The sequence below is a fragment of the Chrysemys picta genome, chromosome 2 (assembly GCF_011386835.1).
Source record: "Chrysemys picta bellii isolate R12L10 chromosome 2, ASM1138683v2, whole genome shotgun sequence".
In the NCBI taxonomy this organism is placed as follows: Eukaryota; Metazoa; Chordata; order Testudines; family Emydidae; genus Chrysemys; species Chrysemys picta.
The window spans coordinates 253703514-254280229 of NC_088792.1; the positions used below are offsets into that span (position 1 = coordinate 253703514).

At 44.2% G+C, this 576716-nt stretch overlaps 4 protein-coding genes and 1 long non-coding RNA gene across 14 annotated transcripts; 2 read left to right on the plus strand and 3 right to left on the minus strand.

Moving 5' to 3' along the window:
• Positions 1-8703: 8703 nt before the first annotated feature.
• On the minus strand, positions 8704-15433 carry LOC101934278 (uncharacterized). The gene is made up of 3 exons (XR_256747.4): positions 15295-15433; positions 11208-11304; positions 8704-9249 (listed from the first exon to the last, which is right to left on the minus strand). It is a non-coding gene; the product is annotated as an uncharacterized LOC101934278 (long non-coding RNA).
• Positions 15434-15542: 109 nt separating this feature from the next.
• On the plus strand, positions 15543-138479 carry GRHL2 (grainyhead like transcription factor 2). 6 transcript variants are annotated; one of them, XM_024109428.3, is made up of 16 exons: positions 15543-15727; positions 41663-41852; positions 44118-44185; positions 46113-46503; positions 50220-50275; positions 53753-53909; positions 56662-56773; positions 71579-71673; positions 86399-86557; positions 110155-110242; positions 110330-110469; positions 119515-119546; positions 121418-121512; positions 126344-126429; positions 136380-136444; positions 137928-138181. In XM_024109428.3, exons 1-16 carry the CDS (start codon positions 15708-15710, stop codon positions 138040-138042), a joined length of 1869 nt encoding a protein of 622 aa, XP_023965196.1. In that variant the 5' UTR covers positions 15543-15707; the 3' UTR covers positions 138043-138181. The 6 variants fall into 6 exon arrangements, with proteins under 6 accessions (XP_023965196.1, XP_023965198.1, XP_065442040.1 ...); XM_024109430.3 differs by having other exon boundaries at positions 15566-15727; positions 53756-53909; positions 137928-138479; XM_065585967.1 differs by lacking the exon at positions 15543-15727 and adding an exon at positions 18291-18411 and having other exon boundaries at positions 110333-110469.
• Positions 138480-147188: 8709 nt separating this feature from the next.
• NCALD (neurocalcin delta) lies at positions 147189-373996 on the minus strand. 2 transcript variants are annotated; one of them, XM_024109431.3, is made up of 6 exons: positions 373892-373996; positions 306717-306795; positions 262381-262441; positions 175739-176137; positions 164841-164946; positions 147189-158409 (listed from the first exon to the last, which is right to left on the minus strand). In XM_024109431.3, exons 4-6 carry the CDS (start codon positions 176114-176116, stop codon positions 158312-158314), a joined length of 582 nt encoding a protein of 193 aa, XP_023965199.1. In that variant the 5' UTR covers positions 176117-176137; positions 262381-262441; positions 306717-306795; positions 373892-373996; the 3' UTR covers positions 147189-158311. The 2 variants fall into 2 exon arrangements, with proteins under 2 accessions (XP_023965199.1, XP_005306677.1); XM_005306620.5 differs by lacking the exons at positions 262381-262441; positions 306717-306795; positions 373892-373996 and adding an exon at positions 234672-235105.
• LOC101933747 (uncharacterized) lies at positions 263185-422695 on the minus strand. Of its 4 annotated transcripts, XR_010598033.1 has the most exons (4): positions 422358-422695; positions 405753-405928; positions 399569-399788; positions 386906-393180 (listed from the first exon to the last, which is right to left on the minus strand). XR_010598033.1 is itself a non-coding variant. In XM_065582219.1 (2 exons), exon 2 carries the CDS (start codon positions 265259-265261, stop codon positions 263501-263503), a length of 1761 nt encoding a protein of 586 aa, XP_065438291.1. In that variant the 5' UTR covers positions 265262-265607; positions 422358-422685; the 3' UTR covers positions 263185-263500. The 4 variants fall into 4 exon arrangements, 1 of the variants encoding a protein (XP_065438291.1); XR_010598032.1 differs by lacking the exon at positions 399569-399788 and having other exon boundaries at positions 386907-393180; positions 422358-422678; XM_065582219.1 differs by lacking the exons at positions 386906-393180; positions 399569-399788; positions 405753-405928 and adding an exon at positions 263185-265607 and having other exon boundaries at positions 422358-422685.
• Positions 406250-408791, plus strand: LOC135981778 (uncharacterized). Its single transcript, XM_065585969.1, has 2 exons — positions 406250-407227; positions 408222-408791. Exons 1-2 carry the CDS (start codon positions 406651-406653, stop codon positions 408695-408697), a joined length of 1053 nt encoding a protein of 350 aa, XP_065442041.1. The 5' UTR covers positions 406250-406650; the 3' UTR covers positions 408698-408791.
• Positions 422696-576716: the final 154021 nt, after the last annotated feature.

Here is a 576716-nt window from a genome sequence, read left to right on the forward strand (position 1 = left end):
TGTTGAATCTGAGGCCAGTAGTAATATTTTAGGTCAATATTTCTATTTAGCATAAAATCCAAGACATTTCCAAAAGAAGTTTAATGCAGAACATGCAAAGGGTGCCAATTTCCAACAACCATTCTATGAAAATTGGCACGTTCATTATTAATACATGCCTCATTTACTGCATAATGGTCATTTTAAAAAATATTCTTAACAGTAGCTTTAAACATCTTTCTTGGTCAACCTAATACTGAAAAGTGGAGGAATAAAAGACTATATTATATCAGACCTCACAAAAGCAATCTAATGGTAGAGAATGAAAGATCCTTGTTGAATCAAATACTGTGAGACAATGTCTCTTCCATAACACTATTTTTCATCTTATTTAGGGTCCTGGCTACTGCCAGATTATCCAGTGTTTTTTTTTGTTTGGTTGCACATACCGAGTACTCCTTGCGTTTTTTTGTTTTGTTTTTAAGCACGAGTACTCTAACATTTTAGTCCTGCTATGCTGATGTAGCACATTTTTACCAATAGAGATTTAGTCACATAAATCCTGCACAGGGCTAGAGACCTGTAAGTATGGTTTATTTTTTCATACTAGTAAACTTTGGTATGCTATCTTGATGTGCAAAGATATGAGAACACAGGTTCTGTGCATCGAAATGTGAATATACTATACACATACCGTGTGGTGTCGTGTATATGTATGTGAGAGTTTCTCCGGTGGTGAGCACCCTCAATTCCTGACCCAGGATCAGGTTGCTGTTCCTTGCACAGTGATTAAAGAGGAGTTTTATGTGGGCAGTTGGGAGCACACACCCATTGCTTTCCCAAATTTATGTTCCCAGCACAATGGTTCCTAAGGATGATCAAAAACTCTTGACTCAACAAATCTAGCTAATGGTAGATGTTTTCATTACACAAATGAACTGAACCCTGTTTCTTAAAAATTTACAGGTGCTATGAGAATTAAATTACTGATGCAATTTCTCAAATAAGAGAAACTCTTAAAACCAAACAAACCTTTAGTTCTTAATTGCTACTGGATAAAAGAAGAATAAATACACTAGTACAGCCACATCCCTGCATTAAAAGGGCATTACTCATGTTTATGAAAGTAATGTGTTTTAACTTGAACTTCGGAAAATAACCTAAATCAACTAGGTGATGACTTGGACAAATGAAACCTAGTCAAAATTTTATCTGACGGGATGTTGCTTAATAGTTGTGTGTTGTAATAATGGTGAAACCACTTAAGCACAGAGGCAGATATGGGCTTAAAAGGGAGTTCAGCACTTCTAATAAAACATTGAAAGGTTTTGAACCAAATTCAGTCGCGTAAGGAGGCATAACTATTGACTTCAGCAGAGTTGTAGCAAGACTATATCTTCTCTCTCTCCATGTATTTATGTATATATCTTTCAATCAATGATTAATACTAAAAAAGTGCTTGTGGCAGTGGGTTACCATCTCTCCATGTGAATACTCAGTCTCCTTTATCAGTATGTTAATATAGCCCTCTAGTTGAGCCCAGTAGGAGTAAGTTTTTCATTTAACAGTTCTGAAACAACCTGGAAGTTTCTAGGCCAGCCCATGTTTTAGATGTGGTATGGCAAATATGGAAAAATTCTCCAAGTGCCAACTCTTGACTTTTCAAAACCAGACTTTTTCCAATTCTGTCTCTCTCTAAGTTACTGTAAGTTGCATGTATGTAGTCTTTGTTGTCAGGGCGCCATACTAGATATTTCAGGCAGCTTGGTTTACGATATTGGTTTTAACCTAGGAAATCCCATGCACAAGATTAATGGAGACTCTTGAGCTGGAGCCCCATTATCTTAACTTGGGGAGGGCTGATGTTCTCCAGGAAGGAGCTTTGACTTTGTATCTAGTTTTGCTTTTTGTCTGTAAGCTTGGATTTGTTTGGTGGGCCTTTTGGAAAGCCCACCATTTCCCTCAGGCATCTAGGGAGGATTTGGGTTGATGGGCAAGAGTTATGGGGGGAAGTGGGTGGACCTAATGGTTGCATTATTTTGATCATTGAGAAGGCTGACTATTACTGCAGAATTCACAGGCCTCTCTTGCTGATTGTGAATTTTGCACTGAATATTGTGTTTACTTGTTTGACGTGCCTAGAGCGTTAGGGCTTGTCTACTCTGCACAGCAAAGCACTCCAAAGTGGTGTGATTTGTAGAGCACTAATGCATAGCATCCTAACTGCCCTGCATAGACACTGCTAGTGTGCGCTAAAAGGTACCTAGTTCACATTAAATGTTCAGGACTACATTAACATGAACTAGGAATCTTTTAGAGCGCACCAGCAGGGTCTAATTAATTCTGTGTCCTCCGACATCAATTCTGCCCTGCTGTCCCCTTAACCCCTGCATCTGCTCCACCTGCAGCTCCTGGAGTCTTCACCCACACCCAGGCGTGGGTGAGCAGCTGCAGTGGGGTCCTCGTATCCACTTTCCCATCTAAGTTCTTTCTGCTCCCTTCTCTGAAAACAGTGGGAGCTGTTCCCTCTCCCCTCCCCTCCCCTCCCCAAAAAGTTCTCTCTGCTCCTGTCAGTGATTGAGTCATAGGTGGCCTGACCTAATGGTTGGAGAAAGAGTCCTGCCTCCCACTTAAAGCTGGATTCAGGTGGGGCAGATCCAGGAGCGAAGCCAAGGATCAATGCTGTGTCAGAAACCAATGCCTAAACCGAAGGTTAACCAGAGTTGCAGTCAGAACGTGTAACTAGCAGAGGGTCGAAGCTGGGAGTCGAAGCAGGAAGAAGCTGGGGGGTGGAGCAAGTATGGGCTGGAGCAAGGCTAGAGATAGCAGAGGCAGGGACAGGGTCAAGTGCAACTGTGGTCTAAAATCCATTGAACAGCCACTGGACTGCTGCTGCTACTGAGCTTAAGTATCAGTCGGATGACTCCGTCAACCAATCAGGTGGCACCGCCAATCAGAGGGCTGTTATTAGGGTTCATTAGGTTGCCAGGAGACTGGCTGTGCTGCAGGCTGGCCCCTGGCAGCTCCTCAGTGGGGGAAAGAGAACTCTGTCTGCCTGCTGCAGAAATCCTGATTGGCTGCTCTTTCCCAGGATGCAGGCAAATAAGGAAGGCAGCCAATGAGAGGGGGCATTCCCCCCCATTCCCCAGGCAGGGTTGAAATTTGCAAGAGGGTTGGAGCTTCTTGGATTGTGGTAAGACTCACTCCAGTCCAAGCCAACACTGTGTTATTCACAAAAAACTCGCAAGAGTTGACAACACTGAGAAATTGATGTTTCACTTCCAAATATTTAGGATGCAGGTGATTTCCTCCCTGTGAATTAAAAACTTCCAAAATGAGTCAAATTAGGTGATTAAAATTCTTGATGGTTTCATTTTAATGTAGTGTTTTAACATTTTTTTTTTGGTCTTTAAATCTGAATAATTGTATATTTCTCCCCATCCCTTTGCCTTTTAAAGAACAATCCTCATGCACTGAAATAATAAAGCAAAAGGATTTTGCAAATGTTATTAAGAGTAGTTCAGAAAAATAGCTTAGTGCCGAATGATACAAGCACTTATTACCGCAAGAAGTGACATTGGGGACAATGAGACTAAAGCATAGCCAACTCCTGCAATGTTATCACAAGTTTCACAATAATTGGTGCTTTTCTTAAAGCCCCAGCTACTGGATTCATGTGACTTTTGAGAATCTCAGCCTTTTTTTTTCCTCCCCCCCCCCCATTTTTGAAGTGTGACGGGCCATACAAAACCCACACTGGCAAGGAGGGGGTTAATGAGGGCCTGTGCAGTGCACCCAATTGGCCCTGCCCCATTACACCTGTAGTAGATGTCAGATGTGGAGAGAGGAGTTAAAAGGAGGAGACCAAGCTCAGTCTGGGGCTGACCAGGAAGAACAGAGCTCTTCAGCCAAGAGTCTAAGACAGCTGGCTGCGTGGATGAACTTGTGGATGGGATGACTCAGCACAGGAAAGCTGGCTAAACGAACAGGCTGCATGAAGGCAAGCCCGGAGTAGAAGGGTGTGGTCCTGCCGAAAGATGATTCTGGTTTTGAATTCACAGTATCTCTTTATCTTCGGACTTTGATACCTTGGAAGGGATCAATCTCAAGCATGCCCTAGCTGGAGGGTTATAGCAGAGACTATACTGGTCCCATGACAAACAGCGCAGCAGCCACTGTTGGAGACCTCATGTTCCTTCCTGGGCTGAGTGTCTTGTTGGGCCACAAGGGAGCACCATGGAGGACTGCCCTGTCACAGTAAATTTCTAGCCCTCATGATTTTCTAGGGAAGCTTTAAAATGACACCAGAAGCCAAATAACCTCCCAATAATTTTTTTCAAATCTCATGATTTGGGGGTGGGGTGGGAGTTGCCTGTTCATAATTTAACATTTGGGTCTGGCGACATTTGGGCTGCTCAGAGTAGTATGCCCCATGTTCAGTAACTGCAGGACGGGCTGTCATGCTCGTGTCACTTGGGTAGTGCTCAGTGTTTACTGTACTCTGCACTCTTGAATCTAGCATATGTTTTGAGGTGCCGCCTGTCCATATTTTGCATGTGCTATGAATTTGGTGTGGAAAAAATGGAAACAGGAATAACCAGACTCGTGCATTTGCAGAAAGACAGCTTGAACTCGCTATTGTGAATTAGGACTCAACAAGCTGTTCATACTGGAGGGCCTTTAACGTGGTGTCTAATTATACTGCTCATTGTTCTGGGAGTTTGGTTCTGTAACACTGTTTAAATAGTCACATACCCACTCTCACTGTCTGTTGCCAAATATCATTATTTAATTGCTCGAAGCAATGGTAACAGTTGATCACATGGGACTGCTCTGATTATTTTCAGTTTGCCATAGGTGGGGATGGGGAGGCGTGCACTTCAACTGTCAGTCACCAATTAGCCACTAATCCCATACAGTGAAATTCCCACACATGGCAAAGGCATCATTCGGTGACTCTCCCAATTAGCATTATAATACTCTAAGCTTTTGAATAGTTTGTGTATATTTATCTTTCTCTTTAAATCGCATAGGCTGCCATAGATTAAACCAATTTAATACTATAGACAAGCCTATTGTCTGGCAGCTGTTAGCCTAAATCATCCTCTCCCTCCTCCTAGCTAATGGTTAGAAGCAAACTTATGTTAAAGTGGGTATAATTTGAATTTGCTTGTAATCTACCGGTATTGCTATAAAACTGGAATTAAATTTACCATCTAAAGGGACAGCTTTTGCCCTTCCTCTCTAGGCATTTAGGAGCTAATAAGCAGTGGAGTCAGTGTAGTTCTGCTGTGAGGATGAGCGTGCAACACGAGGAAGGGAGGAAAGGACAACCTGTGAGGAGCCCAGTCTCCATAGGAGCTGAATACATGGCAGCGGGGGTTGAGGCGGGGTGAGAACATGACCACTGGATAAGAGCCTACATGAATCCATGGGGCTGAAAGGGTGTCAGTGGCTGGGAAGCCTTCTGCAGCCCTGAACATTCAGTTACCTTCCAGTGAGGCCAGAACTCACCTGCAGACTGACCTATGCACAGGGCCAAGTGTTTGACTCTATGGGTCTTGATACATAGTCCACAGAAGTGAATGGAAAAATTCTCATTGACTACCACAGGCTTTGGATCAGGCCCTAAGAGCAAGTGGTTTAAAGAGAAGAAATTGCAAGCTCTTCAGAGGGCTGGGATAGTCTCTTTGTGTTTGTACAGCACCTGGCACAACAGAATGCTGACCCTGATTGGGGCCCAACCCCAGTACAAATGTTCAGTCTTCATGTTTCTAATTCCTGGGAAGTCTGCGGGTATTGGTTATGTCACTGTATCCAGTCTTTAGACTGTGAAAAGCATTTACTTATGTGTTCAGCAATGTGTAGGAGAGAGCAAAGGGAAATAGTTTGAAAGTGCCTCAAAGAATTCCCCCTGGTCTTACTAGTTGTGAGGCGGAACAAAGTAATGCATTGAATAAAAGAAGGCTACACCACATTCATACATGGAAATTCCAAGAACTAGCCCCAACTGTGGTCTAAATCATGAACAGCTAGGTACAATGATGTCATTTATTTCATACGTTCTCCCCTGAGCTAAAGGAGGTTGCAGATCCATCATGAGATATAGCTAATGAAGTAGAGGCCAACGTTCCAGAGATGTCCAGGTCCTTACCTATCAATTCCCAGATTCACAAAGCAACCTTCCACTATCCATCTCTTGCTGCTACCAGCATTAGCAATGCCGCCAGGCCAGAACCCATGCTACCATTGGCTAATGACCCATGACTGATGGCATTTAACTGCTGTACCATCTATCCCTGTCTAAATTCATTTCCAATCTACACAACTCCTAGAGAGCTTTGCCATTTTTGTTGCCAGCAAACTATAGTCAACAGAGGCCAACAGCTGCTAACTTCTGAACTCTGTTAATCCTGTTAAACTGGTTCTTTGCTGCAATTTTGAGCAAAGGCTGCTCAAGCACTTTAAAGTATTGTCTTAAAGATCAGTTATCTCCATCATGCTTTAATTGCTTGTTTACAATTAAGTATTCTAAATGTGTGACATCCCAGCAGAGCAGTCTCTTCAGTTGGTCTTGTATGCAATGAGAATTTTCAGAAATGCTCCTACCTTTGGTGTAGCACCCATGCTTGCTAAAGTTGGGACGCTTTAGAACCTGAAGAGAATAGCGTAGAGCAAAGGTAAGCATTTCTACCGTCATATCACCTAGCGAGCAGGGTTAGCTGTTACCGTGGAATAACACCTGCATCCCCCTGACATGCTTTCATCAATGCTAGACCTTTAGGTGCTACCACAGTATAAAAATAACCAACTGTAGGATAACTTCTAACTTCATCAGTGAAGATGCAATCCTAGAGTGACCTAAAATGCCATGCTCCTCGATTGTACTGTATATAATCTTCTAGCCATTGTGCTTTCTGCATGTATGTTCCTTACAGGTCAATAAGAGTGGCCATACTTAACCGCTGCTTAATTAATATTGAATTTTAGTCCCACAGTCTTGCCCTTGGATATATATCCACAGATCCTGCTGACTTCAGCAGGTCCATCTGCACTAGAGAATTGCACTGAGCATGTGCACTTAGAACAGTGTTGGCAACACCTGTGCCATTACAACAACTTGTGTGAGTGGAACATGAAATGTCCAATAAGCAGGGGCTTCCAAAGGCTCTGGCAATGCTGAATTTCTCTTAAATAGATTGACTTGAAGTGAGCCACATGTCTCCCAAGTGAAGAATTTGGCCCTATAAATCCTGTAATTAATTTGCTTTATTGTACAACTCAGAAGACTTTTTTTCTGAACAAAAGACATCTTAGTTGTACTGTCAGATCTAGTTAGTGCTTGATGTTTGCCCTAGTTCAAGTCATCATGTTAAAGTTACAGGCACAGCACAGCTGCATTATACAGACCCTTAACAAAACTGGTTTAAAGTATGCACTGCAAATATCTGAAGGGACTTTATTTTGGTTTCAGCTTAAAATGCTGAGTTTCAAATATACTCACATGTAATGGAACCACACTCATATTGCAAGAATTCTTTGTTCTTCCGCAGCCACTTCCACCATCATGGGCAACATACTTGCTATTAGTCTAAGCATCAAGGCGAAGCACTGATTGAGAATGGTGCCTGAACTACTCTTCCACCCCTAGAGCTGGTCTCTCCAGGGCAGGGTTGAGGGCTGATGCTGATCATACTGCATTTGTATGCAATATCCAGCAAAACGTTTAAGAATGTGCACATGGGTAGAGTTGGTTACTCCAGTGGGACTACCTAAACGCTCTGCTGAAGTGGGGCAAGAGTGCTCAGCACCTTGCAGCATCAAGCACTATAAGAGGAAGATCTTGTCTATTCGGTCCATAAGCTTTTCATGGCAGCAACAGTCTGTTACTATGAGTGTGTACAGGGCCTGTAGGCCCTTGAGTGGCCCTATAATAATAGAAAATGTTTCTGGGTTGTGGTTAGAAGACCTCAGTCTGTCAACCTAGCATCCTTCATGAGCAGAGTTCATTAAAAGAAATGATGTATCCATGTACACTAGTTCACACGGGAACGGCACTGACAAAGCACTTGTTTTCACTGTCCCATCCAAACTGACTTTAGCTCAGATCTGCTTCCTTCCCCAGGCCTGAAGAAGAGCTCTATGTAGCTTGAAATCTTGTACTTTCCACCTACAGAAGTTGTTCCAATAAAATGTATTACCTCATCCATCTTGTGTCTCTCAGATCTGGAATCAACGCGGCTACAACAACATTGCAACACTGAAAACAACTTAACTATGTTTTCAGTTTACAGGGAGGTGATTTGTCCCCAGAATGACAGCAGTGCTAGGTTTGCATCCCCCTACGGAGTGTTAGTACGCCAAGTTACTTTGTGGTAAAATAGAAACACACTAATTCGGTGCACTTTCAAGGCTATTGCTGATGTGTGGGAGCAAGAGAAAGAAGTGGCAAAGAAATTGAAATGTAAATCTTACTGCTTTACACCTCACAACCATATGCATTAGATAAACAAACAGCCATCTCCACCTACTTTGTTTTTCTAGCCAAACAAAGACAGGCAAATCCTTAGAATGTCTGTATATCTTGGCGCCACATGAAACTAACTTCTTCAGTAAAATATACTTTCAACTCACTTGGTGAAAAGAAAATGCTTCCATGGAGGTGGAAAAGAGAAAAACAAACCAAGAAAAAGTAGAATGAAGCAGAAAGAAAAAATACAGGAATTGTAAATAAACCTGTTTATCCTGCGATGTTTACTTTCCATACTGGAATAAAGGAAGCAAAATCTCCAATACAACCCTCATTTGTTTACAAAGTGTCTCAAGGCATTATACAGTATGAAGAGTTTGCAGAGCTCAAACTGCCTGAAAGGCTTGAAAAAACATAGATACTTCATTTATCTCTTAAACACTGGAACCAAGGAAATAGATGTAATGTCATTACACAGTATATTCCATAGCTTTGAAGCAGGTAACAAAGGCTCTGGTACCCACTATTTACAAACTTTATTAAAGAACAGTTAATAAACTTGTGCCAGTTCATGCAGTATAGGAACATAGGGTTTCAGCTAGATAAGCATCTGGTCTTGCAAAAGGATAAATAAGGCACAAAGCTACGCCATGCTGCCTGTCCTGGTAGCAGTCTGCTTTCAACACAACGGATCTGATTCTTCAATCTGGACATGCTGCGATCATTGCAGGACATAGGCGCTGGAGGAAGGCGGCAAAGTGGCTGTTAGGGAACCATTTGGGAATCTAGTAGTTTCTTCACTGCAAGCCAAGAGATAACTAAAATTATTTCCAGTGGGGGGTCTAAATATGAGAAATAAAATCTCCTTGTGTGTGCTCTGTGTATGTATCTTATAAACACACACTATTACCTAGATTGTGAGCCAGTTGGGACAGGCAACTGAGTCTGTCGCTGCAGGGGATCCTGAGCTGGGGTCTTTCTGAATCAGTGGGACTGAGTGCTCTTAAAGCTAATGAGCATTAAAAAACAAAACAACAGACAATAACCTGGAACTGATAAGCAGTCCTGAGGAAGACTGAAGGTTATCTCAGCAGGCTCTGATGGTCCAGTGTACTCAGTCTGGCTTGTTGAGCAGATTTATTTCCCTTTTAACCCAGGAAAAATTGTATATATGCTCTCTCCTTAGAAACTTGGTCTGAATAAATACAATGGAAATTGATAATATTATGCACGTCAAACTGACATAAAAACAAAACTGACATAGAAACTCAGAGGTGGGCTATTGACCTTGCTATAGGACTAGGAGCCAAGGCCTCCAGAGTTCTCCTCTGGCTCTAACTCCTTTTAACATTCAACAAGTCACTTAACTCTCCTGCCTCGGTCTCCCTGTAAGTAAAATAACAGTTACCTACTTCACACAGCTGTTGTGAGGACTTACCGAGTAACATTATAAAGTCCTCTGAAGATGATAAATGCACAGTTGGTCTTATCTTGACATTCCTTGAAAGTTGCTATTCTATTTATAAAAATACCATTTCCTAATATTTTTTCTGTATTAACCCTGAAGTGCTCCCCGCCATCTAATTGATTAAAATATTATTGATAATTTTCAAGCATCATTTTCTATAATTTTCATAGTATTGATTTACGTTGATAGTTGGAGCCAATTCCAGTGCAATTAAAGCTTTATTTGCTGATTTCAACTGTACTGAATGAAAAGCTTTTTTTCCTGAGACTCTTTGGACTGAGTTTACTATGGTTCCTTAAGTGTGGAGAAGGTAAACAGGCTTTGTTTAGAATCCATCCTTCCTGTTAATCTACTGAATGGAAAGATTGCAGAGTGCTGGGAAGTATTCGGAATAAAACAGTTTGAGCAGGTATATCTATTACTTTTAGGACAATAAAGTAGAGCAAAGAGAGATCCTGAGAAAACACACTGAATAGTTTTTGAGTCATTTATCATTTCAAATGGTTATTTTACATCTGTATTTTCTAAAACTCACAGCAGCTTTACAATTCTTGCAAACTGGTTGGAAATTCAGTCAGAGGCCCAATCCTGTACTGAGCGGTGTGCAAGCTCTGTGAAAGTCCAGGGATCCACCTGCACAGAGCTCACTGCAGAATTGGGGCATTAGAGTGCACTGTGACCTGGATTATGTTGAGTGTAGAACCAGGAAAAAACACTGTTTTCATTTGTACAACTGAAGGAATTCTTTGGTATAAAACAATAATTTTAATTTGGAAAAGGAGACTGAAATTAAACTGATGATGGCAAATTTAAAAAAAAATTATGAATGTTTCCTGCCATTAACAAAAAACTGAGGTCCAAATTTTAGTGTCACTGCCTTCTGAGGTTCAACAAAGGCTTGTCACACACTAGACCAAATAATAGCATTTTATGTGTCTCCCCAAGACAGCAAAAACTAAGATCTCAGATGAAGTTACTCCATGAATTTGAAGATTCTCCCCATGATGATTTAGAAAGATTCCCACGGATATATATGGAAGCTGGATCAAGCCCTAAAACTGATGCCTTGATAGCGTTTTCTCATTCACCTCCCACTCTTGCCCATTTATTCTTCAGATTGCACTCCCAACTGCCATATTTACTATAAATTCCTGGAAACTAGAGACTAAATTCTTGGGAATTGACTTCCAACATTAAAAAAAAAAAAAAAAAAAAAACAAGAAGTAAATGATGTGTTGGGGAGGAAAGGGGGAAAAGAAAGTGCTATGTGTCTTGTTAAAAGAAAATCACCTGAGCTTGCTGGAACTCTCAGGGGGCAAACTGTGGGCCAGATCTTCAGCTTGTATAAACTGGCAGAGCTCCACTGAAGTCTGTTGGAGATCAGGTCCTACATATATTTAGAATAAAATAAAGAAATTGAACAAAACAATCAAATAAGGTTTCAGCAGGGATAAGTTTGATACAGAAGATGACTACCAAGGAGAGCCTATAGAAGGGCTTAACATTAAGGGCTATATGCTACAAAATTAGTAGGTAGGCAACTTATTGTGAGTGCACGCAGTCTGGATCAACAACTGACAATGACATAGCAGTAGAAAAGTGAAAATAGAGGGTAATCCTTTCAAACTAAGAGAAGGGGTTGTCAAACATCTGCTGTCTCACTGAACTTCTTTATAGCATTGTTTTTATATAAATATAAACTTTTAACAACCTTTATCTCACAGACTTCTTTTAGTAGTTTTCAGAAAACCATTTTAGGTACTTACCCCAATTAAACCCTAGTTAAACCTTATTTGCATTTCCTATTTTCTCTGCCCAGTACTGGCAAGTCCAAACAATGCTAATTAGCTGTAACGGAGAAAATAATGCAAACATGAGGTAAGTTCTTAGTTGAATTCTACGCTGGTTCTTTATAGGAGTAATGCCATAGTAAAACTAGTGGCTGCTATGCAAACAAGCAAGCCAAAGCAAAGTATGAAAAACAGTGGTTGACTGGAACAGTAAATAAAACTGTTGTTTTAATTGTTCTTGTAAGCTCCAAAGATAAGCCATAGATTTTAAAATATATGCCACATGGCCATTGCGTTTTAGCTCACTCACTGTTTAGACTACAAGAGAGGATGATTGCTCTGGTCAGAAGATATTGTTAGCTGATTTTGCAACTGACTCAATGACACACAAACAAATATGGAGATTTTGTAGATCATGACGAATGAGCAGCAGGTTGGACCAGACAGGACTTGTTTGACTTGCTCAACTAGAGCTTGACTCCTACACTTTAAGAGGTATTTCAGTCTGCTAGATGTAGCAGAAAAACTCCATCCAACCAAAGAAATCCCCACTAAATATAGTAGGATGATTTCCAGGATCTATTTTCCTTCTCCCACACCTCCAGGCTGGGGAATAAGGATATCACTAGACATCTCCAGTATCCACAAAACAGAAAGGGATACTACCCTATAATTTTCTACTCTTGTCCCTAGTTTTGACCTTGGACCACTTTCTTTGCGGTTGAAAGCTTATTCAGTCTCCAGGTTAGTTCGTTCTAAGGCAGGGGTGGCCAACCTGTGGCTCCGGAGATGCATGAGCTCTTCATAAGTTACCATAATATGTGGCTCCTTGCATAGGCACTGCCTCCCCGGCTGGAGCTATAGATGCTAACTTTCCAATGTGCCGGGGACTTCTCAGTGCTCAACCCCCTGCTCTGCCTCAGGCCCTGCACCCACTCCACTGCATCCCCCAAGCCTGCCATGCCCTCACTCTCCCCTCCTCCCCACTAGAGCCTGCTGCGCACCGGGCAGCAGGCACTGATTGGTGAGGCTGCCGGCGGGCAGGAGTTACTGGAGGTTGGAGTGAGGAGAGCTGATGGGGGGCTGCTGATGTATTACTGTGGCTCTTTGGCAATGTACATTGGTAAATTCTGGCTCCTTCTCAGGCTCAGGTTGGCCGCCCCTGCTCTAAGGGAATCTCCTGAGATCAGACTGCCAAAAACAGTTTTGTATTGTGATCTGTGTACTAGGACAACAAACTTCAGTTCAGATTACAAATTGGGTTTGATCCAGAATTGTGGATGTGATGAGAATGTTTTTCTTATAAAGTCACCCAACCTTCCATGTCAACACTCCTACCTCATTACAGGTGGGATTTTCAAAAGTACTCATCAATGGCCTTACTCTGATTTTATAGACTTCATTAGGAAAATGAAAAATCACATCCTAAATGTTATCGTACTGTTAAAAATAAAGGGAAAGAAAGGATTAGACCCGATATGGGAACCATCTATTTGCCTTACTCATACAAACAGTCCTTTTTGGCCCAATAGTTTCTTTCAAGCTAACTAAAACATAAGGATTTGGGATGAAATCCTTACCCTATTGAACTTAATGGGAGTGTTCACACTGACTTCAATAGAGCCAGCATTTCACCATTTATTTTTCAAAAAAAAGCTACTGAAGGATTGTACCCTTAGATCCTAAGTGGTTTTAAGGTGGCACCATAATTCCTTATTAGAAATGAGCAAATAATTTCTAGTGAGTAATTTACTGAATGAACTGCCTTTTTTCTGTTCAAATTTTGACTTTCTCAAATTTGTTACACACAACTACTCATAGAATCATTTTTATGAATAATTCTTGGTCTATAGATTGTTTGAGCAGTTTATTGCTAGCATTTGTTATTCAAAATTCAAGCTGTTACTTAGTTTTGACTGGCCATGCAGGTTGCAAGGTATTGTTTTTGTCCCCTAATAATTAGGCCCAGTCTATATTCAAAGCTCTACTGGTGTAGCTAAAATAATTTTAAAATCAATTTAGCTAAACCAATGCAAACTTTTAGCGGACACTCTTAAATCAATTTAAATCTGGTTTATATTGATTTGAGCTTAATTGGCTAGTAACTTTGAATATGGACTCAGGTTTATTCAAATATTTATGCGCCTGATTCTGATCTCATGCTGATTTTTACATGATTGAAATCCCATTTAATTAAAGAGAGCTAAGCCTTATTTAAACTGGGGTGACAGGAGAATAAAACTCCACAAGTTCAAAATTTTATATATTTGAACATTATAATATTTACTAAAAAATTTACTGTTTCAGTGAATGTTCCTACCAGTGAACACCTTTATGAACTAAAAAGGCATGTGAGCAGAGCTGAAATTGAAATACCAACCTCTTAGGTGCCTTATGAATAGCTGTTCATCGAGGCAACTACCTTTTACTAGATTAATTCATTAATCCTGCTGTGAAACAGGACAACTAAGTAAATATTATCCTTGTGAAAAAGTATATCATATAATGGCTTTATACACTATTTAGGATATAAAATATTATTTATAAAGCACAGCAAGCTTTTGTCTCTAAGCTTTTCTAGCTCTTACTTTTCCTAGGACTTCTGTGCTTACAGACTATATCTTGCCATATGTTCCACACCATTTGCTAACAGTTGCTCTTAAATTCTGATGGTTGGTGTCATTTTCCGGCATCATGTATCTGTCTTCACTATGAAATGTTTTCTTCACTGACAAATCCACCAATTTAAAATTAAGTTCATTACAGCCTCATGAAGTATCTATTTTAAGCCTGAAGAATTGAGTGTCTGTCTAATTCCTATTTCTGTGGCGTTACAGGGCAAATGTTGATGCTTCTCTGGAGAACTTCAAATGACAACAACAAAATGAAACACAGAAACGGCCAATAGATGTTAGTGTGATACTGACAGGGCTCAGGAATTGCAAGAATGGGTGGGTAGGGGGTGCAGGTTACTAGTTGACAGGTTTTGGTTGGGTAAAATCCTAAGGCATATACATTAATTTTCCCTACCATGTACTTAATGCCAGAACCAAAGCTGAACGATGCTGTTTAACTGAGCAGAACTCTCACAAGTGCCCTTTTATAGTTCTGATCAGGACTGTAAATCTTGTATGGGTAAAACTGGTACAATGCAATTATGTAATAGATACATTTGTCTCTAAGGTAGCTGTAGACTAGTTACATATTACTGCCAACCATCCCTCTTTACGAGACAATAAATGTTCTTGTTTGTTGTTCTCAGCCATACCCCATTGGCCATCCAGGACTCTTGATATCCCTGAATTCAATAGCGTTGGCCTTTTCCCCTACTCGGCTGCCATTTCAGCTGTCTGCGGGTGGGGGTGGGGCCGATTGTTAAACAGCCCTAAGGAAAAAGTTGCGTGGAGGGCAGAGAGCTCTGATGGGGCCTCGCTCGGGCCTGCGGGCTCCTGGACCATCAGGTCTCCCCCCAGCTCAGCTCAGCTGCCTGCAGCCAGCCCCGGGCAGCTCTTTTCTCAGCTCTCCCCAGCTAGCTCCGTGCTGCCTTGCTCCGCAGCGAGTTGCCTGCAGTTAAGCAGGGGCCTTACCTGAGCGCGCCTCTTCCAATGGCAGCTCACCTGAGAGCCACCTCCATCCAATCAGCTCGCAGTTCGTCCCTCTGCCTTGTATCCTTGAGTGAAAGAATCCAGCTCCTCTCGAGAAAGTTACCTGTGGGCGCCTAGGTCTGCTGCTTTCCGCTCTGTGCCTCCCACTGCCCCAGCACCACGGGAGAGAGCCCAGCACCCAGCCTCTGCCCACATGTGAGGGGGGAGGGGGCTCTACCTGTCCTACCTCTGGGGCTGGCGGAGGGGGGGAGAGGGAGGAAAGCAGAATTACTAGTAGCTCTGGTTCTCCCGTCCCGGGCGCTCACACACACCTTCACCTGCACAGACTTGAAAGTCCAGTTTCACCAGAGAGACTGAGGCAGCAGGAAAAGGGGAGAGAGTTCATTGGATCAAACATGTCACAAGAGACGGACAAGTAAGTGATCACAGACATCCTGCTGCTCCTGCCGCTTTGGGCTGATCAGACCAACTGGTTTGTTGTGTTTTGTTGGTGGTGGCTCTGGACCTGCCGGGATTACGATTCTGCCTCGATAAAAGGCACTAGACTGAGGAGGTCGAATAAATCCCAGGGCTGCTGAGCACAAAGCTGCAGCTTAACGTTTCTCCTCTCGCTCTTTTTTATTCGTGTTCCCTTTTCGCTGAGCTTTCTTCCGTGTGGGGGGCTCTTTCTTTTCGCCCTGGAGCAGAGCAGCTCCTTCCACTGGCCTCAGGCCCGGGCCGAAAAGTGGCTCTTGGCTTTTGTGTGAATGCAACAAAGAGCTTTTATATTGGATCACAAACGGCCATCTTCTTCCCCCTTCTCCTTGCACTGGTGCGTGTGGCAGAGAGCAGGAGGGGGAGCTCTGAAATCTCTCCGGGGGAGTGTCTGGGGAGAGACCCCACTCCAACTCCTGGCTCGGGACGTTGTGAGGCAGGGGGGTGTTTGAAAAGTGGCTTTTGTGGGATTTTGTTTCCTCCCAACGGGAGTCAGGGGGCCCAAGCACAGTCTTGTCGGCACAGTCTTGTCTGACCGTTGTTCTCTGGGCTGCTTGTCACTTTTAATTACTACCTGCATAGATCTATTTTTCAGTCTCTAGAATCTGAAATTGTTTTTAACCAGGACGTCTTTGCAGCGCCTAGGCCTCTTGCACCAGCCTGCGTGCGATCCCAGGGGTAACAAAATAACTTTTACAGCCAATTGCCCCAAGAAGCGCCACAATTATTATTTTTAAACAGTGCGGAATTAAAACAAACCTGCCCACATATATTTAACGCAAGGACACTTAGACCCCCCGGTGACAGACACTTTAGCATGCCCTGGTTCTTGTTAAACGTGAAAACAAATCCCAAAGGACGAACTTTGAAAAAGTTTCATCGAACTTGTTACGCGTGCGTTTCGAAGGCCACGAGACGGCAGCGTGTGTGCTGGGGGGCTGGTGTGTACACGGGTGTAGAGTACCTGCCTGGGCTGCAGCCTCCGCTCGCCCGAGCCCTGCCTCCCCCCAGTGTGCGGGGCAGGGGGGTGCATCTCTCGGGGAGATGGTTTTTCCCTCGGGATTATATTACTCCTTTCAGCGGCGTGAAAGCCCGCTGGCTCCTTGTAGCTTTGTCCGGTGACTTCAGCTCAGGCAGCAGCCGAGAGCCCGCCGACGCAGGGAAAGGGGCGAGGCGACTACAGGAGGCTGGGGCTGGGGAACCGATTCTGCTCTGGCCAGAATGTACCTTCTCCTTCCGGGCATGTGCAGGCGCAATGTGCGTCGCGCTGGGAAAGTCACGTCTCGCTGAAGTGGCGGCCTTTCCCCTGCCCAGCCAGCGCGGCTGGGGCAGGCTCGGGGGCGGGTTGGGAGCTGAATGGAGGAACCTGGAGGAGAGATGTTTGGGGATGGGGAGGGACACGGGGGGCCGGGGACCCAAAGGAGGGAGGGCGCAGGAATGGAGGAACCTAGGCCATGAGGAGGAGAGCAGCTGGAAAGGGGCACCAGGGGAAGGGTGGGTGGGTGAGCAGGGGTAGGACTAGTGATAAGGGGGGGTGGCACCCACGTTGTGCGGATGACGGGAGAGAATGAGCCAGGAGGAGGGTGTGTGGCTGGAGCGATGCCAGGCCAGTGGGAGGTGTGTGTGGGGGGGTGTCCGATATCGGGCCCCTGGGGGGCGGGGGTGGAATTTACAATGTGAGGACACCACGGGCAAGGCTTGTCAGTGTGGACAGAGGGAGGGACAGATTTGAGAGGCGTTGAACTGGAAAAACCCACAGGACTCGGCGACAGGCTGCCTGACTGTGTGGTGTGGAAGAGGAGACTAGCAGGGCTGGTGGCTTAGACAGAGCGGGGGAAGAAGGGACGGTTTAGAGGGGAGAGGTGACAAATTTAGTCTTGGCCACTTCGATCATCACCTGGCAGGAGGATCCTGGAACGGTAGATGGTGAGGCGCCATTAGAGAAGGAGAGGGATTGTAGTGGAGATCGAGATTTGGGAGTCACCAGAGCACAGATGGGAACTGAAGCCAAGGGAGCAGATGAGGTCAGTCGTGTAAGTTAAGGGATAAGTATAGAGAGAGGCAAGGACAGAGCCCTGAGCGATGCTGGTGTTGAGGAGGAGCAGTTGAAAGAGAAAAGATAGAGTTGGGTGGGGGACCAGATGACTACAGTGTTCCGAAAGCTCAGGAACAAGAGGGCGTGAACGACTCTGTTAAAAACAATGGGTATGTTAAGGAAGATGAGAAGGGAGAAGAGGCTGTTATGCTTGACAAAGAGAATGATCTTAGTGATAGTGATTTCATTGGAGTAGAGGGGCAGAGCCAGGTTTCAGTGGATCCAGGAGAAAATTGGAGTGGGGAAGCCAGGTGAGGTGAGGGACAAGTCTGCCTGCTCCAGAAGCTCCGAGGCAAAGGAAAGGAAGATAGTGGAGTAGGTGCAGAAGTGTGCACTTGTCATTACTGTTGCCTGCTAACCACACTGTGGGGGACACCGGAGGGATAGAGAAGTTGCAGGGGCCATGTACCTCTCAGACATCAACATCTGCCCTCTGCAAGTGTGCCTGTGAAAGATCCTGGGGCAAGGGAAGGGAGGATTTGAAGAGGAAATAAAATGTGGGAAAACGTCACTGGTCTTTGTAGACATAGGTGTGTGAAGCAAGAAGGAAAAGTAAAGTTATTTATCGAGGATAATGGCAGGGTAGAATAAAGAATTGTGTGTGTGTGTGTATGTGTGTGTGTGTGTGTGTGTGTGTGTGAAGGAAGTCTGTTAATTTTGTTTTAATATGTTCAGTATATAATTGTATCTAATTAAAACCTAACCTGCAGCATTATCTCCAGGTGGCATCTCCCTTTACTTTATACATCTATATCTTATATCTATATCTATCTATATCTCTCTATATGTCTCCCAGGGGCAAAACAAGATAGAGATGTTCATTATTATGATGTCAATTAATTCCTGTCAGTTTAATTGGATATTTTTTTGGTTGTGTGATATTAATATGTTGGGATAAGCTACCTATGAAAAGATGCACTATTTCTTCTTCTGTGTAGCAGGGGTGAGGAAGGTTGGTGGAAGTTAAATCCTAGTGAGGAAAATAGAAAGGAGCATAAACTCTGGCAAATGAAGAATAAAAATATAATTAGGAAGGCCAAAAAAGAATTTGAAGAACAGCTAGCCAAAGACTCAAAAAGTAATAGTAACATTTTTTTTAAGTACATCAGAAGCAGGAAGCCTGCTAAACAACCAATGGGGCCCCTGGACGATGGAGATGCTAAAGGAGCACTTAAGGACGATAAGGCCATTGCAGAGAAACTAAATGAATTCTTTGCATCGGTCTTCACAGTTGAGGATGTGAGGGAGATTCCCAAACCTGAGCCATTCTTTTTAGGTGACAAATTTGAGGCCTGGTCTACACTGGGGGGGCGGGATCGATCTAAGTTATGCAATGTACTTAGAACTACTTACCGCGGTTTCTTCACTGCGGTAGGTTGACTGCTGATGCTCCCCTGTCGACTCCGCCTACGCTTCTCGCTCCAGTGGAGTACCGGAGTTGATGGGAGAGTGCTCAGCCGTTGATTTATCGCATCTTCACTAGACACGATAAATCGACCCGCGCTGGATCAGTCGCTCCAGAGGTAAGCGTAGACATGCCCTGAGGAACTGTCCCAGATTGAGGTATCATTAGAGAAGGTTTTGGAACAAATTGATAAACTAAACAGCAATAAGTCACCAGGACTAGATGGTATTCACCCAAGAGTTCTGAAGGAACTCAAATGTAAAATTGCAGGACTACTAACTGTAGTCTGTAACCTATCATTTAAATCAGCTTCTGTACCAAATGACTGGAGGATAGCTAACGTGACTCCAATTTTTGAAAAGGGCTCCAGAGGTGACTCCAGCAATTACAGGCCAGTAAGCCTGACTTCAGTACCGGACAAACTGGTTGCAATTATAGTCAAGAACAAAATTGTCCAACATATAGATGAACATAATTTGTTGTGGAATAGTCAACATGGTTTTTGTAAAGGGAAATAATGCCTCACCAATCTACTAGAATTCTTTGAGGGGGTCAACAAGCACGTGGACAAGGGGGAACTAGTGGATATAGTGTATTTAGATTTTCAGAAAGCCTTTGACAAGGACCCTCATCAAAGGCAATTAAGCAAAGTAAGCAGTCATGGGATAAGAGGGAAGATCCTCTCATGGTAACTGGTTAAAAGATAGGAAACAAAAGGTAGCAATAAATGGTTAGTTTTCAGAATGGAGAGAGGTAAATAGTGGTGTCCCACATGGGTCTGTACTGGGCCCAGTCCTATTCAACATATTCATAAATGATCTGGAAAAAGGGGTAAACAGTGAGGTGGCAAAATTTGCAGATGATACAAAACTATTCAAGATAGTTAAGTTCCAGGCAGATTGTGAAGAGCTACAAAAGGATTTCTCAAAACTGGGTGACTAGGCAACAAAATGGCAGATGAAATTCAGTGTTGATAAATGCAAAGTAATGTACATTGGAAAACATAATCCCAACTATACGTATAAATGATGGGGTCCAAATTAGCTGTTAACATTCAAGAAAGAGATCTTGGAGTTATAGTTCTCTGAAAACATCCACTCAATGTGCAGTGGCAGTCAAAAAAGCAAACAGAATGTTGGGAATTATTAAGAAAGGGATAGATAATAAGATAGAAAATATCATATTGCCTGTATATAAATCGATGGTACGCCCACATTCTGAATACTGTGTGCAGATGTGGTTGCCCCATCTCAAAAAAGATATATTGGAATTGGAAAAGGTTTAGAAAAGGGCAATAAAAATTATTAGAGGTATGGAGCAATTGCCATATGAGGAGAGATTAATAAGAATGGGACTTTTCAGCTTGGAAAAAAGACGACTAAGGGGGGATCTGATAGAGTTCTATAAAATCATGACTGGTGTGGCGAAAGTAAATAAGGAGGTGTTATTTACTCCTGCTCATAACACAAGAACTAGGTGTCACCAAATGAAATTAATAGGCAGCAGGTTTAAAACAAACAAAAGTCAGTATTTTTTCACACAATGTAGTCAACCTGTGGAACTCCTTGCCAGAGGATGTTGTGACAGCCAAGACTATAACAGGGTTCAAAAAATAACTAGATAAGTTCATGGAGGATAGGTCCATGAATGGCTATTAGCCAGGATGGGCAGGGATGGTGTCCCTAGCCTCTGTTTGCCAGACACTGGGAATGGGCGACAGAGGATGGATCACTTGATGATTACCTGTTCTGTTCATTCCCTCTTGGGCACCTGGCATTGGCCGCTGTCAGAAGACAGGATACTGGGCTAGATGGATGTGACGTTGTGCAGTCTATATGGTTTTATAAAAATATAATAAGTGAATATAATGTAACTGGAATAGTTTTATAAAAATATGATAAGTGAATATAATGTAACTGGAATATGCTTCATGCAAAAGGTCTCTTGTAAGGTATCATTACAAAGCTTATAATCTACTGAGTGTGATCATCCCATTTGTATAAATGTACCACTCTTGTATCTAAAACTAGAAATATGAAATATAACTCTGAGGACCTATTGTAATTATGTAAAGTGTGGGCCATTAATGATGGTTTGGAATCTTGATGACTCCCATTAACAAGGACCATTGTCTGCAGATGACTGTGTTTACCTGTTAGTCTTCCTGTATATGTGTGTGCTGGCAAGTGGGCAATGAAGTCTTGCAGTGACATGTGATCATGTCACCTGAACTGGAATCCATCTTTAACCTGGTGCTTTTCCAAAGGGGGGGAGGGGGGGTAACCCAGAGGGACAAAGGGTTCCCGCCTTATGCAAAAGATATATAAAGGGGTGGAAGAGAACAGAGGGGGGAGAGGAGCCATCATGAAGAATCCCCTAGCTATCACCTGAGCTGCAACAAGAGCTGTACCAGGGGAAAGAATTGTGCCCAGGCCTGGAAGGTGTCCAGTCTGAGAAAAAACTTACTGAAGCATCTCTGAGGGTGAGATTATCTGTATTCAGTTTGATTAGGCATAGATTTGCGCATTTTATTTTATTTTGCTTGGTGACTTACTTTGTTCTGTCTGTTACTACTTGGAACCACTTAAATCCTACTGTCTGTATTTAATAAAATCACTTTTTATTTAGTAATTTACTCAGAGTATGTATTAATACCTGGGGGAGCAAACAACTGTGCATATCTCTCTATCAGTGTTATAGAGGGCGAACAATTTATGAGTTTACTCTGCATAAGCTTTATGCAGGGTAAAACGGATTTATCTGGGTTTAGACCCCATTGGGAGTTGGGCAACTGAGTGCTAAAGACAAGCACACTTCTGTGAGCTGTTTTCAGGTAAACTTGTAGGTTTGGGGTAAGTGATTCAGACCCTGGATCTGTGTTGGAGCAGACGGGAGTGTCTGGCTCAGCAAGACAGGGTGCTGAAGTCCTGAGCTGGCAGGGAAAACAGGAGCAGAGGTAGTCTTTGCACATCAGGTGGCAGCTCCCAAGGGGGTTTCTGTGATCCAACCCATCACAATGGACATTTGGTCTGACCCAGGATGGCTGTTTTATGTTCTTATGTGCAGGATTTGCATGGCCCATGTAGAGGGTCTACAGAATCGCTGCAGCACAGCTCCCTGGGCACCCCTGAGTTTAGTGGGAGAACCGGATCCAGTGGATTCACAACTATTCTATGTGGCTCCAGTGGCTATTCTCTCTTAAGAGAAGGTTTATATCAGCAGTCAGGTGACAACAGTAAATAATCAGTCATTTGATTCTAACACTGAACATGAAACTTTTTTACAAGAAGAAAAAAACCCAGTATTATTCCTGAAGATATTTTCTCTCTCTCTCTGGTTCATTGTACCCTTCGGCCTAGATCCTGTCCTTCCTGGCTTCCTTCTACAGCAGATGTGGGCAGACTATGGCCTGCGGGCCACATCTGGCGCGCGGGACCGTTCTTCCTGGCCCCTGAGCTCCTGGCTGGGGAACCTAGTCCCTGACCCCTCCCGCACTATCCCCCCTCCCCTGCAGCCAGGCCACGCTCTGGCCTGTTGCTCCCGCTGGGCAGCGTGGGGAGCGCAACTGGCTCTGGCTGGCTGTTGTGGCTGCGAGCTCCTGCTGCTGGTAAGGGGGCGGGGAGCGGGAGGGTTGGGTAAGGGAGTGGAGGGTCCTGGGGGACAGTCAAGGAGAAGGGGGAGGTTGGATGGGGCGGCGGTTCTCGGGCGGCGGTCAGGGGATGGGGAACAGGGAGGGTTGGGAGTGAGAGTCCCGGGGGGCCTGTCAGGGGGCAGAGATGTGGATAGGGGTCAGGAGGGCAGTCAGGGGACAGGAAGCAGGGGGCTGGGATCCCAGGGGACAGTTAGGGGCAGGGGGTCCCAGGAGGGGGTGGCCAGGGGACGAGGAGCAGAGGGCGGTTGGATAGGGGGTGGGAGTCCTAGGGGGAGGCTGTCAGGGGGTGTGGATAGGGGTCGGGGCAGTCAGGGGACAGGGATCAGGGGGGTTGGATGGGGTGGGGGTCCCGGGAGGGGGCAGTTAGGGGACAAGGAGCACAGGGGGTTGGATGGGTGGGGGATTCTGAGGGGGGGGCAGTTAGGGGGCTGGAAGTGGGAGGGGGCGGATAGGGGGCGGAGGCCAGGCTGTTTGGGGAGGCACAGCCTTCGCTAGCCGGCCCTCCATACAGTTGTGCAACCCCGATGTGGCCCTCGGGCCAAAAAGTTTGCGCACCCCTGTTCTACAGATTTAAAGAAATAGTACGCATACTTGTACCAGCCAGAAGGGCCAACAGCAGTGGTTGCTGTGTGGCCTGGGTGGGGGGAATTTCTGTTCCCCTAGCTGCCATGGAGCACCCTTTTGCACAGTGTCTTTATTTGCACTGTGCACAGATTACAGGATTTTCCTCCACATTAATAAATTAAAACCTTTTAGTATTAATATTTTCTTGCTGCAGTATATATAATTTAATATATAATTCCTAGCTCTTCAGACCAGTAATATTAAGTGCACTAGTGATACTGAATAATGCTGGCCTCAGTTTTCATGAGATTTAACTGGTTCATAGGGGCAGATTCATTGTTGCCTTAGCCATAGCCAGTGCAGGGGGGCCGTAGGCCAAATATAAGGCAGGCATGATGAATACAATTAGTGCAGTGTCCCCTTTGACCAGGCACACAGCCCCTACTAGAAAGGGCCTGGGGCAGGTGGAGGCAGAGCAAGGTCCCCCATGTGCCCTAGTTATTGCCCTCTGCCCAAAGCCCACAAGAACTGTGGCACTAGACTGGGATCTGATACCGCCCCAGCAGCCCTTGAACTGGGGAGACAAGCTGCTTCCCCTCTGTGCCAGCCCTAGTGCTGTGGCAGACTGATGGTCTATAGTTTAGTATTTCATGGTTTGGATGTCTGAAGCCTTCCTTGCACTCTTTACAGCTTAGCAGAAAGACCTTCTCATGTTCCTTCCTGAGTGACTGTATCTAAAGGTATTTTGCTCTATTTGTTCCCTTTGTCATAGTTAAGTTAGGAAGTTTAACAGTATGATTATCTGAGCCTTTATTTCTGATCTGCTGAATCTCTCTCCTGGCGAGTTGTAATCCTTTCCATATAAGGCCCAAGTCTTAAATTGGTCTTGTGCTGTTACAGTAAAACCTTAGAGTTATGAACACCTTGGGAATGGAGGTTTTGTTCGCAACTCTGAAATGTTCGTAACTCTGAACAAAACATTACGGTTGTTCTTTCAGAAGTTTACTACTGAACATTGGCTTAATACTCCTTTGAAACTTTACTATGCAGAAGAAAAATGCTGCCTTTAATCATATGAATTTAAATGAAACAAGTGCAGAAACAGTTCCCTTACCTTGTCAAATTATTTTTTTTAACTTTCCCTTTTTTTTTTAGTAGTTTACTTTTAACACAATGCTGTACTGTATTTGCTTTTGTTTTGGTCTCTGCTGCTACCTGATTGCGTAGTTCTGATTCCAAATGAGGTCTGTGGTTGACCAGTCAGTTTATAACTCTGATGTTTGTAACTCTGAGGTTCTACTGTATAAGATTACCCGTTACTCAGCTATTAAATATTTATTTAGGCCATATTTTCAAAGGTATCCACTAGTTTTGAATGCCTCAAATGCCCCTGCGTAAAGCATTGTTGGGCCTAATTTTCAAGTGGTGAGCATCCAGCAACTCCAAGAGAAGCCAATCGGAAGTGCAAGCGTTCAGTACCTGCATTTTTCAAAATGTTGCTCTTATCTATTTCAGTGTCCCTTGAAAAGTGTCTGACTTTATGTCAGGGAAGCAAGCGGATGAGTGGTTGCTATTCTGAGGAATGTACAGGATTTTCAAACATAGATTTGCTTGCTAAGAATAAAGTTAGCTAATAGACACATGATGATGAAGGTTGCGTGTCTGTCACGGAGGTCACGGAAGTTATGGATTCCTGCCCTCTCTGCACTGGGGAAGGGTTGTGGAGGCAGGCCGGTGGGGATGTGCTCTTAGCCTGGCCACATTAAAAAGCTCATCACCATTGCTATGGATGGGTCATCCGAATGTGAAATCACCTGAAACCAGTTGTCACTAGATGTCTTTTGAAAAATATCAATTCAGTGCACTATTGGAGAGTCCTTTGCTTGTTTTTTATTTATTTATTTATATTCTCCAGTAGTCATTGGAGAAGATGGTCTGGGCTGTCTTATTGCTCAAAATAAAACTTCGAAATATTCACCAAGATTCTGGGATTCACCACTGTATGAATCTGTTAGCTTAGTAATGCCCCTCTGAAAAAGCAGTGACTAAATACGATTTGGGGGTAATGGTAGATAATCAGCTGAACACGAGCTCCCAGAGTGACACCCCAAAAGGGGTAATACAATCCTTGTATGCATAAACAAGCGAATCTAGAATAGGAGTAAAGACGTTATTTTACCTTTGTATTTGGTCCTGGTATGACCACTGCTGGAATACTGTGTCCAGTTCTGGTGTCCACAATTCAAGAAGGATGCTGATAAACGGAAGGGGTTCAGAGAAGAGCCATAACAATGATAAAGGATTAGAAGTGTTGTAGTTGTGTTGGTCCCAGGATATTAGAGAGACAAGGTAGGCGAGGTCATATCTTTTATTGGACCAACTTCTGTTGGTGAGAGAGACACAGAGCTCTGTGTAAGCTCAAAAGCTTGTCTCCCTCACCAACAGAAGTTGGTTCAATAAAAGATATGACCTCATCCACCTTGTCTCTCTAAAAGAATAGAAAACATGCCTGAAAGCGATAGACTCAAAGAGCTCAATTTATTTAGCTTAGCATAGAGAAGGTTAAGCTGTGACTTGATTACAGTCTATAAGTACCTACATAGGAAACAACTCTTTTGTAATGGGCTCTTCAATATAACAGAAAAAGGTCTAACAATCCAATGGCTGGAAATGGAAGTGAGACAAATTCAGATTGGAAATAAGGCATACATTTTTAACAGTGAGGGTAATTAAGCACTGGAACATCTACCAAAGGTTATTCTGGAATCTCCATCACTGGCAATTTAAAAATAAACATTAGATGTTTTTCTAAAAGATATTCTATAGGAATTATTGTGGGGATGTGCTATGGTCTGTGCTACACAGGAGGTCGGACTCAATAATCACAGTGGTCCCTTATGGCTTTGGAATCTAAATCATATGCTTCTAATCAATGACTGGAAGAATAACAGCTAATCAGCAGAGAACAGCTAACAGCAATAAGTAACTAGCTCTGACCTCCCAACAGATTCGGTACACTATTCTTCTTTTCTCTAATGATATCAAATATGTAAAGAGGAAGATAAATCTTCCTTCTGAAAGAATGACTAATTAAACCATATTAAGAGTGTTTGAACTGTGGAGAAATCAAATATTGCAACATCCTTGTAATTTGTGAATATATGCCTAATAACTATTGCCTCAAATGAGAGAGACACTCACAGACTTGCTATTTTCCCTAGTAGTAGTAGAATGCAATTCTGTCCCTATTATTGAAGAATTTATCTATTTTATGTTTGAAATAAACTAAGATTTTATGATAATATGCTTTTTCCATTGTGAGAAGTCATGGCTCAAAAGAGGTTAGGACTATTGCATTTGTGCTTTCCATATGATTGTTGCATCTTCAGAATAGAAAGTCTCTTTAGAGAGCTGCATTGCTGAGGCTATAATTATTGCATTCCTATTAACTTCAGTGAGAGTTTTGAGTGAACCAGGGCTGCAGGCACAAGCCCTACAATGCAACAAGTCCAAGAAGCTTTGTCATTGCTACTTGGAGATTAAAGAAGTGCTGTGGGGCCACCTGCACAGAGAGATCTGTTAAACAATCTCGTATATTTCCTGTCAAAAGAATCAAAATACAGAGGGACCTGGATATAGGTCCTGATACAAAGCCCATTTAAATAAATTCCTGTTGACTTCATTAGGCCTTGAATCAAGCCCATGGTGCAAATCCAGAAAGTCCTCCGTTCTTTGAAGATATGCCACATAATATTGTCCTACTAAATAGAGTGAAACCTTCCTTCTGTAACTACCCAAAGGTCAACAAAAATTGGTTGCGTAATAGAAATTGTTTTTAACTAAGTCAAACAAAACTGTATTTGAAACCACAGAGATACTTTAAAGTCTTTACTTAAGACAGGAAACTGATTATTAGAGGTGGACCTTAGTTCAGGTTTTACTGTATATTTTTTAGAGCATAAGCTTTCGTGGACTACAGCCCGACTATGCATCCGAAGAAGTGGGCTGTAGTCCACGAAAGCTTATGCTCTAATAAATTTGTTAGTCTCTAAGGTGCCACAAGTACTCCTGTTCTTTTTGCGGATACAGACTAACACGGCTGCTACTCTGAAACCTGTATATTTTTTATCTTTCTTTCTGTGTCAAATACTTTTCTGTAGCTGCCTTTGACACATTTAATAACATATCCATGTACCCAATATACTTTACTTTCCCTCAGAGATTAGTGTAGGCAATAATTGCTTTTAGTCATTCAGCATGTTTGATCTTGTTGAGATTTGTCATTATATTGAAAAAGAAAAATTTACCTAGAATTACAAAAGAGTCCCAAACTAGCACTCCTTAGTAGGCAAACTCCCATTGCCTTCAATGGGAGTGTTGTTTGATTGAGGAAGAACTGCCGATTGGGCCAGAGGTCTGGTATCTTCTTACCTGTAATTTCCAAGTAGTCTAAACACTTGTATTTTACTCTACTTTGAAGTTATTTGTGTACAGTACATGTTTGCAGGGTTGGGGTGAAGTCTATTATAAGGACTTTATGTCTTCCTCTGAAGCTTTAGTATTGTCCATTACTAGAAACAAACCATCTGACTAGATAGACCATTTTCTTATTTGAGTATGGAAATTCTTATGCTTCTTTATAACTTTGGACACTGTCATCTAATTGAGGCCCAGATTTTACTGGCTATTAAACTGTAATTTCTGGGACAAGTTCTCTGGATTCCAACATATCTATTAAATAAATTAAAAAGTCATAGTGAGACAATGGTATATTTTATTCTTCACCTCCTGCCCACAAAAATATATTGTGAGTAGAGTTTGGGCTGACCTAGAATTCTCAATTCAAATCTCTTCAAGTTCTAGGAAAGTCAAGACAATGATCAGAACTTTTTGGCTTATGCTTATTTCTGTAATGGGCACAAGTAGAACTTCAGTTTCAAACACTATCAAACTTGGAGAAAATTTAGATCTAGATCTTAAAGTTGTGAACTGGACCTATCACAAAAGAGAATTTTTGTTGTCATTTACCCACACTTTCAAATTTGTTCAGGATGTGTCTTCCCTTTAGCTATGTGTCCCTCAAGCAGGGCTTTCCCGTGCAACTTGTGTGTGGACCCTGGGTTTAAATCTAGATTATATCAGCTTCACACGTCTGTAAAATTTACAAGCACAAGCTAAACTGATCTAATCAGTTTTAAAAATTGCACTGGTTTAACTAAACCAAATTAAATTAAACTGGCACAATGTCTGTGTTGAGACAAGCCCTCGTTTAGTATCTTTTCACACTTCTATATAGTGGCATGTTGCCTGCAGCCTAGAAGTTTGGTGACTTATTTAACAGCTGCTACAAGCTGCCACATAGATCATATCCAATTCTGAGCTTGTGTCTCAGCCTACTTGCATCATATTGTATCATTTGAATCAAATATTTATTTGAAATGCAGTTGTAAATGTGACAGGTTTGTTGATCTACACATTTACTCATTCATCTAGAAAGCAACTACACAACAGCACATAACAAGAATCAGCATATCAGAGAGAAACTCAATAAGGGCACGTCTGTACTTGAAACTTGTTGCAACTTTTATGTATCCGCATTAAGTGATTTGCATTAAGTGATCCACAATAACTGTTGTGCAAGCAGTTTGTATACACCACACTGTTATCCTGCATTGTTTTGTTTCTAAATAAATGCTCAGCATTCTGGTCAGCCATCCCATGATGCATTGCTCTGTAGCTATGCTGTATTCATTCTGGGATTTTTTGCACTGTGCATTGTGGGGTATCTATTGGCAGGCAATGGAATTGTGGGGCTGAGGGACAAACTAATAATTACCATGATTCCTCTTATTTCATCCCATCATCCATCTGGCTTTTGCGAGCTAGCCAGCACCATTTTCAAAGCACTGTCAGGCGTCATAGAAGATACATATGAGAGCACTATATTCATCATCATCTAAATTCATCCAGTATTCTTTAGAGCCAGGGCAATAGAGGTCCTGCTAAGGAGGATGACATTGAACACACATTTCTCCTAGATCTCTTCCTGGGGTGGCTTCGCTTGACAGAGAGCTGCTTTTGGGCGCAGACAAATAGCACTTACTGGTGAGACAGGATAAGATGCAGACCTGGGATGACTAACAGCAGCGGCAGACCTTCAAGATATCAAAAGTCACTTTCCTAGAAATTTGTATAGAACTAAAGCTGCAGTAGCAGAACACCGACACGAGAGCTCTTGTCAGTGTGGAGACGCGCACGGCCACTGCTGTCTGGAAGCTCACAACCATTGGTTGCTACTGGTCAGTAGTTAAGCAGTTTGGTGTTGTTAAATCAATTGTCTGGGCTATTGTCATGGAGATGTGTATGGTCCTGGGCATCAGTCTGGGCTATGCACAGAGGTTATTAATGGGTTTGCATGGTTTGGGGTTCCCAAATTGTGCTGTGCACATTGATACGACCTGTGTGCATATTCTTTGCCTCCTCACCCTCCAATCTTGGAGTTAATCAACAGAAAGGGATATTCCTTGATGGTGCCGCAAAGCGTAGTTGATCACTGTCAACAATTCACTAATATTGACATTGGGTGGTCTGGAAAGGTCCATGATGCCAGGATCTTTATAATCTCTGGAGTTTTTTCCTGCAATGAGAAATTGAATTTTTGCTCCCATGGTCTCAATGGACATTGATGGTGTTTGTAGATGGTGTTTGTAGCCATATTGGTCCTGGGATATGAGAGAGTCCAGGTAATATCTTTTATTGGACCAACTTCTGTTGGTGCACGGGACAAGATTCCACCAGTCATTCTAGAGACTCAGCTTTACCATATGTTCCCCTGACTTTTGAAGCCTTTTACTCTACACTTGGATAGGAGAAAGGAACTGTTTAACTATACTGTGACAGGGTGCACTCACTGCCAGTGGCGCCTCTTCCTGGCCATCCCAGGGATTAGCTCTGCCAGGTGCTGTGCCCCCCTTCCAGTGGTGTCTTCACCCATCCTGTCTCATCCTGAGGCCCCTCTTGTTCCAGGAACTGCAGCCTCCCATTTGTGTCTTGGCTCTCCAACGAGGTCACTAGGTGATTTCCCTTTCCGGGGTTAGGAAAGTCGCTTCTCACAATAGGCTCAGGCAGTTTTCCCTGTTCACTGCCCTGCCAGTGCCACTTCCCTAATGGCTGGTTGGGGAACCCAGGCCAAACCTCTACTCTGGCTTCCGGCTCAGGGACCCTCTAGTCAGCAGTCAAGGCCTGTTCCACCCATATCTTGCTGCATTTCCCTGAGCCCTTTCCTAACCTTCTGGTTCTCCCTTCCTTCTCTGGATCTGTCACCTTCACACCACTCCCTCCTCCTAAGAAGCAAGTTCAGGCTACATGCCTCTGCAGCCTCCAAACACTCCTCCCTCCTTCCAGGGAGTGACTGCAGCCTTTCCCATCAGCCCTTTTCTGTTGCCAACTTCCTGGCTTCATAAAGTGAGGACAGCTCCTCCTGCAGCTGGACTTTATCAGCAAATTAGGCCTTAGCACTCCTTGACTCTCTTCCAGGTGTGGCTTATGCATTAATTGGCCTAATTTACCCCATCAGGCCTTGTGTGAGGTGGACACCCCATCACCTATACCTTGAGTGTTGCAGAATGACAGTGGACTGTGCATTTGGGAGATTGATAGATAGATATTGGGGTTTGATGTCTAGGCTAGAGGCTGATGAGAAATAGCTGCTACTTATGACAGCTGCTTGCTGTGTTTTTGCACAGCCTTTGTTAGAACAAGGGAGAGAGCCTTTCAGATGGATGGGAGGAGGAGGTTGGCATACTTGATTAACATTTTCAACAGCCAGAGAAGATGCCTCTGTGAAATGCTGCAGCTTACTGAGGGGCACAGTTCAGATGTGTTATGTTCCTACTATGAGGCTAGGGGTCACTTGTGAACAATGTATATGCTTTTGTATATCATATTGCCTCTATATAAATCCATGGTACGCCCACATCTAGAGTGCTGTGTGCAGATCTGGTTACCCCATCTCAAAAAGGATATATTGGAATTGGAAAAGGTTCAGAAAAGGGCAACAAAAATGATTAGGGGTATGGAACAGCTTCCATATGAGGAGAGATTAATAAGACTGGGACTTTCCGGCTTAGAAAAGAGACAACTAATGGGGGTATTATAGAGATCTATAAAACCATGACTGGATGGAGAAAATAAATAAGGAAGTGTTATTTATTCCTCATAACACAAGAACTAGGAGTCACCAAATGAAATTAATAGGCAGCAGGTTTAAAACAAACAAAAGGAAGTATTTCTTCACACAGCACACAGTCAACGTATGGAACTCTACCCAGAAGATGTTGTGAAGGCCAAGACTATAACAGGGTTCAAAAAGAACTAGATAAGTTCATGGAGGATAGGTTCATGAATGGCTATTAGCCAGGATGGACAAGGATTGTGTCCCTACCCTCTGTTTGCCAGACACTGGGAATGGGTGACAGGGGATGGATCACTTGATGATTACCTGTTCTGTTCATACCCTCTGTAGCAGCTAACATTGGCCACTGTTGGAAGCAAGGATACTGGGCTAGATGGACCCTTGGTCTGACCCAGTATGGCCATTCTTATGTATACAGCTTAAATCAGGATCACTGTGCTTGTATTAATGTGTACGTACAGTGCTGTTAGCTTTTGACATTCTGCATATAGGGATTCTAGTATAGTCTATGTGGGGATTTTTAACATAGCGTATGGATGGATTGTATTATAGTGCATGTGAAGGTAGGCATTCTTATGAATTAGGTTAATGGACATATGCATTTTCATGAATTGTTCTAGATGAAAAACCATGCAAAGACATTTTCAATAATTTTAAAATAAATAACAAATACAGTACACCAATTTGAAAGTTGTGATCAGTAAAAAAGTATTCAACATTCATAAGATTGTGTAAATTGAAAAACACTTTAAAACATTTAAGTTATAAAGTATAGTGTGCAAATAAGTTTATGCTTTCAAAGTCATAAATGTATGTACGTAGGGCACTCAATACTGCTCTCTGCATCTTGGAATATGGGATGATGGTAGAAGGGAATCTCCCTGTGGCTCACGGAACATGATTTTCTTTATCTTGTGCCATAGACTGCCTAGAACGAGAACTCTTTCCTGGCATTGTTGCAGTGAATGGTGTCCCCCAAAATGTGGAGTTTCAGAGGTAGAGGGCTGCACAGGTGCATAGGCTAGGGCATAGGCCTTGACCAAAGAGCCCCTATGCTCTAGTCTACAGGACAGTTGTTTGCCTTTCCATCATCTGCAGCAGCTGTGTATATATGTACCTAGCCATGTCCCTGTCCTTTTCTTTCTCCTTTTCTGTCATGCTGCAGGAACCCTTCCCTCCACTCCTCTGTCATTTATCTCTCTCGGGATGTTCTTTGAACATATCATGCCATGTCATCTCTTGAGCTCCTCTTCCTCCTATGCAGATTGGACAGATGTTCATGCAGTGTTAGCACCCTATCCCTGCTCATTATAAGGTGTCTGCTGCGATAGCCAAAAAAGAGAGAAAGAGAGAGAGAGAGAGAGAGAGAGAGAGAGAGAGAGAGAGAAAGGACAACTAGTTACTGTTCAAATTGAAGTCTCCATGCCAACAGTAACCAAATGTTGCTTTTTCCTTAATTTTGGAATTCTATTCCTGAATCTCTTCCCAGTCTTGGGTGAGCTTGGAGATGGTAGGATGTCTTCACAATCTTCTCTGTTTTAACAGGACATCTTCACCTGTGATTTGAGGGGGGTGATTTGTTTAGCCAACTTGGGGAAAGGGGTAATAAATACATGGTGGGCTGTGGGTGTTGGGGTGGGGGCTATCTAAAGATGGTGCAGAAGAGGCAGGGTAGTAATTACATGTGCATCTCTGCAGGCTGTCCTTACTTTGGAGGATGTTACTCTGAGGCATGTCACCAAAAGGCAGAGAAGGATTCTGTTCAAAAAGACCATTGGCAAAGCAAAAAAATAGGCTGTGCTGCTGTTTATCAGGATGGTGCCCACAGAGCTGGGGTACATAGAATAAGGAACCACAAACTGTGGGCAGTGAGAGAAGAGCTGCATTGCTGTGCAATCTTCTTGCCAAAGCAGAATAATATCTTTGGTTTAGGTTCTGTTTTTAAAACACCCATGAAACAGCACAAAGTGCCCTGTAAAATAAATAGAATGCTGCAGTAGCCCAAAGAGAGCTGAAATCCTTACAGTGCCTAACAATAATTTTATTTTTGGAAATGTTTATGTCCCGTTACTTTTCTGATTTACCTCAGAATACCGCGCATTGGCTAAAAGCTGAGGGCATTAACGAAACTGTGAGCAAGATACATGATTCTGGTGTTTTTCTTTTCTGTGTCGGCCACTACAATAAAAATGCTTTTACTTTACACCATCTGCTTTTTAACCCATGCAATGCCACCATCTTGGCTTGGAAGGGGGGTTATTCATAGATTCTAGGACTGGAAGGGACCTCGAGAGGTCATCGAGTCCAGTCCCCTGCCCTCATGGCAGGACCAAATACTGTCTAGACCATCCCGGATAGACATTTATCTAACCTACTCTTAAATATCTCCAGAGATGGAGATTCCACAACCTTCCTAGGCAGTTTATTTCAGTGTTTAACCACCCTGACAGTTAGGAACTTTTTCCTAATGTCCAACCTAGACCTCCCTTGCTGCAGCTTAAACCCATTGCTTCTGGTTCTATCCTTAGAGGCTAAGGTGAACAAGTTTTCTCCCTTCTTCTTATGACACCCTTTTAGATACCTGAAAACTGCTATCATGTCCCCTCTCAGTCTTCTCTTTTCCAAACTAAACAAACCCAATTCTTTCAGCCTTCCTTCATAGGTCATGTTCTCAAGACCTTTACTCATTCTTGTTGCTCTTCTCTGGACCCTCTCCACATCTTTCTTGAAATGCGGAGCCCAGAACTGGACACAATACTCCAGTTGAGGCCTAACCAGCACAGAGTAGAGCGGAAGAATGACTTGTGTCTTGCTCACAACACACCTTTTAATGCATCCCAGAATCATGTTTGCTTTTTTTGCAACAGCATCACACCGTTGACTCATATTTAGCTTGTGGTTCACTATAACCCCTAGATCCCTTTCTGCCGTACTCCTTCCTAGACAGTCTCTTCCCATTCTGTATGTGTGAAACTGATTGTTCCTTCCTAAGTGGAGCACTTTGCATTTGTCTTTGTTAAACTTCATCCTGTTTACCTCAGACCATTTCTCCAATTTGTCCAGATTATTTTGAATTATGACCCTATTCTCCAAATAAATTGCAATCCCTCCCAGTTTGGTATCATCTGCAAACTTAATAAGCGTACTTTGTATGCCAATAACTAAGTCGTTGATGAAGATATTGAACAGAGCCGGTCCCAAAACAGACCTCTGCGGAACCTCACTTGTTATATCTTTCCAGCAGGATTGGGAACCATTAATAACAACTCTCTGAGTACGGTTATCCAGCCAGTTATGCACCCACCATATAGTAGCCCCATCTAAGTTGTATTTGCCTAGTTTGTCGATAAGAATATCATGCGAGACCGTATCAAATGCCTTACTAAAGTCTAGGTATACCACATCCACTGCTTCTCCCTTATCCACAAGCCTCGTTATCCTATCAAAGAAAGCTATCAGATTGGTTTGACATGATTTGTTCTTTACAAATCCATGCTGACTATTCCCTATCACCTTACCACCTTGCAGATGATTTCCTTAATTACTTGCTCCATTATCTTCCCTGGCACAGATGTTAAAACTAACTGGTCTGTAGTTTCCTGGGTTGTTTTTATTTCCCTTTTTATAGATGGGCACTATATTTGCCCTTTTCCAGTCTTCTGGAATCTCTCTTGTCTCCCATGATTTTCCAAAGATAATAGATAGAGGCTCAGATACCTCCTCTATTAGCTCCTTGAGTATTCTAGGATGTATTTCATCAGGCCCTGGTGACTTGCAGGCATCTAACTTTTATAAGTGATTTTTAACTTGTTCTTTTTTTATTTTATCTTCTAAACCTACCCCCTTCCCATTAGCATTCACTAAGTTAGTCATTCCTTCAGACTTCTCAGTGAAGACCGAAACAAAGAAGTCATTAAGCATCTCTGCCATTTCCAAGTTTCCTGTTACTGTATCTCCCTCCTCACTGAGCAGTGGGCCTACCCTGTCCTTGGTCTTCCTCTTGCTTCTAATGTATTGATAAAAAGTCTTCTTGTTTCCCTTTATTCCTGTAGCCAGTTTAAGCTCATTTTGTGCCTTTGCCTTTCTAATCTTGCCCCTGCATTCCTGTGTTGTTTGCCTATATTCATCCTGATTGGGGTGGAGGAAGAAGGAAGACCAGGCAGGAAAGAGAGCAATACACACTGCAGTGGGGAGGTTGAGGGGGTGGACAGGACACAGAAAGCTTAAGTGCTTGTTGTGTTTTTTGTTTTGTTTTTATTTTTTAATTGATGCAAAGGACACGCCAGTATGGCAGATGAGCAACAGTTCCTTAGGGATGGGGATTCAGCCACACCTACTTTGCTGTGGGTAAATTCATCTCGCATCTCAGTAAATCTGCTTCCAAAATAGGCTTAATAGCACACATTGAAACAGCAGGTGATTCGCAACAACAAAATAATCTTGTTTGTGGATGCAAGGTACTTTAATGCGACATAACTCCAATTAACCTGCTATACATTTCAGATGTAGACAAGCCCTAAGCAAAGTCATTATCTTCATTAGTCATAAAAATCAAGCGTGAGGCTACCAAAACCCATAGCCAGGAAACATAGGCAATGTTAAGAGGCCCAACAACTTGCCAACCAAAACCCCACTGAATAAGTCAAAACTCATTCAGACCACACAATAGCTCCAAGGGGTAAGAAAGTTCAAGATGGAGAATCTCCATACAGTGATGGAGAATCACATGAAGTTGGGCCTCTCTCTCTGGTACAGACAGAATAGGTGGCTGCCTGGAGCAACAAAATGTCCACTAACTATTTGTGTCTGTGTGTGTCTTCAATCTAGAGGAGTTGGACATTTGCTGTTTGCCTAGAGCAGCAGAAACCCGTCGAGCCAACCACACTCAAAGGCCTGGTGGTTAACCATTTGATGTAGCTTCCTGGTGTAAAGGAAGCACATTAATGAAAATGGTGACTTGCTCCAGTACAGCTGACATGGAGAAGACTGCAGGGTCCTGGAGCAAGATGCACCAATGCAAGTCAGTCCCGGTTTACACCTGTTCACTTGGCCTACATTAATAGGAGTAGATAGCAGTGCACCATGTACTGATATAGCTGTATCAGTGGCTAAAACAAGAAAAAAGAAAAGGAACTAAACTCTGTCCAGATGTACAGCCAAAAGTGAAAGCAAAGGAACAGTGCATAGACATAGATAGTGTGCATCACAATACTTTCTTCCTTGTCATTTCAATCAATTATTTAAACCCCCCTGATTACAGCCTTTTCTGCTCTGCCAGTGCAACCAGTGGCCGGAGAACACCTATTGGCAACCTTTTCTTCTTTACCAACACACCCAACCACCTCAGACCAATGTTCTGATACCCCTCAAAGAAGACCAGAAAAGCATATTCACAGCTCTGACAACTGGAAGGAAAATGTACTGCAGACGAGTCATAAACAGCATTGTGTCAAATGGGCTTGAGTAGAGCCAAGTGGTGCCAGGAATTGGGGAAGGAGCCTGCAAAAGTGCCTTGCGTGACCCACGTGCAGAAAGAACTTAGCCTAGAGGGATAGAGGAGATTGTGAAATCCTGTCTATTAGGGAAGGAATGGTTTGTACCTGGGAGGGCCAGATGAACTGTTTAGTTCTTGTAATGTTTCAGAAACCAGATCCCAGGAATGAGGGAACTTTATCTGAAGCATGTTGGATGTGTGCATTCCTTGGAGAGTCAGAGGGCAAAGTGTGGCTTGGACACCCCAATGATGGGACAGGCTAGAATGAACCCTCCACATTTGCTCCAATCTCTTCAACCTGTGCCTAGCTTTTGGTGCTTAACAGGGGAATTATGTTATTGTGACGTGACGTTTCTATGGACATTCTGAATCTCATGGTATTTGTGAACTCCATGTGGGCCCAATGCAGGTGGCCATGCTCTGGGGAGTAGCTTACAGGAAATCAAATATGGGAGCAGGAGAGAGGCAGACACATGAATGAAAAGGGGATGCTATTGCTATTAAAATGCCTTGCGCCACTCCAAATGCCTCATACTAGGATTGCCAATTTTGGTTGGACATGTCCCTGGAGGTTTCATCACATGACATAATCTTTAATTAAATATTAATCTTTAATTCATGGAGACTCCAGGACAATCCTGGAGGGTTGGCAACCATACTTACTATCTCAAAATGAGTTCTTTAGGGGAAGGTGCTAGTTCAGTTTAATTTAAACCTGTTCCAAGTTTACTTAAACTAAACTGACCTTTACAATAAGAGTTTTCAAATAGGGGTTTTCACCAGTTTAAGTATATTGGTTCAAATTCATACCTTTGTTTGTAGTTGTGCAACTTTCCTGTGTAGACAAGGCCTCAGACTAGGCTTATACTATCATGGAGACCAATTTGCTACAATGTGTAAACATTTTGTTGTACTAAACCTGACCCATGAGTAATGTGATAGTGTTGCTGTTCTTCACAAGCTTGTATCCCTTCCTTCCACCTCACTCCCATCCTTCCTCCCCATCAAAAAATTGGTGAGTTCCACGTAGTGCTGACAGGCAATGTTAGCAATGCAGTGTCTACACAGACACTTTGTTGCCCTAACTACATTGACCTAAGCGCTATGCCTCTCGTGGAGGTGGAGTTATTAGGTTGGTGTAGTGGGGGACTTACAAAGGCAGCAGCAACCCTGTAGTGTAGACATTTACAGAGTTAGGTTGATGTAACCTTATGTCAACCTAACTCTATAACAGGGGTCGGCAACCTTTCAGAAATGCTGTGCCGAGTCTTCATTTATTCACTCTAATTTAAGGTTTCGCGTGCCAATAATATATTTAAACATTTTTAGAAGGTCTCTTTCTATAAGTCTATAATATAGAACTAAGCTATTGTTGTATGTAAAGTAAATAAGGTTTTTAAAATGTTTAAGAAGCTTCATTTAAAATTAAATTAAAATGCAGAGCCCCCCAACCAGTGGCCAGGACCCGGGCAGTGTGAGTGCCACTGAAAATCAGCTCGCGTGCCGCCTTTGGCACATGTGTCATAGGTTGCCTACCCCTGCTCTATAGTGTAGACTAGAGCTAATACTGCATTCTGCCCATGACTAGCTCTTCTGATAACAATCAATTGGTTGAAATGATTTCACAATGCTTAACTGGTGATAATTAGATCTCCGCATTAACCCCCCTGTGAGCTGACTGCCGGGCTCAGGGTAGAGAAGTTTTTATTTCTGTTAGTGTTATTGTTTCAGTTTGTTTTCAAGCTCCATAAAATGACAGTGCTTTTGTTTACATGCTGCAGGCCATCTCTATAACCAGAGGAAACAGTCATTTTATTTTTAAATATGAAAACATAGAATCTAGAGAAAATGTGTTTAGTTCAATCTGAAGGAAGACCCTAAAACCTAATCTCCTGATCTCTGCTGCCATGAATTTTTACCTCCCAGGCTATTTAATTATTGACAGGCAATTCAATTACACTCATCGCCTTAGTGTCTGAGTGCCCTCCAAAATGATAGCTGTATAACTTATGGAACTCTCCTTTCTTACCCCTTGAAGATTGATCCTATCAAGGACTGAGTGCTTAGAGGCTGATTCCTTCTGGTTTGGGTGTCTAACATTTCTCCAGACAAGCCCTGTTACAATTTTAAACAGGTGATTCTTGTGATAAGCCTGTAGCACTCACTCTATGAAGTCAGTTATGATTGTCAAATGCAAGAGCTCCAAGGGACAGAAGAGTGAATGTTTGTAGTTTTTGATTATGAGCTAAGATCACTACAGAGGAGACTGTATGTGGTATTGGTGCTGCTCACAATGGGCAGTTGCCCATGTCATAAAACCATCATGTGTTTAGTTAAAGGAGAGCTTTGTTCAGGAAAGAAGAATCCGAAGGGAATAATTACCTCTTAGCTGGAGAGAAGTGGCTCTTCCAGGGCGGGAACAAGGTTTCAATCACCTCTTAAGCACAAAGAAAGAGGTTATTGCAAACCTGAGTTGAGCGTCACTAACAATACAAAGCTGACAAGGAAAGCAGGCCTTGCAGTTTCTTACAACTGTCTTCTATTATAAATAAATGCTTTAGTTTCCCTCACTGTGGCTTTAGGTACCCAATTATAGATATGGAAATGAGAGGGGGAAGCCCTAAAATAGTGCAAAAGGCCAGATGATGGTGGAAAGACACTGCAAAAAGGAAAGGAGTATCTTAAAGTCAAGATATTTAACCAGAAGGAAAAAAATAATCAGAGATCATTATTCTGGTTATTTGTGTAATGAAGTTATGAAATGCTCTCTCCTGCAGCTCATACAATTTTGATCCGTGTACTGGCTGATTATTTTGTTTCTTGTTAAATGAAGTAACATGCAAACAGTGCTGTGTTCTGGAGAAATGATAATCTCTACCCCCAAAAATCCCTTAATTATTCAACAAGAAAATTCACTTTGCAAAGCCCATTCAACCATCAGTAGCGTTCAATGTGAAGTTTGTGCTTATCAGTAAATTTACAGTAGGGTTCACTGTAACTGGAAAATTGTGGGTCAGGGCATATTCCAGGAGAGTAAAGGTAAGGGAAGCACTTATTTGGATTGTGAATTCAGTTTGACCTTTATTGTCTCCTATTTCTCAATTCAAATATAGAACTAGATTGCACAGTGTTTGTTTTAACAGAAGTCCCACTAACTTCAATTAAAGTTTTGCCTGCTTAAGAACTGTAGGATTAGCCCAACAATAATTAGAGGCGAACCAACAAATCTAAAATGAGCAGTTTTTACATAAATGTAAACGATTGTAAGGAATTTAAAAAAAAAAAAAAGTCACAAGAAAGGCTAGTCAAGTAAATAGGCTGGCAAATGAAGAAAGCACATTCAATTCTAAGTCATTTTTACCCAATTTGATTGTTCCTCGGAGAACTGATTCATTTTTTGAAGAGGAAATGTATAAAAAAGATTTCATCAGGTGCATAGTTTGAACAATCAAACTGACTCAGTGCTTCCAATGAACAATGGGATTATCTGCCTTTCAATCCAGATAAAACATTTCCCTCCCAGTGCTGGGTTACTTCTGATTTTTTGTGTAGTAATAATACTTTGCATTTATATAGCTGTTTATCTGTTGGATCACAAAGCACATTATAAAGGTGGTCATTGTTATTTCCATTTCCAGTAAATGAGGCTTTGTCTGCAATGGAGATTTCAGCTATTGGTAGTCAGCCATCAGTGTAGTTGTATCAATACAAACCCATGATGTATGTGTGCAAACCCACTATAATGCCACGATTCACACAGGTTCAGTGTATCCCAGTTTCAAGCAAGGGCAAACTACACTTGTGCAAATCATAGTTTATAGTGGTTTTGCCTGTCTATGCCAAGGGTTTACAGCTATATTGGAGGCAGAAGTCCCCAGCATATACAATGCCTGAGACTCAGAGAGGTTAAATGATTTGCCCACAGTAAGTCAGTGGCAGAGGTGGGAATAGAATCCAGGTCTCCTGACTTCCACCCCATTGGACCACAGATGCCCCAATTATTTAAAGGCAATCTGAAATCACTGTCAAATTACCTTCCAAATAAACAAGAAGGGAGAAAAATAGTTCTGCTATAAAACAGGCATGTTTCTTAACTGGAAAAATAATACCTATTGTTTTACAACAATTTGAAAATTATTTTAACAGATACACCAATATACATAGTACAGTGTGAGGAAAACAATGTACACAAATCACTGGGGTGCAGATGCACACCAGTTTGATCTTCTGGATGCATAGATACATATAGTTAAGGTTTGAGGGTCTCTGTCTAGTATTGATGCATGTTTTAACAGCAAGTTTAGTACCGAAGTCTTTGCTTGACACTGTTAGATCAATTTTACTCCATTTTGTCTTATTTTTTGCTCATCCTCTCTTGAAAAGATTATGCAATAGCAAATTGTAAGGTGGCTTGTGGATCTGAAAGGAAAAATCTCTGGTGAATTACCATTGTGTGCCTTGTGTTTTTACAGTAACAAACGGCTTGTGGCCTTAGTACCAAATGAGACACCATTCAATACCAGACGAGCCTACACAAGTGAAGATGAAGCCTGGAAATCGTACCTGGAAAATCCCCTAACAGCAGCTACCAAGGCTATGATGAGCATAAATGGAGATGAGGACAGTGCTGCTGCTCTCGGCCTATTGTATGATTACTATAAAGTAGGTAACTTGATTGATATATCTTCCAACCCTGATAAATTTAGCAGGGGTCTGATTTTAAGGCATATCAAGAGAGAAAATTATGCTGCAGAACAATTTACAAATAAGTTTCTTCCCACTGGACACTAGCATTAAACTCCCTCTCCATTTCAAGAAGACAACTTAAAGGCCTTTTGATTTAGCTACCACTGGGTATTAAAGCTACAATTACAAATCTTAAAAGAACCCAGGACCCACTATTTTGTTCAGCACACTATTCTTGCTTTTCTTCATTTCTAAAAGCCTCTGATATAATTAATTAAGTTTTCTTTAAGTTTTCTTTAAGTTTCTATAATTAAGTTTTCTTTTGGTTTATAAGCCTGGAGTATTCTTTAAAAAGCAGAGACCATGCTCATCTGGAGGTTTTTCTATGGTATCAGGACTCATTTTGCTTAAATTGAAACTTTTTATTTTTGCCCACTCTTTAACTAGGCTTTCTCTCTTAATGGCAGTTCCATTCGTTATTGTTGTTGTTATTTATTTGTATTAAAGTAGTGCCTAGAGGCCCCTCTAGGCTCAGACCCCATTGTGCTAGGCGCTGTACAGACACAGAATAAGAATCAGTCCCTGCCCCAAGGAGCTTACAATCTAAATAGACTATGAGAGAGACAAAGGGTAGAAGAAAGGAAGTAGTATTACCCTGTTTACAGATAGGGAACTGAGGCTCAGAAAGATTAAGGGATTTAATCAAACTCACATAGGAAGCCTGTGACAAAGTCATGTTTTGAAAACTGAGTCCCAGCCCAGTAGCTTAACCATGACATCATCTTTGTTCTCGTATCTCTGATAATGTCTAAGTATGGCTGCTGCTAAGACTCTGGCCCTGATTACTGGCTACGACTGAAGTCAAAGCAAAACCATTGAATGCTTCTTACCAACTTTGCCATGCAGTACCTGTGTGAGAATTACCATTTTAACCCCTGCAGTGATGGTCCCCTGCTCTAAAGCATGAAACTCAATGCTGATTCCCGTTTGTGTAATCTGAAGTTCTTGTTGTTTCCCTTAAATTGTCTTGGTCCCAATGTCTCTCATGTGTTGGATGACATTTTTTACATTACTTTTACAATGAATGTGCATTTTCACATTCAAGCTGTGTTTCAATGTGGTTTCTTTTTCATATTTGGTTTTTAACAAATCAAACAATATTCACCTCAACAATTTAAAATCTCTTGCAAGTATAAAAAAAGTTATCTAAATTGATCAGAGGGGTAGCTGTGTTAGTCTGTATCCACAAAAACAATGAAGAGCCCAGTGGCACCTTAAAGACTAACAGATTTATTTGGGCATAAGCTTTCGTGCGTAAAAAACACTTCTTCAGATGCATGGAGTGAAAATTACAGATACAGTGGCACATGAAGAGAAGGGAGTTATCTTACAAGTGGAGAACCAGTGTTGACAAGGCCAATTCAGTCAGGGTGGATGTGGTCCACTCCCAATAATTGGTGAGGAGGTGTCAGTACAAAGAGAGGGAAAATTGCTTTTGCAGTGAGCCAGCCACTCCCAGTCCCTATTCAAGCCCAAATTAATGGTGTTAAGTTTGCAAATGAATCGTAGCTCTGCAGTTTCTCTTTGAAGTGTGTTTTTGAAGTTTTTATATTGAATGTCCAGGGAGATTGAAGTGTTCACCTCCTGGCTTGTGTATGTTACCATTCCTGATGTCCAATTTGTGTCCATTTATTCTTTTACTTAGAGACTGTCCGGTTTGGCCAATTACATGGCAGAGGGGCATTGCTGGCACATGATGGCATATATCACATTAGTAGATGTGCAGGTGAATGAGCCTCTGATGGTGTGGCTGATGTGGTTGGGTCCTATGATGGTATCGCTAGAGTAGATATGGGGACAGAGTGGGCAATGGGGTTTGTTATAGGGATTGGTCCTGGGTTAGTGTTTCTGTGGTGTGGTGTGTAGTTGTTGGTGTGTATTTGCTTCAGGTTGGGGGGAGGGGAGGCATCTGTAAGCAAGGACTGGCCTGCCTCCCAAGGTCTGTGAGAGTGAGGGGTCGTTTTCCAGGATAGGTTGTAGATCACTGATGATGTGCTGGAGAGGTTTTAGCTGGAGGTTGTACATGATGGCCAGTGGTGTTCTGTTATTTTCCTTGTTGGGCCTGTTCTGTAGTAGGTGATTTCTGCAAGTAGGAAGAGAATCAGGTCCTGACTATATTAACCTGAAGTTGCAAATACAAAGTGTTATACTTGCCTGACCAATGCCTGATGCTTTTCTCAGGTTCCCAGAGATAAAAGGCTGTTGTCTGTTAACAAAGTGAGTGACAGTCAAGAAGACCAAGATAAAAGGTATAGTATCATTTAAAATAATATATTAATACACTGCAGCTAAAAGAAACTTTGATCAGATGTGAATCAAAAGAATTGTTATGGCTTCTGACTTCCTTCTACAAGATAAAAGAACAAAGTCTAATGTGGGAAGCAATCATTACACAGCTCTACATATTAAAAAAATTAAATGGGATTTTTTAAAAATGTGATTTGCAAAGTAATAAAGAATCCCAGTGAAGTTGTCATGTTATTTGAAAAAGTAAACCAGAAAAAAATATTGCCATTAGAAATACTGCTTTTTTTTTTTTTTTTTTTTGGTAACAAAAGCTAAATAGTTTGGCTTCAGTAAACTGATTTAGATAGTTATAGTATCAGAGGGGTAGCCATGTTAGTCTGAATCTGTAAAAAGCAACAGAGGGTCCTGTGGCACGTTTAAGACTAACAGAAGTATTGGGAGCATAAGCTTTCGTGGGTAAGAACCTCACTTCTTCAGATGCAAGAAGTGAGGTTCTTACCCACGAAAGCTTATGCTCCCAATACTTCTGTTAGTCTTAAACATGCCACAGGACCCTCTGTTGCTTTTTAGATAGTTATACTTAGCCTAATCTCATCTCTGTCAGGGAGCAAATAACTTTACATAACACCTTCTTCATTAAAACTACCTTCTGTAAAACATTTTCTTCCCCTCACACCTGTAAGATCATAGCTTTTGCTGTGTCTGGAGTCAAAGTTGCTAAAGGGTCCTGTGTGGTAGGTTAAGAAAAAAACAACTGACTTTATTGAGACTCATGAGCAGGAGAGAGTGAGGCTATGTCTTCACTGCAAAAAATAGATATGTTTGTACATCGAGTTAGCTATCTCAATGTAAAATCCTAGTGGAGAGAAGGCACAGGTAACTTTTACCTTAGTTAGTCAAGGTCATAGCTATGCCCCAAAGTGGGGTTTGGCTCAGCTAGTTACATTGAGGTAAAAACTAACAGTGCCTTGTCTCCACTATGATTTACATAAAACCAGCTATCTTGATGCACAAAAAGCTACCTTTTTACAATGAAGACATAACCTGAAACTACTCCAGTCAGCATCTGGAGAGAGAGTTCCACTTCCATCTGGCTCCAGAGAAATTCCACAGCAGGATTGGCAAAACATCCATCCAATGGAAAGCCAAGATGGCAGCCATTTTCTCATCAGCGCAAAACATCCATCCAACGGAAAGCCAAGTTGGCAGCCATTTTCTCATCAGCGCAACTCTCATTAGTTATTGAAAATGAGAACAAAACACTTAGCAGCTGTTGAAAGCTGAAAGCTTTATGAATTAACCATTTCATGTGTGTGATGACTGTGCATGACATGGGTTTTCATGGGCACCTTCAGTTAGAGATAGGGTGGTGCTGCTGAAAGCTACAGTGTACCCGCAACAATTACTGTCCTGCTCTGTTATGGCATTCCTGGAAGTACATCTTCAGGAATTATATCAGTAAACATGGTCACCACCCCGTGGCTGTCTGAAAGGGCAGATAGCAAAATATTAATCTCATTATTGACAATTCACTCTCTCCATACCACATGAAAATTGTTTTACTGTCAGTTATATATATTATTTCATGTAAAACCCTTGATGTTTATTTTGGCCAATAGGCTTTTGTATTGATCTATTAACTATGTATCCAAATAGTAGTCTAAGGAGAATGAAATATAGGTCACATAGGATTTGTCATACTAGATCAGACCATTTGATCACTGGGTCCTGCATTCTAATTCCTGCAGTGGCCAATACCTGATGTTTCAGAGGAAGATAACCTCTCCTGGTCCTCAATACATGAAGAAAGTTTTGCACTGAGGGTGTATTTTCTTCCTGACTTCTGTAGCAATCAGTTTACTCCCTAAATGAGGAAATTTGATGCCAGTTTCTATTAGGACAATTCACAGGTTTTTGTTTGTTTCACAGAAATTGTCTTGGTACTAATGAAGCTCAGAGTAATTTGAGTGGAGGAGAGAACAGAGTTCAAGTCCTGAAGACAGTACCAGTTAATCTCTCCTTAAACCAAGAACATCTGGAGTCTTCCAAAAGGGAGTACAGCACAAATGTATCTGGGAGCCCAACGCCAATCTCAGTGACTGGAGTTACTGTGGTAAAGGCAGAAGAGTTCACGCCAGTTTTTATGGCCCCGCAAGTGCATTATGTTAGGGGTGAAAATGAGGAGCATCGGGGGGTTATCTTTGAACAGACTCAGTATGAAGTGCCCAACATTGCCCCCCATACAAACTATCTCAAAGATGACCAGCGTAGTACTCCTGATAGTACTTACAGTGACACTTTCAAAGATGGGGGAACAGAAGTAAGTTTTTCATTTATGAACTAGTATCTTGGAACTCATTAAAAAGAATCATACAGTGTGACTCTGTGTTGTACAGCACCGAGCACAGTGGGGGCTTGGTCCTTGACTGGTGTTCATAGTTACTACTACAATAATAATAAATAATAATAATTAATAAATAACACAAGCAGCATATTTTAGCTCTTTCCACAACAGAGGAGCAGGTGAATGACCATGACCATCTTTAGTAAATTCAGCTGCTCCTCACAGTGTTCTTCTTTGCCTTCTGACAGCATAAGAAAACACCATCGTCCTAGAGGGTAGTTTGGCTTCTTATCTATTGGAAACAATGAGAGGTGATGGGTATTTTAATAAAGGGCATCTTGTGGCTTCAGTCCCAGTGAGAATAAAGGGGGTAGGGATGGCTTATTTTGAAAGAGGGCAAGCAGGCTGTAGCTTCAGTTCTATTCAGAACAATAGGAGATGGCAGCCATTTTGAAAGTGGATAATTGTTCATGAGCATCTCTTAAGGCGTGGCCGGCTCCAGGCACCAGCCGAGCAAGCTGGTGCTTGGGGCGGCAGCTTGTAGGAGGCGGCATTCCACCCAATCCTAGGGTGGCACGGCCGCTTTTTTTTTTTTGTTCCGCTCCAGCCGCCCTGTAGGGGGCAGTGGCGTCCTTCCCTCCCAGCCGACCGGAGCGGCACGGAGCCCTCCCTCCCTGGCCGCCCCCCTTCTCTCTCTCCCCTCCGCTCCTTCCCCCTCTCCCCGCTAGCCGGGGCACATCTGCAGGGCAGGGAGTCCCCCTGCACCGCGCCTCAGGTTGTTGGTTTTTTTTTGCTTGGGGCGGCCAGAAAGCCAGAGCCGGCCCTGTCTTAAGGGGAAGAGTTTATGCATCAATCTCTGTTGAGGGATAAATTTTTTAGTTGTGAAAAGTAATGGCAAAAAATTACCATTAATCCTAAATAGTTCATTTCAAAAGCTATCTATTGCACCAGATCTGCTCATCAAAAAGGGCACGAGGGGGAAATGGGTGGCATTAGGAGGGTGCAAGGGAATGTAGAAGTCAAAAGGTAGGGGGAAGGTGGGTTATGTGGGTCGGTGTTTGTACAGAGGAATGCTGAAGACAGGAGGGAGGGAAGAACTGCTGTGTGCTCTGTCTGCTATGCACTGCTCTGGCAATGCAAAGCAACTGTAAATTCAGTGTAACTGGCCAGTATTCTCTGGTTGCTTTGTGCTGCTCTAGAGTGCCTGACCCTAGAGGTTAAAATTTAAAAAATAATTTAAGGTTGATACTACATATCTTCAAATCACATAGTAACATTCTCTTTTGGTTTCCTGATTCCTGTTAATGTATGAAATTATTAATAATTAAAAAAAAACAAGGAAGCTCCCAGTCAAAAACTACATTAAGATGGAGTTAAGGTTGAGAGTATGTATGACTCATTTAGGAAAAAAAGATTACAGGGATGTAATTATCTCCAAAACAAGTATTCAAACCCAGGAAATGCAGAATTAAACTTAAACTTAAAAGAAATACAAATATGTTAAGGTATGGAAATGCATATTCAGGGCACCTATACAACCTGAATTCTCTCTGTGGTGACATAATGAGGAAATCTATTGTGCCTTTAAAAATCAGTTTAAACTAAACTGGGAGCACAAGCACTATTATGAATTAATTATAATTATATGCCTTCAACCCTTATGCTAGGAGACTGGTAAATACCCTATTGTAGGAGCTGGGGAGTAGTGTGCACATAGGCTTTCCCCAGGGTAGTTCATGGCACTGATCCTATCATGCCAGTACATGCTGTTGGAGATGCAACTGAACTCTCACAGAACAGTGAATCCATCCTATAAAGTGCTGTCAAATGGACAAAATTAACAAACTGGAAAAAAAGAGCAAATACATATATTTGCTAATACCTCAGTGACATCACTAATATTTGATCACATTTTTTTTTTAAATATACTCTGTCATTTACATTACCAATTTAAAATTAGGTATTACGCACTGTCTACTGTAACTTACAAACATGGCTCAAGCCTACCAACATTCCTGCACATAAGCAACTTCACATATGTAAATATTCTTGGTGCAGTCAATAAGATTACTCATATGAGTTATGATTCTTGTTTTTGAAAATGTGTGCAGGATGGGCCCAGTCCAGTTCTCTTATTCATGTAAACAATCTCCTTTAAATCAATGTGAATATTCATGTGATTAAGAGCTATGTGTGTGAATGAGTTTGCAGGGCTTTAGACCGATTGTCTCAAGTGTGAAGTGTAAGTTTGTAAAAAGTAATTTTTCCACCAACAAGATTGCCTCCCCACATTTCATTGCCCTATGCACATACATTTGTTATAAAAGTGCAAGTGCAGATACCTTTTAGAAAAGTCATCTTGATGTATATTCTTTTAATCAGTCAAGGCAGAATGCAAGAGAATTATGTATAACATTCCATGTAAATTACAGTACTATGATCATGATTTTTTCATAATATTATAAAAGTGGTAATTTCTTCTATCTGATTGTTGCCTGATTTTAATATGGATTTAAATAACTGATCAGATTTTAAATTGTGTCTCAGATTAATTTAATAAAATAGTTTAATTACATACTAATTAATATAAACTAGTTGTATTGATCTAACAAAAACAAGGATTAATATTTTAAAATTACTTATCCTCCGGGGACATTCTTGGCATCACTACACCAAGCCATACATGAAAATATCACATAAAATGATATAAAAATAAGACCAGTCAACTGCAAATCTACAACCCACTGCTGTGCCATGGTAAAAACACTCTGTAATAAACTGGCATCTCTTAAACAGGTTTCAAGTCTTTTTATTACAGAGCATTTTTATCATGGCACATCAATATGTAATTAACCTTGAGTGGTGACAAAATAGTAATAGTAATAATTAATAATCCATGAGATATTACCTAATGATCCATTAGAAACAGTGTATTATGGCCACAAAAGGTAAACTAAAAAGAAGAAAAAGCAAGGATTTCACAGAATATAATTTTCCTCTGCTCTATAATGTAGTGTATAGTTCTTTATTCAATCTATGCAGTGGACATCATTTTCATAATTCAGCCTCTTGATGCAATATATTTCACATTTTTCATCTATACCTTTTTATAACTCTGTTTTCATTTTGTCAAATGAATCTATTATTCTAATATGATCCTGTATTACATGCAGAATACTTCCTTAGCCTGTGTCCCCATTCCCATCCAAATGAGATGATACAATAATATGAATTTTTATGAGCCTCAGTGCGTGGGTTGTGGAGAACAATTAGAAATAGATTCACATAAACCCTCTTTAAAAACATAGACACCGTAAAAGCTTTCATTTAATTTGCAGCTTAGGACATGCTTGCAATTGTGAGTGATGCGTGTTATTACAGGTTTCTTTTAAACATGTGATAATGTAAGGGCAAGCAGAACACAAAAATACCTGCCACTTTACTGATATGGTTATAATGAGCTAGTTAGACTGACAAAATCCAAACACTCAGTGCAAATAATTTCTCTGTGTCAACTCTAGAAGTGAAACCACATAGGGACTACTAAGGCTAATAGGTATTTTGAGTCTTAACTATTATTAGGGTTCCCTAATTAGAAAAGTTTTAATATGATCTTGTCAGTAATTTTAATTTTCTTTGTATCCAATAATTCGTCATCTGTTTTTTGTTTGTTTGTTTTTTATAACTTTCAGAAGTATCGCAGTGCGTCAGTAGGGGCTGAGGAATACATTTACGAACAAACAGCAAGGTAGGTTACTGAAAGACAATGGGGAATAAATGGAGCTGATTGGCCTCATATTAAAATATAGTTGGAGAACCCCACTTTGCCACCACGAGGGGTGTACTGTACTCCTCCAGCCTAGGAGCGCAGCTACTGCTGCTTCCCTCCATTGCTCTGCACGTTGGCTTTAAAATCTGACTAGTGTGTGTATGTCTTCACTGACGGCACGTCTACACTTACCGTGAATCAACGCTGCGGCGATCAATCTACCGGGGGTCAATTTAGTGGGTCTAGTGAAGACCCGCAAAATCAACTGCTGATCGCTCTCCCGTTGACTCCGGTATTCCATTGGAACAAGAAGCATAAGATAAGTCGACAGGGGAGTTTTTCCCGTCGACCCAGTGCAGTGTAGACACTGCAATAAGTTGACCTAAGCTACGTCGACTCACGTAGTGGGAGTTGCATAACTTAGGTCGACATAACCCCGTAGTGTAGACCTGCCCTGAGTGTCAGGGCCTGATTCTCTTCCTACTTGCACCAGCTTAAATCAAAAATAACTTCGCTTAAGTCAATGGCACTGTACAAATGTAAAACCGGTGTGAGAGGAGAACCAGGCTTTCGGTACCCCAAGTACAGAGCACAAATTGCCAACCTGCTCCTGGAAAATCTTCACTGCCTTCCAGGACGCACATGTCTGAGGTTGTTAAGTCAGTTTCCCAAATTTTATGAAATTCCCATTTTGTTTTGTTTTGTAACAATTGGTTTTGGTGGAGATCTTTGTCACAATATATTGTGGTATGTTTCTGTGTATTTTGTATTATTTAATCTGTTGGGTGTCTGTCACCACCACCCAGCTAAGTACTGCACAATAAAACTAAAGTTTTGGAGACATAACCGGTCATCGCTGTTAGCTACTAAACACAGCAAAATGCATGCATATAAATGGGCAAGAGCTAGATTAGTCATTGACTCATATTAGCTCTGATCCAGGAAAACACTTAAGCATGTACTTAACTTTAAGCACGTGAGTAGTTCAGTTTATATCAGTGAGACTATTCATGTGCTTAAAGTTAGACATATGCTTAAGATTTTTCCTGGATTGGGGCCTCATGCCTGGGGCTTTTTTCCCCATGGTGTAGCTTTCTTAAGGCCCAATCCCTTTCCTGATAAAGTCAATGGCAAAATCCACATTATCCTCAATGGGATCAGGACTGAGACCTTAGGCAGGAGTATATCTGCAGCATCAATGCAGCAGAGTTTCCATTTCCTGTGTTGGTTATTTTTGAAACCTAATCCGGGAGTGTTTGTATTGTCAGCATTTCTGTGAAGGTGAAAAACTTTAGCATAGGGCAACTTCAGATGATAATTTACAATTCAGAAAGGAAATGCCTCCCCCCTGTGAATTATATAGCATTCTGCTAAGTGTTCCATACCCTGTATGTACAGAAATGAATGCTTCAGATAAATAATATCAACATAATTTAGGGCTTGGTCCAAGACCCACTGAAGTGATTGAAAGATTCCCATTGATTTCAAAGGGCTTTTAGATCAGACAGTTGATGAGATTCAAAACAGGCTTAGAAAGTTTTCTGAATAATAACTGCAGTTACATTTGCTAGGGTAAAAATGACAAGTGGTAGCAATGCTCATGCTTTAGGGCATAAACTGATTGCCAATTGGAATCTGGAAGAAATTTCCACTACGGTATAATACAGGTATTACACAATTGGCCAGGTGCAGTATGTCTGATATTTGGTTTTTTTTTAACACCTTCTGAAACATCCAGAGTAGGAAACTGTCATACACAGGAGAACAAACTAAGGCACATGGACTATTAATCAGTTGTACTGTGGCACTTTCTGGGTCTGATTTTGATTCACACTAAACTCCATTTTAGATTCCTTTATACACTGACTGATGTTAAGGAGCCTTAATGTCAATGAGAATCTGGCCTACTGTGTTTAAAATACCCTTCTAGCATAAACAAAATGTATACAGTACATCCATTAGTCTTTTCAAAACAATGCAAAATTTAGCACAAAAACCCCAAACTTTTTTCTTTTTAACATTAAAACAGAATAGATTTTAGAGTAGAGTAACGTAATTAGGAACACCTTTAAAATTTAGCCTTCATTTCAAATTATAAAAATTACTACTAAACTATATTGAAACTAAACAGTTTCTGAATGCTCTTGCATCAGATGGAGGAAAGATGCAATGGAGGGTTTTTTTTTCCATCTCTTTGGGTGGGATTTGAAAACAAATTCTTGTTATTACTGAATTTTAGTTGTTATTTTTTATTTGGTGGCTAAAAATAAGAAAAATAGTATTTTGGTCTTTGCCTTATTTCCTTTTCATATTGCCATAGGCAATGGTATGACATCAGAGTACATTTGGTTTAGACTAGAAATTCAAGGACACCTTAACCTTTTGATTTAGCATGTTCTTGCTTTTGGCCCTGATTCAGCAGTGCTTAAATGCTTTGTTAATTCAGACCTTTGAGAAGGTATTATTTTCTTCAACTTGTGGTAATATCCTATACGTGACTCTTTCCATTATGGTGTCTGCAAAAGTATTTTGAAGGGAAATGTTTATTCAGCAAGTTTTACTATAGTGTGATGGGGATGAATATACTAAATTATCGTAATGCAGCGTGGTAGGATGCCAATAGACAATGTTCTGTGAAGAGTGTGTTTAGTGAAAGAGTCTATAGGACAGAGATTCTCAAACTTTTTCATAGTGTGCACCACAGATAAAGGTGCAGTTTCTCTTATGGAACATCTTCCCTTCCAAAATCCTAATTCCCCTACGATAACATCACTGATATCTTGTCTTTTGTTTTTTCTAATTGTATTATTCATCAATTGCACTACCTGTGAAATCTAGGTATTCTGCACTGTCGGGTTTATTTCTAAAGAATTAGAAATAAATCCTGTAAAAATTAGATTCTAATTTAAAAAAATTAACCCCACTCTGCCGTTCCCCTTTCCCATTTCCTCGTACAGTAGTCAGGAGGCCTGTTCCTCCCGCACACTGTCTCCGCAGCTTCTGTGTTGCTCTCACTGGACTCTTCTTCCTGTGCCAGCTGCAGATTCAGATGTTCATGGAGGCAGTTTAGCTCCCCTTACTAGCAGTGAACCAAGATCTATTCCCACCTGTCAGTCAGCATCCTTATCATTGGGGTGTATATAGAGTCCCATCGTTATGTACAGAGAAACTATAGAGACAGTCCCTGCCCAAAGAGGCTTACAATCTAGCTAGTCCATTCTTAATGAATTCCAGATTTGATGGATTTAAAGGAAGATAATTTTAGTTATTGAATCACCTGTCTCTATTTTTACGTATTTTGACCTTTCCCCATCATTATTGCTATTTAGTTTCCTATTAGTTTTATGCCAATACTGTCTGTATGCATATGAAATGTATAAATAAATAAGGAAAAAAAGAAAAGGAAAAGTCATAGAGATTGTTTGATCTCTCTTTCTCTCTCTCTCTCACACACAGCAGCACTTTTCAGTATACTCTAGAAGCTACCAAATCTCTGCGTCAAAAGCAAGGAGAAGGACCGATGACCTATTTGAACAAAGGACAGTTTTATGCCATTACTCTGAGTGAGACGGGTGACAACAAGTGTTTCCGACATCCCATCAGCAAAGTCAGGGTATGGCAGCCTTTGCTAGACAGAACAGAACTCTGCCGATATGTTCAGGGGGTTGCTCATGGTTTGTTTTATTTTTCTTGTGGGAACAGCAGAAACACTTGGCTACAACACCAACAGAAATATGGGGAAAAGTTATCAGCTATGGATACTTGCTGTATATTTTTTTTAGTCCTTTTTCAGTCCCATCTCATGAGCTGCCCAGTTGCATATATATCTGTCTAAGGCCATGATTCAGCAAGCCACTTAAGCATGTGTTTAACTTTAAGCATGAGTACTCCCATTAACTTCAGTGGAACCATTCATGGGCCTGATTCAGCAAAGCATTTATTCCTCTACTTAACTTCAAGCACATGCTTAAGTTGCACTGACATCCAGTGTTAAGCACCTGCTTGAGTCCTCATGGCCCAAACCTGTGAGGTGCTGAGTGAGCTCTCCCAGCTCCCACTCAAGCCATGGGAAGTTGAGGGCATTAGCAGCTTGCAGGATTGGGCCATTAATTTACTAATGATCTGTTTTAAAAATCAAAACGAGCGTGGTGTATGCGTGTGAGTTGTTTTATATTCAAGAAGAACACAAACTTTATGGAGATTCCCACTTTGGAAATCAGACTTACGGCTTCATCGCAGTTCTCAGCTTCTGAAGCAGAGCTGTGACAATCAAACTGTGGTGAACACACTGGGCTCATCCGATAGTGTTTCAGATTAACTGGTGATCACCCGTTAGACTTGAAATGAAAAATGAGCCTCAAAGCTGCTGCCCTGAGAATGGCACTGTCCCCTGAAGCTCAAAGTGCAGTGAGTATGTGAAGCAGATGAAATACTACTAGGTTGAGAACGCTGTGGCCATTGTAGTCCAATCTCATTCTCAACATGTTTTTCTTGCTGTGTGTCAGAGACACAGTGGGGGATTAAAGCAAGATGAAATAAATCTGTTTATTGAGGCTCTTAGATGATTAGATTTCTTAAAGGGGTTACCAGATTTATGACATAACCCCTTCTGAGACAGTTTGGGGACAACCCTCAAACCCTGCTAGAAGGGCGAAAATGTGAATATAATCCCAGAACAAATGCCTGATGCAAAGTCAGTTGCAGTTAGTGAGAGGCTATTCAGTGATGTCATTGCACTGGATCAGGTCCAAGGGAACACCATCAATTGTGCTTTTTATCTCACACATAGTTTTGGGAGACTTTACATATAGAGGCAGCAATTTTTTTAAACAGTTTGGTGATTCAAGGTGGGAGGTTATTTATGGGGAATTTGTGTGGAGATTGGGAAAAGCTTCTTCATCTGAGAACAAAAAGAACACATTGAAGGGGCTATTTTTTGTTTTCCATAATTTCAGGTTACCTTGGCATGCAGCATTTGTGACTGCAAAGAGAAATTTTTTAAATGTGCTCAAATAGGCAATTTTTTCCTGAGCTTTTATGACTCCAGTGTTAAGATGTAGAGTGAAGTTACAATTTGGTTTGGTTTGGTTTTTGGTATCACATAATTAGAGCAAAATGAATCCAGAACTTGAAATGAAAACTCAAATGAGGCTCAGTAAAAAACCCATATAGCATTGTGGTAAAAATAAAAATATATGCAAGACTTCTGACCATAAGCTGGGTGCTGGGGACTAAGGCAATGGTCCCCAAACTGTGGGGCATGCCCCACCCTGGGGTGTGTATGGAGGAACGTTCGGGGGCAGAGAGGGAGCGCTACCCAGCTCCACTCCACCCCCAGCTCTACTCCGGCCCCGCCCACAGCCCCAGCCCCTGGCTGCAGCTCCTGCCTCGACCCCAGCCAGACCCACCCCCAGCTGCGCCCCAGCCACACACCCCTTGCCTCAGTCCATGCCCTCACCTCTCTCCCCACCCCCGGGAGCCATGGCTCCGCTCTCAGCCCTGGCTCCTGGCGGGGGGCATGGACAAGGGTAAGAGGGGGTGCTACTCTGAAAAGTTTGGGGACCACTGGACTAAGAGAGATATAAAGTGGTATATCCACAAATGCAGACAAAGAACACTTTTTTTTTTAAATGATTGCTGCTCATCACATATGAAAACACCTGTTTGAAAGTAGCTCAAACATTAAACATCACAGTCTGTAATTTGTCTGAATTGTTGACTGTTGCAGGCACTAAAATACTATGTTTTTCTTAGGGTGTATTTTCAGCTGTGTTAAATCAATTTGTGGCTATATATTTTTTTAAATCAAACAACAAGAACATTCACAATGATATTTCCTACTACACTTCTCATTTTCCTGCAGTGCAGTCCCCAATCCTGCAAGCCCCCCTTAGTTGATTGCAGCATTATAGGAACTTTTTGTTTCTTTTACCCAGAAGAGCTCCTATCATACAGAACATATCATTTCTACTTTTATATAATCTTCTAAAGGCCCAACGAGTCCAAATGACTTATTCCAAGTATCTCAGTCAGAATTAGAATCTGGGATGCTTTTGCTTTTGAGATCACCACTTTTAGCACTATGAAATACAGCCCTCTTAAATGTAAATACTCAATATTCAAATTCCAGAAAAAGCATCATCATTGTCCCTGTTTTATTTTTAAATTACCTTTCTATTGCACTCAAATATTAAATGCATCACACATGTAGGGCAAGAATACAAAACACGGAATGGTATTCCCTTCAAGGATAGATTTTCTAATTGCAGTGGAGGCAGGTGGGAGTTTCTAGTACTTAGGCATCTCAGAATTAATTAAACATGAGGTACTGCCAGTAATATAGTCTCCACTCCCCTTTTCTGTAGAGTGTGGTCATGGTTGTATTCAGTGAAGATAAAAACCGAGAGGAACAGCTGAAGTATTGGAAATACTGGCATTCTCGGCAACACACAGCTAAACAGAGGGTCCTTGACATTGGTAAGTGAGTAGTTCTATGAATTTATATTCTCCTCCATACTCCATATTGAAATGTGGAGACGCACAGTTTGTTATTATGGGAGGGAATAGAACATTCAAAGAGGGAAAAATCAACTCCGTAAAAGGTAGATGCAATTTATATGTGAACAGCATTGCAAATACTGTAGAAAATTACCATAGGTGGTGGAACTTTTTAACACATGGACTACCTAGTGATTACAGGTAAAAGCTTTGTGATACAACTGTTAGCAATTGCAGAGCCCCATTGAGGATTCGTCTGAGGGGAAGAGAACCAGTGAAAGATCTGTGCTGTCATGTGGGACTCAGAGAATATCATGCCCACAACTTCTCCATTGATGGGAAATCTATGCCCCATGCACTCCAACTCCTCTACATGGGGAAAACTCTTTTAGACAGAAAGGATGATAGTTTGGGAACTTTGCAAGCCTAAACTTGTGGAATATCCCGAGCACTTTTTTGATTTGAATGTCTAAGCTGTCCCTCTGTTTCTAGATAGCTCTCTTTTAGGGCTTGTCTATGGGGAAAGTTATACTAGTATAAGATAAGGTTGAATTTAAACCACTCTAGTTATATGGGTATAACCTCCTGCGTGGACAGGCTTATTCCAGTATAAGAATGTCTTTTCCTGATTTAATTTACGTTTCCTTGTAAGCTGTTTAAACTAAGCCACACACACACACACAAAAAAAAGCCACACTTATTCTGGAATAGGAATGCCCCCTTGAGGAGTTCCACCAGTATAACGACTGGTTTCACTATACTAGTATAATTATAATGGTGTCACTGGTGAAATTTTCCCATGTAGACAAATGCCTAAGCTTAAGTATATGCTTAAGTGCTTTGTTGAAAAAGGACGGGGTTACTCATATGCTTAAAGTTAAGCATGTGCTTAAGTCCTGTTGAAGTCACTGGGACTTGAGCACATGCTTAGGTGCTTTGCTGAATCAGAGCATCTGTGTATGCCTGTTTCGTTAATCTTTCATTTTTAATTAGAACACTAGGACTCATAATTAGCCTGTAATGATTGCTTCTTAAAAGCTTTTTCCTATTTATTTCCTGACATTAATTTTGAAAATAAGTAGCTTTATCAATTATTTTTATAATATCTACACTGCAGTCAACAGCTGAATGTTCAATGTTAAATAATAGTGATTGGTGGGCAGGGGTGCTGTTTTAGACAGAAGAAATTCCAGAAATTGTCAGTAATCATCGAATAGTGTCCAAACTCCTGGAGTCATAGACTCATAGACTTTAAGGTCAGAAGGGACCATTATGATCTTCTAGTCTGACCTCCTGCACAACGCAGGCCACAGAATCTCACCCACCCACTCCTGTAACAACCTCCTGACCTATGTCTGAGCTATTGAAGTCCTCAACTTGTGGTTTAAAGACTTCAAGGTGCAGAGAATCCTCCAGCAAGTGACCCATGCCCCAAGCTGCAGAGGAAGGCGAAAACCCCCCAGGGCCAACCTGCCCTAGAGGAAAATTCCTTCCCGACCCCTAATATAGCGATCAGCTAAACCCTGAGCACATGGGCAAGACTCACCAACCAGAAACCCAGGAAAGAATTCTCTGTACTAACTCAGATCCCACCCCATCTAACATCCCATCGCAGGCCATTGGGCATATTTATCGCTAATAGTCAAAGATCAATTAATTGCCAAAATTAGGCTATCCCTTCATACCATCCCTTCCATAAATTTATCAAGCTTAGTCTTGAAGCCAGATATGTCTTTTGTCTCCACTGCTCCCCTTGCAAGGCTGTTCCAGAACTTCACTCCTCTGATGGTTAGAAACCTTCATCTAATTTCAAGTCTAAACTTCCTGATGGCCAGTTTATATCCATTTGTTCTTGTGTCCACATCGGTACTGAGCTTAAATAGTTCCTTTCCCTCCCTGGTATTTATCCCTCTGATATATTTATAGAGAGCAATCATATCTCCCTTCAGCCGCCTTTTGGTTAGGCTAAACAAGCCGAGCTCTTTGAGTCTCCTTTCATAAGACAGGTTTTCCATTCCTCGGATCATCCTAGTAGCCCTTCTCTGTACCTGTTCCAGTTTGAATTCATCCTTCTTAAACATGGGAGGCCAGAACTGCACACAATATTCCAGATGAGGTCTCACCAGTGCCTTGTATAACAGTACTAATACCTCCTTATCTCTACTGGAAATACCTCGCCTGATGCATCCCAAGACCGCATTAGCTTTTTTCATGGCCATATCACATTGGCGGGTCATAGTCATCCTGTGATCAACCAATACTCCGAGGTCCTTCTTCTCCTCTGTTACTTCCAAGTAGGGTGACCAGATTAGTAGTACAAAATATCGGGACGGGGGCGGAGCAAAAAAAGGGGAGGGGCGGAGCAAAAAAAAGGGGGGGGGCAGAGCAAAAAAAAAAAACAGTTTTAAAGGGGCCTGGGGCATTAGCAGGCCCCAGCCCCGCACGCTGCCCTCCCAGTGGAGCCTCCCGCCCCCTGGCCCGCCACGGGCATATGTGGGGCACGGTGGGTCCGGGTGGGGGCAGGGCGGAGTGGGCAGGAGCCGGGTGGGCGGCAGGGGCCGAATCCCTGCTGCTGCCAGGGAGCCCCACGCCTCTCCCTCCCGCTCGTGGCTGCGGCTCCTTCCTGGCGGGACGTGCCTCCCGCTGCCCCGGCCACATTCGGCACACATCCCCCGCGCCTAGTCTCCCTCCTGCCGGGAAGAAGCAGCTGGACGCGTGCCGCATGTGCGCGGGGCAGGCCGGGGGGTGCGTCCCGCCGGGAATGAGCCGCAGTCGCGAGCGGGAGGGAGAGGCACGGGGCTCCCTGGCAGCAGCGGGGATTTGGCCCATGCCCCCGCGCCGCCCACCGGGCCCCTGCCCGCTCTGCGCTGCCCCCGCCCGGACCCACGACGCTGCCCTGCGGGCTGCAGGGCTGGAGCAGCCTCCAGGCTGCGCTCCCGGCCCCGGGTGCAGCAGCCCGGGCAGAAGCCCTCTGGCGCGGCGAGGGGGAGGGTTCACAGCTGAGCCCCCCATCTCCCTCCCTTGCCAGCCCCCCTTTGCCCGCCCAGTGCCTGGGTGCCGGAGCTGACTCACCAGCTCCAGGATCCAGGCACCGCCGCCACTCCCTCCCTCCAGGCTCGCGCCACCACGCTGCAAGCCTGGGAGGGAGGAGGAATGCTGCGTGGTTGGGGAAGAGGCGGGGCCAGGGTGGGGATTTGGGGAGGGAGCCAATGGGGGAAGGAGAGGTCGGAGCTGGGGCGGGGGGGCGCGAGCGCCAGAGCGGAGGGCAAAATTTCTTTTTTGTCCAGTGTCCCGACCAATGTCAGTGTCCCGACGCGGGACAAAGAAGCAAATATCGGGACAGTCCCAATAAAATCGGGACGTCTGGTCACCCTACTTCCAAGTGATGCGTCCCCAGTTTATAACAAAAGTGCTTGTAATCAATCCCTAAATGCATGACCTTGCACTTTTCACTATTAAATTTCATCCTATTATTATTATTCCAGTTTACAAGGTCATCCAGATCTTCCTGTAGGATATCCTAGTCCCTCTCTGTATTGGCAATACCTCCCAGCTTCGTGTCATGTTTGGTCATGGGAAAATAAGGCTTCTAATAATACTACAGCTGAATGCTGTCTTTGAGTCATTCACTGTTTGGTTTCAAGGAAATGAATCAATATTCCAGTTTATTTGCTGGCCTTGTTTTCTTGAGTGGTATTCTTACAAGGTTGGACTTACCCCCAAATTGTGCCTCCTCTCTGTATTTCTCAGATGTTTTCGTTCAGCAGCAGGTTAAGGCAAGCAACCATAGTATGACTAATGTGAAAAAAATTCCATGTTTCTAATAAGCCTCCACTGATACTGTCCAAGGCAAGGTTCTTTATTTTTTTAAAAAAGAAGATTCATTGACCAAGGCACGATCTTTTACCCAACACTGTTATAGGCTCTTTCCAAAGCCTGCTTCTTTAAAGATAGTGAACTGGTGGATTCATACATCCACACAGGGCCCCATCAAAATCAAATAATGAGTCTCTGTGCAGACACAGCAGTCCATTTGCACTCTGTCTGTTGTAGGATTAGGGCCCAAGATGTTACAACGCAGGGCCGGTGTAACCATTGGCGACCTAGGCGATCGCCTAGGGCGCCAGGATCTGGGGGCGCCAGGATCTGGGGGCGCCATTTTCTTCGGCAGCAACCGCAGCGGCCGGATATTTGGCCGCCCCGGTCACCGCCGGCATTTAGGCGGAGGGAGCTGGGGCAGTGGAGCGCGGGGAAGGCTGCCTGCAGCAAGGCGGGGGGGGGGGGGGGGGCGTGCTCGGGGAGGAGGCAGAGCAGGGGTGAGCTGCTTCACTTCTCCCAGCTCCCAGGCTTGCGGCACCAATCAGGTTAGGTGCCGCAAGCCTGGGAGGCAGGAGAAGTGAAGCAGTGACGGTGTGCTCGGGGAGGAGGCGGGGCAGGGGTGAGCTGGGGCGGGGGGAGGTGCCTCAGAGTGGGGGTAGGGAGCTGCCGCAGGGGGGCGCCTCAGGGCAGAGAGGGGGAACTGCTGCGGGGGGGGGCACCTCGGGGTGGAGGGGGGGAGCTGCCACGGGAGGTGGGGGGTGCCTCAGGGCGGGGGCTCGGGAGGGGGAGGGCGCAAGGTGGAAGTTTCGCCTAGGGCGCGAAACATCCTTCCACCAGCCCTGCTACAACGTCATGTCCATTCAGCACTTCATATATGATGCCCTAGAAAATCTGAAAAAGTGAAACATACAGAAACTCCATTCCTAAATCTAAATTGATCTGCTAGGAAGACGTCCATTACTATAAAACATTCCTGCTATTAGAAAGCAGTGCTGCAAAACAATATACATGTGCAAATATCCATTCTTGGTGTCTGCTCAGGAGCTCGGAGTCTGCATGAGTGACGGCCAATGAGCATGCAGCACACCCCATCACCCTTTGTTTTCTGCTTTTTAACTGTTTGTCTGACCAAAAACTGGGAGTAAAGCTGTTTGAACCCTGATGAGTTATCCTGATAAGCACCTTTATTACTTATCCCACCACAGGCATTTACAAGATTCTCTGAGAGCCTGCAACTGCCCTCCCCATGTGCTTGGGAAGATCTCATCACTGGCTGAGCTTCCACCTTCCCCCCATGTGCAGTTCACATACCTGGTAATCTGCAGCAGATTCCAGCCTAAGGAGTTTGCTAGACCAAAGCAGGCAGAGTTTACCTTGTTTTGACTGCCTGAGGGAACCAAACAATTGAGTGCAGGGAGGGAGGGGGAGAAATGAGAAAAGCAGCACTTGGAGATGGTGGAGAAAATAGCACTGTTAAAAACAAAGGAGTAATCAAAGATCACCTGTACTGTACTGGGAGCAGTCCCTAGGCTCTCAGCCCAGACAGAGAACATCAGGTTTGCCTGTCCACTTTCCGACATTGCCAGCCTCTACTGGGGCCAGGTCTACACCACAGAATTAGGTCCACGTAAAGCAGTTTACATTGACCTACTCTGTAAGTGTACACACTACAGTGTTCCTCCCACTGCTGTAACTCTCCCGCTACAGTGACTTAATATATACATCTTGGCAAGAGGTGTAAGACTTAGGTCGATGTAGTTCATAGTTCGTAGTTACTTGCATTGCTGAGAATGTCAATTTCACTGCTGATAGGGGCCCTGTTTTGAAATTGAACCCCCAGGGCAGGGGAGGGGTTCCAGCTGTGAGCCCTGCAATGCTGACAGCTGGAGCCTCGCTGCCTGTGCTGAAAACCCGGGCTGTGGGCAGGGCCGGTGCAAGGAAGTTTCGCGCCATAGGCGAAACTTTCACCTTGCGCCACCCCCACCCAGCTAACCCCCCCTCCCCCATGGCAGTTAACCATGCCCCCCGCCTCCCCACCAGAGGAGCCCCCCCGCGGCATCTAACCCCGCCCAGGGAGGCTAACCCTGCCTAGGGAGCGTCCCCCCTCCCCCCCTGCGGAAGCTAACCCCGCCCGGGGAGCCCACCCCAGCTCACCTCCGCTCCGCCTCCTCCGCTGAGCATGCCAGCATCGCTCTAATTCTTCTCCCCTCCCAGGCTTGAGGCGCCGATTGGAGGAGAATTAGAGCGGGGGCTGTTTGCTCAGCAGAGGAGGCAGAGTGGAGGTGATCCAGGGCGGGGAGCGGTTCCCCTGTGCGCCCCCTCCCCCCCATTACTGCGGGCGGCCCTCCCCGCGCCCCCCTGCCCCAGGTCACCTCCACTTCACCTCCTCGCCTGAGCGGGCTTTTAGGCACCCTCAACCACTAGGCACCCTAGGCGGCCGCCTAGTTCGCCTAGTGGTTGCACCGGGCCTGGCTGTGGGCTCCGCATGCAGTTCAAAGCTGGAGTCTCCCTGCCAAGCTGCCAGCTGCCGGGCACTGAGAGCCCGGGCTCTCAGCTCCCCACACTCCCTTCATAAATGAGTGGAAGGGCTCCTCGTGAGGATGCGCGCCACCAGCAGAAGGAGGATAGTGTGGACATGAAAAAATAGAGTAATTACTGCAGTGTAATTGTTTAGTATAGACAAGGCCTCAGACGAGGATTGTTTAGAAACCCACCTATTTGGTGAGAGCTACTAAGGTGCTGGTACTGAGTTCCTTCCTACCAACCTGGCCCCAGTGACTCAAGTTGAAAACTGTCCATCCGTTGAGGATGATTAATTAAAAATTCCCTTTCAGCTCCCAGGCCAAATAAATCTGTCTGTTTAGTTGTCATAGGAAATACTCTAACAGAGCAAATGTAGAGAGAAGTTGTATCATGTCACAACTATTGTTTAAAGCTGTATATTTTGGTACTAGTATATACATGCTGCAGTACCAATGTTCATATCTTTGCACTTTTGATGACATGGGGTGAAATTCCTACTGACTTCAATGGACCAGGATTTCACAATGGTTTAATTGATACATTTTAGGCCCCTTGCCCAAACAAGTAAATCTACAGTGTGTGTTCAGTATACCGGAGTATAGCAAAATGAATGCTGTGCATAAGCAGTGTGTTATATATGCTAAAATTAATGTATTTTACATTTGTATTAATTTGAAGAGAAATAGGCCGTCACTGACTTCCAGGCACTCCTATCTGTAGTTTTTATTTAGACTGTAAACTTTCACGAAGCCTGGAATAACTAGGTTTAATGATACAATGTTCAATGTCAAACATGAGAACTATTTAACATGGATCTAAACTTTGCCAAAACGTTTCTCAGGAATAAGCTCCAGCGCTCTAGGCACTGCTGTATGGTATTTCAGCTAAGTGCTATTGAAATAAGCTCTTTGGTGGTTACCATTGCCAAATAAAATATTTACAAAACAGATTTTCCTTTAATCAAGAATTAACATTTTGGACATTGGGCTTCCCAAACTGCTGGTGTCACAAGTGATGCTGCCACTTCGGAACAAAATGATTGTCAAGTATAGTTCATACGTGAGCTTTCAAACACTGTGCTCCACAAAACAGCTGCACTTTTCTTTTTCATGGGACATAATAACTCGGTCCTTAGTGTATGCTACATCTATTCCACAGAGAGGCCCAAGTCGTGACAGAGGCAGAAGACGTTATGCAACATTGTGTCTAATTTTCATGAAATTGTATTTGCATGCAGATCTGGGTGTTAACTAATGAACACACTTTGATATTTGTAATGCTTATTATTTATAGTCAGTTTATTATTCCTCATGCTTCTGTTTCTGTTGCATCTAGAGTACAATATCAGGGCCTTCTTAAAGATAATTCAATAGCTACCAGCTTTCTCTTGGAGTGGAAGAATTCTCATTCTCAAGGGTGCTAACATAACAATAAACTGGTTAGTGTTTGTGATCATGTCTCCTGCTAGTGGCTGGTCCAAGAAGCTCCTTTCTGGTCTGTTCTCATACTAACTGGCTGGGTCATTTCTATATTCCAGCTTGTAAGCACTTTGAGGCAGGGCATTGTCCAGCTATCTTTCCTGAGGCACCTACAACATTTTTAGGCGTGGTACAAGTAACGCATATTGTATACACTTCATATTAAAAATACAGGATAGTTTATAAAATATTAAGAAATGATTAATTTATGTTGTAGTAAATTGCCATAGCTTGTTATAACCATCTATAACACCTTGTACTGATGTGCTTATAGCTAATGCTAAGTTTTTGTCATGGATATTTTTAGTAAAAGTCACCAACAGGTCACAGGCAATAATGAAAAATTCATGGAAGCCTGTGACCTGTCCTTGACTTTTACTAAAAATACCCATGACAAAATGGGTAGCCTGGGCAGCTGGGGGAAGAGAGGGTTGGGAACTCCAAGGTCCCCCCGTTGGAGCTGGGAGCTGCCGCGGTCCCCCCTGCCGCCCACAGCAGCCGGGAGCTCCGGGGGTCTGTCTTGCTGCCCGCAGTGCATGGGAGCAGTGGGGGTCCCCCCTGCCACCGGGTCCCCTCTGCCTCCTGGGGTGCAATAAGCAGTGGGAATTCCTTGCCGCTGGGTCCCCCCTGCCACCCGCAGCGGTGGGGAGTGGCGCGGGTCTCCCCTGCCACCTGTGGGGGCAGGGAGCGGCGTGAGTCCCCCCTGCGACCCATGGTGGCCAGGAGCAGTGGGGGAGCTGCAGGGCTCCCCCCTGCCAGCCGTGGTGGTCGGGAGCTGCGGGGGTACCCCACAGCTGGCAGGGGACCCTGCAGCTCCCAGCCAGCGCTGGCTGAAGTCACAGAGGTCTTTGGAAGTCACGGTGATCTCCCTGACTAAATTGCATCTTACTTATAGCCCTCTATGTCACATATTATTCATGCCTGTTACATGCTTATTACCTCTATTAATCATTCACTAATCCTTTATAAACTATTCATTAATATATCCTTAATATAAAGCATGGCTTACAGAACAACAATGGTGCTCAAAGCTAAAGGAGTAATTCCTTTAGCTCAGATAATAGGGGCTGGTGCTGAAGGTTCCAGCTGTGATACCTGCTAGCCACTCTGGTGTCCATGTGTCTGTGCCAATATTCCATCATGTTACTTCTTTTTAGATACTCCTGTCATCAGCTTCTGTGCATTGTTCTGCTTCTTTGAATTAGAGATAGGCTTGAGCTGCAAACTGCAGATGTGGAGCCAACTTTTACCCAAATTCAGGAGAGTCCAGATCTGGGGGGTTGGCTTGGGCCCATCTCAACTGTGAAGTTTGCAGGAAGGCATCATCTACTGATCATGTGAATGAACTAAGGTTCCATGACAGGTTGATGTCTCAGTCTCAGTGTTCAGATTGGCGTCAGTATTGAGAGCATGGAGTGAAGCCAGAGCACAGCTGTTCACAGTTGAACAGCTCGTCACTCCCTTTTTGTCTTCCATTAAAAGAAGATATGTGTGTTAGCAATAAATCAAATGCTGAAATGATGCAAATTTGTATTGACAACCCCTGGAACTTGCAAGAAGTCAATTTTCCCACTCCTCAGTTATGCACCTGAAGGCTGGAGAGACCAAACAGAGGCAGAGGGAGTCTGAAGAAAACACTCCGGACACTTTGCAGAACTGAAGACTCCTTTTCCCCCCTTGCTGCTGAAAAGATGAGCCTTCTGAAGGATAACTATAAGCACTGTCTCACCTTCAGCAGTGCAGTGTGTCATACTTGCTGATTTCCTGTGGGTCTAACTGTTGAACAGCTAGCAGTGGGAGGGATTCTTAGCTTATACTGGGACTAGCAGTGGGAGGGAGAATCAGTTGATATTTGGATGATGTCTATAGTCAGGAGTCCAAATATTTAGATAACATTCAGACACATACCCAGCCCCAAAATACAAATGGCTTCTGATAGACTCAGTATCGTTTCTCTGCCTTCCCCTATGACTTAGGGCTGTCCCTGAAGAACACCTCTCTTTCTGATGTAAGGTTGTCTTCTTGGGGCAAGGGGGAAGCTGGATAGCCTGCTCCAGCTCACTCCAGATACATAGGGATGGTTAAGTTTGTACACTTTGATTTAGTGCTCCAGCTAGGGTGAAGAATGGTCCAGTGGTTAAGGTGTTAGGTGGGGACTTTCGAGACCTTTGTTCAATTTCCTGTTCCACTACAGACTTGTGACCTTGCCCAAATCAATTAACTCTCTGTGCCTTATCTGTAAAATGGGGCTAAGAGCACTTTCCTACTACATAGAGTATTGGGAGGATAAGTATGCTAAAGATTATGAGATATTTCGATTCTACAGCAATAAGAGCTCAGTATATCTACCCTAGAGTTCTATCTCCCCATCCAAAGTCCCTAAGCATATACTTAACTCTAAGTATAAGCTTAAGTCCCAATTACTTTAATGGGGCAAGCACATGCTTAAACTTAAGCAGTTGCTTAAGTACTGTTCTATATAAGAAAGGATTTAAGGGCTTAAGCCCTTAATTAGCAGGGAGCAAAGGAGCTTTGCAAAATCAAGGCTAAATGTAGGTATGGATTTTTGCAGAAAAGGAGGTAGGCACTTCCACCTCACCTCTTTTCTTCCGTAGGAGGACTGGGAAATATTTCTGACCCTTTAACACTTACATGCTCAGACATCCCACAGTGCACTGACTTTCTCTTCAAAAACAATGGAGCATAGAAGCGAATTACATTACACGCTGTAATCATTTGGCCAGGATTGATACCATAGTATGACCAACAGTGGTACAGTTTTACCTACATTTTACTTAATATTGGTATCATTTGGATGATTAAAACAAAAACAGTTACCCATAGCATATTATCCATGCAAGCTTGTACCCAAGTTATGAATTTATAGTGTTTTAATAGACTGCAAATTTCAATATTGGTTTCGTATAGAATTTTCCAAACAAAATGGAAATAATTCTTGCAGAGCCATTTTCTTGCATATCAAAGAACCCCAATTTTCTATTTCTGTTAAAGCAGTAGCAGCTTGAGAGGAGAAAGTATAATGATGGCAACTTTCCAATATCCATGGAAATTATTTCTAAATGACTGTTTTTCGTTAGTTAACATTTATACTGAGGTAGCATCTAGAGGCCTCAACCAGATTGTTGCTTAAAACAGCTACAGTAAGTCATTTTCAAAACCAGGAATGCTGATTTATCTGCTCTGGCTTCTTTAGTTATCTTTGAGCTGGCGGGAATGATGTGCAGCTCTGCTGTTAAATGGCATGTCACACATTTCCTGAGATTTGTGTATGGCAATTAAGGAAATGGAGTGGGGGGTGTTTTGGGGGAAGAGAGATGCTGGTGGGATGGTGGGTACTTATTGTCTTTTACATGAAGAAAACATATGTCTTTACAAGACATCTTGTTCACCCCTTTCCAAGATACACCTACACAGCATGCTCATGTGCAGCAATAGTTTGCAGAAGGCATTTTTGGGTGAATCATAAACCAAAGTGGTGGGTGGGAAGGTGGGTGCATGTGCATATTAAACTACATATATATATCTCCTAATTCTTCTTGCTTACAGGAAAGTCAATGTGTTCATTTAGAAAGATGACCTGTGTTCACAGTGGGGATAAAAAAGCCCAGAGACCGTCTCTATACACATTCACTGTGTCCAATTGCTTGACCTCATTGAAAGTTTCATGCCATGCCTGTGGTCTGAACGTTCTGAATTCTTTGATCCAAACTGTTTCAAGCATTCCAGGCGTGTTGTTTCACTAGTCCAGACAGCATCCCTGTGCTTCAAAGCAGAGAATTTTATATGAATTATAGTTCTCTCCCTTATCACACCCACAACACTGGCACTTTTGCCATGCAAGCGTACTTGAAATTATTGTTGCATCTTAATTATTTTTTGAAAACCTAGATAATGTTCATTTTTCTTAAAGGAATAACAAGGTTGAGAAAAAGAATACCAAATTCATATAGGGCCATCACTTACAGAATGTAAAACGTTCTCTTTATACAACTGAGTACAAAGCTATGAATCAACATACTTTTAAAGTGCAGATGCAGGTAAAAGTTAAGATAAAGGTTATTACATTGAGTAATCTCAGTCCTCTGGTACTGAGTCCAATTATTGCTCTCAAGGGATTCTTGGACAGCATATGTCCCATGGAAGGTTGACACATTTTCTTTTTGAAGAATCTGAAACCTTTTAATCTGTGATTAGATATGGAACAGAAATATTAAAGGAGACTGGTAAAAGAGAAAAATGGGTTATTGTCCCTTTTTGCTTCTGTGATGTATAAAGAAAAGCTGAAATCTCCCATATTCCTGCTTCCTTCTCCCACAATTTTTTTCCTGCTGTTTTCTACCTTAGAAATTCAGGTCTCACTTACATTGGGTTTTCCCCTTTCAATACTCTTTGGATGACTAGAGTATTGATAGGGTTATGACATCATAGGTCCAAAGGAAGCAAAAAAACAATTAATTGAGGGGGGGATATGTTTGGTTACTTTTGTTTTTGTTTATTCTTAAACACTCATGGATTTTTTGTTTGTTTGTTTTTGTTAATGCCAATACAATTTTTGGAAGAAAATATCCCTTTGTTAAAAATCCAATGCCCTGCACCTTCAGTTATCAGAAAGCAGAGAGAGTTTGTAACCACTGCACTGGGGACACCACTGGACACATTCCTGATATATCTAACATAAAAACAAGCAGGATTTTTTGTTTGGCAGTTGGTGGTGAATGATTTGTTTGTTTATTTAAATTGCAAAAGAAACAAAACTTTCTCGTCAAATTGGAAAGAAGCTATTTATAATATCTATATGCCTTTTCTCTGATGATCACCTGAGCTTGCTTGTTTGTTAAAGTGATCATGTCTTTAAATGTATTCAGACACTATGAGAAACTGAATGCCAGGAAAGCTTGCTTGTTAAGAGGAATTCTCATCCTTTGATCAATAATGAATAGTAAAAATGCAATTATCCAGGCTGTGGTGGTCTAATAGTGGAGTCCCAATATAACATACATTCATGCTGTAGGCCTGGATTTAGAAATGGGTTCATCCTTTTTATTCTACAGAAACGTAAAAGCTGGATCTGCTGTAGAGCAGGCCTTGCTTCTTCTTTCAATGAATCTGTCAGAGCTTTTAAAAAAAAATCATGTAAAGTAGCATCTGGCAGAAAGGGCTCAAGGAGACCAGTGGCAAAATCTTGTTGATTTCACTGGAAGCAAAAATGAACCCCAAGGGCTTAATCCAAAGCCCACTGAAGCCAGCAGAAAGACTGCCACTGACTTCAGTGGGCTTTGGATCAGGCCCTCAATGACTAGAAATACACAAAAATCTTTCTCCTTCTTCAAATTCCTCCCTAAACCCCAGTTACTACTTCAGAGATTCTTTCCTGCTCAAGGGAGAGAATCTGAGTGGTCCTGAGAGGTGCTGAGCATCCTTAACTCCCATTGACTCAAAGGGAATTGGATGGGACCATTTGAAGAACTGGGGCCTTGGGAATCGGCACATCATCTTGGCTGGGTAACCTGTAAATGCTCAAACTGACTTCAGCAGGGCTCCATGCTGGTACAGCCATCTGCCTGCATGCTACACAACAATCGGTTTATTGAAGTCTTGTGGTATCTAAACTATTGTAGTGGCTTGATTCTGCTTACATTGAAGTCCCTGACTACGCTCCCTTTTCCTTAGAGGAGTGGAAGATCAGGTCCTAGTTTTTCCTCACATCTGCACTATAAACTTGGGCAGGCCAGTGTTCCTAGTTACAAAAACCAGTAGAAAGGTTTTGTTTGTTTGCATTTTTAAATTTTAATTGTCTTTTTAACCAACAATTCAAAACCATTTTACCTTCCTCCTCTGAGGATTTCTTATCTAGATAAATTATAGCTTTAGAGAGTTTAAGCACAGATGGATCATTAGATCATCCAATCTGACCTCCTGTAAATCACAGGCCATTCAGTTTCACCCAGTTATCACTGTATTGAGCCCAACCACTTGTGTTTGACTAAAGTGAACTTGTGTTTATCTAAAACATATATTCCAAATAGTATGATAATGAAAGAGCATGTGCTTGTTTAACAAATAAGCTTCTTCATTATAGCTTAAATAGTGCATTGTTACTTATTCCAAACAATTGCTGCTAAACTTCCCCATGGTATAGGAAGAAGGGTTTGGCGGAAGAGAAACCACAGAGAGGCTGCATTGCAAACTATAAATGTGAAGAGTCACACTGCTCCCTCCCCCCACCGCCCCCAGTAAAGGCATTCTGCTTTGTATCTTAATTCCCCATTGAGCTCTTCCTTCCCAGATAGAGTATTATACCACTGGAGTTCAGATGTGAGTTCTCTGGAGACATAACTTTTCCTGCACTATGAAAGAAAAGTTCCTTTGCAAAGTCCGCAGTGCAGGAGGGTGGAGAAAGGAGAGAATACTCCTCCCCCTCCCCTCAAAAAAAAAAAAATGCTGGCAGATGGATGCCAGAATAATACTTGCATAGCATGTTGCAAGCCTTCCTCAAACTTCGTTGCAAGGCTCATTGGTCTCCTCGGCTCCATGCGTTTCCATAAAGGATTAAATGTTCCTTTTAATGTTCCCATTACCTTGTTTAACTTCCCAGTTTCAGCCTTTCCTTCCTACTGCCAAGTTAACAAGCACACACACTCATTCTCAATACAGAAACACCGGTTCCACGTTAACAATAAAACCTCCAGTAAAAATACAGCTAGCACAGTGTAATAAAGAGTACGGCTCCAGGAAGATTTATTACTCTGAACAGCTGAAAGCTTACATCTTTGTAAATCAGATTTTTAATAATGAAACATGAGCAGCACCATAGCTTTTCCTGACCCCCTAGACATACCTGCATGAAAAGGCAAAGGACAACCTTGCAGAAGAATCTGTGAACTATGAAGATAAATGATAGAACCCTGTTCTTAAAGTAATTTTTATTGGTTGTGTCTTTCAGCTGACTACAAGGAGAGCTTTAACACCATTGGGAATATTGAAGAAATAGCATACAATGCTGTGTCCTTTACTTGGGACGTCAATGACGAAGCCAAGGTGAGTTGCAGCACAGAGTGAATGTATTGTTATTATGCTATTTATAAATATCACCTTCCATCCCATTCATCATTAACAAGCATACGAAAGACAGAAGTGAGCAAGTTCCACATCCTCAAAGCCAGCACAGTAAAAGCTTGGTCACTCACTGACTTATGGTGTGGTGGTGGAATCTGTACAAGGCCAGGTGATCTGTGAGAGTAGGAGTCCATCAGAAGGAGACTCCTGGAGGAATGTTTCAAATATAGCCAGGTCCCTGTCTACTAAAGTGAGGTTCAGTGCAAAAAAATGACTGTAAAAATGGTATAGTTTGGGTCCATATTTATTGACTTTCAATAATTTCCATATAAAATATGATCAGTTTTACACATAATAAGAGGGTGGTTTTTTTCTAACTGCCAGATCTGCCAACCCAAGCTGGGATCTGAGACTCAAGCTGGGGTCTTCCCTTTTCATGCATCATCACCAGTAAGAAAGATTCTGCAAGCCAAATTATGCCCTCCATGATCTGTATGCCATTGTTTTTAGTGGGGTTGTAGATGGACATGAGTCTAGTATACCTCTTCTGCCTCATAAGTGGTGTCATCATAAGGCTTAATTAATCTTTGTTAAGCTCTTTACATTTCTGTGGAATCCATTATCCAAGGCTGTCAAAGTATTTTCGTTATAATTCAGACACATTTAGGAACTTGGTACAGTACTACAGTTTAAGGGAAAGGATAAATGAGTGTCACAGGGGGTCTTCCCTGTAGTATACTCCTTGTGGTCTCTCTTGGCTCTGCAGGTGCATTGCATTCAAAGCTCACTTGGGTTTGTCAATCAATTACCAAGACTATGATTCAAAACATGTACGCCCTTGGTGGGGTCTGATTGGTTAAGTCTTTCTACAAAGTGTAACTCAGTTCATTAGGTGCCCCAGTTCACCCCCCCACTTTGGATCCACATGAGAGTTCTGATCAGAAGGCCTCCCCAGTCCCCTTCCTGAAGCTTGGGCTGTACTTCAAATAGTCACTGTTTCTTAGGCCAGCAGTCCCCAGCTCTTTTCCCTGGAGCTGGGTTGTAACTTAGGCCAGCTGTAGGGCCTTAGCCAGCTTCTCCTTCAGCTGGCTCCTTTTCCCTAATTAGACCTCAAGTTCAGAGGGTTCAGCAGGCAGCCTTCTCCTGCTGATGTCTGCCCTGCTATGAGGTAGGAGGCAGGCGGCTTTATGCAAGTTCCCTTCTATCAACTCATCCCCAATTGGTTGGGTGAGAGGGGAGCTTTGCCCAGCCCACTCTGTAAGGTTCCTGGGCCCTTACAGAAACAGTAATGGATTTTTCTCCCAAACACTGCTTTTTCCTGGGATTGCTTCTTTCCCACCAGTACCTCTTATTTCCTGTCTTTGCATACATCAAAACCTCCCAAAATCTTAAAGGGTCATGCTATATGATGCGAGAATCTGGACGCCTAGGCCCCACTACCCTGTCATATACTGATACAACATGCAATCATATAGTCATGTAAAACTGAGGAAAATAGCTTTAGAACCAGTGAAGGGGACCCAGCATGAGTGCAGGAATCTGACCATCCATCAGGAGTAACTACGAATGAATGCGAGAAGGGCAAGTGATATTTTTTTCCTGAGTTTCCTGTTTCGAAGGAGGAGGATTTTGCTATTAAGAACAAAAGCTACTGCTACAGCTGGTGAACATTTTTCATTTACAACTTTTCTGTGGGGGGGGGGGGGTGTGGAAGGAGACAGGAAGGGAAACAAAAAATGGGCTTTTTTCTTGAACTGATCAGAAATGAATTTTTCCTAAATTTTGTTGTGTAGAAATATTCTAATTCTTTTTGTTTTTATTCTGTTTCAAAACTGAAAAACATTCAAAATTGTGGATTTTTGTGCAAAATGAAAAATCTGGTTCCTGCACAGTTCTCTTAGATGGGAGCATTCCAGCCTGCAGGAATAGATGTAATTCTGACTAACATAATTTATTCATGGAGATACAGTTAATCAGAGATTGAACTGAGTGCGTATTCATGTAGAGATTGTATGGCTACCTAAATCAGTGTGAGTTTATCTAAACTTTCCCCTATTAATGCTTAGCTGGATTTCAACTGGCAATTTCTGAGCTTTTCCAATTTTGTATTGGCATGCAGGTCATTACTTTAAGCTGGGCGGATGCAATGATGTGTGTGAGAAATGAAAAGCTGTAGGTAATGCTAAAAACAAGCTTGTATTCTCTAAGCTTTTATCAGCAAGCAGAATGTGCAGTGTAAAAAAGCTTTTTAGAGATCTAGAAATAATAATAAATATTGAACACTGTCAGTTTCATTTAAATTAGGGTTACCATATTTCAACAAGCAAAAAAGAGGACGGGAGGAGCCCCGCCCTAGCCCCGCCCCTGCCCCTCCCACTTCCCGCCCCCCCAGAACCCCCAACCCTCCCCCCGTTCCTTGTCCCCTGACTGCCCCTTCCTGGGACCCCTGCCCCTAACTGCCCCCCGGGACTCCACTCCCTATCTAAGCCTCCTTGCCTCTTGTCCCCTGACTGCCCCAACCCTTATCCACACCCCCACCCCCAGACAGACCCCTGGGACTCCCACGCCCCATCCAACCACTCCCCACCCCCTGACAGCCCCCCCCAGAACTCCCAACCCATCTAAACCCCTCTGCTCCCTGTCCCCTGACTGCTCCGATCCCTCTCCACACTCCTGCCCCCTGACAGCCCCCCCAGAACTCCCAACCCATCTAAACCCCTCTGCTCCCTGTCCCCTGACTGCTCCGATCCCTCTCCCCACTCCTGCCCCCTGACAGCTCCCCCCCAGAACTCCCAGCCCCCTACCCCTCGCTCCTTGTCCCCTGACTGCCCCCTCCTGGGACCCCTGCTCCTAACTGCCCTCCAGAACCCCACCCCCTACCTAAGACTCCCTGTTCCTTGTCCCCTAACTGCCCCCTCCTAAGACCCCCCCCCAACTGCCCCCCAGGACCCTACCCCCTACCTGTACCCTGACTGCCCAAAACTTTCTCCACTCCCCTCCAAAAGCCCCCCCCCGTTTCTTGACTGCCCCCTCCAGAACCTCCCTGTCCCTTCTCCTGCCCCCCCTTACCCTGCTGCTCAGAACAGGGTGTTGGGCTCTGTGCCAGCCGGACACATGGCTGAGCTCCCCAGCACAACACAAAACCCGGTCCCTGGCCCTGCACAGGGCTGCCGGAGCGGGCTGCAGGAGGAGGAGCTGCCGGCCGGCTCAGAATGCAGGGAGGGGGGGGTGGGAGGAGGAAGCTGCTCCGGAGTCCAGCCCGGGACTTTCCTGCAGCCCTCCCAGCCGCTCGCTCTGCCGGGGGAGGGGGAAATCCCGGACATTGTGAGTGCTTTACAAATTCCCCCCGGACGCTATTTTTAGCACACAAAAGGAGGACATGTCCGGGTAAATCCGGACGAATGGTAACCCTAATTTAAATACAAACCCCACTGTACTAATGTAGCACAAAGGGGCTGACAAACCCAGAAGGACAGATACACTCACAGCCTAGGTCACCACTGCATCCTACCACAGCAGCATTCTACTCGGAGCCGGCTGCACTCAGAACTGAGCAGCAGCCTTAGCTCCCATTCTCCCAGCTGTTTGTGGACTGAACTGGGAACACTGAGATTATTTTAAGAGAGATTTTTATATTTAATCCATTGTAGAAGAAAAAATACAGTCAACACATCTTTAAAACAAAGATGCTGGAAAAGCTCCCAAGTTCCTTCAGACGCTGGGCCTTGTTAAATGATATATTTGTACTTGGCCTAGTTGCCATGAAAAATTCCTGTAGGACTTCCAACCCAACCTGCCGTCACCTCATGCCCAGGAAAAGCAGGATGTCTAAGAAAATCCAAGGCGGGAAGGTAGGGTTACCATTCGTCCGGATTCCCCCGGACATGTCCGGATTTTTGAACTAAAAATAGCGTCCGGGGGGAATTTGTTAATGTCTGGACTTCCCTCCCCCCGCCCCATGCAGAGCACGTGCGGCTAACAGGGCAGCCGGATGGTGCCACTTACATGGGGCTCCGACAGCGAGAGAGAGTCCCTCCCTCCCCTGCAGCATAGCTCACTCCCTCCCTCCCTGCATTCGCCTCCAGCAGTCTGGAGCTCCTCCCCCACTGCTGCCCAGCGTGCAGGGAGAACGGCTCCGGCCGTTCCTGAGCAAGCTCCCAGAGAGATCTTAGGCGAACCGAAGGCCAACGACAAGGGAGCCAGGGGGTCGGAGAAGGGGCAGGGAGGTTTTGGAGGGGGCAGTCAAGAGATGGGGGGGTTGGGAGTTTGGGGGGGCTTTCTGGGGGGTGTGTGGATAAGGTTTTGGGCAGTCAGGGTACGGGTAGGGGGTAGGATCCTGGGGGGCAGTTAGGAAGGGGCAGTTAGGGGACAAGGAATAGGGAGGCTTTTTTTTTTTTTTTTTTAACTACTGGATGTGGATGCGGACTGGCCGCGTATAGTAACCAGGAAAGGGCAGGTAGTCACGCCTGTACATAAATAGGGGGTGGGGTTGTGGAGGGCAGTTAGGAGCAGGGGTCCCAGGAGGGGGCAGTCAGGGGCAGTCAGGGGACAAGGAGCGGGGGGGAGGGGGTTGGGAGTTCTGGGGGGGGCTGTCAGGGGGCAGGAGTGGGGAGAGGGATCAGAGCAGTCAATGGGACAGGGAGCAGAGGGGTTTAGATGGGTCGGGAGTTCGGGGGGGGGCTGTCAGGGGGTGGGGAGTGGTTGGATGGGGCATGGGAGTCCCAGGGTCTGTCTGGTGGTGGGGGTGTGGATAAGGGTTGGGGCAGTCAGGGCACAGGTAGGGGGTAGGGTCCTAGGTGGCCAGTTAGGATTGGGGGGGAGGGTCTCAGGAGGGGGCAGTCAGGGGACAAGGAGCGGGGGGGGAGGGTTGGGGGTTCTGAGAGGGGTGGGAAGTGGGTGGGGCAGGGGCGGGGCTAGGGCAGGACGGGGGCGGGGCTCCTCCCAGCCTCTTTTTTGCTTGCTGAAATATGGTAACCCTAGGGAAGGGAGAGCTGGAGCTACATGGACCCCTCATAGACAGAGCTCTCTCTTGTTGGCACCCTTGTGTATATGGTAGTAGCATGATAACGGTAAGGACACTGGCCAGGGGAAGTTGGTGTCCAAAGTAAGTGGTGGCGCTGGCAATTAGATACCCCCCTGCCCTGCAAAAATATTTGACACCCATCACAAAATCATTTCTGACCCCCCTCTCCCTGCAAATAAAGATCGACTAATCAACTTGGGGCTCTTCCTACAAGGGAGGCCAGAATCTGCCTCCTTCCCCTCCTGCTCTCTCCATCGTGGAGAGAACGGAAAAAAGAAAGGCAGCTGCTACAAGGTCTCTTTGTTTAATGAAAGAGAGGGGATTAAAGACCCAGGTAGCATAAGCCGTACTTACAGGATGGGAGACTCTATCCTGGGAAGAAGTGGCTCTGAAAAGGGGGTGGTGGTGAATAATCAGCTGAACATGATCTCCCAGTATGATGTGGCCAAAAGGACTAACATGATCCTTTGGTGCATAAACAGGGGGATTGCAAGTAGGAGTAGAGAGGTTGTTTTACCTCTGTATTTGGCACTGGTGTGACTGCTGCTGGAACACTGTGTCCAGACCTGGTGCTCACAATTCAAGAAGGATGTTGATAAATTGGAGAGGGTTCAGAGAAGAGCTACAAGAATGATTAAAGGATAGAAAAGATGCCTTGTCGGAGCTCAATCTACTTAGATTAACAAAGAGGTTGAGGGGTGACTTGATTACTGCCTGTGAGTACCTACGCGGGGAACAAATATTTGATAATGGGCTTTTAAGCTAGCAGACAAAGGTATAATATGAGCCAATGGCTTGAAGTTGAAGCTAGACAAATTCAGACTGGAAATAAAGCATTCATTTTTAATAGTAAGAGTAATTAACAATTGGAACAACTTACCAGGGGTTGTGGCAGACTCTCCATCACTGACAACTTTTCAGTCAAGGGCCTTGGCTACACTCGGGACTTCCCAGCGCTGCCATGAAGCGCAAGTGTAGTGGCGCCGCCAGCGCTGCGAGAGCTCTCTCGCAGCACTGTATGTACTCCACCGCTCCGAGGGGAATAGCTTGCAGCGCTGCAGGCTTTGAATACACTGGCGCTTTACAGCGCTGTACTCGCTGCGGGGTGTGTGTGTGTGTGTTTTCACACCCCTGAGCACAGCAAGTTGCAGCGCTGTACAGCGCCAGTGTAGCCAAGGCCAAGGTATGCTCTAGGAATTATTTTGACGTGTGTTAAACAGTAGGTCAGATAAGATGATCATAATGCATCTGATGAAGTGGGTATTTACCCACGAAAGCTTATGCTCCAATACATCTGTTAGTCTTAAAGGTGCCACAGGACTCTCTGTTGCTTTTCACATGATCATAATGGTGCCCTCTGCCTTTGGAATCTGTGAAATTTATTATTTTATTAAAATTCAGTATTTGAAAGCCAATCTCATGATTTCTGGGTGCCTGGCTCCTGATTTTTAGCTACTTGGCATTGGCAATTCTGTAACCAGCCACAACTGATACTGCCAAACCATCCCCGGCCAGCACACCAGGGGTTTTTAGAGTGGTAAGGGCTCTGCCATTCCATGTGAGATAGGAGCAGAATGGCCGAGGGAGCTTTCTCCCACTATGCCACTCCAGTCACTCCCTCTCCAACGTTAAGAAGGCAACTCTCACTTAAATCATTGGCAATTTAAAATTATAGGAGCTAATGAGTCTTTTTAGGACCAAATGATGCTGCCAAGCTCTATGCATGAAGTCTAGGAAACCTGTTTCCTGCAGGAGTTGCTAGTTGAAATGCATGGTAGCCTGTGCTTATTCATTGACATGATCATCAAATATTTGACTCAAAGTGGACTTGAAATCTATGTGTATTGACAAGAATGAGATGGTTAGTGATAAATGGGGGGGTTGCAGTTAGCAGATTGTATGATAACATGATAGGTACAACTTGCTGCAAGTTACCACCGTACACTAAAACATATTGGCCAGCACACACACACTATGAGCTAGGGGTGTGATTCCCTTGCTTGTATACACATGCTCGCTCTAGCTCTCAGCAAGCTAGCGTGAGTATAAACAGCAGTGCAGCTGCGGTACCGCTGGTAGCAGAAGCGCAGGCACAGCTGAGCCGTGCCAAGTACAAACCAGCCTGAAACCAGTGGGTATGTACTCAGCCAGGCTCAGACATGCCCTATCTCCAGAGTTAGATCTTTCCTTTCTCCATCATTGCCTGCTCCACCTGGTGGGCAGCTGATTTAGGGCCAGATCCTCCCTCCCATATTCCACCTGAGTGGAACAATTTGAGGAGAAAGATACTACTCAGCCTGAGTAAGGGCATCAAGATCTGGGCATCAGCAAGGGAAGGCTGTCCAAAACTTTCACACAGACTATCAGTTCGGTCTGATGTAAAAGGAACAAACACACACACAAAGAATTCAAACAGAGACCTCTTTTATCTCCTCGGTTATAAGAGAATTACAGCTTCAATAAAGCCAGCTCATCTTGCTGTAATCCTTGATTTTCCCACTGTTCCTTAGTGTAGGTTGGAAGAGGGAGAGGAATCATTCTCCATGAACCCGATATATAGCACACTGAATTCAGTGGGCGTCTGTCCACGAACTTTAGTGGGCTTTGGATCCGGCTCCATGTCAGAAGAATCCTTTTCTTTTGCCAATTAAGATCCTTCAGGACTCTATCCTACTGCCACTGAAGTCAACAGCAACTGTCTTACTCGGTTGAGTGAGAGGAGGAGTAGGTCCTCAGTCAGCACACACTTCCTCCTCCTTCTCGATGGGGACTTTTCTTACCTATTTAGGCTAAATCCATGGGATTTATTGGCTAAATCTGGGGCCCAGGGGAGTCAGAAGAAGAGATTTCCAGTCATGTTAAGCCTCATCTCCAGCTTCCTCAGAAAAAAGACACTGTAGGTATTAAGGGAGTGTCACTAGAAAGGGAAAAAAGGATTTTATCTGGCGAGTAACCCATCTCACTTTCATTCCCCCACTTGCCCTTTATGCAGAGAATATCTATATTTAAGAGCAAGGTGATGAGCTGGTTTCTCACCTAGTTTAACATGAAGGCAGCCTTTAATGTTGGTAAAGGAAGATGGAAAACAAAAAACTAAGCATGGAGTGGCTGTGTGACTATAAAAAGCTAACATTTCTGCAGTGTCTGTTCTGCTGTACTATAGACAGGGCCGGCTCCAGGCACCAGCCGAGCAAGCTCATGCTTGGGGCGACAGATTCTAAGGGGCGGCTTCCCTCCAATCCTTTTTTTTTTTTTGCTTCGCCGCTCCGACCGCCCCGCAGGTTTTTTTTCTTTTTGGTTCGCCGCTCTGGCGGCCCTGTAGGGGGCGGCGGCGCGGAGGAGGGGAGCGCCCTGCTGGGAGCGGGCTGCACGCCCCGTCTGCCCCAGCCGGTGCCAGGTCTGCAGCAAGCCCGGCAGGGCAGCCCGCGTCCTTCCCTGCCTGCCGACCGGACCAGCGCAGAGCCCTTCCAGCAGGCGGCGCTGCGGGAGAGGCCGCGTGGCGAGCGCCCCGCTGAAGGAAGCCCTGGCCGCCCCCCTTCTCTCTCTCCCCCTGCTCCCTCCCCCTCTCCCCCGCTAGCCGGGGTGCGCACTCTGCTGTCCGGGGCACGTCTGCAGCGCAGGGAGTCCCCCTGCACCCTGGCTCCGGCCGCCCCGCGCGGTTTTTTTTTTTGCTTGGGGTGGTAAAAAAGCCAGAGCCGGCCCTGATTATAGATGTGCTGAAGTCACAGCTTGGTTGGATAACAAAGATCTAGTGGAACTTTGGTGACAACATAACCCTTTTTTTTCCTGGTAATAGTTACATTTTCAGTTTGACTCATGATAAAATTTGAACTTTTGGGGAAAGTAATTAATAACCAGACCAGAGACCAGACTAGCTTCATTTTTTCGTAAGCTGCACAAACTCTTAAGATGTAGCTGAAAATAAATTGGTGCCATGAGCATGATTAATAGAAAACAAATTTAAACAGTTAGGACTGAGTTACATCTGAGCTTTCTCCATGGTGAAAAAACCGTGCACACAGGCAATTTACTTCCAGTGATTATTTTATATGAAAGTCAAGGCACCAATTCAGTGCATAGTTCATGAAGAAAAATATCACTTTAATGCAGATGCAAAGCAGCATGTAGATTGGGTTGAGGTGGTTGCACTGTGGTGACCTATGTATACTCAATATAGACAATGTCTTTTGTTTATCTTGTGAGCAGTATAGGATTTGTGATGGCCTTACCCATTCATATCCTTGCTAAAGCTACATCAAATTCCATTTCACTGGGGAAGAAATTAATTATTAATGGTTAATTATTATTATTATTTTGTATTACTGTAGCACCTAGGAGCCCCAGGCCTGGACCAGGACCCCATTGTGCTAGGGGCTGCACAAACACAGAACAAAAAGAAGTCCCTTCCCCAAAGATTAGTCTTTTTCAAACTCTTTTTTTAAATTTAAAGCTGGAAGGAATAGACATTTTGTATTTGAGGACTGGTACCAGAACTTCTGTAGTATTAGGCTTGGAGCCAGGTTTAATAAATCATCCCTCTGTATATGTATAAAGAGGATAATAAAACAGCTTGTGGTAGCAAGCCAGGTTGAAATTTCATTGTATACAAATGGTTCAGTAAATATGCAGCTGGGATTAAGGGCAAATGGCATTTTTATGTAGTTGCTGGGGTGTGGTGTGGGTTAAGGAAGCTTCAAAAGAGAAATGTAAACATTCTCTGGAGACATTGGTCTTGAACTAAATCAAAGGCCTTACCTTTGTATAGGATTTAGAAGGTAATGCACAGCAAGAAAAACTATAAAGCTGCACTTATGGTAATATAAAAGGGATGATGGGATTGATTTTTTTTTTCAGTGAACAGACATGTAGTTTAACTCTTTGGTGTCACAGTATGGAATGTGGTGTTTCAAAAGCTGAAGCCTGATCAGTCCTCTAAAGAGCAGCGCTCTGGATATAGACTCCATATATTGGCAGCGATATATGGGGAAATGGTTGCACAGTTTTTAATTTTTTGTTATGAAAAATTCCTATCAGTTCTTTTTAAGGTGATGAAAACAAGAAATGCAAACAGTAATAAAAGGTTTATATGTTACAGATTTAATGACTAAAGACCTTTACAATGTATAAAACAGGAGATTGAGGTAGGAGTCATGTTGGCTGGATTAAATGATAAAGGAGAAATGAATCCCTGAGCCTTGCATTCTCTCCTGGCAGGTAGCTGTGTTTTTTGTCTTGTACAGCACTAATTACCCTGCCATTGTTATCAAATGATAAGTAATCCTTATAATTGTTGCACAAGAGAGGAACTCCTCCCTGAAAAGAGGTAGAGATTTTGGCTATAGGTTCCCCATATGAAACAATCTAGGCTGGCCTCAGTTTCTTATTTGTTTTAGGCCAGTTCTGTCAGCTTCTCATGCATCAAACGTTTCTCCAGTTTAATTTTTCATTGTCAAAGTGTACTTGATCCCCCAGTAGCTCAGGTGAGCAGATGGATGAAATACCATCACATTGCTCAAACGTGTTCCTCACATCCAGCGGAACCCTAGCTAAAGTTCTCTCTATACTAAAGATACAATCAAGGCTCTTTCCTGGTTGCAAAACATAGTTAAGGTCCAGTCTACACTACATATTGGAGTCGGATTTGTAAATGAATTGGGGGACAAGTGCCTGTAATCAGAATCCCAAATACGGTTGTATATGGAATATTAGACAGGACCTTAGGAAAAACAGCAGTACTGCTATTACAGCTTTTTCCAAGTCTATGTTGTCCAACCATATGACTCTACCATGGAGGAGGCCAGGGCAAGAAGGCTCTGGGACCAAAAAGTATCTTTGAATGTGACACTCTTGTTTCTCCTGATTCCTGACTGTCAGTGTGTTAGGAAGAATGGTCCTGGGAGCCTGGTATGAGTTAATCTTTTGCACCGTTTTATGGCTAGTTGTGATGTGTGTTCTGCTACCTCAGAAGAGGCTGTTTGCACTCTCAGCCTCAGACAAGAGTAAGGTTTACATGAGTGTTATACAGGGAAATGTGGACCCCACTTGAAGGGGCAACTGAAATTACTGTTGGTCAGAATAGTCCACATTTCCTCAGTCATTGCCTCAGGGAGTGGGGAGATGAACATTGGGTCAATATTAGGAAGGGAAAGGAGAATCTTCACTAGGTTAGTTGGGTTCCTTTCACTGCAGAGATATGCTACAATAACTATTATGGCCAGTGCTAAATTCTTCTAGAGGGGAAAGGAGAGTAACAATTTAGGATGTCAGAGGAGGCTATAAGGGAGAAAGATGGTACTGTAGAGGATTACAGACTGGGTGATCAAACAGAAGAGGTTCAGCAGATTCTTTTTCCATGTTGTTGCTTTTCCTCTCATACCAAATTCCAAACTTGTCTTCCTCTGTTCTGAGGAACAACATATATGGGATGGTGTGTAATGCACTTTAAGAAGGGATCAAAGCTAGAAGCTGAATTCATAGTTATCAATAGGACAAGTGGAAAGACTGGAGTACGGTTCATCCTTTATGATTTCATAGAACATATGTAACAGAAAAGGCATCTGCTGTAGAATAATTTGTTTGCGAAGAGCAATTCTACTGTCTGGAGCAAAATAGTCCATGTTTCAATTTCTAGTCCTGCTGCATGTGGTAGTTCGATTTCTCGTTGTGCTCTCTGCTGCCTGCCTATCTACTGATCTATTCCTAGAGCATCATTCACCGTGGTATCTAAGTGCCATCCTGTCTAGGGCCGATCACTGGAGTCAAAAACTCTGTGAAAATTTAAAATGCGCTGAGAAATAATGTAAGGTCCCCCCTCAGCATTCAAATAATTAATGACTGGTCAGACAAGTCTTCCAGAGGCAAACTCCAACGGAGCACCTTGTCATCTTCAATGATGCAAAATAAGAAAAGAAAATAAACTCCAAGAAGGTGTATAGTCTTCCCACCCTACCACATTGTAAATTGCTTTTCCAGATCAAAAGCCTGCTTTAAAGGGAAGCTAATAGAAAAGTGTTCTGAGACATAAAACCCTTCTGAAAATCAATGATCTGTGTTAATTCTAATCCACCTATCTATCCACATGGTACAAATGAGAAATTAAGCACAGTATGCCAGTCCTCACCTTCATATGTGTGCCATGAATGTACAACCATTGACCATTGGAGTGATGAAATATCACTATGCAAGATTAGGATATTGAATTTTATTGCGTCTATTATTTTCATTAATTGATATCTGTCTCTGTAGCAGGGACCTTTGTAAAGTTTCAGAAAAAAGAAAGGCTAACAGCTGCAACAGTTTATCTTCTCTGATATCTCTTACTATTTCTCCTACCTCCAGAAATGTAGACCAGAGAGAATACACAGTGCATGGAATTGGATAAGATGGGGGCAGTGCTTTATGTCTTATGTGAGCACATGGTGTGATTCAGAGCGCCTCAGCAACCTGTTGAGCAAACATGAAGTGCAAATGTGGCATGGGTTTCCACTCACATTTTTGATGTTGCGTTTAGTTCTTTCTGGTGCAAAAATATAGACTAAAATATAGCAGGACCAGATTCTGACCTTTTAAGGCCCTTCACCATGCTCTAACAATGTAAAGTTAGGGTTACCATCCGTCCGGGTTTCCCCGGACATGTCCGGCTTTTTTAGCTTTAAATGGCTGTCCGGGGGGGATTTCTAATAAGGTAGAAATGTCCGGGATTTCCCCCTTCCCCTCATGCAGATTGCAGTGTGGCTGATTGGACGGCTGTGCCTGATTGAAAGCCGCTCGCAGCCACTGGGGCCTCTAGCAGCCAGAGTCCCTCCCCCTTCCCCGCTCCCTCCTCCCCCGCAGAGCAGCGCCTTATTTGTTTGGCTGCATGTGGAGCCCGCAGCTCTCCCTCGGCCTGGTGGGGGGGCAGGCAAGGGACAGGGAACGGGGGGTTAGATTGGTCGGGGGTTCTGGGTGGGCTGTCAGGAGAAGGGGGTGTAGAGAGCGGTTGGGGCAGGCAAGGGACAGGGAACGGGGGGGTTAGATTGGTCGGGGGTTTGGGGGGGGCTGTCAGGAGAAGGGGGTGTAGAGAGCGGTTGGGGCAGTCAGGGGACAGGGAGCAGGGAGACTTAGATAGGGGGTGGGGTCCTGGGGGCAGTTAGGGTGGGGGGGACAGGGAGGGGGTAGGGGGATTCTGAGGGGAGCGGGAAGTGGGAGGGGGCGGGGCTAGGGCGGCACCCCATGTCCTCTTTTTTGATTGTTGAAATATGGTAACCCTATGTAAAGTGGTGTTTACGTTCTCTTTAAGGCACTGTCAGAACAGTGTAACAGAGACTTAAGATAAATGAGCGTAAGGCCCCCTGTGTTTCCAAGAAATTTGCACCAATGTCCACCCCTAACCTAGGGAACTAGACAGGCTGGGCTTTAAACTGAAGCAAAATAACACTATCAGTTTCAAAATCAGTTTCAGCTAGGGCCCTTCCCTGATGCCTTCCCCTCATTTCAGTTAAAGTTCAACTACTTGATTTGTAAATGCAGCAGTGTGATACAATCAAGTGCAGAAATGCTGCTGTGCCATTAGCTCAGTCAGGCAAACAAGCTGTGCCAACTCCATCATAAACTACCTTGCGGTAATATTAACTCCTGCAGTTAGAGTAAAGTGCCCCTCCCCCAAAGCGACACCAGCACTGCTCTTTTCTCTGGATGCAAGCTAGCACAGAGATATGAGGGGCTGGACTTTAATGTTCCCTGCTAAACAAAAATCTTTCCTTTTGTGGGTGGGGAGAGGCCTCTGCAATTCCGTGATGTCTCTAATTCTTATACCACCCTGTGGATTTCCACCTCCTACAAGTCTCTGCTCTGCACCCTCAAAGTCCCACAGCAACAGCTTGTGTCCTTGCAGATGAGCAGGACTTTGGGCTCGCTATGGAGATCATCAAAGTTCTTCCTCTAGGAGTCAGTAAATTTTACTCCATAAGGTTTCATTGCCATAACTTAGGCAATTTGTACTGGCAGTTTTCCTTTGTATCCTCTTAGTATAAAGTGCTTAGTTTTCATCTGTGGGAAAGAGATAAATCTAATCAAGTTAAAACGAAATCAGCACAAACGAATATATGATGCACAGGTACTTCAATGGGAAATAACTAAAAGCAACTGGATTTTTAGTATCACATTTTCATCTTTAAAATCCCATGTCGGGTATTCTGGATTGGGAGAAACCAGTATTTCAGAGCAAAACTAATAATTTATTATTTGTATTGTGATAGCACTTAGGAATACCAGTCATAGACCAGGACTGCACTGTGCTAGTTGCTGTCCAAAACAGAACAAAAAAATGGTCCCTCCCCAAAGATCTTACAATCTAAGCATAAGGCAAGAGATAGCAGGTGGATATAGGTAGACAGAACAAGGGAATACAAGGACACAATAAGACAATATTCATCAGCACACCAGCTGCCTAACTGTTCTCAAGTTTTATGTAAACTTCATGGCAAAGAAGAGTGCTAAGAAAGGATCTGAAGAAGGAGAATGAGGCAGCTTCACAGATATTTATGAGGAGTTTGTCCCAAGTGTTTTTTAAATGAGATGACCCTGGCTTTAATCTTTGCCAGACATTTCCATAGGTCCCAAGTGTCCTACATTTAGTAGCAATTTCAGAATAACAGTTTGCACAGCATTTTAAGGTAACTTCTGATCTCCATCTCTCTGCTTCAGATTTTCATCACGGTGAATTGCCTGAGCACGGATTTCTCCTCACAAAAAGGAGTGAAGGGGCTTCCTTTGATGATTCAAATAGACACATACAGCTACAATAATCGCAGCAATAAACCCATCCACCGGGCCTACTGCCAGATCAAGGTCTTCTGTGACAAAGTGAGTGAAGATAACATTGTGAAAGATGGAGGGAGCCCATATCCAAGGTCTCCTTTTTCTCTCTGAGGTGCTTGCTATCACCAATATTTGGAGTGGCTTCTCCCCTCTCCTCATATGGGTTGGGGCCTGGGTTCTTTTATTTTTTCTTGGTGCATGGAGCCTCCACACAAAGTAACTCCTCACTGTGCCCTATATACAGGGGTGCAGTCCCTTGAAAAATCAATGATAACCCTACAATCTGGAAAGGAGTGTAAATCCCAGGACACAGGGGACAATAAGGTAAATAATACCAGCGCAGAAACACCCCTTCAAAAATAACAGTGTAACAAAGGGAGGGGGACTTTACTGGGAACAGGAACATAGGATCTGGGGAAGGAAGGGATTAAGGTTAACTAATAAACATAAATAAGCCAATTTTCCGCCTCCTTATACTCACAAACTCCTCCAACCACACCTCTCTCCCTGGCACCTTAGCAAGTTTAGCCAAGGCTGCATGTGCCAAGATGGAGACTTTTACCTCATCCCTTGTTGGGCAAGGTCCTCTCCTGATTCCAGCCAGGCTCACTGGTTTCCTGGTCTGAAATTCTCCTAGGGTCTTGGTTGGCTGGCAGTAGCTGTCACTCTGTCTGGATGTTTTTCACCGTAGTGCTGCTGCTGCTTGATCCAGGCAGCTAAAGTCTCAGAGCATGCAAATGCCCTTCGAGGGAAGGGAGAATTCAGCAGGAACTCCCTGAGCTGCATTCACTCTCCCAGCTCCAAAACTCAACAAAAACCCCTAAACCACCTTCCTTCATCAGTTTGTCCCTTACCCAGTTCACTTGCTGGAAGCTGTTCAAGCCTGGCTTGTCACTGGTCCAGTGGACTGCTTGTCCAGATTACCCCATGAAGAAGCTTCCCTAACTGGCCATAGCAGATATTTTTAGTTTCTTTTGCCTCCACCCCTAATTCCAGGCATGCTGGAAATAAGGTCAGGGGATTCTGGTAGCCATCTTAGTTGTAGTTCTATTGGTAGTGCCCCTTAGGGTATGTGTCAACGGCAATTAAAAACCCAGAGCTGCCTGTGCCAGCTGACTCGGGCTTGCAGGACTTGGCTAAGGGGTTGTAGACGTTTGGTCTTGGGCTGGAGCCCTGCAAGGTGGGAAGGTTCCAGAGGTCAGGCTTCAGCCTGAGCCTGAATGTCTACATCGCAATTAAATATCTCCGCAGCCCGAGTAGGGTTGCCAGACATCTGGTTTTCGACTGGAACACCCAGTTGAAAAGGGACGCTGGTGGCTCCAGTCAGCACCGCTGACCAGGGTGTTAGAAGTCCAGTTGGTGGCGCAGCGGGGCTAAGGCAGGGGCAATCAGGGAAGCTCCGCATGCTGCCTCCGCCCCCAGTGCAGGCTCCGCAGCTCCCATTGGCCAGGAACCACGGCCAATGGGAACTGCGATGGCGGTGTCTGCAGGCACAGGCAGCACACACTGCGCAGAGCTGCCTGGCCGCATCTCTGCCTAGGGGTCAGATATGCCGGCCGCTTCCGGGAGTAGCGTGGAGCCAGGGCAGGCAGGGAGCCTGCCTTAGCCCCGCTGCACCCCCGACCGGGAGCCACCTGAGGTAAGCACTGCCCGGCCGAAGCCCGCACCTTGAAATCCCTGCCCTAGGTTAGAACCCCCTCCCGCAACCAAACTCCCTTCCAGAGCCTGCAGCCCGCATCCCCTCCCGCACTCCAAACCCCTTGGCCCCAGCATGGAGCCCCCTCCTGCATCCCAAACCCCTCATTCCCCACTCCACCCCAGAGCCTGCACCCCCAGCCAGAGCCCTCACCCCCTCCTACACCCCAACTTCTTGCCCCAGACCAGAGCCCATACCCATAACCCCTCATTTCTGGCCCCACCCCCGAGCCCACACCCCCAGCTGGAGCCCTCATCCCCTCCCGTACCCCAACTCCCTGCCCCAGCCCGGAGCCCCCTCCCGTCCTTGAACCCCTCATTTCTGGCCCCACCCCAGAGCCAGTACCCTCAGATGGAGCCCTCACCCCCTCCTACACCCCAACCCCCGTCTCATCCCAGTGAAAGTGAATGAGGACGGAGGGATGGGGGCTGGAGTGAGTAGGGGGCAGGGCCTCAGAGAAGGGGCAAAACCTCGGGGAAGGGGTGGGGTGGGCAGGGGTGTTCAGTTTTGTGCAGTTAGAAAGTTGGCAACCCTAAGCCGAGCCTTGCAGCATGAGCCACTTGCTGGTATAAACCAGAGTAAATGGTGGATTCTCTGTAACTTGAAGTCTTTAAATCATGATTTGAGGACTTCAGTAACTCAACCAGTGGTTTTAGGTCTATCACAGGAGTGGGTGGGTGAGGTTCTGAGGCCTGGGATGTGCAGGAGCTCAGATTGGATGATGACAATGGGCCCTTCTGGCCTTAAAGTCTATGAGTCCATCCAGAAAGGAACAACTTCAACAGGAGAGACTGAGGGATACCCATATCAGAATTCTCTATAGCTCAGTGGTTAGTGCACTCTCCTGAATGGTGGGAGACCTTTGTTCAAATCCTTTCTCCACCTCTGGCAGAGAGGGGGAATTAAACCTGATCTTTCACATCCCAGGTGAGTGCTCTAACCACTGAGCTAAAAGTTATCAGATGGACACCTTCTCCAGCCAGATTTTGAATGGGCCCTGATCCAGTGGGTGTACTCAGAGGCAGGGGTGTGTGCAGGAATTTAAATTTTACCCCTTTAGGAGGGGCACGTTCTGTGCCCCCACCAAGGCCCAGGGTTGGAGGAGCTGTCAGCTCCCAATGCGGCCCCAGGGTTGGGAGGAGCTCGCTTCACCCCATCCCCTACCAGGGCCAGAAGGAGCTCACTCTCCTCCCTCCACCACAACCCCAGGGCCTGGAAGAGCTTGCTCCTTCCCCACACTGTGGCCCTTTGGCTGGAGGAGTTCTGTGTCCCTGACAATTACCTGCTTGCCCCCACTTCTGCACGCCCCTGCTCAGGGCCGGCCCACAACATTTTGGCACCTGAGGCGGGGAGCTCAAATGATACCCCCATACCTCCTCGCTTGGGCCAAAACTTTGAAAGGTCTCAATTCTGCCTTCTTCCTGTTCTGCTCCTCTCATGGTACTGCTCTGCTAACTACCCCAATAAAGGAGAACTAACAACTTAAAATGCCTTGTTCAAAAATTTTAAGTAATACTTAACTTTCAAACGCCTGAACAGCAAATGTAACTTCTCTTGTCTGCATAGTAAACACTGGCATTTTTATCTGTTTGAATAATCAAAGTGGTGCTTTCCATGCCTTCTTGGTTGCAAAGATTTTAACTGCTTCCTGAAGGTCCACAGTCTGGGTCAGCTCATGCTCTATTGAGATGGTTGCAAGGCCGACCAGCCTCTCCTGTGTCATTGTGGAGCGTAGATGTGTTTTTATTAACTTCAGCTTGGAGAAGCTGCGTTCTCCACCGGCAACTGTTACAGGAAGTGTTAGAAATATGTGCAGAGCAACAAAAGCATTTGGAAAGAGGGTGGTCATCTTATTTGTGCACATGTATTCCAGAACAGCCTTTGGAGTTGATCCTGATGAAATGTATCTTGAAAGGGCTTTCAGTTCATCACCTAAATCACTCGCATCAATATCGCACATGTTATCATGTGTCAACACTGTCTCTAGTGCCCTGCATTACTGGTGTAGGTCTTAGATTCATAGATTCATAGATTCTAGGACTGGAAGGGACCTTGAGAGGTCATCGAGTCCAGTCCCCTGCCCGCATGGCAGGACCAAATACTGTCTAGACCATCCCTGATAGACATTTATCTAACCTACTCTTAAATATCTCCAGAGACGGAGATTCCACAACCTCCCTAGGCAATTTGTTCCAGTGTTTAACCACCCTGACAGTTAGGAACTTTTTCCTAATGTCCAACCTAGACCTCCCTTGCTGCAGTTTAAACCCATTGTTTCTGGTTCTATCCTTAGAGGCTAAGTTGAACAAGTTCTCTCCCTCCTCCTTATGACACCCTTTTAGATACCTGAAAACTGCTATCATGTCCCCTCTCTTTCTTCTCTTTTCCAAACTAAACAAACCCAATTCTTTCAGCCTTCCTTCATAGGTCATGTTCTCAAGACCTTTAATCATTCTTGTTGCTCTTCTTTGGACCCTTTCCAATTTCTCCACATCTTTTTTAAAATGCGGCGCCCAGAACTGGACACAATACTCCAGCTGAGGCCTAACCAGAGCAGAGTAGAGCGGAAGAATGACTTCTCGTGTCTTGCTCACAACACACCTGTTAATACATCCCAGAATCATGTTTGCTTTTTTTGCAACAGCATCACACTGTTGACTCATATTTAGCTTGTGGTCCACTATAACCCCTAGATCCCTTTCTGCCGTACTCCTTCTTAGACAGTCTTTTCCCATTCTGTATGTGTGAAATTGATTTTTCCTTCCTAAGTGGAGCACTTTGCATTTGTCTTCTTCAGGTATTGTGAGGAGTTTTGGAATATCATACAACATCCCAAATATACAGCTGTGTTCCTTGAGCTGCATGAAATGTACTTCAACTGACTGTATTGCACAATCTAGCCCCTGGTTAAAGAATTCAACTTTGAATTGTTGTTTGGGGTCTCTTATGGGATTATCCCATGCCTCGTAATCAAAATGTCTTCTTCTTCGGTGACTCTTGTATTCTTGAATGGGTGGGAAAATAGCTTCAGTGTGAAGTTCCTCTGCCAACTTCTGTGCACTCTTTAGAATGTTTTGAAATCCCTCATCTGACTGGTAAGACTGTAGGTATGACTTCGTTTTGTCCAGTTGTTCCATTGCTCCAGATATATCAAGATCAACACCTTAGAGTCTCTTGCTTACAACATTTATTTCAAACACTATGTCATGCTACAACACTAAGCTACACAGAATTTGAAGTTATGTATGTTTCTGGTGATTCCATTTCCCTCTGCCACTGTTCTCCCACAAACAGTTCCTGTCATAGCATTATTCTTCATAATGGCAAGTATGGCATCATCTATCTTCCCAATTTGGCTTTATCGCCTCCACTCGACTTTCCCATCGTGTGGCACTCAGTGGTTTCAGTGTCAGATAGGATGTTCCCAGATGTTGCTTCAAAATTTGCCATCGATGAGTTGAAGCAGAGAAAAATACATAGAGGGTTTGAATTACATTAAAAAATTCAGCGATCCTCACTAGAAGCTGATGCTGCATCACTGACCACCAAGTTCAATGAATGAGAACTGCATGGGACAAAAAAAGCTCGAGGGTTTAACTCTCAGATCCATGTCTGCACTCCTCTGTTCTTTCCTCTCATGTTGGCACCATTATCGTAGCCCTGACCTCTCATGTCAGTTTTCGCAATTCCCATATCTTCCAGCTTTTTAAGAAGCACATTTGTCATACCAGCTCTTGTAGTATCATCAGTGTCAATAAATTCTAGAAAATGCTCTCTGACAGTCACCATTGCAGGGGCATTTTCACTAGATTCTGTTGTTGTTACAAAACGCACCATTAAAGTCATTTGTTCCGTATGGCTGATGTCAGGTGTGCAGTCCAGAATAACAGAGTAATATCTTGCTGACTTCAGATCTGCCACAATCTTCTTTTTGACTTTTGTTGCCAGTAACTGTATGATCTCATTTTGAATTTTTTTTCCAGGGTAGCGATGTGTGTACATTTCTTGGGTGGTGACTCTTCTTAGATGCTCCTGGAGTACAGCATAAAACTCAGCCATCAGCTCCACAATTTTAAGGAAGTTTCCATTGTTTGGCACATACAGCTGATCTGAAGTACCACACAGTGCTAGGTTTTGGGTAGCAAGCATTCTCACAATAGCAATGAGCCTTTTCAGAACATTTTGCCAGTAAAGAGACTCTGATGCAATCTTCTCTTGATGCTGATCATCTATGGTGGCCTTTAACGGTAGTCTCATCTCAAGCTCTTTCCACCCAATGAATGCTCTCTGGTGATTTGCTGCCTTCTCATGGCGTGCCAGATTTCTAGCCAGATTTTTCCAGCCCTTTGTTCCTGTAGAACCCACTGTGGCTGGAACATTAGACTGGAAGAGTTTGCAACAAAAACAGTATGCAGCGTTCTGGGTTTTTGAGTACATAAGCCATGGCCTCTCCAGTTTGTCACCATTGGGGATTTCAAGCCAGTAATGTGTTGGATGGAAACTATTTTCATTGTGTTTGGGGAACATGAAGTTTTTCACTTGCTGTGGCCCATGCAGTACAAGGAAGTCCCTCAGGCTACTGCTGAAGTGGGTCCACAGTCCTGGATCATCTAGACTTAAGGAACTAAACTCAGCAGCAGCTGTTTCTTGCGCCTCCACCACACTCTTCTCTGATCTACACTTTTCTTCAGGAATGTGCATGGTTACATCTATTTGAGATGGAGATATGGATGCTGCAGTAGCTGCCAGGTCACCTGCACTCTGACTAACTAGAAGATCAGGCATCTCCTCACCACTCACATCCTCACTGGGGCCAAAAGGCTCACCGTGAACATTTGTGTCCATGTATCTCAGGAAAGCTCCTTCCTGCTTAGATAGACAAGCTTCCTTTGTTTTCTTTCTTTTTCTGAATGCTGCCCCAGAGGGGCGTTTTCTTCTTTCACTCATGACTGCTGTTCTGTGCCAGCTATAGTGGCTCTCAACACTCAATTGAAGGGGACAAATAAGCAGGCTGGTAGCAGGGCCTGAATGAGGGAGGATATCAGTGTCTTAAGGGTCTAACTGGCTCCTACTACTTCAGTTGACTGCCTGTTCTCCTCAAGTGGGTTCAGGGAAGCGGCAGGAAACAGGAAGCTCCCTGAGAAGCTGGTGTTAATCAGTCCAGGCTCCTGGGGGTGCTAGAGAGGTACATAAGAGGCTCCTCCTCCTCTCTCTCCCTGCAGCTCCTGCTGCTTTCTGTTATTCCCTCTCACCTTTTCTCCTGCCTGCCTGTTATGTCTCTTGTGCCCTCCTTCCTCCAGCACAGCACTCGACCATCTCTGTGCATCTAGAGCAGAGAGAATACATATGCACCAGCAGCAGACACAATTTTCTACACTCTGGGTCCTAGTGGCGCCATCCCCCACCCCCACCCCACACACACACACAGTCTGGCACCTGAGGCGGCCACCTCAGTTCGCCTCATGGTAAGGCCAGCCCTGCCCCTGTTCAGAGGCTGCCTACTGGATCAGACCCTGCACGCAACTTAGGCAGGTGAACACCTATCTTCCCCTCGTTCATGAATTGCTCTGAGGCTGAGGCAGGAGACTGGCATCTGAACCCTTAGAGGGAGGCAGCAGTGCACATGCAAAGAGACAGAAACTTAGGCTCAGAGGGAACTTTTACCCTGAAAACTTAGGTGCCAAGTGAATTTAGGTGCTTACAGGGTTCAGCTGGAGTTTTGTGGATTATAGTGGAGCCTCAAACTGGAATTTAGGCATCTGAACAAACCTGAGATGTGAGCACCTAAGTCTGGCAGTTGAGTGCCTAAATACCTTTGTGAATCCTGTCCTAAGTGACTTAGGCACCCACGCACCATTGAAAGTCAATGGGTCTCAGGCAACTAAATCATTTAGGTGCTTTTGAAAATGTTACTCAGAATTCTGATTCCCATTTTACAGATGGGGGCAGAAAGGTTAGAGGCATTCCTCAGATCACTATACCACTCCCTCTCCTTTTTTCCACTACCTCCCTCTCACATTTCCCCCTCCTTCTAGCACCCTCTTGGCAACAAAATCTTTGAAGGCTAATCTGGCAATTTTATGAGTGGAGAAAAAATGTTGAAAGTAATGAATGTAAATGTATGCGCTGAAGTCATCTTAAGGCCTAAGTGCTATATTTTTAATTGTAACTTTGAATGTCAAATATTTACAGAGATTTGAAGCTACAGCTGGCTGTTAAAAGCTCAGTAAATATCAAAGGAATGAGTGTTTTTCATCTACCCATTTTTAAAAAGCAATTAGAAAAATCTGAACTATTAAAAGACTTAAAAAAGAAAGAAAGACATCTAGAGCACAACCTCATCAAGGGTGACCTGCAGATTTGAATTATAAATGTTCATTACTTTGACTATCTATCCACCTAATTGATACTTCACATTTCCAGGCTAGGAAGCAGGAAATGAATGCTGAGACATTTAATCAAAACCGTCTTAAAGTAGGAGAAAACATCACAAGGGTAGTTAAAGTGTTACACACACCAAAACTGTGCTAAAGGTGTGGGCTGGAGAGCTCAGGGGGATTGGGAATAGGATATAAACCCCTTTAACTGTAGGTTGTCCTGAAGACTGATAATGACTGAGATTCATCCCTCTCTGAAGGATGTTTAGTGGCCTATGTGAAATGATGTGGTGGAGTCTCAGTCAAGTTCTTAATGTGCAAGAGTTCACGTCCCTAACCTCAACATCACCATTAGTGCTCACTGGCATTTTGTGTAGAGACCGGAGCCTGATTCTCTGCCCCGTTACGCAGGTGTAAATCAAGATTAACTCCACTACAGTCGGTTTGAGTTCCACTGATGTAAAATGCTTGTAAGTGAGAGGAGAATCAGGTCCCAAGTATTGGTTGGGCAAGGAGATCAACTACCCTCTGTGCTCTCTCCTACAGATATATGTGTAGTGCTCATATCCACCTAGTTACCTTCTTCAGCATCAGTCTCCTTACGAGATTTGATGGACAGGCCTGGGTTCTTTTGGTTCCCACCTCTACTCAGCAAGGTGTAACTTCTTTATTTTCTTCCCCTATGAATTTAGTCAGTGGTGCCTACACACTTGCTCCTTTCTGGCAGGTCAGCAGGTCAGCTTGGGAGAAAAATTCTAAGCACTGGGAAATCCCCACTTACTTGCCAGATAGTTGGAGACGCCCAAGAAATAACAAACACACAATACATATATTTAACAGAGTAATACAGGAAGTAAATATAACATAATGGGGTAAAACACTACTCTTAGGATCACTGCTGCCCACACTGATAATACCCAGGAATTTCCCCAGTCCCATGACCTGATAGAGCAAAAGTAAAATTTAGCATCCCATTGGTACATGTACTTTGTAGGGGCCCTTGATGACCTGTGAACAATGATATCTTCTATAGTCCCAAAGCAACTTGGCTGACTGGGTTCAGTACAGCCCACAAAATTCACACATGGGATAAGGTGGTAAGTCCCTCCACAGGTTTAATAGGCAGCAGGAAATAAAATCTCCCAACCCTTATCCCTCAGCTGGAGGACACAGTTCAGGGGATAGGGGGTCCCCCAAACAATTTCCCGGACTAGCTAACTAAAAGATGGTGCACTCACAACTCCATGAATGGACTCTGGACTCCTCAGCAACTGCAGAGGGGCTAATGATCACTGCTGTCAGGAATCCCCGTCCTGCAGGAATGAGACTGATTCTGTTCCCGAGATTTCCCCTCACCACTAAGGGATGCAAGGCGCAAGGTGCAAATTGTAATAACTCAAATTCTAATCTCCTGCCCTAGCACTGAGATACCCTCCCAGCAGCCTGGCACTAGCAGCAAGAGCAGTACTTGCCACGTGGTAGCTGCATGTATTTAGGAGCTGGAGGGCTAACCCAGTCTGGTAGGGTAGGGAGTTTTCCCAGCAGAATTCCATACACTGGGGAGTTACCTTGACGAGGGAAAGGACAAGGCTTACGGCTATTGCTTCCAGGTACCCAGAAGCCAGTTCTCAGGGGAACCCTGCATGCAGGCCTGGGACTCAGGAGCTAACCCCGCAGCCAGTCCTTCCCTTTCAGTGGCTGGCTCCAGACTCCTCCAAAAATGGCTTCTCCCTGCTCACAACACTCCTAGGGGCAAGTATCTCACTTCCTGTTGGTCAGGCTAGCTCAGGGGTTCTCAAACTGGGGGTCGGGACCCCTCAGGGAGTTGTGTGATTATTACATGGGGGATCGCGAGCTGTCAGCCTCCACCCCAAATCCTGCTTTGCCTTTAGCATTTATAATGGTGTTAAATATATTTAAAAGTGTTTTGAATTTATAAGGGGTGTCACAGTCAGAGGCTTGCTATGTGAAAGGGGTCACCAGTGCAAAAGTTTGAGAGCCACTGGGCTAGCTCTTCTTCGAGGGCTTATACTTGTCAATTGTTCGACTCTACCCCCCCTCCCGCTTTCTCTCAGACACTGCTCCTCCTTTGAACAGGTGCGCAGGTGGCCATCCAGGCACCCTTCTACCACCGCTCCCCTCCTCCCCTCGAGCCAACAGGGGCCTCTATTGTTCAAAATAGTCTCTTTCCCTCTTGGTTGCTCAGCAGACTCTGAGTCTGCCCTTGGCCCCCGTTCTGAGCAGGGGCAGCGCCTCCCCTGAGTGACAAGCACACAGACCCAGGAACCAAGTAAGCTCCTTGGGGGTTACATATGGTCATTCTGTGCTTCTTGCAACTGGGCAGCCAGACCTTCCTGAGGATTTAAACTGACTGTTTCAGAGTGAACGCAGACCAAAGTACTCAGTGGGGATTGCAGCAGCAGCAGATGCCCTTTGCATCCTGCTGAGGCAATCAGAGAAATTCAGGGAGCACAAAGGAAGAAGGAGAGCCGGACATGAGCTGATCAGAACAGCAAAATAGACCAAGATCCTGGAAAGGAAGAAAAGGAAATTTCTTTGTGCCTTTTGTTGTTCCTTTCCACAATTAAAAAAAATTACCATGAAAACCGTTTTTAAAAAGATAAACACACAGCCCCTGATGTATTTGCAAAACAATCATTGCAGCATCTGGGGAGCAGATAGACAGAAAATGAAAGTGACTAGAAAGTGATTGGGTTATTTTCATTGTCCAATTAGGGGAAATTGCGAAGTGAAATCCTCCTTCCAGCATAAACCGTGAGACGCAAATACACGTTAATCATCTATGGCAGTGGTGGGCATCCTGCGGCCCACGGCGCATGCAGCCCATCAGGGTAGTCCAATGGTGGGCCGCGAAACTGTGTTTACATTGATCGTCCACAGGCACAGCCGCCCACAGCTCCCAGTGGCCACGGTTCGCCATTCCCGGCCAATGGGAGCTGCGGGAAGCAGCGGGGGCCGTAGGGACGTGCTGGCCACCACTTCCCGCAGGTCTCATTGGCTGGAAATGGTGAACTGCAGCCACTGGGAGCTGCGGGCGGCCATGCTTGTAGACGGTCAATGTAAACACTGTCTCACAGCCCGCCAGCGGATTACCCTGATGAACCGCGTGCGGCCCGCAGGCCGCAGGTTGCCCACTACTGATCTACAGTGTTGTTTGCAAAATAGGGGAGAAAACATTTTAAAATGCTTTGTTTTTTACCTGCCAGTATTGTAAATAGCTGCCGGTGGTTACCATGCCTCTTCAGAGCCCAGAGAAGTCTGATATATTAACTAAGCGTATGTCTACACTACAGCCACTACAACAGCACAGCTGTGGCACTGCAGTTTTGCCGCTGTAGTGTGAACACTTCCTACATCGACAGAAGGGTTTTTTCCATTGATGTAGGTAATTCATCTCTCTGAGAGGCTATAGCTAGATCAACAGAAGGAGTCTTCTGTCAACCTAGCTGCATCTACACCGGAGGTTAGGTCGACCAAATAATGGTCATAGGGGGTGAAATTTTTCACAGCCCTGAGTGATGTAGCTAGCTAGGCTGACCTAAGTTTTTAGGTGTAGACCAGGCTTTAGTCAAATCACAGATAAATGTGACTAATTTTGAAGGCAAACTTCTAATTGAACAAATACACTATAACTGAAACTCAGTATCAAAGTACTATAAGAAGAATCCTCAAAGAAATAAAATAATATCCAAGAGTACATTTTATGTACAGCAATATTATTTACCAAGTATTGCATTTCTTTTGCATATAAATTATGTAGGACCTGATCTAGCTTGTGCTTTACTTGAAGCATAACAGTAAAATAGTAAACATGGCAAAGACGTAACTGGTGATCCCTACATATTCTCCAATGCTCTGTCCCTGGTGTTGTCCACCAATGACAATCCAAGCAACCTTTATGGAGTTCATTTTCCTACATGTTAATCCTGCTACCCTTAATGCTCCTTTACCGTATGCAGAATATTCATGCCTTCTTATCATAAAATTATGTAATTTTTATGCCTTAATAAAATTACATAGGTTGTCAGGGAAACTTGCCACCAAGTCTATTTATATTCATGAATTGCAATGTGCTTTTACCACACAGAATGATAGAATTAGGGCTCCAGAAAGGTTTGATTCTTTATGTTACAGTTCTGTTAAAATAGTTGAAGAAGCATTTGACTCAGGACATTTTGTTCACAGTACAATACTATGTTTTCCATAGGCATCAACTCTGTGGGTGCTCTGGGGCTGGAGCACCCACAGAAAAAAATAGTGGGTGCTCAGCATCCACCAACTACCTGCCGATCAGCTGTTTAGTGGGCCCTGCCGATCAGTTCCTCCTCCTCCCCCTAGCACCTCCCACCCACCACCAATCAGCTGTTCAGAAGGGGCAGGAAGAGGCAGAGAAAGGGCAGGGTACGCTTGGGGAAGGAGCAGAGCAGGGTGGGAAGAGGCAGAGTGAGGGTGGGGCTGTGGGGGAAGGGGTGGAGTGGGGGCAGGGCCTTGGGGTGGAGCGGGGATGGAGTACCCCTGGGGAAAGCTGAAAGTCGATGCCTGTGATGTTTTCTTCCAAAGTCAAGAGGCCTGACACCATATTCCTTACATTGATTGCTGTTCCTATTCTTCCCCCTGCTCTCTACTTTGACACCAGTGCTATGGGTGGAAATGGATTTCCTTTGTACATTATTACAGTACATCAACCTTCAATCCTAAATAGAGGAAATTTTGTTTCTGTGGGCTTGATCCTGTCAGGCACTGGGCATTCTGACCCTGGTCCAGCAAAGCACATTGTGGTGATAACTGTGACCATGCAGGCAGGGATAGCTCAGTAGTTTGAGTGTTGGCCTGCTAACCCTAGGGTTGTGGGTTCAATCCTTGAGGGGGCCATTTAGGGAACTGGGGTAAAAATCTGTCTGGGGATTGGCCCTGCTTTGAGCAGGGAGTTGGACTAGATGACCTCCTGAGGTCCCATCCAATCCTCATATTCTATGGGAGTATTGCCCAGCAGGTTACAATTTTAAGTACTTTGCTGGATCGGGGCCAGAGTGCTCAGTACCTTGCAGGATAGAACCTTTTATGAATTTCAGATTTTGGGGGGCAGACATACATTTCAGATAATCTGAATTTCACATATTGGGATTTGCCAGTATTATTAATAACTAGGTCCATTTTGTTCAATTTCATGGTCAGAGGATTTTAAAAATCATAAATTTCATGATTTCAGCTATTTAAATCTGAAATTTCATAGTGTTGTAATTGTAGGGGTCTTGACCCAAAAAGGAGTTTTGGGGGGAGAGAGGGGTTGCAAGGTTTTAGGGGGCATTGCAGTACTGCTACCCTTACTTCTGCGCTGCTGCTGGCGGCAGTGCTGCCTTCAGAGCTAGGCAGCTGGAGAACAGCAGCTGCTGGCCAGGAGCCCAGCTCTGAAGGCAGAGTCGCCGTCAGCAGCAGCGCAGAAGTAAGGATGGCATGGTATGGTATTGACACCCTTACTTCTGCGCTGCTACTGGTGGGATGCTTCCTTCAGAGCTGGGCACTCGGCAAACAGCTGCTGCTCTCCGGCTGCCCAGCTCTGGATGCAGTACAGAAGTAAGGGTGGCAATACCGCAACCCCCTAAAATAGGGTTACCATATTTCAGCAAGCAAAAAAGAGGACGGGAGGAGCCCCGCCCCAGCCCCTCCCACTTCCCGCCCCCCCAGAACCCCCAACCCTCCCCCCGTTCCTTGTCCCCTGACTGCCCCCTCCTGGGACCCCTGCCCCTAACTGCCCCCCAGGACTCCACTCCCTATCTAAGCCTCCCTGCCTCTTGTCCCCTGACTGCCCCAACCCTTATCCACCCCCCCCACCCCCAGACAGACCCCTGGGACTCCCACGCCCCATCCAACCACTCTCCACCCCCTGACAGCCCTCCCAAGAACTCCCAACCCATCTAAACCCCTCTGCTCCCTGTCCCCTGACTGCTCCGATCCCTCTCCGCACTCCTGCCTCCTGACAGCCCCCCCCAGAACTCCCAACCCATCTAAACCCCTCTGCTCCCTGTCCCCTGACTGCTCCAATCCCTCTCCGCACTCCTGCCCCCTGACAGCCCCCCCCAGAACTCGCAACCCATCTAAACCCCTCTGCTCCCCGTCCCCTGACTGCTCCGATCCCTCTCCGCACTCCTGCCCCCTGACAGCCCCCCCCAGAACTCCCAACCCATCTAAACCCCTCTGCTCCCTGTCCCCTGACTGCTCCGATCCCTCTCCCCACTCCTGCCCCCTGACAGCTCCCCCCCCGAACTCCCAGCCCCCCACCCCCCCGCTCCTTGTCCCCTGACTGCCCCCTCCTGGGACCCCTGCTCCTAACTGCCCTCCAGAACCCCACCCCCTACCTAAGACTCCCTGTTCCTTGTCCCCTAACTGCCCCCTCCTAAGACCCCCCCAACTGCCCCCCAGGACCCTACCCCCTACCTGTACCCTGACTGCCCAAAACTTTCTCCACTCCCCCCAAAAAGCCCCCCCCGTTTCTTGACTGCCCCCTCCAGAACCTTCCTGCCCCCTGGCCCCCTTACCCTGCTGCTCAGAACAGGGTGTTGGGCTCTGTGCGAGCCGAGCCGGACACGTGACTGCGCTCCCCAGCACAACAAAACCCGGTCCCTGGCCCTGCACAGTGCTGCCGGACCGGGCTGCAGGGGAGAGCTGCCGGCTCAGAATGCAGGGCGGATCTGGCTCCTCTACAGCTGCTCCGGAATCCAGCCCGGGACTTTCCTGCAGCCCTCCCAGCTGCTCGCTCTGCTCTGCCGGGGGAGGGGGGAAATCCCGGACATTGTGAGTGCTTTACAAATTCCCCCCGGACGCTATTTTTAGCACAAAAAGGAGGACATGTCCGGGTAAATCCGGACGAATGGTAACCCTACCTAAAATAACCTTGTGATCCCCCTGCAACTCCCTTTTGGGTCAGGGCCTCCAATTTGAGAAACGCTGGTCTCCCACATGAAATCTGTATAGTATAGGGTAAAAGCACACAAAAGACCAGATTTCATGGCAGGAGACCAGATTTCACAGTCCATGACACGTTTTTCAGGCCGCAAATTTGGTAGGGCGCTATTAATAAATAACAGAAGAAGTAATGAGCATGTTGCTGCCCTATAAAACTATGGCACTATGCTTGTCTGGGTGAATCCATTCAGAGAAAAAGGCCAACAGCATTAATATTACTAAGAAATAAAGGTCTATAAGCCAAAAGCTCCGAAGTCACAGATGGATCCTGACTTCCCCCAAATGGAGTTTTGGAACAGACGTTATGCTTCAGGACCAAAGAAGGGAGAGAGCATGGTGGAAATAATCCAGCCTGTGTTGTTGCCTTTTGGAATTATAACAGTTCATCCAGCTAGCAGTAGAGGGAGAAAATATGTCTAGTAAGGGATGCACATTCATTTATTTGATTTGTCTGGTTTTTAGCCCAGCATTTCTGTGCTGAGGACTGTTTCCACTACAGGAAGCTCTGGTTTATCAAATATCAATATTAGAAGATTCAGCCACAGAAGTCCACCATCAGGAACCGTATGCTCTGCTAAAACTCCAGCCTGGCTCATTGTCTCAGCATCTAAAGCAGGGGTCGGCAACCTACGGCACACGTGCCAAACATGGCACGCGAGCCAATTTTGAGAGGCACGCAGCTCCCTGACGCGGTCCCGGCCCCCAGCCCCACTCAGCCCCCCCGCCCACTGCTCTCCCCTGCGGGGGCAGGAGGCAGAAGCTTGGCCTCAGGCCCTATTCAGCCCGCTGCCGGCTTAGCTGAACAGAACCCCAGGCTGGCAGCGAGCTGAGCAGGCTGGTGGCGTAAGATCAGCATTTTAATTTAATTTTAAATGAAGCTTCTTAAACATTTTGAAAGCCTTGTTTACTTTACATACAATAGTTTAGTTATATAATATAGACTTATAGAAAGAGACCTTCTAAAAACGTTAAAATGTATTACCGGCACGCGAAAACTTAAATTAGCGTGAATAAATGAAGACTCGGCACACCACTTCTGAAAGGTTGCCTACTCCTAATCTAAAGCAAAGACAAGCAGAACAGATCTGATTCACCACTGCTTTGCACTCTGTCTCATCAATGCCACTTCTGCTAAATGAGTGCAGAATGCTAATAAATCAGAATAGTAGTTAGTTTTTACATTCATTTTGCATGCATGTAAGTGACAATGCAAGGTGCAAAGCAATTGAGAATTGTACCCAATGATGTGCTGTTAAATAGCTGGTTCATTTCAGTGGTAGGCAAAGTTACTCTTGTTGGCTCAATCCTGCAAGGTGCTAAGTTCCTAGGCCCTATCCAATGCTCACTGAAGTCAATAGGAATCTTTCAATTTCTTTCTGTGAGTGTTGGCTCAAACCTTACTGCAAAGTACTGAGTGCCCTAAACTTCTAATGAAGTCAATGTATTTGTAAAGCACATTTGGTGCCATGTAGCTGAATGGCACCAAATCAATGCAAGCTATACAGAAGAGATGCCTGTTCTGAAACTGTCTCTGTCCTTGAAAGTTTGGATGTCTTATCTTGACACCACTAACATTTGGCTTAAAGGCAAAGTCTTCCCAGGCTCAGACCTTTCAGAAAATATTAAAGGAAAGCACTAAAATGAATGTTGCTCGTAGTGTGAGAAATATCAATCAGGATAATGGAGGGAAAAGCACCTCTAACTTTTAAAAATAATTGGCTTCAAATTTGGCAAGTGGACAAAGCATATTGAGAAAATGTTTTCATGCTGAATTAAAAGAGATAGTGTTGTGTTTTAGCCTGTTGATGTTGTCAGTGCAGAATTTGAAAGTGCACGGCCAGATTCCAATGAAATCAATGGAGTTACTCTGGATTTATATCTGTTCAGAATCTGCTGTGCCGTTTTCAGTTGGATTGTAATGTTACAGTGGAACTGAGCTATACAACTGTTTTAGCCCCCTACTTTATGTCTGGAACATTTTCCCATCTTCGTTATACCATTTGTCCATTCAGTAATAGTAGTGGTGGAACTGTGAAGAAGGAGCCACTTGAGAGCCAGTGAGCACTCTATGGCTCCTCCATAGGTCTTCCACTTGCAGTGAGTGTGGAGAGAAGATCTATTTTAATAGTCAACTGAGTGGAAAACATAGGGGCCATTTTGAATCTATATAGGCGAATTGCTGTGTTCTCTGCTACCACTCATTTTCAGTGTGCTTATATGGCCAATTTTTACAGGAAAGTGCTGCTGTTAAAGAAAGCAGATCAACAGACAGACATGATAAGAGCTATGTAGCTTTTCAGCAGCAATATGGAGACTGTATTTCAGTCATTAATGCACCAGTTGTACTTTTGCAACTTTGTGCTGTTAATGACAGCATAAAAAGTGGTTGTAATATTGAATCAATTACCTTCCACAGCAATTCTCCTCTGCTCTAAGGGTATGTCTACACTACGGGATTAATCCAAATTTATAGAATTCGAATTTTGGAAACAGATTGTATAAAGTCGAATGTATACGGCCACACTAAGCACATTAATTCGGTGGTGTGCATTCATGTACCGGGGCTAGCGTCGATTTCTGGAGCATTGCACTGTGGGTAGCTATCCCATAGCTATCCCATAGTTCCCGCAGTCTCCCCCGCCCATTGGAATTCTGGGTTGAGATCCCAATGCCTGATGGGGCCAAAAACATTGTCGCGGGTGGTTCTGGGTATATCCTCCCCCCTCTCCAGGGAAGCAACGGCAGACAACCGTTTCGCGCCTTTTTCCTGGGTGAACAGTGCAGATGCCATACCACAGCAAGCACGGAGCCCGCTCAGCTCAAGACAGCAGTCATGAACATTGTAAACACCTCGCGCGTTATCGTGCAGTTTATGCTGAACCAGAACTTGCAAAACCAGGCGGCGAGGAGTAGGCTACGGCAGCGCGGCGGCGAGAGTGATGAGGATATGGACATGGAATTCTATCAAACCGCGGGACCCGGTGCTTTGGAGATCATGCTGTTAATGGGGCAGGTTATAGCCATGGAACGCCGATTCTGGGCCCGGGAAACAAGCACAGACTCGTGGGACTGCATAGTGTTGCAGGTGTGGGACAATTCCCAGTGGCTGCGAAACTTTCGCATGCGTAAGGGCACTTTCATGAAACTTTGTGACTTGCTTTCCCCTGCCCTGAAGCACCAGAATACCAAGATGAGAGCAGCCCTCACAGTTGAGAAGCGAGTGGCGATAGCCCTGTGGAAGCTTGCAACGCCAGACAGCTACCGGTCAGTCGGGAATCAATTTGGCGTGGGCAAATCTACTGTGGGGGCTGCTGTGATGCAAGTAGCCAAAGCAATCACTGAGCTGCTGCTACGAAAGGTAGTGACTCTGGGAAATGTGCAGGTCATAGTGGATGGCTTTGCTGCAATGGGATTCCCTAACTGTGGTGGGGCGATAGATGGAACCCATATACCTATCTTGGCACCGGAGCACCAGGGTACCCAGTACATAAACCGCAAGGGGTACTTTCAATGGTGCTGCAAGCACTTGTGGATCACAAGGGACGTTTCACCAACATCAACATGGGCTGGCTGGGAAGGGTTCATGACACTCGCGTTTTCAGGAACACTACTCTGTTTAAACGGCTGCAGCAAGGGACTTACTTCCTGGACCAGAAAATAACCGTTGGGGATGTTGAAATGCCTATAGTTATCCTTGGGGACCCAGCCTACCCCTTAATGCCACGGCTCATGAAGCCATACACAGGCAGCCTTGACAGGAGTCAGGAGCTGTTCAACTACAGGCTGAGCAAGTGCGGAATGGTGGTAGAATGTGCATTTGGCCATTTAAAAGGTCGCTGGCTATCGTTACTGACTCACTCAGACCTCAACCAAACCAATATCCCCATTGTTATTTCTGCTTGCTGTGTGCTCCACAATCTCTGTGAAAGTAAGGGGGATACCTTTATGGCGGGGTGGGAGGCTGAGGCAAATCACCTGGCTGCTGATTACGCGCAGCCAGACACCAGGGCGATTAGAAGAGCACACCAGGAAGCGCTGTGCATCAGAGAAGCTTTGAAAACCAGTTTCATGACTGGCCAGGCTACAGTGTGAAATTTCTGTTTGTTTCTCCTTAATGAAAACCTGCCCCCTTTATTGATTCATTCTCTGTAAGGAACCCACCCTCCCCCTTCCCCCAACTTGCTTTCAAAGGAAATAAAGTCACTATCATTTAAAAATCATGTATTTTTTATTAATTGATTATAAACATAGGGAGAGAACCAACAAGGTAATCTGGGTGAGGTTTGGGAGGAGGATAGGAGGGAAGTAAAAGGCCACTGAAAAAATTCAATATAATGACAGCCTTTTGGTTGGGCTGTCCACTGGGGTGGAGAGGGAGGGTGCATGGAGCCTCCCTCCTCCCCCGCGTTCTTACACGTCTGGGTGAGGAGGATATGGAACATGGTGAGGGGGGAGGGAGGTAATACAGCGGCTGCAGCGGCAGTCTGTTATCCTGCTGCTGTTCCTGAAGCTCCACCTGATGCTGGAGCATGTCTGTTTGATCAGGCAGCAGCCCCAGCATTGCAGCCTGCCACCTCTCATCTCGAGCGTCCCTCATGACCTCATGTTCACTGGCATCTTTCCTAAATTTAGATACCGTGTCCTTCCACTCATTCAAATGAGCTCTTTCATTGCGGGTGCATTCCATTATTTCCGTGAACATCTCGTCTCACGTCCTCTTTCTCCGTCGCCTTATCTGAGATAGCCTTCGGGACGGAGGAGGGAGGCTTGAAAAATTTGCAGCCGCTGGAGGGAGGGTTGAAAAAAAGGAGAGAAGTTTTTAAAATGATACATTTTACAGAACAATGCTTATACTCTTTCATGGTGAACAACACTATTCACATTACATAGCACATGTGATTTCAGTACAAGGTCACATTTTCCATCTTAATATTGAGTGCCTGTGGCTTTGGTGTTAGAGATCACAGGCGCAGGTCAGGGCAACAGAATTCAGCTTGCATGCGGCCATGGTAAGCCATTGTCTTTCGGCTTCTGCGCCCTCCTTTCCCACATACCAAGCAAAGCCCGTTGACTGCTGCGGTTTTCCTGTTAACCTTCAGCAGCAGAAAACAAATTAACCCGCCCCCCCCCCCCCCCTCCAATTCTCTGGGATGATCGCTTTATCCCTCCCCCCACCGCATGGCTGGTATCAGGGAAGATCCCTGCAGAAACCAAACTAACCCCCCGCCCCCTGCCATGAATTATCTGGGATGATCGCTGTACCCCTCCCCCCACCGTGTGGCTGGTAACAGGGAAGATCCCTGCTAGCCAAACGCGAAAAGCTCAGGGCCAATTCCCCCCCCCCCCCCCCCCCGCTCTTGGCTAACTGCAGGGAAGGATTTCTTTTCAGCCACAGGCAAACAGCCCAGTAGGAACGGCCACCTCTGTCCCCTTAATTAAATTCCCGTATTTCAACCAGGTTACCATGAGCGATATCACTCTCCTGAGGATTACACAGCGAGATAAGGATGTTGCTTGAATGCCAGCAAACACTGGGACCATACGCTGCCAGGCTTTGTCATGCAATGATACCAGATTACTTGCTGCAAGCATGGCGTGGTCAAGTGTCCTACCATGGAGGACGGAATAAGGCTGCACTGCCCAGAAACCTTGGGGCAAGGCTTTTGGAGTACCTCCAGGAGAGCTTCATGGAGATGTCCCTGGAGGATTTCCGCTCCATCCCCAGACACGTTAACAGACTTTTCCAGTAGCTGTACTGGCCGCAAATGCATCCCAAGTCGTCAGGGCAAAGTAATCATTAAAAAACACTTGCTTTTAAAACAAGTTTTATATTTTAAAAGGTAAATTCACCTGAGGTCCCTTCCACGGGGTCATGGTCTTGGATAGTGGCTTGGGAGGGTTGGGAGGGTACTTCAGTCAGGCTGAGAAAAAGATCCTGACTGTTGGGGAGAATGGAGTGCTGGGTGCTCTCCACAAGCTCGTCGTCCTCCTCCTCCTCCTCCTCTTCCCCATCCACAGAATCCTCAGGTGTAGCTGATGAGATTATCCCCGCCTCGGAATCCACGGTCAGAGGTGGGATAGTGGCGGCGGCCCCCCCAGAACTGCATGCAGCTCGGCGTAGAAGCGGCATGTCCGCGGCTCTGACCCGGAGCGACCGTTTGCCTCCTTTGTTTTTTGATAGGCTTGTCTGAGCTCCTTGACTTTCACGCGGCACTGATCTGAGTCCCTATTGTGGCCTCTCTCCATCATGCCCTTGGAGATTTTTTCAAAAGTTTTGGCATTTCATCTTTTCGAACAAAGTTCTGCTAGCACTTAATCCTCTCCCCATATAGCGATCAGATCCAGTACCTCCCGTACGATCCATGCTGGTGCTCTTTTTCGATTATCGGCCTGCATGGTTACCTGTGCTGATGAGCTGAGCTATCTGTGGTCACCTGTGCTCTCCACGCTGGGCAAACAGGAAATGAAATTCAAATGTTCGCGGGGCTTTTCCTGCCTACCTAGCCAGTGCATCCGAGTTCAGCTCCCGGAGGCCAATACCATCGAATTGCGGCCACACTAACCCTAATTCGAAATGACAATATCGATTTTGGCGTTACTCTGCTCGTCGGGGTGGAGTACAGAAATCGATTTTAAGAGCCCTTTATTTCGAAATAAATGGCTTCATTGTGTCCAAGTCAAGAGGAGGTTGATGTCAATTGGAGCCGGATCAGGACTTAAATCTGGGTCAGAGGTTCCATGATAAAGGTTAATTTTTAGGGATAATAACTTCATTTTTTTTTCTCCAAATGAACATTTTCCATTTTCACTCTCTGGGTTGGCTCTTGGTCCCATTGCAGTCATCAGAAGTGCCATTCATGGATCATGTCCAGGGTTCCAAGAAGGTTAATGGCATATTGGGCTGCATTAGTAGGAGCATTGCCAGCAGATGGAGGGAAGTGATTATTCCCCTCTATTCTGCACTGGTGCAGCCACATCTGGAGTATTGCGTCCAGTATTGGGCCCCCCTGCTACAAATTGGACAAATTGGAAAGAGTCCAGCGGAGGGTAACGAAAATGATTAGGGGGCTGGGGCACATGGCTTACGAGGAGAGGCAGAGGGAACTGGGCTTATTTAGTCTGCAGAAGAGAAAAGTGAGGGGGGATTTGATAGCAGCCTTCAATTACCTGAAGGAGGTTCCAAAGAGGATGGAGCTCGGCTGTTCTCACTGATGGCAGATGACAGAACAAGAAGCAAGGGTTTCAAGTTGCAGTGGGGAATGTCTTGGCTGGATATAAGGAAACACTATTTCACTAGGAGGGTGGTGAAGCACTGGAATGGGATACCTAGGGAGATGGTGGAATCTCCATCCTTAGAGGTTTTTAAGGCCCAGTTTGACAAAGCCCTGACTTGGATGATTTAGTTGGGGTTGGTCCTGCTTTGAGCAGGGGGTTGGACTAGATGACATCCTGAGGTCTCTTCCAACTCTAATCTTCTATGATTCTCTGATTCTCAGCCTCCAGAATCGTTTCATTCTCTCTTACTTTCTTTTGTACCTTGATTCATTTAGTTCTGAATAAGTACATGTGAATTTTACTGGCTCCAAGTGAACATCTCCCACTTTGCTTAAAATAAAAAAGAGGAACTTCTATTTTTAAGGTGAAAAAACTGGGATATTTCATATTGAATGATGACTGTCTTGGGGCATATGGATTTTTATTTTGCTTAACAATATGTCTGTACTTCTATTTATACAATACATTTGAATAGGTTCAAAGGAGGTTTTGCTGCTTGTTATGTCAATAACAAGGCTTATTTTATAAACTTCTTAGGAATGTATTTACATAACAGCCCAGTGACTACAAAGGAGCTGTTAGGGCCTATTAGGTCAACACTATGCATCTTCAAAGTCTGTATGTACTTCTCCATGTCTTTAAATGTCTATAAATATCTGTTTACATGCTTGAAGGCTGTGGCCTGTACACTCTTATGGAGCTACATTAGCTTTCCCACCATTGCTAATAATAATAGTACCTAACTCTTATATAGCGCTTTTCATCAGTACTTCTCAACAGGGCTGCCCAGGCGGGGACGGGGGGACGGGGGGGGGGGGGGGGGGGGGGGGGGGGCAAGTGGGGCAATTTGCCCCAGGCCCTGGGCCCCACAGTGTCCCCCATGAGAATATAGTATTCTATAGTATTGCAACATTTTTTTTATGGAAGGGGCCCCCAAAATTGCTTTGCCCCAGGCCCCTTGAATCCTCTGGGCAGCCCTGCTTCTCAAAGCGCTTTACAAAGCTAGCACCTGTATAGAGCTGCTGTGCTAATGCAAACCCTAGGAGATCCTAAGGGAAAGCTCAGTGTAGACAGTCCTGCAGTGTTCTCACTTTAGTGCATAATGGAATGAAGCATCTAGGCACTGTGACATGATTCAGAGTTGGCCATTGTATTGAGTTTTCACTTGCCTTGGTTTATTTCACATTAACTTGATTCTCTCTCTCTGTTTAAGCATTTCTAATGCACCCATGACTGTGGTGTCTAGGCATCACATGTAGTAGTTTTATTAGCTGATCCCTGTAGGGTAATATCTGTATTTTTGGTCTCAGGGAGCAGAAAGGAAAATCCGTGATGAAGAGAGGAAGCAGAACAGGAAGAAAGGGAAAGGCCAAGCATCACAAGCCTCATGCAATAACTGTGAGTAAGAAAGGCCAGTCCAGATTGCTCTAAGTCATGCTTATTATGCCTTCTATCATCATAACACTGCTTTGTGATCCTTATTAGCAGGTGAAGGGAAATTGTCTGCTCTCCCTCTGCAAAAAAAGAGTGACATCACCTACTTCAAAACAATGACTGACCTGGATTCTCAACCAGTTCTCTTCATACCAGATATTCACTTTGGAAACCTACAAAGGACTGGACAGGTAGGAATCAACAATGAGAAGCACAGGTGTCTGATAGTATCAGAAGGGTAGCCGTGTTAGTCTGAATCTGTAAAAAGCAACAGAGGGTCCTGTGGCACCTTTGAGACTAACAGAAGTACTGGGAGCATAAGCTTTCGTGGGTCAGAACCTCACTTCTTCAGATGCAAGGTGTCTGATAGTTATCCAGCTACCTATGCTGTAAGACATACTTCATAGACTCAAAGCAGGGGTTTGGTGACAGGATTTTTTGGTTTTGTTTTTATTTTAATTTAATGTTGCTCTTGAGTAGCCCTGTGGTACAGGAAGACCTCAGAAGAGAGGGGAAACATTGTTCATAGTTCTACAGGGGAAGGAAGGAGTTAATTTAATATTTCTAGATTTTTTAAGGTAACTATGAAGGGAACAAATAGGAGCTTCAGAATAGGAAGTTGGCATGTGACTGAGAGAAACAATTGTTTCTTGTCTGTGCTGATTGACTTTAGAGACACTAGGCAGGTGAGGTAATATCTTTTATTGGACCAACTTCTTCTGGTGAAAGAGACAAGCTTTTGAGCTTACACAGAGCTCTTCTTCAGGTCTAGGAAAGGTACTCAAGTGTCCCAGCTAAATCCAAGGTGGAACAGATTGTTTAGCATAAGTAGTTAACACATGTTGTGAGCAGGGTCGACAGGGGGGCGGGGGGAAAAGCTGGTACAAATTACCGGGGCCCGGCTTCCCCGGCCTCTCCCCCTCTCGTCGGCCCTGTTTAGCCAGTCCGCCCTTGCTGGGGGGCCCGAAAATTTTTTTTCACCAGGGCCCGAACCTGCTCTCGGCGGCCCTGATTGTGAGAGACTTTAAGAGATAATGTGCCCCCTTGTGGTAGAAGAGACACCCATTCCCAGGATGATTTAAAACAATGACCAGTATGATCAAATGTTAACTCCATGTCGGCCTGTCAGGTTTTTGCTGTCTTTAAAAGTAGTCACAAGGAACAAGCTCCCCTAACGCCATTACATATGATGCCTGTCACCTTGATATCTGTATTTCCTTAGAAGAGTCTTGCACTCACATAGGTAGTGATAATGAAACTCTGGAGATCAAAGGTAATGCTCACAACCATTACTTCTATTGTTCACAAGCATGATTTACCTTTTTTAAAGACCTGTGAATTAAATACAACAGAGTCTTTGCTGGCTTGGTTAGAGCCACTCCTTTATCTCATTGGGAAAGCTGCAAACCTGAATTCTAGCTCCATCAGTGGCTTTTTTCCTAAACATGGATATATTAACTGTGTACTGCTTAGTGGATGGAGTGTGTCTAGGTATATGCACATCTCACTAGAAATGTAAAAGAAACAAAGACTAAAGTGACATTGAGTATGAGTTTATCATTAATTTTTAAAGCAGCCAGCATTGTAGAAGAGATTATGAAAAGCATATAGACCTTAGCCGTCATGATCACAGCTGCCACTAAAATTATTCACCAGGAATGGAAAGACTCCCACTTATATGTCAGCACTGGGTACCTTCTATTCTTGTGACTTTCAAATGCGAATGTGTATTTGCATCAAAATGTAAGAAGATAGAATTCTTCTTCGAGTGCTTGCTCATATCCATTCCATTAGGTGTGTGCGCGCCGCGTGCACGATCGTCGGAAGATTTTTACCCTAGCAACACCGGCGGGTCGGCTGTGGAGCCCCCTAGAGTGGCGCCTTCATGGCGCTGAATATATACCCCAGCCGACCCGGCGCCCCCTCAGTTCCTTCTTACCGCCCCTGACGGTCGTTGGAACTGTGGAGCGCTGCTTAGCTGTTCTCCACTCTCCCTAGCTTACTTCATTATTCGTAGTTATAGTTATAGTTATAGTCCTAGTGTTGTAGTTTTAAAAGTTGTCTAGTTGTTTTAATAGTTCAGGGGATTAAGGGGGTCGTCTCCCCCTTTCTCCCCCGGCCGCGGGGCCGGGCTCATGCCCAACGCTCCCGGCTTCAAGCTGTGCGCCTCCTGCGCTAAGCCTATGCCCACGAGCGACCCGCACGACTCCTGTCTGAAGTGCCTGGGAGAGTCCCATCAAACAGATAAGTGCAAGATCTGTAAGGCCTTCAGACCAAGGACCAAGAAGGAGCGGGACTTTCGGCTCCGGCAACTCCTGATGGAGGCGGCACTTACTCCGGACGCTCCATCCACAAGTCAAGCCCCGGCACCTTGCGCCTCGGTGCGCAGTGCCCCGGCGGCACCGGCCATGACGACCACGCGAGTGGCGTCAGATGAGCCTTCCCGGCACCGGACCTCGTCGGCACCGCAAGCACGGCAAGTGCCTCGGCGCCGGTCATTATCCCCAGGGCATAAGAAAGCCCATAAGACGGGGACTTCCGTGCCGAAGACGCTGGCTCCCCCAGTGCCGGGGGTAGAGCCGCGTACGCCGGTGGAGCACCGGAAACAGGTGCCTCCAGCACCGTCGACTCCGGCGCCGAGGCCGTTGAGTCCGGTGCAGACGGCGTCTCCACCGAGGCCGGCGGTGATACAGTGCCTCCCGTCGACGCCAGAGACCTTCGCGGCGGCGAGAGACTTAATAGCTCTCACGGAGCCGGCACCGCCTCAACCACCGGCACCGACGGCACCGTTGACTCGCCCGGTCCAGTCGAGGGGGAAACCTGCCTTGATGCGCCCTCCATCACAAGGGCTGGAACCTCGGCACCGATCCAGGTCCCGAAGCAGGTCCCCACGCCGCTCGCAGTCCCGGCACCGAGTATCGTCTCGGCACCGGTCGTACTCGCGGCCAAGATCTTCTTCGCGGCACCGCTCTACGTCTCGGCACCGCTATGATCGTCGGCACCGATCAACGTCGAGACGTAGTTCTCGGCACCGCCACGGTCGACGCTCGACGTCGAGGGGCCGCTCCCGGCACCGGGCATACTCCAGGTCCTCGTCGAGGTCCAGATCCGACTCCCGGCACCGACGAGGTCATCGGCACCGGTCGCGGTCCCGGCACCGATCGCCGGCACCGCGCAGAGATAGGTCATCTCCAGACCGGCACCGTGCGGCACCACAGCCCACGGGGCTCGTTTCATCTCTCTCGGCACCGCCATGGCCGTCAAGATCGGTGTCTCGCTCCTCGGAGGACCTGTCGAGATCGGCATATCCCCCTCAAGGGCAAGCCGAGGAACGAAACTTGGGCCATTGGCAGGAGATGGCAGAGGACCACTCTCATGGACCATCTCACTGGTCGTTTTGGACCCCGTGGGCGTACCATCAGGCGCAAGGGGCTCCAATAGCTTCGACCTCTCGCTCGGGTCACTCCGTTAGAAGGGCCCCGGAGTCCACCATCTCTCGGCCTCCGCCAGGGGGCATGGAGGCTTCAGTGTCCACACCACCCGACACCATGGACCCAAGTGCAGGTGATGCCCCGGCCCAAGAGCAGGGGGATCAGGACCCCCCCTTGGATCCAGTGCCACCGGAGGCATCCTCTTCCTCCTCTCCGGATGAGGCAGTGGCGGGCACTTCCTGTACGGGTCCCCCTCCGATAGATCTTCGGGCTCACCAGGATCTCCTGCGTAGGATGGCCCGTAATATGGACCTACAGGTGGAGGAGATAGTGGAGGTTCACGACCCGATCGTGAATATCCTTGGAGCAGATGCCCCATCGAGGGTGGCGTTACCTCTGATCCGCACGATCCAAACAAATGCGGATACGATATGGCAAACTCCTGCCTCCATTCCACCCACAGCGAGAGGGGTGGAAAGAAAATACTTTGTCCCGTCGAAGGACTGTGGGTACTTGTATACCCACCCCCAACCGTGTTCACTGGTGGTGGAATCAGTGAATGCACGAGAGCGCCACGGCCAGCAGGCTGCAGCGCCTAAATCAAAAGAGGCTAAGCGGCTCGATCTGTTTGGCCGCAAGGTTTACTCAGCCGGAGGGCTACAACTTAGAGCGGCGAACCAACAGGCGCTACTGAGCCGCTACAATTTCAACTCCTGGAACTCTATGGGGAAGTTTAAGGAGTTGATTCCCCAAGAGTCCAGGGAGGAGTTTGGAGCCATGGTAGAGGAGGGCAAGAAGGTGGCTCGGACCTCCTTGCAAGCCTCCTTGGACATTGCAGACTCAGCGGCGAGGACCCTGGCTTCGGGTATCGCTATGCGCAGGATCTCCTGGCTTCAGGTTTCGGGTTTGCCTCCGGAGCTGCAGCAAACCCTACAAGATCTGCCTTTTGAGGGTCATGGATTGTTCTCAGATAAGACGGACTCTCGCCTGCAGAGCCTCAAGGACTCGAGAACAATCATGCGCTCCCTGGGGATGCATGTTGTGGGCCCCCAGCGCAGGCCGTTTAGGCCGCAGCCTCAGCGCTTCTACCCCCCCCCGCCTCGTCAGAGACAGGACTCGGCCCGGAGGCGAGGGCGAGGTGGTAGAAGAAGGTGGACCGGCCCTCAACCTGGCCAGAACCAGGGGCCACCTAGACCACCTTCAGGCCCCAGGCAGAACTTTTGAAGGTGCGGTCGAGGACGGCGCCCCAGTCATCCCCCAGGATCCAGCCCCCTCCTTTCGGGATCGCCTCTCCCACTTCCACCGTGCTTGGTCCCTTATAACTTCGGACCGTTGGGTCCTCCGCACGGTGGAGAGGGGATACGCTATCCAGTTTTCTTCATTTCCCCCCTCCTCCCCCCCTTCCCCGTCCCTCTTCAGGGACCCTTCTCACGAGCAACTTCTTATACAGGAAGTCTCTACGCTCCTCGCCATGGGGGCCATAGAGGAGGTTCCAGTGGATTTAAGGGGCAGGGGATTCTATTCCCGTTACTTCCTCATCCCCAAGTCCAAAGGAGGTCTGCGACCCATCTTGGACTTGCGCGGACTCAACAAATTCGTAGTAAAGTTGAAGTTCCGCATGGTCTCTCTGGGGGCCATTATCCCTTCCCTCGATCCTGGAGACTGGTTTGCCGCCCTCGACATGAAAGACGCATACTTTCACGTTGCTATTTACCCGCCTCACAGACGCTTCCTCCGATTCGTGGTAAACAGGGTGCACTACCAATTTGCAGTCCTTCCCTTCGGCCTATCTTCGGCCCCACGGGTCTTCACGAAATGTATGGCTGTCGTGGCAGCGTACCTTCGTCGGCAAGGGATACAAGTGTTCCCGTACCTAGACGACTGGCTGGTACGCGGTCGCACCAAGGAACAAGTTCGCGATCACGTCCACATAATAGTGCGCACATTCAACAAGTTGGGTATCCTACTCAACAAGGACAAATCCACTCTAGAACCTACCCAGAGAATAGAATTCATCGGTGCGGTTCTAGACTCCAGACGCGCACAAGCCATCCTGCCAGACAATCGCTTTTGCACCATCACGAGCCTCATCCAAGGACTCAAGGCCTTCCCAACTACCACGGTGAGGTCGTGCCTTACCCTGCTGGGTCACATGGCTTCCTGCACGTACGTAACCAGGCATGCCAGACTTCGGCTTCGCCCACTCCAGACCTGGGTGTCATCAATATACCGCCCACATCGGGACAGCCTGAATATGGTGGTCACAATCCCGAACTCGGTCCTGACCTCCCTCACATGGTGGCTAGATCACAATGTGGTTTGCGAAGGGATGCCGTTTCACGCCCCACAACCCTCTCTGCACCTGGTCACAGACGCTTCATCTCTGGGTTGGGGCGCCCATCTCAACGAGCACCATACCCAGGGCCTGTGGGCTGCACCTCAGCTAGCCCTACACATCAATGTTCGGGAACTGATGGCGGTGCGCCTGGCGTGCCAGGCATTTCTCAATCTCCTACGGGGCCGCTGTGTGTTAGTTCTCACCGACAACACCACGGCCATGTTTTACATCAACAAGCAAGGAGGAGCACGTTCGTCAATTCTATGCCAAGAGGCCATTCGCCTGTGGGACTTCTGCATCGCCCACTCAATCCATCTCACGGCATCGTTCCTCCCTGGAGTCCAGAACACTTTAGCGGACCGACTCAGCAGGTCCTTTCAAACGCACGAGTGGTCTATCCGTCCGGACATCATACATTCCGTCTTCCAGAAGTGGGGGTTTCCCCAGATAGACCTGTTTGCATCTCGAGACAACAGGAAGTGCCACGTGTTCTGCTCCCTGCAAGGTCGAGCCCCAGGCTCCCTCTCGGATGCGTTTCTCCTTCCCTGGAAAGACCACCTGTTTTATGCCTTCCCTCCGTTTCCTCTGGTCCACAAGGTACTGCTCAAATTGCGCAGAGACCAGGCACAGGTAATTCTGGTCGCTCCAGCGTGGCCGAGACAACATTGGTACACCACGCTGCTGGAACTCTCGGTTCAGACACCGATCCCGCTTCCGTTGTATCCGGATCTCCTCACGCAGAACCACGGCCGGCTGCGTCACCCCGACCTGCAATCACTCCACCTCACGGCGTGGCTGCTCCATGGTTCACCCAGGCAGAGCAACAGTGTTCACACTCTGTCCAACAGATTCTGCTGAGCAGTAGGAAGCCTTCAACACGGACCACATACTTGGCCAAGTGGAAGCGGTTCTCCTGTTGGTGCGAACAACGAGCCACGTCCCCATTGCACGCACCTATTCCTCTTATTTTGGAATATCTCCTCTCCCTAAAACAGCAAGGGTTGGCGATATCTTCAATTAGAGTTCACCTGGCCGCTATATCGGCCTTCCATCCAGGGGAACTCGCGTCCTCGGTATTCTCTAACCCAATGGTCGTTAGATTCCTCAAGGGCTTGGACCGGATGTACCCACAACAACGTCAGCCCGTTCCGACGTGGGACCTCAACCTGGTTCTCTCCAAGCTCACAGGTCCTCCATTCGAGCCACTGGCCACCTGTTCACTTCTGTACCTGTCCTGGAAGACAGCCTTCCTCGTAGCCATCACCTCAGCAAGGCGCGTTTCTGAACTCAGGGCGCTTACATCCGAGCCCCCTTACACAGTTTTCCACAAGGATAAAGTGCAGCTTCGTCCACATCCTGCCTTTCTCCCTAAAGTGGTTTCTCCATTTCATATCAACCAGGATATATTTCTCCCGGTTTTTCACCCTAAACCACATGCTACTCGCCAGGATCAACGTTTGCATTCCCTGGACGTGCGAAGGGCCCTGGCCTTCTATATTGACCGCACAAAGCACTTTAGAAAGACGACGCAACTCTTCGTTGCAGTGGCCGACCGATTGAAAGGCTCACCGGTCTCCTCACAACGCCTATCCTCCTGGATTACGTCTTGCATCCGGACTTGCTACGACCTGGCAGGTGTCTCAGTACCACACCTCACCGCTCACTCCACGAGGGCCCAAGCTTCCTCGACGGCTTTCCTGGCGCAAGTTCCGATCCAGGACATTTGTAGAGCTGCGGTTTGGTCGTCAGTCCACACGTTTACGGCTCACTATGCACTAGTGCAGCAGTCCAGGGACGATGCTGCCTTCGGATCAGCAGTTTTGCACACAGCAATGTCTCACTCCGACCCCACCGCCTAAGTTGGGCTTGGGAGTCACCTAATGGAATGGATATGAGCAAGCACTCGAAGAAGAAAAGACGGTTACTCACCGTTGTAACTGTTGTTCTTCGAGATGTGTTGCTCATATCCATTCCAAACCCGCCCTCCGTCCCCACTGTCGGAGTAGCCGGCAAGAAGGAACTGAGGGGGCGCCGGGTCGGCTGGGGTATATATTCAGCGCCATGAAGGCGCCACTCTAGGGGGCTCCACAGCCGACCCGCCGGTGTTGCTAGGGTAAAAATCTTCCGACGATCGTGCACGCGGCGCGCACACACCTAATGGAATGGATATGAGCAACACATCTCGAAGAACAACAGTTACAACGGTGAGTAACCGTCTTTTATTCCTTACCACATGGAATGTAAATAATTTTCCAAATTAAAATGGAATATATCATATTCTTTCTGACTGCACGCTTATAGATAATATTTATCCCTATTCTATATCGCTGTATACTAGGGTTTTCTGGGTATCCTAATGTTTTTATCCTTAGCTATTCTTTGTGTTTTGTATTTTACAAAACCTCCTATTTCTTGGTTCCAAAATGTTTTATTAGAACAATACTTTGGAGTTATACAGCACCTTTCATCTGATGAGCTTATACTACTTTACAGATATTAATGGATTTAGCCTCAGCACACTTCTCTGCTCCCCCTGTTCACTCCACCTGGCTACGCCACTGCCCTCATCTCCCACTGAAAGTTTCAGTTGCAGTTGAGTGCAATCAGCACCTTGCACATTCAAACCATAGGAGACGTGTCCAAGGTCAGTCAGGAAATCTGTGGCAGAACTGGGACTAGAACACAGGTTTTTAGTTCTGTGTTTTAGTTCCTAGTTTTCAATGTTAGTAGAACAAGCGAGCATTCTTACCTACCAGTAAGCATTTTTACCTATCTACCTACTCACCTGCCTTGCAGGGGGGTTGTGAGGACTATGGTTGATCTAGTGTCTTATACAGCAACTGAAACATGGAGAATGCTATGAAAATACTGAGCATTATTTGTATCTCTGCTACAGACTGTAGTCCAGGACCCTGGCTGGTTTAAAATGGTGCCACTGTATTCAAGCTATGCTTATTTACAGGAGCTGAGTATCTGGCCCTGTATATAGGTGCATCATGCTAGAAACAGATGTGTACCATACATACTAATACCATTTGCATATCCATTAGTGCCTTTAATTTTTGTATTAGTTTTTATATTTTAATTAGCTTCCTCGACATCTATTTTATATATAAAGCTTGTGACTGCTGTGGTTTAAATCACATTGGGGTTATTTAGGCAAGTAGTAATCTGATTTTCAGGACTGTTATACTTTCCTAGCGATTGGAAGAATGATGTAAACCAGACTGGAGAAGATTCTTGTCAAAATACATTGAGGTACCTCCATTGTGGCATACACAACAGCAGTTGTTCTAATCCACATTTTCTTCAGGTCACAATTAAAACCATAGACAATTGTTTTATACAAGGGGGAAAAAATTAACAGATGCAAAATTCAAACTGTGTCTCTTTTCCTTTTTTGAGCTCTTCCATATAGCGGGTATCTATGCTGCAGCAATAAACTTGTTCCTTTTCCACCCCTACAGGTTTGCTATAACATAGACGACGAGAGAGAAGGGTAAGACATTTATTGCTTTGCGATAAAGTTTTGCAGCCAGTAGTCCAAACCCTTGAAAATCAGGCACGCAACCACAGAGTCAAATAAACAAGAACCATTTTTTCCTTCCTGTTCTGTGTTCATAACTTGTGGAGTTGAGAAGGCAAAGTTTTTTTATTTTGACTACTGTTTTCCGCCACATGGGCTGGCTTCTTTTTATATCTGTTTATTTTTACAGTCCATAATAAAATAGTGGATTAAGCAGGAAGGATCATCACAAGGTCAATACAATGTACTGGATCATAACATAAAATAATAATTTTACATTTATATTAGTACTGTACCTTCCACCTTAAGGAAACCCCAAGCCCCTTTAAAATTTTTCCATGTAGGAATTGCTTAAAGCACCATTGAAAAGCAAGAAGCTCTTGAGTGGAAGATAGAAGCTGTTTAATAGTGCAGAGCAACACGTGACGCAACTGTGTAGGAGAAGAAGTGGATCCATGTCCAATACAAATGCATAAGGATTTTAAGTCGGCTGAATATAATTTTAAGTCGGCTGAATATAGCATGTTGGGGCTGACTCCCCTACTCTTGCAAACAAAATGGAATTTTTAATGGTACCAAGTGGCCCAGTCTCAGTTTTGACTTATCCTGAAGATTGTAGATCCACTATCATAGTGCCCCCTAGCAGCATGCAGAAGCATTAGCTCTCTATGAGCGTAGAGGAAGAATGCCCCCTACTTAAACACCACAATAATTTCCTGCAGCACCTTTGGTTTCTCTGGTGTCTCCCAACCAGGTACTGACTGTTTGAACCTGTTTAAATATGGTGAGATCACAGTTGGAAGTTTAAAGGTTGCAGACTGCAACCACAACCCCTTTCCATTCTACAAGTTATGAATTCTCTCCATTAACTTCATGTTCCTCCTTCCTTTCTCTATCTTCTGTACAAATGAGCATGGTGTTGCCTTTTAAATAAGTGTAAAGAACAGGAGTTTGGAATACTATTGAGCAAGGCTCAACCATATAAATTGCAGAGTATTATTGGCCAAGAGAAGCAAAATCTTACATTCAAACTGATGGCATTTCTCTTTCTGTCTGTCTGTTTGGATATAATGCAATAATGCTTCCAATAACACATTCAACCAGGTCTGTAATTGTCTACAGATCAAAAAATTGGTTGATGGCAGCCATTAATAGCTTCCAGCATAACAATACCCCAGTCTCATCTCTGCCTATCTTCCCAACAGAGTTTCACATGTTGACACCTTCGATGATTTATCTCCCAAACAGAAGAAAAGGGATAAAATGTGGGGTGGGGAAGGTGAGATGGGGGGCATACAGAACCCCAGCAGGGAAGGAGAATGGAGAACCTGGTATGGGGAAGGGAGAAATGAGGGAGAACACAGAGCCCTGGCATGGGAGTAAGGGGGAGATGTGGTGTATAGAGTCCCTGAAGGGGGAAATGAGGAGATAGTGGGGGGCATACCCTGGCATGGTGGAGTCCTTGATATAGAGGAAGGTGGGAGAGTGACTGTATAGTGACATCAGCATGATGCTCTGCACTATTAAACAGCTTCTATCTTCCACTCAAGAGCATCTTTTTTCATGCTCCTTCCTCATATGTTTAAACAGATATTGGCCTTTGTAATTTGTATTTAATATTGGGAAATATTTACCTGACATAGTCATTCTGGGAAATTCAAGAGGCTTGGATAGTTCAGAGAAGGATCAGGATCTAAATCCTTGCAGTTCTTGCTCTACCATTCCTTGAGACGCTAGTGGGAGTTTTGCTTGAGTATGGAGTGAGATATAAACTGTCACTGTTGGCTCCTCTCTTGTTGGAAGGAGAGTATTATGACAAAAAGGCTGTTTTGTTATTTTTCTAGTAGCAGCATCCTGGTTAAAAGGATGTTCCGGCCTGTGGAGGAGGAGTTTGGCCCATCGCCTTTGAAACAAATGAAAGAAGAAGGACTGAAAAGAGGTAATAATTAATTATCAGGAAAATAAATGCACTGGTCTGCATTCTTCACTCATGCAGTCTAGGGCAGTGGTTCTCAAAGCCAGGCTGCCGCTTGTTCAGGAAAAGCCCCTGGTGGGCCGGGCTGGTTTGTTTACCTGCCGTGTCCGCAGGTTTGGCCCATCATGGCTCCCACTGGCCGCAGTTCACCGCTCCAGGCCAATGGGGGCTGGGAGAAGTGGCGTGGGCTGAGGGATGTGCTGGCTGCCCTTCCCGCAGCCCCCATTGGCCTGGAGTGGCCAACCACGGCCAGTGATTGGCCAAACCTGCAGACGCGGCAGGTAAACAAACCAGCCCGGCCCTCCAGGGGCTTTCCCTGAACAAGCGGCGGACTGGCTTTGAGAACCACTGGTTTAGGGTGAACCAGAAATTACTCAAATGAAAATCAGTGGCATTACAATGGTGTAAAAATAGAGTAAGTGACAGAAGAATGAGGCCCACTGCCACCACACCAACTATTATACAAGGAGAATTTCTAGAACATGCTAAGGGTAATCAATAGGTACTAGTTTGCATGCTATCTTGAGAAGGGATAGACAAATGTGATTGTATAAAATATAAACTGTCCAGAACGTTTCCCAACCCTTGAAACAGACTTTGAGGTTCAAAAAAGTTCCCCTGACAAATCCTTCACTATTTATTTTTCATTTGCATTCATCTTAGCACTTTCTTGTTCTGGATAGGACCACAATACAAAGGACACAATACACTGGGTCAGATACAGAGATCCAAGCTCCTGCTGACTTTATTGGGAGATTAGCCTGAGTAAAAACTGTAAGGATTTAGTCCAATGAGAGAGCTACTTTCATGAGACTTTCAGTCAAATATTGCTGAAGACTCCAGAGGTTTGAATAGTTCAGATCAGTCAAACCTGCCAATGTGTTGAGATCGTGAGTGTGTGTGTGTGTGTGTGTCCTTGACAATATTAAGAAAACAAAACACTGAGATGTGCTACACATCGGTGTCCTTTCACCTTTTCAGGAATGTCTCTCCATGTGCTTAGATCTGTGATCTTTCTTTTGCTGGCCATGGTGGTGATGTACATGAATCTGTGAAGGGTACCAGATGTACCAGGTAGATGCTGTTGTCTACTTAGAATTAATGAGCAGAAAGATTTTTAAAAATCAAAATGAAAATGTGAGATAAGCCCAAGTCAAAGACCCAGATCTGACCAAACTGAAGCCCTGGTCAGTTCAGATTTGGGGGTGTTGGCACCACCCATTGAAAGCAGAGGGGCCAGGTACCAGGGCTGGGTGTGAAACCCTTTTCTCCCTACATACTGGGCCCAACAAAGAATTCCCAGCCAACAGCATGGTGAACTAGCATGAGAGAGACACTTGCTTTGATTCCTTCAGTTGAGTGATTAATTTATAATATGGTTCAGGAAGATCACACAGGCATGCACATAGGAGCCATTGTTGTACAGCTCAAAACACCTGTGTAATTCTTGTTCTGTGATTTGTTGTTTTAACGTTATTCAGGATTCACAGCTATGTCAGGATGAAGAATTCAAAACATAAAACATTTTAATGGTGACAAAATTTGAACTAATTAAAGCCAGCAGCCTCCAGCTGCCCTGTTCACATCCCCGTTCATGCAGTGCTACCCAGAGGTTTTACTTTGCTGGTCCCAAGCCAGGCCTCTTCCAGCTTGCCTTCCTGCCCTGGCAGACTTTCTGCAACCTGTCTCAGATTCTCCATCCTGAAGAATGCCTTGTCTTTCTAGCTTATGTCTCTCAAGAAAATCACTCTAAATTACACTAAAATAGTTTGGATTTGTAGGGTCATGTGAGCTGTTCACATGGAACACAAAACCCACCCTAAAGTCTTGTCTACACTGAGCATTTGCACTGATTTAGCTGCACTGGTACAAACCCCAAGATCCACGAGCGCAAAGCACATCTTTACTTGTGTAAACCACTTCTCCCTCTTTTTTGTTGCATAAATCACATCTCCCTCCATTGTAAATTATCCATAACCGACAACACAACACATTGCACTGATTTGTCACACCTTGGTTACTTGTATCATACCTTGGCAGGTTTGAAGGCTGAGAGGCATGAGGCTAAGATTTTCAAAGTGGGTGCCCAAAGTTAGGCTCCTAAATTCCTTTTTTCTTTTTATGTGGCATCTCCATTACTGGAGGTTTGCCCCCATGTTAGCCCATTCTGTACAGCCCTCTGCTAATCTCTTTGTGGATGATCAGTCCTTTTGATCCGCACAAGGTACCACATCATCCATCCAAGATCATCTTTGCCTGCCTCATGTTCTTCTGCCAACTACTTTCCCTTCCAGTTCCCATAAACGTGCATCACCTGCTGAACCCCTTAAAATGCTTCCTGCAAATTGAATCTTTCTTTTCATAAGGTCTCAGTATTTCCTGAGTTCCAGTCATCTCCAGTAGTTTTTCATTGATTCTGCAATCTATCCATTATCTTTTCAGAATTCTTCCATAACATCATAATTCAAATTCATATTTAGACACCTAAATTAGTGGCCTGATTTTTCAAAAGAGCTGAACATCCCAGCAGCTTTGCTTGACTTCAGGGGAGCTGCTGGGTGCTCAGCATTTTTGAAAATCGGGCTGTTTATTTAGACACCTAAATATAGATTTAGGAGTCTACCCATAGGGACCATATTTGAAACTCTTGGTCTTAGAGCATTAAGTAACACAGTGCAATCCAAAGCTGGGAAGACAGTAGGTACTGAATATTTAGAGCTAGGAATAGATAGCTTAGAGGTTACAGTTTTTCTGATTTGCCCCTACACACAGCTCACTGTCTATTACTATATCTAGCCTGTCTTTAACACTGTGATTTATCCTTGGTAAGAGAGACTGGCTAGATGACATGGAAATAGTGACAGTATGATGGACACTTAATCAGATGTGATAAGAGATGTTTGAATCACATAACTGAGTGAATCAATGACAGAATTCCATTCACGCCACTAAAACACCATATACTTACAACTCCGTGTTCTATGTACACATAGCAGTGATTCAGGTTCCCCATTATCCCTGTAATTGATCCTTCATTCAACATAATGTTCTCTGACATTCTCAGTACAGCAAAGAGATTTAACTTTAACTACCCTAACAGTAACATTTGATTGAGTGATTTTCCCCCTTTCAGATATAAGCTGAAAGTTACATGGGAACTGTTTCGAGTCACCAAAAAGCCATTCTTGAATAAGCAAATCGTGTTACTACATATCATCAGATAGATTAGGCTCTCTACATTTCACTATTACATGGATTTTTAAGGCTTTTACCCATCCCTGGGTGCACTTTATATGGTTCTATAGTAAGGTCCTTAACATTGCTAAATACGAGGAGCAAAAACATCATGATCCCCTGAAGCCCAGTTTTAAGGCAGAGAATGGACAGTGATCTTGACAGCTAAGTACGAGCTCATTTCAGTCACCTGAAAGCCCGGGCAAAGAAGTTGCAATTCTTCCTAATGTGTCCATGTTCACACTTAAAACATATTTCCAATGGGAATTAAAGCTATAGCAAATACTCTTCTGCCTCTGTCTTACAAAGGAGGTGATTCTATTGTAAAATTAATATAATCTGGTGAAAAATATCCTCCAGACTCTAAGGGTTAAAAACTAGTCTCTCTTTCTTGTATTTCCAATTTGTAGGTACAAATAATGGCTGGTGCAGTTTGTCACATAGACCTCTAAGTATCTGGTAGAATATGTATATGTGCATGTAATATACATTAATTGATATCGAATTTCCTGGTAGTTTGAAATAAACTGTCCCTTTAGAAAAATAGTTATCAATACCTTACACTTCTGTCTAAAAAAGTTTAACTTACTGCAGTTACAAGTAACACCTAAGATTCATATAAGTGAAGAGATTAGACAAAGAAATGTGTTTTTCTAATTTTCAGTTTGTTTACTTTGTACCTGTGTCAGCACTTTGTGTAGAGTCTGTTTCACTGTTTCCCCTTTTATCTGTGAGGGTGTTTAGCACAGCAAGAGGGGAGAGAAAAAACATCTAGATCAGACAGGAAACTATGATTGCAAACCCGCAAAAATTGGCAGGGGTCTGAGGAGGAGATTTTCAAAGGCACAAAGGGCAGGTGAAAATCAATGGGAAGTAAGTGCCTAACTGCCATTTGTGCCTTTGAATAACTCCCCTGTAGTGCCTGAAATTACTTTTAACTCATTCTGTGAAATTGACTAGATTTCATTTTGAGGGTGCACATTTAAGGTTGCCAAAATGGTAACATCAAAGAATGTTACTTTTTTTTAAACTTACTTTTTTCTCAGGGTATTGGCTAAAGGCAAATTTAATTTACGAAGTAGACGTGCCTTTTCTGAATTCCTTTTCCTAGCCTTTTGGCTAAAGGTTAGAGAGGTGCAAATCTTATAAAGAGGTTGCAGAGAGAACTGGTTATAATTTCAGTTGTTTGATCCCATGATTCAGCCCAGGGACTGAAAATCTACAAAGCAATAGCTCAAATGCTCTTTAACGGGGACTTCACATATTTCAATAAAACTATTAACTAATCTTAAATTCACAAAAACATGGATTCCTCAAAAATTTAATGTAATTGGTTTAATTTTCTTTGTGTGTTTCCAAATATGCAGCCAATATGCCTCCTGCAAGTTTACATCAGTGTTTACAGGAGATGGTGTTATTTTTTAACAACAATATCTGGCTTTCATTATTTGTGTTGATTTGTCATTGATTCAAAATTAATATTTGGCTTCCTATTTAATAAGACGTATTTCATCTGCTCAGTTGTCTGTGCCTGCTCCAAATTTGATCCTTGCTCTTTCAGTGCTTCTGTATGTGAGGAAAGAGACTGATGAAGTGTTTGATGCTTTGATGCTAAAGTCACCCACAGTGAAGGGGCTAATGGAAGCGGTAAGTATCTCACATCCCTACCTTATTAATCTTCCACTGAAAGAAAAATCTTGAGATTCTCAAAGTATTACTTAGACAGAACACATAGTGCACACACAAAGCCATCCTCATACATATTTAACTGCTTCATAAAGACTTTTTGGAGCATGCCTCCTTATCTGAAATTCACTACTGTCAGCAGGTCAATGAGATAAGACTAATTCGTACAGCTGATTTATGGGTCTTGAGAAACTGAGGTAATTAACAAATGCCTGAAGAAGAAAATAGGGTCAGACTGCGTGTTCCGACATGCCTCCTATGCAAGAGAGATTCAGAGCTCTTTAAACCTTTGCCTGTAGCAACTGCATGTGTGTCCACTGCTAATGCCTTTTAACCTTAGGATACTGACTGTGAATATCCCTTTTCCTAGGGCTTTTGTGGGGTTGCTCTGCTGGGGGTGAAAGGATTGTTAATGGTTACTTGGCAAGAGCCAGTCCTCTCCTCTCCTCGATACCTTCTGCCAGCAACTCGCTTTCTTTTCCAGCCTTCCGAAATGACCTACCTTCCCTTTATGAACTGCCTGCGCCCGCTCTACTTCTCTGATTTGGCTTTGCTGCTACTTGCAATCCAGTGATCCCTGATCAGCAGTGGACACCTCCAAATTTAAACCTAGTTTGATGACCTGGCACCAGTCAAGGTCACATTGTGAGGTCTAGTGAGGTGCAGGGAAGACCCCAGAGTGGAGAGGGGGATGGAAAATGTCAGATTGCCAGTGAGCTGTGGGTGGGGTGGCTGGGTGAGGCAGGGAAGTTAGAATTTGGGAGGTTAGAATTTAGTTAAGAAGAGAAATGGGAAGGGGACAGGAGCACCAACTTAGAGCTTGTTTCCAGCTCCTCAGCTATGAGCACTAAAAAAAGTACACTGGCACTGTCAGCGTTAATGTTGGGCTTGTTCTTGTATACAGCCCAACAGCAGAGGCCTAGAACGAAATGTCCTGGGTTACAGTCCCCTGTAACGGGCCAGTAGCAGGGGAGAACAGATGGCTGGCTAATGAAGTAGTTCTAAGGGCCCTGAAAAGTTTGCTGTCTAATTAATAATGTTATAATAGGATCTGATCTTGTCATTGTAGCTGGGCTCCAGTTGTGTTATAATCAATTTAGACCTAAACGTCCTCTTCATCTCTGTGCCTATTCCCTAGGCAATGTGCATTTGAAAAGATAGCAGAAGTAGCTCAGAGACAGAAAAAGATCCTGTTTCCTGTCCACGGGCATGGCTGTGGGTTCAGTATTATTTTTAGCACTGATGGAATCTAGTCTGGGAGTGAAATGTTCATTTTAGTGATCTTGAACACTTTCGGAAAACAGACATTCTCATTGGTAGGCAGAATGGTGGTATGATGGGGAAATCCATACCAAACGGTGTTTATTTGCATGCACCATGTATTCTCCCCACAGTCTTTCCAGCACTTCATTTTATGAGATTTGTAATTTTACACACTCTAAACTCAGTAATAAGGTTTGACAGAATAAGGCTCACACCCCTGAATAATGAAGGGTTCCCTGAGTGATCCTAATTCAAACTCTGCTTTTGTATTTACAAGATATACATTTTTTTTGTTCATCACACTTCCTGGTCTTTGGCGTTCTCCATATTTTCCATGACACTTGACAGTATTTTCTCAGACTTAGGGTTTGTTTTATTCTTCTCCTTCCTATCACTTTCCAAAAGAACAGTCAATTTCCTACTCAGATTACTCTTTTCTGGGGAATAGCTACCGTCTCATGTTTCAGAGGTAGGCGGATTCAAAGACAAATGCAAATATTCGTCCTTTCTACGCTTGCCTTTTACTCGAGGCACTCGTGGTCAGCAGAGAACAGTTACATGCATCAGTAGTGTCTAGAAAAAAAGATCAGCAATCACAAAACACTGCGTTCCTGCTGATTGCTGACCGTCAGGGGCCTAATTCTGCTTTTGCTTGAGTTGATTTCAAATCAATGTAATTCCATTGATTTCAATAGAGTACTTCCAGAATTACACTATGTAGGACCAGAAGGGGCCATTTGCTTTATTCTAGCTGCAGAGGGAAAAAATCAGGCATCTCCCAAGCAGGGAATATCTCTCCCATGGTTACTAAAAAGTAACAAATGAACCCAGTAGAGTCTGTTTGGACAAAAATTGGAATATAATGGGTACTGTCTGAGTGCAACTTCCCCATGGAGTCAGCTGCGCTGCAGAGAGAGGGCAGTAATTTTAACTCCCAGCCAGAGAGGAATCAATACACCCCCCAGCCAGCCGGCCATCCTGAACTGGCCTGCATGCTTTGTAGGCTGTGCTGGTAATCTCCAAGACCCCAGTGGAGCAGGAATTGCAGGTCACATTGCCTGTGCCACTGTATCCCTGCTACCTGCTGCTACAGGTTGGCTTTCCTCTGCTGGGTACCTGCAGCCCAGGGAGTCAACAGAGTCCAGTTAGTTTTAGTGAAATTCTCCCCTCCCTGTGAACTCCAGACCAAAGAGGTGTTTTGCAGGAAACTGAACAGGACAGGGGTGGGCAAACTTTTTGGCCCAAGGGCCACATCTGGGTATGGAAATTGTATGGTGGGCCATGAATGCTCATGAAATTAGGGGTTGGGGTGCAGGATGGGGTGAGGGCTCCAGATGGGGGTGCGGGCTCCGGGGTGGAGCCAGAAATGAGGAGTACAGGGTGCGGGAGGGGGCTCTGGGCTGGGACCAAGGGGTTTGGAGGGCAGGAGGGGGATCAGGGCTGAGGCAGGGGGTTGGGGCATGGGAGGAGGACAGGGGTGCAGGCTCCAGGCAGTGCTTACCTCAAGCAGCCCCCAGAAGCAGCAGCATGTTCCCCCTCCAGCTCCTACGTGGAGGCGCAGTGCCAGTCAGGCAGTTCTGCATGCTGCCCCGTCCGCAGGTGCCATCCCTGCAGCTCCCATTGGCCATGGTTCTTGGCTTGGGGCTGGGGCAGCGTGTGGAGCCCCCTGAAACATACCACTGCTTTCGGGAGCCACGGCACACGCGGAGCAGAGCAAGCCCCTGACCCCGTTCCCCAGCTGGAGCGCTGGAGCGGGGCAAGCCCCAGACCCTGCTCCCCGGCAGCAGCTCGAGGGCTGGATTAAAACATCTGATGGGCCCAGGGCTGGCTTTAGGAAGTGTGGGGCCCAATTCTAACATTTTTGGCGGGGCCCCAGCAGGGATGACTAAAAAAAACATGTTAAAAAAACCTTTAATTTCTTAGCAACCAGTTCCCTATAAAAAGTTCTGATTTAAGGGATGTGCCACAGTATGCATTTTTTGTACCAATAGGGTTACCATACGTCCGTATTTTCCCGGACGGCAATTTAAGAACCAAAAAGCCTGACATGTCCGGGAAAATACAAATGTATGTTAACCCTACCTAAAGTTTTTAAAAAGATGGGCCTGAACATGTGTGGGTCCCCGCCACTCCCTGGGGGTGTGCTAGGGTGACCAGATGTCCCGATTTTATAGGCACAGTCCCAATTTTTGGGTCTTTTTCTTATATAGGATCCTATTACCCACACCCCCTGTCCCGATTTTTCACACTTGCTGTCTGGTCACCCTAGGGTGTGCACATGTGTGGGTCCCAGCTGCTCCCTGCCCCCCTCATTGAAGCAGGTGTGCAGGGTTACTGCCCTGGGAACTGCAAGGCACCAGTGGACATGGGGCTGACTGGAGGTAGGGTCTGGCTGCAGGCAGGGCAAGGGGTGCGGGGCTGGCTAGAGACAGAGGGGTGTGGGGTGGGCTGGCTGGCTTCAGGCAGGGCTGCAAGGGGGGGCGGAATGGGTTGGCAAGGCTGGAGGCAGAAGAGTGTGGGACTGGCTGGCTTCAGGCAGGGGGGTGCGGCAGGGGTTATCTGGAGACAGGGCAGGGAGTGCGGGGCTGTCTGCAGGCAGGGCAGGGGGTGCAGAGCTGGTGCGGGCAGGGGTGTGTGGGGGGTTGTCTGGCTTCGGGCAGGACTGCAGGGGTGTGTGGCAGGGGTTGGCTGGAGACAGGGTAGGGGGTGCGGCAGGGGCTGGCTGTGGGCAGGGGGTGCAAGGCTGGCTGCAGGCAGAAGCAGGGCAGGGAGGCGGGGCTGGTGCAGGCAGGACAAGGGGTGCAGGGCTGGTGCGGGCAGGGGGTGCGGCAGGGGCTGGCTGCGGGAAGAGCAGGGAGTGGGGGGCTGGCTGGAGACAGGGGCTGGTGCGGGCAGAGCAGGGGGCACGGGGCTGGCATGGGCAGGGGTGCAGCAGAGGCTGGCTGCAGGCAGAGGGTACGGGAGCAGGGGGTACCACCCTGTACGGTAAGTGTCCCCTCCTCCAGCCTCCCCCACTGGGGTAGCAGCAGCAGCCCGGAGCTCAGGGTCTATTTAAAGGGCCCGGGGCTCCCCTGCTTCCACCGCACCAGCCCTGTAAATAGCCACCGGAGCCCTGGGGAAGCGGCGGGGCTCCAGGGGCTATTTAAAAGACGGGACAACAGAGGCAGCTGGAGTCCCCCCGCTACCCCAGGGCTCTGGGGGCTATTTAAAGGGCCTGGGGCTCCCCTGCTTCTACCGCCCCGGCCCTTTAAATAGCCAAGGGAGCCCTTGGGAAGCGGCGGGGCTCCGGGGGCTATTTAAAGGACCGGGGCGGCAGAGGCAGCTGGAACCCTGGCCCTTTAAATAGCCCCCAGAGTCCCCTGCTATCCCAGGGCTCTGGGGGCTATTTAAAGGGCCCGGGATTCTCCTGCTTCTACCGCCCCAGCCCTTTAAATAGTCAAGGGAGCCCTGGGGAAGCGGCAGGGCTCCAGCGGCTATTTAAAGGGCCGGGGCAGTAGAAGCAACAGGAGCCCCGGACTTTCAAATAGCTCCCAGAGCCCCGCAGCCCTACCCCAGGGCTCCAGCAGTGGGGTTCTGGTGGCAATTTAAAGGGCCTGGGGCTCCAGCCCCTGCTGGAAGCCCCAGGCCCTTTAAATTGCCCCCTGGGGAAGCTGGGCCACCCCGGTATGGTGCACCGGCTCTTGCCGGTATGCCGTACCGGGGCTTGGGCGCGGGGCCCTCTTAGGGGTGGGGCCCGATTCAGGGGAATCGGTGGAATCGGCCTAGAGCTGGCCCTGGATGGGCCGGACATGGCCCGCAGGCCATAGTTTGCTTACCCCTGGAACAGGGATTGGTGGAGTGAGGAGATATAATCCACTGCACAGGCAGGGGACAGGCGGAGGAAGAGAAAGATTAAACAAAAACAACCAAAACCTCTAAACTAACATCATTCTCACGGCTTCTCCCTTTGTCCCGTGTCTTATGTCAATTTACATTCAGACAGCAAACTCCTCCGAGCAGGGACCCCGTCTTTCTTTATGTAAACACAGAGGGCGCGATTTGTGCTTAACAAATTAGTAATAGAAAGAAAGATGTTTAAAGATAGTGTTTTAGGCCAATATCGGCCTATGTGATATCAACAGATCGCTTACTCAAAAGACTATAAAGTGCCAGGGATGTTTTTTTAGCTATTTAGGAGTCTCGTTCATTGTTATAGTAAAGAAAGGATAGCTCTCACTATTAAGGATGGTTCAAAAGTTAGCATTTTCTGTTAAATTTCAAATACTGAAGTTACTTCACTCAGGGCTTGTCCACATGGTGTGTTAGTCCACACTAGAGGGGTGTAAATTCTAGTGCACACTAGCGTGTAGTACACCAGCTGGCAAAGTGGACCCTGCTAGTGCACACTAAAAGTTCCCAAGTGCACATTAATGTAGTCCCATTTCAAACAGTACTACGTTAGCTGGCATTAAGAACGTTTTAGTGCACACCAGCAGGGTCTGTGTGGGCCAGTTAGTGCCCAACGTGCTAATGCGAACTAGAATTTACATGTCTCTAATGAGGACTAACATGCCACATGGACAAGCCCTTAGTTATCTGAGGCAATTGGCCAATATTTTAAGGGTGACCACTCGAACTAGGAGCAATGAGGTGAAATACAGGAAGGGAATATGAAGGCTGAATGTTAGGAAAATGTTCCTAACAGAGAGGTCTATTCTAATGTATTATAGTCTCCCTGAGGAAAGGGTAGAAGTCCTATTATTTGGGTTATTTATAATGAGACTGGTGATAGCTCCAGAGAATATTCTGCATGCTAGCCTGCTTTGGAAGGATCCCTACACTAGGATCCCAACTAGCCTGCTTTGGAAGAGGGTGGTAAATGAGATGCCCTGACAGTACATCTCTAAATTCTCTGATTCTATAACAGGCCTTTAGGATTCTAGCACGTTTGCTGTGGCTGCTCATTTTCAGAGCCTTCTGAATCAGAGGCTTTCCCATAACCCCACTCTGAGCCCTGCCTCCATAGTTTACTATTCTAAGTAGTTGGCAGAATCTTTAGTGGTTCCTGAGAAATGTGCTTAATTCAGTCAACTTCAGGTATTTCCCAAAGCCCAGTAATCCAGACATGTTATATAAATCCTGCACCTGCCCTAGGGTTTGGCAAACAAGGCATTCCCCAAAGTATCTCCTAATAATATACTTATACTGGGACATCCCAAACCACTTCCAAAAACATGTGGTACTTGTATCTTAGGTCCACTGAGGCTTCCCAGGAAAGCTTTGCCTTGGTATGTGCGGTATGCTATGCATTAGCTGCTGTCAAACGGCCTTGGGACAGGGAGATTTTTCTTTTACATGTTTGCTTGACATTTTCGATAAACATTGCCGTGGGACAGAGATACAAATTCTGCAACTCTTTCATGTAGCTGTGTTAATAGCTTGTTAAAATATTGACATTTAAGACATCATTAGGCTTCAGAGTCAGCTCCCCAGTGAGGTAAAAGGGGCAGTCCGTATCTATCACAAACCTATTATTTGAGCCTGTCTGCAGACTCAGGCAGACACTGCTGCACCACTTTACATTTGAGTAACATGTTCAAGGATTTCTTCTCAACCAACAGGGTTAGAGTCTTAATGCTTTTTTTCAAATGAAAGTGTAGACTTGGGAACACACGAGAGCAGCAGCCACTTACCTGATATGATCTGACCCCTGGTCACTACTTAACAAGGATTGTGGGATTCTGTGTTTGTACAGTGCCTAGCAAAATGGGTCCATGACTCGAGCTCCTAGGCGGAATGGTAATACAGATAATTACTAATAAGGGGGAAGTAAAAGGAGGAAATGGGAATACCTCTGAGAATTTAATGCCTGGAAATGGCAGCTACTCTTACGGATTTTCTTGCCTCTTCTTGAGTTACAGTGACAGGGCAATTTGCCTTGAGTGTACTTTTAAATCTTCCCCCCTTTTAGCAATCAGACTTAGACACTTTTTCTATCATTTCTGTTTTTCATTTCAGCTAAATTACTTTTAGAGCTTCACCTTTAAGCCTTAATCTGCTGTCTCTCTTTCTTCCCTCCTCTCCCAGACAGTATGCACATATATAGGTATGTTCCCCTCTTGACGCACCCCCTGCCTCTTTGGAGGAGAATAAAAAGCAGTTAAAGAGCTTTCGAGTAGCAATACTGACTGTGATTAGTTTGATAAGGATACTGTCTAAGCCTCCAATTCTGCAACGTGAGCTACATGCCTGCAGCAGCCCACCTGCTTAGGTCACAATGCAGGACTGGAGTCTAACTTTGCAAGCAGTATGGATAGTAGATAATGTTTTCACCCCTCAGCTCACACACAAACCTCACCTCTCAAGCCTTCTTCACGTTAGCAGAGTGTTAACTGTTTTTTAATGCAAATCAGTTTAGAACATCTTCACCATCCTCCTATGAACAATGGGCCTGGCCCTGCAAGCTGCTGCATGGCCCTGGGAGATACTGAGAACCCCCACTCCCGTGGGAATCGAGAGTGCTCAGAATCTTGCATGATCTTATCAGTCCTTTCTCTCTCCTATCCCTCTTCATGTTTGATAAACCCACCTGTTATGTTTTGTTTACATTAGATGGTGAGCTCTTTGGAATGGTGACTGTGCTTTACTAAATGGCTGTAAAGTGCCTAATGCAATGGGTCCTTGATCCTCATGGAGGCCTCTTGGCGTTATTGTAATACGAATGGGACCAGGCCTAGCATTAGCACATCCAACCATTTCCAGAGGCAATGAACCATGTCAGAGCCATGATTGAGAGCACCAGCCTGACAAAGCACAACCCTAATAAAATTGACAGTTTGCAAATTTCACATGGAAACCACACTGCCAAAATTTAAACTGCATCACATTCCTTATGGGGTGTAAAACCAGAAGTGTGGATGGCACCTGAATCTCTTATCAAATCTCCCTGATCTAGTCTTGCAGTTCCTACCAGGCCCATTGTGAGAGCGGCCAGACACAGCCATTTGCAGTGCCCAAAATTTTTTATTGGTCCTGCAAAATCCAGGAATTATACTATATATTCTTGAGTGCCATCTGTTGGTGCCTTATCTATTAGCTTCTACACAACACCCATCATGTCCAAGCACTTCTCAGATAAATTAGATCAGTCTTTCAATGGCCCTAAAGACTTCCTAGGAGGCTCTAGTCATGATCACTTCTTGATGTTAGGAAGCCATGTTTTGATTTTTGTCGTAGCATTTTCATTTACTCCTGAGACTGCCCTTGGTGCTGGAGTACTGGGTATTTGTTGCTCTTCATTCTCTATTTCACAGCAATTATGCTCATTTAGCTTTCGAAAACATTCCATTTTCTCAAAGTCATGCTGAACGCGTGCACACACACACACACACACAGCCCCCTACTTAGGACTTTCTAGTGGCTAATGTCTGACAGTCTTTACTCAAAATGAATTTTTAATTGTGCATTTCACTTCTCTAATACAGCAGAGAATGAATTATTTAGTTGCAACATAATTTAATTTCACCTGGTAGAGGGCAAATAGTTTGCCTGGATGCTAGTGGCATCCTCTTGCCTGGAACAGTTTGTGACAGAGACACTCCCTTTGACATAATTATTTTCCCCTTTGGAACAATCTGCTTTTGCCCTTCCTTTAAAGGAAAAAAGAGACACAGCGCTCCTCCCCAAAGAATGAAGTAATAATTCTGAAATGAAATTGGTACAAGATTGATGAATACTGGAATTACTATCTCCGTAAACATTAAATGGGTTTATCGTGGCATGGTTTATGCTGTTATAATGAGCATGAAAGGAGTTATCGGTGAACTGCCACGTACTGCAAAGGGCTGCCTAAAGCATTATAATGGAGTGGATTTGTCCTTGGTAATTTCAGTTAGCTAAGATGTCATCCTTCAAGAGTTCTCTTGTACATTCTGGTTCACATATGGATACATCTCAAGAGATGTTTTTGAAAGCCTTCTAGTTTAATGAACTTTTCTGATGTGCCTCAAGGAGTCAGACTATAGCTGGTTCAAAATTTCAACAAAAAAATGAAATTTGACGAAAAATGAAAATGTGCACACGTCTTTTTCATTGGTCAACCAGTTCTAATCCAGGTTGCGGGTGATCCAGTGACAGCCCATCTTTCATTCTGTGGTTAAGGTGTCCCTGCAGACTTGTGCTGCAGGAATGGATGCTGGGAGCATGAGCCCCCTGCACAGAAAACCACCACTGTCAGCAGAATGAGAAATTGCATTTGATTGTATGGAAGGTATATTAATGGCCTTGCTAAATGCACAGATGTGACCAGTGACAAGAAATGTTAACTGCTGGAGCAGAGCACTAGGAGGAACTCTTAAACTGCTTTGGTGGGTGGGACTCAAAGGTGATTATAGTTACCATGTTTCTTGGTGCTGGACTGATGAGTGTTTTTATAAAAATCTAGTTATTTAGGATTATCCCTCTCCAGAGCACAACAGTTTTCAATTAGGCCACATTGTCCATGAAAGTAGGTTGGTGGTGACCCTTTTAACACGGGGAAAAATATATATATTTGCTAAAAGAGTCTGCATGAGTTGATGCTTCAATATCTTGTCCTAAAGGTACAGAATGTTTGTCCTATTCCTCGTTTATCTTTCATTCTTGTTGTTGTTGTTGTTTAATGATTTCAGATATCTGAGAAATATGGACTTCCAGTAGAAAAGATTGCAAAACTTTACAAGAAAAGCAAAAAGGGGTAAGAGAAAGTAAAACCTTAATTAATCATTATAATTTTTTGGTACAGTAGTACCCAGAGACTGCAGCTACGATCATGGCCCCATTGTGCTCTGTGCTGTACAAATACCTAATAGGAAGCAAGTCCCTAACCCAAATAGATGACAAAGGGTGAAAGATATTGAAAAAGTTGATCTCTAGTCTGTGTCTGGAGCACGTAGTTTCAGTATTTATGGACTGAATGAGGAACAGCTGGGTATCAAGCCTATAATGGGGTGAGAGCAGAGTACTGTGCAGACCATCTATGTAATCTTTATGATTTACTGGCCTATTGCTTCTCCAGCCTTTAACTAGTGGGTGCATTCAGAATGGACTTGGCAGGATGTAGAGTTTCCTGGGAATAGTCTATGGCCCCAGAGCTGAAAGTTTGACAGGGAGCTGGTAGTTGAGGGACGGGCAGAGCTACGTTCAATATTAGAACATTAGCTGAGTAACTTTAGACCTTTTACAATGATTCAAATGTACCAATATTTTAAAAACAACCAACCTCCCACCTCCCAAACCTTAATGTCCTGACTTCCAATGTTTACTTTGAAATAACGACAATATTCTAGTAATGTCATTTTAAATTAATTGGCATCTATTTACAGCCTTAATTCTACCTGAACAAAGTGTTCTGTGGGGGAATTTCGATGGCTTCCAAAGAAATCCCAGTTTGCTTTTTAAGTCAGCTTCTTCCTAACACCATATTCAGCTGTTACATTTCTTAGAAGAAGCTATTTTTGTCGAAAAGAATGAGGAAACATGTTACAATCTCACATACAAGCTGACCTTTACGCCAGCCCACCACATGTGGTGTAGCTCAGGCTTCACAGCCAGCTACAAATCATTTCCAAAAGATCATTGACTCACACAGCAGTAACCCTCCATGTGTATATACAGCAGGCTGGGGTAGCAAGATGCATTTGGGCAGACCAATACCTGTGCAGGCAAATACGAGCTACCGGGCAAGGAGAGTGGGGAAGCTTCATTAGAGTTGCATGATGCTGAAGCTCTACTTTTAGGCAGTTTATAAACTCCACAGATGTCCTGCCCCTGGCAGCTCTCTTTTGTCCTGCAGAGCTCATAAGTACTACAGGAAACCCAGCTCTGGCAGCTTCCTCTAGTCCAGAGGCTATAAGTAAAGAAAATAAAGCAAACAAACTAAATCCATTCTCCCACCCCCATTGAGATTTCATAGTGCATGGCTGTGGGAGGGGGAGGGAGAAGGAGGGGGTGAGAGGGGGATATTCTGTTCTCTTCAGGAAGTGGAAGAGATTTCATCAGTGGGACTCTGAAAGAGATCGCTGTATGTCCCTTATAGCCTCCCGCCCACACAGTTTGGGGTCAATCAGGATTAGGTAGTGAGTACACCTAGCCAGGCAGCATTGCTTTGGGCAAGTGTGCAGAATCTTCCCCTTGATTGGCCATGTATGTAAGAATACTGATTTCTTCATTTTCACCAGAATCTTGGTAAATATGGATGATAACATCATTGAGCACTACTCCAACGAGGACACTTTCATCCTGAACATGGAGAGCACCGTGGAAGGCTTCAAGATCACGCTGACTGAGATCTAGCCTAGCTCAGGGCCCTTTCCTGAGGAACCACAGAATTTCATCCTTGTTGTGAAGAAGAACATTCCCCAGGACCCTGGCAGACTTGTCAACGCTGATCAGAGAAGCTGTTACAAAAATGCATTGAAAATATTGCCCACTCTGTTATTCAATACTAAAAACAAACCCAACAAACAGTGACTTGAGTCTGTTAAGCATGAGGCCACACATTCACTTGACCCCTTATTTATTGCTCCCCCCTCTTCAGTGTACAAGCGATTATCAGACCAGTTACCCCCAGCTCATGTGAAATAGCAACTTTTGAACCCAGATGTTAAAACAGCACAAAAGCACCCTAAAAGGGAAAGGAATTGTATTGGTCCAACTTGGGAAATCTGGTTGAAATCCCTTTAACGATAGCCCCCTCCACAATCAATTGCCAGAAAATCTGATGCTACTAATTGGTGCAGTGCTAAAGATGGGGAAAGTGGCCAACTGAATTCACCTGCTCAAAATGATGCCTATTGCTCTGTAGTGCATAGTCTTGCCAAATACCTCTGGCAGTTCTCTGCATGTAGCAATGAGGACGTGTAAGTAAGGCATTCATCTATATTGTAATTTGTAAGTAAGCTGGAAAAAATACCATTTTAACCTTGTATATAATGTTTATAATATGCAATAATATATTTTAACCTACTGTACATGGGCATGTTTACTGCCATTGTGGTTTTTTGTGTTTGGATTAAGGGTGAACCGAGTCTCTCCTTTCCGAGAGGTTTAGATTTCTGCAAACTGCTGAGAGGTGAGGCGGTGCTGGGAAGCTGATATTCACATCTGAGTCATGGGTTTGGTTCAGTATTTATACTGGAATATTTACAAGTATCAGGCCAAATTCCTCCCGGGTGTAACTCCATTAACTTCAAAGGACTAAATTTGGGGATGAATTTGGTCCATTGCCTCTAAAAGTCGAATGCACAGCAATTGTTTGGTGCCTCTATTGGTGTGTGTCTATTTTTTTCCTCCAAAATCCTTTCCTTTCTGTCTCCATGCTGGTCCATTTCAGTCATGTTGTTGCAATGGCCACCTCCAGAAATGTTTGCCCAGGTTAATGGGCCTCATTCTCTCTTGCTTTGCACCTGGTGTTGTCATTTCTATCTGTGCAAAGGTGGGTGTAAAATGCTGCCAGTCTGATCTGGTGGTATTAACACTTGCTTTGTACAGATGTAAGCTCCCAACCCTGCACACATGCTTAACTGTACTCATGTATGTAGTCCTATTGACATCAATACTTGGCAATAGTAGTTCAGCATGTATGTAATCATTTGCAGGACTGGAACCCAGGCAAGGTTCAGGGGAGAATCAAACCCAACATATCCAGAATCTGCTTTTTGCTGTATTTCTGTCTGCACTGTAGATCTTCTATTTTTTCTATTTCCCCTCCCCAGCTGCAGCTTGCTCTCCATTAAGTAGTGCTGAACGGTGTGTCATGGCCTTTTCACACCACACACAGTCCTACATGGCTGCTTTTCTCACCCACCTGTGACGAGGTATAAGAGTGGACACTCAGAGGAATAGGAATTGTGTGGTATTTGAATTTGGCTTTTGTTTGGAGCAAGGATCTACCCTGACTTGGGCCAGATCTCTATTTCTGACTCTTCATAAAAAGAAGGGAATTCTGGCAGGTTAGATTCAGGCATGGGTATGATGCACAGTCCTACCGAGTTGTTGGATTTGTTCTTGTATTTTTCTTTTTTGAATGGAAGAAATGTTTGGAATTCTAAGACATCTCATAAGGGCCCACTGGGGCTACTCATGTGCTTAAAGTTAAGCCTGTGAGTAAATGTAAACAGGCATAGGAGCCCTTTGATATCAGACAAGCTCTTTTATCTGTTTTACCCATCTGTGGCTTTTGATACTAGACTGTTTAGCAATACACATCAATGGCAGATGTCGACGGGGATTCTGGATTCACCACATAGTTGACATAAATAAAGAAAGGCTCAGCAAAACCTGCACATGTAGCACCAGCGCTTGGGTTAATAGTGGACTTTGCATTCCCTCCCCCAGGAATGTGTTTATTCCTTCTCGCCTGCATAACTGATATGATATGAATGTCCTGTGGGTTGTAGTGTGTCCCATTATCCTGGAGCACTGCTGCTGGCTAGCTTAGGACGGGTGAGAACTGCAGGGTGTGAACAGGGGTGAGACAAAACATCTTTCTAATCCCAGGCTCAGGAGCTGCAGCTTGTGCACAATCTGCAAAAGGAAAGGTGCATTTAAGACTAACTGAAAAGATTTTGTAAAAGACACTTTAAAATAAAGTGTTTAAGATGCCTTGACAGTGACAGAACAGCCAAATCCTTCTGGCTTTACTCACACAGGTAGCCTTCCTGACGCTAAAGGCCTCTTTGGATGAGTACGGCAAGCAGGATTTGGCCCGATATAGAGACAGGTTTAACAATGACTAATATAGCTACATTAAGCAAATCTGCTAGTCATTTCTTCTTTAGCGTTACTGATCTGAAGTTTAGGGGGCTCCAGTGGATGGCATCACAAGCACCTAAAGCCTTACAGAGAACACAGTTTGCTGCCCTGCTTTAGGTTTTAGTGACAGCATGAGTTGTGGAAGGAGAAACACAGGACCCTGAACTCTGGTCTTGACAGGTTATAAGCGTGCTGGCTCATCTTTCAGGGCTTTTCGTCAAAAGGAGGAGTTCAAGTCACAGGAAGGCCCAGTGCCAATAACTCACACACCTAGAACAGTGGGAGAGCTCCTCTGTCCAGTCTAAATATCCATTACACAGTGGTTCAAAGGCTTCAGCTGGCCCGGAAAAATACCATGCATTTAGTTACATTCATACTGGTTAAAACATGTATCCTTCATCAAATCCTATGATGAATAATGTAGCTTACATTTAAAATTTGCTCCTAATTTAAATGGGAGTGAGATTCGGCAATGGTGCAACAGAGGACAAAAATGCCTGTGTTAGCTTGCTGGTTTGGGTTGGGTTTTTTTTGGCACTTTGTGGTTATTGGTTTAAAAGAACAAAAATCTCGTCCTGCAAGCGAGGAGTCCTGAATGTGAGCTAGTGGAGGCCGAAAGGCAGCTTGTTCATGGAGCGCTTTACACTAAGGGCAGCTTAGTGTTTCCAGCTGTTACACTAGTTTTTAAACATTCCAACAGGACTGTGCGTAGAAGCTGTCCCAGAAGCTATAATGCAAGCAGTAATAATTCCTGAGCGGTCAGTGGTTCGTTTCATAAATTTGTTTGTATAGCCGTCCATTGAATGCCTTATTATGAAAGCCAAACTATGCAATAAAAATCTAAAGTCTGCTGCTGCTCCAACATATTTCAGCTGCTTAAAGCCCAAAGCAAATGCATAGAATCGTAACCCCTGTTTTGAAGGCTACATTTTTTGTTCGTGGGGAAAGGGCGCCTCCTCCTCCTCCCCCCTCCGCCTCCTCCCCACAAGATTAGCGATAACTACAGTTTGGTGAGGTTTGGAGAATTTTTGCCACTGAAGGGCACACACTCAGAAAAAAATTGACTTTTCGTCCTTGTGTGTATCTCCTGCTCGCTCGTCTCTTGCACCATGTGTTGATCAAGGAACTACAGATGATATTGTTTCAGACACCGTTCCTGTTTATTTTCCTCTATTTAATGCTATGGATTGTTTAAAAGTTGCAGATTGAGTGGAACTGATGGCTTCAGTGCTAGCAATAAAAACGAAGCTGCACCACTTTTTCTGAATGCAGCATGTAATGTGACATGGAACTGGAAATGAATGCGCTTCCTGAGACTTTTAAAGTGTAAAGTATGTAAAATGTTTATTCCCTTCCCCACTTCCTTTAAATTGTGATAAGATACAAACAAGTGTGTTTGTGCCAAATTTTGTGACAGCCCCTCTCTCTGGCAAGCAAGGAAGCTTTATGTATAAACAGTGTGCGTTTATATTAAGGTAATAGCTCATGTAACTTAATAGTGTTGTAAATGGGAGAGGGGATTGCTAAACTATAAATACAGGTATTTTATTTTTTTGTACATTTTTCAGAAGGAAAATAATAAATATTCATATGTAAGAGATACTGGTGTCCAAGAGGTTCATTGGTGTATACTGAATTATTAGGTACTGTTTTTCCATTTCCTCTTTGTGTCTCTAAGAAACTTTCCAGAAAAGTAGAAGTAGCACTTATTATGAAGGAATCAAGAGGGGCTGATGAAAATACAAATTATTCAATCTCTGGAGTCAATACTCATGTATTTATAAGTAGGGACTGGAAGTCACAATATCAGCCTTAATCCATGGGCAGCAAAGCACAGTATTACACTGGTGTAGTGTTTGATTCATGTGCTGAGGCCTCGTGAGTTTCATAAAACAAAGTCAGCGAATGTGGGCTAATTGCATGGGGCACTGCCCCAAGCTCCATAACAAACAGATGCACATTTTTAAAGCTGATTGTCATGCTGGATCTGCTAAGCAGGTGACTCCAACTCCCATTAACCCTCTTCCCCTTGCACTTATCCTTCCTCCTGGCCAGGTGGGAGGAAGGACTCTGACTAGGAAGGGATTGGGCAAGCCTGGGAGCCAGGAGCTATAGAGAAGCGGCATACTGAGAGGAACCCCCAGGAACTGTATGCAGAGCCTGTACCTGCCTGATGTTACAGCTGGATGCAGGTCTCTGGGGGACTTATGGGAGAGCAGCAGCAGCTGGGCAGGGAGTCAGTGCAGCAGGGCCCCAATGAGTGAGACTAACTGAGTCTGGCCTGTAACCCAGCAAGCTCCTGACTGGACTGGAGAGGGCCCCTCCGGGCATTAGGCCCGAAGATCCCTGCTGCTCAGTTGGACCTCCCCAGAGACTTTAACATTTCTCACATGAACGGTGACTTTTTAAGGCTCTGTACCTGGAGTATTTGCACCCTTTCCTGCCAGTCCTAGTAAAATATCTTTTCCATTAGCCATACATCTGAATGGGACCCACCATGGCTAGCATCTGTAAGGCCTAGCTGCTGAAGCACCTACAGTACTTGCTTCTGAGCTGCAGTACACCTCATATGCACGTAACACCCCTAGGGCTTGATGTATGCCAGCATTGAGCCATTATAATAATTACAGTTGGCAAAAGTCCCTCTTCCCGTGTGTGCAGTTTGTAAACTGCTTTTCTGTTCCCTCTGCTTTTTCAGTCACTGTCCCAAAAGCCACAGCAGGGGTGTGTACATGAGCAGCTCCATCTGCTGAATGGGGCAGAAGATGGGTCCATTGCTTAGGGCAGTAGCCAGAAAAGCTCGGTTCACGTCCTTGCTCTTCCATGGCCTGCCTGACCTTGGGCAAGTGCCACCAAGGGCCATAGGCAGACATTGCAATAACTTTTAGGGCATTCACGACCCTGAATTAGGCACCAAGACTCCTAATACAGTGCGGGGGGAGGGGGAGAGCTAAGCATGGGCTTCACAAAAGCCAGCACACTGAGTTGAGAGAAACCCACGTTAGCCAATGGAAGATGCCAAAGAAGCTGGATGTGTCCTAAATCCCGCCTCACTCTCAAAGAATTAGGCACTTAAGTTGGGCTGCAGGGAGGTGTCTGTCTCTGCTAGTGAGTCTCAACCATGACTGCTCCTGGAGTTGGGCTTGTGAAGAATAGGAGGACCAGTGGTTAGGTACTTACTTGGGATGTAGGAGACCCATCCTTCCAGGCTGCTTCTATCTGACAAGACGGGCGCTGAACGGGGGGGCTGGGGACTCCCGCTTGGCCTGGCCAGTGCATAATGGTGGCTGGGGGAGACTAAACCTCCCCAACCATCGTGGGGGTGGGGAGGGAGGCAGTGGGAGATGAACGCATGGGCCCATGGGACCTGTACCCAGGGGACCTAGCCAATTTGGGGCCCTGGAAAAATTCCCCCCCACACCATGTCCCAGGAGCGGGGGGGCATGAGAGCAGTGAGCCGGAGCATGGCCTCAGCCGGAAGGGGGCGGGGGCCGGACGGCTCGGCTGGAAGAGGCAGGACAGGGGCTAGCCTCCCCAAGGGGAAGCTTCACCCACCGCCCATGGTCTCCTGCCTCTCAGGAAAGTGTGCAAACCACTAAACTAGGGGCTATTCTGACGTGGGGGCTCCCTCAAGCTCTCCTGCTGAAGCCTTTCAATGGCGGCAAACTAATTAAAGAGTCACTGGGCCAGCAAGTGAGACTGCCTCCAGCCTGGGTTGGAGGGGGAGGAGGCATATCTAGCAGGTGGAAGACCCATGATCCAGTGCCCCTGCTCCAATTACACGTTAATTAATTAGCCAACGAGCAATAGTTTCCAAAGGTGAGCCTGAGGTTGCTCCACATCAGATTATCCCATAGCTCAGTGGCCAGAGCACTCATCTGACAGATGGCAGAGCCCTGCTTAAGTCCCTTCTCTTAATTAGGCGGAGGGAGAACTGACCAGGGGAGGGTGAGTGTTCTAACCCTCTGGGCTAAAGGTTATGCGGGGGCTCGCCTTTGGCGGTTCTGTGTGGCATCAGGAGGTCTCTGAGCATGCCTGGCACATCAGGCCCTGCAGGCAAATCAGGTGGAGGCACATCTTTGTGAATTGCTCTGAGGCTAAGGCCTCTGGCCTCCTGGCGTGGCACCGCAGAGCACAAGTCTAGAGGCAGAACCATAGGTGGACAGGAAACTTTTACAGCAAAAACATAGGCACTGGCTGAGTTGGGTGGCAGCTGAGCAGCGATGCCAGTGAATGCCTAACTCAGGGATTTAGGTGCCTAACATGGCAGATGGGTGCCTAAGGCCCTTTGTGATGCTAGCCCTTAGTTCTGCTGTGCCTTAGTGCCACATTTGTAAAATGGGGATAACAGCGCTGCCCAGCCTCATGGGTTGTGAGGGTAAATCCTTTAATGACTGAGAGGTGCTCATCTATGAGGGTAATGGGGGAGGGCGGGGTGGTGGTGTCAGTACCTAAGATAGTGCTAGCCATGACTAGAATTATGTGCATAAATGCAGCACCACCAGCACATAAATATTCCCTACAGCCTTAGACTGCCTTGATGAGAGTTAGTGCAATGAATTTACTGCCCTGTAAATCAGCTGCATGTTGTGTATGTATAAGCTGCTTAGCAGCTTTCACACTAGGCCCAATCCAGCTTGTGGCTACTATAAGGCCAAGAGCAGCTGCTGACTGCATCCTAATGGCATTTCCTCCCCCACCGCCCGCAATACTGCAGCCCTGAGTCACCTTTCACACTGGTATGCACTGGGCCAGAGGGGCGCTAAAACTATCCTCAGGGGAAACTAAGTCTTCCCCCTTCGTGCCCTTCTGACCGTGCAGCAGTGAAGTGGGGGGAGATGCAGGGTCACACTCCCCCCCCCAGATTTCTGCCTTCCATTTGGCAACAGCTAAATGTTCTGAGGGGACCCATTCAGAGGGGCTGCTGCAGCCTGACCCACAGAGAAGTGGGGGTGAGCAAGGCCTCAGGCTGCCTCTGGCCAGGACGCCCAGCACCGAGGAGGCAGCAGCTCCCCGTGGTGGCAGCATTCTCCGTGTGTTTGTGCTGCACAGGGAGGGAGGCGGCAGCAGGGCGGATGGCTGCCCCCCTGCCAGCTACTTGGGGCTGCTTCTCTTTGTGATGCTGTGGTGACACAGACCCTGCCTCTCTTTGGCCAACGACCTGGTCCCAACCACTATCCTTTGTGCGGGGGGGGGGAGGGGAGGGGGCATCTTATAGGAACATTTGTTCCCAGCATGCTTTTTTGAAGCTGGCCCTTTAAATATGACAGAGCCAAGTGGCTGCAACCCTAATGTGGCCATTTTGCACCTGGCAGCTGTTTGCTGTCTCTGTCTCTCCCAGCTGATAAGCATTCTCTGGTCCTTGTGTTTCCTCCTCCCTTTTCAGTTCCTGAGGAGATGGTACAAATACTCCTAGTGTTTCTTCTCTCTTTTACAAAACTGCTCTTTAGCGGTTTCATCTAGTGCTGGGGCACAGGCAGGGACATTAGACCCAAAATGTTTCAAATAGTGCATCTGGCATGTGGGAAATAATTTCAGTCTAAAAATAGTCTTAAGGGGGACTTAGAGACGCACAGACTACACTGGGCCTGTGCCCTTGGATGAATTCCACCCTAAATGCATTAGCAGGAAATCCCAAATCTAATGCCACTTTCCTGTATAGTATTTAAATTCTGGAACATTAAAAAAACTTTACTTAAACTTAAGTTCCACTGTGTATAAATTGTGAAAAGAGCCACTCTATAGCTCATTTCTCTATATACACAAGTCAGCCTTAAGAAAGGTATCGGATTAAGAAATAGTTCAACCTTGCTGCAAAGACCATTTTAATTAAGGTTATTTATTCTCTTTATCAGCGCGAACTCTATGCTTTTCCCAACAGGAAATTTCCAAGCCCAGTCATCCCAGCTGGGTCCAAATGTAGAGGCATAGTGTTTAATCCTCTTTGGAGGATGCTGGTTTCACAGCAGGACTGGAGGAGGGAGGCAGGTTTTAACTCTGCATACTATATGTTGTAAAACCAATATAGCCTGGAAATTCTTGTTCATTGCTTCCTCTCACATGTGTAGAAAGCTCTCAGCCTCTGAAGTCACATATCCGTGACTAAGACCCAAATTGAGGGATACAACTGAAATGGGCCAGAAGGAAGCTTGCAACGATGCAGAGACATGTGTAGTTTCCTCTAAGCCCAGCTTCACGGATTGTCATTTCTGATGTCAATAACTCATAGTAACAAATAGAGAGGTGAAGTCAGTCTTGTGAGAGAGGGAGATATGTTTGAATTTAAAATGACTAACATTTCATTTCTGTCAACCAGGTAAGGTGGGGGAGAGTGAGTTTTTGTGGCAGGGGATTTTTTAAACACTGATCATAGGTCACCTTATCATATTTCTTCCAGTTTGTGAGTAAGAAACAGTGCTGCCAATGGCAGTGTAATATTGATTCAGTACTTTGAACTAGTATCAGAGGGGTAGCCGTGAGTCTTAAAGGTGCCACAGGACCCTCTGTTACTTTGAACTAGTGCTAGTTCCAACTGGAATGGACAGGCACTTCTGAAAAGTGAAGACAGAGACAGTGTTAGGAAAAGAATTCATAGTGAATCTAGGCACGGAGGTTTTTTCTCTAAGTCTTATGGCTAACTCGCTCAATTTTCTTCAGGAGCAATACAATAGCACTTTCCAGAAAACTAGCTGCAGCAGAATATTTATTAGTAGGCAGGAACATTTAGGGGCTTCAATAGGGAAATTTTTGTGAACCTTGGTATTCACCATACACTGATGTTCATTAAGATTGTTCAAGGTTACGCATTTATATAAGAAAAAACAATTCAGAGTTCGGTGCAATCAGTAATTCCAGTATGAAAAAGCACCATGTCACAAAACAGTTTACAATACAAAATTCTTCAAAAATCTAACATTTAAAAAACAATATTTGTTCAACAATAATAATACAGTAAAAAATTCTTATTTCCCTTCAAACAATACTGCTCATATGTTTGGCACTGAAAAAGAAACTGTCACAAATGTATCTTTTTTAACCACACAATTCTGTTTTATGTGTGTTTGTATAACAAGGAAAAACAGTTGCTAAATTTATCATTTTGCCAGATGCATTTTAAACTGTTTTCTCATAAAAACATCTGTAAGATGCAGTGGCACAGTGTGCAAAATGGATCCATATTCCTCTCAGAAAATTTGTTAAATATCGGGATTGGCTCATCCCAAAATCCTGGATGTGAGCACCCCCAAACTTTAAAGGAATGTGGATTTAAACTTCATAATTGGTCCCATCTGGGTAATGGGCTGAACCTAAACCCTAGCTCAGTCCAAACACCCTGACTAGGATTCAGACCCATTAGCAGTTCAGGCTCATTCGTATTTAAATGATACAGTTTTTAAGTCAGTTACCCACATCAGCATGAAAAAAGGACTACGCTAGGCTAAGCTAAGGTAGTAACCCATTAATTTTGTTTTGACGTAGCCAATAAAGTATGAGGGGAAAGTCATAGCAAAAGTGACTGATCAGTCTGTCTTGTGGGGGTAAAGGCCAGAGTGATCTAGTCAGGACATCATAAGACAGCTGAGCACTCCTCACTGCTATTTCATCACCAGGGTCACATGGGAAGGGAGGCATAAGTCTATGGGGAAGACTTCCGAGTTTTGCCCTCATGCAGACCTGGCCACAGGCATGTAGCACTGGGAGCAGCACAGAATGTGTGATCAAAAAAGCTTGAAGTTGAGAGATAAATACACAAAAATAGACTTTTCAGGAAAAGTCTGTGTGTGTTTTAAACTAACCCCTACTAAAAATAAGATGCAGCTTTTGTACACGATGTAAACCAATTGCATCATTATAATGACTGTCTGCAGCTGCACAAAGGAAAAGTGAACAGAAACATGCATTTCTTAGTTCTGTTTCTATGAACAACAACAAAAGAAGTCAGTTTAAATAGTTTGTACATCTTACAACAAAGATGCCGTTTCTAAAACACATTACCACACATTAGTACAGTCTTTAAAAAATGCAAACTAATGCTGCTAAGACTTCCATAAAACTGCATGTCATATATACAGAAGAAAATGTCTGACATATTGGAAAGGATAGTCAATAAAAAAATAAACCATAATGCAGGTACATTAGCAGAATAAGAAAAGTTTACTCCTTTCACATTAAAAATTCCAGAAATGTCCTAAACATTTATAAAATAGCAAACAGTGATCATGCTTAGAAACACAGACTATATACACTAGTGCCTATCCAACTCCTTCTCCCTTTTAATTTAATTGGCTGTTTACCAATTTCATTTCAGAGATTTGCTTTAACCACGGACCCTGAACATTTCTAACACATACCTATGAATAATACCCAGGGCCAAATCCTGAAGTCTTTCCACTGGCAAAGCTCTCACTGATGTCACTTTCATTGAGTTTTGTCTGCGTAAGAACTGAGTAAAGTCTCACAATGTGGCCAAATGAGTTTGCAGCAGAAACAAAAAAGGTGACCCACAATGTTCTGATGTGAATATACATAGAAGACCAATGATTTCAGACAGCTGTAATAGAACACTGCAGATTGCGCTAGTTTAATTAATATTTGCCCTTCTTTCGGAATTTAACATTTCTTCCTTGGGTTACATCGATTAGGTTACAAAGGGGTATTTCAATTTTCCAACCTAAGAGATGAAGATGCAAGTGGTCGACTTGTGGAAAGCCCACTGACTTCAATGGGGGAGGGGGGTATATGTATAGTATACATACACAATTGGGCCCTAAATTTTTACCCTACATCAAGATGTAGACCTGTATGTTCATAACTGGTAATGTTATTAAACTGATCAGCCTCAAGTGTTTTTGCCAAAGTATAATACTGATCACCCCTTTAAAGTTAAAGTTAAATAGGACTGAATCTGCAGAACCATAAAAGGGAAAACTGCAAAACCCAGAGAGGCTGGCATGGGTGAATGGAGGAATTAACAAGTACTAATACAAGAAACAAGTCAAACCAATCACAAGTTCAACCCTATGCAGCAAACATTGTGCAGACAAAAACAAAATAAAACAAAAAGCCAACAAGAAACAACAAAAACAATCCCTAGACCAAATTAAAACTCCATTTTTACTACACACAACCCACTTCTGTTACTCAGGCAAAGCTCCCACTGAGATCAATGGAAGTTTTGCTGGAGTAAGAACTAAAAATAAAAACAGCCGGACTGGATCTAGTAAAATGGATTTCACTCTGTTTCAAAATAGCTCAGAGAAAAACAACACAATAAACAGAAATGTTAATAAAGGAATTAAATAATAAAATAAAAAAGAACACAATCATCTCAAGCATTAAAATGGCCAGCATGAGACGCAAAATAGTTCATTGGCCTCTTTAGATCTTTATCAGCTTGAACCTCTGTTGTTTTTTTCCCTCCAAACACTTTACAAATCAGGTTTTGGCTGCAGTGGAAATGCTAATAGTTTAATTGCAGAGGATACATGAGAAAATAAAAAAACACAATCTCCCAACAAATGATTGTGTAGGGCTCCACTAATCGTCACACAGCGGGTATCCAAGTTGCAGAGCAAATGCAGGTTTAGCATTAAAGCAGATTTTCTCAGACAGTTTTGCTAATCATCATCATCTGCTCCTTCAGTGTTCAAGGTGGCCATCAAGTCAATCAAGTGACCGTGGCCTGGCTCTTTGGGCAGATGGGATGAGAATTCTCTGAAAAGCACAACGTTGTCTAACTCTGCCCTTGTTGAAATAACTAGTAAAACTCCATCAACTTCAACAGGTATAGAGCTAGGCCAATGCTGAGGACTCTTGAAAATGCCATCCACACTCTTCACTTCAATGTTCTTATCGGGAGAGAACAGCAAAGAAAAGATCTTTAATATGTAGCATTGAGCTTGTGTCCGAGTATGCATTAGCATTAAATCGTTATTGAAGGCTCAGAAGGGCCCAGGCACGATCAGGGCTCTCTAGTGCTAGATCCTGACACTAGAGCTATACAACAAACTGAATTTTTTTTGGTTTGGGGTCTGAACTGAAAGAAAAAAAATTGGTCTGCGTCAAACAAGCTGTTTTGTTTTGGCTTTGAGGTTTTTTTTTTTAAAAAGATTAATGAAGTTGTAGTGTCAAAACGAAAAGGCATTTTACACTGAAAAATCCAAATGTTTTGTTTTAAAAATGTCAAACGAAACATAACATTTCGATTTTTTTCAGAATTTTGTTTGTGTTTTTTGATGGAAACAGTTTGGCACAAATCGATGAAATGTTTCAGTCAACCCAAATCTGCATTTTTCAATGGGAAAAGTTTCTGATGAAAATTTTTGTCTTGGTCTAGCTGACACGTAGGAAGACCCTGTCCCAACCTTGAAGAAATCAATACTCTATAAGCCATAGGGATGGCTAACAAAACTGATTAGCTTCAGTTTGCAGCAGATTAATAGAAACAAAATAATTTAACCCACAAATTGTTTCAGATGATTAGAGTTTTGTTCAGTATTTAATAATAATAAATATTGTGGTTTGGTGAGCAGCACACAACAACACAGGCTCCCAAACCTGGTACTGCCCCACAAAAGTCGACCCACAGAGATGCAGCAGTACCAGCACTTCCAAATGTCAAAGGCATAGGGCTAGTGCCTCTCATTCACTGATTGGGAGGGGAAGAGTTGTTAAATGGATCATGGTAATTAAGTACTGTATGTAGATGAGAATCCAAACCCAGACTTGACTCAGCCTAATATAGTCTAATACTCTGAGTGCCTGTGCTGAGGAAGCTTTTTTGAGGATTACACTGGAGTGGACAGGGGAATGTCCATTTACCTCACAGTTAATGAACACAACTACAAGGTGGGCAAAACTTTACCTCAGAATATGGAACTAACCAACTGAATTGAAAAATTCTCCAATGTAAAGCTTTGTTGAGGGACACAGAATTCTCATTTTTCGTACATTGATTTTCCTGGGTCTTTCAGTCTGTACCACGCAGGGAGAAATTCACCCCTGGGCAAATGCTAGACCTTAACTGGGCCTTAAGTGGTGCAAAGGTTCTGCATGGCCTTTAGTCCAGGAATGAATGTCACCTGTAGTGAATTCAAACCTTGATCTCTGGACAAAGGCACAATTAATATATGTTCATTTTTCTGATCTTTTCATATTGTTCACTATATATGAGAGATCTCATTTGTGTTGTTCATTGTGTATTAAACATTTTAGGAGGGATTTCTTAATCCCTACTGTACAATTAAATAATGCTATGTTCTGGGGCAGGAATTTAATATGTGCATTCTCAAAGAAATGCATCAAATCTATATGGATATTATTTTGCTTCATAGACTAACATAATTAAAGGTGGGCAGAGCAGGTTCTGAAAAGTTTGTGCATCTTATACCTCTGAAATGTAGCACCAACCTCAGCTCCAAAACTATCTCCACCTAAAACCATACAGATTCTTAGAAACCCAATACCACCAGCCAAAGTCACACTGAAAGGAGAGATACAGTGAGATAGTCATATATATTATAGTCAGATACAGTCTCATAGGGTAGAAGTGGTGGAAAGACATAGATCCACCTTTCAAAATGACCCGAATACATATATAACATCTCCTGCAGTGTTCTTTATTTCTAGAGTGTGAATGTATTTCATGCTGATTTGCAGACCCTTCTTCACTTTTTTCCTTATGTTTTAAAAATGGCTGTTTACTTTAAGTGCAATATGTCTCTGAACATTTTCTGTGAAATAGGCATCATGGGGTTCTATGTCCATTGCTTCATAATAATTGTATATCAAATGTTCTCAATTTACAAGTAAAGATTTTTTTCAAGGCCAGCTTGAAAACTAAAGCTGGTCTTCAAAAGTCAAGCTGAGTTCTCTCCTTCTTGTGTATGATGATGGCGAACAAAGTTCTGCAGGCCAAATTATGCCCTTAGTGACACCTGTGAAATGCCATTATCTTCCAATTATGCCCTTAGTGACATCTGCTAACCTGGCTGGAGTTCTAATTGGAGCACAGTAAACAATTCTGTTGATGATGCACATGAAGGCACAAAATCCACCTGCCTCTCCTCCTGACGTGGATTCTGAGGCAAAAAGTATTAAAAACTTATTTATGTCACTGCAGTCAGTAGCTCTGACTCTGACTAGACACGGGGAGCAGATCTACTGAGTTAGAAGGTGCCGTTTTTTATGTAGTAATATCTAGGGTTGGAAGGATTTGATTTAAAATATATATATATTTCTAGTGATAAGGAAAATTTACAGAAAAGCAAAGTAAGAAAAATGCTGCTTGAGACCTTATTAGAGTTTGATTTAAGGATATGTACTTCGTGTATTTTTGACATGTGATGTTGACAATTTGTGTTTTTAACAGTTATAAAGCTTTAACATTTTGACTGTCAACATCTGCGGTCATTAAATAATTATTGCCTGATCACCCATATTGTCTGATTCCACACACACCCTCCCCCCACCATTTCCCACAACTGTGAAAATTTCAAGAGATAAATAGATAAACATAGAACAAATTCTTAAAAATAAGCATTGATCAGTAAAAATTATATTAAAAAATTCAAAATTCTGCCAAGCCTAGTCGAATCTCAGTGAGAGACCACACTTTGGGCCTGATTCTCCACTGCTTTACATCTTGGGTAGCCATTTACAACTGTGCACAGGTGTAAATGACAACACAATATTCAAGGCAGGGCCCTTTGTCTTTAAAACAGCTAGTAAACAACACACAAATACACCAAAAATGTGCCAGTGCACCATGGGGAAAATATTAGAGAAGCAGAACTAATTATCTCACTCTTCTCACAAAGCACCTGCTGTGATCCTGTAGCTTGTTGGAAATATACTTGGTTTTGGTGGTAGAGACAATAAGGTTCCAACCTACTGTTCTACCTTTGTCCCTTCACCCTTGAGTGTTGTTTGTCCAGTGTTTGCAAAGCTTCTTTATGCTTTTATAATTATATAGTGTCCTTAACATCTATAAAAATCAATTTCCCCTTCTTTAAATATGTTAAATAAAGTATAAATGTACAGTGAAACACAGAGCAAATATAGATCCAGGATACTTAGGGTTAGAAGGGACCACAAGGGTCATCTAGTTTAACCCCTGCAAAGATCCAGCCTGCTTTTGAAAACTTCCACTGAAGAAGCTTCCACAACCTCCCGAGGTGTCTTTTCCATTGCCCTACTGTTCTTACACTTAGGAAGTTTTTCCTGAGATTTAATCTAAATCCGCTATGCTATAGTTGGAAGCCCTACTTAGCAAACAGTGGGTAAATATTACTTCCAGCAGATCTTGCACCTGTCGCTTCATCTTGCAGCCAAAAAACCAACCCACCACAGGTACCAACTGAATCAACAGAGTTATGTAGAAAAGGTGGTTCGTAACAGTGATTCATTAGAAAAAAGACCCTAGCCTCAAGCTCACACTTCCACCGGCATAGGGTGTAACTACACTCTACTCTAGTGTTAGTACACCAGGCTGCAATATGAAACATCTAGGAATTATGGCTGGCTGGTGGCCTCTGCTACTGAAGTTTCCCTTACCTTGACTGGGCTGCTCTGCTCATGTTGCTGTGCTTTTTCCTGAGTTCACAAAATAAGCATTGGTTTAGAAAACGGGACACATCTCAGAGCTTACAAAGTTAGCTTTGAATGTACAGGTTTACCTCAGAGTCATAGACTTTAAAGGTCAGAAGGGACCATTGTGATCATCTAGTGGGACATCTTGCACATTGCAGGCCACAGAACTTCATCAAGTACCACATTAGCAAGTACAAATCTACTGAGAAAGGTGTGGGGAACAGTTATGTTTTTAGATCATCATAGTATAATTGTCTCCAGGTGCACAGCTTATACATTTCAAGGTGCACTTATATATCTTCCATTTAAAGTAGTTATATACATAGTTTCCTGTTGTTCTAAAACAATGGTAATGTTTAGGATATTTAAACATGAGAGAGTGTAGAGGTCAAATGCTATAACAGAAAATAATGAAGCATGAGGCAACTCAACAATGATGGTGAGAAATGTTCAAAAGTCATAAGCTTAATAGGAAGTATACTACAACTTTACCTGAAGGTCTCAGAGGACCTCCAAATCCTTTGGGTTCATGGGGTTTCAGATGTTGGAAGAGGGTTGTGCTTCATTTCCCTCAAATCCAGAGTGCCCCAAAAAGTATGCTACCTGGCTTTACAGAGGCTGTGTTTCAAGTTCCCAATTTCCGAGCTCAGTAAAGTGAATACTGAATGGCTTTACAGCTTGGCTGCTATAGTTTCTGTTCTGCTATAGTTTCTGCTATAGTTCTGCACAGATGACTGGTACTCTCCTTCAAGGGCAAGCCCCCAGCAAGGAACTAACACCACTTCTGTTCACTAGGAATTCCATGTAAATAGAGTTCTAATTTACCCTTTTACGGTTGCTAGGTCTACATGCTAGACACAAAACACTAAACATTTTTGGATGCCAGATCAGTCAAGTTTACCTATCAAACAAACACAAGTATTATTGAAAATGTATCTACAAAGTTACAGTAAGTGGTATCAAGCAGCCTGTACTGTCTACAGTCTGAGATGCGGATACTTTCATTCCCTTAAAAATGGCTATGCTGCTGTGACATTTTGTTTTGGTCATTCTTTTTTTGAGAGATCACTGAAGGTAATAACGACAATTAGCAAGACAATAAAGAAATGCTGCATACCAGTACTGTGTTTGTTTTGTTAGCCAATAAACTGCAGATATTCATTTAACAAATTCAATTATCGATCATTTTAAAAATATCTACAATTTTTACTTGAAGAGTAAGAAAGGAACAGTTAATATTTTGAAACAAAATAAATTGTGAAAGGCAGGCAGAAATAAGGAATAATCTTCATGCATTTTGTAAATGTTTATACAATAACCATATCTCCAGTTATTTATGTCCTCTGCAGCTGTGGGTTACATTCCTAGTCTTTCAGTGGAAAGAATTACAACTCCACTGGCCTGGGGTCATATCACAGGTTGCATTTTCAAGCACATAGTTTAAAGTACTAATACACAAATTGATTCTGTCAAAAAACAGCCAAACACCAAATTGAGGAACTAGGTTCTGGGCCAAAGGATTTTCAGAGTACAAAAAAAAGAGATGGAAGGCAGCTGCTTAAAAAAAGCAAAATTTTAATAGTTTCAGTCACATGCAACTGCTTTCACTGTATTAAAAACAAACTAATTGTAGGAGCTAGCCACTTTGCACACTTTACTTCAACTTTAATAAATGTCAATTTTTCTAGCTTGTCTGCTTTTGATCCACAAGCCTGCAATGATACCTGGGATTGGAATTTTTCAATCTGTATTCAGATTTCTAGAAAATTTATATTCCAATTTATTTTTCTTACATAGTGGATGTGATGAAGTGACCCAAAGAAGGGCTTTGATACAGTGACACTGATTGCTTATGTTTGATGAAGGAGCAGATCCTTAGTGGGTGTAAATCAGTGTAGACCCATTCACCTTAATGCAGCAATTTACAACAACCAAGGATCTAGCCAGATTTGTCCAAATGAAAAATGGCCCTCCAGGCAATAAGGAGAGAACTGACCTTTGATTCAGTATGAGGAGATCTCAGCAGATTTCTTCTAGGGCCAAGGCCTCTCTGAGGTCTATTTCTGACAAACACAGAAAATTATCTTGAAGAGCACACGTGCTTTAAAGGTTCTGTTTTGTGCATAGTATTTCCAGTGGGGTGTGGATAAGACAGGGATGGGAAATAGGCAAAAAACATTTCAACCAACCAGCAAATTTCACTGTAGTATTTCCATGACTGTGCTAAAAGCTAAAAAAGTTATGTATTGAACCTGCACTTGTGTGTGCCTCGGTCTGTCTGTCTCTCACACATAACTCTGTTTGGTCTTTTAGCTCATTTAGCAGGAGAATTACATCAATGGCATTTCTGTTTAAATTGAAAATGATTCTGGATAAGCCCTTTAGGTCATCCGAGACAAAGAAATGGGCCTGATGACCTTTTATTCAGGATTGCTTTGCCACTTACAGTAAATTTGAAAGATCTTATTAACTATGTTATCTATAATTAATTTTCACTGTGCTCCATATGTTAAGCATGACAGAGCAAAATGGTATTGAGAATTAAGTCAAGGATCTTTTTCCTTCCTAAATTACTGTATATATGTTCTCCTAGCTAGTGATCAGCAAAAACTTGTTAATATATTCTACTGCTTTTTCCTGATAGCTAATCAGCATGTAACTAGTTTGCAGCAGCAGATCTAACCTATTTTACTCAGTTTATTTTAAATTAAGGCTAGTTGAGGTTTAGCATCTACAAGGTCACTTAATAGAATATCAACCTCGCTCCTCATACAATGATTATACTATAACAGTCTCACAAGTTCCTGATATTGGGCAGTGACTGCAGTGATATATCACCTACCATATCACAAAGCAGACTCAACAAATGACAGGTTATCTCAAACTCGGTCAGCATAGTACCTCCCGTTGCTAAGCTTTTTTGCCAAAGCAGTGCTTGCAAATTCCTTAAGGGATCCCAAACGTACACACTGCTTGGAATATAGTGACCCTGACCAAATGAAAGAATTTTGCAGCAGCAAGTTTCAGAAATCCTTTTGCATCCAAGAGAAAAGATAAACATTCAACAGTTTTCTCTTACATCTAATTTTTTTAAAACATTTATATATATATAAATATATTATTAAGCGTACCATGTCCTTGTTTCAGTACAGATCTTTCAACCCCACTAAAGTAAATGAAGTATGAATTCTACAATTCTAGCTTTAAAACAGTTTGTGATAGTAGCTCTCCAACCTTTAGAAGCAGACACAGGAACCGCATTATCTATGTGCACAGAGAGAGAGAGAGAAAAAAAAGTCCAGTCTAGACAAGAACATTCATAACAGTGGACATGTCTCAGTGTCAGCTGCTTAAGGTTGCACAATGTTATTTCTTAGCTCAACTCCCAGTCTCCTGCAGTAGAAACTGCTTTATTACTAATCTGAAAATCTTTCATTCAACGCACATCTTCCTTAAATTTGTGTTCAATACTCAGTTTGTAATATACACAACTACACTTACTAATTCCAAATGGCAACAGGTAACATCCATCTGTTTTTTTTTTGTTTTTTGTATTAATCAGGATTATAAATTGTGTTTGATTTCCAGATAAAACCGTGTTAAATCAACCAGCACAAGCCTGTTAAAAAAACAGCTGATCATTTCCCCCCCCCTTCTCAATGCACCTTAAAAACTTTCACAGTATAGAAACAACATGGTATTGTAGGGAGATTGAAGTAGGCTAGAACTTGCTAATTTATTGTATTAACACTTCTTACTCATCCTGTCTTGTAGTTTCACTTGTGCCTGCTGGATAAAAAAAGACTGTACAAATCAAATACTGCACCTGTTGTAACACTTTGCACTTCAACCACTATTGTGCTTCAGATCCTGTGGGTGAATTTTCAGCTATTAAAACAGCATTCTAAAATCTGGCAATAATGTGTTGCTGAAGGTTTCTTCCTTCTTGTTGTTTACTTTTGAGAGCAGACAAATTGAACAAAATAAAATCTTCTAAACAAGTTAACACCACAATGTCCATTTAAAACAGTATTCTGTCTGTGTTCTGGACAAACTATTAAGAGCATTCAGCATTCTTATAATTAATCCACAACAAAAGAAGCTAAAAGATGCCACAAAAGAAGGCATAATTGGTCATACAGAGGCAACACCACCATGAATGTTGTTTGGCAAAAAAACAAAACAAAAAGCAGATACATAATTCATCCAAAGAACTGTTTTAGAATTGCCCTGCACTGCTAGGATCACACTGAAGGAGACGGACTATGGATGGATCACTCTTGGCTCCTCGGATGAACTCTTCCAGAGAGAGTTTGCCTAATAAAAAAAAATCATAAATGTTTGTTTAGCATTATAAAATGCACTAATTAATCACAGCACATATGCAACGCTTTAACACTATGGATACACATGGAAATTTACAAATTGTCACTACAAGGAAAGCATGGGAAAATGGTTAGGCCTTGCAACCTCCCTGAAAGTAGCAAAATCTGGGCTCTGGTGAATCAGTATTGTGGGGAGAGACTTTCAGATTTGAAGAATCCTCTCTGAGGGCAGGTCTACACTATGGGGTTAAGTCAACTTAAGTTACGCAACTCCAGCTATGTGAATAATGTAGCTGGAGTCAATGTAGCTTAGGTCGACTCACTGCAGTGTCGACACCAAGCTGGGTTGATGGGAGAAACTCTCCCATCGACTTACCTTAGGCTTCTAGTTCCAGTGGTGTACCAGAGTCAACAGGAGAGCGATCTGCGGTCAATTTAGTGGGTCTTCACTAGACCCTCTAAATCAACTTGCAGTGGATCGATTGCCGCAGCATCGATCCATGGTAACTGTAGACATGCTCTGAAAATGCTCCCTCCATTTAAATGTGAGGGCTGGTGGCACAAGTGCTTTGGTGCTTTGCAATAGACCCAGAATCACAGGAGGAGACCGGCAGGCTCTAAAAGCTATGGACTTGCTCTGAGTACACACAAGTACCTTTTCCAAATGTATGTTTGAATTAAGGACCCATATCCATCTATTCACCTGGGGTTTCTTTAGGGTGCCCATTACAGTTGTATCTAGGTGCTGATTTGTAACTGCAGGTTTTATCACTACAGGGCAACCTCTATCTGAGACGCTTGTGTGCAATAGACCAGATAGAAAAACTTCCATTGGAATGGAGAATTGGTCTGAATTCAACAAGATGAAATTCGGTGAAGACAAATACAAAGGGCTTCACTTAGGAAGGAAAAAATCAAATGCACACCTACAAAATGGGGAATCACTGGCTAGGTGATAGTACTGCTGAAAAGGATCTGGGGGTTATAGTGGATCACAAATTGAATATGAAATAATGTGACACAATTGCTAATAAACCTGATATTCTGGAGGTGTATTAACAGGAGTGTCATATATAAGACACATAATTGTCCTGCTCTTCTCAGCACTGCTGAGGTCTCAGCTGGAGTACTGTGTCCAATTCTGGGTGCCACTCTTTGGGAAAGTTGTGGACAAATTGGAGAGAGTCCAGAGGAGAGCAACAAAAATGGTAAAAGGTTTAGAAAAGTTTACTTATGAGGAAAGGTTAAGAAAACTGGGCATGGTTAATCTTGAGAAAAGGACACTTGAGGGAGGACCTGATAAGTCTTCAAATACATTAAGGGCTGTTATAAAGAGGACGGTGATCAATTGTTCTCCATGTGTCCCCTCAAGGTAGGAGAAGTAGTAATGGCCTTGATCTGCAGCAAGGGAGATTTAGGTTAGATATTAGGAAAAACTTTTAAACTATAAAGATAGTTAAGCTCTGGAATAGGCTTCCAAGAGAGGTTGTGGAATGCCCATCATTGGAGGTTTTTAAGAACAGGTTGGAGAAACACCTGTCAAGGATGGTCTGGGTTTACTTTATCCAGCACAGGGGACTGGGCTTGATGACTTCTTGACATCCCATCGAGCCCCACATTTCTATGATTCTATGACTTTCTGGCAAAAATAAAAAAAAAATAAAAAAAATCTGTTTCTGCAAAATCAAAATTTTCTATGGGAAAAAAAATCTTGATTTTGCTGAAATTTTGACTTTCCATTGGGAAAAACTGAAATAAAATATTTCAGATTGGGTTGAGTTGACCAGAATCAGATATTTCATTTTGTTGAACTGACCCAAAATGTTTTGTTTTGTTCAATAAAACATTGAACTGCATTTCCCTCTCAGCACATTACCTTATGGGATTTGTAGTTTGGTCCCCCTTTCTCTCCTACTGCATGAGCTCCCTGGAGAAATACTTCTCCCATAATACAACGTGGATTTGTCTCTCACCGGAACTCCCACGAGGTAATATGCCACAACGGGAAATGCAATTTACTTTTGAACTGACTTCAAACAAAGCATTTCAATTTGGGAGTGTCAAAAAGTTTCATTTGGACTGAAAATGTCAAGAAGAAACATTTCTACATTTCCAAATCAAAACACTTCAGTATTTTTGTTCCCCCCACAAACCTCTTTTTTCTTCAAAATTTCAATTTCTTGTCCTGATTTGGGATGAAAACAAATGTTGAAATGTTGGAATTCCCTGTGGGACAGACATTCTGAATTTTGCTCAGCTCTAATTTGCATCTTCTCCAAAGGACATTGCCAACACCGCTCTGCAAACCAGATGGGCCTCTACTTTAGCATGGCAGTGTATGTGGCTGCAATGGGAGTTATTCAGAGTATTACTTGTATCCTACCACCAGAGGGCAGGGACCCAGGACAGCACTTGCTGAATGACTTGCCATATACCTTTGACATTCTGGTTCTACGTTGTTGCTGAGTTTTCTCCCTGTCTTTTCTAGAAAAGCCACAATCCTGCAAAGGTTTAGGCATGTGCTTAATAGAAGACCATGGGATTACTCATGGTGCACATAGATAAGCACATATCTAAGTCTTTGCTGGACTGGGCCTGTCGCATGTAAGCTCTTTGGGGCAGGCACTGTCTACTTCTATACGTTTGCACAGTGCCTAGCACAATGGGTCTCCGATCCCGACTGCTCCATTTAAGTGTGACCACAATACTAATAAATCATAATAAGTAATGAAGACCAAATTTATCTGCTCAACAGGGAGTACAGTAGAAACTCAGCGTTACGAGCTGACTGGTCAACCACACACCTCATTTGGAACCGGAAATACACAATCAGGCAGCAGCAGAGACCAAAAAAACCCAAACCCCCTCACCAAATACAGTACAGTATTGTGCTAAATTAAAAAAACAAAGGGAAAGTTTTAAAAAGAGATTTGTCAAGGCAAGGAAACTGTTTCTGTGACTTTCATTTAAATTCAAATGGTTAAAAGCAGCATTTTCCTTCTGCATAGTAGTTTCAAAGCTGTATTAAATCAATGTTCAGTTGTAAACTTTTTGAGGAAAAAACACCATAACGTTTTTGTTCAGAGTTATGAACAACCTCCATTCCTGAGGTGTTTGCAACTCTGAGGTTCTACTATACTGCCATTTCCCCCAAAACAATGAGATTCCTAACATGCTTGATCAAAGCTCCTAATTCAATACACTCTTCCAGAGCCAGTTATCCTGCTGGACAGGGAATTTTAAAGGAGACTAAAGGGAGACAGTGGCTTAGTTCCCACCAAACGACCTTAGGCTCCTTTGAATACCCCAGCCCTAGTCTGTCTATTAGAGTGGCAAGGCACAGTGGTCTAAGGAGCCAGGCACACCTGGATTCTAAACCCATGTCTCACACTGAAAGTCTCCACAATGATGAGCACCCGTACAAAAGCCTACAATAGATAGACTCCCATCTGAAAAACAGTGATAATATTTACTTTAAATTAACCTACTAACTCTACAAGGTTTCGTGGGGAGTCATATTCAATGTCTGTAAAGTGCTGTGAAGATGACAAAAGCTATATTGTCTAAGCCCAATGTACTTTTTTAAAACGGAACCACTTAAACTTAGCTGTTTAAGACCGAACACAAAGATTTTTAAAAAAACCAACAACTTCAAATCCAACCGCGGTCCAAATGTACACCACACCTCTTGCCATGAAATGTTGTGTACATGACTTCACTTTTGCAAACACTTCTGATTTTTCGTTTAATTAATTTGCAGAACATAGGTTTCTAAGCAACAATTCTGCAGCATCAAGTCCCCTTTAAAAAGTCTGACCAATTTTAGAACTATTTCACTTCAGTTTAATGAGGTTACATTTCCATAGCTATGGTATTCTACTAATTTCCTTTCTTTAAAGCAAAACTAAACCCTGAAATTCTGAAATCTGAAACATAAGATAAGGCCATCAGTTTTCACACAGCCTCTTGGTTAGCTGTATAATTAGCAGAGATAAATTAAATCTTTTCTTTCCCTCCTTGCAAGATGGATGCTGCAGGACTGCCTGAAAGCTGTAGATGTCTGCTAAGCAAGACTGTACAGAAGAAAGTAAACATTAGTATTATATTTACAATAAGGCAATGACATGAGTTAAATAGAAAAGACTCTAGAACAGACACTTTTCCAATAAGTAATGGCTTTTCATTCTTTATTGCTTTATAATGATTTTTTTTACTCAGCTGCTAACAACAATGTAGAGGGTTATTTTAGCACAAAGGGACTGCGTATACTGATGTGAGAGAGATCCCCGAGAGATTTCATACCTTGGAGTCTTCACTTTCCTTCACCTTGTACAATTATTTACACCAATGCAGAGTGCGTGTTCTGCTGTGCTGGTTCTCCAGCATAACGTAGATGGTTTGAAGGCTGTTTCTACATTACTGTAGCTGCCAGTGGCCCAACAAGGCAGCCATAGCTGCTAGATACCAGAGACACATGGGGTGTCCCAGACACACCCCTTTTCTTCTAGCCATGACTTCTCAGCTGACAACAGGTAGGGGTGGTGGTATAGGAGTATCAATACTAGCTCTATGACACTGTAGGATCCCTCTGTGCTGGGGCAGTCTTCCTCTAGATGGTTATGCCCCAAATCTGCCAGGAGTGCAATGTAAAGCAACCACATCATACCACGAGATCAGGGTTGTTTATGGCTAGATTCACAAAGAGGCAATAACGGCCTCTTTATGCACCTAAATCCAACATTTAGGCGTCACTGACATTCTCAAAACCACAGCTCAGCTGCTGCCTAACCCTGCAGGCACCTAGGTTTTGCCTGGCAGGCACACACAAAGCTGCCCAAGTCCTGATACTGCCTCACAGCGCATACCGAAGCTCCAGGAGGATTCTCAAACTAGGTGTCTCCCCCACCTATTTTGCTTGTAGGACCTGATCCTGTTCTTACAGCATCCCTACCGGCTTGAGCCTTGGGTAAAAGATAGCTGGGGGTGAGCAGGCAGGGAATTTTTCATGTGTCCAGAACACCCAATAGCCCAGAGCCAGGGGCGGCTCCAGGCACCAGCACAGCAAGCATGTGCCTGGGGCAGCAAGCCGCAGGGGTGGCTTGCCGGTCACCATGAGGGCGGCACGCCTGCGGGAGGTCCGCCGGTCCCACGGCTTCGGCAGCGAGTACGCCGGAGCCGTGGTACCGGCAGATCACCCGCACAAACGCTGCCGAATCTGCGTTACCAGCGGACCGCCCGCAGGCGTGCCGCCGAAGGCCACCTGACTTCCGTGCTTGGGGCGGCAAAAATCATAGAGCAGCCCCTGCCCAGAGCACTCACCTGGGATGTGGGAAACCCTCTGCCCGACTTGAACTCAGAGCACCCACATTCCAGGAGAGGGCTCGAAAGAAGCAGGCTCTTGGTACTCAGGGGCAGGGCCATCCCTAGCTATTTTGGGGCCCTACGCAGGCCTCCGTGGGGGGGGGCAGGGCTGGCTTGGGGGACAAGGGGAACCACCCCCCAGCATTCACCGGCGGTGCAGCTGGGGCCAGGTCACAAAGAGTCTGAGTCTCCCACATCCTAGGTTCATGCCCTGGCTAAGGGCTATAACTGGGTGGGTTTCTTTCTCTCTGTGTGTTTTCACAAGAAAGGGCTGACCTGGTTTAGGCATCTAACTCCAGGAGAGGTTTTTACGGCGGCGAATCCCGAGCAGAGATCGGCATCTTCCTCCAGCTCATCAGTCTGGTGCCTAGAGGGCCCGATCTTCGCCCAAAGCCCTGCCCCTTTCTTCTGCATTTCACTCCTGGATAGTTTAGGCAGCGCCCTGCTCAGCTTGCTGGCTTCAGAAGATCCCTCTCTTCTGTGCCTACCTTTCCCCATGTGCTATATGGGAGCCTGGGCACCTAACCTGGGGCTGAGGTTTCCACTAGGCAGCCTAGAAGTTAGGAGTTCCAACGTCGAAGTCCCTTTGTGATCTAGCCTTTCATGTTTTCATCTTCAAGGCATTTTATAAACATTAACTAATAAACCCTCCCCAAACCTTCTGTGAGTTAGGTAAATGGAGAAACTGCAGCAGACAGGTTAAAGAGCCAAGTTCTGCTTTCAATTGTAGGCACTGGTAGAATCCAGAGCCTCTTTGCACTGAAGTCAGCAGAGCTAGAGCATAATCAAGTCCTAAGTGACTTCCCCAAGGCCATAGCGGAGTCACTGCTTTAAATTCCATGAAAGCTTATGCCCAAATAAATTTGTTAGCTGGTGCCACAAGGACTCCTTGTTGTTTTTGCTGATACAGACTAACATGGCTACCACCCTGAAACTACTGACTGACTTGACATGGGAGTGATCTCTCTCTACTTCCTCAATCAGTCTAGCTCTTTGATGGAAAGCCAGCTGTCAGTAACTGCAGAGTAGAGAGTGTTAAAGGGAAATGCCTAAGATTCCTACCATCTCGATTGGTGTCCATCTGACGGAAGATTTTCTCTGTCCTTTTCTCTGGTGTTGACTCATCTTCTGGCATCTTCATTACCGAAGAAACCATCTTATAGATTGCCTAAGTGAGGTGATAGAAGCAAAGTGTTGATAATAGATATCTGATCTGACTAGAATGGGGCAATTATTAGATGCTGAAAACAACAAACATAGCATCACATAAACCTCAGCCTGGATTCTCACCACAGATTCCTAGTGAGAGTGACAATGCACAGATCTATACATACATTTGCTCTTTTACACTGGAGACTTTCTGATAAATAACCTTGTTTCCTTATCTAGTTGCGGTTAATATAATTCTGGCTTTGGACTGAGGTTGTATTTTTCCCTATTACAATATGCTTCAGAACAATTTATCATACTTACAGCGCATTGCTACAAATCATCAAAATGCATTAGATCAATAAACTAATGAATGGATGGTTCCAAATATAACATGATGCACACTGTGTCACTCAGGCAACTCTTTAATCTTTTTGCACATCCCTTCCCCAACCTCCCACTCCATTCCCATTCTCCATTATTTACTTTGCCCCAATTCTGCTTCCTTTCCTCACTCTTTTGTCAGTTATTTTGTCAGTTTATACCGTAACTTTTCCAAGGGAGGGGGACCCATCTTATTGCATGCCTGTGAAGTGCCTAGCATATTACAAAATACGATATTTTACCGCACCAAGTTTTATATGTGCATAAACTGACAGATACAACAACCTCATCTGGGTCATTCCACAGAGAAGAGAAAGCCTGGTGCCACACCAAAACTGTACTGTATCCAACATATTTTATGTATTTACTCTTCTATTTGTGATATATTATGTTCCTCTGCTATTCCTCCTATTAAGAGAGAGAGATTAGAGAATTTTAATCTTATGACAAAAAGAGCCATATTTTCTAAATTGGTTCCCTGAATTGTGCCTACAAAATGTGGATACACTGACTGTGCATGCAAACCCTGTATTTGCACATGCAAACTGGTATTTTTGCATGCAAAACAGGTAATTGTGCACCTAAGTTCCTATTTACACATGCTCAAATACATGTTTTCCAGATACCACAGGTGCACATGCAAAATTTGTAGCAGCCATTTTATAAATTGGCCCAAGACATCAACACTTTGGTTATTTCCTCTCCCCCTCTGATTGTTTTTCATCCTGGGTGTAGGCCCAAGATCTCTTAATTTAATTCCACTGTCCAGCTTGCCATCTGCCCCTTCATGAAGGCCCTTTGCACTGGAGGTTTTAACCATCAAGTCAAAGGGTACTCAAGGGAACTGCTTCTGGAGCACAGCAACACAGCTTCATCACCCAGAGGATACTGTTAAGCAATGCAAGACACTTCCGTCTCTGAATGATGAACGTCCTTCTTTCCCAGCATTCACAACTACTTCCCTTTTGTCGACAAAACCTGCTCACCTTTCAGAGCTCATAATTTCTAAATAACAAAGAATTACACCTTGAGAAAGACATTTGCCTGTTTAATTAAATATTCATCTGTTTGATGAATGCAATCAAACATCTGTCCCCTAGATTATGTCACTAACATTATGGCAACAGATTGCGCTGGGGGACCTCTAATAGTTCCTTGACTCAAGTTCTAAAAATGATTGTAGGTTCAGAAAAGGATGTTTCGATATTAATTGACAACTGAATAGGGAAAGTGATGAGCACCTGATTCATTCATTATTGCTTTGAGCAGGGGGTTGGACTAGATGACTTCCTGAGGTCCCTTCCAACCCTGATATTCTAGGATTATCATCATGATGTATAATGAAAGTGCCCAACGGCACCAATGAGGATTAGAGTCTCACACTGCAGGATAATGTCTAAACACAGAAGAAGACACAGTGCCTATCCCAGAGAGGTTACAGTGTAACAGACACAAGAACAGAGAATGGAGGGATAACACCCAAGCAAATGAACATGGTGATGGCAGGAATGGGGAGTGAAGAGGAAAAGGAAAGAAGGTAAAGGAGGACACTCAGCGCTTACACCTGCCTAGCTCTGGTTTGCAGAGATCAGAGCAGCACTGATCCTTAGAAATCTGTCATTCGTTAAATAGCTAAACTTTTATTTAGAGGGGAGGTTAGTCCATCCCAGCATGTTAGAGCGCCATATAGCATAAAGAGAAAGCGTGGGGCAAAATTACATTAGCTGGGCTCACAGTCACGGTTACACTTCAAGTAACCATAGTAAGAAAATGCAGATTTTTAGAACAAAATTGTTTAATGATGTCCTCATCCTACAGAGTCCCTTTAACATAAAGAGTGTTAAAAGAATAATATATGAGATGTTCTAGGAGAGCCTGAGCATGATGGGAATAATAAAATGCTCCTTTTGTGCTGAAAACGATGTCTCTGATCAAATCTTTATGGCCTTACTCAGTTGTTCAGTGGGAAGTTTCCCTATGTAATGGCCAAGTGAAAACTGATTCCGAAACTCAGGATTTGCCCCTGTATTAATTGAGAGTAACTATACAGTGTTTTTCAATGAGAAAGCTCTCAAAGGAAGCAGGTTTATGTAATAACGTGAAAATGTTCGGATAGTCCCTAATCTGGGACCAAATGCTGCTCAAATCTCTATATGGGCATGCAAAGGTGCAGGAGCCTTGTCCACTCCCTGTGCCTCCGGCATGGGACAGAGCATAACGGGAGTCCTTGGGCTCTTGGAACCATCACTAGTACTAATCACTGCTGATTGCTGACTATACACAACCTCCGTCTGTGCAGACTGTTCCTCACAGGCGCACAGCACTGGTTAGGGCAGCTAAAGTTGGCATAACTCTGGAGTAAAGAAAATCATGATGGAGACCAAACTGAGTCCTGAGAGAAGCAGGCGCAGCTCTCTCGGAGGCCAAGGGGACATAGGCCAGGTATATATTTTATGACTTCATATGTTTTAAAAGCCAGAAGGGACCAGCATGATCATCTAGTCTGACCTCCTACATAACACAGCCCATAGACCTTCACCCAGTAATCCCTGCATCAGGCATGTGGGGGTGGTTTGTGTGGGAGGGGAGAGCCAGGCTGGGGGGGAGGGGGAAGTACACCAGTTTTATCTTACTCTGCTGTTGGCTGGTTTTCCTGCTGAACTCTCTCTCCCTTAGCTTTCCACATTTGCTGAGTGACAAATGGGTGCAAATTCCACTGCTTTGCCACTTACCCACCTGTTTATGACCAATTAACACCCAGCATATAACTGGCGCCATCCTTTATTCCCCTGCTGAATTTGGCACAGCGACTTCCATGGGGGCTGCACCTGCTCCCTGCATTTGACAAAGTGTCTGAGAGCCAGTGATGGGGGTAGTGATGACAGCATGAATTTCTAGGGAACGTTTTTAACTGTACTAGAATCGAACAGAACGCTATTCTTTCTATTTGACTTTCGTGTAGTTTTAGTACAGGACATCTAATGAAGGGAACAAGGGCCTGATCCCCCACACACTGAAGTCCCATTGGGAGTTTTGCTACTGCCTTTAAAGGAAGCCACCTCAAGCCCAGTTTCTCCCCGGCTTACAGATCAGTTAGCTCACTAAAGGCTTGTCTTCACTACCAGCTAAATCGGTGCTGCTGCAATTGACGCAGCAGTGTCGATTTAGTGGGTCTGGTGAAGACACGATAAGTCAATGGCAGAGTGCTCTCCCGTCAACTTCAGTACTCCCCCTCCCCGAGAGGTGGAAGCTATGTCGACAGGAGACGCTCTCCTGTCGACATAGTGCAGTGTAGACACCGCTGTAAGTTGATCTAAGCTACGTCAACTTAAGTTATATAACTTACGTAACTTAACTAGTGTCACTTATCAATTTACCTCATTAGTATAGAACAGGCTTAAGAGGGATGGCCAAAGCCACTTCTGTTTTTTTTTTTTTTTTTGTGACAGCTGAAAGTGCTACATTTGTCCCTGGGATAGGTATTGGGAAAATGCCCTAGTAGCTCCACAGAATCAGGTTGTGTTGAAGTTTTACACTTATGGCAAAGTTTAAATCTCTTCACTTAAACCCTTAATTTTACTCAGGTCCTCACCAAACATGTTCTATTTCAGCAAGGGGGCAGACTCGAACTCTTTAGCTGGATTTCAGCTGTAGCTTGAATGGAGTTGTTTGTACTGTGGGTGGATGTATGCTGGAAGTGAAAAGGAGTTTGTTATGCAGGCGAGGAGTCTGAGAGGGCATATGGCATTGTAACATTTGGGTGGTAAAGCACTGTGACCCCGGTGGGAAACCGGGATGGAAGGAATCTTTCCACAAAGCTTTGTGGATGCTCTATGCCTGCTCCTGCACCCAAGAGGCTACAGTAGCCCATAAATTTGCTGTGAGCCTCCTCTAGTTACTCCAGCCATCAGCCCCTCCCCCCAACCCAGCCACAACATGCTGCCAACCTGCCATGCAGGGCCCCAGATGGGGTCTTCCAGATCATGCCACCACCTGGGGGGAAATTCAATCCAAAATTCCTTTGGGGATGTCAGTGACTGACAAAAGTCATGACACTCAAAATTAAGCATCAAACTCCATCCTTACAGCAAAAATGAAATGCTGCAGCTTAATCTGAGAGAGCTAAAGGACTGGAGTTCTCACTCCCAACACGTATAGATTAAAACACAGCATTTTCCAAATATACTTTAGAAATAATTGTCTGGTTTAATAACTCCATAGCTGTGGCTAGTTCCAGAGTCTCTCACAACAGGACTTAATTGAGGCGCATGGAGGCTCTTTGTACAGGGGTGAATTTCACCCTGTGTGAGTCACTTGCTATGTGTTGCATGCAGCATGCTATAAATAGGGTTCAACATGAGAAAAGAGCTTTGCCAGCCAACCTATCAGCCTGAAGGGAATATGGAGTTCTACAGGCTGACTTGCACTGTCAGTGGTGTTCACCCCTTGGTGGATGGCCTGCACAAAAGCTCCTCAAGGCATGGGAGCCCCACAGTGCCCCTAGGACAGGGCTGAATGGGAGTAACATGGGATTTCTGTGTTTAGTGGGAACCAAGATTGTGGTTTCCACGGTGGCTCTGAATAGGCTGAAACATATGGGAGCACTGGAGCACAGGGCCATGGGGCAGGGCCATGAGATCCAGCAGCCAGGAACCTCCTCATAGGGGTGGTGGAAGCAGCTTCTATTGCAGCACCTAGGCTAGAGTAGCTGCTGAGCAGGGGCTGCAGTAGTGATTTTATTTCCTCTCCAACCCTGCACAGCTCCCCACAGAGCCTGCTAAGTTAGGTATTTGCAGGGCTGGGGAAAGGAAAATGTCACCTCAAGACAACTGGCAATTGGCTGGAGATGTTATTTCCAAAAGACTTAGGAATTTATCAAATCCAGACATAGGCACCGACTCGATGGGTGCTCTGGGGCTGGAGCACCCACAGGAAAAAAAAAAATAGTGGGTGCTCAGCACCCACCAGTCACCCGCCAAGCAGCTGTTTGGTGGGCCGCACTGATCAGCTCCTTCCCCTCCCCCCAGCACCTCCCACCCGCTGTTGCTAAGCTGCTTGGCAGAGAAGCGGGGGGCAGGAAGAGGCGGGATGGAGCCTTGGGGAAAGGGGCAGAGTGGGAGCGGGGCTTCGAGGCCCCGCAGGGGTGCAGCACCCTCCAGGAAAGCTGAAAGTCAACGCCTGTGCAACCAGACACACACTGTAACTAAAATTATACCCTCTTTTTTCCCTGTGCACAGATCTGCCCAGTGTCTCTTCAGTCTCAGCTCTGCTGCTATTGGTAAACGCCTTCTTACAGAGCGTGTGTAAGAGCAGGCACGTGAGCTTCCCTTCTCCCCACCCAAGCACTGCACTGTGACCGGACTGATGTCATACAATAATAATACCTAGCACTTTTCATCAGTATAGCACGTCACATTCCAGGCTATGCTGCTATTTACGCCCACACTAGCTCGATGAGCGCTCGTGCGAGTATGTGTACACGGGCAGGGGGTCACACCCCTATCTCGTAGTGCACACGTTGCTTAATAGCCAGGTGTTGAGGCACCTAAGTCCCTCTGTGGATCTGTGCCCAAGGGCTCTAAAGCACACAAAGTCAGCAGACTGACAAAAAGAGAAACGAAATGTTTTTCATCTCCTTGATTTCACTTAAAGGAATCCCTGGGGCTCCTGGTAAGAACAGTGGAGGGGGAGGGGGGATTTCCAATTAAATGATTTTCACATTGACGGTGTCCTTTTATGCATTAGCTTGATGAATTGTCCTATTCAGAAAATCAGCCTAGAATATAATAAATCCTATCAATATGCAAATGTATCATAGATCAGAGACTTGTAATAGGTTCCTGAGGGATATATCAACGATGCAAGCATAGCTCTTTTTTTTTCTTCTCACAAAGAGAAGGATCCTGATGACTTATGTCCGAGTGGAACACATTTGATACAGTATCCTCTATTCCCACAATTAAAAACCAACCAAACATCCCCCGCACACACAACTTTGTTGAATTACAGCTCAGATTGTTAAAGTACATTTCTTATCAACTCAACCACTAAAAATTAATCTCCAGTAAGACAACAAAACATCCACATCAATCTCAGTTTCACATGCCCTTGCCACTCAAACACACTCATGGAGCCCTCCCCATCAAGCCTCAGCCCTCTGAAATATACAGATGAGAAGTGCTATAGAAATTTTATTAACAACGATGAGGTATGAAGCAAACTAGGGAAATGTGATCTAGATTAAATTACTATTAGGTGGGTGCACAGCTGTAGAAAGACCACACTCAAAGAGTAGTTATCAATGGTTTGCTTTCAAACTGGGAGGATGTATCTAGTGGCGTCCTGCAACAGGCTGTTCTAGGTCCGGTATTCTTAAACATTTTCATTAATGACTGGGATAACGGAGTGGAGAGCATACTGATAACATTTGCAAATGACAAATCTGGGAGGGGTTGCAAGCACTTTGGGGGACAGGATTAGAATTCAAAAGGAATTTGACAAATTGGAGAATTGGTCTGAAATCAACAAAATGAAATTTAGTAAAGACAAGTGCAAAGTACTTCACTTTGGAAAGAAAAATCAGCTGTACAACTACAAAATGGGGAATCACTGGCTAGGCAGCAGTACTGCTGAAAAGGATCTGGGGGTTATGGTGGATTGGAAAATTAAATATGAGCCAAAACTGTGATGCAGTTGCAAAAAAGGCTAATATCACTCTGGGGTACATTAACAGGAGTGTCGTATGTAAGACATGGGAGATAAATGTCCTGCTCTATTTAGCACTGCTCTATCGAACTTGGGTGCAGGGGGCTGGACTAGATGACCTCTCAAGGTCCTTCAGCCCTACATTTCTATGTTTCTATGAATTGGGATGGACAAGGGGACATAGGAGTTGCCTGGCAAACAGAACTCATAGCTGCATTATGTAGCAGGCAGCTTCTCTATTTGGGAAGTTCCCTTTAGTCTGTAACGGGGAGCAGTTGCTGAACAAAACTTACCAGGTTTCTTAGATTGAGTTTCTCACTGTCAAACCTTAGAAAGTCCCTCAAAATTTTGGCAGGAGAGGGAGAGTTGGAAGCATAGAGACAGGTAAAATGAGGAGCTGTCAAGGTCTATGAGCAGGGGAACCAGAGCAGTATGGCAAGGGTACCAATCAAGGTTGGTCCTAGACCAAATGGTACCCCAGGTGAGGAGCATCTTCAGCGCCCACCCCACTCCATGTATTAAGCTTTTGAATACCTATTTTTTTATTGCATGTGTAACCCATTTCACAACTTTGATGCAAGATTTGCATGCATGATTTATCCCTGTCATATAAGAAGATACATTTGCATGTTAGGATCTGTAAATCTGTATTTATTCATGCCGTATATAAGCAAATATGAAATACTTAAAACATGTTATTTCTAACATTCTATTTTCCTTTTTGTCGCTGATAACAAAAGCAGCACCCTGAACCCGGCATCCCCCAAGCCCGGCACCCCAGGCAGTCGCCTGGATCACCTTCCCTATATCTGGCCCTGCTGCCAATACTGAATGGTTGTTGAATACATTAATTAATGGAATTTGTCCCTAAAAATCCAGTGCTTTGTTGGCCTATGTGATGAAAAACAACACAGGTGGAAGGAAGAGGTATCATATTTTTAATGCATTTAATTTTTTTCCTCCAGTGATGTGATAATGTGTCTTGCAGCAAAATGTGTTTTGTGAAATTTCCAGTCTGTGTGTTCCTATTATAGACGGAGTCTGAAAAAAAAGAGAGAGAAAGAAGAGAGGAGCTTGGCTGTACAAATTTCAAAAGAGGTCTGATACTGTACTCAATTCTTTCTGTTTTTAAAGCTAGGGCTGGTTGGAATCTGACACTGATTCTTGAGTGGTCATCTTGAGCACCTTCTAACCTATTCGTCAGTTTTTATTTGATTTGCGGATTTGTGTGTTTTGTTATTTTGCCTTGAGAGCCACATTTTTTTTTTCAAATGCAGTACGGTGGCCCATGGGGGAGGGGGACAGTGTGCAGTCTCAGGTATGGTTGTACATGCCCCCCACACACGAGGTGGCAAACAGCCAGCCCAATTCTCCAGCTAGCCGTTAGTGCATGAGTTTTCTTTAATGAGTTGTACAGTCGTTCACATTGATATGAGTGAAGAGACATCCTCCATCCTTCCGTTTTTGAAGTATAAGTGGATAAAATCTGATCTCAGTTTCATCCCTTCGGTGCCCCTTGATTTCAGTGGGGTTTTATGGGTGAAAATAAGCAATCTGATTAGCAGATCTGTGGCAACTGAAAAAATTGTTTCCTTCGTAGGAAAACTACAAATGTTGTGAACTACATTCTCCATATTTTTAAATCAATCTATTTTAGGATTTTATATTGCTGGCCATCACCAAAATGTCTGCAATCCTTCCTTGTCCAATAGATTGGCAATAGTTAGGTCCTGAGTGTGCTTTATGGAGTTTCATGATCTTTTCAATTTTCAGGGATAAAAAAAATCCGTTTGGGTGAGGGAAAATTTTTATTTGTTTTGACTCTTTTTTTATTTGTTTTGCAGGGGGAAATTTGTAAGGGGGGCAATAGCTTCTCACTAGAATATTTCATATAGTTTATTATGGCACAAAGGCAAGGTTATGTGTATGTCTTTGAAAGAAAGAAAAGTGATTGCCTTGGTTAAGGAAAGCGTGTTTTATTGGTCCAGTGAAGTGTAATGCCCCAGTCCACTTTCAAAATGATCTTAGCAGCTATAGAGTGCCGAAGGCGGCACGTGAGCTGATTTTCAGTGGCACTCACACTGCCCGGATCCTGGCCACCGGTCTGGGGGGGCTCTCCATTTTAATTTAATTTGAAATGAAACTTCTTAAACATTTTGAAACCTTATTTACTTTACATGCAACAATAGTTTAGTTATATATTTTAGACTTGTAGAAAGAGACGTTCTAAAAAGGTTAAAATCTATTACTGGCACGCAAAACCTTAAATTAGAGTGAATAAATGAAGCACACCACTTCTGAAAGGTTGCCGACCCCTGTACTAAGGGGATGTAAGGAGAGGTGAAACCAGTCAACAACTCATAGGAGATGTAAAAAGCTGCAAAATAAAGCAGCCTCCCTGCATACACTTTTATACCCTCCTATTAGCTGCTTTTCCTGCTACAACCCTGCCTTTCTGTCCCCTCATCTGTATTTCTGCCATTATTCATACTTCTTCTGAATGTCCCGTGTAAGCAGATGCAATTTCACTGATGGTGGTAGTGTTGTACCATTTATACCAGTCTGAATTTGGCACACAGTTGTTAAAATATTCATTCATGCCCCTCAGAGTTAGCTACATGAAGTCCTGCTTAACTCTCAAACAAGCACACAAACTACAAAAAATAAAAAGACGAAGGTGACTGCAACTGAGTCAAGTATATGGTCTGATGTATATGGAATAGAACGAGTGCCATCACTGGTTACTGTTGGGAGGATGTTCAAAGACAGACTAATAAAAAGGAGCAAAATAGCATGCATTATAATGATTCTACCATATGTAATTAGCCATCATAAATTTTAATTTGTATGCATTCCATTCCCTCCATTTCTATCAGATCTTTAAATATGAATAGTATCGTATCTAGTTAGTACTTCAATATCTCCAGTGACGAGGAGGCAGGCGGTTCCCTAGCAGAGGTGGATTGCACAGATTAAAACTATGCAAGTGTACTATAACAAAAAAAAAAAATGAAGCTTTCAATGAATTTGATGTGCCCTCAAGGGGAAAGACACATTAGAGAAAGATGAAAATGGGGAAGAACTCATAAGTGCAACATTAGATAATATACCTGAATCCATGCATGGAATCTCAAGAGAGGGCTTGTCTACACTGGAAAATTATATTAACTAACACAATGTAAAGTGCTCAGGCCATGTTCGGGCTAGGAAAAGAGCTTTCAAACATTTTAGCTATTTCTTCATACAATATGATTTTAAAGAGGACTTTGCTCTTAGGTAGACAGGGCCAGTCCCACTTAAAAATGTGTTAGCTGGTCTTGATCAACCCAAGACCCTGCACTAGGGTGACCCACAAGCTGCTGACATGATGTTAAATATGACAGTCCTTGTCTACATGGAGTTCTTTGTAATATTTATGATCATGTTAGTTATCGTGTTCAAACTCAAGGTAATTTCCCTGCATAGGGAAGCCCACAAAGAAGCCACATGGCTACTCAGTAAAGCTTCAAGTAGCTATAAACATCTCCATTCCTACTCTAATTGGTATTCCACCTTTGCCAAATTTAACAGTATCTTTTTATGTTCAAGCAAACATATAGTAGACTAAAAATGTTGGAGAAGATATCACAATAACCTTTTGCACACCCAACATTCACAATACTGCCCCCACAATTTAATCAGAGTGAAAGAGAAAACGTAAAACCTTCCTGAACAGTACATACCTGCACTATCTCCAGCATTTCTGACTTACTGATGTATCCATTTCCATCCAGATCATACATGCTGAATGCCCACTTCAGCTTTTGCTCCAGTTTACCTCTAGATGTTACACTCAAGGCTATGATAAATTCTCTAAAGTCTATTGTTCCATCGCCGTTAGCATCGAAAGTGCGGAATACATGTTCCGCAAATTTAGAAGCGTCCCCATAAGGAAAAAAGTTCCCATATATTTTCTTAAACTCCTCCATAGATAAATGTCCACTTGGACAGTCTCTCAAGAAGCCTTTGTACCACTCTTGGATCTCATGTTCTGTAAAGTCTGTACTTTCTAGCAAATCTTGCATGACCTCAGGACGTAGTTTGCTGTTCTGTTTTCCCATCTTGGTGTCAAAATTTTTTATCTGAGGAGGAAAAAAAACACAACAAATTAATTTTGTTTTTAATTTTGGGGGGGGGGGGGGAGGGAGGGAAGAACAAAGATTCTGAATTTTCTAACACTGGTTGACTTCAGTGCAGTTACTCTACACTTTTGCCAATGTAAGCTAGATCAAAATGTGGGGCAGTAAATATATTTATCATCTTTCCTGCTTTGAAAAATGCCATCATTTTTACTACCAGTAAATACCTACCTATACGCTGATTTCTGAGCCTTTTCATAGGAATTACAGTGAAATCAAATTCAATTCTGATTGATCTTTTAATGCTAGTTCACTCTATAAGCAAATTCTGCTCTTCAGTGGAATGCCAGCCATGCTGCTCACAGCAGCTTATGAGATACCTTTCTTGTTGGGTATGGATCTGTATAAGACCCTTTTTTAGTTAACATTAAAATTATAGGGGGTGGAATCTGGATAGAAGCCAGGGCTGGATTCTTTTGCATGCACCTGTAAATGTATTTTCGATACTCCTTTGTAGCCAGGAATAAGAGCTATCAGATAATTGTAAATTTATTTAGCTAAGGTCCTTTCAAAATCTCATATGGGGAAAAAAGTGATCTGCTAATCACCTCATTTACAATATTGGAAAGTCATTTCTCTTACAGTAACCATGAAGAAATATTCCTGAATACAACTCATATGTATAGTTTTTCAATTAAATCACCTTAGTTACATTTTGTCAAAGGCAAATTGCAATGTACTGTATCGTGCTATAGGTGCAGTAAGGATTAATGGCCTTTGGTTTTTAAATACCTTTTCAGAGCCTGATCATGCTACTCCAAAGGACGGTATCATTAATTTTACTGGAAGCTTAAAAAAAGCACATCTCCAAAAGAAAACCCACCTCATTTTCATGGTTAAAAGTACTTCTCCTGATAATTGCTGTGCATTTATAGCCAGATTCCCCTGCTCTTATTAAGTTCCAGCGCGTGACTGATTTGTGGGGGAAGCCATTCTTTACAAACAAAAATTAACACAAATGGTCAGATTCATTATGCAAATGAAAGCCATGAAACGTGATTTATGAAAATGTAACTTAACTGGGTCATGGCTGTTTGTGATTTAATCTATAAAAGCCTTCAACATTGTTATGCCGCGGTAGATTCACTATTTCACAGGGTCGAACTTGTGAAAAATATCTGTAGAGGCTAATGAACTTCTAACAAAATATCTCTGCACGTTCACGATACAAAATTTCTTATTCACTATTTAAAATGTATAACAATAGTCAGTGGGAAATGTCATGTTCGGGGGAATTTATATCCTGCCTCTCCCCCTTCATCCCTGGAAAGAGGTGGTGAAACTGTAGGGCCTGTCCTCATTGGTGCTGAGCATTTCCTGTCTGCTGAGCATCTGCAACGCCCACTGAAATCAACGGGAGATATTTTTCAGGATTGGGCCCTTAAAATCTAATGCTTATAGACCTGAACAACAAAACCAAACTGGCCTTTAAAAGAGAAAATGTCTGTGAAGTACTTTGAAGATGGAAAATGCCATTTTAATGGTAAATATTGCTACCATCTTTCCCTCATTCACCCTTGTCAAGTGATGCATTATAAAGCCCTGACAGGATCCAAGGCCTGACTTCCTTGGAGATGGTGCAAAGGCTGTTGATTTATGGGCCAGATCTAATATTCATGAGGTCAGTGGAAGGACACTCAGTGAGTTCAAATGGACGTTGGATTGGGTCCATAATGAACAACCTGGGAGTTTTCAGAGTGAATGGATTACATTAAAGCAACCAGACATTTTCAAGCTTGCAATCTTGGAGTTTATATCAGGAAAAATGACACATGCAGGTTCTGGGAGCAGCCTGGAGGATCAAACAGCCAGGTGAAATGATGTAGATTGGCTTAAAGCAGTATTGCTTTAATTAAAAAACAAAACCCCAAACCCCTTCGTTGGTTTGGCACCGGGGCTTGCCATTATTACACAGTTCTGTAGGTTCTGCTACTTTCAGGGCATAAAACTGGAGATGTAAGTGCTATTCTCATCTGAGCTATGAGGACACTATGCAAGAAAGCTGCAGGAAAGGATGTGTTAGCATTTATAACCATTATAATCCCTAGTTTGTGATGTTTAATATCCCGGCCATTTGACTGAAACTTGGAATGAACATTTTCACTCCAAAGGCTTTATCAAATCAAATGTTAATAAATGGAAACAGCGGCCTTCAACAGATGGCTTTTGCGACTGTGCCTCATTCTGGGGTTACAGAAGTGCAAATATTAATCTTTTATAAATGTACATTAAGATGCATGTGAAATATACTTGCACCAGACAATAAAAACACAGCATAAAATAGCACACAACACAAAAAGTTATAACAGTAATTACTGAGCATCATGATTAGAACTAGCATTCTTCTGCAGGGCCGGATTTCGCAGTAGGCACGTGACTAGGGACACCGGCATTCTAGGGGTGCCAAAAATTCAAATTTTGCCATGCCCGGGTCCTAGCAGGGGGTGGAGCTTGCTGAGAGGGGAAGGGCACCACGCAACCCTGCTGGAGTGCTCCTTGCTCAGCCCAGCGGACAGTCACCTCCAGCGGGGCCAGTGAGTGTGGCTGGGGGGGGCAGGGCTTGGGAAAGTGGGTTTGTGGGGGGGCTCTGGACAGTGAGGGGGTGGGGGACACTGGGCAGTGGGCTTGGGGGAGGTCTGTGTATGTTGGGGTGCTGGGGAGTGCGGGGTCAGTGTGGAGCACTTGGCTGTGTGGGGGTGCTGGGCAGTGGGGTGCCTAAAAAGTTAAAAGTGGCGGGGTACCCCCGCTGCCCACAGCAGTTCGGAGCTCCTGGCTGTGGTGGGCACAGGGGTGGTGGGGGCTCTGAGCCCCTGCATCTAGGGATGCCCAACATGTAAACCTGGCCCTGTTCTTCTGGCCTTCTGGGGGAGACATGCTAAGCAAGTTTACTTGCTGAATCTTATTACAGAAGAGCTAATGGGATGAAATCCATAGCTAGTGTGTGAGAGAGAGAGGACAATGCTGTTGAAGTCTCATAGACTTTAAGGTCAGAAGGGACCATTATGATCATCTAGTCTGACCTCCTGCACAACGCAGGCCACAGAATCTCATCCACCCACTCCTGTAACAAACCCCTAACCTATGCCTGAGTTATTGAAGTCCTCAAATCATGGTTTAAAGACCTCAAGGTGCAGAGAACCCTCCAGCAAGTGACCCATGCCCCACGCTGCAGAGGAAGGCGAAAAACCTCCAGGGCCTCTGCCAATCTGCCCTGGAGGAAAATTTCCTTCCCGACCCCAAATATGTCGATCAGTTAAACCCTGAGCATGTGGGCAAGACTCAACAGCCAGCACCCAGGAAAGAATTCTCTGTAGTAACTCAGATCCCACCCCATCTAACATCCCATCACAGACCATTAGGCATATTTACCTGCTAATAATCAAAGATCAATTAATTGCCAAAATTAGGCTGTCCCATCATACCATCCCCTCCATAAACTTATCAAGCTTAGTCTTGAAGCCAGATATGTCTTTTGCCCCCACTACTCCCCTTGGAAGGTTCTATCTTGAGGTTCCATCTGATTATGCTTGTAGTGCATATGGACCAATATGTTCCTTGCCCCAAAAATGCTCCCCTAAATAGGCCACCCTCCAGAAATTAGTAATTTTGGGATGAATCATCCCTATTTTATCCACAGGTGATAAAAAACCCTTTGCAGTCTGAGTAGAGAATACACACTTGGAGACCCTTACAATTACTTCATCTATTGTTGCCTAGCTCTTCATCATGGCTATGTCTGGCTCACCTTAGATTAAGGTTAGAGTCACTGAGCTAAAACAATTTTTACTACAAGCAGCAAAAACAAAAATGTGGACCTGGTTGTAGATATTTCTCCACCCCTTCCCCCAAGTGTAGAGACCTTAAAATCTTAGCTTTAAATAATAAAACATTGCAAGGAATTAATGAACTAGGATCACTGTGACATTTGTGGGAGCAAAGTAAAATATCTCATATATTGAAAAATAAATGCTGAGAAGATATAAAAAAAGTTAAGAGTACTGATATTTATTTTTCATAACATTTCTGCACCAATAGTAGTTCCTTCATCAGATACTATGGTGAATGGCACGGTATAAATAAAGAATCTTTTGAATGGGACAGCATGATATACTTGTGATGATATCAACATACTATAAAAGTCTATGGAGATGATGTTGCGAGGTTGTGACAGGGTCTCCAACATGCAACCTGGACTGTGAGACTGCTGAGACCTCTGTCCCACCAACCTGGGCTGCCTAGCACACTGTGATGCTGTTGGCAAGCTACAAATCTCTGGCAGGAACTGCACTTACACAGCCATCCACAGGCAGGGACACACCCACCTGAGTTACATGAATGCTTCTCCCAGCCACTCATGAACCAACAAGAGAGAGACTCAGGCCAATTCCTCCCCAGCCTTGCATCCCAGAACTGTACCAACTTGCCCTGGTCAGAAGCCTGAGCAGTGTAAGTTTATTGCTCAGTCCACCCCTCCCTTGATGTGGAGAGGACAAACACTAGCCTTTGTAAACGGAGCTGAGATTTCCTGTCAGTGCTCATGGCTCTCCACCTTCTGGGCCATTATAATGATGTTCCTTCCCTCTGCACCCCATATTCTTCACAATGATATTATTAGGATAGGATTATGACATAGTTATGATGCATTTTATGCAAAATAAGTGATGTGAGATGTCATTGGAAAGATTATGATTTGCTGAATATGATTATCATATTTGTATGCATGTAACATTTTTGTATCTGAAGTTATGAACATTGACTATGTATCCATATTTCACGCCCACTAAACAAGATGTTTTCATTCTAGACCAGAGGTGGGCAAACTACTGCCCGTGGGCTGGATCCGGCCCGCCAGTCCTTTTAATTCGGCCTTGAGCTCCAACTGGGGAGTGGGGTCTGGAGCTTGCCCCACTCCGGCGCTCCAGCCAGGGAGCAGGGTTGGGGGCTGCTCCTAGCAGCTCCTGGAAGCAGCGGCATGTCTTCCCTCCGGATCCTATGCATAGAGGCAATCGGGGGCTCCGCTCTGTCTGCTGCCCCCGCCCCAAGCGCCACCCCCGCAGCTCCCATTGGCTGGAAATTTCATGAACATTCATGACCTGCCATACAATTTCTATATCCAGATGTGCCCCTTGGGCTGAAAAGTTTGCCCGCCCCGGCTTACACTGTACAGTTCCCTGCGCAGAACAAGATGGTACAATTTTGGATTTATACTCCAGAGAGAATGCATGCCTGAGAAGCTGGTAGTTGCCCTAGCTGTCGCCTTCTCACGCAGGGGCTGGTCAAAGTGCCTGCATGTAACTGCAGCCGGATGTGTCCCTAACTGTATGTATGCTGGTGAAAGTGCAGGCTGAAGCCTGGAGGGCTTTGCAGTTGGTCACAGCAGTACAGTGTAAGAGGGAGCCCAGGCTGGTGGGCCAGGGGGGCTCAGTGGTACTCCAGTTCCAGGTAGCACCCCGGGGGGAACCTGTCACACCTTCCTCTTCTGCGGCTATCATTCTAATGAGTGCAGAGGAGAGCCATGTCCTCCTTAATTTGCGGGAGGGTAGTTTAAAACTGGAGGAAAGGATAAGGTTGAAAGGAAGAGAAGGGAGAATATAATGAGGGGTGGGCTGCTACTAGACTAAAGAAGAGAGATGGGGTGCAGGCAGAATGGAGAGACAGGCTCAGTGGGCACTCGGCACCTGACAAGGGAGATATCACTGCCTGCAAAGTTTGAAAGGCATGAAGAGTCAGTTCTGAGACAGGAACTCCTTGGAGTGTTCAAAGTGGCAATAACAAGGCAAATCATGAGAAAATACAGACTTGATGATTAAGCACATATTTGGAACAGTGAGTACTATTAGATTGTGGAAAACCTTCCCAAGAGAGTTTATGTGAGCCCCATTTCCCAAGCTATTTAAAACCAGAATGAACAAAACAATTAAGAATATACCTTAGGGAACAATCCTGCACTGACGGTGGGATGAACAAGATAACTGAGTGGGGTTTTACAGTTTTAATTGCTACAATGCTATGAATACAGGAGTTACACGTTGAGAGTTTCTGGTATATGAAGGTGGAAAGTTTCAGCAACATGATGCTAACTGTGAAGAATATTTCCCCACCATATCTGAGCTGAAGGCATCTTATACAGAGGCCAGCAGCAATCATGGGATAGAACCACCTGAGCAAAACAACTTGACCGGTATCAACTCAAAATCTTGTGGAAAATAATCATGAATCACTTCCCTTTTTATTATCGTTTGCCTTCAGAAACAGCTAACTCATGGTCTCTTAGGTACAATCTGATCTGTGTCCAAGGAAAATCCACTAAGGGACAAGTTCTGTCTTTGGCTTGTCCAAGTTATATAATTTGAGAGCCTCACTGAGAGAAGCAGCTGGTAGGAATTCTGCCTTCTGCTAAGCAATTGAATGAGGTCCTGACAATCCCTGAAATGGACCAAAGCTTAAGAGACAAAATAACATGTCATGGTGCAACAACATAACCGTTAAGGGAGGCTGCTATCTACCATCTCAAGCAAGCAGCATTCAAGTCAGTTTCCTAAACCAGAGTATATTGGCTTGTCTATAATCAGATTGTTTTATTCAATATACATAGTTCTCCACTCATTTGCACCTCTACTCCCTTTCTCCACAGTAATTTGTGATGACTACAGAAGCCAAGAGTTACAACAATGGACACATGAAAAATGGAATCACATAAGCAATCTGTAACTCGGACTATCTGTGAAGTTGGACGTGGCTCTCTATTTCTCTCAAGTCTTGCAAGTGAGGAAACATATTCATATAAATTAGTGAAAAGCCTATGAAGCCACCTAATCCATCCTTCTGTCACTGCAGCATGGGACTCTGGTCTCTGCAATATAGTTTAGAACACTTGTTCTTCCTAAATTTCCTTCTCTCTCTCTCTCTCTCTCTCTCTCTCATTACTTCTGGTAATAGCCCCATTTTTCGCCTTATGTAATTCCTGTCCTTTGGATCTCGCTTCATAGAAGGAGGGTCTTCGCTCTGTTCTGGCCTGACTCATCCCTACAGGATGGGGCTTGGCAACAGGGGGGCTCAGTGTGGGCAACCCTCCCCCCTCCCACACATGTGGAGAATGAGAATTGAGAAGTGTCTGTGGCACTCTGTGGCTTTCCCACCATCAACTTCCTGTTTTTCGAAGAGAGGGCCTGTCTTAGGCCTGATGGGCCCCTGGCCTTATGTTTGACAGCTTCATGACACAGGTAGCAGCTGGTGCAGGAGAGAGAAGTGGAATTGTTTAGCCTCTTCACTGTTTTGACTGCCTTGTTTAGCTCGCCTACCCGGGTATACTGGGGAAGCACAGCCTCCTTCCGGTATCACTTTCCAGTGATCCCGTTGCCAGGCATGGCAGTAAGTGTGGGTGGGAATTCTCTGACCGGGATCGGTTGGAACTGGGCATTCACGGACCAGGTCTGTAAGAACAATGCACGGCAGGTTATGGAACTCTGCCTGGAGCCACAGGGTCAGGATTTGTCTCTTGCTGTCAACACCTTTCAGATGTGTGTGTTATTACACTCATCCCTCCCCTCCCCCAACTGCTGTCATTGCCTAGTGAAATGTTACATATTTACTTCTTCTACTCTTCCTTCATATAGCGTGTCAGGTCTCCAGTCCCTGATCCATCACATGCATGCATGTCTCTCCTCCGTTCCTCCTAAAATCCCTTGCAGGACACAGGAAGGTGAATATTTACCTAAGCCAGCCTATTAATGCACACACTCCTGTAAGGCATGTTTTCCTTGTAGCATCAGTTATTCCTTTAGACTTTCATACGTTTAGCTGCTAGCCATGCTTTAGAATAATCAGCCGTCTCTCTTCAAAGAAGCAGCTAGCTAACATAACACATTTTCTTCCCATCTGCGTATTTTGTTTCCCTCTGTACCCAAATCACTGATGGCTGGAAGGTTGGTGTTGCCATGGCCAGATAATTAAGGCAACTCCAACAGTAAATATGACAGTGTGTGGGCAATGTGTTGTGTGTCATCTTGTAAATCACACAAATGTGTCACACAAGGCACCAGTTGCAAAGATAAGAACCAGTGTTCAGTAATTACCGCAGTGCACAGTCACAGAGAGCTGTGTAAATATTCACTGGTATCTCCACAACAGGTTACCCCTGAGCATTTTTCTTCCTCAGCCTCTCTCAAATTTCTCCATTTTTTCCTTTTTGTCGTTCACAACCTCATGACCTTTTCCAGCTGCCCTCTCTTCTTTCAGGTGTAGGTGAACTAAAGATATGTCTGCACCGCAATAAGACACCTGGGACTGAAAATGCCAACTGACGGGCTCGCAGGGCTCAGGCTGTGGGGCTATAAAATTGCAGTGTAGACGTTGGGCCCAGGCGGGAGCCTGAACTCTGGGACTCCCAGAGCCCAGGCTCCAGCCCAAGCCCGAATACCCACACTGCAATTCTATAACCCCGCCAGCCGGAGTCACCTGACACAAGCCAGCTGCAGGTGTTTTCTTGCAGTCGTAGACTCACCATAAGTGAACAAACTGCAAGTGAATACCACACACGCTCCCAGCCTTGGTGGGCCAAATTATATTCTCAGTTTGAGGGATTTAACTTCTTCAGTAAATCCATTGGCATCAATGGAATTACTCAGACGTTACCCCTGTACAATTAAGAGCAAAATCTGGTTGGGTCAAGCTTCTTCCCCACCCCCGTCCCCCGGTGTCACAGTTCAAATCTTGTGATTTGTTTCCTTACTACTATTTCTATTTTGCATTCATACTGTTTGTTTAACTACTGCAGCGGTACTCCTAAGTGCTGGGCAACAGGCTTCTTTTTGTAAAAAGCAACATATCTGCAGCATTTGTTCTGAAGGAAAAAACAACTTATTCAAAACTACCCAGGCTTTGCAAACAGCAGGGGGAAAAAAGATACAGAAATAAGATTTGGGCCTAGCCTCTCTGATTATAACCCTTTAAACTGTCAAACTGCAAACTCTGTAAAATTCATAGGAAGGATGCATTTTAAAAAAAAAACTGATTCTTTTTGAGACTATGCACAAGTAATTTCAGCAAACAGAACTGTAATATAACAAAAGGAGTGCAGCATATAAAAGAGGTATAATATGCAGAAATATGCTAGATAAAACTAAATTGTATAATGACCAGGAAGTAAAAACAGTGCATGAAGGAGGAGCAAAAAGAACAGAAGAAAAGGAAGAAGATCTGCAATCAGGAGCATTATTAAACACTTATACTTTCTTTATTAACATAAGATACAGCCCTCATATACTATCAGATTGTCCTTTGCTATTTAGTAATCTATTGTAATTCCCTTTTACAAAGCTAGTTTAGTGAATGATACCATTCGGTCTTTCATGGTAGCCTTGTAGTCTTATCCAATGTCCTAAAGTGTTTGTTGCTGAGGGTTTTTTTTGCAATCATATTTATCATATTACACATAAGAATCCTTCCCAAATACAGGGTGCCCTCAATTGCTACTTAGACAACATGATGATATGCTCTTCCTTTATATCATATAAACCGTGCAAAAGCTAAAGACAAAAATCCAAAATTTATAGCAATGTCCTGTGAGAGAGGTTGTGCAGCAGCTGGTCCTATTTGGGCTGCCCAAGTTAATGTGTTAGGAGCTTAGAGACTCTTATGGATATCAAACATCAAAAGAGTAGTCAGTCCCTAGTCCCTTTAGATTTATTCTGGCACAGAAGGGCTTCAGCTACAACCATGTTTTCTCCTGTTTCTCTTTGTCATAATTCCTTTGTACTGTCTCGAAGATTGGGGGGGGGGGGAGGCAGTGCTCCTGTCAATAATTGCTAATTAATTATTATCAGGCTAGTCAGCATCAATGGTTAAATGGATAACCACCTATTGTCTGTCATGTTCTGAGCAGCTGTGTTCTTTGTTTCACTCTGGAATCTTTTAGAGACAGACAGACATATGGCAGTTATGTGTCAGGAGCTGGACTGCAATAGGAATGCCCTCATGCATTCCCACTGCTGTACTGGCTTCAGTTTAATCAGAGATGCCAGAATGATGGTCTCCTTATTCCACTGAGTTTCATGTAAGGCTGATGGTTTGCACCAGTGAAATATGACCAAGCATGAATATTTATAGCACTGGAAGGATGGGGACAAGTCCATATTATGTCGATTCATGCTCTGCAGAGCTGCATGTTATACTCAAGTATCAGGGGGTAGCCGTGTTAGTCTGTATCTACAAAAACAACAAGGAGTCTGGTGGCACCTTAAAGACTAACAGATTTATTTGGGCATAAGCTTTCGTGAGTTAAAACCTCACTTTGCATCCGAAGAAGTGAGGTTTAAACTCACGAAAGCTTATGCCCAAATAAACATGTTATACTGTGACTCCACTTAGTTCATAGTCTGTCACCCAGCCCATTCCAAAAACCTGTATTTAGGAGGTCATAATTTGGTCATAAAAACACTGCCCAGGTGATACTGGCATCTATCTATTGATCAATTGTTCGTTCGTTAAGCCCACCTTAGTATCTGACAGCATGCAAAATCTCAGATATTTAGGATGCAATGCAGCCAGGTACAGAGCACACTGGGAGTGCCTTCTACATCACTTAAGGCCCAATTCCTCTCCATAAGGACCAGTACAGGTGCAGCCGATACTTGGGACCTGCTGCATCACCCTGAATAGGCTGGGCAAAAAGGGCTGATGATGTGGGTTGGGGAATGGGCTATTCGATCTATACACACACACCAATCCAGTGCCTCAAAATCCACAAACAGAGGTGTGGGATGGGCTGAAATAGCAGATGTGGTGATTCAGCCTGTGATCTGCCCACGCATGGGGAGAGTGGATCCGATCCTGCCCCTTCAGTTATTTTGGCTTTTGGAGGTGTGCAGTTTTCACTCTGTGAACATGTAAGAAAAATTATGCAAAAAATGTTGGTTAAGCATTTATTACCCAGATGAATTACTCAGTGCTGAGTGGGAAGAGCTTCAGACACACAGCACAGCTCAGACATAATATTTTCCACTCTTAGCCCTGCTCTACACTAGAGGGGGAATAACGTAGCTGAAGTCAGCGTACTTAGATCGACTTACCGTGGTGTCTTCACTGCGGTGAGTTGACTGCTGCCACTCCCACGTCGACTCTGCCTGCGCCTCTCGTGACGCTGAAGTACAAGAGTCGACGGGAGAGCGCTCGGGGGTTGATTTATCACATCTAGACTAGATGCGATAAATCGATCCCCGCTGGATCGATCGCTGCCCAGCGATCCGGCAGGTAGTATAGACATACCCTGAGTTACAAATAGTAAGATAAAAAGAAAGCCAAAGGAAAATAAAAAAACATAGAAAGCCCATGTTGCTAAAATCGGAGGTTAATTCACAAAAGCAGAGTCCAGCTGGTATCCCTAGCCTACCACTTGGGCATGTTATTTCATATCATCTTTCCCTCTTTGTCAAGAGTATACTGAAGTCAAAATAATGTCAGTCTTCATACTGCTTTTTGTTCTTTAATTATTCCAGAACAACAACTCTGTTGAAGAACAATAATTTACTATAGGCTTTATTAATAAATGTAGTAAAATATTCATTTAACTTATCAGAACCATCCATGGCCTTTAAAGCAACTAACTCCTTGTCCCAGACGACTTCAGACGAGTCCTGTAGGAATGAAATATGTTTTTCTAGCCTTTGTGGGGCTGCATTTTGGAAAACAGCAAATTTTATAAAATATTTGCTGCTTCCTAATAATTATAGACCAAAATGGGAATAAAGAGTTTTTCCAGCCTCTATTGCATTCAACTGTTTCACTGAGCATAGGGTATCCCTAGTATTCATCAACACTGGTGTTAAGTGAACAGCCAGGGAGCGGGCAAAATCTCTCAGCTGGTTCCAGCTGGGGGTGACTTGATCTAGCGGCATTCTTTCAGAAGGAGGCCATGTATTAAGAACATGATGACAGACATTTTCTGCAGTGAACCTGGCTTCTATTATGAGAGTAACTTGGGAGCCTGAAGTTTCTTTGTTCAAAAAGCTCAGTGTGGGCTAGATTTTCAAGTCTCAGCACCCACAACTGGAGCCAGATTTTTCAAAAAGACAATTGGCTCCAATTAGGCACCTAAGTAAGGGCCAGAGTTTAATGAGAAATCAGCACCCAGCATGAGATCCTCTGAAAATCTCACCATTTATTTTGGTGTCTAACTGGGAGCTGAGCATATTTCAAAGTCTGGCCCTAGCAGCATGTCTGTTATTTTGGTTTTGTTCTAATATTCACATATCTAATGATATTTAAACTATTTCCCCTCTCCTGAAACAGCTCTCTTTCGTACAAGGAACTCACTGATGGCGACAAAAACCACCCAAGTGCATAAAACATTCCAGTCATTGGATGCATTTAGCAACAACTTGATCAGGCTTCTAATCTGGCCTACATCTAGTTCAGTGCTCTTGTAACCATATATGTAGTAAACTTTTTGAATAGTGGTGGAGACTGAAACAGAATGTGCACAGAAGCTGCCTGGCCCTAAGTAATATGAGAAGCCAATATTCCAGTGTAAATTCATGCTCCTTCTTCTGTCTAAATAAATAGCATGTGACTCTCACAAAGAGCAACATTTGTGCTTAGATTATCCCTTAAAAAAAATTGTTAACAGATGCTCTCTCATCCCATAGCTGTGAATTAGTGTTGAAAAGTTACAACAAAAGCATGATATTGTAAAAACTGGTGCAATGGATTCTGACAAGGGTCCATGGGTAATGAAACGTAAAATATTCAATAATAAAACAAGAATTTTAAAATAATTTTCATAAAGCAATGTTTATAAAATATAGAAATACTGCATGTAACACATGCATAATGAAACACTATTTCCAAGAAGTCTTAGCATCTTGAACTTACTAGCTGAGGATATTGTATCACTGGATCCTCAACAATCAAGCTGATTCAAAATTTTGGATGGATCCAGTTTCCAATCGGAAAATCAAAACATTTTGCAGGAATGAGTCAATTTTGACAAAAGTTTCCCCAAATAATGTTGAAATGAATCAGTTCAACTTTAATTATTTCACTATGATAATGTCAAAATGTTTTGGTTTTGACGTTATCATTTCTATTTATTTTGTTTCAACTTTTATATTATCAAAACAAAAAAGTTTAACATTATTGAAATGATTCAATGGTTCCAAATCAAATTTGGGGGGAATTTCTGTTCTGCAGGAGATTTTGAAAAAATTTACTTTTTGCTGTGATTCCAAATGAAGACAAATTTCAAAATATTGGATTTTCCTACAGAATAGAAATTCCAGTCTATGACCAGCTCTATTCAACAATAAAGCCAACTGCTTTCTATTACGAGTTAGGGCAATATTCTGTACTGATTGATATGCAGTGTAACTTATTAAAGTCAATGCCATCTAACAAGTCTCCAGCTCTTAGTAGTCTAGGTGAAGTTCAAGTCCAGCCATTCTGATTGTACATACAGAACTGCCAGATCATGACACGGAATTCACATGCAAAATCCAAACTCTATTGAGAGTCTGTGGGAAAATATCCTTCCAGTACCTTGTGGCACAGCCTACAGCTTCTAATAGTCTACTCTAGACAGAGCAGCTGTCCAACCATTCATATAAATATTAGAATCACCAAACTGTATTTGCAATTAGTGACCATTTTCTATAATATTACTCCACAAAAATATTAAAGTCAACCAATATTAAAAGAGAATATTTTGTTATCTGTCTCTACTACAAATTGTCATTTTTGTACAGTAACTGCTGAATGGTACATTGAAATGGAAGATAAACCTATTTATAAAATTTAATTTTATACTACTATCAAAATTATTAATTTACTCAAATGACATTCAGAATTGTGTATTTATCTTGATACCTCATAGTGATATAATGAGATATATGGATAAAATGTGTGTGATAGAATATAATAGAAATTGTTTAACACAGTATACTGTATGTCATATCCTGCCTGAATACTCTTCTCTGTCTTCTGAGATATATTCTATGTAAAGTTTACACAGAGCACATAATTCATACTATGAATTCAAGTACACATAGGAGACTTCAGAAGAACATCAGCCTTTATAGCCTCCTACATCAGATTTAACTAACTGAGACAATAATGGTTGATTTTTTTCCTGCTAGCTTGTTTCAGTAGGTCACAGCTTTCTAAGCGAGGTACAGTAATTAGTTTTCTTATAATGAAATAGAAGACTCATTCCTGAAAAATGAAAACACAAGATTTTTAAAATGTAAATTTTTTTTAAAAATTAAGTAGCAACATTTATCTATTAATTTTGAAAATAATGATGACATCCAGTTCTGATTTCACATGCAAGGAGAGGCACAGACATGTCTCTTATCCAACTGCTAATACATGCATGGGCACTAGGACCATACCTGATATGCAGCGATATCTACCTGTATGAACTGAGGTTTGGACAACATCCTGCAAGTCAATAATAAACTCCTTTTGCAAGAGTCAGTGTAACTACATTTTTACATTATGCATCCGAAGAAGTGGGCAGTAGCCTACGAAAGCTTATGCTCTAATAAATTTGTTAGTCTCTAAGGTGGCACAAGTACTCCTGTTCTTTTTACATTTTTACAAATTACTTGCTGTGACGCTCTCTCTCTTTCTGTATGCAGTGGCTTCTCTCTCTTTTACTTTTTATCATTAGATAATGTAACGCTGACACACACAAGTGTCAGCAGCAGGACCTCTTGGGACCTCTTGAGCTTTCTACTGCATGAGCTAAAAGACACATCTCTGCTATACAGGGCTGTAGTAGGCTCATCAATCTCTAGCTAGCCGAGCCACCACTAGAGGGGGATAGTGTGCCATTCCAAGCAAGCAGGGGTTAGGTGCAGAGAAGCACGTCCCCAAGCTTCAGTAACTTCCCAGTTGAATTGCCTGAAATCCCTGTACGGGACACCACTTGTAACGCTGACTCACATGGGACATTGTCAGCAGGGACCAAATCTTGGACCTCTTGAGCTTAATACATGAGCCCCTACTGCATGAGTTAAAAGATGCATCTCTGTTAGCCAACGCTGTAGCAGGCTCATCAACCACAAGCTGGCCTAACCACCAGTAGAGGGGACAAAGTGCCACACCAAGCAAGCAGGGGTTACAATAAGGTACTGACAGAATTCACCATTCTAAGCAGAGGGACTAGCTGCTCACACAGATTAGTATTATTTTACCTAACAGTATAAAAGTAAAGGAAACTTTCTAACAGCATCCATTCATAATTTAGATTGCAATAAAACACATTAGGGGTGATGTTTCAGTCAAGAAACATTTACATAGTTATAGCCGAGAGACAAGATAGATGAGAATAGCTTTTATTGGACCACTTTCTGTTGACAGAAGGGACAAACTTTCAGGCTACACAGAGCTCTTCTTCAGGTTTGGGAAAGGAAAGCGGAATGTCTAAGGTAAGTACAAGTTGTGACAGATTATTAAGCATATGGGGCAATGTCTGTTGTAGGAGGCCACTTAAAATCATTTTTCAATACTCACTCAACAGCTTCAAAAGGCGAGCGTGGGAACTTAAATTCATAACGCTGCTAGACACTAAAAACTATGGACTTCGCAGGGACACTGGTTTCATGGCTCATTATAATGATTTGTAACACACGCCTTCCTGCTAACCCTTAAGAGCCCACTTCAAACCCCTTGTCCATAACAGTCTGATTCTTATTGCCCATTCCATTTCAAGTGGCCTCCTACAACATGTGACCCCTTCTGCTTAACAATCTGTTGCAGCTTGTATTTATCTCAGATACTCTTCTTCCTTCCCCAGACCTGAAGAAGAGCTCTGGGAAGCTCAAAAGCTTGTCCCTCCTACCAACAGAAGTCGGTCCAATAAAAGATATTACCTCACCCACCTTGTCTGTCTGTCATGTCCTGGAACCAGCATGACTACAGCAATACTGCAAACCATATTCACAGCTGCTCAAATAGCACAGTGGTGGCCACAGCTAAAAACCTAGATTAAGTATCTGATGTTTGCTCGGTCTTCGCTGAATATTATTTCTTCCTCTAAACCCACCAGGATGCACTCATTTGCATTTGATGAGTTAACATCATTTCAGTGTTCATTATTACTGACCACTGAGGAAATGAACAGAAATGCAACAGATAACTGTTTTCAGACAAACAAATGAACCATTTTTTCTCATGAAAGTACAAACAATTTTTATTGTTGGTGAAAGTTTAAGTGGGAGAGCCAGAAAATGTTCTGACCCTTATTTCCAGGGTTTCGCTTTAGAAATGCCAGAATGTATTCAACATGGCATAACGAAAGTCATGTTTCATAACTCCTTAGCAGTCCTAAATAAATAAAAATGCTAGCACCGGTTATATTTTCTATGCCTGTTTACTTTTTGCCTCCTTCCTGTGCTCCATGTGGCAGCTTCCCTGAGATTTCAGTTTGCCATTCTCCTGTTGTCCCCTATCTTTTAATTTCCCAGACACTTTATTTCATTCTGTACTTTTATTAAACTCAATACTGCTAACCCTGTTATTTCTTTCATTCTTTATTGTCTTGACTTCTGTTTTTGCTCTTTCCCCCCCCCTCTTTCTTTCCCTAATCCTTTAGACCTAACTTCTTTTTCTTTCTTTTTATATTATCTTTGCCCATGTCCCTTTTGCTTTTTTCTTCTTCTCATTTTTGCTTTATTTTCTAACTCAGAATCTCAGTGTATGGTGTATGGTTTGTGAAGCACCATTTCTCTGTGGTGCCAGTTCTGGTCATGCAAACAATGAAATATTTTGAGACCCAAAGAACAGGGTATTGGAAATATTGAAGGGGAGGTCTTCTGTGGTAGCATCTCTCTTTTATGAAACGGTCTGCAGAAGAAATTAGTGGGAGAACCCATGCTAGAGAAGTCTTCTCTTTCCTCCCGATCACTTCCCTCTCAGTTATTTCTCACGTCGCTTCTGCCCTGTTGCCTTCGTCTTGCTATTAGGTGGATTGCTGTCTAGCTGGCAGGGGAAACAGTTCCCTATGCTGGTTTTCACAGCATTATCAGTAGGGTCGCATGAAAGAATCATCCATCGGTGATCTGGTCTGTTTGCACTGGAAACCACAAGCTCCAAAGCTGTAATATGGTTGGTTGGGGGAGGGGTAGGTGTTCATGTCATGAGTTACAGGCTGATGAACACTTCAGATACATTCATCAAATGTACATAATCATAATCTGACCTCCACCCGATCTCACTTCCTCCCTCCTCCTTTCTTGCACTCTGTGCTACTCACACTCCTCTTTCTTTACCGATTTCAATCTTCTTGTACTCTCAACTTCGGGTCTTCAGCAATGTAGCCCCCTACATTTGGAACCATCTCTCATTCTTGCCAGATACCCCTTAAAAGCCTACTTTTTAAGCAACTCTTCCTTGTAATTCTCACCACTACTTTCTCCTTAGTGTCCCCTACCTGAACACTGTGTCTGGTGTCTGTGCCTTACATTGTAAGATCTTTGGGCAGAACATGTTTCTTAATCTATGGGCCTGGTTCTTCACTGTGTTACACCAATTGCCAATGTAACTATTGAAATCAGTGGAGTAACACCAGTGTGGAACTGGCATAACACACTGGAGAATTGGCCCAGTATTTGTAAAGTGCCATGTAAATTTACATCACTTTATAAATGACTTGCTGGATATTAAGTAATAATAGATACAACAGAACTGTTCAACAGAACTCATCTGATGCTTTGTGCCCTAACATTTTGATGACTTCCATGAAAAGTCACATAAATCAGCAAGAAACATAGGATTGCCAAAGGAGAGAAAGATATCCATAACAATTTCAAAAGAAAAGTGGACTTCTGGTTTTCTATGTGCTTTTTCTTTATTAAAAAGCATTATTAACCAGGAAGTTACTCATGAGACTAACCACTTCTAATGAATGGGTGTTCTAGGAAAAATACACAAGGCTTATTGTACCATACATTAAGAAGCAATATACCCTTTGCACATCAGTTATACACCACCATCCATTACTTTGCTAGTTTAAAATGGGGAATGTATCTACACTTTTTCACATTGTTCCCTCACTATTAGTTTAGAGGACGTTCATTTTTCAACCATTTACCAATAGGCATTCAATTTGATCTCTGTATAGGTTAAAGATTTGACCGAGCTGCATCATCCCTCATTATATAACATGCACAATTTACACTCATGCAATGTTCAATCATTCATGCTCAGATGAAAAGTTGTTTCAATTAACTGCTAGTGATTTGTGAAATCAAATGTCACTAAATCTTGCTTGAGAAAGGTGAGTTAATGTGAAACTTCTGCTCTCCCCTCCTCATGGTCCAGTATTATGTGAAATCTTAAATGTTTATCCAAAAGAATAAGCCTCAACATAAAAATAATAATCAGAATGGATGTTCGCAATTGTGTTTGATCATTGCTCCTATAAAAATATTGTACAAATCACAATGCCTTATTCAGAACAGAACTTGATACTACTATTTTCTATTTGTGTTAAAATTTCCCACCCAGTATTACAACCAAATTAGACTATAACATCTATTCCTCATTCTATACCATCAGTCTGAATGAGGTATGTTCTGCTGCACTTTGTTTATGTGCAGGCTAAAATAATTAAACAACTCCAGTGTTTTTAAACTTACTATGTAGGAGCTATAAACAGCTGGCAGCTTCCAGAACTTTGTATGAATGAAGTCTCCTCCTCTGAAGAGCCCTGAGTGCAGGTGAAAGGATGGCATTGTGGCTAAGCACTGGATTGGGACTCAGGAGATGTGGATTCTTTTCCTGGCTCTGCCACAGAAGTCCTGTGTGATCTTGGGCAAGTTACTTATTCTCTCTCGATCAAAGTTCCCCATCTACAAAGTGTGGATAATTCTTTTTCCTTCCATTTTTATTTAGATCCAGTTATTTGGACTGTAAGCTCGTCACGACAGGACAGGACTATGCACCCAGCACAATATGGTCCCTATTTTGGTGGAATCTCTAGGTACCATTATAATTCAAATAATAATAATGACAAAACACTGTATAATGATACAGAGTTATCACTAATGACTCATTCAGGCAGGAGGATTTTGTTAGTGCCAGAAAGGATGAGACAGTAACTGCTACCAACAGTGCAACTGCACTAGTGCAAGCAATGGTGTCAGTAGAGTGCCCCTGTGTTTACCATTGTCTCAACACAATGGGGAAAAACGGCTGAGCCCTGACCACACCCACTGGTGGATGTTTCTTACATAGAAGTACTGTTTATGGGAAGTCAATGGGAGTTGTGGATACTCAGTACCTCTCAAGATTTAGTGAAATAATTTAGGAAGATGTAGCTAATCAAGTGTGATCAGCTACCACAGAACTTATAGATGGAAGAGATCCATTAAGTCTGTGGCAGAGCAGAGTACAATGAAGTGGGAGGAGAGCAGAGAACTGCTGTATGTACTACAGTTGGAGCAGATCTGGGAGTTTCAACAGCCACTGAAGCTCATTCTGCTGCTAACTCAGATGCTTCTTGAGTCTTCAGTGTTGCCAGCACTCATCGTTTTACTGCACGTCTTGCAATAGATGGTGTTCTTCCACAAGCCCCAGCCGCTGTAGTCAGATTGTTAGCCGAGAATCTCAACCTTCATTTAAAAAAAGTAAGTTTCTCGCTCTCACAGTTGCAAAAAATAGATTGAAAATGTTGCTGGTCAGGTCTAAAAAACCAGAAGGGGAATGAAAAGAGATGTATTATTGTTGAAAATGTTTAAGCCAATCGAATGATTCTAAATGCTTGGAGCTGGCTATGTTGCTCACAACAACTGGCAAACTTTTCCAGTACCTGAAATCAATATATTAAACTTTGGAAGAGAGCAGAGAACTTTGGTTTGTAATTACAGAGGGGCGTGGGAGGGAGCAGTAGGCCTTGCTTTTAGCGGCAAACTTTTCCACAGGCAGCTTCATCAAATGAGCATTCCCACTTTCCAAAAGAGACTCAAAAGTTCTGACTATGACAGCTGCCTCTGTGCTGAAAGGAGCAGAGACATCAAGAATTGCTTGATTAATTGTTCAGAAACTTCCAAAGAGGCAAATTATGGGCAAGTTATTTATAGGCCCCTCTGATGCTGCACTTGAAGCAGCTAAGGCCAAAGTTCAGCTAAAAGTAATGGACTTAAAATGATGCGATCCCCTCTAATCTGAGTTTTGTGCACCAAAGAAACCTAATGCACTTTTGTAAACGCCTGCCAAATGACAGAGAACCGGAGTACGTAAGAGGGTTGGATACATGCGTGAGCCTCTTGATATGTGCAGAAATTCGTAAACAGGCTTTTTCTATTAGTGATGCAAAAATTGTGCACCACAATTCAGTACCACAGAGATAATTTTCAATATAGAAGGGACAATGTGACCATTGTCACATACTACGTATGGCTTCTATACCCACTTTCCAATTGTCTAATGTGTTCCGGAAGGAACCGGGAAGGAAGCCCATGGCGTCTATAATGGTTCTGAACTTGGACATCTAACTACTGAAGTTTGACTCAATTTGGATGTGTCTTATTATTGCCAGCAGCTTGGCAGCTAAATGGTTTGAGATGTTTCTTTACACCCATATTTAAGTGAAAGATTCTTCCTCTACCTCACACGGGAGGCAGCCAGAATTTGGACACTTATCCTAGATGCCCCAAAGTTTATGGGGCCATAGCTCTATGTTTCTTCCACACCAAATGGCAGGCCCAAAAGCAGAGCACATAATGCATCTCAAAACAGTACGAGTCACTCCTCAGTATTAGAGGCATTTTTAAAATGTCCCAGTTTCTCAGTATTTGACAGTCTTCACATTATCCAGTTTTATTACTACAGTGTGTCTATCTTCATTATCAAAATCCTTTGAAGCACAGGCTTATGTTTGTCACTGGAAACAACTGGCGCTTCCAGAGGGTTAAACAGCCCACAATTATTACAAATTAATTTGTTTCCCGGAAGACTGGTGGTATTCCAAGAGCTAGAAGCCCCAATGCTTGATAACTGGACTGGAGAAAGTACAAAAAAAATACTATAGGGAAAAGGCCTACATTAGTAAGTGGCTGGACTAACTGACCTATTTGGGCTTTTCCATCTCTAATTTCTATGATTCACTCTATATGCACATACTACATTACTGACACACATTAATGACCATGGATTTAAAAGGATTAGGTGTTTTAAATTTGTGTAATACCCTGCTTTATTACATGTACACATACACTTTACACAAGGCCAGTTTTTCCAACAGTGTTTCCAAATCTAACCTTCTGTTTTAAGCAAAGCAAAGAAACAAAAAACAAAACAAAGCAAAACTAAAATCATCACGTGTTATGCAATGTTTGCTTTGAAAATAAATCCATACAAAAGAAAAATACTTGTTCTTTTTTTCTCCAGAAGTATATCTCAATGGATTACGACTCCTGCTTCCTGCACATGATCAGATTTGAACTCACATAGCTTTGAAAGATCTGAATCAGGAAGTCTTGCACATACATTAGTCAGTCATTTAGGCTGCTGCAATACATTCCAAAATCATTTGCAAAATCAAAATCAGCTGATAACTCCCAAATAAAAGCCGATATATATATATGGAAAGTGTTAGTGCAAAATGAAGAGAGATGCTAAGGGCTAGCTCCACAAAGGAATTTAGTCACCTCATTCCAAACTTTAGATCCTCAAAACTGCAGCTCAGCTGCTGCCTAATCCTGCAGATGCCTAAAGTTCCTTGTCACCTAAGTTACTGCAAGTGAAGTCCTCTCAGCACCTAAACTTCTGCTGATGGGCATGCACAGCGTCACTTCAGGCCAGGTGCTGCCAACCTGCTCAGTGACTAAGCCCCGGAGGGATCATCAAACTAGGTGTTGCTGTGCCAATCTCGCCGGTGGGGCCCAATCCGGTAGGAAGTCGCCGAGGCTGCCTAAGAGCATAGCTACCAGACAGGAGCCGAGGAGGTAGTTCCCCCTCTTCCCTAATGTTCCAGGAGTTCAAGCATTCCACAGGGATGTGGGAGCCTCGGGTTCAAATCCCCACCTTGTCTGGGTCTCAGCAGGAATTTAAACAGAGACCTCTCAGGGGAGCACCCTAATCCAGCTATTGGTAGCTCTCAATAGCTCCTTTTGAAACTGTTTCACTTTGTCTAAAATACTTAGTGACGGATGCATCTTTTAACTCCAAGCAGCGAAGAGCACTGGAGGGACTGTCAGTTATAGAAAAGATTTTGCAAGTGTGTTTTGTGTGAGTATATTCTGTTCAAAGCAAGGTTAGGAACTCTACCTGTTTATAGTTACACACTCTTTCACATTCTGAGGAGAAGATGACTGGTGATCTACTGAGGCGTGTAGCTTCAAAGAACAAGAATGACCAGTAAATAAGAATTTGTCTTCTCCCAAAAAGACCCATCTAATTGAGGTCCCACTCTTGGAAACTTACTATAAAAGCTCAAGGGATAGGTCAAAAAGAAAGCAAAACTGAAAAACTGCCTGATGCTATAGCAGTAAAGAAAAAACAAGGCTAACAGAGTTCAAAAGATGAAAGCAGAGACAACCTTAGTTCTGGTACTTCCTAACATTTGAGTGCATGACTCAAACCTTAATGTTAAATTCTTTAAAGTAATAACATGCATAGATAGCACTGAGTGTATGGGGAAGGTGAAGGACTTTCACAAGGTGAGAAAACAGCATCCTGCATAGAATAACATTCTAAAGTGCAAGAGACTTTGAATACTGAGAAATAGGTTCTGGACTCCTGACTAGATGCCAAAACTAAGCAATAATGCTTTACATATGTGTGAGGAGAAATCCATGTGGCTTCTCTGCAAATCTCCTGGCTGGGGCAGATCTGAGGTTAGCAGCCAAAGCTGCTTTGAACAGAATTTACTGAGCCTTTACATGACCTTCAAGCTGCAGGCCTGCCTAGCTGTTGCAGTGAGATATCCACTGAGGGCTATACTGTGACTTAACAATATGCCTGGAGTAACAGGCAGCACATGTTCTGTTCCACAGGCAGTGCAACTATTTCCTGGTTCTCTTCTTTGCCCCATGGAGACACAATCTGTTATTGCACTATGCCAGTAGCAGATTATTTCCCCCTCTTCACCAGTTCTGCTGTGCAGGATAGCACTAAAGCAGGTAAAAAGTTGGCATTTCTATGCTGCGGGAACTGCTGAAATTCTGAAAAACATTTTGTTCCGAAACAGAACTAAAAGAAGCATTCCAAAATTTCACATGGAAGGAAAAAAAACGTTATTTAGAAAATCAACTTGTTTCATTTAAAAAATTGAAATTAATCTGACCCCAGGGGTATGTCTAACACGGCAATTAGAAATTCGCCGCTCGGTTGTGCCAACTGACTCGGGTTCATGGGGCTCGGGCTAAGGGGCTGTTTAATGTGGTGTAGGGCTGGAGTCTGGGCTCTAGAACCCTGTGAGGTGGGAGGGTCCCAGAGCTCAGGCTGCAGCCTGAGCCCGAATGTCTGCACTGCAATTAAACAGTCCCTTAGCCTGAGCCCAAGTCAGCTGGCATGGACCAGTCGTGGGTGTCTAATTGCAGTGTAGACATACACTTATAGCCCAAGTGGCAAGGCTTGCAGCTCAGAGAAAAACTGAATTTGGGTCAACTGAAACATTATGTGAATTCATGTCAAGTTCAACAAACAGTTTTGGCCCAGGGGAAAAAAAATCTGAAAAACAGTGGCAATTTTTAAATAAAACTTTTATTTTTTTTAATTTAAAACAACTTTTCGTTTAGAATTTTCCCTTAAAAAAAAGGTAAACACATCAAATGAGGTTTGTTTTTTTAACTTTCATTTTGCCAAAAATAATTTAAAAAATAGTTTCCAGTTGACCCGAAACATTTCACACATCCCCTCCCGAGAGTCCCCAGGGTTTCCCCACTCCTCAGCAAAAACCCTGGAAGCTCTGAGGTCCCTGGCTGTAGGGCAGGCCGCATGATGGAGCCACAGACTCTGGAAGTCTTGGGGTCCCCAGCAACCCACCAGGTGAGCTGGCAAGAAACCAAGTTGTTGAACCAACTGGAATTTTTCAATGAAACCATGCGCTAGGCCAACCAACCAGCTCTAGGACCTCAGTTTTGGGGCATGATTCTGTAGCATCACCTGATCAATATAAAACATAGTATAAAGTCACTAGAGCCTGAAGCTCATGCACTTCATGAGCTGAACTTGCTGCCAGTAGGAAAATGACCCTTCTAAGACGCTTCTGCATGAAATCAAGAGTGCGAAACTAGTGAACAGTTCTACTAATACAAGTAGCTAGGGCCATACTGAGAGGTTTCCCGTACATTACGTAAAGGATACATACAAAAGAAGCCTTTGCAGTAATAATGTATTACAACTTCAAGAGCTAGATATTGTTATCAACCAAAATAAGGAGAAAAAATATATCAGGTCATTGATTCTGTTATCATCCACAGAGACCTGAAGATTAAACCCATACATGATTAAATGAAGCAGATCCTAGCTAGCCACTCCCCTTCCCTCTATTATTGTAAAGCTTGCTGTCTGCCTGGCTACTGCTCTTCCCACTCAGAGGTAGCTGCATTTCAGTGACGTTGTATGCACTATGTAAGTGTTTGCAAAATGCTTTAATCTGCAAGTTGAAACATACGGAGCACAACGCTCTTGTCATGGAATTTGCCACAGAATCCAGCCTCTACCAGGGAGTTGTGTGTTAGAACAAAGCTTTAATTACTTTAAAAAAAAAATAACATTTCTAGCCTTCATGTTTGTGAAGAGAAATCTTCCAGACAGGAACTGAATGAAAACCAATGTAGAATTTCCAGATGTGTGACTTGCCTGAACTCAGTGGGGTGTTATCTGTGAAGCCTACTGTATGCATCCGAAGAAGTGGGCTGTAGCCCACGAAAGCTTATGCTCTAATAAATCTGTTAGTCTCTAAGGTGCCACAAGTACTCCTGTTCTATCTACTGATGACAGTTATTGAAGAAGTAAATACTTCACTCCTGTTTATTTCAGCAGACCTGAAAATTGTTGCCCAGACCTGAAGAAGAGCTCTGTGTAAGCCGGCAAGCTTGTCACTTTCACCAACAGAAGTTGGTCCAGTAAAAGATATTACCTCACCCACATTGTGTCTCTAATATCCTGGGACCAACATAGCTACACCACCACTGCATATTTCAGCAGAAATATTCAACTAATCTGCTCATCCGTCTTACTGGCTGCAGTATCAGACAGTGGGGATGTGGCAGGCGCTGGTTAGAGCAAGGATTGCTGAGACAAGGAAAAGGAAGTTCAAGTCCTCCACAATCAGCATCGTTATCTCCCCTGCCCAAAAATGGGGAGAGCAAGAAGAGATGCATTTTCTTCCCAGTGCCAAAAAACAAAATCACTTCGACCTTGGGCGGTCCAAAACCCAAATCAGCTCCTATGACTTGTCCCAGATGTCCTTGATTCAGCTGTCAAAACCTCTGGCTCCTCTCTCAACAATCTCCAAATGCAACCACTATAAAAATATGTAACGCTTTGAACACTGAGAATATAGGGGCAATGTGAGCTGCTTGGGGCAGGAGCTGGGCTTTCCCGTATGTTTGTAAAATGCCTAGTGTATTATAGGCACCACCAGAAATGCAAAATAGCAAACAATAACAATGGAATTACTCCAGATTTACAGTGGACTCCCTGAACAGAATTTGCCGCACTGCATTTAATATAAGAATAAATAAACCAATGGTGGTGTTTGAGCAGGGAGTTAAAAGAAACAGCCCGAATTAAACAGAAGCTTCGAGATGTGTGAACCACTTACTGAAAAAGAATGATGCAATTTTACTAATGTAACTTTGCCCTTCTACTCTCTCCTCCCTCCCCTCCTTTTGTTTAATTAGATGTCCCTCATTTGTCTGGTTCAGTCTGATGTTAGATTGTAAAGTCTCTGATGTAAGGTCCATGTCCCACCTTATTTCTATTAAGTGCCTAACCACTTATGGGTCCTCAAAAATAAGTAACAATTAGTAATGTTCATATTGAATTCAGTAACACCCTCCGTTTTGAGTGCATGTGAAGCTGCTGCAGGATTTTCAGTTTGCTGCAGGGATCCAGCAGCAGATCACTGCAGAAACAAGGGACCTGATGCAGAATTCAGGTTCTGCTTCCTGCATAATACACAGGGCTATGGCTTATAATATGAAAACTCTCATTAGAGGAAGCATGCCAGTTATCTGCAATGGGACGCTTTTCTCTGTTTTGTCCTACTAATAATAATAATTAATGGAGATATCCATCTCCTAGAACTGGAAGGGACCTTGAAAGGTCATTGACTCCAGCCCCCTGCCTTCACTAGCAGGACCAAGTACTGATTTTGCCCCAGATCCCCAAGTGGCCCCCCCAAGGATTGAACTCACAACCCTGGGTTTAGCAGGCCAATGCTCAAACCACTGAGCTATCCCTCCCCCCAAGGAGCTATCCTCCTTGTCCTAAGGAGCTCCCAGATTATTTCTCTATTTGGCTCCCCCTTTCTGTCGTCGTGAATTGTGTCTATGAGTAACTACTCTGTCAAAACAACCATCTGCTACATTTGATCATTTATGGGTTTTGTCTGGCTTGATCTTCGGGTCACTACCATCTGATTTTTGCAGCTTATACCTGCCTCAATGATCTGATTTATCTTTATTTTTCTTTTGGTTGGCTATTCTATTGCACTGAATGCTTTAATATACTGGTATTGTAGAGTCTTTTTGAGTGCACATTCTTTATATAAGGTAGGTATCCTATTTTGCTTCTCTTGCTATGTGTGCACTTTCTCTATTCATTCTTTGGTGTAATAATTGAATAGTGGTGGTGCAGAAGTTACATAATCTTTAAAAAAGGGCAAAATAAATTATTTTTACCAAACCTTTCAGTAACACTTTTCAATAGGATTTCTTTACTCGGGAATTCATAGCCAATTAAGAACCTTTTGTGATTCCTTTCCTATTCTATAAAATTTATACATTAAGCCACTATCATAAATTATATAGCATTTTAACACCGAAGGACTAGACCAGGCAACAACAGAACAATTAAACCATAAACAGACAAAGGGTACGTCTACACTTTGAGCTGGAGTGGTAATTTCCACTAAAAAGTAGAAGTGTAACTACAGCAGCATGGGTGGCAGTACGGGTGATCTGCCCTAGAACTCCACATGGGACCCTACTTGAGGCAACTAGCCCATCCTGTTGCTAGCCATGGTGCTGTGGCTACACTTCAGTTTTTAGCATGCTATCTTGATCAACGCTAACCCATGTTTGCCTGCCTGAGCTGGAAATTACTCCTCCGGCTCGAAGTGTAGATGTACTAATAGAGAACAACTGGCAGCCCAATGCCAAGGGAATAGTGGGCTACTGGAGGCAGGGCCGGCTCCAGGCACCAGCCCACCAAGCATGTGCTTGGGGCGGCGCCTGGAGGGGGGCGGCGCGGCGGGGTGCTACGGCCCAAGAGCGGGGCCGCGACTGGGCTCTCCGCCCTGCTCCCGGCGCTCCGGCCGCCGGGAAGAGCAGAGCCGCAGCGGGCTCGCCGCCCTCCCCCGGCGCTCCAGCCGGTCAGGGAGAGCGGGACCCCGGCCGGGCTCACCGCCCTCCCCCCGGTGCTCCAGCCGGTCGGGGCCGCGGTGGGCTCTCCGCCCTGCTCCCGGCGCTCTGGCCGCCGGGGAGAGCCCTGGCCGGGCTCACTGTCCTTCCCCCGGCGCTCCGGCCAGTCGGGGATTGCGGACCCGCGGCCGGGCTCGGCGCCCTCCCCTGCCGCGCTGGGGGGGGGGTGGGGCACGGAGGTGGCTTTTTTGCTTAGGGCGGCAAAAAAGCCAGAGCCGGCCCTGACTGGAGGAGAGTCAAGGAGCACTGGACTGGAGTAACTGTCATTGGAAGAGAAAAAGGGAGAGGCCTGAATCTGATCTCACTTCCATCAGTGCAATGGAAATGTCAATGGAAAAAACTTCTTATTTATACAAGGGTCAGTGACCTGAGGACCAGGCCCTTATGGCCTACTAGTCTGCTCCTTGTTTTCATAGGTGTAAATCTAGAATAACTCATGGACATCAGATTTAATAAAGAGTAGAATTTGGTCATAAGACTTTAAATGGTATTTAAAATGACAAAAATTCATTCTGAGGGCTTGTAACATTCACTTGACCACAGCAAGTAGGAATCTTTTTCTTTCCCCTTGGCAAGTGCCCTAAATGGCTGCAGAATCAAAACCAATGTAATACCAAAGTAAAACAAAATTTCTAGCCCTTATTATTGCAAAGAGAACCTCCCACATGTGAACCAAGTTAACGCAGCACCATCTTCCCTGGTATGCCAACAGACAGATCCAATGCTCCTGCCGCCACAGCCAAATGAAAGCTTTTTTAACTTCTGCTTGGGAACCCTGTGACACCATCAAGAGAAATTTCCCAGTCAGAGGAGGTGAGCACAGGAGCTATTCCCTCAGGAGGAGGACACAAAAACGCAAGGGAAAGGGAAATTAGCAGAGAACCCACCACCACCATCACTTTCTCAGTAGCTAGGTGGCTCTGGGTCAGAAAGAGAAATGACACAGACAGTTACTAAAAAGTTACATGGAAAGCTGACTGACAATGTGACAATTAAATATAGCACATGACTGACTTATTTTATTGCATTGCAGGGAACACTGCAGCACAGTTATTTTCATACTGGCTCATGAGTGGCCTTAGTCCTCAGGTTAGCAGGGTGGCAGGTAAAATTTCCAAGACCGGTCCACATTGTAATAATAATAGCACTATTACTGCAATGTGTTTTCAAAGTGCAGCACATATAGCTCCATTCCTCACCCCTCACTGTGGCATAAGAAAGTAATCTTATCTCTATTTTACCGACAGGATAATAAACTTCTCCGTTGAAGTGGCTAAACCACAGCTACACAGTAAATCAGTGGCCGAGATGGGATTCTGATCTGAGATATAGCACTGTCAGTCTGGCGTAACTGAAGTCAGTGGAGTTATATTGGTGTAAAACTGGCCCTACTTTCTAACCCAAAGCTCAAATGCAGACAGTGCTGCCTATATATCTGCACATTCACCATGTTCAGTAGAAGCTAGTACACCAATATTGCCCACCTTAAGAAAAAAAGGCTAAAAACTTCTACATTCACAGGATCCAGAATGTCCGCAAAATAGAGCACAATGTGAAAACAAAACCAGGCCACCCCAAAACTATCCAATCATGTTATACACAATCTATTTGTCTTTCCCCTCCCTTCCCAGAGAAACCTTTTAACCTCATCTTACCTACCCAAGATACTTATATGGGCTCCACCCCACTGTAGTATCTGAGCACCTCACTCTCTTCAGTATACTTATCCTCACAACACCTCAGTATGGCAGGGAAGTATTATCTGGGGAACTGAGGCAAAGGAGACTAAGTTACTTAACCAAGGTCACACTAGAAATTGATGGCAGAACAGGGAATTGAACCCAGGTCTCCTGAAGGCTCAGAGTGTCTATATGGGGCTACAGGCAGCTAGCTGTGAGCTCCCTGAGACTATGTTCTCTTGTGTAAGTGTACCTGGTGCTGGGGGTGTTTCAATTAGGCAGTTATGTCCAGGAAAGCCAGGCAGATTAAGTAGAAGAGTATTATAAACACACATCATTTAAATAAGCTGCTCAAACAGTGGCACTCAAACTGCCTCTATAGGTTATTGCTTTCATAGCTTGGATGTTCATCCAGAGTAACACATTTACTCAAACAAAACAAATGAAACAAATAAAAAGCACTCACATGCTAAGTAAAATTAATGGGCCTTATGTTGTGCATTGAAGCTTGCCAAGCTCAGGTCTGGTAAGCCATCGAGGGAAGGGTGTTCCAAAGACAGCACTTGCAACTGGAAAACCTTCAAATTTACTCTAGGAACTAAAAGAAGGGGTATCCCAACTTCAGCTGCGGTAATGGGTGATTTACCAATGTTCTCATGCAAACTGTCTCACTAGTAACCCCAGTGCCTGTCAGGCCAGACTCGTCAAATATGCAATTCTCCTGTCTCCGATGGAAGTTGCATAGGAGCAGCGTTGCAATTCGCGCTGCTAAAATCTCAGCCGATGCCACTGACCATGCTCAGAAGTGATTTTTTTCAAATCCATTTAAACTTTATTTTCAATTCTTCTCCCCTCACCTGAAGTTTGCAACAAGTTTCCTTCTTATGGAGAACTAACAAAATGCCAAGTGTGGTGTTCTTTGTTCAGCCATTTTTTCAGTAATCTGTAAGGGAAAAAATTGAGTGCTGTATCCTCAGAGGCTATAAATTCTCCTAGCAACTCTTAAGTCCGACTCTGCTGAAGTCAATGGAGCTAGGCTGATTTACACTAGAGGAAAACCGGACTCTTCTTTTTCCAACTGAGAATTTCTCTCCACTCAAAAATGGCTGAATTTTTCTTAACCTTTCCAGAACCATTTGCTTTCGGGCTCAGGCCAAACATTAGCCCCAAAGAAAAATTTAGTTCTGGGCACGTGAAAAAGAAAAAAAAAGAGGGTAGTAATAGTCTAAATGCAGCTTTCTCCAGTAACAAAGCTCTAAAGCAGTCACTATGTATGCGGTGTAATACACAATGTCGTAACATTATGTAAGTGAATAGCATCAGACCAAGGGAAAGGTAAGTAAACAGGGTGTGTTATAATAGTCCTAATGATGAAATAATCGCCTTGATTACTTCTTCGGTTCATACATCAAAAATATCACAACCCAGAAGAGAAGACATTGCATGCAAGGTCCTCAGTTTTACAGACATTAAGATTTCCAATAGTTTATTAAATAATATTTTCTTTTTTGTTTCAACACTGGAATTACATCCATAAATGTGCTTAAGAGGAAAAAAAGCTACTAGTAAAACTGTTCTCTCTCTCTTTTTTTAAATATAGAGATATAGATATAAAATTGCAGTAGCATCTAGGAGCATGTCTACATTGCAGTTGGGAGCAAACCTCCCAGGCCAGGAAGACAGACTTGTGCAAGTGGGGCTCAAGCTAGCATGCTAAAAATAGCAATGGGAAAGTTGTAGCTTGGGCTTTCAAGCCCACCTGACTAGGGTTGTCAACACTATATTTCAAAAATAAGAGACTGTTTTCTTAGCACCTTGCCCCATCCCTCTTCCCGATATCAATCATCATCATTATTAATACTACTACTAAGAAGCAGTACTCATCTACGTTCACCAGGGGTATTCCTTGCTGCTTTTTGCAGCACTCAGCAACTCCCGATCTTGTTGTACAGAGATGAAAAATTAAGAGACGTCCATTATAATAAGGGACTGTTGGCACCTTACACCCGACCCCCTTGGCTTGAGAGCCCAAGGCGCTGTGTCCACACTGTTATTTTTGGTGCACTAGCTTGAGCCCCACTAGCATGAGTCTTTTTACCCAGAGCATCACTCCCTGCTGCAAGGTAGACATACCCTACAGGTCCTACCCAAGACTGGGGCCTCCTTGTGCCAGGCACTAAAGAAACATAGTAAGAGACAGTCCCTGCTGTAAAGAGCTTCCCTCTGAGAGGGAAAACAGAGGCATAAAGAGATCTGATGATTTGCTCAAAGTCACACAGCAGGTCAGAGACTGAGACTACAGCTAGAACTTACTCCTCTGACTGCCAGTCCCAGTAACCTATTTATTAGGCCATGCTACTGGTTCTCTTTTGATTACTTCTCTCAAAAGGAGTATAATTTTTCTTTGTGTTCTCCTCACCCCCATTTTCCTGTGTATGAATTCCTCTGTATCTGTTTGTCCTAAAAGAATTATCTTCCCTTATCTGTTGCTAGGAAAATGATAAACAGTAAAAATATTTTTTTTTAAACTGAAAAGGTTTTAGAAGTGTCAACTGTAATTTGGTGGATTGAATAAGAATAGCATAATTATACATCTGCTCTCTTACTCCTATTAATGAATGTAAAATAACTGGAATATTCTGAAGGCTGTCGTCATGGTAACAGACATACTAGCCTAGCAAAAAAGGAAAAATCTGCAGTTATAATTCAAGGTAAAAATCTCATCTCTTTACCAGAGCTGGAAAATATCAAAGACTTAATGCATGCTTTTGTCCTTCTATTATAATCTCTTTTAAAACATATGATGCATGGTTATTGGGAGAAGGCAACATTTGCCACACAACGGTCTCTCTCAAAGGCTGCTCTAACTAAATGGGAAATTGTTGTCTTTCTGATATCATATTGTGGAAACTGTTGGTAAAGGCTGACTTTGAAAATAGTAATATGGTTTCAGTGACCAGATCCTCATATGATGTAAAGTGGTGTAGCTTCCTTTAAGTCAATGGAGTTGTACGGTTTATACCAACTGAGGCTCTAGTGCGATAGGCGTAAAATTGCATTGCCAGACATATCGGCATAGTCTATATGCAGAATTCCTTACTCCAGCAGAGGGAGTACTAATGGAAATCCTTACTTTTGATGACACCATTGAGAAAAATCGCTGGGAAACTTCCAGGCTTCTTTAAGAATGTAATAAATAGTGGAATGTCCCCCACAACTATACCCCTCACCTCCAAGACATCTGCGCTGTCCCCCTTGGCTTGTGCTATACCACCCAAGGTTACACATCAGATATTCTAATCTGAAGTGTAAATTGCCATGCATTCAGCATGTCAATCATGCACAACTGGAGAGGAAAAGGATCATTAGTAAAATCAACGTTATCCGTTAGAATAAGAGTCGTAACAGAGAGGCAAGAAGGACTCAAACACTGGCAGTAGGTGACTATACAAACCTGGTGCTCGCAAGACAATTGGGATCAGGACTCATGTAAGTGAAAAATACTTACAGACAAAAGATTGTTGAAATGGACTGCACTGAGGGAAAGTGCGTAGGCTAGCAGTGAACCTCAGCCTGCTCAGGTATTGTACCAGACCTGTCTTATGTCATAGTCCATTAAGTATCAGGAGGTAGCCGTGTTAGTCTGTATCTACAAAAACAACAAGGAATCCGGTGGCACCTTAAAGACTAACAGATTTATTTGGGCATAAACTTTCGTGGGTAAAAATCCCACTTCTTCAGATGCATAGAATGAAAATTACAGATGCAGGCATTATTATACTTTTAATATCAGGGTTAGAAGGGACCTCAGGAAGTCATCTAGTCCAACCCCCTTCTCAAAGCAGGACTAATCCCCAGACAGATTTTTGCCCCAGATCCCTAAATGGCCCTCTGAAGGATTGAACTCACAAACCTGGGTTTAGCAGGCTAATGCTCAAACCACAGAGCTATCCCTCCCCCCCACAAAACACAAGACACATTCCAGGAGAGGCAAAGTTGCTTTTTCTTTGAAGTCTGTTTCTGAAGTTTTTTTGTTCAAATATGGCTACTTTTAAATCTGTTATAGAATGTTCAGGGAGATTGAAGTGTTCTCTTACTGGCTTTTGTATGTTACCATTCCTGAGGTCCAATTTGTGTCCATTTATTCTAAGAGAAACCGCAGAACTAAAATTCATTTGCAAATTTAACAGCATTAATTTGGGCTTGAATAGGGACTGGGAGTAGCTGGCTCACTACAAAAGCAACTTTGCCTCTCCTGGAATTGACACTGCCTCATCAGTTATTGGGAGTGAACTACATCCACCCTGATTGTATTGGCCCTGTCAACATTGGTTCTCAACTTGTGAGGTACTCCCTTCTCTTCATGTGTCAGTATATAATGCCTGCATCTGTAGCTTTCACTCCATACATCCGAAGAAGTGAGTTTTTTACCCACAAAAGCTTATGCCCAAATAAATCTGTTAGTCTTTAAGGTGCCACCACACTCTCCTTGTTGTTTTTATAGTCCATTAAGAAACCTCTCTCCAACATTAACTGGCAAACACTGTGTATATCAATCATAATATCCATAATTCCACCGAAAGACAAGGTTGAAAGTATGCTTCCATAAAGTCCAGCTAATATCCAACCCCAATGTTATACTTTCTTTACCAAACATACCTTTTCAAATCCCAAATGGTAGAAGGTCTAGGAATAAACAGGTAAGGGGAGACCAGGGGAGCTGGGGGCTTGTTACTTAAATGTAAACCTCAGCCCAAACACCTGAATTTTTTGAGAACATAGTCTGAGGTTCATATGTGCAACCCAGTCAAACCCCAGCCTACGTCTGAGCAGGTCGTGGGCTTGTCTCCATCTTAGGCTCAAGCAAACAGTTCAGATAACTTGCTAGATAGGCAGGAATGACAGTCAGTAAGAGTGTGACATTTTGGGGTTCAACCCAGACCAATAGGGGCTGTGTCACCGCCTGCCCTGCAATGTTGCATGCCTTAAATGGCATGCTTCTGTGGCTCACAGCCCTGACGCCAACAGCCAGCATCCAGGTCACACCCTGGCTTCCACCACAGAGTTACTTTTTGCAAAGTGAGGCCAGAACCCTCCAAGTCCCAAATTTCCCCAGAATCATCTGCCAATGTGACAATCTGCTGATGTATCCAGAATTGAGAGTTATTAGATTACCCCCTCAGCAAGTGAGAATTTTGCTACTGATAAGCTATGTGACAACACCTTGACACACCAGCTCATCTACCTTGCCAGCAAATGCTTCAGGACTCTGCCAGTCTAAACCTTGCTGTGCAGGCTACAAAACACTGAACCCCAACTCCCAAGTTCCCCAGAGATGTCCTCCTGCAGCATCCAGCCCTCTCCTGGGACAGTCACAGAAGTTATTAGGTTTGTTGTTCCTTTAAAGAGGACACTCATTAATTTAACTGGGGTTTGACAAACACTGCTATTTTAATCACAGCACTGCATTGGTTTATAATAAAAGTAAAACAAGTTTATTAAACAAAAAGTCATAGATTTAAGTGATACCAAGTATGAGGAATAAAGATAGGAAGGGTTACAAAGCAAATAGAAGTAAAAATATGCTTCTAAAATAAACTTAATTTCAGCAAGTTACACTCTTCGCATAAGCAGGTTTCTCACCTAAACTCAGTTCCCAGAGATTTCTACCCCCTTGGCTGAAGGACCCATTTTTTCCTCAGATTACAAGAGCTCTGGCCGTGTCCAGTGGTGGATAACTTAAATGTCTTTTTGCCCTCCCTTATCATCCCAAAATTCACTCTCTCTGTTTCAGGAGGCAAGAAGGCTTCTTACTGTTCTTCCCTTTTTATGGACTTCCTATCTCCCTGCTGATTCATATGTAAATGGAGCTTCCATTGTTTTGATTTCACACTGTTTAATTTACACTGGGGACAGGTAGACAGCTGCTTTCCCTCCTGTCTGTGAGAAAACCAGTTTCGCCCTGCGTTTGGTCATAAGCTTTAAACCATAATATCCATAATTCCACATATAGTATTAATGAAAACATTTCACAATGATGTTAATCACCAGTGTGTCACCAGCATTCATAAAAGACCTTATTTTTTAATACAGTAATATTATATACAATCAGTTGATACAATTGCTTATCATTTAAGGTTCAGACCCCCGTCTTTACAGTTAAGAGACGCTTTCCCCCACTTGCTAGTTTGATGGCTTTGTTGACCTTTTATGTAAATATATCTTCATTGTCTCTGCCTGATGACCAGGCTGGTCAGACAAGCAAATACACATTCCGTTGTCTAAGGCAGTGGGTGTCAAATGTGTTTGATCTTGCCCCCCTTCTTTGTTTCTGTAGTAGTTTACGCCTCACCTCTTTGGGTGCCCAGCCAGCAGCTGCCATCACTCTCCAGCCACCCAGCTCTGAATGTGCACAGCAAGTTTTTTTTTCCCCCTAGAGGTTCCCACCCACCCCCGAATACATTCTGCACCCCACAGAGGGGTGTGCCCCAGGTTGAGAACCTCTGGTCTAAGGCAGACTGTGCTTGTCAAACAAACATAATTCTAGCACATATTTATAACTCTTTGTACACACCCTCTACATACCTTATGAGAGAATATTCATGATCACAGAGTTGTTAGTTTTCCAATGCTATATTACATGCCACCTTTTGGGTATATATCATGACAACAGTGCATTAGGTGTAGTGAGTATGACAGGCCTGACAAGAGTTGCTGACGCAAAGTTGTTGCCAATGGCCTTTGTATAACAAAAAGTTTTAAGCTTCTTTTGATTTCCCCATGGATTGTGATGAGTTATGCACGCTCAGACAGTATATACAAGAGTAATTCATTGGGATTCTGGTGAAAATTAAATCATGAGCTTTATGGGGGGGGAGGTTCTTCTCTTGGAGTTTGTCATGTCAACAAGGCTCCAATAGGCATAGGTTTTAATGTTATATGTACACTGGATATTTGATCTTGTATAAAGAAAGCACAACCCAACAAATCATCTCATATATAGTGATTATAGTTCAGAACCAGTGTCAGAATAGTACCTACAAGGCACATTACTAAAGTCTACAATATAAATATTACCTTTTAAAATGTAAAGCCGGTTGGAGGGAAGGGAAAGTTCAGTTTAGCGTGCAACCAACCCAAATGTGGCCAAAACAGACAGAACCACAAGCATCAACTTCACCTGGAGGCCATGTCTGTGGTTTTTACCAGAACTTCCCTAATAGCCTGGCCAGATAAAGAGTTTAATGCATTTGAAGTTACAAATGGAAAACCAGGCTTATTTACCATACAAGACAGTCTAATCATAGGTGAAAATAAACCAGCTGTTAAGACCTGCAGATGTCTCTGTGAAAGAGCAACACAGGGGCCCAAGAAACTAGGAAGGAGGGAATTTTTTTAAGCCACAGAACATACATTAGATGGATTGGAGTCTAAATTTACAGACGCCACCCCCTTTCCACAACCATCCCATATACATCTAGCCACTTCCTTTTCCACGACACGTGTCACTGGTTCCATTCCCCCACACCTCTACTTGTGAGGCTCTGCTGAGGACAAGCAAGTCTGGCAGCCTCTCTGCTGAGCTCCAGGCTGCTGCGTCTCAATTTGAAACTCCCAGCACACGGGGGCTTTCCTGTCAATTGCACCCCAAGTGCACAGCAGATCTCCCAAGCCCCAGAACAGATAAGATTTAGATTTGCTCATGTTGATTGCTCTGTAGCTTCAGAAGTATCCTTGATGTAGCCAATCAGAATTGGATCCCCACTGTGCCATGAACATTCAGGGGCAATCCCTGCCCCAGTGAGCTTACACAGTAGAGAGACAAGGGACAAATCGGGAGGGAGGAAGGTGGACTGCAAAGTGTATATTGTATCCCAGTGTGACAATAGGCATGGGTAGTCTTGGTTAGGTCCAATAGCTGTTCTTTTTTACCCCAAAACAAGCAACATTCAGGGAGGCTAGCCCTCGGCCCCTTCTCTGCTGTTCCCCCTCCCCGGTAGCCTCAGCTCACTGTGCCACCGGCGCAATGCTCTCGTCATCCAGGCCTGACCCGGTGTTCTGTACTGCACGGTGGCATGGCTGGCTCCAGCCAGGCGGCATGGCTGCCTGTGCTGGTGCTCCGAGTGGGGCGGCTGTAGTGCCGCCAGCCACCGGTGCGCCAGGTAGTGTGGTAAGGGGGCAGGGAGCAGGGGGGTTGGATAGAGGGCAAGGGAGTTTGGGGTGATGGTCAGGGGGCGGGGCAGTCAAGGGGCGGGGAATAGGGGGATTGAATGGGGGCAGGGATCCCAGGGGGGCAGTTAGGAAGGAGAGGGGGGTTGGATGGGGCGGCAGGGGGCAGTCAGGGGTGGGGGATCTGGAGGTGGTCAGGGGACAGAGAGCGGGGCGGGGGGATGGATGGGGCAGGAGTCCCGGTGGGGAAGTCAGGGAGTGAAAATCGGGGGGGGGGGGGGGGGGGGGGAAATCGGGCCAGACCTGGCTCTTTGGGGAGGCACAGCCTCCCCTAACCGGCCCTCCATACAATTGTGGAAGCCCGATGTGGCCCTCAGGCCAAAAAGTTTGCCCACCACTGATTTAGACCCATTAGTGCTGCAAATACACATTATAGATACACTTTTAATGTGCAGCAAGTACGTACAACTGCCCCTCAGCCTGGATTGCAAATGAAGTGAAATGGGGAATTCTAGAGTACTGGGAGTGCTGTAATCAGGGATTGCTCAGGGGCTTTGCAAGATTTGTTGTGTTCTTTGGATATTCACAACACAAGAAAGGGGAGGTCAATGGGAGCTGGTTGTTGGGCGTGTTAGAGGAAGGGGAAAGGAAAGGCAAATGGATGGAAAGGGCAGGAGTAGGGGTGACTTTTTCTGAACCTGAAACAATATTTCATTTTGGTTCAACGGGTGTACAAAGGTTTGGGATGGTTTTTGTTTTGCTCGAACCATTTCTCCCATCCCTACTTTGTATTTACCTTCACATTAGGGCTGTGAAAAGTTTGAACAGATGTTCAGATGCAGGCGGAGGGAAGTTTTAGTGCTGCTCTATTTACTTCCTCTTGCAAGATCTGCTTACATTTGCCTATGTTGTGAAGAGGAAAACATTCAAGCAGCTTAACAGCTACCTGGGGGAGATCTTGATTTAATGTTCGTCTGAAGCATTATGAATTAAGAAAGGAATGTATTGTGCCATGAAACCTCACTTAACTGGAGCTTTTATGTTTCTCAAAATTAGGTCAGCAAATTTATTGGTACAGTAGCTTAATCTCCTAGCACATTAACTATGCATGTGATGGACTGAAATCTGAACTCATTCTGTCAATAAAGTGACTTTTTGAATCTTGATTTTGCCAGATACAAAGCACATCAACACAAAGACCAAGTTCTAAGTAGTTCCACTCATGTCAAAACCCCAAAATTCTAGGCTTGATTCTTCCCTGTATCTGAGCTTTGCTCAGCACAAGGAAGGGAAGGAGGGATCTTCACAAACTGGCTATAGCTCTGGTTCTGCACCAGCCCAGCCCCAATCTCAGTGGCATGGAGCTATAAAGAATAGGAGCTTCTCTAACTGATGCCACTGGTATAAAGTCCATTGGGGACCTCACATCAGTGGTGGAGAGAAGCTCCATTCCACAATGTCCACCAAGCTCCTTAGATCAGGAGTGGAGGGGTGGCTGGTGCAGGGGCGGCTGGTGCAGAGGTTGCCTTCTCTGGGTTTATGCTTGCAGGGAGTTCCCACCATGACAGGAATCCTCAGTTATTCATTTACAGCCATAATCCAACCCCTTGTGCTGTCTGAACAGTGCAACGGGGCCAAGTATAGGAGAGGATATGCTGGCTCAGTCTAAAGCTGGGATCTGCGACATTACAAGGGTTATACAGTCCAAGACTCAATAGTCCCTCCTTCCTCTATTTGCGACTGGACAAGACACAGCTCAGTTTTCAGGCTCTTGTGATCCATCCATGTCCTCCAAAGCCCTCCAACATAAAGAGGGAAAGAGGCCAGCTTTTTGTTGGGGAGGGGGGTTGTGTTACAATTTTAATGCAAGAAATTGCAGAAAAATCATTTTATTTACTATTATGACCCATATCAAGTACCTCCCCCCTATAGGAGCAGCCATGCTCCAACCCTATACCTAGTAGCCTGCTGCCAACAGCTCACCTGAGACCCACAAAGCCCAGCCCCACAGTGAGGCTCCTCCCTTGAAGTATGATTGGCAGAGTCCCATAGTGACTGATTGGCCCACTGGCCCTACTTAAGCTAGCAGCAGGAACAGGAAGCTGTCTGAACCATTGGGTTCCATGCTGCTCTGGACTGTGTGCCTTGTGTTACCTATTACCCCCTCCTGCTTCCCTGGCTTGATTTTTCTGGCATCTGATTTGTGGTTCCGAACCTCCAGTTTGCCTCCTGCCTCTGACCCCCAGATATCCTGACATGGCCTGACTCTGGCTCCCAACTCGTGGTTCTGATTTACAGTCTGTGTCCTGCTTCTGACCTCCAGCATTCTCTGCTGCTGTCTTGTGACTGTGGATTCTGGCTCTGACTACTAGGTCTGGCCACCCATGACCCACCTGGCCATGACATTTAGGAACATACAGGATTAGTGAAGGGCAACCACAGGCTTTGTTTCTGCTTTGCAATTCAACAAGATCTCCACACCATAGTCCAGCGCATGAAAGAATTTTCACTTCTGTATCTAAATTCTGAAAACATTGACCCTGAATAATGAGTTTAGTAATCTGAATCTAGAATTTAGCTTTAAACCACTCCTCTGACATAAGAACATACGCAGAGCAAAATCCACATCATCTAACACCCAATTTATATCTCCACAGTTCACAAGTTTTGTTTAAGAGACGTTCCACGTTGAAGTTGTAGAGATATTGCCAGTCAGAAGTGAAGTGTCTTGGCAGAACTACCTGATATGGAAACCTCGATAGACCCTGCTTGTAATAAGCTTCAAATTAGTGCAGTGGCCCTTCACTTTATTAGCTATAATAAAAACATTTAGGTACATTTAAAAAAACAAATAGAATAAAACCAAAGTGTAAATCTAAAGTCAACAATTCCCATAGGGGGTGTAGGTTGGGGAGTGAGTTTGACAAATGCCTCCTTTCTGAAGTAGTACTTTCCAAAATAGCTGGTACCTTGCAAAAGAAGGAGCTATCCAAACTGTCCAGTGCTTACTGCATCCAATGCAGAAAATGTTACCAATATTCACTCCAAAGCCAGTAATGTAAAGGGATTGTATTTATTGCATCTCAACCTTCATCTGCAGTAGATAACATCTGATCATTACAAATCAATACTCCGTTGCATCAAAAGTGTAAAACAGAGTGTTGTGTAAGAGGATGATCACATACCGTAACGAATTGGATAGGTCAAAAGAGTCAGGAAGCTATGTCAGTTCATGCATTAGAGAGCATTAGAAGCAACAATACAATTAGTGCAAAATTTAATTGAAATTAGGATTGAAAGGTAATCTGAATAAAAAACACAGCCAATAGAATTTAACCTTAAAACCAAGAGGCTTTGCTTAGTATGTTGTTCAAATCTGTTAAACAATATGTTTTCCCTGTTCATTCAATACCCACAGGACATATAGCATTAATCCAAGGGCAATTCATTCTTCATATAAAATCTGTCTTTGTAAAAATGTTTTATTTACCTGCAATATTTATTTATTTATGGAATTCAACAAGAATACTTTGTATTGATGCAACCTAGCACTTTTCATCTGAAGATCTCTGAGCACTTTATAGCAATTGGTAAGTGTTATCCCTATTGCAGAGGTGAAGAAAATGAAACACAGAGATTAAGAATGGAGTTTTCAAAAAGCACCTAATCTTCAGAGTCAATGTAACCTGTGCTTCTAAATCATTTTGGCTCAGATTTTCAAAGATGTTCATTCCCCAATAGGTGCAGATAAGCACCTAGTAAGATTTTCAGTCTGCACCATTAGGTGCCTAAAAAAACCATATGAAAGTGAGGTCTTTAGGCAATTTTGAAAATCTCACGTTGCACGATTGTCCAAAGCCACAGCAAAGAGCAGTAGAGTCCGGCCTACCACCTGCATCTCTTTACTCCCCTGTCTGTGCTCTAACTAGAAGACCTAGCTGCCGCCTAGCTCGCGTTTGTGGGCCAGATTCTGCTGTCACCAACCAGTGAATCCTCGCTTTCTTTAAATTTAGAAATAAAAATGATCCCCAAATGATTAATATTAAAAAGTGCTTTGTAGATGGTACTAATAAGTAAATAGCAGAACATTCCAGGTGTAGAACTTTAGTAGAAGAGCACACATTTTTATCTTTCCATGCGCCTGCTCACTCCCAGTATCCCTCAAATAATGTGAACACTCATTTTAATCAGGAGAGGCACTGTTATAAATCATTTAAACTCTTCAGGTGCTGCTGCTTACAGTATATGCATCCAGCGGAGCTCTATAGCAATCACGTGATTATTTACAAATAGTTAGAGGTTAGCCTGTTTGAAGGGTTGCCATTGGTCAGAATAATACAGGGCAGAACAAGGCTGGGAGGGAGTCAAAACTCCAGGAGGCAACCTTGGATTGAGCTTCTCGTTCTGCCCTCTGAAGTTCCCTGTCCTGGATTTGAAATATCAGCACACCATGATGATCTAGCAAGTGCTACCAATGTATCTCACTGTGTTTCTTTTAAGTGGAACACACTCCAAAAGTCTTCAAATGAAAACAGATTTGCAACTATTTTACTGGGACATGGGAGCAAAGCCTAATAAAATGAAACTGTCCTCTTCAAAATGACAGCGACAGATATATTACCCATCAGCTGAACTCACTGTCCACATTTTGGCTATATTATGAATATCTTCAGGGCAGAAAAAAAAGTGTTGATTCTTATCTGTTCAGTAAGAGCTGTTATCAGAAAACCTAAATGAAATAATCTGATGCCAATTTCTCTCAGGAGAAGTGTAATTCGATTATCCAGTGTTCCCATTAGAAACCCTAAACCCAATTAGTTTACGTAAGCATGTTTTCTGGAGAAGGTCTATGTTGTTAAAACTTGTATAATAGATCTTGCTGTTGTCTACTTAAGAGTAAACTGATGAGCTTTGGATGTTAGATACAGTGACTTAAAATGAAATGCAATAAAGGTTTCCACAGTGCATTGCATTTTTCTTAACACATTTAACCAATTTAAACTAGTCGTCTATTGACACCTTTTCCTTGCAGTGGGGGATTTTTTTTTAAAGAAATAATGTATTTTTACAGACATGACAAGCCATCCAATTACCCAGAGCTTGTCAAGGCTAATGCATTCAGGAATAAGCGTGTCACACAACAGTATCGTTTTGAATCCTTTTGTGCTAGACACCTGTAGAAATTCTAAATATCTGCCTAAAAGGCAGTTATTATTAAGCTTTCCAGAAATGGGAGAAAAACTTTTCATAATCTAATCTTCATAATAACAGAGAAAAGCATGTTACTATTTGTTTACAAGAACAAATTTAGCAGCGCTTGTGAAGTCTTGAACAATATTACCCATCAGCAAAATCTGATAACCAACTTAATTAGTAAGGAATAGTGAATTATGTGCAGTTGAGCAATGGCAATTTGGAGAACATTGACAGCTTAATAGAACAATCTTAGCAAAATGCAAAGGCTAAAGAACAATCAGTACAAACACTGATGAAATATAAGGTCAGTTGAATAGTGTTTATTACCAAATTTATCAGCTGTCTTATTGTGCAGAACAGGAGCACATTTTGTTTCCAGAATTTCCCTCGTTCCCACGAAGCTACTCAAAAGAACTACAGTAGATTAGGGCCAGAGGCTGTACTGTTAATGGGAACGTAAATCTTCAGAAAAAATGTTTAGATTTTGAAGCACTTACCTGATACTGCCTTCTTTTGCTACTTTGAGGAGGAAAAGCTTGTGTTCGGTTGTTTATTTAATAAAAAACAACTATTACACATTGTCCAGTTTCCTTGGATTTCACTCAGACACATCAACCCTTCACCACAGAGAGCAGTTTGTGGGGTGTGAAAGACAATATTTAATCACTGTGGAAAAATGACAGACTTACTTCCAAGAAGTCCCCTAAATTAGTTAGAGGAATGCAGAACACTGCAGTTTCTGTTTTCAGGTGGAGGTTTTGAACCTTTCAATTTTCATGGGTTCATGCCCTTGGTTTTAGTTTCAACAAACCCAAAGACTCTCAAACTGTAGCTCAACCAAAATCACTGACTTTCACAAGACTTTGATGTAAGACCATGAATAAAAACAAGGAGCACTGATACAGGGCTTTCCATGCAACAAAACTGAAAGCACTTGATAAAAGTTATCTTTACATCACTGTAAAAGCTAATTCACTAGCCTAAGGTCAAAAAGCAAGAGCTTGGACTAGAACCCAAACCTGAAGACACCTAGTCTAGCATCCTAGCCACCAACCCACTATACCTCTCCTGAATGCACCCTAACAAACCTTTTAATGACTCTGATCCAAATTTCCAGTCTGCAACAAAGCCTAAAACCAAGCAGGTTTTGTGACTTGTAGGATTAGTGACATGCCCTTTGTAAAGGAAGCTGCCACACCTTTAAGGCACGAGGGGCACGGCATTGGAGGAGGGTTGATTTTATTGGGACATTTGAGGGAAGGGGGAAATGGCCCATCTCAGTTCCATGTCAAAAATAGAATATAATAATGAAATCAAGCAGTCTTAAAAAGAGTTCTGCAAGGAACAGCAATAGGTAAGTGCTCCCCACACAAAACTCTGCTTAGAACTACACCTCTACCCTGATATAACAAGACCCCGATATAACACGAATTCTGATATAACGCGGTAAAGCAGTGCTCCGGGGGGGTGGGGCTGCGCATTCCGGCGGATCAAAGCAAGTTCAATATAACGCGGTTTCACCTATAACGTGGTAAGATTTTTTGGCTCCCGAGGACAGCGTTATATGGAGGTAGAGGTGTACATTCAATTTAAGTTACATCCCTATGCTGAAAACATAAGGGTTGAGTTCAATAAACCAGGAGCAATGAGTGTAAATTGCAGCCAGAACTCTTTTCTTTTTCCTCAGTCAATGCCATAAGAGAGCATCTTGACATTATCTCATGGCATCCCTCCCTGGCCTGAAATACAAACACTGCAAAGCATTGCAAATCACAGCCATTATCATGTTCTGCACTGTGTCAAGCTGTTGTCTAAGACATTAAGCCAATTTTTCATGTGATACAGTACAGACCTGTTGACCCATAGCAGGAAGATGTCAAAAAGTGGGTCCTTTCACTGTCTTAATTCTTTTGGGAAAAAAAAAAGGCGTCATGTCAATCTATAATTGAGAGGATTAATATGGACAAAAGCCACATACTCATTCTGGAAAGATTACAAAAAATAAAATAAAATGAGAGTTTTGTACACCCGTCTGCACATTTTCACATATTTATAAACTATTAAAATGGATACCTGATAAACAAGAAAATCCTAAAACTGAGTGAAACCTGTATATCAAATTGTTATCAAAGTGGATAAACCTATTCTGCACAAGCTTAGGTCAATGCATACATGCTACTATCCCTCTACAAATATACCTGCTGAGACCACTGTCGATAATGCTGACCAATATTGTCTCAGTTTCCTTGAATTCCCCCATCTGTCTTTCTCCATCTGATGTCTCTTGTCTTATACTTCAAGTGTAAGCTTTCATCTTTTTGTTCCGTGTTTGTACAGTGCCCACCACAAGGAGGTCCTAGTCTATGACTAGGATAGGGCTCCTAGATGCTATGATAATACAAATTATAAACAATAATAAGAGAGCCAACTCATTTACAGAATAACTATCCTGAAATATCTGTGTCTAGTCATTCCATGGTTTGTTGCTAGTTTTCCTAATCATGTTATATTCATCATATCTTTCACTTAATCCACATTTTAAAAAGTTCATTACTATATTTTTGATTACTTGAACTGCCTCTCTTCCAGGCTTGCCTTGGCTACTTATACTCAAGTATAAGGGGCAGATTTGCTGCGTGGTAGCCTCCATAAGGGATTAGACCCACCTGACTGCTGAGTTTCAGAAAGACCTTTAGTTTCCCTGAGGTTTCCCATTTGGCTGGAAGAGAGGCCCTCGAGTCTGGGGAGAATCATCTTAGGAGCAGTCAGGTAGTCTTTCAAGTGGACAAACAAGTAGAGGCCCATATTATCAAACCCAAGATATAGAGTAGGGTTACCATATTTCAACACTGAAAAAAGAGGACACTCCACGGGGGCCCTGGCCCTGCCCCAACTCTGCCCCCTCCTCTGAGCACCCCACATTCCCCCTCCTCCCTCCCGCTCTGATCTTGGTTGGGGGTTGCTAAGTGCTTCCCTGCTCCCCATTCGCCCTGCAGCCTCTGTGACCTCTGCTCCCCACTCACCCTGCAGCCTCTGCACCCCCCCGCCCTGAAGCCTGTGACCCCTGCTCCCCACTCGCCCTGCAGCATTTGCAGCCCCCTTGCCCTGCAGCCTCTGTGACCCCTACTCCCCACTTGCCCTGCAACCCTTGCACTCCCCTTGCCCTGCAGCCTCTACATACCCCCCGCCCCTGCAGCCTGTGACCCCTGCTCCCCACTCGCCCTGCAACCCCTGCACTCCCCTTGCCCTGCAGCCTCTGCATACCCCCCGCCCCTGCAGCCTGTGACCCCTGCTCCCCACTCGCCCTGCAGCCCCTGCACTCCCCCCCCACCCCAGCAGCCTCTGCGCCCCCCGCCTGCCCTGCTCCCCCGGCAGCCTCTGCCTGGTGGGGACTTCAGACGCTCAGCAGGTCCCTGCAGCCCCAGCAAATGCCGCACTCCCCGTGCCGCAGCCTCCTTCCTGCCACCGCCGAGCACGTTCCCCGGCCTGTATGTCCCTGCTGGAAACAGCTCCCTCGGCACCGGGTTCCGAGCCGCGCGGGGCGACAGGGCCTCAGGAAGGGTCCCCCAGTGGCCGGGGGGTCCCCGCACGCGAGGGAAGCCCAAACCGCTGGCTGGGCCCGGCCTCCCCGTGATCCTGAGGGCTCGGCTGGGGCGCGCGGTCCGCCCGGCCTGCAGGGGCAACAGCGGCCCCTCCGCCGCCTTCTGCGGCTGTGCCCCTCCCTCCCCCCACCCGAGCTCGCTACAATGTAGCCGGAGCGGCTGGGCTGCGCTGCGGACCCGATGGGTCATGCTGGAGCTGGGCGACCCTGGCTTATGCCTCCCTATTTTCCCGGACATGTTCGGCTTTTTGAAAACTCCCCCCGGACGGGGATTTGAGGACCAAAAAGCTGGACATGTCCGGGGAAATCCGGATGTATGGTAACCCTAATATAGAGGATCATCACTTTGGTAAGGAAGCTTTATCCTCCACTATTTTAACTCTATCAGGGTGGATATGGTGTCATATTATTAACTGTACTTTTGATGCCTAAAGTCACTTTAGCTGGCGTGATTTTAGAGAAGGCTCACATTCTGTTCCTGCTGTGATAGTGGTGGTACCGATGGTGGTGTTTTGGAGTGCTCTGAAGTTACCAGCAATTGGGACTGAAAAAATCCTAGGGCTAAATTCCCTTCTCCCCTTTAGCCAGCTGGCAGAAAAACCCAGCAGCAAAATGCATGAAAAGGGTGGAAGTTGGGGGGGAGAGGGGAATGGCCACAATTTCTTCTCTTCCGGAAGGAGGGAATGCCATGGGGCCTGTACAACCCAACACTGGCTGGTGCTGCCCAGGAAAGAGGCATGGCTAAGGGATGTGCAGATTCAACACATCACCACATCAGCCTCTAATGGCAGAGGTCCTCACAGAGCCTTCATCAAGAATCTCTCTGACAGAAGCACTGAGGGAGAGTAGGCTAGGGGTACCACTCCCTACCCTTCCACTCAGTGAATCCTTCCCTCCAGGGCAGGAGGCCATGCTATTACACAGGGGTGTCAGTTATACCTCTTTTTGCCAGCTGCAGTGAATCTGAGCCCAAACCTGGGCTTGGTTTTCCAGTAGTATGGGTGATTCCACAGTGGTATATGGGTCGGGGGCGGGGGGAGAAGAGTGTGTGAGTGATGGTGATGGGTTGGCCTGTCTGATCTACCAAAGCATCACATTCAGCAGGAATCTGTTGTTGCTTTTAATCCAGCAGTACATCTATGCTGCAGAGGTGTGACTGTGGTACTGTAAACACACCTGAGCTTTGATCAGGCTAGCTTGAACAACAATAGCAGTGAAGCTGCTGCAGCATGGGGTATGCAAGCCCACTCAGGGTCCCGAGTATGCACTGGAGTGGTTAGCCTGTGGCTTGACTGCTATTGTTATTTGAGCTAGCTAGATCAAAGATGGCTCAGGTGTGTCTACACCTGCTGCAGTAACACTTTTGACTGTGGCGTAGGCATACCCTAAGTGATAAGTGAATCAACACTTCCGTGACAGCAAGGCAGTAACAAAGATCCTTTATACATGAGGATGGGAAGCCATTGCTATGGTATTAGTTTTTTCATCTTTGGATCATCTCTGGATTTCCTTGGCCTCCCTCCAGTATAGCTAGCTAGCAAGGACTGCACAGTGTAATATGGCTATGTCTCCTCCTGTCCATGACACACACATCCATTCTAGACGCTAATGGATGGGTGGCATACCCTTAGGGTGACCAGATGTCCCGATTTTATAGGGACAGTCCCGATTTTGGGGTCTTTTTCTTATATACACTCCTATTACCCCCCACCCCCATCCCGATTTTTCACAGTTGCTGTCTGGTCACCCTACATACCCTGGCTCTAAGCCATCTCACCATTTTCCTTTATAATGGGAAATCCCAGCTGTCCTCTTGGGTCAGTTTTAAGAGGTATAAAGGAGATACAGTGAGAACTGAAGATCTGTTTCAGTAAGATTAACTCAGCAAGGGCTATCTGCCTGACTCTATGGTTATGTTTCTTTGTCATCATTTCTCCACACAAAAAACCCTTTCTGTCCCTAATTGTTGCATGCCACCAAGAAGCAATGGTTCTAGTCAACTGCAAACACAAAGGTGCCCTACAGGAGATCTACATGATCCCGCAGCGCAGCCTTGCACTATGTACAGTAATCACATCTTTTTTGTAGCTAGAAACCATTCACACATGTTAACTGTTCCATTTTTTAGAAAGTTACTTACATCCATATTACATCATTCTATGGAGCTAGAGCAATTGTAGCTGTGCATGCAAAATATCAATATAGCCATGGAAACCCAACTGTAGACTCGGTGCATGAGAACTATCAAGCTTATTCTGGGGATATGAAAGTTATTATATTATCCAAAATACTGAGAATGGCCAGTTGTTTTATCACCTCCAATTAAAACTAAAATGACAGTGCAGAATTTGCCCTCACACTGACACACCAGGCATACAGCTGTCCAATTTGGCTACGTATTCCCCTCTTCTTCAAGTTCAAGCAATTCCTTCTGTTAAAAATGTTATTTCGGAGAAGAAATGAGTAATGGGAAAAATACTGTAAAAGCACAGGAGAACTAAGTGAACAAAAGGAATAAATGCCAGTCTGGAAAATGCTGCAACCCTTTACAGTGTTAACAATAAATCTTTTTACCATTTTGCTGCTGCTCCTCCTCTCCGGCGACTGTGCAATCAGCACACTGCTCAAATTTGCAAAGTCTCTACTAAAATCACAATGGAGCATTGTGCTGGAAAGTGTACCAAGAACAATGTGCATTTTACCTTATGTACCTGCCATCTTAGAAGCTGTAATGTGACAATTAATTACACACTAAAATTTGCCTTTCATTGAGATCTTTAGAATAACGTAAAGCAGAGTTTTCCACAAAGACTCCAGTGTTTAATGAAGGGCTGAGCAAATGCAGAGCAAACAGCCACACACACCAGCAACTTTTCTATCACCTTCCTTTAAAAATAACTTTGTTTTTTAATTAACATGGTTTGCTCAAATATTCACAGACATTAAATGAGCATGTTGAGAGGTGAACACCACCACTACAGGCCAACTCACAGTCATTGGACTAGACTGGACTGCAAAGGAAAGTTTTCTTTTCTGTGTACAGATGGCACTTAGTCCAGCAAAAACTGCAGAATTCACATAACTGCCTGGCATCCTGAACTTTTATTAATAAATTCAATAAAATCTCCCAGCCCCCCGGACCACATGGGTACCACGTTCACTGCAGTTCCTTTAACTCTCACCTGCATTTACCACCAATATTCCGCAGCGTTTTGCAAGCTTTTTCTTTTTAATACACACACAACACTGGTAAATTTTTGAGAAGTAGCAACTTCCTCAGAATTCTAATATACGTGAGAATTTTTACCAAAGGAAAGTACAGGTGACCTTTGGGGATACCTTTGCAGCCAGCACAGCAGGCCACCCTGCCAGAGAGGAAAGGCCCCAGCAAAGCAAAAAGAAAGTTCCATGTTGTGGAGTAGTTCTTGGGATGCTGGTGGAGGAAGAACTTATGTATCGAGGCGCTGCAGTTCCTCATCCTTAATCTGACCCACTCCACCCCCAACCCCAGTTGGGGCTGCGCACATTGGAACTGTCCCAAGCAGTACAATATAATGAACATTGTCAGGGATTGGGGCATGAAGAGATGCCAGGAATGCTGTGTTTAACTAAACTTTGTGAGTTGGTAGGTGAGGAATCCTCCATCTCAGGTCAGTTATGGGAGCTCCTTTCCCTGATTACTAGAGGCTGGGGGTGGGGTGAGAGGGAGAGTCTTCCTCAATCCAGATAGGAGACACCTCACTCCTTTCTTATCATTGTTTGGATGGAGGGAAAAAACCTTTAGCATAGAAGAAGCTGTAATCCAGGAGAGATCCTCCTCCCCGCCCCATGTCAGGGACAAGCCATCAGGGGTACACATCAAGCTCACTATCCATTCCAATAGTAGCTAAGGAGGATGTTAAACAGTAGCTCCTAAAGTTGGACATTTTTAAAGTCAGCAGGTCTGAGTAACTTGCAGCCAAGAATTTTTTTAAAAGTTGGCTGAGGTGCTCACTAGACCATTAATTCTAATTTTCAATAAATAAATAAAATAAAATAATTAATTAATGAAGATATCCCATCTCCTAGAACTGGAAGGGACCTTGAAAGGTCATGGAGTTGAGTCAAGTCCAGCCCCCTGCCTTCACTAGCAGGCCCAAGTACTGATTTTGCCCCAGATCCCCAAGTGGCCCCCTCAAGGATTGAACTCACAAGGCTGGGTTTATCAGGCCAATGTTCAAACCCCTGAGCTATCCCTCCCCCATAACTCTTCTAACACTGGAAGAAAGCTAATGCTGTGTCAATATTTAAAAAGGATAAATCAGGACAACCTAGTTAATTATAGGCTCATCTACCTGACACTGATCCTGGGCAAAATAATGGAGCAGCTGACATGGGACTCAAAGAATTGAAGGAGTGTAATATAATTAATGCCAATCAACATGGGTTTATGGAAAACAGATCTGGTCAAAATGAACTGATATATATATATATATTATGATATTACAAATTGATCGATAAAGGTAATAGTGTTGATGTAATATATTTAAACCTCTGTAAGGCATTTGACTTGGTACCACACAATATTATGACTACAAAAAATAGAACAATACAAAATCAACACGGCACACGTATGGATTAAAAACTGGTTAGCTGACAGGTCTTAAAACGTACCTGTAAATAGGGGAATCATCTTCAAGCAGGTGTGTATCTAGTGAGATCCTGCCAAGATCAATTCTTGGCCATGCGCTATGAACATTTTTTATCAATGACCGGGCAGAAAACAAAATCACTAATAAAGTTTGTAGATGACATAAAAATTGGGGGAGTGGTAAATAATGAAGAGGACAGGTCACTGACACAGAGCTGAATGACACTGAATCATTTGGTAAGCTGGATACAAGAAAATGTGTTTTAATACAGCTAACTATAAATCTATACATCAGGGAACAAACAACGTAGGCCACACTTGCAGCACAGACGGCTCTATCCGAGGAAGCAGTGACTCTGAAAAAGATTTGGGGGCTCCTGGTGGATAATCAGCTTTTGACATTGTCTGCTGCAAGGACTTTCTGCGGAACGATTCACTACTCAGGTAATTCTTGGAAAATCCAAATAATTGAACAACCCTATCAATATGTCAGAATTAGAGGGGATGTAACATATAGTGTGTCACGAAACACTACTCATTCTGCCACATATTTCTGGATTTTCGGATACGAAAGCCCTCCAGCATACCAGAATGAAACAGCAAGTTTTCATAATATTGTGACATTCTTAGCACTTAGCTGAGGGCAGTGGGCATTGAGGGTTCTCAGCACCTCTTAAGATCAGACCTACATGATGACATACAAGCAAGGAGTAGACCAAAGACGGGTTCAAGATTCATCCCAAGCCAGCTATAATTTCATATTCTGCTCTCATGCACCGCAGCCCATATACACATGGGAAAGTTCCACGAAGAACTTAACTGTCAATACATTAACAGGGTCAGTGTGGGTTTACATATAAACTCACACATAAAACAGTTGTGATTAGAAAACTTGACAGACATATACAGAAGACAGCAGACATCTCTGCTGAATTATAATTGCTTTAATTGGACCGGTGCTTACTAAAATGGCAAAGCTAGAGAGAATTCCTCAATCATGCTACCATTCTACACAAAAGAATAATGCTGTGAAAACAGGCATAAATGAGTTGTAGAAATAAACAGCTTCATGTTCATTCTCTCCCACCCACCCTCAACATCTTGGAATTGGCCATCAGGAATATTCATACAACATAAACTCAAGCAGAATATTTCTTTTGGAATGAAACATTTTCAGGATTGTGTCACAGTTTCAATGACTATGAGTGTGCCATTTAAGTTAGACACTTCAAGTGAGACATGCCCACTATGTTTTAGCAACTTTGGAAAAGCTATAAATGAGATCTCAATTAACTAGGAAAAGTTGCTTCATTCTACTGCCTTCAGTGATTGAAAGAATCCTATGAAAGAAGAATCTAGCTGAGATTTATTTTGAAATGTTTCTGCTTTAAAATTCTTTGGAACGCAAGTGCTAGCACTTAAATTATCTTATATGCTTGTCTAACAAAACCTCACGGATACTTAATCTTGTGTTCTTTCAAACTCCACTCTTTTATGAGAGCGTCCTTGAAGCCCTTGAGAACAAACTCTTGATTCTTCAGCAACACCTGCTTGTGTGTTTCTTCAGCCCCAGAAAAACTGCTAGCGTTTCTATTTTACATATCTTCCAAAAGACAAACCAACTTTTTTAGCTATTTTTAAAAGACAACAAAAGTTACAAATGTTTACTAGTTTCAGAAGCCTTTTGTTTTCCTGTCTTTTTCAAACAGCTCTGTTCTCTACATGGGGTTCAGCAGGCCTATAGCACACCCTAGTAAACACAGTGGGTACAGTTTTCAAAAGTGCCTAAGCCCCACTAAAATTTTACCCAGTATAATTATGCTGTGATTTAAAAAAATTAAACAGCAGTTACGGACATTTAAAAACACATACCAAGTAGGCCTAATGACGGTGTCAAAGGTTTTTAACCATAGTCTGAATCTGGTTTAGGGCTGCCAACCCTCCAGGATTGTCCTGGAGTCTCCAGGAATTAAAGATTAATCTTTAATCAAATATATCATGTGATTAAACCTCCAGGAATATGTCCAATTAAAACTGGAAACCCTATAATTCCATGCATATTAAAGTGAACTTCTCCATGGGCTGGAATAGTGACAGCTGCTCCTGTTGCATCCCCTATCCAAATCCACATAAATTCAGGCCCAATGAGCGCTCCCTTCTACGCCAGACTAACAGAGTAGACAAAAAAAGGGGCTGTGCAATCTGTATACATTCCCAGTCCCCTCTGTGCACCACTACCATGAAGCCTCGACAGCAGGAAGGGTCATTTACCTGTAATGAAAACTCTTTCCCGGTACACACTGTGGTGTATGCTGTGATTACTTATAAAATATAACAAAATAGATCCAGATGATGGCATGTGCATTGCTCTAAATAGTAACTATGATGCAAATTCTCTCCCCTGTGCCAAGCAGAAGTATATGGACAGGACACAGTCGGGGTGGAAAGATGTCCCATGGCTGTCCCAGGAGCAGAATCCTATTCCTCAGAACACTGGTGACACTACTGCAGCTGTAGAATCACCGGGCTCAACATACGCACATGTAGCAAGTTTGCCCATTATCTGCACTGTCACAGATCTACAGGAACCTTTCCTATTCTTCTGTCCCACCTCTGCCCCATTTTTAAAGCTCCCTCTGGTGGAGGACAAGGAGTTTCTGTGAAGCACAGGTGAGTGGTGTGTGTAGAGTGTCTGTGCACTGAATGGACCCCACCCTCTGCGGAGTGAGACTGCTCTGGTTCTGCCGTATACCTAAAGTGGTGGGCAGGATTTGTTCCTTGAAGCACACTCCAAAGGGTGAGCTGAGTAAACTCAGAGGGTATCTATCATCATGAATCCAGATCTAAAGATACTTTGAACCTTTAGTATTTCAAAGATGCATGTTTTCATTTCCAGTTAATACCAGGGCAATCTTAACAAACAACAACATGAAGTTTCAATAACTTCAGGGATTGAAATCAATGAGACTCACGCAATTACATTGTGAATACGTACTACTAAGTCTTAAACTTCCAGAAGCAAACAACTACTGTGCAAAGCCTGGAACTCCATCCTTTACTCATCCCACTGAGACTAGATGTTGCTGGGGATTCCTGACATTGGGTCATTTTATGGCATTGCCGCTGGGGCAGATTAAAGGCAATGTTTCAGTCCAAGCAACAAGCTTCCTGGCTTTTCTGGGTGTAAGTCAGATTCTTAACATCATCTCAATGTCATTTTGTGGTTGAAAAATATTCAGTAACTCATAGCAGTGTCGGGCTGAAATCCTACAGAACAGGGACTTTTGCTTTAAACGATTAAATGTTTTTGTGGAAGTGAATCTCACGAAAAATGAAGTTCAGCAGAAAGTCAAAAGGAGAGTTGAGACCACAGAAATGAAAGGAACTCTGCAACTATATGTTCATATTTTCCAAATATAGGATTTCACCATCAGCTACAGTTTTAACAAGAGCAGCTTCTTTTCTGTGCTCCCTTTGGGAAAACGGTGCATTCAGTGATTTGAGCTGCAGTTTCTAATTATATTTTCATACTGTAATGCTGACTGAAATGCAAATTTGATGACAGAACAATTCGATCCATGTAAAATAATCACAAAATTACTGTTTCTCAAACCTCAACTCTTACTCCCTGCTATTTAAGAAGATAAATTTAACAGCAGTAAGAGTGGAGCCAAAACACACTATTTTTAACTGTTATCTGACTATGGCTGTCTGCACAGATTTCAGCTTGTTGTAAATGGTTCCTTTTGAAATGTGAATACCAAAAACATTCCAGAGTTTGGCTTTTGTACTTGAACTTGGTACAAATCATGGAGTAATCATTTACTTTGCCTTTCCAATATCATATGCATGGCATCTGGGTTTAGTTAAAAAAGCAACTGTTGATTAAAAGGCTAAATCTCCACTGTTACTCAGTTGTCACTTTAACTGTTTGTTGCTAATGTGGGTGAAAGACATTATCACAATTTAGTTACTTTTAACAGGGTTGAAACTAACTTCTGCAAAAAATGTGATTTAAGGGCCTGGTGCTCCATTGGTTTTCCTATGGTGTGATTCCACTTACTACAATGCAGTTACACTGGTTTTATTGTGCTGTAACAGAGTGGAACATTGGGCCCTTAAAATGCCCGCAGAATTGGCACTCTTGAAAGGTTTTCAAATCCATGTAAGATGATTCGGAGTATTGCAAGTAGGAAGCTTTTATTAAAAAGGTGACTTAGATAGTATTGGCAAGAATTGGCTTTTAACATTCTAGCCTATATTTGGTTTGTCATTGTCCATCAACTCACACAGATCAAGGTACAATACACTAAAACAATAAAATTATTTCTAGAGTAAATGTATCAACAATTTGAGCATGGTTTTTAATTTTACTAGTTGAATCCAGTTTTGCAATGAGCTTTATATTCCATTTTTAGCCAAGATCTCCCTTAAGGTGAAGTACTCTGATTCTACGGTAATTACCAATCAGTTCACTCTTCTTTATGGATAAAGAGACAAGACTGTACAAAGGGATAGTCTCCTGATGTGTGCAAGGGATTGGCATGTGTAACTCTTATTAAGACTAATGGGAGTTACACGTGTCAATCCCCATACAACCAGATGAGGATGTAATGTCACCTAAGGCGGGTGTAAGCAATTCACTGTAAGTAAGATTTGTGGGTTTCAAGTATGAGTAAGTTTACATTTTAAAATCTCTGTCTCCACAAATATTGCATGGGACAGAATATGGAGAAGTGATCTAAATCATGGGTTCTCAACCACCCTCCTATACAGGAAGGGGAAATCTGATTTCCCCCCTCCCATCCCCCGTTGGTGTGGTAACATGTGGTCATCCCATGGAAAAGGTTGAGAAATCAAATTCTAAATTATCTTGTGAATATCACAAACACAGAAGAAGATAAATCAAGTGTTAGTCAGAAAAATGCTTCATAACATACAGGATTAACCAGACTTAAAATACGCTGTCCCTGGGAGCTGTGCATAGCATTAGGGACCTTTATCACTAGCCATCTTCCTCATTTCACATGAAGCAAGGATGTGTGCATTTTCCACAGTTTCTGCATTCTCTGAGTTCTACAGAACTCAAGGTCGGCCTATCAAACAACCAACTTCCACACTATTAGATTCTTAATAGTAGATAAAAAACAAGGCATTCTTCTGATATTCATATAGGGCCCAATGTGGAGAGGGACTGAGTGTCTTTAGATCCCACTGAAGTCAATGAGAAACGATAGCTCTCGTCACCTTGCAGAGTTGGACAATACTTGGTTCACTCAGTTTAATCAATACTCTTGTACTTCACACCTTTTGTAATAATATTGCTAGAACCATTTTGGTCAAATGGGGAATTGTTTGCCTTCCTTCCACAGATCAATCTAATCCTTTTATTAAGACTTGGTTATTATTGCTAAAGCAAAACATATCTTTAAAAGATGGAATTGATGAATCTCTTTTAAAATTATTATTAATTAAAAGGCACATGGGCAACCACTACATGAATTATTTTTCACCCAGCAAGCATTTCTAAGGATATCAAGCACAATATAATCTATGAGAAATTTTATTCATGCTCTAAATTAATGTGATTGTGCGTCAGCATTCATTGTATTGCACTAGTGAAACAATAAACAAAGCTTGGTAGATAATGGTTTACATATATGGGACAGATCCTGAAAATGTGAATACAAATAATTTGTTGTCCTACTCAATGCAAGTAAGTAATTGACTGGTGTACATAATTGCTTTCAGATTCTGGCCCGGTCACTGTAAATGAATGAACATATGTACCTTTACACATTTAGGGCTAGATTCTGCCACTACTTGTTGTGTAGTACCTTACTCAATGAGTAAGTCTCCTTGATTTCAGTGAGCCAGATTTTTGTAATCTCTCTTCATACATGGATATATGGTGAGCAGTTACTCATAGGAGTAGTCCAAATGGTTCAACTGTGTACAGGATTCACAGTCTAATGCAACAGGACAACAGGCAGAATAGATGCAGTGTGAATAAGAGTAGTATTAGAAAGTCTTGTTCACTTGAAGGAGGAACAAACTTTCATATAAGATTTTAATTGATCGTGAAGTTAATAAGAATATATTAACCATATAGTATTTTAGAGTAGTTGCAACATTATAGATCTTAATTAAATTTGCCTAAATAAAAAAGTAGAGTGTACATAAAATCTGATGCTTTACCATTAGGTGAAATTTTTTTTTAAATGAAGTTTAAAAATATAGAATTTTTTTGACAGAAGATTTAAACTCCAAAGTATAGATTTAATACCAAGTACAACTGTTTTAAGATTTTAGATGCATTTATTTCTGGTGTTCTGTTTAAGCAAATTTATTCTAGACTAGTCTTTTCAGAGGTGCTTTCAGTCTTAATATCTATTGGTTCACTTTTAAAAACAATTATTAATGCCACCATACTTGGATATGTATCTGTTTCTATATACTTATCTTTCTTACTGCATTGAATTTTAAATTGTTGCGCAGCTCCTTGAGTACTTCAGCAGAGGGGCAGGTTTAAAAAAATTATCAAAGTTTAAAGGTTTTATTTTTAGCTAGGGAACAGGGAATGGTGGCACATAGACATGTTAGAATTATCAAATATATTTTTTTCCAGGAAAGAACACACACTGCTTCATCTGTGATCTATTCTTAGAATTAATAATATATATGTACCCACACACTAATGTAGCCAAAGATTTACAACTTTAAGAAGTGATGATTTCTGCTCTTGGTGACAACTTCCTTTCAAGAAATGTAATTTTTAAAAAAACCTTCAGAAATTTTTTTGCCAACGTAGCATTTTACTTTTCAATTAGTACTGCATTTTTCATGCTGCAATTCTTTTTTTTTTAAGCTAATCTAACCACTCTTTACCCCACAAAGAGAAACAGAAAAGAAAAGCTCTGTGTGCGCATGTGTAGGGGAGAAAAGGGTAGGAGCATACATTACAGTTATCTTGGTATCTTGGCATATTTCAGATTATTTTTCAGGAAGCTGTTGACCCTTTCCTCCATAAACATAATACAGTCAATCAATCACATGCCCCAAGGCTCTGATAAAAAGCTTTAACATTGTATGATTGCAGCGTGTGCTGAGAGCATGCATGAACACAGATGATTTAACAGAGAACTCAAACTTTTGGAGTCTAGTAGCATAATGTTCCTATCTATGTCTATTGTTGGCTTGTTAAACACATCGGGAATTAAAACAAGAAAATTGATTCTCAGTTTAATCTGAACAAGACAGCAATTTTAAAAAGTTCCAACAATACACAAAGCTATACTGGTGCCTAAACCAACAAAATTCCTAACACCATTATTTTTGTGTACACCAAGATGGAATATTTTGCTGATGTTCCTCTATATTGCTATGTAGTGGTTTAAAGTGTCAAGCAAGAACTACTTACTATATTTTATTTTCCCTTCATGGACCATTAATCCAAATTTAACTTTGCTTTGCTGTCTGCACACAGAATTAGTAACTGGAAGCTGCTTTGCAGTTGTCTGTAGTTGCTCATCAAGGCAAACTTGCAGCCAAAACAAACCAGCAAAAAGAAAACTCAACCACAACACGCTTTAAAAAAAAATTATAATACCTGATTAGAGCATAAAGCAAACCGGTAGCCTCCCACGGTAGAAATGCAAGGCGTTAGTAGTCCATGCCCTGGCAGCCCCTGGGAAGCAGCAGCAGCAAGGGGGATAAGTCCAGCATCCACCAGATTCTCACAAGCCTTTGGCTGTGTGGACTAAACCACAGACTCTGCCTCCAGCTGACGTCAAAGTCACTGTCACATGGCCAGATGAAAGCCAAGAGAGCATTGGTTGTCGTAGCAACCACAGCACGGCTCTGAAATTATTTCAATAGGTCATCTGTCATACTGTGTGCACATTTGAACCATCACGGGCTCCCTGACAACCCAAACACCAAGAGCTCATTTCAGTTTCGCTAGGAGGAGGAGTCGGGGCCACCTTTGCTCGGGGGTGTTTTTACTCATGTCCCTTTAGGAAAAGACACTTTACTAAAAAAAAATAAAACCCTCCTCTCCAAACCTCACTTTGATGCCTATCATCAGCCAGATGAAAAAAGCATCTCTCCCCCCACCCCACCCCAATAAATCAGCAGCCGCCCTCAAAGCACGTAGAGACTCTGTCTCCGCGGTTAGTTTGCAGGCGGCTCGGCACAGTGACCGGCCTTGACAACGCCCAGACAAGGGTTTGCACAACGTGGCGGGTGAAATTAACATAGCTGAGCTGTTATTGACAGCCACGGGAACCGCTGGGTGTCAGCCTCTCTGGCCGGGAGCTGTCTAGGGAAGCCCAGCTCCTCGGTGAAGCGTGACGCTGCAAGCAGATCCCCGCACCGAGGCAAACTACGCATGGCAGCGTAGCTAATCAACATTGTGCGAGTCTGAATGAGAACAGCTGTAGGACCCCAGCTACGCTCCCCGCTAACATCCGAATGACTTGGGGACCCCCCCACCCGCCATCCTACTCCAAGCACATTGTTTAGAGAAAAGAAATGCAGTACTTTTCCTGCTGCTCTGGATAGTGATGTCGTGGGAAGAAAAAAAATTAAAGCCTTACAAACACTTTACCCACCTTCTAGAGCCCTACTAGATTCAGCACCAGACTCCGATTTTATTGAAACTTTAGAGCAGCTAAAATCAGCTCAAATTGCCACTTTCCTTCTGTCTCTGCATTGCCACACATCCGGAGCTTTGTAGCTGCTGCAGAAGAGAGCAGGGTGGGAGAATTTCGCCTTTCATAAGTGGCAAGGAAAAAGAAGGGTTGTAACTGGAAATTATTTTTATGCTCATCTGAAGGAAGGAAGATGACGGTCAGTGCACAAGAGCAGATTAAGAAAAACAAAGCCCCACATACACATAGGATGCATTATCAAAAATGGTACATACAGAATGGTGACAGCAAATCAAACAGTGGAAGTCTCTCTGAAGTTAGTTTTAGCCACCTCACTTTGAGAAAGCTAGAGTAGAAATGGAAGAGACCTAGGAAAGGATAACAAAGAGCACTAGCAAAAGGCTTTCATCAGTGTATGGGAGAGATGACTAAAGGTTTAGTATGGGAAAGAGGAGAGCAAGAGGAGAGATGACTGAAGTAAACAGAGTTATGAAGGGACTGTTGAAAACTGACCAGCCTTCCTTTTCACTCTGTTACAGAACAAGACACTTGATGAAATTAAAGGACACTAATCTTTAGAACATAAAAAAAAACTAATTTATGCAGTTTGTAGGGAACATATTAATTTTTCTTCTGGAAGAGGTTATCAGCCATTCAAATACTGTGGTTAGATTAGGGTGACCAGACAGCAAATGTGAAAAATCAGGACAAGGGGTGGGGGGGTAATAGGAGCCTATATAAGAAAAAGACCCCAAAATCAGAACTGTCCCTATAAAATCAGTACATCTGGTCACCCTAGGTTAGATTTAAAATACACCCAAATAATTTCACTACCAGAAATATTTGTGCAGTAGCGATTGAAGCTGAGATAATAGTGAGTAATCAAATTTCATGCTTGAGGGCATACAATCATTGCCTGCAGTGGCCAGGGGAGACTCTCTTGCCAAGAACAACAGTATGGTACAACTGCTAGGTGCCTTCTCAAGGAAATGTTCCCTTCCTCTTCAGCAGTTACAATTAGTCACTACCAGCACCAGGAGATGAGGCTGATCCAGTATCGAGGTGCTTCCTGGTGCTCAGGGGCCCAGAGTTCAGGGTTTTTTTTCCAATATGATCTTAGGCAAGTTTCAGAGTAGCAGCCGTGTTAGTCTGTATCCGCAAAAAGAAGAACAGGAGGACTTGTGGCACCTTAGAGACTAACAAATTTATTAGAGCATAAGCTTTCGTGGTCCACGAAAGCTTATGCTCTAATAAATTTGTTAGTCTCTAAGGTGCCACAAGTCCTCCTGTTGATCTTAGGCAAGTAATTTAGTCTCTCTCTCCCTCAGTTCCTCATCTGTAAAATGAGATAAGAGCACTTCCCTATCTCATGGGGGTGTTGTGAGGATAAATACAAAAAAGACAGGTGCTCAGATGTAAAATTTTCTATAAAAACGAATGTTAAAATTATATAATACACAGGTTAAGGAAAGAGCGTCTGTACATCTGGGTGCAGGGCCAGCTCCAGGCACCAGCTTACCAAGCAGGTGCTTGGGGCGGCCACTTCGGAGAGGGGCGGCACGTCCAGCTGTTCGGCGGCAATTCGGCGGACGGTCCCTCACTCCTGCTCGGAGCGAAGGACCTCCTGCCAAATTGCCACTGCAGATCGTGATCGCAGCTTTTTTTTTTTTTTTTTTTTTTTCTTTGGCTGCTTGGGGCGGCCAAAACCCTGGAGCCGGCCCTGTCTGGGTGTAGTGCTTAGATTATCCAAAAGTACAAAATCTGGTTTAAAAGTCCTAAAATACATATAGTAGATAATCTCCAATAACCCAAATTTAGGCGAATAAATTTAACGATACAGTTTAGGTATTAGAATCTGAATACTCAGGCCTTGGCTACACTTGCAGATGTACAGCGCTGTGAGTTAAACCTGACTTCGTGCAGCTGAGCAGAGAAAGCGCTGCAGTCTGTCCACACTGACAGCTGCCCAGTGCACTGTAGTGGCCACATCTGCGGCGATTGCAGCGCTATTGGGAGCGGTGCATTATGGGCAGCTATCCCACAGAGCACTTTTTCCCATTCTGGCGCCGTGGGTTGTGGGAAGGGGGCGTGGGTGCGGGGGATTCTGGGTCTTGTCCCAATGCCCTGTGATGCATCGCTTTGCATCCCAGAAATCCCTTTGTTTCCGTCCACCTTTGGCGCCATCTTTCAACAGTTTCTGTGCAGCGCAATCTGTCTGCGGGAAATGGAGTCCGAACTGCTGAGGCGTATGCTGACGAGTCTCGCCAGCACGTCACGTTTGGCTGTCGAACTATTCCTTAAGTTCCAAAGTGACAGTAAGAGTGAGGGTGAGGAGTCTGACGATGCTATCGAGCCACGTAACGCGTACAACACAAAATTGCTTGTGGCATTCACGGACATGCTCAGCACTGTGGAACGCCACTATTGGGCTCGGGAAACAAGCACCGAGTGGTGGGATCACATCGTCATGGAAGTCTGGGATGACAAGCAGTGGCTGCAGAACTTTCGGATGAGAAAAGCCACTTTCATGGGACTGTGTGAGGAGCTTGCTCCCACCCTGCGGCGCAAGGACACGAGATTGAGAGCTGTCCTGCCAGTGGAGAAGCGGGTGGCTATTGCAATCTGGAAGCTGGCAACTCCAGACAGCTACCGGTCGGTCGCAAACCAGTTTGGAGTGGGAAAGTCGACCGTTGGAATCGTGTTGATGCAAGTTTGCAAGGCCATTAATCGCATCCTACTCAGAAGAACCGTGACTCTGGGTAACGTGCAGGAAATAGTGGATGGCTTTGCACAAATGGGGTTCCCTAACTGTGGAGGGGCGATAGATGGGATGCACATTCCTATTCTGGCACCACCTCACCTAGGATCCGAGTACGTTAATCGGAAGGGGTATTTCTCTATGGTTCTCCAGGCGCTTGTGGATCACCGTGGGCGTTTCATTGACATTAACACAGGCTGGCCCGGAAAGGTGCATGACGCACGCATCTTTCGGAACACTTGGCTGTTCAGGAAGATGGAGGCCGGGACTTTTTTCCCAGAGCGGAAGATCACGGTAGGGGAAGTTGAAATGCCCATTGTGATCCTTGGAGATCCCGCTTACCCGTTAATGCCGTGGCTCATGAAACCCTACACAGGGAGCCTTGACAGCAGCAAGGAATGGTTCAACTACAGGCTGAGCCAGTGCCGAATGACTGTGGAGTGTGCCTTTGGCCATTTAAAGGGCCGCTGGCGATCTCTGTATGGGAAGCTGGACTTGGCCGAAAACAGCATCTCCGCGGTTATATCCGCGTGCTGTGCCCTCCATAATATTTGTGAAGGGAAGGGTGAAAGCTTCACTCAGGCATAGACCCCGAGGTTCAACACCTGGAGGCTGAATTTGCACAGCCAGAGAGCAGGGCTATTACAGGGGCCCAGCGCGGGGCTGCAAGGATTAGGGATGCCTTGAGGGAGCAATTTGAGGCTGAAAACCAGCAGTGATATCTGGTGCCCTGCACGGGAGTGAAGTGCAGTAGTTCCAATCTTTAGGAATCAGTGTTTGCTAAGCAGACAAGCAGACTTGCAGTGCCTGTTTATTTCCTGGGCTAAGGAGTCTTTTACTTTATGCAATAATAAAGAATGTTTTCAAAGCCAAAGAATCCATTTATTGAAAAGAAAAAAATTATTTATTGAAAAGAAACAAGGGGGTGGAGTGGGGAACAGTACAATCACAGATTGGCGTATGTCCTGTCTGGTGTGCTGTGCAGTGAGTGCTGCACTTCAGGACAGCTATACTGCATGGTGATGGAGGTTGAGTGCAGAGGGTAAGGGTCGTGGTTTTCAGGGCTGGGTGGTGAAGATACTGGTGTTGGAGGCAGCGGGTGGCGTGAAGAACACAGAAGTTGGGGAAAGTGAGTTGGAGGTGACAGTGGGGCACAACGGAAAGAGTTTTGGGACAAGGGCTGTGGGGGGGGGGTGGCGTTTGCGTTTGCAGTACTGCTCCTCTTTCTGCATGGCTACCAGCTCCTGGATAGCATCTGCTTGGCACTCCAGGATGCTTATGAGCTTATCAGTGCTTTGCTGCTAGTGCGCGGTGCTTTGCCACCGGTGCGCTACGTTTTCCTGTCGGATCCTGCTTTCTCTCTCCCTCCAGTTCCGTGCTTTCTCATTCTCTTTAATAGATTGCCGCATCACTTCTTGCAGCATGTCTTCTTTGCTTTTTCGCAGTCTCTTCCTGAGTCTTTGCAGTCTCTGAGCAGGCGATAAGAGGGACGGCTGAGGTTTCAAGGTTGATGCAGCTGTATAGGCAAAATGCAACGTTTAACAGAGGCAGCATTGTTTATACCAGACAGAGTAATGATTCCCCCTGCACTTAAGGAGTAGAAAACACACAGGGTCTACACAATAGCGTAATTTTCCCATCTGAAACAGAGCACACATATCCCATGGGAGCCTCAAAATGGTGAGTAAGGGGGACTGATTGTTTCAGGGCTGCACTGTCCTGCGGGTTTCTGTGCCTTGGGGAGAGCCAACAGCTTCAGGGGGCACCTACACTGAACACTGTTCCAACATTTTCCACAGGAGTTCATCCTGGACAATATCTCGCTGCTGAGGGTGACCTGGGAAGCAAGGGAGGGTTTTCTACTGCAATGAGGCTTCCATCCTGGCCCATATGCAGCTTGCCTGTGTGCAGCAATGGTCCCCCCGCCCCTCGCGGCACATTGGCGCGGACACATTAGCCTGGCTGGGACAAGGACCATGGTGGCTCTCCCGATAAACCTGCGCAAGCGCATTGTACATGTTCTGGATGAGACATTCGAGGAGATTACGAGGCCGATTACCCCGATGTGATAAACCACATCAGTGCACTATTCCGCACTTAGGCAGGCATGCCTAACCCTCCTCTCCCAAAGAGCCCGCACCGAAAAAATTCCTTCCCAAAAAAAAAACCCGCTTACCGGGAACCTGCTCTTCTGTTTGTCCTCCACCAAGTACCAGCCGCTGCGACTGGCTACCTTCCTCCTGGCTCGAGAAGAGCTCCTGGCTGCATGGCTCCAGGGATTCTGGGGTGTCTCCATCTGGCTCACCACCATCACTCCTGTTTTCCTCCTCCTCCTCCCCCCCCCCCCACCAGCTCTGAAGTGTCCATGGTTGTGCTCGGAGTGGAGGTGGGGTTAACCGCAAGTATCGGATCCAGCTCTTTGTAGAATCGGCAGGTTGCGGGGGGAGCACCCGAGCGTCCGTTTGCGTCGCGGGCTTTGTGGTAGGCACTCCACAGCTCCTTCACTTTAATCCTGCACTGCAGGGCATCCCGAACATGGCCCCTTTACATCATGTCCTTTGATACCTTCCCGAAGGTATCGTAATTCCTACGGCTGGAGCACAGCTGGGACTGTACAGCTTCCTCCCCCAAAACACTGATGAGGTCCAGCAACTCGCCATTGCTCCATGCTGGGGCTCGCTTGGCGCGTGGAGGCATGGTCACCTGGAAAGATTCACTGATAGTACTCCACACCACACCGGGCTGAGCAAACAGGAAGGGGATTTTTAAAATTCCCGGGGAATGTAAAGGGTCGGTCACATGGTTGGTTACCTGAGGCCAGGGCAGTAGAGTTTGAACTGATGACCAGAGTGGCTAGAACAGGCATTGTGGGATACTGCCAAATAATTCTGGAGGCCATTCACAGTGCATTGAGCAGCCACACTGGTGCCGCAGCAGCAGCGCAATACTTGCTATTCCTCTCGGAGAGGTGGAGTACATGCAGCGCTGCAACCACAGAGATACAGCGCTGCAAATGCCTTGCCAGTGTGAATGGGGAGTGAGTTACAGCGCTGGGGGAGCCTTTACAGTGCTGTAACTCACAAGTGTAGCCAAGGCCTCAGGTACATCACTCATGAAAAGTTATACAGAGAGTTAGTTGTAGAAAGCAAATATAGGAAAGAGTACAGATTGTCCCTCAGTAATTGAGCATTTAGGATAGGTTGTCCCTTAGTAGATATAATCCATCAGAGAAGTTTTTCAATTACTTTCTGATTTCCCTTCTCATCAGCACTCCAGCTCATCTCTCCTGGTATTGCTGATATCCAGTGATGTGTTCTAGATAGATGTCCCCTGACCACCTGATGGCATCTGACACCATGAGTTGCCACATCAGTCAAGTGTAGCATTGACTGATTCCACATTCTCTCAACACTCGCTCGTTACTGGGGCCCCATTCGCCCAGGGTGCCAACTATCAGCACGTGAGTTTGAACCTCTTGCCCCTAGCTCTCAACGTGGCAGCCAGAGGGGCATATTTCTCCAGCTTTCAAGATCAGGCGTCATGGAAGGCCGGGGTCCTGTTTTCAAAGGAAACTGTGATGTCCACCATGATGATCTTCTTCCGTTCCTCGTTGTTGATAACAATGTCCGGTCGCAGTTGGCTGTCCGTTCTGGGGATGGTGGAGTTCACAGCCACCTTTCCCATGGGTGGCGGGATGGCTCTGACTAGGTGATCTTGGATGGCATTGTGGCGCAGCTACTAGGCTCTGGAATGGAGCTTGCAGCTACACAGGACGTGGGGTAGTGTCTCATTGGCATAGCCGCACTTCCCGCATTGCTTGTCCCAATTCCCATGGCAGACGGCTCTGTTCAGTGGGACGCAGTTGAGCTGGGGCCTGTGGATGAATCTCCAGTCAGCAAATTGGGTGAAGCTGCTCCCGGGGAGGAAATGATTGCTGGCATCCCACTTGCATGTCAGCTCAAAGGCCTTGCTCTGGTCTGGCTTCTGTTTCAGGTTTTCCACGTACTGGCAGCAGATGGCATCCTCAGTGTCCTCTCCAACATGGTTCTAGCTCTTGGAGTGATGATTCTGTGCTCTGTGTTCTTCACCTGTGGCACTAGGACTCCCAGCTCCTGGCGTTTCTCGCTCCACGTCCAGTGGCAGCCGATACACTTCTCCAATCGTCGCATGGCATTGTCGTCTGAGACATGTGGAAGATAGAGGTTGTTCTTTAATTCTATCAGCAAAAGCCCTGAATAGTCTCAGTATGTTCCTATATGATTTTGTTGTCTTGACATAAAAAGGAAGTGCCCTCACTGCATCTAGTGTTTGAAGTTTAGCTTCCCCTGGGGTTGAACAAGGTTTGGAAAAGAAAATGAGGTGATGGATTGACTGATATGGAACTGAGACAACCTTGGGCAGAAACTGGCGGGGACGGGGGGGCGGGAGGGATGCCAAAGAGTGACTCTGTCCTTATGAAACAGTTATAAAGGGGTTAGGATGGATTAGATTTTTATCAATAAACATCAATTTCACTGTACACACAAATCCATGAAAAAATATTTCCATTGATAGCAATCAAAATTTACAAATAGGCAAGGTAAGAAAAATTCTGCATAAGAACTTAGAGTTAAAATCTAGTGATTTGGACTTCTGAATTAGGCTTATTAAAAATGGACTAGCAAATGAATAGTAAAAGTAGGTATGATTTGTTGATTTGATTTAAGGATATTTACTTGTGTATTATATATTTTGTATTCATTTACTTTTTATAGGTGATACTGACCATTTGTGTTTTAACAGTTTATTAAACTTTAATTGTTTGAATCTCAATGTCTGTCATTAAATAAATGTCTGACTAAATTATCACCATAATTTCCTGCAACTGTGAAAATTTAAAAATATATAAAAATCTAAAAAAATGCTTAAAATAAACATTGATTATATCCATTGAAATTATTAAAAAAATAAATAAATAATTCTGCCATGTCTAATTATAAGGAGGATCTATCACGAAGGCCTGAATCTCACCTACCCTTTGAGCTGATGTAATGGCTACCAGAAAGGCAGTCTTCATTGATGGGCGGTACAATGAATAGGGTGCTAAGGGCTCAAAGAGGGGTCCCATCACCCTGAAAATAGGATATTGAGGTCCCAAGCAGGAAGGGACTCCCAAACTAAGGCAAAAATATGTATGAGACCCTTAAGGAATCTTGCCACTGTAGGCTCCTAGATAGGAAGGTGATGCTAGATGGATCCTTATGGAGCTGATGGAAAGCCCAGAATGTTTCAGGGCTAGCAAACAGTCCAATATTGCTGAAACTGGTGATGTCACAGGAGAAAGCTGGTGCAGAGATGCCCAACTAGAAAACTTCTTCCATTTAGCTTTGTAAGTAACTCTGGTTGAAGTTTCCTGCTTTGGAGCAGAATGCTCTGAACCTCTGCTGAACAGCTTCTTTTGGTGGGCAACATCCAGCCAAGATCCAGGCTGTCAGCTGTAATGACGCTGGGTCCGAGTGAAGGATCTGACTGTTGTTTTGTGAGACTTCATCGGGTACAGCCAAAAGGGTGGGGGAGGGAAAGGGGGGCTGTATTGCAAGGGTCATCAGATCTGAGTATCCAAACTGCCTAGCTCTTGCTGGGGCTATCAGAATCATCAGTCCTCCATGTTGCTTCAGTGTCGTCCTTGGTATCATGAGAGTCAGTGGAAAGGCATACATCAGTCCTGGTATCCAGGGGCTCAGAAAGGCATCTGTCAAGGAGCCTGGACTGGAGCCCCCTCTGGAACAGAGCATCTGATATTTGTTGTTCTGGTCTGCGGCAAACAAGTCTATTTCTGGGAATCCCCACTTGTGAAAGATGTTCTGTAGGACTGAGTTGGAGAACTGCCTGCTAAATTGATCTGACAAGTTGTTCTGAAGGCTGGGAAGGTGCAGAACCACCAGTGTGAATTGGTTTGGAATGAATCAGTTCCACAGGCGCATAGTTTCTAATCCTGACAGAATGGGGATAATCTTGCTTCCCCCCCTGGCTTGCTGACATAATGCATAGCTGTGGTATTGTCTGTCAGACTTTTATATCGTGGATCCCTAAAGTGGAGGAATGTTGGCACACCAGGTGGATGGCTTCAAATTCTAAGACATTTATATGGAGTTGAACTTCTTGAGGGGATCATGGGTCCTGAATTTGAAGGTAATCTAAATGAGCCCCCATGCAAGAGTGGAGGCGTCTATCACCAAAGTCTGGATATACAGAGGTATACAGAAGGGTACTTGCAAAAAGAATAGGAGTACTTGTGGCACCTTAGAGACTAACAAATTTATTAGAGCATAAGCTTTCGTGGACTACAGCCCACTTCTTCGGATGCATATAGAATGGAACATATATTGAGGAGATATATATACACACATACAGAGAGCATAAACAGGTGGGAGTTGTCTTACCAACTCTGAGAGGCCAATTAATTAAGAGAAAAAAAACTTTTGAAGTGATAATCAAGATAGCCAAGTACAGACAGTTTGATAAGAAGTGTGAGAATACTTACAAGGGGAGATAGATTCAATGTTTGTAATGTCCCAGTTCAATGAGGAGAGGACTTTGTGAAGGACTGTGACCATCATGTCCTTTCAGTGTCTAATGGGTAGTAACACTGATTTCAACCATCTTTACATGCACTGAAGATGAAATCTGGCATGCTGGATGAAAAGTGCAGGAGGCCATGTGACCTAGAAGTCTGAGACATGTTCTCACTGATGTTTTTAGATAAGCTTGAAAATGGTTGATGAGAACTACTCTTGTTTGGAATTGCTCCTGTGGAAAGTAAGCTCTCACTGGCCTGGGGCTAGATTCACAAAGGGACTTAGGTACCTAACTGCCACTTTAGGACTTAAATCCAACATTTAGGCACTACTGGCATTCAACTAACCTAATCCTGGAAGTGCCTAAGGTCCCTAAGTGTTACATTTTCCACTGTTAAAGTCCCCAAGGTGCCTAAATTCCAGCAGCTGAGCATGAGCATGGTTGCCTCAGTCCTGACCAGCAGCTCGGCACCTATCTCATACCTAAGATCCAGCAACAGAGGGTCCTGTGGCACCTTTAAGACTAAGAGAAGTATTGGGAGCATAAGCTTTCGTGGGTAAGAACCTCACTTCTTCAGATGCAAGAAGTGAGGTTCTTACCCACAAAAGCTTATGCTCCCAATACTTCTGTTAGTCTTAAAGGTGCCACAGGACCCTCTGTTGCTTTTTACAGATTCAGACTAACACGGCTACCCCTCTGATACTTAAGATCCGGCAGGATCCTCAGAGTAAGCATTCCCCCTGCCCGTTTTGCCTGCAGGGCCCAATCCAGTAGGTGTTCTCAGAGCACATCTAAATCCACACAAAATGTCTGAGGAGTGGCAACTGCTACTCTTATAATCTTTGGCCCAGTGGTGAGGGCACTCACCTGGGATGTGGGAGACACCAATTCAATCCCCCCACTGCCTCGTATAGAGCACCTCAGAGTGGGATCCACAAAAACTAGCACACTAGGCAGGGAGCTGCCTACATTAGCCCTAGCTGATGCTGACAAAAGGGATGTGTCTTAAGCCCCTCCCCATCAGGGAATTAGGCCCTTAAGTCCCAGCTGGAAGGAGGCAATTATTTCTGCTTGGGATCCAGAGCTGGGAATTCTCTCCTCCCAGGTGCCTAAGCTGTTTCTTGATAGAACAGTGGCAGTGTACTACCAGCTCCACACAAAATGGTCATAAGAGACAAATTCCCCCTCTAGGTCAGTGGTGAGGGCACTCCCCCACTATGTGGGAGTTTTCAGTTCAGTTCCCCCCTCTACCTAATTAGAAGTCAGGATTTTAATATCGATCTCCCACCTCTGAGGTGAATGCCCTAACCACCAGACTGTGGAATTTTCTGCTGTGGTTCTTTCTCAGCCTCTCCTCTTAAAGCTGTTCCACTGTGTGTGAAATAATTAAATGTGCATTATGCCAGAGAGAATGTCAGAATGACGATAGCCCAGTGGTTAGGGCACTCACCGGAGAGGATACTGTCAACCTAAGTCTCTCAAGGAAAGGTGACTCCAGTCTCAATCTCACCGATAAGACACTCAGCATTGTGTACAGTTAGGAGCTGAGATAGTCAGTGCCAATGTAGTGAGTACCATAAAGTAGCCAGTACCACATGGAAGGTACTGGGCCTCTGATTATAGAGGCACTTGGTGCTTGGGTTAGTGCAAAGAGAATGGTACCCAGCGCAGCACTGTGCACCGATTACTTGGAGGTAACTAGGCTTATAGCCCTTAGACAGATGAGTCGAGAGTCTGATGACTGTTGTGTGTTTGACAGGTGCTAGGGACAGTGACCTGTACCTTGGCTCATCTTTGGAGCGGTGCTCCTTTCTGCCGGTCAGAAGACATCAGCATCAACAGAGTTGTGGATGAATGTGGCTTCTGAATAGATGCAGCTCAGGAGCTCAGCATGGAATTTCAGCTCACCAGAATACTAACAGAGAGAGATTGACCAGGTGGCTTTCTCTCGGTGTTTAAGGAAGGTTGCACCAATCTCTTGTGCAAGAGCAGTTTCAAGTGGGCTTCCTTTACTCTGAGTGCACTTGGAGAAAGAGCATCAGACAGAACATTGCTCAGGGATGCGCCCTTCTCTAAGGCTATGTCTACGCTAGAGATCTTACAGTGGCACAGCTGTATCAATGCAGCTGCACTACTGTAAGGTATCCCATGTAGCCAGTCTATGCCGATGGGAAAGCTCTCCCATCGGCATAGTTAAACCACCCGCAATGAGCAGCGGTAGCTACATTGCAGGAGAGCATCTCCTGCCAACATTGCACTGTCCACACCAGCGCTTCTGTCAGTGTAATTTATGGTGACCACCCCTGAGCGACATAAGTTTTACTGACAAAAGTTGCTAGTGTAGACATAGCCTAAGACACAGTGAGCACCGGGAGTACCTGTCATTAATGGGCATTGAAGCATTATTTGCACAGTGATTCCAACCTAAAATGGGTTTAACAAATGTTTGATTAGATGAAAGTAGATCATGATGTTTAAACAAGCTCTTATCTTTGAAAAATTCCATTGCAGACGCCTCATTTTATTGTATTCATATCGACTCTTTTTGTTTGGGCAACTACAATTTAATCTACAGTACCAAGCAACACAGGTCTTTATAGTAACAGCAGCTACAGCCACTGTCTTCAGGTAAAATTCACCTGTGTGCAGAAGGCCAGCACAAGGCTTAGACTCCATTTAAGTTCCACTTAAGCTCTATTTTTCTGTCTCCTGCCCAACTGATATGTGTCCACCCTATCTTGCTCTTCTAATGTACAATGAACCCTCCCCACCCATTCCCACTCCTTTTAAAATTTATTCCTTCTGCAGATATTCAGAAACGGGGAACAGCAGCCTGCAGCAAAGTTCTTTAAACATGGCTATTGTTTATTAGGATATGCTAATTATATGTATGTGAATATTATAATTATTTTTCAGTCAGCTCAAAGATACATAAAAGTGAAGGGTGCGGGGGACGGGGACATTCTGCCACAGAAAATAACAGAAGCCTAATAGTCAATCTTTCTATTTTACAGGGCTCAGCTGAAATCCTGTCAGGCCTGCCTCTAAAAATGACTGAAAAAGAGCTTCTCCACAGAACAATGTGACTGAAAGCTTCACTTCTCCCTAGTGCTTTAATGTAATTCAAAACCGTTTTCCAGCAGCACTAACAAGCTTTACATCAGTAAAACACACAGAAAAGGAAAAGTAACAGCATTCACCCTTTGGAGGGCTCAGAGCATATCTACTTGCAAATACTGGTAGAAAAGTTGTCATTCCCCTGACTTACTATTTTAACTTTTACATGGTAAAATCCCCAACTCCAAATTTGTTTTGCTCATAAGGGCAGCATAGCAGCAGCTGGGTGCTATGCAGCAAGAGATACACCGAGAGGGGGAAAATGAAAAAAAAAATTGAAAACCAAATGTCTTTAAAAAAACAGCTTCATTTATCCTGGCACCACAAACACTATGATGCCTTAATCATAAGCATATCCTTATTGCTGGGTGTCATTACAGGGCAGAAGGTTGTTTGGATGCTTTATCTGTGCATTTCCATACCTTAACGTGTTTGGCTTCCTTTTAAATGTAACCTTAACTCTAAATTTCCTGAATGTGGTTTTGGGATAATTACAACAGCCTTGTAATGGTTTTTACCCTTATGTTATTGATATAGCCTTAATTCCACCATAACATCCTTTTCCTGCTTGGAATTTAGATTGGGCTATTAACTGTAGTATCTAGGTGCAAATGAAAGAAAGTTGTAGTGACTGGTGTCACGACAAGAAAGAAGAGGGTAGGGCTTTGGGGATGTTAAAAGGGAATAAAGGAATTAGCCAGGGCTTAAGGTGGCCTCCAGCAATGCCAGGTGATCAGAAACTATAGGGATAGACTCTAATGTAAGAAGTTAGACAGTCCATGCAATAGAAGTTGCTTAGCTCACAACAAAATTTTAGGGTTTAAATAATTTGCTGAAATGTAAATGCCATCCCAAAAGCAACCAATCCTTCTGAGAGCTGACTCAGCTCTCCCTCTATTGTTCAGGCCAGGTCTGCAATGCTATGCAACTCAACTCACTGTAACCCTTGGAAATAACTATATGCACATTTGTTCTGTGCTAGCAGCTCTTGTTGCCTTATATTCCAGCTCTTTCATGTAAAATGCTTGGAGAGGCAGAGACTCTCAGTCAGAGGCTTCCAGACCCCAGAACCCCAGGTGCCACTGCAAGACTCAAGCTCTACCTCCCCACACATTCAGTGTGACTGCAGAGCAATTCCTTGGACTCCCAACCCGTCCAGCTCCCTGGGGAAATGTTCATGACTCTGCCCAGTCTGATTGTCATATGTAACAATTCGCTCCCTGGGAATATCACCTCCCTGATCTCCCAGCAGGAGCGGGTGCGGGGTTCTGATCACAGCTGGGGAGAATGCAAGAACAGGGATGAAGCTAGCATGTTGAGGTGAAGAAATCTAGCCTTCCACAATTAGGAGGAAGGGAAGGAAGACCCAACCATCTCATAACCAAATTAGAGACCTTGGTGCTCTCTCTCCTCTTTGCTGGAATAGTAGTACAGAGTCTGTTGCATCAGCAGATTCCTGCACCATAAGTGAACAAGGAGAGATGACACCAGGATCAGTGGTGTATGACTGCTCAGTTCTGGGAGGGGATTTTGGGATTGTAGCTCTCCTACTTACTGGAGTTGTGATGCAAAAAGAATGGCTAGATAAATTCATGGAGGATAGGTCCATCAATGGCTATTAGCTGGGATGGTGTCTCTAGCCTGTTTGCCAGAAGCTGAGAATGGGCGACAGGAGATGGATCACTTGATGATTACCTTTTCTGTTCATTCCCTCTGGGGCACCTGGCATTGGCCACTGTTGGAAGACAGGATACTGGGCTAGATGGACCTTTGGTCTGACCCAGTATGGCCGTTCTTATGTTCTTATGTAATGGTTACAACCAGGGCTGGCTTTAAGCCGATTCAGTCGATTCCCCGGAATGGGGCCCCGTGCCTAAGAGGTCCCCGCAATGTCCGGGGCTGCTGGGGGAGCAGGAAAAAAAATATTAAAAGCCGCGTCCTGCTTCTCCCCCCTCGCTCCAGCACTTGCGCTGCCATAAAGCTGATCAGCGCAAGCCTGGGAGGGAGGGGTGAGGAGGAGGAATGCTGCGTGCTTGGGGAAGACGCAGGGCCAGGATGGGGATTTGGGGAGGGATCCAATGGTCCAGTGAGGGGGCGGGGCTGGAGGCGGGACCAGGGCGGGGATTTGGGGAGGGATCCAATGGGGCAGGGAGGGGCCGGGGCCGGGGCGGAGTTGGGGGGGGGGCGCAAGACAATTTGTGTCCCGGCATGGGGCCCCGCACCTGCTAAAGCCGGCCCTGGTTACAACTCATCTCCTCTCAGAGCCATAGATTCCAAGGCCAGAAGGGACCACTGTGATCATCTAGTCTGACCTACAGTGTAACACAGGACATAGAACTTCCCCACAATAATTCCTAGAGCAGATCTTTTAGAAAAGCATCCAATAATCCATCATTCCTTGATTTCTGATGAACTGAATATACAAACTGGGCCTGCCGTATCATCCGCCAGGAATCATTAATGCAAGCTAGATCAGCCATCTCGTGCCTGATAAGATCCTGGGTGTTAGCAAGGTCTTATCTATGCTTTGAATTCCACGAGCAGAAGGTCAGAGCATCACAAGAAAGTCTCTGCTTGCTTCTATCACCAAATATCCTGGCTGAACACTGTGCAGAGACTCCATTTCAAACATCCTCCACTTGCAACTACATTAATTAATTTTCTAACTTCTGGTGGTGTAAACTCGCCTTGTGATCTGTTTTCTTTCTGCCTTTTATATCGTCACCACCAGTAATAAGATTCTGCAACCAAAGCTTAGCTGATTGTTGATGGTACAGGAGGAGGAATAGAATCCAGTTCATTCTCCCATCGCTGTACTGGCTTCGCAGTGCTAACAATAGATCCATTTTATTTCGGCCATAAGCTAAGTGGAATACATACAGGGTGCACTTATGCTGCACAAGACGACATTTGTACATACAGAAGACCAATGTAAACCAACATAGCAACTTTTTACAACAATTTACACCAGATGAGGATCTGATGACTCTCTCCCTTGTTTTTTTTTTTTTTTTTTTTTTTTTTACTATAACTACATCTGAAAATTGTCATGGAAGTTCTTACATATTTAAAGTCCTTTTTAAAATATCCATAATTCTGTTGCTTTTAAAAAGCAAACAAAACCAAAAAAGTAACAAACCAAAACCAACACGTTTCACTTTGTATTTAAAAAAGCTGGCTATGTTCCTATTGGCACCAACAAAATAGATACAGAAAGAGAGTCTGAGACAGAGCTCAGCAAATGTAGTCATGTTAACTTCTGCTCTCTTTGACAAATAGGATGGACAAAACCCATGAGAAAAAACCATGTTTATTTTTCAAACAGCTAAGAGGCATTACAAGCAGCAGAGGTTTTGAAATGAAAACCATAAAACAAAAGTGGTTCACTACTTCCCATGCACGAATGATGGGCTAGTGAAAGAATTATTGTTCAAGTCAAATCAGGTGGAAGATGGTTTCTCATGAATGCAGCATTATAAGAAAATCCCAAGCTCTCCATTTTTGTGATAGCCGTTAGCACCAGTAATTTCTGTTCTCAAGGAGCAATAATGATTCAGTTCCCAAGAACCAACAATTTGTACTCTTAATTATAGAATGGTCAGATAACTTTGATTACAGCTTTTGGGTTTTTTTAATGGCGCTGTCTTTTCAAGCAGTGAGAAGACCCAGCAAATGTAAGGTTTATAGTATGAGCAATAGCACCTAGTATTAATTCCCAAGATAAAGTTATCTAATATGTGTTATAGGGGAATTGTGGAGACCCCCAGAAACTCCAGCAGACCTATAAACTGTTTTGACGTAATGTCTCACAGAAGGGATTATTTAATTAACAAGAATAATTCTAGCATTTTGTCATCACCTACCTTCAGGGCTGTTGATTTATGTGAACAGACCCGGACAAATTGGGATCTGCACAATAGCCAAAATATGTGCAGGTTTTGTCTTGCACCTGGCTGTGGTTCTGTAAGCACAGTTCAGAAGTTAGTGTATTTGTATGGCACAATTCAGCGTCTATGCTCTGAAGCAGGGAACACAAGGTTAAAACACAGTGAGTTTTCTCTCTGAATCATGCAGAACAGATCATAGGGCACACTCCAATGTAAGTGATATTTACTGCTTTGCTATTTCCCTCTTTCAGCCTGATAGTCTTGGTGTACATTATCCTTCATTCTTTATGCTTCGGTGTATTTGGTTTATTTGTTGTGGTGAATTTAGCCTACAGATTGCAGTATAGTTACAGGGATGGATCTGATTCCTTATATTTAAATAGCAAGATTTTTTTGGATAGATGAATTATGTTCCTCAGTTACGTTTTAAAAATATCCCAGCAATAATTTTAATTTTAATTCCAGCCCTGCAGCTGAGACCCGTACTGGGATATGAAAATACAAACTCCACCAGCTTACCACTAAGTACCAAATCATGCCCCCACGTCTATGCATGGAAATGATGCAGTTACACTGCAGAAACTGGGGAGAAGGAATAGGTTTTGGGGGCCTCCATCCATGATGCTCTGCTCCACGATGGTCTCTGCCCCCCAGCATACATGTTTTTTTGAAGAGCAAGACAGGGGAGGGACAGTAGGCCTGTGGCTTTGCAAATACTCTAAGCAAATACAAGCTGCCCGGTTTCTACAGCTCTGAAGCGGCAGTGACATCTTAGAAGAGGCTCTGGTATTGCTCAGAAGCCAGGGGAGTGAAAATTCTTTCCTCCCCAGTCCTGCCCCCCAGAGTAGCTCATTGCAGAGCCCTGTCGCTAGGAATTGGCCCTGGAGCAGTAGCAGCTGTGCTGAACTCGAAAGCACTCTTGCATGAATTCCACACTGCTGTCACTGTAATACCAGGACACACTGTTAATATTTACAACAGATGAAAGACCTTAGTGTTAATTGCTGGGAAAATGCCATAATTTATTAATCCCATCAGTAAATCCTATAGCATTATGCAAAATGCTTAATTCATTGTTGAACTTGGATATCCTTAGGGGTAATATATACAAGGGACATAGCTAGTTAATTACATATATTGTATTACAAGTAGTTTCAGGTACTGCACTTGTCCCTGAGTCCTACTACCAATATTTTTGTGGTTTTACAATCATATTTTCCAATTTTCTAAATATTTTTCTCTCCTTTTACCGTGTGGAAGACCCACATAAACAGCAGGGAAAACTAGGACCTTGATCCTGCAATCATCTAAGCACATGAATAACCTTATTCCCATTGGGACTTCTCATGTGAGTAAAGTTAAATAGGTACACTTAAGTGTTTGCAGGATCAGAGCTTTACTGACTGACAACCACAGTGGAAACCGACTATACACAAAGTGCCATCAAGTACACCAAAGAAAGAAAGAAACAAAATAGGTATTTTTCTTTCAAATTTCCTTCAGTTACAATGATCTCAGGTGCTGCTTGTAACAAGAGCTCATTGAAAAATGAAAAAAAAAAACCAGACTATTTTAGTTCCAAAGTTTTGAACAGAAACAATTTTTGTTTATTCAAAGTTTTTCATAATTTTTTTAAAATCACAATTTCTGGGATGCAAGCATTTTTATTTTTGAAAAATTTTGTTTTTCCTTCCATCCATCCCCCACTGCATTTTCTTTCTTTAGTTCTATTCCCTCTTTTTCCTTTTTCCATTTTGCCACTGAAAAAGGGTGGAGAGAAAAGGAGAGGGGGGAAAATAAGAAACCGCCAAACAAAAAAAACCAAACCAAAACAAAAAACCCAAGACCCAAACACCCTAAACTAAAAAAGAATCCCCTGACCGTATATATCATGGTTTTCACACCCTACACACTATTGTAATAATCTTTGTACAAAATATGCCTTTTGAGGTATCATTTGAAAACTAATAACTCACTGGTCAATAATATTATGGTGAAATGTGTGTAAGCAACATGATGAACATAAGCTGAAATTATGACTCAAATGTGTTTACCAGACAGGTCTGGAGAGGGGATGAATTTCTTTCTCAGAAACAAAGAACAAGCCGCTGCCTCTAGCCAGGTGTCATCAAAGCTGGAAGGAACTTTATCAAGGGGTAACCCTCAGGAAAATGCATTTCAAAGGGTGGGACAAAATACCCCAGATATTCTCTCTTTCTTTCTCCCCCTATCTCTCTCACTCTCTCTAACCTAAGACAACAAAGGAATCAGACTTTGGGAGGAGTTCTGAGGTGAGAATTTTGCCAGCCCTGTTGCTAGGAACGCGTGGTAAGGATTTTACCTTGAACAGAGTCTAATTTGTTAAGTTTTAGTTACTAGAAAGCGTTTTCTCTCTATTTTTATTGTAACCATTTCTGACTTTAATAGCTTGTACTTGTGCTCATGCAAAATCTCGCTCTTTGTAGTTAAATAAACTTGTTTTATTCTTTAATCAAAACTGATCCAATGTTTGGGTAACTCCAGTTAAAAAGCAAATGGTTGACTATTGATTGACCCCTTACCAGAGCAATGGACCTCTAACATCTGGACAGCGCAGAACACACATTTTGGGGAAGAAGGACTGGGAGTGTGTTGGGGTCACCTTGCAAGTGGTAACCCAGGCTGGTGGAAGCCAGAGTGTGACTGGAGTGTTACTGGCAGGCTGCAGCTATACACAGACACTCAGGATGTGCTCTGCATGTTGTTTGGATGTTTGTGAGGGGCCCAGGTTGGGAGCGACAGCAGCAAAGCATTGTGAAGGGCCTATGGTTGCAGGGCAGGTGGTGATATAACCCCTTACTAGTCTGGGTTGCGCCCCAAATGTGACGCCCCCTCCCAAATATATATTAGGGTCAAAATATCACACAGAAGCTTGATTTTAAGGTGGATGACAACACTTAAATAATCCTCAGCTCAAAACTTGCTCACTGCAAGTCTCCACTTATAAATAAAGGCATATGGAACAGAGCTGGAAGTTTTCTGAGGCTGCTGTTGTATACTCTTGTACAGCTTATCTTATTCAAATAACTGCTGTTAGTTAATATTATAGTAGCTAATTAATACTAGGGGTTTTTCCTCTTTTGTTTTTTGAGAGTTTTTTTTTTTTTTGCCAGCATTGAGACCTCTCACATAAGCAACACTCAATGTCATTGTTACATGAACTGGCTCCTGATGAGTAGCCTGTTTTATTTTTGAAAAATGAGTCGACAGCATATTTGACATTATGTTTCATCGTCCACATTCAGAAACCAGCCTGTTGCATTGTTTTTTCCCCTCTTGGAATCTTCTTGATTCTGGCACAATTCTTTCCATTACACTGAAGCACTTAAAGGCAGATTAGCTTTTGGCAATGGGAAACTATTTTCCTTTGTAAATTACTGTAGTATTTTGCAACCCGTTCATGGGTGGCCAATTGCAGCATATTTCTACAGCCTTAACTGGTGAAAATAAGATACAGAAACCAACTCAGAGCAACAAGCCCCTGCTAACCATACAAAGCATGAAAAGCTAGTCACAGGAGTCACAGTTTGTTTTAAAATGTCACCTGATTTCATTGCCTTCGTAAATATAAGAAATGTAGAGCTGTTAGTAAGGGTGCATTCTCATACAAATAGAAATGTCTCCAAGACAAATATTGAGCATACCTGACCCAAACTTCCTTGTACAGTCAGTGACGTGGCTGCTCCGTGTGACAGAGGAAATTGTTCACAGTTGGCATTCTGGATACTCTTTTTCAATGCTTCATTTCTACATGTAACATTGGGCCCCACTGTTTGAATCTCCTATGCCAAGCCTGTTGGACTAGTACATGGGCAAGCATTTCAGCCAATCATCTCTAGGTGGTTCTATGGTTTTTAGAGTTACCATCACAGAACTATATAGTGTCTGAACACCTGGGGGGCCTCCAGAATGAGGAAATGGACTAATCATCCAAACACTGTTGACTGTCACTCCCCCTTCATTCCCCACTCTCAATGCTTCTCCTAAGGTATTATTTAGCTGAGGAAAAAATATCATCTGTATTGAAGTTGGACACAATAAACAACCGATTCTATCTCCTTTCCCTGCTGGTACTGAACATGACATCTCTGTATCTCTTGCCTTTAAATCATTGTCCAACTCACCAGCAGCAGCTAATTTGTGCCTCACATGGTTGGATGGATAAACTGTAATTGTCAGATTAAATTGCCAGAGTTAGTTGCTTGCCTTCACTTTTATTACAGGACAAGCACAATTCAGACCAGAATCAAAAGAATGGCTCATGAGAGGGGGCTTCATAGTTTCACTCTTGGCATGGGAACGTGCTGTTGTAGAACACATTGTTATGCCATATTTCTGGCAGATGCTTCATTAACTTTTTCCTCCAGAGATAATAGAGAAAGGTCTCATAGTGTTAGTCTTCGCAGAAGGGACAGTAGGAAAGCACTTCTGGCATCTGTTTTCTGGCTTAGACCAGACATCTTTCCCCATTCTTTGGTAATAAGATCTTTTCATCTTTCTCTCCCTCCGATACTCAAAAGTTGCTAAATTAGAGTGAAAGTTTTTTTAAAATGCACTGTAGGAGTAGTTTCTACTGCTTTAGCCATCATGGGGTTGATCCTGCTGGCTTGACACAGGCAAAACTCCTATTGACTTCAATAGGAGGTACGGACCGCAGGATCTGGTCATATATGAAAACAGGTGAAAATAACCACTTTCTTTGACAAGTAAGTATCAGAGGGGTAGCCGTGTTAGTCTGGATCTGTAAAAAGCAACAGAGAATCCTGTGGCACCTTTAAGACTAACAGATGTATTGGAGCATAAACTTTCGTGGGTGAATGCCCACTTCGTCGGTTGCATGTAATGAAATTTCCAGGGGCAGGTATAAATATGCTGGCAAGAATCAGTCTGGAGATAACAAGGTTAGTTCAATCAGGGAGGGATTATAATGTCAGGGTTGTTTCTGAGGCTGTGGATGGCATTGCGTTCTGCACAACTTTCTGCAAACGGATGGACATCATACCAAATGGACTGAAGGTGAAAAATCCATTGCTATCTACATACTGCACAGACCAGAGTGAGAGATTATGCCATACACTATCAAAGAAACTGAGGAACCACCTGATCAGCATCCGATACAGCAAACAGGAAAACATCAAAAAAAAGCTCTCCAACCTGGAGACATTAATAACCAACCCTCCACAGAAATGGACTTCACTAAAATGAGACAGGAGATCTACACTACACACTTCACCGCTCTACAAATTGAAAAAGGACCGTAAACTGTCTAAACTCCTACCTGCCACAACAGTGGTACCCCTAACTCACCCAGCAATATCGTCAATTTATCCAGCTACACACTATAATCAAAGAGGCTGATAAAGGAGGTGCTGTTGTCATCATGAACAGGTCTGATTACCAGACGGAGGCTGCCAGACAACTCTCCAATACCAAATTCTACAGGCCACTTTCCTCAGATCCCACTGAGGAATATACTAAGAAACTGCACCATCTACTCAGGACACTCCCTACACTAACACAGGAACAATTCAACATACCCTTGGAGCCCCGACCGGGGTTATTCTATCTACTACCCAAGATCCACAAATCTGGAAATCCTGGACGCTCCATCATCTCTGGAATTGGCACTCTCACTGAAGGACTATCCGGATATGTAGACTCTCTGCTCAGACCCTATGCCACCAGCATTCCCAGCTATCTCCGTGACACCACTGATTTCCTGAGAAAACTACAATGCATTGGTGACCTCCCAGAAAACACCATCCTAGCCACCATGGATGTAGAGGCTCGCTACACAAACATCCCACACACAGATGGAATACAAGCTGTCAGGAACAGTATCCCTGATGATGACACAGCACAACTTGTTGCTGAGCTCTGTGACTTTATCCTCACGCACAATTATTTCAAATTTGGAGACAATATATACCTCCAGACCAGTGGCACCGCCATGGGCACCCGCATGGCCCCACAATATGCCAACATTTTTATGGCTGACCTGGAACTACGCTTCCTCAGCTCTCGTCCACTCACGCCCCTCCTCTACCTACGCTACATTGATGACATCTTCATCATCTGCACCCATGGGAAGGAGACTCTGGAAGAATTCCACCATGATTTCAACAGCTTCCACCCCACCGTCAACCTCAGCCTGGACCAATCTACACGGGAGGTCCACTTCCTAGACACCACCGTACAAATAAGTGATGGCCACATTAACACCACCCTATACCGAAAACCCACCGACGCTACGCCTACCTTCATGCCTCCAGCTTCCACCCCGGACACACCACATGATCCATTGTCTACAGCCAAGCACTGAGGTACAACCGCATCTGCTCCAACTGCTCAGACAGAGACCAACACCTACAAGATCTTCACCAAGCATTCTCAAAACTACGATACCCGCACAAGGAAATAAGGAAACAAATCAACAGAGCCAGACGTGTACCCAGAAGCCTCCTGCTACAAGACAAGCCCAAGAAAGAAACCAACAGAACTCCACTGGCCATCACCTACAGTCCTCAGCTTAAACCTCTCCAACGCACCATCTGTCATCTACAACCCATCCTGGACAATGATCCCTCACTTTCACAGACCTTGGGAGGCAGGCCAGTCCTCGCCCACAGACAACCTGCCAACCTTAAGCATATTCTCACCAGCAACCACACACCTCACCATAACAACTCTAACTCAGGAACCAATCCATGCAACAAACCTCGATGCCAACTCTGCCCACATATCTACACCAACACCACCATCACAGGACCTAACCAGATCAGCTACAACATCACCAGTTCATTCACCTGCATGTCCACCAATGTTATATATGCCATCATGTGCCAGCAATGCCCCTCTGCTATGTACATTGGCCAAACTGGACAGTCACTACGTAAAAGGATAAATGGACACAAGTCAGATATCAGGAATGGCAGTATACAAAAACCTGTAGGAGAACACTTCAACCTCCCTGGCCACACAGTAGCAGATGTAAAGGTAGCCATCTTACAGCAAAAAAATTCAGGACCAGACTCCAAAGAGAAACTGCTGAGCTTCAGTTCATTTGCAAATTTGACACCATCAGATCAGGATTAAACAAAGACTGTGAATGGCTATCCAACTACAGAAGCAGTTTCTCTCCCTTGGTGTTCACACTTCAACTGCTAGCAGAGGACGTCACCCTCCCTGATTGAACTAGCAGAGGACCTCACCTTCCCTGATTGAACTAACCTCGTTATCTCCAGACTAATTCTTGCCAGCATATTTATACCTGCCCCTGGAAATTTCCATTACATGCATCCGACGAAGTGGGCATTTACCCACGAAAGCTTATGCTCCAATACATCTGTTAGTCTTAAAGGTGCCACAGGATTCTCTGTTGCTTTTGACAAGTAAGTTTCTATTATTACCTTTTTATAAATCTGCAGAAGCTGAACTGTTATGGTCTTTATCCGTAACAGCCTCAATAGCCATAGACCAAAGCAGCCTTAACTTGTTCTCTAAACTTGCATATCCATCTTTTCACATGCTTCAAAACACTTATTTTTGGACATCTACACCATGAATGTGTTTTACCTGCATAAATCCAAGCACAAAGGCTGCTTTCATAGTAGAACCTACCCATCTTGCATTGCCTTGACACTGAGACATACATTAGTCACTACTACAATATTAGCAACTACTACATCCCCATGCATTTGCAGAATAACAAACAGCATTGCCCCACAGAGAAAGAAAACAAAAAAAATTGCCTCTTTTCCTTTCCCTACCTCACCCCTCAAAAAGGTTTAGGTGACAATAGGGACTATCATGATCCCCTCTCACACTCTGCCAAACTTTTAATCTGGATTGTATAAATACACAGATCTGCATGAAAGCTCTCAAGGGGTGATATTTTGTACCAGTTTTTATCACCAATCCCCTAAAAAAATAAATAGAATTATGATTTGTTTGCCTCAGGTGGCAATTCATAGGCAGAGATATACACAATACAACTCTCCAATCCCGCAAACACTCATGCACATGCTTAACTTTACTCTGTGAATAGTTCAATTGAATTCAATGCCTAAATGACGCTAAGTGCCCATTGTTACACCCAAAGAAGTCAATAGGAGTCTTTCTATTAACTTCTGTGAGCCTTGGAGCCCGCCAAAGGTAAATGAAAGACAGCTGGCAGAAGTCATTTGCACTGACTTTGTAATATTTAATATATAAACAATTTATATACAAGAAATATTTATTATTTCTCTTTCACCTGAATTTAACTGGGAACTGAAAACTATTCCATACATGGAATGAAAGGGGGACTGATTGTGTTAAGTGCTTTTGTATCCTTTGTCACAATAATACTATTCAGTCAATCACAACAGAGATCCTTCATCTCCCAACTGCAAGTGAAAACTACAGATGATTTCTCCACATTCTCCACCAGTAGAAAAATGCACGTCACAGAGCAGTGACGGGCCATGGCAACAGAACGGTGCAACACTAAAGCATAGAACAAATGATTAGTTGTCATTGTACTCGGGTAGGAATCACCACATGAAGATGCTATGATCCAGGTGACTGGACGGGGAAGCAGGAGACTAGAGCTCTATTTCCAGTGTTTACACTGACTTTCTTTGTGACACTGGGCAAGTCACTTAGGCTTGGTCTACACTACCCTCCTAATTCGAACTAAGGTACGCAACTTCAGCTACGTGAATAACGTAGCTGAAGTCGAAGTACCTTAGTTCGAACTTACCTTGGTCCACACTCGGCAGGCAGGCTCCCCCGTCGACTCCGCGGTACTCCTCTCGCCGAGCTGGAGTACCGCAGTCGACGGCGAGCACTTCCGGGTTCGACTTATCGCGTCCAGACTAGACGCGATAAGTCGAACCCAGAAGTTCGATTGCCAGCTGCCGAACTAGCGGGTAAGTGTAGCCAAGGCCCTAGAACAAAATGGTCCATGCTGGAGGCCTTAAGTTCAGCCTTGTGCTGTCCCTCTGCACAGGGGAGAATTTCATCTCTGGCGGCTAAGGATTGTGTAATGGTAACACCAACAGTGGCATTTAGCACCATTAAAGGATGCGGAGAGAAGACAAATAAGGGCAAAGCTGTGTCCCTGCCCTCCCTCAACATTGGGCAGTGGGGCTGAATCATGCTGCACCCTCTCACGGTATGTACTGGGGCGCTCTGCCCATATCTTGCTGGTGCTGTAGAGGCAATTTATCGGCCTCACACACAATGCCCTAGGGACATCATCTGGAGTGGTACGGTTCCGCACACACCCTATGACTGGGCTGTGGCCTTACACTCACAATCTGCCTTTATTCTATTTAAAATGTGAAACTTTGCTTTTAATAACGTATCATTTCAGCCTTTAAGAATGAGTACTGATTCCTTGGATCTATGGCAGGGGTGGACAAACTACGGTCCCCGGGCCGGATCCGGCTCATCAGCCATTTTAATTCGGCCCTCAAACTCCTGCTGGGGAGCGGGGTTTGGGGCTTGCCCCGCTCCGGCACTCCAGCCAGGGAGCAGGGTTGGAGGCCGCTCCATGTGGCTTCCAGGAGCAGCAGCAGGGCCCCCCTCCAGCGCTCTGGCTCCTATGCATAGGGACAGCCAGGCGACTCCGCTCTGTATGCTGCCCCCGCCCCAAGCACCACCCTGAAGATCCCATTGGCCGGGAACCGCGGCCAATGGGAGCTACAGGGGCAGTACCTGTAGATGGGGCAGCGTGCAGAGCCGCCTGGCCACGCCTCCACATAGGAGCCAGAGAAGGGACATGTTGCTGCTTCCGGGAGCCGCTTGAGGTAAGCTCCACCCAGAGCCTGCACCCAAGCCTCCCCCTGTGCCCCAACCCCCTACCCCAGCCCTGATCCCCCTCCCATCCTCCAAACCTCTCGATCCCAGCCCAGAGCATCCTTCTGCACCCCAAAACTCTCATCTCCAGCCCCATCCCAGAGCCCGCACCCTCAGCTGGAGCCCTCACTCCTCCCACCCCCTGCACCAGCCCGATCCCTCTTCCGCCCTCCTACACCCCAAACTCCTCATTCCCCAGCCGGAGCCCTCACCCCCCCCCATACTCCACCCTCACACCCCAGCTCGGAGCCCCCTCCTGCACCCTGAACTCCTCATTTGTGGCCCCACCCCGGAGCCTGCACCCCAACTAGAGCCCTCATCCCCTCCCACACCACAATTCCAATTTTGTGAGCATTCATGGGCTGCCATACAATTTCTATTCTAAGATGTGGCTCTCGGGCCAAAACGTTTGCCCACCCCCATCTATGGTCTACCCTAAATTCATAACTTTTCTTATGTACATACCGCCTGCTGTACGCTGCCTCTTGAATAGTTCCTCTTCTGTTTACCGTACTCTGCTTCTGTCCTGAAAAAGGCAGGAAAACACAAATTCATAAAAGGCAAGGTAGGTAAATTGCACTCTTTAATATTCTGCAGGGCAACATATAACTAAGCAATGCAACAACACAACACTATAAAATGAGACTGGATTCACCCACTGGAAAGTCCATGCTGGAAAATGAATCCAATGAGAGAGAGAGAGTTTCATGTTGCTAAGATGAAAAATTGTTGGGATCTTTGGATGATTAGCAACAATAAATATGGAACGAGACCACATAAAATAGGCAGGCTGAAGGTATACAGTAAACAGTATCCAAATAGCACATAGAGCAAAAATGAGTCAGTGTCACCCTGGACACTGCAAAGCAAGCAGGAATTATACAGCTATTTATAGTATGGGATGCAGCCTAATAGGAAAGAATAAAGACAATGCTCATATTTATGCATTATTTAACTGCTTCTCTGTTTATGCCCAGCTAAACAGAGAAGCAGTTAAAAACAAAGATCCACGCCAAAAACATACTAAGGGAACACTGTCTAAACCAGTCTTTAGGATCAATGAGGATTGTCACAGTGTCTATCTGGGTGTCAAAGCAAACTCACCATTACATGATTAAAGAAAAACTACTGCACAAAAAAATGTGTTCTTTGGCATCTGCCATTAAGTGTGTCTAATAAAATTGAAACACTGTGAAATGTTAACCTAGACAGCTATTTACAAAGGCCATACAATTTGCCCAGCTACAAGAAACTGGAGTTTAAAGGTTTCAGAGTAACAGCCGTGTTAGTCTGTATCCGCAAAAAGAAGAACAGGAGTACTTGTGGCACCTTAGAGACTAACAAATTTATTAGAGCATAAGCTTTCGTGGACTACAGCCCACTTCTTCGGATGCATATAGAATGGAACATATATTGAGGAGATATATATACACACATACAGAGAGCATAAACAGGTGGGAGTTGTCTTACCAACTCTGAGAGGCCAATTAATTAAGAGAAAAAAAACTTTTGAAGTGATAATCAAGCTAGCCCAGTACAGACAGTTTGACAGTAAGTGTGAGAATACTTACAAGGGGAGATAGAGTCAATGTTTGTAATGGCTCAGCCATTCCCAGTCCTTATTCAAACCGGAGTTGATTGTGTCTAGTTTGCATATCAATTCTAGCTCAGCAGTCTCTCGTTGGAGTCTGTTTTTGAAGTTTTTCTGTTGTAATATAGCCACCCGCAGGTCTGTCACTGAATGACCAGACAGGTTAAAGTGTTCTCCCACTGGTTTTTGAGTATTTTGATTCCTGATGTCAGATTTGTGTCCATTAATTCTTTTGCGTAGAGACTGTCCGGTTTGGCCAATGTACATGGCAGAGGGGCATTGCTGGCACATGATGGCATATATCACATTGGTAGATGTGCAGGTGAACGAGCCCCTGATGGTATGGCTGATGTGATTAGGTCCTATGATGATGTCACTTGAATAGATATGTGGACAGAGTTGGCATCGGGGTTTGTTACAAGGATAGGTTCCTGGGTTAGTGGTTTTGTTCAGTGATGTGTGGTTGCTGGTGAGTATTTGCTTTAGGTTGGGGGGTTGTTTGTAAGCGAGGACAGGTCTGTCTCCCAAGATCTGTGAGAGTAAAGGATCATCTTTCAGGATAGGTTGTAGATCTCTGATGATGCGCTGGAGAGGTTTTAGTTGGGGGCTGAAGGTGACAGCTAGTGGTGTTCTGTTATTTTCTTTGTTGGGCCTGTCTTGTAGGAGGTGACTTCTGGGTACTCGTCTGGCTCTGTCAATCTGTTTTTTCACTTCAGCAGGTGGATATTGTAGTTTTAAGAATGCTTGATAGAGATCTTGTAGGTGCTTGTCTCTATCCGAGGGATTGGAGCAAATGCGGTTATATCTTAGAGCTTGGCTGTAGACAATAGATCGTGTGGTGTGTCCTGGATGGAAGCTGGAGGCATGTAGATAAGTGTAGCGGTCAGTAGGTTTCCGGTATAGGGTGGTATTGATGTGACCATCGTTTATTAGCACAGTAGTGTCCAGGAAATGGACCGCTTGTGTGGATTGATCTAGGCTGAGGTTGATGGTGGGATGGAAATTATTGAAATCATGGTGAAATTCCTCAAGGGCTTCTTTTCCATGGGTCCAGATGATGAAGATGTCATCAATGTAGCGCAAGTAGAGTAGGGGCGTTAGGGGACGAGAGCTAAGGAAGCGTTGTTCTAAGTCAGCCATAAAAATGTTGGCATATTGTGGGGCCATGCGGGTACCCATAGCAGTGCCGCTGACTTGAAGGTATATATTGTCCCCAAATGTGAAATAGTTGTGGGTGAGGACAAAATCACAAAGTTCAGCCACCAGGTTAGCTGTGACATTATCAGGGATACTGTTCCTGATAGCTTGTAGTCCATCTTTGTGTGGAATATTGGTGTAGAGGGCTTCTACGTCCATAGTGGCCAGGATGGTGTTTTCTGGAAGATCACCGATGGATTGTAGTTTCCTCAGGAAGTCAGTGGTGTCTCGAAGATAGCTGGGAGTGCTGGTAGCGTAGGGTCTGAGGAGAGAGTCTACATAACCAGACAAGCCTGATGTTAGGGTGCCAATGCCTGAGATGATGGGGCGTCCAGGATATCCAGGTTTATGGATCTTGGGTAGCAAATAGAATACCCCTGGTCGGGGTTCTAGGCATGTGTCTGTACGGATTTGTTCCTGTGCTTTGTCAGGGAGTTTTTTTAGCAGATGGTGTAGTTTCTTTAGGTAATCCTCAGTGGGATCAGAGGATAATGGCCTGTAGACTGTGGTGTTAGAGAGCTGTCTAGCAGCCTCCTGGTCATATTCCAATTTATTCATGATGACGACAGCACCTCCTTTGTCAGCCTTTTTGATTATGATGTCAGGGTTGTTTCTGAGGCTGTAGATGGCGTTGTGTTCAGCATGGCTGAGGTTATGTGGCAAGTGATGTTGCTTTTCCACAATTTCAGCCTTTGCACGTCGACGGAAGCAATCTATGTAGAAATCCAGTCTGTTGTTTCGACCGTCCGGAGGAGTCCATGCAGAATCCTTTTTTTTGTAGTGCTGGTAGGGAGGATTCTGTGGGTTAGTATGCTGTTCAGAGGTATGTTGGAAATATTATTTGAGTCGGAGACGTCGAAAGTAGGATTCTAGGTCACCGCAGAACTGTATCATATTCATGGGTCTAGAGGGACAAAAGGAGAGGCCCCGAGATAGGACAGACTCTTCTGCTGGGCTAAGAGTATAGCTGGAAAGATTAACAATATTGCTGGGTGGGTTAAGGGAACTACTGTTGTGGCTGCTTGTGGCATGTAGCAGTTTAGATAGTTTAGTGTCCTTTTTCCTTTGTAGAGAGGCAAAGTTTGTCTTGTAAATGGCTTGTCTAGTTTTTGTAAAGTCTATCCATGAGGAAGTTTGTGTGGAAGGTTGGTTTCTTATGAGAGTATCCAGTTCTGAGAGCTCATTCTTAATCTTTCCCTGTTTGCTGTATAGGATGCTGATCAGGTGGTTTCGCAGTTTCTTTGAGAGTGTGTGACACAGTCTCTCAGCATAGTCTGTGTGATATGTAGATTGTAATGGATTTTTTATCTTTAGTCCTTTTGGTATGATGTCCATCTGCTTGCATTTGGAAAGGAAGATGATGTCTGTCTGTATCTGTACGAGTTTTTTCATGAGGTTGATGGATTTCCATTCCATACGGCTAAATGCAGTGCCTTGCATAATGACAGGTTTCAGAGTAACAGCCGTGTTAGTCTGTATCCGCAAAAAGAAGAACAGGAGTACTTGTGGCACCTTAAACTTTTTGGAGTTTAAAGCTATTCCTCCATTCGTAATGTATAGTACGGTAGAACCTCAGTCTGTTAGCCAACATGGCCAAATGCCTAGAGGACTAACTTGTGTTAATGGTAGCCAAATTCTATTTAAAATTCATTTGCAAACAAATTGAAATGATTTAAGAAATGCAGTTCAACTTTATTTGAGGATAATTCAACCAAATTAGCCCATTCAAACTCATTTTTAAAAAAAATTCTATACTGCAGACCCAGCAGCAAAACTTTAAAATAGTGAGATGGCAAGAAAACACAAGCAGAATAGATGCAGTTTGTCATTTAAATGAAATACATGTTTACAGAGGGTATAATATTCACTGCAACTATTTAAAAGCTAAACACAAACAGCTAATATTAAACTGATATAAAACCCCACTTACAATAGAGAATTTTGATGATATTTTCTAACACATACTGCTCTGTCAGCTCCCTTATTCTCACATTTATTATTTTGTCCTTCCATGAAATGTGTAGTATCTTCTTCTGCTATCTGTGATGGGCAGCCTCCAATAATTTTTTTTTGTTTTGTTACCCACTGTCATCAGTTAAGTCTCTGTTCCATACAGTAGTGAGCTCAGTACAATCACATGGTATAATCTGACCTTTAGTTTGGTGTGGTTTGACTAGATATTGTTCATACTTCCAGACATGGCATTTGCTTTTCCTAATTTCATATGAATATCTTTATCACAGCCACCATCAAATGTCATCACTCTCCACAGGCAGCAGAACTCTTCTACCTGTTCGATTTCTTTTCCATCCACGTACAACTTTGCAGCTTATGTCCAGTTTCCTACCTGCATAATCTTGGTTTTCTCTGCATTTACTTGCAGTCCAATTTTCACTGCTTCTTGTTCTACCTCTGATGTATGGGTAATCTTTCTGTTCCATGTCATTCTTAGTAAAGCAAAGGTAAAAATAGAAGATGGACTGATAACACCCAATGAAATTAGAGCAGCCATCAAAGGCCTCTGTGATGGGGTGTATAAAACCTACACTGGGACAGAAGGGGTTAAGGAACAGTTCTGCCCCAGGTGACTACGCTCCACTGCGCCTGCAGAGCCTGGTTCTCCTGGAGGAGATGCTTGAAGGGGAGCCAAGACCACTCAGAGTGGGGGGCAGACAGAATAGGAGGATAGACCAAACTTGAGAGCTCCTGATTAATGGCACAGCAGAAGTCCTTACTGCATGGGAGGGATCTGCAAGTGGCAGCTATCCCAGGCCCTAGAGGAGGGGCCAGGGAAGAGACCCAGGGGAGAGATAGCTGGGAGCTTTCTCTCTTGGGCTGAGAGGCTGAGCCCTGAGCTGGGAGCCTGATTGGAGACAGGGGTCCACCAGGAGCCTGCCCGAAACCCTGGGGAGAGGGAGAGCACGACAGCTTCGGGCATGGGAGGGAAACTCAGGAACCTGGGCCAGTTTGAAGCTGGGGCAAACCTGCAAAGGAGAAGGTTAGCAGCTGAGCCCCAAATGGGCAGAAGATTCGGTTGTCTTTGCTATTTTCTGTTGGACTTTAAGGAAAGGACTTTGAGGCCTTGTGGGGAAGCAAGTGGTAGGAGGTGGCCCAGAAAGGCAGCTCCGAAACACTCCAGAGTGTTTGCAATTACTGCCTCTCATTGGGCCATGGGCTAGAGCCCAATAGAGAGGGAAGGCCCAGGTTCCCTTACCAACCTTCCTCTTGTGGGAAGGGGCATAAAACTCTCCCTCCTCCATCTCCCCAGTGAGGAAGAGACGATAAGACACTGTAAGTCCTGAGTCAAGAGTGTGCCATCTCCTGGGGACTGAAGGGGGGCTGAAGACTCTTTTGTGGGACTGTTGGGCTGTATATATTTTGTTGGACTCAAAGAAAAGGGAAGGGGGCTAACTCAGCTGGACATCTGGTCAGAGGGCTGAGTTGCTACCCAGTGAGAGGCGGACCGCCATAGCATTGGTGTGATTACTGGTGAGGGACTCCGGAGACAGGGAGAGCTGGAACCCATTGACCTAACCCTTAGGCCGCAATACAATGGGGCTGCTGCAGGGCTGGTGATGCCACATCTTTGCAGGCATGAGGTGAGTGGGGGAGGCTGTGGTCCTGGTGGGGCAGAGCAGAGACCCTGGCCAGGACTCCACTCTGCCCAGCCAGGACTGCAGCCTTTCCTGCACCTTGCGCCTTCAGGAATCAGGAGTCACCGGCCCTGCTGTCGTGGCTCCGCTCACTCACACATGGCAGTGGGGCTGCAGAGACCCCCATCCTGGCTACAGAAGCCATTCAGTACCAAGGTGGCCTCCTCCACAGCTGGGGGCTCCTCCTCCTCCTCACAGTCTTGGCCAGTGATCTCTGTTCTATTATCCAAACATCCACATTATTTGAATCCCTTCCTCATCCTCCAGCAGGAGATACATGGGCGACAAGGAAGGGAGTCAGATAATATGGAGGTCCGGATAGCAGGGTTTCAGATAAACAGGAGTATACTGTATTTACTCTTTGACAGATCATCGAAAAAGTGACTATGTGGCAAAAACCCATCTTAATCAACTTTAAGAAAGCATTCAATATTGTCCACCCAGAAAACCCAGGGACTACTGCTAGAAGGGATACCAGATACCAGATAAGCGGACCACCATAAGTAGTTTACATTCTGGAAGTAGATGTGCAGTGAGATCAGATACAGGCCTGGGTGAGAGGTTTGATACTGTGGCTGAAGTTAGACAAGGGGGTGAGTCATCACCATTTCTCTTCGCTTTAGCAATAGACTGGGTGATGAAGCATAGTGGATGGGCAACATAAGGCATAGTGGATGGTGTAAAATGGGTTAGCAGAGAGTTCTGTGACCTTGACTTGCCGACGACAATAAGGATACCACAATACCCTTAACACTGCCCCAGTGTGTGTGACTATTCCAGCTAGTGTCTACTTAGAACATCAGTTCTTCAGGGCAGGGACAGCCTCTTCCTATGAGCCTAGCACATTTTGGACATCAGTGTAATAACAATTGCACAAGTTGGGATGTTTAGAACAACAACACTATTACACTTCTCAGAGTATTTTATAGACTGCAATGCTATAATACGAATGATGTCCGGGCCAGATTAGCTCCTGTATATACATAGGGTACCATTTTTCACTGTTCCTGTGCCCATTAGGCCAGCTGTGCTGATGCGGGGGATTGAGCCCCAGAGGAGATTGGAAGACAATATAGCCACTTCCTGCACTCTTGAGAGTTCTGCAACATAAAGGTACAGCTTTCTAGGCGCCTCATCCCTAGCAGAGGCTGCCCAGGGGTAGCACTGAATCCAGTCGTGTATTCGTCTTGGAGAAATATTCTCGTTTGTATTGGACATAGCAACATTCAGACCTCATCCTGCAAGGTATGGGCCCTTCTACGGAAGCCAGTGGGAGTTTAGACTCCTCAGCATCTCGCAGGAACAGGTCCTTTAATCTTATGGGACTCTGAAAGAGCAAAACATGTTGTAAATAAGACTATATTGTTGTGGGTTGGGCTCAATGAGTATTTGACTGTTCTTACAGCAACATTACCAGGTTAACCACATCCATTTTGTGGGTGTTTTGGCCTCAGACTTTGTCCTTTCTTTTAAGGGGGGCTTGTTACTTTCACTGCTACATGGAAGTGAGGTTTGCATTATATTATATTGTATTGCATTGCATTGCCAGAACAACTATTGGAAGGTAAAACTTTATCAACCAAAGAAGCAGTTCCTGCAATTGCCATTCTAATGAAAGGCCGTGCCAGAAAATAAAAACAGGTCACAATTATAACAGAACTCCAGGCTTGCAGACTCTGAAAGATTGATGCTGGAGTGCTTCTTTTGTGTTCATTACAAACCCTGCCTGCAGCTGCAATAGCTTTAAACTGACATACATCATGCCCAGTTAGCAGCCTGTTTTAAAAACATTAACAGAGAAAGTGCTTTGATCTAGCTCAGAGGGCATTCTCGTTTGTTGCATTGGTTAGAAGATTAGCTCCCATTATTTCTGTGCTAAACAACATGTTTAATTTCACATCTGAAGTTACAGCTTTTATCCTACCTGGTCTATTAGGAAGACTGGAAAGCGCTAAGGATCCTTATAGATAACCACTGTGTTTTATTTTTTGCATCATAGCCATTCAACATCTAAAAATACACATACACTATTTAGAGCCTGATTCTGAACTCACTTACATTATTTCAAATCAGGAGTAACTCAACAAAAATCAGTATTTCACTGGTGTGTAAAACGTGTAAGCAGGATCAGAACCAAGCCATTAAAGAATTCAGAGTGTATTACACCTCACAGATTCTAAGTAGGAAATAAAATGATTCAGAGTTTGGGGGTGCTAAAGTTCCTACTCCATTGCCAGTTGTGCTGCCTGTTATAATGCAAATGACTTTTATAGCAGTACTGGAGAGACTATAGTTTAGTATTAAATTGTGTAGTTACTTTGATTGGTGATACCAGCAGAGACCCTATTACATGAATATAGAAGAATGTAATGTAGCTCTAACACTGTCACTATGTCTGAAGTATCTTCAGCATGCACAGTTAATTCCTTCACTTATTACGTTTCCCTGAACAATGCAGCTTGTCCAGCTGTAACCAATAATTAATTGAGAGAATTATGGGACAGAGACAAGATTGTTCTAAAGGATCCAATAACCCTTCCTTATGGCCAACAAAAATTAGTTATTTTAGAGGTTAGTAGTAAAGGACCAGAGTTATTTATGAGAGACCTCTTCATATGGTCAGTGTTTATGAGCAGATTTTTAACAATTGGGAATGATCTGCTTTTCACAAATACATACTACAAAGCTCACCAAAGCTAGGGACGGATGCTGGACAGTGGGAATAGGGAGAAGGAATAAGTGCTTAGTCAAATTAGTCAGTACCAATTTCATGGCATTCATACCAATCATTCACGCATGTCCCCTGGCAATGTAGCGATATGCTGTTATATTATTTTACTATGTCCCACACTTACTATACCTTCTAGACATTATTTGCCACATTCTGCTATCCTTATTCATGCTGACTATCTTACGCCTCAAACAATTCCATTAAAACCACTTGGGAAATTTATGGATTAAGGTACCCCTCAGCAAAATCTAGAGCACAGGAATTGTCATACTGGATCAGACTCATGGGCCTACCATTCCAGCAGCAGATATTCAAGAGAAAGTACAAGAACCCCTGCAGTAAGCAGATGTGGCATAGTCTGCCTCCCAGGAAACCCCTAAGAAGCCCCAAGCCCCTAAAAAGTCCCTTACCCCTCAGTTCTTGTCTACACTACAAATGCTTTGCAGATATTCAGGTACAGCTGTTCCACTCAAGTCCCCTAGTGTAGAGGCAGTCTATGCCAACAGAAAAAAATTTCCTGCTGGTACAGTAGCACCACCTCCACGAATGACATTAGCCATGCCAACAGAAGCTCTCTTCTTTTGGCATAGCTGCATCGACACTGGGGGGTTTGCTGGCATAGCTGTGGGTTTTTTTCCTCCATCCTTCACTGACATCGCTATTTTGACAAAACTTTGTAGTGTAGACCTGGCCTAATAGTCAGAGATTGCGTAAGCCCTGAAACATGAGGTTTTACATCTCTTCCTAACCTTTTAAAAATATTTACTATTATAACTCTGGTTATTCTTTTCTTAGTCATAAAAATGTCCAATCCCTCTTTGAATCTTGCTAAATTCTTGACCCTGCGGTTGTATCATTGCTTTAAGTTCTGAGACATCACATCTGTTCTGGTACAGTTATTTCTTATATTGCTATGTGTGGAAGGTCCTTAAACAAAGGGTTTACTTTTTTCGGATGCTGTCCATGAAACATTCTCCCACACCAAAAAGGTCATTGCCTTGAAGAAATCCCAAACCCTGAGGATCCATCCAACACTGAAATCCTCCTACTGAAGGGATTGCCTTTATTAAAAAGTTATCACTGAAAAGTTTTACTGGAAAATTGGTTTTCACTTTTGGAGACTAAGCCATGAAGAATGCTTGATACAGCAATGTATTATCACATGTACGTTCTTACCCTTTAGGAGGGCTGTCTCCTTCTCCATCCTTGAAGCAATCCTGTTGATGAAGGGGAATATTACCCACCCCAATGTACCTCTTATTCTTGCCGGGATGGCTAATTTTTCAAATCATTGTTATTAGATCTTATTAGTGTTAGTGCAGGCAAGACATTACAGGACCTGAGCCTTTGCCCAAAATCTAACCAGCCCAAGGGCAATTGAGCCAATTAAGGGCCAGAAAATGTGTGGTTTTTTTTTAAAGTTTTAAAATGTGATCACTATTCATTTTTGTCACCTTTGGCACAACCTGATTCCACATTGACCAAAAGCACCAAAATACTGTAAGAGAAACGCTGCTCTTGTTGGATTCCCAGGCCAAATGGAAACAGGATGTATTTGAATGACAAACTCCAAAACCTGGTTTCATGAGAATTTACGGCTAATTTTGTAGATGTAGGCACTCATCCTGCAAATACTTATGCACATGCTCAGCTTTAAGAACAAACTGTGTATTGAATTCAATTTAATCACTAAATTGCTTAAAGTTAAACCATATATAAAAATGTTTGTGGAATGGGAGATCTAAAAGATTTACATATAAGGTTTAGATTAGAATCTGAACTTCACTGTGTAAAGGTATTATTTTTATTATTGTAAATTACCGGTATATTCTTATTATTTTGGATGCTAAACTGAACCTATAGTCCCTTTTAAGGAGAGTCTATCGTAGAGTAGCAAACACTAGAAGTGCCACAAGTAAGCAGTGCACCACTGGTGTGTACCAGAATGGGAGATGGATAGCAGCAACATACCTGGGCTCAGCACAGAAGATGGATCACAGTTTTATCACTTTAATGTAGGAACCGGAAGTGGTGACTGTCTGGGAAAAAATGGGGAGATTGGTAGCTCATACGCCTACATCTTTGTGTGGCAAACTGGTACAGTTACTCAAAAAGATAACAGCCAGTGCCCCGGCATCAGATGCATGTGCAACACACTCTAGTTTTATCACTGGGATCTTCTGAAGATGGTAAAAACAACAAACTGACCTTTATACTCCATAAAATGTAAAAGGTTTTTGCATTACCGTCATCAAGTTGTGATGCAGAACAATGTGCTCTCTATTTTACTTTTTAATGCAAAATGTAACGTTTTCCACCAAATTACCGGAAATTTTAGAAATCAGTCACAGCTTAATAAAAATTAGGAAAAATTCAAGCAAAACCAAGTATAGTCTAGCAATAGGGCTGTGATAAAATATAATTATTTAAAGCCAGTAACAGAGGTGCTACACTTTCACACATTTGCTGCTCTTCAGAAAAGACTTGACAATGTCCTTTTAGATCCTATATTAGGCATTTGCTAGCTCATGGTTCTGCCTATACACTGTCAACTGCTGCTGAAGACACGTGTCTCCAGTAAACGTCTTTGATCTACTTAATCACTAACTTACATGGATGTTTTTGAGGCACAGAACAGAATCTTTTACTAAGGTTTTAGTGGGACTGCCAACTGGACTGTAAAATTGTCTGCTTCATATTTGTTATTTTTATTTTGGTAGTCATGGATGAGAAACTATCATTATGGAAGAATCAAATAACCAAGAATGGGACCAAGCCAGTGTAATACTAATCAGAGTAGTTTTTAAAAAAAATATATCATGCAAGTCATACAAAATGTTATGATATTTTAGGGCTTCAGCGAACTCTCACTGAAGTCAGTGCCAGTCTTTCTACTGACATTAATAGGAGTTGGATCAGATCCTGAGGGACTAACACGTACAATATTTGAAATAGAGGTGTGGAAAATATTTCTAAGAAAATGAAAAACTACTGAAAATGTTTTGTTTTTTAATTAACTCAAAAATGTGTCCAATTTCAGAGAAATGTTTGCTAATATACTGAATTTGAAACTGTTGAACAAAATTTTGCCTCTTTCTGAATGAAACAATAGTTCATCTGACCTAAGAGGAAATGAGTTTGCTAAAGTTTTAGATGACAAAAATCATCAATTGCTCAAAAATGTAAATAAAGACAGAAATTGGAAAGACTTCAAAGCTATGAAAAATGAAAAAATATTTCATGTGAATTTCCATAAACTAAAAATTGTGAATTTGGCACTGCTCTAGTTTGGAAACAGCTTGGTTGAGATTATTTAAGGATGTTCATGGTTTACCAGATTGTAGTTCACCACTAATGTACCCAAATAGATTTTAAACACTTTGAAAAGTAGAAATAACTACTTTGTGCTTCAGAACTGACATTAAATGTACTCCAGTGGATTTTGACATTTTGCTTGAACTGAGTATAGTATAATGATGTATAAACTGGTGTCTGGTTTCAGTGTCTCCATTCTCTTGCCTCATTTTAAAGGTCCTGACCATCAGTTTGCTACTGAGAGGCAAAAAGTGAAGGAGATGGGGCCACATGGGAGACTTAGTTTAGGGCAAAAAGAAGACTCTTTTCCAAATCACTTGCGCTCCAGAGGATTCCAGAAGTAAGGTGCATAGTCTCCTAGGGGAAGCAGAAGGGAAAGGGAGGGGCAGCGAAAGTCCATCTAATGGCAGCTGTCTTATAGATGACAGGTGGATGAAGAGACTACAGGGGAAATACTGGTTGGTTGTTTAAAACCCAAGGGTTTTTGGACAAGGAATAGATTGGTCAGGCTAGATATGGCAGGAGGAAGCCCACAGTCAGATGCCAAGAAGCTTCATCACAAAATAATTACACTACTACTAATACAAGGGTGTCCACACTGTGGGACAGCTGGACTAATAGCCAGGAGCTGGAGCCCACAACTAATCTGAATATATATTTACATATTATAAAAACTTTATCTTTCTTGGCTTTCCAGATTTGATAGGAAATCATTATTTTCAAATCAAATATAAATGCTTCCAACCATAACATGTGGTTGTACTTTTACCTGTCACTTACAGAAATTGCCTTGTTGGCTTCACCAGCACTAATACACCTGCAGTGAATCCACTTTGTCTTCACTCTGAAGTTATAGGGTAAGGGCAGCTGGAGGCTAATTTTTAGGACTCTATAACCTACACTTTGGGCACCTGTGCAATAGCAGGCCCTCATTTCAAAGTAGTCAACAATACCTATGAACCCCTCACATCAAATGAATATAATAATGTACACAATATTATATAAGCACATCTTTCTCCTCTCTTGTAGATAAGGCTACTAAAAATGGATGCCTTATCTTTATTTTCTGACTTACTGTATGATTTTCAAACATTGGCCTTGCCACCCACATATTTGTTAGACACTAGCTTCACTGTTATTTAATTTATCTAAGCTGACAAGGACGGGGTGGGAGGAAGATGAATGCAAATTTGGAAAGCTCTGCTCCTGTTTTCTTCAGGAGCAGAATTGCAATATCAAGTTAAAGAGTTTTAAGGTGCACTGTCAACAAAAATGGTTCACAATATGCCAGTTTCTTAGGATTTTGATAGCATAGGTATAATATGGAGAATCTCTGGATTGATCACATTTTTACAGTTTAGTAAAAGCAATAAGTGGGATTTGTTGTTTTTTGTCATACAGCAATAATGTCATTTCTGTTTATCAGAACACACTGTAAGGAGAGAAGTAACAAGACAATTCAGAACTGCTGCAGTGGCACTGCCAGAATACACAATTATATCTGAAAGGTTGAATGTCAATAACACAATCATTGTGCTGACATATGACATTTTGGAGTCATACTTCAAACCCTGGGAGGAGTTCTAATTAGGGCTGTCAAACAATTAAAAAAATTAATCACAATTATTCACGCGATTAAAAAATTAATTGCAATTAATTGCACTGTTAAACAATAACAGAATACCATTTATTTAAACATTTTTGGATGTTTTCTACATTTTCAAATATATTGATTTCAATTACCACACAGAATACAACGTGTACAGTGCTCACTTCCTATTTATTTTTTTAATACAGATATTTGCACTGTAAAAAACAAAAGAAATAGTATATTTCACTTCACCTAATACAAGTACTGTAGTGCAATCTCTTTATCATGAAAGTTGAATTTACAAATGTCAAATTATGTACAAAAGAAAATAACTACATTCAAAAATAAAGCAATGTAAAATTGTAGAGCCAACAAGCCCACTCAGTCCTACTTCAGCCAATTGCTCAGACAAACAAGTTTAGTTACATTTGCAGGAGATAATGGTGCCCGCTTCTTGTTTACAATGTCACCTGAAAGTGAGAACAGGCATTCGCATGGCACTGTTGTAACCGGCGTTGCAAAATGCGCTAAAGATTCATATGTCCATTTGTGCTTCAACCACCATTCCAGAGGATATGCATCCATGCTGATGATGGGTTCTCCTTGATAACTATCCAAAGCAGAGTGGACCGATGCATGTTCATTTTCATCATCTGAGTCAGATACCACCAGCAGAAGGTTGATTTTTTTTTGGTGGTTCTATTGCCGACTTGGAGTGTGACTTTGAGCAAGTCACTTGGACTCTCTGGACAAAATTCAGCCCCAGAGTAAGTACGCACAATGCAAGTGAGGTCAATAGGAGTTGTGCCATCTTGCCCTGGGGCAGAAATTGGCTGTCTGTGCTTCAGTTTCCACATATGTATGATGTGGTGGTATGAGTATAGGTTAACTCTTTCATTACTGAACAAAATTACATCAGTACTGCCTAAGTACCAACATCATCAAACCTAATCCCAGTAGATATGCAAACTTGTACAAGTTTGCACAAATGAGCACAAAATTGCATAAATATACCTATATAAAACCAGAAGGGGTGATAGAGTAAGATACCAGAATTTAATTGTTCCCCCCTGCATTTTTTCCCCCAGCACTTACTCACTCACCTCCTCTGGCTTTTCTTTTCTGTTTTCTCTTCAAGCACCACCAGCCCAACAGCCCCTCAAGGAGTTCACACCTCCTCACATGCAGATATCTTTCCCAGGCATTTCATTTTTGGCATAGCCTCCCTCCACAGTGTCTCCATGATGTATGTATGTGTGTCTCTCTCTCACATACGCGCGCTCCCCCAGATATTTATGTTTTACCAACCCACCTCAGTTTTAGAAGTCCAGCCAGAGAGGAGGAGGAAGCAGGAGGATCATATCCTTCCCAGGCCAGGGTGGGGGCAGCAGCAGTGCAGGATTCTCATCCCTTTTCCAAGTGTCAAAGGTGGGGCAAGAACAGACAGAGTCACAGTCTACACCTAAAACTTAGGTCAACCTAGCCACATTGAAATATTCACACCCCTGAGAGACATAGTTAAGCCAGCGTAGGTCCCCATGTAGACACTGCTAAGTCGATGGAGGAATTCTTCTGTCGAACTAACTGCCTCTCAAGGGGATGGATTATTACAGTGACAAAAAAAAAAAACCCCTTTCATCGCTGTAGCAAGTGTCTACACTACAGTGGTGTAGCTGTGCCACTGTAGCAATTGCTGTGTAGACATCCCCCGAGAGGGGGCCAGAGATTGCTGCAGAGCCAGCAGGAGATGTTGCTTCCCAGCCAGGTATACTCCAGCCCTGTGCTGGAGGGAGGGAGAAAAGGGAGAAAAGGGGGGCACTGCAACTCTGATTGGCTGCCTTTCCCAGGATGTCAGACAATGGGGATAACAGCCAATCAATGGGGATTCTTCTGTTGATTGATGAGTTTTCTCTGTAGACCCAAAGGAAGGTTGGAAAACCCAGTCTTTGGAGGAAACCCATAGTTTTGGCAGCCATAATACTGGAGTAAGGAATGTGGAGGAGGTAAGAAGGGGTTGGACAGAGCAGGTGGAAGCAGAGAGGTACTGGCAGAGGCTCACGGGTGCCCATTGTTAAAACTCCACCACAGAGAAGTGTGAGGCCAAGAGCAGAACACCTCCTTCCTATAGCTAGCAGCTCCTTCATCTCTACCACTGCTTTCTCTCTGCCAACAAGAATGCTGTAGCCCTTTGTACTAACAGGGTTCTGTTTATACCATATAAGTGCTCAGTGCTATTGTTATTATTCTTGGCTTTCATCATCATATCCTGACTGGTCACGATGCAAATATCACAGTGCAATTCCTGAGTGTCACACCAGTTTATTCTGAAGCACTCTGTGCTACCCACAGATGACCAATGGACTCTCCAACTGTTAAGGATTCAGTGCCTTAGATATAAAAAGTTTTAAAAAGCAGAGTACATTTTAAAATGAAAAGGAATCTTAACCTCACGTGCGAGATAAAATGTAAAGTGTAGAGCAGTGCTTCTCAAAGTCAGGCCGCTGCTTGTTCAGGGAAAGCCCTTGGCGGTCCGGGCCAGTTTGTTTACCTGCCATGTCTGCAGGTTCAGCCAATCGCGGATCCCACTGGCCGCGGTTCGCCGCTCCAGGCCAGTGGGGGCTGCGGGAAGCGGCGCCGGCCGAGGGATGTGCTGGCCGCCCTTCCTGCAGCCTCCATTGGCCTGAAGCAGCGAACTGCGGCCAGTGGGAGCCGCGATCGGCCGAACCTGCGGACGCGGCAAGTATACAAACTGGCCCAGACCGCTAGGGGCTTTCCCTGAACAAGTGGCGGACCGTCTTTGAGAAGCACTGGTGTAGAGCACACAGTGGACAAGGAACCAAGGAGGAAAAAGATTCCAAGGATGAAAATGCATAGCAACCTCGCAACAGTTTATATTAAATTAAGGTGTATGCCATTTACAATTTAATAACTGCATATAGCCAGAGACAGGTGTCAGAAAGAGAGAGAGAGAGCTCAAAGAGCTCATCCAAAACACAAAGCTAAATGAATATTCATTCCTGTTGCCTGGAAAAATGTCACATGCATGTTCTTGGTGGGCGACATCTTGGTAGTAGACTTGTTGCAAGCCAAAATACAGCTGATGTGTAGCATGAGAAGATCATTCTACTTACTAACAGGCAGAAATGGAGCAACATATTGTGGAACATTCAGCTGGCTCTTCTCTTCTGCGGAGACAATTAAGTCCCATCTACCTAACTTTCTAAGCAAGACCTAAAAGTATCCTAATTAACTACTTTTCCACCAACCCAGCATGAAATACAGAAAAAGCCTATTCAGGGTTTATGCCCTCACAGCCCAAATATCATGGGAGACTCCCAGATGACCTCAGGTCACCATACAAGACATACCAGAAGAAGGCAAAAGAAAGGCCTTCTGAGAGAGAACAGTTCAGATATTCTAAATGTGAAGGATATAACATCTGCTCCTCTCTGGCATAAATGACAGGAGATAGACAGGGGGACTAATATCAAAGGTGTTTTAAAAGATTGTTTCAGCCACTATTTAGATAGAAACATTCTCCGGTGTGAAAGGACATTGCTTGAATAAAAGGAACAAGAGCTGGCCAGAGTTGACCTGGACTGAAACCGAAAAGGAGCGTTCGGAATTGTCAAAGCACAAAGTATGTTTCAATAGAAGTGAAGGCATTAAGGAAGGGGTGAGGGAGGGGTAGGAGAAATTCATCAATCCCAGCAAAGCAAATGTCACCATATGTGTACTTCATATTAAGAGACAAATGCAAACAGAGCTCTTTCCAAAATAAATACCTGAACAAAATAAACACATCATGTCAATATACTAAACATAAATAATGAGTGAGGTACAATGGAAAGTCTCAATAGCCAGTCACAAGTTTGAGGTAATTATGCAAAAAGAAATTATTTTTCCTCTTGAAAGTGCAACCTCAATAAACAATAATGCTTTGCACTTCCAGAGCAGTGATTCTCAACCTTTTTTCACTTGCGGACCCCTAAAAAGTTTTGAATGGACGTGTGGACCCCTTTGGAAATCTTAGTCTATAGATCCCCAGGGGTCTGCAGACCACAGGTTGAAAACCACTGTTCTATGCAAGAACCTTTCATAGACTCCTTAGACATAATCTATGAACCCCCACAACAATTTTAGCACGAGCAGTGAAGTATCCAACTTAAACTGCAAGGTGGATTTAAGTAGAGAAAATATAACCAACCAAATCAGAATTTGGCCGGGACATCAAGATTAAACATTCTAGCTCACACAAAAAAGTTCTTCAATGGCCATGAATGTTCAGGGCCTCATCTTTACATATCTTAAAAAAAAAAAAACCAGCATCTCCAGCAGTACAGTACCCACTAAAAGCACGTTGGGACTCATTCCATACCTACTCACAGGAAAGTATGACATCTTACTGTGTTGCCATCACCTTTTTCTGCAGTACCTAAATGTTTCTTGGCATCCATCTACACAGCAAAGAAAAACCTGAGGCTGGCCCCTGCCAGCCAGCTCAGGCTCGGGCTGCGGGGCTGTTTCATTGCTGTGTAGACTTCCACGCATAGGATGGTGCCTGGTCTCAAGGACCCACATCGGGAGTATTGCTTCAAATTGTGACTCAGCAATGCCCACCAGACATGCCTGGTTCCAAGCACATAGACTAAGGGTATAAAACAGAATACAGTGGCCCCATGCTTTGCCTTTTCTCCTGCCCCCACATATGCTGCAAGCAACAAGGATGCTCAGAAGACCAAAGACTCCAACAGAGGAGACTGGTCCAGGTTTCGAGGGTAAAACCTGTGTATTATGAACTGTAACATCTAGTGGGTTAAGAAAACTGCTTGATCTAAATACTGCCTAGTGTCTTACAGGTTTAAGATTCAGATTGTGCGCTTATTTTGTTTTCTTTGGTAATTAAATCTGACTTTTTGCTTATCACTTATAATCACTTAAAATCTATCTTTTGTGATCAATAAACTTGTTTGACAGTTTATCTTTACCAGTGAGTTTGCCTGAAGTCCTTGGTAAATCTGCTCAGAAAGGGTCTTGAGCAGTGCAAGACAGTATATTCCTGAGGTACAAGGCTGGGAGGGATTTGGCTGGTGCCTTTCTCTGTGATTCATGAGTGGTTCTGGGAGCATTCATGCAATCTAGCTGGGTGGGGGGCTCCTCATGCGGTTGTGCTGAGTGATAACAGCACCTGGAGGGGTTCGCTGCTTATCACTAGCAAAGCATTGTGAGAGACAGCCCAGGCTGGAGAGTTAAGGGGGCACAATAGTCCACAGTTCCAGGCTGCACCCCAGGGATCCCATCACACTTGGAAGTCTACACAGCAATGAAATACCCCCGCAGCCCAAGTCGGATGGCATGGGCCAGCTGCAGGTTTTTCTTTGCTGTGTACACATGGGAGGTCTCCCATCCATCATAATCCTGTTTAACTTGTGAAAGTTAATAGGATCACAGCATATAGTGGTACGGCAGCAGGCCTAAAGAAATGTGAGTGAAATCACTCTTCTTCTCTTGTTTCCATTTAAATGTGAGATTTAAACTTCATGAATTCAGAATCCAGCAATCAAAACAAAACAAAATGTTATGTATTCCCAGGTTTAAATCTCATGCATTCCCAACTAGCAATTTCACTCCCATTGTAACAAGGATATTTGCTAATGAGTTGTATTTCTGTAAACATATCTGGGCGGTAAAGGTTTTCTCATGTACATCAGACCGACAATTCATTACGGGAGCTGCAAACATGGTTATATCCACTTACCACTGGCAAAAGTTAGATATGGAAGGAAAGCAGATCTTGTTTGACAACTTCTCTGCAACCTGCCAGAATCTGCCAACATTATTCGGCCCACTCAGATGCATATTTTTAAATGAAGAAGTGAGCTGTGATAGGGCAGCCACTTTAACAAAGATTATTTCCTCAAAGCAAAGTCTGAGCAAAAGTTCTGAGGCTTTTCTGCTACTTCCTCCATGAGGGGGCTTGTGGGCCATACACACCTACATTGTCTGACCACAGGAGCAACAAGAGCAGCCCCTTTGCAAGCAACTTAGCTGACAGCTTCCATTGTTGAGTTGTAGAAGAGTCCTGTGTTCTCATTTACTATTTTTTTTCTCCCACGGTGCGATATGGATCCTATTCTGCCGGGTTCTCCCCAGACACAGCAATGATCCAAGCAAGACTCTTTGCCCCCTTTCAAGGTCTTTTTTTAAAAGTACATTTTAAAGAGCATGTAGTGCTGTGTTGGAGATTGAAGGTCTCTGTTCATTCAAAGGGCAGGCACAAATACAGGCAGCAGCATATCCGAGAACAATCTGTCTCAACCCTGACCTGGAGAACTACTTCAGGAATTGGAGTACATCAGGCTCCGTTCCCATTCTCCCCCTAAGAACCTTCTTCACTAGGTTTATGAACCATGAGTCAATATAAAATACGCTTGTCAGACAGGTTAGTGAAGCTTGTGTTTAGAAGGTACAAGTCTGTAGAATGTGGAGAATTTGCTACAGCAATTCTAAGCTGAGGGGACATGTCTCAATATTCACTTTATCACTTTCATGTTAACTTGATACCATGGCTCAAAGGTCATGCAATGAATGGAGGTTCCAGATTTAACCATCTCAGGGTTTTCCATAGTGCCCACCAACATGGTATGAAAGTCCCCAGCAGGAAATCCAAGCCTGCAAGCTTTATTTTTATGGGCTGCCTTTACCCCCAGTTGTTCTTCTACCACCTCTCTCCACTAGTAAGGTTACTTTTGCAACAAGCAACTTCCATTTGCCTGTTTGCATCATCTGCAAAGGCCATTGTAGAGCCAATTCTCTACAAACCAGCTAGGGTCCTTGGGACTGTCTCTTCTCTATGTTTGGACAGTCCCCAACATGAGGGCCCAATCCTGACTGGAGCTTGTGTCTGTATTATGGTAACTTTCAATACATTTGACTTGCTCTCTGATGCATCAGGGTAACTAATAAGAGGCAGGATAGTTCAAGTTTTGAGCACGGGTAGGAACTTCTCGTAAGTTAGATACCCAGACAGTTTGTTTTTTGCTTTCCATAAAATTGGCTGAAGAATTAAAGCATTATGAACATTTTTTCTGGGGCTGATCTCAGGCTGCAGTGAATAGTTTATGAAGAGATTTGTTCTTTGCCTTTAGTGTTTGACAAGATACATGATGGTTTATACAGTATTATAGTCAATGGGATTACCATGGGACTACTCAAGGATTTCAGGGTCGGGTGCTGTCCCTGTAAATGGCATTTAGAAAAGCTAACTCCCCATATCTTGTTTGCCAAGCTAGCTAATGAAATGGGTTAGTTTATTAATTAATTTAAAAATAATCCTTCCTACAGCAAATGCCATTAAAAGGAAGAATTGATTTTAGCATGATATTAACAAATCACAATAAGTCAGAATATTTTTCTTATTTCCTTATTTGCATATCATGGTGAGCTATTTATACTGTAATCCAATAAGAGAGAGATTTCCTTTTCATTGCAACTCCTTTAACTCCCTTTTTACTGAGCACACAGAGCCAGCAAAATTATAAGAGTCTGCCAACATGCTCTCTCCTGACACAAGATGGTTAACTATAGTAACTTATGTAACAGAGGTTGTATCTTCTCTACTTCCATTCAAAAGCAATTCAAAGTGAAGAATGCTTCTCTCAGATGTGTCCCTCATATCTCTGAGTATATGTACACAAGACCAGACCCAATGCTCATTTCACCAAACAGACTAGCGGATAAAGATGGCTTTATCACGATCTTTACAGTTTTCATTTTTGAATATATTGTCTACCTTTGTCCACATGTTCCATATAAAACAAAATATCATCTACTATTAGTTGCAGTAAATAAATAAAAGAATCTAGAAACACAAAAATAACAGCAGCAGGTGATGTCTAGGTTTGACCACTGTGTGTGTCCAATCAGGAGTTTAATTTGCCATCCTCTGGTTAAAAATACTACTTAAAGACACAGATGTGTCAATGTGGGACCTCCTGAAATAAACTTCAAACAGGGATTTTTTAAAAGAAGTACAAACACTGAATACATTAGGAGGGAAGCCCGGATTTTATTTTTAAAAAGCCATACTGTACTTTTTGATCTCTGCACAGAAAAGTAGTCTTTAAAGGGAATGGCTTAGTAGTTAGACTGCATTAGAATAAAAATCACATTTATACTCACTGAAATGCAATACTAAAGAAAAAAGTATCACTTTTTAAACTCTTTGTAGTCGGTACTGATCAAAGAGTCTGAGCCGCCAATGTCACCCTTATTCAGAAGGAGATGATTTTTGTGACCCTGAGCCAGATAAAGCATGATCATGTTCTCAGGGTATGGGGTGAATTTTGCAAAAATGTGATCAAACTCCCTAACATGGTCCATCCCCTTTTCAATTTTCAGAACAAGGATTTATATACCTGGAAACAAATGCCAAACTATCCTGGCTGAGCTAGACAGATGGCAATGTTGACATTAACATGGTTGAATAAATGTAGTGTAATTAAAAACAACCTTCTCCCCCGTCTACACTGCACACTGCTTGATGTATTATGTAAAAATCACTCCATCTAATTAACGACAGAAAAGTGTAATACAAAAGTATCTTCAACCTTCCTGCAATCAAGCAGGAATGAATTTCTATTTTTGAAATAAATGTTATATAGCATCTGTCTATTCCAAGCACTATTGTCTTTACTGGATCTACAGTAATCAATTCTTCCAAGGTAACCATCACCATAGTATCTTGAGCATTTCACATATATTAATGAATTTAGCCTCAGTACACTCATATGAGATAAGGAATTATTATTCTTCCCATTGCCACAGGGATGCATGGATCCTAGTGTGCCTATTCCAGCCCTTGCAAGAATATTCTGGGAGAGGTAGTTATGGGAGGGATGGATGGGAGATGAAGTCCCAGAAGGGTCATATGACTGTACTAGGACCATATAATGAACAGCCTGGGCTCAAAGGAGAGAGAGACCTGCAGGGAGCAGGAAGTGTGGGGAGGCTCTCTAGCTGCAGGATTCTGGAGTTTGACTGTGGCAGTCTGGGGAAAGCTCCCAGGTGTTAGGTGGTTTTCTGACGGCGCCTGTGAGGTGCTCAACAGAGGAGGCCTGAAGAGGATGGAGGAGGAGACAGGGTGCATAGGAAGTGTCCCAGAGAGGAGCAGAGTAGGTTAAGCAAAAGGGACACATCACAACAGCACTTTAATGTCTCTGGGTTGGAGTCTGAAGTTGAGGGAGGAACCAGGCTCCCCTACACAACAGCGGTGCTGGCAGAAGGGTGAGAGGACACCCCTGCCATGCAGGGCAAAGGCTACAGAGCCCAGAGAGGGCAGCGACACACTACTTGTGATTTGGTACTTCATTTTGTTAATCCCCAAAAGAGGTGGTCTTAAAAGGAAGATTGGCTGGAGGGCTAACTGCTCAAACTCTGAATTGCCCATCCACGAGGGAAAGATGGTGGCCCACCAGCCCAAAGAGGTGGGGAAGCTGAGGTACAGTTATGTACCTTGATGGGGAGGTCCAGCAACTCTATAACACACAATTTACAGTTGGGAAACCACAGGACCAAGAGATTAATTGACCGGTGCCCAACATCACAGGTGAAATCTCTGGCTGAATCAGGAAAAGAACCCAACTCTTGAATCCTCGTCATCTTTCCTCATACTCACATAGCTTCCAGAAAGATTTTGCAATGAACAGAAAACTATATTCTACAGGACAAATCCTGCCCCTTCCTCATCTGTGGAGGACCTTAGCTGTAGAGCTGCCACAGTGGTTCCACTGTGCATGGGGGGAACAAGACTTGAGAGGGCAGCATAGGCTGATACAAAACCATCACCAAGTACGGTGGGCTCCTCTGAGAAACGAAAAAAGGTGAATAAAATAATGACTGGGACAGAGAAGGCAAATCAAGTGCTCTCCCATAATACATGAACAAGGAAATAGGCAATTAAATTGAAAGGCCCAAAAGAAATCCTCCTTTTTTTTTTTTTAAACACAATACATATCTAACCTGTGAAACTCACTTTCACAAGATATCACTGAGCCTAAGAGCTTAGCAGGACTCAAAGGATTGGATGTTTATATATAACTATGAATGTTCTCATTATCCATTAGATAGGACTTAAACAAATACAGAATATAAGCCATTATGCTTATGGGCCTAAGCCAACTTCCTATAGTTAGGGATATATTTCATTTATGAGCAGGTTATTCTATAATTGTCCCTTACTAGGACAGTAGGGCCTTCTGGAAACATCTGGAAATTGTCACTGTTGAGGACAGGAACCTGGACTAGATTTATCACTGATCTGAAGCTGTATGGCAATTCCTACATTCCTAATATTGTGCATATATTACACACTACAGCATCGTTGGATAAACAGTGGAAAAAGGGTTCCCTGGCACCTGAATTTAGAATTTTTTGCATTTGTGGGCTGTTGTTGCAGCCTTATTGTTATTGTAATGGAGAGTTTCTGCTTTTAATTTCCTTGGGGGTTTTGAACAGTAGTATGATATAATATGGCATCTGTTTACTGGAATAGGAACCAAATGTAAATATTGAGAAATTGAATAAACAATACTTTAAATTTAGAGTTCCACAAAAAGACATTAGAAACCAAGTCCAAAAACAGTTTACAAAGCTCCTTTAACGAGGACCGGTGAGCCAAACTCACCCTGACGTAACTCTACAAAAATCACTAAAGTTACATCTGGGATGAATCTGGTCCAAGGACTTTCAACAGGGGCAGTGGAGGGAGGAGAACAAAAACTACTTTTGGATCTGGGTTTATATCTTTAATATTCTGCTAAGCCAACACAAAACATCCACCTGAACATAAATGAACTGCAGTAGAAGAGTCTTGCACTGTTTGAATTCTTATTGTGCCCTTTGCCCTGATGAGTTTGGGCTGTTTGTGTGTGTGTGACTGTAATGGGATAAAAATGTTGGTGAAAGCTTCTGAATAAGACTTTCCTTAAAGCTGTTTTCCTATCAGCTACCACCTGGACTTGCTTAGGGCTTGTCTACATGGGGAAATTGCCTGGCACAGTTACATACCAGTACCATTATTCTGCTATAGCTATATCAGTGTAAGTGCCCCAGTGGACACACTTATTCTGGAATCAGAGTGCTTTTTTATGGTTAGCTTATGTTGCTTTGAAAGTGGCATAAAGTAAATTGGAAAAAGGCACTCATTCTGGGATAAGAGTGTCTAAAGGGGGATATATACGGGTATTGTTCTTTACGTACAATTATACTGTTATAGTTAGGCCCGTACATTTTCCATGTAGACAAGCTTTGTCTCCTTTTGCTCTGCCTATACATGGAGATTAATGGGAGTTCTGAAAGCATATTAAGGGAAGAAGGAGTTTAGGGTCAGGGTGCATTTTGCTACTGTTTTCACAGTGTATATTGATTTTGATACTCAAAGCCCAAAGTGCTTTTTTCTAGCTGTTCCTAACAGGAGATTGGGACCTTTGCTTTTGGACGAGCCTCTCCCCATGTCTTAAACAGACAGTTAAGGGTTAATTCCTCTTTTACCTGTAAAGGGTTAAGAAGTTCACATAGCCTAGCTAACACGTGACCAGAGGAACCAATGGGGGGACAAGATGTTTCAAGAGGAAGGAGGGAAGTTCTTCTTTTGTTGTTTCATTAAGTTCTGTGCCGGAGTGAAAAGATCCAGGAATCAACCAGGGTAGTGAGTATTAGAGAAGGAATGAATTATCTTATGTTTATTTCCTTTTGTGACTTTTTCTTTTTGCATAGATGAATAATCAAATTGGGTTTTCTTTTGTGTAACTGAGGTCTGGTCTATACTACCCGCCTGAATCGGCGGATAGAAATCGACCTCTCGGGGATCGATTTATCGCGTCCCGTCGGGACGCGACAATCGATCCCCGAATCGGCGCTCTAACTCCACCAGCAGAGGTGGTAGTAAGCGCCGCCGACAAAAAGCGGCAGAAGTCGATTTTGCCGCCGTCCTCACAACGGGGTAAGTCGGCTGCAATACGTCGAATTCAGCTACGCTATTCACGTAGCTGAATTTGCGTATCTTAAATCGACTCCCCGCTGTAGTGTAGATGTACCCTAAGGTTTTTGCCCAGGGGAACATCCTCTGTGTTTTGAAGCTGTTGTCTGTAAGAGTAGCTTGCATGCTAATCTCACAGAGGTATTCCTTTCACCCCTTTTCTTTAATTAAAAGTCTTCTTTTTAAGAACCTGATTGTTTTTTCCTTGTTTTAAGATCCAAGGGGTTTGGATCGGTGTTCACCAGGAAATTGGTGGAGAAGTCTCTCAAGGCTACTGTGACAGGTTGGGACTCACCACCTGGCGCCTCCTGCTGGTTGTCTCTGGGAATTAGCTCTGTCCAGTGGAACGTCCCCTCCTGGTGGTGTCCTGTCTGTCGTCTCGCCCTCGGTTGGCGTCTGAGCCTGCGTCGCTCACAAGCTCGCGGCGTCCTTTTCAAGCCACTGCCCTCTGGCAGTGCCCCTTAGTCCATCCTTGCCCCCTTCTTGGGGGGGGGGGTGTCAATCCGCTGTCTCTCTGCGCCCCGGCCAATGTGGGCAACTGAACCTCCAAAGTCACACCCCTCTTGGCAGGGGGTTGGTGCAGCCCAAGACAGCCACTCCCGTCAACTGGGTGTAAGGCAAGGGGGGAAGGAGGGGACCCAGGCCCGCCCATTACTCTGGGTCCCAACCCCGTCCTGCCCTCCTTCCCTCCATCCGTCTGTCCACGTCCCTGGGCCAATTCCCCTTCGGCCCCTCGCACCGGCTAGGCCCTTCCCCTCAATGCTGTCTGTCTGCACGGGCCCACTGGCCTGCTGCAGCCTAAATTCTCAGGGAATTCTCATCTGCCCCACTACACAACCCAGGGAAGGGTTATAGTACTTGGGAGGGAGATATTTTGTGGGGGAAGACAGAGTTCCCAAATGACTCATAAATGGTTGTTTAAACAATCTGGTGGTGGCAGCATACTGATCTAAGCTGGTAATTAAGCTTAGGGGTTCTCATGCAGGTCCCCACATCTGTATCCTAAAGTTCAGAGTGGGGGTGAAACCTATGACACCCCATAGCTATTTATCCTTTTGTCACCTTCAGAATGGATTACTGCAGTAAACTCTATCTAGGCTGAATCCCACCCAGCAAAACCTCAGCCCAGGGTGAGGATGCCTACTTGCTTTGTGGTCTTCGCCTTGAGAGTGTATGTGTGATGTTATCTGATTAAAATATGACTATATAGATCATGGTTGCAACCACTGTTATATATTTGCAACAAATCTTGTACAAAACATGACATGATGTCTATGGAAAAGTTATGATTTGTTGAATATGATTATGCTATTTGTATACATGTATCATTTTTATATTTGAAGTTATGAGTATTGGCTCTATACCTGTATTTCAAATGTTTGCTCCTGGGGTAACGTCCACAAGGTATTTAGCCTGCACATCTTGAAGGAACTATTCAAGTAGAATGGCCCATTAAAGGACACTTACAAGGGAAGATGCCTATCTAGTCTTAATGGACTTTCCTGCTGTAACTGGGCGAAATCATGCATGGACACGTGACTTGTCCATGAGACTCCAAACATCATCTTGTTAGGGCTTGTCTATATTGGCAATTTACAGCGCTGCAACTTTCTCACTCAGGGATGTGAAAAAACACCCCCTTGAGCACTAAAAGTGCCAGTGTAGACAGTGCCCCAGTGCCGGGAGCCATGCTCGCAGCGCTGGTAGCTATGCCCCTCCTCTAGCTCTTCTATAGTACCTTTTATTCACAGATCTCACAGTTCTATATAAAGAGGGATAATTGTCATTATACTCATTTTACACACAGGGAAACTGAGGCACCAAGCGATTAAGGATTTGTCTGCAGTGAGGATTTTTTCACTGGTGTAGCCACACTGACATAGCTGCAGCACTGCAAACTCTTCCCTGGGGAAAATGGTGCATCCTCATCTTGCATTAGCTAACAGAAGGTAAAATCCTAGTGACAATTAACCGGCTTGTAGTTCTCACACATGGTAACAGGTCGATGTAAAAATGATGAGAAAGCTAGGCTTTACCTTGCTTAACCTGCAAGCATGTTTTGTCTTTACACACTGAAAAACTGCATTGTCTTTACTAGCATTTTACCTCATGTTAGCTAACATGTGTTAGCGAACACAAAGGGAGAACACATCTCTTTTCCTAGTGAAGGGGCACCCTTCTTGTAGACATGCTGCACTGGGACAGGCTGCTTTTTACACTTGTGCAGATACACTGTAGTCAGCGTTTATATAGTATAGTTACACACCTGGTATAGACATGCTCAAAGGGACTTGCCTAAGGCCACAAAGGGAGTCATGGGCAGAGCAAGTGACTGACCCCAGATAACCTGAGGCCCAGTCTAGCTGCTGAATCACAAAACTGCCCTTCATGAGAGATGCCAGTGGTATGCACTCAGCTGCTGATTGACCAGGTCGTTCATGGAGGTGGAGCTGAACTGCTGTTGGAAATGGTGTGAAGTTTTTCCAGAATGTCCCAATCAGAAGTCAGGATTCAGTGTGGACATGGCTTTAGGGATTACTTGTAACAACAGCAGGAACCAAGTGTTCATATGGAAACCTGAGTTCAAGAGGAGAGAGCCACCTTTAATTACACTTAAGCTAAAGGGGTCACTAAATGAAATTAATAGGCAGCAGGTTTAAAACAAACAAAAGGAAGTATTTTTTCATACAACGCCAAGACTATAACTGGGTTAAAAAAAGAAATAGATAAGTTCATGGAGGATAGGTCCATCAATGACTATTAGCCAGGATGGGCAGAGATGGTGTCCCTAGCCTCTCTTTGCTGGGAATGAGTGACAGGAGATGGATCACTTGATGATTACCTGTTCTGTTCATTCCCTCTGGGGGACCTGGCATTGGCCATTGTTGGAAGACAGGATACTGGGCTAGCTGGACCTTTGGTCTGACCCAGTAGGGCCAATCTTATATTATGTTCTTATGAAAAAAATTTCCATTTTGGGATTTATTGGATGATCCCAGAGGGCTGAAGAACTGTAGGTGAGTCAGGAGGCAGAAAAGAGGAAGTAATGGGAATTGGGGAAGGGAAAGGGCGTCCCTTACTCAAACCTTAAAATGGGTGAGTTTGAATTAGAGAGATGGAAGCATATTCGGGCTGGTTCTTATTTTTCCTAAATTTGTCTGCCCTACCTTGTGGTCATTGACAAGATGAAATTATAATGCAGTCTTGTGTACTTCCAAAGAGTTCTGCAAGAGCCCAGTATAGAGTGCAAGGTAGCACCAGTGGGAGGATTATAACATTATGGTGCTTCTATTATTGGAGCTGTACGTTTCTGTTTTGGATCAGGCATAAAAGTGTTAACATTTAACATGGCCAAACCGGCCTTTGAAGTTAGCACTCTATTGACATTAGTGGGGGGAAGTTCACAGCTCTCTTCTACTTGGCTGGCTCCACAGCAAACAAGACAGTAGCACAGTGAGCAGCAATACAAAAGTCACCTTCACAACCAGATTAGTGAGAAACTGTTTACACAGGGCTTGAGAAACTTATCTGACACCTACAAATTCAAGGACTAAATCCATTAGCCGGGGGAAAGATACCTGTGCTGCTATGCTGAGAGACTCCAATCACTATCAGAGCCTCACAATGCTAGACATTTTACAATACTGTAGATGCTGTCCCCGCCCCAAACAGCATACAGTCTAGGGCTTGTCTCCGGGGGGGAACTGACCAGAATAGTGTTGAGGAACAGCTCCCCATGTAAGCACCGTATTCCAGAATAAAACTCCACACGGGCAGCTATTCCAGAAAAGTAACAACAAAATAACTTAGTCCATTATATCTATTCTGGTCAGTTTCCCCATGCTTGACTAGCCTTTAAAAACTGAACAACATACAAAGATGGAGAAGAGGTGAACACCCAAATACAAATACACACTTTCCCCCTCTCCCCTTCCCTCCCACACCAAACCCAGATATCCCTTGTTGGCAGACTTCTTTGTCAATATCACTGCTATTCACAGGGTTACCAGTAGCATGACTGAATGCCGACTAATCTCTGGACAGTTTTCATGCTGTTGCAATTTAGGAAAACTAGAGCAGTGGCAGAGGCAGTTAATCTGTGTCCATTTGCAGACTCAGGCAAAAAGTCGTATGTTGGGTCAGGTTTGGAAGGTTCTCTCCTCAGACAAACTGTCTAAGCTTCCCTATTTAAAAAACAAACAAACAAACAAAAAACACACACCTAGACAGTGCAGTGGTTAATAACAATTGCCAGGGGGAAATTCCTACTGTCCTAGGCAAGCAATTTTTTCAAGTCCTGTGTTTACCTATAAATGTTTAGGTTCTGCAAAATGTAGATAGTAAATCTTCAAGTAGGGAATGTGTCTCCACATATGTCTGCACAGCACCTCGCACTATGGGGTCCTTATCCTGACTGGGGTCTTTTGGCACTGCTGCAAAATAAATGTAACATAATAGGACAGCAACTCCACCATGTCGTGCTATGTTATGTGCTGGTCTTTGCTGAATGGTCTCCAGTTTATCAACATCCTTCTTGAATTGTGAGCACCAGAACTGGACACAGTATTCCATCAGCGGTCCCACCAGTGTCAAATACAGAAGCAAAATAAACTCTGAACTACTCAGGATTCCCTGTTTATGCAACCCAGGATTGTATCAACTCTTTTGGTCACAGCGTCACATTGGGAGTTCACATTCAGCTGATTGTGTGCCACAATCCCCACTGCTTCCCGTGCTGGAGTCCTTCATTCTGTAAGTATGGCTTACATTCTTACACACACACACACACACACACACACACACACACACACACTAACATTTAGCTGCATAAAAAACCCCCACCTATTGTTTGTTTGGCCCAGTTTATCAAGCAATCCAGATCACTCTGAATTATTTACCACTCCCATCACTTTTGGGTCATCTGCAAATTTTATCAGTGATTACTTTGTTTTCTTTCAGGCAATTGATAAAAATGTTAAATATCATAGAGCCAAGAACTGATCCCCATGGGACCCCACTGGAAACACACCTGCTCTATGACAATTACATTTTGAGATCAGTCAGTCAGCTGGTTTTGAATCCATTGACATGGCACACATTAAAAGTCAAACATGTTACAGAAGGCTTTTATGTCAACACTCTTACGTTTATCAGCCAAACTTGTAATCTCATAAAAAATATCAAGTTAGTTTGACGGGATCTATTGTCCACACACTCATGCAGATTTGCATTACTTACATTACATTAAATTGCCCTCCTTTAATTCTTTATTAATCAAGTTCCATATCAGTCGCTCCGTTAACTTGTCTGGGACTGATGTCACGCTAACAGGCCTATAATTATCCAGACCATCCGATTTACCCTTTTTAAATATTGGCTCAACATTAGCTTTCTTCCAGTTTTCTGGAACTTCCCCAGTGCTCCAAGACTTTTTGAAAAAAATCAACATTATCCATCCAGTGAGCTCTTCAGCCAGCTCTTTAAAACTCTTGGATCCCAGTTATTTGGACCTGCTGATTTTAAAATGTCTAACTTTAGTAGCTTCTGTTTAACATCCTCCAGAGATACTAATGGAATGGAAAGAGATATCACCATAATATGACTATATCATCTGTTTTTCCTCAAATATAGAACAGAAATATTTATTGAACACTTCTGCCTTTTCTACATTATTACTGATAATTCTATTATGACTATTTAGTAATGGACCAATACCATTGTCAGGATTCTTTTTGTTGCTAATATATTTTAAAAACTTTTTTTTATTGGTGATTTATATTCATTACTATCAACTTCCCTTTTCTTCCATTTGTTATATTTTTTTACAATTGCCTTCACTTCCTCACTAAACCAGGTTGTTTTTTTAAAAACCAGCACAACCTTATTCCTCAATTGTGGCTTTCTGAGAACTTATAAGGTGTTCTTAAATTATTCCCAATTATCATTCACATTTTTCTGATTAAATTCTTCCTTCCAACTGACTTGACTCAATTGTTTTCAGGTTTGTTAATTGGCCCTATCACATCACCAAGTATATATATAAAACTGGTCTGGCCTTTATTCTACTTCCACTTTATAACTGTGATCAAGTCATGATCACTTGTACCTGTTCACGTAGACAAGTCCTATGTCTCCTTTATCATGCCCAGTTTCTCTTCCTTTTGCTTTTTTTTTTTCTTTCCTGTGTAATTGCCTTTCACATTTGCATTTCTTTTTGGCACTTTTGTATGTTTTTGTTGGCTTTGCCCCTTCTGCCTATTCTCCCCATATCCCATCTCAGTAGCTCACTGCTCACCAAAGGCTCCAGCTGTGGGTTGCGGGCATTGGTTTCACCCTAAACTAAGCTGGCCACAGGAGCAGAGATGATAAGCTTGGGCTGGTGGACAGCTGACTGTGCTTGCAGCCTTATGCATGTAAGGTGCCAGCAACCTCAGGATCCACAGGGGAAGCAGTGAGGGGAAGGATAGGTGACTTTCACTTTACCTGGAAACGTGGTGGCGGTGTGTTTGCGTTGGATCAGGGGTCCGGCTGTTTCCATGCCCGCAGTAATTTTCTCCAATGCCCTAGCCCACTCCATGGTCGCAGCATATTGAATTATGGTCTTCTCTCCCATAGAATTTCATTCGGTGTCATTACAACCAGTCCCCTTGGCGTGAGAGGCTTCCCTTTTATATACCATCCCATTCTTCACCGCATAGTGTTTATTCTGTTCCCCTACTAATCTATTACATCGATCCTCACCCTCTTAATTACCCTCCTGTTTCTAAGGCAACAGCCACCCAAGCAGTTGTCTTGCCGTTTTCTTTCCCATTACTTTTTTTCTGTCTTTTCTGGCACCTTTCTTCTTTGGATGCTCTCTCTTATTTAAGTCAGTGTAGAGCTATTTTCCAAAACATTTAATTAACAGAAGTGCATAAGACATAAGGATTGAGATTTAACCAAACATTATGGCTGGTTCTCATTTCATCAGAACCATTTCTTGCACAAACACCAAAACAAGCATTCACCTGCAGTTCCTGGCCATGTCAAGCTACTAATTAGTCACAAAAGGTTGGATTAGGCTCTGTAGGTACCTAAAGATGCAGATGTGCCTAATGGGATTTTCAAAAGTGCCTAACTACATTAGATGTCAATTTTTAAACTCATGGGAGTTAGGTACCTCAACCCCACTAGATATCTCTCTCACTTAAACATCTAAAGATGTGGCTAAATATATTTGAAAATCTGGCCCTATGGCCCTGCCTAGACTAGGAAAAAGAATGATGTTTGTTTAAAAAACATGCCAGCTGACATGTTTTAACTGAAGCTAGGTCTCACTAAAAGGGTAGGTCAACCCAGCTGCACCACACCCATGAGCGACATAGTTATACCGAGTCCCTAACCCCCGGTGTAGAAAGTGCTAGGTTACATAAGAACGGATATACTGGGTCAGACCAAAGGTCCATCTAGCCCAGTATCCTGTCTTCCAACAGTGGTCAGACCAGGTGCCCCAGAGGGAATGAACAGAACAGATAATCATCAAGTGATCCATCCTGTCGCCCATTCCCAGCTTCTGGCAAACAAAGGCTAGGGACACCATCCCTGCCCATCCTGGCTAATAGCCATTGAGGGACCTATCCTCCATGAATTTATCTAGTTCTTTTTTTAACCCTGTTATAGTCTGATAGAAGAATTCTTCCATCTACCCAGCTCCCTCTCTTGGGGAGGTGGATTAACTACAGAGATGGGAGAATCCCGCCTATCGCTGCAGCGAAGCACTACAGCAGTGCAGCTGCAGCTGTGCCACTGTAGTGGTTTAAGTGTAGACATAGCCTTGAGGGGTGTTGGCACCTAGCATACACATGACTTTAAAAACATGTTATGGCCTTGCCTTGTTTGTTGTGTTAGTTGACACAATTTTAAATGCCATTTAGAACTTAGTATAGATGATCTGGCACCAAAATAACTAAATCAATGTAACTTACATCTTTTTGTTATTTTTTGGTAAGGAATTGGGGTATATGGTAAATCAAAATAAGGCTTGTATTCCAAACTCAGAGTGCCCTCACACCAACGTGCCCTGCAAGAACAGCAGGTGTGAATTACAACCGATTTAGTTATTTTGGTGCAAGTTTCTGTGCAGACAAGCTTACAAGTCTAACACCTTCAGAATTATGTTAGCTGGCCACGTTGTGGCCTGCTCCTTCTCCTAGGGTTAAACATTAGCTGCTAATATATTTTTAAAATAGACCAACAAAGCATATAACGCAAACCTCCTCTGTTTGTCACCATGCCCCTATGCAGACAACTGAACTATCACCATTATGCAATGCCTCCCATATGCTCCTAGGAAGTGACAGAATGCAAGTTTCCCATATACCTAAAAGCATTTGCAATTTGTTTTTAGTCACAGTTCTGAATTGTGTGTCTTCTGCTTCTTGGGCCTGAAACTTACTGGATATGTTCCTTCCTTTGACATTGAAGGTGTCCTTCAGTGTCTTTAATGCTGCCACCTCCCTCATAATAAACATTTTGGGAAACAGAGCAATTTATCTGGCTGACTGAAGTGAAGAGGTGTGAATGTTCCTTACTTTGACTTGTGTTCTCCATTTGAATCTCATCAGGGAGGGGCTCAACCAAAAGTTCAACTTTCCCCAGAAGGTACTTAGAACAAAGAGAAATGTGCATGGTCTAAAAAATCCCCACTGCGGTCAGGACTTTCCATTTTTATCAGAAGCACTAACATTTCAAATAAATGAGATGTTGTCAGGTTTGACACTATTCTACTGAGTTGTCATTAATTATAGATCTGGTAATACAATGTATGTTCTTGAACAATGACAAATCTTCTATGGAAATCAGACGGTATACCGAGGGTGAGAAATGTGGGGGGAAATCCTGATTTTCGTTTGTTTGATCTCTTTAGCACAGTGAGGTTCTTTTAATCAGCTATGGAGTTTATGCAAATCTGAAGCCAGTTGCAAGCTAAAAGATTTAATCAAAATGAATAAATTGCATAATTTTGTCCTAACTCTAGAAAAAGTATCAAATATATGTTTAAATGTCATTCTCAAGCCATTAATTACCTCCACTGAGTGATCCCTTCAGAATAAGCATTATAATGAAATGTCACTCATCTAACCTGCATCGTAACTGCTATGTATCTCATAGGAAAAGAGGTACAAGCAGATACTTAAAGTAACTTTGTGTAGATTTTTAAATAATTAGACAAATACATTTTGTTGACATGCCTCCCTTTTAAGACTTCCTTGCACATGTGAATAGATAAACAAAATGAGTGAAATGTAGATGCAACCCTTCTGCCAGGCCGAGTTGACAGCAGCAAGGGCCGGGTTCAGTACATAGAGGGGAGGGATAGCTCAGTGGTTTGAGCATTGGCCTGCTAGACACAAGGATGTGAGCTCAATCCTTGAGGGGGCCATTTAGGGATCTGGGGGAAAATACAAAACAACAACAAAAACCTGTACTTGGTCCTGCCTAGTGAAGGCACTGGACTAGACTTGATGACCATCCCTTCCAGTTCTATGAGATAGGTATATCTCCATTTATTATTAGGGGTTCCCTTTCAACAATACAATGCAAAACCGGCTCAAGACCCCACCCAGTGACTGGGAAAATTATATGCATACCTCTAGGTGCCTCAAAGAGGCAATACTTCCCCTCTCGCAAGCACAGGGGCTCGGCGTAGCAAAAATCTTTAATAACATGAGGTAAACAACTCAGCATTAAATTGGGAAAACACCACAACTAGGGTTCATGAACTAGAAGACCCACCCTCAAGCAGATTGGGCTGTGTCCTTTCCCTTTGGTTCTTGAGTCCAGCAACCCAAAGTCATCCCTCCCACAGTTTCTGTCCTTAGTCAGTGCAGATCCCCAGAGTTCAGAAGTTCCTCTGCAGAGTTTACTTCCCAGCCTGGGTGGAGGGGGGGGGGGGGGGAGGTATAGGGGCATCTTACATGCTCCGCTGCTTGTGTCGACGGCTGATTGCCACGCCTCTCCGTGGGGTTCTGCTGCAGTCTTCACCGTGAGCTGCTCCTCCCCACCAGCCGTCCTGCTGGCAGCTCAACACCCTGCTAACCGTCCTGCTAGCTGCTCCTCTCTGCTAGCTGTCCTGCTAGTCACTCACCAATATGTCTTCAGCGCCCCGCCCCACACACACTGGTGCATTACTAGCCCAAAATAGGTCTAATGCTTAGAACTAGGTATCAGTGATTTCAGTGCTGCAGCATGTAACAAGACTCCTAATAGAGTCAAAATTAGCTCTGTTATTACACAGTGGCAAGAGGAGAAGTCAAAGTTGTGTTTAGGGCCCTCAGAAGAGGGGCCCACACTGCCAGGCACACATACCTGCCCCCAGCCTCTCTCATTCACTAGGCTTTGGAACCCATGTCCCTTGCCTAGCGAGTATTACTTAGTTGAGGGCGAGTCCCTCCATCATAAAATGCCAAGTACAGTTCTACTGTCCTTAATTCACATAACCAGGACAACAAAACCTTATTACTCCTGCCACGATAACAAAGAGACTGGGGATCCCACAGCAGCCAAAGTGACTATTTGGGCAAGCATAAATATGAAAACAAATCAATTGATTTCCCAAGCCCTTCTCTTTGTAAATGTATGCACACTTCGTACTCAACTATTAACACAAGATAAGGGCGGGGGGATTATTGGAGGGGCCCTTAATTAAAATAATGGCAGCATATCAGTGTTGTGTTTGGTTTCCTAAAAGCAAATGGTTTTGTTCATGGAGATATCAACAAAGGCAGCTACAGTGTCTAGGACAGCTGGCTAATATGGCCAGTTTGGGATTCCCCTCGCACAGAGGAATTCCTGGGAGGCATAAAGCCAGCTGTACATCACTCACTCTTGGCCCCCTGGCAAGAGGGTGTCCTGAAGATGTGCCAGGAAGTAAGGAACATGGCTAGAACATGCTGAATAATGGCAATCTTAGGCCAACGGAACAGCCCACAGGAAGCCATTATTGTCAGCACAAGTTATAGGGGTGCTGAAGAAGATCTATTTTGTAATGGAGATCAAAACCATCCCAGCAGCCCCCAACACCAGAGGAATGGAAAGGTTGCAAAAAGGTACCTTTATACCCTGCCCTCCGGTGAGATTCTGGTTTTGTGTGTTTAAACTATTCATGGGTGGGAGATAAAATTACTGATTGGGTCTTGAGCAGAAAAAAAGATTCCTTTAATCTCAGTGCCTAAAGTATGCATTGAGGCTGATTGGGAATGGAGGAGAACTCCACTGGATACAGGTCTGCATGTACCTATTTGAAAATAAATTAACCTAACACCGAGGAGACTGTCCAGTTAATATTACCCTTCTGTCATGCTCATCTGACTGATTTGCTACACTTCAGACCTGAATCTCTTCTTGGTCTTGAAAGAGAGTTTTTAATAACTCTCAAACAGCTGTGAAATATTAGTTTAAGATCGAGTTAACCTAGTGAATGTGCCCTTGCTATATACATTTCAATCACTGCAGTATAATAGAAAAGCTTTTTCTGAAGATCAAACCATGCCTTCTCTTAAAAGTTATTTTAAAATATGTCTTTGAGCATTGCAGAGGCGTAGAGAATGCATTCTCCCTTTTGTCAGAAAACTTTGATTCCACCAGCACATTCAGAGAATATTAATGGAAGATAAAAATGCAATTGTTTGCAATGAAATTGCAAACACCATCCCCCAAAGACTATAATAGTTATATTTCTCTCTGTATCCCATTAGGCCAGAATTGATGTCATTACATGTATCCCATTTAAGTATTTATGGGTCCTCAAAATTGTATTACATGTTGTAGTCAACTGAATTAGAGCCTTCTGTTCCATGAGAGATCTGACTCTTACCCGTTGTAAAATAAAAGTGTTTATTAAACAGATGGGTGGGATTTTATTTTCTTGATCTGAGCAAATAGAAGAATTAAATTACCGGTATTTAAAATATACTACAATCACCAGTCTCAGCAGGTGGACCTGTGCTCACAAGTGAGTATAGAGATAGCTTATCCAGCAGTTTAATAAAGAGATAACAACAAAATCTATGGGCTAGATCCTCAGCTGATGTGAATCAGTGTAGATCAATCAAATGGCAGTTTGGGAATCCCTTTGAAGTCAATGGAGCTACATTGATTTACACGAGCTTTGGATCTGGCCTTATCTTGTTTTCCAGTACAAGCACCTACACAAAATACAGACCTACCATCACCACACATGACATAATTTAGGTAAAATATCTACCATAAGTATAGGACTTAAAACTATGAATGTCTGGGGTTTGGGAGAAGGGGAGGAGAAAATCACTTAAGGCCACATTATGGCTCTGATCCTGCATCACTGAAAATCAATGGAAGTTTTATCATTGAAAACAATGGGAGCAAGACTTGGGGCCTTGTGAAATGCTGAATAATTTGTAAGATCCATACAAATACCTCCCCATGCTCCCTGCTTCTTAATACCTAGAACAAACCCTCACTTTACAAAATACTATAACTAAACAGCAGAAATCCCAATAATCTTTCCAAAGGAAAGATCACCCTGAAAATAAAGTATTTAAGGCACTGAAATGATTTGATAAACGTAACAGAATTTCAAAACTATCTAGAACTCCTAGTCAGTACTTCTAGAACTCCTATCTAGAACTCCTAGTTCTAGAACTCCTAGTCAGTACTTATCTGAAAATGTCCTTTCTCCAAGAGGTCCACAGATCCATTACAATAGTACATTATCTTGCTTGCAGGTTGGATACAGAAATAGACTTGTTAGTGGCAGCAGAGAAATGCCCTGCCCCCACAAAGTTCCCTCCAGTTGAGATAACTTTCACATCCCGACTAATTAAATTCCACTTTCCAAATTACAGATTGTGTTCAATATATTTTGAGTGGAAAGCACAACAATTTCTCCTAGGACAGAGCATGAGAAATTCCCCGTAATGAAATCTCTGGAGGTCAATTTCCATCTCTCTTGTGGATGTTCCATTTCTCTCCAGCATGGGCCAGATTTATGGACCTTATTATTCAAAGAAAGACATTTTTCAGGAAAACAGAGAATTTTCCTTTTCTTCCTTGTGCTAAGGTCCACAGATCTGTTACAATGGGACATTCATAGAGGTATGCCTCCACAATGGGAAGCAGGATCATCCTTGAAATATGGACATCCAAAATGAGATATATTGTTTATATATATTCTCCTCCTTCCCCTGGGCACTAAGATATGGAGAAGATTTCTTCCCCAAAATGTCATTGCTAATAATTGGATGACTAATTGGTAGAATTTGATGAATTTATGTATTGAGGGTCATGTGGCTACCTAGGGGGAAAGCAGAGCAGGTATTTCTGTGAGTGTTCAATGGATAACGAGTTGGACTCTACAGGGGAATGCTGCAAAGTAAGGGCTGGCATAGCCTAGAGGAGAGTGCTTGGGTGGCTAACAGGCTGGTGGCTTCCCTCATGCTGGAGACAGGGGATAACAAGGTGAATCACAGTCCAGGGTACCCTGAGAATGGTCACAGAGGTAGCAGGAAGAGCATGGAGGGAAATATTAATAACTCTGTTTTAGCCACATGGAGCTTCAGCTGACAGACATCCACAAGGAAACATCAGAAAGACAGGCTGAGATTTTAGTAGTGGCGCAGTTGCTATGCTAGCTAGAGCACTTACTGCAGCGGCATGCCTCTGCACTGCCCATATGTGGGACTCGGGCTAGATGCCTCCATTTATTCCAATTAATGGGGGGCATGGATCAGTGTTCATGTCGCATTCCCCATCAGTACCAGGCCGGGTTGGGGAAGCTAATGATCCAACCAGCGGCCCAAATTCAGTGATGAATCCTGGTCATAGGACACCTGAGGCACATTCCGCATACACTAAGAAGATTCCAATTAATACAGAAAAATAGCAGATCCGTGCGAACAGTGTCCCTTTCATCTTCCCTAGTATGCACCTTAGGGCAAGCCATGGAAGCATAAAGGTTGGGAGAACTGAAAATAATTGGGAAAGTGCAGTTCTTTTGAATACGATTCCTAAGAGCTACAACAAAGGGCACTGGAGCTAAGTTTCTTCCTAAAACAGACATATTGGCTGCATACTTCAAGTTATATTTGCTTCCGACTCCATAAAAAATCTTGCAAACTTAACTTATGTAGTGAATGGTCTGCCTTGCTTCTAAATGAAATCATCCAACTTTTGGTACACACAAATGTTAAAATATTGTTAGTACCACATCTTAATCTTGAATTTAATTTAGAAATCACAGCTGCCCAATTATGATACCAAATTATTAAGGTTAAGAAAGGTTATACTACAGGGGATATATAAATGAATGGAAATATGTATTGAATACTATTTCAACAGGGTGCCAGATTCCAAGACCCTACATATTTGTTAACAATAAAGCAGAGCTTTTTTGCTGATTCACTGATGTCAGAGCAGGTGGGCATGGGCAGCGGATAACATAGGCTGGGGGAGGCTGTGCCTCCCCAAACAGCCAGGCATGGCCCCGCCCATGTTCCACCCCCAAGTCCTCCTGCTTCCCACTCTGTGGCTGGAGTCCAGTGTCCCTGTAGGGTGGCCCTGGCTCGGGCTGCGCGCCTGCCCTCCCGGCACTCCAGGGCTGCGGCTGCACTGCCCGCCTAACCTCATGGTGCTCCAGGGTTAGGGAGGCTATAGCCGCACTGCCTGCTCTCCCTTCGCTCCAGGACTGGGGGGAGCTAGCCTGGGTTGGGAGCCACTGACTGCAGTGGGGGGGAGGGACTCCTGCTCTCCAGTGGGGGGCATGGAAGGGGAGGGGCCTCAGGCAGAAGGGGTGGGGCTGGGGCTAGCCTCCCTCAGCCGGCGGTTCATGTGACGCCCATGCAGGTGAATACTATTAGCTCTAACCCAGATGTATAAAAGGGTTTGGGTGTTTCTTTGGCAGAAAGAACAGAGAATTCTGCAGGGATTATCATCAATAAGGCTACATTTTAGTCACGGGTATTTTTAGTAAAAGTCATGGACATCTCACAGGCAGTAAACAAAACTTCACAGCCCGTGACCTGTCCATAACTTGTATTATATACCCCTGGCTAAACCTTGGATGGGAGGAGGCGGCATGGGGCTGCCACAGGTGCTGGGGGGAAGTGGCCTGGGGGCACAACCCCCACTGGTGCTGGGGAGGGGCAGTTGGCCGGGCTGGCAGGCTCCCTACCTGGTTCCGCGCCTCCCGAGAAGCAGTGACATTCCCCTCCCTCAGCCTCTCTAGGCGGTGGCATGGCCAGGTAGCTCTGCGTGCTGCCTCCACCCTGGGCGCCGGCTCCACAGCTCCCATTGGGCAGGAACCATGGCCAGTGGGAGCTGCAGGGGCGGTGCCTACAGAGAGAGGCAGCACACATTGCTGCCTGGCCACACCTCAACCTAGGAGTTGATGGATGTCGCCGCTTCCAGGGAGCCCCCCCGAGGTAAGCACCCCTTCAGAAATCACGGAGGTCCCAGAAAGTCACGGAATCCTTGATTTCCGTGACCTCTGTGAAAAACTCGCAGCCTTACCTATGAACAACAAAGCTCAGGAGAATGCTTAGGCTGAGGTTTATGGTTTTGCTGTTATTTAAGATCACAATAAAGGCAAACCATGGGATAGTGGATAGTTGGGACAAGATCAAATGTGTGTGTACTTGGCTTGGTCTTCACTCAAAAGTTATATCAGTATAGCCACATCAGTCAGGGGTGTGAAAAGAAACACACCCTGACCAACAATAGCTATGTCGACACCCCCACCATCCCCCGTAGACGCAGCTATGCTGATGAAAGAGTGTTTCTGTCAATGTCACTAATGTCATTCAGGGAGATGATGTTCCTACAATGACAGAAAAACTCCTTCTGTTTGTGTAGGATGCCTCTTCACTGGAGGGCTATGCCAACATAGGCTCCATAGTGTAGACCAGTGGTCTCCAACACAAGATCAGTTTTTGAATTTAAGATCAACCCAGGATCTACTCCACCCCTTCCCCGAGGCCCCGCCCCGCTCACTCCATTCCCCCTCCCTCCGTTGCTCATTCTCCCCACCCTCACTCACTTTTCACCGAGCTGAGACAGGGGGTTGGGGTGCAGGAGTGAGGGGTACAAGCTCTGGGAGGGAGTTTGGGTTCAGGGGCCATATGGTCACACTGCACCTAATCTCATAGAATCCATTGGACATTTCATGACTTACTTTTTATTAGTGTCATTTGTGGTTTATAGATCCAAAATCCTTCAGGGATTGTCACAAATCAGTATAACATTCTCAACTGTGGGGTGTACATTGGCTGAGCCTGGGGCAGGGGGTTGGGGTGCAGGAGTGGGCTCAGGGGTGCAGGAGGGAGTGAGGGGTACAGGCTCTGGGAGGGAGTTTGGCTGCAGGAGGGGGCTCTGGGCTGGGGCAGGAGGTTGGGGTGCAGGAGGGGGTGCGAGGTGCAGGCTCCGGCCCGGAGGCGCTTACCACAGGTGGCTCCCGGTCAGTGGCACAGTGGGGCTCAGGCAGGCTGCCTGCCTGCCCTGGCCTCACGCCGCCCCTGGAAGCGGCTGGCTGCTGGCACATCGCTGCGGCCCCTGGGGTGGAGGGAGCGGGGCAGCGGGTCTCTGTGCACTGTCCCCATGTGCCATCCCTGCAGCTCCCATTGGCTGGTGGGGGGCGGGAGCAGCATGCAGAGCTTCCTTCCCCCAGGGACTGCAGAGATGTGCAGCAGCTGACCGCTTCTGGGAATGGCATGAGGTCAGGGCAGGCAGGCAGCCTGCCTGAGCCCCGCTGCGCCACCAGACTTTTAGCGGCCAGAGATCACGATCGACTGGCAGAGGCTCCAGGATCAACCAGTCGATTGCGATAGACTGGTTGGTGACCACTGGTGTAAACACAACCTGTATGAAGAACTGGGTGAGAACTCCTCTTGCTTACAATCACTTAAACCACTAGTCATCTAAACTGCCAATGGACATCAATTTACCAAATAAACTGAGACAGGTGACAATCCTCACACCTGTAACACAACATGCTAGCACAGCTTGTGTTTATATCATCCGTTCATATACACTGACATTGTTCCTTCTGCAACTTCCTGTTCTGAATGCTTCTTATGTCTTCCAGTGCTGCCCATGCAGTCAAAATAAAGCAACTTAGCTATGCAAGTGGTGTTCCTTTAGGCAACCTTAGGGCTTATCTACACTAACAGTGCTGCAGTGGCATAGCGGTACCGGTGCAGCTGCACTGCTGTAGCACTTAGTGAAGACACTACCTACACTGACGGGAGAGCTTCTCCCATCAGCGGAGGAACTCCACCTCCCCAAGGGGCGGTAGCTGTATCAACAGGAGAAGCCCTCCCATCGACATAACGCTGTCCACAGTAGGAGTTAGGTTGGTATAACTGTGTCGTTCAAGGGTGTGGATTTTCCCAGACCCTGAGAGATGTAGTTATACTGACATAATTTTGTAGTGTAGACCAGGGCTCAGGCACAACCCAAATGGCTAACCTTAATGAGCTGCTTCATGTCCACTAGCACACCATTTTTGCACAGGTAATTTCCAGTAATACGTTATGCATGAGAGCTAAACTACGAAATCTATAAAATCAAAACAGCTGCTAAGAGCATCTGCTAATGCTGACATTTAAACTTGACCCAAACATATTTTATGGCAAAATTATATGTATATACTATACGAACGAAAACATTTTGTTTTGTTACTTTGTCGTTGTTCCAGAAACTGTAAGTACAGTATGTAGTATGACCAAGTAGAAAGAAAAAGATACTGTTTCTTTCATTCTATGGCCCTCGGTAATATTCAGTACTCATTAGTAAATCACATTGAAATTGCCACAATGCAAAAATCAAAAAACCCAAACAAGCAGGTCTTTTGTGCAGACATTACGCAAGAGGAGTCAAAAGGAGTTTGCTTGAGTGAAGCAGAGTAAAAATTGACTAAGGACCTTGGAATTTGGCCCAGAGTGTGTGTTTAATTCATGGGAAAACAGTTCAAAGAAATGAACATTCTTTATTCTGTATACTGCGACATTATTTATCTTAAGAAGCTGCTTTTGACTTCAGTCATTTATTTATGATGATAATGATGCTCCTGTCTTTATCGGGAATCTAGTTTTGATTATGCTAATATACTAATTATACAGCCATGGAATTTCAAAAGGCTAAATTTTAAGAAAAACTATAAAGGTAGGGCCAGATTCCAAAACAAATAATTTTTTTTCTTAACTTACAGCTAGGTTTTATATGTCAAGTGAGGAAAATGTTGATTGTGATTAAGAAAATGTATTGCTTGCTTTCAGGAAGCAGCCAGCTAGTTTCAAGGATCATTTCAAAATCTCTTAAGTCTTTGCTGTATGTCACAGGAAGCCAAATAAAACTTCTCCCTAAGTGGCGTCTCTGCAGGAAGATCACCTTGGAATGGGAATTAAAAATAAGAAAGCTATCAAGCTGGTTGGGGGAAGGGCGGGCTCTCTTCCCTTCCCAATCAGCAATTTAACTATGGATTGATAGTCAATTGGGCCCTTGCCCAGTGCTCTGAAAATGAAGACAGTTCCTAGCCACTAAAAAGAGGGGGGTGGGGGGGGAAATCACAGAAACAGCACTAAGCAGCAATCTATTTATATTGTAAGCAGCTAGTTTTCTTTTTCTGGTTTACTTTTTAATAAGTAATATCCTACAGACTATAAAAGTTCACTCACAGATCCAGCTGGAGATCCTGAATCTTTCCAAGAAATCAGATGGTATCTTGTCACAAGAACCAGTGCAGCAATAGCCACCCTGTAAATGAGATCAGTCAAAAGTGAATATTTAACTTTACAATGGGTAGATTAATGAGACATTAGTAAACATGTTTTAAATACCAGGTCGTTCTTTTGCAAGCATGAAATAACAAATGTATTAACAGGTGAACAGCTTACTGCTAATTATTAGCATATAAACAGAATGGGTTTTTACACTATCCAGGCATTCTTTAGAAATGGCTGCTAAGCCATCAGTTTAAGAGCTATGCACAGAATGATATTCATATTTTTGGTCCAAATTTTGATGACAGGAAAATTAATGTAAGTGTGAAGTTTCATCCAAGAAACATGCACAGGCTAAGCAAAATACCAGTAAGACTTTTGAACAGAGGATCCAAGTGAAATAGAAAAGATAAAGAAGACTACTGTAGTTTTCATGAACGGCATTCTCCTCTCATTTACTTGAAGCTCACATGGATCCTTGAATTTTAGAGAAAAAAAATTAGTACTTGTCTCAGACGAAACTGGCTTGATTACCCCTTTTCCCCCCATTTGTCATCAACTTTCTCCCAGACAGCTGCTGGGCCAGCCCAATGGACACTACAGAACGGATCTGGAGGCAAGGCAGGAACCTGAGGCTCAAGAAGGCACATGGGGCCAGATTTTTCAAAGGTATTTAGGCACCTAAAGATGCAGAGAGGCACCCTTTGGGATTTTCAAAAGCTCCTAGGCACTTAACTCCCAGGCGCTTGCATGATTTTGAAAATCCCACTAGGTGCCTCTCTGCATCTTTAGGTGCCTAAATGCTGTTTAAAGTTAGTTCCATGGCCTCTATGACAGAGTTTAATTATTTTATGTAATTTTGTTTGTCCCAAGTCTACTGATCCACCAGTAATTGGACCAGTTAAGACACAGGGTACCAGACTTCCTACTTCCTCTGAAATTTAATTTTGCCTGGGAAGTTGACAGGCCCAGGCCTAAAGTCCTGAGAGAAGAAAGCCAAATATTCTGGAAAAAGCCAACAGAGTTCAGGTTGATTCATATTGGACAAGAATGCTAGGCCCATTATACAGTTATTAGCCCATGAATAAGAAGCACCCTCAATTTATCACCCCTTTATAATTCTAATTAGTGAAACCGTTTATGATTTAATGTTTACATGGAACATACGGTGTTGCTGCTCTAAGCAGTAGAGGGATGGGGAAACCAATTTGCAGTTAATCAGAACTAGCCTGAACCTCAGCCCCCATATTGAATATTTTTGAGGGATCCAATTGTCTTGGACAGAAACCTAAATATAAGGATAGGATAGAATAAAAGTAAAGCAAGCTGAAGCAGGAAAAGAGGTCAGATAGCAGTGTTAGTGAGCCTGATTCGGATTTATATTTACATGGGTATTTCACCATTGTAACTCCATTGATTTCCACAGAGCTACTCCCCACTTACAGGATCAGAATCAGGCCCAGTCGGTCTAGCTCAGAAGAATTAGCCAGAATGGTGATTTGTACTCAGGTGGGTTGAAGGGACTGAGTAAGGTCAGGAATGAGTTATTTGGGAAAGGAGAGAAGGACATAATTGGAGCATTGGATGCAGAAAAGGAGCAGAACAAAAACTTCAGAGATCCAACTGGATTTGGGTAAGTAACCAAACTTTAGGAGAGCTTTTCCAAAGTTAACCTTGGAACATTCTGAGGGTTAGTCATCATTATTAAACAAGTCACTTCTCAGTATAATTGAAAGGTGCTTGAATCTAAGTTCAGAGTTACATAGATACTGCTAAATATTGCTATGGCAATACCATGTTTTAGTAACCACACAGCACCTACCGGTTATCACGTTAGGGCGCTCAGACTATTTATGTAACCAACTCTTCAGTGATGATTGAAATTTTGTATTACAATATCACGTAGAGGCCCCAATAAGGGATCAGGGCCCCAATATAAAGACACTGTACAAGTATGTAATAAAACAGCCCTACCCGAGAGAGCTTACAGTCTTAGTGACAAGATACAACAAACAGGTGGAGAGAAAAGGATGAGGTAACAGAAATAGAAGCATATTTTGCAGACTAGCTGTGGATATAAATATAACATGTTACCTGCCTAGCCATTATCAATAAGCTGAAATGGAACTGCCAAAGGTGCCATGAAGTTGGCAGGATTTGATCGTGATCAAGGATAACCCAATGAATTCCTAGTCTATGCCTTCACCATTTGGCCTACAATACCTGTTTAGCTTAAACAATTCCTTGTTTGTAAATCAAGCTTCTTGCTGTGTGATAGTTCTGTTAATCTGCATAGTGCTAAACTGGGGAAAAGGAAAAATAAAAAAACGAAACAAAAATATCACTTAAGATCTTCCAAAAACCAAAGAAACTTACCACGGTTTTATTTTAAAGCATTTTGAGTAGTTTTGTGCAGAAATAGCAACAATGTCAGTGGCGTTTCTAGCTAATCAAGATTTGTGGTCTAGGAGATTCTCCCCCCGCCCCCGCGCCACACACTCCAATATTAGTTTATCTTCTTCCTTCCCCTCGTAAATCAGAGATTCAGTCAGTACTTCCCCATTGCTCAATCAGCTGCTTTGGTTTAATTTTACACTGAAAAATTCAAACAGAACCTAACAACTTCTGACTGAGTATTTCCTTTCTAATAGAAACTGAACAGCTGATCCAGAGGAAAGAAGTAGGAAGGAGAGTGATGGGGTTCCTGCTGGTAGAAAACAGGGGTGGAGGTGTTAAAAAGTACTAATAAAAATCTTGTTTTTATTTTTCATTGTGGCCTAGAGACTTTTGATTTTCATGGCTATTCTTTGTGAGTCTGCTCTGAAACTTGCATGATGATTTATAGCTCAAAGCAAACAAACAACATAAACCTGTCCAGGTTCTCTGTGAGCCCAGAGCAGGGATTTTTATCTTGCACTGTACATCTTTTCTGGCAAATTAGCTCAGTGATTCCACAATCAGTACAGATCTCTAACAGACTAGAGAGAGAAGACAAAGATAACGGCTTTGGCTGTTTTTCAAATTAAGTACATTGGGCCTGAAATTAAATTTTCGTTGCTGCTGTTCTGATGATTATCTCTGGGGTGCTGACCACCAAGAGGATGAGGACCAAGAGAATAGCAACAACTATGAGTGAGAAAATCAGCTATATGCACTAGTCAGTGGCACCCAGAATTGCACTAGCATTCTATCCCTGCCTCCTCTTCCTCCCCCACTGAACTATTAAAAACTAAGACAAGCTGTTGTAGAGATAGCAAGTGCTAAAGAGCTTGTAGTCTTAAAAGGTTGGGGGAAAGTGAGAGCAGTAGCTCTGGCTCAGGAACTGAGCCTGTTATGAAAGAGGATTACTATTATTAGTGTGAATTTACCACTCCCTCACTGTTTGAGAAACCATTGCAGGCAATATCCCTTCACCAAACCAGAAGGGGACTAAATGCAAGAGTTGGCCAGAGGAAACTTGATGGTTACTTAGTTGTGCGGGGTATTTCAGGCTAGCCTGATCTCTGATTCATTGACTTTTGTGCCAAAATATCAGGTACTGTTACCATAGCCCCAGACATTCCTTCCTTCAGTTCTGCCTGCATCTGTGCACAATTCCAACCTTGTGTATGTGGGGAGCAGCATCAGATGGAAATATCCCAGCCCAATTCAGGAGTGATATAAATGGTGAGGTAAGTTAAACCATAGGCCCAAGTCAACTCTCAGCTGTACCAGCATGAGGGAACGAGTGCAGAACCAGGCCCCTGAAATTATTCAAATGTGTTCAATATGTTGCTGGGGTAACATGATTCTTCACCATAGCCTTTCCCAGAATAAAGTAAGTCTTCAAAAACATTACTGCACTTTGGGTCCCCATCCCAGCCCCCATTTTTCTTTTGCTGTAGACCAGGGTCTCAAACTCAAATGACCACGAGGGCCACATGAGGACTAGTATATTGGCCCAAGGGCCGCATTTACTGACACCTCCCCACCACTGCCCTCGGCCCCGCCCCCGCTCCACCCCTTCCATGAGGTCCCTTCCCTGCCCTGCCTCTTCCCACCCCTTCTCTGCCCCCATTCCAACCCCTTCCCTGAAATCCCCACCCCAACTCTGCCCCCTCCCTGCCCCCAGGGGTGTGTTGGGGGCTCAGGGCAGGGAGTTGGGGTGTGGGGTGCAGGAGGGGTGAGGGGTGCAGCAGGGGGTCAGGTGCAGGGTGTGGCAGGGGGCTCAGGGTAGTGGGTTGGGGTGCAGCAGGGGGTCAGGGTGCAGGAGGGGTGCAGCAGGGGGCTTAGGGCAGTGGGTTGGGGTGCAGGAGGGGTATGGGGTGCAGCAGGGGGCTCAGGGCAGGAAGTTCGGCTGCAGGAGGGGTTCGGGGGGTGGGCTCCGGCCCGACGCGCACTGGGGGCAGGGCAGGTTCCCTGCCTGTCTGCCTGCCCTGCCCCCGCGCCGCTCCGGGAAGCCGAGGGAACCTGGGGAAGGAGGGGCGCAGGGGTATGTGTGGCTGTTGCTTCAGGCACCGCCCCCAGCTGCTCCCATTGGCCGCGGTTCCCCATTCGCAGCCAATGGGAGCTGCTGGGGGCGGTGCCTGAAGCAACAACCACACACACCCCTGCGCCCCTCCTTCCCCAGGTTCCGTTGGCTTCCCGGAGCGGCACGGGGGCAGGGCAGGCAGGCAGGCAGCCTGCCCTGCCCCTGGTGCACGTCGGGCTGGAGCCGCTCTAGGTAAATGCTGGGGAAGAGCGGGGGGGCCGCGAGATGCTCGCGGGCCGCAGAAAATAATCCTGCGGGCTGCGTGTTTGAGACCCCTGCTGTAGACTATATTTGGAGATATCTGACATTATCTTAAAAATATTCATTTTAAAAAACAGTGTTGTGTTATTTAAAGGCAAATTTTACATTGGCTTGTATTGAGTTCTCTTACCCGGATACATATGTCGGCCTCTAACATAAATGGGGACAAACCTAAAAACAGAATAGGAATATATGTAATATAGATATTAATATAGTCACACTATCCTAAGTGCCTGTTTACTTTACAAGATGCCAAACAAAAATCTAAGTTCAAGTTGTATTGCCCTCAAACTAGGAAAGATTAAAATAACAAATCTATTTTTTAAAGCATACCGACAAGGAAGTTGAATGTCCTCAGTTACAGGATGAAACATTTAAAGATTTGTTTTGTGACTAATTTCACAATGTAGCAGAATGTGTATTGGCCAGAGTACTAAAGAGAGACTATTCTATTGTCAGTCATAGCACCAAACAAAATCCCTATACAGGTACGTCAATGTGCATTAATATTTTAGACCAAACCATACATCTTGTGTTGCCTTCATAAATTCTATTGTCTCAAGAACTGTTTCTTTTCAAGAACCCTTTCTTTATATATCCTAGTTATATTTTTAGACTAAAACATCCAGAATGAAATGCCTCTAAATGCAGTCAGTACTTCAATGGTTACTGAATCTGAATGTAAAAGAATGGTTTTATAGCATGCCAGCCAAAGCCAACAGCTAAATTATCAATACTTTTATACATTCTACTATTTTAACATTGTCCAAAAGTTATTTTTCTATACTCATGACAGAAAGTGATACTTAGGTCTCAGCAAAACATAATTGTAACATTACATCTAATATATAGCAAAATTACAAAAATGAAGGGCCTTTGTAGTCTTTGTTTTTTTAAGCTTTCCTTTGATCCTGTTTTTCTTTTTCTTTGATTTGCTTTTAAGGACAATTACACTTTCTAGATTATTTCTGAAGCCATACAGGTGTGCTTCTTGATGTATAGTTGCATAAGTAATTGTCCTGGCCCAGAGAAGCTAACAGTCTTGGACCCAGTCTACACACACAGTTGTACAGATTTAACTAAAATCGGTGTTTAAATAGGTTTAGTTAAACTGGTGCAAACTTGCGTACACAGGAAAACCCGCATATTTATGGCCAGATCCTGTGCCCTTCTTTCTCCAAAGCAGCAGCAGAATTCGTATGGTTGTGCTATGTAGGTAGGGGCAGGATGCAGACAACCCACACAAAGGAAAAGCCTCCCTCCTGTAGGCAATGGGGCTGTGATCCACAGGGCTCCATCAGCAACAAGCATTTTGAAGACAGAACAGGAACAGACCCACAGAAAGGATTCAATGTATGTGGCTCCTCACACCTCAGTCTGGTTGGATGGAAAGGACTCCATACAGCCGGCCCCCAGAAGTCTGACACACAGCTAATTTATTCACATTGTGTGCAGGGATCAGAATCTGGCCCCAACGTCAATGCGTGAAGACTATGATACAAACTGTGTGGTAAATATCAGGTTACTTATTATCAGTATAGTTAACATACATTACAGGTTGCATTGGTGGTATGGAAAAGCAACCGAAGTTGTTCACAGCAAATATTATGCACTTCTAGAGCTTCTTGCAGTCATGGATCCCAAGGCACTTTAGAAAAATTAACTCAGTAAGCCTAACAGCCCTGCAACGCTCTCATCAAGACTCCCTAAGACCTACTTTTAGTGCACATGAGTAAACCACAAGATTAAAGAGTTTGGGCAAGAAAACTACAGAGTAGGGCTTTTTACACTCTGGTCGGCACAATCTGTCATTTATTATTTGTATTCCAGTAGTGCCTACAATATGCCTTCCTCACACACTGGAAAACGCTTTACCCTCTGTCAATCGCCAAGCTAAGCTTTTCCCCACTGGATTGAATAACACTCTGATGTAGAAATAGCCCTGGGAGCAGTTAGAGTTGCCAGAACACTGCAAGGTGAACCTCACTGAATTTCATTCAGATTGTCCTGTTGTGGGAGGAGTGTGGGTACAGTCAGGAGGAGAAACCTCTCAACACTGTTAATCTGGGATGTGCAAAGGAGGGAAATTCCAGTCTTATGGAGGGAGGGGGCTTTCCCTCACACTGCTCCTCGGGCCTCCCTTTCCTCCCAAAGTCATGTCATGGGCCTAGCAATTCCCTACCCCTCTCCACGAGGAGGGTACAAGCACAGAGGCTGAGGGAGCCAGTATCACAAGGAGAGACCTTCCCCTCCATTCTCCCAAACACACATGTGCCCAGCCAGACCCAACAAATCTAAATCCATTCATGAATACCAATGAGATGATATGGTCCTTGAATTGATAAATAACCTAAACTAGTTTTAGATATGAACAAGGCGTAGTAGGTCTGATATAGATAACAGAAAGCCAATCCTCTAGGTGTAACCTGCTTTAACGCACATAAAAACATTGCATTCCTCCATATTATGGAGGAGGAGGGATAGCTCAGTGGTTTGAGCATTGGCCTCCTAAACCCAGCGCTATGAGTTCAATCCTTGAGGGGGCCACTTAGGGATCTGGGGCAAAATCAGTACTCAGTTCCTAGTGAAGGCAGGGGGCTGGACTTGATGACCTTTTAAGGTCCCTTCTAGTTCTAGGAGATAGGATATCTCCATTTATTTAATTTATTATTTGCATCTGTACACATATTTTACTTGTTTCCTAAAATAAACTTCCTTCCCTCCCTCTTGAGCAGCTATGTGATTATTTATATTTTGAAGGAGAAAAATGTGTGTTATAAACAGGTACAGAGTACTGTACTGTTAGCATTTTTTTGTTGTAATTGTTTGAACATTGAATGCCTAAATCTCCATTTGGGTGTTGAAGCATACAAAATTGTCCCCTATGTGCTGCTATTTCCAGTCTAGCCATGAGGTAGACAAACAGGACATGGTGGTACATGTAACCTTCAGAGATTAGCAACATTCCTCGCTTACAAGATTAAGAAAGCAGGAAGCCTTAAATCACTGACATGGCAGGAGCAATCCAGGCGATGCAATGAATACGAGGTTACTTTTATATACCTTAACTTAATCGTATCTGTGACGAGCCAAATCTAGCTTGCCTTCTTCTCACAGATAGTCCCCTTCAAGTCAATGGGAGTTAGGATTCAAGCCAAAAGAGATATGAACCTATTACACAAACTTTAAAAAAAAAAAACTCTTAAAAAAAAATTCTGAAAAACAGATTCCAAAAGTTTTGCTAGGCAAAGTATACTGCACCTACACAACAGCTGCCTGATGTGATATTCCAAAGTTTTAATTACATTTGGATGTGGTGAGCTGATCTTTCCTAAAACAACACAACATGTAGTAAGATATACAGATACAAGAAATTCAATTACAAGAATAAAATGCACTAAAACTCCAACTGATGTTTATCTGGTCTTATACGGAGACAAAATTTACAGCGGTCCCTTTCACACTCCTTTAATGAAATGCATGTCTGGGCATTTCAGTATTTATGATCTGCTCATCCTTAACCTGGGCAGCTTAGTAAATGAGCATGATGTGTAGAGAAAATTTTTAGACATTCATTAATGGCAAACGGTGACCGTTGTCTTCACGGGAATGCTGTCCTGGAAAAACTGTCATAAGAAATGTTTGGTATAGCACTGACAGTACCATATATTTCTGTGATTGTTTGCTGAATGAATGCAGTATTTCAAAGAATTCAGTATTCTCACCTTATTCCTGTCAAGCAGGCCTGACAATTTATCATGGAAAAAAACCAAAGTGATAATGGAGAACCCTCTGCAGAAGTACAGAAGATACGGGTTTTGGAAAAAATCAACTTATTTTTATTGCATCTTTTCCAGGCCAGATAATAGTCCTGCTTCTCTTACAGTCACTTCCATTATCTACACTTTACAAACGTTGCCAGTTACATCTATTCTACACCTTGAATGTTCTTTACCAAACTAAACTATTCTTCCCCTAGTCTCTCAGTTTATTTTGAAAGATGCTCACTTGCAAAGTCCAGTATTTTATCTGCAGGGCTGTAGGTTTGGCTCAGTAAATTTGAAAAGTTACATTTTTGGATTTTGCAAAGAGGTTGCTGCTTTCCTTTTAAGACATACAGTATTGGTTTTCATTGACATTTAACTCATTATTACCTCAAGAACATTTTAACGTTTTGTACAAGTTTAAGTAGCTGTAATCGAAAAGACTTTGGCAGGATTTCACCTACATTAACAGGGTTTTCTTCGCTTTAATTTCTGACACTGAAAAATTCGAAGAATCAACTTCATCCCTAATGCAACTCTACTCATTACATTGGAGTCCCATAATGGGGGAATTTGGCCCAATATTTTTATTATTAGACAATAAACTTATTGAATACCTGCAAAAAAATTGAAAGTTGAAATGTTTTGATTACACAAAATATTAAGCATATAATCCATAACTTATTGAAATCAATGGAAACATGGGCTCTGGATCAGGTCCAAAGAGTTGAGGAACAAATCTGGTGACCAGGGTGAATGTGGGGCTTAGAGGATAGCAAAGAACAAGTAGGTGCCAATCAAAATCCATTTTTGTTGATAGAACATTGAAGTAACCACTTTAATATACAGTACAATGGCATAAGAGACAAATCTGAAAATTCTAATGGCCATGATCCCATCTTACTTGCATTTAAATGAAACTATTGTATATTGCAGCTCAGTTTCGCCCAAACCAAAACTCCTTCAATTTCTGTCTTCTGCTGCTACTCTGACAGGAAAAGACTTTCAGCAATGTTGAATCAATAGTGGGAGGCAAAAAATAAGAGGGCTGAAGAACATAGATTCAAAATCGTCAGGCAGTTTTTTTCATAAACCTGAGCCTTTCATGACAGGAAAGTGGTAAAACAAAAGGAGAAAGAATGACTCTTGCCATTGTACAGAAAACTAATCATGTAAGCTAAGGTCCATCGCACAAAACATTTGGGGTGAAATCCACACCCCTTCCTCCCCCACTGGAGTCAATGAAAGCTTTGCTATAGACTTCAATGGGGGCCAAGATTTCACCCCTGATCTCCAGGGGCAGGTGGTGAAAGTCATCCTATCATACTGGCAAAGGTAATGCTCTTTAGCTAGCATTCAAAAGACATTGTAGCCTAGTGGATGGCACACTGGCCTAGGGAGCAGAACTGGGTTCCATTTCTGGTTTTGCCACCAGACTGCTAGGGCCATGACTACACTATAAAATTATGTAAACTTAATTTACGTCAGCATACAGGTGCTGCAGTAATTAAATCACTTTTGCACATCCACACTATGCTCCTTGTGTGGGCAGTGCACGTCCTCACTAGCAGCGCTTGCATTGCTGCAGAGAGCAGTGCACCGTGGGTAGCTATCCCACTGTGCAACTCACCACTAACTAGCGCAGGGTGTTTTGGGAACATTTTGCAATGCCTGATGGGGCTGAAACAAGTTGCGCTGGGGTGACTAGGAACATAAATTCAATGTCCCATAATGCAGTGTTCTTCATCCAATAATTTCATCTTTTCAAAATTCCTCACAACCCTATGCATCCCTTCTCACTGTCTGCCATCTTTGTCAGCAGCCTGGATCCTGCACGGCTGTGCACTATTGTGATGAGCGATGTGTGCATGGGGGGCCGGATCGTGCAGTATTTGCAGAGTTGCCAGAGGAGCTGCAGGGAACATGATGATTCTTGCTGTGGGACATAGAAAGAAATAATTCAAAGTTGTTGGCAGCATTCACAGAGCAGCTGCAGATGGTGGAGCACCAGTTCTGGGCCCAAGAAACAAGCTCTGACTGGTGGGATTGCATACTCATGCAGGTTGGAATGACAAGCAGTGGCTGCAGCACTTTCAGATGCACAAGGCCTTATTCCTGGATCTCTGTGCAGAGCTCACCCCAGCCCTCCAGCACAGTTACATCAAAGTGAGATCTGCACTGACGGTGAGAACGAATGGTGATTGCTTTGTGGAAATTTGCAACACCCGATGGCTACTGATCGGTCAGGAATCAATTTGAAGTTGGGAAATCCACTGTGGAGGTTGTTCTGATGCAAGTGTCCAGGGCCATTAATCACCTCCTGCTATGAAGAACTGGGCAATGTGCAGAACATAGTGGATGGTTTTGCAGCAATGGGGTTACCAAACTGTGGTGGGATGATAGACCACACACATATCCTCATTTTGGCACCAGACCACCTTGCCAAAGAGTACATCAACAGAAAGTGCTATTTTCTATGGTATTGCAAGTGCTGGTGGATCACTGGGGACACTTTACCAACATCGGTGTGGACTGGTCAGGGAAGGTGCATGATGCATGCATCTTTAAGAACACAGAGCTGTTCAGAAAGCTGCAAGCAGGGACTTTCTTTCCAGATGGGTGGATTACAATTTGGGAGACCCAGCCTGGGAGACCCAGCCTATCCCTTACTCCCACGGCTCATGAAGCCATGCATCAGCCACATTGACAGCACCAAGAAGTACTTCAACAACAGCCTAAACAGCTGTAGAATGACAGTTAAATGGACCTTTGGTCATTTGAAAGGTTGCTGGTGCTTTCTACTCATGAGACTAGACCTCAGTAAAAAAAAAAATCCCAATGGCTATAACTGCCTGCTGTGTGCTGCATAGTATCTGTGAAGCAAAAGAGCAAACGTTTCCACCAGGGTGGAGGTGGAATGGCTGTCTGCTGATTTTTAGCAGCTGGATACCAGGGCTATAAGAAGAGCACAACACAGAGCTATTCGGCTCAGGAAGGCTTTGAAAGACCATTTGAAATTGAGCCACAGTAGTGTGTATTGCTGTGGTGTGCTCTACCTGGTATTGCTCTTTTCCACCCCAGTATGAACCTTGTAACGAGTGCTGTGTGTGTAGTAATATAAAATTGCAAACGCATCTGTTACGATTATCTGTGAATGATGTCAGCCCCAGTCAGCATATGTTGTGAACTAATAACGATGAATTAAGTTTCCAAAAATAGACTGATTCCATACCCAGGCAAACAGACACATTTATAAGTGAATAAAACTTAAATAAAGGGGAAAGAATTTTTGAAGGGGAAACAACAGTCATTTCCATTTCACAAACACATACACCAACTGTATCTTTCACCGGTCAGTGTATGTGCAGCTGTGATTGCCTGTACTCGCCTCCGGAGTGGAGTGGTAGGGATAGTGCAGCGGCCCTGAATACCATGTGGAATGCAGGTTTCAGAGTAACAGCCGTGTTAGTCTGTATCCGCAAAAAGAACAGGAGTACTTGTGGCACCTTAGAGACCAACAGATTTATTTGAGCATAAGCTTTCGTGGGCTACTGCCCACTTCTTCGGATGCATTCAAGTTCAACAGTCTCTCTTTGGAGTCTGTTTTTGAAGTTTTTTTGTTGCAAAATTGCCACCTTCAAGTCTGTCACTGAGTGGTTAGAGAGGTTGAAGTGTTCTCCCACTGGTTTTTTAATGTTATGATTCCTGATGTCAGATTTATGTCCATTTATTCTTTTGTGTAGAGATTGTCCAGTTTGGCCAATGTATATGGCAGAGGGGCATTGCTGGCACATGATGGCATATATCACGTTGGTAGATGTGCAGGTGAACGAGCCCCTGATGGAGTGGCTAATGTGATTACGTCCTATGATGGTGTCACTTGAATAGATATGTGGACAGAGTTAGCATCGGGCTTTGTTGCAAGGATAGGTTCCTGGGTTAGTGTTTATGTTGTATGGTGTGCGGTTGCTGGTGAGTATTTGCTTCAGGTTGGGAGGCTGTCTGTAAGCGAGGACAGGCCATAAATAAACAGACTCCAAAGAGAGACTGCTGAACTTGAATTAATATGCAAATTAGATACAATTAACTTAGGTTTAAACAGAGACTGGGAATGGTTGGGTCATTACACTAATTGAATCTATTTCCCCATGTTAAGTTCTTCTCACCTTGTATGGGTCATCTCGATTATCACTTCAAAAGTTTTTTTCCTCCTGCTGCTGATAGCTCATCTCAATTGATTGGCCTCTTACAGTTGGTATGGCTCCTTCCACCTATTCATGTTCTCTGTATGTATAAATATCTTCTGTCTGTCTGTTCCATTCTATGCATCCGAAGAAGTGGGCTGTAGCCCACGAAAGCTTATGCTCAAATAAATTTGTTAGTCTCTAAGGTGCCACAAGTACTCCTGTGCTTTATGTGGAATGCAGAGAGGGGAGGTGGGGAAGAGAAATGCAGTTCTCTAGGGGCTGCAAAGGGAGGTGAGCACGGAACTGTTGAACCTGAAGGTCAACAAGAGTCTGCAGCATATCTGTTTGCTGCTTGAGAAGCGCTAGCATCTCCAGCTGCACATCCCTCTCCTTTTCCTGTGCATTTCTCGTCTCCATTCTGCTCTATCCCTGGCCATGCTGCCTGCAAGTGTCATCCTCTAATCACCGGGCTCAGTATCCAAAGCAGTAGAGGAATGCAGGATTTCTTCAAGCATGTCATCCCCTGTCCTCTTCCTTCTCCTCCTTATCTGGCTGAGCCACTCCACTGGTGTGCCAGCTGCAAAAGATACAATACACAGAAGTACTATTGTGAGTGTATTCACAAGATAATGGAAACTTGGTATACTAAACTCACTCCCCTTGGTGCACACAAGTTTCAAGCACTACATTCTCACTTCTCCTAGGGATTCATAGAGCACAGTGACAGTTCCAGCCATGGTGAGTGCAGCCCGGGGGATTGAGGAGGAAAGTTGGAAAAATAAGGGAGTGGTGGTGGTGGTGCGGGGGGGGGGGGGGGGGATAGCTCACAGGCATGAATATAATGAATATATGTATATAGGGCAATTGAACTGAATACTGGCACAGTTTTCCACAGGTGGTGGTGATTTTAGCTGATCTCTCATCCTAAGAGTAACAGAGGCTGAAATGAAACAGCTCCTGCAGGTGTCCAACTGCAGACCAGTGCTGTATGCTGCTAGCCTGTGTGTTGCAATGGTGTCCACTGAAGTAAATCGCTCAGTGGCGTGGGAAAGTGTCCTACCGTGGCAGAAGAAGTAAGGCAGCCCTCCACAGAAACCTTCGGCAGAGGATTGCAAACTGCCGCCAGGAAAATTTTCTCAGGATCTCTACAGAGGATTCACAGGACATCTCGGTGCACCTAAACAAACTGTGCCTAACTCTAGAGGGGAGTGAGTAGCAGATAGCAACTCTACCTCTGTTGGCTGTTTCTCTACCTCTTCTAGCATAAGTAAAAAATATTAAATCAACAGATTTGTCCTGCTACTTTGGGGGTTCCATCCCTGTGATTTCAAAGCAAACTGAATATTTACCAGAGGTTCTTTCTACTGTATCAGGCTCACCCATGCGGGACTGGCTGGAGTGTCCAGGACTCAAAAACAAACTCTGGCTAGCTGCACCACTGGATCCCCCATACTCCTCCTCTTCCATCTCCTCCTCTTTGCTGTTCATGGTGGGGGCCTGTGACTTGTGCTCCCCCGAAGTATCCACAGGGCTCTTGGGAGGGGATGGGTCTCCGCCGAGGAAGGCATGCAGTTCTTTTTAAGAGCAGCAGATCTGCAACTTTGCACCAGAGCGATTGTTAGACTTCTTCGCCTTCTGATACGCCTGCTGCAGCTCCTTGGCCTTCAAGCGGCACTGCTGCTGGTCCCTCTTGTGGCCCTTCTCCATGCCCCAAGCAATCTGCTCATAGATGTTGATGTTTCTACGGCTGGATTGGAGCTGTGCCTGCAGACAGACCCAGGACATCCATCACCTCCTGTATGCTCCAGGCAGGAGAGCATCTGCAGCATGTAGCCGGCATAGTCAACTGGGCAGTTACTAGGTATGCTCAAGAGTTGCTAGGTGAGCTCTCCAAGCCAGGCAACCAGGAAATGGAATTTCAAAAATTCACAGGGCTTTAAAGGGGAAGAGTGTGTGCCTGTGTACCTAGCCGCCTGACAGTGGAATTCAAAATGGTGACCAGAGAGCAGTCAAGGTGGGGCATTGTGGGACACCTTCTGGAAGCCACTAAAGTCGAAGTAAGTAATTAACCTAAACTCTATGCCTTTCAGGGAGGTGGAGTTATTAATTCACACAAGGCAGCTTACGTCTACACTAAAATTTTGCTCCCACCAATATAACTTACCGGACCTAACTCTGTGGCATAGACTAGGCCTAAGTGACCTTAAGCAAGTCACTTATCTCTCTATGCCTCAATTTTCCCATCTCTAAAATAGGGATACTGATACTGCCATCCTTTGTGAGGTGCTTTGAGATCTGATGAAAAAGTGCTATACAAGAGGTAGTTATTACTATTATTCATAAAAATAACAAAATTAATACACTACTACATACAATGCAATGTTCTGAAATAAACTGCATTTAATTTTGTATTTTCAAGAATCTCTAGTAAGATAATTATTGGCTTAATCTTAATGGCATGATATCTAGTTGCGGCATGCCAAGTTTCTCTTGATAAATAGGCTGAAACCATTATAATGGATAACAGCTAGGCTGCTGGTGTGCTAAAACCACTGGAAATCTTTGACCAACATTGTCTCATTAGAACATGCAAATGGCCATACTGGGTGACACCAATGGTCCATCTAGCCCAGTATCCTGTCTTCCAACAGCTGCCAGTGCCAGATGATTCAGAGGGAATAGACAGAACAGGGCAATTTATCAGGTGATCCATCCCGTCATCCAGTCCCAGCTTCTGGCAGTTGGAAGTTCAGGAACCCAGAGCATGTTCTGCATCCTTTATCATCATCTTGGGCAATAGCCATTAATGGACCTATCCTCCAGGAACTGCATTTATTTTTGAATCCAGTTATACTTTTGGCCTTCACAGTATCCCCTGGCAACCAGTGACTAGAGTGACCAGAAAGCAAATGTGAAAAATCGGGACAGGGGGTCGGGGGTAGCTTTGGACTTAACTATCTTGAGTATTTTGTATCATTTGCAAATTTTGCTATCTCACTGCTCACCCCTTTTTTCAGATCATTTATGAATATGTTGAACAGGACTGGTCCCAGTATAGATTATTGGGAGACACCACTATTTACCTCTCCATTGTGAGAACTGACCATTTATTCCTGTCCTTTGTTTTCTGTCTTTTAACCAGTTACTGCTCCATGAGAAGACCTTCCCTCTTATCCTATGATGGCTTACTTTGCTTAAAAGCCTTTGGTGAGGGACCTTGTCAAAGGCTGTCTGAAAGTCCAAGTGCACTATATCCACTGGATCACTCTTATCCACATGCACGTTGACTCTCTCAAAGAATTCTAATAGATTGGTGAGGCATGATTTCCCTTTACAAAAGCCATCTCGACTCTTTCATAATATATCATGTTCATCTAGGTGTCTGATAATTCTGTTCTTTACTATAGTTTCAGCCAATTTGTCTGGTACTGAAGTCAGGCTTGCCAGCCTGTAATTGCCAAGATCACCTCTGGAGCCCTTTTTAAAAGTCAGCATTATATTAGCTCTCCTCCAGTCATCTGGCCAGAGGATGATTTACGCAATAGGTTATAGATCACAGTTATCAGTTCTGCAATTTCATTGACTTCCTTCAGAAGTCTTGGGTGAAGATCATCTAGTCCTGGTGACTCATTACTGTTTAATTGATCAATATGTTCCAAAACCTTCTCTAGTGATACCTTAATCTTGGACAGTGCCTCAGATTTGTCACCTAAAAAGAATGACTAAGGTGTAGAAATCCTCTGCAGTGAAGACAGATGCATACATGTTGCCAATTCTCATAATTTTAAATCACAACTGTCATAATACTTGATGGGTTTCTTACAGCTGGAGTCACGTGAATGTGAGACTCTTAGCTTTCATTTGTAAAAAATAAATAAATAAAAAAAAAAAAGAAGTTTCCAGCCCTTGTGATTGCAAAGAAAACTCTACAAATGTGACCCTAGTGCACTCTAAAGGTTAAAAAATCATCAGGTAAATAAAGAAATCAAAAATGCACTTTTAAAAACCTCATGATTTTTAAACCAATATCATGATTTTCAGGACTTACTCATGATTTTTTTTTAAATGCTTGGGATGGCAGTACTGACCCCTCTTTAATTTGCTATCCAGTATTACCCATAAGTGTCATTACTTCTTCCCAGATCTATCCTTTCTATTGATTGGCATCTGATTTTGGATTATTTTGTCTGAGATGTGTTAGCTCACATTTTTCCACGTCGAATGCCATTTTGTTTTCTACTCTCTCTAGTTCCCTTTGTATTTTTTCTCTGTCCTCACTGGAATTCGCAACTCCTCCCAATTTAGTATTATGTGTGAATTTAATTATTGTGCTGTTTACTCTTTATATCAGCTGTGACGTTATCTGATTAAAATATGACCATATAGATCATTGTTGCAACCACTGTTATATGTTTGCAACAAATCTTGTACAAAGTTTGTCAAGTGAGGTGTCTATGAAAAGGTTATGATTTGCTAGTTATGATTATGCTATCAGTATGCATGTATCATTTTTGTATTTGAAGTTATAGGTATAGAGCCAATACTCATATTTCAAATGTTTGTTCCTGGGGTAACGCCCACAAGGTAGTTAGCCAGCACATCTTGGAGGAACTATTCAAACTGAGTGACCCATCAAAAGAACATTTAACTGACAATGAACCACGAGAGATGCCTATTACACTTAATGGAATTTCCTGCTGCGTCTAGGTGAAATGCATGCACATGTGACTTGTCTATGTGACTCCAATCACCATCTTGTTACTGTACTTTTCCACAGTAAGAACAATGGGAATCCCTCCACATGGCAGAAGATATAAAAGGCCCTGGAAACTCCTCCATTTTGCCTCTTTCCTGCCCAAACCTCTGGACTATACTAATGGGAGCATTCTAACCAATGGACTGACGTCCTTCCAATGATTTGGAAGCAGCCAGAGACTTGACTTAAGCCTGCAGTTTATTCCATCACTGCTACAAGCCTGAACCAAGAACTTGGCATTTATTATATGTATTTGATTCCTTTAACCAATTTTAACTCACTTTTCTTCCTTTTTATAAATAAACCTTTAGATTTTAGATACCAAAACATTGGCATCAGAGTGATTTTTGGGTAATAGCTGAGTTATATATTGACCTGGGTGTGTGACTGGTCCTTTGGGATCAGAAGAACCTTTTATTTCAGAAGATTGGTTTTAAAGAACCACTTATCTCTGAACTCAGTGTTTTTGGTGGTGATATAAGAATGGGAATGCCTAAGGAAACTGCTCTTATGACTTCTTGTTAGCCAATGTGGTAAAACAGAAGCTTACTTTTGTTGTTGATTTGGTATATCCTATGGGGGATTAGCCACTAGGCTTGGGGTGTATCTGCCCTACTTCTCAGCAGTTTCTCCTGAATTTGGCATCCTCAGTTGTGACCCACTGAGGCATGATTACACCAGGTCACTCATGAAGAGTTGGGATAAAAAATTGGTCTTAACATCAATTTTTCATAGAATTATAGGACTGGAAGGGGTCTCAAGAGTTAAACTAATGAAGTCCCCTGCACTCAAGGCAGGACTAAGTATTATCTAGACCATCCCTGACAAGTGTTTGTCCAACCTGCTCTTAAAAATCTCCAATGATGGAGACTCCACAACCTCCCTAGGCAATTTATTCCAGTGCTTAACCACCCTGAGAGTTAGGAAGTTTTTCCTTAACATCCAGCCTAAACTGCTCTTGCTGCCATTTAAGCCCATTGCTTCTTGCCCTGTCCTCAGAGGTTAAACAGGAACAAATTTTTCTCCCTCCTCCTTGTAACAACCTTTTATGTACTTGAAAACTTATGTCCCATTCTCCCCGGCCCCAGTCTTCTCTTATCCACACTAAACAAACCCAATTTTTTCAATCTTCTTTCAAAGGTCATGTTTTCTAGACCTTTCATCATTTTTGTTGCTCTTTTCTGGACTTTCTCCAATTTGTCCACATCTTTCCTGAAATGTGGTGCCCAGAACTGGACACAATACTCCATGCTGATGAGGCCTCAACTGGAATAGAGTGGAAGAATTACTTCTCCTGTCTTGCTTATAGAACTCTTGCTAATACATCCCAGAATGATGTTTGCTTTTTTTGCAACAGCGTTACACTGTTGACTCCTATTTAGCTTGTGATCTTCTATGACCCCCAGATCCCTTTCTGCAGTCCTCCTTCCTAGGCAGTCGTTTCCATATTTGTAACTGACTGTTCCCTCCTAAGTGGAGTACTTCGCATTGGTCCTTATTGAATTTCATCCTATTTACTTCAGACTGCAATAGAAAGAGAACGTGAACCATGCTGTGTCGACAATAAACCTGGCTGAGAGCCTTCACTACTCAACAGAGTCTAAGGTCCTTTTGGGCAGTTCAACTGGAGCCTGATGTACAGGCTATCTGGCCAGAACCAGTGCAGCATGCAGAGAGCACAGACACATACAGCAACAACTGCCGACAGACCATTCCTCGTTTGTCCAGATCATTTTGAATTATAATCCTATCCTCCAAAGCATTCACAAACCCTCCCAACTTAGTATTGTCTGCACACCTTATAAGTGTACTCTTAATGCCATTATCTAAATCATCGATGAAGATATTGAACAGAATCAGACCCAGCACTGATCTCTGCAGGATCCCACTTGACATGCCCTTCCATCTTGACTGTGAACCACTGATAACTACTCTCTGGGAACAGTTTTCCAACCAGTTTATGCCCCCACCTTGTAGTAGCTCCATTTTATTTTGTGTATTAAAAGGGTCATGCAAGACAGAAAGAATAGCAAATATGGCAGGTGACCAGCTTGGCTTAACAGAGAAATCTTTGGTGAGCTTAAACACAAAAAGGAAGCTTACAAGAAGTGGAAACTTGGACAGATGACTAGGGAGGAGTATAAAAATATTGCTCGAGCATGCAGAGGTGTAATCAGGAAGGCCAAAGCACAACTGGAGTTGCAGATAGCAAGGGATGTGAAGGGTAACAAGAAGGGTTTCTACAGGTATGTTAGTAACAAGAAGGTGGTCAGGGAAAGTGTGGGACCCTTACTGAATTGGGGAGGCAACCTAGTGACAGATGATGTGGAAAAAGCTGAAGTACTCAATTTTTTTTGCCTCAGTTTTCACAATGTCATCTCCCAGACTGCTGCACTGGACAGCACAGTATGGGGAGGAGGGGAGCAGCCCTCAGAAAGAACAGGTTAAGGACTATTTAGAAAAGCTGGACATGCACAAGTCCATGGGGCCGGATGCACTGCATCCGAGAGTGCTGAGGGAGTTGGCGGATGTGATTGCAGAGCCATTGGCCATTATCTTTGAAAACTCATGGCAACTGGGGGAGGTCCCGCACAACTGGAAAAAGGCAAATATAGTGCCCATCTTTTAAAAAGGGAAGAAGGAGAATCCAGGGAAGTACAGACTGGTCAGCCTCACCTCAGTCCTTGGAAAAATCATTGAGCAGGTCCTCAAGGAATCCATTTTGAAGCACTTGGAGGAGAGGAAGGTGGATAAGGAACAGTCAGCATGGATTCACTAAGGGCAAGTCATGCCTGACCAACCTGATTGCCTTCTATGATGAGATAACTGGCTCTGTGGATATGGGGGAAAGCACTGGACATGATATACCTTGACTTTAGCAAAGCTTTTGATATGGTCTCCCATAGTATTCTTGCCAGCAAGTTAAAAAAGTATGGATTGGATGAATGGACTATAAGGTGGATAGAAAGCTGACTAGATCATCGGGCTCAACGGGTAGTGCTCAACGGCTCGATGTCTAGTTGGCAGCTGGTATCAAGCGGAGTGCCCCAAGAATCGGTCCTGGGGCCGGTTTTGTTCAACATCTTCTTTAATGATCTGGATGATGGGATGGATTGCACCCTCAGCAAGTTTGCGGATGACACTAAGCTGCGGAGGGAAGTAGATATACTGGAGGGTAGGGATAGGGTCCAGAGTGACCTAGACAAATTGGAGGATTGGGCCAAAAGAAACCTGATGAGGTTCAACAAGGACAAGTGCAGAGTCCTGCACTTAGGATGGAAGAATCCCATGCACTGCTACAAGCTGGGGACCGACTGGCTAAGCGGCAGTTCTGCAGAAAAGGACCTGGGGATTATGGTGGATGAGAAGCTGGATAGGAGTCAACAGTATGCCCTTGTTGCCAAGAAGGCTAATGGCTGCATTAGTAGGAGCATTGCCAGCAGATCGACGGAAGTGATTATTCCCTTCTATTCAGCACTGGTGAGGCCACATCTGGAGTACTGTATCCAGTTTTGGGCCCCCCACTACAGAAAGGATGTGGACAAATTGGAGAGAGTCCAGCGGAGGGCAACAAAAATGATTAGGGGGCTGGGGCACATGACTTATGAGGAGAGGCGGAGGGAACTGGGTTTATTTAGTCTGCAGAAGAGAAGAGTGAGGGGGATTTGATAGCAGTCTTCAACTACCTGAAGAGGGGTTCCAAAGAGGATGGAGCTCGGCTGTTCTCAGTGGAGGCAGATGACAGAAAAAGAAGCAATGGTCTCAAGTTGCAGTGGGGGAGGTCTAGGCTGGATATTAGGAAAACATATTTCACTAGAAGGGTGGTGAAGCACTGGAATGGGTTACCTAGGGAGGTGGTGGAATCTCCATCCTTAGAGGTTTGTAAGGCCTGCTTGACAAAGCCCTGGCTGGGATGATTTAGTTGGTGTTGGTCCTGGTTTGAGCAAGGGGTTGGATTAGATGAGCTCCTGAGGTCTCTTCCAACCCTAATCTTCTATGATAGTAACAAAAGACTTACTAAAGTCAAGATATACCACATATACCACTTCCCTCCTATCCACAAGGCTTGTTACTCTGTCAAAGAAAGCTACGAGGTTGGTTTGACATGATTCGTTTTTGACAAATCCATGCTGATGGTTACTTATCACCTTATTATCTTCTAGGTGTTTGCAAATAAAATGCTTAATTATTTGCTCCATTATCTTTCCAGGTACTGAAGTTAAGCTGACTGGTCTGTAATTACCCAGGTTGTCCTTATTTCCTTTTTTATAGATTGGCACTATATTTACTCTTTCCCATTATGCTTGCTCTTTTGGTGATATCCCAGAGGGTATCCCCGTCAATTCAATACATTCCCATCATTCTCTTTTGTTTATGATTTACAAAGGAAAAAATACCCTGATGATTTGTCCATCTGGCCCACTACTTTGCTAGATTCCTTCCTTGGCTCTGCTCAGCCATGCATGGCTGATTTAATACATGCTCTCCATAAAGAGACACATGAGACGCAACTGACTTTGTTTACAAGGAAACTGAACAAAAAGATAAGTGACAAGGACTGATAATCCAGCAATGAAAACATAGCTCCATAAATATAAATATCAATCAACATTAGTTTAAAGACATTCAAACAGTACAAGTTGGCAGCCGTATTGTTACACCCATATTTTGTCAGGCTTCTGAGATTTGAGCCCCATCCTGAAATTTGATAAAAGGCAGACCAAAGAGATTGCAGAAATAGAGCTTTAGACTGTAGCCCTTGGATAAGTCGCTTTAAAAAAAACAGTTCCTCTGTGGTTGTGTGTATTTCTACATTTAATAGACATGATTCCTGCTCTACTGATTTTTTAAACTCACATGCACTGGCAAAGCTGTTTTGTTTGTTTTTTTGGGGGGTGGGGGGTGGAAAAGAGAGGTTAAGAAAGAGGAACTGAGGGACAATAAAAATCAATCATTGGATAGGCATTCTTCAGGCCTGATCATGCATACAGGTCCACCAATAATTGTAGCTCTATGTGCATGAGGATTTTATTTTTTATTTTTGAAAAGACAAAATATGTTTCTTCTTTCTTCTCTAGCAGCAATGCTCCTGAGATGCTCAAACGCTGCATTTTTAATAACCAAGGCTAAGACCTAATGCTAGTGAGTCTGTAACTAGGTTAATGGAGCATGCAGTTCTAAAACATGATCATTACTCCATGCTTTGAACTGATAAGTCCACATGGACATTTCTGAAGCTTAAAGAACTTCAGATGTTTGAAAAGTTTTATCCGAGGTTTCTTGCTCAACCAGGATTTGCCTGCTGAAAAAGAAGCAATTACCGCTTCAGAAGGTAGCCTTATGGACTTCATCTTCCTTCAAATATCAGTTCAAAACTGTGACCAAATCTTTAAAAAGAAGTGCTGCAATGGACTTTGGGATACTTTTAGTACTATCACTCAATACGAGAACACACACACACACACACACACACACACACACATACACACAAAGGGACAGAACAGTGTTCAGGCACAATTCAAGCCCTTATTCAAAACTGGAAGAAGGGATCATTTTAAAAATACTTGTACTGTTAAGCAAGGTACATGCTCAACAGTAACATCAAGCAGCAATGTGACTCTCCCCCCAGGCTCTTGTCATTATCTTCCTGTTCACCTCACAAAACTTCCCCAAAATCATTGCTAGAGCTATCTTTTAGGCTATGTCTACACTGGCATTTGAACGACAAAACGTTTGTCTTTCAGAGGTGTTAACCCTCACCCCTCCCAAACACAAAAGTTTTGCCGCGACAAGCGCCAATGTGAACAGTGCGTTGTCAGCAGCAGTGCTCTCCTGCCAACACCACAAATGCTGCTCATTGGAGGTGGAAGTTTTTGGTTGGCAGCAGAGATGACAAACAGCGGCTATACTGCACAACTTTTAGTGGCACAGCTGTAGTGACACAGCCATGTTGCTAAAAGCTGTGTAGTGTAGACATAGCCTTACAAAACATCCAATCTTGATTTCAAAGTTGTCAGTGATGGAGACTCCACCAGCATCCTTGGTAAATTGTTCCAATCATTAATTACTCTCATGGTTAAAAAGTTACGCTTTATTTCAAGTCTGATTTTGTCTAAGCTTCAACTTCCAGCCATTGGATTGTATTATACCTTGTTCTGCTAGATTGAAGAGCCCATTATTAAATGTTTGTTCCCCCTGTAGATATTTACAGACTAATCAAGTACCCCTTAATTGGCTCTTTGTTAAGCTAAACAGATTGAGTTCCTTGAGTTTATCACTATAAGGCATGTTTTCTAATCCGTTAATCATTCTCGTGGCTCTTCTCTGAACCCTCTTCAAATGTTTAACAGCCCTCTTGAATTGTGGGCACCAGAACTGGACTCAGTGGACACCAGCAGTCACACCAGAGCCAAATACAGAGGCAAAATAACCCCCTCTACTCAAGAGTCTCTATTTATGCATTCCAGGATCATATTAGCTGTTTTGGCCATAGTGTCACATTGGGAGTTTATGCTCAGTTGATTATACACCACAACGCCTAAATTTCTTTCAGACTCGCTGCTTTCCAGGATACAAATCCCAATCCCCCATCCTGTAAGCATGGCCTACATCCTTTGTTTTGAGAGGTATACATTTACATTTAGCCTTATTAAAATGCATATAGTTTGCTTGCACCCAATTTACCAAGTGATCCTGATCACTCTGAATCAGTGACCTGTCCTTTTCATTATTTACCACTCTCCCATCTGCAAACTTTCAGTGATGACTATGTTTTCTTCCAGGTCATTGATACATATATTAAATAGCATAGGGCCAAGAATGGATCCCTGTGGGACCACCCTGGAAACACAACCACTTAATGACAATTCCCTATTTACCTTTATATCAGTTAGCCAGTCTTTAATCTATTTGTGTGCCATGTTAACTTTAGAAAGCTACAACAGTATCATCAAAATGTTGTTACAGAAGTCTAAGTATTTTACATCAACACTATTAACTTTATCAACTAAACTTGTAATCTCAACAAGAGATATCAAGTTACTTTGACAGGCTCTATTTTTCAGAAACCCATGTTTGGCATTAATTACATTATCCTCTTTTAATTTATGAGCCCCTCCAGCATTTTGTCTGGGATTCTTGTCAGACTGACAGGCCTACAATTACCCAGGTCATCCCATTTTGCCTTTTTAAAAACTGGCACAACATTAGCCTTCTTGATATTTGCTGATAGTGGAGTAATAGTGAGATACAAATTTTCTATTCCATTCCATGCTCTAGAGGGAAGTGCTCTTGTGGGCAAAGACTCTTCTGCCTATTCCACCCTCAAGCTTGACTCCTTCTGAGCAGTCCCCTCCAACCAGTCCCAGTCCTGTGTCTTCCCCACCCTGGCTCCTTGTCCCAGCCCCATTCTCCTGGTCTAACCCAGTCTCTGTTCCCCAGGTTTCTCATACCAGTCCCAGGGTCCTTGATCAGCCATCTAGTCTCTCCCTCCCTCATACACTCCCAATCCCCTTGTTCAGCATTCCCAGTTCTCTACTCACATCCCACACTAGGCTCCTTGTCCTGAGTTTCCTTGACCAGGTAGTCCCAGTTCCCTCCTCCTGGCTCCTCCCTGATCCTATCTTTCTCCCCCATTTCTTATATATCTGATGTATGGTTAAATAGATGATTTCAGTCTCCAGGTCTGTCAAGCCACAACAACCTGAAGTATATTCACTTTAAACAAATGGAAAATAGTCAATTTTCCCTGGATATTCTCTCATTGGGCCAGATTCTGTCATATATACCTTCACACGGGTTGAGTAATCCCTTAGTCTGTGACTCATATCATGGCTCCAGTGGGACCACTTGTAGAGTAAGTGGTTTTAAAATGAGCAGTTAGGCCCCCAAGGTCTACTTGTGCCATGCTACTGGAGTCTATGGGTGAGGTTCTCTATGTTCCTTATCTTTCTGACAGTATTTGACCGACTAAATTTCCCCCCTCCCCCAGAGTGAAGGAACTGTCAACTAGTGCAGAAGCAGCATAGCTGGCCCGTCCACCATTATTCACTCAGCTGTAGTTGGGAATGATATTGCAGGCATGTGGCTGTGCTCTGGTCATGCTCAGCTGGCATAAGTTAGACCAGCTCTCAGACTGAACTACCTGTGCCAGGGCACACAGTGCTGCATCCCCACCCTGAAAACCAAGAAAATAATCAGTTCCCTGGTGGCCCCTCCATCTGAAGAGTGGAAAATCAATACAGTAGAAAAACCTCCCTCCAAATTCAAAGACAACAACTCTCACCAGAATTAACAGAATAAAACAAATTGGGTGCTTGCAGGCCAAGCTGTTCTAGAGATCTAACAAGCCCAAGAAACAATAAGGGACATTTTCCAAAAGTGAAACCCAGCTCATTCTTTCAAGCTTCATATCTTCCAACCAACTTGTCCAATTTGATCCAAAAGCTCCAGAAAAGTTTACCTTTTGCTCATGTGAAATTTCAGGTGGATTGGTCTGGTTTTGGTGAAGTTACAGTTGAAAGAAGGGGAAAAGCCTTTCAAAATTAACTTTATCATGGGAAACTAATTTCAACCTTAACAAGAGCATATATTAAAATGCCTACTGTACAAAGTTATAGTGATCTAGGAATTCACTCTTGTTACTGGGTTGGTGACATCTAATTATAAAACACAGAACCAGTTTGGGGTGTGTGCCCTGTTTCTTGACAGTCAGCCCTGTGCTTTTTAATAAAGGTATTATTAGATTCATATTGGAGATTAAAATGTGTTAATGACATCTAGTGTTACCCTCTAAGATTACCATTGTGCTCCATGAAAAACAGCACTTTCATAAAAAAAAGTACATTGTAGCTAGATACTCTGAGAAAAAACACAGTCTACAGCTGTTCCTTGGCTTTAAATCTCCAACACTTAAGCATAACTCTGGGTTATTCTGAAAATACAGACAAATCAAATTCATTGGCAGTGTAACTCCACTGAAGTAGGATAAATTGGCCCAACTTCTTTTAGTAAGAGCACCACAGAATTTTTCAAGTATTCAGTTGAGAGAGAGAGAATGAATATCAAGTTCTGGGTACAGATTTGAATTTCATGCTTAGTATGGAAACAATAAAAAATGCAAATACAAAGCACAACAATGCACTGAGGAGGACTTACTGCTCAAGACTTGGGTACATAAAAGGACCTGTCAAGTCCTGAGAACTAGCAAGACAAACTTAATGAAAACTCCTATGTAAACACCATATGCACAACTGGGTTTGTGAAATCTTGGGGACAGCTCTCTCTTAATAAAAAGTGCCAGGCCAACAGATAATTCAAAACCAGAATCTGACAAGCCTGAGTAATAGACAAAGGATACCACAGTTGTTCTTACAGCAATACATCACACTACATAGAACAAACTGCAAGGAACTTCACTGGTCAGCTGATGAAGCCAAAATGCAGACAAAAGATTAACTGAGCCCTAAAAAAATAGCACATTGTGGACAGCAGGTTTTCCATGCCCTAAAGGGTAACACATTTGAAACTGTCCAATCTTATTGATAAACGACAAACAGGGACCCCAAAATACACTAGACAACAGAATTTGCTAACCTTTTGAAGATAACTCTAAAATAGAGTATTTCACAATATAAACACTCAAAAGAGTATTTAAATACACATAAAGTGGGCATATATTGTACTGATCTGAATGCATCATACTTGCACACTAAATAAAGATATTGCAGCCCCTCCCCCCCAATTCCCCATCTTGTCCATGTCAGTTTTAGACACTCCTAGGATTCACTAGGAGAGTGTTAAATAACTGGAGAAACCAAATCCCTGTAACAGCTTTTCCATACTTAAAGTGTCACAGCTTAAGTACAGTATCTCCTGGTCTTGTAGGGCTAGAAATGGTATAAACCATCGGGCAGGGATAATTCCAAGCCTCCCAGTGAACCTAATACTCACTTCACTTATAGCCTTGGAAGGGCCAGAGGAAGTGGACTTTTTGATTTCTAGGTACAAACAAAAGCTATTTTAGGTCATGTTTAGAGATTTTTATGACTCCCAGTTGATCTCATGATGACTAGGACAATTGTATTATATAAAGGATAAGAAAAATAGTCCCAATAAATTGTTTTAAAACTCTACAGGCTTCTGAAAATAGTCTTGTGTAACATATGATGCATATATAGAATCCATGAAAAGGTGGTGTGGCATTAGAGGCACGTTGGTAGAACCTGCATAATTCTTGCATCTGAAGAAGTGAGGTTCTTACCCATGAAAGCTTATGCTCCCAATACTTCTGTTAGTCTTAAAGGTGCCACAGGACCCTCTGTTGCTTTTTACAGATTCAGACTAACACGGCTACCCCTCTGATACTAAACTCTTAAAGTGGCTTATAGAGTTATGGCTGCATAGTGGGATCCTTAAGTGCAGAGCAGCTTTTAAGAGCTAAAGATCATAGGCAATTAAGAGCACATCATAATTAAAGAAATTCCACTTGTGCTCACTCTGCTAACCCACTTTAAAGGGCCCTCCACCAAAAAAATGAATAGAAGTGTTCAAATGTGAAAGCACTAAAATGCCAGTTTTATAAATTCAACTTTGAAACTTGAACTAGTTTTTCTACAAACATATCTCAAATGTTAAAAAGCAAGCTAATTTTGAGCTCTGTCTCTGCCTGCCTGTCTGTCTCACACACACAGGTATTTTTCAGTCATATAACTCACATAGCTTAGATGATTTTACTGAAAAATATCAAAATATTCAGATGGGATGAGAGCAAGCAAAAATTATAACAAATTGGGTGAAATTCCTTTTCTTAAGATCTGTCCTGCCACCTTGGGAATGCAAACTCCATGAGCCTTGGATGATTTTCCGTCCAAAAATCCTGAGATAGTATCATCATTCTTTGGATTTCAGTACATGGTCCTGAAGTTATACAAAGAAACTGCAAGAGTGGGGAGAACTAAGAGTGAGGGAAGTGTGAGCACTCGAAAATGAAATCCTAGATTCATTTTTCATTGTCTGTTCCATGAGTCAAGCTCATACTAAGCAATACTCATAGACTCATGAGTCTGAGTCTATGAATCTATGAGAAATCTGAGGAGTTGGACCAAGTTTTGAAAAAGTTAGTGATCTAGGTCCATATGCGAAAATTCTCACATTTACACCCACACAAAAAACTGCACACACCAATAGCTAGATGCAACTAGCTATTTCTAGCTAATTGCGCATGCAGTTGTCCAATTTGCATGTATAACTGATATTTGCTCTTGCAAATGAGGCTACACCTTTGTACCCACGTTTTTGCATTTGGCCTTCATTTTTTAAAAAAGTTGGCTCTGTAAGAAGTATGGCCAGTCTGAAACACAAAAATCATGCTCACAAATTCAAAAGATAAGCAGCAAGTCTATCAAAGGACTTGTATATCTAGGGTGACCAGATGTCTCAATTTTATATGGACAGTCCCAATATTTGGGGCTTTGTCTTATATAGGCGCCTATTACCCCCCAATCCCGATCCTGATTTTTCACACTTGCAGTCTAGTCACCCTGTATATATCCAAAAGCAAAACTCTATATTGGGGGGGAGGGATAGCTCAGTGGAAATAGTGTACAAGAGCTTGTAAGATTCAATGCCAGATCATCCCTTTGCTTAACACCACAGCATTTAGATATATCTTGTACACTATTTCCTGTTGGGAATAGCGGGCCTGGTAATTCTGACAGCGTTAATTGGATAAGGGGCTGGACACTGCAGGAAATGCTCTGAGGACTTGGTGGTGGTGTATGCTTTCACTACCTGTATAGAGAGTGAGGCTTGTGCTGCCAGAGGCTGGTGGTTTCAGGTACAGCAGGTACAGACAGAATTGCTTTAGGAATTGCTTTAGGAATTAAGGAAAGGTAGTAGTGAGGTGCCTCACAGTTCTGGGTACCCTTAGAGAGAGTCAGAGTGCCCTACAGCAAACCCACCTAACTGTTTTCCATTGACAAATCCAAACTGCTGCCCAACAGGAATTGGTTTACCAACTATTGTCAGGGCACTGACACCATCTGCAGTGATAAAAAATAGGCGGCCAAATTCTGCTCTCAGTTGCACCAGGATAAATCCAGAACAATTCTATTGAACTTTGTAACTGCTCCAGAATTATGCTGGTGTAAATGAGCAGAATTTAGCTCAGTGTCTTATTTTTTTCAGTGCCAACTGCCTAGATCCCAGTCCCTTACAATATGGAAAAGATTAAGAATAGAGAACTGCTGCAAAGTCTTAAAACAAAGTGATCAGACAGTAATGAAGAAGCATAACATTTTTCTAACAGCTTTTGAGTCTGCAAAAGCTTATAAATCATTACTGGCTCTCGAGCTGTCATACTATGAACCTTTTGACTGAAAGACGGAGAGGCTTTGGTCTTTTCAGATGCTCCACAACCAAAATGCTATTTTTCAAAAATGTGAGCTCCAAAAATTGAGAAGAATTCACTTTGTTTATGGATTATGAAACATGCTTTATCCCAGTGTTGGAAAGGTTCCTTATTTTAAGGATCTGGATCTGAAAAATCACTTATTTAATTAAAATCCTCAATCATGTTCTTTCAGGCAGGGTTAAATTTAATTTAAGATTATTGTGCACTTGAGCCCATCAAATTGGCTGTGAAAGCCTTATGCTACCATCATTCCATCCTTTAACTGCTGATGGTTACAGTGAATAAAATAATTCAAGGTTCCTTTCCAAAGGCTCTTAAGCAAAGTAAGCAGTCATGGGATAAGAGGAGTCGTCTCATGGCTTGGTAACTGGTTAAAAGATAGGAAACGAAGGGTAGGAATAAATGGTTAGTTTTCAGAATGGAGAGAGGTAAATAGTGGTGTCCCCCAGGGGTCTGTACTGGATCCAGTCCTAATCAATATATTCAGAAATGATCTGGAAAAGGGGGTAAACAGTGAGGTGCCAAAATTTGCAGAGGACACAAAACTACTCAAGATAGTTAAGTCCCAGGCAGACTGCGAAGAGCTACAAAAGGATTTCTCAAACTTAGGCAACTGGGCAACAAATTAGCAAATGAAATTCAATGTTGATAAATACAAAGTAATGCACATTGGAAAACATAATCCCAACTATATGTATAAAATGATGGGGTCTAAATTAGCTGTTACCACTCAACAAAGAGATCTTGGAGTCATTGTGGATAGCAGCAGTCAAAACAGTGAACAGAATGTTAAGAATCATCAAGAAAGGGATAGCTAATAAGACAGAAAATATCATATTGCCTCTGTATAAATCCATGGTATGCCCATATCTGGAATACTGTGTGCAGATATGGTTGCCCCAGCTCAAAAAAGACATATTGGAATTGGAAAAGTTTCAAAAAAGGGCAACAAAAATTATTAGAGGTATGGAACGGCTTCCGTAAGAGGAGAGATTAATAAGACTGGGACTTTTCAGCTTGGAAAAGAGATGGCTAAGGGTGGGGGAGATGATAGAGTTCTATAAAATCATGACTGGTGTGGAGAAAGTAAATAAGGAAGTGTTATTTACTCCTTCTCATAACACAAGAACTAGGGGTCACCAAATGAAATTAATAGGCAACAGGTTTAGAACGAACAAAAGGAAGTGTTTCTTCACACAATGCACAGTCAACCTGTGAAACTCTTTGCCAGAGGATGCTGTGAAGGCCAAGACTATAACAGGGTTCAAAAAAGAGCTAGATAAGTTCATGGAGGATAGGTCTATTAATGGCTATTAGCCACGATGGCCAGGGATAGCGTCCCTAGCTTCTGTTTGCCAGAAGCTGGGAATGAGTGACAGAGAATGGATCATTTGATTACCTGTTCAGTTCAGTCCCTCCGGGGCTCCTGGCATTGGCCACTGTCAAAAGACAGGATACTGGGCTAGATGGACCTTTGGTCTGACCCAGTATGGCCGTTTTTATGTTCTTAATTAGGCCAGCAACTGGCAAAAGCCACGATTTATCATATTAAGCAATTAATCTGCAGCGGACTGATTGGGGTGGAGCTCTGAAGAATCAGTCTAATGAAGCATCATCATTTGATATGTGGAAAAAAATTCCATTCCCAACTATACATACAAAATTATGGGATCTAAATTAGCTGTTACCACTCAAGAAAGATCTTGCATCATTGTGAATAGTTCTCTGAAAATATCTGCTCAAGGTGCAGCAGCAGTCAAAAAAAAGCTAACAATGTCAGGAACCATTAGGAAAGGGATAATACGATTAATAGCATAGTGCTGCTATATAAATCCATGGGTGACCAGAAGTGCATGCAGTATTCAAGGTGTGGACATACCATCTCAAAAAAGAGATATTAGAATTGGAAAAGGTACAGAGAAGGGCAACAAAAATGATTAAAGGTAAGATGATAAATTTACAGGTACAAAAACTTTCCCTGTTCTCATCACACAGGGAATCCATCAGTTCAGAGAGAAGACTTCTGGGAATTAGCAAGCAATCAAGAAATGAAGAAGGGAGCGAAATTAGTAAGGTAGATCAAGGAAGGATGGCAGAATGCAGAATCCAATAACAAAGCAGCATCTGCTGATAATGAGTGAGACACTTTCTTGGGGTACCCAGGACTGAGCCACCATGTTACCTCCCTGCCTCAGCGTGAGAGAGAGACTGACTTGCTGGTGCTAAACTAGGTGTCAGCTCCGTGACACTCGCCAGTCTGACAGACAAACTCCTCAGGGCTTTGACAACCCTTATTTTGACTTGCAGGTTAACACTTGGTGTATCCCAGTCCCTGAGCTCCTCTGAAGAGTCCAGTCTGTCACTGGACACTCACTGTAACTACCAGGCTCTCTCTTCCCAAGGGAATAGTATACACACAATTTGACTGGTACAACTCAAGATCAGGTCCTTTATAACAATCACAGCACTGAGATACATTTATAGTGAAAACATTCCTAAATCTTTTATCAAAGGCTCAGATTTAAGATATAATGAATCAGGATAATGGAAACAAATGGTTACACATTAAACAAAAGTATAACATGCTTCTTAGCGTTAACAGGCTAAAAGTCTTGTGTAAACCAGTTTCTCATCTAAAGCTTTCTGGCAGTGTTTCCAACCCACATGGCTAGGATCACTATTCATGGATACAAAAAGCGCTGTCCTTTTTACTCCCTCAGTGATGGACAACAGGGTGCTGTCCCTAGTCCCCCAGTTAAAGTCTAAGAAACCTTTGAAGTGCACCGCTAGACAAAGCTAGTCTCCCCCTGTTCTTCTCTTCCTGTTGGCTTGTATGTTAATGGGGCTTCTATTGCTTTTGGCTTATAATGCTTAATCTACATATAAGAGAGAAACATAGCTTATCTTCTGTCTGGAAAAAACTTGTTTGTCAGCTCTGCCTGGGACACAGTTTCTAACATATTTAAGGAGTTGCGTGTATGTACTGAAAATATCAGTTGTACGTACATCTCAAAATTATTACGAAGATCAGCATGATAAGCCTTTTAGATACCTTAACATGATATTCTTTATCCCTAAAAAATAAGAAAATGGTGTGCAATGGGTAGCGAGTTCGTCAGGCCTGTTAGGAATTGCTGACAGAGTAATGAAGCCTTTGCCAGCGAGTATCAGTGAGTCTCTGCGTCACAGGGATCCAATCCAATTTGTCTTGTTAAGGACTGGATAGATGTCTGGGTCATTGCTTTGCAGATTTCCTCATACAACAGTGATTTTTTCTCTGTGCACAAAATAAAATTTGATATTGCTAGTGAGCTTTTTCTCTGAAGGAGGAGTTTTGCCTGATCCCTCATCTGCTTAACATTTTGAATAGCTGCTTGAACCCACCTGGATATGGTGGCCTTAAGAAGTTCAGATATATTTTTCCTGAATACATGACAAATAAGGTATTGGTTGTTCTGAGTGGCTTTGTTCTGACAAATAATGTTTAGTCGGTCATCTCATGTAAAAGGCAATACATATTGACTTCCCTTATGGTGAGATGGTTTTGCACATAAAGATGGTAAAAAGTTGCCTTGACTAATATCAAATGAGATCTCTTTAGAGAAAAATTCTGAGCAATCCAAGTTACCATTTTAGAAGAAAAACTTGTACCAATGATCCTGTATTAGACAACACATTACGTTCAATTACTCTTCTAGACAATGCAATTGCCACTAAAGAGGCGAACTTTATATATAATGAAGACAATGAAATGATAAACTTCGGCTCAAAATGCTAGCTTCATTATATGACCCAGTACCATGTCCGAATCCCAGATTGAAAATGGGACTTTAATCAATGAATGTAGTTTGGCCACTGTTTTAGTGACCCTCAGCGTGGAAGTGTGATACCCTCCCTCTAGAAAGCCTAAGATCCCCAAGAGGGCAAAAACACTGGGCCTGTTATACAAATTTCTTCATTCTGAGAGGCAGGGCAGGGGGAAATCACCAAAAGTTTCTAGCATAGCTTCCTACCTCCGTAACCGCTGATAGGCGTGGTTACCCCCAAAGACTCGTCTCTAAACTGACAAATTCTATTTGTGAGAACAAGCCATTGACTTCTATACCACTGAGACTGCAGAGCACAAAAAGATAGCAAAAAAGCAACAGTAAGTCCTGCCCCCACAACGCACAAACACTTTACTCATATTATAGCAATAACTCAGACATTGTCAACCTGCAACTTCTTAAGTTCTTTACTTCTATGTCTTATACTGAATTTTGCTTAAACAATTTTAAAAAATTAATATTTTGCAGTGTACACTGTTATTTCACTCCACTTACATGTTGGTCAGTTTTGCTTTCTGGTTCCCACGCACTAGCATAATGCTATTTGGGCTTTGCAAAATTACAAGGGGAACATTTAAATAAACTGGTTTTGACTGGAGTTTAAATATTCAATAATCTTTCAAACTCTATTATTATGTATAGAAAAGAATCTTAGTATTTGAACCTGTAATTAGTTGACAATGGCCAAGATTTTCAAAAGCAACTAGTTATTTTGTGTATCCAATTTGAGATACCTGATTTTCAGAAGTGCTGAGCAACATCTCTGAGAAGTAGATCTCATTAAGGTGTTGCCGGTTGGGCACCCACAGTTATTAGTCACTTCTGAAAATCTAGGCCAGTATTCCTGAAATTGCTCATTAGAAAGGTGGAGGATCACCTGTGCTTTACCTGCAGTTAATACAGACCTAGAATACTTCTATTATACCTATTAGGTGGAGTCAAAAGGGGCTTCCGGTGCAGTTAGCAGCTTGTGAGTGTGCTGAAAACAGGAGGATGAGTTAATGGGTTGTTTCCTTCATGCATTTTATCCGAGCTCATGAGACTCAGACATTCAAGAGCTGGTGAAGGACTGACTCCATGTAAATAACGGAAAGATAATAGAAAAGCTTAAGTCACTGAACTGGTATAAAATATAAATTAAAAAGCAATATTTTATAGTGCCTTTCCCCCTCCCCTTTGAGGTGTTTTAGTTTTCTGTGATAATTTGACAGATAAAAATCTCGCTGCTTAACTTATTCAAGGTCTAATTCCCTATTTTTATCTCTGCTATTATCTTGTTTTCAATAGCATTGGTTATGTAACTGACAAGAATGGTTGAAGTACCCAAGGTGAAAAGATAAGTCAATCTAATGATTGAAGCAGATGGGAGCCACTCCCCATAAAAATCTACATAGCGAATATATTACCTTTCATCAGATTCTTCCTTGAAACTCACGCCAGTGAGAATGATTACAGAATAGTCAACAATATCTAGACAGACCATGTGCCACAGCTGCTACTTGTTGCACCAAATACAATTATTTCCGTACCATATCCTTCCCTCCCCACTTCGTCCAACTGGTCCACTGTTCTGTGGTTAAGTGTGCCTATGCTTCCCAGCACAGTAAGTCCCTGATATGTGATGTTTGCACCTCAAACAGTAATGAAGTGCAGGTGATCCTGAAATCAGAGGATGGCAGAATTGCTCAGGGATTGCATTACCTTTTGCTATCCAGTGTTTAGCTAATACACATTTTTACATGCTAATTTCTCTCTCTCCGGGCATCAACTCATAACTTAAGCCATCTTTCTTGTCATGCATCCCCATTTATTAACAGAAAAGACAACATGGAACAAACAAAACTTTCACCCAAATATCTTAGCTGGATGACCTGGTCATTGTTATCCATTTGTCATCCACTTGAGTTCAGTGTTTGCCTCTATCCAGGTTCTCCTCCAGGGCTTTTCTCCATTCTGGTCTCGCCCCTGATGTCAGGCCTCTTGTCTCTACCAAAGTAAGGTCCTTCTCTGGAATCAGTGTTCCAGGGAGGTCCATCCACTGTGACTCTTCTCCAAGGACAGCAAGTGACCCTTGCCAGGCCAGGCTTCCAGCCTGTGTCTGGGAGACCACCGGGCTGACACCAGGCTCTCTTGGATGCCTGCCAACTGCAGCACTAAGTGCTCCTAAAGAGGGAGCTTCCTCTTAGGTGTTCCCTGGAGAGCTCATCCTTTAGACTCCCAGCTCAGTCCTCTCCTGGAATTTCTCTTCACAAGAGCTTCTGGTGTCCTTTGGGCTTTCTCCACTAACTGAGCTTGGGTAAGAAAGTTAGTTATTTAACTTACAGTAACTGACAGTATTGACATGTGTGGTCCCTATCTGTATTCCACAGTGGATACACATGCACTCTGTGTGCCCACACTCAGAGAATTCTTGAAAGCAGGGCCTGCTGGTCCATGCATGAGCCCTCACTCTCCTCCTGCCTCCAACCAAGGAAATAAAGCATGAAGCAGACTGACTGCTTCTTCAGTTCCTTCTCTACTGTGAATCCAAGAATGATCCAAAGCAGAAGGGAAGGGGCAGGGTAGTAAAATACAGACAGGAACCACACATCTCAAAAGAACCTCCAGTTATTATAAAGGTAAGTAACTTTCTTCTTCGAGTGCTGGTCCCCGTGTATATTCCACTGTGGATGACTGACAAGCAGCACTCACGGAGGATGCGAGACTGCAGAGCCACTTGAAGGAGTGCTGTCCCCAAGGATGAGTCAGCGGAGAACCCCTGTACTAGACCGTAATGCCTCTCAAACACGTGAGTGGAACTCCATGTAACAGCTTTGCAAGTATGAAGTAGAGTCAGTGCCACTGACATCACTTGTGGTCATCACGTGTGAGGAAGAGGAATATGTGACAGCTGGTTAAGATAAACTTATTAACTACAGAAAGATAGACTTTAAGTGATGATGCATAAATATCAAGATTGGTTACAAAATAAAATAAGAGTAATATGCAAGCTAATACCTAACTTAAGCAAAGTGAACTTAAAAACAAGGTTTTGTTTCACCATACGCTGCAGTAAATTTCGCAGATTGAGTATCCTTTCAGCCTGGAACCACTCCCCCTTAGTTCAGTTCTTTGAGAGTCAATGCCATGAGCGGAGAGTTGGGAGGAGGAGAAGTCAAGTGATTTCCTCCCTCTTTATAATTCAATTTCTTGTGCTAGAAACATTCTTGCTGAGTCATGGTGACATGCAGTCCATTGTGGACATAAGGTTTGACTCGTCCCTGTGATTAAATGTACATTTCTTGTTTACACCCCCCATCCCACCCCCACCCCCGCTGGAGGATGGCCGCTTAAGAAGGTGATGGCCCTTTAACATCTGTCTGGGGTACTAGTGTGTCTCTCTGAAAACTGGTTTGTAGGTGTTACTCAGATTTATAATGCATTTCAGCAACAATCATACAGTAGAATCTTATCTTTGCATATAGTATCGCTACACATTTTAACAGGATAATGATATGCAGCAGATTAGGACTTTTTAAATGATATCTCACAGGCCATACTTTGTACAAAAATTTATCAGTCTTGTTAAAGTGGTGAGCATAATAGTATAGACTGTCACACCATCCATACTTAATGGGGGTTCTTCCACCACAGTAGAGATGTTACTGTGATAGGAACTGTTATTATGGCGTTCATGGACTGTTTGTTTGGTGAGTACACTGTTTGAAGCCATGCCTGCAGGCAACAAAGGAGGAGGAGTCTGGTGAACAGTGTACCATAAGTGCATGAAGCCATATGCCCCAGGAGAGAGAGACAAATTCTAATTGATGCTTGAGGGTGCTTCATAATCTGATCTATAAGGTCATTCATCACTTGAAACCTGTCCATTGGCAGATAAGCCCTTGCCATGATTGAATTTAGGGATGCTCTGATGAAGTCTAGAGTCCATGTTGAAGTGAGGACAGACTTGAGTTTACAGTTCCTCAGGGAACACAGGAGCTGAAGCATTGACAAAGTTGACTCATAGGCGTCTTGATATGTCTGGTCAATGAGAACCTAGTCATTGAGCTAGGGGAAGATGGTGAAACCGAAATGCCTGATATGGGCTACTACTACCACCGAGAAGACCTTGAGGATGGCAGCAAGGCTGAATGGGAGCACTCTATTGAAAATGGTCAGGGCCCACTATGAACCTGAGAAAACACCTGTGAGCAGGGTGCAGTCCATGTGAGAGTCCACGTCCTTCATATTGAGAGCTGTAAACCATATGCTCTTTTCCAGAGATGGGATTATAGGTGCCCAGGTGACATTTCAGTTTGTAAATAAAGCAGTTGAGATGACGGAGATCAAGGCTGGGCCTCCAGCCGTACTTCTTCTTGGGTACTAGGAAGTATGTGGAATAAAAACCTTCTGTGGAGCTGATGAGGTACTACTGTATTTCTCCTCACTGTAGGAGGGATTCTACTTCTTGTTTGAGTATCTCCTCGTGAGAATGGTCACTGAAAAGAGGCAGGGGTGGAGGTTTGGGAGTGGACAAGGAGATAAATTCAATTGCATAGCCAGAATGGATGATGCATAACACCCACCTGTCCATTTTTACTGCACTCCAGGGGTGGAAATAGAATGCTAGATGACCCTCCCCCCGCACCTGCCCCCCCCCCACGTCTGGGAATTGGCGGATGGTGGGAACATTGGTTTGCAGCTCTAACTTCCATCAAAGATATTGTTTTGACAGGGCTGGAATGATGATATTGCCATGGATGGTGCAAGGAAACAGGTGCTTTACCTCTTACAGGGAGGCGCATAAGGCTGCTGGTGGTAAAATTAAGCCATCATATAGGTTTATATGATTGCTGTGGAATTCTCTTCAGGGCAGGTGTATATATCCACAGGGTGGGATGGTGGCCCTGGAGTCCTTTAGAGTGTGTAACGACTCATCTGTCGTTTGGTTAAAAAAGACGAGTTTCACTGAGGGGCAGGTCTTCCCTGGTGTTCTGGCCTCCCTGGGAAACCTCCAAGTGTTAAGCCACGATTTACGGTACCATTGATCTTGAAAATGCAACAGTTGCATCTGCCACTGACTGGAGAGCGGTTCTAGCAACCAGTTTGCCCTCCGCCATGAGAGCCTGAAATTGAGCTCTATCTGGTTGCAGAAGCTTGTCAAGGAAGTCCATGAATTGGAATAATTCAGGTAATCATACTTAGTCAACAGTGCTTAGTAACTGGCTATTCTGTACTGAAAGCTAGTAGAAGTGAAGACCTTCCCTCTCAATAAGTCTAGCATTTACCCTCTATCAACCAGAATAGATCTAGGATGTTGCTGTCTAGATCACCCCATGGAAGCCTGAACAACCGAAGAGTATGAGAAAGAACTCTGCCCTTTGGCTGGAACAAAACAGCATTTTTCTGCCCTCTTAGGGATGGGGGCATAAGTGGCTGGGGTATGCTAGACTGCCTTAGCTGGTTCCAGAATGGCTTCATTAACAGTAAGCACCATCCAGCTGGATCCAAAAGGATTGTAGGATGTCCAGGAGTTTGTTGGAGGATCCCGAACTTCCTCACGGGAAATCTGCAACCCTATGTAACAGTTCCTGGAACTGCTTATGATCACTGGGGGGAAGGGGGGGAGAAGAGGGAGACAGGGGGACAGGGGAGGGAAGTGGGGATATTGGAGTGACTATTTCATCTGAAGATGAGGACAGTCTCGTTGGTACGAGCAGAAGTGCCAAATCAGGCTTGTAATCTTCCTCTTCCATGGGATCAGGAGGAAGCTCTGTATCTTCTCACAGGGGAGGTGTACTGACTCCCTGGCAGATTGTGTTGGCTCTGGGGTGGTATGGGTTCCACAGTGCCCCCCCAAAAAAGAACTAGATAAATTCATGGAGGATAGGTTCATCATTGACTATTAGCCAGGATGGGCAGGAATGGTGTCCCTAGCCTCTGTTTGCCAGAAGCTGGGAATGGGCGACAGGGGATGGATCACTTGATTATTACTGTTCTTTTCATTCTTCTGGGGCACCTGGCATTGGCCACTGTCGGAAGACAGGATACTGGGCTAGATGGACCTTTGGTCTGACCCAGTATGGCCCTTCTTATGTTCAGTATGGCCATTAAGACTGGTCAAAAGGTGGTTGTGGAGGTTGCCATGGCATAGGATGCCAACAGTTCCAAGACAGGTTTGGAGGTTGAGGTTGATTCATGACAAGTCCAGGTCCTTCGTCAGTTCCTAGGGTGGTCCAGAGTCTCCTAAAAAAAAATGCTGATTCTGGGGGATTGACTCCTCCCATATGTTGTATCTCCTGGTGGAGCCAGGACCTGCCTCGTGAGGAAAGGACCTGATGGCAATGGAAGTTCATGAAGAGTAACAATGTTGGCAGGTGTAGTGTAAGACTGCTCTCCCTGGAGTGGGAGGGGGGCCTGTCCACCCAAATTGGCTGAGCTGGAGTAGTTACAGTCATCATAGTCAGGAGAGTACTGTCGCTGGCGGAAGCGCCCAATATTTGCTTTTTGTCGGTGCTGTCAGTTCCCAGGGTTTAAGTTTAATTGGGACCAGAGGTACTGCTGCTGCCAGAGCATGGTCTGGTACTGATAGAGACCTGGATTTCTGGGCTCTCTTGTCATGTCCCTAAGACTCAGAAGGTCCTCAGGCCTCGTGGGTTGCGCAGGAAGACTTATTCAACGTAGGCAGGGTTGCATCAGACTTCTTTGAAGTGGACTTAGAGCAGGAGACACACTCCTTGCTGAGTCAGGCCAATGTACCGGGGTGTTCCCCAACCTCAGTTCAACTGTGGCCTCACAAATGTCTCTGTTAAAGTGCTTTTTATGGAAAGTTCCTGTCTCCCATGTGAGCAATACAGGCAGTGTTGATGGTCACAGCTGATCAAGAAGCAGCATGGGAAAGGAGCACAGATTTTGAAGCCTAGAGTCCAGGGCATAGTCCAGTACCTGTAATAGGTATGGGGGGGGGGAGGGAATTCCCCAGGATGGGGAATCTATCTATGAAATTTATCTAAAAAGCTATGGAGTACAATCTGTAAATAGTTTAGAGTTGAAGAACAAAGGAAGAAAAGCTCCAGCCACTGGAGGTTCTGACCTAGGCCATGCAGTGCTAAGAACTGGAGACAGTCAGTCCATTCCACCCTTTATCTCTTTGGTTGGAGGCATGAGGACAGTGAGGGCGTATACGTGGAACAATGGACACTGCTTTCAAGAATTCTCCAACTCCAGGCACATGGAGTACATGTGTACCCACAGTGGAATATACATAGGGACCTTTACTAGGTCCAAGTTCTCATTTACTAATCACAGTCACTTATCCCCAGGTGGGGCCTTCATACTGCAGTCTAGGCAGACTAAGCCCTAACTTCTGGAAAAAGGGCAGCTTCCCCATAACAGTAATCAATCAGAAGCTTGAAGACTTTCATTTACCTCTGTTGGCTTCCCAGTCCATGCCACAGTGAAAAAATTATGTCCATATTAAGTTTAAGCTCTCAAACTTGAACATTTTTGATGGAACAATGTTCAAACGAATGGCAAATTTTTGGAGAGGAGGAAATGGGCAATTCTGAAACATGTCCCCAGTTTAAAAGTGACCAAAGGGCTTCCTGGAAAAAAATCTGCTTTGGCAAAGATCAAGAATGCTGCAGATATTTATTCCAGAGGATGACTATTTCGTAAAATTGGAAATATTTAGTTTTGGTGAAATTGTCAGTAAGTAGAAGTTGAGGATGCACAGCACCTCATAAGAAGCAGTCAACACCTTGTATGATCTTGCCCTAGATGATTTACAAATGATACCCTCTTTGGAAAGATTTGATCTAAATTTTATCACTTCCACCTCATTCATCTACTACATCATAGAACACATTCCAGAGCTCTGCTAGAATGACAATTTTATTTTATTCAGTAAGTTCCCTTTCCTCTACATGTCTCACCACAGCAGGCAAACCTACTATAGCTCAGACTAGGTCAGCTCCATGCTCTTATGCAAAGTGAAACAAGGATCAAAACAAACATTTGGGTATCAAGATCACCCCTTTAACTTCTCCCCCTTTTGGCTTGCAGTAGGACACTCCCCACCCCCTTATTACACATGCATACAGATAAGAGAAGTCTAAAATGGCAAGTTTGATGCCATTAGATTTAGAGAGGTTCTCCTTAGAAAAGTGGTATTACAAATAACATTCTGAGGTTCTGTGTGTACTGTCTCTCAAGGATTCCATTGCAAATGCATTCAGTTTGAAAGGCATACTTTTTTCCTCATTGCCACCCTTGAAAGTTCAACCTGGAATTGAAAGTCAAGCTGGGCTCTTTCCTTCTTGTGCATCACCACACCACCAACAATCAAGGTTTGGCAGGCCAAATTAAGCCCTCAGTTACACACTTCTCCAACTTCATAATCTTATATGGGTGGCACCTTACCATTGAATTGTCCCCACATTTCAAAGGATGTCACTCATTTTAGACCAAAACATCCCTTCATGACACACAAATTTGGTGTCCTCACTTTTATTGTGGAGAATTATTGACATCAGAAATAAGGAATCATGAGCCTGAGGTTATAGGAAGTATTATTTACATGAAAGGAAGATATCTCAGAGCATTTTAAATGTCTTGCATTAATAATTTTGTTTGCAGTTCATTTTGACACCCTCACACATGGTGTTCCATAGAATGTCCCTTCACAGGTTGAAAGGTGTGGGTTTCACAGGTGTAACTGATTAGCTCTGCCCCTAAAACTGATGAGCTAACAATTTTGTTGATAATGCATGAGAATGTCAGCTTTGATGCTGGCATGTTTGGAAGAAAAAGCAGTATGCACTAGGGAAGATATACATTAGCTAAAAGGCACTTTCCTCTATGATTTTTTTAAAAGCAATGTGTAATGAACTAGTTAGTGAACACTTTAAACATTGTGGCCCCTCCTTACCCAAGTGGTTATCCAGTATTCAGGGCCTTGCTGAGTTGTTTCTGTTAGGTATTTCTTTGGTGCAATCCTGTTTATTTACCAAAAAAAAAAACCCAAAAAACTACACAGAGTCCTGTTTCCGTGAACACAGTAGAAACAAACGGCAGGAGACTTTTTTTTTTTAAGAAATCCAGATCATTTCCAGTAAGTACTGTGCCCAAAAGAAGCTCTTCTGTCTTTTGGCTTCCACCCGAGGCTATGCTCACCACTGCTTCCCTGGCTTTTTGCCTCACACATAGCTACTACTAATGAATCCCTCAACCCCTGCATTAGCAGTCAGTCCTCAAGGAAACCCCTCCATCCACATAGGTCTTATGAGCCTGGCCATATGGCACTTTGCCTTGGGTAGTGGCTTACTATTATTTCAGCTATCACTAATAAAGGGCATTTAATTGCTCCTTCCAGTTAGCTTAAATGTAAAGTGTTTAGAACACCCATCAATTTTTACCAGCTCTATGATTGATCTATACTCAAATACACTTGATAGTAGCCATTAACACCTTCCAGGATAACAATATGGTACAATCTACAGGGAGAGGCTCAAACCATATATATAAAACTTTAAATGGATTCTACTTTGAAAAGTAACTATGTAAGAATTGACAAGGTGGGTAAGGTAATATCTTATTGGAGCAACTTTTGTTGGTGAAAGACAATTTTTCAAGTTACACAGAGCTCTTCTTCAGATAAGAATAGATCTGCTCCCTTTGTATTCAGAATCAGAACTACTAAACTTTAATGACTAAAAAAGTATTACTTTTTATTCTGCTTAGCTGAATTTGCAATGCAGTACTATGGAAGAGTGAGGTGAATAGTGTTTTTATTTTGGTTGTTCAACAGTCAGAAGCAAATTAGTACTTTCAGGCAAACTTGGGCTATGTCTACACTTACCATTTAAAGCGCAAAAAAATCCCTTTTTTGTGCTAAAACCGTGGGAGCGTCTACACTTCTTAACGACTTTTTGCAGTAAAACTCAGAAGTTTCACCGCAAAAAGAAAACCACCTTCACGAGAGGCATACAGTTCTTTCCACTGTTCTTTTTGCACTGTTGTGAAAGTGAAGACACGTTCTACCACTGTAAACACCTTTTGGCCTCCAAAGGACATCCCACAGTTCCAAAAGTGACCAATCTGGCCAGCATCTCCGCTGCTCTGATGCCAGATAAATGGACATCTGCCCCTCCCCCTGTAAGCCCCGGGAAGTTTGAAGCTCCCTTTGCTTGTAGATGTGGTGGAGAAAGCAGCCAGATAGCAGGGGGTTTAAAAAAAAAATGCCACAAAAGAAACAAGAAAGTAATGCGGCTCCTGAGACATGAAGCAGTGCAGCACGAGGCACTGAGCAGGGACCCAGAATGCCTTCCGCTCACCTCCCACCCCTTCCCACAAGACCTATGGAGAGAGACACACCGTGGGATAGCTGCCCTACAGTGCTGCTCTCATTGGCGATGGAAGTGCTCATAGTGTAAACACTGACTCCTGAGGAATTAAGTGAGTACACACACCAGTGCTTTTCTTTCACCAGTGATAGGGAACCGGTGAAACTTACAGCACAAAAAACTCTGCAAGTGTAGACATACCCTAAGTCTAATAACCTAAACATTTCTGTAATTAAAAACCATTGCTGTTTTAACTAGAAATGGAATTCATCAATTCCTGACCATAACCATAAGATAGTGTAAAACAACTGCCATGTTCCACCCCAGAAGTGACTGCATTTCACTGGTGGGTGAAGTGACTTGCTTAGAAACTGCTTGGGATATTCTTAACTGAAAGTGGAAGATTTATACAGGTTTGAGTATCCATTATTCATCACCTGAAAGGAAAGTTAAACACATTTACCTTCTAAATAGCTAAAATTTTAATATCTGTATGTAAAAAATGTATAGAACAAAAAAACAGCAGAAGAGCAGGAGCTCTAGACATAGTTTGGAAAGAGGACACTGCCTGTGAACAAAATGAATTATGGAATGTGACTACAAACAAAGAAACCATAACTGGTAAAAGAAAAATGTGCTAGCAGAAAAACAATTTCAAGATGCCTGGTAAAAGGAAACCATAATGTTTTTACAGATGAGAGGTTTATAATTTAACTGTTGTCATGGTTACAGAGTTAGCTGCACCTCTGACCCCTTTTCTAGTTTTTCAGTGAACTCTTCTCATGTCTCAGATTTTAGGCCTTCAGCTTTCTCAGTGTGGAAACCTGCAATTTTCCCACTCAGATTGGTCCCAGGACTACAGCACCCTGAGTACCAACCCTGCTTACCCAGTAGGTCCAGCTGGACCCCATACCTGTCCAAACCAGCCGTCTTGAACCAAAATATTGTTCCAGAAGGAACAAAGCATGGCATAAGAGAAAAAGGATCTTAAAAACAGACGGTCAACATGCATATCTTACCCAAAGCCCTACCACCCTATAATGGGAGCTTAGGAAGGTCTAGCTTCCTCAGACATCCCAGTAGGTGCCAGTCTGTTTCCTCTAAAGAGCCCCCTGAGAACAGCATCTCCCTGCTGCTTGGGGAAATCCTTAAAAATTGCCATAATCTTTGTTCTTCCCAGGCTTGGACCCTCTGCCCAAGATGAGTTTGGTGAGCTCCACAGGAGGTTGAGCCAAACCCCTCCAAGCCAGCTGTTCTCCTATTGTCTCATGAATGTAGTTCCCTCACCCCCCCATTTCCTCATCTTGAGTCACAGTCTCATTTCCAACAAGCTGCTACTAAACTAAACCACTATAAACATACACTAACTCCCCCAGTAACTGTGGCATTTACAGCACTCATATATTATTACAGAGCAGGCCCACAGTCTGGATAGGGATTATGAAAAGTTTGAAATACTGTGGCACAGCAGTTAAATGAAAAATGGCTTGGTTAGTGTTATGTCCTCCAGCTGCTATACACCATTGTTTTTAATAGGCAGTTTGCAGTAATCAACACACAGATGCTACCCTAGCCTTGAGGCAGAAACAATTAGCACGGTAAGATCTGTAAGGTAGAATCTGGTGAATATGCCCAGCCAAATTCCACTCTGTTATATCAGTCCAAATCCAAAGTAACTCCGTTCATTTCAACCCTGCGGCCCTCTCCATTGATTTCAATAGAGTTATTAGACCTACAATGGGGTTTAACACTGCACAGTTTGGGGTTTGCAGTTTTCCCCACTACTACAGTGGAAAGTGAGGAGAGATTGCTGAAAAGTCAGGCTTTTTATTTGTTATTGGTCATATTATACCATAAATTTTTAACTGGAAGCCCCAGTGAAACTAATTAAGAGTTCTGCCTAACAGTTAATAGCACAATGTGATCCTCCAGTAGCAACAGGTACTCATTAGATTCTCTGACTAAGCAAGGACTTTTTAGCCCCACATTGGAAATAGTGTTTCCAATCCCAACCAATTAAAGCAATCAAGTGAGCCTATGCTCATGGTATTATTTCACTAGCACCAAATTTCGCTATATTTAATTCCACTCTGCTTTCGTTAGAGCAGACTACATTCCTTCAGACTCCTAATTTATTTTAGGTCTTAAAATTTGTTATGGAACATCAAGTGGTTTTCAAGGAACATAAAATGCACAATGTACTTTCTCCCCAATTAAATCTGACTATCAAACTGTAAAAAATGCAGTTCAGCAAAGATATAATGATGTGATAAACAAAACAAACAACGCATTTCAAAATACGAAAGACTGATTTATCCAGAGGATTGAGCAAACTGTAAAAGAAAGAAGAGAAGGGAAAAGAGCAAAATGATGCAAGTTACACCGGGAAAACATTTCTAATTTAATGTAACAGCAGAAAAATAGTGAAAGGAAATATTGTTTCTCAGAACAATGGAAGGAAATTAAATTATTAAAAACATAACACTAAATACTATCAGTTTACAAAAGAACACACAAGCCCCAGGGATGGAGGTAATCTAAAATCAGGAATCAGATTACTACAGATAGCAGATGACCAAAGACCATCATAAGAGAATTACTGAAAACAACTAAACACTATATTTTGATAAGATGCATGTTCACTGAAGGCTGCTGAGGATTTCACTGATGCTACAGGCAATGTTCTGTAACAAAGCATAATGATTTCCTGCAGCAATAGGCAGCACCACAGTCTTCTTTGTATGTGCAACTGTGTAAAAAATAAGTTGAAGGGGAAACATGAATGGAAATTGGTTACAAAAGAGTTTTAGAGAGACCTCAGATTATATAACCGTTTGGTTTAAAGCAAAATAAAAAGGCATAATGAACAAGAGACAGGTCAAGGAGGCGATGCTCTGATCTGGATTAGGTTTAGGGTAGGAATCAAGATATGGGTTTAAGGTTGAATCAGGGCTAGGGATTGGATTCAGCTGCATTGAAATATCACAAGATTTCAATTCAAAATAGGAGAAGCCTCACAAACTGTTCGTACAAGATTTCCTCCATCTTTCATAGAAGGAATTGTGCAAGCTTAACTGCTAAGCACTTTTCACCTGTAGGATTTAAAGTGCTTTACAAAAAGCATGATTTTCCCAATTTTATCTATGGGGAAACTGAGGCACAGAGCAGTGACATCACATAGCAAATAAGTGGCAGGGCAGGGAATAATCCATGTTCCTGATGCACCCTCCTATCTGCTAGGAGCACACAAGTTTTTGATGCCTTGGGCCAAATCTCACAAGACTAGTTATTTTTATGAAATTTTGGCTCCATCTAAAGCAAAACCAGAAAGTCAGTCCTTTCTAATTCCGAATTCAACATGGAATCAAAACTACAGTGCAGCATCAGAGTGGAGGATTGAAATCAGCCCCTTAAAAAAAAAAATCAGAAGGTATACAGATTCTATGTTCCTGTTTTGGGTAATTTCTAGAATAAAAAAAATATATATCAGTCAATAAGGTCTCGTGTAGGACTAATCAGTTATTTTAAAGGATGAGAAGTAGCATGGTTCTGACACAGCCATACGTTCCAGGAAGGAAAGTTCAGGCCTAACTAATTTACTGGAACTCTACAAAAGAATATAGTCACATTATATACAGCGCTAACATTTTCAAAATCAGTTGACAGAAGTTCACTACATAGCTTATGTTCCAAAGTCAAAGAAATAGCAGGAAATTGAAAAATCTAGATTTGAAAACAAGAAGATAACTAATTTATCATAAATTGGTTAAGCAGGAAGGTACCCTTGAGAGCCCCGGGGATCCAATATTGTTACCTGAGGGTGAAGCTTGCGGATTTGTGTAGGTGATTTTTATTATACAATATTGAAGAAGCAAATTCTTTAGTTCTGCACATATTCTAAACTGAGATTAAAAAACCCCAACTGCAATGCAAGGGCTTTGCATGGATAACTCTAGCATAATTGTTTTTTTAAAATTCTTCATTAAGTATTAATATTTATCATATCAAGTGAGGGACCCTGGTGATAGAATATTGTGAGATTTGCCTAGCAAATTGAAGGGATATTGTCACAAAAAATTGATCTGTGGGGAAATTTCTGTAGATTCTAAATATATTTAAAAAACTAAAACAAATACCATGCATCCACCTGTCTGTCATCTAGAATTTTAAAAAAGTAATGGCCCCTACTTGCTATATAGAACCTATATAATAGTTTGTTCTTCTGCATTCTCTGAAACAGAAGTTAACTAACAAACCCTGTACTTAAAACATGCAGGAACTGAGGGATACAGGTAGGAACTGAAGAGAAACAGTCAAATGAAGAGTCCCCATTTAATTACGTCACATAATGGCAGGCAGCTAAAAAGTGACAACTTTGATAAGTTCTTGTGTACAGATGCTAAAAGTCTAAATTCTAAGATGGGTGAACCTGAGTGCCTGGTATTAAAATAGGATATTGATATAATAGGCATCACAGAAAGTTTGTGGAATAATGATAATCAACGGGACACGGTAATGCCAGGGTACAAAATATATACCGGTAGGCATGACAAAGCTGATGGGGGAATGGCACTATGTGTGAAAGAAAGCAGAGTCAAATATAATAAACATCTTAAATAACTATAACTGTACCATAGAAACTCTAAAGAAGAAATTCCATGCTTGAATAATAAGAATATATCAGTAGGAATCTATTACCAACCACCAGACCAGGATGCTGATTGTGAAATGCTCTGGGAGATTAGAGAGGATATAAAAACCAGAAGACTCAATAATAATGAGAGATTTCAACTATCCTAGTATTGATTGGGTGCATGTCACCTCAGGATGAGATAGAGAGATGATGTTTCTAGACACCATAAATGACTGCTTCTTGAAGCAGCTATTCCTGGAACCCAGAAGGGGAGAGGCAAGTCTTGATTTAGTCTTAAGTGGAACACAGGATCTGGTCCAAGCGGTGAATATAGCTGAACCACTTGATAATAGCGACCTTAAATATAAATTAAATTTAAACATCTTTGGGAGAGAGGGGGAAAAGCCAAAGAAGCCCACCACAGTAGCATTTAACTTCAGAAAGGAGAACTACACAAAAATGAGGAAGCTAGTTAAATGAAAATTAAAAGGCATAGTCACAAAAGTTAAATGCCTGCAAGTTGCATGCAAACTTTTAAAAATACCATAAAAAGATGCAAATTAAATGAAGACCCCACATTAAAAAACATAGTAAGAGGACCAAACAAGTGTCACCATGGCTAAACAAAGTAAAAGAAGCAAAGGCAAAATGGCATCCTTTAAAAATTGGAAGTCAAATCCTACTGAGGAACATAGAAAGGAGCATATACTCTTACACTTGACTTGCCAGGCAACGACACACCAAACTGAGTTACATGAATGATCTCCCAGCCTCTCATGAGCCATTGTGATCGGCGTCGGCCCACCTACCCGCTAGGGGGCGGTGGGGAGCTACGAGGTCACTGGCCGGCCTGGGTCACGCCTCCGTCAGCGGGGAATTAGCGGCGGGGCGGCCGCCAGCCAGAGTCTGTAGCGCGCCCCTCAGGCAGGGGAGCGCCGGCAAAGGTCAGTAGCGCGCCCCTCAGGCAGGGGAGCGCCGGCAAAGGTCAGTAGCGCGCCCCTCAGGCAGGGGAGCGCCGGCAAAGGTCCCGGCGTGGCTCTGCCGGGTAGGGGAACGCAGGCCCACCCTACACCACTGCGCTCCAGCCCAGGGCCCTGACAGTGGCAGAACGAGGGTCCCACCACTGGGTCAGCGGGGTCGTCCCGCTACATAGACTCACCACTGTGCAGCTCTGTCCCTGGGCTACTTCCTACCCGATTGCTCGCCCGAATCCCTCTGGTCCCGTGAGTGCGTCGGGGTACTCGGCTGCTGGCAGCTCCCGCTCCCCCTCCGGCTCCTCCAGTCCCTCTGGGTACTTGGCAGCAGGCAGTCCTGGCAGCCCCAGTCCGTCCTCCAGGTGAGGTTTCCACGAGTCCAGGGCCTCCCCTGGTGTGGCAGCAGGCTCTGAAGGGAGCAGCCCGCGGTCTGTGTCTGCCTCCCTCCCTGGTGCTGCTCTAACTGAGCTAAGGGCCCCGCCCTTTATACTTCCTGTTCCACCCCTCCCCTTCCGGGGGGTGGAGCGAGCTTGGGCTGGCCCCGCCCACTCAGGCTGAGGGAAAGGCACTTTACCCTCAGGTTCGGAGGGAAGCCACCCTGGCTCCCTACAGCCATCAATAGTGAGACTTCGTCCAATTCCCCCCAGCTCCAACCTTGCACCCCAGAACTGTACCATCTTACACTGCTCATGGCTCCTTTGGGCAGTGCAAGTTCATTAAGCAGTTCACCACTCCCTCACTATGGAATGGACACCCACTAGCCTTTGTAATCTGAGCTGAGATTTCCCAAGCACTTCAACCAAACCACTCTGTTTTAGGTAAAATATAAAACAGATTTATTAACTACAGAAAGAAATTTTAAGTGATTATAAGTAGCAGGCACAGAGATCAAAGTTCGTTACCTAAGAAACAAAATTAAATTCAGTCTAAATTCTAACAGACTGAGCAGGATTTGAATCAAGTAGTCTCATTCTAACATATGATACAAGCAGCTTACAGTTCCTCAATACATAGCTTGGGACCAAACTCCCCCAGTTTGAAAGTTCAAAGTCTTTTTCTTCCAGATGTTCTTCCAGGTGTTGAGATGGGGGTAGAGAAGAAAGGCCAAGTGATGTCACTGTACCTCTTTTATAGTTTCTTCCAGCTTTCTGGAAAGATCTTGGCTGTGACATGGGTGTGCACCCATGGCATACATGCCTTCTCCAAGAAGTTTCTGGGATAGTTGATGAGCTATTAACACCTGGCTGGCAGGTGATGGCTGTTACTTTGTTGCAACCGAAAGGATATCCATGAGCATTCCCAACCTCACAACGTATTTCAGTAAGACATATAACAATACTTAATAACTTCACATACAATGAAAGTACATACAGTCCAACAGAATATTAATGTTCAACAGATCAAGACTTAAAATAACACTTCACAAAATGTGCATTTGTACCAAACATATCATAATCATATGGGGGTTCCAGGATGCTGCTTTGAGGTACAGAGTATCATACCCTTGTGGGCTAAATTCCCTCTGGAACTGGATCAGCTGGGTTCCCTCTAAACGCCTGCCACTGATCATGGCCAGCAATGGGCATGGGCTCTAGTCTAGGAAACACCCTTCTTTGGCTCCAGCCAGGAACCGATTTGCTGACAGCAGGTAACTCCTTTTATTTCAGTCTGCTGGACCTTGATTGGCTGTTGCTGGTCCCCAGCTCTTCTAGCTGCTGGAAGACCAGAGCTCACTGGTTTCCAAAATGGCTGCTACCAGGATGCCTTTCTAGGCAGCTTGGGAGGTCTAATATTCACCATTCTTTTCTTCTCAAAGAATGGTGGCAGGGTACCAGCAGTGGGGCCTCCAGGAGGGGGTCATGAAGGTCTGGTATATACCATGAGTCATACTACCGAAAATCCAATACTTGAAGAAGGTAGCTATAAGCAAATACAGTCTTGTATGTTCCCGGTTTGTCATGTCTTCTTTTGTTGAAGACTTATTAAAAAGTATTGAAAAATCTCTCTACCAGTCTAGGTTTTATAAAGTACCCATCACCATGGTATCTGAGCAACTGTTTCTGTGCACTGTAAAAACGGTACCACACATGTAATATTCCCTTTGTAAGATTTTGCCCCCTGCAAGTATATACTGCCTTCACTATGGAAATATACCAGGTTTGCTAATGGATGTCAGCCACATCTCCAAGTGGGCACTCCCTCAACTGGTGGTGAGCAATGTCGACTCATTGATGTGGACAGGTTCAACCAAGCTCCATACCGGAATAGCAAAGCAAGGTGAGCGTTTACCATATTTTCCTGCCATGGGTTTTGACTTCCACTGACTCCATTCACACCAGTAACACAATCACTATAGGAGTACTGATGGGGGAGCTGTATTGGAGAGCCATTAGTAAGACATGGTAGGAGAGGTAATATCTTTTATTGGACTAACTTCTGTTGGTAAAAGACAAGCTTTCATGCTACACAAGCTCTTCTTCATATCACTTAAGATCCTGTCTCTTAATATCCTGGGATCAAAATGGTTACAACACTGCAAACAACTTTGAGAGCAATTGTCGAACAGCTTATTTTCAAAGTGCACACAAAGCCTATAGGAGGCCAGCAGCCAACTTCTGCTTTTTTTTTTTTTTTTTTTTTTTTTTTTAAAGAAACTGACAAAAGAAACCAAAATCTTCTTTCCCCTTTAGAGAGACCAGCAGCAGACTTCCTGTTAGCACCTCTTCTGTGATTCAGAGTCTGGGAACCATTCCAGGGATTCACAGAATGCTACTGGGCTTTCGTTAGGAATATGGCCATTACCATGTATAACATGACCTGCGAGCCCTTTGGAAAAAGTTAGACTGTCCAGTAAACCATGTTGTTTCATTAAAGCAGAGCAGGGGATTGGAAGTCAAGACTCCGGATTTATTTTCCTGGATCAACCAAAACAAAAACACAACACACTTCCCATACTTGCTCTCCACTTGAAAGTTCATTAAAAATAAACAAACAAACAAAAAATACCTAAATAAAACATGAGAGTTCAGAGAGAAGGAATACAATTCATTGGACAAACAAATGTTTCCAATTTTGAAATAGTTTAGCCAGGACTGGATTCTCTCATGACAAGAATTGATATACAGAGAGAAGGGGAATTTTGTGTTTTAAAATGTTTTGTTTATTTTTAATATTATGCTTTTATTACCTTTGTAGCTCTTCTAAACAGTTTTCCAAAAAGCTAACCACAGTTGTTTTTCAATAGGGCTACTGCAAGTCAAAAATGACTGACATTTGAACACTGAAACTTGGCATGTTCTTAATGAGTTGTGCCTTTGCTAGTTTTAAAATAGTTATTAGGCCCCTTTCAAGACTGCATAATGAGCACTCATGGAACACAATTTCACTGATGTGGGCATTATGGGAGAGGTGTACTTAGCAGGGAAGTGCCCACCTTTGATGCTAGGTGTGGAGAGGTGGGAAATATTTGTTTTTTATAACAGTCATATATCCCTCAGTCTATCTGTGTGATATTATTCTGCCTGAATGCAGAGTTAGATCAAAAAGGCTTGTCAGAAGAAATCAGGCAGGAATGGCCTAGATAAAGTGCAGTTCTTATACAATAGCCAGGTTTATAGCTGTGAAGGATTCCTTAGCCCTGGCAACAGGGCCATTGGGCCAAAGCTAAGAAAACAGGTCAAAAGATACTGGTCTGTTAAATTGTGCCCCGGCAGAAAGGGAGCCCTAGCCACATGGCTCCCAACAGTCTTTCATTAAAAGGGGCGCCCCTCATTTCTTCCATCTCTGTACAACAAAAATTGGGAGTGGCTGAGTGCTGCAAAAAGGAGCAAGAAATACCCCTGGTGAAGGTGTGTAAGTACTGCTTATTAATAATAATAATAATAATAATAAATGGGAGGAGGAGGAGGAGGAGGAGGGATGGGGTGGGGGTGCTAGGAAAACAGTCCCTTATTTTTGAAATACAATGTTGGCAATCCTACATGCAGCACACACTCACACAGATTGGTTGGGAGTCTGGGACTTTCAGCAGGCAAGTTGTGACTTGGTGCCCAGGGAGAATGGGGGACACCCAGGCTAAGTCATGTCTCCCTAGCCCGAGCTGCTTCCCGCAGCTCCCATTGGCTGGGAACGGTGAACGATGGCCACTGGGAGCTGCTGGGGGCTGTGCCTGTAAATAAAGTGTCTCACAGCCCACCAGTGGATTACCCTGATGGGTCATGTGCTGAAGGTTGCTGACTCCTGCCCTAGGGGCTCAAGAGGAATGTTCATCTCATTATTATCTGTGCCACTGCATACTCTTACTGACCTAAGCACGCCACTCATCCAATATTAAACCAGACAGTTCTGTTTTTCTAGGGTTTGTCCCCTATCCAGTATTCAGACAAAACCAGACGTAGTTGTGTCTGACATTGGATGGGGGAGACCATCTTTAAGAATACGCTGCTCCACTCCCACCAGTGTGGCCTCACACAGAAGGTCACACCAGCAGGGTTGGAAAGTGGCACCACCTGTGTGGCATGACCTCACACATAAGATGTATGCAAGGTCACGCTGCATGGGAGGCACTATTTTGAAAAGCATCCCACCCTCATGCAGCCTGACCTTGAATGCACCATGTGTCTGAGGTCACACTGGCAGGGGCAAGGTCCTGGCATTCCCAGAAGCACCAGAGTGTCCGGTATTCCAGAAACATGTAAGTGACCATCCTCTACTGACCACAGGTCCTGGAGGAAAATGCTTGCAGGTGCCAAGTCTATCAGGCTTGCTAAGCAGCATGATTGCACACCAGGGGAGGGCGGGGGGAAATGTAGGCCAATCAGAATGGTTGGGCCATGAGGTCCCATCCCCAGAAGTAGCAGAGACCAGAACCTGCCACTCTGGAGTTTAGGAAAAGAGTAGATCTTAGCCAACCCAGGAAGTGTGAAAACGAGGACCAAGACAGTAGTTCAGCTGGATTAACAGGATTTTAAAAATGTGGCCTTAGATTCTTTTCAAAATAACTTCAGTGGGAGTTAGGCGCCTAGGCTCTTTTGAAGAGCCAACTAGGCACCTATTTTCATGTTTAGATTCCTACATACTTTAAAAATCTGGCTCTGTCAGACAGATTCATACACAGGAACCTCCATTTTTACTTTCTATGAACCAGTAAGTGAAAAGTGAAATATCTGGTCATTTGCCCTTGGTTTGTAATTCTTCTAACCCAACAAAAGCTGAATGCAGTCTCATGACAACCTAATATTTACCACCACTTGATATCATAGGAAAGTATAAATTTAAGCATCTCATATAGAAGTGCAAGAATATTTCAGGCTTGCAACATTGATAATTCTATCATTTGTATTGCAGTAGTGCCCAGGGCCCCCATCAGGCCTGGGGCTCCATTGCACTGGGAGAATGTAATGCCTGCTCCACCGACTTTTACAGTCTTGTATGGTTTCTGTGTGCTACACAATTAAGCAGGTATCTTCTATACAAATTACCCTCTCTTTTTCTGCCTGTATTTCAGCAAGGGCTTGATCCTGCTCCCACTGAAACTAATGTCAGAACTCCTACTGGCTTCAGTGGAGGAGGATCAAGCTCAAAGACATTCAAACAGACATCCATTGTTTTCCAGCATTGGCAAAATGTGATAGAGCTTTCTACATTTACCCACAAGCCTCTCCTTCCTCATTGAGGGATCCATTGCATTCATTTACTGTAAGATTCAGCTTCCTTTCTGATTCATTTAGTTTACCTTTGTTAAACATTGATTTCAGGGTCACAGGTGCAGAACAATGGAAAATATTCATATACAATCTAAGTCAATATTAAAGGCTGAAGCAGGGAAGCTACACTCAACATCCATTTTGTTTATTCCAGTGTGTATGGACAGCAGTATACAGCAGCCCAGTAAGGAACATGGGTTGTAAGCCTGCAGGATTTTAACATTTAATTTACCTTGATTTCTCCATTTCTCATCTTAGTTCTCTGTATATCCTGGTTATTCAATGGTCTACAGAAGTAAGCCTATATATAAGCTTGGCAAAGTTCTATTTTTTTTAATAATTTTGATGGATAATATCCATGTTTATTTAAGCAATTTTTAAAATTTATATCTATGTATATCTATTTTAACAGCTGTGCAAAATTATGGGCTGGCGTTAGATAATTGTTTAATGACAATAGATGTTGAGATTCAAAAAGTTAGAGCTTTATAACAGTTAAAACACAAATTGTCAACATCACATGTCAAAACATACGAAGTAAATAAATAAAATAAAATAAATTTATTAAGTAAATATCATTAAATTAAACTAAGCTCTCAAGCAGGATTTTTCTTATTTTGTCTATCTGTAATTTTTGATCATCAATGGAATTCCCCCATCGCCTTCACTGTGTGTACAGTGAAATCAAGGTTAACCAACATTTACTGATAAGTCTAATCCTTCCTAGCCTACCTATATGCAGAATATATACTTACTTAATTTCCTGTACTTGGAACGGCCTTAGTAAGGGTTCAGAAAATTATTTTTAGAGCCATTTTCCAAAGTCTCTTGAAGGCCATGCTGATTATTACCTACCATGTAAGCCAGGCACCATGTAATTATTGCAAATGTCACCTGGAGAAAAATCACTTCTAATCAATCATCTCACTCAGAAGTCAACTGCTCTGCAGCAAGTTAAACAAAAGGGTGAGGGGGCTAGAGCCTTTCCCTTCAGTACTGCACTTTCTTCCAAACATTATAATCTCATTTCCAGCCTGTTAAATTACAGAGGCTTGTCCCAAGATACTCTATTTATACAGTATTTGCATATTACTGTGCAATACAGTATATTAGTCCCACTCGGTGTAATCTTCATATTGGGCAAATCATTTTTTTTAAGTCAAAGTACTTTAATACCAGTCACAGGGATTAGCAGCACTGTGGTCTATACTCCACTTATTGATTTTAATAAGTGCCAAAGAATAGCCAAATACAGTTCCTCTAGACAACCACAGAACAGGCACCTCAGTGAGGATATACAGAATTAACTTCTGACGCAAGGGTAAAGTAGCAGAAATATTTTGAAATAGCTCTTGTACTACACCAACCCTTCTGTTGCCCTGGAAATAAACTTGCACATCCTATACAGAAGTGACCCCCAAACTTTTTACCTCATGCCCCCCTTACCACAGTCCATGTCCCCCCTGGAGCCGGGGCCCCGGGCGCAGGGCCAGCAGCTGGGAGCAGAACTGGATGGCAGTCCCCACCCCCAAGGGTTGGCCCAGGCCCCAGCCATGCCCCCCGAATGTTCCTCCATGCCCCACAGTTTGGGGACCTGTGCTATACAGGATCATGATGATACTCATATGGCTATGCTGTGTACTTTGTGGCTATACTGTATACATTTTAGCATTCCAGCAAACTTGCTAAAGACTTGATTCATTACTCTCAATAGAAGTCAATGGAGTTACAATGATGTACAACCAAATATGATTTCAGACTCTGTGTTTAACAAATGGAGCTGACCAGCCGAGTTTGAAATGCAAAGACTCATGGATCCTGCATACAAAGCGTACTTGCAATTATCATAAATCCCAATGATCAGAAAGTTTCTGGTGTCCCCAATGAAACAGCCAAAATGTATGTAAAGCACCTATAAACATAAAGTAGCACTAAAGATTGCTTATTGTTGAGATTGCAAGATTGTTTCCATTGTAAAACTCTGTTTTCATTCATTCATAACTGACAAACTTGCACCCATTTGAGCTGAAATTTTTCACATCTGCTCAGTGCCTGAAGGTGAAATTTTTTAAATAAAGCATTAAACAAAAATGGCTCAGCCACTTGTCACAGATATGACAGTTCCCTGCAATATCCTTGGAGGACCTTATTATACTAAGATTACATATTATTGTGGGCCAGGATTATATATAACTTCTCTAGGGGCAAAATGAAATAGATGAGACACCTGGGAGTTCAAAAGATTATACTGAAAATGTGCCAGGAAAGTATAGACTTTTGGGACAATAAGTGTTAAGCGGATTTCCTGGAGAATTCCTAGGGAGAGGTTAATGCAAATTCCCCACCTCTGATTATGCAAAAACTCAGTCTTTTGAAGCTATGCTCTAAGGCAGTGTTTCCCAAACTGGGGTTTGTGAACCCCTGGGGGTTCACAAAATGTTACAGGGGGTTCTTGGGGGAAAATTCCCTAATGGCGGACAGAGCTGTCCCTAGGGACCCCGGGCAGCATGGGACACTGAGGAGACTTAACCTTCAAGACTCCTTATAAGAAATGGAAAGGGAGGTGGATATTTTTTGCTGTTTTTAAAATTAAATAGGCAGCTAGTATTGTTTTTAAAATTATTATGAAGAACAAGTTTAAGTTTTGTTGTAACGTGTGTTTGCCTGGACTGCTCAAGACCTGAATGCCTGTGTAGGAGGAACTCTTTGAATTGGTTTCAGAGTAGCAGCCGTGTTAGTCTGTATCCGCAAAAAGAAGAACAGGAGGACTTGTGGCACCTTAGAGACTAACAAATTTATTAGAGCATAAGCTTTCGTGGACTACAGCCCACTTCTTCGGATGCATATAGAATGGAACATATATTGAGGAGATATATATACACACATACAGAGAGCATAAACAGGTGGGAGTTGTCTTACCACTAGCTTGATTATCACTTCAAAAGTTTTTTTTCTCTTAATTAATTGGCCTCTCAGAGGTGGTAAGACAACTCCCACCTGTTTATGCTCTCTGTATGTGTGTATATATATCTCCTCAATATATGTTCCATTCTATATGCATCCGAAGAAGTGGGCTGTAGTCCACGAAAGCTTATGCTCTAATAAATTTGTTAGTCTCTAAGGTTAGTCTCTAAGGGCTGTAGTCCACGAAAGCTTATGCTCTAATAAATTTGTTAGTCTCTAAGGTGCCACAAGTCCTCCTGTTCTTCTTCTTTGAATTGGCTTCTTAAATACCTTCATGCTGTTTCACATCTGATACTCCTTGATGAAACATAGGAGCCTTGTCTTATAACAGGCTTATTCAAAGTGATACAAGCTATGAAAGTGAGATCTTGGAAGAGTTGCCATTTTCATAATGCAATAAAAATACTGTAATGATAAATAATAATTAATAATACATAGTGTGGTAATAAACATGTCACAAAAACAAATTTTATATTTCCAAGATCACGGCTTTTATCATTTATACTCAGGTAAAGGAGAAAATCCCTGGAAATATTCATTTTTAAGAGGGGGTTCACGAGACTTCACATTTTAGTGAAAGGGGTTCACAGGTTGTTAAAGTTTGGGAACCACTGCTCTAAGGAGAGGGTCACTGTCTGCTGATTTCCTGTTACAGAAGGCCAAGATCAAAGGCCTAAGCTGTATAAAGAAACATCTGACCAGCCCAGTCTCTGTTCTGGATGTAAGATGGATGAACTTGTAACCACTGGGAAAACCCAGTTGTGGGTTCTGGAGGAGTAAAACCTACCAGAGCCCTAGACTGGAGTTGGGGGTAACCTTTGGTAAGCTTTCTATCATTGTAAAAAGTTCCGTGATGCTTTCACCTGAATTATAAATGTGATTGTTCAGAAGGAGCTGTGTGGTAACTCGTAACTGCAGGCAATACATTGGTCATAGTCCTTGGAGAGAAAGCAAAGTGCATATGCAGGCCTTTAGGCAGTCTGGCTTGCTGGGAAGATCACAGTATATGGCAGGGTACTGTAGAGACTTAAAATCCAAAGTCATGAGATGAGGATCATAAGAACAGCCTTACTAGGTCAGACCAAAGGTCTATCTAGACCAGTATCCTATCTTCCGACAGTGGCCAATGCCAGATGGTTCAGAGGGAATGATCAGAACAGGTAATCACCAAGTGATCCATCCCCTGCCCCCATTCCCAGCTTGGCACCCAAGAAGTGATGTCTGGAAGCCAAAACCTTTAAGTGGGTGTCCTTGAGGGACCACAGAGGAGGAAATACAGATACCCTTATCTTGAAACTTGACACCACTTTGAATGGCAATTGACATGGGGGAGGGGAGAAGGAAGAGAACCCACACACTTTTCCCATTATAAAAAATTTCTGGTGACCTGTTTTGAACAGCCTCATAACATAAGCAGCTGGAGGGTAAGCATTAAAATAGACCTTGTTGAGAAGCAGTGCCCAGTAATCAGATACTATAGAGATGGGCACCAATACAAGAACCTGGTTAGACAGATAACCTATTTCCTCTAGAACAAGGCTTTGATTTGACCAGTATATGAGGTTTTGAAATATCAGGTTTTTTTACATGTTTCCTTCCCCCCCGCCCCTGGTAATGAAGCAAAGATGCACTGCAGATATGCATGGAGCTAACTTAGTTGGTCACAAATGTTTGGTCAAAAAAATATTACTGCAAATTGGCTGGAGAAAAGGGTTCCTGCCAACCTTTTAAGGAGTGAAGGGGCTGAGGAAAGCCTCTTGCAGCTTTTGAAAGGTGTATAAGGGATCAGCCAAGGGGCTAAAAACATTTGAGAAGCAGTATGCAGCCATATAAATAAAGGCTGTATGCCTTCTAGTGCAGCTGCATTATGAAGAGTTAAGATTGTATATATAACCTTAACTTTTGCATTCCCTGGTGTGTGATTTCTTATTTGTGCACTGTTCTGTGGAACAATATCAAAGCCCCATCTGACAATGCTTGGATTGAAGCTGACACAAAAAAGCAACATCTCTATAGAGTAGGGGGAAAAAATATTTCTTTAACAGGTTTTCCCTCGGTACATGATACTGTAGGTGAGACTATTGAAAGTGTCACAGCAAAATATTCAAAGATATTGGGAAAATACATTCCCCAAAAATCAAACTCACAGCACCACAACACCAGAAATAAATACTAATGCTCATGTAATTCACAGGCAGAATGATGCTATTTGTAATTATATAAACCTATATCATTTTTACAGCGATTCACAAACAGCACTATGCATGTTAAATGAGAAAAGCCACCCACAAGACGCTTGGATGGCCATGGAAATCTCTTTGCAAGAGCATAACAGTATATAATGAGAATCAATGAAGTACTTCATATACAGAAAAAAATAGAGCTTCCAGATCAGCTGCTGTGAAGTTACAGTATGCAATAGCATTTAATTACATCCATTTGTTACCTGTTTTAGTGATAAAATAGCACTTAACATGACCCTAGCAATCCCAGCAGATGTTTCATAAACTGTTATGACAATGAACAGGAATGGCTAAGGAAGTTTTGACATTTCCTGTGTTGCAAAGATAAAATCAGTAGATCAGGCTTTCAATACACTGTTAGATCTAGACAATCCTACAGTTCTCTTTTTCCACTCAAACAGATCAATAGTTACATTGCATGCCAAATGCCAACAGGTTTCTCATGCTGGGTTTCTAACTGCAAGAGTCTAACACAGTAGGAGACCTTGCTCCAACACCTATATTAGGCACACATCAAGACTATTTTTCATGTGTGTCATTGGCAATTCACATCCCATTTTATACAGCATAAGAATCAAAAGAAAGCTTCCTGTACGAACCCTGTGACCTGCTGAGAGTGTTTATACAGGGGAAATGAGTTTGCAGTCTTGTTTAGACCCTATATACTACAGTGATGGTGCTTTAGAAATTCCCAAGACAGTCTCTTTCTGATTCAGGGTCATCATGGTCCGCAGTTGTTCACGTCAGAAAAACACCACACAGTCTCTGCTTCTGTTCCGTCATCAGGCCTGTTTTGAGGAATTATAGGTAGCTGTGCAAACCCTGAGGGACTGCAATATGCCCAAGGACCCAAGCGAATTTGGAAAACTAGTTTAGTTCATTTGTGACCCAAACCACATTTGAACTGAGGTCTCTAAGTTCTCCCCATGGGAGAGAAGCTATGTCGCAAGATCCTCTACCCTGCAATTAAAACCCATGGCTGGCCCATGCCAGCTGACTTGGGCTCCCAGGTCTTGGGCTAAGGGGCTGTTTAACTGCAATGTAGATCTTTGAGCGTGGGCTGCAGCCTGGGCTCTGGGACCCTCCCACCTCACAGAGTCCCAAGCCCAAATGTCTACACTACAATTAAAACAGCCCCTTGCCATGAACCTGAGTTAGCTGGCACAGGCCAGCTGCATGTGTCTAATTGCAGTGTAGACATACCCTACATTCCCTTCATAACCCCTGGTCCTCTCCAGTGTGTGGAAACTTGTCTACTCAGTGATCAGGGCCCCACATTGGTACTAACTATGTGGTTTGCCTGAGAGAACAACTAGCTTGTGAAGATCTGTACTATTTCTTTAAATCTATAAGCCGTACAGGACAGGGCTGAGGTCAGTTCTAAGTTGCTCGATAGTGAAGCCAGAGAGAAAAGTTTTAGCTATAATATTGTTTTCTTTATTCTGATAAGGGCCACTGGGATGGGCAGCCAACCAGAGGGCTAAAATTCACTAGAAGGCTGGAGCACATCATTGAGACAGGCTTCAGCCCCAGCCAAAATCATGTCACTCCTGGAAAAAATCCTGAGTTGGCAATACCATCCTGATGCAGGCCACAGAAACATATAGTGAGCAGTGGGGCTCTCTGCACCTCAAAAACATGAAGAGTTCTTCACTGCCTTGACAACTCACAAGATTCATCTGGGATTCAAGGATGCCATACTTTTAAAATGTTGCTGTCGGTCTTTTGTTTTATTTGGCTAAGTCAACTAACCAACATTGTCAAGCCCTGCATCACAGCAGGGAGGAAATTAAGGTAATAAATTCGACCTACATTTTGTAAGACAACAGAAAACTTCAGAGTACAGTATGTGTAACTGCCATAATTTACTGGCATCATGCAGTTGCCTTAAACAAAGGACCCCTGCCATAGGATACTTAAAGGAAAAAAGCATGCTACTAAAAGAAGAACTTCAAATGAGGGGAACTCCACTCTGCCTCCTTCACCAGTACCAAATGAAATGTATCCTTAAAGCAGCAAGAGGAACACTTGTGCAAAGGCTATTATCAGAGGACAGGACTAAACTGCAGCCTGCTCAGGCTTGAAGCAATTCTGCTGTTGCTGCTGCCTGGCCCCAGCCAGAAGAGAAGGAAGGGTGCTGTTTTTTACCATGGCGGGGGGGTGGAGGGGGGGAGGCGCACATCACTGCCCTCCCTAGGTCTGAGGAGAGGAGAGGAAAAAATAAATTCCACACCTCTGCCCTCCTCAGGCCAAGGGGGAAGGGAGTTGGGGTGCCACAGATCTCTGCTAACCACCACCACCCCCGCCATTCCTGGGGGAGTTTAAATTCCACACTCACAGGGGTAAGGAACTACAATGATGGTCCCAGATAGATTCAGATTCCCCCAACCATGGCAGGGGAGAGTGCTCTGAAGATCCCCATGGCTCTCTGTTCTGGGTTGTGGAGAAAAGAGGAGAGAAGCTATGTCGTAAGATCCTCTTCACTCCTCCACTGTTTACTAGGAAATGCTGGGGCAAGGGAGTGTTTTAAATCAACATGATGGGCATAGGTGCAGACTCCATGGGTGCTCCAGGGTTGGAACAACCACAGGGAAAAAATGGCGGGTGCTCCCATATCAGCTCCCTTCCACCCCCTAGTGCCTCCCACCCGCCAGTGAGCCCCACAGATCAACACCACACCCTCCCTCACAGTGCCTCCTGCCCGCCATGAACAGCTCTTTCATGGCATGCAGGAGGCTGGGAGGGATGGTTGAGGAGCAAGGATGCAGCGCACTCAGGGAGGGGATGGAACTGGGCAGGAAGAGGTGGGGGGGGCAGAAAAAGGTGGGGTGGGGGCAAGGCCCTGGGGGAAGGGGTGGAGTGGGGACAGGACCTGGGACAGAGCCAGGGGTCGAACACCCCCTGGCGCTTTGGAAAGTCGGTACCTGTAGTGATGGCGGAAGGTGTTTTGTACTGATCAGTAAGAACTTGTGTAGGAAAGTGAAGGAAGTTCTTCTAATATGTAGCCCTGACTACATTAGCCCAATCAAACTGTGTTAAAACTCCATCACACTTCAATAAACCTGTGTAGAAGAGGCCATATAATTGAAGGTACTTAGTTTGACACCACCACCATCCTCTGTATGTTTAATACCTTATAAACTATCATGTTATAAATGGTTTAGTGTAACAAATGCCCTTGAAGAGTTCAGTTTTTTGCTGAAAAACAAAACAAACATACATTTGGGTTGCCATAGGCCATGGTAAAGGAATTTTATCATATCTCAGTGCATCTAGGGTATATGGCCCAGGCCCACTTACGTTTAAGGCAGCACTTTGTATTTAACCAGACCAACCACCTATATTTACAAATCTCTGCTTAAAGTGAAGAATATATTGTTTGCTTTCTTTTAGAATACAGTTTTTTCAAAATGAGATTCTGAGACAGATCTTTCTTTTATATTTTAGATTATTTCTCTGAGCAATAAAGTAAATTTTGTTTCAATCAGGTAGAATTTCATTTGTTCCTGTTAATCAAATTATGTACTATTTAAAAGAAATATTCCATTAAAGGCCATAGATGTAAAATCTCAGAGGATCTACTGTACATTGTATTCTGGCAGATGCATTAATCTCTCTTATGTGCTTCAGAGTTCTAAAATACTTTACAGATGGCCACTGGCCAGCTACTAGCTTCTACTGCTCTCAGTCTCTTCTCTCATTAAAGGGATAGACCCTATTGTAAAGATTCAGGGCCTGATTTTCAGCCCAGCTTTTACCAGGCCTCCTTTTCTGCTCACAAATGACTGCACCTGCAAGTTTTAAAAATCTGGCCCTACATTTATTTTGCTTGGTATATTGCGCAATGACCATTTTTTCCAGTACATTTCCGATTTGGTTTAAGTTCAGCAATTTGTTCTTGGATTACAGGTATAAAATTACTTCACTGTCTTGGTTGGTAGCCAACTAGCCAATGACAACAGTATTCTGCTTTTTCAGTGTCTATGTGCAAAGACCAGTAATCAGCCAGGAAGCTGCAAAGAGAAGGTACTGACCACAGGCAAGTTCATGGACAAGGAAAACTAAAGGCCACCTTTCCTTTACTTTTATTTATACAGCATATTATAGGTTACACTGTTTTTACATTTGTCTTGAAAGTTTTTGTATACTAGTATTGGAGGGGAGGGAAGGGAGAAAAAACAATTCCCCTCCTCCCTTTGCTGTTAGGGAGATAACTTGGGCTGATCTCTCTCTACAGAGCAGAAAGGGGTAAAGTTGAATTGTGAAATAGTGATTAAGTAATATTAAAACAAAAAAAATCTCACTGACGTTTGTCTTTTAACCTTTTCCACCCCTGTTTAAAGGAGTCCTTTCCTGTGCCTTTCCAAGGATGGAGGATCTCAACTATCTAGTCAGATTGTGGTTTTAATTGTTTTTAGAAAGAAAATTGCAATTTTTTAGATCATCCAGACCATCATTGCTCTCTGCAGTACTTTTTTAAATGCTTTGCCCAGCTGAGTAAGTCCCAAGCTATGGGACTTGCATCCTGGGACACTATTCCACACCTGTCTGTTCACCAGTGGGAAGGTAAGAATTATGTAATATGCACAACAGGGTTGAGAGAAAGACTCAGTTGTGTCACAGATAAGTTTTAGGGTCCATCTGTTAGTGGTGGAATGGGTCCAGGACCCGAGGAAAAATTGCAGCCGTCCAGTAAAATTTGCTGGGGCCTAGTGAGAGGCCCTGTGATTTGTTGGTACTGCTCTGGACAGACAGGATGGTTTAGTTTTAGACTTCAAGGGATAATTGTAGTAGCCCTTTGCCTTTAATGGTGCAGTAGGAATAAACAGGGATTCCACAGCTTTGACTAGAGGTCTCCCTAGATGTCCTGAACTAGGGAATCAGTGGCAGAAGAATTTTTCTTCAGTTGTTAATGGTCGCTTCCTTACAGGCTGTGTAAAAGGTCTACCTAAAGCAGTGGTTCTCAAGCCATGGGGCGGGCATCCCAAGAAAGGTGCAGGAATAGGTCAAGGGAGGTGCAAGCTATGTGGTTTTTTGTTTGGTTAATTAAGAGCTCTGTCAGCCCCAGGTGGCTGGGGCTCGTGCAGAAGGGCCATGCGTATCCAGAAGGCAGGAATAAAGGGAACAGCTGGAGACCCGCCACCCTGGGGCTGACAGCCCAAGCCCCACCACCTGGACACGGGCTCTCCCCCTGCCCCAATTGCTCAGGGGGAAGCAGCCTGGCTCTCCTTCCCTCCCACCAAATCCCTCACCAGGAGGCTGCGGGGCGCTGGCTGTCAGCCCTGGGGTGGCAGCAGCAGCACAAGTAAGGGTGGCAATGGGGCACTAAGCCTGCTGTGAAAAGTGATATTGACAAATATCACTTTTCACATTGGCACCCTTACTTCTGTGCTGTGCTGGTGTGGCACTGCCTTCAGAGCTGGGTGCCCAACCAGAAGCTGCTGCTCTCTGCTCTGCCTTCACAGCTGGGTGGTGGTACATGTATGGGGGGGGGGGGGGAGAGGTAAATGACTACAGACACAAAGAAGGGGGGCCTGATCAAATAAGTGTTTGTTGCTGTTAAAAACAGCATAAATAAAAAATACTTTGCATATCATGGCTGTAGCCAGATGCTGCATCCCTCCATCACAGAGGAAAATGATGAGTCTCCTCAGTCTCTCCTCTATCCCCTCTAATATGTTAATCTCTGGCATACAGTATTTATCACAGGCTAAGGGCAGGGGGAGAACATCTTTGTGGGACCCCCTGTTAAAATACAACACTGCCTTTGTTTAGGTATGATGATGATTTCTGGACTGCCTGGAAGATAGGCAGCCTAGTTTTCCTGCCTAGCAAACTCCTCCACATGTTCTGGGTGTACCCCAAAGCTAGAGGACAAAAGGTTGACAGTAGGCCTGTAGGGAAGCTGCTGAAAGAGGGGCCTGATGGAATTGGAAGTGAGCACTGAGCCAGGGCCATAGAAGAATCCCCACCAACTGTGGAAGACAGCCAGTTGGAGGCAAAAGAATGGAGGAGAGAGACTGGGAGCTCAAAGGCCTGCTTAAGGGAGAACTGCAGTCATTGCATTTATCATTCTGCTTTGGGGCTGCAGCCCCTCCCCCCCGCCGCCTTTTTCCCCTCACCACTCTAAGGAGGCAGTTGTAGAGAAGTACACCAATCCAACCACAGACACATAGATAGTTAGGTATTTGGTTTGGGAATTTAGTGTCTGAGAAACCAAAAGTGACATTTTATAGAAACTGATTAAAAATAAAAGCATATCTCAAAAGTTCAATTTCAGAATCCAAGTTGTAAGAAACGCAAGACAAACAAATAGCATAAATAGGAAAAACACATTTGGAAGATGATCTCAGTGTTAACAATCTATAGGTGCTGTTAAGTAACAGGTAAGGAACACAAGGTCCCTGTCTCCCCCCCACTTTTTCATGTTCTCTGTATATAGATATATATCTTCTTACTGTATGTTCCATTCTTTGCATCTGGTGAAGTGGACTGTAGCCCACGAAAGCTTATGTTCAAATAAATTTGTTAGTCTCTAAGGTGCCACAAGTACTCCTGTTCTTTTTGCCTACCTCTGTAGTCTTTTCCTGCTTCTCCCTCTTTGGTGGGCTGGTTCGTCTGGCAGCTTCTCCCTAGTCTGCTGGAAAAGTCCTCTCTCCACAATCCCTCTGACAGCCAACCCACCCACCTACTTACAGCCCTTTTATCCCCACAGCTGCTGTGGCGCTGCCAATCAGCTCTGGCTGAGCAGGCAGACAGTTGCTTTGTTAACCCTCTGGCTGCTAAACCAGCCTGGGGTATATAGACCCCATGATATTATCCTTAGGTTAATTATTAGAAAGTTTTCCTAACCATAAGTGTTCCTTGCTGCAGATTAAACCTATTACTTCTTGTCCTCTTTATAACAGCCCTTAACATATTTGAAGACATTTATCAGGTCCCCCCTCAGTCTGCTTTTCTCAACATGCCCAGTTTCTTAACCTTTCCTCATAGGTCAGGTTTTCTAAACCTTTTATCATTTTTGTTGCTCTCCTCTGGACTCCCTCCAATTTGTCCACATCTTTCCTAAAGTGCGGTGCCCAGAATTGGACAGGGTACTCCAGCTAGGCCTCACCAGTGCCGAGTAGAGCAGCATAGTTATCTCCTGGGTATTGCATACAACATTCCTGTTAATACACCCCAGATTGATATTAGCCTTTTTTGCAACTGCATCACTGTGATGTACCGGACCTCAAAATAGCACCCTGTAATCCCCATAATCATCATTTGTATATGGCTGTGATATCTCATACAAAGCATGCCATGTAAGATACCATATGAAAGGTCATGATCGGCTGAAACACATTGTTCTGTCAAAATGTGTACATCATTAGTGTGCACGAAGTTATGAGATTTTGCTATACGGTTGCTATTGAAATATGTTGTGAGTTTGGGAGATGCCGACAGGTAGCTCTCCAGTGGCAACAAAAGAGGTGGCCCGTTGTTCACTTACATTCAATTTGTGATCCAGGATAATTGCCACATCCTTTTCAGCAATACTACTGCCTAGCCAGTTACTCCCCATTTTGTAATTGTGAATTTGATTTTTCCTTCCTAAGTGAAGTACTTTGCACTTTAATGACTTTCATCTTGTTAAATTCAGACCAATTCTCCAATTTGTCAAGGTCCTTTTGAATTCTAATCCTGTCCTCCAAATCTAATCCTCACCTCACTTGATGTTATTTGCAAAATTTATCAGCATATTTTCCATCCCATTATCCAAGTCATTAATGAAAATATTGACTAGTACCAGAACCAGGACTGACCCCTGGGAAACCCCACAAGATATGCTCTTCCAGTTTGACATTGAACCATTGATAACTACTCTGACTACGATCTTTCAACCAGTTTTATACCCACCTTACAGTAATTTAATCTAGACCACATTTCCCTAGTTTGCTTATGAGAATGTCATGTGGGACTACGTCAGATGCCTTACTAAAAATCAAGATATATCATGTCCGCTGTTTTCCCCCTTTGTCCACTAGGCCAGTAACCCTGTGAAAGAGCAAAATTAGGTTGGTTTGGTATGATTTGTTCTTGACAAATCCATACTGGCTATTCCTTATAATCCTATTATCCTCTAGGTGCTTAGAAAATGATTTGTAATAAGTTGTTCCAGTATCATTCCAGATATCAGAGTTAGGCTGACTGGTCTATAATTTCCCACATAGGCACCAACTCTGTGGATGCTCCAGGGCTGGAGCACCCATGGGGAAAAAATAGTGGGTTCCAGCACCCACCAGCAGCCCCGCGGATCAGCTCCTCCCCCTCCCCAGCTCTCCTGCCCACTGGTGGGCCCTGCCAATCAGCTCCTCCCCCCGCCGCGCTCAGCTGTTCAGTGGCATGCAGGAGGTGCTGGTGGGGAGGGGAGGAGCGGGAGCAGGGGGTGCTTGGGGAGAGGGGGTGGAATGGGGCAGAAAGAAGCAGGGCAGGAGCAAGGGCTTGGGGGAGGAGTGGAGTTAGGGCGGGGCCTGAGATGGAGCAGGGTGGGCAGGGGAGGTCGAGCACCCCCCGTGAACTTGGTAAGTTGGCACCTCTGATTCTCTGAGTCCTCTGTGTTTCCCTTTTGAAAAATTGGTACTAGGTTTTCCCTTCTCGGGTCCTCTGGGACTTCATGAGCTGCTGGAGGTCAGGTGAAGATAGTTGCTAACGGTTCCAAGATTGCTTCGGCTAGGATTAATTTCATCAGGCCCTGCAGACTTGAATACATCTAAATATTCTTTAACCTGTTCTTTCCTTATTTTGGCTTGTGTTCCTTCTCTCTGGTTATTAATTGCATTGAGTATCATTACCTTTAATGAAGACTGCTGCAATTTTAATACATTACAGCAGATCCTGGGAAGTGCAGCCAGTGTAGATTGTAGGTCAGTGGTCGTGGTGGGGGCAGAGGGGAGTCTGCCTTTGCATTGCTGATCTTTGGGCTGCTGTATGTAGGCTGAGGGGCTGGTCCCCTGGGCAAAGGATACAGCAGTTTTATTTATTAGCTGATGGTAGAAGTTGTTGGCACCACAGCTGGGGAGCAGCAGGATATAGAGGATGTCCTCAGAAACACCCATGTGCCAGTATCAGGGAGAGGTAGTGGCATGGAGTCTCTACAGCAGATCTGTGTCACTAGAGGATCCTTCTTGCACCGGGATGCTCATGGGACTAGATGCTCCAGCTCTATGAATGAGTCTGCTGGCATTGCAGCACAAAGTGGCAGGATTGCAGCAGAAAAATCTGCTGTGTGTCTTAAGAAAAAACGTAAGATGTGTTGACCAAACATTAATAAGGCACTGTGATGGGGTGAGACTTACCATGCTAGCTCCTCCTGCTGGTCATCTTGTGGATCAGCTCCACAGTCAGTATGCCTCAGTATGCCATCTCTCAGCAGTGTCTCACCCACTGTCACTTCTGCTCCTGGACTCGTGTCACTCCAAGGACCACAGCATCCTCTTCAGGGCACAGCCCTCTGGCTGTGCCATTCTCTGTGCTCCCCCTTCCAGGGGACAGTACTGCAATTCAATGGTCCAGCCACTTCCTCAGTGGTGATGGAGGGACTTGGGCCCACCCACTATGTCGGGTCCTAGCCCAGGAACCCTGTAGATGGCAGTCACATACTGCATCCCCTCCAACCTCTCAGTCTACTTTCCTGGGCCACTTCCCTGCAGACCCAGCACCTTCTCCACTCTTATCTTGGGGCCTTAGCATGCCAGTCTTTGTCAGCCAGGAGCTTGCTCTCACTCCCCCTGATCCTGCCCAGCACTGCTCTGTCCAAGGTGCTAGCTTTCTTCCTTCTGCAAGGCAGCCAGTCCTCCCTCCTCAAGTGCCAGGGAGTAACTGAAGCTGCTGTGCTTTGCAGCCCTTCTTATATGGGCCTGCCTGGCCCTGATTGGCTGCTTCTTGTAGCCTTGTAGCCCCTCTCTAATTTGCAGCCTCCCTAGGGCTCTATTACCCCTTATAGACCAGTGTGGGGCAGATGCTCCATCACAGGCACCTTCAAATTCAGCATACTAACAGGAATAGAAACAAGTTAGAGGAGTGTGAGCAATTCAATCAAAAGAAAATTTAAAGTAATATATTTTTCTGGCCCCTAGCCCTGTTTTCTTCAGTGATATGTGCTTTCCAGCAGGATTTACATGAACAAAGTTATCTCCTCTCCCAGCCCTCCCACTGCATATCTTACTTTAAAATATATTATTCTGGAGGATGTTGCAAAGGATATTCTGCATAAGAGAACCTGGTACCACGTCTTGGCTTTTAAACGCCCCCCCCCCATCCCCATCCAATATTTTTTTATTTCATTTTTCTCCTCTTGATCGTAGAAGTAGGTACAGGGAGCTCCCATTCTTTACTGGACAGAAGGGGTACAGCATCTCTCCACTTTCAGTAATACAATAATTCAATAAATTAGTTACGTATGAATGAGCCAAGCTCCTGATAGTGCTGTATATAAAACTGACAAGTGATCAAGAAGAAACAAATAGGAAGGCAAGAATAGAAATAACATTCACCGTGTTGAGAATGAGCCTCAGGGCATTCTAATTATCTATCTTTCTGGCACCAATGACCTATTTTTCCTACTGGATTTAACAAAGCGTTGAACATCCTTCTACCGAATAGATGATATACTGTAGCAGAAACTGGAAAGGGAGCAATAAATAGCTCATTCAGGGCTGTGTTATGGCCACTTGGAGAAACGAGATCAGTAAGTCACTTTCTGAACACTTCACTTTTGCAGTGTCCATTGTAGCCGTCAGTTCATTTCCTATACTCTATAGGTTGGCTCACCTCTGTGATAACAACCAATCACATGCTCTGGTCACTTTTCTATTTCCTCACTGGACAAGTGAATGTAAATTGTAAACTGAAGTCTTCCAAAGGTTGATAAAAATGTCTGTGCTTCCAGGTGCTAATTTGTGTTGAGTAGAAATAGTGTATTTACTGTAAGATATAGTCACAAAGGACTATGGATAGTGATGTGGTCACTGAAAATAGTTAATGTAGCTTAATTCTAAACCACTATGCATGCTGGAATATTTTCCACTATTGCTCAATATTGTTATATTTCATACAGTATATTGTCCAGGCACTGTGTACTCTCTACTTTTCAAACATCTCTTTCATGGACTCTGACGGGTTGGATCACAGAAACCCCCTTGGGAACTGCTAACTGATGTGCCAAGATTACTTCTGCTCCTGCTTTCCTGCCCTGGCTGCTTAGGACTCTAGCACCCTGTCTTGTTGAGCCAGACTCGCCAGTCTGCTCCAACACAGACCCAGGGTCTGAACCATGTGCCCCAAAGCTGCAATCTTAACTGAAAGCAACTTACAGAAATGTTCCTGTCTTTAACACTCAGATGCCCAACTCCCAATGGGTCTAAACCCCAAATAAATCCATTTTATCCTGTATACGCTTTATACAGGGTAAACTCATAAATTGTTCGCCCTCTATAACAGAGAGATATGCACAGCTGTTTGCCCCCTCCCAGGTATTAATACATACTCTAGGTTAATTAATAAGTAAAAAGTGATTTTATTAAAAACAGAAAGTAGGATTTAAGTGGTTCCAAGTAGTAACAGACAGAACAAAGTGAATTACCAAGTAAAACATGCAAATTTAAGTCTAATACAGTAATAAAACTGAACACAGATAAAATCTCACCCTCAGAGATGTTTCAATAAGTTTCTTTCATAGACTAGATACCTTCATAGTCTGGGCACAATCCTTTAACCTGGTACAGCCCTTGTTCCAGCTCAGGTGGTAGCTAGGGGATTTCCCATGATGGCTCCCCTTTGTTCACTTATATCTCTTTTGCATAAGGCAGGAATCCTTTGTCCCTCTGGGTTCCCACCCCTTCTTTTTAAAGGAAAAGCACCAGGTTAAAGATGGATTCCAGTTCAGGTGACCTGATCACATGTCACTGTAAGATTTCATTACCCACTTGCCAGCACACATGTATACAGGAAGACTTACAAATAAACAGAGCCATCTACAGACAATTGTCCTGGTTAATGGGTGTCATCAAGATACCAAACCACCATTAATGGCCCACACTTTGCATAATTACAATAGGCCCTCAGAGTTATATTTTATATTTCTAGTTTCAGATACAAGAGTGATACATTTATACAAATAGGATGACCGCACTCCGTAAATTATAAGCTTTGTAATGATACCTTACAAGAGACCTTTTGCATGAAGCATATTCCAGTTACATTATATTCATACTCCGCATACTTTCATAAAATCATATAGAGTGCAATGTCACAGACTATCAAGCATAGAAGGAGTAGAACACAGCACTGCTATATCTTATTACACATGTTATCTAAGCATACTATACTTTTTTCTAAGTATGAGTAGCATGATCATCTAGTTAATCAGTGTCATAATGCATACCTGAGGAAGAGTGAAGATTGCAGTATGTTACCGGATTTGAGTGCTTAACCATACCACCATAATGTTACATGAATGTAGTTATTGGATTTATTTCTATAGTGCCAACAGCAGACAGGTAAATAGGAAGACAAGGTGCTGATGTGAAGAGCTTAAGGGCTATATTGTGGCTTTTTGCCACTGACCTGTGCTATGAGCAGTACTGGGCCACCCTGCCTAAGCAGGAATACCAGGAGGCACTGTGCCTAGGCAGCACATATCGGGTGAACAGTCTGGAAGGTACCTTCTGCTTCCTTCTAGGAGAGAGTACAGCAAATGCTCCCTTGTACTGGCCAACACTTCTCCTGGCTGACGTGAAGGAGGCAGGTGGGGGAGGGGACACTGTATTCACCTGCTAGGATTTATATGGTTCCATGCCTGACAAGCATATAATGTGCACTGAAACAGGTGAGGAAGAGAAAGTAGTGACACCAGCAGCTTTACAGCACCATGTACTGAAGCATAAACAAATTCTAGATGAAATGGGGAAAGACTGAGATTATAAAAGGATTGAATACAAGAGAACGGGGAAAACCAAGTCAATACAGCACAGCAGATTTGAGAACAACCAGCAATTTACTGGGAAAACAATTTAATGTCTAAAAATTCAACAGGTTATTGCACTGAGTGCTACTTGCAACATTAGGCGTGACAACATTGAAAAGTCCATGAGCATCTGGGGCAGGGAGCGGTTTTCGTTTTATAAGAAACTGTAAAGGGGAGTCTTCCCAGTAAGTGGCCACCCATGGCTGCGAGTCTCAGAGCCTGAGTCAACAGATTTGGGCGGTGGGCCTTGCGCTACATCATTAAAAATAGCTTTGTAGACATTTGGGCTCAGGCTCTGAAGCCTAGGGAGGAGATTGGCTTCAGATTCCAAGCTTCAGCCCAAGCCTGAACATCTACACAGCTATTTTTAAGGACATGATGCAAGGTCTGCAAGCCCAAGTCTGTAGACCCAGACTCTGAAACTTGCTGTCGTGGACTGATGCTTGCTGTGTAGACATAATCAAAGACATCAAAAGGTGAGGTGCCATCTTCTTTTGGCCAGAAAGCATCAGGAGGCACAATCTACTCTTGTGATTCAGATAGCTATATCAGATATGTCCTAGAGCAAATTAATTCTAATACAGCTTAAACTAAAATATCTATAGCCATTATAATGGATGCTAAACTGGTTAAGTTAACTGCACAAGTCAACAACTTAGATAAAACTGGGTAGGAACGAACATAAAAAATGGAATGGAGATAAAATCTGATACTCTAACCTAGAGGTTCTCAAACTGTGGTCTGCGGACCACCAGTGGTCTGCAAGCTCCATTCAGGTGGTCCGTGGATAGTTCTCTCTAAAGTGTGCACCTGGGTGGCCGCACACAAGAGAATGAAGGCCCACCCACCTAATTAATGGAGCCCAAGGGGTGGGGGCCATTTGGGATGTGTAGGGCTGTGGCAGCCAGAGAAAGAGGCGACTTTCCCCAGCTCCAGAGCTGTGGCTGCCAGGTAGAGACAGCCCTCCTTCCCAGCCCCAGCTTGGGGGCTGCCGTGGCGGGGGAGAGAGGGCACATTAGAAAGTTAAGACTATTAAAATATGAGTTGTGTGCTTTTATTTGTAGAACAAAAAAAGATTATTATTATTAAGGTTTTTTTTATATTGCACTTTTATCCAAAGTGCTTTACAATACTTAGCTAAGGGTACAAACAACATTTGGAAAGATCATTAAGTGGTCCACTGAGACCCTCAGCAATTTTCAAGTGGTCCGTGAAAAATAAAGTTTGAGAACCACTGACCTAACCTATTCAATGCAAGAGGGAACCAAACAATGGGATACTGCACGGGAATATCAGAAAGCCAATGGTGTGATTGTAAAAACATCAATCAATATTCCAGATGGAGCAATATTTGGAGACCTGATAGGTTCCTGAGTAACTGAATACCAGCGACCCTGCAGCTGGACTTGAAAGACAATCACACCTCCACTGAAAGGACCTCGAGGATCCCAGCCAGAAACACTGGTAAAAGCTCTGCTGATATAAGCACAAAAAACCCTCTGCTTCTCATGTATCTGAGTACTTCACATAAATTAATTGATGTATCTTCACAATACCCTGGTGACGTAAGAAAATGTTTTACAGATGGGGAACTGATGCACAGAGAAATTAACTAAAAATATGCGGTAATTTTAGGTGCCCAATTTGAGATAACTAGAACCTGGTTTTTCAGAGTACTTAGCATTATGTAATGCTTATGTTCAAAGCACAGCTCCCGTTCACTTCAGCTGCAGCTGTGAGCGCTCAGCACTTCCACCAATCCGACCCCATGATATCAAGCTGGGCACCCAGAAAATGAGAAACACACAACTAATGTCCACCTTTGAACAGTCTGGTTTAAGTGGCTTGACTAGCATCATGCAGGTTCTCTGGGGCATAGGCAGGGATAGAATCCAACTCTCCAGGACAGTATTCAATTGCCTTAACCATTAGATCATTCTTTCTCTCCCTGCAATTCACTGCCTCCTTCACTGCACTTCTTCCAGCTTCTGCAACAAATGAATCAGGGACCCTGAAGACAACAGCCTCCTTCACGACATAGCATTGATTGGTTCCCAGAGCACCACCCATCCTATGCACTGAATGAGTCTTGAGACTGTGGAAAAAATAGTAGGTGATCATGTAATTACACATGCACAAGAGGGCCAAATTAAGGTTGCCCAGGCAACCTTATTTGTAGCATTTCCTAGTTTTTCAGTGCTTGACTCTTTAACATGGGCAAAACAATGTATTTTCTCTATCTTCATTCTTGGAAATAGATGATCCACTTTGGCTGAAATGCTCCAAAATAATTCAGTCTGAGGCTGACACTCAGACTAGCAAATTTTAGCCCAAATGATTGTTTGGCAACCTAAAAACAGGATCTTAAAATGGGAGGTGTTGTGCATCCTTAATAATAGGCAGTGCAACTAGCTCCATCCATAATTTATTTTGGTAGTGAGTTTACGTTCCTCCAAGTGAGCTATTTACCATTTATTTGTGTTCCTAAATGTCTACATCGGTCAACCCGATAAACCTGTTTTGCCTTACACAGGTAACTCATTTATTTATGTATTTGCAGTATTACTTAAAGTTCTCTGGATACAATAAGAATACCCAGTACACTACAATTACTGAGATAACTAATAACTAAGTTATTTTCTGTCAATGTTTTTGCCTTGTTCAGTATAATATGCCCTTTGACCCATGTTTTGTGCATCCTGACAACTCTATACATAAAGTCTGAATAGTTACTTAAAATGCGGCTTGAACAACATATCTACACTCCTGTAAATTATGACTGGTCTAATGTGGGAGTTCCATGTAACAGTCTCATTGGAAAAAATGCTTTTATAGAGCAGAAGTGGCAATATAGGCAATACAGAAATATATACATTTATATAAATGCTTCAAGCACTGTGGTTACCAGGATCACTTGGGCTGGTTCTGGAAGACTTCATGGGACAGACCCTCATCTGCTGCACACCAATGAAGGTACACCAGTATAAAACCAGTAAGAAATCGGAAGCAAGCCCCACATCCTTTCATTCATCATTACAAACTTCTGAAGCAAGTGAGCACTTGGTGTGGTTATTATTTATACTCTACAAACCACACTGCACAACATGCAAAGTAAGGAGCCTTTAGCAACAAAGGGGTTTTGTTCTGTATCCAACAGGCGTGCCAGCTTTTACTTGTGTATGCAAGTCTGGTAAAATAAAACCTCCCCTAGCATATACTCTGACTTATGGTGGCACGGATCACAGTTAAAGTTTGAGGGAATGAGAGTCACAGGAGCAACTTTAAGTCAAGTTGCGGGGAGGGGAGGAAAGGAACTTCCATTACTACCTGCACAAAGAGCTAGTACAGACACTTCCTTGTGGTTAAACATCCACTTGACTTTCCACTGATGTCAGCTTTCAACCTCAACTAATGAAAATTAAAAGTAACCAACGTTTATTGAAAGGATTCTAGAGGAGGGTTATCAATAACTGGTGTTTATTTAAATATCAGCTATGTGGGTAACAAAAATAGACAGATTCTTGTCTATCAGGATCCACAGGACAGATGAAGCAAACTTTAAAATAAGTTTGATATATCCAGTCCATATCAAAACAAGCTACCCAGCCCAAAATAAGCAAGCATAGAGTATTTCCCTAAAGTGCTTAGCTTTCATTCCAGCTAACACACAGCAGAGTAAGCTATGCAGCAGAATAGATCGTTCTTCTTCCAGGAAGTAAAAAACATCCCATTATGAAGTATAAAAAAATCATTTCTTAAGAATTTATTCATCCCTTGGTGGGAGAATTTAACTGGGAATCTCAAAGTTACCATTTTAGACTAGCCTGTAGAGTACTGAACCCTGCCTGTGAAGCACTGAACACCCTCATGCCCCAGTGAAGACTTGGGGGGGGGGGGGGGTCAGGGCATTTGGAACAATGCAGGACTGGGCCCTGAAATGGGGCTTCCCTCCCCTCACCCAAAAACAAAACCGGAACTTGCTCTACACAACTCTGTAGGAATAACAACTGTCTGGTTAAAAAGCACTCCTGTCGAAGCAGATTTATGTGTGCTTCCCATCTATGGAGTGCCTTACCTGACTGATTAGGTTTCTTTCATGTATTTAAAAAACCCTCAAACAGAGAGGATAATATTTAACAGCGCTCAGTCCGAGAATGTTTTTGAAGAATCCAACAAAGGAAGCATCTTTAGCTCCTACAAAATGTGTGAACATTGCAAAGTTCTTTTTTTAAAAAAATAATAATAATCTTGATTATGTGCGTGTTATAAGAATGAGGGGGAAAGGTTAAGTTTCTTCAGATATTTCCAGTTTATTGAACCTTTCCAATCTATTTTAATGAAACTCCAGGTTACAAAGATGTCCCAACTATCGCCTTGGGTATACAAATCATTGTGTAAAGTCCTGTTTCAATTTATCACAAAAATCGAGACTAAATGGAGATTATTTCAGAGGACAAAATGCAACAAATCCTGTACTGCGATATGAAGGAATATTAGTACCCAGTCACTGCCAATATTTCTTTTCCTACATAAGAATTGGTGGACTGATAATATCTGGAAAGGAAATAAAGTGAGCTGATACAAGTTAAGCCTTACAGGAAACCTAACATCATATCTCCCCTTGCTGTCTAGACGGAGCACAATTTTTTAACCCTTTAAGCACCTGGTGATAAGTGGTGAGAGGGTCATAACTTAATATGGAAAATACTACATTATACCATCTGTTGCTATTGTTGCTGACTTATAAAATATGCACTCACCAAAAACTGAGTACACTTACAATTTTAAAATTTCAAAACCAAAACTGACATCTCCACTGATCTCTCATTCCCAACCAGAGTGATAGGTTCTTCTACATCTGTTAGGCCCTCTGCACCTGAAGATGGGGTGGTGAGCCTGAATCTAAGGGTTCAACCCTTGGAGAGGAAGGCTGGTTTTCTGGTTGACACACTTGGTTAGGACACAAGACACCTATATTCAACTCCCAGCTCTACCACAGACTGTATGTGATCCTGGGGAAGTCATTTAATATCTGTGTTTCCACTCCCCATCTGTAAAGTGGAGATGACATCATATTTACTATTTCCCCCTTTTTGTGTCTGTCTTTAGACGGCAGGTTCTTCAGGGCAGGGACTGCTCTTACTATATGTTTAGCACAATGAGGGCCTGATCTTGTTTGGGGCCTCTAGGTTCTATCATAACACAAACAATAATCCTACTAGGTGCTGAGTCTCCTCAGGTCCATTTACCTTCAGCACCTTGCATGATCAGATCCTAAAAGAAGGAAACAAGAGAATGGGTCTCAGAGATACCTTCCATCCTACATGAAAACCCTCCTGCCTAATTAAATGGCACACCGAAGATATTCTACTGATGCCCTAGCAATGCTCATTCTTGCTTCCACAAATTAGGACGCTAGGCCAGGTGGTCCAGAAGAGAGTATGCCCCAATCTTACAGACTTACACCTGTAAGCATTCCTATCATAGTCAGTGTGATTACTGAGGGTGTTGTCATGGGGTGGCACCCATCTCTCATGAGTGCCCCCTTGGCCAAGTGATGTGCCTGCACCCTCTAATTGCAGTAGGTCTTCCATGACTTAGCCCTCCAGCCAAGTCTCACACAGTCTGAATGTGAAATACAACCCCTTTCCAGGGTAAATAGTTCAAAAGGGGCCTATCCCAGTACTCCTCAGTTTGCCTCTTCCTCTAGCCCTCCCTAGGCTCAGGCTTTAAGCAATCCCAGTCTTTAAACATCCAAGCCCTGGTATCAAGCCATGCCTCCAGGGCTCTCTCTCTGTAGGCAAGGTCTTAACCCCCTCTGGGTCCTTCTGGTCCAGCTCTCCAACTGGGCCACTAAACAGTTCAGGTCTCCACCCAGAGGTGTATCAGAGTTCACTATTCAGGCCACTTCCCCAGTAGCTAATGGGGGAGGGAGGGGGGAAGGGAGGAATCCAGGCCCACCTACTACTCTAGGTCCCAGACCAAGAACCTTAAGAATAGCAGCCAACTGCTGTATCCCTTTAACTAAACTGTGTGACTGCTATGATTCCCTGGGCAACTTCCCCGTGGCCCCAGCACCTTCACGAACACTTCACCCTTACCATAAGGCTGAAGACTTTAACCTTCTCTACTCTCCTGGCCCCTGCCAGCAAACTCCAGGCAACAACTACTCTCTAGGCTGCACTGTAGCTCCTTTTATATGGGCCTGCTGGGCCAGGACTGGCTGCTCCATGCAGCCTCTCTCTGATTGGCTGCGTCCCACGCAGCCTCTCTAGGCTACTTGGAGGACTCACCTCCAACTGCTTCATTTGGGAATGGGATGTGGTAGGATCACAAGCAGGGGGGTTCAGGGCCTGGTACGCCCGGTCACAGGTGTATAAAGTTAAACACATGTGTAAATCTTTGTAGAACTAATCCTTAAATTTGTACCATGAAGTTAGGGCATGGAGCTGGCAAAAGCTCAGGTTATCACAAGTGGCTGTTTTTAGGTTGTTGTTTTTTTTTAAACTGCTTTTATTTTGCTTGCATTCAACATGACACAGTACAAAGTGAAAGAAATGTGGCTTTTCATAGCTACATAAGTTTAAGTTGCAGCAGGTAAAGTATCACATCAGGTATGTGTCGCAGAGAGAGATTAACATAGCCTTGGAGAGAGATCCAACAGCAGTACAAAAATATAGGGAGTGTACATTTTCAAAAATGTAAAGCATTTAGCTTCATGACAGCTTAAGTAAAGAAGTCACACACAGGAAATCTAAGTTCTGGTATTTCCAAACTTTTGAGTACTTAACTTTAGTACCTTAATATAATTACACACAATAAAACTATGTATGAGGCTTATAAGAACGTATTGTTTCTGGTAGGTACATGCTAGTTCACCAAAGAATATCACATGAGGTCATGAATGAAAGCCAGTGTCGCACGGGTCATTAATATCATTGTGAAATGTATGTACAAATATTATGTAAGGAGTCATGTACATAAACTGAAAATGTTTTAAAGTCTGTATTAAGATAGTTGACAAACAAATTTTCTGTCACAAAAAGGGATCTTTATTCACCTGTCTCCTTATTAAAATGTATTAAGTATTGTCTCATTCACAATGGGTCTCCAATCACCCATCTAAGCTGACTGCAGATGAAGGATGGCAAGAATTTCAGAAAGGAACTAACAGGTATAGAAATGCACCAGGTAAAAGAGAACCTTCTCTTGAGATGTACCTCAAAAGTTTGCTGGACTATATTTGGTGAACAAAGAAGACACCAGTCTTCCTGCAGCTGGAAAGTAAATGGGCAATGCATTTACATTCATGAAAATGAGATCACAACCAGATGTGTCTCAGGATGCTGCAGAAGGCATTGGGTGAAATAAACTTCTTTAGACAGGAGGGTTACCTGTTAAGTTTAGTCATGACAAAGCATGTTATGATTTTGTTTTATATGTAACCTTGTGTTTCCATTATCCTTACTCGCTATCTCTTGATTTCAATGTGAATTAGGTGCCTAAATACCTTTGAGGCTCTGGGCCTTTCTGCCTCTCCTGTTCTGGGTTTAGCAGGATTACTTGTTAACAGGGCCGGCACAACCCATTAGGCTACCTAGGTGGTCGCCTAGGGCACTACAATTTGGGGGGCGGTGACCGCGGCAGTATTTTGGTGGCAGGACCTTCCGCCGCCTCTGTGGGGGGCAGCATTTCGGGGCAGGACCTTCCGCCGCCTAGGGCGGCAGAAAAGCTGGTAGCGCTCCTGCTTGTTAAGCCCCCCGTGAAGGTTAGAGCAGCCTCAGGAGCTGCCCTCCCTCATGTTCAGTTGTCTATGTCCCTATTCCCCAAGGAACGCACCTGACATGCCTCCCATGCTGCTACAGCCATTATGCCAGCTCTATGCTACCCAGGAGCTCCTCAACGAAGAAGATGCAGTGCAATGATAAATTTGGCCCTTATTCTTCAGTCTCTGCCCCAAACTGCTACTCGCAGAAAAGGCACCACAGTGACATAATCCAAGAGCAGAATTTGGTCAATGGAAGCAGGGGAATGAGGGGTGCATGTGAGAAAATATCTGTGTTAGCCTTGCAAAACTTGACAAAAGTAAAACATTTTGGCAAAAGTTTGCACCTATAATCACTTACATGAGAATCTTTGAGGGTCAGATCATGCAGTCCTGGTAGGCCTCGGCCCATAGTAAGTAATCACATTTTAAAACAAAAGTTCTGGAGTTCCCCATGCTTACAATGCAACTCTCTCTAAGTAAGTCTTCACTTTGTAAAAGCTGCTTTCAGAAGTCATGATCAGCCAGTGGCATGCCCGATAGCAGCCTTCCAGGGAGGGCTCAGCACACATGGGAGTTGGGATGCATTGCCCTACTGAACATCTATCAACAGTACTGCTCTTTCACTAACCAATTACTAGTTCATGATCACAAATAGTAACCAACTTTATAAGCTCCAACCTATGTAAAGGAGAATTTGTACTCAGCCTTAAGAAACTGATTACACTGGTACTGTCACTTAGTAGTAACAGATCTAACTAGTTGCAGCAAGTATTATTATGCAATAAGATGTCCATTACTTGGATCCATGGCGATACAAATAGCAGGATGACATTGCATTCCTATACCTAAAGTATTCAGCTCAATGTGATAGAGCCCTGGAGAATGCAATTTTCCAGTTTTTTTCCTGTTTCTAACCATAAGTACTAGTGCACTAGGGAAATCTTTTTAAAATCAGATGAATACCTCTCTAGGGCTTACCAGTTAGCAGTGTAAGGAAGCAGACAGTTCTGAATGGCAGTTTGATAAAAGCTTCCAAGCAAGTGTGTGGATTGAGATTTCTAGCAAGACACAACCACACACAATGTAACAAAATGATAGTTGGATTGACCTGTCGATGCTTAAACTGAACTGAGAGCGATCACAGAAGGGCCAATTACCTTCAGACTGCCAGTTTTCTGGACAAAATAATATGTCTGCCCTATATTTCAAGAAAATGAATCAGTGTATTGATTCTTCTTGTTAAGGAATATCTAAGCATGAAAAGATGCTGGAAATTACAATATAATATTTTTATTTCAAATCGCTTTTAATCCCTCTGGACAGAATCATTTATTGTTAAATCTACAACAATTTAACTCAATCTATTACTTTTGCAAGATTTTTGGCAAACAGAATAACAGAAACTACAGACAAATCGCTATCTTCATCACAGTCTAAAATGGCTTTTTGTAACCTATAGGTCCACTAGATTAAAACACAAACAAATGTTATATCTTAATTTCAGTTACAATTATCTACAGTCTGCAAATTTATAATATTTAACATTTTACTTAAGTGAACAAAATATACCTTTACCACCAAACAAACAAATAAAACCACTGAGATGATCCATCAGTGATTTGAAATTAGGCAGGCCATTCATCCTGTTTTAAGCCAGACAGTCCTCTTTGTCTATGGTTTTGACCCGTCTGATATTGAGAAAAAAAAATCGGGTGTGCATATGTGATAAATGAAGGGGGGGGGGGAAGAAGCTCCCTTTTATGACACCCAGCCAGCCAGTTAACTATAAAGTCCCTCTTGGTGGCTGTTCTCTGCTTGCTTTACCTGTAAAGGGTTAAAAAAGTCCCCCAGGTAAAGGAAAGGGAGTGGGCACCTGACTAAAAGAGCCAATGGGAAGGCTAGAACTTTTTAAAAATGGGAAAAAAGCTTTCCCTTTGTCTCTCAGTTGTTCTCTCTTGGCTGAAGAGACGAGGCAGCAGGAATGCTGTGTAAAGTTTGAACCAGGTATGAAAAATTATCTTCCTTACCTAGAAGGATTCATTGGGACAGGGAATGTTTAGATAGACGCGATCAGATTTATTTCTTTATTCTGGCTTGTGGATCTCCTCTGTGCTAAGCTCAGGTATTTTTGTTTTCTTTTATAACATTAAGCTGGACCCCAGGGAGCTATTCCTGGTGTTTAACCCCTTTTCCGTTGCTCTATAACATCTCGCAATAGCCTGATTTTCCAGATGTGTTTTCTTTCTTCTTTTTTTAATAAAATTTATCTTTTTAAAAACCCGATTGGTTTTGTGTCTCAAAAGGTCTGTGCATATGTTTTTCAATTAGCTGGTGCCAACAGCTGGGTTTCCCTTTTGTTTGTTTTCGTTCTCAGCTTCCCCAAGGGAGGGGTGGAAAAGCCAAGGGGCCTCAGGGAAAACTTCCCAAGTGAGTCTTTCCAGGATTTGCAAGAGGCAGTTTTTCACTTGGGTGGTGGCAGGGTTTACCAAGCCCAGGTCAGAGAAAAGCAGTAACCTTGGAGTTTAATACAAGCCTGGAGTGGCAAGTATTAATTTTTAGAATCCTTGCGGGCCCCCACCTTCTGCACTCGAAGTGCCAGAGTGGGGAATCAGTCTTGACAGCATATGTCCAGTACCATGGATGAGAGACAACATTTTGAAGAGCATGCTTCTCCACTCCTGCCAGCATGATCTTGCATGCACTGTGCATGTGAGGTCACACCAGCAGGGGCAGGATGGCGCGCTCTTCAAAATGGCAACCTCCTTGTGGCATGACCTCGGAAGTACTGGAATGTCCTTTATTCTGAGGATGTGGCAGTGGCCATCCTATTTGAACTAATTCTTCTCTTTCAATTTCATTTTCATTAGAAACAGACTCAAACCAAAACCATGGATCTGAGAAACTGCAAACATTTATTTATTTATTTATTTTGGCAGGGAAGGCGTTTTGAAATCTATACCCAGATTTGAATTTCCCAATTTGAGGTCATCTCTAGTTATGACATATTGTTTTCCAGTGATCATGTACTGTGAGTTGCAAAGCACGGTTAATGCCACATCTTCTGTCTGGAACTGCCATAGACTTGAATAAGAGCTCTGGCAGGATACTGAGCTAGATGGACCATTCATCTGACCCAGTAGGGCCATTCTGATGTTCTTATGTACTGGCAGGGGAATCAGTTAAACCTGGGGTGAATGCCAAATCATCATTTGGCTAATGCTCCCCCAAATGGCCATGTGTATAGTGCTGTGATCATTGGGGATGGGAGTCAGCTATGTTTGGAAGAGGGAAGGCACCAAGAAGTTGTTGAAAATGCTGCTTTAAAATAGACACATTTATAAAATCAATACACAGCACATCTGGAAGGGAACAAAATTAAAGAAGATATGCACACAAAAAAGAAAAAGAAACAGTCTTATCTCCTAACAGAACTTTGACTTGGCCAACCAGCATGAGCAATAGATAGTTCCATTTCTCTGATGAAAGTCAGGCAAGAAAAGAATGACCATCCCCCTCCCTCCAAACTCCATTTCTTTAAGTCACTCTAGGCCAGATCCTTGCCCCCTGCCCCGCCATGAAGTTTGCTTTGTTTTATCAGCACACAAATTTTAAATTGGCTACAGTCATCTGATGAGGATTCCTTTGGCCTAGAGGAATCTCCAATGTCAGAGCCAGTTTAGCTGGCCCTTTATGATATCCCTTTGCAACCCATGCATAGGAATGCACTAGGCTTATGGCTGGGAAAAGGTGAATAGCCAGAGCACTGCTGTGCTCCTACATTCCCAGTTGCTAGCACAGCCTTTTGAGGGATACTGCAGCTAGGTGCAGATTAGAGAAGCCCTATGGTTGCTCCAGATTACACTGGGGCCTAAATTACTCAGCCAGCCCCAGGATTATTGGAACATAAAGGTGTGTAACGGCACCACGACTCACCATATAGCACCTCCTGCTGGTCATCCAGGGAATTAGCTCGCCAGCCTCCAGAGCGCCCTCTGCAGGCCAGTGTCTCACTTGCCGCTGGCTCCGGTGTCCCTCCCAGACCCCAGTGCCCCTTCTCTCGGGGTTCTGCCCCCTGCAGTACCCCACACTCTCACTGGGTCTCCCCTCCCCAGGGAACCCCCAATCCCCTATCCCCACCTCGCCTCAGTCTTTGGTTACTGCCAGTCACAATCTAGCTCCCGCTCACTGGGGCAGACTGCAGTATAATTGCCACTCATCATTGGCAAGGAGGGTCTGGACCTGCTGCCTCTGCCTACCTTGGGCTGCCCCACTGCAATCCCAGTACCTTCTTCAGCCTTTAGCAAGGCCTGCAGCCTGGGGGTTTTCCAAGCAAGAGCTCCCCAGCTCTTCTGGCCTTTCCCCAGCCCTGCTCCAGTCTAGGTACCCTGCTCAGCTCCCAGCAACCAGGCCCATCCCTCTCAACATCTAGAGAGCGGCTGCTCCAGCCTAGCAGCCCCTTTTTAGGGCCAGCTGAGGCCTGATTGGGGCGTGGCCCAGTTGCGGCTGCTTCCCCAGTCAGCCCAGGCTTACTGGTTCCCCGCTACAGCCCTCTCACAGGGCTGTTTTAAACCCTTTAGGGCAGGAGTGGGGTTACTGCCCCACTACAAGGTGGTTTAGAGCCGCCTTTGACTTCCAGCTGTTCCTCTCCACCAGTGGATTCTACACCGTATAGAGCTCTGCAAGCCTTAAGATCTAGCCACCTGCGTCCAGGTTCTAGTCCTCTGTCTCTAGGCTCTCTAGTCAAAAGCTGTCAAACAGCCTGATTAGGCTACACTACACTCTGGTAGAGGTAGGAAGTGAACCTGGACCTTCTACCTTCCAAGTCTCAAATACACATTTTTGGCCATGTCTTTCAGAGGATTTCTCACCACTGACTATGTTCATTCCAACAAGTCCTCTTGACTGCTCGCTCAAGATGTTTCTTTTCGTGTGTTGTCCATTTCTTTCTCTCTTCACTGACTCGATTCTGACTTTCCAGTGTATCTATTCTGCCGTGCACCTCTTTTTTTTCTCTCCCATAACTTGATGGTGTCATCTGTAATCAAGTGTTGCTTTTTCAGACTCCTTAGTCCAAGTTCTCCAGCAATCTATGGGATAGAATCCTACAATAAGTCCTTTTCCTTCATGGTAGACAGCTGGTCATCCAATATAGAATACTCGTTGGAAATTGCAATCACATAACCATTAGCACTCCTTTCATTATGAAGCTTATCAACACTGAGGAGTAGGAGGAAACTGACCAGAACCCTTACTTGGATCCAGAGTGGGCACGGATTTGAGTGGCTAAAGAAGTGAGTTACACTCTGTAGACAGAGTTAATAAACCAGACCCCTTGAATGTGGGTATATGTTTGAACTAATCTGGGCTGCATAATGACTGAAAGAATTGAGGCTGTGTGCTGCAGAGCCAAAGGGCCTGCAGCGACTGCCCCCACCTTTACAGGCAGGCCAGATGTAGGAATGGATCTGACAGGAAACTAGTTGATGAGATTTTAAGTCTCTAGTGGGAACCTAGTATGAGTGAGTGGGAATTTCTGCACTTCGCTGTTTAAGAAAAGTAGGATTTCAAGGCCTTATAGAAATCCAAGCAGTGCCAGAATATTCCCTTCTGTGCCTTGGGGTTTGTTGCAGAAGTTGGGGAAGGAGAGGAATCTCCTGATCAAGGTGAAAAGAGGTGGCGAATTTAGCAAGGGAGCTACGACAAGTGCAAAGTACTGTTTTTCCTTATGAAAAGTGAGGCACAGGGGAGCGCAGGCCACCACCATTAGCCTAACTGGGCTGTGATGCTACTGACAGCACTGTTCTCCAGGAAAGCATGTTGAGGGACTCTGTGGCAGGGTATATTATTGCACAGGTTTTGTTCCCAGTTCTGCTTCCTTAACCACATGCCCATTCTTCGTTATAAGTGATACACCTGAGTAACAGTAATAGAGGTACTTGTGGCACCTTAGAGACTAACAAATTTATTAGAGCATAAGCTTTCGTGGACTACAGCCCACTTCTTTGGATGCATATAGAGTGGAACATATATATACATCCGAAGAAGTGGGCTGTAGTCCACGAAAGCTTATGCTCTAATAAATTTGTTAGTCTCTAAGGTGCCACAAGTACTCCTGTTCTTTTTGCAGATACAGACTAACACGGCTGCTACTCTGAAACCAGCAATAGAGGTGTGGGTACGTTCATATTGTGTGTACATAGCAACTAATGTACAGAAAGCCATACGCATTTTGGGAAGCCTATCTCCATTAAAGCATAACCTACACAGAGTTCTACTGGTTTAATCAGAGAATCATAGAATCATAGAATATCAGAGTTGGAAGGGACCTCAAGAGGTCATCTAGTCCAACCCCCTGCTCAAAGCAGGACCAATTCCCAGCTAAATCATCCCAGCCAGGGCTTTGTCAAGCCGGGCCTTAAAAACCTCCAAGGAAGGAGACTCCACCACCTCCCTAGGTAACGCATTCCAGTGTTTCACCACCCTCCTAGTGAAATAGTTTTTCCTGATATCCAACCTGGACCTCCCCCGCTGCAACTTGAGACCATTGCTCCTTGTTCTGTCATCTGCCACCACTGAGAACAGCTGAGCTCCATCCTCTTTGGAACCCCCCTTCAGGTAGTTGAAGGCTGCTATCAAATCCCCCCTCATTCTTCTCTTCTGGAGACTAAACAATCCCAGTTCCCTCAGCCTCTCCTCATAAGTCATGTGCTCCAGACCCCTAATCATTTTTGTTACCCTCCGCTGGACTCTTTCCAATTTTTCCACATCCTTCTTGTAGTGTGGGGCCCAAAACTGGACACAGTATTCCAGATGAGGCCTCACCAATGTCGAATAAAGGGGAACGATCACGTTCCTCGATCTGCTGGCAATGCCCCTACTTATACAGCCCAAAATGCCGTTAGCCTTCTTGGCAACAAGAGCATACTGTTGACTCATATCCAGCTTCTCGTCCACTGTGACCCCTAGGTCCTTTTCTGCAGAACTGCTACCTAGCCATTCGGTCCCTAGTCTGTAGCAGTGCATGGGATTCTTCCGTCCTAAGTGCAGGACTCTGCACTTGTCCTTGTTGAACCTCATCAGGTTTTTTTTGGCCCAATCCTCTAATTTGTCTAGGTCCCTCTGTATCCGATCCCTACCCTCTAGTGTATCTACTACGCCTCCTAGTTTAGTGTCATCTGCAAACTTGCTGAGAGTGCAGTCCACACCATCCTCCAGATCATTAATAAAGATATTAAACAAAACCGGCCCCAGGACCGACCCTTGGGGCACTTCGCTTGAAACCGGCTGCCAACTAGACATGGAGCCATTGATCACTACCCGTTGAGCCCGACGATCTAGCCAGCTTTCTATCCACCTTACAGTCCATTCATCCAGCCCATACTTCTTTAACTTGGCGGCAAGAATACTGTGGGAGACCGTATCAAAAGCTTTGCTAAAGTCAAGGAATAACACATCCACTGCTTTCCCCTCATCCACAGAGCCAGTTATCTCATCATAGAAGGCAATTAGGTTAGTCAGGCACGACTTCCCCTTCGTGAATCCATGCTGACTGTTCCTGATCACTTTCCTCTCCTCTAAATGTTTCATAATTGATTCCTTGAGGACCTGCTCCATGATTTTTCCAGGGACTGAGGTGAGGCTGACTGGCCTGTAGTTCCCCGGATCCTCCTTCTTCCCTTTTTTAAAGATGGGCACTACATTAGCCTTTTTCCAGTCATCTGGGACCTCCCCCGATCGCCATGAGTTTTCAAAAATAATGGCTAATGGCTCTGCAATCTCACCCGCCAACTCCTTTAGCACCCTCGGATGCAGCGCATCCGGCCCCATGGACTTGTGCACGTCCAGTTTTTCTAAATAGTCCCGAACCACTTCTTTCTCCACAGAGGGCTGGTCACCTTCTCCCCATGCTGTACTGCCCAGTGCAGCACTCTGGGAGCTGACCTTGTTTAAATAGAAGTGTGATGTTAAAGTGATTTCATTAAAGCAACACAACTTTGTATGTGGACACTCTTGCATTTTCTTTTTTAATCTGTCTTATAAAAAGTGTTCACACACAAAGTTGTCCTGGTTTAACTAAAATCACTTTAACATCACACTTGAATTCAACTGATGTAATTTCTGCATTTAAACACATAATATCACCTGCTGAGTTATCAGGAGTAGCATTAATGTGAGCAATCGCAGTTTGTATTGACTTTGCCACTCCTGTAAAGTATTGAAATTCACTGCACATCTCACATCAATGAGAAAAGAAAACAATTTTGCATCTCTATGGTAACATCCAATGAACAGCATATTAACTGTCTCTGAAGAGATATGCAATTGCATTACACTGATTGACAGTAATATCAACTTACAGAGTGCCTTTTGCTTACAATTTGGATCACTGGAGCTCGAAGCCACTGAACTTAAAACCAAATATTTAACATAGTAAACATTAGCTTTTTATTCTATAATCCTTATTTGCATAATACTACTGTAACCTCACTGCTTGCCATGACCAACATTTCTGCACACAGTTCCCACTGAATGGAACAAAATCAATGTCCCCTCAAAATGTTGAGGATTTTTGATGAAAGCATGAGAACAAAGCCAGTTGCTTCTCCTTCCTTTCCCTTCTCCCCTTTATCTTTGGTCTGCTAAATGGCTCACTGTGACAACACTGCATTGTGACAACACTGAAATATCGCATTGGATGTTCCTATTTCTTCCTCTGAATTTAGCTCATCAGGAAAAGAGAGATGTACATTTATAAGCATACAAGTTTACATACTGAGCTGAAAATCATAGACTTCTGAAATAAATTTTGTGGCGGGTGGACAAGCTGAGAAGATCAAGTGTGGAAAAAAGATTGCTTTCTCTATAGAAACATAGCATGCACGTGAAAGAAAGCGTTCATAAATCATAAAATAATACCATAGAAAAAGAGATACAGATTGCACAGCAACAGAAATCAGAAAAGATTCCAAAAATTTCTGAAGTTTCACTGTACACCACAAGTGAAGAACTAGTTTGTTGATTAGAAATAACACTGTTCAAGATACCTGGAATCCTTGGCTTGTTACAATGATATAAAACAAGGTACTCCTTTTATTGTGCTCTTTATATGTTTATATCTCAGCCCTGCGAGATATAGTAAGATTTTCTGAGGTTCCCTGTATACCCAATTCAATAAACCTTCATGATTTTAGGGCATAAATCAGCCTCTAGTGGTGATTATGTAGAAACATTCTCTGTGAGCAGGTTATTCCATAACTGCCTATCGCATGGTTTGTGCGCCTTCCTCAAAAGTTTGTGGTAGTAGCCACTGTTAAAGACAGGATACTGGACAAGATGGCCCGCTGGTCCAAATATAGGGCCATTGCTATGTTCTTAAAGAAATGCTTTTTTAAAAGAGGTATGATTTGAGGGTAGTGTATTTGAAGAGTCTGTTGTGATGAACTATCTTCATGTTGTGACCTATCCAAGACATTCCATACACATGAGAAGAAACCTCTCATTTTCCATGAGTGTAATCTCCTGCATCTACAGCCATCCTGTATTCACTGATAATAAGGACATGATCAAGAACTATTGCCAGTAGTATGTTTTCAGCTACCTTTCACAGAGTTGGAGGACAGCAGCGGCTGAGAAGTGATCCTTGTGGGTTTCTCCATTTTATTTAATTTTTTTAAATCTGTATTTGAGACCATGTGTTGGAACTCCCCCTTCCCCATCCTCCCTGTTTGTCTGCGTGAATAGTAAGTGTTCTCTGGCTCTGTTTAGAATGAATAATTGATGTAGAATGCCTTTCTGCATATTTAAAACACAACCCGCTATATTTTCTATTTAGTTCCAGCAAAAAATGTATGGACTAAGTCAAAAAATGGCCACACTAAAAAACCCTATCACGCTTGTACATTAGGCAACAATGAAAAAACCTTAACACACAATATAATTATGTGCCTTCAAACTAGAATCAATAATACTTTCTCTACAATCGCTTTCAGTTAGATTATGTTAATTAGCTGCTTAGAGACTGCACCCTGTAAACGGAACTATACATAGCTCATAGCAAACCAGCACTTTAATAGCACCACTTCAGTACAAATTAATGGAAAAGCAATTCATTTTTAAATCCAATAAGACTTCTGCTCTAAAGCAATTTGATTTGATAGGCAATTTAACTTGCTTAATTTATATTCATCCATTGCTCAATGGCTGAATTTCATAGTCTGTACACTCAGAATAGCAGACGACCCACTTTGAAATATTATTGTTATTACTGATTTAGGCAGAATGCTTCACAGGTGGGTGTGTGGGCGGGGGGGAGGACTGATAGTATGCTTGTATAACATATACATTTGGTACTTTACTGGTGATGGAATTAGAGAGGAAACAGATCGTTTTCAGTCTGATGATGGAGGACTAAAATATTTTAAATCTGGTAACTTCAATTCCAAACAAACAATTAAATTTGTTTATCACACACTGGACTGCCATAGAGTCATCACAGGAAACAAAAAATAAAAACAGCCTCAGGTCCCCTTGCTGCCCAAAGCCAAGGACTTTTGGGTGCCCTGAAGGTCCTTGTTGTGGCCATTTCCCTCAGGTGCAGACCCAGCTGTGTTCCAGGCCCTTACCACCTTATGGCTAGATCATTGCAGCACGCACATGTGAGGTTACATTTTAAATGAACATAGAAAAGTAAATGGATGCAGCAGCCTGTTTATTAAGCAATGATTCTTGGTTTCCAAATAGAGTTTGAGTTGCTGGTTTTGCCTTGGTTTGGGAACTTCTTACCTGAGAGACCACCAGTGGCCCCATGCCATGCTGCTGTCAGAGACAGAGATAACTGAGGTGGGTTGGGGCACTGGGGAGAGGAGGGAATATCAGAGGTACATGTGGAAATAGTGCACATGTGATGATCAAGGGATCAGAGTCACATGGGAGGATTTGGAGGTTAGATACACATGGGGCATCAGAGGCACATAGGGGCACTGGAAGGGTCAGAGGTATATGTGAGGGGACGATCAGGGTTGGGTGGTCCCCCAGCAACTGTCTACTGAGAGGCGTGTTGAAGACTCTGGGGACCTATTTGTGATGGCATGTGTGCACAGAATGAATGGGTGTGAAGTGTAGGAGGGGTGTGCGCACGCAGAATGACTGGGTAGAAAATGAATGGGTGTGTGGAGCAGGCATGGGTGCATGTAGAATGGATGGGCATGGAGCGTGAAGATGAGGGTACAGAATGAGTGCACTCAGTGTGTTTATAGGCTGCATGAATAGTGGGGTGAATGAAGAATGAATGGGATAGGTACTGGATTAAGCTGTGTCTGGGAAGTATGTTCATAATGAGGCTGTGGTAAGACAGGTTGGAGTGAAAGTGGATGTGGAATGAAAGCTAGTGGAAATGAATGCATGGAATGGGTATAAATAGGACAAATAGGCAACATGTCTGCAAATGTTTGCGAAGTAGAAAGAATGATTTCTTACCTTGTAGTAAATTGGATTTTCCAAGATGGTCTGTGCATGTGGATCCCACTCATGGTGCTCTTGTACCCCACACAAGACTATATAAAACTTCTCTAAAAGCATCCTCTAGGGGTTGCGCAGACACCCTGCATGCTCTCGTTCTTCACCTATCTGACAGCATGAGGGGCCAGGTGACCCCAACCACCAATCAGTTCCTTTGCCTCATGGATAAGACTTGGATCTGTGGGGAAGGAGACCAAGTCATGGGATCCACAAGTAACCCTTCTTTCTTCGAGCTCCGGTGCTTGTGGATCCTCACTCATGATGACTAACAAGCAGTTTGACTCTTCAGGAGATGGAAACTAGGAGTTTGGCTGAACAAAGAATGTAGGATCACTCTCCCAACTTGAGCATCTATCCTCCAGGAATAACGTCTAGTAAATGTGTGAATTGATGACCATGTAGCTGTTCCACAAACATCTATCACTGGGAACCTGTTAAAACATGCCGTTGAGGAAGCCAATTCAATTGATATTCTTGGATGGAGATTATCCAGGCCCTCCAATTTAGTCCCATTAAGCTGTTTGAGTTTGACTTCCACCTTGACTGTAGTAATTTCTACTTCCATATCCTTGTTCCCATTAGCCATTCTGCCACTAACCCTAAGCTCTTAATTAGTCTTATTAAAAACTGAGGCAAAGTATTTGTTTAGGTATTTGGGCCATGCCTAGATTATCTTTAAACTCCATCCGATCATCAGTGTTTAGCGGTCCCACTTCTTCTTCCCTTGTTTTCTTTTTACTTATTGGCTATAGAACCTTTTACTATTGGTTTTAATTCCCTTTGCAAGATCCAACTCTGCTTTGCTTTTGGCAGTTCTCACTTTATCCCTACGTTTTCTGACCTCCAAGAGGTAGCTTTCCTTGCTGATCCATCCCACCTTCTATTCCTTGTAGGCTTTCTGTTGTCTCCTAATCACCGATTTGAGATGCCTGTTCATCCAGTTTGGTCTGCAACCAAATTTTTATCCCTTGCTTGGGATGCAGGGTTCAGATAGTTTCTGCAACTTTGACTTGAAGTAATTCTAAGCCTCCTTCCCATTCAGATCCTTGTGTTCTTCAGTACAGTTCATTTCCCTAATTCCCTGAAATCTGCCCTTTTGAAATTAAGGACCCTAGTTTCAGATCACTTGATTTCACACTACAAGATCACCTCCAGTTCACCTAGCCACAAAGTGGGCACTTAATCCATAGGGTTGAGAAGCCCCTTCACACCCTAGTGTCATATCAGCTATGGAAACTGGCACACCAAACTGCATCAATCTGATGAGCCATCTATGCCTCGGGGCAAACTTTGACTATTATTCTCCAGGTGCTTACAAACTCCTTGAAAAAAGAGAGGAAGGAACCAAAAAGGTGAGGAGGAAGGGTATAGATCCATGAACACTGAATCCATATCCTTGACCATGGTTTCAAAATTGCTTCTTTTGAGTATGACCAGATTGAGTTGAGATATTGGAAGAATTGGACAATTTCCTCTTCTAGAATCTAGGACTCTGTCTACTCTGATCAAAAGGTCTCTGATGAAAAAAATAGTTAGAAATAGAAGGTTTAGACCTCTGTTTGGAAGCTATTTGAGGTCTATACTGTTCTCTCTCGAAAGACGCGGTATAGAGACCCAACAATCTTCATATGACTCTTGAATCCTTTAGAGAAAGCAATGTGTCACCTGTCTTGGCACTAAAAAGATCCTGAACATTATAAAAGTGAGTTCTATACTGCAGTCTGGACCCCTCCAGGCAGGCCCATTGCAGAGAGCCAAGAATCTCTTCAAATGACAATAGCAGTTGCCTGTGAGTATGCTCCTGCATCCACTGAGTCTAATGCTGCTTTCAGAGATATTTTTGAACCTAACATACCTTTAGAACAGATGGACATAAATTTGTCTCTTAATTCTGCAGGAGTTTATCTTGAAAACAGCAACTTCAAAAGGAGCACATTGGAAATATCAAGTCCCCCAAGGGTTCTGAGTGTCCTGTTGTATGTAGTTATACTGAGCAAGCATTGCTTGATAGTTAGAAATTCTAACCTGAAGGGAAGCAAAGGATTAAAAAAAAAATACAATTGTTTGTGGTTCTCTCTCTTTCTCTCAGGGTAGATCTCAATGCCTGCTAGATTTTCCATTAACAGCAGTGACTACTAGCAATGAAGGAGCTAGGACAGTATAAAAATACTCAAAGCCCTTGGGGGAACTTGATATTTCCAATCTGCTCATTTTGAAGTTGCCGTTATATAAGCTATTGTTGCCCACAATTATTTAGCTGGCTTGAGAACACCCTCATTAATAGGTAGGGCGATCCTATTTTGAGCATAAGGCTGCAGAATATCAAACAGTTTAGTATACTTTTCCTGCACCAGTTCCTGGGGAATTTCTAATGTCTTTGCCATTCTCTTTAAAAGATCCTGAAAATCCTTAAAATCATTGTGACCCTAAGAACCCCTCAATGCCAACTGGCAAAGGGTTCAGTGTTCTGTAACAACAGCTCCTATCAGGCCTGACAAACTTACGACATCTAACACACTGCTTTTATAGTATTTATTCAAAAAGGGTTAGGTGAGGTGTCTAGTGAAAGCTTATGTCATACTGATCCTCATAATCATTATGAGAGGTATGTATGCAAATATATTTTAGTGTCTGTGTCCAGGCAGGATTGACAAACAGGTTTTGCCAGACAAAAGGATGTCTGCCTAGGTTCATGTGTAGATTACACATTGTAAATCAAGACAATGGAGTTGTCTGTCTGGGAGCAGAAGCAGCCAGAGAACAGGCAAAGAGAAGCAGCCAAAAAGCCAAGCGGACAGCAAGAGAAGGACTAGGAAATGTGGCCTGGAAAGAAAAAGTTCTGGCTGGAAAGCGGCTTGGAGCTGTGAGCAAAGAAACTGCCTCCTGTTTTATTCCGACTGTGTTTGGGGAAACAAGAATTTATGTACATTCTTTGTAAATAAACAGGATTGCATCAATGATTGCACCTGATTGTCAAAATTTCTCCTCCTAATGAAACAAACCACAAGACCCCAAATACTGATAATCACTTGGGCCAAAAGTGGTAACAAGCCATTCTTCACTCTCTTGAGGCATCAAGATATAGCCTCTTGATGCAGGGGAGGGAACTACTATCCTGGAACCCCTAAACAAAAAGGCAAGGGCCGATCTCAGGCCTCAAACCTACACTGCCCCAGGCAGCTTCTTTTGCCCACTTCCTAGCACAAGTCCAAACCTACACCCCAGGGTGCTGGGTGGTGGTCTTTTCACAAATGTACAACTTATTCCACTTCATGGACCATATTCTCCTGCATGCCTCTACGCCTTGTCCTCTGCCCATTCTCAGGCTCCTTTCCACAGCTCCTCCCAGGGTGCACTCTGCAGAGGAGCATGCCCTCCACATCTCTTGTCCTTGTGAAAGAAGGGAGCTTATTTAAGCCCCTCACCCTAACCTAGTATGTATTGCTGCCCAGCCTACAACTCCCACTGGAACTACAACCCCAGAATTCCTCACAGCTTGAGAAGGTTTGTGTCAAGCTGTAACCCTGCTTTCAAGGGCTTAGCATTCCCTGTTACAAAAGGATTAGCTGCTCATTTCAGCCATCTTTTTTTGTAATATATATCAGATGCACTTAGAGTGCTAGATAGGTATTTTTGCATACTTTTATAAACAAGAATAATCAATTATAATAACAACAGCTGCTGAAAATCCGTCTGCTTAATTTGGTGCCTAAATATGGATTTAAGCACCTAACTTTAGGCACACTAGTTTGAAATGCTGGCCTTAACTTTTTTGATTCTGCTAGAGGAAAGGATTGAAGAAGTGATTGGGCAAAGGGCTGGGAATTAGGAATTTCTAAATCTAATTCTTGCTTGACATCAACTCCCTCTCAGGCCTCAGACAAGTCAGTTAGCTCCCAATCCTGTAAAACAATAAGCATGTTCTTAAAGCACATGAATAGTCCACTGGTGATTCAGTTTCTCCACTGGTAAAATGTGGATGATGATAATATTAACTGCCTCTCAAGCTTGTTGTGAAAGTTCTTTGAACAGGACAAGTGCTAATTACTATTACCAGAGAGATGCACGTGCATTTTGTAGCTGGGAGAGGAAGCATTTTTTTTGCATAAGTTTATTTAATGTTTGTATCAGTTATTTCAGCTATCTACAGAAGAAGTCAAATGAAATTCGTGCTGAAGTGCTGTGAGAGAGAATGCCTCTGGCAGGAAAAAGGCTAAATGTCCATTAGTCTGCCTGTCATTCACCAAGCAGGTGGAAAGCCCATCATTCCATACTGTTGGGTATGACGAGCAGAAGTGGGGGGCGAGAGGGGGGAAGGAGAGATGATGTGAGGAGGTCTGTGTTTTACAATTCAACTAAATTTCACAATAATCAGGCCCAAGACACCAGGGTTGAATATAGTCCAATGTCACTAGTCATTTACAATCCATTTACACAGAATCCCATAAGAGAGACCACTGCTGCTGACTGATTAGAATGATCTTTGCTTAACCTCAAACAGTAGTTTCTTAAAATTATAATCACCTTTGTAAAATTAAAGAGACAGAAAGACAGACATGTCATTTTCTTTGTATATCAAGTGTGTGCCAACATCTCATACACTTCCTCATAAACATGTTATCAAGAGTCAGTTTCAAGCCTAAATTTAGTGGAGGGCCTCCTGAGTCCATAATACAGTGCATCTTGCAGGAGAACTACACCCTAAGAAAAGAGAGGATGACATTTTAAATAGCGCTCTAATTACAAGGAAGCCATTTGGCTTGAGTTTTGTAAAGGCATAAGAGGGGATGTTTGTTATTTATCATCCTGCCATGAACTCATGTCTGTTGCTCGGAACTGGAATAAAAGACTGAGAAGAATTAGATTAACATCAAAGAAGCAGAGCCAAGCCATACTCTTCATCAAAGAAAGAACGCAGACCTGTAACTGTATGTTCAAAATGAGTTCGGTGTCTGGTACTCACTCACAATGCTGCTGTGACTAGATCAGGAGCTCTAACGCACCTAGCATAGTATGAACCGAACTAAAGGTTTCTTGGCAAAAGCCTTTCTTATTTCCATATTTCAGAAAAGACCCTTCTAAAGTCTGCACAATCATTTGCTACCTGCCTTCCTCACTGTTCCTTGTCAGCAGAAGTAATTAACTTGAACGATTAGCTTGAATGCTGAAAGGCCCCATGTGCCTAGAAAGGGACAACACTATGTCTCCTAGCATACAGCAACTCATTAACTAACATGAATTTCTGATACAGTGTGGATTCAAACAGCATATGGCCTTGCCATGCAGTTTTCCCCCACAGATAGCAAAATCCAATAATAACCCCTCTGATTATTTTCCGTCTACAATTTTGATTAGAGTGGTTACAAAAAATTAACAAACTGCATATTGTGCATCTGCCTTTCATGTATTAAAGAGAAAATTCAATCACTTCAGTGTAATTGTTTTATTTACATCAGATTAACCAAAAAAAGGTTACTTTTTTCAACAGAGTAAGAAATTATGCAATTCACAGCAGGAGACTAATCAGCAGTGGAAATTAATATTTTAGTGAAGAGGCTAGAAACTGGTGAGTGCCTTTGGGATGGGCAGGAAGCCAAATATTAAAATAACCTTGAACATTTCCATTTAAAATTTAAACCTGACAACAGTGGTTATCATGAAGTAATATTTTATTCATTCTCCCCTTCCATACATCAACCTTTCAGATGAATAAAGGCCAGGTGATCAGCCTCTGTTCTGAGACCAAGACGTGGAAATAGAATTTCTTTTCCTCTGAATCAGCACTTGACCCATCACAGAAATGTCTTGTGGACATGCTTCTGCTCTTACTCAGTGTTTAAAGCACCAACATTTCCAAATGAGCTTGACAGGAATGAACTCAAATATCAACCATATCTGCTATAAATGTAATATTATATGACAAGGGGTTGACTGGACACCACATAATGTCATTTCTTTTAATTAAGCTGCTCACAAGGAAAGAATAGCTATAACAGTACTGTCAGAACCGTAATAAAGAAAAACATTAATTAGCTGTCAATTCAATAATTCTTTTCTGTATTACTTGCAGACTGAGCACAGGGGACTTATCGCACTTTTCAAATTAGCTTAAAAACAGTTGCCAAAAAGACAGGTGTCTTACCAGTAACTGCAATTCTTCAAGTGTATTGCCTGAATCTTCTAGAAAACCCATGACCATTGGGACCACGAGTGCCCCCTGATGGCATGGAACATTCAGAGCTGCATTCACAAGAGGTTTTGCTGTCTTCAGCAGCCTCAATTCTTCCTATTATACCCCAGAATTATTCACAGTAAAACCTGCAGGAGGAATGGAAAGTGGACAGTTAGTGTGAATATGCAGAGGCAAAATTATGAACCACACTTACTAGTGACTAAACGTATTTTCTTCTTCAAGGTGGCTTTAGAATATTTCCTGTGAAGTTGGGTTCAGGAGTTCTAGTTCAACAAGGATTGTAGAATTGCCCTCCCAAAGTGAGCATAAGAACGAATACCAATTCATGGAAGTAGTGCTGTCTAAATGTGTACACAGAACTCCAGGGACCAGTCCTACAATTTTCGTATGATGCAAATATTACAAAGGCAGACTACCAATGCTGCCTTAGCCATAGAAGAGTAAGCACTAAGGCCTGGTCTACACTAGGCGTTTATGTCGAAGTTAGCGCCGTTAAATCGAATTAACCCTGCACCCGTCCACACTGCGATGCTATTTAGTTCGACATAGAGGTCTCTTTAATTCGACTTCTGTACTCCTCCCCGACGAGGGGAGTAGCGCTAAATTCGACATGGCCATGTCGAATTAGGCTAGGTGTGGATGGAAATCGACGCTAATAGCTCCGGGAGCTATCCCACAGTGCACCACTCTGTTGACGCTCTGGACAGCAGTGCGAGCTCGGATGCTCTGACCAGCCACACAGGAAAAGCCCCGGGAAAATTTGAATTTGAATTCCTTTTCCTGTCTGGCCAGTTTGAATCTCATTTCCTGTCTGGACATCGTGGCGAGCACAGCAGCACTGGCAACGATGCAGAGCTCTCCAGCAGTGATGGCCGTGCAGTCTGGGAATAGAAAGAGAGCCCCAGCATGGACTGATCGTGAAGTCTTGGATCTCATCGCTGTGTGGGGCGATGAGTCCGTGCTTTCCGAGCTGCGATCCAAAAGAAGGAATGCAAAGATCTACGAGAAGATCTCTAAAGACATGGCAGAGAGAGGATACAGCCGGGATGCAACGCAGTGCCGCGTGAAAATCAAGGAGCTGAGACAAGGCTACCAGAAGACCAAAGAGGCAAACGGACGCTCCGGATCCCATCCCCAGACATCCCGTTTCTACGAGGCACTGCATTCCATCCTCGGTGCTGCCGCCACCACTACCCCACCAGTGACCGTGGACTCTGAGGATGGGATACTGTCCACGGCCGGTTCCTCAGACATGTTAGGGGACGGGGAAGATGAGGAAGGAGATGAGGAGGGCGAGGCAGTTGGCAGCTCTCACAACGCTGATTTCCCCGACAGCCAGGATCTCTTCATCACCCTTACAGAGATCCCCTACGAAGCGTCCCCAGCCATTACCCCGGACACAGAATCTGGTGAAGGATCAGCCAGTAAGTGTTGTAAACATCTAAACATTTATTTTTAACAAAACAGGAATATTAACAATTAAAAGAATGGGTTGTTCATGATTAGTGTGCCCTAGGCGCTTAACGGTTTAGTAAGGGGCAGTGCAAGTTTTGAAAAGAAATCTAGCAATGTCCGGTTTTCAGTGATTGTCCTGCACAAGCCGCTCTACTGTGTATTCCCTGCTACTGCAGCTACAGTAAAATGCGGTCTATATGTGCGGGGATAGAGCAGTAATCCTCCTGGGACATCTCGATGAAGCTCTCCTGGAGGTAACTTGAAAGCCGTTGCATGAGGTTCTTGGGGAGAGCGGCCTTATTGGGTCCTCCGAAGTACGACACGTTGCCGCGCCACGAGATTATCAGGTACTCGGGGATCATTGCTCTGCACAGCAGGGCGGCATACGGCCCTGGTCTTTGGAGGCTTTCCCGGAGCATTCTCTCTTTGTCGCTCTCGGAGATCCTCATCAGGGTGATGTCGGCCATGGTGACCTGCTTTTAATTAGGTAGGGGAATGTTAGTGTTGGGACTGCTTTCCCGTTCCTTTACAGAACTGTCACCGCTGGTTTGCAGCCACGCGGTGGAGGCGGGAGAGGGGCAGCCGAAAGGGATCATTCCCGGGGACAGCCGCGAGGGGGTGGGACAGGGGCAGAGTTCCCGCTTGCCGGATTGCTGGCAGCAGGGACTGACATTGATTTAAATGTGAAATGAGGCCAGTGGTAATATAAAAGTTTTAAACTGCCACAAGTGTACGGCTTACCATGTCTGCCTGCAACAGAAATTCCGTTGTGCTGCCTCGCTTCTCAAATGTGCTGTTCAAGACCCCAGGCACAGAATGCGAAGGCCGAGAATTCGACCTTGTGCTGAGTGCGCATGTGAAAGGTGCTGTGCATGGTCTTGTTCACAGAGAAAGACTATGTTCTTTGTTCACAACTACATTTATCTTTCAGAGGAATTCACTCCCTTTTTCCCATTTCCACAGCCCCGTCTGCGACTGTCTCACAACCTAGCCTGGAATCACACTCCCAGAGGCTAGCGCGGATTAGGCGTAGGAAGAAGAGGACACGGGAGGACATGTTCTCTGAGCTTATGGCCTCTTCCCAAGCCCAGGCAGCACAGCAGACCCAGTGGCGGGAGAACTTGACCCGAATGCACCAAGCCAACATGGATCGGGAGGAGAGGTGGCGGCAGGAAGACCAGCAGGCGACTCAAACGCTGCTTGGACTACTGAGGGAGCAAACGGACACGCTCCGGCGCCTTGTGGATGTTCTGCAGGAACGGAGGCAGGAGGACAGAGCCCCGCTGCAGTCCATCTCTAACCGCCCTCCCCCGCCACCAAGTCCCATACCCACCTCACCCAAAGTGCAAAGAAGGAGAGGCGGCAGAGTCCCTGCTAACTCTCACTCCACCCCTGCAGAGAGCTCTAGTAGCAGAAGGCTCTCATTTCCCAAAATTTGAAAAGTTCTTTCCTTCCCGCCTGACACAAGCCCACGTCCAAGTTTCACCTCCCAATGCCATGTGTAGTTGATAATAAAAAATTCGTTTCTGTTAACTACTGTTTCAATCATGTTCTTTTGGAGGAGGAGGGGAAAGGGGGTTGGAAATTGGACAGGACAGTCTCCTTTGGCAGGGTACATAGTCGGGGGCAGGCACAGCAGCAGGGCACATACACAGTGCAGTGATGCAGTGACTAGTTGCCCCGGTTAGTCTGGGAGGTTGTTTTGATGTAATGTTGGGGGGGGTGGGTTGCTCTGTGACTTTGTGGCGGGGGAGGGCAGTTACAGATCTTAAGCGCCGGTCCTTAGACAGGATCACAGAGCCACACAGCATGGGATCTGTAACCGTCCTCCCCCTGCCACAAAGTCAAATAGACCTCCCATACACACAGTCCCGATCAGGAGGGGTGACAGGCTCCGTTGAAACAAGCATCCCACCGCAGCGGAGCCTGTCAATCCTTGAGTTTAGAAGCTGCATTCGCATCACAACACTAGACCCGCCCCGCACCACAGTCTGCGTCCCAGTTTTAAAAAATTCCCGCTAAAACAGTATTAAAGAAAACGGTGTGCTTTAACAAAGTAGAACTATTTTTATTTCGACACGTGTGTTGGAGGGGGGGTGAAGGGGGTATGTAACTGGATAGGATAGTCAACATTACCTGGGTAAAGAAACGGGGGCAGGTTTAGCTTCTCAGTACACAAACTATAAAATCACAGGTTACCCTGCTCACTCAGGAACTTTGCTTTCAAAGCCTCCCGGATGCACAGCGCTTCCCGCTGGTCTCTTCTAATCGCCCGGCTGTCTGGCTGTGAGTAATCACCAGCCAGGCTATTTTCCTCAACCTCCCACCCCGCCATAAAGGTCTCCCCCTTGCTCTCACAGAGATTGTGGAGCACACAGCAAGCTGCTATAACAATGGGGATATTGGTTTCGCTGAGATCACAGCGAGTCAGTAAGCTTCTCCATCTCCCCTTGAGACGGCCAAAAGCACACTCCACCACCATTCTGCACTTGCTCAGCCGGTAGTTGAAGAGTTCTTTTTCAGTGTCCAGGGCGCCAGTATAGGGCTTCATGAGCCAGGGCATTAGCGGGTAGGCTGGGTCCCCGAGGATGACTATAGGCATCTCCACATCCCCAACAGTTATTTTGTGGTCCGGGAAGTAAATACCTTGTTGCAGCCGTCTAAACAGACCAGAGTTCCTGAAAACACGAGCGTCATGAACCTTGCCCGGCCATCCCACGTAGATGTTGGTAAAACGTCCCCTGTGGTCCACCAGTGCTTGCAGCACCATGGAAAAGTATCCCTTTCGGTTAATGTACTGGGTGGCCTGGTGGTCCGGTGCCAGGATAGGGATGTGAGTTCCATCTATGGCCCCACCGCAGTTTGGGAATCCCATCGCTGCGAAGCCATCTATGATCGCCTCCACGTTTCCCAGGGTCACTACCTTTGGCAGCAGTACATCAACGATTGCCTTCGCTACTTGCATCACAACAACCCCCACGGTAGATTTGCCCACCCCAAACTGGTTCGCGACTGACCGGTAGCTGTCTGGCGTTGCAAGCTTCCACAGGGCTATGGCCACTCGCTTCTGTACACTCAGTGCAGCTCGCAACCGGGTGTCACTGCGCTTCAGGGCAGGGGACAGCAACTCACAAAGTTCCAGGAAAGTTCCCTTCCGCATGCGAAAGTTTCGCAGCCACTGGGATTCATCCCAGACCTGCAGCACTATGCGGTCCCACCACTCAGTGCTTGTCTCCCGTGCCCAGAATCGCCGTTCCACGGCATCAACATGACCCATTGCCACTGTGATGTCCTCGGCGCTGGGTCGCCTGCTTTCTGACAGGTCTGTGCTACTCTCAGACTTCAGGACATCACCGCGGTGCCGTAGCCTCCTTGCCTGACTTTTCTGCATCTGCCTCAGGGAAACCTTTATGATAAGCTGCGAGACGTTGAGAGCGGCCACAACTGCAGCGATGGTCGCAGCGGGCTCCATGCTCGGAGTACAGTGGCGTCCGCGCTGTCAATGACTGGAAAAGCGCGCGAACTGTTTTCCCGCCGGCGCTTTCAGGGAGGGAGGGCGGGAGTGATGGACGGATGACGACAGTTTCCCAAAAGCACCCTCGACTCATTTTGTTACCCAGAAGGCATTGCCGGCTACACCCAGAATTCCAATGGGCAGAGGGGACTGCGGGAACTGTGGGATAGCTGACCACAGTGCACCGCTTCGAATGTCGACGCTATCACCGTTAGTGTGGACGCACAAAGTCGAATTACTGTCCTTAGTGTGGACACACACGTTCGACTTTGCAATATCGATTACAAAAATTCGATGCAAGTAAAATCGAACTACTCTCGTAGTGTAGACAAGGCCTAAGACTTGGATCTGTGAACTTTCTTCTTTCTCTTCTGCAATGGTACCAAGTCTCCACAACAGGTGATGGTCTCTGAGTTCTTTCCTCTTAACCTTTACATGGGCAAAGAAGCATAACACCAAAGCCTCCACAAATGTTGGGCTTGTCTGAGACCCTGTTTTTAATGACGTTAACTACTGCCCACTTACTGATTGAACTATTGGGCTAAAAATAGAATGTAGCCAGGGAGGCGCAAACAGCAGGAGGTGCTAGCTACTCTGAGTACATAACCATCCATGATGCTAGGCAGCTACTTGGGGCAGCTAGCCCCTTCCACCACTCAGGACACTGCAGCTCCAATCTGCCCTGGAAGAAAATTCTTTCCCGACCCCAAATATGGTGATCAGCTAAACCCTGAGCATGTGGGCAAGACTCACCAGCCAGACACCCAGGAAAGAATTCTCTGTAGTAACTCACATCCCACCCCATCTAACATCCCATCACAGACCATTGGGCATATTTACCTGCTAATAATCAAATATCAATTAATTGCCAAAATTAGGCTGTCCCATCATACCATCCCCTCCATAAACTTATCAAGCCAAATATGTCTTTTGCCCCCACTACTCCCCTTGGAAGGCTGTTCCAGAACTTCACTCCTCTAATGGTTAGAAAATATCTTTATAAAAGCCCAGTACACCAAACAACAACTCAGGAGATGGCCTTCCCCCGGCACCTCAGACAGCTTGTATGTGCATTTGACTCAAGGAACATGGAAGCATACAGACTACTCCTTGGAAAGTTGGTCTTTTTTCCTCATTCTTAGGAATGTCTGGATCAGACATTACACCTCAGAATAGAGCCACAGACAGGAAATGAAACTGTATAATGGCACAGAAACTACTTTAAATTACCAGTCTAAAACCTTTTTAATAATCACAGAATCATACACGTGTAGGATTGGAAGGGGCCTCAATAGGTCATTTAGTCCAATCCCCTGCACTCAAGGACTGCATAATAACTAGGCCTTTCTGGACATGTGTTTATCTAACCTGTTCCTAAAAACCTCCAATGACGGAGATTCCACAACCTCGCTAGGCAATTTGTTTCAGTGCTTAACCACCCTGACAGTTAGCAAGTTTTTCCTAATGTCCAACCTAAACCTCCTTTGCTGCAATTTAAGCCCATTGGTTCTTGTCCTATCCTCAGAGGTTAACAAGAACAATTTTTCATCTTTCTCCTTGTAACAACCTTTTTATGTACTTGAAAACTGTTATGACCCCCTCAGTCTTTTCTTCTCCAGACAACAAACCCAATCTTTTCAATTTTTCTTCATGTTTTCTAGACCTTTAATCATTTTGCTGATCTCCTCTGGGCTTTGTCCAATTTGTTCACCTCTTTCCTGAAACATGGAGCCCAGAACTGGACACAATACTCCAGCTGATGCCTTATTGACACCTCTGTATCTGAAATATAACAGCAAGAGATTCCTTGTGATGAAGACAAGGAAAAAAATTCTCTATACCTGCAGCATTTTCCTCAGGGGCTAGTAGCTGCATTTTGCCATCTGGAATCGCTAGGTGCTTCACTGTTGAGGTTGCTGAGGGGAATGTGCTGATTTTCTGCAGTACTAGGACTCTCCACTAGTCTTCATCTGACCTTGGCCTGTGCTGGCAGAAGCTGCAGACTCTGGGGAAAAGCTTGCCCACTCTATTTTCAAATAGGCAGAACGGGCTGTAGCAAGTTGGGATGTGCCTGTGTCCCTCTTCTCCTGCCTCTCACCAAAAAATTAACCAGATCATGTCTACCGTGATCACACCCCAATGCACAAGGCCAGTCTCAGGACTTTGGGGGAGAAGTCAGTAAGATGATTGTCCAGGCTACAAGCAATCTTCTCTTCTGGAGCACAAGGGGGAGTCCAGGTGGCTTGGCTCTGTGCGTAGTTGCCAACATTTGAAAATGTTTTTCAAGGGAAAATTCTTCAAATAAGTTAGTGATCTGGAGTCATGACTTCCCCACTATGTGTGTTTTATCCTCTTCCTCTAATTAGCCAGCCATAGATCCCAGAGTAGCTAGCAATAATGTTAAGGTAACATGAGTTCAAAATAGCCAAACTGTCATGTTCCTGAAAACATACGGGGCATGTGCCAGAGAAGTACAGTAAAATTAGAGAAAATAAATTACATTACATTCATTAACCTAGACATTGCATGTCTTTTATTGCCATTTCTATTCTCCTCTTTCTCTATCATCTTTCTCTCCTTCCACGTCCAATTCATTCTTTCCGCTCTTCTTTCTTTGAAAGGTATCTTCTCCTTTTCTCTCCTACTTCCTGTTTCATGTGCCCCACATCCTGTTGGCCGTTCTTTGTCCTCTAACATGTAAAGTTGTTGCTTTCCTCTGTCTCACCTTTCTCTGCTCTACCTGTCTCTCACCTCTATTTCAACACACCTTCCGCAGCCCTTTCTGTCTCTCATTATTATATACAGCACTTTACTAATATTACTACCCATCAGAATGCACACATGGAGGTCCAAAAGTAAGTGTTGTCATCACAATGTTACAGCTGGGGGACACTAAGGCAGAAGGTTCAGTAACCGACTAAGGCCACAGAGGTCATGACTGAGATTAGAATATAGGAGTGTGAGTGCCTGACCTCAATTCCAAACTTAGTCCACTAGAGCACACTGCCTCATGTGCTACTGAGCTGTTGTGTCACCATCTGCATGATCACAGGCCATAATGAGTGTTCACCAAACGAGCCAGCTCATTAGCAGACAGTCAGGAACAGCCAGGGAGCTTGTGATGGCTCTAACATCATTAGCAGCAGCCCCGCTGGCAAATCTCCTCCTCAATAGCTGCCGATTGGTCTGACTTTTACCACCCCTCCAAAATCTGGGACTCACGGCTGTGGGTTTCACAAGCCCTAGAGATAGCCTGATGACTGTAAGACAGTGGCTCTCAAACTTTTTTACTGGTGACCTCTTTCACATAGTAAGTCTCTGAGTGCGACCCCCCTTATAAATTAAAAACATTTTTTGTATATTTAATACCATTATAAATGCTGGAGGCAAAGTGGGGTTTGGGGTGGAGGTTGACAGCTCGTGACCTCCCATGTAATAACCTTGTGACCCCCTGACGGGTCCCGACCCCCAGTTTGAGAACCCCTGCTGTAAGAGGAACTGTGAGTAACTCCTAATTTTTAGCAAAAGTCACTCTGACAGCCAGCCCTAGTGACTGGTTGACATTTTCCAGGCTATCTTTCCCATGAAAATGGCTAAGAAATTACTTGTTTTAAAATGAAATCTGAGATTAGCCTTAACAATTACAGATTCACCCAAATCAGAGAGGAATCACAGGATTCATGGGTCTCTAAATGCTGGCAGGAGCAGAAATTGGCTCTACAGGTGCAGAATATGTTTAATTAAATAAACAAGATAGTCTCAGCTGTTAAAATGCATATCTACAGTTCAGGAGACCTGGCTTCTATGCCTAGCTATGCCACAGATCTGTTCTATACCCTTTAGGCAAGTCACTTGGAATGGATCCAAGAAGGTATTTAGTCCCCTAATCCTCAGATTTAAGCACACAAATCTTGGGTTCAGGAGCCTAATTTCCAGTTTTGGCTCCACTGTGATCCACAAAACTTCTGCTGAACCCTATAGGTGCCTAAACTCACTCTGTGCCTAAGTTTTCAGAGTAAACGTTCCCTAGGGGCCTATGTCTCTGCCTCTGGTCTCTGCACTGCTGCTCCACTCTAGGCAGCTAGACACCTAAGCTCCAGAGCAATTCATGAACCAGTGAAAGACAAGTGTTTGGCCACCTAAGCCACATGTGGGGCCTGATCCAATCGGGGTGCTCAGAGGCCGCCTACAGGATCAGATCCCATTCCAAATCTGCCATCGCCGGCTGCAGATCATCCACAGTGGAATCAGACATTTGGGGGTTGTGAAGGGGGGAGAAAGAATGCTAGAGAATGACTCTGTAGTCCTGTGGTTCGGGTACCCACCTGGGAGGTGGGAGACCCAGGGTCCAGTCCCCCCGCCCCAATTGCTCTGTCATTATTTGTCCACAGTGGAAAAGCTTCAACAGGAAGGACTGAGGGAGTCCCACATCAGAATATCCCATAGCTCAGTGATTAGAGCACTCTCCTGCAAGGTGAGAGACCCCCCTTTCAAATCCTTTCTTCTCTGGCAGAAATAGGGTGACCAAACAGCAAATGCGAAAAATCAGGACAGGGGGTGGAGGGTAATAGGAGCCTATATAAGAAAAAGACCCAAAGTCGGGACTGTCCCTCTAAAATCAGGACATTTGGTCACCCTAGGCAGAAAGTAGGGCACTGAACCTGGGTTTCTGACATCCCAGGTCAGTGCTCTAACCACTAGGCTGAACGTTATAAGGTGGGTGATGGTGAGAGCAACATCACCTCTCCCCTGCCTATTCTGTGTGGAGCAAGGCAGCACTCATGGCTTAGGCACCAAGGACATGTGACTCTAGGCAGCTGGTTCCCATTCATGGACGGCTAAGCAGATACAGACTTCTCCCTGCAGCCTGGATTTAGGAGCCTATCTCCGAAAGAGGGGCAGGCTTAGCAGACACCCCTCTGGTTGGCATCTCCCATTGGTTAGCTTAGTTGCGGAGCCACCTTGCATGCTGGCTTTTGTGGATATTATCCTTAGGTGCTTATCTCTCCCTATTCATTGTATAACAGCCTAGGCACCTAACTCAGGCTTTGTGAAATGCAGTGTGTTCCTGATTCTCTGGGGTGCCTAAAAGTTAAGTGCTGTGACCCTCAGCACTGCAACCCCTAAGTCTCTTCGTGAATTCCATCTCTGTGCCTCGTTTCCCCATCTTTAAAATGGGTATCGCAATGCACACCTAAGATAATTCACAAAGGCACCGAGACACCCTTAGATAGAAGGTTCTATAGTAGTGACCAATATAATTAGAAAGTGTAATTTGTTCTTCCAAAACTACCTAAATAGCTTTGGAAATGCTTTAACCAAAAGGCTTTTGCAAAGACTCAGAGATAGCATCAATAATGAAAATGCCAGTGATACATTGTACGTTTTTGCTATTCTACTGTACTCCTACGCTTGCCATGTTATGTGTTCAATTTGTTTTACTCTCAGGCAAAATAAGCTAATCACTGCAGCTGCAGGGAAAAAAAGCTTTGCTAATTGAAAGATAAGCACACTCCAGAGGAGCCTCCTCCAGAAAGCAGCTGACAACACAGAAAATAGCTGGTGAGAAGTCACTCAGTGCTTAGCTAATAAAGATACATTATTTTGTTAACAATTTAAAAACTCAAACTGAGCTACACAATTTTTTTAAATTACTATGATATTTACTGTTTTATTATCTATCCTTTCCTCATGGTTCTTAACATTGTTAGCTTTTTTGACTGCCATTGTACATTGAGCAGATGTTTTCAGAGGACTTCACACCCTGACTCCAAGATCTCTTTCTTGAGTGGTAACAGCTAATTTAGACCCCATCATTTTGTATGTATAGTTGGGATTATGTTTTTCCAGTGTGCAGTACTTTGCATTTATAAACACTGATTTTTCGTTGCCCAATCACCCAGTATGTGAGATCCCTTTGTAACTCTTCACAGTCTGTTTTAGACTATCTTGAGTAATTTTGAATCATCTGCAAACTTTGCCACCTCACTGTTTACCCCTTTTTCAAGATCATTTATGAATATATTGAACAGCACTGGTCTCACTACAGGTTCCTAGAGACACCATTATTTACCTCTCATCACTGTGAAAACGGATCGTTTATTCCCACCCTTTGTTTCCTATCTTTTAACCAGTTACTGATCCACGGAAGACCTTTTCTCTTAGTCCATGACTGCCTACTTTGCATAAGAGCCTTTAGTGAGGGACCTTGTCAAAAGCTGTCTTAAAGTCCAAGTACACTATATCCACTGGATCACCCTTGTCCACATGTTTGCTGATACCCTCATATAATTCTAATAGATTGGTCAGGAATGATTTCCATTTACAAAAGGGGTGTGGAGTCTTCCCCCAGCAAATCGTGTTTATATATGTGTCCTGATAATTCTGTTTGTTACTATAGTTTCAACCAATTTGCCTGGTACTGAAGTTAGGCTTCCCAGCCTGTAATTGTCAGGATTGCCTCTGGAGCCCTTTTTAAAAATTGGCACCACATTACCTATCCTCAAGTCATCTGGTACAGAAGCTTATTTAAGTGATAGCGTTCATACCATAGTTAGTAGTTCTGAAATTTCATATTTGAGTTCCTTCAGAATTCTTGGGTGAATACCATCTGGTCCTAGTGACTTATTACTATTTAATTTATCAATTTGTTCGAAAACCTTCTCTACTGACTCCTCAGTCTGAGACAGTTCCTCAGATTTGTCATCTAAAAAGAATGGATCAGGTATGGGAATCTCCCTCCCATCCTCTGCAGTGAAGACCGATGCAAACAATTCATATAGCTTCTCTGCAATGGCCTTGTCTTCCTTGACTGCTCCTTTAGCACCTCGATCATTAAGTGGCCCCACTGATTGTTTGGCAGGCTTCCTGCTTCTGATGTATTTACAATTTTTTTTGCTGATGGTTTGAGTCTTTTGCTAGCTGCTCTTCAAATACTTTATGGACTGCCTGACTATACTTTTACACTTGACTTGCCAGCGTTTATACACCTTTATATTTTCCTCAGTAGGATTAAAGGATGCCTTTTTGCCTCTAACAGCTTCTTTTATTCTGTTTAGCCATGGTGGCAATTTTTTTTGTCCTCTTACTTTTTTGTTTAATGTGGGCTATACATTTAATTTGAGCCTCTATAGTGATGTTTTTAAAAAGTTTCCATGCAGCCTGCAAGTATTTCACTCTTGTATACTCATATACAATGAGTTCACAGGCAAAATATATAACAAATGTGTGTTTAGTGTATGTGTGTGTAATTTTGTCAGTGTGTGTATTATATAATTACATACACACACATACATACACATACTGTCACAGTTTCAGGTTAACTGCACCTATATCCTTCCCACCACCAAACCCCAACAAGTCCATTCCAGGAATGCCCAATCAGGTGTCAGGTCTCCAGCCATCCTACCTCTGGGTAGGGACCTTGGTCCCACTCCCTTCTGACCAAGGGCGTTTTAAGGCTGCACATTACAGTATAAGGCAGAGAGCTATCCCCAGAAAGCCAATCTACCTAAAAGCCAGTGCCTTTGCTTTGCTTTCTCTCCGAGGGCTATAAGCAGTGAAGTTGAGTGCCAAGTTACCACACAGCTCTTTCTAAGCAAAAACCTCTATTCTTAAGGTAAAAGCATTACGAGACAATATATATTAAAAAATAATAAAGGTTCCTATACACATGCTAAACGCTTACCAGAGATCACCCATCAGTTTTATGGGGCCCCAGTAGCTCAGAGTCCTTCCAATCTTTCTGCAAGTGTTGCTCCAGCCCCCTGGGACAGAAGGTCCTGTCCATCTGGTCAGCCACAAAGGCATTGAGTTGGTTCAAGCTCATACTTCTATACCAAAAGCCCTTTCTTTGTCCCTAGTCTCTGGAAAACCTAGCTTGAATCAGTATATGTAAACCACTCCAGTGAGTGATACCTCTCCACTGCTTTATTTACTTCGCCTGTTGGCTGTCAGCCCCACACAGAGTTGTCAGCTGGAGCCACGCACCTCCTGCCCTGGCACTGACAGCCCGAGCTGTCGGCCCAGTGCTGGGCTCATAGCAGGAGCCCCCAACCTGCCCTGGGACTGACAGACAAAGCTGTGAGCCCAGCACAGGGCTCCATTTCGCAGCAGAGAGCTGACCAGCAGTGAATTTGACATTCTTGTCAGTTTCATGGCTGCTATTATTTCACATTTCCTCTCTGACTGGGGCAGAGAGAGGGACTCCAGCTGTGAGCCCCACAAAGCTGTCAGTGTCCCACAATGCCTCACTTCAGTCGGTGAAGCGCTCCTTGTCAAGACTCACACCACCAGCAGAAAGAGAGTAGTGTGGACACCAACAGTTGATTTAATTGCTGCAGTGACTATAGGTCAACCTAACTTAAGTCGACCTCAATTTGTAGTGTAGACAAGCCTTTAATCCCCTCCCACTGGTTTTAGTTCCTGTAGAGTTGTGGTAACCCCCCAATCATGGAGAAGAATACAATCATCCATAAACCAGTCTCAAATTGAATACAGTATGGCATGTAACTGCAATATCTGTCTGATCTACCCCATAAAGAAGTGGCTGTAACTAAAGTGCTCAACTATCAATGTAGGGGAACCCTCTGGTTTATACCCTGTGTGACAGGACAGCCAGTACCTTTTATAATTTCAAATCACAACAAGTCACATAATAAGCATTCTTCCCCATAGCCCAGTTCCTTTCTCTGTCCCACCTCCTTGAAGGTCGGGGCTTGAGGATCATTGTGGCATAACCTCAGGTTCTCTGGGGGGGATATGGACGAGTATTGAATCCCACCCCCATGCACACATACACTGGGTTTGCCTTTTGTTCCCCACACACTAAGTCAAGATGAGCAGCAGTTCCTCCCCCACCCAGCTCAGGGTCCTTTACATTTTCACAGACCATCAGACAGAAGAGGAGAGGTGGAAGGGGGAGTTCCCCCTACTTTCTGGCTGTCTCTGGTATTAGTTTAGTGTTTGTTACCTGCAGGGAGGATCCTACCTCCCTTCTCCCTGACAGGTATTCCATTTGCATTTCTGACTGGCTGACACCTCCCTCTGCATGGTTGCAGTCAACTGAGGAAGTTTGCAGTCAACTGAGCAACTTTTCCAGAGAAAAAAGCTGGATTTGGTTTTAAAGCCCCCGTTTTATTTCCCAAAATAACATACCACAAGACACAGTCTCCCATATTCCCACAGAGATACCCAGAACCTTCTTTGGTGTCCATATTGACTCAGGCCACAGGCAGAGAGCTGAGGTTCATTACACCCACCATCAGGGCTGGCTTTAGGAAGTGCGGGGCCCAATTCGAACAGTTTCGACGGGGCCCCAGCAGGGATGACTAAAAAAAAAGCCACTTAAAAAGAATCCTTTCATTTCTTCCGTGTATTATTTACTTTCCATGACTATATAAATAATAACAAAATTATATATTACATACATTATGTCATATATTAATTAGCTGATTGTCACTTTCATATTAGGAAAATAATTCATGTTTTGATAGTTGTACAACAGATTTTCTTCAATAATTATTTTATTAAAATTTATAAAATATTTCCTTATTAATATAAAATTGTGCCCTCCTCCCCCCCCCCCCCCCCAGCGCCTCCCGGCCCACGGAAACAAACCCTGCTTTCCCAGCACCGCCCCGCCGAAACAGCTGTGGGCCGAAAAGGAAGGTTTGGGGAGAGGGGTGACATAGGGTGACCAGATCACAGCAATAAAATAGGACCCAACCCCTCCCCGCTCAGCCCCACCATCACATCCCTCTTCACCCCCTAGCCTCCCGCTGGCTTGCTGTGTCCCTCCTAGTCAGTCCCCCACCCACCACTTGCCTCCTTTCACCTTCTCCCTCCCCTGCCAGAAACCCCCATGCCCGCCCCTAGAACCCCTGCTGGCTCACTGCTTGCCTCTTTGCCCACCCGCCGCTTGCCCACCCGCTCGCAGCTTGCCCCCCCCCCCAAGTATAAAGCCTCATTCAAAGACCCAGGGGTCACTATATTACTGCACACAGCAGTCAATCAGTGCAGTTGTAGATAAATCTCTGCATTATGCATTTTTGTATAACTTTTATATGATTTTGTATTGAACCTTGGTAATGTTATAGCTGGCCCCTAAGGTAGTATAATTAAGGTAAAAGAAAAATGTCTTTTTGCTAGAAGTAGAATAAGATCTTCCCCCCACTTTGTAATCAATTGACCTGTTGAATGAATGAGGTGTGAATGAGGAAGGTGTGGAAGGCAGGCACTTCCAGACAGCTGCAACCCTTGGAGAGGGGCTGGGAGCCAGCCAAGGAGAGCTTTGCCCAGGGCTGAGTGGGACAGAGTTTGGGTGCAGGCTCCGGGCTGGGGCACGCTGTGGGGTGCAGGATGGGTGGAGGGGTGCAGGCTCTGTGAGGGAGTGCGGAGGGGTGGGTGCAGGCTCTGGGACAGAGTTTGGGGGCCGGAGAGGGAGTGGTGGGTGCTGGGGGGGAGGGGACTGCCATCACATGTGGCTTCCTTCCTTCCCTGCTGCCCCTCACCATAGCCTCAGTGGGGGATGGGGCTGCCCCTTGCCCAGTATTTGCAGGAGTGGTGGCTGGGGGGAAACCCAGTCAAACTCTGGTTTTACTCTTTCATTGGGTCACTTTAACCCCTTACAAACCCCTTCCCGCCTCTCTCACCCCCCTTTTCTACTGGGCTTGTTTGATCTTTTTGGTGGAGCCAGATGAAAACCACAAACCCCACCGAGAGCAACAGGCTGGAAGACTAGACTGAACCCACCACCCACCCAGCCTAGTCCATCCCAGAGCCCAGGACTGAGGGCAAATGTCCCCCCACCCCCGGGCCACCTGCTTCCACTCCTGGCCTCTCCCAGCGCCGCCAGCAATTCTGTGTGGCTGCATCGGGTGGGATTTCAACCGGACCCTCCCCCTCCCCGCTAAATTCACCCCTGTTTTGCGACCACTCTGCACCAAGAGCACCTTCCTTCCCTACCCTAGAGCTGCTGGATGGCTAGAAAGCTGAGCGGGCATTTGATTGATCCAGAATATTATTGTGCCCCCCCCAAAAAACTTAATGTCCACACAGCTTTGGGGGGGGGGGGGAATATTCTTCCCCTCCAAAGCCGGTCTATTTTATTGTTGCAGGGCAAATGAAGGAGCCAGAGTTTAATGGAAATATTCAGCCCCTACAGTGGTCTTGCAACAGGGGAAGCAGAGTTGATGGAAAGGGAACTGGTGGGATAGGAGCCCCCCGTCCCCCTCCTTTGCAAAATAATTTGGGGAGGGGAATCAGATCACTCCGTGCCTCAGTTTCCCCTCTCTTGGGGGAGAAGGGAGAGATAAAAGTCTCAGCCTGACGTGTTGCAGACCTTTCACATTCTCCCCTCTTGATGTATTTGATTTCCTCCTCCAAACCTCCCTCTCTCTCTCACCTGGAATTCACAGCACTAAGTACTGGCTCGGGGCTTTCTTCCTGGGTTACATGATCCCGAGTTTAGTTTTGAAACAGACACAGGCAGGCACAAATTCACCCTCAAACAGCAACACCACCGAAAACCACAAAACCAACCCAATATTACACACCTAGGGGGAATCACAGGGTCAAACACTCACCGACCGAAGCCCCAGCAGCTGCTAAGGTGAGTGAGGTCCACTGCAGAGATTCCTGTCTCCCACCGGACCGGAAGCCCCCTCGGTGTCTCCTCCAGGTGAGTGCTGGGGGGAGGGGAGGGAAAGGCTGCAAAGCACATGTGCCTTCTCCCCCCTCCTGACCTGCAACAGCTGCTGCTGCCTCTGCCTCAGCTCCCCCCCCCCCCCAGCGTCTCTCGTTGCCTAGCAGCAACAGCTGTTGTTTCCGGGAGAGCCATGGAACTTTGCTTCAGGCAGGGACACTGCCCGATCTGCGCGGGGGCCCTCTTAGGGGCGGGGCCCAATTCAGGGGAATCGGTGGAATCGGCCTAAAGGCGGCCCTGCTCAGTTGGGTCCCACCAGAACCAGCATCGTTACAGGCCATCCCGGTCGTCGGCAGTATTTCGGGGGCGAGACTTTCCGCCGCCTTTGTTGGGGGTGGCATTTAGGGGGCGGGAACTTCCGCCGCCTAGGGCGGCAAAAAAGCTGGCGGCGCTCCTGGGTGAGGAGCAGGAGATGAGCGCACGGGGCAGCTGAAAAGGGATGAGCCAGAGTGAAGCTTGAAACACAAAGGGGCCAAGAATCCCAATTCATCCATCCCGGACAGAGGGAGTCAAATACTCGCTGATGGACAATTGGTTCAGATTCTGGGACTGGTTCCTTGTGCAGCAAGTGAAGTTAACTGCACCTCAGAGCCGTGACAGAGCACTGTATAACCAGTGTCTAGTGACTCTCACCCTGGGCTCTCCCCAGTATAGACTCTTGTTCACACTAGTCGAATGATGTTCAAATGCTGAGAAGGAGCAGGGAAGAGGCACAAAAATGACTTGTGGCCTGGCCAGCACACCTTCGAGCAGGCAACCCGAGGGGCTGCAGCTAGTCAGCTTGACTAAGCAGTTCCGAGCTCTGTCATTAAGGTCTATAGTCACCCAGCAGGAGGAGGTAGCTGCATTTCAGGTTTTTGGTCTAGCAGACAAAGGTGTAAGGAGAGCTGGCAAAGCTGATGTTAGAAACATTGACACTGGAAATCCATGTAAGTGTAGAAGAGTGACGGAACCAATCGTGCGGGGACGTGGGAATTCACTCTCACCTGGCCTCTGGGGATGGAGGCAGCACGTGGCTGGCACTTCTTGCTCCTGCCATACGAGGGGCAGGTGCTGCTACCGACTGCTCCCCCTAACCCCCGCCCTGCTGCGCTCTGGGGATGCTGCCCTGCTGTGGAGCTCTCAGGTGTCTTGAACTGGAATTTGTTTGGAGAGAAACTGCTAAGGAGCCTTATCAGCCCCGAGCAGAGAGTACCTGGGAGCCTGCCTGGGTCGGGCGGGTCTGGTACAGCCTCTCCCCAGATAAGGCTCTTCCCTGGACCTGCCACTCATTGGAATCTGGAACGATTCCCTCCGAGGTAACACCTGGGGCAGCCAGGGCAGGGCAGGGCAGGGCACGGCCGGCTCCCCTGGAGCGTTAGGGCTTTCAGGAGTCAGAGGTGTCAGCAGAGCAGGTTGAACGTTAAAGGAGCGAAGGCAGTTGGGGGGCAGAGGAATTGGGTGCTTTGCCATTGCACTTGATCAGCTCAATTTGAAAATTCTTTCAAAGGAAATCCAGATGTATACATCTGACTGGGGTACATGTACACATATACACACGCACACTCACATGTGCACACACTCATATGCACACACTCATATGCACATACACGTACACACATACATACGCACATGTACACATACACATATGTACAGACGTACACATACACGCACACACGCTGTCCCTGGAGCGCCCCAGGATGCTGGCTATTATGGAGGCACAAAGGGGTTGGGAGAAAATAATCAAGAAGAACTTTTGCTGAAAATGCAAACCTAAGCTAGAAATCTGTGCAGGGCTGGGCTCAGCGAAAATGATCTTTTGAGCTGCTCTTATTAACCGTGGTCCTGTACTTCCTGGTTTGCGTCGGACCCAGGCAGGAGACTGGGCTGCTCTCAGATGTAGAAGCCATTGGAATGAGCCAGGTCGGAATGAGCCAGGCCCTCAGAGCCTTCTGCCACCAATCGCCCCAGCAGTCACTGATCCACACCAAACCACGTCCTTCCAGTCAGGCAGTTTCATATGCACACGTCAAACCCTTGGTTTGCCACTCAGACACCACGGTGATGGGCACAGTAAGGACCGAGAGACGCTAAACAGGCAGACAGACAAGGAAATAGTGGCCCTGCCTACAGGTGTGTGTGTGGTGCAAACGGATGAACACCAGTTGCTGGCTGAAGGCACAACCTTAATTCCTGCATCTCCTGTCTGTCAGCTATCGTTCGCTTGGCAGCTTGAACTCCGATTTCTAACACAGCATTTTGCTCTGGCCTATTGTGGTTCTCATGTCCGGGGCGCCTTGGCCCCTGGTATCAGGAGCGGTGCTAAGGAGGCTGCTTTTCAAAGGTCCTTAAGTAGGGTTGTCAACTTTCTACTTGCACAAAACCAAACGCCCTTGACCCAACCCCTTTCATGCCCTTCCCCAAGGCCCCACCCCCACTCACTCCAGCCCAGCTCCCTCAGTCACTCGCTCTCACACCCTCACTCACTTTCACTGGGCTGGGGCTGGGGGTTGGAGTGCAGGGAGGGGTGAGGGCTCCGGTGGGGATGTGGGCTCTGGGATTGGGCTGGAGATTAAGGGTTTGGGGTGCCAGAGGGGGATCCGGGCTGGGGCAGAGGGTTGGGGTGCGGACTCTAGGAGGGAGTTTGGGTGCGAGAGGGGGCTCAGGGCTGGGGTAGGGGATTGGGGTGCGGGTGGGGGTGTGGGGTCTGGGAGGGATTAGGGTACAGGAGGGGGTTCCGACCTGGGGCAGGGGGTTGGGGTGCCGGGTGTGAGGTCTGGGAGGGAATTTGGGTGTGGGAGGGGGTTCCTACCTGGGGCAGGGTTTCTGGGTGCGAGCTCTGGCCAGGCGGCGCTTACCTCAGCCAGCTCCTGGTCAATGGCACACCGGTGCTAATGCAGGCTCCTGACCCCTGGTCTCCCTCCGCTGGCAGGCTCTGAGCAAGGCCTGCCCAGAGAACATGGATGACGAGCTCTCGATCCTGCTGACAGCACCCCCCAGCACAGACAAACTCCAGCACATCTTGGAGGTGAGCAGAATGGGGAGGGGCAGCAGGGGTTTTACCTTAGCCCTGGGGACTCCTAGAAAGAAGAGACTGGAAAATCCATGTTTCTATTGGATACTTCCGACTATGCATTTGTGATATAAACTCACTGGGTGACCTTGGGGTAACTCACTTCCCCCTTACGGCATCAGTCTTCTCCACTATCAAATCTACACTGGGGAAGAAGGACAGAAACCCCGACAATCACCTTCACCTCTGGGTGTCTGGTCCTGGGAGCCGAAACCAACTGGACTATCTGCCCCATCTCCTAAACTGCCCTGTCTTTCCCTCCTAGGGCCTTGTCCTTAGTGCTCAGCCTGGCCCCTTCCCAGCTTGTCCCTGACCTTTAAAGGACTCTCCAAGCCCCTCCCATGCCTGCTTCCCTTGGGGTCTCTCTCCTGGCTGAGCACAGGCTGCCCTTCTATCTCTCAGCAGGCCTGGGTCCTAGTCACAGGCTGCGTCTTGTCACGTGACCCCCACACTTATTCCCTTCACCCTAGGGAGCTGCATCACCTGGGCCAGAGCTCCAACCCCTTTCCTGGCCATCTCAACCAGGGACAGGTTGAAACTGGAAACCTGTGGGTAACAGTAAATGGTTGCTCGCAAAGGTGCTGAAGACACAATGAAAGAGGAAATCCTTTGGCCTGAATTGAAATTATTCTGACTGAAAGTGAATGAGAGAAAATAGGTCCAGAGTTCTCTTCCTAGCAGCAGAAAATGTAGCGATTGATAGAGGTTCCGGTCAGAAAGGACCATTATGTGCATCTAGTCGCCCCTCCTGTATAACTCAGGGCTAGAATGTGACCAAGTGGTTCCTTCAGCCAACCATAGCATGGGACTGAGCCAGAGCATGTCTTTTGGAACGACGTCCACATGCAGGAGAGCCAGTTGGCTACCAGAAAATCTCTCTTCTGCAGTGACGTGGGGTTAAGGGACACGGGGGAAAAGACATGGAGGCTATGACTAAACTTAGAGCAGCAAGGCCAGGAAAACCAGGGTTAGGTCCCAGGCCTGGCTATCAGATCTGCTGTTTTCTATTCCTGGCTTTGGGACCATGAGCGAGTCTCTGCACCGCTGGGTGCCTCGGTTTCCCCAGGTATCAAATGGAGCTAATCAAGGTTTTGTTTGTTCTCCCCATTTTACAGGGTGGGAAACCGAGACACAGTTGGGACCTGTCTACACTACAGGTCTGTTGTGCGTTTGTAATCTGCTGACCCCCACATGTTGTTCAGAGCCTATGGACAACACAGCTCCTAAAGGTACGTTTGTTCTGTGCTTATCCCCTATGTACCAGCAGGGCTGGACAGCATTTCTCACTGTGATGTGGGGAGCAGGTCCTGGGTACTAAGGGTCTGAAGAAGCTCTCAAGGACTAATTTTTAAAAATAATTGTTATCAATGAATTGGGAGAAAACATACAATCACTGCGGATAAGATTCGGAGGGTGACAAAATACAGGCAGAGTGGTAATTCCTGATGGGGAGAGGGCAGTGATACAGAGCGATCTGGCTCATTCAGCCAGCTGGACCCATTCAAAGAAAACAAGTTTGAGCAGAGCCCAATGCAAGGTCCTATGCGTGGCAACAAGGCACACCGGCCACACCTCTAGAATGGGGACGTGTATCCAGGAAAGCAGTGACTCTGAAATGGATTTAGGGGCCAGAGTGGAAAAGCCACTCAACATGAGCTCCCAGTGTGATGCTGTGGTGAACAGGGCTAAAGCCATCATTAGACGTAGGAGCAGAGCCGTGAGTAGGATAGGGAGGTGACACAGCAGCAGTGAGACTGTTATTGGAATACTGCCTCCAGTGTTGGTGTCCTCCTTTGAAAAAGATGGTCCTAGAAATTGGAGCTGGGCAGCAAAGAGCCACCAAATGTTCTGAGGGCTGGAGAAAAATGCCTTCTAGTGAGCTATTGAAAGAGCTCAACCTGTTTAGCTTATCAAAAGAAGATTGAAAGGTGACTTCACTGAAGTGTTGAAGTGTCTTAATGGAGAGAAAATATTGGGTATTAAAGGGCTCTTTAATCGAGCAGAGAAAGGCAGAACAAGACCCAATGGCTGGAAGGTGAAAAGAGACAAATTCCTATGACAAATAAGGCACAAATATTCAACAGCGAGGATGATTGAACACAGGAAGAAGCTACCAAGGAAAGTGGTGGATTCTCCATCTCTTGATGTCATTTAATAAAGACTAGATGCCTTTCCGGAATGTGTTTGCCCCCAAAGTAGCTATTGTGGTAGACAGGAGGCCTGTGATATGCAGGGGGTCAGATTAGATGCTCTAACTGTCTCTTCTGCCCATAAAGTCTACTCATTTCTGAGAAACCGAGTGTAGCACTGGGAGCAGCTTGCGATGTTTTACTGTCTAGCCGGCTTGCTTCCTAGAATGAACACTCATTGAGCGGGGTGATCCACAGGGAGTAGCTCAAACCTCCAAAGTGTCTGCCCTGTGGCAGGACATTAGCACTGCAGGGGAGGGGTGGGTGTGGCAGTGACATCACAAAGGCCTTTTGCAGGACCTCAGCCTATTGGCCAAAGGTGTAGGGCAGGTGGTGACCTCACAGAGGGATGCTGACATCAGCCAGGCAGGACAGGGGCTCAGGGCCAGGGAAACCTCAGAGACCCCTGTGGCTTTGCTTCAGCAAGTCTCCTTCTCGAGGTCTCTCTTTGAGGTCTGAGAGAGTATTAGGGGTCATGTACGTGAGCACCAGGAGGAACCTCTTTTGAGTTTTCTCCTTTCTTTTTCCTGATTTCACTAGAAAACTGACATCCCTGTTTAGAAGGTAAGAGCCTCTGAGAGATTTGGAACCTGTTCAGTCTGATGCATCTGGCGCCATCTGAATTTTAGTCATGGAAAACACTAGCTTAAGGTGGCCAAATTTTATTCCCCACCTGGGATTTTGTCCCTTAGAATCTCTGGAGACATTAAGGTTTGTCCTTTTTCTTTTACCTTTTCCTCCATCCCTCCCTCCTTTCTCTTCATCTCTTACTTCTTTTGTCTGTTCCTCTGTTCCCCTCCCACCACCAGGAGGGGTGTGTGTGTGTCATGGGCGGTGCTCTACAACTCCCATTGTGGGAGGTCCACCGAAAAATGTGGGGCTGAAATAGTGCTCAGACAGTGATCCCCAGCGGTGACCTGGGCCATCCTTTGGGCTCTCTGGTGAGAACCCTCATCCTCCCGCCCCTCGGTCTCTACCCTGATTGGCTGAGCAGGGCGTTATTGACAGGGAGGAGACTCAGGTCCCTGTTGTTTTCTTTTAAGACCAAGTAAATAGTCATAACCAGTCATATGTTCGACAAATTTTGCTGCTTCTCTGCAGTTCATTATTTTCTCTACCATTCCAGTTCTCCTAAAATACTTGCTGAATAATTACTATGAACCCTTGCTGGTCTGGAACTCACTTGAGAGCACTTTATTCAGGTCATTCAATGTCTGAAATTCAAGATCCGATGGTTAGTTTGAAAATCAGGGCTCTTGGGTCCTATTCCCAACTCTGCCACGGACTGGCTGTGTGACCTAAGACAAGTCAATTCTCCTTTCTCAGCCTTAGCGTCTCCCTCTTTCAAGTAGGGATAACAATCCGCTCCTACCTACCTCCCGACAGGTGGAGGATGGGGATCTATTGGAGAGTGTCACTAGGAGCAGTGCATAAGATGAGGTGTCCTATCATGTTTACTCAGATCAGATTAGGACATAATAGAATGGCTGAAATAGTCTATTTTATTTGTATTTTATTATGTTGCAATTGTTAAGAGCAGCAATTACTTAGCTCAGACTGAAACATCTTATCTAATTTTTGAGATCTAAGTGTCTCCTCTTTGTGTGCGACGAGACAAACACGTACTCCTGTTCTTTTTGTGACACAGAAGATGCTTTTGTTTTGCAACAAAATATTTTTGCAAAGAATTTTCATGCCACTTGATATGATTTCAAGAAAGAAACTGGTTTAGTTTGAATGGGATTTTCGGACAGAAACGGTTTCAATGAAATTTCCCCACCATCTCGATTCCTGGGCTCTATCCCTGTCTTTGGGGGGTTCGCTGTCTGTTAGAACAGGAGTCTGATTTGGATAGGGATAGAGACCTCTTTAATGTTTTTAATGAAGTAAATACTAATGGGAATTGTGTGATCATGGGAGACTTTAACTTCCCAGATATAGACTGGAGGACAAGTGCTAGTAATATAATAGGGCTCAGATTTTCCTAGATGTGATAGCTGATGGATTCCTTCACCAAGTAGTTGAAGAACCAACAAGAGGGGATGCCATTTAAGATTTGGTGTGGGTAGTGAGGATCTCTTAGAAGAAATGGTTGTAGGGGACAGCCTTGGTTTGAGCGATCATGAGCTAATTCAGTTTAAACTAAATGGAAGGGTAAACAAAAATAGATCTGTGACTAGGGTTTTTGATTTCAAAAGGGCTAACTTTAAAAAATTAAGGAAATTAGATAGGGAAGTGGATTGGACTGAAGGACTTGTGGATCTAAAGGCGGAGAAGGCCTGGAATTACTTCAAGTCAAAGTTGCAGAAACTATCAGAAGCCTGCATCCCAAGAAAGGGGGAAAATTCATAGGCAGGAGTTGTAGACCAAGTTGGATGAGCAAGCATTTCAGAGAGATGATTAAGAAAAAGCAGAAAGCCTACAAGGAGTGGAAGATGGGAGTGATCAGCAAGGAAAGCTACCTTACTGAGGTCAGAACATGTAAGGATAAAGTGAGAAAGGCCGAAAGCCATGTAGAGTTGGACCTTGCAAAGGGAATTCAAACCAATAGTAAAAGGTTTTATAGCCATATGAATCAGAAGAAAATAAAGAAAGAAGAAGTGGGACCACTAAACACTGAGGACGGAGTGGAGGTTAAGGATAATCTAGGCATGGCCCAATGTCTAAACAAATACTTTGCCTCAGTCTTTCAGAGGCTAATGAGGAGCTTAGAGATAATGGTAGGATGACAAATGGGAATGAGGATATGGAGGTAGATATTACCACATCTGAGTTAGAAGACAAACTCGAACAGCTTAATGGGACTAAATCGGGGGGCCCAGATAATCTTCATCCAAGAATATTAAAAGAACTGGCACATGAAATTGCAAACCCATTAGCAAGAATTTTTAATGAATCTGTAAACTCAGGGGTTGTACCGTATGACTGGAGAATTGCTAACATAGTTCCTAGCTTTAAGAAAAGGAAAAAACGTGATCCGGGTAACTACAGGCCTGTTAGTTTGATATCTGTAGTATGCAAGGTCTCAGAAAATGTTTTGAAGGAGAAAGTAGTTAAGGACATTGAAGTCAATGGTAATTGGGACAAAATACAACATGGCTTTACAAAAGGTAGATCGTGCCAAACCAACCTGATCTCCTTCTTTGAGAAGGTAACAGATTTTTTAGACAAAGGAAACGCAGTGGATCTAATTTACCTCGATTTCAGTAAGGCATTTGATACGGTTCCACATGGGGAATTATTAGCTAAATTGGAAAAGATGAGGATCAATATGAAAATTGAAAGGTGGATAAGGAACTGGTTAAAGGGGAGACTACAACGGGTCGTACTGAAAGGTGAACTGTCAGGCTGGAGGGAGCTTACTAGTGGAGTTCTTATATTATGGGAACAAGTAAATAACTTTTCCTTATTCACTTTCTCCACATCACTCATGATTTCATATACCTCTATCATATCCCCCCATAGTCTCCTCTTTTCCAAGCTAAAAAGTCCTAGCCTCTTTAATCTCTCCTCATATGGGACCCCTTCCAAACCTCTAATCATTTTAATTGCCCTTCTCTGAACCTTTTCTAATGCCAGTATATCTTTTTTGAGATGAGGAGACCACATCTGTACACAGTATTCAAGATGTGGGTGTACCATGGATTTATATAAGGGCAATAAGATATTCTCCGTCTCATTCTCTATCCCCTTTTTAATGATTCCTAACATCCTGTTTGCTTTTTTGACTGCCGCTGCACACTGCGTGGAAGTCTTCAGAGAACTATCCACGATGACTCCAAGATCTTTTTCCTGATTCGTTGTAGCTAAATTAGCCCCCATCATATTGTATGTATAGTTGGGGTTATTTTTCCCAATGTGCATTACTTTACGTTGTCCACATTAAATTTCATTTGCCATTTTGTTTCCCAATCACTTAGTTTTGTGAGATCTTTTTGAAGTTCTTCACAGTCTGCTTTGGTCTTAATTATCTTGAGCACTTTAGTATCATCTGCAAACTTTGCCACCTCACTTTTTACCCCTTTCTCCAGATCATTTATGAATAAGTTGAATAGCATTGGCCTAGGACTGACCCTTGGGGAACACCACTAGTTACCCCTCTCCATTCTGAAAATTTACCATTTATTCCTACCCTTTGTTCCCTGTCTTTTAACCAGTTCTCAATCCATGAAAGGATCTTCCCTCTTATCCCATGACAACTTAATTTACATAAGACCCTTTGGTGAGGGACCTTGTCAAATGCTTTCTGGAAATCTAAGTACACTATGTCCACTGGATCCCCCTTGTCCACATGTTTGTTGACCCCTTCAAAGAACTCTAATAGATTAGTAAGACACGATTTCCCTTTACCTAAACTATGTTGATTTTTGCCCAACAATTTATGTTCTTCTATGTGTCTGACAATTTTATTCTTTACAATTGTTTCAACTAATTTGCCCGGTACTGACATTAGACTTACTGGTCCGTAATTGCCGGGATCACCAATAGTGCCCTTTTTAAATATTGGCGTTACATTAGCTATCTTCCAGTCATGGATACAGAAGCTGATTTAAAGGACAAGTTACAAACCATAATTAGTAGTTCCGCAATTTCACATCTGAGTTCTTTCAGAACTCTTGGGTGAATGCCATCTGGTCCCAGTGACTTATCAGTTAATTCCAAAAACCCCTCTAGTAACACCGCAATCTGTGACAATTCATGAGATTTGTCACCTACAAATACTGGCTGAGGTTTGGGAATGGCTGGAAGGTGAAAAGAGACAAATTCCTATGACAAATAAGGCACAAATATTCAACAGCGAGGATGATTGACCACAGGAAGAAGCTACCAAGGAAAGTGGTGGATTCTCCGTCTCTTGATGTCATTTAATAAAGACTAGATGCCTTTCTGGAATGTGTTTACCCCAACAGTAGCTATTGTGGTAGACAGGAGGCCTGTGATATGCAGGGGGTCAGATTAGATGCTCTAACTGTCTCTTCTGCCCATAAAGTCTACTCATTTCTGAGAAACCGAGTGTAGTATTGGGAGCAGCTTGTGATGTTTTACTGTCTAGCCGGCTTGCTTCCTAGAATGAACACTCATTGAGCGGGGTGATCCACAGGGAGTAGCTCAAACCTCCAAAGTGTCTGGCCTGCGGCAGAACATTATCACTGCAGGGTAGGGGTGGGTGTGGCAGTGACATCACAAAGGCCTTTTGCAGGACCTCAACCTATTGGTCAAAGGTGCTGGGGAGGTGGTGACCTCACAGAGAGATGCTGACATCAGCCAGGCAGGACGGGGCGCAGGGCCAGGGAAACCTCAGAGTCCCCTGTAGCTTTGCTTCAGCAAGTCTCCTTCTCGAGGTCTCTCTCTTTGAGGACTGAGAGAGTATTTAGGTTCACGTATATGAGCGCCAGGAGGAACCTCTTTTGAGTTTTCTCTTTTGTTTTTCCTGATTTTACTAGAAAACAGACGTCCCTGTTTAGAAGGTAAGAGCCTCTGAGAGGTTTGGAACCTGTTCAGTCTTATGCATCTGGCGCCAGCTGAATTCTAGGCATGGAAAACACTAGCTTAAGGTGGTCGAATTTTATTCCCCACCTGGGATTTTGTCCCTTAGAATCACTGGGGACATTAGGGTTTGTCCTTTTTGTTTTACCTTTTCCTCCATCCCTCCCTCCTTTCTCTTCATCTCTTACATCTTCTGTCCTTTCCTCTGTTCCCCTCCCACCACCAGGAGGACTCTATGTGTGTGTGTCGTGGGGGGTGATCTGCAATGGGAACAGGGACAATTCTCCAACTTTGGGCAGTCGAGAGCCTGGGTGAGATAAGGGGCGTTAAAGCCCGTTGTGAAGGAGAAAGGGGAGTTTCACGGTGTTGAGCACCAAGGAATTCTAAACTTTGCTAAAACATCTAGTCTGCAGAAACCAGAAATGGTCGGGGCCACATTGTAACCATTGTCTTTTTTAAAGCCCATTGAGGGATGTGAGTCCCACCGTTTTAGGTATCTGGGGTGCTGGGAGGAGAGAAGAGGTGCCTGTCTCCATTTTATGGCCTCAACAAACTAAGTGCTGTGCCCCAGTTCTCGTCAGAGATCCCTGAAAAAGAACGTCTTCCCATCCATTAACATACCTGGAAAGATACTGGAACTCCTTATTAAACAATCAGTTTGTCAGCACCTACAGGACAATTTGGTTCTTAGGACTAGTGAGCATGGACTTGTCAAGAACAAATCATTCCAAACCAATCCTAGCTCCTTCTTTGGCAGGGTTACGGGCCTAGTGGAGGTGGGTAAACAGTAGATGTGATCCATCTTGGTGTTAATAAGGACATTCTCACAAACAAACTAGGGAGATGTGGTCTAGATGCAATTAGTATAATATGTGTGCACAGATGGTTGCAAGCCCGTACTCCAACAGCCCAGAACCAAACAGCAGGAAGCAGATCATGCAATGAACTCCTGCCAGTGCGTGTAGATTGCATTACATGCACCCCTGTGCGGGGAGGAGGAGCTGCTCTGGCTGGGGCAGGGATGGGGAGGGACCAAGCAGGCTGGTTAGTGAGAGGCTGCCTTGACCCCAGACTCACACCCGCTCCCCGCTCGGTTCCAGGGTGGCCAGGCTCCTGAGGATGTTCAGGAAGAAGGCTCTGCAGGTGGCCCCAGAGCCTGAGGGAAGCAGCTGCCATCTTCCCCAGGAGCAGAGCGGCCCCTCCGTCCCCGCTGGCAGGGAAGGAGCTCCCGGCCGCACCAGGAGGTGGAAGTGCCCAGCCTTCTGGCGGAGAAAACCCGCTCCCAGCGCAGGCGCCGAGGTGGGAGAGGCCAGGTCAAAATGGAGCTGGGCCAGGCTGCGGCTGGGCAGGCAGGACCCAGCGCAGGAGGGGAGCCGGGCAGGGTGACTCTGGGGCATGTTGTGTGGGCAGCAGCAGCCCCAGGAGCCCAGTCCTGATTCCCAGCAGGAGGCATTGCCCTGCCCGGTCAGTGAGGACCTTCCAGCCTCCCCAGGGCAGGAGGTGGAGGATCCCTGTCCCACCACCAGCAGCTCGGCCCGCTCCCCATGGGACAGCAGCAGTGCCTGGGACTCGGGCAGCAGCGAGGCCGATGGACGCCGCTGCTTTGTTCTAGGTGAGGAGTCAGGCTGGGCTCAGAGAGAGGTGAGGGCGGGGCTGTGAACACCCTGGGCCCAGGCCCTCGATCAGTGCTATGGGGGCGGGTCCCCAGCCCAGGGGTCTGGCTTGAGCCACATGAACCCCACTGACACTAGATGCTGCCACTTTGGTCCTTGGTGCTCCAGTTGGGGGGAGGCACCTCCCAGGGTGTCCAGAACAGCGTGGGGGGGTCTCGTTGCTATGGGCTCCTGAAGGAGTTGGGGGCTGAAGGCATCACTGAGAGGGGGGAGTGTGGGGCCCGATCTGCCCTGGGTCCCGGAGGTGGGAAGGGTGTGACACATTGCCCCACCGTGCCCCTGTCCTTCCCCCAAGTGGCAGCAGGCCACTCTCCCTGGTGCAGGGACTGCCAGGGACTCAGGGGACGAGGAGGAGGAATGGGTGGACGTGGCCACAGAGGAGGCAACTCTCAATAACAGCCGAGAGCAGCTCCAAGGCGGAGAAAAGGTACAAACGTACCCCAGCTGTGCTGGAACCGAGACTGTCCTGCCCCTTCCCAGCACCTGACCCCCTGCAGAGGGTCTTGTCCCTGATGATCCACCAGCCCTAATGGGGACCTTTCTCCTCCATGATCTGGGACCCCAGAGGTGGGGGTGTCTGTCACACACCAGCCGGGTCTCCTCCCCCCACAGGCACTGTCCCAGTTCCTGACCCTGCTTGTGGTGGAGTGGTGGATGATTTGGACAATGGGCGGGTCCCCACTATCCCCCATTCAGGCCTGAGTCCTGCAGCTGCTGTGTGGGGGCAGGGAGGTCCCTGGCTAACTGGCTCTCTCTCCCCTAACCCCACTCCTGGTGGGTGCAGGAGGAGGCCCAGCAGCTCGTGTTCCTGCACGCCATCCACCCCGCGTCTCGCTGCACAGCAGAGAGGGCAGGACACATTGGAGCCGCACTGCTGCAAGGCGGCTGTGGCGGAGAGGATTGTGGTGAGCGAGACACTGTGCCCAGCTGCTGGAGGGAGGACAGAGATATGGGAGGGGCAGGGGTCTCCCCAGGCCAATGGATGGGGGATTGTTGGTGCTGGAGGGGCAGCAGAGGGCAGGGATTGCTGGGGCTGAAGACTGGGGAGAAGAGACGGGAGAAATTCGGAGAGTAGTCACTATTGGGCAGGAATCGGAGGAGCGGGGGGCAGGTGGGGGGATCCTGCTGGCTGTGTGGGGCCCTGGCTGTGTAATCTCCTCACTGGGAAGTGTCAGTGAGGCCCAAATCTCACACACTCCTTTGTCTCCTTTGGGTCTCACAGGAGCTCATTGAGGAGCTGCCTGATAACTCTCCACCCGGCGCCATCCTCGCTAACTCCCTGATTGCTGTGGGTAACCTCAGGTACCGAGACCCTCCGGCCCGGTTCCCCTAACCCCAGTGCTGCTCAGGCCCAGGGCTGGGAGTCACTGCCCCTCCCACTCCCAGGTCACCGCCCAAGGGTGGTTCCTCTGGCAGAGGTGGGGGGGAAGGTTCACTCTCTCCTGGCTGGGCTGTTCTTTTCACTCCAGTAACATTGCAACGGCTTTGGGGATAGGCTCACACCCAGGATCAGATACAGGAGGGGCAGCAGGGTCCAGGGAACAGGTGCTATTCCTGCCCTGCCACTGTCTGTCTGAGAAACCTTGGCCTTGTCATTCCCTGGCTCGGTGCCTCAGTTTCCATTCTTGCCAGCCTGTGCCTATTTCCCTGCAGTTTCACCTGCATGTTGGTGCCAGTCCCATCCCCGCACTGCACAGTCTAATGCCGGCTCCTCTCTCTTGCCAGCACCATGACACCTGCCCTGGAGCCAGAGCTGGAGACCCACCTCCTCCGAGCTGCCCTGCACGCCGTCTTCACCCTGGGCATGGAGAAGGACACCACCCAAGTGCAGGTAGATCAGCTAAAGTCATGGATTGAAGAGCCAGCTGTCATCCTGCCATGAATCCTTGCTAATTGCCTGCAGTGGGATGTGAATGAGAGAGGCCAGGATATGTGTTTGGGGGTCTCACCAGTGCTTCCCAGAGACCCCATTTCCCATCCTGTGGCAGGTGTAGCCCCAGTTTCCCTAACTCTGACCCATGGCTCTCCCTTGCTTTCAGGATCTGCCTAGGGTCTTGCCAGACCTCCTGGACGCCATGCTGGGGAACCTGCTGGCAGAGTCCCCAGACACCGACAGGCTCCAGTACATCTTGGAGGTGAGCCCGATGAGAGGGGTGGGGGCAATTTTACCTTCACTCTTAGATCCATTTTCCAGTCTGTCCTCCTAGCTGAGCCCCCAGTGGGCATCCTTGGTCAGGGCAGTCAGTGCAATGCAGTGTCAGGCCCTTCCTCCTTAAAGGACAGAGCTGGGACTTCAAGCCAGAGCTCTGCCTGGTTGTGTTGAGCACTAACCACAGGGCCCCTGGCTGGCTTGGGGAGTGAGAGTCTGAACCCCTCCTGGGAGATCCAGAAGAGGGTCCTCAGAGAAGAGTCACAGGCTCCTTCCTAGAGAAACAGGAGGGCCCCAGAGAATCAGCCCGTCTCTCCGACAGGCCCTGAGATTTCTGAGGGGATTGTTCAGGAATCAGGAGTGCAGGGAGGATGGGACTAGCCCCGACACTGAACATTGTTCCAGTCTAGAGAGACAATGACAAGTTGTGACCTGCAGGATTCAAGAATCGTCCTGCGGGCAACAATCCCCTTCCAAAGCTCTGCAATCAATGAATCAGATATTCCACCCTGCGCACAATGTCTCAGCCCCCTGGGGATGGGTGTGTGTCTGTGTCTCATTTCCACAATACGTGCACCTGCCCATTGATCCTGATCTGCCTCCTTTCCCCACAGCACATTAACTACTGGATCGTGTCCAGGGTGCCGCGAGAGAGAGCCAGGGCCGTTAAGAGCAGCACGGCCCTGCTCAGATTCACCATCACCCTCCCTGAGTTTGACATAAGTGACCTCTGACCCCAGCTTCCTGACTCCAGGCGTAGGTGATCTGGCTCCGACGGGCTGTAGGATCTGCTGCTGCAGGGGCTGTGGGTTAGGAGTGTTCCTCTTGGGGAGGCAGAGTCAGAGCAGAGAGTGAGCCTGGCTTGAGTCAAGTTCTTCTTGTCCTAGTTAAGTGGTGACTCTGGGCTTTTAAGGGGACTGTGCTCCAGGTTCATGCCTCCCTGTCATCCTGGAGCAGCTGGGGAAGCAAGTCCTCATGGAGGGCCCTGCCCACAGCCCTGTGCTCCAGGCTTCCTTGGGGGCAGAGGAAATTAAGGGTCTGGCTCTAGCATCTCCTGCAGAGGGGCTGAGGGGAAGGAGAGTCCTGGCCCGGGGGGGACTGGGAGCTGACAGGAAAATGCTGATGGAGTCCCCTCTCCCTCTCCCGTCCATTAGAACTCAGCGGAATTCCCCAGGATGGGTCACCACATGGCACAGCTAGCTCTGTCCGTCAGTGACCCAGCCAAGGACATCAGCCGGCAGGCCAGGGAGGGGGTTTACCGGCTCTACCAGCTGCTGCTGCACCAGAGGGGTAAGGAACCCAGCTGGGAAATGGCACCTGCTAGAAGAGTGAGACTGGGACCCCAGCCAATTTCTCTCAGACTGACCCCGGCTGGAGGATGAGTCTCTCTATCTCTTTCTGTGTTCCACACCACGCCCTGCAATTCTGTTGGGCCGGGCACGCAGCGAGGACTCTGCCCACTGTGCAGCCACCAATGGGATTGGAAGGACACAAGCCCTGCAACCAGAAGGACAAATGTGTGTGTGTCTCTCTCTCCCTGTCACCTACTCCCTCCTGGGGGAAACCCAGCAGCTGATGGGGGACAAGGTGAGCAGCTGCATTAGACTCAGGAGATTGGGGCGGGGCCCAGGCCTCATTCCCATCCTGTGGCCATTCGCTGGCCTGGCACAAGGAGCCTGGTGGGGAATGAAATGGAGAGCAGGTGCTCCTGGGAAGGGAGATGAATTCACCTCCATGAGCAGGAGCGAGCCAGCTTGTCCCTGGAGTAGCTCCAGCCCAGCTCTTTAGCCAGGCTAATTAATGACAAGCTTTGCCTCATCCCAGACTTATGTTCTTAGGACAGGGTGCTATCGCTCTTGGGAAGGGCAGGAGAGTCCCCCAAGTGCCCTCTGCAAGACTCTCCTGTCCCACAGGGCCGCACCCAATTCCTAGTGGTCTGGTGTCTGTGTCACCCGAGCCACCACCCAGAGTTGCTCCCATCACTGGCAGCCTGGGAGGCCAAGGACTGACGGGTGATGGCGTCTGACCAGGCAGGGCTGAGGCACATGGGAAGGTGATGCTTGTCCTGCTGCTGGCAAGGCTGGACCCGTTCTGGAGAGAACAGGAGGATTCAGTCAGCAGTAGGGTTACCATGTCTAATAAATAAAAAAAGAGGACCCTCCACGGGCCCTGGCCCCGCCCATTTCCCCTCCCCTAGCCCCGCCCAACTCCACCCCTTCCCCCCGCCCTAACCCCGCCCCCTCCTCCCCACTCCCAGCTATGGGGAAAGGGCTGCCCCAGTGCTACCGGCTTCACGGTTGGCCGGGCAGCCCCCAGACCCTGCGCCCCCGGCCGGCGCTTCCCCCGAGCCGCCGGAGCAGAGCAGCTGGAACCGGGAAGGGAAGTGCCTGGCCCGTGGCTCGGGGTCCGGAGGCAGCGGAGGCTGCCCGAAGCCGGTAGCGCTGGCTCGGGCAGCTCGGCTCTTAAAGTCTGAGAGGGGAAGAGCGGAGCAGCTCAGCTGGAGCCCGGGAAGGGAAGTGCCTGGCCGGCAGCTCGGGGTCCGGAGGCAGGGGGGGGGCTGCCTGAAGCCAGTAGCGCTGGCTCGGGCAGCTCGGCTCTTAAAGTCTGAGAGGGGAGGAGTGGAGCAGAGCAGCCGCGGGAGGGGAAGTGCCCGGCCGGCATTTTCCCGGACATGTTTGGCTTTTCGGCAATTCCCCCCGGACGGGGGTTTGATTGCCGAAAAGCAGGACATGTCCGGGAAAAACCGGACGTATGGTAACCCTAGTCAGCAGGGGCTGCCGATCCATCCCATTCACCAGGGCTGCCATCCTGCGGCTTCAGCATTAGTGGCTGGGGTGACTTGGGGAAAGGTCTCAACCTCCCCACATCCCACTTCACTGCTGCCAGAATCCCTCCTGCCCCCCCCCGCTACAGTCCCCTCCCTACCCAACCTGGGTGGGGGTGGAGGAGAGGGGTCTGAGAACTTGAGCTGTGGATTGGAGGTGGAACAGCTGTCAGGGGCACTGAGGGGGATGTGGCAGGAGCTCCCCGTACAAGGAGGGGGGTTGGCACTGGAGGTCACTAGGAAGGACAACAAGATTCCATCCTGGGGGTCAGGAGGGGGAATCCATCCCTCAGAGGTGGGCAGGGGCTGGGTGGAAATGCTGCTGGTTCCAGGGGCCGTTAATCCCCCCTGATTCCTCGGATGCGTCTGAGTCTCAGACAGATTCTCGTTCCCTTGCAGCAGGAGGACGTCACGGCCAATGTGATGCGCCAGCTCCGTATCATGCGGCACTTGCGCCAGGTGCCTGAGGCGCTGCAGGGCCTGTGCCTCTGAGGCCACCAGCAACTCCCGCTCTCTGCTGCAGGTACTGCTCTGGCTCTCTGTAAATGGAGAGCTAGTGGAAGGGGAAATGGAGCCCCCTGGCACTCACAGAAACCCTCTCCCCTCTCTGTGGAGCAGGGTCCTTTCCTCTGCCCCCAAATTCCTTCATCTGGGACAGGAGCTCTTTCCCTCACACCCATTCTCCTCCCCCCTTTCCTTGATCTACCCCCATCCCATTCCCCCGGCACCCAGGCAGAGCTCTGCCTGCCCCATATGGTGCAGAAAGGCCTGTGATATGCAGGGGGTCAGATTAGATGCTCTAACTGTCTCTTCTGCCCATAAAGTCTACTCATTTCTGAGAAACCGAGTGTAGCATTGGGAGCAGCCTCTGATGTTTTACTGTCTAGCCGGCTTGCTTCCTAGAATGAACACTCATTGAGCGGGGTGATCCACAGGGAGTAGCTCAAACCTCCAAAGTGTCTGGCCTGTGCTGTGACAGGACATTAGCACTGCAGGGGAGGGGTGGGTGTGACAGTGACATCACAAAGGCCTTTTGCAGGACCTCAGCCTATTGGTCAAAGGTGCTGGGGAGGTGGTGACCTCACAGAGGGATGCTGACATCAGCCAGGCAGGACAGGGGCTCAGGGCCAGGGAAACCTCAGAGACCCCTGTAGCTTTGCTTCAGCAAGTCTCCTTCTCGAGGTCTCTCTTTGAGGACTGAGAGAGTATTAGGGTTCACGTACGTGAGCGCCAGGAGGAACCTCTTTTGAGTTTTCTCCTTTCTTTTTTCTTATTTTACTAGAAAACAGACGTCCCTGTTTAAAAGGTAAGAGCCTCCGAGAGGTTTGGAACCTGTTCAGTCTGATCCATCTGTTCCACAAGTCCTTCAGTCCAATCCACTTCCCTAACTAATTTCCTTAATTTTTTAAAGTTAGCCCTTTTGAAATCAAAAACCCTAGTCACAGATCTATTTTTGTTTACCCTTCCATTTAGTTTAAACTGAATTAGCTCATGATCGCTCAAACCAAGGCTGTCCCCTACAACCATTTCTTCTAAGAGATCCTCACTACTCACCAAAACCAAATCTAAAATGGCATCCTCTCTTGTTGGTTCAGCAACTACTTGGTGAAGGAATCCATCAGCTATCACATCTAGGAAAATCTGAGCCCTATTATATTAATAGCACTTGTCCTCCAGTCTATATCTGTTAAAGTCTCCCATGATCACACAATTCCCATTAGTATTTACTTCATTAAAAACATTGAAGAGGTCTCTATCCCTATCCAAATCAGACTCCTGTTCTAACAGACAGCAACCCGCCCCCCCCCCCCCCCCGAAAGGCAGAGATAGAGCCCAGGAATCGAGATGGTGGGGAAATTTCATTGAAACCGTTTCTGACCGAAAATCCTATTCAAACTAAACCAGTTTGTTTCTTGAAATCATAACAAGTGGCAATGAAAATTCTTTGTCACAATGTGTTAAATTGTCTCGTCGCACTCAAAGAGGAGACACTTAGATCTCAAAAATTAGATAAGATGCTTCAGTCTGAGCTAAGTAGTTGCTGCTCTTAACAATTGCAAAATAATAAAATACAAATAAAATAGACTATTTCAGCCATTCTATTATGTCCTAATCTGATCTGAGTAAACATGATAGGACACCTCATCCTTATTTCCAGGCCCTTTCACTAACCACTGCTGCACACTCCCTCCCACAGCTGGCAATTACAACCAGGCCCTCATGTCCAGTCCCCCTGCTTTGAGAGGGAGTGTGCTCCACTGGAGTGATTGGAGCAGGGAACTGGGAGTCAGGACTCCTGGGTTCCATTGCTGGTTTCCTATTGACCTGTGGGACTTCGGGTAAGTTGCTGCCCCCTCTAGGCTCTGTCCCCAGCAGTCAAATGGGGATTTCATACTTTCCCACTATTGGAAAGTGCTGGGAGAATCCCCCAGCAAAAGCTGCTCTGACAGTGCTAAGCAGCATCTGTTGGCTTGTGAGAATGTCCTATGGGACTGTGTCAAAAGCCTTATTAACACCAAGATAGATCACATCTACTGTTTACCCACCTCCACTAGGCCCTAACCCTGCCAAAGAAGGAGCTAGGATTGGTCTGGAATGATTTGTTCTTGACAAGTCCATGCTCACTAGTCCTAAGAACCAAATTGTCCTGCAGGTGCTGACAAACTGATTGTTTAATAAGCAGAGGCTGCTCCCAATGCTACACTCGGTTTCTCAGAAATGAGTAGACTTTATGGTCAGCAGAGACCGTTAGAGCATCTAATCTGACCCCCTGCATATCACAGGCCTCCTGTCTACCACAATAGCTACTTTGGGGGCAAACACATTCCGGAAAGGCATCTAGTCTTTATTAAATGACATCAAGAGATGGAGAATCCACCACTTTCCATGGTAGCTTCTTCCTGTGGTCAATCATCCTCGCTGTTGAATATTTGTGCCTTATTTGTCATAGGAATTTGTCTCTTTTCACCTTCCAGCCATTGGGTCTTGTTCTGCCTTTCTCTGCTCGATTAAAGAGCCCTTTAATACCCAATATTTTCTCTCCATTAAGGCACTTCAACACTTCAGTGAAGTCACCTTTCAATCTTCTTTTGATAAGCTAAACAGGTTGAGCTCTTTCAATAGCTCACTAGAAGACATTTTTCTCCAGCCCTCAGAACATTTGGTGGCTCTTTGCTGCCCCAGCTCCAATTTCTAGGACCATCTTTTTCAAAGGAGGACACCAACACTGGAGGCAGTATTCCAATAGCAGTCTCACTGCTGCTGTGTCACCTCCCTATCCTACTCACGGCTCTGCTCCTTCGTCTAATGATGGCTTTAGCCCTGTTCACCACAGCATCACACTGGGAGCTCATGTTGAGTAGCTTCTCCACTATGGCCCCTAAATCCATTTCAGAGTCACTGCTTTCCTGGATACACATCCCCATTCTGGAGGTGTGGCCGGCGTGCCTTGTGGCTACGTATAGGACCTTGCATTGGGCTCTGCTCAAACTTGTTTTCTTTGAATGGGTCCAGCTGGCTGAATGAGCCAGATCACTCTGTATCACTGCCCTCTCCCCATCAGGAATTACCACTCTGCCTGTATTTTGTCACCCCCCGAATCTTATCCGCAGTGATTGTATGTTTTCTCCCAATTCATTGATAACAATTATTTTAAAAAATTAGTCCTTGAGAGCTTCTTCAGACCCTTAGTACCCAGGACCTGCTCCCCACAGCACAGTGAAAAAGGCTGTCCAGCCCTGCTGGTACATACCGGATAAGCACAGAACAAACACACTTTAGGAGCTGTGTTGTCCATAGGCTCTGAACAACATGTGGGGGTCAGCAGCTTACAAATGCACGACAGACCTGTAGTGTAGACAGGTCCCAACTGTGTCTCGGTTTCCCACCCTGCTCTAAGTTTAGTCACAGCCTCCATGTCTTTTCCGCTATGTCCCTTAACCCCACGTCACTGCAGAAGAGAGATTTTCTGGTAGCCAGCTGGCTCTCCTGCATGTGGATGTCGTTCCAAAAGATGTGCTCTGGCTCAGTCCCATGCTATGGTTGGCTGAAGGAACCACTTGGTCACATTCTAGGCCCTGAGTGATACAGGAGGGGTGACTAGATGCACATAATGGTCCTTTCTGACCTGAACCTCTATCAATCGCTACATTTTCTGCTGCTAGGAAGAGAACTTTGAACCTATTTTCTCTCATTCACTTTCAGTTGGAATAATTTCAATCCAGACCAAAGGATTTCCTCTTCCATTGTGTCTTCAGCACCTTTGCGAGCAACCAGTTACTGTTACCCACAGGTTTCCAGTTTCAACCTGTCCCAGGGTGAGATGGCCAGGAAAGGGGTTGGAGCTCAACTGCACCTGGCCCAGGTGATGCAGCTCCCTAGGGTGAAGGGAATAAGTGTGGGGGTCACGTGACAAGACGCAGCCTGTGACTAGGACCCAGGCCTGCTGAGAGATAGAAGGGCAGCCTGTGCTCAGCCAGGAGAGAGACCCCAAGGGAAGCAGGCATGGGAGGGGCTTGGAGAGTCCTTTAAAGGTCAGGGACAAGCTGGGAAGGGGCCAGGCTGAGCACTAAGGACAAGGCCCTAGGAGGGAAAGACAGGGCAGTTTAGGAGATGGGGCAGATAGTCCAGTTGGTTTCGGCTCCCAGGACCAGACACCCAGAGGTGAAGGTGATTGTCGGGGCTTCTGTCCTTCTTCCCCAGTGTAGATTTGATAGTGGAGAAGACTGATGCCGTAAGGGGGAAGTGAGTTACCCCAAGGTCACCCTGTGAGTTTATATCACGAATGCATACTCGGAAGGATCCAATAGAAATATGGATTTTCCAGTCTCTTCTTTCTAGGAGTCCCCAGGGCTAAAGTAAAACCCCTGCGGCCCCTCCCCATTCTGCTCACCTCCAAGATGTGCTGGAGTTTGTCTGTGCTGGGGGGTGCTGTCAGCAGGATCGAGAGCTCGTCATCCATGTTCTCTGGGCAGGCCTTGCTCAGAGCCTGCCAGCGGAGGGAGACCAGGGGTCAGGATTATGGAACCTGTTGTGACACCTGCCAGGATGACAGCAGGCCCTGTAGTCCTTGCCCAAAGCAGCTCTCTGCAGAGGGCCTGGTGCACAGCAGTGTAGGGAACAGCCAAGCTGCTAGGGATGGGAGCTGGGCTTCCTGGCAGAGTCCAGCACCCAAAGCCCAGCATCTGCAAGGAAGGGATTCCCCACAGAGGGGCAACATCATCTCCCACACACAGGGAGTCTCCCCCTGACACTTGATTCATCCTATGGCCTGTTCCCATCTCTGCCCACCACACTCCCAACTCAGCAGCTCCAGCTACCGAAGGGAGCACGAACCAGAGGCCTTCCTGCTCCTGGGACAGAGGAGTAGGTTGATGATCTACCTGGATGTGAGCGTTGGCCTTCCCCATGCCCAGGGTCTAGACTCTATTCAGGGCTGCGCACAGGAACTGCGATTCCTATTCTGGATCTAGTGGCAGCTTCAGTTTGCTGGCAGGAGACTGTACATGAGACCTTGCAGTTGCGGGGGTGACACAGGCACTAACATGTGCATGGGAGTTTGAGCAACAGGGCAGAGGCCTGTGTGGGGCAAGGAGGGCAGGGATTTGGGAAGCAAGAGCAGAGGATCAAACCCTTTCTTAATGTGGGTCGGGATGATCCCCATTTCAAAGATAGAGAAAGTGAGGCATCAGGTGGGAGAGTGACCTGGCCAGGATCACGTTACCGCTCAGTGGCAGGACTGCAAACAACCCGTTCCCTGATCTCCTCACTGGACGCTGCTGCCCTTCCTGTATGACCCCTCCAGCCATCCTCGCCCACAGGCCATCCCCACCACTCTCCAATACCAGGCTGTTTCCACAATGGAAGCAGGCTTGTAACAGAGTTCACTCACCGATAGGTGCCCCTTCCTTCAAGGCCTGGGGTCACAGATTTCTTGGGCTAGCACACCCGCCAGCAGGTTTTTGGCTGGGAACTCAGCCCTTCGGCCAGGCGACCATCTTTTAGTCCACTCCTTCCTGGGTCGCGCTCATCCCAAACGAAATGTCAAAAAATGTCTTTAACTGAAACAAGATCCTCTGTCCCTTGGGGGCTTTTCCTCAGCCTGACTTTGGCCCGGCCTGCCCTTGCTGGCCTTGGTAGCCCTTCCTATGGCCCTGTACATCCCCTTCCTTAGAGACCGTGGGAGAACCAGTCCTACCCTGGATTCTAGGTTCTGCCCCAAGGTCCTGTACCGAACAGCTAGGCCTGCTCCTGTACCTTTGTTGCGGTTTCCCCTGGTTTCCCCTCAGCTGGAGCTCACTCTGTAATCCATTTGGCCTAGCTCCAGGCTTTATAGCCCACAGGCCAAGCCCCCCGTTATATACCCTCCTCCTTAGAACCTGGCCCACGCGGGGGCAAGTTCTATTCTTCTCCAAGCTTCATCCCTCGTCATCTCATCGCTGTCACCGGCTGCGCGCTTGTACAGCCTGTGCGCAGTGTCTGCAGCTCCACTGCCAGCTCGCTCGGGGCAAACCTTCTCTTCTGCAGTATCCCGACGCTCTTCCTGCAGCCACTCAGTCTCATGAACAGCTGCTTGCAGAGCCTGTTCTGAAGCCTTTAGCGTCTTCTGTTGCCTTTTTGCTACTGCCGCTGCATATGCCAAAACCTTTTCGGTCAGGGTCTGAGAACCCACCATGGACTGCTCCACCCTTGTGTTTGTCCCTCCTCCAGTCTGCTTCATCTCTGGGCCAATCATTTTGTCCTTCATCTCCCTGCAGCACCCGACAGGGGGTGTTGGTGGAGGGTCTGCAAGGTCCATGGCCACCCCAGCCACCTCCACCTTGCCTGCCTCATGGGGGTTTGTGTCAGAGGACACCTTCTCCTTTCTTTCTAACTTCTTAGGGCCCTGGCCCTTCGTTCAGCCACTCAGCAATTTCCTAAGCAGGCCGTGTCTTTTGATATGGCCTGCTTCTCTGCCCCCAAAACAAAGAACTCTTGCTCCCATCTTGGCATTAGGCCACGCTTGTACACTTTCTCATGCCCTTCTCCCTGGGCTAACCTTCTCAGCACAGCCCAGGCATGCTCTCCTTCTCTGCTCTTTTTGTCCATGGGCATAGCAGACCCTGGGTTGATTTCCCTTTGCAGGATCTCTCACAGGTATTGCTGCTGCTGCGTCTGTAGCTCCACCTGCACTTCCTTCTGCTTCTGTTGGTTTTCTAGGAGCTGCTGGAGAAACCCCTAGATCTGCTTTGGCTGCTTAGCCAGTCCCTGGAACTGAAGTGGGAAATCCAGCGACCAGCTTGGTCCCTTGATACACCTGCTTGGGGGAGGGATAGCTCAGTGGTTTGAGCATTGGCCTGCTAAACCCGGGGTTGTGAGCTCAATACTTGAGGGGGCCAGGGCAAAAAACTGTCTGGGGATTGGTCCTGCTTTCAGCAGGGGGTTGGACTAGATGACCTCCGGAGGTCCCTTCCAACCCTGATATTCTATGATTCCTTCAGCAACCAAGACTTCCCTCACGGATCACAGGGGGAACTATGCCAATCATAAATGAATCTACTCATCGTTAGGTGACCCCCGGCGGCCAGGCATGGCATCACAGCCCTCTCGCTGGGCTAGTGTCCCCCATCCATGGTCGCTCCAGCACCACGGCAGTTTCTCTGCCTGGTAACTCTGGCCAGGTCACCACCTTTAGTCCACCCTTCTGGGGCCCAGCTTGCCTCACACTAAAAGTCCAAAGAGGTCTTTCCACAGACAGAAGTCCTTCTGCCATCGCTGGGGCACTTGCTCAGCCTGTAGCCCCCTTGCTGGGCTTGGGAACCCTCTCCAGGTGCGTGTACGCCGCCTCCTCTGGGGCTGGTAGGGGAACCCAGTCCCACCCTGACATTGATAGCAGCTCAGGGCCCTGGACCCAACAGCTAGGTCTGCACCTTTCTCTTTGCTGCACTTTTCCAACCTCTCTTCTCAAGTTCCCCTCCAGGCTTTCCTTGCTGCTCTGAACTTCCTGCCTCGTTCTCAATCCTGTTGCTACCCCAGCTGGGCTGTATCACCACTGAAGACTGGCTCTTTGGGGGGGGCGGATATGGTGCCTCTCAGTTCGGGCTCATTCTGTAATCAGCTTTCTGTGAGTGCCAGGGGGCTCCATTTCCCCTTCCACTAGCTCCCCATTTACAGAGAGCCAGAGCAGTACCTGCAGCAGGGAGCAGGAGTTGCTGGTGGCCTCAGAGGCACAGGCCCTGCAGCGCCTCAGGCACCTGGCGCAAGTGCCGCATGATACGGAGCTGGCGCATCACATTGGCCGTGACTTCCTCCTGCTGCAAGGGAACGAGAACCTGTCTGAGACTCAGACGCCTCCGAGGAATCAGGGGGGATTAACGGCCCCTGGAACCAGCAGCATTTCCACCCAGCCCCTGCCCACCTCTGAGGGATGGATTCCCCCTCCTGACCCCCAGGATGGAGTCTTGTTGTCCTTCCTAGTGACCTCCAGTGGCAACCCCCGTCCTTGTACAGGGAGCTCCTGCAACCTCCCCCTCAGTGCCTCTGACAGCTGTTCCACCTCCAATCCACAGCTCAAGTTCTCAGACCCCTCTCCTCCACCCCCACCCAGGTTGGGTAGGGAGGGGACTGTAGCGGGGGGGCAGGAGGGATTCTGGCAGCAGTGAAGTGGGATGTGGGGAGGTTGAGACCTTTCCCCAAGTCACCCCAGCCACTAATGCTGAAGCCGCAGGATGGCAGCCCTGGTGAATGGGACGGATCGGCAGCCCCTGCTGACTGAATCCTCCTGTTCTCTCCAGCAGGGCTGGCTTTAGGAAGGGTGGGGCCCAATTCGAACATTTTTGGCGGGCCCCCGGCAGGGATGACTAACAAAAAAAATAATGTAAAAAAAAGCCTTTCATTTCTTCCATGTATTATTTACTTTCCATAACTATATAAATAATAAAATTATATATTATGTACATTGCATCATATATGCTGTTGATCGGTTATTAATGAGCTCCGTTTCACGTGTGTGGGTCCCCGCCACTCCCTGAGGGTGTGCTAGGGTGACCAGATGTCCTGATTTTATAGGGACAGTCCCGATTTTTGGGTCTTTTTCTTATAGGATCCTATTTATCCCCCACCCCCTGTCCTGATTTTTCACACTTGCTGTCTGGTCACCCTAGTGGTGTGCACATATGTGGGTCCCAGCTGCTCCCTGCCCCCCTCATTGAAGCAGGTGTGCAGGGTTACTGCCCTGGGAACTGCAGGGCACCAGTGGACATGGGGCTGGCTGGAGGCAGGGCAGGGGCTCACTGGAGGTAGGGTCTGGCTGCAGGCAGGGCAAGAGGTGCGGGGCTGGCTGGAGACAGGGGTGTGTGGGGCTGGCTGGCTTTGGGCAGGGCCGCAGGGGTGTGTGGCAGGGGTTGCCTGGAGACAGGGCAGGGGGTGCAGCAGAGGCTGGCTGTGGGCAGGGGGTGCAGGGCTGGCTGCAGGCAGGGCAGGGGGGCGGGGCTGGTGCGGGCAGAACAGGGGGGGCGGGGCTCGAGGTAGGGCAGGGGTGCAGCAGGGGCTGGCTGCGGACAGGGGGTGCAGGGCTGGCTGCAGGCAGGGCAGGGGAGCGGGGCTGGTGCGGGCAGAACAGGGGGGGCGGGGCACACAGGATTTCAGGAATTCCCTGGCAGTGAAGAGCTGCTGGCGGCAGGGAGGAGCCAGCCGTGACAATCCCCACTTGGGATCCCTGGCTGGGCTAGTGGCTATGGGGGCCCGTGGCCAAGCTGCAGCAGAAGGTGACCTGAAGGAAATGCCTCGGCCTCGGCCTCTGGCTAGGAAGGGCCTGGGCCAGACAGTGACCCACCGCGCAGTGTCCCAGCTCCTTGCCCCACACCCAGGGCCGGCTTTAGGAAGTGTGGGGCCCGATTCGAACAGTTTTGACAGGGCCCCCACAGGGATGACTAAAAAAAAAAAACCCACGTGGGGCTTGTACTCACCGGGCGGCGCTCCTAGACTTTGGTGGCGATTCCTTCACTCGCTCTGGGTCTTTGGTGGCACTGAAGGACATGCCACCAAAGTGCCGCCAAAGTCCTGGAGCACCGCTGAGTGAGTAAAAATTAAAAAGGCGCCTCTAGCCAGGGAAGGGATTCTCTGCCACTTGCCCCCCACTCTGGGCGGCCCTGCCACTGGGTGCGGGGCCCTCTTAGGCGCGGGGCCCGATTCGGGGGAATTGGTGGAATTGGCCTAAAGCCGGCCCTGCCCACCATCTATATGCCTGCTAGCCCCTGATCTGATACACTCTCATGTCTTTCCTCCTGGGTCCCATGAGCATGACTTGACCTTCTTCTCCTGTTCAAGTCAGCAGAGTTTGTCCTGGTCAGCAGCAGGCTTCTGTCGCTCTAGCTTGTCTCCAGCAAATCATGGCCCTGCAAGCCACTGGTGTATATACCAGGACTGCTGAACATCTGTCAGCTCCCCTGCTGAAACTGTCTGGTGTGCAGGGAAGGAGGGGCCATGGCCCCACCCAGATGTCACCTCTAATTCTGCTCCTGTATGGTTTGGCTAGTGACAAGGGGTTCCTTACACCTTCTCCTCCCATCTAGCTCCTCCATAAAGAACAAGCCCTAATTTAGCCTTTAGTTTATGTTTTTCAGACAGCAAATAACATTCCCCAGTGAAGATACAGGTTCCTGGCTAACAGTATATATGCCCACACCCTTTGTAATACAGTGCCCAAACCAATGCATTCACATGTTTATTTTTATGAGATGGGAGTTGTTCTCATATTTATATGGCAAAATAATGAGAATATAAGAACATAAGAACAGCCATACTGGGTCAGACCAAAGGTCCATCTAGCCCAGTATCCTGTCTTCCGGCAGTGGCCAATGCCAGGTGCCCTAGAGGGAACAAACAGAACAGGTAACCATCACGTGATCCATCCCATCGCCCATTCCCAACATCTAGCAAACAGAGGCTGGGGCACCATCCCTGCCCATCCTGGCTAATAGCCATAGATGAACCTATCCCCCATTAATTTATCTAGTTCTTTTTTGAACCCTGTCTTGCCATGTTGAGTGTACCAAGGCAGATTTATGGATATCAAATAACTTAAGTGGTATCTTTATTTATATACCCTTGAACCTTCATTTTGAGTAGTTTTACAAAATATTCAGTCTACAGGCACAAAGCTCTCTTGCTATTTGTTAGAGCTGAGCAAATATCAGAATTCCCATCCCACTGGAAATTCCAGCATTTCAACATTTGTTTTCATCCTGCATTGAAACAAAAAGTTGAAATATTGACTTTTTTTTTTAACAGAATGAAAAGTTCCGAAAAATTTCAATTCATAAATATTGAGACATTTAGTTTCAAGGCAGTTCAGTATTAAACTATATCGGTCTGTAGTGTCATAATGCCTCATGGGAGTTGTCATTTGAGTGCCTCATACCCTCTTTCCTACCTGTGGGCTGAGCTCCTGGGTCAGACTACACATCCCATATGACTAAGAATGATCAGACATTTTTCATATGATATCATCCAACATACTAAAACCAAATATCCTAGGACTTACTTTCAAAGAATTCTATTAGAGTATCTCCTGGCAGAGACATTCCTATTTAATCTAGCAGTTGATGCTACATTTTAAAAAAATGCCTGGGTAATATCATTGCTTTAGTAGCTGAGATACAAAGTTATACACCCATCAAAGGGCTCCGATAGCATCAAACTGTATTTGATAACACAAAGGTCACTGCCAATCTGACTGGGGAAAAGGGGGGAAATCCTTACTGACAACCCCTTCATATGGCAACCAGTTAGACTCTGAGCATGTGAGCAAGAACCAGCCAGCCAAGCACCCGAGAGAGAGAATTCTTAGTACCAGCTCAGAGCTCTGGCTCACCCTGTCCGGTGTCCCAAATCCAGTCATGGACATCCCTGAAGCTTCAGAGGAAAGAGACAAAAATGAAAAATAAAAGCAGAATACACTGGGGGGTGAAGAAAATGGGGTTCCTACCTGAGCCTTGCAGGTGACCATCTGAAGCCCTAAAGCATGAGATTTTAGGAAGATAAGACACATACTGGAAGGGATTCCTAGGTCTGCCAAGCCCTGCCTCCCATTATCACAAGCAACCCCACCCTACAATCTCACTCTTAAATCTGTCCCACTCTCTCTTCAAATTAATTAAGTTGCTTGCCCCCACAACTCCTACGGGGGGTTGTTCCAGAACCCCACTCCTCTGAGGCCTTGGCTACACTTGTGAGTTACAGCGCTGTAAAGCCGCCCCCAGTGCTGTAACTCACTCCCCGTCTACACTGGCAAGGCATTTGCAGCGCTGTATCTCCGTGGTTGCAGCGCTGCATGTACTCCACCTCCCCGAGAGGAATAGCGAGTATTGCGCTGCCGCTGCAGCGCTGCGGCGCCAGTGTGGCTGCCCAATGCGCTGTGAATGGCCTCCAGAATTATTTGGCAGTATCCTACAATGCCTGTTCTAGCCACTCTGGTCATCAGTTCAAACTCTACTGCCCTGGCCTCAGGTAACCAACCATGTGACCGACCCTTTACATTTCCCGGGAATTTTAAAAATCCCCTTCCTGTTTGCTCAGCCCGGTGTGGCGTGGAATGCTATCAGTGAATCTTTCCAGGTGACCATGCCTCCATGCACCAAGCGAGCCCCAGCATGGAGCAATGGCGAGTTGCTGGACCTCATCAGTGTTTGGGGGGAGGAAGCTGTACAGTCCCAGCTGCGCTCTAGCCGTAGGAATTACGATACCTTCGGGAAGGTATCAAAGGACATGATGGAAAGGGGCCATGACCAGGATGCCCTGCAGTGCAGGATTAAAGTGAAGGAGCTGCGGAGTGCCTACCGCAAAGCCCACGAAGCAAACGGCCGCTCGAGTGCTCCCCCCGCGACCTGCCGATTCTACAAAGAGCTGGATGCGATACTTGGGGTTAACCCCACCTCCACTCCGAGCACCACCATGGACACTTCAGAGCCGGTGTGGGGGGTGGGAGGAAGAGAAGGAGGAGGAAAACGGGAGTGATGGTGGTGGGCCAGATGGAGACACCCCGGAATCCCTGGAGCCATGCATCCAGGAGCTCTTCTTGAGCCAGGAGGAAGGTAGCCAGTCGCAGCGGCCGGTACTTGGTGGAAGACAAACTGAAGAGTAGGTTCCTGGTAAGCGGGTTTTTTTTCAGGAAGGAATTTTTTCAGTGCGGACTCTTTGGGAGAGGAGGGTTAGGCATGCCTGCCTAAATGCGGAATAGTGCATTGATGTGGTTTATCACATCGCGGTAATCAGCCTCGGTAATCTCCTTGAATGTCTCATCCAGAACGTGTGCAATGTGCTTGCACAGGTTTATCAGGAGAGCCACCATGGTCCTTGTTCCAGCCAGGCTAACGTGTCCGCACCAATGTGCCGCGAGGGGCGGGGGGACCATTGCTGCACACAGGGCAAGCTGCATATGGGCCAGGGCGGAAGCCGCATTGCAGTAGAAGACCCTCCCTTGCTTCCCAGGTCACCCTCAGCAGCGAGATATTGTCCAGGATGAACTCCTGTTGAAAATGTTCTGACAGTGTTCAGTGTAGGTGCCCCCTGAAGCTGTTGGCTCTCCCCAAGCCACAGAAACCCAGAGGACAGTGCAGCCCTGAAACAATCAGTCCCCCTTACTCACCATTTTGAGGCTCCCGTGGGATATGTGCGCTCTGTTTTGGACGGGAAAATTATGCTATTGTGTAGACCCTGTGTGTTTTCTACTCCTTAAGTGCGGGGGGAATCATTACTCTGTCTGGTATAAACAATGTTGCTTCTGTTAAATGTTGCATTTTGCCTATACAGGTGCATCAACCTTGAGACCTCAGACGTCCCTCTTATCGCCTGCTCAGAGACTGCAAAGACTCAGGAAGAGACTGCAAAAAAGCAAAGAAGACATGCTGCAAGAAGTGATGCGGCAATCTATTAAAAAGAATGAGAAAGCACAGAACTGGAGGGAGAGAGAAAGCAGGATCCGCCAGGAAAACGCAGCACACCGGCAGCAAAGCACCGCGCACCAGCAGCAAAGCACTGATAGGCTCAGCATCCTGGAGCGCCAAGCAGATGCTATGCAGGAGCTGGTAGCCATGCAGAAAAAAGAGCAGTACCGCAAACGCAAACGCCACCCCCCCCCCCCACAGCCCTTGTCCCAAAACTCTTTCCGTTGTGCCTCACTGTCACCTCCAACCCACTTTTCCCAACTTCCGTGTTCTTCACGCCACCCGCTGCCTCCAACACCAGTATCTTCACCACCCAGCCCTGAAAACCACGACCCTTACCCTCTGCACTCAACCCCCATCACCATGCAGTATAGCTGTCCTGAAGTGCAGCACTCACTGCACAGCACACCAGACAGGACATAGGCGAATCTGTGATTGTACTGTTCCCCATTCCACCCCCTTGTTTCTTTTCAATAAATAATTTTTTTTCTTTTCAATAAATGGATTCTTTGGCTTGAAAACATTCTTTATTATTGCATAAAGTAAAAGACTCCTTTGCCCAGGAAATAAACAGGCACTGCAAGTCTGCTTGTCTGCTTAGCAAACACTGATTCCTAAAGATTGGAACTACTGCACTTCACTCCCGTGCAGGGCACCAGATATCACTGCTGGTTTTCAGCCTCAAATTGCTCCCTCAAGGCATCCCTAATCCTTGCAGCCCCGCGCTGGGCCCCTGTAATAGCCCTGCTCTCTGGCTGTGCAAATTCAGCCTCCAGGTGTTGAACCTCGGAGGTCCATGCCTGAGTGAAGCTTTCACCCTTCCCTTCACAAATATTATGGAGGGCACAGCACGCGGATATAACCGCGGAGATGCTGTTTTCGGCCAAGTCCAGCTTCCCATACAGAGATAGCCAGCGGCCCTTTAAATGGCCAAAGGCACACTCCACAGTCATTCGGCACCAGCTCAGCCTGTAGTTGAACCGTTCCTTGCTGCTGTCAAGGCTCCCTCTGTATGGTTTCATGAGCCATGGCATTAACGGGTAAGCGGGATCTCCAAGGATCACAATGGGCATTTCAACTTCCCCTACCGTGATCTTCCGCTCTGGGAAAAAAGTCCCGGTCTGCATCTTCCTGAACAACCAAGTGTTCCGAAAGATGCGTGCGTCATGCACCTTTCCGGGCCAGCCTGTGTTAATGTCAATAAAACGTCCACGGTAATCCACAAGCGCCTGGAGAACCATAGAGAAATACCCCTTCCGATTAACATACTCGGATCCTAGGTGGGGTGGTGCCAGAATAGGAATGTGCGTCCCATCTATCACCCCTCCACAGTTAGGGAACCCCATTTGTGCAAAGCCATCTACTATTTCCTGCACGTTACCCAGAGTCACGGTTCTTCTGAGTAGGATGCGATTAATGGCCTTGCAAACTTGCATCAACACGATTCCAACGGTCGACTTTCCCACTCCAAACTGGTTTGCGACCGACCGGTAGCTGTCTGGAGTTGCCAGCTTCCAGATTGCAATAGCCACCTGCTTCTCCACTGGCAGGGCAGCTCTCAATCTCGTGTCCTTCCGCCGCAGGGTGGGGACAAGCTCCTCACACAGTCCCATGAAAGTGGCTTTTCTCATCCGAAAGTTCTGCAGCCACTGCTCGTCATCCCAGACTTCCAGGACGATGTGATCCCACCGCTCGGTGCTTGTTTCCCGAGCCCAAAAGCGGCGTTCCACGGTGCTGAGCATGTCCGTGAATGCCACAAGCAATTTCATGTCGTACGCGTTACGCAGCTTGATAGCATCATCGGACTCCTCACCCTCACTGTCACTTTGGATTTTAAGGAATAGTTCGACAACCAAACGTGACTTGCTGGCGAGATAAGTCAGCATATGCCTTAGCAGTTTGGGCTCCATTTCTCGCAGACAGATCGCGCTGCACAGAAACCGTTGAAAGATGGTGCCAAAGGTGAACGGAAAAAAAGGGATTTCTGGGATGCGAAGCGATGCATCACGGGATGTTGGGACAGGACCCAGAATGCCCCACACCCACGCCCCCTTCCCACGGCGCCAGAATGGAAAAAGGTGCTCTGTGGGATAACTGCCCATAATGCACCGCTCCCAATAGCGCTGCAATTGCCGCAAATGTGGCCACAACAGTGCGCTGGGCAGCTGTCAGTGTGAACAGACTGCAGTGCTTTCCCTACTCAGCTGCACGAAGTCAGGTTTAACTCACAGCGCTGTACATCTGCAAATGTAGCCAAGGTCTGAGAGTTAGAAACCTTCTTCAAATGTCATGGACAGTGAATACCCATTTGTTCTTATGCCAACATGGTCTTTTATCTTAAATAGCTCTTCACCCTCTCTGGTGTTTACCTCCCTGATATATTTAGCGAGAAGAAACAAAGCCAGACTTTGGCAATAGAGTTTAAGAGCTACCACCTAAACTGACAGTCCCTTCCCCCACACCAGAAGGGCATTTGATGCTATCTGAGAAATGATCCAGCACATATTTTTCTCTTTAAAAGGCTCTATACAAATGATGGGATGGGGGATGAGGGAGAGGAGTGGGTTTGTTAAAGTGAAGATTTACTTTATTTTTTCTGTTTAAAATGATTTGTTTAAAATTACTTTGTCTTCCTAGGTGTTCATTAAAATAATTTCTTGTTTGATGAAATACAAGTGAAACCAAGTCCCTAACAACAAAAACCCAATCCCAAAATATCAGTGATGTTCTGGCAGTAAGAAAATTAACAAACAGTGTAACAAGAAAACTATAACTCCCTAAAAACTCTAGCCAATCTTCAGAGTGAAACAAAAGTAAGGTGTAGAATCTGCTTGAATTTATGGTCTGGACTAGTCCACTAAGTTACAAGAGGTATATTTTATGAGAGGAAATAAGACATACAGTATTGGGGAAAAGCAACAAAGAGTCCTGTGGCACCTTATAGACTAACAGATGTATTGGAGCATAAGCTTTCGTGACCCACGTCTGACGAAGTGGGTATTCCCCCACGAAAGCTTATGCTCCAATACGTCTGTTAGTCTATAAGGTGCCACAGGACTCTTTGTTGCTTTTTACAGATTCAGACTAACATGGCTACCCCTCTGATACTTGAGTACTGGTAAAATTCTTCAGTCCTCTAGATTGCCAAAGGAATGCCTAGTTCTATTCTATGCTATAAAGGAGAATAAGAGAATGCTGATAAACACATATATCACTACTTTCCACAGAAACAGATACAAATTTGTCTAGCATTATAGGTGACACACTTGTTTAAATGTTAGAAGAATAAAATAACACATGGCTCTCATTGTGTACAGCTGTATAGGAAGCACAGACCTGGATACAAGTTAATTAAAATTGTATTACGTTTTAAAGGAAATGTTTGGTGCCACAATGCCTACAAAGTCAATTCAATTTAACCATTATAGTCTACAATAATAATTACTGGGAACTCCAGGAAACCAGACAACACTTGGAAAGGCCTTACAAAAATATAAATTACACTTTTTCCTCTGCAACAAGGAACAAATAACCCTTACCAAGGATCATTCATCCCCTATCACAAGAACACTCAGATTGCTAAAATAAAATAGACCAAAAAACTGAACAATGGAAACTTAAGAAATAATAAGTTCCAAGAAAATGTCACAAGCCTTTCCAAGGGTGTTTTTATCCAACCTTGTGGTTGGTTCTATTATGTGTGCTAGGTCAAGAGCAACTAAGCTTGACAATTATTTCAGCTCAGACATCTACAAAGGTTCCGTGTTGCCAGAAAATCTGATGTTCTATAAGTAAAACTTGTAACGTTAAAACTTTGGGCCTGTCAGGTTGTGTGGAATGAAAGCAGTGTGTGAACATTGTATATGCGGAGACAAACACAGACAATCAAAAGCAGAGATGAGAAAAGCCTTCCTTGGCCATTTACAGTCCTGTAACTGCATTTTGAAACAGCACAGGCCACACAATGTATTTTAATAAAACTCATTTGTTCCCCCAAACAAAAGCATGGACATCAGTCACATAATTAACATTAATCACACTTTTCTTCTAAACATTTAGTTAGAGATACTTACCATGGTACATATAGCACACCTCAGAAAAAAATATTAAACTGCCAACTTTTTCAACCAAACATAAAATAGTTATGCAACCATGTTTGGTATCTCTATCCAAGACTAACTACTAGACTGAATCAGTGTACTATACAGGAACAAGACATTTTGTCAAGACTATTAATACCAAATCTTTCAGGAAAAGGTGGACTATTTTGGCAGAGTAAACTCATTTCCAGGCAAGAATAGTCCAAAAGGAAGTAAGAGATCCGGATGCCAAATACAAAACAAGGAACACTTGTAAACGGTCAGTACATATTTCCATTCTTTGGAGGGTGTACCTGGCTTCTTTAAAGTGTGTGTGTGTGTGTGTGTGTGTGTGTGTGTGTGTGTAGACATATAGTACCTGGCTTCTTTAAAGTGTGTGTGTGTGTGTGTGTATGTTTGTAGACATATAATGGCAGTCCATTCAAAACTTAAAACAAATGTAATGTAACTGTTTTGAAAAAGTTCCTCACTTAACAATAGACCAGGCTCAATGACTGCCTTCCTGCTTACTGCTCCCTGTTTGTTTCCTGGTTCCTGCTCCCCAAATTCAGTGTTCCAGTTCGTGTGTGTGTGTGTGTGTGTGTGTGTGTGTGTGTGTGTGTGTGTGTGTGTGTGTGTGTGTGTGTGTACGTACACATAGCATGGGTGCGTGCAGTTACTAGGGACCTGCTGCTACATACCTGCCCTTTGGACTACAATTAAGTTTTATTCAGCTTGTTGCTGACTTAACTGGTGATTACATGTTTTGATTGATGTACCTACCTGCAGGCCTTGCTTCAATTTCCTTGTGTTTTAGGATTGCTGCTCTGGGGAACATCAGAGCATAACACAACGGGTTAAATGTTTTTACAAGCAAAATGAATCAGTCTGTAATCATTCGCAAGCACAGAAGCCAGTCCTGCTTCCACAGAAGAGAGAATGGGAGTTTAGTCATTGACTTAAATGGAAGCAGGATTATGCCCCCTTATTTTGTTGCACTAATAGAGTTCTTGCTCCACACACAGAAGGATGATGTCAGCATATCAGCTCAGATAGCTAGTACAGTGCTCTATGCCTCAAATAGGACTCCTCAATAACAAACATGAGGAAAGGGTTTTTCATAAAGGGTGTGGATTGGAGGGTGTATTGGAAAAAAAAGTCTTTCATTTCAGATAGACCCACCTTCAGTAGCTGAGGGCATAACTGGAAAAAAATGTAAACCATTTTAAAGGCGTTAAAATCTTTAAACCACTTTTGGCCTTTAAGGGTACATTGACATTACAATAAAAGACCTGCGGCATGGCCGCAGCTGGCCTAGGTCAGCTGACTCATGTTTGCAAGGCTAAAAACTGCAGTATAGACATTTGGATTCAAGGTGGAGCCTGGGCTCTGGAACCCCGCAAGGGGGTTGGACCTCAGAGCCCATGCTCCAGCCTGAGCCCAAATGTCTACATGTATGGTTGCCATACTTCAGGTTCCCAAAGAGAGGACATTGCTGGAGGGGAGACCTAGGGAGCTCTGGAGGGTTGTGTACTGGGAGCGGTACCTGAGGGGTGCTGGAGGGGTGTTTGGGGTTGCAGGAGGGGTGTGTGTACTGGGAGGGGTATTTGGGGGATGCTGGAGTGGGTACTGCAGCGGGGAGTACTCATTGGAGGTGAGGGGCAGTATCATTCCCTGTGATGATGGCAGGGTGGCTGGCACAAGCCCAGAATGAAGCAATAGCTGTCCATCAGCGCCTCCCTACAGGACCCCTTCCCCAGGGCTGGAAGCCAGGGCCTGGTTGGGCAGAATCTGGCAGTTGTGGCTGCAGGGGAATGGACCAGTCGGCTGCGGATGGAGGGAGGGACCAATTGGGAAGCAGACCAATCGGGGCTCTTTCTGAACTGCAACATCTGCTCTGCAAAAATCCTGGACATTGCCTGTTGTTTGAAAAATCCACCTGGACAGAAAATGGAGGATCAAAAGAGAGGCAATGTCCAGGAAAACCCAGATGTATGATAACCTTATCTACACTGCAATTTTTAGCCCCACAAGCCTGGATCAGCTGACCTGGGCTGTGAGATTCAGTGCCATGGATTTTCTATTGCAACATAGATGTAACAGTAGTTTTTAGAGCTGGCTGTTATCTGGCTAAATCTGAGCTGAATATATTGTGTCTCTGTATTCAGTGGTGACAAACAATGGGTGGTGCAGCCTTGCAAAATTCTATTTATTCGCCTCACCTGGAGTATGTAATTTTTTTTATGGGGAAGTAAAATATCATTCTTTTCTTTTACGATCATGGTAAACATAGCAGGCAGTAGACTGTGTTCCTGAATTTCATGACAACTGTGCAAGGCTGTAGTAGTGTCAGCATGCATTACTGTCTATACTCCCTGTGCACTGTATGATTGTACAGGGTGTGAGAGATACAGCATTGGAAATTTGGTGCACTGATTACACAAAGAAAGGAAGAGAGTTTTTGTTGTTTTTAAAAAGAAGCACAGATTTCCTTTTCCTACAACATCACTAATAGTTAAATCACATATCCTTATCACAAAATAAAAAAGGAAAAAATAACTTCATGTTGTTTGAAAGTTTTGTATAGTCTCAATATACAACCTTTCACTTTCACATTAAAAATGAGGGCCGCCCATAGTGCAAGCAACCTTCACTCAAAATGACAGAAATGATGGCAGATGCTAGCATGCTAGCTATACCATTTTAAAATTGATGAGGTAAGTAAGCAAAGGGAGAGATGTTATGATTCTGTTTTCTGTGTGCTGCGTCTTTAAATTCCCACCTTAAAAAAAAAAATCTTAGTTAACTGAGTTAAAGTTGCTCTAAAGCATTTTGTGTGAACACAATCACAAAAATTCAAATAACATCTATACCAACCTTAATCTACATCCCTTACCACTTATATATCATAATACCCAAACACCCTTTCCTCGACAACACACTTCCCTTCATGTCCAGTATAAAACTACCCACAGTACATACATCCATTTCCTCTAAATTGCACTAAAATGCACCGTCTTAAAGACAACGTCAAGAAGAAGATATCTTATAAACATACGTTTTCTTACTTCCAATATCTACTATTATTATTCGCAAACTGGAGACTAAACACTTTTTGATGGGGAGGCTGAGTACTGTATGTCATTTCAGAATGGAGGATCCTACAGGTTGAAAGAAAAAACTACACTGTGCCCTCTCTCCTGGAGGGATTGGTTATTTTTTTGTTATTGTTTTCATGAATCTGAAAGAACAAGTACTCCAGATGAAAGGTACATGTTATGTTCTTTGTGTATGGAAAACATAACAAGTGCCTCTTTTGTTTTAATGAGCTATAATACTGTAATATAGTCACGATTTCATGCTGCAGCTCATAGATATTTTAGTTTCCTCACCGAATAGAAATATAACATGACTAACAATAACCCATGATAATAAACCTTTTATGCTTGTGAAGTCGCATGAACATTTATACCAGTGGTGGGCAACCTGCAGCCCCCGGGCTGCATGTGGCCTGTCAGGGTAACCTGCTGGTGGGATGCGAGACAGTTTGTTTACATTGACTGTCTGCAGGCATGGCTGCCCGCAGTTCCCAGTGGCCGCGCTTTGCCGTTCCCGGCCAATGGGAGCTGCAGGCGGCTGTGCCTGCGAATGGTCAATGTAAACAAACTGTCTTGTGGCCTGCCAGCGGATTACCCTGACGGCCCACGGGCCACAGGTTGCCCACCACTGATTTATACTGTCTCCAGGCTGCAGCCAATATAGGGTGAGCAGTTCTGCCATTCTGTTCAATATGAGCTATAGTGTAGAATCACATTGTGAAAGGACAAGTAGCTACACCAACATACCATATTACATACAGAGTATGCACTAGTTCTTATCAAGGACAAATTTCTAAAACAGTAGCAGCAAGTCCATCAGTTGGTACACATTCCTAATGCTGATTCTTGTATTTTAAATTTGGCCTCTGTTCAAACAGGATTCTCCCACACACACGCCCTCCCACCCCCTAAAATCATTCATTGAGGACCTTCTGATGCCACCATTTTAAAAAGAGTTGGGTCGACAGGTCACACAGAAGCTATGCATAGGCCATACCTGTCAAGTGACGGCATTGCACAGTGCACAAAATAGATCTCACCACTACATGTTCTTATTTTGTTTTTGTGCAGCACAAAAGGGAACCACAGTCCTCACCTTGGTCTCTGAATGCTACTGTAATAACATTATTAATAATGCATCACAAACTACAGCAATTGCAAAGGAAAAAAAGCACGTTACAAGGTATTTGTATATTCTTGTAATGAGGGAAGTTGTGGGAGTTTCCATTTAGCAACTAAAACCGATGGTTGGTGTGCTGGGTTCTCAGTACGGGTCCCTGTCTGCAGGCTCCAATGAGGGAGATTACATAGAAGCAAATCTTACCAAGAAGAGAACAAGATCACAAGAGAGAAAGTTGGCTACAAACACTTGTGTGACTGTTCTGCTCTGGGTTAAGTTCATCTCATGAAACTGAACATCTTTATGGAACATCAAGGAACACACTAGAGACTTATGAAATAACATCACACACATTGACACAGCCAGTAAAAAGTGATAGTATTTCTGTGTCATTTCTCTACTGCCTCTGCCTCTCTGGAGCAAAGGGGAGACCTCAGATTTTCTTTCAGAACCCAAAGTGTCAGTGTTTCCACTACCACCCTTTCCTAGTAACAATGTCAGGAAGAATACCACCACCAGGGGCCTGCACCACTACCCCAGTTTATATCAGTGCAGATACCTGGAGTGAATCTGGACCCATCACCAGAAGAGATCAACAGAGAGCAATGTAGGGCACATCCCCCATTCAAACAAGAGAGTCAAACTAGACTAAATCATCTGCAAGATTCACAGTTCAAACTATAGACAGTGTTGACCTTTTCATATTGAGCCCTGGGTAACCCAAGCGAGGCAAACTCAATGAGCCTTCCTGTCAGTGGAAGTTACAATGGCAGACATATGGTAGGGAAGACTGATGGTGGAAGCAGAAGGCAGACTGTGGCCACCTGCAGCAAAGATGCCAATTGCTACCTGCTCACATGCCAGAGTATTCTCTCAGCATAAAGCCAGTGCTGGCTTTGTAACAAACCAAAGTATCCTGCTTAACAGAAACAGAGGGTCCTGTGGCACCTTTAAGACTAACAGAAGTATTGGGAGCATAAGCTTTCGTGGGTAAGAACCTCACTTCTTCAGATGCAACTAATGGAAATCTCCAGAGGCAGGTATAAATCAGTATGGAGATAACGAGGTTAGTTCAATCAGGGAGGGTGAGGTGCTCTGCTAGCAGTTGAGGTATGAACACCAAGGGAGGAGAAACTGCTTCTGTAGTTGGATAGCCATTCACAGTCTTTGTTTAATCCTGATCTGATGGTGTCAAATTTGCAAATGAACTGGAGCTCAGCAGTTTCTCTTTGGAGTCTGGTCCTGAAGTTTTTTTGCTGTAAGATGGCTACCTTTACATCTGCTATTGTGTGGCCAGGGAGGTTGAAGTGTTTTCCTACAGGTTTTTGTATATTGCCATTCCTGATATCTGACTTGTGTCCATTTATCCTCTTGTGTAGTGACTGTCCAGTTTGGCCAATGTACATAGCAGAGGGGAATTGCTGGCATATGATGGCATATATAACATTGGTGGACGTGCAGGTGAATGAGCCGGTGATGTTGTATCTGATCTGGTTAGGTCCTGTGAGGTGTTGCTGGTGTAGATATGTGGGCAAAGTTGGCATCGAGGTTTGTTGCATGGGTTGGTTCCCGAGTTAGAGTTGTTATGGTGCGGTGCGTGGTTGCTGGTGAGAATATGCTTAAGGTTGGCGGGTTGTCTGTGAGCGAGGACTGGCCTGCCTCCCAAGGTCTGTGAAAGTGAGGGAGCATTGTCCAGGATGGGTTGTAGATCACTGATGATGCGTTGGAGAGGTTTAAGCTGAGGACTGTAGGTGATGGCCAACGGAGTTCTGTTGGTTTCTTTTTTGGGCCTGTCTTGTAGCAGGAGGCTTCTGGGTACACGTCTGGCTCTGTTGATTTGTTTCTTTATTTCCTTGTGTGGGTATCGTAGTTTTGAGAATGCTAGGTGAAGATCTTGTAGGTGTTGGTCTCTGTCTGAGGGGTTGGAGCAGATGCGATTGTACCTCAGTGCTTGGCTGTAGATGATGGATCGTGTGGTGTGTCCGGGGTGGAAGCTGGAGGCATGAAGATAGGCGTAGCGGTCGGTGGGTTTTCGGTATAGGGTGGTGTTAATGTGGCCATCGTTTATTTGTACGGTGGTCTCTAGGAAGTGGACCTCCCGTGTAGATTGGTCCAGGCTGAGGTTGATGGTGGGGTGGAAGCTGTTGAAATCATGGTGGAATTCTTTCAGGGTCTCCTTCCCAGGGGTCCAGATGATGAAGATGTCATCAATGTAGCGTAGGTAGAGAAGGGGCATGAGTGGACGAGAGCTGAGGAAGTGTTGTTCCAGGTCAGCCATAAAAATGTTGGCATATTGTGGGGCCATGCAGGTGCCCATAGCGGTACCACTGGTCTGGAGGTATATATTGTCACTAAATTTGAAATAATTGTGCATGAGGATAAAGTCACAGAGCTCAGCAATAAGTTGTGCTGTGTCATCATCAGGGATACTGTTCCTGACAGCTTGTATTCCATCTGTGTGTGGGATGTTAGTGTAGAGAGCCTCTACATCCATGGTGGCTAGGATGGTGTTTTCTGGGAGGTCACCAATGCATTGTAGTTTTCTCAGGAAATCTGTGGTGTCACGGAGATAGCTGGGAGTGCTGGTGGTGTAGGGTCTGAGTAGGGAGTCCACATATCCAGACAATCCTTCAGTGAGAGTGCCAATGCCCAAGATGATGGGGCGTCCAGGATTTCCAGGTTTGTGGATCTTAGGTAGTAGATAGAATAACCCTGGTCGGGGCTCTAAGGGTATGTTGATTTGTTCCTGTGTTAGTGTAGGGAGTGTCCTGAGTAGATGGTGCAGTTTCTTAGTGTATTCCTCAGTGGGATCTGAGGAAAGTGGCCTGTAGAATTTGGTATTGGAGAGTTGTTTGGCAGCCTCCTTTATTTTTATGGCTGACCTGGAACAACGCTTCCTCAGCTCTCGTCCACTCATGCCCCTTCTCTACCTACGCTACATTGATGACATCTTCATCATCTGGACCCATGGGAAGGAGACCCTGAAAGAATTCCACCATGATTTCAACAGCTTCCACCCCACCATAACTAACCTCGTTATCTCCATACTGATTTATACCTGCCTCTGGAGATTTCCATTACTTGCATTTGAAGAAGTGAGGTTCTTACCCACGAAAGCTTATGCTCCCAATACTTCTGTTAGTCTTAAAGGTGCCACAGGACCCTCTGTTGCTTTTTACAGATTCAGACTAACACAGCTACCCCTCTGATACTGCTTAACAGAGTTAATGTTGAGCACATCACTTTAGTACCTTTGGTGTTCTACTGATATACTGTATAGCTTATATCCATGATTTCACACGTATAGCATACATCCAAGACACTACAGATGGAGAATGAGCAAAAGCCCACAAATATATACACCTTATCACCAGCACATTTCATAGCAGTTCTAATGAACAAGTAGAATTTCCTGCTGATAGAACTGTAAACCATTGTTTCCAGCCCACTAGCACTTGTACACTTTGAAACGAATATTCTTAAGTCCTTGCTGTATTTACCAAATGCTTCTCATTAGGTGACTATCTCTTTATCAAACAAAAGCTCTACCCATATGATAGACAATCATAATATTTAGTGAAATAAAAGAATGGAAATAGTTACTAACAAAGCTTCATTCATAAGAGACTGTACAGTTGAATTGTTTAATTGGTTCTGAAAGTCAGATTCATAGTGTTAAAGCTCATTCTTTATAGTGTTAAAGCTCAGGGTTTTATATAACAGCACTAACTGGAACTCCCTCTTCCTAATTACACTATGTGTTATTTGTACTGCAAATTATACAGTGTTGCTGTAAAAATGTGACAGTGTTTGTAAATCAGCTCTGTGTCAGAGTCATGTTAAAGCCGATAATCTCCATATACCATTCCAACCTTTTCTTAAGCCTTCTTGAGTTTGGATGTTGCCTGTGTATACACAAGCATCACATGCATTTTGCAGCACTTTACAATCTATGTGTGTGTGTATTTTATACGCACATACACAGAGCAGGAGTGTATATAAGCACTCTGAATGCAGACAGCCTCCATCTTTTCTGATGCCTTGCCCAGGGGCAGGCACATCCAGAAACAGCAGCAGAGGGCCTTCAAAGTTCAGCCACTCCCTCTTAGGACATCACCATTTGATACTTGTTAAACTTCTGTTTATGTTGTCATAGTAATTGCATCTACAGCTTGAACACTCACTGCCCAGCCACTCTCCCACAGCCCTGACTCACCAACCGATCCAGCTCATGCCACCCGGCCACTCCTCCGTGGCTCTGACTCCCACCAACCGATCCAGCTCATGCCACCCGGCCACTCCTCCGTGGCTCTGACTCTCACCAACCGATCCAGCTCATGCCACCCGGCCACTCCTCCGTGGCTCTGACTCTCATCAATCGATCCAGCTCATGCCACCCGGCCACTCCTCCGTGGCTCTGACTCTCACCAACCGATCCAGCTCATGCCACCCGGCCACTCCTCCAGGGCTCTGACTCTCACCAACCGATCCAGCTCTCTGCCACTTGACTGCTGTGTTTCCCACTTCCTCTCATTTTCCTTTTTTCTTCTACCACCAGCTCCACCTCCTTTCTCCTTCTCCCCATTCTCTGACCCAACAAGACTAGCCCAGCTCCATATCTTCTTTTGCCATTTCATTGCATCTGGTGACATTTCCCACAACCCTGGACCTCTGTCTTCACTCCTCATCGCCTTCACACAGTGGACCCTGTCTCTCAACCCTGCCACTGGCCCAAGTCCCAAACTCCAGGCTGACAGCTGGAGCTGAGCCCCTGCTGGCTTCAGGGGAGAGGGGGAGTGAGGGTGGCGCCTCAAGGTGGAGTGTGGATGGGGCCACAGCCTGCGTTAGGGGAGTCTTCGCCTCCCATGCCTTTTGATACCCGCTGCCTATGGCGTTTGGCAAGGATCCTTGCACTGAATTCAAGAGCTTTCTCCATGCCTTGTAGCTGCCATTCCCTCAACCTGATTGTGTCAGATGTAGTGGCATCTTCTTTAGATTCAGTATCTCTCTTTGGAATACTGCAAATTATGTAAGTCCTGTTTTCAGCATCAACTATCATGTGGAAGATCCTCATGGACAATGTTACAAATCTGACCATGAAGCCACTAAGTGACACTCGCTGGGAGAGCCGCATTGACAGTGTAAGGCCAGTGACGTACCAAGTGACTGAGGTTTACGATGCCCTGATGGAACTGGCGCAGTCAAATAAAGCCGAGGTTGGAATCCGACACCAGGCACAAAGCCTGGCAAACCAGATCACTGACTTCAAATGTTTGATCTCAGGTGTGTTTTGGCACTATATCCTGTTCCAAGTAAACTTTGTAATGCCTTGCTCACAACCTCAGTCAATGGACATCATGACTGCTACTACTTTGATGAGAAGCTGCCTTGATTTTATTATAGCCTACAGAGACAGTGGATTTAAAGATGCCATCATGGCTGCAAAAGAAATGGTGGAAAACTTAGGAGTTGAGCCTGTCTTCAAGGTAATGCGTAGTCATCAGAAGAAGAGACAGTTTGGTTACAAGGGCACAGATGAGGCAATGGGAAGCTCGAAAGAAAAATTCAAGAGGGAGGTTTTTTGTTTGCTCATTGACACTACTTGAATGTCCATCGAAGAAAAGTTTGGACAAATGAAGCACCATGAAAAGACCTGGGGGTTTTGTATGACCTTAGTAAGCTGCCAGCGGACAGGAAAATGCTCTTGAACAATTATACACACCTTCACCGGACGCTGACACATGGGGAATGTTCAGATATCAATGATAAAGACCTCTATGTCAAATTGGACAACATACGTCAAATTTTGCCACACAGGAAGCATTCGACACTCCAAGTTCTCCAGTTCATTCATGATGCAGAGCTGAAGGACACTTTTCCTAATGTGTGCATAGCTTTGAGGATTCTGCTCATGTTGCCGATCACAGTCGCGAGTGGCGAGCACAACTTTTTGAAGCTCATTAAAACATATCTTCAATTGATGATGACTGATGACAGACTGACATCACTTGCTATTTTATAGCTTGAAAATGTCACTGGCCAGCCTTTGGATCTCTCTGACACTGTGCTTCAGTTTGTGAGGGCAAAGGCGAGAAAAGCAACTTTTGAACTAAAGTACTAGGGTTCTCACCTACTGTATCACTATTTAATACTTGTCCACCCCATGTTGGTGCATAGCTCAATTTCTTGATGTGAGTATATTTCAGTTATTATTAAAATTAAAAGGTTTCTAAAAGGTTAGAGGGAAAGAATTTTTATTTGCTTATATATGGCCTGAATAAATACAAATTTACAGAGCCTAGAGTGCAAATTTATCATCTTATATGACAGGGATGAATCATGCATGCAAATCGTGCATTGAAGTCAGGAAATGGTCTAAAAATGCAATAAAAAATAAGGTATTCAAAAGTTTTTAACAAATGGAGGGTGGACGTTAAAAATTATCCTTGCCTGGGGCACCATTTGGCCTAGGACCAGCCCTGGTGTCATACACTGCTCTATGTTTAATGAAACCTAATGGTTTTTGGTTGGGAGCCATGTTTTCCTTGCAAAAGTATGTGCAGCACAAGACGTACTGATGGCATTCAATAAATAGAAAAATTAATTCCCTTTACTGAGCTATTGACACCATTCAATGCAAATTCTGAACAGTAAATGTTTGATTACTGAAAGCCTCTTCCCACGAGTCCATTTTGATTCTATTCAAAAACATTACCACCAACTTTCTCTCAAAATACATGACGTTTATTCTTATAAACCACTCAAAATAATATAGGCAGACACAGAAAGGACACTTGCTCTTTGCTCTTGGAATTGTTATTTGACTGAGGTAGGTTCTCTCCTTTTTGCTTCCATGGTCACTTGAAGACCAAGGAAGAGGACACCTTCTGAGTCTCGAACATAATTTTTCTCTTGATTTTAGTAGCTCTTAGAATCAAGCCTTTAACTCTGAAATAAGGGACTCTGAAAGTCAGTAGGTTGAAGCCACTTATTGTGTGTGTGTGGGGGGGGGGAAATGATGGAGAGGGGTAGTTTCCTTTTTAATGAAATCCGGCAGCATCTCTCAATGGAGAGTGTATCTTCAAAATATCCCACCAATGAAAATCTAGACTAATGCATACTATCAAGTCAGCAGGGTATATAATCATGTCTTAGAAGCATAGTAATTGACAGCACAGGAACTGCTATAGACTTGTCAGACCAAGGATCTACCTAGTCTAGTGCCCAGTACCAGATGCTCAGAGGAAGATGCAATAATCTCCAGTTATGGAAAAACCCGCCAATAGGAGAAGTTTCTTTCTAACTCCAGGCATTGAGTGGTTATATCTCAGACATTCATATCCTATTCAGTGGAGCTGTTGATGTTCTGATTATTCATATAAATGTTTAAGATTTCTATTTAATTCTGCTAAGCTCTTGGTCTCATTAACACCTTTTCAGTGACTTCTACAGGTAAATTAATCCAAAATCCTGTTATGTGACTTCGAGGTCTACTTCTTGGTGAGTTAGCACAGCCAGGCCAAGTCCCCAGAGTAATGACTCAGAGATGAGCTTCGTCTTGGAGAAGTGACACCCTTTAGGGGCCATACACGAGTGCCAAGGAACAGTCATTTACCCATCTAAAAGTAACTATATTACAATCCTAATACTTTTAGCATTTTTCCTCTACTGTCTCCAATAGGTATTCCAACAAGAAATGATACATTACAGCACCTACTGGGAATATTTAAAAAAAATCTATGACAGCTACCTTGCGATTTTGCAACCCTTAACCCCCACACTACTGCACTTTTTACTGTGGTCTCTAAACTAATTCACCCAGTCAAAAGCTATCTTACCCTTAGCTGATGAAAGAGAGTCAGCATAAAGCAGTGGTTCTCAAACTTTTGTACTGGTAACCCCTTTTGCATAGCAGGCCTCTGAGTGCGACCCCCCCCCCCTTATAAATTAAGAACACTTTTAAATAGATTTAATACCATTATAAATGCTGGAGGCAAAGCGGGGTTTGGGGTGGAGGCTGACAGCTCGCGGCCCCCCCCATGTAATAACCTTGCGACCCCCTGAAGGGTCATGACCCCCAGTTTGAGAACCCCGGCATAAAGGCACTGGTATTCTAATGTACAGCTTCCATCAACTCTTTCAGCCAAGTGAAAAGGAGTTCTGCACCCACATATTATCATTTATTATGTATTACTATTGTCCTGAATTCTCTGTGTGTGTTTGAACAAAAAAGACTAATGCATTGAAGTGCGTCAAGCAATTACACAAGACTTTTTAAAAGAGATATCCACTTAACAATTCCAAATTCTGGCAAGAGGGTTTTGTGCCCAAAACAGGCACATCCCCATTCTTCACAAGCAAGGCACTGGGAAGGCAAGGGCCCAGTTGTGAAACTGGCATATTGCTTGCAGTGACTTTAACCACCATGCCTCACTGGGTCACAACTGAGAAATATCAGATTCAGGACAAACTGCTAAGAAATAATGCAAACACACCCCAAAATTGGTGGTTATTTTCCCAATGGGAGCTGCACCTGAGGCAGGGTGCCTGCTTGCAGAGGCAGACCTGCCTGGCTGGCTGTGCCTTCACAGCACGGCGAGGGGGAGCCACAGGTGAGCAAGTCCTGGTCATCAGCATCACAGGCACAGCAATTTTCTGGGTATTTAATTTCACTGAGGCAAGTAATTCAATCTACTCTTCCTTTCCAGACAGTTTGTGGCTTTTCCTGTAAGAAAACTTATCATTTCTTTGCAAAGAAGTCCATTTATAGTTTTTTCACTTGAGAAGTATATTTTCTGGTTGTTCATAAGCTCATTTATTTTGTTAACTCAGTTTCATAGGCAATTTTAAAAGTCACTTGAATTGTACCTGTTTTTTTCCATTGGTCCAAAAACACGTGGAAGATGTGCAGTTTTTAATTTCTGTGGGCCAAACCACCCTGTGTAGAAATGTAAATGTCAGAGCTAGAAAAGTTCTGCAAGGGTAAGGGTCTCTTCAGGAAATTGTCCTCAAGTCATTCATTCTTCTGGGCATTCCATTCTATTGTTCCCTCTTACAGTGATAGAGATCAGTGTTTCCACCCACAGGGGAGAGGCAGAAGACTGGGTCAACCCTGCAGTGACTCTGCCTCTACCCTTGTTCTCTGCCTGCTCCCTCTACCAGCCCCTTTGGTCTTCCCTAGGATTGTCCCTACCATTACTCCCTCTAGGTCTTCTTTCTCTGGAGCTTCTCATGAAATAAAGTCTGTCATTACAGGTTCTTATCTCTGTAATGTATTTAATTTTGATGTATTTATTAAGTGTTAATTAATGCACTATAGGAGTCCCCTTCAGCTCTCTGTATAAATTGATCCTCTTCTTTCCATATGTTTTGCCCATAGGGTTTTCTGCAGCCCTAGTGTAGCCAGCAATAACCCCTGTGCCTTTGCAATGGGATGAGGGAAGGGGACCATGGGTTCCCTATTTATATGATTTGCAAAAAGTGTTATCATTACTCAGAGTACAAAAGTGTTTAAATGATATAAGTGCCTTGTAAAATCCCAAAGCAAGCTCATTTTTATTTCTCATATAATCTAGTATACAGTATACACACATTTTTCATTAATTATTATTATTATTATTAGCTAGTTTACTGTTTTGTTGTTGTTTTTTTTAGAGTGGCAAAATGTGTGCTATTTTATGGGTTGAATGATTGAATGACATAATACCCCCCAGCCCCCAATGTCCGTCACTAAGTCCGGTAATTTTCTCAAGTGTTCGTCGCACAACATGGTGGTGCCTACCCCTACCTTGTGCTTCAGGGGGTCACAGGATCATGGGCGGCCTGGGGAGTTAGCGGAGGGCTTGGCGCTGGCAGTAGCTAGTGACCTGGCCCCAGCCCACTCCGCTCCACCTCGCCGGCTCCTGGCATTGCTCAGGGGCAGGGGCTTCGGGGAAAAGGTGAAGTGGGGGCAGGGGGGCAAGAGGCAGGGCGGAGCAGGGTTGCTCGCTGCTGTCAGCGCCAGGCACCCCGCTAACCCCCCAGGCCACCCTGGACCCCCTGAAGCGCAGGGCCCCACAAAGTGCGGGGCCCGGGGTGGTTGCCCCAGACTGTCCTATGGATGGGACGGATCCACTTGGGCACCACCAAAAATTATACAAACCATGCCTAGGGGGAGGGGCTGCCAGAGGGGCTCCATGTGCTGCTCCCTCCACAAGCGCCGGTTCCGCAGCTCCCATTGGCTGGGAACCACAGCCAATGGGAGCTGAGGGGGCAGCACTTGCAGGCACAGGCAGCGCGTGGAGCTCCACCTAGGAGCTGGAGGGACATGCCGGTGGGAGCCGGGGAGCTCCCCCCACCGAGGTAAGAGATGCCTCACACCCCAACACCCTGCCTGAGCCCCCTTCCACACCCAAATTGTTGCTGCTGCTGGCCCAGGGGCTGCCCGGCTTGGGCAGCCCCTGAGTCAACCACACCGGCAGCAGAAGTCATGGAGGTCACAGAAAGTCACGGAATCTGTGACTTCCGTGACCTCCGTGACAGACACACAGCCTTCATCATGGTAGAAGAGTAGATTTAAGTGTGCCTGAAATAATATGGATGGTGGAATTAAGTTGTACGTCAATCGTCTTTGAGAAGAAAGGAGTCCTTACTGGAGTGCAATACTCTGCTGCTGAATAACAGAGTTCCAAGGCTGAAATGCATAATGTTTGGGCATTGGCAGCCCATGTCATTCTGACCAGTTCTCCGAGCAGTTTTCTGAACAGCAGTGGAAGGCTGCAACAGGGCAGTGGTCCCCGTAGTAACCATGAAGCTAAGGGAGGGCCCTGACCCTGGAGCTGCTGGGTGGTAGAAAGGCCATAACAGTGCAGATCAGGACTATCATTTTTGTTACTTCTCAATATTTCTTACTTTTGTGTGGTAGAGGAATAAAAGAGCCTGCACTGAAGGCTAAAACAGAGTTGAGCCTGGATGACTGTTTTGTCCCCAAGCTAGTGGACTCAGCCACCAGACTATACCCCTTCTCCTTCAATATCAGTGTACTGAATTATACTCCCCAAGATATCAGTTTATATTTTTGCAAGCTGAATCTTATTGTCACGCTGTCTGGAGTGGCTCACGACCATGAGTGCCTACCTCTGTCAAAAACAGGGCAAAAACTGGTGGTGAGCTCTCTCCCAGCACTGCACCGCGACCACATAAGGCACGGCAGCGCTTTAGTGTTGCCAGTGTAGACTAGCCCTTTATTTTCTTCATTCAGCTTCCAAGTCCACATGACAAGCTTCCTTGCAGACAGCATTTTCAAGGTGAGATAGGGCCATTAACCAATCCTTTGTGTTGTGATGCTTCTTGATGGCCCATCTGATTTTGATCATCCTTCTGCATGGATGGATGGGAGGGATGATTCCTGTGACTGAGTTCACAAGTTCACAGCAAACAATTTCAAAGTTATAAACCAACATTTGCATATTTTCTGATAGCCTGGAACACAGACATTACAAGTGAGATTAATGCTACAGCCACTCACAAGCATTTCATAAAAGCAACAGAGGGTCCTGTGGCACCTTTGAGACTAACAGAAGTATTGGGAGCATAAGCTTTCGTGGGTAAGAACCTCAGTTCTTCAGATGCAAGATTGCTTTTTACAGATTCAGACTAACACAGCTACCCCTCTGATACTTGAAGCATTTCATAGAGTCTTATAGGACTCACACCTATTTTGAGCAAAACTAACATACAAGTGAACTAGTCTGGTCTCTAACTATGACTTTGTCAGTTCTTAGGTAACGCCTGCAGTCTTGGCAAGAGCTGGCACTTGGTTTGCCAGCGTCACACCTATTTCATTTTGTCTGCCATATTTCTAACCTCTGTTGGCCTACTTAGTTATTTCTCTTAGTCACTTAGCATCATTTGCAAAATTTACTTCACACACTTTTAAACCCCTCTTCCAGATCCTTAATAAAGTTATAAAATAACATCAGTCTCTTTGGCACCTCACTAGACACCTCCTTCCAGCTTGATTCATTGCAGTAAATCACTACACTTTGTTTACGATCCCTCAGCCAATTTTCAGTCCACATGAAATTGCTCATATGAAAGCCAGTTTGAATTACTTCTGCAAGCAGGATTTCCTGAGACCCCACGCCAAATTCATCCCTGATGAAACTCAGCTGGCTTCAATGGATTTACGCAAGGGATGAATTTGACCCAATGCGACAAATACTTTACTACAATCCAGATACTCTGAATCACAAAATAAATACTGTCAATTAATTCTCATTATAGACAAAGGTTTGGAAAAATCCATCAAAATTAAAAGACAATTCATATTTGCCACGACGACGACCCACTGCTGAGCTTTGGCCGTGCAACCACAGATCCAGGCAGCTGTTCACGGTACCTGTTGCTAGTTAGGAGGCTGGCAGTGCCACCACATGTCTCGCACTGGAGACTTCTTACTGCCTAGCAATAAGCTGCCCAGCCATAGTTGGCAATTGCTTGCACTGACTGCTAAACAGTGTGAAAATAAACCAGACCCGAGGGCCTCCGAGACGCACCCTCACAGGTTAGGAGGAGAGGGGGGCTGTTGGGAATTCCTGCCTGCAGCTTAGCCTGGGATGACCGAGCTAACTGCAGTTGAAGCTCCTAATTGACCAGATCACCTCACTGGCTGAGCAGCATTGCCAGGACTGCTCTTAAGTCCTGCATTAGCATTTGGCCTGTCACTGGTCAATGCACTCGCCTACAGCTGGAATCTCTCCTGTGTCTGCCTTGCTCCCAGTCCTACTCCAACCCTTGCCCTAGCTTTGTCCCCAGTGATGCTCTCCTGGGGGCACCATTGGAGCACATTGCCATTGATGTTGTTTGGCCTTGCCTGGGATCCAGACTCGCAGTTAATACTTGGAGAAAGCTACTAGGGGAGAGGCTGTTCTAGATTTGATTTTGACAAATAAGGAGGAACTGGTTGAGAATTTGAAACTGGAAGGCAGCTTGGGTGAAAGTGATCATGAAATGACAGAGTTCATGATTCTAAGGAATGGTAGGAGGGAGAACAGCAAAATAAAGACAATGGATTTCAAGATGGCAGACTTTAGCAAACTCAGGGATTTGGTAGGTAAGATCCCATGGGAAGCAAGTCTAAGGGGAAAAAACAATTGAAAACAGTTGGCAGTTTTTCAGAGCCATTATTAAGGTCACAAGAACATTCTATCCTACTGCGTAGGAAAGATAGGAAATATGGCAAGAGACCACCTTAGCTTAACCAGGAGATCTTCAATGATCAATGATCTTCAATGATCAAAAATCTAAAAATCAAAGAAGAGTCCTACAAAAAGTGGAAACTAGGTCAAATTACAAAAGATGTATATAAACAAATAACACAATATGTAGGGACAAAATTAGAAAGGCCAAGGCAAAAAAAATGAGATCAAACTAGCTAGAGACATAAAGGGTAACAAAAAAACATTCTACAAATACATTAAAAGCAAAAGGAAGACTAAGGACAGAGTGCAGAGAAGAGCAACAAAAATGATTAAAGGTCGAGAAAACATGACCTATGAGGCAAGATTGAAAAAATTGGGTTTGTCTAGTCTGGAAAAGAGAAGACTGAGAGGGGACATGTTAACAGTTTTCAAGTATGTAAAAGGTTGTTACAAGGAGGAGGAAGAAAAATTGTTTTTCTTAACCTCTGAGGATAGGACAAGAAGCAATGGGCTTAAATTGCTGCAAGGGAGGTTTAGGTTGGACATTAGGAAAAACTTGCTAACTGTCAGGGTGGTTAAGCGCTGGAATAAATTGCCTAGGGAGGTTGTGGAGTCTCTATCATTGGAGATGTTTAAGAGCAGGTTAGACAAACACCTGTCAGGGATGGTACAGATAATACTTAGTCCTGCCATGAGTGCAGGGGACTGGACTAGATGACCTCTCAAGGTCCCTTCTAGTCTTATGATTCTATGATAGCTATGGACTACTTCACAAAATGGCCTGAGGCTTATCCAATCAGAAATCTAGAGGCAGTGACTATAGCAGGGGTCTTTATGAATGAATTTTTCACTACATTTGGGGTCCCAGATGAGTTACACATAAATCAAGGAAGAAAGTGTTTCAACAAGTTTTAGACACTATGCTGCAGAGGTTCGCAGGTGTGGGGTGAATAAGATTGTGTATGTATACACATATATAAACAGCATGTGTTTGCAGAGGTACATATTATATCAACATTAGCAATTTAAACTCTCCATTCTGAATTAAGTCAAAAATAGGTACATTCACTGAAACTATAATTAAATTATATTGGTATATTTGCAAATGTAAAAATGCTTTAAAATTATATACTGCACCTCTTTAAATACAACATACTTCTTAATATGCCTCACTGTGCCTACATGGTAACTTAAACTACATTTTTTTGCTTAACTATTTTCACTTAAGGAGTTTTTTCGGGTGAATTGTATTTGAACCCAACCCTATAATATTAGTGAAAACAAAGCCTCTGAATCATATCCACCTGTTCCCTACCTTCCTAAACAAAATTTTAGTATTACTGTAGTTTATGGCAAAATAAATCTTTCGACATTTCTATGGCACTAAAACCATTTTTTCTACTCTTTCTTATCTCCCCTCATATCTCTTCCCTTCTAATGATTACTGATCTGTCTTCAGAGCTCTGTCATGCCTTTTCTAAAGCTTCTCTCTGTAGCGCTCTGCTTTTCATGGAAGCAATTATTTCTGACAGCATCTTGTCTCAAAAACAGCAACTTTCATTAAATCTGGTGTACTGAGTAGCAAAGAAGAAGCTGGACAGAAAGCAGCAAGACAGAAATTGAAAGATTCTTTAACTACTTCACTTTTGCTATACACACAGCTATGCCTGATATAACACACACACTTAAAATTTGGGGCTGAGTCCACCTTTGGCTTATAAATGTATCACACTCCCATCTACCCCCACTTCCCACTGTGTGCGCACAAATACCACATCTGAATGTGCACGCACAAACCCAATTAGCTCACACTTGTTTGGGGGAGAGGTTATCCATCTACCATAAGCTGGGTGTTCACTGACACCTCTCTTCAAAAATATGAACTCTATTGCATCTCTTATGCTGCTTGTGGTGCATGCTATATCTTCCATTGCCAACCCTCCAGGATTGTCCTGGAGTCTCCAGGAATTAAAGATTAATGTTTAATTAAAGATTGTCATGTGAAGAAACTGCCAGGAATATGTCCAACCAAAATTGGCAACCCTAGTTATAGCCAGTTGTTCTTTAGATTTCACAGGAATACCCATTTAAAAACAAGGCACAGGGTTGTGTAGGAGGCAGGGTGTTGCAATGTCTTAGCTACATAGGAAACATAGTTTGGTCAAGGAACTCCACCAATAGGAGAAAATGGGGGCATGAACTACAACTCCCATCAGGCACTGTGGTACCATAGACAGATGCAGTTTAATGACAAACTGAATTGAAACATTCCTTTTTTGGTTCAGTTAACAAACCAGGGTATTTTCATTCAGGTCAAACCCACCCAGAATGAAATATTTCATTTTGATTTTCCCAAGAGAAAGTCTTTTATTTTTTATTTTTATTTTTTGACAAAAATCAAAGTTTACCTGCAGAAAATTTTAATTTAGCAAAAACTTCATTTTCTGTCAAAAAATAATTTCAACAGAAGATTCCCAACCAGCTGGCAACATTACCCTTAAATACTGTTGTACCACTGGACTGGATGCAAATTGTGTGTGTGTGTATGTGTGTGGACTTATATGGGAAGCTAGTTTCCATCTTAACAATAAGGTGACAACTCTCACTATTACATAATTATTTGATTTACAGAGTTTTGCATTTCCAGTTATTTGCTGCACATTTCACAAAAAATTCAAGGCATTGTAAGTAATATTTTCCAAATATGAAAAGTTCAAGGCAGATACAAATCCTTCTCCATACAGAAGCTGGACACCACATTTAGATTCTTATCAGTAATGAATTAAATAGAATGAAGCCATTAAAAAGACTGCCAGTCTACAATATCCTGATTCTTTTAATGTGGCTGGCAACATTATCCATAATACAATATTTTTCTTTAGAATAAAAAACAAAACAAAAAGCTGTTCCTTATTTGCCTTGACATGTGGATGACAGTCAACTATAAATACATTATATAATGTAATAGAAAACTGTTTATTCATGACTGCTTAAGTGGTGAAACCACATACATCAGAGGTTCTCAACCATTTTCTTTCTGAGGCACCCTCAACATGCTATAAAAACTCCATGGCCCACCTGTGCCACAACTACTATTTTTCATAGAATCATAGAATATCAGGGTTGGAAGGGACCTCAAGAGGTCATCTAGTCCAACCCCCTGCTCAAAGCAGGACCAATTCCCAACTAAATCATCCCAGCCAGGGCTTTGTCAAGCCGGGCCTTAAAAACCTCCAAGGAAGGAGACTCCACCACCTCCCTAGGTAACGCATTCCAGTGCTTCACCACCCTCCTAGTGAAATAGTGTTTCCTATTATCCAACCTGGACCTCCCCCACTGCAACTTGAGACCATTGCTCCTTGTTCTGTCATCTGCCACCACTGAGAACAGCTGAGCTCCATCCTCTTTGGAACCCCCCTTCAGGTAGTTGAAAGCAGCTATCAAATCCCCCCTCATTCTTCTCTTGTGGAGACTAAACAATCCCAGTTCCCTCAGCCTCTCCTCATAAGTCATGTGCTCCAGACCCCTATCATTTTTGCTGCCCTCTCCTGGACTCTTTCCAATTTTTCCACATCCTTCTTGTAGTATGGGGCCCAAAACTGGACACAGTATTCCAGATGAGGCCTCACCAATGTCAAATAAAGGGGAACGATCACGTTCCTTGGTCTGCTGGCAATGCCCCTACTTATACAGCCCCAAATGCCGTTAGCCTTCTTGGCAACAAGAGCACACTGTTGACTCATATCCAGCTTCTCATCCACTGTGACCCCTAGATCCTTTTCTGCAGAACTGCTACCTAGCCATTCGGTCCCTAGTCTGTAGCAGTGCATGGGATTCTTCCGTCCTAAGTGCAGGACCCTGCACTTGTCCTTGTTGAACCTCATCAGGTTTTTTTTGGCCCAATCCTCTAATTTGTCTAGGTCCCTCTGTATCCGATCCCTACCCTCTAGTGTATCTACCACGCCTCCCAGTTTAGTGTCATCTGCAAACTTGCTGAGAGTGCAGTCCACACCATCCTCCAGATCATTAATAAAGATATTAAACAAAACCAGCCCCAGAACCGACCCTTGGGGCACTCAGCTTGAAACCGGCTGCCAACTAGACATGGAGCCATTGATCACTACCCGTTGAGCCTGACGATCTAGCCAGCTTTCTATCCACCTTACAGTCCATTCATCCAGCCCATACTTCTTTAACTTGGCGGCAAGAATACTGTGGGACACCATATCAAAAGCTTTGCTAAAGTCATATAAAGTCAGGGCTGGCATTAGGGGGTAGCAAGCAGGGCAATTGTCCGGGGGCCTCATGCCATAGAGACCTCCACAAAGCTACATTGCTCAGGCTTCGGCTTCAGCCCTGGGTGGCGAGGCTCAGGGCCCCAGGTTTCAGCCCCATGCAGTGGGGCTTCGGCTTTCTGCCCTAGGCCCCGGAGAGTCTAATGCTGGCCCTGCTTGGCAGACCTCCTGAAATCTGCTCACGGACCTCCAGGGGGCCCCAGATCCCTGGTTGAGAACCACTGACATACATCATGATCTTTATTTGGTTCCTTAGCTGTAGGAGTAGTTTAAGACACCAGCTGAATGATTCCAATCGCGAGTACATACCTACATATATTCAGGGCCGGCTTTAGGCCAATTCCACCAATTCCCCCGAATTGGGCCCCGCGCCCAGTGGCAGGGCCGCCCAGAGTGGGGGGCAAGTGGCAGAGAATCCCTTCCCTGGCTAGAGGCGCCTTTTTAATTTTTACTCACCTGGCGGCGCTCCGGGTCTTTGGCGGCGGGTCCTTCACTCGCTCCGGGTCTTTGGCAGCACTTTGGTGGCGGGTCCTTCAGTGCCGCCGAAGACCCAGAGCAAGTGAAGGACCCACTGCCAAAGACTAGGAGCGCAGCCTGATGAGTACAAGCCCCATGTGTTTTTTTTTTTAGTCATCCCTGTCGGGGCCCCGTCGAACCTGTTCGAATCGGGCCCCGCACTTCCTAAAGCAGGCCCTGCATATATTTCACCATGATATAAAAGCTTTCAGCCAAATCTAGGGTGAGATTCTGAGTACTTTTGGAGTTGCCATATGTGCAAAGGACTAGATATATCCCTATCTAGTCATGTATGTGTCCAGCTTGGGAATTCACACATTCACCTCCAGGAGTGCATGCAAAGTGTGGGCATACACTTGCAAAGTGCAAACCTGTGCTTCACTAAAAATCAGACTCATATTGAATAATTTGCTGTTGTAGAAGTTTATAACCCACAACAGTATTTCCTTAACAGCATTTAACAAAATTCAAGTGCATTTCATCTTATGCGAGAAATCTGGAAGTAACTGAATCCATTCTTCACTGCACAGCAAGAGTTATATGAGACTTTAATGCTAACTAAACAAACTGAGCATTGCCTATCTGTGATTTGGGACAAGTTTCCTCTTATAATGTTATTCTATCCCAATTTAGTCATATTGGTCCTTATCTTGTACCTACATTTTATGGTCAACAAAAATTTATTCAAGAATATAATAATTTCAGTTCAGTCTTCTTTCCACTTATACATTCATGTAAAGTTATATATTCTGTCCACCAGTGAATGTGTATATAACAATATTTTTATTAATAAATTATTAAAAAAATAATAAGGCCACAACAGAGATCAGGACCCCATTGTGCTACTGGGAATCAGTAGATACCACTACTGTAGATAGAGCTGTAGAACTTGTACTTTTCTTAGAACTTGAGTATATCACCAGAAAAACTGTTCTATTTGAGTCTTTCTTTAAGAATCTTTCTTTAAGAATCACTTTCTTAGGTGTAACTGCTGTCTACAGGTTATGCTTATGCAGGGGACATTACACAGTGCCAAAATATTTCAGTTTGGCATTCTGTAAGGGCATGAATGAGATCAACAGGAGACTTAGATCTTCAGTGACTTAACTTAAAAATGAACTTGGAAGGGATTTCTGCAATATTTTTATCCTGAAGGACCTCCGTTTATATAAAATCATCCATTCTGAAAGATCCCAGTGCTCTACAGATTGAATGTAGAGAAGCCACTCCAACAACCATCAACAAGAAAGCAAGAATCTGTGGTGTCGAATGTCCATGACCACATTGTACAGTGGTATTCCAGGTGTCTAAAAGTTCCACACAGTTATTACTGACCTGTTGCAGCCAGGTTAATCATGTACAACCATGTGGCAACCACCAATCAATGGCAGCAATGTCCCCTCCTGTCCTCAAGTCTGGTGTGTGGGGACTTTATCTCCACGGTGAGCTATATGACTGAAGAATGCCAGCCAGCAGTGACCAATGACGACTTCAGTCCTCCCCAGGCCAATTCTAAATAATACATCCCTATTACTGATAAAATTAAACCGTTTTATTTCCAATAGTTGCTACAGGAATACACACATGAAATGCCTCCAGCCTCCTCATGTCTTTTTAAAGCGACTTCCATGTTTCAGCTCCATATAGAAGGATCAGAAGTACACAGATTTAATCAATCCATATTTTTTTATATAATTTCACTTTTTTTTTTGGCTCCAGACCCTATGCAGGTCCTTCATGTCTGAGGCTGCTAAACCAATTCTCCTTAGGCTAGATGGATGGCTGTGCCCATCTGATGACAATTTACTGCCTAGATTGATGAAATCATCCACTACTTCCATGGTTTCTCTGGCTGCACAGATGTCTTGTAGCACAACTTTTGTGCCAACACTCTGGATTTTTGTTTTTGCCCAAGAAACTCTAAACCGCTCTCCCTGACTACTGAAATACAGCCACCTTGGAGGGTGGAATGTGGCAACCCTTCTGAGTCAGTAACACTGCACAACAGTGTGGTTTATTTTGTAGGGGCAGAAGTGGAAACTAACTAGAGAAATAATTTAAACAGAAGATAAGAGGTTCCTATGGAACGCTGTCTTTAATTCACCAAAAGTTCATTGAACCTGAAATGTTTCTGCAAAACATTTCAGGTTCTGTGAGTTGGCACTTTGTCATAAAAATTATGAACAACTCAAGTAGCAAGGCACCATTTATCAGATGCACTAGAGGCTAAGAAGTCACTTTCATCAGGAAGTTGCTGTGGAATTCCCAGTGCAACAGCAGTGTTAAATGTTGCTTTGCAGAGTATTTTGTAAGAGCTACACAGAAACAAGCCAGTAATTCCACTTAAAACAGTGTTATTAATAATACAATAGCTCACAGTAACTGTACCATATTATCTGGTGATAACCTTAAATAAAGATTAAATAGCTCGTGTCACCTCTGTCCATCCAACTACCTTGTCTTACAGGGCACAAATGAGAGTTACTGAAGCAAAGATTTTTGACACTTGGCTTGAGTCAGGGCTAAAAGCTTCTGTCTGACAGCCCAAACTTCACTATATTTAGCACAGCACAACTTTCTTAACCCCTTAACAGGACCATCTCTAAGACTTAGGTTACAGGAAGTACACTCAGCAAAAGCTTTCCAACAGACCTCATACCATTAAGCTTAATATTTGTTCCTGAAGTCTCTTGAACAAGTTATGCATTCATTATTTACACTAAGGGGTTTCCAAAAGCTTTTAGAAAGCCATCAAGAAAATTATTTATTTTCAACTCTATATACATTCACACTGTTCAATAAATGGCAGAGCTCTCATACACATTTATATAAATATGTGTACTATACACAGCAATTACATACAAAAAAGTATGCATAGATGATAAAGGTTGCAAAGTCAAGCAAGCAAAAGTTAGGAAATGCCAGAATTAAGACTGCCCGTGCAACATTAATTCATCCACCCTTCACAGAATCATAGAATATCAGGGTTGGAAGGGACCTCAGGAGGTCATATAGTCAAACCCTCTGCTCAAAGCAGGACCAATCCCCACCTAAATCATCCCAGCCAGGGCTTTGTCAAGCCTGACCTTAAAAACCTCTAAGGAAGGAGATTCCACCACCTCCCTAGGTAACCCATTCCAGTGCTTCACCACCCTCCTAGTGAAAAAGTTTTTCCTAATATCCAACCTAAACCTCCCCCACAGCAACTTGAGACCATTACTCCTTGTTCTGTCAGATGCATTCTGATACTGCCTAATTACATGATCACATACTATTTTTTCCATGGGACCCCCTGCTCTGATAAGAGCATAGACTGGATAGTTCTCAGGGAATGAATCTGGGATGTGTAGTGAAGGAGGTTGTTGTCTGCAGGACCCATGCAGAAATTGTAAGATGTGTAATGAATGAGGCAGGACTTGCAGGAAGAGAAAATGTGGTCTCCTGAATAAGGCAATTAAATGCTGCCTTGAAGTATTGGGTTCCATCCCTGCCTCTGCCACAGAGTTTGCACATCATGCTGGGCAAGTCACTTAAGCCAAACTCTTAACAGGTGGCCTCTAATTGTACATTCCTCATTTTCTAGGTGTCCAACTTGAAACACCTAGAGCCTGATCTGCAGAAGTTCTCAGCACTGACAACTGCAACTAGAGTAGGTGCAAGCTGTGCCTTGAATATAAAAATGCTAAGTACTCAGAAAAATCTGGCCACAGGGGCTATAATTGGGCACCCAATATTAGGGGACAATGACAATTTTGGCCTTGATGTCTGTGCCTCATCCCATTTTACTGATGTGGTACAAATACTATTTTACCTCATAAGATTTTTGTTTATATAAATCATTAATGTCCATGAAGCTACACTACAGTTATGATTGCCCGTTATTATGATGGGGTGTTATGAAGGGAAGGGGTTAAGGTGGCTCAGAAGGGGCTAATTAACCTGGCAGGATGACTCTGGGGGCAGAGGTAGGGCTTGTCAGTCAAGCCTAATTGAAGATGAAGCTCACCAGGGCCAGGGTAGGCTGGGCTTATATAAAGCCAGGAAGTGAAAACAGAAGGGGCGAAAGTGTGGAGGTCTACCTAGACTACTCTACTCTAGTGAGGCGGGTAGGGGAAATCCAGGAGAAGAAGCCCTGTCATCCTGACCCTGAGAAAAGGGTTTACCCAAAAGGATGATGAAGAAAGCCTGCAGCGGACAGAGTAAGAAGAAGCCCAGGGAAAAGGCAGCAAAGGTTGAGATAGGGCAAATGTTGGCTGCTGATTGTAGGGTCCCTGGGCTGGAACCCAGAGTAGCTGGCAGGACCAGGTTCCCATTCTATTCACTTGGAAAGTGGCACAGTTTAGATTGGGAAGACTACCTGGAATGGCACCCAGACAGTGGGTGTGGGGAAAACTGTATCACAGCTTGGCTGGAGGACCAAGCCACGAACAGGAAGCACTGTGACTCCTAGAGAGCAAGAGGGGCCATGGCATGAGCTGAGAGAAGGAAAGGGGTGTCAGATGAGGCCATGAGGAGATGCCCCAGTGGGGAGTGTACCCTGTGACATCCATGATGAGAAAAGCCCATAAGGAAATTAATAATTCCATATTCAGTGCAATGTTTGGATGGTGTGCAGTTAAAGGCATGAAGGCATACTTGGAGTGATGACAATACTGAATAGCTTCCCATCTAATGAGTACTTGACAGCCTTTGTGTTTTTAAGTAATCTTTTTAATTTTTTTTTAAAGAGCAAACTGAAAAAAACCCAGAAATTTCAACACGTGGAAACATACTGACCCTTATGTGGGTCATCAGCAGACGTAGCACCTTTAGAATGACTGCACAGATCTCTACCACTCAAACTAGCAGGGTAATTGGTAGCAGTAGATAGTTATCCTCTATGGGGACCAGTCAACAGAGGCAGATGAAACATGCTCTGGCAATGTTTTTCACAGCTATTTACTGACAACAGAGGAATGTTGGGAATATTCCAGGTTCTGGAAGGGAATGTACTGTAGAGTTATGGATCCTTCTGCTGCCTCTCTCCAAACCTGTCCCTCTCTCCTTCTGTTTCAATCCCCCCACACAGACACACACAGCCTGTCCCTCTCCCCCCTCTTCTTCCATTGCCTCAGCCTGCAACCCCTAAGCTGCCCCATTTATCCCAGCCTCTCTGCCCTTCTACTCTGATCCCCCAGCCCGCACCTCCTAGCTCACCCCTATCTTACCCCTGTCCTGCTCTGCTGCCTCCTTTCCCTTGCGCATTTGAGAAAGTGAGGCTATATTCCCCTCCTCCATGCTGCCTGGCTGCCAGCCAAAGGAACAATGAGACCTCAGAAGAGATGGTTTTCTGATCTCAGTTCTAGTGCCTGCTTCCAAGAGTAGCAATGGTATGAAAAAGTCCTGCTCGGCCTCTACATCCCTGAGATGGAGCATGATGCAGATGGAATCTTCAGATAATAATGCTGCTAGTTTCTTACATGCTTCTACTGAGCATGTGCAAACAGATTTTCAGAGACTTACAAGTTGGCCAACTTTGGGTGGACCCCAAAAGTCATTTCAGAAACCAGGCCCTTTTAATGGTGGTTGTTAGACAACCTTAACTATAGGTGTCAAATTAATACTGGTAGCATTTCATATAGATTACATAAATTGTGATATATACACTTTTTTTGAATATACAGACTGTTTTGAATATCAGAATCTAATTAAGATCAAATAAATACATTAAGTGGTGTTGGCCATATTTTTGGATTTTACTGATGAAGTGGAGTTTTTTACCCACAAAAGCTTATGCCCAAATAAATCTGTTAGTCTTTAAGGTGCCACAGGACTCCTCATTGTTTTTACTTAGCTTTAATCACCTATGTAGTCCAACTGGCTTCAAAAGAACCAATCACATGCTTAAAGTTAAAAATGTACTTATGTGACTTACTGGGGCCCTAGAGAAGAAGATGGACAGCCTTGTAGTTAAGGCACTAGACAGGGACTCAGGAGATATGAATACAGTTTGCAGCTCTACCATGGACTAGTCTCTCTGTGCCTCAGTTCCCTATGTGTAAAATGGGGATAATACTACTTCCTTTCTCCCACCCTTTGCCAATCTTGTCTGTTTAGATTGTAAGCTCTTTGGGACTTGTGTCTCTTATGTGTTTGTGCTCAGCACTCTACAATGAGGTCTCGATCTCATCTGGACATCCTAGATGCCTCTGTAATACACATATACAATAATCAATCAAATTGGTCAAGAGCAGCTGGTAGAAACTTATTCCCAACAAGGTATTGCTGGCGGAGTGAAGGAGGAATCATGAGTGTATGTATGGCAGTGATGACACCTTCTTACTATTTTGTGGTTGTGACCATCCTTCATCAGTAGGGTTCATAATGTAGGGGTACTTCTAGACCCCTTAGCTGTTACTGGAGTCCCAGGTGGTGTCTATGGGCAAAAGTCCTTTCCCACCCACTACCCCCCCCTCAGTGCCTGGTGCAGCAGTTGTAGTTTTTTATCTCAATCTAGTCCCAACTGTTGACTGTGGCCTTTATAAGGCATGTATTTTTCAGGAACTTGCTACCTGAAAGATTCCCTCTTCCTTCCCCCCCAATGCGTCACCATGAGAGTAGAAATCAGCAGAGCATACTGCTAAGAATCCCTAAATTTACATAGCTGTGGCTGAAGCAAAAACACTCGGAGCGCTGCTATTCACTTCCATTGTTGATCCAATAGCACCCAAGTTTAACATTCAGGACATCATGCAAAGCCAGTCTGTTCATTCTGGCTTCTTGCATTCGCTGGAAAGGGTGTTTTATTTTTAAGATCGGCAATGGATTAGAGATGGTACCCTTTTGTCTGTGTATTTATTGTGGCAGGGGGAAGTTGTATTTTCAGGAGTATTTTTGTTGCTGGCAACATAACATTTGCTTGTGTTTTATTAATGTAAATACACCCAGAGGCTGAGGCTTGGGCAACGGTTGCATGTTTTTGTAAATTGAATTGCAGTATAAATCAGACAAATCAGAGTTGGAAAACAGCTGATTAATTTTATTCATTTGCTTAAGGGGAGTAAGCTCAATAGCTATTGCTCTGTATGAAACAGACTTTTCAGCCACAGGATTAAAAGAAACTTGTCAGTAAACAAGTTTCATTCTCATGTAGCAGGGAAGGATGCTATTTAAAGATCAAACAGGGGTAGACACCAGGCCAGAGTACAGACCCCCTGCTCTGTAACACAGCCATATCTTGTGCTCTGTGCCTGCCACCAAGATCACACGTTTTTCACAAAGCATTTCAAAAAGGAACTGAAGTGTTCACAATACTCTGTACAGCCTGCTGTTAAAGAAAGTCAAGGCTACTGGGATGGCATAAGCCTCTTGAGAGGGCAACTTCAATTCACAGGATCTATCCTATTGGCAGGTCTGTCTCAACACAGTGTACTTTAAAGACTTTATGGCACTATTGAATAGATTTTTGGCTGTGTGCCGTGGAAATCAATTCTTCAGATTTCTTAGGTGGAATAAACATGTTTCATTAGAGAAGCTTCTGCTGGATATTTATTTATACAAGCCCTGGTTGGCGATATAAGAATGAATGTATCCTAAGGCACTGCATATTTGTAAGGAAATCCACACTATCCACTAGTAAATGACCGTTCTGAAGAGAAATTTTACAAAAATGGGAGAAGCTCTGGTAACTACTTCTTTGAATTATTTCCTCAAATTGTCCCAAAACCTGAAAAAGAAAAAAAAAAAAAACACAAAAAGTAAAAGGTCAAGAGAAGAAGGATTTTTTTTTTTTTATAAAGAGCATTAAAAGTTGTGGTTAGAGTAACCTACTGAGAACAGGTGGGGTCAGGGCCAGGGCCAGCTCCAGGCACCAGGCAACCAAGCACATGCTTGGGGCGGCACCTGGTAAGGGGCGGCCGATCTTGGGGTGGCGGGGGGCAGCGCGGCGCGGCATTCCACGGGGGGGCGCTCTGGCGGCGCGGCGCTCGGCGGGGGGGGCGGCGCTCGGCGGGGGGGGCGCGGGACGGGGGTTCTGGCGGCGCTCGGCGGGGTGGCGCTTTTTTTTGCTGCTTGGGGCAGCAAAAAAGTTAGAGCCGGCCCTGGGTGGGGTGTAGAACTTTCAGGGTGGAGGGCTGGCAAGGTCATGGCCCTAGTCACCAGAGTTCCTTTCCTGGGGCACCCCATGCACTCTGGTTGGGGCCCAACATTTACCCAGGCTGATAGTCTCTCATATCTGGGTGGTTTTGATGCTCCAGTTCTTATCCTAAGAGGCTCAGCCCTCCAGCTGAGCCCCAGATTGACAACCGCAGATGGAATTAACACAGAGGAACCATCCCAAAGCTGGGTTAATAACTCTTCCTTCAGGAAGCCTTATCATGCTGTAATCTTAAACTGAGTTCACAGGTAAATAGAGAGGAATGACCCCCTCTCAGAGTGAGTCAGCATTCAGGGAGGGGCCATTGGGCAGCAGTTGTCCAAGGAGCTCCAGCCTTCATTCAGCCCTCTCTTTAGGAGCTGAGGACTGAAAGTCTGCTCTCCTCCTAGGTCTGACCTCAACTGAGCTGGGTGTCTCACTTTTAAGTTCCTCCCTCCAATCCTGACATCTCTCCCAGGTGTGATGGGGTAGGGCCACCTCAGCCCGCATTAGCTCATTAGTACTCTCCATCCCCTTTGCAGAGGCTACTGTTGACAGTAGTGGTAGGACACAGAACCTGTGCTCCCTAAGTGTGAGGATCCTCACTGTACTGGGGGATGCTAGGAAAAGCTGGATATATAAAAGGGGCTCCTTGTTCACTCTCCCTTCCTTGAGAGTGCACAGCCTGGCCATAGGCAAGAATCTAGAGTAACATTTAGCTCAAGTATGAAATTGCTGTGTTGGTACCTTTAATGGCTCTGATGACTATTGAAACCAGGAGAGGTCTCCTTTAGTGTTCCTGCAGTATATGGGAAGTGGGTAGTATCCTTTAAATTGTTTGTGAACCCTCTGGTGGCCCTCACTGTCTTCTTTGTTCCAGTAGTCACCAACCCTGCTGGAGCAACAGTCTATATATGTAGCTAGGTTTCTGTGTTGTATGTAGTTAGTTTGGCTTCCACTGCGTCTGTGTAGTTCCCTGATATTACATATATAGTGTAAAGATCAAAGGACACAACAGTTCCATTAAACTTAAAAACAATTCAAGTACAGGCTAGAATCCAAAGAAGTCTCAAGGAAAAGGGAGAGATCCAAGGAAGGACTGGGGCTGGGAGGACACTTTTACAGTACTGGCAATCCCAAGGAGTCAAAAGAATCACAAATTAGGTTGAAAAAAATCATGAAATTTAAAAATTCAAATTTTAATTTCTTTTTATTTGCGTTTTGAGTCTTTAGGGCACCTGGTCATGTTTTCAAGCTTCTCACACAACCGTGAGGGCCAGACACTTATTTTTGTTTTATGAAAGCTGAAAATCTTAAGAGTCTAGGAGCTAACAAAATGTACAAGTGCTTATCTATAAATGCTAGAAGTCTAAATACTAAGGTGGTTGAATGAGAGTTCCTGGAATTAAATGTGAATATTAATATAATAGGTATCATGGAAACGTGGTAGAATGATGATAATCAATGGGATGTAGTAATACTAGGGTACAAAATATATAGGAATGACAGAGCAGGTCAAGCGGGTAGGAGAGTAGCACTATGTGTGACAGAAAGCATAGAGTCAAATACAGTAAATATCTTAAATTTATCAAACTGTACCATAGATAGGGTTGCCAATTTTGGTTGGACGAGTTCCTGGAGATTTCATCACATGACAATCTTTAATTAAAGATTAATCTTTAATTCCTGGAGACTCCAGAACAATCCTGGAGGGTTGGCAACCCTAACCATAGAATCTCTATGGATAGAAATTCCATGATTGAACAATAAGAGTATAACAGTAGAAATATACTACTGACCCCCTTGATCAGAATAATGACAGTGAATGTGAAATCTTCAGGGACATTAGAGAGGTGACAAAAGCAGAAAATTCAATAATAATGGGAGATTTCAATATCCTCATATTGACTGTGTGTATGTGTCACCTCAGGAAGGGAAGCAGAGATAAAATTTCTAGACATATTAAATGACTGCTTCTTGCAGCAACTTGTCCTGGAACCCACAAGGGGAGAGGCAATTCTTGATTTAGTCCTAAGTGAAACACAGCATCTGGTCGAGGAGGTGAATATAGATGAACCACTTGGTAATAGCGACCATAACGTAATTGAATTTCACATTCTTGTAAAGGGAAAAATACCAAAGATACCTACTACAGTAGCATTTAACTTCAAAAAAGAGGAACTACACAAAAATGAGGAAGCTAGTTAAATGGCAATTAAAAAGGTGACAAGATAGGTGAGGTAATATCTTTTATTGGACCAACTTCTGTTGGTGAGAAAGACAAGCTTTCAAGCTTACACAGAGCTTTCTTATGCATCCAAAGAAGTGGGCTGTAGTCCACGAAAGCTTATGCTCTAATAAATTTGTTAGTCTCTAAGGTGCCACAAGTACTCCTGTTCTTTTTTTGAGAAATTCTTAACAGATTTTATAGTTATATTTCAGCTAGAATTAAGTCTAGGGACATATTCATGATGAAATGGCTAGGGCAAGATCATTGGATTGCAAAGCAGTACGTTGTGACCCAGGGATCCCTGGAGGCCAACTGACAGAGGGGACAGGAGGTGCACATGATTTTTACAGGAATCTCATGGTTTCAGATATATGCATAATAGTTCACCAAAGTGTGGCATGTGAGGTCTCTACCAACAGCCCACTGGTTGGCAATTATTATGAAATGTGTGTTTGGATAGCATTTAAGGAGTTATGTATTTATACTGAAAATTATGTCCTTATGGTCTTGGAGTTAAGGCAGGTCACCAGGAGGTGACATGTCTCAGATATGTTCCTTTCAGGCAGGAGGTAAGACACCTATCTCCCTATCTGTTCATTTGTGTATTGTATGCTTCACATTGTATGTCTATTTGCATACTGAACCACAGACAAAATAAGTTATTGCAAAATCTACAAGACAGGAAATCTACAAGATGAAACAAACAGCAGGGGGTGTCCTGTTAATGAATGAAGACAAAGGCTGAGCTTGGGCAGCCAAGAAACAAACTGAATCCTTTACCTAGGTGCAAGCTGACACTATGTCTGTCTCATGAAAGGAGGGTCGCAGTTGGGTGACCATTATTCAACAAGACATGAGTATCTAGTAAAATGAAGTCTAGACTCTAGAATATGTGTTATGATTTCATTTTATATGTAAGCATTTGTTTCCAAAACTTCTACTTGCTTTGGTACTTTGTACTTGACATGACTATAAGCATATCTAAGTGCTCTGTGTTAAGCGGATCTGTGATCTGAGGTGGAACTGGTAAGCTGACATGTATTGCTTCTTTGGAAGCAGCAAATCTGTGAATATTGTAAGTGTCCACTGAACTAGGGGGTGCACATCTGGGGAGATGCTCAAAGGCTCAAGTGTTGGAGTGTACCTATTGCTAAGTTATAGAGAGACAGAAGGGCCTGAAAGACCTAGAGGGGAGGCTTGTGTTGCCTGTGGCCAGTGGAGTTGGGGATCTGACCCCCAGCAGGCATAGACACAGCTTCCTGACACTAAGGGAAAGTGGTAGCAAAGTGCCTCAGAACCCTGGGTACTCCTGGGAAGCATCACATATGTCTTACACACACCCACACAATGTTCTGCTAGGGGATCACCATGCCTGATGTCACTAGTTACACACATAACCTGTCTCCCACTCATATCATAATGCAAAACTTGTTACTTTACATACTCATCCATTTCACAATATCAAACCCCTCCTGGTATCCTCTGCTTTGTACTAGAATAAGAATAGCCAAACTGGAGGCCCAGAGGCAAGGATGAGTGACTCACAATGATTCTTAAATGTGTGGTCCTCCAGCAACCCTCTCCCCTGACATAAACATTGAATTCTGGCCCAGCTATGTAAAGTGTCTGCTCAGGCCCAGGAAGATGCATCCCCCATGAACTGCTAAATCTTATAATGCACCATAGGACCTTCAAATCCTTGGGAAATGTCTACACAAACAGTTACTGCACAACAAGCTGAAGTATAAATCTACAGTGCCACAGTGTGCTGTGCACTAACTATCCATGTGGACCCTGCTGCTATGCACTAAAGGTGTCCTAGTGCGCACTGACATACTGTGGTTTGGAATAGCAGTACATCAGAGGGAACTTTTAGTGCTCCTGAATTCAGAAAAATGCACACCCTATTGTATACTTAATTCAGATCGAAAATGCCCAAGGACCAAAATACTGCAGCAGGGCCCCAAAAGTTTAGCTTTTACGATAAGGCGGGTGTCACTGAGGATCAGTAAGGAGGAATCTGGGTGGCTGTAGACATGGCATTCCAGAGGAAGGTACTGGTGATGAGACCAAAAAGTTGAATGGCTACATCAGCATCTGCCAGTGATAAACACTTACTCCATCCTCATCCTCACCACCAAATGCCAAAACTTTCTCACATTCAACAAGAACCTGAACTCTACCAACCCAAGCTTGTTTTCCTGACTCATCATCCTCCCTGCCAACCTGAACCCTACAGTTCCCAAAATCACTTTGCATCCTTCTCCATAAAAACCCTCCCTCTTCACTTTATTTTAGTTGTGGTCTTTGGTATTATTATAATATGGTGCCATAATGTGCAAAGCCATAACTACAGTTACCTGGCTCCTCAGTCAGATGGGAGAGAAATGATAGTGGTGTATGGAGGAGGGCCATTGGAAGCATGCTAGCAGGTTCCTGCAGTTTACAGAGTAGTCTACGAACAGTCCACTTAAAAAACAAATAAGGAAAGTGGACCTATTTCATGAAAGTTCAACAAAGTCTTCAGTGGTATCTCAATGCAAGAACCAGAATCTGCCGGCCTGAAGAGAGATTATCAGAAGTAATCTCACTGTAAATCTGTTCAGGGATTGCATCTTGTACAAAAGTAGGGCTAAAGTACTCCATTTGTCTAGAAATGTAGTCTCTCAGGAGAATCCGACATGTATTGAATGACTCATGGAAATACTGCACATTATAACTACCGGGAACCATCAAAAGAATCCAGGTGATCAATAGAACACACTGTGGTGTTTTCAGGAAGAAAATACATTATTTTGAAAAGCAGAGGGTTCATTCCAAAGGGTTGGGTTGAAATCAAAGATATGGTGTTATCAGGCCTGAACAGAAACATCAAATTCTTTCATGAGATCCAAAGCAAAGATGTGTAAGCTGCATTACAATTGACTGATGTGGATCTGTCAGAAATCTTTTCACTAAGCCATATTTATCTGAATGCTAAATGAAACCTGCCACTATTTTTTTTTTTTTAATAAAAACTATCAGACTTTCAGAGGGTGGGGAAAAATGAGAAGTAGTGGATATAATGTGAATTGTAGCACAAAGGTCGTTTCTTTTGGATCCTAGAAGAACCCTGTTTTGCCTCACACATCTTTTACAGATGCACATTGCTTGCAAACAAGACAATGGTAGTGTGACGGGTTTCCTCCGGGGTGCCACTTGGAATTGAGCCCGCCTGACCCACCAGCCTGGGCTCTCTTTACACTGTACTGCAGGGGCAAGCCAGGCAAGCCCTCCCTCAGGCTTCAGACTGCACTTAACCAGCACACATACAGGTAGGGAAACACCCAGCTGCAGCTTTACACACAGATGCTGAGATCAGCTAAGGAACTGCCCAGTACTCAAGTGCACACACACCTCTGGAGTGCAAACCCAAAATTATACCATCTTGCGCTGCACAGAGAACTGTACAGCATAAGCTCATGAAATTCGTCCTCTCCCTCAATGTGGAGAGAGATAGGCAACAGCTTTTTGCCCCCCCAGTTATGACTTCCACACACTGGGTTTTAGACAAACAAAAACAAGTTTATTAACTACAAAAGATATAATCACTTAAAATCTAAGAGATAGCAAACAGATCAAAGCAGATTACCCAGCAATTAAAACAAAATACAATCTAAGATTAATATACTAAAGAAATTGGTTACAAGTAGCAAATTCTCACCCTAAATGATGTTTTAAGCAGGTTGCAGAAATTCTTGAAGGCAAGCTGCCCTTGCTTGCAACTTAAAACTTCAGACACCCGCTAGCCTGGGCTCAGCCCTTCCCCCTCAACTCAGTCTCTTTGTTTCTCAGGTGTTTCCAGCAGCCTTCTTTCAGGGAGTTAGTGACGAACGAACTACAATGATGCCACTCCCCTGCCTTAAATAGTTTTTGCATATGGAGGGCATCCTTTGTCTCCCAGCGTGGTTCTGACCCCTGATTAGTGGAAAAATATTAGTATTATCATGGAGTCCAGTACCAGGTGATTTGATGACATGACCCTGCAACCATAACTCAGAGGCTGTTTACAGCGTCCCCAGGAAGACTTCCCAGTGGGTGACTAGCATCTTCATAGACCTCTTGTTTTCCCTATTGGCCCTTCCCAACCGGCCATCCAGACTGATTGCATTCTGTCTAGTGGGCGTTCCCCAGGTGTAAACACATTTGTAATAGATGCATGGACAATATTCCTAACTTCTGATACAAAAATGATACATGCATAGAAATAGGATAATAATATTTAGTAAATCCTAACCTTTTCAATGATACCGCCTCACATGACCTATCTGGTCAAAAATACATCATAGTTATGCCATAATCATCTCATAACAATATGTCTATGAATAATATGGGGCTGTAGTGTCACAGGTTGGAGTTTATGCTGCCCAATGAGATTAAGAAATCAGAATAAGAAATCCCCGGTGGTATAAGAAATCAGACTAGAGTTATCTAAAGTCCATGGAAGCTGATGTAGCTCCTACATAGACCTCAGACTTTTATTTTTCTTCTATTATTTCATTTTTAACAAAACAGATTAAGATGCCGAAATAACTTGCTATGAAACGTCTTGCTGTCATCTGGGGAGAATCTTTATGGCTAAGGATGTGAGTAGTGAAAGTTTTGTCATTGCTTACTGGGAGGTAGGAGTAATTTTTTCACCCTCCCCCATTAGCAATAGCACACTGAAATCAATGGGAACCATGGTGCTCACAATGTCTACAACTCATACCCACCCCGTGCATAATGTGTCCCTATACAGATGGGGTTAAACATTCTTCAGTTCACCAGTTCTTTTAGGGGTGAAGAGACCAACACAGAGTCAACGTTTGCCAAGACTCCCAGTCCCTGAGAAGTTTACATTGTCCCTTGTTATTGCTTATAATATGGCCATTGTTATTGCAATAGACAGTACATAGTAATAATTTTCTTTGGGAATTGTGAGGCGTTAGACACAAGTCCCTGTTTAACAAACAAGAGTGTGAATTTGCACTAAACACACACTGCTTTGCAAATATAACACACCATTAAACTATATTATGTTTTTACACACAGCATGCCCATTCTATAAAGTTAAATTATATGAAGGGTAAAAATATTTGATGTTTTGTAATATTTTTAAAACTAAGTCCCTTCCCCTGTCCCCGCAGAAATCCCCACTGCCATGCCCACTATACTGGGTACGGGATTTGCCCCGATATCGATAGGAATTGTTAACAAACATCTGACAGCTCATTGCACTACTAATCCTGTTCCTCTATTTCTGCCCCGTCTCTCTTCCCACCATTTTTTTTAAATGAATAAAATAAAGCATTTGTATTTTTCTTAAATAAATATTGTTACTATAAACCCATTATACCCAGGAATGTCCACAAAGAGAACAATATTTCTAATCCATAGCTAACTTTGGATGCTATAAATATGCATTTTGTGCTCTGTGCCATAATCTGATTAGGATTCAAAAGTTATTTATGAGCTTTTCTGGCTAGCTGAGCACAATTACCTGCACACAGATGAAAATGCATTACAGGAAGTTCAAACTTCAGTTCTTACTTTTTAAGAATAAAATATGTGTTTGCTTTTAAAGTTGTCAACCAGCTCACCCTAAAGAACTTCTCTTTCCTCTCCTCTACCAAAATGATGATGTATTTTTATCCTACATGAAGAATAGGTAAAATACATTATTACCCAATTCTCCAAATATGCTCTGTTCTTTAAAGTTAGCCTCAGGGCACTGATTCAAATTGTCAGTTTTCCTGCTCCATTAGAATTATGTCACTTCTGAGTTGATTTTTTCTTTATTAAGTTTATATTGCAGACCGATAGGTTTTTTTAACTGAAGGCCCGCAGTAACCCTGCCCCTCAATCTGTGCATGCAAAGGGTTGTATGAATTGTAAAGGGCAGACCCATTATTTTCCTTATTTCTCTTTGCAGCCCTGTTTGTGCTCCTTTGCAGGACATATACTGAGGAACCAGAGGCAATAAAAGAACTGAGAAATGACAAAGCCATTAGCAGCATCAGAGATTATAGAAATCTGTTATATACAAATGATAGTTAACCAGTAAATAAAATTAGACAGATTCTTAATATTGCAATAACAACAGCCCAGTGCCTCAAATGCAAAGAAATTCAAAGTTAAATATTAGGGGTGAAACCCTGGCCCTACTGAAATCAATGGGAGTTTTGACTTCAGTAGGGCTAGGATTTCACCCTAGATATCCAATATCAGCACCTAGATAGCAAAGAACTCACCGTAAGTAACTCACATGGTAGTTTTATCACTGATTTCCACGGGAGTAGAAGCAGGAACAGGCTTTAAGAAAATTCGAAGCTTTGCTACTAGTGTATTTTGTCTGCGAGACTGTATTTTTGTTACAACTATCCCAAATGTATTATTTTAGTCCATTGTCACTGGACTGTCATGATTCCTCTCACAACAGTATTTACTGTCATTATATCAAACTACTTCTTATTTTATATTGAAGATCAGCAATGTGCTTGGGGCCGTGTAGGGAGATGTGATCCATGAGCATCTTACAATCGAGAAAAGACACAGACAAAACAGTTCAGATCCTGGCACAAAATATGCTCTGCAGTATGTAACAGGTTGAGTTGGTGTCAGAATCTTGCAGATGTCATTATCCAAACTTTGCAGAAGAAATTTATATGGAGGAGGTATCTGAAGGATGAGTGAGACATTTTTAGGCACACAAGAAGAAGTTAACAGAGAAGGAATTAAGATCAGAGTGGGAGAGGGAAACAAAAGAGAGGTTAAAAAAACTAAGCAGGGTAGTTTGATTTAAATCAAAGCAATTTAAATCAGTGATTTAAGTCACCAAGTGGAAAGCCTCGATTTAAATCAATTTTAATGAACTTTCCCATTTGCACTTCAGTAATTTTCTAAAGAAAGGTGCATTCTTGTTGGTTGATATAACCATTAAAACATGTTGATTTACAACTAAATAGAGCCTTTACACTACATTTGGTGCATCTTTTGCTATCTTGGAGAGTTCACGATAACTGTAAACATTTATTTAAGCAATTACATAGCTTAGTATTTTTGGATTCTTATTAATTAATAGAAAATGGTCAATGATATATTGCTTATTTACTGGATAATTAACTTTTTGCTCATGATTTGTGTCAAGCTGTACTAGGATGGTAACTGGAGTTTAATTAAACATACAAAACAGCATATAAAATTTATTTTTATTAAACAAAACAAGCACTTGATAGAGTACATGACCTACTGTTCCATATTTATAAAGCTTGATCTCAAAAGTTAGAATCTGGGGAGGGGAATATATTTATATAGAAAAAGCAGCTTTTAACTCAAAGTTTTTGATAGAGGACCATGGATTCAGCATATTTATTTTTATTTAAATATTTTGAAGATAATAAGTTTAAGCCTTAACATATATTGTGTAAACTTCAGATTTCATTTTTAGATTTATTTTTTAAAATAAAAACTTTTAATGTAAACAAAATTAAAAAATCCAACTTAAATAAAAACAATTTAAATTAAAATAATCCAATTTTGTGTTTGTTTGTTTGAAGGTGAAGATAAGAATCTTTAACTTGATGCCAAAGACAAGGGAAAGCAAACAAAGGGATTCTCAGAGGAGAGTGACATGATCAGAGCAGAAGGAGAAAAAGATGTTTACAGCAGCAGCTTTTTTGATGGAGAAGGGGAACAAGAGGATAGGCCACAAAGGACATGGTAATCAGGACATGGTAATCAGGACAAGCGATGGCCAAGATGTAGACAAGGGTTCTGGCTATCGAGATAGAGAAGAACGGAGTTTATTCAATATATTGTTTGATACATGTATAAGACATCTACTGTACAGTGACTTAGCACCTTACAATTAAATCAGTACAATATACTGAACTTAGAAATAAAGATTAGGAAGCCAGAACAGACCACCAACCAGCACTGTAAGGTGTGACACACACACAAGCCCACTAGCCCTCAGGCAAATCAGTTCGCCAAACAAAAGGATACAAGTTCCATTTCAGAGCCGCTGTTTAGCAAAGGTTATAAATTTTTTTCATAGGATGTTCTACAGTTTAACAGAGACACTGCACCCTGAACAACCTCCTGTCCCATTCATGGTGGCACAAATCAATTCCCGTCCCACCTGATCACATAATGCCCGCTACAACTACAGCAACTGCTTATGTGAGAAAGTAACATTCAGAAAGTATTTAATGTATTTTTAGCTGTTATTTATCACAGTTTAGCACAGGGGTTCTCAAACTGGGGTTGTGACTCCCCCACTCCCAGGGAGTCGTGAGGTTATTACGTGGGGTTCGCGAGCTTTCAGCCTCCAAGCCCAAAGCCTGCTTCACCTCCAGCATTTATAATAGTGTTAAATATTTTTAAGTGTTTTTCATTTATAAGGGGGGTCGCACTCAGAGGCTTGCTGTGTGAAAGGGGTCACCACTACAAAAGTTTGAGAATCTCTGAGCAGCTGAAAGCAAGCAAGAGAGCCAAGTAGATGGTCACAAGCTCCTCCAGTCAAGACTATCCATAAACATTTGCAGGGCATTTAGCCCTGCAGACACTGTCCCTATTGACTTCAGTGGGAGATGCACCCTCTTACATCAGTCTTGAATTTGGTACATTTAAAAAAAATCCTTTAAAAACACCTTTAATTTCAGAGAACCCATTTAGGAATCCTAGTTCTGGCTTAGTTTTACAGGCCCACTTGGAGTCTTCAGAATTCTTGCAAGGAGTGCCTCACTTTTAAAGTACATGAGAAAAATAAATAGCCTTCATGTTACTAGAGCAGCGGATATAAAGTCCCTGCAAAGACCAGCACACACAGCTTGTGGTTCCTCTTTTAAATTCCCTCCATCTGTACAGGCAGTCCCCAGGGCAGCTTTTGAAGCTGCAAGAGCCTCAGGCATTTTTTCTCAAAGGGAAAATGTGCCATGACAAAGCTCTTGAGCAAAGTGACAGCACAAATATTGCCCAAAGACTTCACAAACTACATGGTAATGGGTGTATACAATGAGGACACTGCAGTGCTTGCCAAGCACTGCCCTTACCTATGAACACGTTGTGGATTTTTTGGGAAAGGATTGTAACACATGTTAAGGAAGATGCTGATAGCAATGACTGACAAAAAGCTAGCGTATCTGGCATGGCCCAGCATGAGTTTCCCAATTAAATGAACAGGGGGGCTTGAGAGTGAACTTGCTGCAGCTTCACCAGACCCTGCTGCTTTCCAGCTGTCAGCACTGTACACATTGCTGGTCTGATCATGCAAGCTTTGTTCCTGGGTTACATCCTTTACCACAAGGCTCCTCTTTTTAAAGAAAACATTGTCTGTTCTGGGAATTCAAACCTTTTGCTTTAGCAGCTTCTCCAACAACAGGAGTGGAGTCACTTAGCAAATCCCTTACTGAATGCAGGACTCTTAGATTGCTAAGAATCCTTTTCTTTCACCAAAGAATAAGAAGCCCACCAGACTATAGTTTTCATAGATTTGTATTAGTTTAATGGGAGAAAATAATATTTTGGTGATAATCTCAGGAAAATAAGATGAGTGATGAGACAATGTGAATGGGGGTTAACTAAATAGTCAGCAAAACAGCATACACAATAAACCACATTGTGTGAGAGTCTGCTATTCATCCCCTTTGTGCCATCATGCCTTTTTTCAATTCTGCAAAACTGCTACACAGAAGATAGTGTTCTTAATGTTCTTGAGCAAAATCTGACAGTTTCATATCCTCTGTCAAATTGTTCTTTCAATACAGCAAGTGAAACTGTCAGCCACTGGGCAGGCACCGTGCTGGGATATGAATGAAGGGAGTTCAACTCAGGTCTTTTTCTTCTGTGTCACAGAGCAAGGAGAGAGACTGCACATGTCACTTCTAGATGAAGAAAGTCAGACCCCTGCCTACTCTGATGGTCAGACAAGCTGCATTGGTATTTCCAGGGGCATTTTCTTCACATTTCCTCACAGCTGGAAGAAACACCATAAGAATAAGCCACTACAAAAATAAACTCTTACCACCCCTATAGCATTCAGCAGTAAAAGCCATTTAGCTAGCAGCATGCCCTGCAGTTCTATTCTAGGCCCATATTCTCCTTTCATTTTAACCAGCTATTCACACTGTTGAATCTCTTCAATGGAGCTACTCCTGATTTGCACTATTCTAAATAAGAAAAGACTCTTTATCTAATTTTAATTCTTCTGATTAAATGAGAAACTGACGTTTGATTCTTCTCCCAGAAGATGAATAATTCCACTTTCAACCTCCTATAACCCTGTCATCCCATTCCCCTCCCTCATCACACAGACTTTTTAGAAGGACATTATTTCATACTCTGCACTTAAGGCAAGCTAAACAAATGAAAAAGATTCCTTTCCTATCATCTCTTGACACAATGACCCTTGGAAAAACATCCAGCAAACACTGAATTTCCTCTTGTCCCTTTGCGTTAATACTATTTAAATGTGTGGTATACTTTAACATCAGAAGGCAGCAGCCTTGCACCACTGGATAACGATCAGGCTGATACAATTTAAATTAGAGAGCTTCAGTTTACATGAGCATTAGAGGTTAAACTGCTTTGTGAGTCACTTGGTGGCTACTGTTGCATAAAATAGCTCATGTAGAATAATATTCATTAGGTGTGTAATACAGATAAACCCAAGATCACTGTACTTAAAATTCAATAGCTAAGGGCCCTGTACTCATTGGTGTAAATGCGGTGCAGAGGATCAGGGCAATGGGGTACAAAGGGCCCATAAACCACAGAAGGGATGGCGGGTAGGACCAAGAAGCCATGCACCTAAATTTCCCATAAGACCATGGATGCTTCTCTGCATGAACCCCATACAGCTGGAGCTCCAGGGGATGGTGAGAGATGTCAGGATGGAAGTTAAACAAGTAGGACACATTCCATGAGGACGCTCCCCTGGTAACCCAGTGGTATCGCTGCTGGAAAAACCAGCAAAAGTCAATTATGTAGGAGCAGCAGTATTTTCTACTCTGCACCGTACATTCTCCTCAGCAAGAGAGTAGGAAAGCATAGTGTCAGTAGGCGCAAAGATTTCAGACGCCACCGTGATGGGTGCAGTACAGATGCCTAGATAAAGTGAGATACGGATAGTGCCAGCCAATGGCACTATAGTTCATGAGATACCCTGTTTTCAGTGGCACCCAGAGGTGGGGTAGAAAGGTGCAGGACACTGGGATCCAGAGAGTTGGATTTTGCCTTCCACACAATTCTTTGGGCTACTTTTGGGTCTGGAGGTTCTGCTCCATCCCCAAGACTGCAAACTGAGAGGAGTGGAAGATGTATGAGGTGAACATCAGCATTTTCCTGAGTCTTTCTCTCACTCACAGGTTTCATCACAGATCTGCTTTTTTAAAATCCCTGGTTACAATTGTCAATGCCACATCTCTGATTTCGAATTAGTCATAAACTGTTAGGTGAAAGAAGCTGAAGATTTAACTATAGACGCTTGGAAGGAAAAATAATTCCTTATTTAAGTAGCTTTAAAAAATCATTTTGTCATTGATATACATTAAATATCTGAAACCTTCTCATTGTGGAATAAAAATACATGACCAAGCTTTTTTTTAAAAAGGGAAATTAAACAAGTGACTGTTCTACAAACCAATACACAGATCATTCAAAAAGCAGATGAACTTTGAAACACGGTACTTATTTTGGAGTGCAGTTGCAATCAAGTCTGAAAAAAACTGGTGGAATAATCAAATTATATGTAATTGTAGAAACCACTTCTGAGCATGGACAGTAGGCATCTGAAATTTTTAGCAGCACCTAATGAAGTCTCTCCTTTGTGACTTCACATTGCACATTTTCCTTGCTCAGCTTTAAAGGCACAGAGATTGCAGCTGTCAGGTTGATGCTAAAATAACTTGCTTGAGGGAAATTATACATATTTCATTAAAACACAGATACACAGAACACAATTCTTCAAAAATGCCCAGTCTTGCTACCTTCAGGAACAGAAGAAAGCTGTGGTTGTTAAAAAAAATTAACAACTAATGATTTCACAATTGTAGTATACTTCCACAATTTCTGCTTAGGACCATCAGCTTTGCCACACTGAATACAGTGGTGGTCTATCTAATCCCTTATCCTTTCTCCAACAGTAGCCCAGTACCAGATACTTAAGAGAAAAGTGTAAGACTCTCCATAATTGTTCATTATGGAATAATCTGCCCATAAGGGAAGTTTCTGTCTAACCACAAGGAGTTAATGGTTGGCGTATGGTGTTGAAGCATGCGTACATATTTGATAGATAGAAACTGTGAATTCTAATTACCAATACAAGGCTCTGACCTGACAACTGACTCCACACTCAGGCAGACCCCTGAGCCCACACAGAGCCCAGTGAAGTCAAGGGGGCTTTGCAAGACCACAAGAATACACCCAGGCAGGGTCAATTGCAGGACTGGTGCCTAAACACTTAATCCTTTTTAAAATCCTGCTAAGTTCTTGGACTCAGTTTGCACGCCTCATTGTTAGTGAACTTGGCAGCTAACCGCCTTTCACCCTATCCAAAGGCCAAGGCTGGCACATGGTTGCCTTCTTAGTACAAGTAAACTGCTTTTTGTTTGCAAAGCAGAAAGGAAGCCCTAACGATGTTTGTGTAACCAGTATGGTCTGTCCTCCTTCCTTCCACCTTTCTGTGCAATAGGAAATCCCAAAATTTAGTGACCCATCTCCTCATCTAGGGCAGAGAGTATGGTCTACCCACTGTCCCCAACTGCTGAACACAAAAAAAACAGTAAACTTGATAGAAAGCAGATAGCTGAGACTTGTCACCTTCAAGATACAATGCAAGTCTCATGTCTGGCACAGGCACTTTCCTAACTAAGGAGACATCCAAATGATACAGGCAGCGCCTCCTGGCTCTGATGCCATTTAAGAAAGTGATGATGACAAAGAAGGAGAGGAGAATTTACATTCCCCTTGGAAATATTTCTGGATTCCAAGTTACCTGGAATCAGCTTACTGCAGAATTCTGTAAGGGGTGCCACAATAATACAGTGATGGGCACCTCAAAAATGATTGGAATAATAAATAATAAACTAGATGCACAACTGATTGCATAGAGGCTTTTAAATCAACTGTTGACTGCAAAAGTAGCTAATTCATACCAGTTTTTTTACTGTGATTTTCTACTCAGGTATTCATATATAAAATACACGCATTTTTGAGCCAAAGGACTTTTCATTTTGAAACATGGACATAGACTCTTCAAGTTAGGAACTTTGAAATGGGAGCACTTTCAAGGTAGTTCATTTCTTAAGCCTAATTTCCCCCCCCATGTCTTTTTAATAACACAGAGGATACATTCGATAAACTTATTTTAAACTACACTTCATAATCACTTGGACCAAACAACACTTTTTTTCTCTTGTTTATTTAAATCTATATATAATATCAAAATCTAAAATATACCCCCCAAAAATATGTTTTTCCTTTTATCAGATTTTAGGAAGCAAAAAGTCACAATCACCCCGCTATGTAAGATGCAATGTATCTGTTTGGGCAAGCCTAATTCAGATAATCTAAATTTACAGGCACTGCATGGGACTCCACATACCATTTCCAGATATTGTTCATGTCCTCAAATGCATAGAATTTTAATTGTCATGGGCCTGAACCTGTCCCATGAAAATCAGTGGGAGTTTGGCTGCTTATTTCAGAAAGAGAAAGATTAAGCCTCTGGTTTGCATATTTCTGAAAGTAAACTCCATTTTGTCTTGAGCTGCTCTATGGAACTCATGCTGAGAAAAGCTTTTTCATCTTTACAGGGATGTCAGCCACAGTAGGAATCCTAACAGTGTTTCACCTCCCTTCTGAGACCAAGGAGGGAGATTTGAAGCCATCAAGGTACAATTACAGCTTGAAATTTTTCTTATATTCAAATCTGGGCTGAAGAGAGTTAGAGTATTAGGACTACAGTACTGTCAACGTCCCACATAAATTAGCTCCAGTCTGAGCTTTTACATGATAATACTACCAAGCCTACTGCAGCAGATGTTTAAAAAGAGAATTCTTAGTTTCATGAAATTTTGTATTAATATTGCAAACCCTATTATGGAGTTAAAATACCTAATCAATGATGCAGAACTCTCTGTGGGAATTTCTCCATTGCATTAAAAAAAATCATTATTCAGTAAGGGCCCATTCCTGTAAGGGGAAGAATGCTTTCAAATCTTATTAAAGCTGTGGTGGGTTGAGGGTGCCCAGTGCTACTCAGGAGAACTCAATGTACAATATAGCATAGAAACACAATGTACAATATAGCATTGATTTTCATAAAAATCAATGCAGTGGGAGAGATACTGTAGAAAAGAACATAACAGGAGTTCAGTTAAGGACTTAATTAAATAACAAAGGGAATGGATAACAAATCAGGTTAGGCAGGTATTCAAACTACTATTACTATTTGTTTTACTTGGAACTACCAGATTTTAATGTCAATATCAAGTAGAAGGTGATAATTCCTTGTTTATTATTACTAGTAAGTAAACCAAAAAACATTCTGCTTTTCTAGGAGAATGCCAATTTAGGAAGCATGCCAAATTGGAAAGAGTCAAGATTTGCACACACACATATACAGTAACATTAGCCAGTAATACTCCATGGTTTGTTTGTTTTTTACATGGACATTCAATAACAGCACATTCGAAGATTCAGTAGTCAGTATTTTGCCAATAGTGCTGTTCAATCTGTCTTCCTTTGTCTTCACACACCTATTTGGAGCTCAGATTACAAAGGAACACTTGGATCACTGACACTTCAGATTAGCAAGAGCCAACTGTAGGCCTGCAAGGAAGACAGGGCATCCTGCAATAGTCCTGAGATCTGCAATCCAGTCCACCACCATGTTGAACTTCCTTCTTCCTTATCGTTACTTTCAAAGATAACATGGAGTCCAGCTATGTTGACTATGTACCAGCACAGACATATGTGAGACAACATTTTATTTTGAAAATAAGGAAGGGAGCATGAGGAGCTGTTGAAAATGAAAGTGTGGGGAGGGAAGAGGGTATGTAGGGCAAGAGACTGGAAGACCAAATTATAGTAAGAGGCAAGAGGGAAAACTCATATTGAGGGGACATCTCTGGCTACAGAAACCCTCAACACAATTGCTCCATAGCCCAGATCATTTCAGGTCTCCATTATAACAAGTACAATGAGCACCTACCCAGCTGCTAAATATTTTTACACATCCCTAGTGGCATGCTCCTCCTTGTCCAACTCCATTCCCACAGGCCTACAACCCCCACTTAATTAAAATCACGAGTTACTGGCACCTTTAAACTTTTCTTATAGGTAACGAAAAACTTTAACCTTTATGTAGATATTTCTCTGAAGTGAAAGTTTTAAGGAAAGCCTTTATGCTGAGGATTCCATGAAGGTAAAGTTTTATCTTAAAGTGTGGTTATACTCTTAAACCCTTACTATGAAAACATAGCAGCATCTTAATCAATTTTACGTTTGTTTGTTTATTTAAATATGTTACTTTTTTTTAATATACTGGGCCAAATTCTATGCTGGCTCACGCACATCATGCATTCACACTGAATGCACAGGGTATAAATCAGTACAGAATTTGGCCCAGTAAGTGCAACTGAGGTGGAATACAATGATGATACTTTTGTTTGCTAAGTATGTATTAAAGTATATTTTGTTTACTGGTAAGCAAACACTCCTGGAATAAAATAAACACCAGTTCAAATCACTGATTTCCTAAGGTTAGGCAGAAAATTATTTTATGGATTGGTGTCATGGAGACCTCTACTCACCACTCAGCAGTGCCTCCTCCTAGCCGCTTTAGGGATTACCTCTTTCAGCCTCATGCCCTCTTCTTGCAGTTCCTTGGCTCGTCATTTCGCTTTCTCAGTCTGCGGGCCTTCTCTTGTTCCGCAGGAGCTGCAGCACTTTGTCTTCATGGCCTAGCCCTCCAGCCAATTTACAAGAGTCCTCCCCTTCTGGGGTAATATCAATGTCTTCCTCGCCATTCAAGGCAGTCCTTAAGTCCATTGCCCTGGCTGGGCCACTCCCTCAGTGGCTAGAACGCATGGTCCCAGGCAACTTCCAAGTTCACTACCCAGATTGTGCCACTCACTTATTGGCCAGCAGGGGAAGCAGGCCCACCCTCTACTCTGAGTTTCAGTCCAGGGCCTTATCTTCAGCAGCAAAGGTCTGGGCAACCACAAACCTTGCTGCCACTCCCCTGAGCTACTTATTACCTTGCCTATCCCAGGCTCTCATTCTCCACCCTTATAACCAAACTCCTTTCCTCTGGGTCTGCCTGACAAATCCCTCCTCTTGGCTCCAAATCCCTATCTCTCCCTTGGCCCAAGGAACATGACTGCAGCCACTTCCTTGCGGTCTCTTTCTGCTACCAGCTCCCTGGTTTTACAGAAGCCCGCCTGTGTCTACACAGGTGAAATTCCCTTAATTAGGGCTTTCCTCTCATCCTAAATCTCCCCTGGTTTGCAGCCTCATAGATGAACTGGCCCATCTGGCCTATGTTAACGCTTTTGGGGTGAGTGTTGGGACCACACCCCATCACAACTGGTTATTCCATAATTGTCTATTATGGGTGTTCATCTTCCTCTCTGACATCTGGTGCTAGCCATTCACAGTCAGCATTCAAAAGTGCATAGATCACTGGTATGATCTGGTACAGCATATGTTATATTTCTTTGTTTACTCCTGGGAGAACTCTGTGCCAAAAAATTAAAAATTCTGTGCACATTTTAAAAATCTGCAAAATTCTGCATATTTTATTTGTCAAAATAACATAATATAATCATGCCAGTTTCAATTATTTTTGTAATTAATTTCAAAATACCTGTCAGCAAATATGTCTCTAACAATACAGACAAAAAAAAGGATTCAGAACATGATTTTTTGATGAATAGATTTCTTACTTGAAATATTAATACAGAATGGAGGGAGGGATAGCTCAGTGGTTTGAGCATTGGCCTGCTAAACCCAGGGTTGTAAATTCAATCCTAGAGGGGGGGTCACTTAGGGATCTGGGGCAAAATCAGTATTTGGTCCTGCTAGTGAAGGCAGGGGGTGGACTTGATGACCTTTCAGGGTCCCTTCTACTTCAAGGAGATAGGATATCTCCATATATTATTATAACATTGAGTAATTCATTTAAACTACAATACAGAAACATATTTCCTGCACTCTTCATATAAAGCAATTTTCCCTCTCTTGGTATTGACACCTCCTCATCAATTATTGGGAGTGGACCAGATCCACCCTGACTGAATTGGCCTTGTCAACACTGGTTCTCCAGTTTTAAGGTAACTCCCTTCTCTTCATGTGCCAGTATATTTATGCCTGTATCTGTAATTTTCACTCCATGCATCTGAAGAAGTGTGGTTTATTACCCACAAAAGCTTATGCCCAAATAAATCTGTTAGTCTTTAAGGTGTTTTTGTGAAACCTTAAGCAGATCTGAGATAACAGAATCAGGACCCAAGGATCTTTTATACAATTTCATGTCCTCTTTGACAAGTTGGGAGTTCCTCCAGCAACAAAAGTTAATTAAGATGATTTTGAAGGAGGTCCATCAACAGTACTTAGCTATACAAATTAACATAAGGCAATTGGCTTGTTCCTCCACCATTCAGAGATGATCTGCTGTACATTTCAAAGAGAGATGAATACAGAGATATTCCGTGTTTACAATTCATTTAAATGCTATGATGTTCTTTTGATCTCTGAATTAACTGAATACAACATAGACAGGGACTGTGGATTACATTGTTCACTCTACTCATATATATGTAAATACACAAAAACCCAAACATTATCTCCCCACATGTCTTTTGAGGGTTATTTATTTTGCAGGATGTTTAACCCTTTCTGGCCATGTGTCACGCATCCAAAGAGATCCAACTTAGGCTTTTTATCCTTAGACATGCCCTTTGTGGACCTGCTACTTTTCTGCTCTGCTAAAACAACCAGAGACTCTGGGTTTGGGTGGGCACAGAAGTGGTCAAAGCCCTTTGGGGGCACCTGGTATCTCTTTTCAACTCATTTTGAGGTGGGCAGGAGAGTGGCCGGAGTTTGTTAAAGTCCTTTGGCTGGCTCTAGGTTCCCCTCACTGATGGGGAGGGTTGTCCTGGCCAGAGTCAAGAGCTTAATATACCAAAAGGCTTGTAGGACTACTCCTGTATGAATGTAGTTTCAATGGCCAAGGTCTCTGCAATACAGGACAGGCGGTCCTGGAATGCCTTGAAATCATCAATTGCCAGTGTGGGGGCTGGTTCCATGGCCTCATCTGCCAATCAGGATGACTCCTTGAGTGCAGAAGGGGGTCATTGCTGTTCCTCCATCATCTCCTGCTCAAAGGGACCAACATCTGGCTTCAGGTGGGTGGCGTGGCTAATGACACCACTGGAGAACAGGATCTCCTCCTCTTCCTGGATGAGTGAAAGGGGGATCTGCTCCTGAATACACCTGACAACGGTCCACAGTAAGGTCAATACAGCCAGGCAACATACCACAGTAGAGGGTCTGTAGGGGGTGAATGCCCACTCCAGCCCTGAAGGGGTTGGAAAAGCCCTGTAGAGGGCTGGGGCTGTGTAAAGGAGCAAAACCCCGGCTGATTGGGGAAGTGGCTGCAGCTGGGGCCATGCCCCAAATTGAGCAACTCAGCCTTATAAGAAGGTCAGGGCAGCCAGAAGCTGAAGTGTCTCCCTCTGACTGGAGAGAGAGACAGGCCTGGCTGCAGGGAGCTCACTCCAGGGACCTAGAGTGAGGCAGGACTGGGGAAAGGCCTTGGGGGTTGGGAAGCACTAGGCCAGCAACTCCCCAGGCTGCAGGGCCTGGTCCTAGGCCCACATAGGTATTGGGGTTGCAGAGGGGCAGCCTGAGGGTGGGTAAAGGCAGCCAGTCCAAACCCCTTGTTGCCTGTGATGATTGGCTGATAGACTACAGTCTGCCCCAGGGCGCGGGGGCTAGATGGTGCCTGGCAGTAGCCACAACTGAGGCGACATTGGGATAGGGGGTGGGTGTTCCCCTGGGTGGGGAGACCCAGAGAGAGTGGGGTAGTGCTAGGGGGGCAGCACCCAAGCCAAGTGCACCGGGGTCCGGGGGAAACATGGGGGCCAACGACAGGCAGGACACCTGGCCTGCAGAGGGCACTCTGACGCCTGATGAGCTAATTCCTGAGACGACCAGCAGGAGGCACCGCAGGGGTGAGTCTGTGCCGGATTACAAGTGGTGGAGAATGCAGGCATGAGCAGTCTGCCCCGACACAAGGGGCCAGAGCTTGGACAGCAGGATTATCCCCTAGAGACTTTGGAAGAGGACAATGGAACCCCAGTATACTGGGGTGTATTTTGCAGAGGCCCCAGGGGTTAACTCTGGTTGGGGACAGGCATCGGCACCCTGGACGAAGGGGGCTGATGACCCACAGAGATTATGGGAGGTGCAGTGGGCCCTCCACAAGCAGTTGGGCCAGCTGGTGGACGAGCAGCGGGCCCTGGCAAAGATCCTCCAGCAGCAGTGGCAGAGGAGAAAGACTTTTTATACCTACAGGAGGCAGAGACATGTAAAGAGGGATTGTCCCTATTGGGATGGGGGCAGGGCGCCACCCCCCAAACAGGGACAAGTCCCACGGCTAACCCGCTGGGTGAGGGAACCCAGGCGGCAGAGGACATGTTGGGCCTGTGGGTGACGAGGGCACCTGCAGTGGGCATGCCCAGGCCCGAGGCGGTGGGTCCACGTCAGCCCCAGTGAAGGGGCGGGACCCCAGAAGGACCCCGAAAGGTCCAAGGTAGCCAAGAGGTGGGGAGCCTGCTGGGGCTGCCGTGAACTGGGCTACATAAAGAGGCACTGCCCCCTCAGGGGAGCTGAGGTGCGGCCAATAGAGGTGCCTGGGGACCCAGAAGGGTTGAAGCGTGAAGAGCTGGTGAAGGCGACACCCAGGACGGAGGGAACCCCGCGGGAGGTCGAGACCCAGACCATCGCTGGGCAGGTCTTCAGCTGGGGAATAGGGACAGAGGGGGCCCAGCAAGAGGCCAGGACCCAGGCTGGTGTGGTGAAGGTTGCCGTGGTGATCCAGACCCAGAAGGAAGAGGGCCTGGGGGACTCGGGTCTATGGGCACGGCTGGAGGCTGCGGAAAAGGCCCGCTGGACGGCAGAGGCGGAGCTCCGAAAGGCCTGCCAGGAAAGGGAAGGTCTGGCCAGGAAATTAAAGGAGTCCGAGGAGAAGCAAGTGCAGCTGGCCGGACACCTCCAGGCTGCACAAACTAGGGGACCCCACTTCCCCTGGGCATGGGATCGTGAGGTGGGGAGGTGTAGCGGGGTGAACGCCTGCTCCAGCCCTGAAGGGGTTGGAAAAGCCCTGCAGAGGGCTGGGGCTGTGTAAAGGAGCAAAACCCTGGCTGATTGGGGAAGTGGCTGCAACTGGGGCCACGCCCCAAATTGAGCAACTCAGCCTTATAAGAAGGCCAGGGCAACCAGAAGCTGAAGTGTCTCCCTCTGACTGGAGAGAGAGACAGGCCTGGCTGCAGGGAGCTCACCGGGGGACCTAGAGTGAGGCCTGACTGGGGAAAGGCCTTGGGGGCTGGGAAGCCCTAGGCCAGCAACTCCCCAGGCTGCAGGGCCTGGTCCTAGGCCCACATAGGTATTGGGGTTGCAGAGGGGCAGCCTGAGGGTGGGTAAAGGCAGCCAGTCCAAACCCCTTGTTGCCTGTGATGATTGGCTGATAGACTGCAGTCTGCCCCAGGGCGCAGGGGCTAGATGGTGACTGGCAGTAGCCACAACTGAGGCGTCATTGGGATAGGGGGTGGGTGTTCCCCTGGGTGGGGAGACCCAGAGAGAGTGGGGTACTGCCAGGGGGGCAGCACCCAAGCCAAGTGCATAGAGGTCCGGGGGGACACGGGGGCCAACAACAGGCAGGACACCTGGCCTGCAGAGGGTCCTCTGATGACTGGTGAGCTAATTCCCGAGACGACCAGCAGGAGGCGCCGCAGGGGTGAGTCTGTGCCAGATTACAGGGTCCAACCTAGTTGAGGCTGGCCAGCCCAGTGCCACTCACTCCTCATCTGAGGCAGAGCCCTAAATGAGAGCAACCTGATCCCCTCCCTGGGATGGCTCTCTGAAGGTAAAAGAAAAGAAGTAGGTCAATGATGATGAAGAGGAGTAAATTTCTTCTTCAAATAGCAATGCCTTTTGTGATACTAGTGCCAGCTCCAGTGCCAGTCATTGGGCTCGGAGACTGTCATGATGCCAGAAGAGACATCAATTTATCCAAGGTATATTTCAGGCCATTACCAGGCTCAATCATGGGTACTAGTACTAGGGATACCCTACCAGTCTCTTTTCCTATATACCAGTGCAGTTTTGGGGTAGGAGTTGGAGGATTGGTGTTTTATGCCCTCTTTCCAGGACTTTCCCTTCTACTGCAACTATTCTTGAGCTCCTTTCAGCTCTGAGTTTTGGCATCACCCCTCTGCTGGGGCATAGTTGCCAGCTTTATAGCCTGGGATGCCAGCACCGGGGCTGCAAGTGCCAAGGCTGTCAGTGCCAATGTTCTTGGTGTTGAGTTTTCGGCATCAAAGTCGTCAATGTCCGGCACCTTCTTTTCATTGTCTGATCCTGGGATATGATGTGTGCTCAAGGGAGCACTGGTCAATGCTGGTTTTTCCAGCCTCAGTCTGGTAGTTATGATCACCTCATGGAGTGCCCTAGCAAACATAACTTGAGCCGAGCATCCCAGAATTTGCAAGTCCTCGAGAAGAAAACACACAGCATTTATCTGGAATGTGGTTCCCCTCTAGGTAGAAAATGTCCATCTTTGATGAGGATCAGTCCGTCCTATGACAGACAGGGTTTGAACCCTGAAGGTTTACAGTCTGTCATGAGGTGTGGCAGTTGGTGCAAAGCACCTCACCCTACTGTAAAGTTTTCTGAGTTGACATCTCTAAGAAGAGTAGTGGGCTGGATGCTGGTTAGGCTCCACCTTCCTACCATGGGTGCTACGAGGGAACTAATGGAGGGTCACAGTTGCCCCACCCTTCATGCCCTTGCACGGAAGCATTAGGAGGCACAGGGCACATGAGCAGCTCTGAGGGATACTGCTCTCTCACACATGAGTTGCATGAATCAATATTGGGCTAGGAAGGCCCTGGCCCTCAGCAGCTCTGGGCATGCTGCAGGTGGCGGGACAGTTTAAAAGGACATTGGCAGTCCAGGAGAAGGGGGCAAAGAAGCTATAGGCTGCACCAGGAAGTAAGGTTGATGCCTGGAGCTGTGGACAGAGCGACTGTGATGAGTTCCCCATAGTGCAACCTGGAACTGGGGTACCACTGAGCCCTCTGGCATACTAACCTGGGCTCCTATCTCACTGTGATGCTGTGACCAGCTGTAAACCTCTCCAAGTACTGCACTTATACAGCCATCCACAGGCAGGGATGCACCCAGCTGAGTTATATGAATGCTTTTACCAGCCACTCATGAACCAACAATAGAGAGGCTCCAGTCAATTCCCCCCAGCTCCCCAGCCTAGGAGCTGTACCGTCTTGCCCTGGTGGTATAGTTCCTTAATATACAAGCTGGGATTCTCCTTTCCAGCCTTGGCCCACCTCTGCAGTTCAGTCTTTTTTCTGCAGACCTGTTTTCAGGTGTTGAGTTGTTGGGGGAAGAGAGACCAAGTGTTGATGTTACTTCCCCTCTTTTATATCTTCTTCCAGCTTGCTGGAAAAATCCTTTACTAGGATATGAGTCAAGCAGTGTCCATTGTCTGTGTGCTATCTCTGAGAAGTCTCCATTGTATACAGTTCCTGGGATAGTCCTTGGTAGTGTGGATTCCCCTTAATGGGCCGTCTGCATATCTGGCTCCTCCACTGTTGTACCTGAAAGGCTGGTTGTGGATGTTTCCAACTTCACAACATATTTCAGTAACAGACACATAGCACGTGTGACGGGTTGGATCACAGAAACCCCCTTGGGAGCTGCCACCCGATGTGCAAAGACTACCCCTGCTTCTGCTTTCCCTGCCAGCTCAGGACTCCAGCACCCTGTCTTGCTGAGCCAGACACTCCCGTCTGGCTCCAGACACAGATCCAGGGTCTGAATCTCCTGTCCCAAAGCTGCAGGTTACCTAAAAACAGCTTACAGAAGTGCGCTTGTCTTTAGCACTCAGATGCTCAACTCCCAATGGAGTCTAAACCCAAATAAATCCGTTTTACCCTGCATAAAGCTTATGCAGGGCAAACTCATAAATTGTTCGCCCTCTATAACACTGATAGAGAGATATGCACAGTTGTTTGCTCCCCCAGGTATTAATACATACTCTGGGTAAATTACTAAATAAAAAGTGATTTTATTAAATACAGACAGTAGGATTTAAGTAGTTCAAAGTAGTAACAGACAGAACAAAGTAAGTCACCAAGCAAAATAAAATAAAATGCGCAGATCTATGCCTAATCAAACTGAATACAGATAATTTCCTCACCAGTTCCAGAGTGCTCCCTTTTACAGGCTAAGCTCCTTTTAGCCTGGATCCAGCAATCACTCACACCCCCTGTAGTTACTGTCCTTTGTTTCAGTCTCCTTCAAGTATCCTGGGGGGGGGGGGGGGGGGTGGAGAGGCTCCTTCTTTAGCCAGCTGAAGACAAAATGGAGGGGTCTCCCACAGGTTTAAGTAGACTCTCTCTTGTGGGTGGAGACCTCCCTCCTATGCAAAGCCCAGCTCCAAGATGGAGTTTTGGAGTCACCTGGGCAAGTCACATGCCCCTGCGTGACTCAGTCTTTGCAGGCCAACGCCATTGTCCACATGGCATCTTGCATGTCTCCAGGAAGACTTCTCATGTGGATTGGAGCATTCCAAGATGCATTGTTCCCTAAGTGTCTCCTGATCAGGTACTTAACCTGGCAAATTCCTTCCTAAAGAAGCTGACCAAATGCCTCACAAAGCTTACTTAGAAATCAGGCAAGCATACAGCCCATATTCTTAACCTCGAGTAGAAAATGATATATATGTACAAATAGGATGAATAGATATAGTAGACCATAACCCTTACGGAGATATGTTACATGGCACAGGCAGCACAAAACATATTCCAGTTATGTCATACGTACATTTATAAGCACCCCCTCCCCATAAAGCCTTATGGGGTACACTGTCACAGCACGTTTCAGAGTAGCAGCCGTGTTAGTCTGTAACTGCAAAAAGACACATAGCAAAACTTCATAACTTCACATACAATGACAGCACATATATTCCAACAGGATATTAATGTTCAACAGATCAAGACTTTTAGAATGATACTTCACAAGGCATATTTTGTACAAAACATATCATAATCATATCACCATGGTAAATATGGGGGTGCCAGGGTGTTGCTTTGGGGTACAGAGTGTCACAGTGACTATGCTCACTCCAGAAACAGTCATCCAGATGCACCCCCTCTGGAGGTGGGAACCAATGAGAGGCCCTGAAAAGCAGAATGTTATCACCCTGGACAGACTAAATTGCTACTACTAAGACTGTGACCACACCCCAAAGGGAGGCGCTCCAACCCAGTAGGAAGAGACCCGGGGAAAATGAAACTTGTGGTGGACCAGTGGGTGGCCTGATTGGGACACTACAACACTCCTTTAGGGCCCTGAGTCACGATCTGGTGGAGTGGAAGGACCCAGGTCCCCCTACCTTGCTCCCCCTCTTCCCTCTGTCACGACAAAGCCCCAGGGGAGAAGATGGAATACACAGGAGAGGCTGAGGGCTGCTGTATATGACCCAGCAGGACCCCCTCCAGAACAGAGAGACTGATAAAGACTGGAAAGCCATGGCCTGACTACTAGGCCAGCTGGCTTTCAGCTTGACACACTACAAAAATTGGTGAAGAATGTGGACAACGCACTAGGACCTGAAGGGAGTCTGAAAAAAAGTGGGGTAGAGAGAATGAAGAGGGCCATGGAGATGACAAGTTGCTAAAATGGGTAGTGGAAAATGGACAACAGCAAAAACAGCAACAGACCCAGTTGCTGCAGCAGCCAGGGACACAACCAGCAGCAACAGGCTCCGCAACAACAGCTGCAGCAGCAGCAATTTATGAGGGAGTTGGCCATGCAACACAGGGAGCAGCAGTAACAGCTGGTGCAACAGGTGGTGACGCCTCCACAACCCCAAAACATACCATCTAACCCACCAGTAAGGGCAGTTAACCCCAACTCCACTCCAATCCTCCCGTTGAAATGACAAAAGTAGGTCCAGACGACAATCACAAAACATTTTGAGTGACCTTCCAGAGGAATGGAATGGACATGAGCAAGCACTCAAGAGAAAAACGGTTACTAACCTTTCGGAACTGTAGTTCTTCGAGATGTGTTGCTCATGTCCATTCCATGACCCGCCCTCCTTCCCCTCTGTTGGAGTTCTGGCAAGAAGGAACTGAGGGAGGGGGGAGCTGGCGGTGCCCCCCCAAAGTCGTTCCCCTACGGATACCACTGAGAGAAAAACTTCCGGCACAAGTGCATGTGGTGAGCACGCACCCTACAATGGAATGGACATGAACAAGCACTTGAAGAATCCGGCTATAAAACCGAGGACTAGGATGGCCCAGTGAGCAGAGACCACGCCCAGGACTTTACTCTCATGGTGAGTTGCGACAGGAGGAAGTTTCCAGCCCAGCAAGAGGCTCCTCTGCAGACACACTGTCAAATGTGGGAGCACAAGCAGCCAACGCCCCTTCACTGCCCAGCAACTGCTTCACATGCAGGCAACCAGGCCACTTCCAATTACATTGCCCATACATAGACTATAATTACAGGTGGATCTGGGTGGCAGAAGCCAGAGCCCACAAGACAGGACCAAATAAATTGGTGGTTCCAGTGCAGGTTAATGGTGTCAGGATCTAAACCTTAATTGACTTGGGGTGTAGTCAAATGGTAATCAGAGAATGTTTGGCCCGGATTGAGGGAGAGCCGCTCAGATATCATATTTCTACAGTGCATGCACAAGGATGTGCATCTCTTTCCCATGAAATGGATGCACTTAATAATACAGAGCCTGCAGGAATAATAATAATAATATGGCCCGCAGGAAGGTAGCCACAAACCTGGCCTACCCCATAACAATTGGATGGGACTGGAAGTTCTTTCAGGAATTGCTAGAGGCAGAGAGAGGGTAGTCCCCAGAGAAAGAAAGAGGGAACACTGTGGACAGGATGATAGGAGAACCCAAGGGAATAGTTGGGCTGGGGGGGACAATGAGCCAGGGAAAGGGATGTCCACATCCCCAGTTAAAGGCCCCAACCCCTACTGATGAACTATGCCCCATGGCGACTCAAGCCAATGACACACATATCACTCTCCCTGATACCGACCTGTTCTTGAACCAAGTTGATTTAGTCAAAGAACAACAAAACAATTTGAGGCTGAACCGAGCCTATGTGCAGTCAGTGATGAAGTAAGGGAATAGTGGCTAGTAAAGCAATGGCGACACTTTGTATTTCGAGGAGAAAAAATATACTGAGCAGTGAAGGATGCTGAGATTGGGGAGGTCAGGATGCAACTCCTTGTCCCCAAGTGGTCCTGAAAGGAGCTGATAAGCTGGCCCATGTGATACCTCTTGGAGGCAACTCAAGCAGGAGAAAATGCTTAAAAGGGTTAATCTGGCATCCACAAGAACATGCAGGACTATTGCGTTTCATGCCCCGAATGTCAGTGGACAAGCCCAAGAAAGGTCCCTAAGGATCCTCTAATGTCTCTCTCCATGGTGAGGTCCCAATTCAAATCGGTAGGAATGGACTTAATAGGTCCACTGGAAAAGAGTGCAGCAGGATACCAATATATTTTGATGATCATGGACTATGCCACATGCTACCCTGAGGTGATCTCCTCCAATGCACAAAGGCGGCAATCATCGCCGCAGAGCTTATGAAAGCATTTGCCTGAGTTCGAATCCCTACAGAAATAATCACCAACCCAGGGTCGAATTTTATGTCACAGTTAATGAGGGTGTTGTGCAGCTTACTAAAGGCAAGAGCAAGGCATGGATCTCATGGTGGACGGACAGTTTAAAGGAGCATTGGCAGCCCAAGGGGAAGGGGATTCAGGCTGAAGCTTGGGCTGTGAGGCACAGGGAGTGGGTGGGCTTCAGAGCCTGAGGTCCAGCCCAAACCAGAATGTCTACACATGGCATGAGTCCTGTGAGCGCAGGACTGTAGACCCAGGCTCTGAGACTCGCTACCATGACAGGTTTTTTTTGCCATGTAGACATACACATTGACACTGGAAGCACAGAGACCGAAGGGGGTACAAATATGTTACTAAGTAATATTATCTCTCTCAATTTATAGCACCTAGTGCACATGCCAAAGAGAGAGACTTGCTCTACTTGGACTTTTTTTGAAAGTGAAGACTTAAAAGCTTATGTTTTTCTTTAATCTCCGAATACCTAACCACGAGCCAAAATCTTGCTTCCTTTATGCAACAAATAGTCCCGTTGGTCCATCAGTTTTCAGTTTGCTTACAGTGTTGCTATGTAGTGACCAGCTACTGCCTCTCAGATGGTGGAGTACCTATGCTGACGGAAGAAGTTCTCCTATCGGCTAGTGGTGTCTTCACTAAGCACTACAGTGGTGCATTTGCAGCTGTAAGGGCTTGGCTACACTTGCAAGTTAGAGCGCATTAAATCAGCCCCGGGCATCTTAACTCCGAGGTGTCCACACTGGCAAGGTACTTAGAGCGCCTGGACTCTGCAGCTGGAGCACTCCTGGTAATCCACCTCCACAAGAAGCATAGAACTTGCTGCGCCCTGGCTGAAATGCCGGGGTGTCAGTGTGGACGACATGTTGCATTACTGGGCTGTGATTGGCCTCCGGAAACATCCCATAATCCCCTGAAGTCAAGGGGCCACTCTGGTCATTGTTTTGAACTCGGCTGCAGGCATGCGGATATCCCCTTTCAAAGTTCCGTTTCTGACAGCCAGCATGCTTATCTGCTCCGGGACAAAGCAAACATTACTGTGGACTGCTCCGAGGGTGACCAGATGAGAGACATGAAATATCGGGACGCGGGGGTGGGGGGATCGCACTAAGCACTCCCCACCGCACCAGCTCACCTCTGCCTCCCCTGAGCAGGCTGCCACATCCTGCTTCTCCCCCTCCCTCCCAGCGCTTGCACCGCCATACAGCTGATTCGTGCAAGCTTGGGTGGGAGTGGGGAGGAGGAGGAAAGCGGCGTGCTTGGGGAAGAGGCAGGGCCAAGGCGGGGATTTGGGGAGGGATCCAATGGGGCAGGGAGGGGGCAGAGTTGGGACGGGGCTGAGGCTGAGTTGGGGGCAGGGGGCACGAGCCCCATCCACCTGTGCACTGGAGTTCAAAATATTGGGACAATTCGCGTCCCGACTGAATATCGCAGGACAAACAAGTAAATATTGGGACAGTCCTGAAAAAATTGGGACATCTGGTCACCCTAAATGTTCCTGCTGCAGAAGCAGGCGTTTGTGTGTGTGTGTGAGAGAGAGAGAGAGAGAGAGAGAGGCGGGGGTGGGGGCTAATGTCGGGGTTTCCCCCTTCCCTCTGCCGCTGAACTTACAAGGCAACATGCTGACACACTCTGCCCCTCAAAACACACTGTCTCTTCCCCCACATACACACTTCTTGTCACACGCCACCCCCCCATTTGAAAAGCACGCTGCAGCCACTTGCACACTGAGATAGCTACCACAATGCACTGGTCTCTGTGGTGTTGGTGTTGCAAGAGCTGCTATTGTGGCCACACCACAGCGCTTGCAGCTGACAGTGTGAACACACAGCAGCGCTTTCCCTGCTGTGGTCTCTGAGGGCTGGTTTAACTCTCGGCACGCTACATCAGCAAGTGTAGCCATGCCCTAAGCGTAGACAAGCCTTCAGTGTGGAAGGAAAAATCCCTGAGATCCTGTGCACCCACCAATCCTAGTTTAACACAGCTGCTGACTTCAATTGAGTGACCGCTGGTTTTACACCCAGGTGAGACCAAAATCAGGCTCTCAGTAAGGCCCTCGATTTGGCCCATAACTAAAAAAAACCCAGATGGCATATTATAGGACGGGGAGAAGGTGTGTGTGTGTGTGTGTGTGTGTGTGTTGAAAGCCTGATAGAAAATTTGAACGCAAACTTACAGCTAGACAATCTCTCTGAACCCCAGTCGTATGGCAGCGATTCGCTCAAGCCTCCGGCATCTCCTGCGACCAGCGCAACCGCAATGCACACCAGTGTTACACAGCCCGCTCCCCCAGCGGCTATCTAACCACAGCCGCTAGGGACACGCCTTAGCCCACCCGGCCCCGCCCCCTCAGTGGGCCAGCGCCAGCCAAACCCGCTCCTTGCCGCCGCCTGCAGCTCGGCAGTGGGGGGGGACAGACAGATTTGGCCCGGGGGGTGAGGGGCCGAAGGCACCATGCAAAGCGGCCATGCAACAAGGCCACCGCCCACACGGCGCTCTGAGCCTCTGCAGCTGGGGCTGGGGACACTGGCAGGGCTCTGGCTACCAGGCCAGTGGCTCCGCCCCTGCGGGGCTGCAGGGGCACCGCTAGAGAGCCCCGAGCAGCAGGCATAGCGCTGCCCCTGCTGCAGCTGCCCCTGCTGCAGCCCCGCCTGCCGCGCTTCCTGCTCGGGTCTGTGAGGGCAGCGCCCCCCCGCAGGGAGAGCGATGCTGCGCTTGCTGGCTCAGCGGCCGCCTCAAGGCGGGAGAGAGGCGGAGTCGCGCTCACCGGGCCTGCCGCTGTGGGCAGGGCCGCGGGAGGAGGTGGCGGGTGTCTAGGCGCGCGGCTGATGCCAGGCACCCCAGGGCTGCACGTCCTGCTCCCGCAGTGGCAGGGGGTAGGGCCAGAGTTCCGGCAGTGTGCCCGTCCCCCCGGAGCACCCACAGCCACGGTTCATCTGGGCCCCTCTCCATCCTCCCGCCACCGCCGGGAGCTGGCACACCAGGCCCAGGACTCCTCTGGGGATCCCGCCGGCCTATCAGAGTCTCAGCAAACCCTGCGATCAGGCCCACTTGAAGGGCTCCGTGACAACCCGCGCACAACTGTGGGCCCACAGGGGGCAGCTGAACCCGAGGGAGTTTCAGGGGAGCTTCAGTAGGAAGTGGTAATTTTGACTGACAGTTTCATTGAAAAATGAGAAATAAGAAAAATTCCAACCAGTTCGAGACTGTATCCCATGTTCAGAGAGTCCTGGGGCTGGTTTTGTTCAATATCTTTATTAATGATCTGGAGGATGGCATGGACTGCACCCTCAGCAAGTTTGCAGATGACACTAAACTGGGAGGAGTGGTAGATATGCTGGAGGGTAGGGATAGGATACAGAGGGACGTAGACAAATTAGAGGATTGGGCCAAAAGAAATCTGATGAGGTTCAACAAGGACAAGTGCAGAGTCCTGCACTTAGGATGGAAGAATCCCATGCACCGCTACAGACTAGGGACCGAATGGCTAGGCAGCAGTTTTGCAGAAAAGGACCGAGGGGTTACAGTGGACGAGAAGCTGGATATGAGTCAACAGTGTGCTCTTGTTGCCAAGAAGGCTAACAGCATTTTGGGCTGTATAAGTAGGGGCATTGCCAGCAGATCGAGGAACGTGATCATTCCCCTCTATTCGACACTGGTGAGGTGTCATCTGAAGTGCTGTGTCCAGTTTTGGGCCCCACACTACAAGAAGGATGTGGAAAAATTGGAAAGAGTCCAGCAGAAGGCAACAAAAATGATTAGGGGTCTGGAGCACATGACTTATGAGGAGAGGCTGGGGGAACTGGGATTGTTTAGTCTGCAGAAGAGAAGAATGAGTAGGGATTTGATAGCTGCTTTCAACTACCTGAAAGGGGGTTCCAAAGAGGATGGATCTAGACTGTTCTCAGTGGTAACAGATGACAGAACAAGGAGTAATGGTCTCAAGTTGCAATGGGGGAGGTTTAGGTTGGATATTAGGAAAAACTTTTTCACTAGGAGGGTGGTGAAACACTGGAATTGGTTACCTAGGGAGATGGTTTTTAAGGTCAGGCTTGACAAAGCCCTGGCTGGGATGATTTAGTTGGAGATTGGTCCTGCTTTGAACAGGGGGTTGGACTAGATGACCTCCTGAGGTCCCTTCCAACCCTGATATTCTATGAAAAGAATAAATGGACACAAATCAGACGTCAAGAATTATAACATTCAAAAACCAGTCGGAGAACACTTCAACCTCCCTGATCACTCAGAGACCTAAAAGTCGCAATTCTTCAACAAAAAAACTTCAAAAACAGACTCCAACGAGAAACTGCAGAACTGGAATTAATTTGCAAACTGGACACCATTAAATTAGGCTTGAATAAAGACTGGGAGTGGATGGGTCATTACACAAAGTAAAAACTATTTCCCATGCTAATTTTTCCCATACTATTACTCACACCTTCTTGTCAACTGTTTGAAATGGGCCATCCTGATTATCACTACAAAAGTTTTTTTTCTCCTGCTGATAATAGCCCACCTTAATTGATTAGTCTCATTAGAGTTGGTATGGCAACACCCATTTTTTCATGTTCTGTGTATATCTATATCTATATCTTCCTACTGTATTTTCGACTGCATACATCTGATGAAGTGGGCTTTAGCCCACGAAAGCTTATGCCCAAATAAATTTGTTAGTCTCTAAAGTGCCACAAGTACTCCTCGTTCTTTTTGGTCTAAACATTATAACTTTGGGGGGGGGGTTAAGGGCATGTCCCTTTTTTGCGCAAAAACAGCGGGAGCGTCTATACTTGCCATTGACTTTTTGCGGTGAAACTCAGAAGTTTCACCACAAAAAGAAAACCACCTCCACGAGAGGCGTACAGCTCTTACTGGTGATGCTTTTGTGGTGATGTGCAAGTGAAGACACGTTCTTCCTGTTTACACAGCTTTTGGCCTGTGGAGGATATCCCACAGTGACCATTGCGACCCCAGCTCTGCTGCTCTGACTCCAGGTAAACAGACCTCCACCCCTCCCCCTATAAAGCCCCAAGAACTTTGAAACTCCCTTGGCAAGTGCTCACTTATCATCTGGCCAGGTGACAATGGCTGCTCCCCGGAGCAAGTGATCCCCTGCTTGGAGCAATGCTGAGCTACTGCAGCTGATCAGTGTTTGGGGAGAGGAGGCTGTGCAGGGACCCAGGATGCCGCGTGATCACTCACACACTTCCCTTCCCACAAGACCTATTGTCAAAATGGTGAGAGCTGCACTGTGGGATAGCTGCCCTCTGCGCTGCTCTCATCGGCAATGGAAGTGCTGCAAATGTAAACACTCTCTGGTGCCTGTAGAAGTAAGTGAGAACACAAACCAGCACTTTTCTTTCACCAGTTCACTATCACCGTTGAAACTGACAGCGCAAAAATGCTGCAAGTGTAGACATAATCTTGTGCTGCCTCCATGCTAGGGGTATGTCTCTACAGCAAAAGCTGTGCATGGGCACTTGAGTCTAGCTAGTTGGCTTTCAGGCTTGGTCTATACTTAAAAGTTAAGTTGATATAGCCTCAGCACTTGCTGTAGTTAAGCCAACCTAACCCTTCAGTGTAGACCTGACTGTCAATGGCAGAATTATTTCATTAACCTAGCTACCACCACTCGGATAGAAAAAAATCCCTTCTATTGCTACAGAAACGTCTATAGAATGAAGCTAGAGGGGCAGAGCTGCAGCTGTGGCTCTGTGGCGTCAGTAGTGTAGACATGGCCTTACAATATGAATACTGTTCATTTAGTGATAGATTTCTGCATTCCTTTGACACCCAGTTCTCCCAGTGAAATCAATGAGTCAGGCACAGGGCTTCTGGATTTCTTATTGGGACAGAGCATCTCTTTATTAGCATGGAGCCACAATCTTGCCCCAATGTGAAAATCTTTCTTATATTTTATTTTCTTGTACTATATAAGCAAAAAAAAAAAAAGTTTCTTTTGAACCCTGGTCAGATTATTAACCTTTAGATCCATTCAACCAAACTTTTTATAAGGCCATTTTTGTCACTTTAACTGATGCTTCCTTTCACCTTTACTATTGAAACCTGCACCATTATACTTTTCTACAGCATCCCAATTACATTTTTGCAACAGGGCTTGGTTACTCAGAGATCCTGCAGTATTCAGTGCTTCAAGTGACCCTATTATTTTCAGTCTGTAATATGCCTGCTAGTGTCCTTTACAGTTACTTTACTTTGCATGTTCAGCAAATGTAACAACATTTGTATGTGATACCCAGCTTCCACAAATCTGCCACTTGCTTCTTAGGCGGTATTCTACTGAAAATATTTAACGGAAAGTGTTCTTGTAAATATTTTCAGAGAGGAGGAAATCCTGTCTATGCAATTGGTGATTTGGGGAAATAAAGTCCCTCTTTGCTGAAATAATGCAGTTAGAATTATTTTGCAAGTACAAATAACAGAGCACAATGGAGTAGTCATTAACCTTTTTATGGTAGCTTTTGAGTAGTTGCCACCAGGAGAAAAGAGACACCAAATACAAAATCTGGAATTAATTTGTTCTTCAATATTCCACCCACTAGAAAACTATTTTAGGAGTCTTATGATCACTTTCACATCCCCAGAATGCATATTAAATTCACCTTCAGGTCATTAATCAATTAAGTCTAATATTTCTCCACAACTTCTATTACAGCCAGATATTTCAATATTTTTCAGTATTATTTATTACCTGTGTGCTTAGAGCTGCCCCTGCTCTGATAGGTATTCAAATCTAAATAGATAACAGAGCACACTGGGAGAGCCAGGGGAAGTGTCTATTTTGCAATTTGTTCACGTGGTGGAAAATGACCAGCATAGCTATTCTAGAATAACTATTTTAGGGGTGGTCTACACCAGTGCTTCTCAAAGCCGGTCCGCCACTTGTTCAGGGAAAGCCCCTGGCAGTCCGGGCCGGTTTGTTTACCTGCCACGTCCACAGGGTCGGCCGATTGCGGCTCCCGCTGGCCGCAGTTCGCCACTCCAGGCCAATGGCGGCTGCGGGAAGGGCGGCCAGCACATCCCTCGGCCTGCGCCGCTTCCCGCAGCCCCAGGTATGCAAACGTGCTCCAGCATGGAGCATACAGGAGACACTGGATCTGATTGGTGTGGGGAGAAGAGTCTGTGCAGGCAGAGCTTCGAACCAGCAGAAGAAATGCTGACATCTATGCCAAAATTGCACAGGGCAGGGGGGAAAAAGGCTACACCAGGGACACACAGCAATGCCGTGTGAAAATAAAGGAGCTCAGGCAAGCGTCCAGAAGACAAGGGAGGCGAGTAGTCACTCTGGTGCTGAGCCATAGACATGCTGCTTCTATGAGCAGCTGCATGCAAGTCTAGGCGGGGACCCACCAGTATCCCAAAACTCTCTGTGGATACCTCCCAGGGGACCCAGGCAGCCACTGGCAACAATGAGGAAGACATTGTTGAGGAGGAGACTGAGCAGCAGGCATTCTCCCCGACAGCCAGGGCCTTTTCCTAACTCTGGAGCCAATCCCCTCCCAGGATCCACTGGTGCGGGACTGTGATCGCGGGGCAGGCACCTCTGGTGAGTGCACACTTGTAATAACACTACAGGGGTTAAATGCAATTGTAGTTATTGTTTAATTTGAGGTAAACAATTGGGATACAGTGGCAGGCAGTGCAGCCATGCAAAGGGTGCTCCCCGGGAAAGCCTGTTTATGTGCCAAGAGTTTCCACAGTAAAAAATTTCCCTGGGTGTGACCTCACACCACCTACCCTTTCGTGTGTGCTTAGCATGCATGCAAACCAAAATCTGCTGCCCAGCACTCTACCATGTGTAACCCTTCTGCCCATCTGAGTTGGCAGCAACAAGGGCTGGGTTCAGTATCTAGGGGTTCCGTTTCAATAACACAATGCAAAACCGGCTTGAGCTCCCACCCAGTGACCTGGGACAATTACATACCACACCCTGGGCACCTCTATGAGGCAATACTTCCCCTCTCGCAAGCACGGAGTCTGACTGTAGCAAAATCCTTTTAGTAAAGGAGGGAAACAATGCAGCATTATGTTGGGGAAACACCACAAACAGGATTCATAATACAAACCACGAGCAAAAGACCCACCCCCAAGTAAGTTTGGCAGTATCCTTTTCCCCTCAGGGTCTTAAGTCCAGCAACCCAAAAAATCACCCAAAGTCCCAAAAGTCCAACACCCCAAAGTCTCTTGAGTCCAGCAACCCAAAAATCACCCAAAAGTCCAACAACCCAAAAGTCTCTGTCCCTGGGCAGTGCAGCCCCAGAGTTCAAAAGTTTATCTGCAGAGTTTTACCTCCCAGCCTGGGGGGGGGAGTGGCGCAGCGGTGTTAAGGGGCACCTTACATGGTCCCAGGCCAACAGCCCCGCCTCTCCATGGGGTTCTGCTGCAGCCTTCACCACGAGCCACTCTGCCAGCCGCTCCGCTTCACCAGCCATCCCGTGAGCCGCTCCACTCCACCAGCTGTCCCACGAGCCACTCCAGTCATCCCGCGAACTGCTCTGCCAGCTACTCAGCAACATATCTTCAGGCTTCCCTACAGCACTCAGCAATTTTAGCTCTTAGTAATTTTAGCTCTTTAGTGATTTCAGCTTGTAGTAGGGGAGCCTCAGTGCCAGTGAGCTATTGGCCCAAAATGAATTTAGCTCAGTAGCCTGTAACTAGACTCCCAATGGAATTAAAATTAGCTCTGATATTCCACAGTAGAAAGAGAAGAAGGTGCAATTGGTATTTCAGACCTTCCAAAGGGGCCCATACCATCACATACAAATGCCTATCCCCAGCCTCTCTCAATTCACTGGGTTTTTGGAACCCATGTCCCTTGTCTAGCGAGTGCTACTTAGTTGATGGCGAGTCCCTCTGTCATAAAACAGTTCCATTGTCCTTGATTCACATAATCAGGGTAACAACACTTTATTCTTCCTGCCCCAATAACAGAGAAACTGGGGATTCTACAGCAGCCAAAGTGACCATTTGGGCTGCTGTGGGCTCATGCTAGGCAGGGTGGGTGTGCCTATGCAAACAAGATCAGCTCTTGAAGTTATTTTCCACAACTCGCCACAATTCACCACCAGATGTCAGGGTAGAGCTCATACTGACTCTGCTTACACGTGTTGTACCTTACTGGCAGGCTCTTCTTTTATAATATAAAATTTGGCCGAGTACCTCAGGAAATGTAGTTACTGCTGTGAATTGTTTCATTCATTGCAACAGTTAACCTTTTGTTTTCAACAATGTATGCTTTTCCTTGCAGCTACAACATGTTCTCTGAGTGCTTCCTTCACTCCAGCACAAAGGCTGTCCCAGATTAGAAGGCAAAAAAAGCAGACAAGGGACGACATGTTCTGTGATTTGATGCGTTCCTCCAAGGCTGACAGGGCCCAGCTCCATGCATGGAGACTCACACTCTCAGAGAGCATGCGCATTGACCAAGAGTGCAGGAAAGCAAGCAGGGAACAAGAGTTAACATGCAAGAGGAGATGTTGCGGCTTATGGGGAGCAAACAGACATGTTGAGGCATCTGGTTGAGGTGCAGGAAAGGCAGCTAGACCTTAGAGTCCTGCTGCACCCAATGATCAACCAGCTGCCCTCCTCACCAAGTTCCATATCCTCCTCTCCCAGACGTCCTAGAATGCGGGGCAAGGGGGTGGGGGAGTTCCGTTATCCCTTGAACTCAACTCCAGGGGATGGTTCATGGAGCAGAAAGCTCTCATTCACACAGCTTTGATTGCTAGACAGTGCAATTGTAATAAGCTATGTGTCCTTGCCCTCCCTCCCTATGTTATCATGCCCTTATCTGGTTATCATTGCTATTCATTGCTGTCTCTGTTCAGTGTTTGTTAGCATAATAAAAATGCATGAATTGAGTACAAGAGGCTCTTTATTCACTGTGCACACTGTGGCTGCCTGGGTTTAGTTTACAGGGCACTACATGCGAAAAAGGGGGCAGGTTGGTAAGGAACAACACACAGAACTGTCACATCAGTGTTGGATCATTCATGAAACTGGTTTTCAAAGCCTCTCGGCGACGCAGTGAGCCTCGATGTGCTCTTCTTATTGCCCTGGTGTCTGGCTGCTCATAATTGGCAGCCAGGCGATCTGCCTCAATCCCCCACCCCGCCAGAAACTTTTCCCCCTTACTTTCACAGATATTATGTAGAACATAGCAAGCAGCAACAACAAAAGGAATATTGCTTTCACTGAGGTCTAACCTAGTGAGTAAACTGCGCAAGCGCCCCTTTAGACATCCAAAGACACATTCTACCACCATTCTGCACTTGCTCAGCCTATGGTTTAACTGCTCCTTACTACTGTCCAGGCTGCCTGTGTACAGCTTCATGAGCTACGGGAGCAAGGGGTAGGCTGGGTCCCCAAGGATAACTATTGGCATTTCAACATCACCAATGGTAATTTTCTGGTCTGGGAAGAAAGTTCCTTCTTGCAGCTTTCTGAAGAGACCGGAGTTCCTAAAGATACGTGCGTCATGTACCTTTCCCGATAATCCCACGTTGGAGTCAGTGAAATGGCCCTTGTGATCCACTAGCGCTTGCAACACCATTGAGAAGTAGCCCTTCCAGTTTATGTACTCTGGCAAGGTGGTCTGGTGCCAAGATAGGGATGTGCGTTCCATCTATCACCCCACCACAGTTAGGGAACCCCATCGCGGCAAAGCCATCCACTATGTCCTGCATCACTACCCTTCTTAGCAGAAGTGAATTGATTGCCTGGCTACTTGGATCACAGCAGCCTCCATGGTAGATTTACCCACGCCAAACTGATTCCCGACTGACCAATAGCAATCTGGCGTTGCAAGCTTCCACAGAACTATCACCACTCGCTTCTGCACTGTCAGAGAAGGTCTCTTTGTGGTATTTCTGTGCTTCAGGATTGGGGAAAGCAATTCACAAAGTTCCGTGAAAAATGGCCTTACACATTCGAAAGATATGCAGCCACTGCTCCTCATCCCATATCTGCATCATGATGTGGTCCCACCAGTCTGTGCTTGTTTCCCTGGCCCAGAAGCGGCGTTCCACTGTGTCAACAACCCCGGATGCCGCTGCCAGTATGTGCAAATTGCTCTGTTCCATGGCTTCCAGCAGAGCTATTTGCATGGCATCACATTCTTCCGCGCGGCTGCTCCTGGTTATGCTCTGCAAATACTGCAGGATGATGCACAAGATGTTGGTGATGCTCACAACAACAGCGTACAGCTGAGCGTGATCCATGCTTGCTGTGCTATGGCTTCTGCACAAATAACCCAGGCTTAGGCGCGAAAATGATTGTTTGCCATTGCTTTCAGGGAGGGAGGTGGATAGAAGCTAAGTGCATTATGGGAAGCTGACGATATGTACCCAAAACACCTCACAAAAATGTTTTTGTCCCATCAGGAATTGGGAACCTAACCCAGAATTCCAATCGGGAGCAGGAACTGTGGGATAGCTGCCCACAGTGCATCGCTCCGTGAGTCAATGCTACCCAGGCACTCCACCGACGGAATGTATATAGAGTGGACATACACCATCAATTTTGTAAAATCGGAGGCTACAGGTCGACTTTAATAAATTTGAACCAACTTTGTAGTGTAGACAAGCCCATAGTATAATTTAGCTATTCCAGGATGACTTTATGAGCAGAGAATTTATTCTAGAATAAAGTCATTTTTATTCTGGAATAGAATGTCCACATGGGGAGCTTCTGGAATAGTTATAGCAGAGCAGTTATTCTGGAATAATTATGCCACTCAGTCGCCCTGTGTAGACAATCCCTTACTTGTTGTTAGTACCTGTTTGTTTGATTTTGTGATTGGAGGATGACAGCATTTTACTGGTATAGGTAAACTTGTTAGAGCAGGAAACAAGACTGGAAATCACAATGTAACTTCTAAAGCTCTTCAGATAGAAAGTGACATACATGTATTAATTATTAATCTTATTGTCCAAAATAACTCAAATAATGACAGTAAATTTAAAATACAATAATGAGTTTAAAGAATGAAAATAGTATAAAGATTTTAAAATTGCAACTCCTTATTACATGACAGGTCAAAGATTTTTTTTTTTTTTAGTGCTTAAGACTTCCATTTGTCATTTAACATTATGTAATCGTACCGATACACAGTGGTGGGCTGTTAATGTAAAGATACATATCAGCATTTTTACAATGCTGATAGAATAAATCTGAAAGTGTGTGGGAAGAAGTGCTGTAGAAAGTATTTCACATCATCTCACTGAACAAGCAGTAGGGTAGCATGGGGGTGTAAGACTAGGTTAACATTAACAACACAGAGTTGCATGTAATCCTAAAAGTACTAATGAAATAGCTTGTAATATCCTGCAGTTCAATAATGAAAATAGCACTTTTTTGTGTATGTCTGAGGTCTGCTTTTAATAGCTGCCCTTTCAGTTTGGTTATATTTATCAAGCTCGGAAGCTGAAGGGAAAGTAAATTGCAACTAATTTGCATCCAGGCAGAGTTATGAGAAAACTTTCACCTACCAGGCAGTAATTATGTAAGATTTGTTTTTCTTCAGATCACTTGCCAGCTGCAGAAAACAAATATTATTTCAAAAGGTCCTAGGTTATTTCTTTATTGGCTGTTACCCTCACTGAACACATTTCCTACAATTATTCTTTGCTTTTTCCTGGCCTGGGAATTAACTTCTGCGCTGGTTAAAAGCATATGCATTTGGCTCATGCTGGTTAGAAGTGTAGGGTCCTGTAGGCTGTACCCACTCGAGTACTCCCACCCACTCAGGGCCCAGCTATTGTGGGTGCAAACGGAGGGGCAGAGAACAAGGAATCCTCCCTGCCCACTGTACAGCAGCTGGGCACTATTGCAGTCCCTGCAATCCCTGGTGCACAGGACTGCTCACTCCATCCAGTGGAGTGGACTGCATATGCACCTCCTAAGACAAAAGACCCCCTCCCCAAAAGGAGTGGGAAGGAAAGAAGATAGGTCAATGGCCCGCTCACTTCATGAACTCACAGCAGAGCTGGCTGGCCATAGAGGAGGGTGTATGCTGCACCACCAAACAATTGTCATAGAAAAATTGATGTTCTCCCCTCACCCACTGGAAAGAATTCCCGAAGAAATTGTTCCTCCCAAAGACCTCACAGCTATCCACTGTCCCCACTTCAGCACAGAGGCTAAATAACACTATTGTGCCCAGAAACACAAGCAGTCGCAGAAACATGCAGACTAAGGACTGTAGGATCACAGGCATCAAAGTTTGTTCATTTTTTTGTTTCTCCCGTTTCTACCTTCTCCTGCCCCCTTTGCACTATCTGCTATCACAGCACTTTCAGGCCCATCAGGAAATGGCTTTCATCAGCATTAGTGTTATTAAAATGCAGCTATGCTCTCTAAATACAGCAGCTCCTCACACCACCAAACCCCCTCTCTTGAAGCCAGATGGTGGCTGGCCTTTGCATGGGTGCACAAGAATGGTGCAAAGACATTCCCTTCCTTTGGAATCCCTCCCCTCTGTGCAGGAACTGGCCACAGTTGCAGTCTTTGCACTCCCTTAAGTACAATGACTGCTCCTAAGGTACAGCAGTGCCCCAACAGGGACAGTAAGGAGGTGCTTCTCTGTAACTGGCACATGGGCCTTCCAACAGGAGAGAGGAGTGTGCATGGCACTCTCAGTAAAGGTGATGAGGCATTTTTAGCATGCAAGCTCAAGCCCACTAGCGTGAGTCTGTCTACCCAGACTGGGAGGCTCACTCCCAGCCACAGTGTAGACATACCTCAGGAGACATTGTGGCTCCCTAAGGGATGGCTTTAGAGCTCATGCTGAGACCCAATGCCACAATTTAACCCTGTGTGTTTTACACTAACTTGTAAACACTTTTACACTACTGTGCCTTTGCTCTGTAGAAAACAGCTCAGTTCACAGTACTAATTACTGTGGTTATTTTATCAAGCCTGCTTCTTACTGCAACTCATACCAAACACCATTGGGGCAAATTCTTCCAAGATGTAATCCCACAGAAGTCAGTTTGCAATTCCTCAAAGGTTATTGCATAAAGGGTAAAATGCTCATCTCCCCTGTTAAATTAGTGTATCTACCTCTCCTGGAAAAAATAAAATGAATTCTGTCACCTACACTCGGAGGAAATGGATTCCAATGGTTAAAGCAAGGGACTCTGAGTGAGATTTTCCAAATGCTCAGTATTGGCCTAGTTCTGTTCCCACTGAATACAATTGTGTGGACTTCAGTGCAAGCAGAGATGAGAACTTGACTTCAGTGGAAGCAGAGTCAGACCAGAACTGAGTGCTTTTGCAAATCCCACCCCAAAATACAGAGCTCCTGGGGTTTTGGTTCCAACTTTACCTCAGACTTGCTGTGTCTCAGTTTGCCCATTTGTAATATGGGAATTGCATTTACCTTTCCCAGCGGTGCTCATGGGGCTTTAAAATCACCAAGATCCTCACATACAAAGTAAAAATAAAATGCAAAGTATTGTTTTATTATTACTGAATCAAGATAAAAAAAAGCAGTCATTTTATAAATGTTATTTGATGCTGTTTATTATTTCTAAAGCCATCTACAGTAATTTATGAGCTACCCTATATTTACATATGTAGGTATAAATGGATTGCTATGTAGCAATAGCTATTACACTCAGTATATACATTATAAATGGTCACTGTAAAGATAAACAGCTCTAACACTGAGGGGATAGCTCAGTGGTTTGAGCATTGGCCTGCTAAACCCAGGGTTATGAGTTCAATCCTTGAGGGGGGCCACTTGGGGATCTGGGGCAAAATCAGTACTTGGTCCTGCTAGTGAAGGTAGGGGGCTGGACTCAATGACCTTTCAAGGTCCCTTCCAGTTCTAGGAGATGGGATATCTCCATTTATTATTATAACGTTAATTAAATATCAGTAAAAAGACAGGTACTCTGATCTTCAGGGTCACATAGGAAGGTGGTGGTATTATGTCATTCTTCTTGCCTGCATTATAGCTGCATGTTTTCATCCCCACCGACTTCTTTTAACCTTCACTCTCTGCTAACATAGATAGGTCTCTCATTCTATGCTAAAACTATGGCATAAGGTTTTGTGAGTTGTTACAGCTTAATGGAAACATTATTTTTGCATTCTGCTAAAGGTCAAGGTCCTAATACAGATGTAAGTCAACAATAACCTCATACGTGTGGTTTCCATACATAGTTATACTTAGTCATTCTCTCAGCAAGATACTTTTTGTTTCCTGTTTCTCCTATTCTGCATTTGAACTGGTGTTTTAGACTCTAGAAACAAATGAGTTGCTCACCTTTAAATTGTTACACACATCAAACTATTCCTTGTCGTTAGCTGACTGATTAAAGTCATGCAATGAGTCAGTTAGTTTCAGTCTTAGTCATCAACAGTAACATTCACCAAATTTGACTTTAGAGATCAGTAGCTAAAGTCAATGGCAGCTTCATTTGCTCAGCACCTCAGAAAAGGAGGTCACTTAGCTAGGTGGCTAAATATGGATTTAGGTAACCAACATTAGACATCTGGTTTTGAATATTTTTGGCCTAACTTCATTGACATAATGATCCAGCATATTTTTATTGACAATATTTTCAATAATTAGTTTCATCTCTCTATGGTAATGGTATATATTCTGCAGCTGTTAAGGTGATCCATCCTCCCTGCGATGGACTGTGGGTTCCAAGAGGCTTTCTCTAAAGGTGTAGCACTGCATTCACATATCTAGGCATGTGGTCTTGTAATATCAGTGTTAATTTGTTTGGTGCTGAGTTGATTGGTGCCAAAGACTAACTTACCTTTCCTAAGGTGAAGAGTCAGGCAGGTCTTGCAGTTGTGTAGAAATTTGAAGAAGGAAAAAAAGAGAATGTAAGTTGTGGTATGGGGAAATAGAACATTTCCCAAATATGGGCAGCAGTATTACCAGGTTAATAGTCTGTCTGGGAGGTGGTTACACTAGACTAGAGGATCTGAACAGCAGAGATTCCTGACTTAGGGGGCAGGAGTCATTCCCACAGCAGAGTTCTCAGTTCCTGTCTTAGAATGGGAGAATCTAGTATGAGGATTAGGTGTTGTCTCTGGACCACAGGTGAAGGGTAATATGCAAGACCTTTTCTTATAACTGCAGAGGAGACAGGCTGAGGGTTGAATCTGTCCCAGAGGTGGGGGGGCACTGGCTAGCACTGTCTGTAGAATGTGGGTGTGGAGTGTGGCGGTCTGTGGATCATACTAGAGAGTAGAGTGGATAGAATGGTATCAATTTAATTCTGTGATAACTCTGGACAGCATCAGAGGGGTAGCCGTGTTAGTCTGAATCTGTAAAAAGCAACAGAGGGTCCTATGGCAGGGTCCTGTTTAAGACTAACAGAAGTATTGGGAGCATAAGCTTTCGTGGGTAAGAACCTCACTTCTTCAGATGCAAGTGAACTGGACAGCATAGCGTACTTTTTGTCTAGTTTGGCTAGTGCAGCACACTGCTAAAGATAACTTTCCTGTCTGTTGGAATTGCTGTAAAAAATCATCCAGACTAGAGGAACAATTCTGCAAGGTGCTGAGCGCCTCCTGGGAGGTGCTGAGTGCCTTGGGGAGGGAGCACAGCACACTGCAGGATCCAGCCATGTATGAATCTCTGCATTAGCTACCTAGCAGGTTCCAGAGATGTCACCCAACAAAATGGGAGCGCCATGGCCTTCAGGTTAGAGGTTAAGAAGTCGTGTTGTTCAGTCTTATCTTTTTGTGTGGCTTTTTAAAAAAATATGTTTTGGTCTCTGGGCTGTTATGGATTTCTGGGGAGCTTTCATCTGCTATAGCCATTGTAAACAGTTTACTTTCTAGCCTAATTATCCATAGCGACACTTCCATGTCTGTCTCCCTTGTGTTAGCTATGCCTCCAACTCCATTCCTCAATACATTTAAGACAGCATTTGAAGTTTGCACATAGAGGGAGGAAAAACTATTAAACTGTGCATATATGAACACGTACAGCATTATTTTATGCTGACTGATATATGTGTAACATTCATACATGCATATGCACATGCATAAAGTATATCGGGAGAAGAGGATGACTACGGAGAATGATCTTCAAAGGTAAAAAATGAACTTACTGGTTTTGTGTAAAGCCATTTAGCATCAGTGATTATTCAGTAACAGAAGTGCAGACTCCACACTAATGATAATATAATAGAAAATACATAAAAGCATGGGGTAAATAACTAATATGCAAAAAGACATCTGCCCCTTTATGAGAGCCTACCTCACATTGTCTTTAATCATTACCCAGCAGGCATGTCATGCAGTGTTCTACTTCTTCAACTTCATTTAGGATTTACATGACAAAGTCTTATCAAAATAGAACCCAACAGGCTGGAAAACAAACTCTTAATTAAAGCACAGTGTTTCTAATTACGTACACCAGGACAAACTCATTACAATGAATGTCATTTTCAATAGTGTCCCAAGAAATGACAAAACAAAGTCATTGTCAAATGCACACCCAGCAGATTTATGCCATGCATGCTCACAGAATTGATGGCTGTTTCCATTAGCGACACCAGCACAGGCTGCGACTAGGCCTAATTTAGTGTTGGATGGTACAGTGGTATATCTCTGCACAGCGCTCTCTCCATAATGTGGTGGCAATTGTAACATGCATTATTGTACAGGAAAAGCAGGTTCAAGAGGTCAGGTGTGAGAGGGACAAAAACTAACCTGGAGTTAGAATCTAGCAGCAACTGAAGTCAATGGAGATGTCTTTCCATTGCTTTCAATGAGAGCTGAATCAAAGCCTTGGTTGGTGGAAATCAGATGCATTTTAACAGAACGGCTGTCCACCAATATTCAGGTTACATAAATGTTTCTATCTAATCCCATTTTCAGCGACCTATAACTTTTAGAAACTTTCAAGTTCTGCACTGAAATTTTCTAGGCATGGTCTCTGCACAAAAGGTTGCTCAAAGCTGGTTCAATAACTTGAATCTGAAGAGGGTGTAAAAATGCTTCACCATTACGTAAAATAATTACAACTTTTTTTGAATGCCTCTACAGCCAAAAATTGGTTTGGGGGGAAGTTGGAAATTATGATTATTTATTAAGTACCCAAAGTTTTCTGGGGCTGCTGAAGTAGAAGTTCTAACTCTCTATAGAGCAGTGGTCTCTAACCTTTTTACCCACAAGATCACTTTTTGAATTTAAGGGCAACCCAGGATCTACCCCACCCCTTCCCCAAGGCCCCGCCCCTTCCCCAAAGCCCTGCCCTGCTCACTCCATCTCCTGCCCCCCACTCTCCCCCACCCTGGGGGAGGGGGAAGGGTTCTGCAGGGGGTGTGGGCTCTGGGCTGAGCTTGGGCCAGGGGGTTGGGGTGCAGGAGGGGGTGATGGGTGCAAGCTCTGGGAGGGCGTATGGGTGCAGGAGGGGGCTCCGGGCTGGGACAGAGTGCTGGGGTGCAAGATGGGATGTGGACTCTGGGAGTGAGTTTGGGTGCAGGAGGGGGCTCTGGGCTGCAGCAGAGTGTTGGGGTAAAGGAGGGGGTATGGGGTGCTGGCCCTGGGAGGGGGGTCAGGGCTGTGGCTTGGGGTGCAGGAGAGGGTATGGGGTGCTGGCTCTCGGAGGGGGCTCAGGCTTGGGATGCAGGAGGAGGTTTGGCGTACTGGCTCTGGGCGGTGGCTCAGGGCTGGGGCTTGGGGTGCAGGAGGGGGCATGGAGTGCTGGCTCCAGGAGAGGGCTCAGCGCTGAGGTGCAGGTGGGGATTTGGGGTGCTGGCTGTGGGAGGGGGCTCAGGGCTGGGTGGCTCGGCCTCTCGCTGGGTAGCACTTACCTCCAGCAGCTCCCGATCGGTGGTGCAGTGTGGCTGCCACTAAGGCAGGCTCCCTGTCTACTCTGGCTCCACGTCACTCCCAGAAGGGGCCAACGCACCCCTGCAGCCCTTGGGGGAGAGCCGGGGGCACATGGGTCTGCGTGCTGACCCTCTCTGCAAGCACCACCCCCGCAGTTCCCATTGGCCACAGCTCCCCATTCCTGGCCAATGGGAGCTGCGGGGGTAGTGCTTGTAGGCAGGAGTAGTGCACAGCGGCAGACCCTTGCCCTCCGGGCCGTTCTGACTGCTTAATGGGAGCGACATGGGGTCGGGACAGGCAAGGAGCTTGTCTTAGCAGCAGCCCTGCTGCGCTGCCGGAGATTGCACTCAGCTGGGAGATGAGAAAATGAGAGATGGAGGAATCTGTTTCCCTGTGTAAACAAAATGGCTCATACTCGGTGAACAAACTTGTGTTAAGTGCACTCAGCTGGAAATGTTTATGCTGTGATCCTGAAAAATATACGGCATGTGTACTGATAGACTCCGAGAAGTGATCTGGATGGAGACCTTGTACAGGGAGGCTACCCCAGGAAGAGTTTTGGAAAATACCGACACTTGGTGCAGCTTAAAAGGTAAAATATTTCTCTGCTCAGAACTATTCCTATGAAATCCAGGGATGAGTCATCTCTGAACTAGGTGACTCAGTAGTGTCCAGAGGAGGTGAACTCCCTCAAAAATCACCCCAACTCATCCTTCAGTTTGTTGGTGGGATTTTAGCAGAGGTCTTCGGAAGCCCCTCTCCTCTTGGAGCATCACAGCTTTGCGGGGCGGGGGGAAACCAACCCAAGCTACAAGGTGCTCTCTGTCTCTTAGGATCAGGCCCAAAGTCAGGGTCATGGTGAGTTATACAAAAAAAACCTCTCTCTCGCTCTTTTTTTTTTTTTTTTTGTAATTTGTTTTGCGTCCTCCCTCAGTTTAATTTTTTACTTTTCTTGCTGGTTCTTAGAACAAGTCACACCCCGTCCCCCATACCAAGGTTGCTTATTATACCATTAGTAATGGGAGGCTGCACCAAAAATCTCACCAGCCACTAGGGCTAAAAGTGAATGCTGGCTAGCACTGGAAAGCTGCATTTCTAGCCTGGACAGGTCTTGGGATGTTGACAACCTACTAGGCAGCTGAGAATGGAGACTCTGGAATGGCTGTAACCAAGGAACCTCTTGGTGCCAACTGGCAGAGGGGGTGCATATAGTTTTAAAGGGATCCTCTGGGTTGGATATATGCATAATAATTCACTAAGAAGTGACATGTGAGGTCGCTCTAGCAAGAGCCAGTAGCCCACTGGTCATCATAATCATTGCAAAATGTATGTACGGATAATATCTAAGGAGTTATGTGCCTATACTGAAAATTATGTTCCTAAGGAAGGTAACCAGGAGGTGACATGTCTTGGAGAGGTTCCTTTCAGACAGGGGGTAGCAGACAGTATCTCCCTGTCTGGTCACTGTGTATTGTGTGTCCCGGTGTATGTCTATTTGCATACTGAGCAAGATGCTGAGTAAGAGATTGTGAAATCTACAAGAAAGAGGTATAAAGGAAAAAACAACATGTGGGGCAGGGGTGCACTGCTTATGAATAATGAGAGTGGATTGTTCTGATATATCTGGGGGTGCAAACTGACACCCAGGATTTTCCACTGAGGAGGCAAGCTGACAGCATGGAACGGAAGGTCACAACCAAGCTTGGCTGTAAAACGCTGGAAGGACTTTGGGTGAACATTGCTCTATAAGACAAGAAAATATCGAGTTAAATAAGTCTAGGTTCTAGAAGGCAGCTTATGATTTTATATGTAACAATTTGCTTCCAATACCTCTACTTGCTATTACTTGAATCTCTATACTTTGTTAAATAAACTTTTACTTGTTTTCACTATAAACATATCTAAGTGCTGTGTGTTAAGCAGCTTGGTGATCCATGATGGAAATGGTAAGCTGGGGTATACTGTTTCTTTGGAACTGGCAAATCTATGAATACAGCATGTGTCCAGTGGAACAGGGGCTGCACACTCCAGGGAAACACTTGGAGATCTGAAGGGTTAGTGTGTGCCTATCACTAACCACTAGAGACACAACTGGGCCTGTGAGGTCTACAGGGGAATTGCTTGTGTTGCCTGTGGAGTTGGGGAGCTGACACCCAGCAGGCACAGACAACGCTTCTTCATGCTATGGCCAGGTGGTAGCAAGGTGCCCCATTCCCTTGGGTACTCCGTGGGAAGTGTCACAATGGCACCATATATACTATTCATTTCTAGCCTTGTGGCTTGTCATTTATTGGACCTTAATATAGTTACTGGTCCCTGGGACTAGCAGCACCTTCTGAAGTAGCAGCCTGTTTTTCCCCTGCAGTGCCAAGTGCTGCATCCTCCTGCCTCTTCCTCATTGCTGCTATAAAACCTGCTACTAGGCAGGAGTAGCTTGGCAGCCACACAGCAGCACTCATTAATTCATGATCACTTTCCCCCTGTATTTCCGGATCTGCATATCACTTTTCACTTTAAGCTTATGAATTTTGCAACACTGCATTTGTGCTGCATAAAGATCAAGTGGCATGGTGGCTACTTGAGGGTACTGCACTGATTTATGCCTTATTTGTATTACTATAAAAAGACAGAGAGTGAGATATTTATAGGGAGCAAGAAAGAGAACATTCTTGCACATTGGCAGTGCATTACAATTCACAATAAAACAAAACCCAGAGGAAGAATTTTTACTCCTGCTAAAACAGGGCCAAATCCTCCTTGCTTTAGGCAATCGCTAGGCAGTGAGTCCACTCAAACATGTCAGGCAAGCAGGACTTGGCCCACAACTGCCTGTAGGTGCGGCACAGAGTTCAGCCTTGATGAGAATACCTTGGACAGATCCCAGGATCATCAAGAGAGGCGTGCACACCAGAAACAGAACTTTGTCGGCCACAACTGATAAGTTAAAAATGAGCATTAATCCATTTAAAGGATTTCATTTTGTAAGTTGGCTGCTGCTATGCTGAGCTGTGCTCTCACCTCCTTGTCTCTTCATTAGAAAAATTAATTCACCATTTTTATAAATCAGTACAATGGATTAAACCAAACAAAATGTCTGCAAAAGATTTATGGCAACTGAGGTTAAGTAAGACTGTAAAAAAGCAAATACCCAAGATCGCTCTCCTTCAGACCTTAAGGATCCAAACTGGAATGGGTAAACTTGACAAGGACAATGGGGTTTCTGGCAGGTCATCCAGAACTACCTGAAAAGTGTTAATCACAGGGAAGAGGAAACCGGATCTCTGTGGTGGTGATTATTTTAAATCATAAATATTTGTGACATGTTTACACAAAGTGGAGTCCAGCCTTTGAGACAAGAGAGGTCAAACAATGGTAGTTGTTGTGGAACATAATGCAAGATAGGTCTCTCAGGGCTTCATAAAATGTGTTCTATACACCACAAAGGGCTGGCTACAGCAGGTTTACTCAACGCTTGTGCAGTTACAGGGAAAGGACTACCTGATGAGCATTAAAAAGAAGAGCTGCTGGTAGGGTGACCAGACAGCAGGTGTGAAAAATCGGGATGGGGGCGGGGGGTAATAGCAGCCTATATATAAAAAAAACCCAAAATCAGGACTGTCCCTATAAAACCGGGACATCTGGTCACCCTAGCTGCTGGACACCAGCACTCTGATTCACACTGCCACGCTGCAATGTTAATGATTAGTCATGTTCTACAATAGAGTGAGCCAGCAGTGTATTGAGAACAGAATTTGGCCCGGTCTCTTCTTATGATTAAGGCTTTTTGGTACAAAGCTGCCCTTTATGCAAAGTTATCCTCCCGTGGCATACAACTTGACCAAAATCCATCATAAAGATTTGTTTGGCATTCACGACTATACAGCTTAACACATACAATCTTCGGCTATTTAGAACAATTTGTAACCCTCCCCATGAATTCTAATTTCAGAGTTCTTCCAGTGAATGTCATCTTATCAATACAACCAGAGCAGATTTATGATTAAAAGACAGCAGCAGATCTTGGGCAGCCCCCACACCTAATTATAGGCTTTCTGGCTGAGTACACTGTCTCAAGACTGAGGAATAGACTATTTATTTGCAAATTGCAGTAATAATCCCACTTTGTGTTTGGAATTTTTCCTCTTGCTTTCATATAATTTTCTTTTCTACCATGTTATTTCCCTTGTGATACAAGGTGTAATTTTCTTGCCTCTTTCACAGTATATTGTTTTAGTCACTGAGGGTTTATCTTTTCTTGGTCTATTCCACACCTTTGCATTTTTTTTAGCCCAAATCAAAACCCTGGTCACTGCTAGAAAATTAATACTATATGTTCTTTGCAGGACCACAGAATTGTTACAGTTGGACAAGATCCATGGAATAGATTCTAATCCTTACACCCACTTATTTTGCAGGACTCTTGGGGCCAAATTCTCAAAAGGTCTCAGTCTTATGCATGCAAAGACCTCCATTTATACATGCCAATGGGTATTCCCATGTGCAAATTGTAAGTTAGATGCAAAACAGATAATTATGTATGTGTAGATACCCATTTGCACTCTCAAATGGATGCATGGGCACAAAACAGAGGCCATTTAAAATATTGCCATTGATGAATAAGAACCCACCTTCTGTTAAAACTAGAAGATGACAGCATAAAGCAACATAACTTGGGGGAAATGATTTTACTCTTCTCAATGGCATGAACACCTGAAAAATATGTTAATATGAGCTAGAGACAGCTGATTTACAAAGCATGAACAGTATAAAAATTGAATTAATTTTCCTTTAAGAAAAGATTATTTTTCCCCATTTTCATTTTGTTTTTCTGTCTATTTTGCTGATATGACACACACACAAACTCAAATGCTACAGTATTCCTGGTTTGTAAACTCCATAAGTCAGTTTCTGATCTTAGTTACAATAATATAAATCTAGAGTAACTCCACTGACTTTACACCAAAGTTACTGAGATCAGAATCTGGTTGTCATTTTCCATTACTAGTGACCATATTCTTATTTCTGTCTTTTCTATTTCTTAATTCTCTTTTTTCTTCTTCTTTCCTCTTTGATTATTTTCTCATTCTCACTGCTTTTCCTCTTTCTTCCTGTTTGATTCATGCAGTAGCATCAGCAAAAATAACTTGGGAAATTAATCTGTATTTTTAAGTTACTCTGACCCCTCACGCTTCCCTTACTGTTCCTTTATGAAAAGGTAACCGCAAGGTTTCTGTAGCAATTCCTTGAAAAGCTGGTTCCATCTGCTAGAGTTATTAACTATAAAGTGCCAGATTCATCCTTGGTGTAAGAAGGTTCAATTTGCATTGAGGGTGTGTGAATTTGGTTTATGGATACCAGGAGGTGAAAGGGTAAATACCTACCTATTGGAGATGCCTGTGTTGCAACCTGACCATCAGAACACCATCAGAGGCTCTTCTCTTAAAAGAATCCACGCTGGATGGAACAGGCTTGGTAGTCTATCAAAGTACTGTAGGCCTGAGTTCTGTATTTCATAGCGGTGCTTTGGAAAGGATACGCTTCGAGATCAAAACTCTCACATCAGCTGGGGTGGCAGCTTTGAGGAACCTGCTTTAGGTTATAGGAAGTTTAGTTCTGTGAATTCAGGTTCTTCTCTTCATACTTACGGGTATTAAAGTTGTACAATACATATTAGGAGCAAAACTGCTAAAATACATAATTATTGCCCACCAAAAATAAACATGCAAGAGAACTGCTGTATTTTTAAAAATTTTAATCATCTGTTCATATTTTCTCCTTTGTTTCACAACATGCGGATATAATTCAGTGGCATTGGCATTTAAAGTTCTAACTTGTTGACAGGTATTTTGATATGTACACTAGCATATCAGAGCTATATTTCTTACAGCTGTTGCATATGACCTTTATTTGGCTACTGCAGACTGCCTGTTATTCAACCTTTTATAATGTTTTTTGTGAAAAAGTCACTTAAATGTTCTAGTTCTACTTGCTCTGAAAGAGGAAGTTATTTACCTTGTGCAGTAACGATGGTTCTTCGAGATGTTTGTCCCTTTGGTGTTACCCCAAAATTTGGACCCGACACCCCAATAGTGGCCTGCCTGTAACTGTAAACCAATTGTCAATTTGACCCACTTCAATAGGTAAGTAGCAGTGGTGCACATAGATTTTAACTCTTACCGGTACGGTACCGATCCCCACCCAACACACACGCACACACAAAATGTTCCGTGGCTAGAGCCCTGTGCGGATACAAATTTATACCCGTGGATGTGGATATCCACAGATAGAAATCGGTATCCACTGGCCTGCAGGGCTCTCCTGGGAACCGCAGTGGTGAAAGGAGCAGAATGTGGGACTGCCACTCCCAGGAACCAGCACCGTGCACTGGCAGCTCCTCCGGCAAGGCTGTACCACCCCCAGCCCTTACACACAGCTATGTCTCCTGTCTGAGGTCTGTACAGCCCCGCCGGAGGACAGGGCTGGGGGCAATACACAGGTTGTGGTAAGCAGTTTTACGGCTTTCTGCTGTGCTTTGATTAGTCTTGTTAGCAATGGTGGTGAATAACTTGCACCTCATGTGGTCAACAACAGCCTGACTGAATTGTGACGGCTTAATTGTGGGACTTTTCCCAATGCCTGTCAATTTTGTGTTCTTGAATGGCATAGCCTCTTTGGCTCGCTGTGCCTATTCAGTGTGCAATCCAGGGATTCTATGCAGGCTCTCGATTCTCTGCAAATACATTTTCATCAGGTTGTCTGCTTTTGGGATCGTCAGTTCTCGGTCTTGTAAGAGTTCAGACAAATTCATAGGCTGAGTTAGAACATCTAACATATTTTTCACAAAGTTGACCGAACACAGTTTTGAACGGAGACCTTGGAGTTTCGCTCATTCCCTTCTATCCCTTGACTGGTTTTGTGAAGCTTCCTCAAAATGTTTAGCTAATGCTGAGTAAGTCTGCCAGACTGCATTGAAACTCTCCACATTGAAGCTACCCATCATACACCGAAAACTCTGCCAATTTTTTAAAGTACGATATGCAGTTTGTTGGCATGTGCACTGAGCTTACAGGCGTTTTTTGGTGACTGTCTGTAAAGCGAGTATAAGCTGTCTAAAAATGCCCTGAAATCATAATATCCAGTGCTTGATTGATCAACGGCCAGTTCAAGTCTATGGTTAAGGCAATGCCACAGAATGATATTTGGGAAGTCTTTTTGTAGGAGTTTGCCCACCTCAGCTTTGACTCCTAGCATGACATTTGCACCATCACTGCAAAAATTGACCTTGGTCAGTAATTCCATAGTGAATCCATAGCGTAGTAAACATTTGATTATGTCTCACTTTATGTTCTCAGCCGATGCATTGTCTAACTCAATCAAATCCAAAGGAAACAGTATTGAATTCACAACACCATCAAAACACTGGCTTTTAAAAAAAATTATAAGTTCATTTTCGAGCAAGAGTAGTAGATTTGTCAACTAGTAGTATAGTGATCTTGGATATGGGCTCGATTATCTGCGAGACAATTTTTTTCTTCATTTCTGCAGAGACATGCTCTATGATATCACTGCAGACGCTTCTGCTTTGAAGCAATCGCTCCATCTCAGCCCCATTCACTTGTTGCAGGTTAATCAAGCTCTCGTGGTCAGTATACGGCCATTCATTTTCGCAGTGTAGTAAGCCATCCTGAACACACGAGCAGTGGTTTCAAATGCTGCTTCTTCACTTTTTGCACTGATGTTGCTCAGAATGTCTTTCTTAGCTGTTTCTAGAATTTTTGTAGCTTCAGTGTGAGCAGCTGACTTTTTGTGTTTGTTAATTTTTTTTCCAAGTGATGTGAGCTCGTTTCTTTATTTTGCTCAAAAGATGAAATCTGACATTCAGCCCATTGAGAAGCCATTTTCTCGAGCAGAGAAAAGCTTTAAATTGGAAGCATCTCTACACATTCTACACCCTAGCTTTCCACTGGAAGCAAACAGCCAATAGTTTTTCCTTTGGAATTCGTCAAATTGAACCCTCAACCACACAGCTGCGTATTGCTTTTCATCAGTAGGCTTACCCCTCGATTCAGCACACCTCTCACCCTCCTCAGGCTGTAGACTTGGCCTTTCTGTGGCTTTATGTGGTATCAGTGACTCATTCGTTGTTTTTTTAGAGGCCCTACTTTCTCTACATCCATCCTCTGTTTTATGCTTGAACATTTTTAACATTTGTTGCACTGACATTGTGATCGATCCTTATTAACTACTTTAAAAAACTAGCTAGCTAAATATGCTCTCTCAATTTGACCATCTTCAATTTCACTCACTGCCCAGATTTTTATTTTCGTGCCATGCAACAGTGGCATAGATGCTTTACCATGACCATTAGGATTCTAAATCAAGTGTAATTTACACACACAGAGTTGACACAGATAACGCAGGCTGTGTCTCGCTTGCTCCTTACAAAGGCACACACAAGACACCTAAATAATGGATCTGATCTGATACACTGTATATCTGGGCAGAACATGTCGGCGCTGCAGCCATCTACTCTCTCAGTCACCTTAAGTCCCAACTCCAAAACTAAGCTTAAACTGTGGCTGCAGCCTCCGCCCCACACCTAAATATTCTAACCCCACGTGGTAACCGCTGACCCAACCCCCCCAGTCATTTACCACCTATCCCCGTAGCAACTCTCCCTAACTGACCTCAACACAACACAATACACAACACAACATGTACAAGGGACTTATTTTAGCAATTAGATACATGTGCCAGCACACTCTTCCAATATCCTTACGAGGATAACAAGAGGAACTAGGTCACAGACTAGTCTTGCACAGCTGCCCTAAAACACTGCACGAAGTGCGTACTGGAACGGCTATGACACCTGGCACATTACACAAAAATAGTCCATGACAGAGTCCTGCACAGATACAAATTTCTATGAGCAGATGCCGATATCTGTGGATAGAAATTGGTATCCACTGAACCTCAGGGCTCTCCCAGGAACCACAGCGGCGAAAGGAGCAGAACGTGGGGCTGCCACTCCCAGGAGCCAGCGCCCCATGCCGGCAGCTCTTCCGGTTGGGCTCTACAGACCCCAGACAGGGGAGACAGCTGTGTGGAAGGGCTGGGGGTGGTACAGTATACAGCCTTCCACTCAAAGGATTGACACTCAACCAGTAATTCTTCGAAAACACAACAACATTTATTCGAAGAAAATAATCAGTTACAATACTCTAAATCATCAAGAAAGAATACACTGTAATACATGACACATAGCATAACACAATGGTATTGCATTTAGAAATCATGTACTAAGGCAATGCAATAGACTACACAGACCATATAGCGGATACAATGTTGCATAATATGGTACACATTGACCCCCTTATACATATGTGTGAAACCGTAATACAATGCTATTAAATCTAGTACAATGTAACACACACATTTCCTATACATATTGTGACGTTATAGACATAAACTGGGACCATATAGATCATTGTTGCAACCAAGGTCCTGTAGTGGCACCAAATCTGGTATAAAGGAGGTCAAATAAGGTATCTAAGACAAGGTTATGGTTTGCTGGTTATGATTATGCTGTCTATATGTGTGTATCATTTTTGTAGTTGAAGTTATGAATATTGGCTCTATACTGTCTGTATTTCAAACTTATGCTATGCTTCTTGGTGACACCCCAGACAAGTTGCTGTCAGCTCTGCCTAGCCTGCTTGATGGCCCATTAAGGACCATCAGCTATACAACTGACCCATTAAGAGACGGCAGATATGCCTTGTGACTCAGCAAAGTATGCAGGGACTTGCCCATGTGACTCCAGACTCCATTTTGCTGTAATTTTCCACAGTAAGAACAAAGAGGTGTTCTTACACCTGGAAAAGACTATAAAAGGCTGATGCCTCATCTCCATCTTGTCTTCAATCCTGCTTCTTACCTCTGGAGGGACTTTGCTACAAACGGAAGCTCTACACAAAGGACTGATTACCCATCCCAGCTGGGGATGTACTCCAGAGACTTGATTTGAACCTGCAGTTTATTCTATCACTGCTACAAGACTGAACTAAGAACTTTGCCATTACTGTATGTAATTGATTCCATTTAACCAATTCTAGCTCTCATCTATATTTTTTTCCTTTTATGAATAAACCTTTAGATTTTAGATTCTAAAGGATTGGCAACAGCGTGATTTGTGGGTAAGATCTGATTTGTATATTGACCTGGGGCTGAGGCTGGGTCCTTTGGGATCAAGAGAACCTTTTTTTCTTTTTGGGGGGTATTGGTTTTCATAACCATTTGTCCCCATAACGAGTGGCACTGGTGGTGATACTGGGAAACTGGGGTGTCTAAGGGAATTGCTTGTGTGACTTGTGGTTAGCCAGTGGGGTGAGACCAAAGTCCTCTTTGTCTGGCTGGTTTGCCTTAGAGGTGGAAAAACCCCAGCCTTGGGCTGTAACTGCCCTGTTTTAAGCAATTTGTCCTGAATTGGCACTCTCAGTTGGGTCCCGTCAGAACCAGCATCATTACACATATGTATAAAGCAACATTATAATGTTATACCTTAAAGAACATTAAGTTCTAACAATAAAATCCTATGGGTGGTGATCAGACACTCACAGGATGGGTGGGGTAAAAATCCATTCAGACGCAGGCATCCAGCTTTATGTACAATCATACCGAGACATACCTTTAGTATATTAAAATGATTATACTTACTTTCCTTCTTCTCTAAATCTCTCTGATACATTTCAGGGTCCTTCTGCTCTGTCAGTTCTTTACTTGTTGCTGCTGGTGTGCTCTGCTCTGCTCAATGTTTTGCTTTGATGTTCTGCTCCTTCTCCTCCAGCCACTGCTCCCCCACACCCAAGCCTGCCAACTCTCTGCCTTATATACAATTTCTGGCCTTCTCTGATTAGTTGCTTCTTCAATTCCACCCTGTGGAGTTATACCTGCTCAGCCAATCAGCTTTAGCTGTCATTCGAGCTGAACCTCCTCCTGACACTTCCCTTCAGGTATTTTGAAGTGAACTCAGCCCTTCCTTGCTGAACTTTATTTCACCCCAATCTCTTGTCTGCTATTGCTCAATTTAATCTGAATCCTCCATTTTGATTTTCCTAATATGAAATCATTGCAGTTGCCATTTTGGATTTCTAGTTATAAACTATGATTATTTATTACTTATTAAAAGCCTTAAATCTCAAACTAATTACATTTTTATGCAAGTTAAAGCATTATGACACTGTCACCACTTTTGTTATGTTAATGGGAGAGGTGATTTTCATGATGTTTTCTGTCCCCTTTGGCTGTTTACAGCTGTATGTGTGGCTGCATGTCTCTGTCCTGGGTGCTGTATTTCTTATACAGGATCAAGGCAGCTACAAAGCTTCTTGTATCAACGGGTACGCCACTGTAGGTGTATCTGTATCCCTGTGCTGCTGATCAGAGAACTTCGGTAGCAGTGTCCTGCATGCGCTGCCCCCTCATGCTTTGCCACAAGGCTAACCAGTGCTGCCCCCTCATGATTTGCCACAAGGCTAACCAGTGCTGCACAGGCGAAACCTTCTCAGTTCCTTCTCTACCACAGAGTCATTGATAAGAACTCCAAAGTAGAGGGCAAGAGGGTGGGTCGTGGAGCACCCGTAGGGGAACACATCTCGAAGAACCATCATTACTGCACAAGGTGAGCAGGGCCGACTCTAGGTTTTTTGCCGCCCCAAGCAAAATAAATTTTGGCCGACCCCTCCCTCTTTTTTTCGCTTTTACACAGGTTTGGACTTTGCAGTGTTTTTGTTTTGTTTTGTTTTTTGACTGTTTAAAATTAAAAAATGAAAACAGAAAATTTGTAGTTAGTGAAACAAAACAATGTCTTACTAGTGTACTCATTTAATTTTAACAAAATCACAATTATAAACAATTTGGGTTCAATTATACACTGTAATGAAAAACATTAGTGTCTTCCGGTGCACGCAGTTTCTCATAAATTAAAAGAATTTATATGAACTGGATTTTTCTGGTTTTTATATTTTTGCAGTCTTTTAATAATTCAGTGAAATCTAAATTTTTTGCAATGGTACTTTCAATTGAAATTAATGCGAGTCCTGACAATTTTGAGACATGGTGGACCTCAAATAATTTTTTTGTAATTTCAGTTTTTGAGAAACTGCGCTCACCAGAAGCCACTGATACTGGTAATGTTAAAAGAATGCGTAATGCTATAGCAGTGTTTGGAGTGAAAAAATCATTTCTTGCTATAAATTCTAATACTTTCAAAGGAGACGTTTTAGGACTTATTAACTCAGATAAAGCTATTAATTCATCATACAATTCTACTGCATCAATGACAGCAGCGTTATCAGTACTGAGTGCTAAATCAGTGCTTCATGAGGTCTTCTTTGGAAAACCGATTTTTAATATTTCCAATATCGTATAAAAATTCAAAAATTTCACAATGACCATGCAACTGATAAAATCTTTCTTCAATGGAAGTTATAGCTACATCCAAAATACAACAGAAACATTCAACTTTAAATCTTTCTTTTGGATCGAAAATAGGATCATCATGAGCCTTATAACAAAACTGTCTTGTTTTTTTCGAGGATGAATGAATTGTTGAGGTGCAAACGTCAATTCAGAATCAAGATCCTCTGCTATTGTTGGTTCTTTAACAGTTTCTTCAAATCCTTCATCTGAATGGTATTTTTTTAAATATTCCAGTGTTTTAAATATTCCAGCAAATCATCTTTGCCTTGGATATGTCTATGGTTATGTTCTTCATAACTTTGCTGGTCAAATTAATTTGATTTAGAATATTATGCCAAATAACTGTGCAACATGAAAATTGAAACTGCATCATTTTCTGAGCCAATGTTTCAGCTTCATCTTGAAATGAAGGATCATATGACAAGTCCTGGCTTATTTCGAATAGTGCATCGTAAATCTCTCCTGATGAATATCGGAATGGTCTAATAGCATCTATCTTGCTTTCCCATCTAGTTTGACTCAGAGGTTTAAGTGTGAGTTTTTGTTCAAGAGGCTTCTTCAAGACTGCCCAACGGAGTGTGGAAGCACTAAAAAAGTTGTAAAATTGCTTGCACTCTGGTAAAATATGGAACAGCATCTTTAGATGATTTGGTGGCATCACTGACAACCAGATTGAGCAAATGTGCATGACAAGGAATGAAAAAAGCTCGATTATTTAAATTCAATATTTGCTGCACCTGCATGTCGTCTTTGCATGTTTGAGCCGTTATTGTACCCTTGGCTGTGCATATTTTCTAAAGGTATTCCATAGTGTTCCAATCTCTGTAGAATTATATCTGTGAGGACTTTCCCAGTAGTTTTATTCACTGGTATAAATTCTAGAAAGTGTTCACAAATGTTCACTTCTGCACCAGAAAATTGTTTTTGTCCTTGCATTTTAGCCCTATAACCACTGGCACCGACATGATACGAAAATTGGCGCAAATGGTGCCGATAGGGCAGCACAGTACACACAAGTAATCGTGATTCCTGATTTAATTAATCAATAACCATTAATGTTTACACATTTATGCACGTTCACATTATGAGTGACCGTGTCATGACGTGACAATATTTTTCATGTCACGCTATCGCACTACTGGAGATTTTTTGATCTTCATGTATTTTTTTTTCTGTACATTGGTGGATTTTTCCGGGAAAAAAAAGGATGGCCGGAATGCCGCCCCTGGAAATATGCTGCCCCAAGCACGTACTTGCTTTGCTGGTGCCTAGAGCCAGTCCTGAAGGTAAGTAAATTCCTCATCTTCTTCAAGTAGTTTCTTTATGGATGCTCTACTGTAGGTGACTCCATAGCAGTAACCCCCATTGGAGGCTGGAGCTTCAGAGTTGAGTCTGTTATGGATGATAGCACCGTGATGCCAAATCTGGCATCTGCAACAGAATCTCCAGGATGGCATAGTGCTCTGCAAAAGGTATGTGAAGATGCCCCGGTAGCTGCTCTGCAGATTTCTGATATAGGGATACTCTTGGAGAAGGCGAGAGACAAGGAGACCAATCCCATAGAGTGTGCATATTGAAGATGGGGGTGTTTCACTGTGAATTTGGTAACAGAGTTTGATTCAGCTCGAGACTATTTGGAGAGTTTTTGAGCTGAAATCACTGTGCCTTTTGACCTATCTGCAATAGAGAGGAAGAGTCTTGGAGATTTTCTGAAAACTCTTGTCCTGTTCAAACAGAAGGCAAAGGCTCTCCTCATGTCAAGTGTATGAAGAATAGCTTCCCTATTATCTTGATGAAGTCTGGGATAAAATGTTGGAAGGTGAATGAGCTGGTTCACGTGAAATACGGAAGTCACCTTGGGTCTCAGCATATGTTTGTCAGGGAAGAACACTGTGAAGAGGGAATGCACCATCAGAGCCGCTATCTCCCCATCCTTCTTGCTGTGGTGATGGTGATCAGGAACACCGTCTTCATGGAGAGGTGAGTTAAAGGACAAGTGGCCATGGATTCAAATAGCAGTCTGGTCAGTCCTTTTAGTACTGGGTTGAGATCCCATTGTGGGATAGGAAGTCTGGATTGAGGAAAGAGGTTCGTTTTGGCTTTGCGAACAGGGGCCGCTAACAGGGAGTTTCGAGAGGGAGTTCTCCAAGTGAAGGAAGAGCAAATACGGACCCTTGGGGTAAGTGGCTGTCTGTAGTGTGTGTTTGTGTTTGGGGGTTACTTGCTGTGTGCTGAGCTTGTGTTTGTCTGTCTGTGTGTTTGTTTGAAGGACCGTGTGCTATGGCCGGCAGTTGGAAGCTACTAACCAAGGTTTGAAATCTAGAAGCCTCTGTTCATTGCCTGAGCCTTAGTCAGAGGGCGAGGCTATCAGGAAGGCCAGGGCTTTATAAAGCAGTGAGCAAGCGACCAGGGAGCTTTGCGAACAGGGGCCACTAACAGGGAGTTTCGAACGGGAGTGGGAAGGGTGCGAGGTACACTTGCCATTCTTTAAAACCTTTATCCTAAACTATAATCAAATCTTCTTGATTTAAACAAAAACCCTATCATTAACCTAGGTAGCTGTAGGAGAGAATGCAGGCAGAAGCCCAGGAGCAGATTGGGGGCTATCCAGTTTATCACGCTGAGTGCAGCATGTATGATTACCTGCTGCCCTGTGGGGGGGGTGGCGTATGTGTGCATTCGTTGCAAGAAGCTCCTGTCCCTCAGAGACCGTGTACGGGCTTTGGAGGCCAGGGTGGCAGAACTGGAGGAGCTAAGGGAGGCAGAGAGGTATGTTGATGAGGCTTTCCGGGACACTGTAGATTTGTCCCACCTCCGGTCAGACAGCCCCTGAGCTGTTAAGGAAGATGAAAGGCTGAAGGAAGGAGAGCAATCAATGGGAGCAGAGGGAAACCTTCCCATAGTTGGGACCCTCCTTCCAGATGATGATAGGGTATCCTCTCGCACTGAGGTTACCTCTCCAGGGGAGGGAACTCCAGTCATTAGGAAAAGGCAGGTGTTAGTAATGGGAGATTCGATCATTAGAAACATAGATAGCTGGGTTTGTGATGACCAGCAGAACCGTATGGTGACTTGCCTGCCTGGAGCGAAGGTTGCAGATCTCTCAATGCATCTAGATAGATTTATGTGTAGTGCTTGGAAGGAGCTGGTGGTCGTGGTACATGTAGGTACCCATGACATAGGGAAGGGTAGGAGAGATGTCCTGAAGGCCAAATTTAGGCTGCTAGGAAAGAGACTGAAATCCAGGACCTCTATGGTGGCATTCTCAGAAATGCTCCCAGTTCCACACGCAGGGCCAGGTAGGCAAGCAGAGCTTCAGAGTCTCAATGCGTGGATGAGACGATGGTGTAGACAGGAGTGGTTTAGATTTATTAGGAACTGGGGAAACTTTTGGGATAGGGGAGCCTATCCAGGAAGGATGGGCTCCACCTAAACCAAAGTGGATCCAGACTGCTGGCACTTAACATTAAAAAGGTTGCAGAGCAGTTTTTAAACTAAGAGATGGGGGAAAGCCGATTGCTGCAGCGGAGCACATGGATCGGACAGAGACTTCTCTTAGAGGAGAGTCTATTGATAGAGATTCTCTAGGTTCTAGTCAGGAGGAGAGGATGGAAGAGGATAATGTAAGGGCCAAATCAGCCAAGAAACATTCACATAAAAAAGAATCTGACACATCAGAAAAGGGCAGACAAATAAACAGTGACAAGTTTTTTAAAGGGCTCGTACACAAATGCTATAAGTCTAAATAATAAGATGGATGAACTAGAGTGCCTCGTGTTAAAGGAGGATATTGATATAATAGGCATCACAGAAACCTGGTGGAGAGGGGAAAATCAATGGGACACAATCATTCCGGGGTACAAAATATATCGGAAGGACAGAACTGGTCGTGCGGGGGGGAAGTGTAGTAAAAATGAAGTAAAAATCTTAAATGAATCCACATGTTCCATAGAATCTCTATGGATAGTAATTCCATGCTCTAATAACACTATAACAGTAGGGATCTATTATCGACCACCTGACCAGGACAGTGATAGTGACGATGAAATGCTAAGGGAGATTAGAGAGGCTATCCAAATAAAGAACTCGATAATAGTGGCGGATTTCAATTATCCCCATACTGACTGGGTACATGTCACCTCAGGATGAAATGCAGAGACAAAATTTCTCGATACTTTAAATGACTGCTTCTTAGAGCAGCTGGTACAGGAACCCACAAGGGGAGAGGCAATTCTCGATTTAGTCCTGAGTGGAGTGCAGGATCTGGTCCAAGAAGTAACTATAACAGAACTGCTTGGAAATAGTGACCATAATATAATAACATTTAGCATTCCTGTGGTGGGAAGAACACCTCAACAGCCCAACACTGTGGCATTTAATTTCAGAAAGGGGAACTATGCAAAAATGAGGTTAGTTAAACAGAAATTAAAAGGTACAGTGACTAGAGTGAAATCCCTGCAAGCTGCTTTTCAGAGACACCATATTAGAGGCCCAACTTAAATGTATACCCAAATTAAAAAACACAGTAAAAGAACTAAAAAAGAGACACCAGGGCTTAACAACCAGGTAAAAGAAGCAGTGAGAGATAAAAAGGCATTTTTTAAAAAGTGGAAGTCAAATCCTAGTGAGGTAAATAGAAAGGAGCATAAACACTGCCAAATTAAGTGTAAAAATGTAATAAGAAAAGCCAAAAAGGAGTTTGAAGAACAGCTAGCCAAAAATTCAAAAGGTAATAACAAAATGTTTTTTAAGTACATCAGAAGCAGGAAGCCTGCTAAACAACCAGTGGGGCCCATGGACAATCGAGATACAAAAAAGAGCACTTAAAGACGATAAAGTCATTGCAGAGAAACTAAATGAATTCTTTGCTTCAGTTTTCATGGCTGAGGATGTTAGGAAGATTCCCAAACCTGAGCCATCCTTTGTAGGGGATAAATCTGAGGAATTGTCACAGATTGAAGTGTCACTAGAGGAGGTTTGGGAATTAATTTATAAACTTAACAGTAACAAGTTACCGGGACCAGATGGCATTCACCCAAGAGTTCTGAAAGAAATCAAATGTGAAATTGCAGAACTATTAACTATGATTTGTAATCATACCTGTCCTTTAAATCGGCTTCTGTACCCAATGACTGGAAGATAGCTAATGTAACACCAATATTTAAAAAGGGCTCTAGAGGTGATCCCAGCAATTACAGACCTGTAAGTCCAACATCAGTACCGAGCAAATTAGCTGAAACAATTGAATAGTTGAAAAGAATAAAATTGTCAGACACATAGAAGAACATAACTTGTTGGGCAACAGTCAACATGGTTTCTGTAAAGGGAAATCATATCTTACTAATCTATTAGAGTCCTTTGAAAGGGTCAACAAACATGTGAACAAGGGGGATCCAGTGGACATAGTGTACTTAGGTTTCCAGAAAGCCTTTGACAAGATCCCTCACCAAAAACTCTTACGTAAATTAAGTTGTCATGGGATAAGAGGGAAGTCCTTTCATGGACTGAGAACTGGTTAAAAGACAAGGAACAAAGGGTAGGAATAAATGGTAAATTTTCAGAATGGAGAGGGGTAACTAGTGGTGTTCTCCAAGGGTCAGTCCTAGGACCAATCCTATTCAACGTATTCATAAATGATATGGAGAAAGGGGTGAACAGTGAGGTGGCAAAGTTTGCAGATTATACTAAACTGCTCAAGTATCAGAGGGGTAGCCGTATTAGTCTGGATCTGTAAAAAGCAACAGAGAGTCCTGTGGCACCTTTAAGACTAACAGATGTATTGGAGCATAAGCTTTCATGGGTGAATACCCACTTCATCAGATGCACATCTTGAAGTCTTAGGCCTTGGCTACACTTACCCGCTAGTTCGGCGGCTGGCAATCGAACTTCTTGGTTCGACTTATCGCGTCCAGACTAGACTAGATAAGTCGAACCCGGAAGTGCTCGCCGTCGACTGCGGTACTCCAGCTCGGCGAGAGGAGTACCGCGGAGTCGACGGGGGAGCCTGCCTGCCGAGTGTGGACCAAGGTAAGTTCGAACTAAGGTACTTCGACTTCAGCTACGTTATTCACGTAGCTGAAGTTGCGTACCTTAGTTCGAATTAGGGGGGTAGTGTAGACCAAGCCTTAAAGGTGCCACAGGACTCTCTGTTGCTTTAAACTGCTCAAGACAGTTAAGACCAAAGCAGACTGTGAAGAACTTCAAAAAGATCTCACAAAACTAAGTGACTGGGCAACAAAATGGTAAATTAAATTTAATGTGGATAAATGTAAAGTAATGCACATGGGAAAAAATAACCCCAACTATACATACAATATGATGAGGGCTAATTTAGCTACAACTAATCAGGAAAGAGATCTTGGAGTCATTGTGGATAGTTCTCTGAAGATGTTCACGCAGTGTGCAGCGGCAGTCAAAAAAGCAAACACGATGTTAGGAATCATTTAAAAAGGGATAGAGAATAAGATGAAGAATATCTTATTGCCCTTATATAAATCCATGCTACACCCACATCTCGAATACTGCGTACAGATGTGGTCTCCTCATCTCAAAAAAGATATACTGGCATTAGAAAAAGTTCAGAAAAGGGCAACTATAAAATGATTAGAGGTTTGGAATGGGTACCATATGAGGAGAGATTAAAGAGGCTGGACTTTTCAGCTTGGAAAAGAGGAGATTAAGAGGGGATATGATAGAGGCATATAAAATCTGAGTGGTGTGGAGAAAGTGAGTAAGGAAAAGTTATTTACTTGTTCCCATAATATAAGAACTAGGGGCCACCAAATGAAATTAATGGGCAGCAGGTTTAAAACAAATAAAAGGAAGTTCTTCTTCAGACAGTGCACAGTCAACCTGTGGAACTACTTGCCTGAGGAGGTTGTGAAGGCTAGGACTATAACAGGGTTTAAAAGAGAACTAGATAAATTCATGGAGGTTAAATCCATTAATGGCTATTCGCCAGAATGGGTAAAGAACGGTGTCCCTAGCCTCTGTTTGTCAGAGGATGGAGATGGATGGCAGGAGAGAGATCACTTGATCATTACCTGTTAGGTTCACTCCCTCTGGGGCACCTGGCATTGGCCACTGTCAGTAGACAGGATACTGGGCTGAATGGACCTTTGGTCTGATCCAGTATGGCTGTTATGTTCTTATGAGAAACCTCTTCATAGTGGGGTGGCAGAAAATTGAGTACCCTTCTACCTGTTGGTAGGTTTCAATTGCTGCCAAGTGGACTTTTAGCAAGCTAAAAGTCTTGTTCTTGACAACCACCAGATATCTAGGATTATAGATAGAGCGGCTGCATCTGGGGTGACGCCTTTGGGCTGGCACTAGATCTGAAATCTATTTCACTTTTGTAGGTAGGTATGACGGGAAGCCACCTTTCTACTGAGTAATAACACTTCCTGTACCTCTTCAGAGCAAGATGTTTCTACATGCTGGAACCATGAAGGAGCCAGGCTTTGAGCCGCAGTATCAGCAGGTTGGGCTGGAAAGCGTACCTCTCGTTCTGCGATAGAAGGTAAGGAGTGTTTGGAAGAGTCATCGGTGGACATAGCGCCAGTTGTGACAGGTAAGGATACCATGTTTTTCTGGGCCAGGTGGGAGCGATCAGTATGATCCTTTCTTTTTCTCTTTTTATTTTCAAGAGGACTTTCAGTACTACAGGGAATGCGGGGAAGTCATAAAGAAGACCCTTGTCCCATGACAGGAGAAGAGTGTCCCCCATGGAATGTTGTCCGATCCCCGCTCTGGAGTAGTACTGTGGACATTTCTCGTTCTGGTAAGTGGCAAATAGGTCTATTGTCAGTGTCCCCCATTGCAGGAATATATTGTGGCATATCACTGAATCTATCTCCCATTCGTGGTCGTGGGGCAATTTGCTGAGATTGTCTGCTGTCACGTTGTGCACTCCCAGTAGGCAGGCTGCTGATATTGTGGGAAATGCACCAGTTCCATAGTTTTAGTGCTTCCGTGCATACAGAGGGTGAGCTGGCGACTCCTTGTCAGTTTACAGAATACATGCAGGCCATGTTGTCCATCATGACTTGTGTGTGTGTGCCTTCGATCAGCAGGAGGAAGTGAGCACATGCTTTCCTGACCACTCTGAGTTCGAGCAGTTTGATGTGATGGCCTATTCCAGATGGAGACCATTGCCCCAGCATTGTGAAATCATTGAGATGTGTACCCCATCCTACGAGGGATGTGTCAGTGGTCAGGAGCTGCGATTGGGGAGACTGAACTAATGGGATTCCTGTGCAGACATTATTGGGTCTTTCCACCAATTTGAGTGTTTGATCTTGGTGGGCATCAGTAATAGTTTATTTATGTTGTCTCTGTTTGATCTGTAAACCAAAACGAACCATGCTTGGAGGCATCTCATGCGCAGTCTAGCATGAGCTATAACCGATGTGCCTTCAGCCATATGGCCCAGAAGCTGGAGACAGTGTCTGGCGGAAATCTGGGGACTGGATTGCACTCTCTCTAAAAGTGTGGAGAAGCTGAGAAATCTGTGATGTGGGAGAAGCGCCCTCACCCAGATGGAGTCGAGGTCAACTCCTATGAATTCTAACCTCTGTACCAGCGTTAATGTTGATTTTTGTGCATTGATTTGTAGGCCCAGATTCTGAATAGATCCAGTGTGATAATTCCATCTGACTGTGGACTGAACTGTACCATTGAATTACCTCTCTTCTTTCTCATCAGCCATGAGTCTGTGTTGTGACCACATGAGGTCTTACAAGCAAAACAGGATCTGGCCAAGTCAGTGCTAGGATGGAAGACAATGAAGATCACTTATGTGCTGCAGATACTGATGTTGGTGATTCAGAGCTTGTCTGCCTGGAGAAATGATACTGTTATAAGCGAAGTTGAATTTAACCTGATACAGTTACATTGGTATATGGACATTTCTTCTGGAATAAGAATGCCTTTTTCAGTTTAAGTTTGTCACTATGGAAGGGATTTAAACTAAACTGAAAGCAGCCACTTTTATTCCAGAGTAAGAATGTCCACACAGGGAATTATACTGGTATAATTTCCTGTATAGACCAACTCCTCAGTTGTGGCATTCCATTCTTTGAATCAATACTGAATCAGCTCTTCAACATGGTGTTAGGAGCCACAGTAATATTGGCATTGCCATCTGTTGATTATGTGGCATTGTTAACATTTCCATGGAAATCTATGTAAGAGCAGTAGATAGACTGGGTTTAACCTGTCACGACCAAGATCTAATTTGGGTAATCCTGCCTGTTTAGCCTCTTCTGGAAGTTTCAAATATAAAGTTGAGAGATGTTTCTGTGCACTTGTTAATGAGTTGCCACATTTCACCTACCATTGTGTTTCAGTGAATGCAGTTATGCTTATAAAGAGTATTTATATCAGTTTGTAAACTACATCAGGATCCTTTTGGGATGAAGGGAAGAATATAAATGAGCATTAGCATCAGCCTACATGAAGAGAGTGGCATTTTATTCTTCTGCAAGTAGGTGAATAGTCTATGATTCCTCTGGGTCTGTTGCTATACTTTATTAACTAATACTCTGTATGCCCTGTGTTTTGTGTGGGGAGTGTTTTTATATTACATCTCAGAAAGACAGATCGTGTGGAAGATGAAGCACAGTGACTTGAGATTAGTTTCACAGGAAAATGGAAATTATTTGAAGTCTGACCAGAAATGAAATTATGTATCACTAATGCAATTCTGTCTTGTAATACAGTACATGCAGTTCTGTACAATTATAAAATACAGATATTGAACTTTAAAAAATGTGTTATGTATTAAGGGTCAGATTGAGACATTGTTTCTAGCCAATAGAAGCTGTGCTGCCCTAGGAGCAGTCCAGGAAGGAATTGTGTCTCTGAGACAATGTAAAAAACCCAAAGGTCAAGGGCCTGATTTTCATTTACACTAAGACCCCTTTACACTGGTCTGATAATATAAAGAAGCCTTAAAATGAGACTAAATTACATGCACCCACGCTAAGGCCACCCCTTCTATAGGCTGCAAGAGCAGTATAAAGGGGCATAAGCATGAATGAGAATCAGGCCCTTAATCCGGAAGTGATCAGTTAAAGGATTCAACCAGTTCCCCACTACTATAAATTCCTGCATCACTCACCATCAACCCCCCGCCCACCACCACCACATTATACCACCTGTGCAACATTGGCCACCTACAATTAAAAAAATTAAATGCAAAGGTCAAAACAACAACAAATTACTAAAGGATTATAAACATCTTATTTTCTATTCAACTAATCCATTTCTAGTAATCTCCTTGTGAAATGGTATTTTGAACAGTTATTCCATATAGAATCTTTTATATGCAGCAACGCAAGATAAGGGATTTTACTTTTTGGAGGGGCGGGGGTGCTTGAAAAGCATTCTTGACTTTGTGTGAAAGATAATGTGTCTCATTAGCAATTATGTGTCTCCTATGGATAGCCAGGACATATATAACAGACAATTATTCCTTCTAGGTACAATCTACCGGCAGTTATTAGAGTGCATTCAGGACCATGCACCTTTTAAAGTTGATTTGCTGTTGGGGAGTTTTCACTCAGTTTCTGAGAGCTTAGTTGAGGCATCCCTGATGACATCATTGTGAGCCCCTTTCTGTTTATGAAAGTTTCTCTTCATAGATTCATACATTTTAAAGCCAGAACGGACCATTGTGATTGAGTCTGACCTCCTACATAACCCAGCCCATAATTCCATCCAGTAATTCCCACATCGTGCCCAATAACCTGTGGTTAAACTATGGGATTTTTTTTAGAAAGGCATCCAGCCTTGATTTAAAGACCTGAAATGACAAGACATGCCTTAGTATGCTGCTCCTGTGGGTAATTACTCTCACTTCAAAAACTGCACTTATTTCCCAGTTGAATTTGTTTGTCTCATTTCAACTTCCAGCTCTTGGATCTCATTATGTCTTTTCCTGCTTGATTAAAGAGCTCTCTAGTGTCAGATAGCTTTTCCCTCTGTAGATACTTATAGACCATGATCAATTCACCTCTTGACCTTCTTTTCAATACTCAAAATCTATCCTGATACGTAGGACTAGCAATTATTTGCCTCTATATTGCCTAAAGGTAAGTGCTGCTGAAACTTAGATGTGTTTATTACTGTAGGGGCAGAGAGAAGTAACCTAGCCAAAGAGTTCTGATTCTGGTAGTTCTGACTTGATCTCTGTGGAGTAGCTGTGTCTGTCTGGACACTGTATTTACTATCCACAGCTCTCACGGAACTATTTACTTGAGAAAATCTGTGGAACGTCTACAAGGGTTCCTATCTACCTACCCTCTTTTGCCATTTTTATGAATGGTGAGACAGCTTTGGCACCTGACTCTCTTTAAAATGAGATCTCTATCGTATAGTCACCAGCTTAAACATTTCTAAAACACAACATTGAAAAAAACTCTCTCCATGTTTAAGTAGTGAACAACACAGGCATGCTGGCAAATCCATGAGATTTACAGGTTCAGAGTTAACTTTATATCTGTAAAGTCCTGGCTTCAGACAGCCTATCAGAGGGCTCCCACTGACGTATGTACCCAAAGTTGGAATATGGCCCTTATTCCTTCCTGGGTTTCATACAGATGCAGGAATAAGTTTAGAGATGAGTCTGGGTAAATCTAAGGGAGGCTAACTTGATGTAATTTAACCTTCTGGCTTTCTCAGTTTATACATTACACTAAATTGATTGGTCAAGGTGTAATTTACATCAGGAACCTATACTGGTGTTGCTGGTGTGCTGCAGATTTGGAAAAGAGGTGTAGCAGGAAAAGCAACTAACAGGAGATAACAGAAAGGTGTAAATTAAAATAATCATAAAGTGATCTATTTTAATTTAGAGAGACAAAGTGGTTGAGGTAATATCATTTATTGGACCAACTTCTGTTGGTGAGACAGACAAGCTTTAGAGCTTACACAGGTCTGAAAAAAGAGCTCTTTGTAGCTCAAAAAGTTTGTCCAATAAAAGATATTACCTCACCCACCTTGTTTCTCTAATGTCCTGAAACCAACACCATTACAACACTACTGCATACAAAGACACACACAGCAATGATTTTGTAAAAGGTCTATAACTGGATCTGAAGCAGACAACCTTATTAAAGAGCTGGAGGGGAGAGAGAGACACAGACTCGTTATTTTTTTCCCAGTTTCAAAATACAACTTAATTGTGTTGTCCTCAAAGCAGGAGAAGTTGACAAATATTAATTCCACTCCTTAGCAGCTAGATGTAGCCCTCCAGCATGGAGGTATCCAGATCTACTTAACAGCAATGTGAAAAATGAATAAGTCACTGATACGAGATTGACACTATATATTGGAGCTTCCAATCAAGCCAACAGACTGCTGCTGAGCAACTGTTTTATAGAAAATTTGTATCCCCAAATAGGAAATCCTAAGAGTCGCCCTTCCCACTCCCTGCTATATGATATTTAAATGAAAAGCTAATAAGTAATATACATTGGTCCCAACAGATCAGGTGGCCCTACATTTTCCTGAGGCAATACTCCCCTTTCATTAACACCGGCCCTAGAAATATGCCGAACTAACAGAGTAATGAAACCAATTGGGTAACATCACAGGTACTTTCCCATTTGTACTTCTTCTATTTATAGTTCAGCACAAAGAATCACATTTATTTAGTGACTAGTCCATTAATTACTTGCTTAGTCCTAGGTCATCATGCATCTAACTACAGAGAAAAACCATGGGTGATGCAGTTAATTTTCAGGAGGAAACATATGTTTGTGCTTCACAGCATTGCCCAGTCCTATGGAGAGCCAATCAACAGATTTAAGAAAACCCTCCCAACATGGTAATTTGCTTGCAAGTTGTTACCCTGCCATTGAAATACCCACTGGGAAGTGAGGAGGCAGTCCAGTAACTCAATGAGGCTCACCTCATGATTCTCTATCAAATCTTCCCATCAAGAGAGGCCAGGGGAGCTGTAGAAAAGGCTCTGGGTGCAGCCTCTCCATCATGTGGATCCCCAAGATTTAGGGAACAGCACTTCCAATCCATGAAGGGCCAAGCTTTTCTGTGAAACAGCTCTGGTTCTTCCTGTTCTTCCGGGCTGCATAGTAGCAGCTGCAGATGGTATCCACTGGAATAGCCATGGGGCCAACAGAGGATAATGCCAGACATACCCCTTTTCTGCTCCCAAAATTCCATTGCACCCACTCCTACTATTATGTTTGGGAGGGAAAGGATGCTATGGAGTCATGGCTCTCCTATACTGCAACCTAGAACCCCTAGAGTACGCTCCCAATCCACTGACAGCAGCGCAGGGATTGATTGAGGCCTTATGGTTTTAGACCTGGTTACCTGTTATTAACATGGGATCAGTGGGAAAGGGATCTCTGTGCCCTTTTCTATTATTATTATTAAAGATTTTAGAAGCATCTGACTAGATGACCTTTTGAGATCTCTTCCAGCCCTACATTTCTATGATTGTGTGTATAATTTAATTATTTCAGCACTGGTGTGGATACCATGTGCATGCTGAATATGAGGCGTGACAGAAATGGGATGCCATGTAAAAGTCTTCAGGACACATATGCAGCTATCCAAAACTTCTGTCCCGTATGTCTCTGAAAGAAAGAGTGGAGCTATTCAAAAACATTCCATATATCCCTTCCAGCACCTGCAAACCTGCTAACACCACCTCACTCAGGAGTAACGCCACTGAAATCACTAGAATACAGGGCTGGATTACCCAATAGGCAGACTAAGCACATGCTTAGGGCACCAGCAAAGCAGGGGGCACCCAAAAAAAGAGATTTGTTTTTTTTTAAATTTGATATTTCAAAAAAAGGATCAAAGCAGTCATCATGGGAAAAATCAGAACTTTGTTAGACTTCCTTACACTCCACTACACACTCTTCCCCCGTTTTTCTGTTCTCTTTTTATTAGTTATCCCCACCTAAATCAGGGGGGCGTCCTACTGATCGAAATAATGTGAGGAAATCAGATCCTGTCATGTATTGCAATAAATTTATGTTTTATTATTGATATATTCTTCTGAGTTATACGTACTTGATTCGTTTTTTTCCTTTTATATATATATATATATATATATATATAGTGTCATATCTACTTACTACGCTATAATTAATACACTTGAAGCTCATATGAAGAGGAGAGGTGAAGTGTACAAAGAAGTATCAAGTAGATTTTCTTTTCTAAACGATATGGACTTATCTGACGAACAATATTCACAAGGTTCCCAAAAGCTAGTTGACTCAGACCCTGTTGACTTGAACATGAATCTCTGTGGAGATGTATGGCAGTTCCACTGTTATATGCGCGCAAAGTTTAATAAAACAGGAAAAATGAAATCCAGTCACATTGATCTTCATGACACAATATTGAAAGACGGAATACAATGTGTATTTCCAAATGTAGAGATCACACTACGTATTTTTCTAACATTGATGATTACTAACTGCTCTGCAGAACGCTCTTTTTCCTCAGCTGAAAAGAATAAAAAACCCTCAGAGAACAACAATGTGTCAGGACAGACTTGATTCACTTTCCCTATTGTGTATGGAAGCGGACATGCTTCGTTGAGTCAGCTTTGATGAACTTATCCAGAATTTTGCAATCAGAAAATCTAGAAAAAAGCTATTTTAATTTCAGCATACATGTAAGTTTTGTGTCATTTCAAAAAATAAAATTTTATTTTATGGCATAGTATTGTTTTTATTTTGAATTACATATGGGGGAGGCACCATAATCTTTTCAGTGCTTAGGGCCTCTAAAGGTCTTAATCTGGCCCTGCTAGAATACATCACCATACAATTGTAGTAAGTCAGAGAAGAATCAAATCCATTGACTTCAACAGAAATCGCACAAAGTTGGGCCATGTGTTTCTCTATCATCATGATATAAGCAACAGAGTTTCTATACACTAACCCCTGAATCTGAGTAGTCAACAAGCTGTAGGAGAAGAGGTGGACCACTAACTCCCCCTGCTCCAAAATTACCATTTGTATCCTTTCCCACTGTCTTCCAGCCAGGGTTTTCCCTGGGTATTTAGGAAAAAAGGATTGGCAGCAGCTGATGTGGCACCTTGTTTTGATATGACAATTTGAGATTAGTGTGCCACCATGGGCGTTAGCTACCACTGAATTTGATTATGGCATTGTGTGTGCTCGAGTCTTGTGTTTTGTTTTTGTTATAGAATTAACAGCTGAGCTGGTTGGCTGCCACAGCTCCAAATATGGTCTCCAGAACGACCACAGAAATAACTGAATCCATTTGACCAATTTTATGGAAATCTTTGCTAGCACTAGCCCTCCCACTCCTTCGCTTCCATAGCCTGCACTCTCATGGGCCTGCACTGGGGCATACAACTGATCAGAGAAGACAACAGCTTCACTGTTCTGCTTTAAGAAATAGCATCACACACCTACACCTTAGTTTGCAGCAACACTTTACATTTCATATTGAATTCACTCTGCAAATAGAGGCCATCTTAACAGTCCTTGGTTTTATAAACAACTGGCAGGCACATACATTCTATAGCACTTTAACATACTGCTGGGTGCTGTGGTTTGGTTGCAATACTTCTAACATAGTGGAAATTATGCCTCGTCCTAAAATTCCCCTCAACATCTACTTCACCCCAGAGGGGGCAAGGGCTGGTAGTAGGGGAGAGAGGACATGAAAAGTGAAAAAGATGGGACATGGCTGGGCTATCAGAGTTTACCACAACAACCCTGCTCCTCCTGACCCTTGTTTGGGGCCAGTAATGGATGGCCCATGTCCTCTGCTTATGTAAATCAATGCTCTATTGAATTCTGTGGTGCCCACCAATCAGCTGAGGATCTGAGCCATAGTGTGTGATATTTCATTCCATCTGGAAGAAGATGGAAAGTGCCTCGCCCTTAGGCCAAAGACATTATACTGTACAACAGCTTAGGGAAAGTCTGGTGACCTCTTGATGTCCCTTCCAGCCCTACATTTCCATGAGTCTGTTTTATTGTACATGTCTATTCAAAAAAGCGTTGCTGAAACACATACAACTGCTGTAACCTAACAGTCTTTCCAGTTTATTACCTAGAGTGGTAAATGATCTGAAAAGACATTCTCTCCTTTTCCTAGGCAAAAATGAGCCTATTTTTTGTTGGCTTGAGACAGCCTAGATCCCCTTAATTCAGAGCTATGCTTAGCAACAGCACCAATAAAGGAAGAGATTAACAGCTGTGACAGAAAGAAAATAAAAATGGCAACAACTGCTCTCTGCTTGGCAGTTGCTTCTGCTTCGTGTGGTATCATTTGGATTTTGTAATCCAGCCAGCATGTGTTAATGTTTCCACTTACATAGAACAGATGCAGGAGAGAAAGATGATATATTGCTAAGTACAGTGGCACTGAGGACATGTTCATAAGTACTATCAATAGCCAAAGAGTGGGTTTGGAAGAACTTGGAAAAACCTACCTGTAATGAAGATGTTTCTTAAAGCTTGCCAGTCTAATGAGCTGGAGAAGAATGAAATCACCCAATAGAAGAAATGAAAGTGGAGAGATAAAGGACAGGATGAAAAAAAGTTATTTCATAATTATGCAGATGGATCTCTGCCTAATGAATTCCTCCTGAAAACAGATACAGTAATTAGCCAAATTTCTAGCATGACATCTTCTGGAATAGCTCAGCAACTGTGCATAAAATTTCCCCTATGTATTTTGACTGAGTTTTTTGTTGGACTAGTAGCCCGTGGCAGTGAGTTAGGGACATGACACCATGATGGGATACAGGATACAGTAAATAAAGCATTAAAGCAAACCCAGTGACTGATGACATCAGTGATGATTATTTTATAATCATATATTTCCTACGGGCTGTATATTGCCCTCCAGCATACAATGACACAGAAGGCTGGTTGACACACAGAGTTATGATGAGAAAAGGAAACCAAATAAGTTGCCCCAGCCTGCCCTCAAAAAAAATATAGTTGGATGAAGCAGTGAGTGTGACTGTAAAAAAAAGCAGTGGAAGAAGAAACGAGGAGGAAATACTGTGCACAACCACTGTGCACAAGGAAACACAAGAGGGTACCTTTTCTTTCATATTACCTTGGCCTCCTTTTTCAAATCTTGCCATATGTTCCCTTAGTGCAATGATCTTGTCCTTAGGAATCCAAGCTTCCTGTGTCAGTTCAATATATAAATAAGCAATAGCGGTCCCTTCCTTGTGGAACCTTGTGGTCCCGTCCTTGTCCAGGAGACTAAGAAATGGCCCAGCAATGCCTCACATTGCCCATGTCCTTGGGGGAACCATGAAAAGGAAAATCACCCAACTAACGTGCCAGGGACATTAAGTGCCACCTCTTGCCCCCCACTCCAGGAACACGTTAAAGGCTGCAAATGTGAGAACAACTCACAGGCATCATTCTATCAAAATTCATCTGGGGTTTCCTCAAGGACTACGTCCAGCAAGGAAACTCACAGTGGAGAGATGGGGAGGGATGTAAAAGACCTGCTGTCTTACCATCTCTCTCATGATTTTTCTTCCAACCATCTTAGGAAGAATAATGGGCCTGCTGTCCATACAAAAGCTCTTAGTCACAATGAGCCCCTGGCCATTCTGTAAGGATAATTGCAGAGGAGACTCTGGCAGCCTAATGGGTGGGGCCTCTTTTCTTCTCAAAGCTCTGGGTTCTTTCATCAAGACTCACTTTGCTAACTGCCTTTCTTCCCTCCTTCTGGGTCCCCACCCTTCCAGCAGTTGATATTTCTATGCTGACCCTGTTCTTGGATCATCAAAGAGGACACAGGGAACTATAGACCAGTCCGTCTAACTTTGATACCTGGAAAAATACTGGAACAAATTATTAAACAATCAGTTTGTAAGCACCCACAGGATAATAGGGTTATTAGGAATAGCCAGCATGGATTTGTCAAGAACAAATCATGCCAAACCAACCTAATTTCCTTCTTTGACAAAGTTACTGGCCTAATGGATGGGGGTGGGTAAAACAATAGACGTGATATATCTTGATTGTAGTAAAGCTTTTGATAGTGTCTCACATGACATTCTCATAAGCAAACTAGGGAAATGTGGTCTAGATGCAACTACTGTAAAGTGCGTGCACTGCTGGCGGAAAAACAGTACTCAAAGAGTAGCTATCAGTGGCTTGCAGTCAAACTGGGAGGGTGCATCTAGTGGGGTTCCACAGTCCTGCGTTCAGTAGTATTCAATATTTTCATTATTAATTTGGATAATGGAGTGGAGAGTATGCTTATAAAATATGTAGATAACACCAAGCTGGAGGAGTTGCAAGCACTTTTGAGGACAGGATTTGATTTCAACTGGACCTTAACAAATGGGAGAATTGGTCTGAAAACAACATGATGAAATTTAATAAACGTAAGTGCAGAAGAAGGAAAAAAATCAAATGCACAACTACAAAATGGGGAATATCTGGCCAGGTGGTAATACTGTTGAAAAAGGATCTGGGGCTTATAGTGGATCACAAATTGAATATAAGTCAATGTGATTCAGTTGTGAAAATGGCTAATATTCTGGGGAATATTAACAGAAGTGTCCTATGTAAGAAATGGGAGACAACTTCCCCGCTCTACTGGTGCTGGTGAGGCCTCAGCTGGAGTACTGTATCCAATTCTGGGTACCACACTCCAGGAAAGATGTGGACAAACTGGAGAGAGTCCAGAGAAGAGCAACAGAAATAATAAAAGGTTTATAAAACCTGACCTTTGAGGAAAAGTTTAAAAAACTGGGCATGTTGAGTCTTGAGAAAAGAAGACTTGGGGGACCCGATAACAATCTTCAAACATGTTAAGGGCTGTTGCAAAAAGGATGAGGACCAATTGTTCTTTGTGTCCACTGATGGTAGAACAAGAATTAACGGGTTTAATCTGCAGCAAGGCAGATTTAGGTTAGATATTAGGAAAAGCTTTCTAACTATAAGCATAATTAAGCTCTGGAATAGGCGTCCAAGGGAGGCTGTGGAGTCCCCATCACTGGAAGTTTTTAAGAACAGGCTGGACAAACACTGGTCCTGCCTCAAAGCAAGGACTTGATGACCTCTTGCGGTCCCTCCCAGCCCTACATTTTATGATTCTATGCCAGACCTCCAGTGCTGTTTTGCACACACGCCCCTCTGGCATGCTCCGGAGCACTGTTTATCCTCCTCAGCAGACTGTGGTAATGAAAGGCTGTTGTCAGTGTCCTCCAGGGGAACCAGCCAACACAGGATCAACATGCAGTAGAACCTAGAGCATCCCTGCACTTTGTCAACATCACTGCCAACCTGCACTGTAAGGGCTCATCATGGCAAGCCGCATCTTTGGCCCAAAGGCTTCTATGCACCCAGAAGGCCAAAAGCCAGTTAAAGATGAGGCAACAGATAGAAGGCTTCTTTGTTGCCTCCACAAAATATATGTTGTGTATGAGACTTGGGAAGACAGATTTTTGGATATGAGAATGAGGTAGGGTGTAAAGGGTGAAGAGGATTGCACCAGAGTAAAGGTCAGCCATGGAAATGTTGCTGGAGGAAGTGGGTTTCAAGGAAACCAAGTCACCTAGAAATGAATTGGGAAAGGTCTCCTCCAGAGTGTTTAGCTGAAAAATATGACCTATACATTAATAAAAATGTCTAATACATGTTAAAGACAAACTCCCTACAAACACTTCCATTAACGTATTGAGTGATGAGTACACATGGGAACCACCACCATTATAATGAGTGAAACAACTTAAGGAGGGGTTGTACAAATAAAAATATCCTCTGCTTCAGGAATACAATTACACGTAATATGAATGAGGGGTGGAACTGCTCAGTAAGCACATTCAAGACTATAGGCAGCCTATTAAGCTATTGTTTAACTCTTTACCTCTTAAGCACTCAAGGAATCAATAAAAGATGAGTAAGTCTCTCATCAAATGGCAGGAATATTTCCTATTATAGTGCAGAAACATCACCACCTTTTATAACCTGCTCTATTTAAGATGTCGAACTGGTTGAAGTTCATTTCTGTAATATGCCTCTTATTTCTAATTCATTGTCTCAGTTCAGCCTCTAATAAAGAACACAGAGCTCAAAATGCTTCATAGCATTTATATTCCTCTCCAAAGGCATTTGCTTTACATAATGTTGGTAGCTGCTTGTAGACTTCCAAGTTCCCTGCTGGACTTTGGGATTCCCTGAAGACTTCCTTTTGCTGTCCTGGTCCTGGGAAATGGGGGGGGCTTGACACACAGTGATGGTCTCAGTCTATCTGTAAATGAACATTTTGTAACTGTCTATTAATCAAACACAGGCTGCACCACTATTTTAAATTCAGGTTAGCTCATCGGTAGCTCTTTTTTCCCCCCCTCTGTCCAATTTGCAACCAAGGATTGAACTTCTTTACCAAACTGCTGTTAGAATAAATTAACTCCTCCAGTCACTAACATATATCAGATTAATTCAGGCCGACTCACAGCCACATCTAACTAACTATACTGAAGAAAATTCCTTACCCGAGACACGTCTCAAAGAAAATTCCCTTTTGTTTCCTAACTTTCCCTCTCCAGGAAGCCCACAGAAGGCTCATCATCTCATCATGCTTTCCCAACCCAAGTTTCTTTTTCTCTTAGCCCAGAACTCAAAAGAGAAATTCTCTCCAAACCCCTGCTTTCCAGGCAGCCTTCTGCCCTAAGAGAAGGAAGAGACACCCACCCTGCACTCAGTACATCTGACTCTCCTCTTGCTTGTACTGAGATTAATCAGAAATCGCTCCACTGGAATTAAAAGATGCACTGGTTTAGAATTACTATGCAAACAAGGAGAACCAGGCCCAATGGCTGGATTCTCCCATCTGCTAAATCCTACAGTGCAAAAATGGATTTAAAATGGCTAGAGATGGGCAGGGAAGAATTTGCCCTGTGGATGGCCTGTTCTGGACAATGTTCAACCCTGGCTCGGGGCTCTGTGCCACTATACCAGTTGCTTCAGGGGAACCCAGGCACGTCTGCTAAACCAAGTTCCGGGACCCTATCACCAGCAATCCAGGTCTGCTCAATCTCTGTCCCTATTGCTTTTTCCCTGAGCTCCTTCCAACACAGCTTTCTGTCGTCACTTGTCTATTTCTGGGTTTACCATGGGAGCCTACTCTACTCCCCATGACTACTTCACCCCCTCCTAGCCTCTTGCTAGACTCCATACTCACAGGCAGGATCTCTGGACTTCCTCCTTGTCCCTGATGACCTCCCTCATCACAAGGAGTGACTGCAGCTTTCTTCTGTTTTCAGGCTCCTGGCTTTACATTGCTGTCCCAGCTGGGCTTCTCTCTTAATTAACTCTGACTTTCCCTCTTCCAGGTGACTCCAGATAACCCAATTGGCCTTCTCAGGCCCTCGTTAACTCCATCAGGGCTAGTGTGGAGTGCACACCCTATCACACACCCTTATGGAAAACTTAATTTAACAGGCACTAAACCAATATAATTCTATAGAGCTATAATGAGGTTCTATAAAAACTACTTTAAAACCTAGAGTGTAGTAGAGAATAATATTCTTTTTAGAGGTTTTTAATGATCTAATAGAAGGGATTTAATTCTGTAAATTCTACAGCATAGTTAAAAAGACATAGAAAACATTTATCATTTCCTACATAATGCTATAGACCATCCCCTATGGACAGACAGTCAGAAATCTGAATCTATCCAAGCCTAATGAGCCTCAGTAAAACCCTTCGCGGCAACACTGAGTCTGATCGACTCAGTGCCAGTTGTTTTTGTATGCACCTCAAGCCTCCTCTTTTTAAGAACATGGCCCTTCCTGTCATATCGTAGAAATAACTAGTGTTCTTGTACCAGAGGACGAGACTACAGGTCTGCTAAACAAGCCTGGCTCCTTTCTGCCACAGCTTTCCTGCTAGAACAGCAGCATTTCAATAGTTCAGGAAGACAATTAACCCTAAGAACATTTGAACCATGGAGTTCTCTGATAGAATAATTTATCTATAACTTTAGCCAAAAGAAATGGCTGCCTAGTTATGGCACCTGTAATTCACACAGTTTCAGTGGAGAGACCTTGCCACAGCCCCTACTATCCAAAAGTCACAAGGCTGAGAGGGGTGGGAGGAAACAGAAGTGGTGAAAACAGCAGTTGAGGATGCTCAGAGCAAACAAAACTATATCCTCAGTCCAAGCCTTGGAAGGGTTAGAAAACTCCAGTTAGTTTTTAAAGCTCGCACTCCTGAGTCCTTAGGAAAAGAGACCAAATAATCTAACCATTACCACAACCGTGAGACTCACATGGAGAAACCGGAGGGGGGGGGGGGGAAGAGAGGGGAGTATAACAACATTTCCTGATTGTACCTGGTGCTCGTATAATATCAAACTTCAGATCTGCAGTGAACAAAACTAATTACATGTCATGTAACTGGGGAGATTAAAAATTAGCACACATTAATTATATATATATATATATATATATATATATATATATAATCTCTGGATGACAGATAAGAGAATACAATGGGAATAAAACAACCAAAATAACCAACAAAGGAAAACCAACAAAGACCTTTGAAAAACCGGTTACTTACCTCTCGTAATTGTGGTTCTTAGAGATGTGTTGCTCATGTCCATTCTAATAGGTGTGCGCATGTGCCGCGTGCACAATCACCGGAAAGCTTTTCCTCTAGCGGTACCTGTCGGATCAGCCGTGGGGACCCCTAGAGCGGGTCTTTTATGAAGGTGTATATAAGTCCCTGCCGACCCGCCGCCTGCTCAGTTCCTTTCACCCCAGCAGTTGTCATGGCATGTAACTCCAAAGCATATGGACTTCATCACTGGAATTACCACCTGTTGATCACTGCACTGGGTCTCCTGCCTGAGGAATGGGCAGTGGGCAAATTGAGTGGGATCAGGTTCTCTCTGGGCATGGAAGGAGTAAAGATTGACATATAGTAGATGGGACATCAAATTTAATTTTACATGCAATATTTTAAATTAGAAATGGTGGGTGGTTTGGTTTATGGCTAGCATATACAATAAGTCTGATCTGAATCTTTCCTGTGCTCTCAGATGTTACTTAGAGAATGAACAAGGCTTCACCATTCCTTTACATCATGCTGTTTGCCAAAATGGCAACTTTGTTGTGTTTCTATAACTTAACTGGTTTACGAGGACAGGTTGTTGGCCTATTGCTCAACCCTCAACCTGGAGGACCCATGGGCTTTTCATCTGGTGTCTACCCTTTGACCTCTGTGTGGGTGGTCCTACCAGGAGTTAGAACTCCCACAGGCATAGCCCTCAGTTTCATCGGCGCGCACACACACACACCCACACACCCTTCCTACTGTGTCAAGATGCAGAACACAAGGAAGGATACAATTAACATTATTTGTATCTTTTGGTTGATACGGTGATTTATTTCCCAGGCATTGGACTTGTGCTTTGACATCTTGAGTTTTATTAGCTACATAGTACTAGCACTGCACAACATGTGATGCAAGTAGAAAATTATTTGATTGTTCAATAGCCATTTCATGTAAAGCAATATGATTGGTGATGACAGTTCAGTAACACTGTTGTGACCTACAGCTGTTAATCATAAAATAGCATTTCTTAATACCAAAAGGTTTGTGTGCTGTGTTGATTAGTACTGACTTCTTGTTTTGTTTCATGACTTTCTACACCTCCCTTCTCATCCAAATTTGTCAGGGTGGGAATGAACTTTCTTAACTGATAAAGTTTCCAACATCACTTTTCACTCTACTCTTAAGGTCAAAAGCAAACACCAATCCTTTTGGTCACACTTTAAGATGCTCAATTTGCTTTAAAAAAGACCCAAATTAGTGAAACCTGAACTTCTTCTAATTTAACTTTTTATTAGACCATTAAATGCTTCTCTCCCTACATGAGCACTAACCCAGAGACTCTTACTGACTGAGACACCAATATTTTATTTATTAGCTCAAGTGCTCCACCATAAGGAAAAACTGAACATAATTCATTGGCTGAACATATGAAGAAGGGCCAGGAAGAACACTTAGCATCAAGTGGAAGCTGGGGAGTGATTGTCAAGGATGCCAGACAGGTAGTCTAATAATGTGCAAAAGCAGGAAAATCTGATAGCATGACACAAGGAAACCGGAGTGTTTTGTCAGGAATTCCTGTCACACCACATTCACAGAGGATACAGCACACCTTAGAATTGCAGCGGTATATGCTTAAAATCCTGATTCTCTGTTAAAGCTTTAAAACAAATAAAGACAACACAGTGTAGCAGCATAAATTGGGTTCAGAACCATCTTCCTGTTGTGTGCATAAGGCACAGTACTATGGAGCTATGATACTGGATTAGGGCCAGTGGGCACCATTATAATACCTATAATGATAAATTTACTGCTTGATTTTACAAGTAACCGGGGAAGGTTAATCTATAAAATGGTGGCAATCGGAGGGAACTAGATACATTGCTCCGTACCACCTCCCTTTAATTAAAATAACCTCCCGTGCTCTTTCAGTTATATTAAAAATGTTGTTGTGTCAAACAGATAGTTTAAAATGGTCACCGATACAAACACACTTGAAAACCAATTCAATCCCTCTGTGGAACATGCTGTTATTAACCCCTTAGCTCCTGTCAGTGATAATTTATTTGGTTTTAATGTGTCACTTCTGGGTCATTAGTTCATATTGTAAAATATAATGCAACAGTAACTAAGGGCCAAATGACCCTGCCTGCTGCACGGTATGGAAAGACAGTGTGCAGAAAGACTGTGTTCCATGCATTTAACATACAGCAGAGGACAGCAGCCCAGGTAATGGCAGCATGGCAGGGATAGACTGTTGTGTTGCAATATATGGATTGTGTGTGTGTGTGTGTGTGGCTGTGCTAGATCTAGACACTGCTTCATTCTGCTGTCGCCCACACCTGCTGCAAGGGAACTTGCATTAGAGCAAAAGTGGCCGAACAAGCTGTCTAGGCGCCATATTGATTCATCACTGGTGTATCCAATCTGAGGCCTTCCCTTCCAGGGCTTTCTACACACAAGAGAACAGGGTCCTGCACCTTCACAAATTTTCTCCATTATTGCCTACAGGGACATTTAAAAAATTATCTTGCATTATGACTGATCAAATGTCTATAACAGGTCTAAATTTAACCTCTTGTTCCTTTATTCCTTACCATCACAGATCTAGAAATTAATCACAAGGGCAAAGAAGTGTACATTAGTGAGATAAACTGAACCAGTGAATGGCCACAGATACCAGAATTATTGACTTCAGGTCAACAGTCTAGAACATCTTGCTGTCTTGGGAGCGTTCTTTCGGTTGACAACACACATCTATCTAGAGATCCAGCTAGAACCTGGAATGGCTCTGATGGGCCAATGCTACTGGATCTTTAACGCCAATAATATGCTCTTCATGGATAGTCTGCTGCACTATCACACACACACTAGAAGAATTTATTTTCCCACTCCTTTTTAGCTTTCAAAGTCAGAAGGATTGGAAAAAAAGTGAACATTTCTTTGCAAAAGTGAGAGGATTTAGGCACGTACAAGGCAAAAACCTTGTTTTCATTTTTAGAGGCTTTCCAAGTGTCTATAAAAAAAATATCCATAACTGACTCACTGGCAAGCAGAGGTGTATGCACTGCAATGCAGTAGAACTAGGCTCTGCAGTAATCTTGCTTCCTACGATACATTCAGTTTTCTGTTTGTGTAAGTGCCACAGGGACTTATGGAACCAGGGTTAATGAGTGATCTTGGGATCTAGTCTCCTCTCCATGTACTCAGGTAGTTTTCAATAATATTAAACAGGTTTTACGTACACGTATATACAAAATTGGGAGAATATGTTTGTGGCAGGTTGGGTCACAGAAACCCCTTGGTACTGCCACTTGATGTGCTGAAACTACCTCTGAGCCCGTTTTCCCTGGAAGCTTGGGACTTCAGTGCCCTGTCTTGTTAAGCCAGACACGTTAGCCTGCTACAGACACAGACCCAGGTCTGACCCATATCCCCCAAACACTGCAGGCTTAACTGAAAACAGCTTAAGACCCAGTTCCTAATGGGATCCAAACCCCAAATAAATCTGTTTTACTCTGTATAAAGCTTATACAGGGTAAACCAGGAGTGGCCAGCCTGTGGCTCTAGAGCCACATGCAGCTCCTTGTATGGGAGCTGGAGCTACAGGCGCCAACTTTCCAATGTGCCAGGGGGTGCTCACTGTTCAACCCCTGGCTCTGCCACAGGCCCTGCCCCCACTCCACTCCATCCTGCCCCCTCCCCTGCCATACCTTCACTCCTCTCCTCCTCCTCCCCCGGGAGCCTCCTGCATGCCATGAAACAGCTGCTCGGAAGATGCAGGGAGGGAGGGGGAAGTGCTGATTGGCAGGGCTGCTGGTGGGCGGGAGGCATTGGGAAGAGGGAGTGGGGGGGGAGAGCTGATGGGGGGCTGCTGATGTATTGCTGTGGCTCTTTGGCAATGTACATTAGTAAATTCTGGCTCCTTCTCAGGATCAGGTTGGCCACCCCTGGGGTAAACTCAAATTGGCCGCCCTCTATAACACTGAAAGAGAGATGTGCACAGCTGTTTGCTCCCCCAGGAATTAATTACTTGCTCTGGGTCAATTAGTAAAATCACTTTTTGCTTATTAAGTATAAAAAGTAGGATTTAAGTCATTCCAAGTAATAACAGACAGATCAAAGTAAATTACCAAGCAAAATAAAACAAAAACACGCAAGTTTAAGCCTAATACAGTAAGAAACTAAATGCAGGTAAATCTCACCCTCACAGATGTTCCAAAAAGCTTCTTTCACAGACGAGGCTCCTTCCTAGTCTGGATCCAGCAATCACTCACACTCCCATAGTTACTGTCCTTTGTTCCAGTTTCTTTCAGGCATCTCTTTGGGGTGGAGAGGCTATCTTTTGAGCCAGCTGAAGACAAAATGGAGGGGTTTCCAGGGCCTTCTGTAGTCTCTCTCTTGTGGGTGGAAACCCCTTTGTTCTCCTGTGTAAAATCCCCTCAACAAGATGGAGTTTGCAGTCACCTGGGCAAGTCACATGTCTATGAATGATTCCGCTTTTTGCAGGCCGACACCATTGTTTACATGTTATTTTGAACGTTCCCAGGAAAGCTCAGATGTGGATTGGCATCTCCCAAAGTCGATTGTCAGATAAGCATTTCTTGATTGGGCACTTACTGAGAATAGTCCTTTCTCAAGAAGCTGACCAAATACTTCACTGAGGCTACTTAGAATCAAACAAGTACATAGCCAATATTCATAACTTCAAATACAAAAATGATACACACATACAGACAGCATAATCATAACCAGCAATCTACAACCTTCCCATAGACACCCTATTTGGCCTCCTCTGTACAAGACCTGGTGCAACCATAGGACCCTGGTTGCAACAATAATCTATACGGTCACAGTTTGTCAATAACACCACAATGTTTCATTATCTCAAAGGCCAATTCCCAGAGAGACATTAGGGACAGGTTACTGAGGGCAGGAGTTTGTTCAATAGCTATCAATGGTTGCAGGGAGAACAAAATATGAAAAGGAATGTGGGTACCTAAAGGAATCTAGTGCAGACTTATCAGCTCTGGAACCCTAAAGACTCAGCTATAGATACTCTGTCAAATACTCCTAGTAGGGAACAAACAGTTAGTAACATTACCACCCTCCACTAGGTACACCTCTACCCCGCTATAGCGCAGTCCTCGGGAGACAAAAAAAAAAAATCTCACTGCGTTATAGGTGAGACCGCTTTATATCGAACTTGCTTTGCCACTCCCCCCCCCCCCCGGTTCCTTGTTCCCTGACTGCCCCCTCCAGAGACCCCCGTCCCTAATCACCCCCAGGACTCCACCCCCACCCAACCCCCCTGCTCCCTGACTGCTCCGACCCCTATCCACACCACCTGCCCCCTGACAGGCACTCACCGGCAGCAGCAGGAAGCGGAGCAACTTGGCCCCAGTCTGCTCCACTCTGCCACCTCCCAGCCATGGAGGG

Bases quoted from the DNA above. Each gene is read 5' to 3' on its own strand.
- LOC135981778 (XM_065585969.1), top strand. From the start codon at position 406,651: ATGCAGAGCTCTCCAGCAGTGATGGCCGTGCAGTCTGGGAATAGAAAG. The intron at 407,228-408,221 runs GTAAGTGTTGTA...CCATTTCCACAG, and splicing joins ATCTGGTGAAGGATCAGCCA to CCCCGTCTGCGACTGTCTCA.
- LOC101933747 (XM_065582219.1), bottom strand. From the start codon at position 265,261: ATGAATAAATTGGAATATGACCAGGAGGCTGCTAGACAGCTCTCTAAC.
- GRHL2 (XM_065585964.1), top strand. From the start codon at position 18,377: ATGTGGGAAAACGTCACTGGTCTTTGTAGACATAG. The intron at 46,504-50,219 runs GTAAGTTTTTCA...TATAACTTTCAG, and splicing joins TCAAAGATGGGGGAACAGAA to AAGTATCGCAGTGCGTCAGT. The intron at 50,276-53,752 runs GTAGGTTACTGA...TCTCACACACAG, and splicing joins ATTTACGAACAAACAGCAAG to CAGCACTTTTCAGTATACTC.
- NCALD (XM_024109431.3), bottom strand. From the start codon at position 176,116: ATGGGAAAACAGAACAGCAAACTACGTCCTGAGGTCATGCAAGATTTG. The intron at 164,947-175,738 runs GTATGTACTGTT...CACCTCACTTAG, and splicing joins AAATGCTGGAGATAGTGCAG to GCAATCTATAAGATGGTTTC. The intron at 158,410-164,840 runs GTAGGAATCTTA...TTTTTTTATTAG, and splicing joins GATGGACACCAATCGAGATG to GCAAACTCTCTCTGGAAGAG.